The sequence below is a fragment of the Hippopotamus amphibius genome, chromosome 6 (assembly GCF_030028045.1).
Source record: "Hippopotamus amphibius kiboko isolate mHipAmp2 chromosome 6, mHipAmp2.hap2, whole genome shotgun sequence".
Lineage (NCBI taxonomy): Eukaryota > Metazoa > Chordata > Mammalia > Artiodactyla > Hippopotamidae > Hippopotamus > Hippopotamus amphibius.
The window spans coordinates 159,766,511-160,305,835 of record NC_080191.1 but is presented as its reverse complement, the minus strand read 5'-3'; the positions used below and the strand labels follow the sequence as shown (position 1 = coordinate 160,305,835).

Below are 539,325 nucleotides of genomic sequence, written 5' to 3'. Positions count from 1 at the left end.
GGTGTGCGGGCTCCTCATTGTGGTGGCTTCTCTTGCTGCAGAGCATGGGCTCTAGGTGCATGGGCTTCAGTAGTTGTGGCACATGGGCTCAACAGTTGTGGCTCACGGGGTCTAGAGTGCAGGCTCAATAGTTGTGGTGCATGGGTTTAGTTGCTCCACAGCATATGGGCTCTTCCTGGAGCAGGGATCAAACCCGTGTCCCCTGCATTGGCAGGTGGATTCTTAACCACTGTGCCAGCTAGAAAGTCCCCCTATTTTTTTCTGATTCAACAACTTTATTATGTTTTTAACTTAGTGCTCCATTGCCTTTATAATTACCACTTTATAATATGTTTTAAAATTTAGTAAAGCAAAATATACAGTAGGGTGAGTCAGTAATCATTACATTAAAAAAAATTCTTGGGACTTCCCTGGCAATCCAGTGGTTAAGACTTCGCCTTTCAATGCTGAGAGTGCAGGTCCAATCCCTGGTCTGGGAGCTAAGATCCCACATGCCTTGGGGCCAAAAACTCAAAACATAAAACAAGAAGCAGTATTGTAACAAATTCAGTAAAGACTTAAAAAAAAGTGGTCCACATCAAAAAAATCTAACAAAATAAAAATTAAAAAAAAAATCTTTGGCATTCCTCTTATTATATCAGAGGACATACTCTCTTCATTTGTTAGAGAGTTTAACTTGCTGAAGCTTTAATTGATAAATCTACATATTAAACTTGGAAATACTAGTACATTTACTTTCCTAATCAGCAGCAAATACAGCACTCAATTTATCAACAGACCTCTCTATAATTGCTCTGAATAAACCTTGCCACAAGTTAAATCAACTCCCATGTATTTAATCCTTTTTTGTTGTTGTTGTAATACCAACAGTAGACTCCATTTTCATTGTATTTTCCTGTTACATATCAATAAATTTACTGACACATGTACAATACAATGCACATGTGTGTGTATATATAATATACATAGGTACCTACAATGTTTTTGGAGTCAGTCCTGCAACTAAACTCATTATTTCCAGTAAATATTTAGTTTATTTTCTGAGATTTCTAGGTCTGTAATCATGCTATCTGTAAAACAGATACTTTTGTTTCTTCCTTTCTGATATTTATACATATTTTCTTTCTTGTTGAATAGTTATTGACAACATGTCTGGAACAATAGATCTGATTTGAGAAACCAATGTGTTTCTTCTTTAAGAATAAAATCAACTTGTGTTTTTAGTACACACTCCATTATGTATAGACCAGAGATCCAACGTAGCTAATGTTGCCTTACTTTCCTGTTTGGAAGGGCTGAGGATAAAAATAGTTTGGCAGCAGCTCCAATCAAAATAAGCCAAAAAAAAAAAAAAAAAGGGTATATTATCAGGACATCTAAAAGTGATTGTTCCTACTCCTTTTTCTGGGCACTGCTGGTGTATTTTATACACTTGAGTCTCTTGAATTCATCTCTCCTTGGACCCTAGATCCCCAGTGCCACAGTCTGTCGTTATGAGGGACTTAGATGCTCATATTTTTCTTGTTACCAGTACCCCGTCTTTCGCATTTCTTCCCCAGCAGTAAAGGATATATCCTCATATGAGAGGGATGAGTTTAAACAATGCAGAGCAGGAACCTGCCTTTCTGGTGAATTACTGAACTAAATTCCATATGACAAAAAGCAACGCTAAATTACCAACACCTGATTTTAAAAGTTTTCATCAGGAGGAGATGAGAATTATAGCCAAAAACTTGTTAAAATCTCTTTGGATGTAATTATATTATGTCATATTATATTATATTATATTATATTATATTATATTATATTATATTATATTTTCATTTTCCTGTTAATGTAATGTCCTCTATTACTTTTATTTCTTTGTACCAGTTTTGTGTTTCTACAATTAAATATAGTGAGTAGTACATGTAAAGTGCTTTTCTCTTCTTTTGCTAACACGAAATGTTAACATTTATATTTATTAATGAGATTGGCCTATAATTTGATTTGAGTCCTATTCAGATTTTGAAATCAAATCATTTTCACTTTATAAAAGAAATTGGGTAACATACTACACACACAAACACATACGTTTAAAGTTTATGTGAAACAGAGTTTTGTTGTTGTTGTTCTTTGAAAGTTTGGGAAATTTTCATACACCCATCAGGACTAGACATCTTCGTGGAGTAACTGCTTGTATCTCTTTCTCAGTTATCTGATGTCACAGCGCTTTATGTTTTTGCAAGCAAGCACCCCTTTGCTTATGCATTATGTTCTTATTTCTAATCTAATTAATGTATATTTTTTCTTGTTTTCATTGAGACAATAGTCATTTAGTTAAAAACACTTTTTACTTTTTTAACACACTAACTTGGTTTTGCTCTTTATTTTATTTATGTGTAGTCTTGTTTCATTTTTTCCTACTCTTGATTTGCTCCTTTTCCCCCCTCACTAAATATTTTAGGCAGAGTTTTAGTTCACCATGTTTATCTTTATTTATTTATTTATTAGTAAAGGTGCTGGTTTATTAACTGGTTTGCATGAGGTTTCCCTATGCAATAGTGCAGTGGTTAAGAACACGGGCTCCAGAGCTAGGCTGCCTGGGTTCAAATCTCAGCTTCAGGCCTTAGCAGCTGGGCTGCACTGGACAAGTTACTGAACCTCTCTGTGCCTCTAGCGTCCTCATCTGTAAAGTGGGGGTGGGAACTAGGATCCGCCTCGTAGATTACTTTTGTAAAGATTATTTGAGACAGTGTGAGCACTTAACATAGTATGTGGCACATAGTAAGTTAATAAATATTAGTATGTTAGTTGTCATTGCTATTATTTTTAATTAGAAAATATGAATTACCTAGTTCCTCCTTTAGGAATCCTCGTAAGCGAGAGGCACTTCCGGTGAGGGGTAGGGTGAAAGGGAAGCCTGGCCTCGGGGATTGGTGTCTGGCTGAGGGGTGGAGAGGATCTGTGATTCCCCAGCTGATAGCGTGGGTTTACAGCTGGAAAACCATGTAACCTGCTTTCAAGAACTAGACCTCGGTCAAGCTTAACACAGCAAAGCTCCAGGTAACTATAGCTTCTGCTCTTTCTGCTTTTCCTTCCTCCTCTACCTCATCCTTACAGCTTCTCAACTCCATCTCTATCCCCCTTTTACTACAGTTCAAACCCAAATGAATTTCCACTAAGGTATACACAATTACTAAGCTATAAGTGCTACTGTATTTGAATTTAACAACTGGTATAGTTCGAAGGCAAATTAACTTTCATGTGAATTTCTCAGGCACAGTTCAATAAAGTGTTAGGTTTTATTTGTTTGGAAGGGGGTCAACGGGGCAGGACTCCTTTTTTTAAAATTAATTAATTAATTTTTAGCTGTGTTGGGTCTTTGTTGCTGTGCTCAGGCTTTCTCTAGTTGCAGCGAGCGGGGGCTAGTCTTCATTGAGGTGCTTGGGCTTCTCATTGTGGTGGCTTCTCTTTGTTATGGAGCACCAGCTCTAGGCGTGTGGGCTTGAGTAGTTGTGGCACATGGGCTCAGTAGTTGTGGCTCACGGGCTTAGTTGCTCTGTGGCATGTGGAATCTTCCTGGACCAGGGCTTGAACACGTGTCCCCTGCATTGGCAGGTGGATTCTTAACCACTGCACCGCCAGGGAAGTCCAGAAGTCCTTCTTGACTATCCACATACATGCCCTCGTACCCATCAACCTAGTCCCATCTCGAAGTCAAAACCAGACAGGTGATTTGAATATTTCTTAGGGACCAAGGTAAGGAAGTTACAAAGAGTGTGGGAAGGAGTCTCTAAATTAATATCTGTATGAAAAGGGTGGTGGTTCTGTAAGAAATGAAAATTGAGGCCCTCTTCCTGGCCACGCTTGTCTCAGATCACCTTGTTGGCTTCCCACTCAACAGGGAAGAAGTTTCTAATCTGAATGGTCAGAGCCCAAGATGTGGATTGAGCTGTGTGGAAGAGTGTATTTTCCCAAACTGTCTCATCTCTCATGCTGTTATGAAGTGATGTAGACATGCTTCATTGCAAGGTGGGGTCTGTCCTCTCCCCCCGCACACAGGCAGACCTTTGTAAGTGCCTCAACTAGTCGAATGCAGCAGAAGTGACACTGTGTGACCTTTGAGGCGGGGTCATAAAAGTTACCATGGCTTCCACCTGGCTTTCTCTTGAGGAACTGATAGTGTTAGTGGAAGCCACGTGGAGAGGCCACGTGTGAGTGATGTGGCTGACAGCCAACCACAGACATGTGAGCGAACGCTCCTTCAGACAGGTCCAGTCCTCAACATTTGCATCTTCTGTGGAGAGTCCAGAAATTGTGGAGCAGAGAAAACCCTCTTTGCTGTGCCCCATCTAATTCCTCCCGACCCACAGAAACCGCGAGACATAATCCACGATTCTCGCTGTAAACTGCCACGTTTTGGAGTGATTTGTTACACAGCACTAGGTAACGAACACAGGCTACATTTATAAAAGGGTGTGAACCCACGTGCTCTCCTCTTGTGCTTCCTGCCTCACTTCTAGATGCATCAGGCTGGCCAGTCTCTTCTCGCTTCTACTTTCCTCCTAACATGCATTTGGGAGAGCAAATAAGCCAAGGCCTATTGTGCAAACCTGGCCATGTAGTTCCCCCATTTCTTAGACTTCTTCCTCTTTGCATATGGTCAGAGGGCAGGGATATCCCAAAGAGGAAGGAGGCCCTACTTACTTTTTTTTACCAGAGAGCTCTACATTGGGGTACAGGCACCTGGGCCCTCCTAGTGCGAAGGTATCTTCTTTCACAGCCAGTGGTTGCCTTTTGGGCTTTGCTTCCTTGGAGCCTGATGGGAAGGGGAGAGGGCAGTGGGAGGCAAGGCAGGGTTCGTGCCTTGCTGGGTCCTTGCCCGTAAAGTCGCAGCATCAAAACCTCACCCTAATAACCCACCATGGATGGGTTATTAGAGTGAAAAGGAGTGACTAAGACGTAAAATGCGTAAAAGCAGAAGCCAATTCCTCCCCGTATCTCTATGGTAGCAGAAAGAGCAGCAGCTTTAGGATCACAATATATGATTTCTATTTCTTTCTCTACCAGGATAGATTATGGAATGAGTAGTCTGATGACCTTGGGCAAGTCAGCTCATCACTTTTCTGTGACTCCACTTTCCTGAGGAATAAAAGGGGTGTTTTACTTAACTAGTCCTGTCAATCTATGAATCCACAGATCTCTCCTCTCAGTCACGTTCAAAGCTATTTACACCTTCAGCTGCCAAACAGGAACACATGCATTTGGATGGGCACCCACGGGAGATGCGAGGAGGGTGGGGAGTCCCCCGCTCTGTGCCTCCTGCGAATCACAACAGCTGCCACTGGGGCCTGGCTGTCTCTCTGGGAAGTGGAGGATGAAATTCCCCAGGGACAGCAGCTCCCTGGGGAAAGCCAGCTGCCAGTGAGGAGAAGCAGCCTTTGAGCTTACCTTATTTCCCTGGATGAACTAGTTCTGCTCAGGCCTGGAGTAACAGTGGAGCCCCGAGTTCCACATAGGTATACACCCCGGTCAAGTAGGAATGGGTGGCAGAGAAAGCAAACAATCCTCATCCTGTCCCCTGGAAGCGGGGGCACAGAAGGGGCTCCTCTTCCAAACAGCCATGTAAAGAACCTGAATGAGGCCACCATAGACATAATGTTATTTTATTTTATTTTTAAAGTTAAAGTGATTTTTAAAAAATGCATTTATTTATTTTATTTATTTATTGGCTGTGTTGGGTCTTCATTGCTTCACACGGACTTTCTCTACTTGTTGAGAGCGGGGGCTACTCTTCATTGTGGTGCGTGGGCTCCTCATTGTAGTGGCTTCTCTAATTGTGGAGCACGGGCTTTAGGCACGTGGGCTTCAATAGTTGTGGCACACGGGCTCAATAGTTGTGTCACACGGGCTCAGTAGCTCCGTGGCATATGGAATCTTCCCAGAGCAGGGCTCGAACCCATGTTCCCTGCATTGGCAGGTGGATTCTTAACACTGCACCACCTAGGAAGTCCAGACATAATGTTTAGAGCTAACTGCATTGATGAGTCTTTGTACCTGATCCACTGGGAATAGGAGGGAAAGAGGATCTCTTGGAAGAAGTTTCCAGTATTGTGATGTTACATGTCATCTTCCTGAAACTAATTTCAATCTGACTTTTTTGAGATAAAATCGACAAAGTTATATTAGTTTCAGCTATACAACATAATGATTTGATATATGTACCTATTGTGAAATAATCACCATAATAAGTCTAACATCCATCATCACACATAGTTACAATTTTTTTTCTTATGTTGAGAACTTTGAAGATTTACCATCTTAACAACTCTCAATATATAATACTATTATTAACTATAGTCACCATGCTGTAATTACATCCCCACGAATTATTTATCTTCCAATGAAAAGTATGTACCTTTTGTCTCTCTTCCCCCATGTCTTCCATCCCGCCCGCCACGCTGGCCCCTGTCTCTGGCAATCACCAGTCTGTTTTTGGTATCTGTGAGTTTGCGAGGGGTATTTTTGTTTTAGCTTCCAGATATAAGTGAGATCATAAGGTATTTGTCTTTGTCTGTTGTATTTTAGCATAATGCCCTCAAGGTCCATTCAAGTGGTTGCAAATGGTAGGATTTCCTTCTGTTTTATGCTGAATATTATTCTTATACCAACTTCTGAAATAAGTATTATATTTCTGGCCTGTCCTTCCACCCCCAGCCTGCTGGCCTCTGCTGGACACACACTCACCTATGCACCACAGCAGGCTCGTCAGCCATGGTGCCTCCGTGTCCACAGTTCTTTCAGTGGGAAATTGTCCACCCGTAGCTGCTGCTAAAGGAGCAGCTTAGGTGGCCTTTGCATCACATGACTTCACTTTCTTTGCTATCAGCTGCCTGTGACGGCTAAGGTGGTCCGAACACATCCTCACCCTCAGGAATTCAAAGGGGGAGGAAAGAGGAAATGCTAGGTCATATCAAGACCTGAATTAGAAAGGATTAACAGTGGAAGAGAATAAGTTGGTGCTGGGACTGTAGGAGGTCAACATTGGAAGGAAGTGGATACTAAGAAGGAAGAGAAGTTGCAGGATAGAGAAAAAATAATAGAAAGAATAAGTGTGTTGGTGATGTGAGGCACCAACACATGCGGAATAGCAGAGTCACATTTCTGGGGCACAAGAGTGGTCACCTCCTGCTGCTGCTGGTCCCAGTTTCTGGACGCCTGAATGTACAATGACTTCTGTTCCTGGTTTCTCTTATTGCACCAAGTACCACCTGACATTGAACTTCTCGTTACACAAAGTACCTGCAAGACAGAAGACAGACAGACAGACAGACACACACACCCTGCAGGACACTGAGTACTAAGAGCTCTAGCACAGATGCTCAGTGATGACTCTTCTGATCTGAATAGAATGGTGAGGACATTCACTGTGTCCTGGAGTGCCCTTCCGTGGGAGATGATGGCCATTGTTACATCACCGTCATAATGTCCGCTGCCACTTACGTGCCGGTTTTGTTCCAGGAACTGTACTCGGCATGGAACAACCATTGTCTCCTCACTTAATCACAGCCACCCACTGAAACTGGTATTATTAACCCTGTGTACAGCTAAGAAAATGCTGGCTCAGAGAGCATAAGTGACATCCGTTAGCAAGTGGTGGAGGCAACATTTGAACTTAGGGCTGCCTGACTGCAAAGCTCATGTCCTTCTCACTCTGCTGTGATACCTTCCTAAGGAGAGCTGTTAAATCCAGCTTCTCTAGAAACAGAATTCAGCTTCCCAGACAGCACAGAGTTTCAAATGGGTGTGGTTTTGATAGCTTTAAGGAAGGCAGGCACTCTGCAATTCAACACAGTCCCCACCTCTGTCTATTACTTTATACCCAGAACTCTTCACTCCTCTATGTTATTTTCTTGGCCCCCAAAGGCAGTGGAGTTTGCAGCCTCTGTGAGTGAAGCACCCTAATGTGTAAGTACAATTTCTCATGCAGAGTACCCTACTTCAGACTTCTCTGAACCAGCCTCCAAGTAACGATTAGTGTTCTCCCTAAGGATGACTCCCAGGCACTTTGATCTCCACGCAACCCAAATGGAGCTCTTTTTCTTTCTCTGCAAACACAGTCCTCCTTCTTTGTTCCCTAGCTAATGACTGCCATTGTCCCTGAAACTCCTTTGCTCCCCAGACTCAAATGGTCCCCAGTTTTATGGATTTTACCTCTTCAGGATTTATACCACTTCTTCTGCTTTATATCAACACTGTTCAGGCCCTCTTCCTCTCCCTCCTGGACTGGGAATTGCCTTACTCTGATCTTGCCCCATTCAATTTCTCTCCTGGCTCATTATTTTAAAAAATTAATACTTTTTAAATGGGGTTTAAAATTTTATTTTTTTATTTTTAAATCTTACTAATTTTATTGCAAACAGTGGTTAAATGGTAAATTCTCCTTGGGTAATTCTTTTTCTTAAATTGAAGTATATTTATTACAATGTTGTATTAGTTTCAGGAGTACAGCACAGTGATTCATAAAAGTGAATATATATATATATACACTTTTTCAGAATACATATTACAAAATGTTGAGTGTAGTTTGTTCCCTGTGCTCTACAGTAAGACCTTGTTGTTTATCTATTTTGTATATAGTAGTGTGTATATGTTACTCCCAAATTCCTAATTTAGTATTTAAAATTCACACTGGAGCCTGCCACTCTGGGCTCAGAATTCCTCACTGGCTCCTGTATTAGTTCTCTCTTGCTGCGTAACAAATTAACTCACAGTTTCTGTGGGTCAGGAATCTGGTGCAGCTCAGCTGGCTCAAGGTCTCTTACTACTGCAGTCAAGGTGTTGGCTAGAAGTGTTTCATCTCAGCATTCAATTGGGAGGATTTGTTTCCGAGGTCACTCATGCGGTTGTTGGAGGCCTCGAGTCCTTACTGGCTGTTGGCCAGAGATGGTCATTTCCTCCCCATGTGGGTTTTTCCATAGGCCACTCACAACACAGCCATCAGCTTCCCTCAGAGTGTGATCCCTGAGAGAGACAGAGAGGAGAGGGGGCTAGGGGACTGGGGCAGGGGTGGGTTGTGGGAGAAAGAGAGAGAGAGAGAGAGAGGGAGAGAGACTTTGACAACAGAAGCCAAGTCTTTGGAACCCAATCTTGGGCGAGACTCCATTACTACTTTTGGAGTCGCTAAGACCAGTCCACACCCAAGGGAGGGAATTACGCTGAGTCTGAATACTGGGAGGTGGTGACCATGGGGGCTGTGTCAGAGGCTGCCCACCACAACTCCCACTCTCTTGAAGCAGTGATTTGGCTCTGTTGTTGTGAGGTTACAAACAAATGAGCTTCCAGCATTCCCCACCAATAAAAATCAGCTTCAGTGAGAGCTGCTGGACTTTATGAGTTTGTTTCATTTATGCTTTCTGGTAAGTATTTCCACTGAACAAAAACTACTGGTTTAGAGGACTCAATCTAAACTTTGCAGGGTTTTTCACGATCTGGCCCCTGCCTGCCTATTCCGTCCCTTGTCTGACTGCTCTGTCAGGCCTGCATTACTTTCCAGCACCACAGACTTACAGAGCAGCCCTTTGCCTTTCTTGCCTGCATGCCTGCTGTCCTCTATCCTATAATACCGCAGCCCAGGTTGACTGTATTGCCAGTGCTAACTCATCCTTTCCGTGAGATATTTTTTGATGGCTCCAGGCAGATTTTTCTGTTTCTCCCTCATTCTGCTTTGTTTAAACTCCTTAATCAAAGCAATCACCTGTTATACTGTTACGGTTGGTTTGTGTCTCCCTTCTAAATTATCTCCAGCATCCAACCCAGAGCCTGGCACGCAGAAGATACTCAACAGCTGTCTGTGGAGGGGCTCAATGAGCCCAGAACTATATGCTGGATGCCACCTAAATGCTTGGGGCCCTGGGTGTGGATGGAGTCCTGATTGTAGCCCAGCATCTTCACAGGTTGCATGTGGCACATCAGCTGTCTCATTAATAATCCATGTGTTAGTCATTGTATTCCAGGTTGCTCTTCACTGTCATTTTAGCCTTTAGCTGCTTACCAAAATGAACTAATTAAAGCTGAATTATTTTAATTGCTAATCATTGAGAAAAAAGCTTTTCTTTCTTTTTTTTTTAAATGGTAATAGCAGAATGTGTGTATTACCCTACCATTAAAAGAAACCAGAGCGTTCTTGTTTCAAAATTATGATAGGTCCACCGCTTCCAGAAGTAAGTGTGGACCATTGGAGCGTAAAGAACAGTTGTGTTGTGTGCAGCACAAAATTGACCCAGATCCTATTTCCATTAGTGTCACATCATATTACTCAGGAAACGTCCAGTGGTCATTGGGCTTGAATGCTGAGGCTGCATACTGATGCCCACAGGGGGTTGATGGCTTGGCACGTTAATCACAGCCCTGGTGCCCTCCTCTTTTACATTCAAAACCTACTCTGGAGGTTATTTTTCCTCGAAAAAATTTTCATACATAAAAATATTTCTCTAGTTCATAAAAAAAAATTGGGACAAAACTTGGTGTGTCTCTTTAAAGAGCAGCTAAGGGATGAAATGGTGAATTTTGAAAATTATATTAAGATGATCTACAAGTATCTACCACTTCCACTGCTTCAAAAATACTACAGAAATGCTGCTTTGGACTGGCTCAGGGTGTTACCAAGCTGAATCTGGGTCGGCTTGCCCAACACAAAGCAAAGCCAATCTACTGACACTGGATTGTGGTGAAAGAAAGCACAGTGTTTATTGCAAGGTGCCAAGCAAGGAGAATGGGCAGCTAATGACCCAGATTCCTGAATGGCTCTTAGGGAGGATTTTTCAAGGCAACATTTGGGGTGAGGGTCCCAGGGTACGTGATGAGCTCATGGACTTTTTTCTTGCTGGTTGGTAGTGAGATAACAGGGTGATGTTTCAGGAATCTTAATCATCAGCCTTCTGGTTCCATCCAGTCTGTGGTCTATGGGCTTGTGGTCAGCATGTAGTCTCCATGTTCCACCAGGTGGTAGTCTTAGCTTCAGCTGAACAATGTAAAGAAATGCATCAGATTGTTATCTATATTCCTTCAGGGGAAGCTAGGAGTCTTGTGACTCTATTGTTCTAATCATTAACTGCTTTACTCTGTTCTTTGTAACTCAGGAAGGCCAAAGGAGAAGGAGAGGAGAGCACAGAGGGGCTTGCACCCAGGAAGGTCCTGCAGGGTCCTACTTGGTTTTAGAGGCCTGTCTGTTTTTCTACTTTGTCTTTGATGGTGGTGCAATGGGATGTTCTGTAGGAAAGCTACCCTTCATGGTGCAATATCAGAAGGTTAGGGAAGGACCATGAGTATTTCTCTGTTATGAGTCTGTCCTTCTTGCAATGTCTAAAATACCTCTTGGAGTCTAGAGTTGTTGTAGCCTGGGTCACTCACCTATAGAGATTAAGACATTCATTCAATAAGATGACAAGCCAGTTTGTTAAGCAAGGCTTCTTTTTTAATTTCAAAGGATTCATAGGACTGTTCTAGTTCTGAGGGCTCAAGCTTTAAAAAACAGATGTTTTGCCTTTCTGTATTATTTATGACTGTTTAGTCATAAATCTTTTAATGTGTCCATTCAAAACACTCAACAATATATTGAGCTGAGTGTTTTCTAGTACCCAATACAATGTCAAGCACTGGAAACACACAGTACCTGCCTTGCTGTGTGAGGTACCAAGTGGTAGGCACAGCAAGTCCTTGGGTATGGAGGAGGAAGTAAACTAAGAAAAGGCTTCAAGTAGCTTTTGAGCTAGAATTCGAAGGTGTATAAAGGTGGGGTGGGCAATTCAAGACAAAGAGAATGGAATGGGGGAAGGCACAGAGGCAGGCAGGAAAATGTATTACATGTCCAAAAACAAAACAACAATCTGGAGAAGGTACAGATTTGGAGACATGGGGAAGGGTAGCTGGAGAAGCAGTGGAGAAGGCTTTGCATAGGCTACAGAGTTTTGGAGTTTTTTCAGGAGGCAGTGAGGAGTGTCAAAGGTTTTTAAGGCCAGGTGTGTTCTGATCAGATTTATGTTTTAGGGAAATCTCTTCTCAGCATTGTAAAGGAAGGATTGAACGTAGACTCTATAAACATGGAAGGCATTTGCAGGTGCTGGGAAAAGGAAAATTAATACTTATTGAGGATCTGCAACGTGCCAGATATTGTGCCAGGCTCTTGACATGTTATCATATTTAGTGTTTACTGCAGGTGTATGAAATTGGAATTGTATTTCTCATTTAAGATGTAAGGGTAAATAACTTGTCCAAGATCACTCAGCTAGGGATTAGTAGAGCTGAGCTTTGATTCCATTCTGTGTGATTCCAAAGCCGCTGTTCTTTCCTTTACGCCAAAGGGGATGATGAGGGTGTGAATTATGCCAGCGGCAATGTTGAAGAGACATTCCCCCCCGCCCCCAGAGGACTCCTAATTTAGTTGCACCTCATTTGGAAGCCACTCCATCCACTTCATCATTCTAATTGCTTTAATATGACAAATTGACCAATTACTAGCAGGTTATTTATAACCACGGTGAAATTAGTTGCTTGGTTCAATCAAGCAACCAAATAGTAACTGATTTGTAATGACTAGATTTATCAAAGTGTTCAGAATGGTTGGTGTGCGTAGACAAAACTTACATTAGCATCAGACAAACATGTGCAATTGGATAAGAAGGGAATATTTGACTATTCACAAATGACATCTGAATCAAAAGGGTTCTAACCCTAGCTCGATCTATAGCTAAGTGGGCAGGTCATAGTTCTGAGTGCTAAGAGATGTTCTGGAAAACCTTCCTTTTTGTTTTGCTGACAAAGAAACTGAAGCCCGGAAAGCATCAGGGATTTGCCCAGGTCTCCCGGCCAGAAAAATAACGGAGCTTAGACTTGCACCATCTGCATTGTTCTGATGCCCAATCCCAGAGAACTTGTCCCACTGTGCCTGCTGCACTGTGACACTGAGCAAGTCACTTAGCCTCTTGAATCCTCAATTACTTTGCCTACAACTTGAGAGAATTGGTGGGTGTATCACTTAGCTTTTACTCTCTAAGAAACTACATACTCAAAACTCAGCAGCTTGAAACAACAACTGTTTTATGTAGCTCCTGATTCTATGCTGTGTCCTCGTGGTTGTTCTGTTCAGGACTGGCTCAGCAGAGCTCTAGCGGACTTTCTCCTGCTTCTGTGATCAGCTGGTGGGTCTAGAATGATCTAGTATAGCTTCTCTGATGCTTCTCGTGGTTGATAGACCATCGGCTGGGAATTGTCCACTGGGAGCACCTCCATTTTCCTCCACAAGGCATTTCACCCTCTGGCTGGCTTGCTCTGGCTTGTATACATGTTGTTCTCACAGGGCCGAGCTCACAAATCCCAATGAGCTTGTTCTTTGGAAATCTTTGCTATGCGTGTTTCCTATTCTCCCACTGGCTAAGGCAGTTCACGTGATGTGGTACAGAGCTCCTGAAATGGCTCCCAGTGATTCCTGCCTCCTGATATTCACGTCTTTGTGTAACTCCCGCCCCTTGTATGAGGGCTGGACCTAGTGACTTGTTTCTAATGAATAGACTATGGCAAGAATGATGGGCTATCCCTTCTGAGTCTAGGTGGGTATAAAAGACTGACACTCTCTGACTCTTTTTACGTGCTTGTTCTGGTAAAGCAAGCTGCCCTATGAAGAGGCCCATGTGGCAAGGAACTGAGAGTACCTTCCAGGCAACAACCTGTGAGGAACTGAGACCTTCAGCCCAACCGTCCTTTAAGGAATCAAATCCTGGCAACAACCAGTGAGTGAGTGATCTTGGAAGTAGACCCTTCCCCAGTGGAAACTTCAGAAGAGAATGCAGTCCTGGCCCATAACTTCATTGCAGCCTTGTGAGAGACCTTGAAGCAGGGGACCTAGCCAAGTCATGCCTGGAGTCCTGACCCATAGAAATTGTGTTGTGTTAATTTGGGGATGATTTGTTATTCAGCAATAGATAACTAATACATGTAGCTAAGCTCAGAATCAGTGAGGGAGGAAAATATTCAAGGATGTGATTACAGGAAAAGTAATTAGAGGAATTATTTACACATATTTATAAACAACTTACCACAGATAGACTTTTTCCAGCCTTTGGGAGTCTGAGATGCAATAACTTCCACTCCGTCAACAATGATTTCTTCTCTGTGTTAAATATTGGGAACAAGATGGTGAACAAGACAGAGGCCATGTTCCTGTCCTCAAGGAGCCTACAGTTTGTAACAGAAGCGGGGGGATAAGGAAAGACATTAGCTCAATAATTCCTCCTTTAATTATGTGCTGGAAGTTGAGTCAGGTAATATAAAGGAAGTGTGTATATAACTTAGTTTGGGTTAGTCAGAGAAAAGTTGAGAGAGTGGCAGATAAACTGAAGACGTAGGCAGGAGAGAAAGAGGCAGGGAAGAGGAAAATTCCAGGGAAGAACATTCTTCAAGGGGAGCTGGATAGGTGGTCAGCAGCTATGAAACAAGTTTTTGATCAAATTGTTTCCTGCTGTGTGATAATGGTATTGTGGCTTATGGTTTTTAAAAGTTCATTTAGAGATAAATGTTAGAATATTTATGGGTGAAATTATATGTTGTCTGAGATCTGCTTGAAAATAATCCAGTGGCAGGGTGGGGGTCAGGAGTGGGTAGAGCTATAGCTGAAACAAGATTTCCCAAATGAGTTAATAATTATTGAAACCAGGTGATGGATGCATGTGGGTTCATTCCACTAGTCTCTCTACTTTGTATTTTCCATAATAAAACTTTGAAAACTTATATCCGGGCAATATATCCTAAAGTCTGTGTGTTATGTGTTTGAGAGGTCACAGCACATATACCTCCCCCTGCTCCACTAGAGCCAATAGAGTTTAATAACATCTTTAGGGCAAGGGAATGGAATGAGTTTTATGTTATAGAAAAGGTAAAGACTCAGTTTCAAATCATATGGCTAACATAAAGTAAGGTATTTGGGTAATTTACCTTACCTCCTCTCTATAACACGTGCTCTTTTTTCACTAGCTAAGATGGCATCTTTTCATATATAGTAGAATCTTACAACATGGTTCGCCCTAGAGTAAAAGCCAGTGGAAGGATTCCGTTCAAACAGTCGTTACAGAAAGAATTCTATTATAAGACCTTATATAACATGGACAGTATTAGAATGAATGTATGGGTTGGGGAAGGAGAAAAATAGGGTAGGAGAGATGGGAATCGTGTGGCTTGCTACAGCAATAATGGATTATGAATTTCTTGGATTAAGTTTTCTCTTCCTTTTATTCCTGTTATTCTGAGGTGGGTCAGGCTGTGAAATTAACAGCAGGGATGGAGAAAGTTTATGAGTCAGGGATGTACTTCCTCAGGATTATTTTGGTCAGGGGAGAGGGATGCCTGGGGTTGAAGCTGAAGACATGATGCTTCAGGTTTATAACTGTTTCAACGTTAGGTTGTTGGGGGAACCATATTTTGAGATTTTGATTCATACCTTTCTTGAAAATACTCTGCCACCAAATTGAATCTCTCATCAACCTATAATAAATGAAGACTTCACTAGGTCAGATGTGTGCAAGTTACATTTCCCTCCTTAAGCCGAGGTTAAATAAAAGGGAAGATTCTTATGGCAATGAGGATTTTCAGAGCTCGAAGATGAATTTGGTTATTTCAAAACCATGATGAGTCTCCTTGTCAGTAGAAAGCAGGAAAGGAATAAAGTCATGGAGAAGGTGAACCTGGGCATAAACATGTTCCCACACAGCATTTGTGCTGAGAGGCTTTGCTGTTGTTCCCTGGGCCGTGGCAATTACAGGCATTTTCTTCTGCTCTGAAAATCGTCTGGCAAATAGCGAGAGAAGGTCCCCTCCTTTTCTGTGTTCAAGGCTGGGTTCTGGCCTTGTTACAGGAAAACGCTAATTCTGAACTGCGCTCCGGGGAGCAAATGGTTTGTTTTCTCCTCACGAATCCTGCTTCGGGCTGGGTTCTCAGCAGAGGAGCCTGGCATGGAGAATCTATTTGGAGCAACTTGTCCCCAAGAGGGAAGAAGGCAAGCTGACTGGGTGAGAGAGCTGTGGCCACCATCAGGGCCAGTCACAGCCGCTGGTCAGGGCGGGCATTAACACGCAGTGCCGCACACAGAGTCCACAGGAACCACGAGTCTTGTTTGTATGCCCACAACCACACGTACTACACACACCCAACTCCACCCATATACACCAGGCACTTACACTCAATATTCCAGTCACATGCACCACACTGCCAAATACACACCAGACACATACACACATGCTATCTAACAACCGTGCCCCACACACCGAACGTACACATGGACACACACATTCTCAGCTACTCGAATACCACACACAGAACATATACCCTACCACACAGAAACACACCGCTGACACAGCTACTGTAGAGCACAGGGAACGAACTATACTCAATATTTTGTGATGTATATTCTGAAAAAGTATATATATTCACTTTTATGAATCACTTTGCTGTACACCTGAAACTAACACAACAGTGTAAAACAACTATACTTCAATTTAAGGAAAAGAATTGCCCAAGGAGAATTTACCATTCAACCGTTTATTGTAATAGAATTAATAACATTTAAAAATAAAAAAATAAAAATTTAAACCGCATTTAAAAAATATTAAATTTTGAAATAATGGGCAGGAGGTAGCCCCGGGGGAGCACGTGCGTGTCGCGTGTGCACGTGCGCGCGACCCCAGGGGCCTGTGAGGCCAGACACCCTGCGGGGCGTGTACGAGGGCTACGAGGGCCACGTGGGCCGCGCGTGGGGACACGCTGGGCCTGTGAGGAAACCTCGCTCCCAGTGGCCCAGGGACCAGCCCCTTGGGGTCCGGGCGGGCGTGTCCTCGGCGTGCACAGCCCTCCGCGGAGTGAGGACGGGGCGCGGGGGGGGGGTTGGCGCCGAGTGTGTGTGCAAAGTGTGCGTGGAAGCTGGCGTGCGTGTGAAAACCGAGCTGCCGAGGCGGGTGTGTTCCTGACGGCCCTCCGTGGGTCGGGGAGGGGCCTCCCTCAGCCTCTGGGGCCTGAGGGAGCGCGCGGCGTCCAAGGGGACGCCGACCACCCCACACTCCCGCCCGGCGCGTGTGAGGAGGCGGGGCGCCGGAGGGACTCGCGGCGTCGGCCATAGGCGCGCGCGCGTGTGCGCGTGCGTGTGCGCGTGGGGTGCGGCGCGCGCCGCGGCGGAGGGAGGGAGAGGGGGAGACAGGGAAAGAGGGAGGGGAGGTGGCTGCAGGCCCAGACCCCGGTCGCCGCGCTCGGGGCGGCTCCTCTGCGAGCCTAGGGCCGCCGCGCTCCCGCCGCCGCCTCCGCCGCCGCCGCGCCCTGACGTGAGTCCCGGCCCGCGCCGAGCCCTCCCGTGTCCGCAGCCGGCCCGGCTTGCCGCCCGCCCAGACGCCGCTCCTCCCGAGCCCCGGGTGTCGGCTCCGCGGAGGGAGAGGAGATGCGTGCGGCCGCGGCGCCGGCGCCCGAGCGCGGCTGGAAGAGCGAGAAAGTGGACGAGGCTCAGGCCCTGGCGCGGAGCTGCGCCGCCCGCAGACCCGACTTCCAGCCGTGCGACGGGCTCTCCATCTGTGCCACGCACAGCCACGGCAAGTGCTTCAAGCTGCACTGGTGCTGCCACCTGGGGTGGTGTCACTGTAAGTCGAGCCGCGCCTCGCCGCCTGTCGCCGCCTGTCGCCGCGGTCCCGGGGCGCGCGCGGGGCCGTCCGGGGTCGCGGCGGGGACTCTGCGGCCGGGGGATTCGGGGCTGGGCCGGGGCCGCCCTGGGGTGCTGGCGGCGGGAACTGCCCTCGCGCCGGCCGCGGCGGGTCGGCGCCGCCCTGGCCACGAGCTGGGATCCGCGGGGAGCCTCGCGTTCGCCGCTCTGCAGAATCGCATCTCCCCGTCCCGGGAACGCTGGGGTTTCCTTGCTGTTGTTGCCGCTTTCTTTCTGCCCGAGAGGAGCGGGCAGCGTGTTGAGAGAGGGTAGACGGCCATCAGAGTTGACGACCACCAGAGGGGAAGCTTTTTTTCGGGGCTGGTGGTTAAAAGATGCTTCTCTTTCTTTCTCACGTTTGTCTTAATGGGCTGCTCTTTGCAAGAAAGACAGCCCTCGGAATTCGGATGGTAGCGCCTGTCTTGTATCCAGATTGAGAAAGCGCTAAAGTGTGAGGGACTGCTTCCAAGAAGTTAATAGGAACAGTTTGCAAGGGTGAACTCCTTGAATACGCAGTTCCAGCATATAGAGCCCGTGTACTATAGAGAGTGTTGTAAAATTACAAAAATAAAATGAATGACAGTAAGCTTCAATTATCTTCCACTCATTTCTCGAACTAAATGGCCTAGACCTTCTCGCGAAGTTTATCCTGCCTGTGATTTTTTGAAAGGATTTAAGTAGCCATTGAATCAGAAATTCACAATTTGATTAGTCCATGGTATTTGGCCTGGTATATGTGACGAATTATTTCTTTTGAGACAGGTATTTGAAACTTAGTTTCCATATAACGTTATAATAGAGGGTATTGGAGTGCTTACGTAGGACACAAATTTCCAAAGTGATTTTTTAAAAAAAAGAAATGGATTTGTTTATTTATTGGCTGCGTTAGGTCTTCATTGCTGCACACAGCCTTTCTCTAGTTGTGGTGTGTGGGCTCCTCATTGCAGTGGCTTCTCTTGTTGGGGAGCATAGGCTTTAGGCGCACAGGTTTCAGTAGTTGTGGTGCTTGAGCTTAGTTGCTCCGAGGCATGTGGATGGAGCAGGGATGGAATCCGTGTCCCCTGCATTGGCAGGCGGATTGTTAACCACTGAGCCACCTAGGAAGTCCCCCAAAGTGATCTTAAATTAAAACTATTTCTTCCTTGTTGGTTAGGAAAACATGGCTACCAACAAGAGGTGCAGTACAAAGCCAATCCTTATTTATATTAATTGAACATAATAGACTATTTTAGATTGAATTTATGACATCAAGGATAGAGAATTCTGACATTTTCTTTAGAAATACAAGGTACATTGAACAGTATTGATTTTTTTGCATTTTGTGTGCTGATGGGTCAGTTTCTTCTTGTATCGCATTACTCCTGTTGCTGTCAGATCCATTCCTATTTATATGGCATTGCTTCCTTGGGGGAGAGGGTGCAAAGTTGGAAGTAACAACTGTGGGAAACCTGTGTTGCTGAAGTACACAAGTGGGGTGAATCTGGTGAGTCCATTTCCTGGGGAAGTACAGAATCATAGTGTAGACTGTGAGGAACATGAAAGATGGTCCAGTTGGGAGCATGTCTCAATTCATCAGTCTCCCCTTTAAGTACACCCTTACTGATGGGAACCTTGCAGTCTTCTCAGGCAGCCGCTTCATTCATTAGACAGCTTTAACTCTTAAAATGCTCTTCCTTATATAGAGCTGAAGTCAGTTACTCTAGAACTTCTTTCCACTGCTCCTGTTTCTACCTTATGCAATCATATAGAACAACCTAAACCTGTTTTAGATCAAGTCTGTTTCAACTCTTCAGGTATACACATTAGTTTTTCACAGATATAGACTATCTTTTTACCATATCCCCAGTCACAGACACAGTCACAACATCTGGCCTGAAATAGGTTTGAAGTTCACGTTTGTTGAATGACTGAATGAAGGTAGCCATTGTTTTCCTCTTGGGGCATTGTTTGGTCCTATTCCTAAATCTCCATTCCCTTCTGCCTTTCCTTTAATGGTATTCAGCCCCCTAAGCACCGTGGTTTTTCTTTTTTGAACATGTGTGCCAATATGGTTATGATCCTTTGAAGACAGTGACCCCTAGCAGGGTGCACAACATCCCAGTTGTGGGCTGATCTGTCCAGAGTTCAGCAGGGCTGCTATCTCCCACATTTGAGATACTATTTCTGCAGCTAGCATCACGTTAGCTTTTCTTATTTCCACATCATATTGAGCGTGTCGCTATCAGATTGAAGTAAGCTTGCTGTGAACTAAGCCATGAAGCCTCTTCTGTGTTTGTGTGTTTATTTAACATTTGTGGCATAAGTTACAGCGCCTGCCTGTCTCGGAGTTACACATGTATATTTGGATATGGGTAGTCGTTGATCCCGTAGCTATATTTCCCTCTTTCCTTCTTGGTCAAATTGTGGAACAGGAGAAGGCCACAGGTGAAAGTGCTGAACTGCCCTTCAGGTTGAGAGTGATTCATTATTGAGCACTTATTATGGTGGTTAAACAGTTACCTCACTACCTAATTATACAATTATCCATCTTCTGTTTATCTTATCTGTATGGGTATAATGAGAACCTGGTCAAATACTTTGTTGAAATTCTACCAGCATACCAGTTTTACATCTTTTTGATATATGCTGTTTGTCTGTCTATAAACATACTCTTTAAAAAAAAGAAAGGAAATTAGATTAGTCTCGTATAATACAGGTTGTTTCCACACATGCTTAACATATTCTTTTCTAAGCGATTGGAATCTATTTTTAAAATAAATAAGCTGAATTTCAAAAAGGATTGATGCTGAGTATACTGAACTGTTGGCAATTCTTTCTATTTTTTTTTTTTTTAATCAGGCCTACATTTATTTGCTCTTTTCCAGTCTCTGGCGGCCCTCGGGGTCTCTGTGCTTCCTCTACTGTCGGTGGTTCAGTGATCACATCCAAGAACAGCTTCAGTTCATTTAGAGCAGCCAGGTGCTCTGTTACAGTCTCCTCACCTATACTGGGCATCAATTCTGCATTTTTTAAGCCCCAATATTATTTTTCTTGAACAGAAGCAGAGTTAACATAGTTGCAAAGTTCTACTTCCTTTGGCATTTATGAACATAACATCAGGCCAAAGCAGAATTCCTTTAATTTTGTTGAACATGTATCAAGCAAATTTTCTTTTTTCTTTCTTTTTTTTGATCTTTCTTGGAGTATAATAGCTTTACACTGTTGTGCCATTTTCCGCTGTACAACAAAGCGAATCAACTGTATTTATACATATATCCCCATATCCCCTCCCTTTTGAGCCTCCCTCCTGAGCATCCCTCCCACTCTCCCTATCCCACCCCTCTAGGTCATCAGCAGTCATCGGGTTGATCTCCCGGTGTTAGGCAGTTTCTTCCCACTAGTTATTTATTTTACATTTGGTAGTAATATAAATGTCAATACTACTCTTTCACTTTGTTCCAGCTTCTCCTTCCCCACCTCCGCGTGTCCTCAAGTCTGTTGTCTACCTCTGCGTCTTTATTCTTCCTCTACTACTGAGTTCAGCAGTACCATTTTTTTAAAAGTTCCATATATATGTGTTAGCATACGGTATTTGTTCTTTTCTTTCTGACTTACTTTATATGACAGACTCTAAGTCCACCCACCTCACTACAAATAACTCAATTTCATTCCTTTCTATGGCTGAGTAATATTCCGTTGTATGTATGTGCCACATCTTTATTCATTTATCTGTTGATGGACATTTAGGTTGCTTTCATGTCCTGGCTATTGTAAATAATGCTGCAGTGAACATTGTGGTACATGTATCCAAGAAGAGTTTTGAGAGAGAAAAAGACATGGTGTGGCTAGGGAAGAGGGACGGGAAAGAATAAATCATATGCAGATATTTTAAAGTAGATTTTTTGTGGCTGGAGGAGGTAGAATATTTAGAAGAAGTAAACAATTTGGTTGTTGAGATGTTAGGGAGGGATGAACAGGAAAGGTGGGGACATTTCAGTTGATAGAGACCTTGGCATTATAATGATAAACTGGGTTAGTGGGGGTATGAAATCAGCAAGGGAGATTATTTTCATATTCGTGTAAAAAATATGTTGAAATTCATGCAACAATATCCATTTAAGGGTAATTGGAATAGGTTAGATTTGGAGGGGGAAGAAAGCAAGGTTATAAAGGATAACTTCTAGACTTCTAGAATTTTGCCTTATGAAGAAGCTTTCATGGATGGGGATACCATTCATTCACTAACAACAAAATGCTGGAGAAGAACTTGGTTTGGTTGATCATGGAATCATGAATCCAAGACCATGAATCCAGTTGTGTGTCTATGGAGTTTAAGTTGCCTTGTTATCACATGGTGATGTCAGTAGGCAGTTGGATATAGGGGATCTGGAACTTGGAGAAGTCTGCACTAGAGACAATACGGAAGTCATTTTCTTCTTTATAGACTGCAGTTGTAGCCATGATGAAGCATGAGATTGCCAAGGGAGAGACTCCAGTGTGAGAAATGAAGAAAACCATTAGGCTTTCCCTTTAGAACACTAACATTTAGAGGCTCATTACAGGAGGATGAGCTGGCAGTAAAGTGTAAGAAGAGATGGCCAGAGAAGAAAACTCTGGAAAGTATGGTATTGAGGGGCCAAGAGAAATGAGTGCTTTAAGAAGGAGTATGAAGATGAAATCAGCTTTCAACAGGTTCTTAGATATTGGTGAAGTCTAAAAATAGTGATTTTCTTTATTATTGAAGAAGAGGATGAAAGGTTTAGTCCCACAACAGTAACTTCATGAATATACTTAACTGCAGCATTGGTCAAAGCTATTTGAGATAGTGAATTCTTCTAGGTAGAGAAGAACAGAGTGCCTGGAGCAGAGAATTAGGACACAAAGATAATAGTTAATATTTATTGAGTGATCACTTTGTGCCATAGTAAACTGATTATGCTGAGCACTCAGTAGCCAGTTATGTCATTATGGCCACGCTATAGTGGAGGAAAAACGGCTTAAAGAAGTGAAGTAACTTTCCCGTGGGCACATAGCTGGTAAGGAGTAGAGCCTGGATTTGGATCCATGTGTGTCTGAATCTAGGACCAGGACTCTTACCCACCATAGGTGCTGTGGAGCAAGATAAAGTTAATGAGCAAAATCCACAGTTTGTTGGCTTTGTTAAAGCCGGTGATAGGGAGAGTTTTTAGGAAATCAGTGGCAAATTGTGTCAGTTGCCATAGTGAAATACAGAAGAATGGGAACTGTCAAGAGGCCACTGAACATGGTGGGGAATGAAAGTGATTAGTGGGTGTTGGGGGTGGGTGGAGGTGGGGAGTGTATGTGCTGTGATGTTGGTACCACCAGCAGAACTCAGCTTTATTGGCTTAATAAAATCTGACAATAGGTGAGCTCAGTGTTCTGCAGAAGACATCTTAAAAGATGTCTGTCTCTTTCAGGTTGGAAGTAGCAAGAGTGGAACTTGATGATATTAACATATCTAAAGAAAGACTGTTATAGCAGAAGGTCGATGGGCAGCATGGAATCACAGTAAAATGGGAGTTGGAGAAGCAGAATTTGGCAGTGTTTTTTTCAGGACTGTTCAGAGAATACGGCAGTGCCCAGAGGCTTCAACGTCTGGTCCCTGTGACCGGACTATCCCAGCAAACATTTGGTTATAATTTGGCTTCGTATTTATAGATTTCGTATATACAGAGAAAGGTGATTAGAGGATTCAACTGTCAGGACCTTGGGGCAAATACACTTCTCTCCACTAGCTAGTATATTAGCGTTGTGGTTTTTGTGTTACTCTATTTGTTCTATTTTCCTGCTTCTACACAGCCCCCCAAATCAAGTTCTGACTTCCCCAGGGTAATGCCAGCTGGTTTTCCTAAGGGGCAACGCAGTCATGTCAATAACAGAAGCTACAGAAAATATATTTGAAATGTTTGATGGGAAAAACTGGCAGAAAATGGAGTGGTAGTTTGATTAGATGGAGGAGTCAGCTGAAACTTTTTTCTACCAGTGAGGGTTCTTTCCGTGTCTGGTGGTTGAAGGAAGAGTATACAGGTGTTATCACTGCAAGGGTGCAGTCAAGGTCTGAGTGAGTTTCCTCAAAGCTTTTCAAGAGATAGAGTAAGCTGCTAAGTGTTTCTCCATCCAAGTGGTGCTTCAGTCGTGGACACACAGCAACTTCAGCGGCAACAGGTAACACACCTGTTGCTTATATGCAGGCACAGTTGTAACCTTTTTGGATGTGTTAGCTCATTTACACCTCACAACAAGTTTGTGAAGTAGGTACTGCTATTATCCTCATTTTTTAGATTAGGAACTTTACGGGAGGCCCCATGAAGCAGCCCCGGCCACATGTGGTCAGTGTGCATCTCACAAAGCAGCTGGTGACCAGGGCTCTGGGCTGTTCTGGTCACAGTGAGGAGGATTTCAGCTATTTAAAATTTTTTTTGGAACAAGCAGTATTTAAATAAATAAGTGAAATGAGAATCGTTTCTGATTTTAAAGAAGGGCAGTTATATGCAATATGAATGTTTTTGGAGTGGTTACAAACTCTATAAAACTATGCTTTTAAAAAACATGTAACAATGTATTTGTATAATATGAAGTTTCAGTCATGTCATATCCTCAGCTGATCTCTAACTAGTGCAAACCCCTTTTTTTCTGGGTTAGATTTGTATACGTACTATTAATTATTACTGGTTTCTATGCCTGTTGAACTTAGGGATTTGAACCAAATAGCTTTTGAGGGCCTTTTAGTGAGAATTTCCTATATTACAACACCCTCACTTTAAGTTTGTTGTCATATTGTGGAATCTCATTAATTTACGAGAAAGAATATTTTCAGAGAAATTAAGTATTATTAATTCCAAACAAATACAGGAACATATGTTTAACAACTAACAGCTGTCTAGAAGAAGATGTGTTTCCTTGAAGAATAAGAAATATTTTATACACAGACTGTGGAAGGCAGAGTGTAGTCCTAGAAAGGGCAAGGGCTGTGGAGTCAGACACACCTGAATTGAATCCTGGTTCTTCAGTTCATTGGCAGTGAAACCGGACAGGTTACTTAACCTCTCTCAGCTTCAGTGTTCTCTTTTGCAAAATAGGAATAAAAATCCTACTTCACAGAGTTGTTGTGAAGATTTAGTGACATAAGCAAAGTACTTAGTGCAGGTGTTTAGCATCAGCCCCTCCTCACAACAAACAGTGGACTTAGTAGAGAGTGTAGTCGTCCTGAGGGCAGGCTCTGGAGTTGGGCTTTGTGTTTGAATTCTGGCTCTGCCCACGTACTAGTTACCAGGTTTGGGGGAGGTTACTTAACCTCCATCTTTTAGTTTCACCATTTTTAATATGGAGATAATAACATATAACATAAAACTATGTTATTATTATAGTGTGATGGTTGTCCAAGTCCTCTCCAGCTGCTTCCGTTTCTACAGATGTTCTGGTTAATCTGGAATTCACTTAGTAACCCTACTCATTTGTTCAATTACAGAGTTCAATACAATACAGGTGGTAAAAATATACATTTTAAATAGTATGACATTTAGAAATCGAGATTTTAAATTTACCCTCATTGTTGAAAGGTCTGTTTTATAACAGTCACCTTGTGGTGATTATCTGCTTTTTATCATGGAATCTTATGTTATACTACTCCACTCCCCTACTCCATCCTATTTTCCACCATTGTTAAGCAATGGATAGTTCTGGTTAATCGGATGTACCAGTTTTAACAGAGAACTGTCATATTATATCAAACATGGGTTAACAGGTTTCAAAGGATCAGAATGTTACAAAACTGTAAAAGTGAAACTGCACATATTTAACTTTAATGATTTAAAAGTCTTGTCATGATCCTGTAGCAATCTTAGCTATCATTTGGAATACTGAGTTTGCATAGAAAAATGGCAAAAGTGCTAGTTAATAGAGGAGTCCTGTCTCTCAGAGTGGTTGGAGAAAGTAGATTTAATTGTAGTTTTTGCAGGTTAGTTTACTCAGATTCACAGATTTTTTGTTTTGTGTTTCTCATTTTCTTATTGTTGGTTTGCTTTTGAATATCCTGATATTTAGCACTGTTCTGTAAGCACACTGCCAAAAACGTGCAATATCTGGAGTGCCAACAATGTATAATAAATCCCTCCAGCTGTCTGCACAATGCCCTGAAACAGTCCATTCAGGACAAATTCTTTAACCTCCTTAGTACTTATTTGTCAATTTAGGACTAGATTCTTGGTGTAATATAGAATGTATTTCTTTCTCTGTCCCACATTTAAACAGACCTTTAGTGAAATAAAAACACTTTGTGTCATAATGTGGTATTTTGTGGAATAGTTGACTCATTTGCTCTGTCTTTCTGTCTACACACACATGCACGCACATGTACTTTTTTTCTTAAACCATTTAAAAGTAAGTTGCAGACATGACATTTCACCTAAATATTTCAGTATACCTTTCAAGAAAGAGGACATTTTCCTATGTAACCGCAATACTAATCACACCTGAGATAATAACACTAATTCAGCAATACCATCTAATATACAGTTTCCTTTAATGTCAAAAAATGAATTTTATAGCTGACTTTTTTTTTTTCATTTTGGAATCCAATGAAGATTCATACATCACATGGATATTTTAATGGCATAGATTGTGGTGATGGTTTCATGGCTGTATACTTACTTCTGACTCATCACATTTTATACATTAAATATGTACAGATTTTTCCATGTCAGTCATACCTCAATAAAGTGGTTCAACAAGTGAAGTAAATAAAATGAGTGGAAAAAAGATTAATGCATCACATTTCATTATTGTATCACTTTAGTCCCCTCTTTAATCATTCTAGAGTAATCACAGTTTTTTTGGATGGTATTGAAATTTTTGAAGAGTCCAGATTAACTGCCTATAGTATCTTCCATATCTTTAAATTTGCCTGATTAGATTTAGGTTAAACATTTTGTCTAGTTATTATATAGGTGATAGTGTATCCTCCTTATAGCATTACACGAGGAGACATACATCAGTTTGTTCCACTGGTGCTAGTGCTAAGGTGATAACTGCCGAATCTGTCCATTATAAAAATATTGTTTCCCTTTGTTATTTTTCTTTTTAAACTTGTTTTTGTCAGTTTTTAAGAATAAGTAATCCGTGGGGTGATACTTTGACACTGAGTGAATACCATGTTCCCCAACAAATTTTAAGCTGGTGATTTTAGTATTGACTGAAGAGTCTTGTGTGAAGCACTTATTCCATAGCTGTTGCAAAATAGTGATTTTCTAATTCTGTCATTGCTACCATTTGATGGCATTCTTTTGTAAAGAAGAGGTTTATCTTCTCTACCTATATCCCTTCTGTTTTAGGTATTATTATAGACAACTTGTTATTTCTTACTTTGTTATAATCAAGTATCATACTTTGTGTGTGTGTGTATGTTTAGGTTTAATATTTATAAAAAATAACAGAGAACGCATATTGGAGACATCAGAATTCCCACCACCCAGATGGAACCAGTGTTTCCATTCGTTCATCACTCTTGCTTCAGAAAAAGTTAGAATCCTTGCTATTTTCCTTCAGAGTCTCTTTCTCATCTTTCTCTCATTAGAAGCAGCCACTGTCATGAATTTGATGTGTACTCTACCAATAAAGTTTGGGTCTGCTTACATCACACTTTCAGAGTTGGAAGGTATATTAGGGTCTAATCTTTTCCTATTTTATTTTTATTTATTTAAAAAAAATTTTATTTTCTATTGGAGTATAGTTGATTAACAATATTATGTTAGTTTCAGGTGTACAGCAGAGTGATCAGTTATGCATATACAAGTATCTATTTTTTTTTTTCAAATTCTTTCTCCATTTAGGTTTTTACAGACTATTGAGCAGATTTCCCTGTGCTGTGCAGAGGTCCTTGTTGGTTATCTGTTTTAAAAATGGTAGTGAGTATATGTGATTCCCAAACTCCCAATTTACCCCCACCCCAACCTTCCTCCCTGGTAACCATAAGTTTGTTTTCTAAGTCTGTGAGTCTGTTTCTATTTTGTACATAAGTTCATTTGTATCATTTTTTTAAGATTCTGCATGTAAACAATATCATATAACATTTGTCTTTCTCTGTCTGAATTACTTCACGTAGTATGATAACCTCTAGGTCCGTCTGTGTTGCTGCAAATGACATTATTTCATTCTTTTAATGGCTGAGTAATATTCCATTGTATATATGTACCACATCTTCTCTATCCATTTATCTGTCAGTGAACATTTATTTAGGTTGCTTCCATGTCTTGACTACTGTAAACAGCGCTGCAGTGAACATTGGGCTGCACGTATCCTGGGGAAACTATGGTTTTCTCTGGATAATGTCCAGAAGTGGGATTGCTGGATCGTATGGTAGTTCTATTTTTAGATTTTTAAGGAACCTCAGTACTGTTCTCCATAGTGGTTGTACCAATTTACATTCCCATCAACAACAGTGTAGGAGGGTTCCCTTTTCTCCACACCCTCTACAGCATTTATTATTTAGATTTTTTGATGATGGCCATTCTGACTGGTGTGAGGTGATACCTCATTGTAGTTTTGATTTGTATTTCTCTAATAATTAGTGATGTTGAGCATCTTTTCATGTACCTGTTGGTCATCTGTATGTCTTCTTTGGAGAAATGTCTTTTTAGGTCTTCTGCCCATTTTTTGATTTGGTTATTTGTTGTTTTTTTGATATTGAGCTACATGAGCTGTTTGTAGATTTTGGAGATTAATCCCTTGTCGATCACGTCATTTGCAAATATTTTCTTGTATTCTGAAATTTTCTTTTCGTTTCGTTTATGGTTTCCTTTGCTATGCAAAAGCTTTTGAGTTTAATTAGGTCCTATTTGATTTATTACCATTCCTCTAGGAGACAGATCAAAAAAGATATTCCTGTGATTTATGTGAGTGTTCTTCCTATGTTTTCCTCAAGGAGTTTTATAGTATTCAGTCTTACATTTAGGTCTTTAATCCATTTTGAGTTTATTTTTGTGTATGGTGTCAGGGAATGTTCTGATTTCATTCTTTTACATGTAGCTGTCTACTTTTCCCAGCACTACTTATTGAAGAGACTCTTTTCTCCATTGTATAGTCTTGCCTCCTTTGTTGTAGATTAATTGACCATAGGTACGTGGGTTTATTTCTGGGCTTTCTCTCCTGCTCCATTGATCTATATTTCTGTTTTTGTGCCAGTACCATACTGTTTTGATGACTATAGCTTTGTAGTATAGTCTGAAGTTAGGGAGCCTGATTCTTCCAGCTCCACTTTTCTTTCTCAAGATTGCTTTGGCTATTCAGGGTCTTTTGTGCCTCCATACAAATTTAGAAATTTTTTGTTCTCGTTCTGTGAAAAATGCCATTGGTAATTTGGTAGGGATTGCATTGAATCTGTAGATTGCCTCAGGTAGTATAGTCATTTTGACAATATTGATTCTTCCAATCCAAGAACATGATATATCTTTCCATCTGTTTGTGTCATCTTCGATTTCTTTCATAAGCAAATTATAGTTTTCAGAATATATAGGTCTTTTGCTTCCTTAGGTAGGTTTATTCGTAAGTATTTTATTTTTTTGATGCAGTGGTAAATGGGATTGTGTAATTTCTCTTTCTCATCTTTCGTCATTAGTGTAGGGGAATGCAGCAGATTTCTGTGCATTAATTTTGTATCCTGAAACCTTACCAAATTCATTGATGAGCTCTGGTAGTTTTCTGATAGCATCTTTAGGATTTTCTATGTATAGTATCATGTCATCTGCAAACAATGACTGTTTTACTTTTTTTCCAATTTGGATTCCTTTTATTTCTGTTTTTTCTCTGATTGCTGTGGCTAGGACTTCCAGAAGGACAGCTTGACTCTTTTTAATTTGTTATAATCAAGTATCATAAATTTTTTTGATGCTCAAATTGTCTTAAATTTGGGCAGTGAGGGCTCCTTCAAGCTGGCTTCTGTGTCCCTATCATTTTTTGAGCACTTTACTGCTTTCTGGAACAACAAGATGTTACTGGCTTAGCTAGTAATTTCCTCACCCCAGACCAGAGGTCAGTCATTTTCCCCAAGGAACCTAGGTGCTTTTTAGTGAAGAATGGTATGGAAACCATTATCTGCCCCCCGCCCCCTTTTTTTTTTGATGGTGTTGGGTCTTCGTTGCTGCATGCTGGCTTTCTCTACTTGCGGCAGGTGGGGGCTATTCTTTGTTGCAGTGCGTCGGCTTCTCATTGCGGTGGCTTCTCTTGTTGCAGAGCACAGCCTTTAGGCACAGGCTTCAGTAGTTGCAGCATGTGGGCTCTAGAGCGCAGGCTCAGTAGTTGTGGTGCATGAGATTAGCTGCTCCACAGCATGTGAGATCTTCCTGGACCAGGGATCGAACCCGTGTCCCCTGCATTGACAGGCAGATTCTCAACCACTGCGCCACCAGGAAAGTCCCTATCTGGGTTTTTAATGTGCTTATTTATATTGGGATGTTACTGCGTGTTACTTTCAGTGGACAGACTTAGAATGTGTGTGTGTGTGTGTGTGTGTGTCTTTCTTTCACCTTTCCTCATTCCATGATTGTACCTCCCTTCTCTTCAGGCAAAAACCCTGGTTTCCATTATATCATATTATTTACTCATTTTTTTCTATCTTCAGCTACACACAACATAGTTTAGGAATTATTACATTAGTACCACTACCAACAACCAACTGATTACTAATGTTCAAGATTCTTTGCTTGTTTTGGTTTTTAGAATATATCCTGGAAAGGATGTATAGTCAGAACACTGTGTTCGAAAGTTTCTTGAATTAACAATTTTTTTTCTTTGTGATTGTGTTATCAGTTAGGTTCATTTATTTCTGCTTTGAATCAATTTTGGGTATACTTTCTGTAATGCTTTTTATTTTTCTAATTTTTAAAAATAAGTTTATTTGCTGTGCTGGGTCTTTGTTGCTGCACACGGGCTTTCTCTAGTTGCGGCAAGCAGGGGCTACTCTTCATTGTGGTGCGCGGGCTCCTCATTGCAGTGACTTCTTTTGTTGTGGAGCATGGCCTCTAGGCGCGTGGGCCTTAGTAGTTGCAGCACATGGGCTCAATAGTTGTGGCTCATGGGCTCTAGAGTGCAGGCTCAATAGTTGTGGTGCACGGGCTTAGTTGCTCCACGGCATGTGGGATCTTCCTGGAGCAGGGACCGAACCCGTGTCCCCTGCATTGGCAGATGGATTCTTAACCACTGCACCACCTAGGAAGTCCCTCTTATTGCTTTTTAAATTAAACTTTTTATTTTGAGATAATCTGTAGATTCACATGCAGTTGTGAGAAATAATACAGAGATCTCATGTATTCTGTATCTAATTTCCCAGTGGAAGAACTTTGCAAAACTATAGTATGATATCACAACCAGGAAATCGGCATTGATACAGACAGATTCAAGAACATTTTCATCATTGCAAGGATATGCCCCTTTATAGCCACACTCACTTTCCTTCCTGCCCCAACCCCTCATTAATCCCTGCCAATTGCTAATCTGTTCTCTACTCTTTTAATTTGGTCATTTCCAGAATGTTATATAAATGGATCATACAGTATGTAACCTTTGGGGATTGGCTTTGTTTCTCTCAACATAGTAACTCTGGAGATTCAACCAGGTTGTTGGGTATATCAGTAGCTCGTTCCTTTTTATTGCTGAATACTGCTCCATGGTATACGTGTAGCACAGTTTGTTTATCCATTCACCCATTGAAAGACATCTGTGTTTTTTCCAGTTTTTAGTTATTATAAATAAGCCTGCCTTAAACCTTTGTGTATGGTTTTCAATGATAACAAAAGCCTTCATTTTTCTGGGATAAGTGTCCAGAAGCACAATTGCTGGGTTGTGTGGTAGTTGCACGTTTAGTTTTTTAAGAAACTTCTAAACTGTTTTCCATGGTTACTGTACCATTTTACCATTTATGCCAGCAATGTATAAGTGATCCAGTTTCTTCACCACATTATTGTCGGCATTTGGTGGTGTTGCTATTTTTATTTTAGTGATTCTGATAGATGTGTACTGATCAGTCATTTTGATTTTAATTTGCATTTACCTGATGGCTTTCAAGTGCTTATCTGCCATTTGTACTCGTATATCCTCTTTGGTGAAGTGTCTTTTCTCTCTCTTTTTTAAAATATTTTTTAAAAGCAGTTTTAGGTTTACAACAAAATCAAGAGGCAGGTATGGAGCTTTCCCATGTATTTTGCCCCCACACGTGCATAGTCTTCCCCCTTATTATTTATCTGAATTGTACTTTTTTTTCCTTTTTTTTTTCCCCCGCAGGAATGAATCTAAATTGACACATCATAATCATCTAAAGTCCATAGTTTACCTTAGGCTTCAGTCTTAGTATTGTGTATTCTGCGGATGTGGACAAGTATATAATGACATATATGCATCGTTATAATATCATACAGAATATTTTCACTGCCCTAATAATTCTCTGTTCTCTGCCTATTCATTTCACCTGTCCCCTTGGAAACCACTGATCTTTTCATTGTCTCCATAGTTTTACTTTTTTTCCAGAATGTCATATAGTTGAAATCATATAATGTGTATGTAGCCTTTTCAGACTGGCTTCTTTCACTTAGTAATATGCATTTAAGGTTTCTCTATGTCTTTTCATGGCTTAGTAGCTCATTTCTTTTTAGTGCTGAATAGTATTCTATGGTCGGGATGTACCACAGTTTTTTATTATTTTACTTTTTAAAAATTGAGGCATAATTGACATATTCATTTCCGGTGTACAACTTAGTGATGCAGTATTTGTATATACTGTGAAATGATCACTCCAGTAAGTCTAGTTAACATCCATCACCATACATAGTTACAGATTTTTTTTCTTGTGGTGAGAACTTTTAAGATCTACTCTTGTAGCATCTTTCAAGTATACAATAGAGTATTATTAACTATACTCACATTACATCCCCATAACTTATTCATGTTGTAACTGGAATTTGGCCCTTTTGGCCATCTTTACCCATTTTGCCCATTCTCTCACCCTGCTGCCTCTGGCAACCACCAGTCTGTTCCCTGTGAGTTCGGGGGTTTTTTTGTTTGTTTGTTTTTTGTTTTTTTTAAATTCCACATATGAATGAGAATATGTGGTATTTATCTTTTTCTGTCTGACTTATTTCACTTAGTATAGTGCCCCAAGGTCCATCCATGTTGTTCCAAATGGCAAGATTTCATTATTTTTTACGGCTGAATAATATTCTGAATATATAGCATATTTTCTTTATCCATTCATCTGTTGGTGGACACTTAGATTATTTCAGTGTCTTGGTTATTGTAAATAATGCAGTGAACACAGGGATGTATATGTTTTTTCAAGTTAGCATTTTTAATTTTCTTCAAATAAATACCCAGAAGTGGAATTGCTGGATCATATGTAGTTCTATTTTTAATTTTTTGAGGGACCTCCATACTGTTTTCCATAAGTGGCTGCAACTATTTACATTCCCACCAATAGCACACAAGGGTTTCCTTTTCTTCACAGCCTCACTAACACTTGTTATTTTTTGTTTCTTCTTCTTCTTCTTCTTTTTTGATAACTGCCATTCTAATAGGTGTGAGGTGGTATCTCACTGTAGTGTTGATTTGCATTTCCCTGATGGTTAGTGACGTTGGGCACCTTTTCATGTACTTGTTGGTCATCTGCATATCTTTTTTGAAAAAAGGTCTATTCAGATTCTTTGTCCATTTTTTAATTTTTTTTTTTTTTTGGCTATTGAATTGTATGAGTTCTTTTTATATTTTGGATATTAACCCATAATCAGTTATATGATTTGCAGCTATTTCCTCCCATTGGATAGGTTACTTTTTCATTTTGTTAATGGTTTCCTTTCCTGTGCAGAAACTTTTTAGTTTGATGTAGTCTCATCTGTTTATTTTTGCTCTTGTCGCCTTTGCTTTTGACATCATCTAAAAAAATCATTGCCAAGACTGATATCAGGAAGCTGACTGCCTGTGTTGTCCTCCAGAAGTTTTATGGTTTCAGGTCTTACATTCAAGTCTTTAATCTATCTTGAGTTAATTTTTGTGTATGGTATAAGAGAGTGGTCCAGTTTCATTCATTTTGTATGTGGCTGTCCAGTTTTCCCAACATCGTTTGTTGAAGACACTGTTCTTTCCCCATTTGTGTATTCTTGGCTCCTGTGTTGTAAATTAATTTACCACATATGCCAGGATTTATTTCTGGGCTCTCTCTTCTGTTCCATTGATCTGTTTGTTTTTATGCCAGTATCGTATTGTCTTTATTACTGTAGTTTTGTAGTATAGTTTGAAATCAGGAAGCGTGATACCTCCAGCTTTATTTTTCTTTCTCAAGATTGTTTTGGCTATTTGGGGTCTTTTATACTAGTTTCTTCTTTCACCTACTAAGGATCATCTTGGTTGCTTCCAAGTTTTGGCAATTATGAATAAAGCTACCATAAACATCTGTGTGCAGGTTTCTGTGTAGAGATAAGTTTTCAGCTCCTTTGGGTAAATACCAAGGAGTGTGATTGCTGGATCATATGGTAAGAGTCTTTTTTGTTTTGTGAGAAACTGCCAAAGTGTCTTCCAAAGTGACTGTATCATTTTTGATTCCCACCAGAAATGTATGAGAGTTGCTGTTGCTCTATATCCTGTCCAGCATTGGTGGTGTCAGTGTTCCAGATTTTGGCTATTCCAATAGGTGCCTGTACTGATATCCCATTGTTGTTTTAATTTGTAATTCACTAATGATGTACAACATCTTTTCATGTTACCTGCCATCTGTATGTCTTCTTTGTTGAGGTGTCTGTTAACGTCTTTGGCCCATTTTTTAATTGGGTTGTTTGTTTTCTTATTGTTGAGTTTTAAGAGTTCTTTGTATATTTTGGATAACAGCTCTTTATTGAATGTGTCTTTTTCAAGTATTTTCTCCCAGTCTGTGACTTGTTTTCTAATTCTCTTGATATTTTCTTTCACAGAGCAGACATCTTTAATTTTAAATAAGTTAATGTTATTATTTATCTCTTTTATGGAGCATGTCTTTGGTGTTTTATCTAAAAAGGCATCACTATACCAAGGGTCATCTAGGTTTTCTCTTATGTTATCGTCCAGTAGTTTGTAGTTTTGATCTATTTTGGGTTAATGTACGTGAAGAGTAAAGGTCTGGTCTAGATTTTATTTATTTTCACATGTGTATGTCCAGTTGTTCCAACACCACTTGTTGAAGAGACTTCTTTTATTCTTTTTTTTCTTTTAGTCTTTTTTTTTCTTTTATTCTTTTCTAATTGGATTTTTTTTTTTACTGTTGAGTTTTGAGGTTCTTTATATATTTTGTGTACTAGTTCTTTGTCAGAAGAGTAGTTTGAAAATATTTTCTCCTAGTTCTGTAGCTTGTCTTTTCCTCCTTTTACAGAGTCTTTTGTGGATAAAAATTTTAAAAATTTGATGGTCAGATTTACAGATTTTTCCTTTTATGGATGATGCTTTTGGTGCTTTTTAGAACTCTTTGCCTAACTTGAGATGCTGAAGGATTTTTCCTGTCTTTTTTCTTAAAGGTTTTATAGTTAAGTTTTATATTTAAGTCAGTGATCCATTTTGAGTTTTTGTAAAAGGTGTCCATTTTAGATCAAGGTGGTTTTTATTTTGTTTGTTTTTTTTTTTTGCTTCAGTGGTATTTGTTGAAAAACCAGGCTTTCCTTTACTGAACTGCTTTTTTGCACCTTTGTCAAAAACCATATTGTGTTAGTTTGTTTCTGGGCTTTTTATTCTGTTCTGTTTATCTGTGTGTCTGTTCTGCTAATTCCACACAGTGTTGATTACTATAGCTATGTGTCTTTAAATTGGTTCTCGCCACTTTACTCCTTTTTCAAAATTGTTTTAGCTATGCTAGTTCCTTTGTCTTTCATGGGAATTGTTGAATAACCTTTTCTATATCTACAAAAATCTTACTGGGATCTTGAAAGGAATTGTGGTGAACCTGTAAATCAGTTTTGGGAGAATTAAAATCTTTACTGTGTTGAATTGTCCATTCCATGGGCATGGTATATCCCTCTATTTATTTAGATCTTTGATTTCTTACATCAGCATTGTGTAATTTTTAGCACATAAGTCCTGTACATATTTTGTTTGAGTTACATATAAGTATTTACATTTTTAAAAATTGCAGATGGATTGAGTTTTTAATGTTGATGTGTTTGTGTTTATTGCTAGTGTATAGAAATATAATTGATTTTCATAAGTATATCTTGCATTCTGTGGCCTTGCTGAACTCACTTATTAGTTCCAAGAGTTGTAAAACATGCTTTCCTTAGGATTTTCTACTTAGTCATTTCATGTGCAGGTATGGGCAGTTTTATTTCTTTGCTTCCAATTCATATGGCTTTCTCCCCTCCCCCCTTTCTAGCTTTGTTGCACTGGCTAGAATTTCCAGAACTGTATTAAGAGTGATGAGAGCAAATATCCGTGCCTTGTTCCCTTCTCCTTAGGAGGAAGGCATTAAATCTTTCATCTTCAAGTATAATGTTAGTAGTAGGTTTTTTGTGGATTCTCTTTATCAAGTTTAGGAAATTCCTTTCTATTCCTATTTCCTGAAAGTTTTTATTATGAATAAGTATTAAATTTTTGTCAGATACATCAATTGATATGTTCATGTCATTTTTCCTCATTAGCTTGTTAATATTTTGAATTATATTTCAAATACTGAACCAGCCTTCCACCCCTTGAATAAATGTCACTTGGTTATGGTGTATAATTTTTTTATATATTGCTGAGTTTTATTTGTTAATAGTTTGTCAAGGATCTTTATGTCTATATTTATGAGGAGTGTTAGTCTGTAGTTTTTTTTTCTATATTATCTTTGGTTGTGATATCAGGGTAATACTAGTTTTATACAGCAAATTGGGAATTTTTTACTCATAGCCTATTTTCTGGAAGAGATTGTTTAGAATTGATGCTAATTTTTCCTTAAACATTTGGTGGAATTCTCTAGTGAAATCATCTGGGTCTGGGGATTTTAAAAATTACTAATTCAGTACTGTATAGCCCAGGAAACTATATTCAGTGTCTTGTAATAAACTACGAAGATGAGTCAAAAATTATCCTAACTCTGGCTGTAATTTTGACAGAAGTTTTAGAATAGCTGGAGTGTGGATTATATTTGACTCACCCTTGTATAATGGAAAAGAATCTCAAAAAGGTTTTATGTGTGTGTGTCTGTCTGAATCACTTTGATGTACACCAGAAACTAACACAACATTGTAAATCAACTATACTTCAATTAAAAAAACCTAAAAAGTAAAATGAAATTAATGATTCACCTTTTTTATGAAAGGATATTCAAATTATTGTCAATGGGTGAGTTGTGGTAGTTTGTAATTTTTGAGGAACTGGCCCATTTCATTCTAAGTTGTTAAATTTACGTGTGTAGAGTTGTTTGTAGTATTCCCTAATTATACTTTTTATGTCTGCGTGGTCTTTAGTAATATCCCCTGCTTCATTCCTGGTACTGGTACTTTGTGTCTTTTCTCTTTATTTCTTTTTATCGGTCTTGCTAGAGGTCTGTTAATTTTATTGACCTATTCTAAAAACTAACTCTTTGTTGCATGTATTTTCTCTATCATTTTTCTGTTTTCAATGTAATTGATTTCTCCTCTCATCTTTATTATGTCCTTCTTTCTGTTCTGCTTGCTTTGGGTTTATTTTGTACTGCCCCCCCCCCTTTTTTTTTCTTTTGAAGCTTTGTAAAGGCGGGAACTTACATTATTGATTTGAAACTTTTCCTCTTTTCTGATGTATTCAGTTATTGCTATAAAAGTCCATCTCAGCATTGCTTTAGCTGTGCACCACAATTTTGATATGCTTTATTTTAATTTTCATTAAACTCAATATATGTTTTGATTTCTCTTGATGCATCTTTCTGATTCATGGATTATTTAGAAGTGTTGTTTAATTTCTAAGTGTTTGGAGATTTTCTTGTTATACTTTGTTAATTGGTTTCTAGTTTGATGACAGAACACATTTTTTGTGATTTAATTCTTTTAAATCTGTTGAGGTTTGTTTTATGGCCCAGGATACGGTCCAAGTGTCATGGATGCTTAAAAACTATGGGTATTCTACTGTTGTTTGGTGAAGTGTTCTATAAAGATCTGTTAGATCCTGCTGGTTGCTTGTGTTGTTGAGTACATACTTGTTTATTTTCTAGCTAATATATTCTGTCAGTTGTTGAAAAAGGAGTGTCGATGTCTCGTACTTAATTGTGAATTTGTCTTTTCCTCCTTGCAGGTCTCTCAGTTTTTGCTTCATATGTATTTGCAGCTCTGTTGTTTGGTGCATACACATTTAGAATTGCTGTGTCTTCTTGTTAGGTGACTCTTTTGTCATCACCTCATATCTCTCTATCTCTGGTAATTTTCTTTGCTTTGAATCTATGTGATGTTAATGTAGGCGTACCTACTCTCCTTTGATTAATGTTTTTTGTGACTATCTTTCCCCTCCTTTTATTTCCAACCTGCCTGTATTGTTAAATTTGAAGTGAGTTTCTCATATAGAGCATAAGTTGTTTTTTAAGCCAGTGTGCCAATCTCTCTTTTAATTAGGTGATTTACACTTAATGTAATTATTGATAAGTTAGGGATTAAGTCTGCCATTTTATTTTTGGTTTTATGTTTTTCTCCCTGTTTTCTGTTTCTCTTCTTTCTTTTCTCTGCCTTCCTGTGGGTTATTTGGGCGTTTTGTAGAATTCCATTATGAGTACCTGTAATGTTTTTGAGTGTTCTCTTTCTGTAGCTATTTAGTTATATATAGATAGCTTATCATGGTCTGTTAGTGTCCTTCGACCATTTTGAGTGAAGTGTAGAAACCTTGCTTCCCTTTATATTTCTCTGTGCTCTATCCATTTATAATATAATCATCTTAAGTATTTCTTCCATGTATGTTTAGAACTATATCAGGCAGGATTACAATTTCTGTTTTAACTGTCAAATATAATTTAGAAAACTCAAGAGGAAAAGGAGTATATTTATGTTTTTACCTATTGTGTCCTTTTTTTTTTCTGCTGATTATCAGAAGTTCCTCCTTTTATTGTTGCCTTTGTGTTTAGAGAACTGCCTATAGCCGTTATTTTACGGTAGGTCTGCTGGTGTCAATTCTCTTAGTTTTCTTTCATCTCAGAATGTCTTGATTTCTCTCCTTTTTTCCTGAAGGATATGCTTACTTGGTTTAGAATTCTGGATTGATATTCTTTTTTTTAGCACTTGAAAAAAATTGTATTGCCTTCTGGCCTCCATGGTTTCTGATGATAAATCCGCTGTCATTTGAATTGTTTTTCCCTCCTGGGTAAGGAGTTGTTTTCCTCTGGCTGCTTTCAAGATTTTTTTCTTTTCGTTTAGTTTTCAGAAGTTTGAATATAATGTACTGACCTGGATTTCTTAGAATTTATCTTGTTTGAGATTTGCTCAGCTCTTGAATGTGTAGATTATGTCTGTAGCCAAATTTGGGAAGTTTTCAGCCATTACTTCTTTGCAACTTTTGCAATCTTGCCTTTTTTTCCTCCTCTCCTTTTGGGACTTCAATGAAATGAATGTTAGATTTTTTTGGTGCCTGAACTCTGTTCATTTTTTTGAGTCTGTTTTCTCTCTGTTCAAATTGAGTAACTTCTATTGTTGCTTCTTTCAGTTCATTGAAACTTTCTTTTTCCATTCTTCTGTTGGTTCCTATTCACTGAGCCTTTTATTTTGGTTATTGTATTTTTCAGTTCTCATATTTGTTTGGTTGTTTATTCTTCTGTTTGTTGAGATGATTTCCTTTCTGAGGCTTTCTCTATTTTCCTTTGTTTCAAGCATGTTTGTAATTACTAAATGAAGCATTTAAAAATCATGCTGCTTTAAATTCATTGTCAGATAATTCTAATATCCCTATCATCTCAGTGTTGGCATTTGTTGTCATTTTTCATTCAGTTTGAGTTCTTGGCTTCTTGCTATGACAACTGATTTTCAGTTGAAACCTGGACATTTTTGTTATTATAAGATTCTGGATCTTAAACCTATTTTTACTGACTTTTTTGGCGCTACTGTATCAGGGGAAGGAAAGTGCTGCCTCATTAATTGACGCCCAGTGGAGTAGCTGCTTTTTGTTACTGCTGGGTGGGAGTGGGGACTCTCCATGTGGTCTCCCCTGACACCACCATGGAGATGACCTCATTTCCTGTTCCTCCACTAGGTTTCTGATTCTGCCTGGCCAAAGTGTTAAGATACTTCATTAGAGCCTTTCAAGTACAGAAGTCTAGGTTCTTTCCTATTTCTTGGCATTTGCTCTCATGGATCAGGGTAGGGTACAACAGTATTTTCTCTGATGTTTGCCTGGAGTAGAGCAATTATTGTGTAAAAGTTTTATGTCATGCTAGGTTATTCCTTTCCTTGTCTTTTGGCCACAGAGAACAGGCATTTGTTTGGTGCCTTTTGTCTGCTCCCATTGGCTTTTCCTGGTTGACAGCTTCTTTAGCTCTAAACCGGGACTATAAACCACCATAGAAATCCCTGGGAACTCACCACCATGTTGTTGCTTGGTTCCTGAGGGTACCTAGTTGGTTAGCTTTCTTTTATTCTCCATTCAGAGTCATCTTTTGTTTGTTTTATATATAACGTATAGGGTTTTTAGTTGTATTTAGTGAGGAAGAGTAGGGAAAAGTGTGTCTACTCCATGTTCCTGTATCAGTCTCTATTGTTTTCATTTGAATTTAACTTTTGAATATGTATCAAAAGTCAAAGTTACATGTAAAAGAATACTGAGAAAAGTCTCATTTATATTTCTGTATCTTCCACTCCATTCCAATTTACCTCTTCTAGATGTTCGTTTTTATTAATGTTTTCTTTTATTCCTTCTGTGTTTCATTTTGCAAATATAAGTGCATTATATGTATGTTCACACATATTTGTGTGTATTTGTGTACACTTACATATTTTTATTTCCATTTCTTTCTTAAACATAATCTAATCATACTTTGTTACTTATTGAATTGTGTATTTTTCATTTGACAGTGTATCCTAAAAGTCATTCCATATCCATTCATGGAGATCCTGCTCATATCTTCATGCCTCCATGGTACTGTATTGTGTCTTTGTGTACAGGAGGTTTTTTAAAAAATAAATGTGTTTCTTTTTTATTTTTTTATTGATTGTGTTGGGTCTTTGTTGCTGTGCACGGGCTTTCTCTAGTTGCGGAGAGCAGGGGCTACTCTTTGTTGTGGTGCACAGGCTTGTCATTGTGGTGGCTTCTCTTGTTGTGGAGCACGGGCTCTGGGTGCACAGCTTCCATAGTTGTGGCTCATGGGCTCTAGGGCGCAGGCCCAATAGTTATGGTGCATGCGCTTAGTTGCTCTGCAGCAAGTGGAATCTTCCTGGACCAGAGCTGGAACCCATGTCCCTTGCATTGGCAGGTGGATTCTTAACCACTGTGCCAGGGAAGCCCTGTGCAGTAGGTTTTTAACCTTTTTTTTTTTTTTTTTTTTTTTGCTAGGCATTTTGTTTATTTCTCATATTTTATTACAATTAATGTAGCAGTGAGTAAATGGTGTATGTGTTGTTATATATTTGTGGAGGTACCAATATGTATTTAGAATAAAGTCCTAGAGGAAGAGTTGCTGTATTGAGGAATAAATGCACATATAGTTTTATTAGATATTGCTAAGTTCTGTTTCATAGGAGTTGTATCATTTGCCTCTGGCCAGCAACATATAAGAATGCCTGTTAACCTCAAAGCCTCATTGCGAGAGTATGTTGTCAAGCTTTTGAGCTTTTGCCAGTATGATAGGGTAGAAATGGTATTTCAGTGTAGTTTTAATTTTCATTTCTCATATTATTAGTGAAGTTTAGCATATTTTTGTTTGTTTTTACTTCTAGTCTTCAAATATTTTGATAAGTATAGATTTCTAGTATATCGAAGATGTCGTTCTTTCTTCTAGATCTCATTGTTGCTGTGGGGAAGTCAACTGTCAACTTGTCGTTCCTTTGAAGGTTACCTATCTCTTTTTCTCTCCACTTGCCTTTAAGATAGTGTCTTTGTCTTTGATGTTCTGCATTTGACTGTGTGTCCAAATGTGGAATTCTTTTTCTTTATCCTGTTCGGGATTCATTTAGCTTCTTTAGTCTGTGGATTGATGTCTTTCATCAACTTCAGAAAATAGTTGACCACTCACTCTTCAAATATTGTTTTCCTATTTACTATTTTCTTTTTTTTTTTTTTTTTGGGTGTGGGGGACTCTAATTAGATGTGTTTTAAGTTTTCATTTTATCATTTATGTCTTTTACCTCTGTTTTGTATTGAGAATCCCTTTGTTGCTCTATATTTTCCTTTCAATAATTTCTTTGGCTCTGCCTTCCAATTTATAATCTCTTCAACTGTGTTTAACTGTTATTAAATTATTCATTGAGTTTTCCACTTCACTTATTGTATTATTTTATAGGTTTCTTTTTTGGAACTTTTTCAAGTAGTCATTTTTAAAAAGACTTGCTCATTTTTAATAGATACTTTTTTGTTTGTTTTTTTAAATTTTTAAAAAATTTTTATTGTTTATTTATTTACTTACTTACTTACTGTGTTGGGTCTTCGTTGCTGCGCCAGCTTTCTCTAGCTGTGGCGGGTGGGGGCTACTCTTTGTGGCAGTGTGCAGGCTTCTCATTGTGGTGGCTTCTCTTGTTGCAGAGCACAGGCTCTACGCATGCAGGCTTCAGTAGTTGTGGCACATGGGCTCAATAGTTGTGGCTTGCAGGCTCTAGAGCGCAAGCTCAGTAGTTGTGGTGCACAAGCTTAGTTTGCTCTGTGGCACATGGGATCTTCCTGGCCCAGGGATCGAACCCATGTCCCCTGCATTGGTAGGTGGATTCTTAACCACTGCGGCACCTGGGAAGCCCAATAGGTACTTGTTTTTACTCATATTTTCAATTCCTTTTATTTTTGTAGACATAACAAGCATAGTTGTTTTATATTCTGTTTCTGATCACTCCAGTGTTAGAAGCTTTGCAGATCTGATTCTCCTGGATTTTACTAAGTGCCTTATTTATTTGTATATTTAACTTTTAAACTGTGAACACCTATTTCTTCAAGTGTTACCCATGGGATTCCTCCAGACATGATTTGCTTTTGCTTCTGCCAGATGTCTAGGGGCTTTATTAGTGCAGGATTGCTTTAAACTAGACAAATACCTTGACATATCTGTACCACCTAGGGAGTATAAAGTTTGGCTAAAACTTGTTCAAGGACAGCTTTTGTTTATGAATTGCCATTTTTCTCCCCTCTTTCTTCATATGTTCAAAGTTCAAGATATGTAAAACCCGTGCAGAAGTAGGTTTATCTCTAGTTTACTCTTACGCTGATACCACCTTTATGGGGAGCTTACTTTTAGACTATGGTAAGGCTTACATTTTTGTCTCCTGAACCCTATGCTTCCAAAAGGTCCTAGAAACCAAAGTTCAAGTTCACATATTCCTACAAATGTCCTTGAAGTAAATATGTTCACTTTTATATTCAATTCTTTAAATATCTACCTTTACTTGGGTTTTGGCCCGATAATTCCATACTTTTTGTCAGTTTCTCAGTGTACTGGGAGTATTAACAATTTTTTTTCTAACATCTTATAATTGTTTTTGGCAGGAGGATTAGTCTAGTTGACTAGTATACCATACCATCAGAAACAAGTCTATTTTTAAAATTCCTACTGTTTGGTATGTATTTTTTAAAGTTATTTCAAAGCATTTTGGAGTAAAAAATACATTCATGGAATATAGACATATGCACATACGAATTCAGTATAATGAGAGGCAGTAAGTATATTAATCATCTGTTTAACCAGACATCAAATTTGAAGCAAACTCTGTTATAACAAGACATTGTCACTTGGTTTCTTTTCATTTACTGCAGTTGACTCTTGGACAATGCAGGGGTTAGGGCTGCTGACCCCTGTACAGTTGAAAATCCATGTATGACTTTACAGTCAGCCCTCTGTATCCATGATTCTGCATTTGTGGATTCAGTCATTCACAATTGTATAGTATTGCAGTACATATTAATTGAAAAAAATCCACATGTAAGTGGACCCATGAAGTTCAAACCCATGTTGTTCAAGGGTCAGCTGTAGTGGGTACCTCTGTTCAAATCATTGGAGAAATTACCTCCTAGTCATAGACTTGTTATGGTTAACTTTTGGGTTAAATTACAGTAGCTTCTGTAAAATCATTTTGATTTGATTAAGGTGATAATCATTTGATTGTTTTACAATTTTAGACTGTCAAAACATTTGAGATACTACTTCACACCTACTAGGATGGCAGTAATAAAAGAGACAGATGATAACAAGTGTTGGCAAGGATATAGAGAAATTTGAACCCTCATACATTGCTGGCAGGAATGTAAAGTGGAAAACAGTTTGTCAGTTTCTCAAAATCTTAAACACAGAGTTACCATATGATTTAGCAATTTTAATCCTAGATATATATACCCAAGAGAAAGGATATATGTCCACTCGAAGATTTGTACACAAATGTAATAGAAGCATTATCCATAATATCCAAAAAGTGGAAACCACTCAAATGTCCCCTCAATTGATGAATTGCTAAACATGGTATGGTATATCCATACGTGTACTATTATTTGACAATAAAAAGGAATGAAGTACTGATGAATGCTACCACATAGATGAACCTTGAAAACATTATGCTAACTGAAATAAGTGAAACACAAAATCCACATATTGATGATTACATTTATACGTAATGTCCAGAATAGGCAAATCCACAGAGACAGAGAGTGGGTTAGTGGTTGTCACTGACCGAAGGAAAGAATATAGAGTGTATTAGTTAGGGTTCTCCAGAGAATCAGAACCAGTAAGATACACACACAAACACAGACACACACACATGCACAGAGATTTATTATGATGAACTAGCCCATGTAATTATGGAGGCTGAGAAGTCCCATGATCTGCCACCTCACACTGGAGACCCAGGAAAGCTGGTGATGTAATTCAGTTTGAAACTTTGTTTTTGTCACAGTTGTTGTTTACATGGAAGTGATCTAATTAATATTTGTATTTTATTTATTTAGTTAACTTTTAGTTAATGCTTCATTTTGAACTGAGGAAAAAGTTATAAAATAGTATACATTTATGTATCCTCTACTCAGATTTCCCTAAATATTAATATTGAGCGTATGTTTTTATGGTAGGATTATCAAAATCAGACTTACTGCATGTTTTGTAGGGCTTTTAAGTGAAGATGGAATATACATTTTAAAAATTAATTTTTATTGGAGTAGAGTTGGTTTACAATGTTGTGTTAGCTTCTTGCTGTACAGCAGAGTGAATCAGTCATATGTATACGTATATCCACTCTTTTTTAGATTTCTTTCCCATTTAGGTCACCACAGAACATTGAGTAGAGTTCCCTGTGCTATACAGTAGGTTTTCATTAGTTATCTATTTTATACATAGTAGTGTATATGTGTCTTTCCAGTCTCCCAATTCATCCCACCCTTCCTTCCCTCCTTGGTAATCATAAGTTTATTCTCTACATCTGTGTCTCTATTTCTGCTTTGCAAATAAGTTCATCAAAACAATTTTTCTAGATTCCACATATAAGCAATATTATACAGTATTCGTGTTTCTTTTTCTGATTTACTTCACTCTGTATGACAGTCTCTGGATCCATCCACATCTCTGCAAATGACGCTATTTCATTCCTTTTTATGGCTGAGTAATATTCCATTGTATATATGTACCAAATCTTCTTTACCTGTTCCTCTGTCTGTGGACATTTAGGTTGTTTCCATGTCCTGCCTATTTTAAGTAGTGCTGCAGTGAACATCAGGGTTCATGCATCCTTTTGGATTATGTTTTTTTTCCGGATATATGCCTAGGAGTAGGATTTCTGGGTCATATGGTAGTTCTATTTTTAGTTTTTTAAGGAACCTCCATACTGTTCTTCATAGTGGCTGTACCAATTTACATTTGCACCAACAGTTCCTTTTTAAGATGGAGTACACATTTTTAAAGAGTTATTTAAAAAAAAAAAGGCAAAGAGGGATATGTAACAGAGACCTTATGTGGCCCACAAATCCTAAAATATTTGTTATCTGGCCCTTTACACAGAAAAGTTTGCTGACCCCTGATCTAATTTCCATAGGCTATTCAGATTGCCCCAGTTGTCCCACTGATACCCTTTTTTGGTCCAGGGTCAAATTTAGGATGTTGTGTTGCATTTAGTTGTTATATCTCCTTAATCTCTTAATTTGGAACAGTTTCTCAATCTGTCTTTGTCTTGTTGCTTTTTAAGAGTACTGATCAGTTATTTTGTAGAATGTCCTTCAGCTTGGGCCTGTCTGACATTTCCTCATGATTAAACTTAGGGAATATACAGTTTGGTAAACTAGCTTTTTAAAATGAACATTTTATAGAGATTGGAATCAGATTATTACAGAATTATGACCCCTCAGTTTTTAATCTGAGAATAATAGAAATTGCAGACTATTCCTCTTCTATCCCTTCTATCCCAGTGTTAATTATTTTTATATAATTTCTGGATGGTGTTAGTCTTTTTTTTTTTTTTAACAGTAGTCAGGGGATACTCTCTGCTGTTATTTTATTTTTAAGATTTATTGATTATTTTATTTTATTTTTGGCTGCTTTGGGTCTTCGTTGCTGTGCACAGGCTTTCTCAAGTTGTGGTGAGCAGGAGCTATTCTTCATTGCGGTGCATGGGCTTCTCAGTGTGGTGGCTTCTCTTATTATAGAGCACGGGCTCTAGGCACATGGGCTTCAGTAGTTGTGGCTCTTGGGCTCTAGAGCACAGGCTCAGTAGTTGTGGTGCACAGGCTTAGTTGCTCCATGGCATGTGGAATATTCCTAGACCAAGGCTCGAACCCATGTCCCCTGCATTGGCAGGTGGATTCTTAACCACTGCGCCACCAGGGAAGTCCCTCTGCTGTTATTTATAATGGCTTTTTTGTTCAAGAACTACTGACTGTATTGGAACTGTTACCAAAAATGAGGCTTTGTCTTAGCTTGCTTGCTTTGAGCTAATATTAAATGTTATGTTTAGATTAAGGAGTTAAAGCCTTTATTATAATTTATTAATGTTAACTGACATGAATCTACTTGTGTTTATTATTTTATAATTTAGCAGTATCAAACCTCATTTAAATAACAAAGACCTATTAACAATTTTTAGCAGCTTGAGAAGCTCTGTTTTAGAATTGATATTTCAAATTGCACGTGTGAAATTATGGCTAAAGCTGGGATACTTATATTTTTATTAATAATTAATATTTTATTATTAATTTCTATATTTAACTTTGGGTTCACTTTAAACAGAATTATGGATTTATGAGCTTCCCTGTACAGCTATCATTTTGATAGCCCTTTATTTTGAAAAGGGTGTAAAAATATTTTTTCACTAATCTCATTTAGTCATTGCATCTCTCAAGAATGTAATAAAGGCCAAATTTATATACTTAGAAACTTTCTGTTAAAGAAAATAGGTAATTGAAGAAAAAATTGTAATTGAATATTTGTTAAATGTTTTAATTCAGATAACATTACTTTTAATTACTTGATTAAATGCCATATATTCACAGTGTGATAGAACTTATCACTGAAGAACTTAGAAAAGAGTACTGAGAGATCATCTGTTTCAGAGTTTTTCAGATTATGCTGTAAGGTAGAGTTTGATGGAAGTGCCTAGGAAACTCATAGTGAGGGGCACCTCTCTTCCACTTCAAAGAGACATCTTTTTATCTGTTTTACATGAAATAGAAAAACTGGGGAAATCATCAACACCATAAAATGAAGAAAGTTATGTTTTCTGGACTTAGTGCCCTTCACAAGGTTAATCAGATATAAGCTCATTCATTTTCAGAAAAAGATGGAAAACTCTCACTGATTATAGTATTTGCTAGATAGAATATGGTCTATTTCATTTGTTTCTAAGTGATTTATTTTTTATTAATTTAAGCTTCTTCAAATGTTTTATGATATGTGAAAATTTTAGTTTTAAGTTACTGTAAGCGTACCCTTTCATTTGTTAATTTATTTCTTGGTTTGGCATGAGTGTTTCTCTGCCTATGGATTAATTATATTCACACAGAAAGCAGAAAATGGAGGCATCTGGAATAGTCAAGAAGCTAGAGGAATCAGAATATTTGTCATGTTGTAAGGGGAAATGTGTTTGGCATGATCCCAGACTACATTCCTAAGAGAACATGTGAAGATGCCTCATATTCTTTAATATGTGAAAACAACCATTTTTATTTCTATTTTTTATATTTTCTTTGCCACACCATGCTACATGTGGTATCTTAGTTCCCTGACCAGGGATTGAACCATGCCCCTTGTATTGGAAGTGCAGAGTATTAACCACTGCACTGCAGGGGATGTCCCTAAAGTAACTTTCTTACATCAGATTTTAAGCATGCTGAGTTTGTAAACAAAGTGCAGTAATAATATTATCATCACTAACATTTCTGTCTTTTAGGTCGTTTCTTTTTCTTTCTGTTTCCTTTTCTCTCTCTTTTTCTTTTCTACTTAACTTGTTACCAGGGATACTATTTGATTTTTAAAAACAGCTGGTTGTATCAGGCTGTTTTGAAAGAAACTTGTACCAAAAGTATGTTAGCAGTTTCCGGTACAGTGATTGCTGAAGTAACTGACTTTAGATTCTTTTGAATCTAGAAGACAGACTCATGGGTTTTAGTTTCCCTTACTTTCTCAGTATTCTAAGACCTCCAACCATTACTGTTCCTTTAAAAGTTCCTTTATTTGTGAGTTACTTCTGCAGAGGCATTTTCACTTAGGTGTTTAATGCCTTTTTAGCTCTGAGAGCCCTTCTAGAGAGTGTCTGTTCTGTGGGTAGCTTACACATGGGCTGCACATCATCTTCCCTAAATTTTAATATTGTATTTGTACAATCTCTAAAAAAACCCAAACACTTGTATTTGCAGTTTTTCATACGTTTTAATACAAACCTAAAATCTATCTATTTCAATTTTCTCAGAGTATAAACTGTTGAGATGTAGAGTATACTTCTCCCAGCAGATTTGTTGTTCTTTCTTTAATTACTGCAAAAACCAGTGCTTGATTTGTTCGTTCTTGTATGTATTTGACTATTAGTCACATTCTGACATGAAAGAGAATTAAAGAATGTGTCTTGCACAAAGCATGGAGATTTTAATAATTAAAACTTTGCCACCATAAATTTTTGCTTTTCACTCAACAAATAGTTATTGAATACATAATGGTGCCAGGTACTGTTCTAGAAGCTGAGGCTTTAACAGTGAACAAAACCACAAAAATCCCCATCCTCATGGACTTTCTAGTGGTTATTAACAGTGACGATATGTAAGGTTTGTTGCTTTTATGAGGTTGTTGTCATTAAAAAAAGTCTTTGGGTATTATCTTAGGTCTTAGGAAGATGTGTGTGTGTGTGTGTGTGTGTAGTTTCTTTTTTAAACAAATAATACTTGGATCATATACTGTGTTCCTACAGATACTATAAAAGGTAATGAATATGGGAAGAGTATGGTCTTTATTGTCAGATGGACCTGAGTTTGAATTCTAGGTTTTCTACTTACATTCATTTTGCTATGAATGTTTGTGGTCTTGGGTAAGTAACTTAACTTCTCTGAGCCTTAGTTTACTAATTTGTTAGCTAGAGGTAATACCTATATTCTAGAGTTATTGTGAGAATTAGAAATAATGTAATACTTTGTGATATTGCTAACTACCGTTATTATAATTGCCATATTCTGTGTAATCCAGATTCCTAGCCAACAATAACGTCAGTAAAAAGAAGGCAGGGCCTAGGGCCCAAGATTTAAATGTTTCTGAACATTCATTTGAGTTACTCCATTCATTGGGAGAGGGACTGGATACTAACTGTAAAGGGGCATTTTGGGAAACTGAGTCAAAAATTATCCGCACTCTGGCTGTAGAATTTATTAACTTTTAGAAAAGACAAATACATCATTTTTTGACATAATCTCCTTGCTTTTTAGTACACTTTCTCCATCTGTCAACAAGCTTTCATATTCCCTCATTAAAAAATGTTTTATGCTGAGCTGTGAGCCATGAATGCACCACTGTCTTCACTTCTTCATCAGAAGGGAATCTTTGTCCTTGTAGGGCTGCTTTCAGGGGGCCAAACAGGTGAAAGTCCAATGGAGCAAGATCAGGACTATAGGGAGGATGCTTTAACCCCTCAAAATGAAGTTTTTGCAGAGTGTCGACAGTGTGGACAGAAGTGTGCAGACATGTACATCCTCAGACCACAAAAAACGAATCACTGTACACTGCTCTTCTTTCACGCAAATCACAAGTGGGGCTTCCATTTTTGCTTGCACTGCAGTTAACAAATGAATGGATGTAACATGTTCACACCTGCACAACAGTGACTGGGGAGAGAGTAGCCTTGAATGGGAAGTGCTGATAAGACAGTACAGCCAACAGAAGCTTTAATATAACCAGAGTGCAGATAATTTTTGACTCGTTTTCGTAGTGAGGCCTTTTAAATGCAGAAAGGTTGATCAGGTCAACTCCGACAGCTTTTGTTTGAAAGGTAGCAAAAGTTCTTTGTCTATCATTGGTGTGGCCACAGATATGAATTTCTGTTGGCTGCTGTGACCAAGGGTCTTGGGTGTAAAATTTTTCATCACAACTTTTGATCTCAGCTGTTGGCATGACCTTATAGACTCTTGGATACTACCTTTCACTGAGACCAGCTTGTCTTCATCTCATACCATGTGTCTGGCTTCATATTGTTTAATCCAGATTGTTTGAGCTTGCTTTACTCCTTTGGTCATGGGCCAGAGACCTTGAAAATATAACCCTCAGGAGATGTGTCACAACAGTGAATAAACACAGCAGCATAATACACAGTGGGGTAAAGGTGAACTTCGTAATGATTTTTAAAAATTTCTTAACGTTTTTCTTACATAATAAAATGTGTTTATCCTTAGTCATATTTCAGGTTTCAGATTTTGTTTTGACACTATAGATAGTCTATCACTTAGAAGCTGGCTGACAGTTATTAAATTTGCTTTTTAATTAAGTAGAGTACACTTTTTCTAGAAACATTGTTCTAACTTGTAATTAGGATCTTAAAGTAGCTACTAAAATTTTATTCAACACAAATTTTTTTCAAATGATTGATTTTATTGCACTGATACTGGAGGTGCTAGCATATCTAATCTTGGGGTTCCTTGGGCAGAGAGAACAGGTAACTCTAGACACTGTAGTGCAGTAACTATATATTTGCTTCTGATACAGAATTTCTTTATACAAGACTGAACCAAGACACATACGTGCCCTGAGCAGGCTATTAATTTAGCATTCTTCTAAACTGATATTGTTTAAATATTTTGCTCAGCATTTATTGGTAGTGAAGAGAAATAAAAATTTGTGTATCTTTATATTCAGAAAGAAGGATTTCTTACAGAATACTAAGTGGAATATAACATTTCTATTCTCAAATGCAGGATTCAGAATACTCAGAAATAGGTGGGCTTACTTAGCAATTTCCATATAAAAAACTACTTCAGCCATAGCAGAATCAGTTTATACTTCACTGTAAAATGTGAAATCCTGGGATTACTAGGGCTCTATTTCTCATTTATCCCTTAGAAACTGGCATCATGGGTCTTGCTGTCCTGTTCCTAATCCAACACTGTCTCCATACCTGGGTGAAAGAAAAGTTTTTCTATTTTCCAATATAGGACAAGAGAACCCTGTTAGACCAGTAATACCTTAAATTGGGAAACAGAAGAGCCTTGTCTCTATGCCCATATAGGGGTGGGGTCTGGCTCAGGATGAGATTCTTCTGCTGTGCATTTCTATGGACAGTTTGTCCCTATGTGTCAAGTGCATGAACACTAGACTCATTTACGGCCTTCCCTTGGTCTCTGCAAGGGGGAACAGCGGGACTGGTTGGTTGGTTCTAGGAACTGGCCCCCCCACCGATACCAAAATCCAAGGATGTTCAGTCCCGTATGTAAAATGTAGTAGTATTTGCATATAACCTAGGAACATCTTCTTGTATACTTTAAATCATCTCTAGGTTATGTATAGTACATAGTACAACACAGATACTATGTAAACAGTTGTAAATACAATGTAAATACTATGTAAACAGTTGCCTACTTAGGGCAAATTTAAGTTTTGTTTTTTGGAACTTTCTGGAATTAAAGAAAATATTTCTGATTCATAGTTGATTGAATCCATGGATGCATAGCCTGTGGAAAAGGAGGGCTGACTGTACTGATCACCTTTTTTTTTTTTTTTTAATATATATTTATTTATTTGGTTGCGTTGGGTCTCTTTTTTTTCTTTAAGAACTTCTGTTAAGATGCAATTGACATACAATAAACTGCATATATTTGAAGTTGTACTGATCACCTTTTATCTGCCAAGCACAGAACTTGACTTGTTAGGAGATAAAAAGAGTAAAAAACAGCCTTTTCCCATAGGGAATTTAGAGTCTCCTAGGGCTGGAAGAGAACTAACATTTAATGAGTACCTACTGTGTGCTGGGCGGTGTGTTAAAAGCTTTTACATGCATTATCTTAGGTGATTCTCTGTGAGTGGGTATCATTACCTCATTTTGAGGTACAGATAGTATGGGGTTCAGAATATGGAGTCAACAGCTGGACTACTTGGGTATAGACTACAACACTACCTGCATGACTTCATGAAGCAAGTAAGTTACTTAACTTCTGGGGACTTCAGTTTCCTCAGCTGTGAGATATAATAATAAAACCAACCTCACAGAGTTATTGTGAGGATTTCATAAATTAATATGAGCAAAGGGGTTAGAAATTGTGTCACATAGTAAGTATTCAGTAAATGTCATTATTTTACAGATGTGGAACCTGAGACTCAGAAGTTAATTTACTTGCCAAAGGTTGAATAGCTATTAATTAATTGATGGAGCTAGAATTTAACTGTCTCTTTCCCTTCACCTTATACTCAGTGGACATTGATGTAAGAGATTTTACAGGTGGTATAGATGGTTAACAGTAATTCAGATGAAGGAGTACTTAATTCTACATTGGGAATTAGATAAAGGAATCCTTAATTGGATCTAGACGGTTGAGGGACATTCTGCTTAGGAAAGGGACATTCCAGAAGGCAAACTCCAAAAGAGCAGGGACTAGTCTTATATCTGTAGTCTCAGTACCCAGCAGTGATTGGAAAGCAGTGGACACTCAGTAGATGGTTATCGAAACTAAGCTGAGCAAGTGGGGAATGGAGAATGAGCATTGAAAGTGAATGGATCAGTCTTGGAGCCTTGCTTTCTTCCTGATCTGTCCTGAGGAAATTTTCTTTCCATTGGTCTCAATAAGGAATGACCTCAGTTACCCATATCCTATGTCAATGTAAGTTAGAATCAGTTAGGGAAAGATTTCACTGTACTTTGTTTTTGTTGTTCTAGTTTAACAGGAACTGGAAAAAAAGATGTGATAAATAAAAACAGTTGCTTTCCTTTTTTTGAAAATCTATAAACCAAAACATTATTTACTATTCTGGCCTACAAAATTAGTGAATTAGCAGATTTGGAAAGAAAAGGCAGAGACTGTGTATCTGAGTCTTAGATGATTTAGTTTGTTGCCACCAAAAATGGGAAATAGAGCAAGTAGATTTGAAGAGAATAGAAGGGTGGAGGAAGCCATGCAGTGTTTATAAAGTCTTTGTTATAGATTTAACTCCCAGTGTAACAGATCATATGCAGAGAGAGAGAGGGAAGGAGAGAGGGAGCCATTTTTGTTGTTTTGATGTCATGGCAAAGGAGCTTTTAATCTCACTTTTTGTGTCCTGCTTTCAAAGGTGCATGTTGATTCTGCTTGCTTATTTTACCCTTATTGAATATAGGGATTTATTGGCAAGTTGTTTACTGGTTTAAAAGGTTTTTAGGGACTCCCCTGGTAGCTCAGTGGTTAAGAATCTGCCTGCCAATGCAGGGGACATGGGTTCGATCCCTGGTCCAGGAAGATCCCACTTGCTGCAGAGCAGCTAAGCCTGTGAGCCTCAACTACTGAGCCCACGTGTCGCAACTACTGAAGCCTGCACGCCTAGAGCCTATGCTCCACAACAAGAGAAGCCACCACAATGAGAAGCCCGCTCACTGCAATGAAGAGCAGCCCCTACTTGCCGCAACTGGAGAAAACCCTCACGCAGCAATAAAGACTTGATGCAGCCAATGAATAAATAAACTTTAAAAAAAGAAGTTTTTTAGGATAGGGTAGGGATAAATTGTTGAATGATTTCTGGGCTTAAATATATTTCTTTCTACATGGATGTACACTATTTCTTCATGACCTTACTTTTTTTTTTTGAGCGACTGAAAGATTCATTCAGTGCAAGAGAGAATTCAGTGAAATTGAAAACCTAGGCTGGGCTGTTTATTTATATATATATTGGAGTATCGTTGCTTTACAATATTGTGTTAGTTTCTACTGTGCAGCAAAGTAAATCAGTTATATCCCTTCTTTTTTGGATTTCCTTCTCATTTAGGTTGCCACAGAGCATTGAGTAGAGTTCCCTGAGCTATACAGTAGGTTCTCATTAGTTATCTATTTTATACATAGTATCAATACTGTATATATGTTCATGACCTCACTTTTAAAATGTTTTTAGAGGCATTGTTTTTACAAGTATAGTTGTTGCTTAGTTATCCCAGAAATAAAGGGTATATGTGTTGTGAATAATTTATTTACAACAGAAAATAATTTAAAATTAATTTCTGATTAGGTTTTAGAAATAAGAGTTTTACATTCTTAAGTATTTTTCATAGATTTGTGGATCATAAAGGTATAACATTTGGTTTGATGAAGTTTTTCACTTTTTACTTGGTGGTTTTATTATTTTATAAAAGCACTCACTAAAGTCTTCAGAGATACATAAAAGAGTCTGTGTTGTAGTACTGAGTACCATGGTCAGGTTTCAAGGAGCAATTAACTGTCAAAAAAAAAACCCCAGCATTATTTGTCAAATTAAATTAGTGTTGCTAATTTAATTATTACTGGTTTTGTTGCTTGTATATTTAATTTGAAAATTAGTTTCTGATTTGTAGTTGTGTGAAAACTATAAGCATAAGAGGCTTATACTTAGTTTTATATTTGTTTTTCACTGATAACATACTAATAAAAAAAATTGAAGCATGCCTTGAGGGGAATGTCTTCTGGGCCAAATAATCCTGTAACCTTAACACGTAAAACTTGTTTCTCTGTTTCTCAGTTTTTTAACGCTTCTGTTGATCTACCCTGCATGTTCTTCACATGCCAGTTATATAGATTTTTTTGAGGGGTTAATTTTACTTAGACTTTTTTAAAAAAGTGTTTTATAAAAGGATCATTTCTAGATCTTAGTTCCTTTCTATAAGTTAATCATATCTTTTCAAGGTGATAGAGATTAATTAGACTTTTCCTTAAAAATTGAGATAAAAAATATAAAGAACTTACATTTCTACAACACATTTAACTTTTTAATAGCACTTTCTTATTTATTATCTCATTTTTTAGGCCCACTTTTTAAACAGATTAATTTCTCCCTGTAGGAGTTAGCTTATTTTAATTGTAATGTCAGAATGAATTAGATATTCTACTTTTACTTTTACATTCTTTGGTTCTGGATAGACAGCTCATAATGATCTTCAGGCATATAAAAGGGACACCTTAGAGGAGCTGATGGAAAGGTATTTCTCTTATTGCTGAGTATGAGATAAGGGAGATGGGGAATTTCAATAGAAAAGGTAGGTAAAAGATACCTGGAAAACTTTCCTGAGACACTAAGTGGATTTTTAAAAAGCTACAGAATCTCCTCTGGAGATTTGAATGTGAAGATATTAAATAATGTTTTTGTAGTGTAATTATTAGTGCAGTAAGGGAATGGACGAGATCTCTTGCGTGTTTATGATTTTGTCGGTGGACTGTACCTTCTCCCTGGGGCTGCTTTTGTGGCCATGTGACTGTGCAGTTGGATGGCCCCACTCTTAGAAGGGCTTCGTGCTCAGTTTAATGATTTTTGCAGTCATGGGCTTGAAAATTTTAAGCTTTAAACATGGGGTCTACATTTTCATTTTATACTAGACCCATGAATGATGTAGCCAGTCATGCCTTTTTCTATGACTGATCCACTCTAGGCAAAGAAACACATATGCCCTTAATATAGAAGAAAACAATGCCTATTTCCCAGGATTCTTTGAAGGTAAGATGAGCTACATGTGAAAGTCCATTCTGAGCCTCATCAGTATCCGATGTGACTTCTGTTTTTTACGTTACTTCCCATGTCCCTCTTCCCAGCTGCATGTACCTGGAGGCACCCAGAGAAGTTATTTGGGACTGCTTGTTCTAACAGTAATGCCCTTGTACTATAGCCATTTTGTCACATACCCCTGAATTTCACTTGTCTGAAAGGACAGCTTCTTCAGTCTGTGACTCACATATTCTTTTAATTATCTTGCAACAAGTTCTCTAAGCTGTCTTTCCTAGAATGGGGGCCTGGAGCTTTCAGCTGTCAGTTTGTTAGCTATATAGATACTGGCAGCCTGAACTCAGACCACTGTATTATGTCATTTGATATTTTTTTATTTCAAGAAATTGATTAAAGAGTGGACTTAAAGTGAGAAAATGAGTAAGAAACTGCTTTAAAAAGATGAGCATTATAGAATTGTAAGATATTTATCATTTTAGCTTCCTTCTGTTCTGTGGCATCCTTTTGTACTTACGATGATCCTTGTTTTCTTTTCCATTTTAGAAAGTCAGGTTCACTGAAGTATAACTCACAGGCAGTAAAATTCACAAAATTTTAGATATGTAGTTTTATGAATTTTAAACAAACATATATAGTTGTGTAAACATCACCATATCAAGGTGTAAATATTTTCAGTACCCCAGAAGTTTTCCTCAAGCCCTTTTATATCTCTTCCCCATCCTCACCCCCGGTCCTAGCAATCTCTAATCTGTTTTGTTCCCTATAGTTTTGCTTTCCCAGAATGTTTATAAATGGAATCTTAACAATATGCAACCTTTTTACTGTAGTTTTTATAATATTCCAGAATTTATATAAATGGAATTAAGTAGTATGTGGCTTCTTCCACTTAACATTATGCTCTTAAGATTCATACATGCTATTGAATGTATCAGTAGTTTGTTCCTTTTTATTGCAGTTTCATATTCCATTGTATGAATGTACCACAATTTGTTCATTCCATCAGTTGTTGGACACTTGGGTTGTTTCTAGTTTTTGCCTATTAAGAATAAAGCTGCTGTAAACATTTGCATGCATGTTTTTGTGGGGATGCATATCTTCATTTCTGTTGAGTAAATATCTAGGAATAGGATTGCTGGATTGTATACGTTTAATTTTCTGAAAAACTGCCAAACTGTTTTCCAAAGTTAGCTGAACTATTTTGCACTCACACCATCAAAGAATGAGTGTGCCTGTTGCTCTGCATCCTTGTCAGCACTTGGTATTGTCAGTTTAAAAAAAATTATCCATTTAAAGATGGGTGTAGTAGTATCTCATAGCTTTAATGTGTTTTCTCTAATGACTAATGATATTGAACATTTTTTCATGTGTTTATCTGCCATCTACAGACAATCTTCTTTGGTGAAATATCTGTTCAAATTGTTTGCTCATTTATTTGTTTGAGTTGTATATTTTTTACTGTTAAGTTGTGAGAGTTCTTTATATATTCTGGATATCAGCTCCTTGTCAAATGTGTGTTTGCGCATAGGTCTCCTGGTCTGTGGATTTTCTTTTCATTTTTCTTATAGTGTCTAGAAAGGATTTTCAAATTTTGATGACACCTGGTTTAACTTTTTTTTTTTTCTTTTATGGTCCATGCTTTTTGTGTTCTACTTAAGAAACCTTTACCTAATCCAGGATCACAAAGATTACCTCCTATGTGCTCTTCTAGAAGTTTTATAGTATAAGTTTCATGTTTACTTGACTCCTCCATTTCAAGTTAGTTTTTGTATATAGTGTTAGGTATTAGTTGAGATTTTTTTTTTTAACATGTGGATATTCACTTGTATCATTGCCTTTGCTTGAAGACTGTCCTTCCTCCATTGAATTGCCTTGGTATCTTTATTGGAAATCTTTTGACTATAAAGGTGTTAATGCCCAGTAGTCTATTCTATTAATCTGTTGTCTGTCTTTTCGCCAGTACCACACTGTCTTGATTACTTTGGTTTTGTTGTAAGTCTTATAATCAGGTAATGTGAGTCTTCCAGCTTTTTTGTTCTTTTTCAAAATTGTTGAAAATATATATTTTAGAATCAGCTTCTCAATTTGTAAAACAAAGCAAGTCTACTGGGATTTGAATTACATTTGCATTCAATTTATAGATCAATTTGGAGAGATTTGATTTTCCTTCGTGTATTTTGAAGCTCTGTTGTCAGATTTATACGTGTTTAGGGTGATTATATCTTCTTAGTCAATTGGCCCTCTTATGTAATACCCCTCTTTATCCTTGGTAACAGCCCTTGTTCTGAAATCTATTTTGATATTATAGTCACTGCAGTTTCCTTTTGATGAATTTTTGTATGGTATATTTTCTTTATCTTTTTACTTTTAACTAGTTTATGTGTAAATGTTTAAAGTGGGTTTTTTGTAGACAATGTTGTTGGGCCTTGCTTTTCTATATAATCTGGCATTGTAACTTTCTTCGATGTCCTGTATGGTCTTGGCCTTGTTACTTCTCCAGCCTCACGTATCTCATTACATTCTTCCTCCTCACTACTCTCCCATCAGACTGGCCTGAATTCAATTTGTGGGACTCATAAAGTTCTTTCTTGCTGTGAAGCATTGTTCTTGCTGTTGTCTCTGCCTTGAATATTGTCACACCCCATAGTATCCTACCATCCTTCCTCCCTCTGGTCTCCTGTGCTGTAAGCTTATAGTAGGTACCCTTCTTGTCCTTCAAGTCACTTCTTAAATACCATCTCTTCAGAGAAGCCTTTCCTGACCATCCTGTCTAGCGTAGGCCCTCCCTATTCTTTGTAACAGCATCATGCTTTCTTTCTTTCCGACCACAGTCACAATGTCTGTATTTGCTTTGCATGACTATTTGTTTACTATACTCTCTACCTTCTCCCTCTGGAATGCCAGTATCATGAAAGTAAAGGAATCTTACCTGTTTTACATTGAATGGTTAGCATTCAGTAATACAGTGTTTGGTATATAGTATTGATATATGTTTATTCAATGAGCAAATGAATACTTTTTCAAAATTTGGCTCTTTCCGGAAGTTACATAGCTATATATATGTATATTTCCCCATTGTGTATATTATCAGTTAGGCAGAAATGTATTTATACTTGCTAAATTACCCTTTGCCCATTAGCAGTCATGTCTCTCAAGTAACCTATAGTGGTGTTAGTGTTCTATGACCTAGTGAAGGATCTTTGTAAAACTTTGCTTCATTTTTCTAAAAGCACCCAAAATTCTGAAAAATGCAGATACAGAGACACAAAACTAAAAATAGATTAGTGATGTACTTTAAAAAAATATACTTATTTTATTTATTGGCTCTGTTGGGTCTTCATTGCTATGCATGGGCTTTCTCTAGTTGTGGTGAGTAGGGACTATTCTTCTTTGTGGCGTGTGGGCTTCTCATTGTGGTGGCTTCTCTTGTTGCAGAGCATGGGCTCTAGGCTCACAGGCTTCAGTAGTTGTTGCATGTGGGCTCAGTAGTTGTGGCTCACGGGCTCTAGAGTGCAGGCTCAGTAGTTGTGGTGCACGGGCTTAGTTGTTCCATGGCATGTGGGATCTTCCCAGACCAGGGATCAAACCTGTGTTCCCTGTATTGGCAGGTGGATTCCTAACCACTGTGGCACTAGGGAAGTCCCTACTGATGTACTTTTAAATTCAGAATTGGATTAACTGAAAGCCTATCTCAAAACTTTACAATCACTTAAACATGGCTTTTCAGTTCATTTTTATATTTGCATATGTAGTGAAATGTGATGCACTGTTTATTTGACATTTGATGATTAACATAAAGTGGTAGTAAACTAGATATTAGAGCCAGTTTATCATCAGTCAGTCATTAGGATCAACAAGCATTGTTGGTGGGAAGAGGGGCAGAGTCTGCTTAGAAAGTAATTAATATGTTTATTTTTGAGGGACATTAGTGAAGACTAATGTTAAAGATACCATATTAAAGAGTAACTTATAACAATAATGAATTTCTTTGGTTGATAATGGAATAAGAAAATAAAGGAATGTTCTTTGGTTACAAACACAGATACATTTTGGATTAAATATAGCAGCAAGAAAAGATCTTTTTGTGCATGGCCGTGTTTGAAGGCAGGAAAGGCGAATCTCCTCATGCCAGAGGGAACTCAGAGATTGGAAGTTAAAGTCTAGAGGCCCATGTGACAGTAATTGGACTGGATATTGGCCTCTGGGGTTTTAACCCAGGCCAGGGGATAAGAGTGGAGAGCATGGGCTGCATGTGTAAGTAGAAACTAGAACAAGACAGCTTCCTAAAGAGTATTTTTACCTCATGAATCAAATCAAATACAGGAAAGAAACTGAAAAAACATTTCTAAATTAGTGTAATCCATTTCTTGCTGTTTTTCAGTGAGATCGTGATCTGGCAGTGGGTTATCTATTCAAATTTGAATGAAGTTGAATCTGTTCCCATTACTTTTTTTTTCTCTTTTTCAAAAATTTTTATTTTATATTGGAGTATAGATAACAGTGTTGTGTTAGTTTAAGGTGTACTGCAAAGTGATTCAGTTATACATATACATGTATCTGTTGTTTTTTGGGTTCTTTTCCCACTTAAGTTATTATGGAATATTGAGCAGAGTTCCCTGTGTAGGTCCTTGTTGGTTGTGTGTTTTAAATATTGCAGTGTGTATGGGTCAATCCCAAATTCCCAGTCTATCCCTACCACTCACCCTTCCCCCTTGGTAATCATAAGTTTGTTCTCTAAGTCTGTGAATCTGTTTCTGTTTTGTAAATAAGTTCATTTGTATCATTTTTTTTTAGATTCCCCATATAAGCAATATCATATAATATTTGTCTTTCTCTGTCTGATTTCATTTAGTATGGTAATCTCAAGTCCATCCATGTTGCTGCAAATGGCATCATTTCATTCTTTATAATGGCTGAGTAAAAATCCTCGCCATTAAAAAGAATGAGAGCCATTCTTTTAAATGGATGTGTGTATATGTACCACATTTTCTTTATCCATTCTTCTATCAGTGGACATTTAGGTTGCTTCCATGTCTTTGCTGTTGTAAACAGCATGGCAGCAAACATTGAGGTGCATGTATCTTTTTGAACTATGATTTTCTCTGGATGTATGCCCAGGAGTGGGATTGCAGGATCATATGGTAGTACTGTGTTTAGTTTTTTTTTTTCCCCCAAAAAAATACTTAGGTTTATTTTTTTAAGAACTTTTATAGAGATATAACTGACATACAATAAATGCATATATTTAAAGTGTACAATTTGATTTTTTTTCTTATTAGTAATTATACATGGCAGTCCCAATCTCCCAATTCATCCCACCTTAACCCCGCCCCCTCCCCCCCCCCCCGTTTCCCCCCTTGGTGTCTGTATCTTTCTTCTCTACATCTGTGTCTCTGTTTTTGCCTTGCAAACCAATCGATCTGTACCATTTTTCTGGATTCAGCATATATTATTAATATACAATAATTTGTTTTTCTCTTTTCTGACTGACTTCACTCTGTATGACAGACTCTGGGTCCTTCCATGCCTCTACAAATGTCCCACTTTCGTTCCATTTTATGGCTAAGTAATATTCCACTGTATATATGTACCACATTTTCTTTATCTGTTCATCTGTTGGTGGACATTTAGGTTGCTTCCATGACCTGGCTGTTGTAAATAGTGCTGCAGTGAACATTGGGGTGCACTTGTCTTTTTAAATTATGATTTTCTCTGGGTATATGCCCAGTAGTGGGATTGCTGGGTCATATGATAATTCCATTTTTAGTTTTTTAAGGACCCTCCATACTGTTCTCCACAGTGGTTGTACCAATTTACATTCCCACCAACAGTGCAAGAGGGTTCCCTTTTTTCCACACCCTCTCCAGCATTTATTGTTTGTAGACTTTAAAAAAATATTTAAATTATTTATTTGTTTGTTTATTTATTTACTTGGTTGTGCAGGGTCTTAGTTGTGGCATGTGGGATCTTTGTTGCTGAGTGGGGGATCTCTGTTGTGGTATGTGGGATCTTTTATTTGCACCATGCAGGATCTTTAGTTGCACCATACAGGATTTTTAGTCATGACATGCAGGCTCTTAGTTGTGGCACATGGGATCTAGTTCCCTAACCAGGGATTGAACCCAGGCCCCCTGCATTGGAACATGGGGTCTTAACCACTGGACCACCAGGGAAGTCCCTATTGTTTGTAGATTTATTGATGATGGCCATTCTGACTGGTGTGAAGTGATACCTCATTGTAGTTTTGATTTGTATTTCTCTAATAATTGCTGATGTTGAGCATTTTTTCATGTGCCTGTTGGCCATCTGTGTGTCTTTGGAGAGATGTCTATTTAGGCCTTCCACCCATTTTTTGATTGGGTTGTTTGTTTGCTTTTGATATTGAGCTGCACAAGCTGTTTGTATATTTTAGAGATTAATCCTTTGTCAGTCACATCATTTGCAAATATTTTCTCCCATTCTGAGTGTTGTCTTTTCATCTTGTTTATGGTTTCATTTGCTGTGCAAAAGCTTTTAAGTTTAAGTAGGTCCCATTTATTATTTAGGTTTATTATTTAGGTTTATTTTTGTTTTTATTTTCATTAGGAGATGAGTCAAAAAGATCTTGCTATGATTTATGTCAAAGAATGTTCTGCCTATGTTTTCTTCTAACAGTTTTATAGTGTCTGGTCTTATATTTAGGTCTTTAATCCATTTTGAGTTTTTGTATGTGGTGTTAAGGAGTGTTCTAATTTCATTCCATGTTAACTGTTCAGTTTTCCCAGCATCACTTATTGAAGAGACTGTCTTTTCTCCATTGTATATTGTTGCCTCTTTTGTCATAGATTAGGTGACCATAGGTGTGTGGGTTTACCTCTGGGCTTTTTATCTTGTTCCATTGATTTATATTTGTTTTTGTGCCAGTATCATACTGTTCTAATGACTGTAACTTTGTAGTATAGTCTGAAGTCAGGGAGCCTGATTACTCCAGCTCCATTTTTTTTTTCTCTCAAGTTACTCTGGCTATTCAGGGTCTTTTGTGTTTCCATACAAATTATAAGTTTTTTTGTTCTAATTCTGTGAAAAATGCTATTGATAATTTGATGGAGATTGCATTGAATCTGTAGATTGCTTTGGGTAGTGTAGTTATTTTCACAGTATTGATTCTTCCAATCTAAGAACATGGTATATCTCTCCATCTGTTGGTGTTGTCTTTGATTTCTTTCATCAGTGTATATAGTTTTGAGTACAGGTCTTTTGCCTCCTTAAGTAGGTTTATTCCTAGCTATTTTTGTTGTTGTTGTTGTTGCAGTGCTAAATGGGATTGCTTCCTCAATTTCTCTTTCTTATCTTTTGTTGCTAGTGTATAGGAATGCAAGAGATGTCTGTACATTAATTTTGTATCCTGCAATTTTATCAAATTCATTGATTAGCACCAGTAGTTTTCTGATGACATCTTTAGCATTTTCTGTGTGTAGTAAGTATCATGTCATCTGCAAACAGTGACAGTTTTACTACTTCGTTTTCAATTTGGATTCCTTTTATTCCTTTTTCTTCTCTGATTGCTGTGGCTAGGACTTTCAATACTATGTTGAATAGAAGTGTTGAGAGTGGACATCCTTGTCTTGTTCCTGATCTTAGAGTAAATGCTTTTAGCTTTTGAGTATTATGCTAATTGTAGGTTTCCCATATATGGGCTTTACTATGTTGAGGTATGTTCCCTCTATACCGACTTTCTAGAGACTTTTTATCATAAATGGGTGTTGAATTTTGTCACAAGCTTTTTCTGCACCTGTTGAAATGATCATATGTTTTTTATTCTTCAGTTTGTTAATGTGCTGTATCATACTGATTGATTTGTGGATATTGAAAAATCCTTGCATTCCTGGGATAAATCCTACTTGATCATGATGTGTGGTTCTTTTAATGTATTTTTGGATTCAGTTTGCTAGTACTTTATTGAGGATTTTTGCATCTATGTTCATCAGTGATGTTGGCCTATAATTTTCTTTTTTTATGGTATCTTGTCTGGTTTTGGTGTCAGGATGATGGTGGCCTCATAGAATGAGTTTGGGAGTGTTGCTTCCTCTGCAGTTTTTTGGAATAGTTTCAGAAGAATAGGTGTTAACTCTTCTCTAAATGTTTGATAGACTTCACCTGTGAAGCCATCTGGTCCTGGACTTTTGTTTTGAAGTTTTTAAATCACAGTTTCAATTACTTGTAATTTGTTCACTTTCTGTTTCTTCCTTGTTTAGTCTTGGGATGTTGTACCTTTCTTCAAATCTGTCCATTTATCCTAGGTTGTCCATTTTATTGGCATATAGTCGCTTATAGTGGTCCCTCACAATCCTTTGTATTTCTGTGGTGTTCATTGTAACTTTTCCTTTTTCATTTCTAATTTTATTGATTTGAGCCCTCTCCCTTTTTTCCTGATGGCTCTGGCTAAAAGTTTGTCAATTTTGTTTATCTTTTCCAAGAACCAGCTTTTGTTTTCTTTGATCTTTGCTATTGTTTTCTTCATCTCTATTTCTTTTATTTCTGCTCTGATCTTTATGATTTTTTTTCCTTCTACTAACTTTGGGTTTTGTTTGTATTTCTTTCTGTAGTTGCTTTAGATGTAAGGCTAGATTGTTTATTTGAGATTTTTTCTTTGTTTCCTGAGGTAAGATTGCATTGCTATAAACTTCCCTCTTAGAACTGCTTTTGCTACATCCTGTAGCTTTTGTATTCTTCTGCTTTAGTTTTCATTTGTCTCTGGTATTTTCCCTCTTTGATTTCTTTGGTGAGCCATTTGTTGTTTAGTAACATTGTTTATCCTCCATGCATTTGTGTTTTTTACAGTTTTTTTCTTGTAGTTGATTTCTAATCTCATGGCCTTGTGGTCAGAAAAGATACCTCCATATGATTTCAGTTTCTTAAATTTACTGAGATTTGCCTTGTGGCATGTGATCAATCCTGGAGAATGTTCTGTGTGCATTTGAGAATGAGTATTCTGCTGCTTTAGGTTAGAATGTTCTGTAAATATCAATTAAGTCCATCTGGTCTAACGTGTCATTTAAGGCCTGTGTTCCCTTATTGATTTTCTGTGTGCTTGGCCTGTCCATTAATGTAAGTGGGCTGTTAAAGTCCCCCAGCATTATTGTGTTAGTGTCAATTTCTCCTTTTATGGCTGTTAGTATTTGCCTTATATATTAAGGTGCTCCTGTGTTGGGTGTATATACATTTACGATTGTTGTATCTTCTTCTTGGATTGATCCCTTGATCCCTTGTCCTTCTTTGTGTCTTGTGGCAGTCTTTATTTTGAAGTCTCTTTTGTCTGATATGAGTACTGCTACTCCAGCTTTCTTTTGATTTCTCTCTGCATGGAATACCTTATTCCTTCCCCTCACTTTCAGTCTGTATGTGTCCCTAGATCTGAAGTGGGTCTCTTGTAGATAGCATATGTATGTGTGCGTACACACACACACACACACACACACACACACACACGGGTCTTGTTTGTGTATCCATTCAGCCAGTCTGTGTCTTTTGGTTGGAGCAGTTAATCCATTTACATTGAAAGTAATTATCAATAAGTATGTTCTTATTGTCATTTTGTTAATTGTTTAGGATTTGTTTTTGTAGGTCTTTTTTCTTCCGTTACACTTGTGTTCTATTCTCTTTTGATTTGATGAATAACTTTAGTGTTGTGTTTTGATTCATTTTTCTTTTCTTGTATGTGTATCTCTTGTAGATTTTTGGGTTATATTTCCCATGAGGTCTTGATATAGCAGTCGATATGTAAACAAAATTGTTTTAAGTTGCTGGTCTTTTAATTTCAAATGTATTTCCAGTATCCTGCAGTTTGTACTCTCCTCTTCTCAGGATTCCTGGTTTTGATATCATATTTGTGTGTGGATGATTTCCTACCTTAACTGTATGTTTGGCTTTACTAGTGAGCTTTTCTGTTTGTAATTTGCTTATACATAGTTGTTTTCTTTTCCACCTAGAGAAGTTCCTCTAGCATTGTATAACTGGTTTGGTGGTGCTGAATTCTCTTAGCTTTTTCTTGTCTGTAAAGCTTTTAATTTCTCCATCGAATCTGAATTAGAGACTTGCTACATAGAGTATTCTTGGTTGTAGGTCCTTTTTATCACTTTCAATATATCATGACATTCCTTTCTGGCCTGCAGAGTTCCTGCTGAAAAACTTGGCTAATAGTCTTATGGGAATTCCTTTTTATGTCATTTGTTGTTTTTCCTTTGTTGTTTTTAATATTCTCTCTGTCTTTAATTTTGCCAGTTTGATTATTGTGTGTCTTGGCGTGTTCCTCCTTGGATTTATCCTGTGTGGGACTCTCTGTGCTTCCTGGACTTGGGTGACTGTTTCCTTTCCCATGTTAGGGGAGTTTTCAGCTATTATCTCTTCAAATATTTTCTCAGGTTCTTTCTCTCTTCTTTTTGTGGGACCCCTATAATGCAAATGAGTTTAATGTTGTTACAGAGGTGTCTTAGGCTGTTCTCATTTCTTTTCATTCGTTTTTCATTATTCTTTTCCTTAGCAGTGATTTCCACCATTCTGTCTTCCAGCTCACTTATCCATTTTTTTGCCTCATTTATTCTGCTGTTGATTCCTTCTAGTGTATTCTTCATTTCAGTTATTGTATTATTCATATCTCTTTGTTCTTTAGTTTTTCTTGGTCTTTGTTAAACATTTTTTATATCTTCTCAGTCTGTACCTCCATTCCTTTTGCAAGATCTTGGATCATCTTTACTGTCATTCCTCTGAATTCTTTTTTGGTTAGTTTGCCTATCTCCACTTCACTTAATTGTTCTTATGGAGTATTATCTTGTTCTATCAACTCGAACATATTCCTCTGCTGTCTCATCTTGTGTAACTTTCCGTGATTGCTGTTTCCATTCCGCAGGCTGCAGGGTTGTTTCTGCTGTCTCCTCCCTTGGTGAGGGAGGCTGTCTAAGAGCCTTGTGCAGGCCTCCTGGTGGGAGGGACTGATTCCTGCCCACTGGTTGATGGAGCTGGGTGTTGTCCTTCTGGTGGACAGGGCTGTGTCAAGGCGTGTGTTTAGCAGGTAGTTGTGTGCTCAGGAAGACTTTAAGCAGTCTGTCTGCTGATGGGTGGGGCTGTGTTCCCACCCTGTTGGTTTTTGCCTGAGGCGTCCAACACTGGAGCCTACATTCTGTTGGGTGGGGCCAGGTCTTGGTGAGAAAATGATGGCCTCCAGGAGGGCTCATGCCAATGAGTACTCCCCAGAACTACTACCGCCAGTGTCTTTGTCCACACAGTGAGCCACAGATGCCCCCTGCCTCTGCAGGACACCCACCAATACTAGCAGGTAGATATGGGGAAGCTGGGGAAGTGGCTGCTTCTGGGTGTAGTGAGATATCTCCAGTCAGGGCCAAGTGGCGGCAGCAGCAGCAGAGAAGGGTTGCTAAGAGGCTTTTGGTCTCTTTCTCTTCTCCTCTCAAAACCAAAGAGGAGGAGAATGAAGGGTGCTTGGGAGGGAGATTAGTGGAGGGGTGAGGGGGGTTTTTGGAGAAGAAACTCCTCCTTTCTCAGGCTTATTGCCCCTCTCCCCATTACTCTTCTTTTAGTTCCTGTTCCATCCTCTCTCTCTATTGAGTTTTCATTTTATCACATTTAAAAAAAAACTGTTTTTTTAAAATTTATTTTTGTTTTTGGCTGCTTTGGATCCTCCTTGCTGTGCGTGGGCTTTCTCTAGTTGTGGCAAGTGGGGGCTACACTTTGTGGCAGTGCATGGGCTTCTCATTGCAGTGGCTTCTCTTGTTGCAGCACACGGGCTCCAGACATGCGGGCTTCAGTAGTTGTGGCATGTGGGTTCAGTTGTTGTGGCTTGTGGGCTCTGGAGCACAGGCTCAGTAATTGTGGCACATGGGCTTAGTTGCTCCATGGCATGTGGGATCCTCCCAGATCAGGGATTGAACCTGTGTCCCCTGCATTGGCAAGTGGGTTCCTAACCACTGTGGAACCAGGGAAGTCCATCCTTTTATCACATTTTAAATAAAGTTGTAAGATAGAAAAAAGGGGAGTCTCCTCGTCATTAACCTTTTATTAGTTTCTTGCAAGCTTTGGTTTAGGAGAGACTGGCTTGTAAGTAGTGCAAACGTGGTCATTTATGAGCTGTAATAGAAGCAGCCAAGTAACATAAGCTTCCATTCTTATATTGGTTTAATTATGTCCATTAAAGAATCATTGGAAGAACATTTAATGTTTTAGAAGTCTGGAGGGATAGATGATGTGTTAAGAAAAATGAAGTTGCTTTAGCAACTGACACTTCTCTTTCAATATAGGGACCTAGGAGAAATTTACAGAAATCATTATCATCGTCCGTAAAGGGGTAAAGTCATTTGCTGGGGAATTCTTAAGTTAAAGTATCCTTTCAATAATGAAATAACATGGTAGAGTGGTTCTTGAGATAATATCACTATTTTAAAATGACTTGACTTGCAGTGAGTAAAACATTTAGCTGTCTTATTTTCCTAGAACTGATTTGTTGTTTTAAATTTTGTTTTGTTTTTTTAGATACAATATAATGTTGTTATATGTTTTTTTTAATGTGACCATTTTAAAGTCTTTATTTAATTTGTTACAATATTGCTTCTGATTTATGTTTTAGTTTTTTTGGCCCCCGAGACATATGGGATCTTAACTCCCCAACCAGGGATTGAACCCCCATCCCCTGCATTGGAAGGCGAAGTCTTAACCATTGGACTGCCAGGGAAGTCCCCTGATATGGATTTTTTTTTTCTTTTTTTTTGGCCCCTTGGGACACTCAGCTAAGAGCATCGAGGGGGCGTCAAGAGGCAAGGGGCGGGGATGGGCGGTGGCTCGCCTCGCGGCGGACCGCCCGCCCGCTCCCTGATATGGATTTTAAGTTTTGCTATTTTTAAAGCACACCAAAGAATATAGTAGTAAAATTTTTTAAAAGCAATTTTGTTAGGTCACAGTCCTTTCTGGGACACTTTGATGTAATTTAAATGTTGATGTTTATTTCCAACTTTATTTTATCCCTATAATGTTTTTGCTGAGTAGAGGTTTGTGCAAACAGGTGTGACCTATGTAATAAAATATGGTATACGTACATCTCTATGTATTTAAACATTCACTGAATGCCCCCTTTATGGTAGGCACTTATGCTGCCTATAGAGCATATACAGATGATAGACACAGCCCTAATCCTTAAGGGGCTCACAGTCTATTGGGAGAGACAGGGAGAAATAGACAAATAGAAAACTGTATGTGCTGTGTGAAAATATATCCAGGATGCAATGGGAGCACAGAAGAGGACTATCTAACTTAGACTTGGGTATCAGAGAAGACTTCCAGGGTGAAAGATACTGAGCTGAGTTTTAAAGGAAAACAGGAACTGGCCATTAAGAAGGAAGGGAGTGAGAGGAACAACAATCAAGATGGCAGAGTAGGAGGACGTGCGCTCACTCCCTCTTGCAAGAGCAGCGGAATTACAACTAACTGCTGAAGAATCATCGACAGAAAGACATTGGAACTCACCAAAAAAAACACCCCACATCCAGAGACAAAGGAGAAGCCACAATGAGACGGTAGGAGGGCGCAATCGTGTTAGAATCAAATCCCATAAATGCTGGGTGGGTGACTCACAAGCTGGAGAACAGTTATACCACAGAAGTCCACCCACTAAAGTGAGGTTTCTGAGCCCCACATCAGGCTTCCTAACCTGGGGGTCCAGCAGCAGGAGGAGAACTCCCTAGAGAATCAGACTTTGTAAGCCAGCAGGATTTGATAGCAGGACCTCCACAGGACTGGGGGAAACGGGGACTCCACTCTTGGAGGGCACACAAAAGAGTGTGCTCACCAGGACCCAGGGGGAAGGAGCAGTGACTCCATAGGGGACTGAACCAGACCTACCTGCTGGTGTTGGAGGGTTGCCTGCAGAGCTGGGGGGCAGCTGTGGCTCACCGAGGAGGCAGAGGCACTGGTGACAAGGGTTCTGGGAAGTGCTCATTGGCGTGAGCCCTCCTGGAGTCCACCATTAGCCCCACCAAAGAACCTGTAAAGCTCTAGTGCTGGGTCGGCTCAGGCCAAATGACCACCAGGGTGGGAACACAGCCCCACCCATTGGCAGACAAGCAGATTAAAGTGTCACTGAGCTCCGCCCACCAAATTGGTTTAAAGTTTTACTGAGCTCCACCCACCCAGCCCAACCCACCATCAGTCCCTCCCATCAGGAAGCACCCATGAGGCTCCTAGAGAGCTTCCTCCACAAGAGGGCAGACAGCAGTATCAGCACTATTTCATCTTGTGGAACTGAAAACCACAGCCACAGAAAGACAGAGAAAATGAAAAGGCAAAAGACTTTGTACCAGAAGAAGGGACAGGATAAAACCCCCGAAAAACAACTAAATGAAGAGGAGGTAGGCACCCTTCCAGGAAAAGAATTCAGAATAATGATGGTGAAGATGATCCAGGACTTTGAAAAAGATTGGATGCAAAGATAAAAAAGTTGCTAGAAAAGTTTACCAAAGACCTAGAAGAATTAAAGAACAAACAAACAGAGATATGCAACACAATAACTGAAATGAAAAATACACTAGAAGGAACCAATAGCAGAATAACTGAGGCAGAAGGGTGAATATGTGAGCTGGAAGACAGAATGGTGATAATCACTGATGTGGAAAAGAATAAAGAAAAAAGAATGCAAAGAACTGAAGACAGCCTAAGAGACCTCTGGGACAATGTTAAATGCACCAACATTCACATTATAGGGGTCCCAGGTGGAGAAAAGAGAGAGGAAGGACCTGAGAAAATATTGGAAGAGATTATAGTTGAAAACTTCCCTAACATGGGGAAGGAAATAGCTACCCAAGTGCAGGAAGCGCAGAGAGTCCCAGGCAGGATAAAACCCAAGGAGAAAAACACCAAGACATAGAGTAGTCAAATTGACAAAAATTAAAGACAGAGAAAAGTTATTAAAAGCAACAAGGGAAAAATGACAAATAACATACAAGGGAACGCCCATAAGGGTAACAGCTGATTTCTCAGCAGAAACTCTGCAAATCAGAAGGGAGTGGCATGATATATTTAAAGTGATGAAAGGGAAGAACCTACAACCAAGAATACTCTACCCAGCAAGGATCTCATTCAGATTCGATGGAGAAATCAAAAGCGTTACAGACAAGCAACAGCTAAGAAATTCACCACCAAACCAGCCCTACAGCAGATGCTAAAGGAACTACTCTAAGCAGGAAACATAAGACAAGAAAAGGACCTACAAAAACAACAACAAAACAATTAAGAAAATGGTAATAGGAACATACATATCGATAATTACCTTGAATGTAAAGGGACTAAATGCTCCAACCAAAAGACACAGACTGGCTGAATGGATACAAAAACAAGACCCATATATATACTGTCTACAAGAGACCCACTTCTGACCTAGGGACACAGACAGACGGAAAGTGAGGGGATGGAAAGAGATATTCCATGCAAATGTAAATCAGAAGAAACCTGGGGTAGCGATACTCATATCAGATAAAATAGTCTTTAAAATAAAAAATATTGTAAGAGACAAGAAAGGACACTACACAAAGATCAAGGGATCAATCCAAGAAGAAGAGATAACAATTATAAATATATATGCACCCAGTATAGGAGCACTTCAATACATAAGGCAAATGCTAACAACTATGAAAGAGGAAATCGACAGTAACAAAATAATAGTGGGGGATTTTAACAGCCCACTGACACCAATGGACAGATCATCCAGACACAAAATTAATAAGGAAACACAAACTTCAAATGAAACAATGTCAGCTTGATTTAATAGATATCTGTAGGACATAACATCCAAAAACAGCAGATTACACATTCTTCTCAAGTGCACATGGAATATTCTTCAGAATAGATCACATTTTGGGTCATAAATCAAGCCTTGGCAAATTCAAGAAAATTGAAATAGTATCAAGCATCTTTTCTGACCACAATGCTATGAGATTAGAAATCCATTACAGGAAAAAAACTGTAAAAAGCACAAACACATGGAGGCTAAACAATATGCTACTAAATAACCAAGAGATCACTGAAGAAATCAAAGAGGAAATCAAAAGATATCTAGAGACAAATGACAATGAAAACACAACGATCCAAAACCTGTGGGATGAAGCAAAGGCAGTTCTAAGAGGGAAGTTTAGAGTGATACAATCCTACCTCAAGAAACAAGAAAAATCCCAAATGAACAATCTAACCTTACACCTAAAGAAACTAGAGAAAGAAGAGCAAACAAAACCCAAAGTTAGTAGATGGAGAGAAATCATAAAGATCAGAGCAGAAATAAATGAAATAGAAACAAAGAAAAAACAGCAAAAATCAATAAAACTAAAAGCTGGTTCTTTGAGAAGATAAAATCAATAAACCTCTAGCAAGACTCATCAAGAAAAGAGGGAGAGGACTCAAATCAATAAAATTAGAAATGAAACAGGAGAAGTTACAATGGATACCACAGAAATAAAAAGCACCATAAGAGATTACTACAAGCAACTATATGCCAATAAAATGGACAAGCTGGAGGAAATGGACAGATTCTTAGAAAGGTATAACCTTCCAAGACTGAATCAGGAAGAACTACAAAATATGAACAGACCAATCACAAGGAATGAAATTGAAACTGTGATTAAAAATCTCCTAGCAAACAAAAGTCCAGGACCAGATGGATTCACAGGTGAATTTTATCAAATATTTACAGAAGAGGAACACCCATCCTTCTCAAACTCTTCCAAAAAATTACAGAGGAAGGAACACTCCCAAACTCATTTTATGAAGCCACCATCACCCTGATACCAAAACCAGACAAAGATACTACAAAAAAAAGAAAACTACAGACCAATATCACTGATGAATTTAGATGCAAAAATCCTCAACAAAATACTAGCCAACAGAATCCAACAACACATTAAAAGGATCATACACCATGATCAAGTGAGGTTTATCCCTGGAATGCAAGGATTCTTCAGTATACACCAATCAATCAGTGTGATACACCACATTAACAAACTGAAGGGTAAAAACCACATGATCATCTCAATAGATGCAGAAAAAGCTTTTGACAAAATTCAACATCCATTTATGATAAAAACTCTCCAGAAGGTGGGCACAGAGCGAACCTACCTCAACATAATAAAGGCCATATATGACAAACCCACAGCAAACATCATTCTCAGTGGTGAAAAACTGCAAGCATTCCCTCTAAGATCAGGAACAAGACAAGGATGTCCACTCTCGCCACTACTATTCAACATAGTTTTGGAAGTCCTTGCCACGGCAATCAGAGAAGAAAAAGAAATCAAAGGAATCCAAATTCGAAAAGAAGAAGTAAAACTGTCACTGTTCGCAGATGACATGATACTATACATAGAAAATCCTAAAGAGGACACCAGAAAGCTACTTGAGCTAATCAATGAATTGGGTAAAGTTGCAGGATACAAAATTAACACACAGAAATCTCCTGCATTTCTATACACCAACAATGAAAGATCAGAAAGAGAAATTAAGGAAACAATCCCATTCACCATTGCAACAAAAAGAATAAAATACCTAGGAGTAAACCTAACCAAGGAGGTAAAAGACCTGTACTCAGAAAACTATAAGACACTAATGAAAGAAATCAAAGAAGACACAAACAGATGGAGGGACATACCATGTTCTTGGATTGGAAGAATCAACATTGTGAAAATGACTACATTACCGAAAGTAATTTACAGATTCATTGCAATCCCGATCAAATTACCATGGCATTTTTCACAGAACTAGAGCAAGAAATTTTACGATTTGTATGGAAACACAAAAGACCCCAAATAGCCAAAGCAATCTTGAGAAGGAAAGACGGAGTTGGTGGAATCAGGCTTCCTGACTTCAGGCTGTACTACAAGGCTACAGTGACCAAGACAGTATGGAACTGGCACAAAAACAAATATAGATCAATGGAACAGGTTAGAAAGCCCAGAGATAAACTACGGTCAACTAATCTATGACAAAGGAGGCAAGGATATACAGTGGAGAAAAGGCAGCCTCTTCAATAAATGGTGCTGGGAAACCTGGACAGCTACATGTAAAAGAATGATATTAGAACTCTCTTTAACACCATACACAAAAATAAACTCAAAATGGATAAAAGACCTAAATGTAAGGCCAGAAACTTATAACAGTCCTAGAGGAAAACATAGGAAGAACACTCTTCAACGTAAATAACAGCAAGATCTTTTTTGATCCACCCCCTAGAGTAATGGAAACAAAAACAAAAATAAATAAGTGGGACCTAATGAAACTTCAGAGCTTCTGCAGAGCAAAGGAAACTATAAGCAAGACGAAAAGACAGCCCTCAGAATGGAAGAAAATATTTGCAAACGAATTAACAAAGGAGTAATCTCCAAAATATATAAACAGTTTATCCAGCTCAATATCAAAAAAACAAACAGCCCAATCAAAAAATGGGCAGAAGACCTAAGTAGGCATTTCTCCAAAGAAGACATGCGGATGGCCAGGAGGCACATAAAAAGCTGCTCAACATCACTAATCATTAGAGAAAGGCAAATCAAAATGACAATGAGGTATGGCCTCACCCCGGTTAGAATGGGCATCATCAGAAAATCGACAAACATTAAATGTTGGAGAGGGTGTGGAGAAAAGGGAGCACTCTTGCATTGCTGGTGGGAATGTAAATGGATACAGCCACTATGGAAAACAGTATGGAGGTTCCTTGAAAAACTAAGAATAGAACTACCATATGACCCAGCAATCCCACTGCTGGGCATATACCCAGAGAACACCATAATTCAAAAAGACACATGAACTCCAATGATCATTGCAGCACTGTTTACAATAGCCAGGACATGGAAGCAACCTAAATGTCCATCAACAGATGAATGGATAAAAAAAGATGTGGTACATAATATACAATGGAATATTACTCAGCTGTAAAAAGCAATAAAACTGGGATATTTTTAGAGACATGGATGGACCTAGAGACTGTCATACAGAGTGAAGTGAGTCAGAAAGAGAAAAATATTGTATAGTAACACATATATGTGGACCATAGAAAAGTGGTACAGCTCAACCCGTTTGCAAGGCAGAAATAGAGACAGAGATGTAGAGAACAAACATATGGACACCAAGTGGGGAAAGCGGGGAGAGTTGGGGGGGGTAATGAATTGGGAGATTGGGATACCAAATTGTACACTCTAAATATATGCAGTTTATTGTATGTTAACTGTATCTCAATAAAAGTTCTTAAAAAAAAAAGGAAGGGAGCATCATTATAAATAGGAGGTAGCACTGTGAAAAGACTTGTAGATATAAAAGAACATTCATTTAATTATTTGACTTGTTTACTGAGCATCTACTCTATGCCAGCCATATGTAGTACCTCCACTGGGGACATACTGGAGTATGAAAACAGATGCACTTCCTGCCCTAATGGCCTTTACAAGTCTATATGGAGAAAGAGATGAATAAAACAGTCACACAAGTAATTGCAAAAGTATAATTGTGATAAATGTGAAGGAGAGGTTTAGGGTGCTGTAAGAACATGTATTAGAGTTGGGGTTGGAGCAGTGTTCCCTGAGGAACTGTCCTTAGATCTGACAACTGGAGGATAGGTTTGTAATATTGTAAGCAAATATTATACACGTTTGTATTGATCTCACTTTTACTCTTTGGATAAAACATTGGTTCATGTGTTTCTCTCCAGGGAGTACAGAATGGCTGGAATGTGGGGTCTGTGTGGGTGAGGGAAAGGAGGTGAGACTGGAAAGGTGGGCAGGAGCAAGAGCATGGAGGGCTTTGCATAGCATTCTGGGAAATTTGGTTTTTGTCTTGAAGCTGATGGATGTTGTGAACCACTGAAGGATTTGGAGCCAGGCTGACAGAAACATAATCAGATTTGTGTTTTAGAAGGATCTTCTTGAGAAAGGTTACTGTAGAGGATTGGTTGGATAAGGCAAGACTACGTTAATAACTGCTTGTTTCTCTGGCAAGTAATATATGATAGGTTCTGTACTTTTAATTTATATTTTAGTTCCTTTATTTCTGCCATGTCAATGGCCACCTTCTGTGTATTTATTTTTGGTGGTACGTATGGTAAGAACCATGGTTTTTACCTTTAATAGTGGGCATGGCTTCTAAAGATTTCTCACAGGTATTACAAGAACAGGAATTGGAGGAAATATATTTCACAGATTTTAAAGTGATATGGCACTGTTCCAGAAATAATACTGATTAATGTTTTCAGGAGGGAAAAACAGGTAGGAAATTCCTGGGTTATGCTTCTGTTTGCATTTTTATTGACAGGGTTGCTGATTTTAAAATTAAAAGGTTCTACTTCAATAAATGACTGGTAATAAATATTAAAATTTCCATAACTGTGATTTCTTATCTAAAAATGCAGAATGTTGGATTAGCTGAGCTCTAAAGATCTTTCTGGCCATTGTAAACCCTGATTCTGTGTTTGCTCTTTCAAGAGGTAGTCAGTCATACTTTTGCTTTCTTCACCGACACATAAAATTAAGGAAGTGGTTTTCAACAGTGGGTGATTTTGCTACCTAGGAGATATTTGGCAGTGTCTGGAGACATTTTTAACTGTCACAACTGGGTGCTACTCCCATCTAATGAATAAAGGCCAGGGATGCAACTAAACTTCCTAGAAAGTACAGGACAGCACTTCACAAAAAGCATTATTAACAAGTTTTGGATGTGATGGATCTGTCATGAAATAAATTGCAGTGATTGCTTGACAGTATGTGCTTGTTTCCAAACTCATCAAGTTGTATACATTGTAAACATTAAATATGTGCGACTTTTTGTATGTCAGTCATATCTCAATAAAGTGTTTTTTTTTAAGGAATTAATTTTCCAGCCCAGAATGTTAATGACAAAGTTGGGAAACCCTAAATTAAGGCAAGATTGAGAAGACTTCCTTTGGTTAAAATACAGTTCTTGAGTAGATGTGATATTCTCTGTCTACTATTTTCTTAGTCACCTTGGGCTGCTATAGCAAAAATACTATAGACTGGATGGCTTAAATAACAAATTTTTTTTTCTTTTTTTTAAGTAACAAATATTTATTTCTCATAGTTCTGGAAGCTAGGACTTCCCGATTGGGGTGCCAGCACAGTCATGTTCTGGAGAGGGTCTTCCTAGTTTATAGATGGCTGCTTTCTTGCTGTATCTTCACATGGTAGAGAGAGAGAGAGATCGTTTCTTCTGTATCTCTCTTTTTTTTTTTTTTAACATACAATAAACTGCATATATTTAAAGTGTACAATTTGATATTTTTCTTGCTAGTAATGTATAGCAATTCCAATCTCCCAGTTCATCCCCTCCTGCCCCTGCTTTCCCCACTTGGTGTCCAAATGTTTGTTTCTGCCTTGCAAACTGGTTGATTGGTACCATTTTTCTGTATTCCACATATATGTGTTAATAAAGGATATTTGTTTTTCTCTTTCTGACTCACTTTCTTCTGTGTCTCTTATGAGGGCACCAATCCCATTTATTAGGGCTCCACCCTTGTGACCCAGTTGCATCCCAAAGGCCCCACCTCCTAATACCATCACATTGAAGGTTAGGATTTCAATATATGAGTTTTGGGTGGACACAAACATTCAGTTCATAACAACTACAATATTTATTTGTTCATTCATTCACTCACTCTGAACATTGCCAAATCACTAAGCACATCATCTTTGCATTCCTGTGGTATTATCTAATACAGAGTAGGTCTTGTTGAGATATCTGAGGGGACTCAATAAATAACATTGCTCCTCTTACACTGAGTTCTGAACCCGCTGAGAAATAAGAGAAGACTAAGTGTGTGGAAACCAAACTATCACCCTCATTCTATTAAAATCTAAATTAGAGGATGCAGCTTATATTTGCTGGCCAGTGGGGTTCCAAATTCTGACACTCAGAATTGGAAGGCTTATCCACCCAGTCATAGCAGCACTGGACTGAGATGAGTGCCAATGCAGAGACTGTCCTTAGAGAAGTAGGTCAGACTTGTGTTCTCTGTGGTTGGCTCATTCCCAAGAGGTGAAAGGAGGCAGCTGAGCCAAGCATACACAGTTTATTCTTACAAATTTGCCAATTGGTAAACCATTCTTTCTTTCCTTGGATAGAAGGAGGAAAGACATAGAGAGGGCCAAGAGTTTGATACTAATTGAGCTCCCTCTGTAGGACACGTAGGGGAAGGAGCAGAAGCTTTGTCCATATCAGGCCTCAGTAAACCTTGAGACTGTGGAATGGAATCTATCCGTATTGTGAATGTCTGCAAGGTCTAGAAGGTGACAGTTTTTTGTTTTGTTTTTGTTTTTGTTTTCTGGATTTGTGTGCATTTATTGTATCTAATCTCTGCATTAGTTAACCCACGGGCAAATGACTAAAGCCAAAATTAGGAAGAATAAATTAGAAATTTAGATGATAAAAGGGACCTTAGAAATTATTTATCTAGTGAATCTTAATCTTGGTTGCACATTGGAATCACTTGGGAAACTTTTTAAAAAATATTGATGCCAGAGTACCATCCCAGACCATTTAAAATAGTCTTGCAAGGTAGGACCTGGGTATTGCTATTTTGTAAAAATCCACTCAGAGGATTCTACTGCTTAACCAAGATTGAGAATCACTGATCTGGTCTGGCCTTCTCAGTTTATGTACAAAAACTGAATCTTAGAGAGTTTTGGTGACTTGTCTAAGGCTATAATTAGTGACAGCTGGAGTAAGAATCTGGCCTTCTGCCTCAGAGTCCAGTGCTTCTTATTGAAAACAAAGCTTTTGGTGGGTCTGCCTTTTTTTTTCCCCCATAATTTTAGCTCAACAAAAGAATTTGCAAAAGCATGTCAGGAGACTTGGATTTTAATCCTGGCTCTGGTGCTAGCTAGCTAAGTCATTAGGCCTCAGTTTCCTTACCTTTTAAAATTGAGGGGTTAGACAAGATCATTTCCAAATTTTTTTTTTTTTAGTTAGTAAAACTGTGTTAGGGAGTTGCCTGGTGGCCCAGTGGTTAGGACTTGGCACTTTCACTGCCATGGGTGGGGGTTCAGTCCCTGGTCAGGAAACTAAGATCCTTCAAGCTGTGCAGAGCAGCCAGAAAACAACTGTGTTAGACAAGATCATTTCCAAGGTATTTTTAGTTAGTGTCAATAAAATTGTGTGCTTCTATAGTTTCAAATCATGAGCTTTATTGCTCCTTAGATAGGGTTAATTGCTGTTGTGATTTTAACCTCTGTTAAGAATTTGCTATCTAACAAGTGGAATGCTAAGGGCTTTTAGATGCATTAATTCATTTTAATTGAAATATTGGGTTGGTCAAAAGTTTCATTCTTTTTTTTCCTTCAGATAGCTCTAGAAGCACTTAGTTGTCTGTAACTTCATTCAAAACAATTTTGTTAGTTTATATGTGACAGCTGCCATATCAGTGTGCATTAAAAAAAGAGAACAAAATTGGTGAATTTTTGTGTAGCCATTTTAATATTGAATATGAAAGAAAAACAACATTTTAGGCATATTATGCTTTATTATTTCAAGAAAGGTAAAAATGCAACTGAAACGCAGAAAATGATTTGTGCGGTGTATGGAGAAGGTGCTGTGACTGATCAAATGTGTCAAAAGTGGTTTGCAAAGTTCGGTGCCTGGAGATTTCTTGGTGGACGATGGTCCATGGTCGGGTAGACCAGTTGAAGTTGATAGTGATCAAATCGAGACATTAATTGAGAACAATCAATGTTATACCACGTGGGAGATAGCCGGCATACTCAAAATATCCAAATCAAGCGTTGAAAATCATTTGCACCAGCTTAATTATGTTAATTGCTTTGACGTTTGCGTTCCACATAAGTTAAGTGAAAAAAACCTTCTTGACCATATTTCTGCATGCGATTCTCTGCCTAAACAATCTGTTTTTAAAACAAATTGTGGAAAAAAAATTGTGATGGGTGATGAAAAGTGGATACTGTACAATAATGTGGAACGGAAGAGATCATGGGGCAAGCGAAATGAACCACCACCAACCACACCAAAGGCCAGTCTTCATCCAAAGAAGGTGGTGTTTGTATATGGTAGGATTGGAAGGGAGTCCTCTATTATGAGCCCCTTCCAGAAAACTAAGTGATTAATTCCAAGAAGTACTGCTCCCAATTAGACCAACTGAAAGCAGCACTCGACAAAAAGCATCCAGAATTAATCAACAGCAAATGCATAATCTTCCATCAGGATAACACAAGACTGCATGTTTCTTTGATGACCAGACAAAAACTGGTACAGCTTAGCTGGAAAATTCTGTTTCATCCACTGTATTCACCAGACTTTGCACCTTTGGGTTTCTGTTTATTTCAGTCTTTACAAAATTCTTAATAGAAAAAATTTCAATTCCCTGGAAGACTGTAAAAGGCACCTGAAACAGTTCTTTGCTCAAAAAGATAAAAAGTTTTGGAAAGATGGAATTATGAAGTTGCCTGAAAAATGGCAGAAGGTAGTGGAACAAAAGGGTGAATTCTGTTGTTCAATAAAGTTCTTGGTGAAAATGAAAAATGTCTTTTATTTTTACTTGAAAACTGAAGGCACTTTTTGGCCAATCCAGTATTTTAGGATGTTTCTGATGGGGAATCTTTAAAAGAATCATTAAAATCTAGCTACTACCACCATTTAAAATTATAATGCCTTGAATATCTGAGCTTCTTTAATTTGTTTCATTAATTTACTGTAAAGGTAACCTCTAGGGACATGTTTACATGGTAAGAAATATCAGAAAAAAAATGCTGCTAATTCTTCTTGGATATTTCCAAGTCTTGGATATATTCAAATAGCTGAATAATGACTTGAGTCCTCTTAATGTAATCCTAATATTTCTCAGTATACAAATAAAACTTGAGATAAAATTATTTAATCCAGTTACGTTCTTTTAGTTATTTTTGTGTTTATTGATTTTCTTATAGTAATCAACTTAGAATGTGTTATTTGAAATTTAAATTGTTATTTTAAACAGTTTTAGTTTCTGGCTCTAAGGGCAGGGTCTTTTGTATTCCAGGGGTTAAGCTACTATGTACCCTCCCCTGCCCCCTCCTAGTTCTATTCCTGGCACTTAATAAGTGCTTAATAAGTGTTGGTTACTTAATTACTATTTTATACTATGGTATTTATAGTCCACTGTGTCTTTTTTCCTTGTATGAGGGTGAGTCAAAAATTATCCACACTCTAGCTGTAGAATTTAATTGACTTCTAGAAAAGACAAATACATCATTTTTGCACATAATCTCCTTGTTTTTCAATACACTTTGTCCATCTGTCAACAAGTTTTCGTATTCCCTCATTAGAAAATGGTTTAGGCTGAACTGCGAGCCATGAATGCACTTCTGTCTTCACTTCTTCATCAGAAATGAGTCTTCGTCCTCATAGGGCTGCTTTCAGGGGACCAAACAGGTGAAAGTCCAGTGGAGCAAGATCAGGGCTATAGGGAGGATGCTTTAACACCTCAAAATGAAGCAGTCCATGACAGACTTAAATTTCGAAAAGTTTGTGTGAGATGGGTACAGAAACAGCTCATGCAAGAGCATAAACAGAAGTGTTTCTGCAAACAAAATTTGGACCAATACTCTAAGGAAGGTGAAAGTTTCTTAAAGAGAATCATTACGGGTGATGAGACATGGAGTCATCACTATGAGCCTGAGAGTAAACGGCAGAGTATGGAATGGAAACATCCTCAATCACCAACCAAGGAAAAGTTGAAAAGTCAACCATCAGCTGGAAAGTTGATGCTTACAGTTTTCTGGGATTCTCAGGGGCCAGTATTGGAACATTATCAGGAAAAAGGTTCAACAATCAGCAGTACTCATTACAATGAGGTGCTTATTGAAGAGCTGAAGCCTAAACTTTGGATTAAATGCAGAGGACTGCTATCCAAGGGCTTTGTGATCTTGCATGACAACGCACATCTGTACACTTCTGCCCACACTCTTGACACTTTGCAAAAACTTTGTTTTGAGGTATTAAAGCATACTCCCTATACTCTTGATCTTGCATCATTGGTCCCCTGAAAGCAGCCCTATGAGGACGAAGATTCACTTTTTTTTTTTTAAATTTTTATTGGCTGCATTGGGTCTTCGTTGCTGTGGGTGGGCTTTCTCTAGTTGTGATGAGTGGGGGCTACTCTTTGTTGTGGTGCGTGGGCTTCTCAGTGCAGTGGCTTCTCATTGTGGAGCATGGGCTCTAGGGGTGCGGGCTTCAGTAGTTGCAGTGCACAGGCTCAGTAATTGTGGCTCACGGGCTCTAGAGCACAGGCCCAGTAGTGGTGGCACACAGGCTTAGTTGCTCTGCAGCATATGGGATCTTCCCGGCCCAGAGATTGAACCTGTGTCCCCTGCATTGGCAGACAGATTCTTAACCACTGTGCCACCAGGGAGGTCCCGAAGATTCACTTCTGATGAAGTGAAGACAGCGGTGCTTTCATGGCTTGCAGCTCAGCCTAAAACATTTTTTAATGAGGAAATACGAAAGCTTGTTGACAGGTGGACAAAGTGTATTGAAGAGCAAGGAGATTATGTCGAAAAATATATTTGTCTTTTCTAAAAGTTAATTAAAATAAACTACAGCCAGAGTGTGGATAATTTTTGATTCACCTGCATATATCACAACTGGAATTTTGCTTTTGGCACTATCTGGTAATGAATTATAATTGAAAACTAAGAATAATGAATAGAATTATTTCATTAAAGATTCTACTAGTGTTATTGATAGAGCTTTTTATGCTTGTCCATAATTCTTTAACTGGATAAGGTTTTCCTAACTTCTGAATAAATCTCAGGTGAGGCAGGAATCAAGACACTGCTCTTTTCAGTCATGTTAGAAGAAAAGGAATACTCTCTTTAAGCAGTCTTATGTTTCTTTTAACTTATATTGTTACAGTTCTGTCAAAAAAAGTATGGCACAGTTAATTCTTTGGGAGTCTCATTTTTTTTCGTTTTTAATTTTCTACATATTGTAGATCTTTTTTCTAGTCTAGATGAAAATTTCTGCAGGAAGGCAAATGTTAGATATGCTACTTTATTTTTGCCCAGTTCTCTATGGGGCTTGTGTGCATGTCAAATGGCAGCTATCATTTTGGGATAAAAATGTTAAAAATTTAACTCACGTTCAGTGACTCAGGTTCAAAATAATGTAATGGGAGTCTTTTCTGAATTTGCAGATTCTGGATTTGTTTTGAAGTACCATGATTATTATTGATTATTGTATATAATATACAAAAAAGAAAATATTTTAATTGGTCTAAGCATACAAGTCCAAAGATATAATGAAAAATATTTAGGTAAAAATTCAAGATAGAGGTTATCTCTTGCGGTGGTGAGCTCTGGGGAGGGAGAGGGAAATGAGATTAGAGATGAATACACAGAGACTTCAACTATATTGCTAGTTTTATTTTTTAAACTAAGTGGTAGGTGCATGGAAGTTTGTTATGTTTTTCTTTATACCTTTGTGTAAGACAAATGTTTCATAATGATTATTTTTAAAATGTTAAAAGTAAACTGGATGAGAATAGATTGAATGTGTAAACACCGTAAGTGTAATTCTTTAGCCAATCTGGAATGCTAATATGAACTATTTGTTGAAAAACTTTGCAGAAATAAATTTTCTAGTTAAATTTGAAAATAGTGGAATTATTTGACAATGGAAGCCTAAAATTTCAAGTCTAAAAGACAGGATGAAAGAAAGCCAGACTAGAGAAAAGGGATGCTTGCTGGGAAATAGGGAAGTGAGAACCAGGTGTTAAAATGACCATTCACTCAGCCAGTTTCTTGTTATAGTCAGAATATTGTCATAAAAAGAGCCACAGAGTCATATAGAAGTCATCAGTGACATCTGCCAAAGTCTTGGGACTGAGAAGAATTCAAGGGAAAAGGAAACCAAAGTCTAAACTTCCCTAAAGGGTGACGTACACAATGTTCACTGAAGTCTCTGTTTTTTTTGTTGTTGTTAATAAAAGCTGATTTATCTTCTACCTGAACATGTTACTGTACATCAAAGCTTAAGTCAGTACCTTTCAGTACATATGAGATTCCTTATCTTTTTGGAGTAGGAGTGACTGTGAAGCCCAGTTGTAAATCTCAAACTCTGTTGGTGTTGACAAACACAGGGCTTACTGGGCTCTTGAGAAGTCATCCAGACCTTCTGTTGGCAGAGTTCCAGAGATAGCTCACTTAAGAAATCTTTTAGAAACTGGACTCACTTCTAAGAAACTTGAGTCTAAAATACTTTTTAAAAAATCATAAAAAACAGACATGCATGCAACTTGCATGATAAAATATTTTTGCACAGTTGCCAGTTACCTTATCTCAAAATTGATCTTTGACAAAGTTACGAGGCCTTTTAAAGCTGTCTTCTCAGTCTGCAACCTCTCCTTTGTTCTCTTATTCTCTTCAGTGCTTACCACCTTTTCACTGGTATTAGCAAAAATAGGCAGCCTTTTAGTAAAATTACTAAAAGTTTCTCTCTTTATCAGCATCGGAATATATCTCTATACTTGTAAAAACCAAACCAAACCCAAACAAGACAAAACAAAATAAAACCCTACTAGAAAACAAAACAAAAAATTAAAAAACTCTTCTAGAAAAATATGATGACTATTAGATTTCTGTCTAGGTAAGTTTTCCCATTTTTGTTGTTGTTCAGCTTTCTTTAATTGGGCAAAATACTGAAGTTTAAAAATACTTCTAACTTTCACCAATGTGTTTAAATCCTCTGCATATTCCTTAATGTATGATTCCTGCAGGTGCATCTTCTACTCAGGTAAGCATCTGACCAGAACTTAACAATATGTATCTCATTCTCCATAGAATCCTCATGACAGTGTGACACTTCAGCCACTTAGATTTATAGTTCTACTCTTCCTTTAAAATCTTTTATCATAAGTTTTAATGGGTGAGCTTGTAGTAGGCCGAGAACCTTCCTGTGGGGGTCTGTAAATAAATATGTGCTATGTAAATTACTAATTTTAGGGTAGATTTCCAATGCAAATATTTTTCTAACAAATTTAGTTTTTAAATCAGTATTTTTCTCAAGTATTTGCTTTGAGTTACCTAATTGCCAAAACTATTTATTTATTTATTTATTTATTTATTGGAGTATAGTTGCTTCACAATGTTGTGCTAGATTCTGCTGTACAGCGAAGTGAATTAGCCATATATATATGCATATCCCCTCCCTTCTGGATTTCCCTTTCATCTAGGTCATCACAGAGTATCAAATAGAGTTCCCCACACTTACAGCAGGCTCTCACTAGTTATCTGTTCCATACATAGTAGTGTATACATGTCAGTCGCAATCTCCCAATTCATCTCCCCCCCTTTCCCCCCTTGGTGTCCATATGTTTGTTCTCTACGTCTGTCTCTCTATTTCTGCTTTGCAAATAGGTTCCTCTGTACTGTTTTTCTAGATTCCATACATATGCGTTAATATTACGGTACTTGTTTTTCTAATTTCACTCTGTCTGACAGTCTCTAGGTTCATCCACATCTGTACAGATGACCCCTTTTTGTTCCTTTTAAGGGCTGAGTAGTATTCCTTTATGTATATGTACCACATCTTCTTTATCCGTTCATCTGTTGATGGACATTTAGGTTGCTTCCATGTTGTGGCTGTTGTAAATAGTGCTGCTATGAACATTGTGGTACATGTATCTTTTTGAATTATGGGTTTCTCTGGGTATATGCATAGGAGTGGGATTGCTGGGTCATATGGTAGTTCTATTTTTAGTTTTTTAAGGACCCTTCATACTGTTTTCCATAGTGGCTGTATCAATTTACATTCCCACTAACAGTGCAGGAGAGTAGCCTTTTCTCCACACCCTCTCCAGCATTTATTGTTTGTAGACTTTTTTGATGATGACCATTCTGACCAGCGTGAGATGATACCTCATTGTAGTTTTGATTTACATTTCTCTAATAATTAGTGTTGTTGAGCATCTTTTCATGTATTGGTTGACCATCTGTATGTCTTCTTTGGAGAAATGTTTATTTAGGTCTTCTGCCCATTTTTTGATTGGGTTGTTCATTTTTTTAATATTGAGCTTTGTGAGCTGCTTGTATATTTTGGAGATTAACGCTTTGTTGGTTGCTTCATTTGCAAATATTTTCTCCCATTCTGAGGATTGTCTTTTCATCTTCTTTATGTTTTTCTTTGCTGTGCTTTTAAGTTAAATTAGATCCTATTTGTTTGTTTGTTTTTATTTCCATTATTCTAGGAGGTGGATCAAAAAAGGATCTTGCTGCAATTCATGTCAAAGAGTGTTCTGCCTATGTTTTCCTCCAAGAGTTTTTTAGCGTCCAGCCTTACATTTAGGTCTTTAATCCATTTTGAATTTATTTTTGTATATGGTGTTAGGTAGTGTTCTAATTTCATTCTTTTACATGTAGCTATCCAGTTTTTCCAGCACCACTGATTGAAGAGACTGTCTTTTCTCCACGGTATATTCTTGCCTCCTTTGTCATAGGTTAGGTAACCATAGATATGTGGGTTTATCTCTGGGCTTTCTGTCCTGTTCTACTGATCTATATTTCTCTTTTTATTTTATTATTTTAAATAGCTACTTAGAGTCATTGTTGGTATCATTGTTTGTTGAAGGATGTTTTAGTAATTTTCATTATTTTTGCCTATGCAACCTTTTAAACACTTTAAAGCAAGAATAAAAATCACTTAGTGTAAGTTTAGTTTTGGATAAATAAAACAAGTACATTTTTAAAAGGCTAGAAGAAAACAGATTAAAGAGTAAAGAGTGCTTATTTCTACAGGGCAGGTCTTTAATCCATTTTGAGTTTATTTTTGTATATGGTGTTAGGGAGTGTTCTAATTTCATTCTTTTACGTGTAGCTGTCCAGTTTTCCCAGCAGCACTTATTGAAGAGACTGTCTTTTCTATGTTGTATATTCTTGCCTCCTTTGTCATAGATTACGTGATCATAGGTGTGTGGGTTTATCTATGGGCTTTCTGTCTTGTTCCATTGATCTATATTTCCTTTTTTTGTGCCAGTACCATACTGTTTTGATGACTGTAGCTTTGTAGTATAGTCTGAAGTCAGGGAGCTTGATTACTCCAGCTCCATTTTTCTTTCTCAAGATTGCTCTGACTATTCGGGGTCTTTTGTGTTTCTATACTAATTGTAAGATTTTTTTTTTGTTCTAATTCTGTGGAAAATACCATTGGTAATTTGATAGGGATTGCATTGAATCTAGAAATTGGTTTGGGTAGTATAGTCATTTTCATGATATTGATTTTTCCAATCCAGGAACATGGTACATCTCTCCATCTGTTGGTGTTGTCTTTGATTTCTTTCATCAGTACCTTATAGTTTTCTGAGTACAGGTCTTTTGCCTCCTTAGGTAGGTTTATTCCTAGGTAGTTTATTCTTTTTGTTGCAATGACAAGTGGAATTGTTTCCTTAATTTCTTTTCCTGTTTTTTCATTGTTAGTGTCTAGGAATGCAAGAGATTTCTGTGCATTAATTTGTATCTTGCAACTTTACCAATTTCTCAGGAGTACTTTATGTTTTCCAGTACATGGTCTAATTTGTATTTAATTCCATCATGGTCAAAGAACCATGCTTTGTATGACATGGATCCTCTTAAATTTAAACTTATTGAGGCTGGATTTATGGCCTAGAATATGGTCTGTCTTGGAAAATATTTCATCCACACTTGAGAATAATGTTTATTCTGCTCTTTTTGGGTGGTGTGTTTTATAAGTGTCAGTGATGTCATGGTGGCAGATAGTGTAGTTTAATGCTATCCTGTCCTTACTGATTTTCCTTCTGCTTGTTCTCTCACTTACTGAGAGAGACCTATAGATATCTCTGATTATAAATGTTGATTTGTCTATTTTTCTTTGCAGTTCTATCAGTTTTTGCTTCAAATATTTTGAAACTCTATTTTTAGGAATATGACATTTAAAATTATGTCCTTGTAACTAATTGACCCTGTTGTCATTGAGAAATGACCTTTTTCAAATCCAAGGTAATATTTTTTGCTTTGAAATCTACTTTGCCTGATATTTATATAGCTACTCTAGTTTTATTTTGATTAGTGTTAATTATATCCTTCTATTTTTAATCTATTTGTTTCTATTTGAAATGCATATTTTTAGACAGTATAGAATTGGGTCTTTTTTAAAAATCCAATTTGATAATTTGTGTCTTTTAGTTGGGTGTTTAAACCATTGCATTTACTGTGACTGTTGATGTGCTTAGCTTTATGAGTATCATCTTGCTATATTTATTCTCTGTTTTTCACTTTTTCTTCTTCTTCTTCTTCTTGAATTAGTTGAGAAGTTTTATGATTCCATTTCATTTCCTTTGTGGGCCAATTAGGCGCTTCTTTGTTGTTTTACTGGTTGCTTTAGGGTTTAAGGTGTTAAGCTTATCATAGTCTACTTTAAATGATATTATATTGGATTACATATAGTGTAAGAACCTTGTGATAGTATACTTCCATTTCTCCCTTTCTGACCTTTGTGCTATTGTTGTCATGCATGTTACTTTTATTTATGTTATAAATTCCATAATACATTGGTTTTTTGTTGGTGTCATTCAGTTAGTCATGTATCTTTTAATAAGGTTTAAATAATAAGAAAAAGTTTTATATATTTATCCATGTGGATTCAATTTGCACTGTTTTTCACTCCCATGTATAGATCCATATTTCCATCTGGTGTCATTTTCCTTCTGCCTGAAGGACATCCTTTAATGTTTTTTTTTTGTTTTTTGTAGTGTGGGTCTACTGGTAATGAATTCTTTCACCTTTTGTATATCTGAAAATATCTTTATTTAGGCTTCACTTCTGAAAGATATTTTCTCTGGGTATAAAATTCTAGGTTGACAGTACTTAAAAAAATATTGTTCCACTGGTTTATTGCTTGCATTTTTTGACAAGAAATCTGCTGTCATTCCTGTATTCACTCTTCTGTCTTTTCACTCTGGCCACTTTAATTTTTTTTTAATTTTTAATTTTTTTACTTTTTACAATAAACTGCATATATTTAGAGTGTACAATTTGGTATCTCAGTCTCCCAATTCATTCCCCCCTCCCCCAACCCTCCCCTCTTTCCCCACTTGGTGTCCATATGTTTGTTCTCTACATCTCTGTCTCTATTTCTGCCTTGCAAACGGGTTGAGCTGTACCACTTTTCTATGGTCCACATATATGTGTTACTATACGATATTTTTCTCTTTCTGACTCACTTCACTCTGTATGACAGTCTCTAGGTCCATCCATGTCTCTAAAAATTTCCCAGTTTCATTGCTTTTTACAGCTGAGTAATATTCCTTTGTATGTATGTACCACATCTTTATCCATTCATCTGTTGATGGACATTTAGGTTGCTTCCATGACCTGGCTATTGTAAATAGTGCTGCAATGAACATTGGAGTTCATGTGTCTTTTTGAATTATGGTGTTCTCTGGGTATATGCCTAGTAGTGGGATTGCTGAGTCATATGGTAGTTCTATTCTTAGTTTTTCAAGGAACCTCCATACTGTTTTCCATAGCGAATGTATCAATTTACATTCCCACCAACAGTGCAAGAGTGCTCCCTTTTCTCCACACCCTCTCCAACATTTACTGTTTGTCGATTTTCTGATGATGCCCATTCTGACCAGGGTGAAGTGATACTTCATTGTCATTTTGATTTGCATTTCTCTAATAATTACTGATGTTGAGCAGCTTTTCATGTGCCTCTTGGCCATGTGTGTGTCTTCTTTGGAGAAATGCCTGTTTAGGTCTTCTGCCCATTTTTTGATTGGGTTGTTTGTTTTTTTGATATTGAGCTGGATAAACTGTTTATATATTTTGGAGATTACTCCTTTGTTGATTCGTTTGCAAATATTTTCTCCCATTCTGAGGGCTTTCTTTTCATCTTGCTTATAGTTTCCTTTGCTCTGCAGAAGCTTTGAAGTTTCATTAGGTCCCACTTATTTATTTTTGTTTTTGTTTCCATTACTCTAGGGGGTGGATCAAAAAAGATCTTGCTGTTATTTACGTTGAAGAGTGTTCTTCCTATGTTTTCCTCTCGGAATGTTATAGTTTCTGGCCTTACATTTAGGTCTTTTATCCATTTTGAGTTTATTTTTGTGTATGGTGTTAGGAAGTGTTCTAATATCATTCTTTTACATGTAGCTGTCCAGTTTTCCAAGCACCACTTATTGAAGAGGCTGCCTTTTCTCCATTGTATATCCTTGCCTCCTTTGTCACATATTAGTTGAACATAGTTTATCTCTGGGCTTTCTATCCTGTTCCATTGATCTATATTTCTGTTTTTGTGCCAGTACCATACTGTCTTGATCACTGTAGCCTTGTAGTATAGCCTGAAGTCAGGAAGCCTGATTCCACCAACTCCGTCTTTCCTTCTCAAATTGCTTTGGCTATTTGGGGTCTTTTGTGTTTCCATACAAATTGTAAAATTTCTTGCTCTAGTTCTGTGAAAAATGCCATTGGTAATTTCATAGGGATTGCGTTGAATCTGTAGATTGCCTTGTAGTATAGTCATTTTGGCAATATTGATTCTTCCAGTCCAAGAACATGGTATATCTTCCCATCTGTTTGTGTCATCTTCAATTTCTTTCATCAGTATCTTATAGTTTTTAGAGTATACATCTTTTGCTTACTTAGGTAGGCTTATTCCTAAGTATTTTAGTCTTTTTGATGTGATGGTAAATGGGATTGTTTCTTTAATTTCTCTTTCTCATCTTTCATTGTTAGTGTATAGAAGTGTGAGAGATTTCTATATATTAATTTTGTATCCTGCAGTTTTACTGAATTCATTGATGAGCTCTGTAGTTTTCTTTTTTTTTAATTAATTTATTTATTGGCTGCTTTGGGTCTTCATTGCTGTGTATGGACTTTCTCTAGTTATGGCGAGTGGGTACTACTCTTCATTGCAGTGCATGGGCTTCTCATTATGGTGGCTTCTCTTGTGGAGCACAGGCTCTAGGCTTGCAGGCTTCTGTAGTTATGGCTTTCAGTCTCTAGAGTGTAGGCTCAGTAGTTGTGATGCATGGGCTTAGTTGCTCCATGGCATGTAGGATCTTCCCGGGCCAGGGATTGAACCCATGTCTCCTGCATTGTCAGGTGGATTCTTTACCAGCGTGCCACCAGGGAAGTCCCCTAGTAGTTTTTTGGTAGAATTTGCCTGTGAAGCCATCTGGTCCTGGCCTTCAGTTTGTTGGAAGTTTTTAAATCACAGTTTCAATTTCAATACTTCTGATTTGTGTGTTCATAGGTTCTGTTTCTTCCTGGTTCAGTCTTGGGAGATTTTACCTTTCTAAGAATTAGTCCATTTCTCCTAGGTTGTCCATTTCATTGCATGTAGTTGCTTGTCTCATGATCCTTTGTATTCTGTGGTGTCTGTTGTAACTTCTTTTTCATTTCTAATTTTATTGATTTGAGCCTTTTCTCTTTTTTTCTTGAGCCTGGCTAAAGGTTTAATAATTTTATTTTTTCTAAGAAGCAGCTTTTAGTTTCATTGATTGATCTTTTCTGTTGTTTTCTTCATATCTATTTCATTTATTTCTGCTCTAATCTTGTTGTGGAGCAGGGGCTTTTAGGTGTGTGGGCTACAGTAGTTGTGGCACATGGGCTCAGTAGTTGTGGCCTGTAAGCTCTAGAGTGCAGGCTCACTAGTTGTGGTGCACAGGCTCAGTTGCCCCACGGCATGTGGGATCTTCCCAGACCAGGGCTTGAACCTGTGTCCCCTGCATTGACAGGCAGATTCTTAACCACTGTGCCACCAGGGAAGTCCTGTTTAGTAATATATTATTTAGCCTCCGTGTGTTTGTGTTTTTTACAGTTTTTTTTTGTAGTTGATTTCTAATCTCATAGCATTGTAGTCAGAAAAGATGCCTCCATTTGATTTCAATTTTCTTAAATTTAGTGAGGCTTGCTTTGTGGCCCAGCATCTGATCTATCCTGAATAATGTTCTGGGTGCGCTTGAGAAGAATGTGTATTCTGCTGCTTTAGGATAGAATGTTCTGTGAATATCAGTTACATCCGTCTGGTCTAGTGTGTCCTTTAAGGCCTGTGTTCCCTTATTGATTTTCTGTGTGTATGATCTGTCCATTGATGTAAGTGGGGTGTTAAAGTCCCCCAGTATTATTGTGTTACTGTCCATTTCTCCTTTTATGGCTGTTAATATTTGCCTTATATGTTGAGGTGCTCCTGTGTTGGGTGTGTATGTATTTACGATTGTTATATCTTCTTCTCGGATTGAACCCTTAATCATTATGTAGTGTCCTTTTTTGTCTTTTGTAACAGTCTTTATTTTAAAGTCTATTTTGTCTGATATGAGTGTTGCAACGCCAACTTTCTTTTGATTTCTATTTTTATGGAATATCCTTTTCTATCCTCTCACTTTCAGTGTCTGTGTGTCCCTAGATCTGAAGTGGGTCTCTTTTAGATAGCATGTATATGGGTCTTATTTTTGTATCCATTCAGGCAGTCTGTGTCTTTTTGTTGGAGCATTTAATCCATTTACACTTAAGGTAACTATCAATAAGTATGTTCTTATTGCCATTTTGTTAATTGTTTAGGATTTGGTTTTGTAGGTCTTTTTCCTTCTCTTCCTATTTTGTTTTCTTCTCTTGTGATTTGTTGATTATCACTAGAGTTGTGTTTGGATTGCTTTTTATTTTTGTATGTTTATATATCTATTGTAGGTTTCTGGTTTGCTGTTACCATGATATGTGTGTTTGTGCATACACACACACATACACACACACACATTTATGTTTATATTTATATTTATGTTTCTGGTTGGAGGGACTGGTGCCTGCCCACTGGTGAGAGGAGCTGGGTCTTGTCCCTCTGATGGGCAGGGCCCTGTCAATTGATGTGTTTGGAGATGGCTGTGGTTAGGGCGACCCTAGGCAGCTTGTCTGTTGATGGGTGAGGCTGCATTCCCACCTTATTGGTTGTTTTGCTTGAGGCAACCCGGCACTGGAGCCAATGCCGGAGCCTGGTGGCTGTTGGGTAGGCTAGGTCTCAGTGCCAAAATGGTGTCCCCTGGAAGAGCTCATACTGATGAATATTCCCTGGGGCCTCTGCCACCAGTGTCCTTGCCCCCACAGTGAGCCATGGCTGACTCCCACCTCCCTAGGAAACCCTCCAAAACCTGCAGGTAGGTCTGGCCTAGGCTCATATGGAGTTACTGCTTTGCTGTGGGCCCAGTGCCTATGAAACCTTGTGTGCGCCCTCCAAGAGTGGAGTCTCTGTTTCCCCCAGTGGAGCTCCTGCACTCAAGCCCCGCTAGCCTTGAAAGCCAAATGCTCTGGGGACTCCTCCTCCCAATGCCAGACCCAAAGCTGAGGAGCCTGACGTGGGGCTCAGAACTCTTACTCCTGTGGAAGAATCTCTGTGATACAAGTATTTTTCAGTTTGTGGGTCACCTACTCTGTTGTTATGGGGTTTGTTTATACTGCAAAAGCGACCCTTGTACCATCTTGTTGTGGCTTCTTTGTGTTTGGATGTAGAATATCTTTTTTGGTAGATTCCAGTCTTTTTTGTCAGTGGTTGTTCAGTAGTTAGTTGTGATTTTGGTGTTTTCATCAGAGAAGGTGACCTCAAGCCCTTCTACTCTGCCATCTTGTCATCTTTCCTGTTTGCCCTTAAAAGAACAAAGATTGAGACTTCTAGTGTTGCTTCTCACTAGCTGGCCTGAGAGACAGTTGAAGATGAGGTAGAAGCTCCCCCTTTGGGGCAGTCTTATCAAGGAAAAAGGGCACCAAAGAGTTGGGTACATTTCCCCCCCATTAGTGGAAGTTAAATTTCATCAGATTATATTGCTATGGCAATATCTTATGACCATTGCAGGTAATATCAGTCCCACTGTATTATTCAGGGTTCTCCACAGGAGCAGAATCAATGCGATGTGTGTACATATAGGAAGAGATTTTTTATAAGGAATTGGCCACAATTGTGGAGAACAGTGAGTCCAAAATCTGCAGTGTGGGCAGGTAGGTTGGAGAGCCAGTGTTGCGGATGAAGTCCAAAGACAGTTTACTTTCCCTGTTGTTCAGGGAGGCTGGTCTTTTTGCTCTATTCAGGCCTTCCGCTGATTTGGTAAGGCCCACCCACATTATGGTGGACAATCTGCTTTACCCAGAGTTCACCAATGTAAATGTTAGTCTCATGCAAAAACACCCTCCACATTGACACATACAGTTAACCATTACATCCACCAAGCTGTAAAATGAGTAGTTTTGTAATACGTTTCCTTATGCAGTATAATGTATGAATACATCTTTTTTTCTGTGTAGGTTCATAAAAATGTTTACTGTAAAGGGAAATACTTTCTTCTTTTATCACATCATTTTTTAATTCTTTGAGGTTTTATGGAAACACTATAGATTTTCTGAATTATGGGCATTAATCAGTGAATGCTTGGAGATACTTTTTTTGAATCGAATATGGCCTGTTTGTATTCCAGACAGAAGTAATAAAAGCCTCATTAATCTATTCGTTTGAAATCATCAAGAAGATCTAACCTGACATTTTAGTTTCATGGTCTGTAAAGGATTCACAGAAATCCTATTTGGTTGTTTATTAGCAACATTTAAAAAAAATTCCACAATTGGTATGCCTGGGGCGGAAACAGCTGGGGATCTCTTTGAGCCAGCCATCTGCGCAGACAATTCCCAGGAAGGTTTTATTTGCTTAGATTAGTCCAGGGACATAACAAAAACTGCGCCTGGATATGCTTCGTCCTTGCTGAAAGGCTGTGCCTCTGGGAGGGTTTTTTAGCCACAGCCTGGCCCCCAAAGACCTGTGGCTTTCTCTTCAGGGGACATATTTTTGCTGGTGGTACCTTTTTTTCCTTGCAAATTCAAATGATAATTTTAAAAACTTATCAAACCCAGAGAAATCTCATTCAGCCTTGAAAATCTGCATTATCATATTATCAAATCTCATTGTTTTATCAGGAAGCTAAAAGCATGCAGGTGACTGCTGTAGTCATAAATTACCACACACATTGTGGGCAAATAGGTATAAAGCTCACATAAGTGCTAATCACAGTGCTGAATGGGTAGGTTTACTCTATATGCTGCTCCTACATGCTCCAGTTTTGTCTAGCACTTCACATGTAATCAGGATTTCTTCTCTCAGATGGTTCTTTTATGTTCTACACGCTTTGCAGGGAGGGCTGCTTCCTCCTTGTTTCTCTCCATTGTCCTCTTCATAGGCAGTTGTGTTCCAGGCTGTAGGGAAAAGAGCTCTGCTATACTTTCCCAGCCATGATGCTCTGCTCTCAGTCATAAAAGCACTGAATATTACTCCCAACCTACCTTGAATTTTTTCAATATGGAATTAAGATTAACATATGTTGGTCTGTTATGAAAGCTGGTTCAGAATTTTTTTTTTTCTAACTTTTTTCAGGGAAGTTTTAGTTTGATAGTTTTATACTTCATTCCTTTGCAAGAGAATACAAAAGGGTATTCAATAAGCTCTCTTTGTTTATCTTAGTTATTTTTGACATTATTGATATAGAAATATTCAAGTAACAGACAATGTTCTTTTAAAAATAAGTTTTAGAATGCATTCTTCTAAAATTGTTCTCTGTTAATATTAAACTTAATTATAAAGTTGTCCAGTTTTAAACATCTAAAGGATTAATATTTTAATACATAAGATTTAATGTCTTAGTCTACATTCCCAATATATAAACTACTTAAATTTTTCAATATAATGCTTATATTTTCTCAGTAGACACATCAGGAAAGTACCACCTACAGGAAATCCCACACCTTGATCTTGGTCATTGAATCAGTTTGCATCCAGTCAGGAGATGGAAACCATATACTAGATTACACAGGGGAAATTTAATATAAAGGATTATTAAACTCTAAGAAATAAGTGACCAAAAGCTATAAGGAAACTCTGTGTGTTTCCCTTGAGTTGAGGGAGAATACCCAGGAAGGACAAAGGTGGAAGGAGGTTCGCCCCCCCCCCCCCCCCCCCGCCAAGACTGGGGTTCAGACCTTGTTGGAGAAAGTGTGGTTCACCCACGGAGTACTAAAGGTTGCCTCTTTGCCCAGGCTGTACTGTTTTGAAGTTGCTGGGCAAGTAGGAAGCAGCCCCTCTGGAGTGCAGGGGAGGCATGGGCAGTGAGGAGTTAAGGGCATGGGTGTACAGCGGGGGCATAGGCTTGGGTAGGCAGGAGGGAAGGGTGTGGGCAGAAGGCCTTCGGAACCCTGGTTTCCATGTGGAGAGGGCCACGGGAAGGCGATCACCAGGCCAGGCCAAGACTGCAAGGTTGCCAAGGAACCGCACGTTCTGGGTGCACGGCTGGGGCAGAGCTCCGAGAGATTTCGTCGCCCTCCCACCCAGCCTGTGTGCAGCAGACATGGGAGCCCCTTCCTCCTGTGGTGCCTCTCTATGCCCACCGCTGAGAGATTCAGCAGCATGCTCGCTGTAGAGGAAAAGTGTTGAAAGGAATTCTGTCCCTGACTGCTGAGCACACATTGAAAGGAAAATTTGGAGTTCAAAGACATTAATTGATAACTAGCACATTTATTATCTCATAATAATCTGAGCCCCCCTTTCCCTCTTTACTGCTAGTGTCAACTGTGAAGTGACTTCCTCCATATATTTTACAACCCAACTATTATGGTGAAGAGGTAGTCTAAGAACAAAGCTCCAAGTTGAGTTTTGGTGCCATCATCTGAGCCTCCTACTCCCCATTCAGAGGTAGTTACATGGATCGTTAAGTATAGTTGCTGTTTAGCTGTAAGTACTAAATTTGTAACTTCTTACCCCTGACTCTTTGGATTTCCCCAGTGGCCCTGATTTTAAAGTTGGCTGGCCCAACCACAGGTCCAAGAGAAATGAGCAGTAATTATTACAACTGATTATAGAAAAAAGATGGTGAATATATTTTCTTCATTATATTGGGAAATGTAAATTCTTGCATATAAATGTTAATAATTTGATTTTAAATTATATCTCATTGATACTTAGAATGTGTTTTATTATTGTTGTGACTGATTAAGAAAAAGTAAAGTTCCAGAATGCCACATTGGTTTGTATAAATTTAAAAATGAGGTTCTTGACTAACATACAGACATGTTCCTTACAAAAATAATCTTTAACAAAGATGTATTGTTTTAAATTCAGTAAACATCTACTGAGTCCCTACTGAGCCCCTGTGCAAAGCACAGATGTTTCAAGATCTTATTTTTCTTAGATCAGGGTGACTGGTTAGTATCCTTTTCTTGTGAATTTTGTGAACTTTTCATCCCCAGATCAATAGATAAATGTGACAGGTGTCTTATACTATTTCCTTTAGTTTTAGACTGTCAGGAATACCTGTCCATTGAATTAGTGGCTGCTAATAACTTATTTGGGATCCATAGGACTACACAGCTGTGTGCTAGTGGGATGGCAGAAGACTGCCCCAGAGTCTTCATGTTCTTGGTCTCCACTTGTGGTGCCTCCCATAGGGATTTTCTTTGTTCTCACTTTTTTTTCCAATTGAAGTTTTAGAAATCTGTTGGCCAGTCTAATAACTCAGCCCATCCACTATTGATTTTTGCAGAGAAAGGTAGGAGGCTGAGATGGTTTAATAAAATGCCAGTAAGGTCAAGGGCTTATTGTAAAGAATTCAAAGGTAATGGCTGTCACCGTCATCATCACCGTCCATCTTCAGACAGAAGAGGGGTGGTACTCATACAGCTTTTCTTAGCTTGCAGTCATCCATAACCAGCCATTTTCCCACTTACTCCTCTTACCCTCCACCACGCTTCTCTCCCAGTGTTTTCCTGTACTGCAGAGTGCAGATACTTAATACATACTGGTTGAGTCTCTGTGTGCTCTGTCAGCAGGCATCCTTTTCTTTCTGAACATATGGTTTTTCATGCTTCATCTCATCCTCAGTCACCCATCCTTAGAAGACTCCCTTAGCCATCCCTTTTCTAACCAATCATTGCATTACTTTTCTGCAGAACAGCTCCTGGCAGAGTCTAAGGACTTCTGAGATTAAGGATAAAGAGGTAGACATATTTGCTCCATGAAAACCTCATTTGGCCCCCCTAAAAGGAACTGGAAGCCTGAGAGAGTTCTCATTCTCTGACTTTTTTTTTTTTTTTTAAATGGCCTGTTTTAGCCTGACTTACCTATTGGATGTTTCTGAACTCACTGGCCCTACAAGGGGCTCTTTCCCAACTGGAATTGTCTGTGTCTACAAGTTCAAGGAGTTCCATTGTGCCGATTTATTCAGCAAAGTGACTCTTATGGTATCCAGTCTCCTTAGACGAGGGGAGGGTCTTGCTGTCTTTCCAGACCATCTGGGTGATGAGACTGGTCTCAGTGGATACTCCAGTCTGGCTGTTCACCCCGCTGCCCCTCAGACATCCCACACTTCTTCCACCTCTGGATTTTGCACAAAGCCCACCACTTCACTTTCTTTTGCCCAAGTCCTAGCTCTTCTTAAGTTTACATTCCATGTTTCTTGGGAGCTTCTTCTAAGCCCTTCCAGCCCTCACTTTTTTCTGGGCTCCTGTACCATATATAATGTATACCTCACAACTTAATACTTCTCTTTCAAGTTCTTGTGCTTACAAATGTTTGTGTGACCCAAATTGGATCATAAGAGAGATGCATTTTACACTTCTCTTTACCCCCTAGTTGTTCACTGGTAGTTACTTATTAAAATACACAAAATTTTTTTTTCACGTGTATCCGTCCCTCAAACCGGAAGACTTGGCTTCACGAAGGACTAAACATGGTTTAAAAAAGGATAGAGTCTTCATCATGTCTCTCTTCAGATTGTCTGCTCTAACTTGGTAAGCGTGGGGAACAGCTTCTCTCGCTGTTGGTTTATGGCACTTTTGGAAATGTTATTTTCAAAGCAGGCCTCACTGTACCCGCTGCCCATACTTCAGGGTGTCAAAATTGTGGCCCAGAGCAGAGCAGACGGTAGGGGTCTGTTGGTGAGGGCTCCTGCCCTGCACAGGCTGCTTCGTGGTCCTGCCTCTACCTCCTCCATTCCCTCTCTCACCAGTTTGACTTAACTCCAAATCTGAGGGTAAAACCAACTGGGAGAGGGTGGTAGATTGACGTCTGATTTGCACTTTAAACTAGCTTTATCTGTGCCCATTCCGTGAGAGGAGCAGATAGAAATGGAAGTGAGTAGAATGGTAAAGCTGGGAAGCCTCTAGAGGGGCTGGGAGACCTGCAGGCAGCTCCTGTCTTCTACAAGCAACACCAAATGACAGAGTGTTCACAGTGTGCTAGACACTGAGTTAGCGCTTTAACAGGTAGAGAGCACTGACCACTTTACCCTGAGGAAATGGAAAGCATGAGACTGTTAACAATTTGATAAGGTCAGACAGCCAGCACGCAGCCCCAGTCCTTCCCCAAATCCCCAGGATCTGCCACCTTCCTGGGAGTGTCTCCTGTGTTCCCTCCTCTACTGAGCCAGGTGACTGTAGTCAGAGCAGAATGTCATGCTTGAAAACCTGTAATAGCCTCCCCTTAACCCTCTTCTCTTTCCTGTCCCTCTGCACATCTTTACCAGACTAAATGCTCTGAAGTCTCTTATCGTTATTTGTGGGAAGACATTCGGGAACCTTTCTGAAACCTTGAAAATGTTGAAGTATGGGGGCCGAGCAATGGGATTCAGAATGTCCTGCTTGAGCAGTGGAGGAGCTGAGGGTGTGGGGCATGGAGACTAATATCACCCTGTTTGGTCCTGAAGGATGGCTGGTTAGCCAAAGACGGGTAAGATTCCTCAGAGGAGGAACAACCTAAGACAGGCACAGCCGCAGAGGGGCCAACAGGGGTGGTGCATAGAACCTTCCTTATATCACCGTCTTTGGCCCTGGAGGATGACTGGTTAGCCAGAGACGGGTAAGATTCCTCAAGGGAGGAACAACCTAAGACAGGCACAGTCGCAGAGGGGCCAACACGGGTGGGGCACAGACCCCCAATATCTGAGAGAGGTCTCCTGCCCCCAGGGCTGTTTTGCTCTCCACCCCCAGCTCAAATCCACACCTGCTCAACTCAGACCCAGGAAGTAAACAAAGATAATTGCCTCAGTCATGTGAGGCCTTTGATTGTTTATGAGTGTAACCTGAGAATGTTAGCCCACGAACTCAATAAAAGCAGCCTGGGATGAGTCAGCGGGGCTCTTGATCCGAGAGGTCTTGAGCCCCCCGGTCCCACTTTTCTCTTCAGTCTGTGTCTGTGTCTTCTTCAAGCTTGCGGCACCCGTCACTCACCTCGAGTCGCCGAGCTGGTCTCGGCAGTTATTCCTTGCCTCGTCAGTAATCTTCAGTGGTTCCTCATTGTTACCAAAACACACATGCTTCGGCCCTGCATCCTAAGCCCCTTCCAGCTTCCGTCTTCCTCACAAACTTCATCCTCCTTTGCTCTCTGGGTCAACTCTGTGAACCCCGCGTGCCAGCTGACACATTCTGGCTCTGGAGCTGGCCTGGAGCAGTTCTGCTTGCTACTCCGTAGGTGTGTGTCTCTTAACAGCTAGGTACAATCGTTCAGTGAGGTCTGGAATCCTATTTCACTGCTTGGTGAATGCCCCTGTATACTTACAGTTTTGCTTATCTGGTGTTTTATTTTTACTTCATTTTTATCTTCTCCCTGCAGTTTGACTGGAAGCTCCTTGAAGCATGACTACACGTTGTATTTCTTTTTGTTTCCACATAGCATCTGATTTAATAGTATAAACATGGTAGATAGTTGATATATATTTGTGAAATGAGTAAATAAACCATGCTCTGGTGCTCTGTCTCATTAGGATTTTGCTTTACATTAATATGTTCCACTGTATTACAGTTTACACAGTTTGAAAAATGAAGAAACTAGGATCTTGCATGAATTTCTGATTAGGGACTCCAGTGGTGTTGAGCAATATATGAACTTTATTGTTCTCATAGATTGAAGTACAAAAATACAGGTATATTGACGGCCAGTGGAGCAGGGTGGTAGAGGTTTAAGGCCACAAAAAATATTGGTTATAATAAACATTAGGTTCTTTTGCTTTTAGTCTGTGATAAGCTACTCAACTAAGTAAATAATTCACATTGCAGAAATAGCTGAATAAGAACATTTAATATGACTTTCAGTATAATGAATGCCCTTGGGACTAAAATAAGCGTACTTGTGATTCAGTATATAAAATCAAAGAACTGAACTGTGGATGCAGTTTCCCTTAGGCCACTCAATTTTTTTTTTCAGTAGATTTACCTTTTTAATTGTATTTTGCTTAGGCTAATTTTAAAGTTAGTTTGCATTCCCTGAGAGCAGTGTGCTTCATGTGTCAAGGGGACGCACATTTAACAGTCCATAAAACTATCTGTAAAAGCAAAAAGCTCAAATGCCCCAGAGGATATTTTTTAAGAATCAAAATACACAGCGGATCCTAAAAAATAGTCTTAACGAAGTGCATACAATAGCTTAAGGGGCCTTATAAATCATTTTCTACATTTGTTCCTTGCCTTCCCTGTGTGCTCTACACCAAAAGAAAGAAGCTCCTTCAAGGAAATGTATCTGCTGTGTATTTACACTATGCTACAAATTGGAATGTTAGCTGAAGTTAACGGTAGAGAATGACAGTGTAAACTAAGAAGAGTATTAGATAAACCTTATTAATTAAGTAATGAGTATTCTCATGAAGGAAGAACACAGGATGTCACTGGGCTTGGGTCCTAGAACTGACCTCTGCCTTATTACATGAGCTTGAGAAAGTAATTAAGTCTCTCCTCTCTCCCTCCCTCCCTCCCTTGCTTCCACCAGGATGAAAACATAGACCTTTTTTTAGTGTCTCATTGAGGCATTGTGAAAACAGTATGTACTACATATTATTGCTAAACACCATTGGGGAAGAACAGTCAGAAAAATTATGAACCAAATCTTTAAAAGAATAGCATGTTATTTATTTAGTGTTTTTGATTGGCCTTTAGTTGAGAAATAGCTGGAGGTGTTGAACCAGGTTTCCTGAAAAGCAGCTTGAATATATGAAATTTATTTTTACTTGGTGGTCACCAAAACCTATTGTGATTAGTCACTTTCATTATTGAGAATGTGATTTCAGCTCCCCTGAAAAAGATTCCAGATAAATTAATGGGTTTTTGAAGTTTATTTTTAATTTTTATATTATTTTAAAAAAATGGGTGTGAAGTAGTGTAATGAGGTTTAGTCTTCACTTTCGTAAGGATGAATTTTGTGAGTGACTGAATGAGTCATTATTCAGTGACTTCTGAATATTCTGCTTCACAGGAATATTTTGAGAATAAGCTTAAGAACGTGTGTTAAGCTCTAAAGAAAGGAGCTAGGGCCCCTTGGAGAAATGGCCGATTCCTGGACTAGGGCAGGGGAAGTACAGGATAAGCCAGCAACTTCTTATGATTCCAGAAAGTGAGGAAGTCGTCACAAAAATATGGGGCATGTTGAAATGACACAGGGGCTAAATAACTGAAAGGAGCTCCCAGGAGCTAAGCCTGGGACAATTTGAGCAACAAAGTAAATAATGGTAGTAATGGATTACAATCTCCAGAATAAAACAAATATCTATGAGTCCAAGCTCCTGTCAGTAAATAATTGAATATATAAATGAGGGAGAAGGAGCAGCTCCTGCTGAGACAGAATTCTAAGTAATAAATATAGAAAGAATGATGGAAATAGAAAATCACTATTTGGCAAATAACCACAGTAGTGGTTTGGTTGTTGCAGACCACATCCACCTATGCATGCTAAAATTCGTAGATGGAGCTATGATGAGAAACAGGATATTTACATGGTCTCAAAATATCTCTTCATAAAATACTTCATATTACAAAGAGAAGATTATTAACTTTACAGTGGGAAAACCTAGACAAATACCACATTTAAACAAGTGTTCAAAGTTATCACCATCTGTAATGAGACGTCAGTAGCATGTCCTTCCTGGTATAATGCAACATAATGAAAAGGGTGCAGTGTCACTTCTGGGATGGTGCTTTTCCCCATTGTTTTAAATTATATTTTTTATTTTGAAAAAAATTATAGATTCACATGCAGCTTTAAGAAAAGTAGAGAGCCCAGTGTATCCTTTACCCCAATGGCAACTATAGTTGTAAAACAGTAGCACAGTATCATAACCAAGATATTGACAGTGATACAGTCAAAGTATAGAGCATTTCCATCACTACAAAGATCACTCATGTGGCCCTTGTATAGCCAGTCCCCCCTTTTAAAAATTGTTTTCCCTCTTTTTGAGCTGTAAGAATTTTTTATATAATCTGGATCATATGGATTTTTATCTTCAGTTTGTTAATAGAGTAAATTATACTGATTATTATTTTAAATTGTAGTAAAATGCACATAACAGAATTTAACATCATAGCCATTTTTAAGTATACAGTGTAGTGGTATTAAGTGCAGTCATGGTGGTGGGCAGCCATCACCAGCATCCATGTCCAGAATTCTTTTCATACTGCAGAACTGGAGCCAAAACTATGCCCCATTAAACAACAACTCCCCATACCTCTTATCCCTGAGCCTGTGGGAAACACCATTCCACTTTCTGTCTCTATGAATTTGACTATCCTAGGTGACTCATATAAGTGGAATCGTATAGCGTTTGTCTTTTTGTGACTGGCTTATTTCACTTAACACAGTGTCTTCAGGGTTCATCCACATTGTGGCCTGGTTTCCCTTACTCTCTGAGGCTGAATAATATTCCGTTGTATGTATATACCATATATCTTATTTATGCATTCGTCCATCAATGGACACTCAGGTTGCTTCTACCTTTTTTTGTTATTGCATATGATGCTGCTATGAATATAGTACAGATATGTCTTCCAGACTCTGCTCTCAGTTCTTTGGGGCAGATACCCAGTGGTGGAATGCTGAGTCATTATGGTATCTAGACCCTTCTTTTATTCTCTCTCTACTTTGCTCTTCTCCAAGCCCCGACTATCTCTGAGTATCTTTCCTTTTAGGGATTTAAGTTTTAAAAGTTCTTATCCATTTTTTTCTTTAAGTCAGTGGTCCCCAACCTTTTTGGCACCAGGGACTGGTTTTGTAGAAGACAATTTTCCCACTGACTGGGGTGGGTGGATGGGGGTGGGATGGTTTTGGGATTATTCAACTGCATTACATTTATTGTGTACTTTATTTCTACTGTTATTACATTGTAATGTATAATGAAATAATTATACAACTCACCATAATGCAGAATCAGTGGGAGCCCTGAGCTTGCTTTCCTGCAACTAGATGGTCTTATCTGAGGGTGATGGGAAACAGTGACACCTGAAGTGTGTTGCTTATGTCCAGTCTACTCTATAATCTCATTTTGGTTGCTGTCACTGCAGAAAACCCTGCTTCACAAAGATAGGATGTCGGAAATGGAAGCAGACTTTTCACTTTTTTTGGTGGCAATCTCAGGATATTCTACCTTGACTTTAATCCAGAATGTATGGAGATTTGAAGTTGTCTCAACCATCATTTGCAACCTCAAGCAGTTGATCCTCTCCTAGCATGGACAAAATCGACTCACCTGGTTTATTCACAAATGGGTCGCGGATCCATTCCTTCCCAGTTCAGGGTCTTTTGTGGTTGGGAAGTAATGCTCAAACTCTTGAAAGCTGAAATAGGTGATCCTGCACCCGCTGGGAGAAGGAAGGCCCTGGCTCAGTCTCTTTCAAAATCTCTGCTCATGTTTGAAACATGTCAAAAATCCCAATGTTCACTTGTCATTCCCATAATTCCAGTTTGGCTTTGAATGCAGCCACTTTATCTGCTGACTTGAACACAGTTGTCGTTCTCCCCTGAAGTGACAGATTGAGTTTGTTGAGCAGGTTGAATGTGTCACACAAGTAAGCAAGTTTTGCGACCCATTCTGTGTCACAGAAATGTGCTGCCAGTGGTGACTGTTTTTCTAAAAGAAATCTCTGGAGCAACTCTCGTAACTCAAAAACCCTGGTCAGTGATCTACCTTTAGAAAGTCATCTCACTTCTGTGTGTAAGAGATGTGTGTGCTCTGTGTCCATCTCTTCACAGAGCTGCTCAAACAGACATGAGTTGAGGGCATGTACTTTAATATGGTTGATCATTTTAATCCTGCCAAATATTGTTAAGTTCAGGTGACATTTTTGGGCCAGCCAGTCTTTCTCTGTGGGTGACACAGTGCGTAGACTCACATTCAGAAACGACCTCTTTGACCAGAGTAGTGAAACCAGAAAGCCATCCAGTCACGGCAGCCGCTCCATCCGTGCATATACCCACCCAAAATGACCAGTTCAGTTTTCCTGATATGTAATCATTCAAAGACTTGAGTAGTTCTGCAGCTGTGGTGTTGGTTGGAGCAAAAGTACATATAACATATCCTCATGCACATCCTCCTACAACATATATCACACAAAAGCAAGCATTGTCGCCTTGCTGTCAACATCAGTAGACTCTTCAACCTGGATTGTGTACCACGGTGACTCATTAATCCTCTCTAACAATTGTGCCTCAATATCCTCTCCTATTTCATCAATTCGTCTAGTTATGGTGCTAGCCGAAAGAGGAACACGTGCCACCTTTTGAACTACAGCCTCTCTAAAAGTTCTCGACAAATGTCCTTAGCAGCAGGCAGGATCAACTTTTCACTAGTAGTGAAGGGCTTCTTAGCTTTAGCAATGCAGTTAGCTGCTAAGAATGATGCTCTCAGCGCAGACACATTTGATGAGGTGGTGGCCTTCAATAATTGCTTCTGTTCTTTGTGTTCACGTTTTTTTCTTTTGAAAACCTCCAGAGGCTTGTCTTTTTTTTTTTTCTTTTTTACATACAATAAACTGCATGTATTTAGAGTGTACAGTTTGGTATCCCAATCTCCCAATTCATTCCCCATCAACCCTCCCCACTTTCCTCACTTGGTGTCCATATGTTTGTTCCCTACATCTGTGTCTCTGTTTCCGCCTTGCAAACAGGTTGATTTGTACCATTTTTCTATAGTCCACATATATGTGTTAATATACGGTTTTTGTTTTTCTATTTCTGACTCACTTCACTCCAGAGGCTTGTCTTTTAATGCAGAGTACCTGGTCTTCATGTGGTGAAGCAGTTTTGAAGGTTTCATGGCTTCATTGGATAGCCGGTCACCACATAGCATACAAAGAGGGCTTGGAGAATGTGAATCATCTGTTGCAGTGAACCCATGATTTAAATAGGACTCTTTGTGTTTTCATTTATGTATTTGACTGCTTTGGGTCTTAGTTGTGGCATATGGGATCTTCGTTGAGGCATGTGGGCTCTTTGTTGCAGCGTGAGGGCTTCTGTCTAGTTGTGGCGTGTGGGTTTTCTCTTCTCTAGTTGTGGCGTGCAGGCTCCAGGGCACATGGGCTCTGTAGTTGTGGCACGCAAGAGCTCAGTAGCTGTGGCACGTGGGCTTAGTTGCCCCATGGCATGTGAGATCTTAGTTCCCTGACCAGGGATTGAACCTGCGCCCCCTGCATTGGAAGGTGGATTCTTTACCATTGGACCACCAGGGAAGTCCTGGTATTTTCTTTTAAATGCAGCTTTCTTTTAGTTGGCCATCTTATTAGAGTCTTCTGCTGTCTCATCATTGGGTCTTTCCCCCTTTTCCAAGAAGCTCTCCAGCGATGTTTTTTTTTTTTTACTGTTCTGGCTAGGGTTAGCTTGTGACTGCAACAAGTGCACAGTGCAGGAAAGAGGCATGGACAGAAGTGGTAAATAAAAAAAAAAAATGGCAGGCCACCCTTGGACTAAAATAAATGTCAGATTCTGACTTAAAGCCTGCCACCAGATGCAGTTGTACAATTGAAGTACATCAACTCACTTGCCACTATAACGCCTGCTACCAGATACAGCTTGTCACTTAATTGTCACTGATAGGGTTTGACATGAGGCTGCAAGCAGTTGATTTATTATGGCCTCTGTGCAGTCAGACCTCTCTGCTAATGAAAATTGGTATTTGCAGCCGCTCCCCAGCACTGGCGTCACCGCCTCAGCTCCACCTCAGATCATCAGGCATTAGAGTCTCATAAGGAGCACGCGACCTAGATCCCTCGCATGTGCCGTTCACGGAAGGGTTCTCGCTCCTGTGAGAATCTAATGCCGCTGCGGATCGGACAGGAGGCAGAGCTCAGGCGGTGATGCGAGTGATGGGGAGCGGCTGTAAATACAGATGACGCTTCGCTCACTTCGTTCCTGACAGGCCGCGGACTGGTACGGGCCTGAGGCCTAGAGGTTGGGGACCCCTGCTTCAGATAACATAGTAAACCTTTCATTAAGGTGATTGTTCAGAGAATACAGTGGTTATTGAGTTTCCTGGGTACGTGGCCAGAAACCCCTTTTTTTTCAATCCTTGCTATTTTTTCAGTCCTTGCAGTGCAAAAGTAATTTAGTTGACTTTATCTTTTAGTTAGTACAGTAGAATGGACATAACGGAATCTCTAATAACTCAGAACCTCGCAGTGATGCCTCAGGGCTGTGCTCGTGAGTAGGCGTTCACAGCAGTGTTGCCGCAGGGTAGACGTTATTGGGGATTGGAGCAAAGTACTAACCCGTCTGGAATCTTTACTAAATCCTTGATGTGACCTTGTTTTATTATTTATATGTTTGTGAGGAACTCAAACAATATAGTATTATATAATAATCGATAATTTAAAAGATGTTTATTAAACTGTGCTCATCTGGCCGTCTTTACTACGTTTCTCTTCTCTGCCTTCCTCTCTGCATCTGTATCCCAGTATCACCAGATAACAGGCTGTCACTCTAGCTTTGAATAATAAGCACGTTTAATAGGTGTAACTTGTAGGAGGAAATGTAATCTAGGATGCAGCATACACCTTCCTCTCCAGGCTGCATTTCTCTTACTTTTACTACACTTCAGGAAAGAAAAATGGTGCTTTGCAAGAGGGAGAATTAGAGAAAGTAAGAGGTAGAAGAACCGAGAATAGAAAAAGCAAATTATGAAGAAGCACAAAGGAGGGTAAGGGGCGGGGTGCAGCAAGGGGAATTGAGTGAGAGAGGAGAGGCTGGGCAGGGGAAGCCCAAGGTCAGCCTGCAGGATCCTCTCCACCTTGGGACTAGATAAAGCCCTGATCCCTCTGGGTCTCAGGAGCCTCTTATACTGTGACAAGTGGGTAACTAAACCCAGAATAAGCTTAGTCAGCAGCTGCAACAAGCATTTCTTGAGCGCCTGTCATCCACGGCCTCCTGAACTCAGGAACCACCAGTCTATCCACCAAGAAGAGAAAAGACCAGGCTTCCTAGGTGGCGCAGTGGTTAAGAATCTGCCTGCCACTGCAGAGGTCACGGGTTCGATCCTAGCTCCAGGAAGATCCCACATGCCACGGAGCAACTAAGCCTGTGTGCCAAAAAATAAAAATAAAAAAATTAAAAAAAAAAAAAAAGAAGAGAAAAGACCAAACCTCGGTTCCACATGTTTTGTTCCCCACTCTGTGGACAGAGAGGAGTGGTCCCCTAAATTCTCCCAGTCCCTTCTCTGTCCCTTGCCCAGACTTATCTTTAATCCTGGGGCTGGTAGATCGGAGGGTAGTCTGGAAAGTCTGCCTTTTTGCCCCCTGCGTGGATGCAGAGGTGTCTTACCATACCAAACTGTTTGATCTTTTTTTTTGCCCCCCACACTGTTGGATCTTGCCTTACGTGAACTTTGCCTGACAAGGAGTAATGCCTTCCTTTACAGATAACAGAATTGAAGACACCTGGTATTGGGTTAGCCAAAAAGTTCATTTGGTTAGTGAATATGCTCAATAAAGTTCTTCGTGAAAATGAAAAATATGTCTTTTATTTTTACTTAAAACCAAACGAAATTTTTGGCTGACCCAGGATATTTTAAACAGTTTCCCAGGCAGGCATGACAGTTCTCCTTGCTTGTATTTTTGTTAGACCGCAGGGTTTGTGTTAAATATGTCCAGGCTTGGAAGCAGATCTGTGACCCCAAAGGCTTAACAATTTTACTCCAGAATGATTTTTTTTTTTTTTTTTTTTTTTTTTAGCTGTGCCATGTGGCATGCGAGATCTTAGTTCCCAGACCAGGGATTGAACCCAGGCCCCTGGCGGTGAGAGTGCAGAGTCCTAATTGCTGGACTGCCAGTGGAGTTCCCTTACCCCAGAAAGAAGCAGAATGTATTGTTAGAGTAATTAAGTTGCAAAGAAACTGTGGCACCTAAGCCTGCTTTTTTGTCTGGGAGTCAAGAAACAGAGGTAAAAAAACACAGGCAGGCTTAATTGATCTTAATGGATCACTGATGTTGCACTGTCTGTGGCGCAGTTTGTTCTTCACATTTCTGATCCAAAATTGCTATTCGTCCATGGCTTAATGAACTTATTTAAAAATCTAAGGTAGTTTTCCTTACAAATGTGATCCCAATTTTCACATGGGAGCAGAGCACAGTGACTTGCCTACGAGGAGATGTTCAAGAGGAGGTCATAAATCAGTGGTTCTCAGCAAGGGCAGTTTTGCTTCCAGGTATATGTGACAACGTCAGGAGATTTTTTGATTGTCACGCCTGGGGAGGAGGTTCTAGTGGGTAGAGACCAAGGATGCTGCTAAACATCCTTCAGTGTGTAGGACAGCCCCTCAGCAAGGGATTATCTTGTCCGAAATGGCAATAGCACTGAGGTTAGAAAACAGTGTCAGAAATATGTGTTGGAGATACTGTGTGGACTGATTGATAAATCAGCTACGTTAGGAACAAACCCAAGATGGTGCCCACATTTGTGGCTTCGTCTCTGGGACTTCTCTTTGTTTGTTTATTTACTTACTTACAGATTTCTATTTTTAAACCACTTTAGGCTGACAGATTGGATAATTGTCATCTCTTTCTGTTTTCTTAGCACTTGGTACATAAGAGGTTTTGTAACTGTTGAGTGAAGAAGAAGAGAATGAGGAAAGAGACACAGCAGGAACGGACCCAGTTAGGGGTCACTTCCACCTAAACTCTGGGAGAAACACCTGAGGGCTCAGAGCAGAGGGAAGGCTCTGGGATAAGCCTCTTGGTTTCCTGGAAATATCCGACAGGTCACCCCCTGCATCTGCCTGTGCCTGTGCTTCTGTTTGCCTGTGGAATTGGTGTCAGGGAGAATATCTCCTGCTTGGGCCACGGATGAGCTTGGGGTCTTGAAAGAAATCGTTTCACACCCTGTACCTTACCCCAGCCACTGAGGGTGACCAGGACAGTCCTCTAGGCCATTACCTATTAGATGTGTGTGTGAGTATTCAGATGAAATCGTAGAAACCTGAGGAGTGAAAGTCTTCCATAATCCTGATAATAAATTTTAAATGTCTATATTAGCATGTAATTATTAAAGATAAAAATGAAATTATAATTTTATGGTATATTATACTATTTTACAGTGTGTTTATCATACTGTCATGAACATTCTTTATTCTAGTAAATCATTTCAAGTTGTCTGTAAAATAAGGATGATAGTATCTACCCACCTATTCCAGAGGCATTTTTAAAAACTCTGAAATATAAATTAAGATTTGTAAAGCGTGTTGTTTCATAGATGTAAACACCATGACGTTATATGTGCCATGCTGTATTTTTAATTGATTATAACAATGTTGAATGATTCTGTTATTAGTTTCTTTTGAGATATTGTTGAAATATTTTTAGAAACATTCGGAGTCCTCAGAAACCGCTACAGCTACCTTAACGTAGTGTGTGTAATACTCTTAGATTTCAGCTGCCTTTTTGTGTTCCCCACAGGCAAATACGTGTATCAGCCGATGACCCCTGTGGAACAGCTTCCAAGCACTGAGATTCCCGCGAAGCCTCGGGAACCTACAAACACCATTCAGATCTCAGTCTCCCTCACTGAACACTTCTTGAAATTTGCATCTGTCTTCCAGCCTCCTCTCCCCCCTGATTCACCAAGGTACTGTATGATCTCAGACCTCTTTATTGACAACTATCAGGTTAAATGTATTAATGGGAAGATGTGTTACGTGCAGAAGCAGCCGGCGCCACATTCCCACAAAATGAGCCCTGAGGAGGTCTCTGCACGTGGTGATGCCTTAATATCAAAAGAGAGCAGTACACCAAAAATAGATCACTGCTCTTCCCCCTCAAGTTCTGAGGACTCTGGGATCAATGCAGTCGGGGCTCACTATGTGGAATCGTGTGATGAGGACACAGAAGAAGGAGCAGAACTGAGTTCAGAGGAAGATTACAGTCCAGAGAGCAGCTGGGAACCGGACGAGTGCACCCTTCTCTCCCCGTCACAGTCTGATCTGGAAGTGATTGAAACAATAGAAACCACCGTGTGAGGGTCCAGGCAGGAAGCCACGTCCCTCGATCCATGCTGAGCTTTTGTACTTTTGTCTGATGGATCCTTTTTCCGATGCAGTTGGTGTTTTCTACCCTTCTGTAACAACCATAGCAGTTCAGTGGTCTGCTGATTTAGCTTCACTTTTAAATTAGTCTTATAACTAAGACGTTCTTTTTCTTATAAATGGTTTCCTTTTGTATCTTGACTTCCTTTCTATGTAGCATCTGGTGTCATGAACTGTGACCCAGCCTTAATTTCACGGGACTTTGAGAACGATGAAGTGGTGAAGGGATGATCACAGAGCATCATGGATCAGGCTGAGGAGCTGCCCAGAGTAAAGGAGACACTGTGTTTTATAAGTCGCCAGTTCTGCGAAGAACAACTCTTTGGCATTCCTTTTGGCATGCTGATGAGGGTCCCTACCCTGCTAGTCCCATGTGGAAATTGGTTCACGTGGCCCCTCAAGGTGTGCACTGGTCGATGCCATTCTGTCCCTTTCCCCATCTCCCCACCCCCTGCACTGGGTCTGGGCCAGTGTTGCCCTAGCTTACTTCTGGGAGGTTGCTGGAGGCCAGCTCAGTCCCTGGTTATGGCCAGTGTCTCCATGATCTGGGGCTGAGCTAGACCTCGCTTCAGAAGAGATGACATCTTCTATTTCACGCTCAGTCCAGCTTTAGCTGAGTGCCTACACTCTTCAGGGTGTTGTGGGGATACAGAATGAATAAGGCCTGACTCCCGCAGGAAGGGACCACAGTCCGTTAGAGGAGGTAACACATGCAGGTGATGGGACCCAGAGTGCCCTGGGAACCCAGGGGAGGGAGAGGTGTGCTTGGCCTGGGCTGGCTGTGGAAGGAGTTGGAGCATTTGAGCCGGCCTCTTGGGTGGGTTCCCTGCCAATTCCCTGCTTTTTGAAATTGTCCTTCAGATCTGGGGGAGACTTTTAGGAGTTACATAGCATTATACTTAGGAAGCAGCCACATCTGATGTCTTAAGAGAAAAGAATCAGTAATAGTTTTAGTCAGCATGGAAATGCTAAGGACCGCAGTCCCTTAGGGATTAGGAATGAATCTAATAGGTTTGATTAATTCTGCTTCGTTTGGTTGTATGAAGCACTAGAGCGGCTTAGGTGAGAAGTAGATTAGAATTCAGTATGATGCATGGATTTTTTATGCCAATGCAAAAACAGTTGAACTAGTTCGCTGCTAAGTCAGGAGAACATATTTTGTGTAATATTCACTCACTTTACTACAGGAATATTCACGGGCTGTTGTGAATGTTCTCTTTTCCTATTTAGCTCTCTTCAGAATTCTGCTCCTGATCTCCATTTATAACAGGTGTTCTCATGCGAGCTGGTTAGCTGCTGTTTCTCCACACGTACCGTCTGTGAGGCATAGTTAAAAATCCGGGAAGTTTAAACCATGGCCACGTGAAACCAGAACTGTCAACGTTGGAGACAGAGAAGTAGTTCTTTGACCCTGACTGTCCACACGTGTGCTCTCCTGGCATCATCTCATGCTCTGTCAGCATTATGACATGTCTCTTCTGTGTCACATTAGTTTGTATTTTAAGAAATAAGAAGAGGCCTGTTGTGTCCTTTGCTGAAGCCTCTGCGTGGCATCTTTCACAAATCACTCCAGGCAGAACCTGCTTTCTTAGTTGTATGTATAGTTCATGTGACTGGCTAGAAGATTTTGTTAGGTTTAGGTGCCCCAAACATCCATAGGGTTTAGAAAGCAGAGTGTGCGTATTTCTTTGAAAGCAGTGTTAGTTAACACTTTCTGTGCTAGATGGGAATGCAGCCAGCATAAAGTTCCCACTTACTGAAACAGTAAAGACTCAAGAAGTCAAACCGAGAAGGTGCTGAGCAGAGCTCCAGGTACAGTGGGCCCAGGAGAGGGTGGCAGAGGCGGGCGTGTGGAGAGGGGCTTAGGAACAGACAGCTGATGAGCCCTGCCCTGGGATTCTCAGCACCCGCTGGGATTGAATGGCCAGCTGCAGCCAGGGCGACGCCAGGGTCCTGTCTGCACCTGGCGCTGGGTGAGCTTGTTACATCCCTGGGTGGGAACACGAGGCTCTCTTTCTCTGCACCATTCCTACCAGTTCTCTCCTCCATCCGTTAATCTAATTGAGGTCCACCACCAGGTCTCCAGAGTCGCGGGAAGCCACGCGCACAGACAGGGCCACGTTTCTGAGGCTGGCTGTGTCAGGGTTGGGCACATTATGGGAACATCTGTGATTGTGCCTACATTCCTGTTTAAACTCCTGAACTGCCATTCAGATTAGCCACAATTTTAGTGAAATTTTTGGATTTAACACTAGTTGCTAATCACTTTAAATATTTGCACAAACTCTTTATGATTGAAAACTCACTAAGGTTCACTTACTAGTCTGTTTTATAGAATTGGAGATGTTCCACTGGATTCTAAGTATCAGATGTTCCTGGATCTCAAAATAGCCTTTTCTAAATAAGCACAAGCAAGAATTTTTTTTTTGTCCTAGCACTGTTACTGATTATCTGAAAATCATATATGATTGAACCAGAATTGTTTCTGTGCTTGCATTGCAAAAACAACTGATAAGGATATAAAAATATGTAGTTTCAACTTAAATTCTAGGCCTGTTCTGTTTTATATTCTGTGAAAGAATTTCTCTGTGATCCTGATACTGCACTGCTCATTTGTATAAGCATATTTATAGGCACTTTAGAAACTGTGTGTACTCTAGACATTGAACACGGTCATGTTAAATAGGCTTTTGATTAATACTTGTACATTGAGAGATATGAGAACTTTATCATTTGGACCTTTGCTCACTTGGGGCAGAGTTGGGCTGCGTGGATGGAAAACCTGCTTTCTTGGGCTTTTGTCAAAAAGTGACATCATTCCCACTTTTTGAAAGTTGGTGTAAAAGCTATTAGGTAGGATAAGTGCTGTGTGGTTAGCTTTCTTATCTAACCAAGATTTCTTTTAGAATTTTTAAGTTTCACGTGTGTTCATGACTTTTCTAAGAAATGACAAAGCAATTAAAATGCTTTTGTCATTATAACTATTTGATACATTAACAATTGAAGCATTAAATCTAGGTATTTTCAAGATTTGAAATGCAAATTTGAGGAAATCCCTGAGGAAAAACAGTAGCTTTCCTAGAAGGGGAATGCCAGTAGTTCAAGGTAATACAGTACAAAATGAAACAAAAAATAAAATCACCAAAACCAGAACAAAACCGTGAAGTTGTTTTCCTGAAGTACTTATTGGATTTGATCTAGGATTTGATTTTGTCTTGGGAGTGGTGGTTTTATTTCTACTTCTTGGCCTGTTTGAACATCATAGTTCTTTTGGGACTGATCATAAACTCCTTTTTATGCAAATTTCTCTACTTGGCAATAGGATGCAACCAGATAATTTAGAAAGCTGTCAAAATATCCAGATACTTTTGGTGGCATAAATACTTCTAGGCAAGAAAAAAAAAGGCACAAGTTAAAAAAATATTTATACAGTCACTACTTGATTAGTCCATCTTGTTTGCAAAATTTTGTTGACATGTTTTGGGTTTTTACATGAGGAAAACAAAGTGTTCTTGGGTTTTCGTTCCTATTCTCCTCTCCAGAGGAAGTGTGAGCACATTAAGGTTAGTTGTATTTTAGGCTTTTCTGCCGTGTGTAATTATGTCTCTTCCCACTGAGGAGGGGAGAAAGAAGTGGGTGTTTCCACACTCTCTCAGTGTCATCAGTTCCAGGGATGTCAGTGCTCCTCACATCCAAACATAAGTACAGAGGTACTTCTCAAAACTCATTTTGGAATTATTTACCTTTAGAATATTTCTCATGTCACTGCTCCCTTTCATTATTGTGGGTAATTGAGAGTTGCCTGTATTGGGAAAGGACCGCGTTTCTGTTAGTGCTTTGAGTTCTTCTTTCTATTAAGGTTGAAGCAGTGCTCTCTTAATAGTCTGAACAAGTCTGAAAGCAAATAATCACTAGCAGTTTTAATGCTGAGCTTCCATATCATTGTGTTCATATGTACTTTTAAGGCTGTTCGTACCTTGTAATACTCACTCACTGTGTGATTTTTAAAACCTGTTTTCAAGTTTTAAGCACAATGTTGATCCTTCTGTAATTTCCTAAAATTATATCCTGTTTTCCTACAAACAGCTCAACTTTCCTCTCTGTATAATACTTTAGAAAAATACTGCCTTGTAAAATAAATGTGATTTTTTTCTTTTTTACCAGCACAGATATGATATTTTGAATTTTGGAATATCCTCCCTCCCCACACCCCTTTGGAGAGGTTCTGTCTGATTTAAATAACACAATGTGAGCCTAACGAAACAAAAACAAAAACTCCCATTTGCAAAATGTGAAATGTTTCTATCCAGTGCTTGCTTTGTGCTAGGAAATAAGTAGTTTACATCATTATTCCGTTTACATTTTACAAAACCTTGGTGCAGGTAATTATTATTATGCATACTATAGACTCACTCCCACCACTCCTGGTAACTCCCAGAAGCCTCTATAAGAACTTTTTTGTTGGCTGCAAAAAAAAATTACATTCCCCCACAAATAAAAATTACATTCCCCTACAAGCAGTATTTATTTCACACAGCGCTACAGGCGGTGTGTTCACACATTCATACGTTCCATGTGAGACAGTTCTGAGTGCTGGTTGGGATCCGGGGAGGCCGCTGCCCTGCTGAGCTTTGGGAGTGCAGTCACTGGTTCACCACGGCTCAGGGTCCAGGCCTCAGCGTGGCAGGTCCAGAAGCTTAATTTTTTTTATTCACACCAAGAAAAGAATAGCTTTGGAGTTGGCTTTTATTGAATAAGCTCATGGGGAATGCTAAATAAATTTGCTTATCAGTAACAGAAATAATACCATTGTTCATATTAATAATGATAGCTCAACAGCTGCCTTCCTGCTTTCTACGAGTAATCCTCACAGCAGCCCTCTGAGGGAGATTTCAGCATCCTCATTTCACAAATCAGGAAAAGGGCTCAAGAAGCAAAACATGTTTGTACAAAGTGGCACAGCTTGTAAGTAAGTGGGAGTCGGGTTCGAACCCAGCCACCTTGACCGTAGAGCCCATGGTCTTGGCCTTTTTCCTGCATTTTCTCCTCCTGTAGCCCTTCCCACTCTCAGGGGCCGTGGAGGCTGAGCCAGCAGGGAGGAGAGCAGTGGGTGCCTCCTTCCTGTCCCTGACCAAGAAGATGGCTTCCTCACCCAGACACCACCGGGCTTCTCCCTGCCTCCCCGTTCTGTGCTCCACATGGAACTCCCCTCAACACACACGCACGCGCGCGTCATCTTTCTGCAGATATCTCAGCGCTTTGATTTGGCCATTGCTTCTTCTATGTTTAATCACGATTCTAGGCTAGCTCTTTCTGCCTTCACAAAAGATAATTTGTCTTTTAAAGTGACTTCTGCAGACAGCTAATCTCATCAACTGTGTGTGCATTCTGCTAATTTAACTCTCTACATAATTGTATTGCCGAGTTCTAGAAAGCATCTCATTGTAGCCCCTTACAGATGCTGACTGCACACACTTTTATTCTGCAATAAACTTTAATTTAGCATCTCGTCCTCATTACATTTCAGTCACTGGGAACTGGTAATGCCTTTAACCCTTGGTGTCCCGCTCTAGTTCTGTGCTGAATGAAGGGGTGAGACAGAACCTTGGGATTCAGGCTTGCCACCGTGGGTTTAGGAGGAGCAATTAGAAGTCAGATGGAATTTTTCAGAAACTAGGCAGATAAGGGTAAGTATGCCTAGATATTAATGGTGTTTTTCTGTTTGCTTTTTGGAATTTTCCTAGCTTTCTAAAATGAATTGATTCTACTTTTATAATCAGAAACAAACCCTCTAAGCTATTTTGAAGATAGTGTACCCTAGAACAGTGAGTGCAGGTGGAGCCTGACACTGCAGGTTTGTGGGAGGAAGTGGGGAGCTGGCGCGTCTGGGCAGCTTCGCACCCGCTCACCTGCCTGGGGGAGGGGGTACTAAAGGCCGGACTGCGGACTGTGTGTCCTGAACCACCTGGCCTCCCTGAGGACTGACCCCAGTCCAGGCCTCCAGCCACGGCTGGGAGGGTCTTGGGCCGGTGAATTGGAGAAAAGAGAGGATTTGTTTCTCATTGGCCTTCTCAGTCCCCAGCTGGAAACTGTGTGTGTGAATTTGGAGATGGGAGATCAGAAAGCTTGGGCTCTGGTGGGACATCTGAGTTCTCTTTGACAACTAGCCTGTCACCTCGTGTACAGTCCCAGAAGATTTATCCCAAGAAGGCGATCTGGAGCGTCACTGCAAGATGATAACAGAAAATGCAGCATTGTGGCTCCTTGAAGCCCCACAGCACCCGAAACGGGACTTACCAAGCATTTTCCCAGATGTCCCTTTACCTGCCAAACCCAGCAGTTCTGTGGGACAGGCGGGACAGGATAATTTCCTGAGTTTATGGCTGAAGCACCCAAGAGCTAAGTCAACAGGAAAGGCAGGTGAGTCACTCTTAACTGGCAGGTAAATGACGGGGTCAGAGCTACAAACGTCTGCTGATGCCAAACCCAGCCGGTGTTACCCCCTCACTTGCTGAGCCCCTGCGGTCACACAGGCCCTCTCCTGCCTGGGCCTGCTCCAGCTGCTCTCCCTCACCTGCCGCGCTCTCCTCCCCACACCTGAGGCCCCGAGGCTGTCCACTGCACGCCCCACCCTGTCCTGGCTCCAGGTGGGGTCACCCAGGAGCCGCAGCCCAGCCTCCTGGGCATCCCCGGATGCTGCCCTTGTTGTCAAGGGCTCTGGATTCGGCCCCGCCTGGCTTCACCTCCTCCTGGGTCTGGCCTGAGACCCAGATGCTGCCTCAGGCTCAGGAGTGGCCCTGGATCTAAAAACTCTCTTGGGAGTTGGCCTCAGGTCTTAGCCCTTTTGGTGTCAGCTGCTTCTGCCTCCCCTCCTCCCAGCCTCATTGAAGTGGGGCCTTTGATACCAACTGCTTCCCACGGTAAGCACCTTAGGCTTGCCTCCCGGGGCCAGCCTCCTCCGGGGCACTGTGGACCCTGACTCTGATGACCTAACAAGGGCCCCAGGTAGTAGACTAAAGGCTGAGTTTCTGCCCCCATGTTTGCTTGTTTTTCAGTTCTTTATTGGAATATAATTGCTTTACATTGTTGTGCCAGTTTCTGCTGTACAACAAAGTGAATCACCTATACATATACAAATATCCCCATATCCTCTCCCTCTTGAGCCTCCTCCCACCCTCCCTATCCCACCCCCCCCATCCCACCCCTCTAGGTCATCACCAGTCATCGAGTTGATCTCCCTGTGCTATGCAGCAGCTTCCCACTAGCCATCTGTCACATATTGGTAGTGTACATATGTCAGTGCTACTCTCTCACGTCGTCCCAGCTTCACGGCTCCCCCATCCACTTCACTACAAATAACTCAATTTCATTCCTTTTTATGGCTGAGTAATATTCCGTTGTATGTGTGTGCCACATCTTCTTAATCCATTCGTCTGTTGATGGGCATTTAGGTTGCTTCCGTGTCTTGGCTATTGTAAGCAGTGCTGCAGTGAACATTGGGGTGCATGTATCCTTTCAGACCATGTTTTTCTCTGGATATATGCCTAGCAGTGGGATTGCAGGTTCAGGAACCTCCATACTGTTTTCCATAGTGGCTGTACCAGTTTACGTTCCCACCAACAGTGCAGGATGCCCCCATGTTTAGAATCTGCCTGTGTGAACTGTGATGCCAAAATTCATCAAGCAAACGACCTGGAAGAGCCATCCCAGTGTATCCACAGCAACGCTCTCAAAGGCCATGCAGTCAGGCCAGGAGCCGTTGGGAAGACCCAGGGTTGGGGTTCTGTGCTATGCCTGGAGAGTGGGCTTCCTGAGGCCTGGGTGGGATTTGCATAGGAATCCGCAGAGCCTGTTTTCCTGGGAATCTAGAATATTGAGAGGTGACTCTAGCATGATTTAGAAGCTGCACTGAATATGGGGAGGACACCAGGGGTTTGGGTTTCCTGAGGAACCCAAGGCCCTAGGTAAATGTGGGGCCTAGCGTGGGCATTTCTGTACAGGTCACTGGGAGTTCAGCACAACATCAGTGGGTCCAACTAGAATTCACTGGGGTCCTTTCTGATCACTGGGGGTCCAAAACAGGTCAGTTCTTCCCCAGAGGATTTATCCTTACCCCAGCCTATCCAAGAGTCAGAGAGGCAGTGAATTCCTGGAGCTGCAGTGTGTTTCCTGCATCAAACGGGAAATCACTTGGGCCCCATGTTATGCCCGATACAGCCATGAAGGGAATAATGGGGTTATGGAGAGGTCAGCAGTGGGGGGTGAAGGAGGAAGGTGACTGGGAGTCACCGTCTCAGGTGGAGGTGGATTGTGGGAGTCTTGAGGATGATGGGCCAACTCACTGTTCTAGAGAGAGAAGAGGCCGGGTGGGGGAAACCATGAGGTCCTCCAGTGTGCTAGGGGCTGGGACGGGGCCCTCCAAGACTATTGGGACCAAATTCTGACCTTTGAGATGGCACGTAGCACAGAGTTCTGAGGGAACGGACGTCAGGTGGGAATGGGGGCTACTGCCTTCACTCAGTTATTGACACGTATCCCCGTGTGAGGCCGAGGCCCCACCCCAGCGACAGCCGAACAGCAGACAGGCTGCTGGGCCAGCTCAGCCCTGGCTGAGGCAGGAGGCAGAAATCAGGGCCTGTGCACTGAGAGCCGGGGCAGGGGCTGTGCAGGGGGTGGTGTGCACGTCTTACCTACTCCATTGCCCCGAAGCTGTAAACATTCATCCATTCATACAGGCAGGCATGTGTTCAAAACTCTTAATTATACTTACCCTCTGCAAAGTCATTCCTAAGTTTATCCCCAACAAAAATGCATACATATGTCAACAAAAATGCATACATATGTCCACAAAAAAGAGAGGAAGAAGAATGGTAATGGGCCAGCACTGGAAACAACCTAAATGTCTATTAACTATAGAATGGATTGGTTATGGTCTATTCATTCAGTGGAACAGCATTCAGCAATGAGAATGAATGGCAAGGAGAAATCTCACAAACATAGTGGGAGTGATAGAAGCCACTTCCGAAAGAGTAAATAATGTACTTTATATGAAGTTCAGAGCAGGAAAAACTATGGTTTTAGAAGGCAGGATGGTGGCTAACCTGCAGGGTGGTAAACAGAGAATTCAGGGGATAGCCGGGGTGCTGGTCATTTCTATTTGCTTGATCTGGGTGCTGGTTAGACGGGTGCGTTCACGTCATGAATTAATCCAGCTTTGCAATGTGGTTTGTGAACATTTCTGTCCATAAAAAGTTTCCTTTTAAAAGATGGTGGCAGCTAGCCTGCTTTCAGCACTGTGCCGTGAAAGACACAGGAGTGGACTGGACACAGTCGTGCTCTCAGGAGTGATGGAGAAAGACAGGAGAACACCCGAGTGTGGAAACAAGGTGAGTCAAACCACCATTTTCCTGGAGAAGTGGGGGAGGCTTCGTAGAGTATTGAGGTGTAGAGGAGGCTGGTGGCAGAAAGATGGCCATGGCTGCCCTGGGAAGGAGAGCGAGCCCACTGGATGAACCGTCTGATGAGTCAGGGCTGCCCCCTGGAGCCCAGAGGTGCGCAGACTCCCCTCAGACGTCACGGGGGCCTGGAGTCTGCCCTGGGCTGCCCAGAGGACAACACGCCAGGCCTTTCCTGCAGCCCTGGGCATATCACAGGCGTCTGATTTTGGAGATGCACTTTTGGAAACACATTTTCAGCAGGCAGAGCTGAGTGGAAACAGACTGCTTCTGAAAGGATCCCCAAAGCTCTGAATTATTTATTCACTGTTGCATTCATCATTGATGAGGCCCGTTGGCTTTCTTCTTCCACAAACACCCTCCCTCCCCCTCTCACCTCGGTAGACTCTGGTTGGTAATATGTTACCTCTACAAAGCATCTCCTGCACGTCACCTGGATCTTTGCTATAGATGGAGCAGATGCGTCTTTATTTTGCGGCAGAGTGACAGCCTTCCGCAGCTCACACATGGGCCTGTGGGGGGCCTGTGCCTAGAACCCGGGCCTCCTGACTGGCAGCGCAGGGCTCTTTCCAGCAGTCCATTCTGCCTCCCGCGGGTAGCTGGGTGAGCCTCCATCCCCCTCCTCACTCCCCCTGGTAGAAGGAAGGGGCACTCAGCTGAAGCTGGGGAGCTGATAACTATTTTCAGATGGTCCCTTCAAATACTGTTTGCCAGGTACAAAGAAGAAACGGGCTGTGACGGACACTGCTGCGTTTTGGCCAATCAGAATCCCTCCCTTCTCTCAGGACCCTGATTTGCTTTCAGAGGACCACCCCTCCCTCCCGCAGGGGCAGCATGGGAGAAGCCGGCTCAGACCAGGTACCTGCCCTCCCTAAATGGGAGCCAGTGGGTGCCTGGAACGTCCCTCCCCCAGATCCTTCCTCTTCGCACCTGTCACAGCCCGGGCGTGGGCACGTGACCCAGAAGAGCAGCTGGAGCTCAGCACTGGGGCCGGACCGCGTGCTCAGAGCTGCTGCTCCTCCAGCCCGGGAGCCCCCCACTCCCTCAGTGAGCTCCCGGGGCCCTGTCAGCAGAACCGCGGCTACCGACGGAGCCCGGATGTATTTCCAGGGAAGTCTCTGCCCCTAAGTAACTGCTCTGAAGTGGGATCCGATGTCACTGCAGAGTAGAACATATGTCATGAGAGGGGCAGGGACCCGGCCCAGCCCCACCCAGCCCTGGAGCAGGTTTCTCATCTGCCCTTAGATGAGACAAGAGGACTCTTCAAATCCAATCCAGACGCATTACCTGGATATAAAGGTGCTGTCACTTATTCAGTGGTGCTGTGACTCGAATGACAACTCTTGGGGATGATAAACTAGGAAAGTGGCTGGGGAGGGTGCTTTGCTGGTGTTTAGCAGCCCTGGCTTGAATGGGCTCAGATGCTCCGTAAACTGACTTGGCCCTTCAGGGTATAGACTGAAGAAGGCAGGCAGTCACCACGTTTTGCTTTGAGACTGTCAAGCCCCTCTGGCCTTAATTTTTGCTGCATCCGGAAACTTTCTGATGTGGAATTTGTGGAGGTGGCATCACTGGCTCTGGAATCTGTTCTGAGTTCAAATCTGTGCTTTGCCACTTGCCTGTGTGTTGCCTTGGTTAAATTTTCCCCACGTGTGAGCCTCAGCTTTCTCGTCTGTAGAATGGGGTTGAGAAGCTCACGTGGCTGCAGCGGGCATCGAGCTGGTGGTCCCTTCACTTAGCACTCCAGCATGTACCCCGATGTGGCCGCCTCGTGCCGCCGTCTCGGGGGCGGTTCTGAGATGAGAGCTACGCTGACACGTCTGGGGCATCTGCTCTGTGCCTGCGCAGCACTGTGCGCTTGCAGGTACTGGCTCACTCACTCCTCACTGTGGCTCTATTCTGTAAAGAAGCTGAAGCCGAGAGAGGTTAAGTGACTTGCTCAGGATCACAGCCAGGATATGGCAGAAGCAGGATTTATTTTCTAATGAAAGTTGTATCTAGTTTATACATCTACTTCCTGTGGGTTTTTCTGGAGAATTAGAGGTGATGCTTATGTAAAGGACCCAGCATGGTGCCTGGCACCTGGAAGGCGCTGGCTGGTTTCCGGGCTGGTAGGAGCACTGCGGGCTTTGGGCCCGAAGCTGGACAGGTGGGTTTGCCCTGCGTGCCTGACAGGGGTCCTCACAGCCGGTCCCTGGAAGCCCGGTCGGAACCGCACAGGGAGCACCTGAGCCTGAGAGGCGGACACATCATCTGAGCGTGTGATGTGAGCTCCTGCGGTGGTTGGTACAATGACGTACAAAGTCCCCAGGCCAAGTGATGTAAGGATCCTGCTCTGGCAGCCTGGTCCCTGTCAAAGGGGGCCCCAGGTGGCTAGTGCTCTGCTTGGAGCCTGCGATGCAGCTGCTTATGGAATAAAGGCAGGGCGGCCCCAATCAGGGTCCTTGTCTTTGAGCTAACAGAACTGAACTGTGGCAACAAAGACTTGACAGATGGAGAGTGAGACAGCCAGCAGGCCTGCACGGCTTAAATGGGAGGCATTTATTGTTAGAAATGGCAGATCTTACACTCAAACGGGTTTCAGCACAAACACACGGAAAGGGAGGTGCCCCGCCCCGGCAGACCCTCCCCCCCCCCCCACCAACGCAGGTTTCCACTGAGCTGCCGCCTGGCAACCCCGCTTCCCAACTGTGCTGCTCCCTGTTGCGACGGCAGCAGGAGGTGATGGGCCTCTGTGGTGTCCAGCAGCTGGAGGAGATGGGCTGTGGCGGACTTGAAATGCCATCTGCGGGAGCTCCGCCTCTTCCCCACGCTTGGGGGAAACAGCAGAAAGTCCCAACAGGCAAAATGCATTTTCTTAAATAACTGAATGGAGGTATGTGGCATTCATTTGCTCAATAAGCAAAACAAAATCAGCCTGTCTGGTGCTGATGTAGCGGCAACATCAGGAAGAGCTGGAGTCTCCTGGGGCGGGCGGGCGGGCGTGCGTGGAGCCGCCCTCGGGCCTCACTCAGGAGCCTGGGGGCAGCGGGGGTACCCTTCCCACCTGCTGGGATCATCTCGGGGCACCAGGGCCGAGAGTCTTCAGTCCTCGGTCACAGGCGGCGGAATGAGCTGCAGCTGGAAGTTCTCCTTCTGGAAGATGCTGTTGAAGGCAGGGCCACTCTGGGAGCTGCCGAACGGCCTGTAGCTCTCACTGCTGCGATTCTGGGAGAGTTCCGTAAGGAGAGCCAGCTGCAAAGGAAGGGACACAGGTCAACCAAGGCTGGAGGGTAAGACCCAGATCTGCATCTCGCTAACAAGCAACAGTGACTTTGCACAAGTTCATGTCCTCTGGTAGGGCCTAAATTTCCTCCTTTAATGATGAGGAGGCTGGACTGGGTAAGTCCCGCAGCCACATCAAACTGTGACCCTTTCTGACAAGGGGAAGTTGTCTGATCCTAAACCCCCTCACTCTGAGTGTCCCCTCTCCAGCAGGTGTGTGACCCTGTCGCCTCCATTCTCTCCCTGTGGACACACCCTGAGCCACCATTCTCCACTTTCTGCTCAGCTCACTCCACGCTCTCCCTCTTGGGGAGTTCTCCCCGGGGTTAATGATGATCACTGGCTCTGACCCCTCTCCTTGGTAACCTGGACAGCTCCAAATGGACGCCCAGCTGCCACTTCAAACTCAGGGGCTCCAGGGAAACTCACAGATGCCACCTTCTCCTGTAAGTGCCCTCCCTGCTCCCCTGTGTCCACCAGCGATAGCAGCGCCTCCCTCACTCTGTTACAGGCTCGGTTCTGGGACTCCTGTGGAGGAGGGCGAGTGGTAATCCAGCCCACTGGGAAACCAGGCTTGGGCCCTCAGTGGGGCCATTCCCTCGATCTCAACGAGGCTTTTGGCAAAAGTACAGAGCTGATGGCCTAGCCCTCAAAACGCCCTTGATGGTCAGAGAAGAGCTGAATGCCACACCCAAGCTCCTTCACCTGGAGAGAGGGCAGCTGTGAGGACTGAGCTGTCACACAGGGCAGGGCGAGCCTCCTGGTGTCCAGCTGCAGGCCCGGAGTCTGTGGGACTTCTAACAGCCCCAGGTATCTGCCCTGAGTGCCTTTTAGGCACCAGGCACCATGTACTAGGTCCTTTACATGAATTATGTCTAATCCTCCACAACCACCCTCTGGGTAAAAATCGCAGAGCCCTGAGAAGTTAAATAACTTGCCCTGGGTCACCCAACGGTGAGTGGCAGCAGGGGACTTGAACTCTGGTCGCTGTGACACTTTCTGCTCAGCCGAGCTGCCCGTGGTTCTGCCTTCTCTGGAGATGACTGGTCTATCACCTGCTCTCTCCCCACCTTCCCCGCCAGGTAGCCTGTCTTCTAGCTGCTCTCTGACCTCTGGCAAGGGTTCCTCCTCCCCCAGGCGATAGGGGCAAAAGGCTCACACGTGTCTGTCTGCCACTTCTGTTGAAAACTCACTACCAGTGACTGTGGTAACTGGGGAGACATCAGATGGCCCCTTGATTCAAACTGCCAATTTATCTAAAATAATCCAGCGCCTGGTCCTGGTTCAAACACATGGCTATGGTCCAATGCAATTTGTAACACAGACTTGAAAGCTCCAACTGCAAGCTCCTTAGCTGGCCCAGGACCTGCAGGAGGTGGCTCCCTGCAGGGACGTCCACTGCCACCTGAGCAGGTTACAGAGAGGAGTCCCTCGTGCCACTTCCTGTCTTCTGTAACCCTCTTGGCTGCACGTCAGCCTGTGGAGTTCTCTGCAAGGACTGTTACGTGTGATGCTGTAACAGGACAGGCGACATGCTCCGTAAACCCAAAGTTCTTTCACATTCAGACACTGAAGTAGAAAGATCAATCACAAAAATATTTTCTATTCTCCAAGAAAAAAGATATTTTTGTGTTCTACTTGTGAAACTTAGGGGTCTAGAAACTGATGAGTCCCAAATAGTCGCTCAACAGTTAAAAGCAGCAGAACTTCCTTACAAGCAGAAAGCCCAGAAACCCAACTTCTGGGGCAGAGCCTGGCTGGAGGTGATGCCAGTTCAGTAAACCTCTGGAATAAAAGCCCAGGCCAGCTCTCAAAGGGGGAACACCATTTTTCCTCTGGGCTGCCAGCAACCTAGCAGGTGTGTGGGGAGTGGGAAAAGGGAGCCCAGGCATTAAAACAGCACATAAGCAGTCTGCGAAAGCTGGAGAAAAGCTCACAGAACAATCAGGCCTGCTAGAATTTAGGTGTGACTTGGGGTGTGGAGGAGGCGGTAGAGTTTAGACTCTACCTTCAGGTGATGGAGAGCCAGGAAAATGCTGTAAGCAAGGGGTGACATGACTTTTGGGTTTGGAGATGGTGCCCAAGCAGCAGCCTGGAGAAAGGACAGAAGACTTGCAGTGACCTCTGTGTGCTGGAAGGAAACGGGAGAAAGGAGGGAGATCTGTCTCTGAGTGGGTGGCGTGGGAGGGATGAGCCCAGGGTGCCAGCAGGTGACTGCTTTGGGTGACCTGATGACCGAGGATGCCACCCAGAGACAGGCACGGGCAAGGAAGAGCAGGTTGGAAAAGTTAACAAGTGCACTTCTGAAGTGCCTGCGGGGCCCCCAGGCTGATGTTGCGGCATGACTGCTAGTAGCCCTCTGAATCTGTATGCTTCTACAGTAACAGGATTCCAGCAGCTTTAGCCCCTGGCCTTTTGGAATCAAGACCAACTTGGAACCAAGACCAAGTTAGGTGTGGTCACGTGTCTAAGTTCTGGATAAAGGAGGTAAGTGGAAGTGGTGTAGACAGTTTCTAGGAACTATCCTTAAATAGAGGGCTTATGATCTTCCTCCTTTTTCCTCCACCTTGCTAGCAGGAATGTAGATGTGATGGTTGGAGCTGAGGCATCGATGTTGAATCATGCTAATATAAGCCATGTGTTAGAAATGGCAGAGCCACAAAGTAGAAGAAATCTGGAGAGAGGTTCGTGGGAGATCCCTGGGATGCCCACGTTTACAATTCTATCTTGGTTAAGCCATTACAACTTCACATTTATCTTTCATGGCCAAAACAAATTCACCCAGTGCAGATGTCCAGCAGTCTGGGCCTTAGGGCAGATTTGGCAGTCATCAGTATAAACAAAGACTCCCAGATGCGGGGTCAGGCTTATGCCTGCTCTCTCTGGAGGCAGGACACAGATGCCCTTCTGTTTCCACACAGCCCATGGCAGGTAAAGGACAGATATCTTTCCACGTCCTCTGCATCCTTTGCCAAGTTCTGAGTCAGGGCTCCATGTGGCCATGATGGGGATGCCAGGGCACTTCACACACTAAGGACGAGGCTGCAGTGAGAACTTGACACTGCATTACCAAAACAGTAATTATAAATAGGGAAATAAAAATTAAACAACCACACAAACATTACCCTGGAACCTCCTCGGTAGAGATGGCAAAGCTGATCAAATGCTTGGATTTGTTGTGGATCCAGAACAGGTTCTGAGGTTGCCTGAGAAATCAAAACAGTAAGGTTAATAACGCCCATGGGCAGCCTCTGTGTTTGGTCAACGGTGAAGCAGGATGTGGTGCTTCCTTCACGCCTCTGAAGAAAATCCATGCTACCGGCCACCGAGGAGCTATTTCACTGAACGTTAATTAGAAGTGGCCGTGTGCCTCCGCAGGCCCTTGGTGCCAGCTCCAGGCTCACAACCTCCCTGTGCCTTTGTGGTCTCCAGATTTTCCATACTTGAGAGCTTCTCAGTCCCTCTTTGCCTTTACTATGCAGAATAATTTAGCTCCACTCAGCCTTGCGCCCCCATATCCAGCAGTGAATATGGCCAGCAGAGACGCCCCCTCTTTGTGCTGGTGCTGGGGATATGTTATAAATGAAAAATCATGTCATTTCCCTGCTCATTATAAAGCTGATAGCCACCTAAGGGGCTGAGGTTTTAGTCTGCTTTTGGGAGAGGGAAAGTCTAACTTGCTTCTCCAGCAGTCTGGCTTTGTTCCACCCGTTACTGCGTCAACACTGTGGTCCTAACCTCAGTGGATCAATCCAGCTCAGTGGGCTGATCCAGCTCACAGCAGGGACTTGCCTACGTGACCTTAGGCAAGTTCCTGCTCTGACTTGTGAACGAGGATAATGCTTCCTTATGAGATTACTGAACATTAAATTAGATGAGACCCTTATTTAAACGTGTTTGAATGATGAAGGTGTCCACACAGCCGTCCATCCCTGAGGGCTCTGGGACAGAAGGGAGCTTCAAAAAGTGGTCTGAAGTCTTGTTCTGTTTTCAGGAAAGTCCTGGCAGGAACGGCCACCAAAACAGTGATATAAACAAATGCCTGCATCCAGGATGTGGAAGAAGTTCAGGAACAAGGGAGGCACAGAGCAAACTATCACTCAGGACCGTCACCATGTACTAAGCATTTCCTACGTGTCAGGCCCTGTGTGCTACGTGTTTTCCGTGGATGATCTCGTTAAAGCCTCACAACCACTCTAGGAGGAAGGTACGGCCATGTCCGTTCTCCCCCCATCCCCCAAAGCATTACGACTTTAAGAGGTTATGTAAACTTGTATTCCAGGAATGACTTTGCTTCTTTTCTTCAAAATTTTCACCACCCTTAGGGGGAGAAAACCTACTAAGCACTAAGAGAGAATGGAGATAAGCACTACCTCTCAGTAAATCATGCTGATAGGTGTGAAATGACTTCACAGCTTCATCTGCTGTGAAAGGATCTGCTTCTAGATCAACAGAGCAGCTGTCAGTAAGGAGGCTCACAGCTCCTGGGCTTCTGGAATCCCACGGTGATGCCCCAGAGACCAGCCCAGGACACAGCTGCCTGAGCTCTCAGTGATGTGGGAGTGGCTGAGGATGGCCTGACAGGAATCCTGAGCAAGGCAGCCAGAAAGAGAAGAGCACGGACCACAGGGCCCCCACCTCTCATTCTAGACTCATGCCTCTGGGTCTGCAAGACGTGGAGGGATCATCCTCTAATCTGAGAATGTTTAAACTTGCCTTGACACTTAAAGACACACTTCTTCTCATTATAATTTGGTACAAAAACTATCCTATTCTTAGAACATGTACAGAGTATCACACTTCCAATAGATACTAAGTAAGGCACACACAGGCATTCCAAGCTAAAGATGATCTGAAGGTTTGAGAAATACCACAAACCAAGTTCAAATAAGCAAAAAGAGAAAATACATACCTTCCAGAGACTTAACAATGGAAAACATAGTCCTGCCCCCAATTTTCCAAATCTCTTCAGTACTACTGGCATGTAGTGGGGAGCAGGACAGGTTAAGGACAAGGATGACACCTGCCTTTCACTGGTCATTCAAAACCTCAGCTGACATGATACAATACATAGAAAATCCTAAAGGTGGTACCAGGAAATTACTAGAGCTCATCAATGAATTCGGTAAAGTTGCAGGATACAAAATTAATACAGAGAAATCTTTTGCATTCCTATACACTAACAATGAAAGATCAGAAAGAGACATTAAGGAAACAATCCCATTTACTATTACATCAAAAAGAGTAAAATACCTAGGAATAAACCTACCTAAGGAAGCAAAAGACCTGTACTCCAAAAACTGTAAGACACTGATGAAAGAAATCGAAGATGACACAAACAGACAGAGAAATATACCATGTTCTTGGATTGGAAGAATCAGTATTGTGAAAATGACTACACTACCCAAGCCAATCTACAGATTCAATGCATTCCCTATCAAATTACCAATGGCATTTTTTACAGAACGAGAACAATAAAATTTCAAATTTGTATGGAAACACAAAAGACCCCAATTGCCAAAGCAAACATGAGAAAGAAAAACAGAGCTGGAGGAACCAGGCTCCCTGACTTCAAAGTATACTACAAAGCTACAGTAATCAAAACAATATGGTACTGGCACAAAAAAGAAACAGATCAATGGAACAGGATAGAAAGCCCAGAAGTAAACCCATGCACCTATGGTCAATTAATCTATGACAAAGGAGGCAAGACTATACAATGGAGGAAAGAGTCTCTTCAATAAGTGGTGTTGGGAAAACTGGACAGCTACAAGTAAAAGGATGAAATTAGAACATTCTCTAACATTACATATACAAAATAAAATAAACTCAAAATGGAATAAAGACCTAAAAATGTAAGGCTGGACACTATAAAACTCTTCGAGGAAAACACAGGCACAACATACTTTGACATAAATCATAGCAAGATCTTTTTTTGATCCAGTTCCTAGAGTAATTAACATAAAAAATAAACAAATGGGACCAAATTAAACTTACAAGATTTTGCACAGCAAAGGAAAACACAAACAAACAAAAAGAAAACCCACAGAATGGGAGAAGATATTTGCAAATGAAGAGACCAACAAGGGATTAATCTCCAAAATATGCAAACAGCTCATGCAACTCTATACCAAAAAAACAAACAGCCCAGTAAAAAATGGGCAGAAGATCTAAATTGACATTTCTCCAAAGAAGACATAAGATGGCCCAAAGCACATGAAAAGATGCTCAACATCACTAATTATTAGAAATGCAAATCAAAACTACAATAAGGTATCACCTTACACCGGCCAGAATGGCCATCATCAAAAAGTCTACAAATAATAAATGCTGGAGAGGGTGTGAAGAAAAGGGAACCCTCCTACACTGTTGGTGGGAATGTAAATTGGTGCAGCCACTATGGAGAATTCCTTAAAAAACTAAAAATAAAGCTACCATATGATCCAGCAATCCCACTCCTGGGCATAACATCCAGAGAAATCTGTAATTCGAAAAGATACACACACCCCAATGTTCACTGCAGCACTATTTATGATTGCCAAGACATGGAAGCAACCTAAATGTCCATTGACAGAGGAATGGATAAGAAGATGTGGTACATATATACAATGGAATATTACTCAACCATAAAAAAGAATGAAATAATGACATGTGCAGCAACATGGATGGACCTAGAGATTATCATACTGACTCAGTCAGAGAAAGACAAATATCATATATCACTCATGTGGTACCTAATTTTAAAAAATGTTACAAGTGAACTTATTTACAAAACAGACTCACAGATTTTGAAAACAAACTTATGGTTACCAAAGTGGAAATGTGGCAGGGGGAGGGATAAATTGGGAGTTTTGGATTAACATATATGCACTATTGTATATAAAATAGGTAACCAACAAGGACCTACTGTACAGCACAGGGAACTCTACTTAACATTCTGTAATAACCTGTATGGAAAATAATCCGAAAAAAAATGAATATATGTATAACTGAATCACTTTGTTATACACCTGAAACTAACACAATGTTGTACATCAAACTCCAATAAAATAAAAAAAGTAGAAAATGCTACTGTTAAAAGTAGAGTCACACTTTCACCCCTAGGACGCACTACACAGCAGATGAGTCTATTCCAGGCACAGAATAAATGGCTCTAAGCCCTGAGAGTTTGCTCACTGAGGCAGAACGTGCAGGGGTCTCAAATGATAGTGCAACCCATGTTTTCTGATCCAGCACTTTCTGATCCAGAGATTCTTTAATGTGCGTAAGAATCACCAAAAGATCTTGTTAAAATGCAGATTCTGGTTAGAAGTTCTGGGGTGGGGTCTGAGATTCAGTGTTTCCCACATGCTCCCAGGTGACACCTGGAGCAGCACAGTGCTCGTCTGTACCCAGAACAGCTCAGCACAGCTGGGCTTCCTGTCCTCACTGCATCCTGATGGGAGCAGGACACTCAGCTTATGGGCATTTGCCTTCTGTGGATTCAACTGGACCAGATCAACCAGTCAACCAGCATTCCTCTTTTTCTAAGGTGTCTCGATTAGGTACATTGTTTTCAGCATTCAGTACATTCAGATGCATCTTAACAACCCTTGGGTATAATAAAAAAATGTAATAAGATAAGAATGTTTCTGCCGTATGGTTTATTTTGAATCCTACTGAATTGCAAGCCGTACACCTACTTTACTACATAAGTGAACAGGGTTGCGCACATTGAGGAAAGGAAGGCTCAGAGGCTTGCCTAATACGAATCAAAAATTCACAGTTAATACTCATAAGCAGGACCTCTACCGTATAAACCCCAGTCCCCCTCTCCTGGGAGAAAAGCTGGAATAAACAAATAGGTAAGTGTGCGCACAAACACATACACGCATGCAGACCCATCATTGTAGACACAAGCCCAGATCTGTGTACAGGGTGGCACTGAGCTCTTGTCATCACCATACTCCGCCTCTAGGCCCTTAGACTCCTTGGAGACACCAAGGGAAGGGGTTTTCCAACAACGACCTCCTTCAGAAACTGAAAAATGGGGTTGTGCCATGGGTGTGAAATTACTGAAGGTGACAGGTCCTTTCTTATAACACAAGCCTTCATCCCGGACAACCAGATACCCAACAAAGGAGCCGCTGCGGGGGCTCTCCTGGGACCCTCTGGAAGCAAAGTTGCTGCAGGATGGAGGGGCCCTATTCTTGGCCAGGCTGCACTGTCTCTGCGGAAAACTCTCTGAACACAAGTCACCTGAGGTGCAACAGGAGAGCTACTTGTAGACGTGCCTACGACCCAGTAGATGCTTACCTGTCTCAAAATCCTTCCTGGAAGAAGACAGAGCATTTTTAAAAAAGGAAGTACTCAGGGAATGACTAACACATCACGAAGGTGAGGGTTTCTGTACTCTTTTCCTGGGGTGGACGGTTCCGACAGTGAGGCGGGGTGAGAAGGGGGGACAGGGCCCTGGGCAGGCGGCGTGTCCAGGGAAGGCCCACTTAGCTGGTGTACGCTCCGCCCTAGGCAGGCTCTGCCCGCTCATCTCCAGGCCTCACGAATGCGGATCCAGGTCTGTGGTCCCACAAATATTTCTGGGACCTCTGCTATATCAGCACCTGGCGTATAAAGATGAGTAAGTCAAGAGAGGCTTAAACGTCTCACAGATTTTGGGACGTTAAAGACCGCACAGAAAGATTTCACCTTCTCCAGTGCTGGTAAGCCAGGCTTGAGAGGCTACTGAGGTGTCACAGCCACATATACGGCACGTTGGCCGGGGCAGCCTTGTTTGAAACATGCTCTCACATCATCCACACACACCATCAAAATGTCCCTGGAGTTACAACATTTTGGGGTCCAGATTACACTCTCACACACGTGACACACAGAACATGTGCTGAACATCCCACCTCCTGCTTTCCTCTGAGCTGTCCGTTTTAGGAGCAGGAGTGGGCAGCCACGTGCTCTCCGGGCCCAGAGTGAAATCACTGGCCTTTGTCTTCGTAGTTCCAAAGAACGTGGACTTTGCAAAGACTCTTTGTGATTTCTGGCGTGTTTGTCCTACAGCTCACTGAAATATCTATTTCATCTTATTTAATTCACTTTTGGGGAAAGGATTATTTTTCAAATGTCAGAAAATACCAACCCTTGTAAGAAGGAAGGGAAATTTACCAAACCAGTGGGACGTGTGACTGAAAGCCTCTTTCTGTTGCTGCTCCAGCACTTCCTGTGCCGCACCCTCCGTCCCACGTGACCGAAGCCTGCTTCCCAACTGCCCGTGACACTGAGGCGGCTGGCAGACAAAAGCCTGGGCTCCGGAGCCTGCCTGCCTGCGCCCACACCCCATGTCACCATTCACTGGCACTGCAGTCACTGGCTAGTTACCTATTCTCTCTGAGCTAAGAGGGGGTGTGTGTGTGATATGGGGATAATGAGTAGCTGCCCCACATAAAGTGACTGAGAAGATTAAGAAGGTCATGCGTATGGAGCACGCAGTGAACGCCCAGGACTCAAAGTCCTCACTGAGTGTTACCAACTGGAGGCACAGGAGGGCCTCCCAGCCCACACACAATACTGGTCATGGTACCTAGTGCTAACGTGGCCACCAAAAATGGAAAGAAAGGAGACGTCAGAGCACAGTGCAGACGAGACTGGCAGACCTGGCAATGAGAAGGATGGGTGAGTGCTGCAGGAGAGAAGGGACGGTGGAGGGAAAGCTGCGAGAACAGAGCGCTCCGAGGACAGGGCGCGGTCCCTCGCTCCCGGCGCCCAGCACTGTGCCTGGCACAGGACAGCTGTGAGAGCATTATCTGCTGATCAAATGGATGAAGGGATGCGAAGGGCAAGCAGATACTCTACTTCCTACATAGTCACTGGGGCGTTTCTAAACAGCCTGCCACGTAGGAAGGGGAACACAGGGATGGCTTCGCACAGACTGGGGCTCCACCTGGATTCTTTGATGACTCAAGTGGTTCTGGCCAAGTTATTTAGCTTCTCTAGCTGTAGAACACTACTCTGCAGAGTTGTCAGGCTCAGAGATGACGTACAGGCATGGCACCTATTTGATGGTCAGTAAGTGGCCACGACTACTGCTCTGTGTGGAGGCACCTGGAAGGAAGAGCACTGGGCTGAGAAGCAGGAAACCTGAGTACTAATCCTGTCACAGCTCCCCATGTAACCTGAGCAGGTCACGTCGCTCCGCTGGGTCTAGTTTATCAAAGGCCAGTGCCACCACGGGCCACACGCTACCATCCGGGGAAGATGTGGGCGCCATGAGACAACAGGCACTTAGGGCATGAAAGTTTCAAGTAAGCTAGTGTTGTTCACTGAAGCTCATCATGGATTTTATTGCATCATCAGAAGCAAACTAGGGCAACCAACTAGAGACATTGTCACAAAGACCCGTGACAGTCCTGAAGGGAAACCACAGATTCAGTCTAAGATGCTGTGCAGAGACACTGATTTGCCAAATCAGTGTCCTGCACAAAAGTGGGAGCAACACAATTTGAACACAGTCTCAGTTTGGCAAATCCGTAAACATAAAGCACCCTCCCTAGACCATCTAACCCACCAGCACAGAACGGATCAGGAGTGATTTTCCAATTGGAAGAGAAAAACATACTTGATGCTACCTGCTAGAGCAAATTTCTTCCCATGTAATGAAGTCCAGTGATAAGAACTGAAAATTAAAAAACTGCAGCTGAACATTAGAGGAGGAAGCAATGACAGCCCTGGAAATGACCTTGTAACACTCAGCATTAAAGTGAATCTGGTGGAAAGTGAGGCCCCGATGATCTGGGAAAGCCCCAGGGAGAGGGACGCTGGGCTGAGAGCGCACCAGCACATTTCAAAGCTCAGAGACTCCCAGACGTGGTGGAAGTGAGAGCTGTAATTACATCTGCTGCAAGGAAGAAAACAAACCAGGGCTTCCAGGATCCATGGGCCTCGTGACCAACACATCAAGCGTAATATAGGAAACAACTATGATCCCTGCCACCCCAAAGGCTGGATTCCTAGGAATATGGATAATAACACTAGGGATTCTGGATACGGAGCCTTCCGAGTCATACATGCAGACAGGGTCAGTCACAGGAGAGCTGAGCTCTGCTTGTTCATGTCTAATTCTCCACAACAAACGAGGTTCTGAAATCAAAATTCCAACATTTCCCTTCCTAACTGTCTTCCCACACGCACACATGAGAAGGTTGAATCTAGTTTGTGAGAGATGCGGGGCTCTTGATCTCGTTCTGCAGCGTGAGTGCGTGTCTCTTCTGCACTCCAGGAGCCTGCTACTGGCAGTTCTGTAACTGGCTGGTGGCGATGGGGCAGGGATGGAGCAGAGTGAGAACTGTATCTCCCACTTTCTCCCGCCTGCCTTGACCTCACTATCAAGTCTTTCTCTATTTCTAACAGAGTCAGACTTTTGCCACAACCTAAGCTGTTTCAAACGAGAGGTCCCTAATATTTAATGCTTTTGCCTAAAATGAAACTCTAACTTCAGACATAAGAGTGAAGCCATACTTCCTTCCCCACCTGCAAACAAAAAATACCTTTCCTAAAATTCCCACCCACAACGCAGTTTGCTTTCACACAGAACCTGGCCTCTCACACACCCTCATTTCCCAATGCCTCAAAACTCTCAATTAGCTCACAGCTACTAATGAATCAGCTGAAGCAGTAATAAAATAAGCAGGTACGTTGCTAAGCTGACTGGAGAGAGAAGGGAAGTATCTGGTAGAACATCTCTTAAGGAGACTTCACTTAGAACCAGCTATAGGGGAAGAGAGTATCTGAGGTTGGAGATGGAAATTGTGAGAGGCCGACTGAAAAATATCCACACAAAACCAAGACCTTCAGAACCACAATTAAAAAGAAGCAGCACAGTGACCTTTCACAGCAGAGGAAGAAAATGCTGGTTTAAGTCTTCTAAGATGTGAAACAGAATAACAAGCACCACCGCAGCAGCTAACAGTTATTGAGCAAGTGATTACTGCGTGCCAGTGTGTTCCAAGCCCTGAACGTGTATCATCTCACCTCATCTAATCATCACACCCTATGACCTTGGTTCTTCTGTTATCCTCATTTTACATTTGAAGGAATTAAGGTCCTGGGTGCAGGATGTGCCCAAGGTCACTCTAGTTGGTGGCAGAGCCCAGATCTGAACTCGGGCAGTCCAGTCCCAGAGGTTTCTTCTACGTGTCCTGCTCTTGGTATCAGTCTGCAAAAATACTGACAGAAAGTCACTTTCAAGGGACTCAGAAGGTTGTGTCAGGAGCATACTAGGTACAAACAGCTCATGCAGTTCAATATCAAAAAACAACCCAATCAAAAAATGGGTGGAAGGTCTAAATTGGCATTTCTCCAAAGACATACAGATGGCCAAAAAGCACATGAAAAGATGCTCAACATCACTAATTTTTAGAGAATGCAAATCAAATGTGTATCACCTCACACCAGTCAGAATGGCCATCATCAAAAAATCTACAAACAATAAATGCTGGCCAAGGTGTGGAGAAACGGGAACCCTCCTACACTGTTGGTGGGAATGTAAATTGGAATAACTGCTATAGAGAACAGTATGGAGGGTCCTTAAGAAACTAAAAATAGAACTACCATATGACCGAGCAATCCCATTCCTGGGCATATACCCAGAGAAAACCATAATTTGAAAAGATGCCACGTGTCCCAGTGTTTACTGCAGCACTATTTACAATAGCCGGGACATGGAAGCAACCTAAATGCCCATCAACAAAGGAATGGATAAAGAAGATGTGGTACATGTATACAATGGAATACTACTCAGCCATAAAAAGAACAAAATAATCCCATTTGCAGCAACATGGATGGACCTAGAGATTATTATACTGAGTGAAGTAAGTCAGACACAGAAAGACATATCATATGATATCGCTTATATGTGGAATCTAAAAAAAGAGGGTACAAATGAACTTATTTACAAAACAGAAGTAGAGCCACAAATATAACAGAAAACAAACTTATGGTTACCAGGGGATGGGGGCAGGGGGATGGAGGGATAAATTAGGAGATTGGGGTTGACATATACACACCACTATATATAAAACAGATAACTAATAAGCACCTGCTGTACAGCATAGGGAACTCCACTCAATACTCAGTAATGGCCTATATGGGAAAAGAATCTAAAAAAAAAAAAAAAAAAAAGGCTTCTCACCTCCTTCCGGGGATCCTTCACGATTCTGCTTTTTAGTTAAAGAAACTCATCCTATCAGGTCTATGAAGTCTCAACAAAAAGCCCAGGAGACAGAGAGTGCAGGTCTGATGAAAGTCCTCTATAGCTATTACCGTCAGGCCTAAAAGTGCATGTTGGAAGGCTGGCCTGCAGAAGTTCCGTGAGAGCCAACGATACTAAGGACCAAGCTACGCTCTTGCCATGAGAGACCTCACATATGGTGAGAAGACAGTTTTGTGCACATGCCAAGGTCATAAATGTTTTCTGCCACCACAGAGAAAACCCTGAACTTGGCTGACTCTAATTAGTTGTGTTGATACCCTTGATGTCAGTTATCTCATCTACTAAACAAAAGATACCTGCATAGCCTACCTCACAAGACTCTTGTGAGGGGAGTGAAGGGGAGGAAAAGGAAATGGAGAAGACGTTTCCTGTCATCTATTTAAATCTCTGGCCTTATTCTACTACTTCTGTGTTTGATGTGTATATTAACCCAGCAAGTAGACTTGATTTTCTCTGATTTACATAGGAGGAAACTGAGGTTCAGACATGTTCACGTATACTTTGTAAGAGACAGGGTAGCTCCTGATAGCAGGTCTAATCCTAAACCCACTGTCCATGTTAGCAACAACATAAGGTGCTCTGAGTGTGCGAGGGATTAGGGACTTCCGAGGATGACCTGAGTTGCCTGGTGTGCTGGGGGTTGACAGGGCATCTGCCCAAGTATCTGCCAGGATCCTTGGGCCATCCGTGAGGTCAGGGCCACATAATTCTGTGCCACGATACAAAGGACACAGTACTTTTTCTTATTTGGTTGTCGACCCATTTTTGCTCCCTCACAAAAAGAAATGCCCCCTAACTGGTTTAAAGTTGCTGATACCTGTATATTCCGACTATGACTGGCTACTCCTTGCCTAACCTGCTTTAAAAGGCAACACCCTGGGGAAAATCCGTGGTGGCAAAAACTGATGATCTCATTCTGCCTAAAAAAAAAAAGATTGAAAACAGATGGATTAAGAAACTGCAGAATGTAGTTTGAACTCTACATAACTAATGTAGTTCCTTGGTCAAATTCATGAAAATCTGCCTATTATCTTAACAGGGATCATTATTATTATTACAAAGGGTTGGTCACCTTAGTGTAATGGGAAACTCAAACTCCCAAACAGATTAAAAAACAACTGCTGGGTGTTGCCATCCCCATGTAATGGAGGCATTATCTAGAGTTAGCATTATCTGGAGATGTCAGGACACAGACCAGGACCATCATAACTAGAAATGAAAAATGAAAGTACCGAGAAATGAGCGGATGACAACTAGGCTGGGACCCCCCAACCTCCTTCCTTCCTGAGGGCACTGTCCTATGCAAACTTGCATTCTTGCTACCTGGTACACTGTGGTTCCTCCATTCTTGCTTTTTCTTTCTGTCAGGAAAGGGAAATCTAAAAGAATCCAGGAAGTTTTATTTTTATGGGAAGCACAATTAAAAACAAAGCTCCCTAGTGGGGTGGCATTTTCTGTTAGTCAGAAATCCCCCTTTGTCTTATTTAAAAAAATTAAAACAAGGAATTCATAAATGTAATTAAGGCGTGCTACCCTTTGATTATCTAACTGTTGTCTACTTAAGAAAAAAGTCAAACAATTATCTTGATGGATGCTGCTGTGGGGTAGCAATTATGACAAAGCTCTCCTCTGAGGGCAGGGTCCTTAATGATTCTCTATCGGAGTCGTGATTGCTGAAACACTGTAAATTCCAGTATTCCTGCCCATTTTAACTGGATAAAATGATTACCTGATAACAAGAGGAGTACAGAGTCAACTAGAAAAGCAGGTTTAACCCTGAAATTAGCAAAACCCAATTCAAGTGAACAATGTAATTACAAACCAAAGGAAAAAGAACACTGGTGCACTGTGGTTGTACTCTCTTTTAGACACCAATTTGCTGTTTACAGAAGAGAAGAGCTTTTGGAGCATTTTTCTTTTTAGACCTTGGTTATTGGGAGGTGGAGGGTAGGAAGTGAAGTGAGAAGATGAAAATTGAGAAAATGGAATATATCAAGCTATTGCTTACTGTAGCTAAGGTCTAAAAAAAGGCAGCAAACTACAGACTTCCAAATCTTGCCATTATAAAGTAATATTACTGAACTAGACTAGCTCTCCCAACATAAGTAAATATGAAATTGGTATATGTGTGTGTATATCTGTCTGTCTGTCTGTCTGTCTACCTACCTACCTACCTACCTGCCTACCTATGTATAGCAGTTGCTTTCAAACTTGGCAGAGCAGGACTGGGACCCTTGACAGAAGGGAAATACTCAAAGAGAGTCCTGTGATTTCCCTGGAATTCTACCTGGATGCACTTTTTGGACTGCTACATGGGGAAGGAGAGCCCAACAGTCTTGCTAAGCTGAGGAATTAGAGATAGGTGTTTGGGGCTGGGCAATGGGGAGAATTTGAAAAGGAGGAAGCTGAGTTGAGAAGGAGCTCTAGGAATCTATATAGGGGTCTCAAATTTTTGGCCTATCACTTAGCTGCACATATGCAGGCAAGACTCTAGAGGCCTGGTAGAGGACAACTGCTGGGGAGCTGTGAGAAAAATGGAGCTTCTGGAGGTTGCAGAGTGCTGGAAGACACGGGAATACTAACCAGCTAAAGTGGAAAGACCTTGAGAAACATCTTGGGTGGGTGTCCAATGAGACCACAAAAAAAAAAAAAAAAAAAAAAAGCCATGTATCAGGAGCAGGGATATTCTAGACCTGGCCAAAAAAAGCTTAAAAAGTAAGCCTCAAAAATGTGCAGCTGATTTAACAGTAAATTTATAGCCTACCAGAACAAAACTCAAGAGTCTCAAAGGAAGACAACAAAATCCAGATGATAACATACCATCCACAATGACCAGCATACAATCAAAAGCTTCTAGATATGTGGAATAGGAAAATGTGACTTATAACCAGGAAAGAAACTGATAGAAACAGACTCAGAGATGACAGAGATACACGGTTAGCAGACAAGGAATTTAAAACATTTATTTTATAAATATGTTTAAGGATTTAAAGGAAAGGATGGACCTAACAACTCAATACATGAGGGAACCCCACTAGAGAAATAGAAACTACAAAAAGATCTAAATGATAGGAGGTTAACAAATGAACCTATAGCACTGCAAGGTTCCTATATTTTATGTTAAGTAGTAAAATATTAACTCTAATTAGACTGCAGTAATGTAAAGATGTATTCTGTAATGTCTACAGTAACCACTAAAAAAATAAGCAAAGAAATATAGCTAAAACAGCAATAAAAGAATTAACATAAATACTAAAAAATATTCAAATAATCCCCAAGTAAACAAGGAAGAAGGAACAACAAAGCAAAATACAGGTAAGTCAAAAAAAAGAGACAGATAAATCAACAATCATAGTTGGAGATTTTTAACACTCTCAGTAATTAATAAGATAATTAGACAAAAAATCAGTAAGCATACAGAAGATATAAAAAGTACTAACAACTGGCTTCACTTAATTGAAATTTATAGGAATTACACCCAACTGTAGATTACACTTTTTTCAAGTGCACAAATAATGTTCACATAGACCATATGCTTGCCCAAAAAAAAGTCTCAATGACTTTCCAAAGATTTATATCTTACAGGGTATGTTCTCTGACCACAACAGAATTAAATTAGAAATCCAAAACAATAAAGTATCTACAGAAACCTCAAATATTTGAAAATTAAAACAACATACTTCCAAACAACTAGGGAACAGCCTGTGTACCACACCCGCATGACACACTGAAGATCCTGTGTGACTAAGGCCCAACACAGCCAAAAAGAGAGAGAGAGAGAGAAACTTGAAAGCAGCCAGAGGGAAAAAGGACATTGTACACAGGTGTGCTGGCTTCCCTGGAAAAAAGACTCTAAGATCTATGTGCTGGCAGTTACTGGCGGGTGCTTGGAATGGAAATCTATGGGGAAGTAAAGGAAGCAGAACTGGGCAGAGGGAGAAGTTAAACTGTGATGCAATCATAACAAAGGCCCCAGGTGATCCCAAGGAGAGCTCTGGAGCTAAGATGGCCTTGAAGAAATTGTCTTGCATTAAGACAAGGTGTTCTGACCTTTATAACCCTTCAATCACTAGACATTAAATGCACGCTACTCTCAGGAAGAGGCTGTCACTGTTGGCAAGATAGATCCCTTTAGCTGAGGACAATTCCTAGAGAAGGATGAGCTGAAAGCTATTTGCTGCTGAAACTCCCAGCAGGTGAAGGAATGAGTACTTCTCATTCTCCCGGAAGACAGGAGAACAGGGCACCCACAGCATCCACAACAGAGGAAAACAATGGTAAGAGTGACCACTGATGGCTTATTAAAACAATGCAAACCTAAGACAGTAGAAGAGCATTTTTAATGAGCTGAAAAAAAAAAAAGATATGGACTGTAATCATCATGGACATTTTACAACTGTGACAATCACCAAAAGCTTCTCAAGAGGCGAAATATTTATAGATTCCTTTGTGAAATGAACTTTCACTTTGGCTCAGAAGGTCCCTGGGTTCTGGAATGCCTGGCCAGGACTCCTGTGCCCATGAGAAAACTGTGCCAGGCATTTTGTCAAAGCACGCAGCCCTCTGCATGCTCTTCTCAGTGAGTTTCATAGCAATCACTGCAGTCCTTACCAAATACCTCTGATATGACATTGTAAATTATAAGGAATCCATATACTGGGTACATGTAAAACCTTTTCCCCAGGAATCACGATGGACATGTGGGACAAAAGTTGAGACAATGCAAAGGTGGGTTTCACTGTAATTACTACAGTAATGATTTTAATATTATTCAATTTCAATAAACTGTCCTGTTTTAGATAGTGGAGATTAAAAAGTTTTCATTCAAGATTCCTCCTCTCCAAATGCTTTTCAGCTTTTATCGAATTCTACTCAGGTGTATTTTCATTTTGTTCTGACACTCTCCATTATTTATTTCTGTCTTTTTCTGCTGTTTGCATATTGAAAGTTACCTCAAAGCAACTGAGGAGGCAGGTGGGGAATAACACATTAAAAACAACAACAACAACAACAACAAATAACAAGTTAGAAAGGTAGGACAGACACTGAAAACAACACAAGGTAGTTTATGCCAAGTACCAAATGAAGTATGGATAACAACTGCTATAAGAAATCAAAGGGGGCTTCCCTGGTGGCGCCGTGGTTCAGAATCTGCCTGCCAGTGCAGGAGACATGGGTTTGATCCCTGGTCAGGGAAGATCCCACGTGCCGCAGAGCAACTAAGCCCGTGTGCCACAACGGCTGAGCCTGTGCTCTAGAACCCACGAGACACAACTATTGAGCCCACGTGCCACAACTACTGAAGCCTATGTGCCTAGAGCCTGTGCTCCGCAACAAGAGAAGCCACCACAATGAGAAGCCTGAGCAACAAAGAGTAGCCCCTGCTCTCTGCAACTACAGAAAGCCCATGCAGCAACGAAGACCCAACGCAGCCAATAAATAAAAGTAAGTAAGTAAATTTTTATATATATAAAAAAAGAAATCAAAGGAAGAGGTGATCAGGCCAAAGACAATTTAAATTCAATGTTATGAACTGCAAGTGGGCCCCCTGATAGCTCCCTAGTCTAATCACTCTGCTGCTATGCTAGAGGCTTACATTCACCTCTCTCTCCACACTTCCAACACTTCTCATTTCCTCTGTATTTTCAATTGATTTCTCAGTGAACTAGAAAACAAGGAGGAAGAACTGCCACCCCCCGCCAAATGCTCACCTCCACAGCCACCAAGCTGCGTCCCAGGCAGAGTGGCCTCCATGTTGTTCCTGGGACACTGGCATCCTCCTGTGTCCGGAACTCTGTGTCTGCTGTTGCTTCTGTCTGGAATGCTCTTTCCCCTCATGTCACATGATTGAACCTTCACTTTTTTCAGGTACAAAATGTTATCTATCAATCTTCAGTGACCACTCCACTTAAAACAGCAATCTTCCTTTTTATCTCCCTCATCGTGTTTTTTCTCCACAGCCTTCTCAGAATCTGATATACCATATATCTTCTCATATATTTGTTTAATATCTACCCTCTGCCACCCGAATGAGCTCTGTGAAAGGTGACACTTGGTTTTGTTCCCTGCAGGATCCCTTGCTCTTAGACCCACGCCTGGTGTACAAAAGGTGCTCAATAAATATTTTTTGAATGGATGGAGCAGAACTTGAGCTGAAGGTTAAAAACAAGGCATCACTTACAAGGGGAGGGAAGGAAGGACACCAGATTATGGAAAGGAGTGGCAGAGCAAATATATGGACCATGGGATTTGTTATGTTTAGGGAAGTGAGAAGTTTCCTTTAGTTAAAGAAGGAAAGGAAGAGACGATGAGGATGAAATGTGGGCTGGTTGTGCTTCAACAGCCTAGACTGTGGCTCTAAACTTATTCAGACTTAACTTTGCTAGCGACAGGGAGCAACTGAAGTTTCCTCAGCGCCAGAAGAGGTGGAGGAGGAGGCACTGGAGCCCCAGGAGACAGAGGCGGTGAGGTCAGTGAAGAGACTCGTGGAAGCAGAGCTGTGCACTAACTGGGCAAGGACAACACTGTTGAAACAAATAGGAAGTATAGAGGAGATGGCGGGCACTGTTGAAGAAGGCTTCTCAGAGCTAAAAGCAAAACGCAGGGAATTAGAGAATTCCTTCCAAAGGTCGCAAAGAAATTTCTGTGTAATTTCATTTTCTCTTGCACACTGCTGTGAAGTTTCTGGAGACAAATATGAATTGCCCTGTTTAAAAAGGTAGCCTTAAATGACTTAGTCAATAAATGAAGAAGTTATGTGACATAACCGTGTAGAGTGGGTTCTCTTCTTTAAGAAAATGCTCTGTTTGGAATAATACCTACCATTAACAGATGTCTCACTACAAAACCAGGGGAATAAAACTTATTCATGTTGTAACAGAATCACAACTAGAATGCCCCTAGGATATGTGTAGGAAACAACAAAAACACAAAAGTCCCAAAGCAGTGACCTGTCAGACAGAACAGATTGTACTAAGTACCCGCCCACACTTCATCCTCTCTTCCTTTCCTTCCTGCTTTAACTAAAGAAGATTTCTCACTGTTTGTTGAACATACTTAAGGCCATATTCTGATACTACATGAAAGGAGTGTGAGCTTTCAGGGGTGACACAGTAACTGATTTGGGACAGAAAGCTGTACTCTGGTTAACAGTGTATCAGCCAGTCAAGAGCACCACATACATTAAAGCAGCTCAAACTCTGCAAAGCTCTGCTGTTTGGATTCTGTGACCTTTACAGATAGGCGATATTTCAACGGAGTGCAATTAAGAATGGCCTACTGAGTTGTTTTAATGCAAAATAACAGGCTGTTAGTTTCTCTGTCATGCATGCTGAAAAGAAAAAACATATCTGCCATGTATTGTAAGAAGGCCAAAAAGCTTCATCAGGAAATACTGTTGGAGGGGAAAGGCCCATTTGTAAGTTGCTCAACACTCTAGACTGCAGTAGGGTCCAAAATTCCAAAGAGATGGTAGACATGATGGCACTACTTGTTTTGATAAGGGAATTCACTTCCATATACCGAGAGGACAAGGATAGAATAAAGAACCACCACTGGCTCTGATGTGGTCTCATATACGTATATGATCTCATATGATTGGACTCTACCCAGTGGAAACAATTCTGTCAGCTGCTCATGAAGGGGTGTCATATTTAAAAGCATAAAAATCACATCCATTAACCCTCAATTGCAAAAGTATGCTGACTAATAAATAATGTGACCTAGGTTTCTTGACAAGTTGTAGGGCTCTATCCCTGGCTTTGTTCTATACAAATATTTTATCCATGACTTAGATAAAGATAAAATAGGCCAACATGCATAGTATGAAAATACATGACTCCCAAAGGTTATAAACTGAAACAATATAAGATCAACTCGATGATGGGTGATGCCTTAGAGGGCCAGGACAGGGAGAGCGGGCGGGAGTCGCGGGAGGGAGGGGATATGAGGATATATGTATAAATACAGCTGATTCACTTTGGTGTACCTCAAAAGCTGGTACAAGAGTGTAAAGCAATTATTTTCCAATAAAGAGCTTGGAAAAGAAAAGAAAAGAAAAGAAAAGCCCTGCACTGGCTCTAGAAACCAATTTATTTACAAAGGGTGGGATCCGTAGCATGTGTGAACAGAATCAGGAGTTTGCTATCAAACATGTTCATTGAGTCAACTATGTCAAATGGCTGCTAAAAACCTTAATGTGCTTCTTGTCGGAGTTACAGAAACAGAACCTATAGTAATGAAAAGGCTGCATAATGTCTAACTACATGATATTCTGGAAAAGGAAAAACTATGCAGACAGTAAAAAAAACAAAACAAAACAAAACAAAACAAACAGCAGCTGCCAGAAGTTTGCAGGTAGGGAGGGAAGGATGACTAGGTGAAGCATGGCATTTTTAGGGCAGTGAAACTATACTGTATGATACTGTAATAGTGGACACATGTCATTATACATTTGTCAGCACCCACAGAACACACAACACAGAGTGAACTATAGTGTAAACTATAGAATTTAGTTAATAATAATTTTCAGTGGTGGGTCATCAATTGTAATACATGTACCACAGAAATGCAAGATGTTAATAACAGGGGAAACGGGTGAGGGGATCTACGGTAACTGTGTACTTTCTGTTTGATTTTTCTGTAAACCTAAAACTGCTCTAAAAATACTATTAATTAAAAAATCATTAAAGTAATCAAAATGCTACATTGGAAAATATTCACTTAATGCAAAAGAAAAGGGTGAGGAGTGGATCTACACATTGGGTAAGAATCCTGAGGCCCCTTGAAACCCTTGGCTAGTCTCACTCTGCAGGTCAGAAGATAGGTATAATTATTGTCAAGAAGGAAGTGTACCACAAACAAATGGTCACCACTGTCCTTCTTAGTAACTGTTTCTTGCTGACATTTTCTCTTTCTACCTGAGGACTAACTGGCAGATTTCAGAAAATCCCAGGTCACAGACTTCAGGTCATAATCACAGAAGAGAATAAGGATTTTCAATATATAGTATCACATCATCTGCATATAGTGACAATTTTATCTCTTCCCTTCCAATCTGGATACCTTTTATTTCTTTTTCTTATCTGGCTGCTGTGGCTAGGAACTCCAATACTATGCTGAATAGAAGTGGTGAAGGGGGGCATCCTTGTCTTGTTCCAGATTTTAGCCAGAATGCTTTCAGCTTTTTACTGTATTATATTGGCTGTGAGTTTGTCATAAATAGCTTTCATTATGTTGAGATATGTTCCCTCGATACCCACTTTGATAAGAGTTTGAAAGGATGTCAAATTTTGTCAAATGCTTTTCCTGCATCCATTGAGACGACCATGTGGTTTTTGTCTTTTCTTTTGTTGATGTGGTCTATCACACTGATTGATTTGCACATGTTGAACCATGCTTGTGACCCTGGGATGAATCCAACTTGGCCATGGTGTATGATCTTTTTTATGTGTTGTTGGATTCAGTTTGCTAGTATTTTGTTGAGAATTTTTGCATCTATATTCATCAAAGATACTGGCCCATACTTTTCTCTTTTTGGTGGTATCTTTGTCTGGTTTTGGTATCAGTGTGATGGTGGCTTCCCAGAATGTCTTTGGGAGTGTTCCCTCCTCTTCAGTCTTTTGGAAGAGTTTAAGAAGGATCTGTAAGAGTTCTTTGTGCGTTTGGTAGAATTTGCCTGTGAGGCCATCTGGCCCTGGACTTTGGTTTATAGGGAGGTTTGTTTTGTTTTGTTTTTGTTACAGATTCTATTTCACTTCTAGTGATTGGTCTGCTCAAATTATCTGTTTCTTCTTGATTAAATTTTGGTGGGCTGTATGTGTCTAGAAAGTTGTCCATTTCCTCTAGGTTGTCAGATTTGTTGGCATACAATTGTTCATAACGAATTGGAAGGCAGGAGGTAAAACTGTCACTATATGCAGATGACATTATACTACATATAGGAAACCCTAAGGACTCCACACAAAAACTACTAGAACTGATGCATGAATTCAGCAATGTAGCAGGATATAAGATTAACATACAGAAATCAGTGGCATTTTTTTATACTAACAGTGAAAGAGCAGAAAGGGAGTATAAAAAAACAATACCTTTTAAAATTGCACCAGAAACCCCCCAAAACTTAGGAATAAACCTGACCAAGGAGGTGAAAGATTTATATGCTAAGAACTATAAAACGTTAATAAAGGAAATTAAAGATGATTCAAAGAAATGGAAAGATATCCCATGCTCTTGGATTGGAAGAATTAATATTGTTAAAATGGCAATACTACCCAAAGCGATCTACAGATTTAATGGGATCCCTATCAAACTATCCATGACTTTTTTCACAGAACTAGAACATATAATCTAAAATTATATGGAACTATAAAAGACCCAGAATTGCCAAAGCAATGCCGAGGAAAAAGAACAAAGCAGGAGGCTTTTCAATGAAGTTAGCACACCCTTACACCATGCACAAAATAAATTCAAAATAGCTTAAACACTTAAATGCAAGACAAGATACCATAAAACTCCTAGAAGAGATCATAGGCAAAACATAAATCGTACCAATGTTTTCTTAAATCAGTCTCCCAGGGCAATAGATAAAAAAACAAAACAAACAAATGGGATCTAATCAAACAAGCTTTTGCAAAGCAAAGGAAACCATAAACAAAATGAAAAGGCAACCTACGAAATGAGAGAAAATATTTGCAAATGAAGCAACTAACAAGGGCTTAATTTCCAAAATATACAAATAGCTCATACAGCAACAATAAAAAACAAACAACCCAATCGAAAAATGGGTGGAAGACCTACAAAGACTTTTCTCCAAAGAAGACATACAGATGGCCAATAGGCACATGAAAAGATGCTCAACATTGCTAATTATTAGAGAAATGCATATAAAACCCACAATGAGATACCACCTCACACTGGTCAGAATGGCCATCATCAAAAAGTCTACAAATAACAAATTCTGGAGAGGGTGTGGAGAAAAGGGAACCCTCCTATATTGTTGGTGGGAATGTAAATTGGTGCAGCCACTATGGAAAACAGTATGGAGGTTTCTCAGATAACTAAAAATAGAATTACCATATGACTCAGCAATTCCAATCCTGGGCATATATCCAGAAAAGATGAAAGCTCTAATTTGAAAAGATACATGCACCCCTATGTTCATAGCAGCACTATTCACAATAGCCAAGACATGGAAACAACCTAAATGTCCACTGACAGATGAATGGATAAAGCTAACATGGTACATGTATACAGTGGAATACTACTCAGTCATAAAAAAGAATGAAATAATGCCATTTGCAGCAACATGGATGCAACTAGAGGTCATCATACTAAGATAAATATTACATGATATCACTTATATGTGGAATCTAAAATATGGCACAAATGAACCCATCTATGAAACAGAAAGACTCACAGACATAGAGAACAGACTTGTGGTTGCCAAGGGGGAGGAGGATGGGAGACAGATGGACTGGAAGTTTGGGGTTAGTAGATGCAAAGTATTACATATAGAATGGATAAACAATAAGGTCCTACTGTACAGCACAGGGAACTATATTTCATATCCTGGGATAAACTATAATGGAAAAGAATATAAAAAAGAATGTATATATGTGTATAAGTGAGTCACTTTGCTGTATAGCAGTAATTAACACAACACTAAATCAGCAATACTTTAAAAAAAAAAAAAAGAATAAGGAAAGAACATGGCAGCTACAGTCAGATCCATGACCATATTAAACTTTACTTTACCTGAGCCCTGAGCTCTTGGAAAACGGCACTGTTAAGGAAATCCCCCACCCTGTTCTGGAAAACAGCTCACTGCAAGAACCACCCCTCCTCATAAGACTCAGGGAAGACTTACTTAGCCCCCATGCTTACCTATGACAAGGGCAGACCCAGACCTACCAAATTGCATTCTTTGCCTCAGAAGAGATTAGCTGAGCTGCTTGTCCTCACTGATTGATTAAAACAAAATGCTTGCTAACTGATGACCAAATGTTAGCTAAGCTTCTCTCCTCCTAAGCCTCTAACCCACCCTCAGCCCAGGCCGGCATATAACCTCACCCTAATGACGTCTCCTGAGAATCAGCTGATGTCAAAGAAAGACATTCCCTGATCACTGTCCGATTCTGTCACCTACTCCCCCATATCTGATTCTTTCTAGCCTTGTATACCTGCCCTTAAAAAACAAATTTTCTTTCTGCCTGACCTTTGAGACCCTTGCAGATACTTTGGTTGAATTGTTCTCCCTATGGCAATAGCCTCCTCCCCTCTACTGTAATAGCTCCCTCCCCTTATGGCAATAATTCTTTTGAATGAAGTCTTCTTTTTTTTTTTTTTTGACCAAAGTCCAAATCTGTTTTCCTTTGATAGACAACATATCCTATTAATTCAGACTGGGTGTTAGGGTCTAACTAAAATCATTCAGCACAGCCAACGAACGTGCCACTTGTCTAATACAACTGTAGAGTCATAAGATCTTAACCTTCCAAAAGATCTAAAAATCAGCCAGTCCAACCTCTCACCCATGGCAGGAATCCCTCTGCAGCAGCTCTGAGAGACAGACATCCTGCCACTCATGACACACCTCTGATAAAAGGTAATGTTAGAAAATTCTCATACTAAGCTAACATCTCCATCTACACAGCAGTTACCCACAGGTACCAGTTCTGTCCTCTGAACTACAAAGAATGCCTCTACTTCCAAATCAGCACCCTCCAGATGTCTGAAGACAACTGCACCTCAGCTTCTTCACATCAGCATAAAAAGGTACCTGGTATGCTGAAAACTTCTACCCGTCTGTGCAAAAAAAAAAAGATCAAATCATGTCCTCCGGTTGTTTTTTGTTTGTTAAATCAATAGAGGCATGGAAGTCACATCTGGATATAATGTGCATCAAAGTCCTACTAAACAAATACTCTAAGGAAAAAGGCAGCATACAACCATCAAGGGCTATCACTTTGTTGTTCATGAGGAATTGCATCTTTGCAGGAGAGTTAAGGGTCAGACATAAAAAGGCAGATGATGCCCTGATTTCAGACTACACTCCAAAGTTACAGTAATCAAAACAGTATGGTACTGGCACAAAAACAGACACAGAGATCAATGGAACAGAACAGAGAGCTCAGAAATAAACCCATGCACTTATGGTCAATAATCTACAACAAAGGATGCAAGAATATACAATGGAGAAAGGACAATCTCTTTAATAAGTGGTGCTGGGGAAACTGGACAAGCTACATGTAAAAAGATGAAATCAGAATATTCTCTAACACCATACACAAAAATAAACTCAAAATGGATTAAAGACCTAAATGCAAGACCAGCAGCCACAAAACTCCTAGAGGAGGACATAGGCAGAACACTCTTTGACATAAATTGTAGCAGTAGTTTTTTGGATCCGTCTCCTAGAGTGACAGAAATAAAAGCAAAAATAAACAAATGGGACCTAATTAAATTTAAAAGCTTTTGCACAGTGAAGAAAACCATCAGCAGAATGAAAAGACAATCTACTGAATGGGAGAAAATATTTGCAAGTGAGATGACTTATAAGAGGTTAATAACCAAAATAAACAAACAGCTCATATAACAACATAAGAAACACAAACAGCCTGATTAAAAAATGGTCAGAAGACCTGAATAGACATTTTTCCAAAGAGGAAATGCAGATGGACAACAGGCACATGAAAAGATGCTCAACATTGCTAACTATGAGGAAAATGCAAATCAAAACCACAGTGAGATATCACCTCACACCTGTCAGGATGGCTACCATCAAAAAGAACACAAATAATAAATGTTGGCGAATATGTAGAGAAGAGGGAACCCTCATATGCTATTGATGGGAATGTGAATTGGCGCAGCCACTGTGGAAAACAGTATGGAGATTTATCATTAAGCTAAAAATAGAACTACCATATGACCAAGAAATTCCACTCCTGGGTATATATTCAAAAAAACCTCCCAAAAGACTAACCTGAAAAGATACATGCATCCCAATGTGCATAAAAAGATTATTTACAATTGCCAAGAAACAACTGGAAGCAACCTAGGTGTCCATCAACAGATGAATGGATAAAGAAGACTTATATACATAAAAAAGAATACTATTCAGCCATAAAAAAGAATGAAATTTTGCTACTTGCAGCAACATGGATGGACTTGGAGGGTAGTACACTAAGTGAAATAAGTCAGACAGGGAAAGACAAATACTGTATGACATCAATTATATGTGGAATCTAAAAAATACAACAAACTAGTGAATATAACAAAAAAGAAACAGACTCACAGATACAGAGAACAAACTAGTGGGTACCACTGGGGAGAGGGAAAGGGGGCGGCGCAATGCAAGGGCAGGGGAGTGGGAGGCACAAACTATTATGTATAAAATAAGCTACGAGGATACACTGAACAACACAGGGAATACAGCCAATATTTTCTAAGAACTATAAATGGAGTATAACCTTTAAAAACTGTGAATCACTATACTGTACACCTGTAACTTACATAATATTGTACATCAACTACACTTAAACAGAAAAAGGCAAATGAATCTTAAGCCACCATCACACAACAGCTAGAAAATGTTGCATCTATCTCTCAGTGCTTTCTCCTTTTGTGTTCCCTTGACTTTTGTGAAACTATCAACCAGCCGGTCAGTTGAGACGCTGCAGCCAGCTTTTCCTGTTGCTATGGAAACAGTGGCTCAATGAGGCTTTTTCCCTTAAAAACAAACAAAAAACCCTCCCACTCCATACTTCAGTAAAAATCATGAGCAAGTACAGTCATCTACATTCCTGATGTGAGTGGCAAGACTGGGAACGAGCTATAAAAATTTTGCCTCACCAGAACACTTGGAAAAAAAAAAATCAGCTCCAAATTTTGCTATTACACTTGAATATTTGAGAAGCTGTGCACCAGTTTATGGGAGGCTTGGCTATTAAGTCCACCAGTCCGGTCACCATTAATTTTTAAGTGTGTTGACAGCAAGAACTATATTTCACTGACCTCTGTCCCTCCGAGGCCTGGCACCTTACAGGCTTGTTGAATATTTACTGAATTTACCTAGAACTATTAGAAAGGCTTCCTACTCTGTCACTCCCAGTACCTTCTCCCTAACTAGAAGAAGTCACTCTGAGAAGAATATTAACTGTACCCCTTCTAGTGGGTTCCACCAGCCAGAACACCTGGCCCTTGAGGCTTCCACAAACACACTAGCAGAGAAGGCTCATCTAAAACAGGATGGCTCAGAGAGTGTAACCATGCTTTGGTGATCAAAAATAAGACAAAACTGCTTTCTCTGATTATGCATGGAACAATGCCAACTTTGCCACACAAGTTCCTGGTCGATGTTTCTAGAGTAGTCAAGAAGCGATGCATCATAGCTGAGACATTTTTGATGCTGCCTTCAACTAATTCTCTAAACTCCTTTAATCCACCTCAAACACTGTCAGCACCTCCAATTCGGATCTATGCTAGGAAGTTAACTGCAATGGACTTTATGGCAATTTCTATCTAAGGAAAATGCTTCTAATTCTCAAATTTCTAGTCATGTATGATCAACAACTGAAGAAGTCCTAGGGAAACGTGTGTCTTCCTACTTTTTTTACTGAAGTCATCAGAGCCCATTACGAAGAATTTTATATCCAAAAGATAAATATGATATACAAATTTTAAATACTACAGATATATTATTATATATAAGTATTTCTAATCCAGAGCTTTCTAAAAGACTACCTAAAGGATGAAATGGCTTTTCTAGGATGGCGACCAAGTCTGTGGAGCTGCCCCAGGAGCCAGAGCTGTCATACCCCCTCCTCTTCCACTTCTGTCGTAAACAGTAAAGGCCATTCGTACCGTGAAATAAATAAATAAATAAAAGATGAAATGCTCATGGAGTCTGCCAGGTCCTGACATGGCAGCAGGGTGGGAGAGTGATTCCTACACGAGACACCTGTCCTGGGCTAACAGGACCCTACAGAACGTGGTTCCTGACTCCTCGGCACTTGAATTCAGCTCTTGGCAGGGCCAGTACTGACAGCAGAGTCATCAAACACTTTCTTCAGTTATTGGTCAACAGACAATCTTCGGCTAAAATCAAGAACGCTGCTGCTCTTTTGTGTTTCTCACACATGTCACTTTGGCAGTCACACTGTTCAACAGACACTGCTGGTGCTTCCATCTGTCTGTGCAACTTTGGGAAGAGCGACTGTAGCTCCAGGAAGACAACCAGAATATATATGTAGATGTACGTATATATGTGCGCGCACGCAAACACCCCCCCACACACACCCCCCCACCCCTACCCAGCTCGGGAAGGAAGAGTGAGGCGCTGAGCTTCACACTGATCTCACTTGGAGCACTGCTCACAGAGTGAGCAGTAAGGGACTGGCTATGCTGGGAATACAAGCCCAGGACAGCAATGATGTGTCATTCGTTCTTTCTCAAGTTATTCAGTAGAAACTTCTCTTCTCCCCTCCCACTTCCCATAAACAACTGCGAAGTCCTGTGGAATCTCTTTCATGTCTCTCTTCCACGCAACAACCACGGAGTGACCGAGTGCTTTGTTCTCCACTTAGAGAGACAACAGGAAACAGAACTGCTATGAGCCCTGCCCTCATGAGGCAGAGAGTCTAACGGGGACGCATAGAAGCAAAGAGGCAACTTCAACACAGCCAGGTAAGAATGTTGGCAGGAACTAGTTCAGGGCACTCGAAGAGCTCAAAAAACGAAGGACACCTAATCAGACTTAGGGGGTCAAAAAGGGTTTTGGGGGAAGAAAAAAAAAGGAGAAGTCTTCAATCTATCTCACCTCCTCATTCCATTAACACAGCATAGGCTTAGGACCTTTTTTCTTCTAATTGGTCTTTCTGCCTCTAATCTCATGTTTGATGGAAACACTTATCCTTGAGATAAAAAGCAAACCCCACAGACTGGGGCTCTGTGATCCGGACTCCCATTTACTTCACCAGGCTCATGCAAGCTCCCATACTTAAGACAAACGGAACCACCCCCACTTCCTGAAATGTGCTGTGCTCACCCATGTCTGCCTGGAATACCTTTTGCCTTGTGTATCTAGGCTACATCAAGCTTTACCTCTGCTGGGAAGCCTTCCCTGACTTCTTAGTCTGGGAGAGGCACCTGTTATGATGTATATTTTAGTTATTCTAGACACCATAAACAGTAAGATACTAAGTATGTGCTATTAAGTTTAGGCTTCAAGTCAGGGGTGGTCAGTGGCTCTAAACAAGATTCCACATTTCAGAGACTACAGCTCACACAAACTTCCAAAGGCAGCTCCTAGAAGCACTTTAGCTGTTCATATACTGACCAACACCTAAGCCTCTGCTCATTAGCTCAAAAAATAGAAAAGTTTCCCATTGGTGAAATCAATGTCTTGTTAATCAGAATGGTAAATATTAGATATGGATCCTCACTGCTAACATAAAAGGTATTCAAAATAGGTAGCTTGGATAAAATGTTTTCGAGATCTTAATTTAATAAATGTCTTTAAGCATGGTAGGGTTTGCTTTCATTACAATCTAGTAGCAAGGTTGTAGGGGAGCAGCCAACCATCTCAAGTTTCTTCCCTGGACTCTTTCCCATAAAGAATGTAAGGGTTGTACTAACGGAGCGTAGTCATTTCAAAACAGGGCCTCTCCCCCACGCTCCTGCAGCGCTCCATGCAGCCTGCACGGCATGTGTCAAGTCGTAGGGTAACTGTCAGTGCAACCTGTCTACCTTTCCCACTAAATGCTGAGGTCCTTGAGAACAGGGATTGTATTTTTCATCTCTGTAGTCTGCTTCTTAGCTCACTATCTAGTATGCAGAAATACTTGCTGAATGGACAATAATATATAAGTCGCATAATAAAGGACAGATGAAAGGACATCTGACTAGGAGTTGGGAGACGTGTTTTAAATACTAGTTGCAGCAACAGCTGAGTACTTAATATGTGTCCAGCACAGTGTTAGGCACTTAAATGGTGTCTCATTTAACCTTTAGGACGATTCTGAGAGGCAGCATCATCATTTCACAGGGGAGGACACAGAGGCTGACTTACTCAAGGTTATTCAGATAAAGCAGAAGAGGCAATCTGTGAATGCAAAGCACGTGTTTTTAACCTCTATGTTAGAGGTGTGTCCCATGTAACATGTGAGAGAGACACAAAATGTCCCTCTGGGTTCCAGTTTCCTCCTCCGCGTACTGAGTGGGGACTACGTGGCTGACTCCCTTTCCAGCTCCTCATGTTACAGTGTGACAGTTCTGAGCAGCAACAATCAGCACTGCACTCCTGCCTGCCCTCGCTGTCTCGACAAGAGGGAAAGAGGTTTTCACGTGCAGCACGTTACAGGGCTTTTCAGACAACACATTTTGTTTCTATTCTTTTCTTCCTTTGAAAAAGTCTCAGGGGATTTTGAAGGCAGAGAAAAGGGACCCGTTTTTGGCACACTGCTTTGAAGCTAGAACCTGCCATTAGTCAACAGAGCCAGCAAGTTCTTACTTTTGTTCTACAGTCCTTCCCCAACACGGATGCTGGCTGAAGTCGTAAAAAGGGCAAGGAAAGCAAACCTACAACCAGGGACAATTCAACTAGCAGAGAAATAAAAATGGTAAAAGAAAACATAGCAAAAATGTCAATCTGTTTGCTGTGTTTCAACTGCACTGCTGCAGCTGGTTAAAGAACAGGATTTTAGTGGTTCTCTTGACATCATCTGAGAATTACTTGGTTGAGAGACACACACCCTATCTGTGCCACAGAGTTTATATAGTCAAGGGGTGAAATGGCATAGACAAGAGTTCTATCGCACAAGTATTTATTGAGGACTTACTTCGCTGATATGTGCTGAAATGTTAACACCTCAGACCAGTTTTCTTTAGAACAACTATCTGGAGGGAAAGTACATAGTTAAGAAAAACTGCATACTTTTCATCCTTAGAATATCTTTCATCTGCTACCACTCACTGATACCAGGATGCCCATCTGGTAGAGAGGATGGGAATTCTAGAACAATGAAAGTCCCTAGCTGCCAGGAGACTGATGCTAGACCCAAACCCCCATTTGGCTTCTCTGGGAAAGCCAAGGAGTCCTGGTGGCACCTCGTTAAGGCATCTAATCAGAAAGAACCTTTGACAGCATTAAAATGATTAAAAATCACTCGTTTTGAGAACATCATTCAACAGAGAAGAATAAACACACAGAAGGAGGAAGTTGGCTCTCTGCGGTTAGAACTCACTCACCTTCTTAACAGCAAGATCCCCTCTGGATGGATGATAGGATGGGGACATTTTTACCTGGAAAAAAAAAAGGCAAAAAACCCTTTGATATCTCCTTAGTTAGAGTCTAGTTTTATTTGACCTACACTTAAAATAATTCAACTAGAATTGGTGTAACTGAGATAAAACAGACATTTTCAAGGGAACAATGAATAGATTTTTTTGTTAAGTTCCTTTGAAGTTTCTCTGGAGATCAAAAAGTCAATAGTTAGCCAAGATAAAAATGTGATTAGGGTAAGAAAAGTAGAAGAGATGGTCCAAATTGCTTTTAGCCAAATGGTGACCCACCTAATAGACACAGATCTTTGTGGACAATGTAAATAAACCAATGCAACATGTAGTAGCACATCTTGCAGAGACCAACTCACTGTCCTTTCTGATTTAATGTCCCTTTTAAGCAAAACATGCACAAGAGTTTGATAATAATAGAAGGATTTAGAAAAAGTATCAGCCAAACCATAATAAAAGGACGTTTGGCCCTAAGAAGAGAAGACTGATGGTACAGGAAGATCTTCAAATATTGGAAATGTTGAAAGAGATTGTCAGATAAAAGAGCAAGACCCAATGACATGCTGCCTGCAAGAAACATACTTTAAAAATAAAGGCACAAGTAGATTAAAAGCAAAAAGATTGGAAAGATATACCATGATAGCACTAGATTTCAGAGCAAAGACTTGCCAGGGATATACTATTTCATAATGATAAAGGAATCAATTCATCATGAGGATGTAACAATCCTAAATGTCTACACATCTAATAGCTTAAACTTAAATGTCCATCAACAGATGAATGGATAAAGAAGATGAGGTACATATATACAATGGAATATTACTCAGCCATAAAAGGGAATGAAATTGTGCCATTTCCAGAGATGTGGATGGACCTAGAGACTGTCATACAGAGTGAAGTCAGAAAGAGAAAAACAAATATCGTATAGTATCACTGTGGAATCTAGAAAAATGATACAGATGAACTTATTTGCAAAGCAGAACTAGAGACATAGATATAGAGTAGAAACTTAGGGATACTTGGGGGGGAAGGAGGGAGTGGGATGAACTGGGAGACTGGGACTGACATATATATACTACTATGTACAAAAAGGATAACTAATGAGAACCTACTGTATATAATGGCACAGGGAACTCTGCTCAATGCTCTGCAGTGACCTAAATCGGAAGGAAATCCAAACAAGAGGGGATATATGTATATGTATGTGAATAACTGATTCACTTTGCTGTACAGCAGAAACTAACCAACATTGTAAAACAACTATACTCCAGTAAATAGTAATTTAAAAAGTACATAAAGTAAAAACTGATAGATATGCAAGGGAAAATGGATTTTACAGAGATTTCCATCTCTCTCTCTCAATAAATGAGAGAATAAATATGAAGATTAGAAAGCATATAATATACCCAATTTAAAAAATGGTCAAAAGATCTGAACATTTTTCCGAAGAAGACATACAAAATAACAGGTACATGAAAAGATGCTCAACATCACTTATCAGGGAAATGCAAATCAAAACTACAATGAGGTATCACCTCATACCAGTTAGGATGACTTTTATTTAAAAAAAAAAAAGACGAGATAACAAATGTTGGTGAGGATGTAGAGAAAGGGAACCCTTACACATTGTTGGCGGGAATGTAGGTGGGTATAGCTATTATGGAAGACAGTATGGGGGTTCCTCAAAAAATTTTAAAAACTGAACTACCATATCATCCAGCAATCCCACTGCTGGGTATATATTAGAAGGAACTGAAATCAGTATCGTGAAGAGATATCTGCCCACCCGTGTTCAGTGCAACATTATTTACAATAGTCAAGACATGGAAACAGCCTAAGTGTCCATCAGAAGATGAACTGATAAAGAAGATGTGATATATATATTCACATACACACACACAGAGAAATATTTGGCCATAAAAAAGGAAATCTTGCCATGTGCAACAACACAGATGGACTCTGAAGGCATTATGCTAAGTGAGAGAAGTCAGACAGAGAAGGACAAATGTTGTATGACAGCACTTATATGTGGAATTTAGAAAAGTTGAATTTGTAAAAACAGAGAGTAGAATGGTGGTTACCAGGGGCTGGGAGGTGGGAGTAGTTGGGGGGGATACTGTTAAAGGGATAACCTTGCAACTAGTAGAGAAATAAGTTCTCAAGATCTAAGGCACAACACAGGGATCACAGTCAATAATACTGTATTATAAACTTCAAAGTTGCTAAGAAACTAGATCTTCACTATTCTCAGCACAAAAAAGAAGTAATAATTATTGACATGATAAAGGTGTTAGCTAAGGCTGCCGTGGTAATCATATTGCAATACATAAATGTATCAAAGCAACACATGATACTCCTCAAACTACACAATATTATATGTCAATGATATCTCAATTAAAAAAATTAAAAAGGAAGGATACAGAATATGGACACTGACAGAACCCTCTACCCAACAAAGGCAGAATACATACATATTCTTTTCAAGTACAGGTATACCTCAGAGATATTACGAATTGAGTTCCAGGCCACCGCATTAAAGTGAATACTGCAAATTTTCTGGTTTCCCGACGTATATAAAAGTTGTTTACACTGTAGTCTATTAAGGAGCATTATGTCTAAAGAAACAATGTATATACCTTAATTAGAAAATACATTATTGTTAAAAAACGGTAACTATCATCTGAGCCTTCAGCGAGCCACAATCTTTTTGCTGGTGGAGGGTCCGGCCTCAGTGTTGATGGCTGCTGACTGATCACGGTGGTGCTCGCTGAAGGTTGGGGTGGTTGTGGCAATTTGTGAAAATAAGAAAACACTGAAGTGTGCCACATCGATTGATTCTTCCATTTCACGACTGATTTCTCTGTAGCGCGCAGTGCTGTTTGTTAGCATTTTACCCACGGGAGAACTTCTTTTAAAACTGGAGTCAATCCTCTCAAACCTGTTGCTGCTTTATCAACTAAGTTTATGTAATATAAATCCTTTGTTGTCATTTTAACAATCTTCACAGCATTTCACCAGGAGTAGATTCCATCTCAAGAATCCACTTTCTTTGTTCATTCATAAGAAGCAACCCCCACCTTTATCATGAGGTTGCAACAATTCAGTCACATCTTCAGGCTTCACTTCTAATTCTCTTGCTATTTCTAGCACATCTGCTGTTACTTCCTCCACTGAAGTCTTGAACCCCTCCAAGTTAACCATGAGGGCCGGAATCAACTTCTTCCAAACTCCTGGTAATGTTGATATTTTGACCTCTTCCCATAAATCACCAATATCCTTAATGGCAACTAGAATGGTGTGTCCTTTCCAGGTTCTCAATTGACTTTGCTCAGATCGATCAGTGGAATCACCATCTATGGCAGCTATAGCCTTATGAAATGTATTTCTTACATAATAAGACTTAGAAGTCAAAGTTACTCCTTGATCTATGGGCTGCAGAATGGATATTGTATTAGCAGGCATGAAAACAACATTAATCTTGTACATGTCATTCAGAGTCCTTAGGTGACCAGGTGCACTGTCAGTGAGCAGTAATATTTTTCTTTCTTTTTTTAAAAAATATTTATTTTATTATTTATTTATTTTACTTTTGGCTGTGGTGGGTCTTTGTTGCTGCGTGTGGGCTTTCTCTAGTTGTGGCAAGCAGGGGCTACTCTTTGTTGTGGTGCACAGGTTTCTCATTGCAGTGACTTCTCTTGTTGTGGAGCACGGGCTCCAGGCACACAGGCTTCAGTAGTTGCAGCACATGGGCTCAGTAGTTGTGGCTCTCGGGCTCTAGAGTGCAGGCTTAGTAGTTGTGGTGCACGGGTTTATTTGCTCTGTGGCATGTGGGATCTTCCCGGACCAGGGACCAAACCTGTGTCCCCTGCTTTGGCAGGAGGATTCTATTTTTCTTTTTAAATAAATTTATTTATTTATTGTCTCTGTTTCTGTGTTGGGAACTCGTTGCTGTGTGCAGGCTTTCTCTAGTTGTGGTGAGCAGGGGCTACTCTTCGTTGCGGTGCATGGGCTTCTCATTGTGGTGGCTTCTCTTGCTGCAGAGCATGGGCTCTAGGTGCATGGGCTTCAGTAGTTGTGGCACACAGGCTCAGTAGTTGTGGCTCTCAGGCTCTAGAGTGCAGGCTTAGTAGTTGTGGCACATGGGCTTAGTTGCTCTGCCGCATGTGGGATCTTTCCCCGTGTCCCCTGCATTTGCAGGCGGATTCTTAACCACTGCACCATCAGGGAAGCCCAGTAATATTTTTCAAAGGAAACTTTTTTTCTGAGCAGTATGTCTCAACAATGAGCTTAAAATATTCAATAAACCATGCTGTAAGCAGATGTGCTGTCATCCAGACTTTGTTCCATTTACAGAGCACAGGCAGAGTGGATTTAGCATAATTCTTAAGGGCCCCAGGATTTTTGGAATGGTAAACGAGCATTGGCTTCATCTTAAAGTCACCAGCTGCATTAGCCCCTAACAAGAGAGTCAGCCTGTCCTTTGAAGCTAGGCACTGACTTCTCCTCTCTAGCTATGAAGTCCTGGAAGGCAAGGCATCTTCTTCTAATTTAAGGCTGTTTTGTCTATGGTGTAAATCTGTTGTTTAGTGTTGCTACCTTCACTAATTATCTTAGCTGGATCTTCTGAGTAACTTCCTGCTGCTCTTAAACCAACACTTTCTGCTTCACCTTACACTCTTATGTTATGGCTTCTTTCCTTACACTTTATGAACCAACCTCTGCTAGCTTCAAACTTTTCTTCTGCAGCTTCCTCACCTCTCTCAGCCTTCACAGAATTAATGGCAATTAGGGCCTTGCTCTGGATAAGCTTTGGTTTAAGGGAATTTTATGGCTGATTTGATCTTCTATCCAGACTGCTATAACTTTCTTCACATGAACACTAAGGCTGTTTTGCTTTCTTATCATTTGTGTGCTCACTGCAATAGCACTTTTAATTTCCTTTAAGAACTTTCACTTTTCATTCACAACTTGGATAGTTGTTGGGCACAAGAGTCCTAGCTTTTGACCTATCTAGGCTTTTGGCAAGACTTTCTCACTAAGCTTAATTATTTCTAGCTTCTGATTTAAAATGAGATATGACTCTTCCTTTCACTTGAACACTTAGAGGTCACTGTAGGGTTATCAATTGGCTTAACTTCAAAATTATTGTGTCTCAGGGAATAGGGAGGCCCAAGGAGAGGGAAGGAGACAGGGGAACAGCTGGTAGGTGGAACAGTCAGAACACGTACATTTATCGATTAAGTTTGCCATCTTGTGTGAGCGCAGTTTGTGGTGCCCCCAATTACAATAGTAACATCAAAGAGCACTGATCATAGACCACCATGCAAATAATAATGAAAAGTTTGAAATATTGAAAGAATTACCAAAGTGTGACACAGAGACACAAAATGAGCAAATCCTGTTAGAAAATGGTGCCAACAGACTTGCTTGATGCAGGGTTGCCACAAACCTCAATTTGTAAAAAAACAAAGAAAAAAAAAAAAAAAACAAAACCAAAAAAAAAAAAAAAACCCAAAATGCAATATCTACGAAGTGCAATAAAGAAAAGCACAATAAAATGAGGTATGCCTGGGCCATTTACCAACATAGATTATTTTCTGGCAATAATAATTTTCAGTTACTATCGAAGAATTCTAGTCATACAAAGAATGTTCTCTGACTATAACAGAAATAAATTAGACAACAATAACGGAAAGATTCCTGGAAAAATTCTCAAATATGTAGGAACTGACACACTTCCAAATAATGCTTGGCTCAAAGAAGACATCAAAAGGAAATTAGATCCTAAAAACACCCATAATCATGAAGAAACAAGATGTGAATAGGCCAATTACTAGTAAGAAAACTGAATCAGTAATAAAAAATTTCCCAACAAAGAAAAGCCCAGGACCAGAGAGTTTCATTGGTGAATTCTACCAAACATTTGAAGGAGAATTAACACTACTCCTCCAACTCTCCCAAAAAACTGAAGAGGAGGGAACTCATTTTAGGAGGTCAGCATTAACCTGAGAAGGACACTCCAAGAAAAGTAAATTACAGGCCAATATCCCTGATGAATATAGATGGAAAAATCATCAACAAAATACTAGCAAACTGAATTCAACAGCACATTATAAGGTTCATATATCATAATCAAGAGGGGTTCATGGGATGCAAGGAGGGTTCGATGTACACAAATCAATGTGACATACCAGAGAAAAAAGTGATATATCACATTAACAGAACTAAGGAAAAAAACTGCATGATCATCTGAACTGATTCAGGAAAAAATCATTTGGCAAAATTCAACATCTTTTCATGATAAAAACACTCAACAAACTAGAATTAGAGGGAAACTACCTCAACATAAAGCCTATATTTAAAAAAAACAGCTAACATCATACTCAATGGTGAAAGATTGAAAGCTTTTCCTCTAAGATCAGAAATAAGACAAGAATGCCCACTTTTACCACTTCTGTTCAACATAGTATTGGGAGTCCCAGCCAGAGCAATTAGGCAAGAAGAATAAAAGGCATTCAAGTTGGAAAAAAACAAGTAAAACTATCTCTGTTTGCAGATGATATGCTCTTATATGCAGAAAATTCTAAATTTAGATTCCACGAAAAAGTTATTAGGTCTAATAAACAAATTAAGCAAAGTAGTAGGGATATAAAACAACACAAAAATCAGTTGTGTTCCTATAAACTAACAACAAACAAGCCAAAAGTAAATTAAGAAAACAAATCTATTTACCACAGCATCAAAAAGAATAAAATATTTATGAACAAACAGAAGTAAGGAGGCAAAAGACTTATACACTGAAAACTACAAAATATTGCTGAAAGAAACTAAAGAAGACAACGATAAATAGAAAACACCCTGTGTTCATGGATTGGAAGGCTAAATATTGTGAAGATGTCCATACTACCGAAAGTAACCTATAGATGCAATGCAATCCCTATCAAATGCAATGGCATTTTTTGCAGAAATAGAAAAATCCATCCTAAAATTTACATGCAATCTCAAGGGATCCTGAGTAGCAAAAACAATCTCAAAAAAGAACAAAGTTAGAGGCCTCACAGTTCCTGATTTCTAAACTTACTACAAAGCTACAGTAATCAAAACAGTGTGCTAGTCAAAAAACAGACATATAGATCAATGGAACAGAATAGAAAGCCCAGAAATAAACCCATGTACCTACAATCAATTAATCTTTGACAAAGGAGGCAAAAATATACAATAGAGAAAAGACAATCTCTTCAGCAAGTGGTGTTTGGAAAGCAGGACAGCCCTATGTAAAACAATGAAATTAGAACACTCCCTTACACCATATACAAAAGTAAACTCAAAATGGTTTAAAGACCTAAATATAAGACATGACACCATAAAACTCCTAGAAGAGAGCATAGGCAAAAACATTCTCTGACATAAATTGTAGTGATATTTTCTTAGATTACTCTCCCAATGCTAAAGAAATAAAAGCAAAAGTAAACAAATAGAACCTAATGAAAAGCTTTTGCACAGCAAAGGAAACCATTAACAAAACGAAAAGACAACCTACAGACTGGGAGAAAATATTTGCAAACAATGCAACTGACAAAGGCTTAACTTCTAAAATATACAAACAGCTCACACAACTCAATATCAAAAAAAAAAAAACAATCCAATAAAAAAATGGACAGAAGACCTAGACAGACATTTCTCCAAATAAGATATACAGATGAACAGACACTTGAAAAGATGTGCAAAACTGCTAATTATTAGAGGATGCAAATAAAAACCACAATGAGCTTTCACCTCACAACAATCAGAATGGCCATCATCAAGAACTCTATAAATAATAAAGCTAGAGAGAGTATGAAGAAAAGGGAACTCTCCTACACTGTTGGTGAGAATGTAAATTGGTGCAGCCACTATGGAGAACAGTATGGAGGTCTCTTAAAAAACTAAAAATAGAGCTACCATATGATCCAGCAATCCCACTCCTGGGCATATATCCAGAAAAGACGAAAACTCTAATTCAAAAAGATACCTGCACCCCAACATTCATAAACAAATGCACTATTGACAATAGCCAAGACATGGAGAGAATCTAAGCATCTATCAACAGATGAATGGATAAAGAAGATGTGGGGGGGGGGTGTATACATTTATATAATGGAATATTACTCAGCCATCAAAAAGAATGAAATATTGCCATTTGCAGCAACATGGATGGACCTAGAGATTATCATACTGAGTGAAATAAGTCAGAGAAAGACAAATATTATATAATATCACTTATATGTAGAAACTAAAAAATAATACAAATGAATTTATTTATAAAACAGAAACAGTCTCACAGACATAGAAAACAAACTTATGGTTACCAAAGGAGAAAGCAGTGAGGGAGGGATAAATCAGAAGTATAAGATTAACAGACATACACCACTATATACAAAGTAGATAAACAAGTATTTATTGTATAATGCAAAGAACTATATTCACTACCTTGCAATAATCTATAATGGAAAAATATACACATATAAATGAATCACTATGCTGTATACCTAAAACCAATACAATATTGTAAATCAACTATACTTCAATAAAACACCCCCCCCCAAAAAAAAGTGTGCAACTGGCATAAAGACAGAATTATAGACCAACAGAATAAAATAGAGAGACCAGAAATAAATCCTCACATATAGGGTCAAATGATTTTTGACAAGGGTGCCAAGACCATTCAATGGGGAAAAGACAGTCATTTCAACAAAACGGTGGTGGGAGAACTGCAGATCCACATGCAAAGCTGTGGAAGCTAGACCCTTACCTTACATCATATACAAAAATTAACTCAAAATGGATCAAACACCTAAATGCCAGAGCTAAAACTATCAAACTCTTAGAAAAAAACATAGGGGAAAAGTTCCATGACTTTGGATTTAGTAATGGTTTCTTGGATATGACAGAAAAGGCACAAGCAACAACAACAAAAAGACAAACTGGACTTCATCAAAATTAAAAACTTTCATGCACTAATAAACACTGTAAATAGAGTAAAAAGGCAACTTAGAGACTGGAAGAAAATATTTGCAAATGACACATGTGATAAGGGTTAATATCCAGAATATATAGAGAACTTCTAAAACTTAACAACAACAGAACAAACCACCCAATTAAAATATGAGAAAAGGACTTGAATAGACATTTCTCCAAAGAAGATATACAGATGGTCAATAAGCACATGAAAAGATGCTCAATGTCATTAGTCATTCACAAAATGCAAATTAAAAACACAATGAGATACCACTGCACACCTATTAGAGTAGCCAAAACTAAAAAGCCTATCCCAAGATGTGGAGGAACTGGAACCCTTATAACTGCTGGCAGGAGGGTAAGATGGTACAACCACTTTGGAGAACAGCTCTGCAGTTTTCTAAAATGATAAACATACATTTTCCATATGAGCCAGCGACTCCATTCCTAGGTATTTACCCAAGAGAAAAGTATATGTTCATACAAAAATTTTTACATAAGTTTTCATAAAAGCTTTATCTATAAGACCCAGAAACTAAAGAAGTCCAAATGTCTATCAACAGGTGAAATCATAAACAAATTATGATACATCCATAAAATGAAATACTACTCACCAGTTAGAAGGAATGAACTCCTGATACAACAATGTGGATGAATCTCAACTAATTATGCTGAGTGAAAGAATCCAGACCAAAAAAGCATACATAATTTATGGTTCCATTTACCTAAAATTCTAGAAAATGCAAATTAACCTACTGTGACAGAAAGCCAATCAGTTGGTTTCCAGGGAACAGAAGTGAGGAACTGAGTAAATTTTTGGTGGATACGGTCAGTATCCCGAGTGTGCTGGTGAATTCACAGACATATACATATATTAAATTTGTACACTTTAGGTACAATTTATTTTAAAGAAATTTGTAGAGTACAGATAAACAGTGCTCGGAAAGACATTTATAGCCTCTTATGCTATTCTGGAAAATAAAGGTTTAAAATAAAGAAACTAAACTTCCTATTTAAGACTCTAGAAAAAGAAGGTCAAAGTAAAACCAAACTAAGTAAACGAAAGGAAATAATAAGCAGAAATCAGTGTAACAGAAATCAAACAAAACAACTGAGAAAATTAGCAGAGCCAATGTTGGTTTTTGAAAGTAACAAAATCGATAAATTGCTATTTAGCCTCATCAAGAAAAAGAGAATATAAGTTACCAATATTAGCAATGAAAAGGAAATATTACTGTGTGTAGCATTACTTACAGATGTTTAAAAGGCAACAGGAGCCGAATAACTTTATGCCAATCAATCTGATAAATGAAAAGGACACATTCCTTAAAAACAACTTATAGAAATGGACCCAAGATGAAACAGAAAATATGAATAGCTGTATATTTATTAAAGAAAATGAATTTCTTATCAAATCTTCCCACAAAGAAAACTCCAAGTCCACATGGTTTTGGCAGTGCGTTCTAGCAAATATTAAGTACACAGAGACTAAGATATAAATCAGAATATCTACTTACTAACTTAGGGAAAATAATTATTACAAGTAGTTCAATAGATACTAGATACTATCTATCTAGAATGATGCAGAAGAGATATAAGAACTGGGAAAGCAACTGGATTCAAGTTCTCAAGCCTGTTCCAATTCTAACTGTTTAATTCTAAGAGCCTACAGTATAAAATGATAAAGACATTTCCTATCACTGTGGCATCAATCTATTCAAACAGGACCATTCTGCAGTCTTTTTTGCCCTTCCCCTCTGAGTTTCAGAATAACTTTAGAAAACATACCTCAGCTCAGGGATCAAAACTGCTGGCTATCCAGACTGTCCTTTAAGATTTAGCAGGTCTGCAAAAATTAGACTTGAAAGTCTTTGCTTTAACATACCATGACATTAATACTCTGGAATTTACTCCAGATGTATGATGTAGCTTGCTAAACGTGATCCAATTTTAACTCCTAGCATGCTCTTTTTGAAAAGGGAGAAAACAGTTTTTCAAAGCAAAGTAGATATTTAAGCTTAAAAAAATGACCTCATAAAAGGATCTGCAGACTTTTTAAAACAAGCCAAGAACTAGATGTGGTGCTGGACAATTTATCTGAGAAAGCTGTTCTCTGGAGATTAAGTCAGAGAGTGTTTGAAGTGGCAACAGAAATGGTTCAGCATCACTTATGAAAGGTCTTATTTTTCACTTAACAGGATTCCTTCTGGAAATGCCTCAGGCAATGCAGCTTAAAAGACATTTTAAATCCAGGTGTGCAGACGCTAGATCTGGGGATATGGATGATATATTAAGCCAAGGCCTTAACAACACTAAACTTTTGTGATCTTTGTTAATGATTCCTAACTTAGAGAAGCAATCTGATCTGAAGTTTAATAGCAATAGGAATATCTTCCTTATCACCTTGCTTTTTTAAAAACAAGCCTTGATTTTTCTTTTTTCTTTTTTTAGATTAAACAATATAGACACTTATTATCTTGCCTGTAAAGAAGTATTAAACTCAGGGTTCTTAGGTTGGCAAATTCAGCAGCTCAACAGTATTTCAAGCAACTAGAAGGTCTCAGCTTCCTGCTTTGCCGTCCTGAGTATATACAGCCTTGGTTTCTGTGGCTATCTTCTCCCCTTATTCCAAGTTGATCAGCACTGGTCCTGGTGTCACAGCGGCCAGTGAGGTCCAGAGTGATAAAAGAAAGGATCTCCTGTTTTGTGTCTCCTTTTACCATCGAGGAAACATTTCTCAAAGTATTCCCAGTAGAATTCCTCTAACATTTCATTTCCACCTCTTGACTAAAAGGAAGACAAACTTCCCCCAAAGCACATGGATATGGTACTAGTCAGGATTCTCCAGAGAAACAGTACAATTAAAACAGAGGTTTACTTTAAGGAACTGGATCACATGATTATGGAGGCTGGCAATTCCAAAATCTGCAGAGTGGGCTGGCAAGCCAGAGATCTAGGAAGAGGATGCTGAAGTTCAAGTTTGTCTGCTGCAAGCCTTGATTTTTCTGATTACCAAAGGAATACATGTTCACTAATGGAAATTTATAAATACAAAAGAACAGAATAAAGCAAATAAAAGACAATCCAACCACACAACAATAACTACTATTAACATTTGGAATCACACTGTTTTGTGATCTTTTCATGTGACATCTTGAGAGTTTATTTCACGATATCAATATTCTTTGACAATATGCTTTTTCATGGCTATAAAGCAGTCCATTCATTGCATAGATATACCATAACTAATTTAACCAAGTATTAGGAGGCTATTGGGACATTTAGGTTGTTTTCAATTTTTTAAATTTATTTAAAAAATGCTGTCATAAATATCCTTGTATTAACACTTGGCATACACTCTTCATGTATTAGTTTCATTGCACAGATTCTTATCCCTGCTTCTAAGGGTGTAGACATTTATAAATACATATTGCCACTTTTCCTCCTGACAAGTAAAATATATCTGCAAACCCTTTTACTACAGTTCTAAAATCCAAAAAGCTCTGAAATAAAAAGTATTTATTTTTAAAAACTTCTGGCACCAAAAATTATCTGACATCGAAACTTGACCTGAAGTGAGGCTATTTATAGGCTTTATTTATCCCATGTAAGCATCTGATTATGGGATGCTATCCTAGATCCCACTAGGAATGTTATATAACATAGAATATAAGCACCATATTACCTTTCTTTAGTACTTTAAAGATGCCATTTTCTTGTCCTCTGGCCTCCCCTCCCCACCCCCTTTTTATGAGAAGTCAATCATCATTCTTATTATTGTCTTATCTTTGGCTGCTTTTAAGATTTCCTCTTTATCTTTGGTTTTGGCAGTTTGACTATGATGTCTCTGAGTGTGGTTTTCTTTGTATTCATCCCACTAGCAGTTTGCTGAGTTTTTGGACATATGGGTTGATGTTTTTCACCAAATGTGGGAAATTTTTAGCCCCACTGCTTCTCTCTCTTCTCCTCGCTTTCAAGAATGCCAGTGATATATATGTTAGACTTCTTAATATCGTTTCACAGGTTACCAAGAGCTCTCTTCACTTATTTTCAACCCCTTTAGTCTCTGTGCTTCTGTTAGGGTTATTTCTATTGGACTGTCTCCAAATTTACAGATAACATTGTCTCAGCAAAAATGCTATTGATATCTAATGAAATTTTCATCTTAGATGTTTTTTAGCTCTAGAATTTACGTTTGGTTTTATTTTATAGTTTCCATTTATCTGCTGAGATTTCCCTATGTATTCAATCATTCTGCTGATCTTTTCCCTCTAAATCCTTTAACTTATAATTTCTATTTTAAAGTCCTTGACTACCAATTTTAATATCTAGGCCATCCACAGATCTGCTTCTATTGATGTTTTTCTCTTGACTTTAGGTTACATTTTCCTTCTTCCTATTGATCCTATGACAGTTTGAGCTGTGGCTTTGTTAGAAAGGATGTATTTTGCTTTTGCCCGTAGTCTTAGGGTGGCCCTTAGTCCTGACAGTCCTTCTGCAGTTTCAATACAAAACCTGAGGTGTTTATCAATCCCTTGAATTTGGCAGGGCTCGCACTCAAATTCAGCACTACACAGCTGCTGGTGTCTCTGCTCAGTGCTTTAGTCCTCCTGATGCTACTTTCTGCCTGATTTCTTGAAGCACTGTTTGTGTATGTGCAACTTAGAAACGTATTAAAACAATCTGGGGCTCCCTCCTCCCTGACCCCCTTCTTTCTGAGATGGACCCTCACAGTTTACAGCTGCTTTGGTAGCCTTGAACTCTGTTTCTTCATCCAGTAGGAATACTTTTTGTTTAAGCTCTTTTCCCTCAGTTCTCCAAGGCAAATTGAAATGTGTTCTAAAGGAAAAAAAGCTGGTTAATTGTAGAGCTCCTCTAGTTTGCTTCCTTTCTTTCAATGTCTGTGTTCCCTAAAGTTTCTGCCTGCTTCTGGTTGCTCTCTAAACAATACTTTGTCTATATAATTGTTATTGGCAGAAGAGTTGTCCAATACAGGCTGTCCTGCCATTATTGGAATTGGAACTCTGTATTATGTTTCTTCAAATATTTTTTCTATACTATCCCTGCCCCTAACTCTTCTAGAACTGCAATTACATGTAGATTTTGCTAGTTGTTCTATAGTTCATAGTTATTCATTGCTTTTCAGTGTGTGTTTGATTTGGGATCGTTTCTATTGCTATATAGTCAAGTTCACTAATCCTTTCTTCTGCAATGTCAATTATGCTGTTAATCCCATCTTGTGTGTTCTTCATTTCATACACTGCAGGTTTAACCTCTAGATGTTTGATCAGCTCTTTATAACTTCCATATCTCTAATACATTCATAAATAAATTTATTTATTTATTGATTGGCTGTGTTGGGTCTTCATTGCTATGTGCGGGCTTTCTCTAGTTGTGGCTAGTGGGGGCTACTCTTCGATGTGGTGCATGGGCTTCTCATTGTGGTGGCTTCTCTTGTTGTGGAGCACAGGCTCTAGGCGCACAAGCTTCAGTAGTTGTGGCACATGGGCTCAACAGTTGTGGCTTGCAGGCTCTAGAACAAGGGCTCAGTAGTTGTGGTGCATGGGCTTAGTTGCTCCATGGCATGTGGGATCTTCCTGGACCAGGGATTGAACCCATGTCCCCTGCATTGGCAGGTGGATTCTCAACCACTGCACCACTAGGGAAGTCCTTAACATGTTCAATCTTTCCTCTAGCTTCTTGAACATATGGAATATAATAACTGTTGTTAATATTCTTGTCTGCTAATCCTATCATTTGTGCCATTTCTGAGTCTGTTTCAATTGACTGTTTTTTTAAGACTTTTTTTTTTTTAAGAGCAGTTTTAGGTTCATAGCAAAATTGAGAGGAAGGTACAGAGATACTGTATATATGCCATGCTCCCACAAATGCATAGCTTCCCCATTATCAATGTCTCCCACCAAAGTGGTACATATATTGTAACTGATGACATTACATTGACACATCTTTATCACCCAAAGTCCACAGTTTACATCAGGGTTCACTCTTGGCATTGCACATCCCATGAATTTGGACAAATGCATAATGACATATATCCACCATTATATCAACAGTATCATACAGAATATTTTCACTGTCCTAAAAAACCATCTGTTCTGTTTATTCATCCTTACCCCACCACCTCCGGCAACTGCTGATCTTTTTACCATCTCCATAACCCTCCTTTTCCAGAATGTCATGTAATTGATTTTGTATTTTCCTGCTTTCTTGCATGCCTTATAATTTTTGATCAAATGCCAGACACTGTGAATTCTACTTTGTTTGGTTAGATATTTTTGTAATCTTTAACATATTCTTGAACTTTGTTTTGGGATGTTGTTAAAATACCTGGAAATAATTTCATCTTTTTAGATTTTGCTTTTAAGTTTTGTTATGTGGGATCAAAACAGCAGTTAGTCTAGGGTTAACTTTTATTTTCCCCCAGTATTGAGGTCAAAACCTTACTTAGTACTTTCAAAGCCGCCCCGTGAATTATGACATTTTCCAGGTCACAGTATTCCTGGCTCTATATGAATTTGCGGCACTGCTACCTCTAATACTTCTGAGTGCTTCTTTTTCTGGCCTTGAGTCATTTCCTCACACACAAGTGGGTCAATATTCAACTCAAGGTTGCCTTCTGCAGATCTCTGGAGCCCTCTCTCTGTGTGGCTCTCTCCTGTCCAATACTCTGTCCTGTGAACTCTAGCCCTTGTCTTCCCTGACTCCCTGCTCTGTCTAAAATCAGAGACTGGTGAGCTCTGCCTTGGCTCTCCCTCCCTATGCAGTGGCTTGGAAAGTCTCCTCCAGCAGTATTTTAGTACACTATTTGTTTATTGTCTCTTGGGGGCCATTCTCCTTCACTGCTTGAGGTCCAATGTCTTGAGAATCATTGTTTTGTATATTCTGTCCATTTCTCCCCCAAAAGACTCTTAGTGAAATGGAAGTCCCTATATTACTTTTCTAAAAAAAAAAAAAAATCTGAATTCTGAGACATATCTGGCTTAAAGGATTTGGATAAGGGACTGTGGACTTGTACAAATATGCATTCCCACTAGTAGTGCATAAAAGTGTGTCTCTTCACATCTTTATCATTATAAATGCATTAGTATTTTTAATGTATGCCAGTTTAATATGTATTTTTTAAAATTTGCTAGTTCAGGAATTTTTTTAAAAATGGCATCATATTGCTATTTTAACTGGTATTTCTTTGACCACTGGTAAAGTTGAACATGTTTTCACATTTTATTGCACAACAAAACTTTTTTATGCCCTTTGCCCATATTTCCAGTAAAGCTTTAGTTCTACGTAAAGACTGGAAACACATTCTTGGTACTATTGTCTTCCTTTGGTCCCTTGGACACAAGCTTTGTCTGGATGAAAGGGAATCTGATTATCATGCTGCTCTGGCAAAGAGGAGACGACTTGGATGGTAATAGAGGTGTGGCTGTCTACCTATTTTATCTTCTACAATCACAATCAATGGATGGTATCAATTCCCTTGTTTTAAATCCTTCTTATTCTTACTTTAAGAATATAAACTAAACTCTTTACCAGAGTCTTACATTCTAATAAGGATCTGGCGCTGCCAGCTTGCTGTGTTCCCCTTTAGTCATATGTTCCAGACCGACCTTTCTTCAGTTCCTTGAACAAGTCATTTCCCTTCTCAGTTCCTTTGTGCTTGCTGTTCTCTTTTGCTTGGAATGTTCTTCCCAGGGCTGGTACCTTTTTATTCTTCATTTCTGCTGATAGTCCCTGACCACCCGATACAAAGTAGGTTCCCCTTCTGTTATTCTTCCTATAACATTCTATTCTTTCTCCTCATAGCACTCATATATCTATCAGAATTTGAAATTACGTGTTTGACAGTTTGTTTACTTAATTACTGTCTAACTCTCTTACTAGATGGTAAGCTACATGATGTTGGGAACTTTTTGTTGTTGTTCACCAATGTATACTTGGTACCAAGAATATTTTTGGGCCCAAAGTAGGCATACATTATATATTGGCTGAAGTAATGAATCACTTAATACTAGGGTATAATAATAAGATTACTGGAAAATGGGCAAAAATCTCCTCAAGGAGATTCGTTTACATTAGGATTATTCATCGCCTCTCTGCACTTCTGAGACAAATTAATCCTCATTTAATTTGAAAGTTTAATTTAGAAGATACTCTTTTGAGAAATGCTGCTATCACCTAAAACTGAAATCTCATTTTTTAGCATTTAATTTTCTTCTAACATATTTACAACAGGGAGCTAATACTCTTTAAAAATGGGCAAATGAAAACAAGGCATTAATACCAGTGTTCCTATTTCATTAAATGGCATGAAAAACAAATCTCCAATTTATAGTGGGAATCCAAATAAAGAAGCAACGTATAATGGTTAATAGAAAATTATGACCAGTGAGCATAAATGTCATTTACTGAATAATTTCTTTGAAGTTGTAAGTTCTTCCATCTGACATTATTTGTAAATTTATCCCCAAAGACAAAACATTTTAGACAATTCTAAAAACCAAGAAATAAGACCAACTCCAAATACCAGGGAAAATATCAGCTTATTTCTCTTAATTCTCTCCTTTTGTGATTACTAAAGGATGAGTAAGCAACTATATGTTTATTTCCAATCCTCTTCTTCTTCAGATATTTACCTCTTACTGAAAAAACAAAAAACTCTGATATTTGACTAAAGTACCTGGCTCTCTACTGATAAGGGATGATACATCTGAATCTGAAAAGATATCGAGCAACATATAGTAAGACTTTCTAATGAGTCTCCAAATGCTGTCGGGTTTTGAAGTTTTAAAAGGAGTAACAACTAGAAGGCTGCTGGCACATAAAACTGTGTTAGTTTGTTACCAGCTCTTGAGACCTCTAAACCCTGTTAATAATATACTAATGCTAAAACTAAAATGTAGTAAATCTTCAATTATACTTCTTTGAATTTATATCAAGCTGCTTGTTGACCAAGATTTATTATTTTTTAAATGACTAGCAAGTTAATTTCTTCTAATGCTACTCAGTGCCAATGAAGATGGTTATTTGCTACTATAAATTTAATAAAAGAAAAATCAAACATAGTTACTCCTATTCTATTCTACTGGAATAACATTTGTTGAGAAAATATAATAGCATGATGAGCACTGCAGTTGAAATTAGTTTCTCAAATGTATTTTATCTGTGAGTAATAGAGAAAGAAAGCAAAACAGAAAATCAGACTTGCAAGGTCTACTCTTTGGACCTGTATTTAAGATTGAGCTACTGTAAACCTGAGGTGGGGGTTGGGGGAGGAGAGATAGAAAGAAATTTGAGTCATTTCTTTTACATTTGCTTGCAAAGCATAAAATGCTCATTCCAGTGGAAAGCAGGCTTTCTGGGGGAATAACTCCAATCATGTCTGTGTAGACCTGCTGGGAGGCAATTGATGTGTCAGAGTTATTGCTTATATATATTGACCAGTTGTGAAAAAGAGAAATGAGATTAAGAGAAGCAAGAACAGAGACTTTATCCACTAAAACCACAGTTTTGAGGGTAACTGTTGCATCCTGTTGAGTCAGAGTCCGTAAAGGAAGAAGTAAAAGTCAATCATCTCAAGTCCTGAAAAAGGATGAAATAAAAAGGTATTTGACAGAAGGATCATATTACAAAGGTAGTGAAAAGCTTCAAAGGTATTTAGTATCTACTGAGAGTAGAAAGCAACAGGTGGAAGCTGACTGGCAACCTCAGTTTGATTTTGGAGTCACTGGGACACATACCTCTGTATCTCACCATGCACTGGTTAGGAACTTAATAACAAAGGGTGATAGATTTTCTAAGGAAACTAAAAGAGCAATGCGGAACTTTCATGAATTTAAGTTTGATAAAAACCATCACATATAGAATTAATATTTTCATTTTAAATGTTCTTACAATTAAAAATGTGAATGGCTCATACAATGGTAAGAAATCTTAAGTTAGCACAGCCAATATAGTATAGATATATTTTAAAAATCAGCTTTGCCAGGTTTCAATAAAGCCAGAATGCTAAATATAGAACAGATTGGAGGCACGAAAACTGAGGGTGATGACAGTTCTAAAAACTTGAATTCAAGTATTGGCCTGGACTTTCCTGGTGGCGCAGTGGTTAATAATCCACCTGCCAATGCAGGGGACATGGGTTCCATCCCTGGTCTGGGAAGATCCCACATGCCATGGAGCAACTAAGCCCGTGTGCCACAGCTACTGAGCCCATGTGCCACAGCTACTGAGCCCATGTGCAGCAACTACTAAAGCCAGTGTGCCTAAAGCCTGGGCTCTGCGACAAGGGAAGCCATGGCACTGAGAAGCCCACACACCGCAATAAAGAGTAGCCCCGCTCGCCACAACTAGAGAAAGCCCACACACGGCAATGAAGACCTGATGCAGCCAAACAAACAAACACTGGCCCTCCCTCTCTGAGCTACATACAGTTCCTTCAGCTAAAGTTCTTGTGAAGATTAGCATAAATACATCTAAAGCATATATTTGATAAATTTCATTTTCTCTTTCCTTGCATTACCAATCCATTAGATCTTTCTACAATATCTTCGCAAGAAAAACAAAGGAGACAGATAGCTAGAGGAAAATTTTAGAAATCGAAAATAGGGGCTTCCCTGGTGGCACAGTGGTTAAGAATCCACCTGCAAATGCAGGGGACACAGATTCGACCCCTGGGCCGGAAGATCCCACATGCCACAGAGCAACTAAGCCCGTATGCCACAACTACTGAGACTATGCTCTAGCGCCCTCGAGCCACAACTACTGAGCCCATGCACTGCAACTACTGAAGCCCGTGCACCTAGAGCCTGTGCTCTGCAACAAGAGAAGTCACCGCAGTAAGAAGGCCGAGCAATGCAAAGAAGAGTAGCCCCCACTCTCCACAACTACAGAAGGCCCACATGCAGCAATGAAGACCCAACACAGCCAATAAATAAATAAATAGATCCAAAATAGTTCTCATTCTATTCTCTTTCATTAATTAGGAAGCATCAAACAGATTTTCAAGAGGATCTGATCAGTAATCTCACTTGGGCTTTTCTAAAGAATAGAAAAGGTTGGGTCATCTCTCCTGCCCTGCAGAATGGGGTAGCCTCAGAAATAAAGCTGCCTTTGACATACAGATCCAAATTTAAAATAATTTCCCTTTTCTCGATGCTATGAGAGCAGACAGGAAGAAAGTCAATGAAACAGATTACTGTCTTTCTTGTGTGAGATGTGGGGATGTGGGGACCTGGCAACCAACGTAGTATAAATGTCTTCAAAATTCAATACCCATTCATGGAAAAAATTCTCAACAAAACATGGAATAAAAGGAAACTTCCTGAACACGATATAAAGGTTACATACAAAAAGCCTACAGTTAACATTATACTTAATAATGAAAAATTGAGCATGGTCTCCCTATGATCAGTAACAAGAATATCTATTCTCACCATTCCTATTCAATGCTGTACTGGAGGCCAATGCAATAAGGCAAGAAAAAGAAATAAAAGGTATAAAATTGGAAAGGAAGAAATAAAACACTCATTATTTGCACTTGATATGATTGTCTATGTATAAAATACCAAAGAATCTAGAAAAAAGTAGTGGTACTAACAATCAAGTTTAGGAAGGTCACTGGTCACTAGATACAAGATCAATATGCAAAAATAAATTGTATTTTTATATTCTGGCAATGAACAATTAGAAACTGAAATATAAAACAGTAAAATATGTAATACCATCAAAAGTCATTAAATACTTAGAAATGAATCTTACAAAACATACACAAGACTTATATGCCCAAAACTATAAAACACTGATGGAATAAAGGAGATTTTAATAAATTGGGAGCTATACCATGTTAATGGACTGGACTCATTATCACCAAGATGTCAACTCTCCCCAATTGATCTATATATTCGACACAATCCTAATAAAATCCAAGAATGATTTTTTTTTTGTAGAAATTGACAGGCTGATTTTTAAATTTATATGGAAAAGCAAGTAAATAGCCAAATGTTAGAAAGAAGAACAAACTGTGAGGTCTCAAACTACCTGATATCCAGATTTACTATACAGATACAGTATTGGAGCAGGATAGATATAAAGAGATCAATGGAATAGAACAGAAAGTCTAAAAATAGACCCAGATATACATGATCAATTGATTTTTACTAAGGTACAAAGGCAATTCAATGGATATCCACATGCAAAAGAAAGAACCTGAATTCTTATCTCTCATGCTGTTAAAAATTAACTCCAAATGGATCAGTGGTTGCCAGGAATTGGAGGGTGGAGGGAACGGCTGACTACAAAGAGCTATGGGGGACTTCTGAGGTAGGTGATAATACTGCTCTATGTCTTGATTGTAAAGGTGGTTGCCAAAACTTGCAGAAGGTGAATTTTATTGTTTATATATGTATTAAAATACATAATTGCATATATAATTGTTTTTTTTTAAACAAAGGAAAAAAGTCTATTTTAGCCTCTGAGGACTATCTAGAAAGAAAGAGAAACATCTGATTGGTAATACCCAGGCAATAATATGCATGTAATCACAAGTTGTTTATGAACAGGATATAACTGAAAGAGGAAAAAAACTGAAGTGCCCCCAGATGTAAAGCCTTAAGTATCTACATAAATAAAGGTTCCCCCATCTGCATTTCAATTTAGCTTGGAAAGATGCTAGAAATCACAGGACCTGTTTTTCCTTTCCTAAATGCAAACAAGGAAGCATTTTGGATGACTAATAAAATTTTCAATCCAGAAACATACCGAACATCTTTACATTTATGTCCTTCAGACAACTCTAACTCGAACTCTGTCTTATTCCCAAATGTATTCTTTGTTTATTGCTTTCTATCTCAGTAAATGGTATCACCATTCACTTGGTTGTTCAAACAAGAAATCTGGGTGCTATCTTTGACTCCTCCCTCTGTCTTGCCTCACCCACCAACCAATTTATTTATCACCAAGTCCTGATAATTCTACCTCTCAAATACAGGCTCTCTGCTGTAAAGCAGAAAAGAGTATAGAACTAGAACTTGAGCATAATTGAATCTAGAAGGTGAAAGGCAGTGGTATGAGATGACGTTAGTGAGGCAGGCAGGGACCATATTAATTATTTTGATTTTTGTACTCATCCCAAACACATCTGAAATACATACTCATTTCTCCACCCCAAGTTCCACCATCCTAATACAAGTTACCACCCTTTCCTCAAAACTATTTCAATATTCTTGGTCTCCCTATATCCATTCTTGTTTCCCTTTCAATTCATTTTCTGTACTGCAGTTCTTTTAAAAGTACTATTCTGAAAAAAATACTATTTTGATCATATCATGCTTTCTTTAAAGCCCTTCAATGTCTTCCCTGTTTCTTTAGCACAAACATAAAAATAATTAATATGGTCCCTGTTTACTTACTAATTTAATCTAATACCATTCTTGTTCACCTTCTAGATCCAATCATATTCAATGTCTAGTTTCTGCAGAGATGCTTTGTTTGTTCTATATATTGTTCCCTCTGCCTGGAATACTCCTCCTCCTGCCTACCTTTGCACTTAAGCTTTATCTTCTTTTTTTCCTTCAGAGGCAGCTAACATGGCACTTTGAGGAAGTCTTCTATGACCTCTCATGTCTAGCTTAGGTCTACTCATTATCTGCTCTTACAGCACAGTTCATCTGTAAGTACCTGTGGTATAATAAAAAATATTATTTGGTCTTTGTCCCTGGTTCCTGTCACATAGTTTCTAAAACTCTTGGACTCTCTTGAGTGAAAAGAGTGCCTTCTGAATGCTGAGATGACTGGTACCCGGGGACCCCTAGATAGTTTCAGGATGGCAGCTGGTCACCAGAAAAATCAAGTCATGACTAGAGGGTTAGAACTTTCAGTTCCCCCCTCCCCATCCTTCCCCCAACCCCATGTATGGGGAGGGGAAAGGGGCTAGATATTGAATCTAATCACTAATGGCCAGTGATTTAATGAATCATGGCTATGTAATGAAACTTCCAATAAAACCCCCTAAATGTTGAGGTTCAAGGAACTTCCGAATTGGTGAGCACACTGATATACTGGGAAGGCGGTATGCCAAGAGAGGGCACCGAAGCTCTGGGCACCTTTTTCCGCCCATACCTTGCCCTATGCACTTCTTTCATATGGTTATTCCTGAGTTGTATCCTTTATAATAAATGGGTAAATGTAAAGTATGTTCCTAAGTTCTATGAGTTGTTCTGGTGAATTATCAAACCTGGTGGAGTGGGTCAGGGGGATCCCTCAATTTGTCATGTCAGACAGAAGAGCATATGATCTGGGCAGCCCATTTGTAACTGGTGTCTGAAGTGAGGACAGTCTTATGGGAATGAACCTTTAAGCCTGTGGAGTCTGACATTAATTCCTGGTGGTTAGTGTCAGAATTTAATTAAATTATTGGACCTCCAGTTGGTTTCCAGAGAAGTGACAGAATTGGTGTCAGAACTGATGATGGAAAAGACACCAAGTATTCAGTGTCAGAAAGAACTTGAGAACATCTGTTTATAATTTCATTGGTCATAAACTCCACAAGACAAATGTCTTGTCTATTATTGTATCCCTAGCACTCAGCACAGTGCCTGGCACACGGTTCTATATCTACTGGATGAATATATAAACTAATGCCTACCACTGGTGTGTAGAAATTCTGAACTGTTATCTGGGAGAAGCTAGGTCAGGGTTTTTTCCCCTGGGTCTGCTTCTGACTTAACACTGAAAGCTGATAAAACAGAGAGAAAAAAGCAACAGGTCCAACTTTTCACTATGTGATGTTAAGGTCAGCTACAGGATAGGGTGGCATAGAGGAAGGACCAGGAAACTGCAAATTAAGTAAATCTGCTGATGCCTACAGGACCTAAAGAAAAATGAGACCAGGCCTAAAAGACACTGTTAAGAAAAGACCATCTGCATCTTGCCATGAAAACAAGTCTTACCTGTGATGGGGTTATTCTTCCCTTTTTAACTTCAGATGAATTTTCACTCAGCTTTCCTGCTTTGCTACTTGAGCTGCATTTGTAGCATGTCCATCTTGTTTGCCCCTCAATTTCGACGGTGCACTCTTTGCTTTGCAGACAGAATGAGTGATACAAATGGCCACAGCTGCAAAATGAAGGCAACAGGTTGACACCCTTCATTATCATAAAATCATAAACCTAAGTTGTGTTAGAGTATATTTAAAAGTGATAAATATTTCCAATAAGCTGAAATGCACTGATGGGTGTATAGGTTAAGAAACAAGACAGGAGATTTACTTGTTGCTGTCCTCTCTTTTATAAAATCTAGACTCACATATTTGTACACTTAAGTTGTGAGTACGAACAGCATCACAGTTCCCTGACTACAAACCTCCAGGGGATGAGTTGAACTTCTGTTCATTTTGCAAACTATGGAACATTTTTAGACAGTCTGAAGAAAAGTCAATTGGGGAAAATCATAATTACATAAGTAATTTGATAATAACATGAGTAGTCTGTCTCATCAAATTCAAGTCATGACTTGATTAATAAGCATTTACAAAAATGTCAGTGCTATAGTAGATTCTAACATTATTCCTATGAAGAAATTACCTATTGATCACACTCAGTTACCAAATAAGCCTTTCAGAAATGAGTGCTGAGTATAATGCTAAGTCATGTCCACTGATTCCTCCTCATTCCTCCAACCTGAAATGTTGGACCACCTCAGACATCAATCCTTGTCTCTTCAAGTCTTTATAATCTTCTCTAACCTTCCCTATATATATATACACATACACACACACACACACACACACACACATATATCCATCCATCCATCCTTTCTCTTTTGTAGTCTTCCTCTTCTATACTCTTCTTTCTATAGCCTTCCTTGCTCCTTTAGTGATTACTTCCATTTCCTTCCACTTTCATAGCTTTAAAATACCACCTCCATGCTGGTTACTGCCACTCAGCCCAGACTTCTCTCCTCAACTCCATCTGTCGCAAGAACTCTAGTATGGATGTTTAATAGGCGTCTTAAATTTAACATGCCCCAAACCAATTCTTGATTTCCAGCCCAGTCCACCCCCACTGCACGCTTTCACCCAACCTTCCACATCTAAATAAATGGTAACTATACTCTTCCAGTTTCTCAGCCCAAAAACTATTCTTTCTTTCACACCTCATATCCAGTCTACAAATAGTTCTTATCAGCTAGAGCTTCAGAATGTACCAGTAACCCATCACTGCTTACTTCATTACAATCATCTTGGGCCATCTCTCATTTGGATTACTGCAAGAGCCTAACTGGTCATTCCACTTTCACCCTTGACCTTCTAGAGTCCATTCTCACCACAGCAGTCAAAGTGATCCTTAAGACATGGGTCATATGTCAACTCTATCCTCAAAACCATCCACTGGCTTTTCATCTCAGAGTAAGAATTTAACTCTTTATAGTTCCTACATGATTTGGCCACTGAAGTCATCTCTTATCATTTTGCCTTCACACTGCTCAGGCAACACCAGCCTACTCCCTCACTACCTGCCAAGTATGCCAAGCTCCTGCCTCATGGTTTCTGCACTTGTTGATCCTCTGTCTGGGGCACTCTCCCCCTGATATTGCATGGCCACTTCCTCTAGGTCTCTGCTCAAATGTCACTTAAATTTCCCTAATAACTCTTTATAAATTACTACCTCCCAACGTTCTCTCTCCTCTATACCATGTTTTATTTTATTCATGGTAATTATTCCATTTTTATTAATTTGTAAATTGTCTGTCCATAATCACCTTAACAGTGTTGCTTTCCCTGACCACTCTTCATAAAATATCTTCCCCCACAAACACTCTACATCTCACTTAACATGTTCTATTTTTTCCATGTTAGTCATTATCTGGCATTTTACTTGTTTGTTCGCCTCTTTCACTTGAGTGTAAACTCCGTGAGAGCAGAAGCTTTGTTTTGTTCATGTGGTAGGTACCCTAACCGTTTGAACAGTACCCGACACATAGTAGGTGCTCAATAAATATTTGTTTAATGAATGGGCTCTTTGTGTGATGAGAACAACTTCCACTTCTAACCACCAAATCTACCAATTTTCCTGTATCTGTAATAATAGAAGCTAACACTTATATAGTGCTTACTATATGTCAGCATGGTTACAAGTGTCTTATGTAAATTACCTCATTTAATCACAAAATCCTAGCAAGTAGGTACCATTATTATCCCAATTTACAGATGAAGAAACTTAGAAGCAAAGAGATGAAATAACTTGTCAAAGTCTCAGAGCTAGTGACAGAGTCAGGATTTGAACTCAAGATTTAAAGTCTGGCTCCAGAGTCCATCTTGTATTGCCTGTATCCATATATTCTGGATAAGCTGTCTCTTCCTGAGATCAAACCTTCCATTTTTGCACTAGACTTCTCTCTTTGCACTGTGGCTTTAAATATCATTTACATGCTGATGATTTCTAAATTTATATTTCCAGGACATGTCTCTGACTAGAATAAATGTCTACCTGACATTCCCACTTGAATGTTTAAAAGGCATCTCAAACCTAACATCTCCAAGACAAAACTCTATTATTTCCCCAGCTCCTCATGCCCGTTCCTTCTCACCTTAGAGGATGGTACCACATTCATCAGGTGGCTCAGGCTGAAGATGTTTTTCCCTCTCATTTCACATCTAATACATCCGCAAGTTAGCTCTTCCCTTAAAATATATTCCAAACCTTCACTCCTACCTTTCTCATTCTGCTCAAATGTCACTTTCTTAGACATGTTTTTCCTCATTACCGTGTCTTAAAATAGCACTCCCACTCTGAACACTTCTTCCTTCCATATCCCCTTACCCTGTGTTTTATTTCTCTCCATAGCTCTGTGTTTATTTACCACCTGACCCCCCTAACACCCTTTCCTCCTGACTCCCATGCAGAATATAAGGTCTATCAGGGCAGGAACTTTGCCTTGTTTTGTTCACTGCCAGAACGACTGACTGGGGCTCCGTGTGCACGTGTGTTCCTGCCTGGCAATACATGTACACACACCATGTGTGACATTTCCTTCCTTCTCTTACCTAAAGACAATAATTTCATCAGCCATTTCTTGGCGTCTCTTGTACTGCTGCAAACAAATAGAGCAGTAATCCTGCTTGGGATTCAGTCCTCTGGTGACTGAAGCTCTCAGGTTACACAGTGACCAATGGAGATCTTGGTTTAGAAGGCTAGTCGTTGTTTCCAGCAGGGTCTGTGAAAGACCAAAATAAAAAACCAACAAAAAATTGTTTATAAAGTGAAAGAGACAGAGGGGATGAGTGGAGAATAGCATTGTTTCATTTTCAACCACAAGTGAACTGGAATATACTATAAAGGCATAACATTGATCAAATAAACATCAAAACACCCCAAACTTAAGTGGTTAACTTTACTGTGCAGGATACGGATAAGTGCATACATCAAGATTCTCCAAATAATTATTAAAAGGCTGTCACTCGTTACTATTGAGAAATATGTGCTCTGCCATTCTATGGATTACTCCAGTACTGATGGCTTTCAGATGACCAGATAAACCCAAATCTACTTATTTATTACATTTATATAATAAGTTCTCTCTGAATGGCTCTAAGTTGCATGTAACAAATAAAAAAAAATCCCTGATTTTTTAAAATAGAAGCTGCATCCATGGCAATATTTCACATTAACCTTTCACTGGAAAAGCTAATGGCCATTACTCAGTTTTCATCTCCCTTGGGCAGAGAGATCACATTTTCCCGATCAGCACTTATAAGCCATTTGAAACTACTCAAGACTTTGACATCTGTCATTAAGTCACAAAGATATTTGACAGCTATCACATCAAGTCATTTTAAGGCTCTCTGTGTTTACAAAGTATTATTTCCTTACTACATCTCATTCTGAACATTCATATATATCATTTCAACATACAGTTGGGTTCTTTTCTGTCCCAAAGGGGAAGCTATACTGCCCATCCTTCTTGCTACACAGCCCAGTCCTTTAACTTTATAACACAGAACCTTTAGTTCTAATGGTCTGTTTTAATTCTTTCCAATCAACCCCATCCTTTTCACCTCTTCCAAAGTTCACAAAAAATTTCTGTCTTGCACTCAGCTTTCCTTCTGCAGTCATGGAGTCTGTGCCCAAAGGGGGATCAGCTTCCTTGGCAAAACTGCAGTTCTTACATCCTAAGAAAAGCTCTGTCACCCCAAATTTTCTTTTTCTTCTATTAAAAAAGCAGACATTATATCTAACATGCCTAAATGGCACTTTTCCTAGGTGGCTTCATGAGTCACTTTGAAGTACATGAAGAAAAAATCTGTATCCCAAGCTGGCTCTTACTGAGAATTAAAGCTATAGGCAGTTTTGGGTTAAGGGAAGACTAATGACCATTTTTGGTTAGTGGAGATTATCTGTTTCAGAATGTTTAAAAGAACACTAATTTTATTTTGCAAGTTTTCTATACTTATGCTGACCCTTTCTTTTCATGAGTTATATCTTAGTATCCCATTATTTTCCAAGAAAGTTTCTTACATTTTTCATTTGGAAAAAAAAGATATATGTCCCACTGATGATGCATCAGAAGAATAAAATGAATCCAAACTTGATGCATTTCCACATTCCAGAATATATGTGTATGTGTATATAAAATATACATTAATTAATTAAGGTCAAGAGAAATTTAAAAATTAAAAAGCCACACACTTCAATCTATCAAATGTCCATTAAACAGATGGTAATTTTTAAAGAAAAGTATAGGTGCAAAGAAAAAAGAATGGCTTCTTTCTACCTTAGAATGGGCTTGGAAATAGAAAGTAGCTTACCTGTTCATAGTTAAAGGTATCTAACATTCCCAGAATAAGTCCCTGGATTTCTCCAAGTTTTCCTTTTCCATAAACTGGGTCCTAATTAGAAAAAAAGTTACAAAAAATTATAATTCTATCCTTGCTATTTTAAGATTACTTTAAAATATAAGTTATCTGAAAAAAAAAAGTAAGTTATCTGAAAAAGCCAAATACTCTTAAGTATTTGTCTACAGTCACAAAACGGTTATTCTTCCACGAATCTTCTGTTGGAAATGCACATTGGTCTCCCCAGGTCATCAAAAATATTCTGGAAAACTAAATAAAATTTAAATGATCCAAGCCCCTTGCTTAACAACCATCTTTGCAAGTCTAATTAAATTTCACTCTGGTTTTATTTCTGCAGCAAGCTTCCTCTCCTTCTTATTAAACATCACCTATCGCCTTTTGAGCTCTTATTTGTTACATTAAAACCAAAGTACTCATGAATACGCAGAATCTGTCCAATTCCTCCTGTGATCCATATTTGGCCACCTCCTGGTCCAAACCAACTAAGTCATGTCAGTTTAGGAGATCAGTTTCAGAAACTTGGATTCAGAATCCAAGCAACTTTCGGTTTCCCAAAGCTTTTCTCAATAAAGTCACTACTGATAAACAACAGATACCTAGACACCCAGTCTTCCCTCCATTGCTTTTCATATGATGTATGCCAAGTAACTTGTTTATTACATACAATTTGAAAAACACTGATGTGTACAAAAGTAAAATAGAACTGAAATCCAACCATCTAGAGATAAACACTTTTGATTTTTTAAGGTATATTCTTCCAGTCTTATTTCTGGGGAAGGAGGGAGAGTGATGTATTTCTTAGTGTACAAAATTTGAGCATTTCACATAATACTTTTGCAACTTTTTTTTACTTAATAATATGTTGTAAGCAGTTTCCCATTTTATCAAATACATCATGATAGTTACAGAGTATGAATCATGTGAAAATGCCATGTGTTATGCAACCATTCTCTGTTGTTGGGGATTTACGTTTCCCTCCCCATACCCTATCTTTAAGTCCTACCCACTATTATCAAATGCTAATGGCTGTAAGTTTTGGTCTGAATCGCTGAGTCTTTCTTAAAAGGAGATTTCAAGAAGGAGGATGAATTACAGACTCAAAGAGTATAGATACAGGTATTAATATATATAGTTCACCCTTGAATAACATGGGTGAACTATAGAAGTGAGTGGGTCCACCTACACGCCACTTAGAAGTGAGTGGGTCCACTTACACGGAGATTTTTTTCCAATAAATATACAGGAAAAATTTTTGCAAAAATATGAAATAACTCACAAATGAACCATGTAGCCAAGAAATATCAAAAAAACTAAGAAAAAGGGTTGTCACGAATGCATAAAATATATGTAGATACTAATCAATTCTTACACAGGCATAAGGTGAGTGATATTTAATATAAAATTAATAATCTGTTAGTTTTCTTACTGTTTTATAACTTTGCTTTTAAAGAATTATATTACTATACAGTATGCTCCTCTCCCTGTCTGTCTCTCTTGTAACTGGAGAAACTGTGTATCAGCCTATCATCACGGGTAGCATGTTTTTGTAAAATGTAACAGTGTTTCCAATACTGTATTATGAATATGTCTGTAATACTGTATGCCATAAAATTTTTATAACAATTCATTCATTAGTGTATAGGCTGGGCTACTGTGAAGCAACTGTATTGATTACACTAGGCTACCATAAAGCAATCACACTGCTGCTTCTGTGTTATTAATGCATGAATTGTCATACCTGTAAAAAAATATGAATTTCTTTTTCACATTACCTTTTCATTTTTGATGTCTAGTGTTAGTAATACATTTAATATCAACTGAGTTCTATCACATAAGACGATATTGATGTAGGCACTGACAGACAATTCATCTCGTAAACAGGTGGTGTAAGCTTAAGGTATTGATAAATACAGTACAGTACTGTAAATGTATTTTCTCTTTATGATTTTTTAAATAACATTTTCTTTTCTCTACCTTTGTTTATTATAAGAGTACAGTAATAATGCATATAACATGCAAAATATGTGTTAATCGACTGTTTAGGTTATTGGTAAGGCTTCCAGTCAACAGTAGTCAACAGTAGTTAAGTTCTGGGGGAGTGAAAAGGTATACATGCATTTTCAACTGAGCAGGGGGTCAGCATCTCTAACTCCCACGTTGTTCATGGTCAACTGCACTGCATATTTGCTCTACCAAAAAGTTGTATTATGCAATTTTTATCTCCATCAGCACTTCTGTGAGCCCATTTTACTGCACCTTTGGCTAGACTGGGAATTATAAAAAATTTGCTAATAAATGAGTATGTCAAGTCTATTACTTTAGTATGAGGCTACATATGACATAAATGACTCTTCCATGCTAAACAGGAGAGTCCAACTATACAGTAATGATAAAAGTAGTTGCTATTTATTAACTGTGTAGCTTACACCAAGTACAATGAAGGTACAAACTGAAGGTAGAGAATAACTACACATCTGTGTACTAATTAACAAGTTTACTTTGGGCTTGAACAGATCACTTAAACTTACTGGGGAAATTTGCTTCATTAAGCTAAAGATACCTGTGAAACATATGCAGAGCATGTGCAAAAGACAAGACTACAGATATTTCAGACTAACTCTTTACTAGAACAACAACTCAGGCCATATACTCACAAGATAATCTTCTAATTCTCTTTGCATAAAAATAGATTCATGCTAATGTTTCTGAACTAACATTCAATTATGCTTTTGGTCAAATTATACTTCTCAAAGTACCAATGGACAGTGTAATACTTCATTATAAAAACGTTGTAATAGCTACTCTGACATGTCCACACATATACAATACACATTAATATAGCTCTAGCATAGAAAAGCTCTGTCACTTGTTTATGACAAGGGTGGTTTGGAGAATAAAGAGATCTTGAAAAGGTTAAATTCTGGGAAAAAAAAGAAATCTTTATAGGTCATGTCTATATTTATATCAGTACATTTCACTTTAATATGCATAATTTAAAAGCAAAATCATGAAAATAACCTCATGCTGGGACAACATATAAATTATAGAACGTAAAAGGGAGCTGAAGGCTTCCGGCACAGCATGTACATAATCCACCAGCTTTTCAAATTATTTTCCAAATATGTCAGCTAGATTCTTCAGCAATAAATAACTGCTGAGGTTCCTCTTTAAGTTGTTCGTAAACTAAAAAAGAAGAGCACATTTAGGTACTTCACAGAAACTCGTTTTTTAAAAAGCACACCATAAAAAGATGTGATGACCATTTTTTTCCCCTATTGCTTTCTTTCTTTCTTTTTTTTTTTTTTTTATTTTCTTTTTATTATTTTATTTTATTTTTTGGGGGGTACACCAGGTTCAATCAACTGTTTTTATACACATATCCCCATATTCCCTCCCTTCCTTGACGCCCCCCCCCTCGAGTCCCCCCCACCCTCCCTGCCCCAGTCCTCTAAGGCATCTTCCATCCTCGAGTTGGACTCCCTTTGTTATACAACTTCCCACTGACTATTTTACAGTTGGTAGTATATATATGTCTGTGCTACTCTCTCGCTTCATCTCAGCTTCCCCTTCACCCCCCGCCCCCTCCCATACCTCGAGTTCTCCAGTCCATTCTCTGTATCTGCTTCCTTGTTCTTGTCACTGAGTTCATCAGTACCATTTTTAGATTCCGTATATGTGAGTTAGCATACAATATTTGTCCTTCTCTTTCTGACTTACTTCACTCTGTATGACAGATTGTAGTTCTATCCACCTCATTACATATAGCTCCATCTCATCCCTTTTTATAGCTGAGTAATATTCCATTGTATATATATGCCACATCTTCTGTATCCATTCATTTGTTGATGGGCATTTAGGTTGCTTCCATGTCCTGGCTATTGTAAAGAGTGCTGCAATAAACATGATGGTACAAGTTTCTTTTGGGATTATGGTTTTCTTTGGGTATATGCCCAGGAGTGGGATTACTGGATCATATGGTAGTTCTATCTGTAGTTTTTTAAGGAACCTCCAAATTGTTTTCCATAGTGGCTGTACCAACTTACAGTCCCACCAACAGTGCAGGAGAGTTCCCTTTTCTCCACACCCTCTCCAACATTTGTTGTTTCCAGACTTTGTGATGATGGCCATTCTGATTGGTGTGAGGTGATACCTCATTGTGGCTTTGACTTGCATTTCTCTGATGATGAGTGATGTTGAGCATCTTTTCATGTGTTTGTTGGCCATCTGTATGTCTTCTTTGGAGAAATGTCTATTTAGGTCTTCTGCCCATTTGTGGATTGGGTTATTTGCTTTTTTGGTATGAAGCTGCATGAGCTGCTTGTATATTTTGGAGGTTAATCCTTTGTCCGTTGTTTCATAGGCAATTATTTTTTCCCATTCTGAGGGTTGCCTTTTAGTCTTGTTTATGGTTTCTTTTGCTGTGCAAAAGCTTTTAAGTTTCATGAGGTCCCATTCGTTTATTCTTGATTTTATTTCCATGATTCTAGGAGGTGGGTCCAAAAGGATCTTGCTTTGATGTATGTCAAAGAGTGTTCTGCCTATGTTTTCCTCTAGGAGTTTTATAGTGTCTGGCCTTACGTGTAGGTCTTTAATCCATTTGGAGTTGATTTTTGTGTATGGGGTTAGGAAGTGTTCTAATTTCATTCTTTTACATGTTGCTGTCCAGTTTTCCCAGCACCACTTATTGAAGAGGCTGTCTTTTTTCCATTGTATACTCGTGCCTCCTTTGTCAAAGATAAGGTGCCCATATGTGTTTGGGCTTACTTCTGAGTTCTCTATTCTATTCCATTGATCTTCCTTTCTATTTTTGTGCCAGTACCATACTGTCTTGATCACTATGGCCTTGTAGTATAGTTTGAAGTCAGGAAGCCTGATTCCACCAACTCCATTTTTCCTTCTCAAGATTGCTTTGGCTATTCGGGGTCTTTTGCGTTTCCATACAAATCGTAAGATTTCTTGCTCTAGTTCTGTGAAAAATGCCATTGGTAATTTGATCGGGATTGCATTAAATCTGTAAATTGCTTTGGGTAGTACAGTCATTTTCACGATGTTGATTCTTCCAATCCAGGAACATGGTATGTCCCTCCATCTGTTTGTGTCATCTTTGATTTCTTTCATCAATGTCTTAAAGTTTTCTGCATACAGATCTTTTGCCTCCTTAGGCAGGTTTATTCCTAGGTATTTTATTCTTTTGGTTGCAATGGTGAATGGGAGAGTTTCCTTAATTTCTCTTTCTGCTATTCCGTTGTTAGTGTATAGGAATGCAAGAGATTTCTGTGCATTAATTTTGTATCCTGCTACTTTACTAAACTCATCAATGAGTGCTAGCAGTTTTCTGGTAGAGTCTTTAGGGTTTTCTATATATAATATCATGTCATCTGCAAAGAGTGACAATTTTACTTCTTCTTTTCCAATTTGGATTCCTTTAATTTCTTTTTTTTCTCTGATTGCTGTGGCTAACACTTCCAAAACTATGTTGAATAACAGTGGTGAGAGTGGACACCCTTGTCTTGTTCCTGTTCTTAGAGGGAATTCTTTCAGTTTTTCTCCATTGAGAACAATGTTGGCTTTTGGTTTGTCATATATGGCTTTTATGATGTTGAGGTAATTTCCTTCTATGCCCATTTTCTGGAGAGCTTTTATCATAAATGGATGTTGAACTTTGTCAAAAGCTTTTTCTGCATCTATTGAAATGATCATATGGTTTTTATCCTTCAATTTGTTGATATGATGTATCACGTTGATTGATTTGCGTATATTGAAGAATCCTTGCATCCCAGGGATAAACCCCACTTGATCGTGGTGTATGATTTTTTTAATGTGCTGTTGCAGTCTGTTAGCTAGTATTTTGTTGAGGATTTTTGCATCTATATTCATCAGTGATATTGGTCTGTAGTTTTCTTTTTTTGTGACATCTTTGCCTGGTTTTGGTATCAGGGTGATGGTAGCCTCGTAGAATGAGTTTGGGAGTGCTCCGCCTTCTGCAATATTTTGGAAGAGTTTGAGAAGGATAGGTGTTAGCTCTTCTCGAAATGTCTGATAGAATTCGCCAGTGAATCCATCTGGTCCTGGGCTTTTGTGTGTTGGGAGATTTTTAATCACTGCCTCAATTTCCGTGCTTGTGATTGGTCTGTTCATGATTTCTATTTCTTCCTGGTTCAGTCTTGGAAGATTGTATTTTTCTAAGAATGTATCCATTTCTTCCAGGTTATCCAATTGATTGGCATATAGTTGCTTGTAGTAGTCTCTCATGATGTTTTGTATTTCTGAGGTGTCCGTTGTGACTTCTCCTTTTTCATTTCTAATTCTGTTGATTTGCATCTTCTCCCTTTTTTTCTTGATGAGTCTGGCTAATGGTTTATCAATTTTGTTAATCTTCTCAAAGAACCAGCTTTTAGTTTTATTTATTTTTCTTATGGTTTCTTTCCTTTCTTTTTCATTTATTTCTGCTCTGATCTTTATGATTTCTTTCCTTCTGCTCACTTTGGGGTTTCTTTGTTCTTCTTTCTCTAGTTGTTTTAGGTGTAAGGTTAGGTTGTTTATTCGATAATTTTCTTGTTTCTGAAGGTAGGACTGTATTGCTATAAACTTCCCTCTTAGAACTACTTTTGCTGCGTCCCATAGGTTTTGGGTTGTTGTGTTTTCGTTGTCATTTGTTTCTAGATATTTTTTGATTTCCTCTTTGATTTCTGTAGTGATTCCTTGGTTGTTTAAGAGTGAATTGTTTAGCCTCCATGTGTTTGTATTTTTTGCAGTTTTTTTCCTGTAATTGATATCTAGTCTCATGGTGTTGTGGTCTGAGAAGATGCTTGATATGATTTCAATTTTCTTGAATTTGCTGAGGTTTGATTTGTGACCCAAGATGTGATCTATCCTGGAAAATGTTCCGTGTGCACTTGAGAAGAAAGTGTAGTCTGTCGTTTTTGGATGGAATGTCCTATAAATATCAATGAAGTCGAGATGGTCTAATGTGTCATTTAAAGCTTGTGTGTCTTTATTTATTTTCTGTTTGGATGATCTGTCCATTGATGTAAGTGGGGTGTTCAAGTCTCCCACTGTTATTGTGTTCCTGTCGATGTCCCCTTTTATAGCTGTTAGCATTTGCCTTATGTATTGAGGTGCTCCTATATTGGGGGCATAGATATTTACCATTGTGATATGTTCTTCTTGAATGGATCCCTTGATTATTATGTAGTGTCCTTCCTTGTCTCTTTTAATAGTCTTTACTTTCAAGTCTAATTTGTCTGATATGAGTATTGCTACTCCAGCTTTCTTTTGACTTCCATTTGCATGGAATATCTTTTTCCATCCCTTCACTTTCAGTCTATATGTATCCCTTGGTCTGAAGTGGGTTTCTTGTAGGCAGCATATAGAAGGGTCTTGTTTTTGTATCCATTCAGCCAGTCTGTGTCTTTTGGTTGGAGCATTTAATCCATTTACATTTAAAGTGATTATTGACATGTGTGTTCCAATTACCATTTTCTGAATTGTTTTGGGTTTGTATTTGTAGGTGTTTTCCTTTTCTTGTGTTTCCTACTTAGAGAAGTTCCTTTAGCACTTGTTGTAAGGCTGGTTTGGTGGTGCTGAATTCTCTGAACTTTTGCTTGTCTGGAAAGCTTTTGATTTCTCCCTCAAATCTGAATGAGATTCTTGCTGGGTAGAGTATTCTTGGCTGTAGGTTTCTCTCTTTCAGGACTTTCAGGATATCCTGCCATTCCCTTCTGGCCTGCAGAGTTTCTGTAGAAAGGTCAGCTGTTATCCTGATGGGTTTTCCCTTATATGTTGTTTGTTGCTTTTCTCTTGCTGCTTTTAATATTTTTTGTGTTTAATTGTCGTTAGTTTGATTAATATGTGCCTTGGTGTATTTCTCCTTGGGTTTATTCTGTATGGGACTCTCTGTGCTTCTTGGACTTGGTGAATTATTTCCTTTCCCATGTTGGGGAAGTTTTCCACTATAACCTCTTCAAATATTTTCTCAGACCCTTTCTTGTTTTCTTCTTCTTCTGGGATGCCTATAATTCGAATGTTGGTACGTTTAAGGTTATCACTGAGGTCTCTGAGGCTGTCTTCTAGTCTTTTTATTTTTTTTTCTTTTTCCTGCTCTGTGGCATTTATTTCCCCCATTCTATCTTCCAACTCACTTATTCGTTCTTCTGCCTCAGTCATTCTGCTGGTTATAGCATCTAGAGTATTTTTAATTTCAGTTATTTTGTTATCCATTGCTGTTTGTTTTTCTGAGTTCTTATGAACTGTTTCTTGTACTTTCTCTATTTTGTTATCAAGATTTTGTATCATTTTTACTATCATTACTCTAAATTCTTTTTCAGGCATTTTTCCTATTTCCTCCTCATTTATTTGGTCTTGTGGGTTTTTTTCCTGCTCCTTTGCCTGCATGGTGTTTCTTTGTTTCCTCATGGTTGTCCAAGCTTTTGGGGTTGCTTGTCCTGGTGATAGAGGTGTTTATAGAAGACTGTCCAAGCCTCAGACTAATGTCCAAGTATTGGATTAGACGAATATTCAGTCGGCTATGTCGGGCTCCCCGCTGACCTTTCTGGTGTCCGAGGCCGTCTGCTGGTGTTCAGCTGGTTCTCTGTGGGAATGACTGCGTCCTTCTGTGCATTCCCAATGCATCTGTGGAGAGGGATGCACTCCACGTCTCTCTACTTCGCCGCCATCTTTTTCTCGCTTTCTTTCTTTTAAATTGAAGTGTAACTGATTCACAGTATTGTGTTAGTTTCAGGTGCACAACATAGTGATTTTGTTATTTTTTTCTGATTATATTCCATTATAGGTTATTACAAGATATGGAATATAATTTCCTGTGCTGTACATTAAATCCATGTTGTTTATCCATTTTATATACAGTAGTTTGTATCTGTTAATCCCATACTCCTAATATGCCCCTCTCCCCTCTTCTCTCCCCTTTGGTAACCATAAGCTTGTTTTCTATGTCTGGAGTGTTTCTAATTTACATGTAGATTCATTTGTATTATTCTTTTTTTAGAATCTCGCATATGAGTGATATTATACAGTACTTATCTTTCTCTGTCTTACTCACTTCACTAAGTATAATATTCTCTAGGTCCATCCATGTTGTTGCAAATGACAATACCCCTACAGTAAGTATCATGTACGTGCTTTGCTGTAAAATTAAAATTTTTACTAATCAAGCATTACTTTAAAATATGAATAATGCCCACAGCAGGTTAGCATATAAATCACTTGTCTGTATTAATTCCCTCTGTATAACAGTCATAAGCAGCTTCTCAGAAGCCGAAAATTATTTTTGTCATAGAGTAAAGATCAATAACAGCAAGCAGTGAAGACAGAATGTATATAACATAAATATGGTCCCTTAAAAATATCAACTTATTACCTAATGTTCCTGAAAGACACCTGTATAATTCAGGTCCCAGGTATCAGTTTGAATAAATATTTAGAGGTCAGGAAGATCTTTGAGTACCTCTTAATATGTGAATATCCCTTCTGGAAAAACTATAAATATCTGAGCAACTGTGCATCTAAATAACTGTGCATCTAAATATCTTCCCCCCAGGGGACCTGATAAAGTGAGGCAGATATGAAAAACGCTATGGTTTGTATTAGGTACAGGAGAAAAGGCCCAAAGTTTTGAGTTAGAAGACCTAGGTTAATGTTCCCATTTAATAATTGGGCAAATTATTTAATTTTCTGACTGCCATTTTCCTTTTGAGAACCACAAGGATACCACTACTTCCCCAACATTATGTTCACAGAGATAAAGTAGATAAGGAACACAAAAGTGCTTTATAAACTGCAGAGGACTACTCAGAGACATTAGGTGGTTGAGACAACTAATATTTATTGAGTATATACTATGTTCCAAGCACTGTGCTAGGTGCTGGAGATAAAGCAGTGAACAAGTAGACCTGGTCCCTGCTTTCACGGAACTCACAGTCTAGCAGGCAAGCCTATGTGAAGGTGAGAGTCAAAAAGAAAGCTTAAATTTATTTTTGTCGATGGTTTCCTTTGCTGTGGAAGAGCTTTTAAGTTTAATTAGGTCCCATTTTTTAATTCTTGCTTTTATTTCTTTGCCTTAGGAGACAGATACAAAATAACATTGTTCCGATTTATGTCAAAGAGTGTTCTTTCTACCTATGTTCTCTGCTAGGAGTTTCACAGTTTCAGGTCTTACATTTACGTCTTTAATCCATTTTGAGTTTATTTTTGTATATGGTATAAGGAAATGTTTTAATCTCATTCTTCTACATCTAGCTGGCCATTTTCCCCAGCACCTCTTATTGAGGAGACTGTCTTTTCTCCATTGTATATTCTTGCCTCCTTTGTCGTGGATTCATTGACTGTAGGTGTGCAGGTTTATTTCTGTGCTCTCTATTCTGTTCCACTGATCAATATATCTATTTTTGTGCCAATACCACACTGTTTTGATTACTGCAGTTTTGCAGTATTGTCTGAAGTCTGGGAGTGTGATACCTCCAGCTTTGTTCTTTTTTCTCAAGGTTGCTTTGGCAGTTTGAGGTCTCTTGTGGTTCCAAACAAATTTTAGAATTCTTAGGTCTAGTTCTGTGGAAAATGTCATTGGTACTTTGACAGGGACTGCATTAAATCTGTAGGTTGCTTTGGGTAGTATGGACATTTAAATAACATTAATTCTTACAATCTAAGAACACACGATATCTTTCCATTTCTTTGTATCATCTTCAATTTCCTTCATCAATGTTTTACAGTTTTCAGAGTATAGGTCTTTCACCTTGGTTAAGTTTATTCCTAGATATTTTATTCTTTTTGATGCAATTTTATTTTTTATTTTTTAAATTTTTTATTGGACTATATTGCTTTACAATGTTGTGTTAGTTTCTACTGTACAGCAAAGTGAATCAGCTATACATATACATATACCCTCTCTTTTTTGGATTTCCTTCCCATTTAGGTCACCACAGACCACTGAGTAGAGTTCCCTGTGCTATATAGTAGGTTCTCATTAGTTAGTTATTTTATACATAGTATCAATAGTGTATATATGTCAATCCCAATCTCCCAATTTATCCCACCCCTCCTCTTTCCCCTTGGTATCCATATGTTTGTTCTCTATGTCTTGGTCTCTATTTCTGCTTTGTAAATAAGATTGTCTATACCAATTTTTTCAGATTCCATACATATGCATTAATATACGATATTTGTTTTTCTCCTTCTGACTTAATTCACTCTGTATGACAGTCTCTAGGGTCCATTCACATCTCTACAAATGACCCAATTTCATTCCTTTTTATGACTGAGTAATATTCCATTGTATATATGTACCATATCTTCTTTATCCATTCCTCTGTTAATGGATGTTTGGGCTATTGTAAATAGTGCTGCAGTGAACACTGGGGTGCATGTGTCTTTTTGAATCATGAACAGACCATTCACAAATCATGAAATTGGAACTGTGATTAAAAATCTTCCAACAGGACTTCCTAGGTGGCGCAGTGGTAAAGAATCCGCCTGCCAATGCAGGAGACACAGGTTCGAGCCCTGCTCTGGGAAGATTCCACGTGCCACGGAGCAACTAAGCCCATGCACCACAACTATTGAGCCTGTGCTCTAGAGCCCATGAGCCACAACTATTGAGCCCATGTGCCGCAACTATTGAAGCCCATGCACCTAGGGCCCGTGCTCCACAACAAGAGAAGCCACTACAATGAGGAGCCTGCAGACCACAATGAAGAGTAGCCCTTGCTCACAGCAACTAGAGAATGCCTGTGTGTGCAGCAACGAAGACCCAATGCAGCCAATAAATTAAAAAAAAAAAAAATCTTCCAACAAATAAAAGTCCAAGACCAGATGGCTTCACAGACAAATTCTATCAAACATTTAGAGAAGAGCTAACACCCATCGTTCTCAAACTCTTCCAAAAAAGTGCAGAGGAAAGACCACTCCCAAATTCACTCTACGAGGCCACTATCTCCCTAATATCAAAACCAGACAAAGATATCACAAAAAAAGAAACTTACAGGTCAATATCACTGACGAACACAGATGCAAAAATCCTCAACACAATACTAGCAAACCAAATCCAACAACACATTAAAAGGATCATACACCATGATCAAGTGGGATTTATTCCAGGGATGTAAGGATTCTTCAATATACGCAAATCAATCAATGTGATATACCTTATTAACAAATTGAAGAATAAAAATCATATGATCATCTCAATACATGCAGAAAAAGCTTTCAACAAAATTCAACACCCATTTATGATAAAAACTCTCCAGAAAGTGGGCATAGAGGGAAACTACCTCAACATAATAAAGGCCATGTATTACAAACTCACAGCAAACATTATTCTCAACAGTGAAAAACTGAAAGCATTTCCTCTAAAATCAGGAACAAGACAAGGGCGCCCACTCTTACCACTATTATTCAACATAATTTTGGAAGTCCTAGCCATGGCAATCAGAGAAGAAAAAGAAATAAAAGGAATCCAAATTGGCAAAGAACAAGTAAAACTGTCACTGTTTGCAGATGGCATGCTACTATACATAGAAAATCCTAAAGATGCCACCAAAAACTACTAGAGCTAATCAATGAATTTAGTAAAGTCTCAAGACACAAAATTAGTACTCAGAAATCTCCTACATTCCTATACACTTACAACAAAAGATCAGAAAGAGAAATTAAAGATGCAATTTTATTTTTATATTTTTAAAAGATTTATGTTGTTATTTATTTATTTACTTATCAGCTGCATTGGGTCTTTGTTGCCGCACATGGGCTTTCTCTATTTGTGGCGATCAGGGGCTACTCTTCACTGTGGTGCATGGGCTTCTTATTGCAGTGGCTTCTCTTGTTGCAGGGCATGGGCTCTAGGTGTGCAGGGCTTCAGTAGTTGCAGCATGTGGGCTCAGCAGTTGTGGCTCACAGGTTCTAGAGCATAGGCTTAGTAATTGTGGTGCATGGGCTTAGTTGCTCCATGGCATGTGGGATCTTCCTGGCCCAGGGCTCGAACCTGTGTCCCCTGAATTGGCAGGCAGATTCTTAACCACTGTGCCACCAGGGAAGTCCCAAGGCTGTAATTTTAAATGCAATTTTTGTTTTGGCTTTCTTTTTCTAATAGTTCACTATTAGTGTATAGAAAAGTGAAAGATTTCTGTACATTAATCTTGTATCCTGCAACTTTACTGAATTCACTGACTAGCTCTAATGGTTTTTGGGTGGAGACTTTAGGATTTTATATATATATAGTACCATGTTATCTGCAAATTGTGATGATTTTACTTTTTTCCTTCCAATTTGGATGTCTTTTTTTCTTTTTCTTGTCTGACTGCTGTGGCTAGGACTTTGAATACTATATTAAATAGAAGTGGCGAGAATGGGCATCCTTGTCTTGTTCCTGATTTTAGAGGAAAGGCTTTCAGCTTTTCACCAGTGAGCATGATGTTAGCTGTTAGTTTGTCATAAATGGCTTTTATTATGTTGAAATATGTACCCTCTGCACCAATTTTGATGACAGTTTTTATCATTAACGGATGTTCAATGTTTGTCAAATGCTTTTTTTGCATCTATTGAGATGACTGTGTGATTTTTATCCTTCCTTTTGTTAATGTGGTATATAATATTGATTGATTTGCAAATAGTGGCAAATCCTTGCATCTCTAGAATAAATCCCACTTGATCATGGTATATGACCCTTTTTATATATTGTTGGATTTGGTTTGCTAATATTTTGTTGAGGATTTCTGCATCTATATTCATCAAAGATACTGCCTGTAATTTTCTTTTTTGGTAGTGTCTTCGTCTAGTTTTGGTATGAGGGTGATGATATCCTCATAGAAAGCATTTGAGAGTGTCCCCTCCTCTTCAGTTTTTGGAATAGTTTGAGAAGGATAGGTATTAGCTCTTCTTTATATGTTTGGTAGAATGCCCCTGTGATGCTGTCCTGTCCTGGACTTCTGTTTGTTGGGAGTATTTTTTTTTTTAAATTATGAATTCAGTTTCACTACTAGTGATGAGTCTGTTTGTATTGTCTGTTTCTTCCTGATTCAGGTAGATTCAGCAGGTTGTATGCTCCTAGAAATCTGCCCATTTCTTCTAGGTTGTCCAATTTGTTGGCATACAACTCTTTGCAGTATTATGATTTTTTGTATCTCTGTGGTATCAGTTATTTCTTATTTATTTATTTGCTGTACACCAAAGTGAATCAGATGTATTTATACATATATCCTCATATCTCTTCCCTCCTGTGACTCCCTCCCACCATCTCTATCCCAGCTATCTCTATCTAAGTCATCACCCATCATTGAGTTGATCTCCTTATGTTATGCAGCAACTTCCCACTAGCAATTTTACATTTGGTAGTGTATATATGTCAATGCTACTCTCTCACTTCACCCCAGCTTCCCCTTTGCCCCTCTCCCCCCCAGTCCTCAAGTCTGTTCTCTACATCTGCATCTTTATTCTTGCCCTGTCACTGGCTTCATCAGTACCATTTTTTAAAGATTTCATATATATAAGTTAGCATACAGTATTTGTTTTTCTCTTTCTGGCTTACTTTGCTCTGTATGACAGTCTCTAGGTCCATCCACCTCACTACAAATAACTCAATTTCATTCCATTTTATGGCTGAGTAATATTCCATTGTATATATGTGCCACATCTTCTTTATCCATTCATCTGTTGATGGGTATTTAGGTTGCTCCCATGTCCTGGCTATTGTAAATAGTGCTGCAATGAACACTGGGGCACATGTATCTTTTTGAATTATGGTTTTCTCTGGGTGTATGCCCAGTAGTGGGATTGCTGGGTCATATGGTATTCTCCTTTTTCATTTCTTATTTTGTTTATTTGGATCCTTTCTCTTCTTTTAAGTCTGGCTAATGGTTTATCAATTTTGTTTTTCTTTTCAAAAACCAGTTCTTGGCTTCATTGATCTTTTCTACTGCGTTTTTCTTTTTTGATCTCGATTTTATTTCCTCTCTGATCTTCATTATGTCTTTCCTCCTGCTGAATTTGGGCTCTGTTTGTTCTTCTTTAATACCTTTAGGTGGTAGATTAGGTTTTTTTGGAGTTTTTCTTGTTTCTTGAGGAAGGCTTGTATTGTTATAAACTTCCTTCTTAGAACTGCTTTTCCTGCATCCCACAGATTTTGGAAAGTTGTGTTTCCATTTTCATTTGTCTTGAGGTATTTTCTGATTTCCTCTTTGATTTCTGTTAATTTTTTCTTCTGAGCAATTATAATGTGCCTTGTAGTTTTCTACATGTTTTTGAGTTTGGGGTTACTGATCTGTGCTAACAGTTCTCAATAAATTTGGAAATTTTTAGATAATATTTCTTCAAATATTTTTTTCTGCTCCAACTCCGTACTTTCAGGACTCCAAGTACATGTATTTTGGGTCCCTTGAAATTGTCCCACAGCTCACTGATACTCTGGTTTATTTATCTGTTTTTTTTTTGCTTCACTTTTCTCTAAGTGTTTCATTTTGGATAGTCTGTATTGCTATGTCTTCAAATTCACTAATCTTTTGCTTTGGTGTCCTTGCCTGTTAATTCCAATATCCAATGTCATATCTGGGTTTCATTTTCCAACTTCTTTGCATACCTTTTAAGTTTTGATTCAATGTTCTACATATAGTGTAAATTTTACACTGTTGGAACCTATATATTTTTGTATTCCTAAAAATATTTTAAAGCTTTGTTCTGGGATGCAGTTAAATTACCTGGAAACAGTCTGATCCTTTAGGTCTTGCTTTTAAGATGTGAAAGGCATGATAGGAGCTATGTTTACTCTAGGACTAACTGTTTCCCACTATTGAGTATTTCTGAGTACTTTACCCAATGTTCTGTGAATTATGAGGCCTTCCGATCTTACTGGCAAATAAGACTTTATTGTTGGCCCTGTGTGAATATGGGTATTATTCCCTCTAATCCTTTCAGGTGATTCTTTCCCTGGCCTAGATAGTTTCCTCAGATCATGCACTTCTACTTGAGAGAGGCCTTCTGATTGCTCGAGTTCTCTCTCCTAGTACTTGCTCTGCAAACTCTGGTCACCTTGGTTTCTCTTGACCCTCAGCTCCATCTCCTCAAATCAATGAGTATGCTAGGAACCGCCTGGGATCCCTCTTCCTGCTATTGCTTGGAAACTCTCTCGAGATATAAAGCTGGGGCAAACACAGGGCTTACAATGTTTATTTCCTGTCTCTAAGGAATTACTGCCTTGTACTGCCTGATCCAGTTTTTTGAAAACCACTATTTCATATATTTTGTCCACTTTTTAGTTGTTTTAAGCAAGAAGATAAACCCAGTCTTTGATATTCCTCTTGGCCAGAAGTGAAATTCCTCCATCCTTGACTTTTATTCTCTCTAGAAATATTTACTGAGTATCTATTATGTGCCAGGTACCTCTGGGCTAAGTGATGGTGATACAGTACTAGGCAAAGTACAGTCTCATTTCTCAGGGTCCCTATATTCTAATGGGAAATAAAAATAGGTAAACAACCTGATTCTTGACTGTTTCTTAGAACTTCATTTTTGCCTTCTGCCTTTTTTACTAATTCATTTCATGCTAAAGTTCACCTAGCCTCAAGAATTTAACTACCACTTCTATGCTGATGACTTCCAAATCTTCCTCTCCACTTCTTACCTCTTCCTTAAAGTCCAATCTTTTATTCCCCCACTGCTCACTGTCAGTTCTACATGAAACTGAAATCAGGGATTTACCTAGGTTCTTCTTGTGTTCCCCTACATCTAATCAGTCAAAAGTCAAGTAGATTCTATCAGCTAAGTAACTTCCAAGTCCATTTCTCCTATCCATTCTATGTAACTCAATTAACAAATTTGAGTACCTATGACATTCTGGGTATTTCTATGCCTTCTATGTCTTGATCCCATCCAATTTATCCTATATAATACAGGCTGAGCCATCCTTCTAAAAAGAAACCTCATTCCATCATTCCTCTGGTTAAAATCCTTTAATGAGAATTTAGTGAATTTAAAATAAAATTCAAAATCCTTACCATGGTTTACAAAGCAATTAAGGAAAGAGTCCCTGTCTCTCAAATTTCAGCTCTGTGACTCACCTTTATTCTTGTCCTATGTTCCAATCATAGTTAAATACTTGCAACTCCCCAAATGTACCATGTTTTACCTCAAATTCTTTGTATATATAGTTCACTCTGCTTAGAATAGTCCTGTGTTTTACCCCTGATTCCTTTAGGCTCTTTAAGATTCAGTTTAGACATCTCCTCCTCCAGGAAATCTTTCCACAGTCTGTTTCATATATATACTTTTACTGGTACTCCTCTGGATATATAGGTATATATAGTTGTTTTTTTTTTCCTCCAGAAACCTAGCTCATTCTAACTTATTCAAAAAAGATAACAATTGTAAAGGTACTAGGGTATTTAAGGATCCAAGCAAAGGAATTCAGGTAAGCCTTAAGAACTACAATGAGGGACTCAGATACCATGCAGGATTTTCTTTCCATGTTGTCTCCTCTCCCAGTGTCTTGAATCCACTCCTTGTATCTTATCTCTTCTGCATGCATCTTGTCTATTCTCCTTTTTAAGTGTCTGCTTCATTGTTCTTCTCACTGCAGATTAACTTTTTACTAATTCAGGCCATATGATGGAAAGGTAGTCACTGTCAGCTCCTGAACTTTGTACCTTACATAATCTAGAGAACTGAAGAGAAACTATTCTTCTTTTCAATTCAGTTCTAAAATTTCCTGGAAAGGACACTGATTGGCCCCTCTTAGGCCAGCTGCCCACCCTGAGTCAATCAGGTAGAGTCAAGAGGCAGGGTCATGCTTTAAATGGCTGCTCCTGCTACAATCACATGGACTAAAAGTATATGGATGCAGAAGCAGCAATTACCCTACCTGGGGTTCAGAGAAGGTAATCCTTAAGGTGGCCAATATTACTTGCTCTTTAGAGCCATATAATAATTATGTCAGATATTTTCTTGTCTCCCTTAAAATAGACTTTTTAGGGCAACAACGTGCCCTTTTTTTCAACCTACAAAGATAATAACCAAACAGGGTAAGTAACATATAATATATAAACCAATTAATAATTAACTCCTCAAATGACCAGGGACTGAAACAAATGAAGGAGCTTATATGATATAATGGGAAAGAGCTTAAATTAGGAGGTCAGAGATTTTGGTGGTAGTCTGGATGCTGCCACTAATGGTGGATCAGGTACTTTTCTATACTTCAGTTTCCTTCTTCATCAACAGAAATTTTTATAGTAGACCTACCTACCTCAAGAGATTCTTGTGAGCTTCAAATGCAATAATATCTGTGAAAGCAACCTGAAAAAATAAAAATCTCTATACAAATATAAGGTAGAGATATTATTACAGTAATCACAAATGTGCAAATAAGGAATTTAAGAATCAGCAGACTCTCCTGATTAGTGTGAGTGAACAAACACTGCAGGTGGAAAATAAAAATACAATTACAATGAATGCTGGTATAATGCAAAAAGTTAAGACTTTCAAATATCAAAAGCCTTGAAGGATATGAGTCTCGAAATACAGTATTTTTTTTTTTTAAATCATATGCTTTTGCCAAGGAAAAAATTGATTTATATTTATTATAATTTAGGTATCAAAGTGTGGTTAAAGTGCAACGTAAAGCTAAATGAGTACAATGAGAGGGTAGATAGACACTTTTGGCTTTAGGATTTCATTTTTTTCCTAATTTACCTGGTAAATTAAAGTATTCCTGTCTTAGAGAGCTATTACTTTATATATGATTAAAAACCTTAAGACTAACATATTTTAGAATGGATACATGTAAAGTAGTCTGTACCAAATTATTATTCAATTCATGATAAGGATCAAATGAAATGATATGTGTGAAGACACATTCTAAAGGATAAAGTACAATGTGGTGTGAGACTGCTGGATGTAGTAGTCTTTATTAGCAAGGGCCTAGCTGCTTCATACCAGATCAGAAGGAGAGCTTGGAGAGTCTTAAGAGAGCTGAGAGGGACATTCTTGGTTGGATAAAAGTTATTTGAAAATTATGAAGATCAATGGCATCATATTACTGTTTTTTTTTTTTTTTTTTTGGTGTGTCTCTAACCTGCATAAAGTAAAGGAAGACAAAATGGATTCTAAGGATAATTCCTGCTGTTTACCTAAAAATGTTCACAGATTTTTTTCTAAAAATATAGTTTAGCATATTTTTAGTGTTCTCCTCCTATTGAAGAAGTTGGAAAGGTTCAGGCCTTTTTGCTGAAGAAAATAGGTTGGAATGATGTTTCCTACAAAGGCCTTGGACACAAAGCCAGCTAGAATCTAGAGTAGGAGATGAGTTTTGGACAAAGTTTTAGGATGAGTTAGAAAACCTAAGTAACAAGATTAAGAAATGTCTATATTAACCTAATTTTTACATTTCTTTTTTTAATTTAAAAAGTATAATCAGGAACTTCCCTGGTGGCGCAGTGGTTAAGAATCAGCCTGCCAATACACGGGACATGGGTTTGATCCCTGGTCCGGGACGATCCCACATGCCACAGAGCAACTAAGCCTGTGTGCCACAACTACAGAGCCTGCACTCTAGAGCCTGTGAGCCACAACTGTGGAAGCCCATGAGCCTTAGAGCCTGTGTGCCACAACTACTGAGCCCATGTGCTGCAACTACTGATGCCTGTGCACTGAACATGTGCTCCGCAACAAGAGAAGCCACTGCAGTGAGAAGCCCACGCATCATAACGAAGAGTAGCCCGTGCTCGCCACAACTAGAGAAAGCCCGCATGCAGCAACGAAGGCCAACACAGCTCCCCCCACCCCCAAAAAAAGTATAATCAGCTGCAAACAATGGTCATTTTTTCCCAGTTAGCACACCAAAAGGAAGCTTGTGTATCTGAATCTCAAGGTCACGGTGAACAACTGAAGGCTGCACCCCCTAACTGAAGGTTGCAAGTGTATGCCAGGCAAACCCACATCACTGGACTGCTAGGAAAGATTCAAGCATGAGAGTCATAAATTAAATATTTAGCTAATGCCAAACATCAGCTGCATTATGTTTCAGACCCATTTACACATTAGCCCAACTTGCTATTATTTACACATAACTAAAATATTAATTAAAACTGATCAACACTGAATTTTCCCCCTTTCAACTCACCTGTAAGATTCTTTGCAAGATTGATGGGAGGGCAATAAATGCTGCCATGCTGTTTAGAACTTGCATGGTCAAAGATTTCAGAGCTGTTATAATAAAACGTTAATATTAAAGTTAGTTTAAAATAAGAGGTTTTGGTTTTTCCTGTAAGTCATAGGAATATAGCTTCCTAGAAATTTAGCTAACCAAGGCCAGTTTGATATTTTAAAGTTAACTGCTGGTAAGTTGCAAAGCTACTATTATTCAAGACAAATGATATAACTGGTGCCACAGAAAGAAGTGAACCTGAAAAATGAGATCAATACTACAATATGATTTCATTAAGGAAAAGAATAAAAATATACTGAGAGAAGGTATCAAAATGACTAATTTTTAGCAGATAAAAATTGGGTGACAGTATGGATGGATTCTGATGAACTTACCTTCAGAGTGTAGATGAGGTGCAGCTGAACTAGACAGCTTCTGAGGGGCCATCATTGCCTCCAATAAAGGAAACCAGAGCGCCTATAATGTCAGAGGAAACCAAAGAAAAACATAAGCACTCTGTTGTTTTTAAGAATAACTAACATCAGCTTACTGTTTCAGAGGTTTAAATGCACTTCTCACATACATTTGTTGGTAAAAATTAGAAAAAGAAAAGATGGAACACTTGACTGGGAAGAGAAAAGACAATAAAAAGCAAAGACCATAGCCAGGACAGATATCTTTACCATGCACCTTGGGAAAAATAAGGAAGCTGCAGTAAGTCTAAACTTTGGAACTGCAATCTTCTATGTCTCAGGAGAGGGTAGGTTCAAAGGAGCTAGAGCAGAACCTCCGGTTTTGTTCTTAAATGTATCACTGATACAGTCTGAACAGCCCTATGTACTGCAGAAGGGAATAGAGAACTCTCCCACAACTACTCTCCCCCCATTTCTCATCAGCTATGTCAAACAAGATAAATGAATACAATTATCCAAACTTTTCTCCTATATCAAGCATTATTTTGTACTTCCTCAGTCATCACAGACTAAGAAGTGGAAGTTAACATTATTTCAATTAACATTTCCAACCACAACATGAGATAAATGAATAGATCTATCATTTATTTATTCCTATTATGTTGGGCACTGTATTAAATGCTTTACATACACTTTGTCATTCCAATCTCATAATAACCTTACACAATAAGCATTATCTTTACTGGCGATAAGATACTGAAGCTTAGAGAAGCTGAGTAATTTGCCAAAGATTACACACTGCCATATGTGCATCACGTGTTCTTCCTAAGCCTTGGGAAAAATCTTCATCAGCAAAAATCAAACTAATACATTTTAAAATTTCAAGCATATTTTCCTGTTGGGTAATGATTTACAAAGGCCTTATTTAACCCAGTATCTTGGGAGAAACCTATTCCTGAAAACATCCAAGAAGCCTGAAGAAAAGTCAGTACTGACAGAGCAGGACAAGCATGGTGAAGGGGACAGGCTAATGGTCCAGTGACTTTCCCACTGGGTGGGTGACCTCCCACTGAAGAGCTCTACAAGGAAGCCCTTGTCTGCTCCTTTCTGAGGTTTTTTAAGGCCAGGATTTTATGTCTTTTTTTTAAATAGTATTTCTTCAAGTTCTTAAGATACTGGTTTTAACTATGTTGTACACTGGCAAATCTTTATTGTATTGAAATTTCACTTTATTTTATCTAGTAACTCATGAATTTTTAATCTTGTATTTTATTCTTAGATGGCTTTACTCAATTAGCTTGTCCTTTAGTTGCCTATTTCAGCTTGTTTTTACAGTCACATCATTTATTTCTATGTATTTTTATAGTCTTTTAATTTAATTGTATACAGTATACCTAATTTTTACTTTTGGTTTTTATATTTATTATATTTAGAAATTTGATTTAAAATTTTTATTATTTAATCCAGAAATTTTAGAAGAATTACCTTTTGAAAAGTTACTTTATTCTTGATTTATAGATAGCAGACTTACAGATAGCAGGGAAGCAAGGCTGTAGAGATAATAGCCATGGAAAGTGTTCACACCCTAAACAGAGGAATTCTTCTTCAATTAAATCTCCACATTCACCCGAAACACAGGGTAAACACCTTTTAAATATTTTATCACTTTTGCTCTTTAATGTTGGTTCTTGAAATTTTAACTTGGTAACTCTTTTTTTTTTTTTTTTTTTTTAATTATTTTTTTTTGGGGGGTACACCAGGTTCAATCATCTGTTTTTATACACATATCCCCGTATTCCCTTCCTTCCTTGACTCCCCCCCCCTCGAGTCCCCCCCACCCTCCCCGCCCCAGTCCTCTAAGGCATCTTCCATCCTCGATTTGGACTCCCTTTGTTATACAACAACTTCCCACTGACTATTTTACAGTTGGTAGTATATGAGGTGGATAGAACTACAATCTGTCATACATAGTGAAGTAAGTCAGAAAGAGAAGGACAAATATTGTATGCTAACTCACATATACGGAATCTAAAAATGGTACTGATGAACTCAGTGACAAGAACAAGGATGCAGATACAGAGAATGGACTGGAGAACTCGAGGTATGGGAGGGGGCGGGGGGTGAAGGGGAAACTGAGACAAAGCGAGAGAGTAGCACAGACATATATTAACTTGGTAACTCTTAAAAACCCACAGGCTAAAATAACAACCCATGACAATGACAATCCTGACCCCTGAGAGCCGCACAACTGAATGTGAACTGCTTCCTCATGTTACGTAATCCACAGCTTTCTTTTCCAGGGAACGATGTACATAACAAAGCCGTATTCTTTATTATATGTCATCACTGGACACTGGGGTAGATGGACATACAAAGTAGGACAGGTATAGATTCTACCTGGGAAAGGACTGACAACCCGACTTCCCACAGTCTAACTTTAAGGAAATACTCCATGATATTAAATCTTCTGAAGAAACTTTTGGAAAGAGATATTACAGACAATTCATTATCAAGCTTTGGGATACTTCAGATTTTCTAGTTAGGTTAGGGTCTGTGGCCATAGCTCTTGTTCTCACTCTCTCCAAAACAAAAACAAGGCAAAGAGGAACAAGGCAAACCACCGTGAAAATCCCTCAGATTTAATGTTCGGTATTACATAAAATCAGTTCAGCATTTTCAAGAAAATAGTATTTACATAAAAACTAACATTGAAATGTTTTTCTTGTTGTTATGAAAGTTGTTCAGAAAAGACACAAAAACCAGTTGTTGGAAGGTGGGGAAAGTAGAGAGTGGTGTGAGAAGTGGGTGTGTGTGTCTAAGAGAGGAAGAGACAGATTCCAACTCAGATACATTTTTTGACCAAAAAATACAGAATTAGCCTTTCACCACATCAGAGGAAGCCTTAGTCCTGTCTCTGATTAAGAGATAAGAGTTCAAATACAGTCAGAATAATACCTAGATCTCTGGAGGCATGAATTTTATATCTAATTCTACCATTAATATATGTGAATCTAGACATATTTTAGCTTATGTGAGCCTAAGTGGCTCTATGTATAAAACATAATTGTCATTTTTTTCCTTACATTTTCCATGAAAAGAAGGAAGAATTCAAATAGATGTTAGGGAGGAGAGAAGAGGGTTGAAAAATATTTATGTGTATTTATGTATAAACACAGCTTTAACAGTTTTACCCTTTTGTGTTTTTCTATCAAAAGATAACCATGTCCAAATATAGACAGCCAAACGATAAATGAAAAAAAAAAAAAACTCAGGAACAGAAAAATCATGGCAAAAGGAATGATGTAAAGCTCATACTCCATTTAAATAAAGATTAAACAACTATGGGAATTGTGGATACAGAAAAGAATGTGTTGTTAACTTTAATGAGGTAAAATAACATAACTAATTAAAATTCAGAGGGATGGAGAAGATAGACTGGAGCAAGTGTCTATGAGTCCACATAAATTTCCTTATTGGTTGACATCACAGATATTATAAAAACTGAAATGTAATTATAAACAATAATTCCAATCTTTCACAGTAATTTAGATTTTTTAAACTTCAGTGAGATTCATTAAGAGATGGCATAGTGAAGAACTATTTATTTGAAATTCAGAATTTCCTCAGTTTTACATAAACTTCCCCCATGAGATTAAATACTATATTTTTAAAGCAAGCATTATTTGATTCACTGTTTTCTAAAATTACGCCAACCTAGGTAGATAAAAAATATCTACAGTGACATACACCAAATGATAATGATGGTTATTTCTGGGTGATAAGACAGATACAGGGTAATTTTTTTAAACATCCTTCTGTGTAACTTTCTGTCTTGCAGGATTTTTAAAAATAATGGGTATGTATTATTTCATTCAAAAAACTTTTTAAAATAAAAAACATCTATTATGTAAATGTTTGCTATATATAATTTATATTCTAAAGGGTATTCAAAATTTATGACCTTAAAAAAACCTTTGACAAAAAATGTAAAGGAGAAATTTACCCATCTCATAAGAACAGAAAACATATCAAGTTTATCATTTCATTGTAACATGTATGGCAAGCTGTATATGAAAAATTTACCCTGCTTCCCATTTCAGAAGCCCAGGCCAGGTGGTGTTAAGTCGGAGACCAGCGTCTGGAGGGGCAGGCAGTTGTGTTATCATACTGCTAACTTTACTTCTTAAAACTACTGCAGAATTTAGCTGTCAAGTCAAATCTCGCCCCCTTGGTTTCTGCTTCACTGCTGTTAACTGCCACCCACACCAGGTGCTCAACTGTACCTCCTTCAGCTCTGTGTTCTCCCTTTTCACAGTCTGGAATCTGTTACAGACATGGTTCCAACCTTGGCTGCATAGTGGAGTCATGTGGGAAGCCTTAAAACATACTGATGACCGGGGCCCAGCCCCAGAGACTTTAATTTAATTGATCTCGGGTACAGTCTGGGATTTTTCAAAGTTCCTCAGGTGACTCTTATGTGCGGCCAAGGTTGAGAACTACTGTATCGTAGCATTCTTGACCTTTTCCAGCTTTCTCTGTCATCCCTTGAGGCTTTTCCTCCAGTTCTTCACGCTCACTTTAGCCACAGGGAATGGTAGGGATGATAAATGGACGACACCTCCACAGTACCAGTATGCGGAATACACAAAATCTCAGTCCAGAGAGAACAAGGACATCCAGTATTCACACAGCTAAATTTTGCAGCACAGCCAAATCTAAGAATATAAAGCCTTTTGTGAGAACAAAGCAGACAGGCACTCCTCATAATAACTTTAGGAGTCTTATACTCCTGGGAGCACTGAACCGTGATTAAAATCCAGTTGCCCTGACTGCAGGCAGCTGAGAGGGCAGTGGAAATAGAACTGCTTCCTAGTTTCAGACCAGAACAGACTTTTAAAAGCCTTTGTAGTCATTCTCCTACCTCTCTCTGCTGCTGATTCAAATTATGTGAATTTCTCTGGCAAAGGGCAATTGTCTCTACCAAGGTCTCTTCAACATCCTTCAATGAGGGATCCTCTTTGGTATCTAGATTCAGAAAAATTGTTAGCATCACTCAAGGATATATTACTGATGATCTCAAAGCTTCTGTAAAAAATTAAACAAATTTTGCTCTGCATACTTTTAGTTATGTATTATATAATCATGTATAAGACCTGATACTAAGGTTTAGTAGATTAAAAAGCGGATAATTTTTTGCAACAGTTTTCCATGTAAACGTTTGACATTCCTAGGACATAGCACATCATACTTAGCATTTTAATATGCTTTAGCTACGGAAAATCCCCAATCATTTGTTTGTGAAGTAGTTAATAGAGAGATTATCTTTTATCTTTCTTGCTCTACCATTTATTCCTCTATTTCTTAAAGGTATGTATTCCTCCAACATACTATCTCAGGCCCTTTTCTTTTCATTTTTTTCCAATAATTTCAGCCGCTCTTCTGGTTTTAACTCCTATGTCCTTGCTAATAACTTTCAAATATACATCTCCAGCCTTTATTCCTTTCATAATCTGCAAGTTGAATTTTCATCAGGCTCTAGGACATCTATCTCTACATGGACATCCTGCAATCACTTTGAACTTTTATGTGCAAACCCAACCCATTTTTCTCACTTCAAATCTGCTCCTCCCCCTACATTTCGAAACTCACTTAACAGAACCACGACCTTTAAGTCAACCAGTTTATAAATCTTCATCATCTTTGATGCTTTCACCCATACATTAAAATAAATTGCTAATTTTGTTAATTCTACATCCACACTCTCATATACCCACTACTTTTACCCTAGCAGAGCCCTTCATCACCTCGTTTGCACTACTGCAGCAGCCTCTAAATTAACTTTTGACTTCCAAATCTTGCCCTCCTCATTCCCTTTTATATTCCCTTAACTGTCACTACAGTTCTCTTAAGCACAAGTCCAAACATATGAGTCTCATCCACAAAAACTACCAAAGACTTCTAATTTTTACAAAACAGAATGTCAATAAACCTCTGATCCTAAGTAAACACATTAAACATTCTGGTGCATCTTTCCAACCTTTGTGCTCTTATATCACCAGATTATTTCCTACTCCCCTAGGATACTAGCCAGGTGCTGTCATGTTCATGTTCTCCTCAGCCCAGAAGTCCCTTTTCTTGCTTTGTCTATCACATTCCTAGTCGCCATTCTAGTCATGATTACGTCAAAGGTCCCATCTTCCACAAGAGCATCTCAGTTACAGATAGTTCCCCAATTTTCTACAACCCTCGGCCACCCTCACTGTACCTTTTTAACAGTATTTGATTCTACCTGCATTAGAGGTTTTTATTTATGTATCTGTCTCCTTCAAGAGACTGTAGCTCTTTGGGTGAGGACTGTGTTTTAGCCATCTGAGTATAACCCATAGGAACTAGCCCAGTGTTGTGTAATTACCAAATCCTCCAAAATTCTTAAGCACACTATCAAAACTGAATCTGGCAATAAATGATAGTTATGAGACTATCACTGAGAAATTTATCTTCGTTGGAATTCAAGGAACTGGCTTCCCTAGATATATCACCTGCAAATCACTGTAGTCATTTGAGGGAAACATTCTTCTTACTTTTCCCACAATCTTTCATGTAATGTCTGTAAAAATTATTCTCATAACAATAAGTTGAAAAAGAAATATCCTATAACTACAACAAATCTAACAGTCAAATTGACTGAACACAAACTGACAGCACAAAAACAATAATTAAATGTTTCGTTGGACTAACTATAGAAAAGTCAACCGACTGTTTATGGAGGTTCCAAAAACTAATAATCTATGGAGAATTCGGGTAAAGGTGTTTAGGGGAATGTGTGGGCAAAGGGGCCCAAGAAATGTGTTAGTGGGTTAAAAAGGTAAAACAATCTAAAAATCACCTATCAAGTGATTCTCTGAACTTTGGGAGGGCTATTTTGAAAATGTCAAGTAATAGGAAAACAACTAATCCAATTCAAAAGTGTGCAAAGGATTTGACTAGACATTTCTCCAAAGAAGATATAGAAATGGCCAATAAGTCTAAGAAAAGATGCTCAACATCACTAATCATTAGGGAAATGCAAATCAAAATCAAGTCTACAAACAGTAAAAGCTGGGGAGGGTGTAGAGAAAAGGGAACCCTCCTACACTGTTGGTGGGAATGTAAGTTGGTACAACTACTATGGAAAACAGTATGGAGGTTCCTTGCAAAACTAAAAATAGAACTACCATATGACCCAGCAATCCCACTCCTGGGCATATACCCAGAGAACACCGTAATTCAAAAAGACACATGCACTCTAATGTTCATTGCAGCACTATTTACAATAGCCAGGACATGGAAGCAACTGAAATGTCCATCAACAGATGAATGGATAAAGAAGATGTGGTACATACATACAATGGAATATTACTCAGCTGTAAAAAGCAATGAAACTGGGACATCTGTAGAGACATGGATGGACCTAGGGACTGTCATACAGAGTGAAGTGAGTCAGAAAGAGAAAAATAAATATTGTATATTAACACATATATGTGGACTATAGAAAAATGGTACAGATCAACCGGTTTGCAAGGCAGAAATAGACACATAGATGTAGAAAACAAACATATGGACACCAAGTGGGGAAAGCGGGGAGTGTTGGGGGGGGATGAATTGGGAGACTGGGATACCAAATTGTACACTCTAAATATATGCACTTTATTGTAAAAAATAAAAAAATAAAAAGTTAAAAAAAAAAAAACCCAACAATGAGATGCTACCTCACAGTCATTAGGATGGCTACTGCCAAGAAAACAGAAAATAACAAGTGTTAGTGAAGACGTGGAGAACCTGAAACCCTTGTGCATTGCTGGTGAGAACGGAAAGTGATATTGCCATTACGGAAAATTGTACAGTGGTTTCTCAAAAAATTAAAAATAGAATTACCACTTAGCTCAGTAATCCCACTTCTGGGTACACACTGGAAGAACTGAAAGCAGGGACTCAACAAGATATTTGTACACCCACGTTCACAGCAGCATTATTCACAACAGGCAAAAGGTGGAAGCAACCAAGTGCCCATTGATAAATGAATGGAAAAACACAATGGAAAAACAAAATGTAGTATATACATAAAATAGAATATTACTCAGCCTTTAAAAAGGAAAGAAATTCTGCATGTGTCAATTCATCCATTAACATGGATGAATCTTGAAGACATTATGCTAAGTGTAATAAGCTAGATACAAAAGGACAATTACTGTTTGATTCTACCTATATGAGATACACAGAGTAACCATATTCATCAAGTCACAAAGTAGTGGTTACCAGAGGCTGAGTGGGGAAGAGGGAATGAGGAGTAACTGTCTAATGGGTACAGTTTCGGTGTGGGATGCTGAAAAGGTTCTGGAGATGGATGGTGGTGATGATTGTACAACAATGTGAAAGTACTTATTGCCAACGAACTGTAAACTTAAAAATGGTTAAAATGGTGAATTTTGTTATGTTTATTTTACCATACTTTTACAAAATAATTTTTTAGTATCAATGGATAAAATAGGAATTACATATCTATCTGTCACAAAGCTATTTAAGATTCTAAAATGTCGTTTTACTGCTTTCTGCTAAAATTATATAAATTCAATACAAAAACATTGATTATTACTTACCAATGAGAAGTTCTGCTTTGCTGTTGTTCAGCACATTACAGTAACTTTTAAGACATTAGTTATGTACCTCATTTATAATAATCAAAACATAAGTACAGAAATATAACCAAAAAATTAATTGATACCAGTGAAAAGTACCTTATTTTCTGTACAATGACTTCTACTGACAATTAGCATTGCAAAACCACAGTGGTTTATATTACTTCCTGTTATGAGCTCTTGAAAGCAAGCCAAATTGGGATCAATGTCAGATAAACAGTAATATGCAGATCAATGTAATTATTACTTAATAAATACAGTTTATCATTTAATATCTTTTAAAACATGGGGCCCATGGAAAAAGAAACTATAAGTTACACTCAAGAACTTACTTTCATCTTGATGTGTTATCTCTTGAAGTTTGCTTTGTAGTTTCTAGGAGGTAAAAGGAACACTTTATATTTCTAATCTACCAATACCTGAATTAACATATTTTAAAGCAAAATATGTTAAAGCAAGAAACAACAAGGTTATTAAGAATGATTTCCGCCATTCAGGAGAGAATTGTTGTATATACAGAAAGCAAAGCTAGTAGTACTGGAAGTGACCCAAAATATCAAATATCACTTATTCTGCCCCACTTTTGCTTCTGTTGTACCACCACGTAGTCATCATTGACACTCTTTAGGCAAAGTAATGAGGATCACGATTAATCCATGCTTTGGATAAGGGAAAAAAATTCATACTGGGTTATGAGAAAAAGAGATGGGTGGGAATAATAAAGGACACAACAAGTCCATCACCACAGCATAGGGCATAGCCTCAGGTGTGACATCTCCTATATATGCAGTTATAGTATCCTCTAATCTACTAAATTCTAGACTCTTACACATCCTTAACTGACATTCCAAAGGCTTCTTAATATACACTGAAGCTGACCTTAACCTATTCCTTCTACCCCAAATTTGCTCGTTTCCTTGAGGTCCTTTATAGACTAATGTTACACTAAAAATCAGAATCATCATTAACTTCTCCCTCTCATTCACCCCATTCCATATTCAAATGATCAGTAAGTTCTCAAATCCACCCTCTCTTTTCACTCCACAACCACTGCCACACTCAGCTCAAGCCCTCACTGATTCACACCTATACTACTGCAATACCCTCCCAAATGCTCTCTGCTTCCAGTTCTACCTCCCCCTTCTCTGCAGCCCAGAGATCCTCCTACAGTCAGCAGAGTAGTCTTTATGAAACAAACAACATCACCTCAGGCCCTTGCTTAAAAACCTTTTGTTGATCCTGGGTAAAAACAGGATCAGTCCTAATTCTTTAGCATGTCCTGCAAAATCTTTCCAAATCTGCATCTAGCCTTTGTTTCTGGCCTGATCTGCCTATACATTGATAGTTGAGCCCTAGTAAAGCTACTGGCTCATCTTCTAGTAGTTCATATTTCTTTGTATCCCCATGCTTTTGCAAATGATCATATTACTCCCTGCAAGAATCTCCTACTTCTCCATTCCCCATCCATGCCAGGAGTACTTTTATTTACGCTTTAAAATTAGGTTCATGGTATCATCAACAAATAAATTGCAAGGAAATAAAGAGATGCAGGAGTAATTTAGAGATTAAAAGAGGTTAAGAGCCTACACAAATCCTCTGTGGAATACTGTTCCTGGCCTGTTTCACAATTATATGGCTAGAAAAAAACTAGAAGCTAACACGAACCATTTAAAAAATATGAATAGGACATCCCTAATCTATTCCTAGCTGGATGACAATGTTTAAAAAACAGATATATAACACTTCACACACATTAGGATGGCTACTATCCAGAAAACAGAAAATAACAAGTGCTGGTGAGGAAAAATTGAAACCTTGGTGCACTGCTGGTGAGAATGTAAAATGATACAGCCACTATGGAAAACGGTATGGCAGGTCCTCAAAAATTAAAAATAGAATTGCCATTTAATTCGGCAATCCCACTTCTGGGTATATATCCAGAAGAACTGAAAGCAAGGACTCAAGAAGATATTTGTACACCCATGTTCACAGCAGCATTATTCACAGTGATCAAAAGGTGGAAGCAGCCCCAGTGTCCACTGCTGAATGAATGGAAAAACAAAATGTAGTATATACATAAAATGGAGTATTATCCAGCCTTTAAAATGAATGAAATTCTGACGTGCTACAACATGGATAAAACTTGGTGACATTATGCTAAGTGTAATAAGCTAGACACAAAAGGACCAATCCTGTTTGATTCCTCTTATGTGAGATACACAGAGTAATCAAATTCAGAGTCTAAAGTAGAATGGATTGATAAATGGATACAGGGCTAGACAGAAACATGACAATGCAAATACAGTAAAATGTTACCTTTAGCATTATTAAGAAGGCACCATGAATATCTCCTTTCTTTTCTAATAAATAAGCAGTGACTTCATGAAGCTGATACTTCTGGGTAATCTAAGAAAGAAGAAAAGAGAAAGCTTTTTTTGGTTCAAAAATCTTGTTTGTGGAGTCAGAAGATCCTATTAAGGATGAAAAAAACCCCATGATAATAAACAATGAATTCATACCCTAGTAGTATGCTACTTTTACAGTATAACATGCAAATATTTGACTTTCTAGACTTAGAGTAGCCCATTTGGGACTCTAATTGAACCAAGGTCATTCATTTTTTTTCACTTATTTATTTAAAAAGTTGTTATGCACCTGAATTAGGTATATCCATTGCACAAAAGGTAACATGTATACATAAATAGTAATAATATACACCAGAAATTGATGTGTAATTATTCACAAAATATTGAGAGCAAAATGACAATGAAAACAGTATACATTAGCTTGTGGGATCTTAATGAAAATTAATAAATTAAGTTTCTAATAAGTAAAAAAGAAATACCAGTTAAACCAAGGCAAAAGAAAGAAAATAAGTATAGAAAAGAATGTCATAGAAAGAAACAACAGAGAAACAATAGCGAGGTTTAAAAAAAATCCTAAATCAGTCTTTGAAAAGACAAATAAAGAATAAAACTTTCTTAAGAATAAGAAAAGAGAGGCACAAATAACATATTACAGGTTAACAGATCAAAGGAGGAAAATATGATCATCTCAATAAATGCAGAAAAAGTATTTAATAAAACGCAGCATCCATTTTTGACAAAAATAAAACCAATACAAAACACTCTAACCCAAACTTGTAATGGAACTTTCTTAATTTAATAAAAATTATCTATCAAAATCCTACAATAAACACCATATTTAACATAAAATGTTAGACACATCCCCTTTTAAATCAGGAACAAGGAGAGAATGCATACTATCAGTGCCTCTGTTCAATAATATCCCAGAGTTCCTAGTCATTTGATGAGGGAATGAAAAAAGTGTAACACTGGGAAAAAAAAGAAACAAACTACCATCATTCTCAGAAAAAATTGTCATAAAAAAATCTAGAAAATATTTGAATGAAAAAAGTATTCAGACTGGTTTCTAGATCTAAAACAATGTACAAAAATTAATAACATACACCAGCAGTAACCAATTTAAAAAAATCATTTCAAAAAACTTCCTTTTAAAAATTTCATTTCTAATGAACCTGAGTGAACATGGAGAGAAGGGAGTCACCTCACATCATGGCCCTGCATCTAGCCAGCGCAGAGAGAGCCACTGTAGGTACCAGCATGCATGCCTGCACATGGGAGGGAGCGGAAGCTGCTTGGACAATAACCCTTCCTCCAAACATGTCAGATACTGTCACTGGCTGCACACACATATGTGCGAGCACTAGGGAAGGAGTGGAATCAGCTTAGGCTCTCGTCCTGCCTTTAGCTAGGGTGGAGACTACTGTTGCTGGTACAACTGCACAAAGGTAGGAGTAGCGCCAACTTATTAGTGTGACTCCAACCACGCTTGCCCTGACCCTGCCTCTACCCAATGTGTGCACACCAGCGAAAAAGAAACGCAGCCCCAAGCCCTCAGGACCCAGTCATATCCCCAACCATGGTGAACACCACCATCACATTGGGAAGAAACCCAACTCTCTGTAAGATCCTGTTCTAGACCCTTAGGCCTTGGCACCACCCCTAATAGGTCAGTGACTCTAGCCCTAGATGCCAGCAATACAGTGCCTGGTAGCACATAACCGGGAAAGATGCAGCCTATGCTCACTTTAAATTTAGCTCTTCCACCAATGCCACTGGGGACAAGCAGACTTCACAGGGATGCTCCCACAAATGGACATATCTTCAAGACTAGGGTAGGGAACTGTTTCACGTAATCTCACAGAGAATGTCAGACAAGAAGCTGGGATGAAGTGAGAGAGTAGCACTGACATATATACACTACCAAATGTAAAACAGATAGCTAGTGGGAAGCTGCTGCATAACACAGGGAGATCAACTCAATGACTGATGATGACTTAGAGGGGTGGAACAGGGAGGATGGGAAGGAGTCGCAGGAGGGAGGGGATATGGGGATATATGTATAAATACAGCTGATTCACTTTGTTGTACAGCAGAAACTGGCACAATAGTGTAAAGCAATTATACTCCAATAAAGAGCTTAAAAAAAAAGAGAGAGGAATATGTTTCAGATGAAAGAAAAAGATAATTCATTAAGTGGATGGGAAACAAAAAAGTGTTAAATAATTTGCCTGAAAAAAGTTCAAAGCATTACTAATAAAATGCTAAATGAACATGAGAAAATAATAGATGAACACAGTGATAACTGCAACAAAGAAATAGAAAACATACAAGAGAACTATCAAAGCTGAAAAAAACAATAACTGAAATTTAAAATACACAAGAAGGAGTTAAGAGCAGAATGAAAAATATGTTAAAACCAACACCAATGAAATACAAAGAACCCTAAAAGACTACTACAAACAACTATATGCCAATAAAATGTACAACCTAGAAGAAATGGACAAATTCTTAGATAGATACAACTTTCCAAGACTGAACCAGGAAGAAATAGATAATATGAACAGACAAATCACAAGTACTGAAATTGAAACAGTGATGAAAAAACTTCCAAAAAACTGAAGTCCAGGTCCCAATGCCTCCATGGGTGAATTCTATCAAACATTTAGAGAAGTAACACGTATCCTTCTGAAACTCTTTCAAAATACTGCAGAGGAAGGAACATTCCCAAGCTCATTCTCTGAGACCACCATCACTCTGATACCAAAACCAGACAAAGATACCACACACACACACACAAACACAAACACACAGACAAATTGTAGGCCAATATCACTGATGAACACAGATGTAAAAATACTCAAGAAAATACTAGCAAACTGAATCCAACAATGCGTTAAAAGGATCATACTGCATGATCAAGTGGGATTTATCCCAGAGGTGCAAGGATTCTTCAGTATTCACAAATCAATCAATGTGATATACCACATTAACAAACTGAAGAATAAAAACCATATGATCATCTCAATAAGTGCAGAAAAAGCTTTCGACAAAATTCAACACAAATTTATGATTTAAAAAAAACTCTCTACAAAGTGAGCATAGACGGAACTTACCTCAACATGATAAAGGCCATATAAGAAAAACCCATGGCTAACATTACTCTCAATGGTGAAAAGCTGAGAGCATTTCCTCTAAGATCAGGAACAAGACAAGGATATCCACTGCCAACACTTTTATAGTGTTGGAAGTTCTAGCCATGGCAATCAGAGAAGAAAAAGAAATAAAAAGAATCCAAATAGGAAAAGAAAAAATAAAATTGTCACTGTTTGCAGATGAAATGATACTATCCGTAGAAAATCCTAAAGATGCTACCAGAAAACTATGAGAACTCATCAATGAATCTGGTAAAGTTGCAGGATACAAAATTAATACATGGAAATCTTCTGCACTCTTATACACAAACAAGGAAAGGTCAGAAAGAGGAATTAAAGAAACAATCCCACTTACCATCACATCAAAAAGAATAAAATACCTAGAAATAAGGAGGCAAAAGACTACTCTGAAAACTATAAGACACTGTTGAAAGAAATCAAAGATGACAGAAACAGATGTAAAGATATATCATGTTCTTGAATTGAAAGAATCAATACTGTCAAAATGACTATACTACCCAAGGCAATCTACAGATTCAATGCAACCCCTATCAAATTACCAATGATATTTTTCACAGAACTAGAATAAAAAAAATATAAAATTTATATGGAAATACAAAAGACCCCAAAGAGCCAAGGCAATACTGAGAAAGAAAAATGGAGCTGAAGGAATCAGACTCCCTGACTTCAGACTATATTACGAAACTACAGTAATCAAAACAGTATGGTAGATCAATGAAACAGGATACAAAGCCTGGAAATAAACCCATGTACATATGGTCAATTAATCTACAACAAAGGAGGCAAGAATATACAATGGATAAAAGACAGTCTCTTCAATAAGTGATGCTGGGAAAACTGGACAGCTACATGTAAAAGAATGAAATTACAACATTCTCTAGCACCATACACAAAAATAAACTCAAAGTGGATCAAAGACCTAAAGTTCAGACTGGACACTATAAAACTCTTAGAGGAAAATGTAGGCAGAACACTCTGACATAAATTGTAGCAATATTTTTTGGATCCATCTCCTAGAGTGATGGAAATGAAAACAAAAATAAACAAACGGGACCTAATTAAACTTAAATGCTTCTCCACAGCAAAGGAAACCATCAACAAAACAAAAAGACAAACCATAGAATGAGAGAAAATATTTGCAAACGAACCAACGGACAAGGAATTAATCTCCAAAATCTACAAACAGCTCGTGCAGCTCTATGTCAAAAAACAAACAAACAATGCAATAAAAAAATGAGCAGAAGATCTAAATAGAGATTTCTCCAAAGAAGATATACAGATGGCCAAAAAGCACATGAAAAGATTCTCAATGTCATTAATTACCAGAGAAATGCATACCAAAACTACAATGAGGTATCACCTCACACCACTCAGGATGGCCATCATCAAAAAGTCTACAAATAGTAAAAGCTGGAGAGGGTGTAGAGAAAAGGGAACCCTCCTACACTGTTGGTGGGAATGTAAGTTGGTACAACCACTATGGAGGTTCCTTAAAAAAACAAAAACAGAACTACCATATGATCCAGCAATCCCACTCCTAGGCATATATCCAGAGAAAACCATAATCTAAAAAGATACATGCACCCCAATGTTCACTGCAGAACTATTTATAATAGCCAAGACATGGAAGCAACCTGAATGTCTGCTGATAGAGGAATGGATAAAGAGGATGTGACACACATATATGATGGAGTGAAATAATGTCATTTGCAGAAACATGGGTGGACCTAGAGATTATCATATTAAGTGAAGTAACTCAGACAAAGACAAATACCATATGATATGACTCATATGTGGAGTCCAATTTAAAAATGATACAAATGAACTTATTTACAAAACAACAGACTAACAGATATCAAAAACAAACTTATGGTTACCAAAGAGGAAACATGGAGGGGGGAGGATGAATCAGGAGTTTAGGATTAACATATACACACTACTATACATAAAACAGATAACCAACAAGGACCTACTGTATAGCACAGGGAACTCTACTCAATATTTTGTGATATTAATAACCTATATGAGAAAAGACTGCAAAAAAGAATGAATATATGTATACGTATAACTGAATCACTTTGCTGTACATCTGAAACTAACACAACATTGTAAATTGACTCTATTCCAATACAATTTTTTAAAAAATTTCCTTTTACAATGTTAACAAAAAGTATCTAAGAACAAATTGAGGAAAATTGCAAGAGCCTTATGTAAAATATTATATAAAGTTATAAAACCTCATCAAAGAGCATAAAAGGCATTTCAAAAAGACAACCATGTTTCTGAATGTGAAAACAATACCACAAGATGTCAATCCTCCCTGAATTAATCTATAAATTCAATGTATTTTTCATGAAAATCCCAGAAGAATGTGTTATTTTTATAGGAATGTGACAATGTGATTCCTAATTTGATACAAGACAGTAAAAGGCTAAGAGTAGTCAAAGAATTTCAAAGAAAAAGAATGAGGAGGGAAGACTTTTCTGTCAAATAATAAACCTTATTTTAAAGCTTTCTTAATTAAAATATGTGGTATGGGTATAGGGAAAGACAAGTGACCAAAAGAACAGAATTCATAAAAAAGATCTATGTATATTTGGGAGTTTGGTATACAGCAGTATGGTGTTATAAATAAGTGAAGAAGGGACAATAAAATGTCACATGGACCATTAGCCATCCACATGGAAAAAAAATATAAATCCCTCTTGATCTGTTTACAAAAATAAATTCCAGATGGACTAAAAGCCTATAGGAGAAAAGCCAAGCTATAAAAATCATATAAGACAATATCCTTAATGCCATTAAAGTAGGAAAGGAAATAAAAGTCACACACAAAACTTGAACGTTAAAGGAAAAGACTGATAAATTAAAAGAGAAGTCACTAAAAACCAAGTTAAAAGACATGCCATAATAGACTGGAAGAAGGCATCTCCAACATATAAAATCAGCAAAGGACTAGAGATCCAGAAATTAGAAAGAACTTCTAGAAATCAGTAAGAGAAGGGCAAAACCTCAATAGGAAGCTGGGCAAATGATATGAATAGATAATTCAGAGAAAAGAAAACCCAAATGTCATTAAATATATGGAAAGATATGCAATGTCATGAGTAAGCAAGGATAATCATCACACTGGCAAAAATTAAGAAGTCTAAAAATACTAGAAATCAGCGAGGATGTGGAAAACCAGTAAATTTCAAACACCGACGATGAAAATGGAAATAAACAGGAAACCAACGTGGCAATATGAATAGAATTAAGCTACTCTATTGTCTAAAGAATTTCACTTCCAGGCATACTACTTAGAGAAATCTCAGATGGGCACAAAGAAGGTACATACAAAGATCTCCAAAGTAGCATTGTTGATAATGGCAAAAGATTGGAAACACTCTGAATGTCTGTGAATACGAAAATATATAAAATGCAGCACAGTCACTGAATAGACTATTACATGATCATTAAAATGAATGAACTAAAACTACATGCATAGAAATTGACAGATAAAAAATTAATAAAAAGGAATCTGCAATAGGATATTCCTGTATGATATCATTAATATAAACTTTTAAAACATGTAAAACTGTACCTTGTGTTTCATAGGTAAATTCAAACACGGAAATTTTTAAAAATGGATGGGAAGGATAAACTTCCCACCTTCACGTTGGAGGTAACCTCAGGGGAGACATGACAAATAAAGGATGCTTTATTTCTAAAACAAACAGCAAAACAACAAAGATCTGAAGCCAGTATGGCAAAACATTAATATCTATGAAGTTGAGTTGGTGGGTACATATGTAGGTATTTGATACTTTGCACATTTCTATATATTTTGAAATATTTCATAATTTAAAAAATTTTAATTGTGTGGGCAGTTTAGGAGGTGGATGCAGAAAATACAGGTTACTATCTCATGAGTATTGATAGCAAAGATACAAAGGCAGCTTAAAAACAAATTTTAAACAGGGAACATACTAGCCTCTTGTGGTAGATTAGAATATGTTTGTATATATACATATGCACATATGTGCATATACACATACACACACACATTCATTTTCATTTGGAAACGAGAAAACAAGGAAAGAGAATCAAGGCAATGACTGTGCTAATTGCCATTTAACCTACTAAGTCTCACGGCAACAGGACTATCTAACCATCAGCGTCTGCAAATAAGAACTTGGTTTTCCCCTTTTAATATTTTTACTGTATTCCTTTTTCTATGTTTATCCTGTTGGCTAGAATGCCTGTGAAACTTGACTAATAACAATGATGGACATGTGCTGTTTCTCACTTTACTAGAATAAACGAAGAGGCAATTTATCACAGCAATGGAAAGCACGTACTACGGAGTCAAACTATCTGGGTTCAATCTCAAGTGCTAGCACTTACTAGATACAAACTTAGGCAACTGATTTAATATATGAGTCTCCCCGTGCTCATTTGTAACACGGTGAATGCTAAAGAAAACTTTACTCTTGTCTTCTCTACATTATTGGTCTTACCTGAATAGTTTCTTCTAGACGGTAGCACTCAAGGACCTGTAGCGTCTCTATAACCTGGTTTGGGCTGAACTGACACAATAGCTCAATGAACTGCTCTGTAATACAGGGAGATATCTGCAGCAACTCTTGATTTACATGAATACCTTCCCTGAAAACAGAAGAGGTAAGACAGCAGCATTATTTAATCATACCATAATTAAGGCTACAGGTCAAAAGTGTGTTACCTTAAAACCAAGACTACCTTTTGATCAGGTAAAATCGTGAATTAAAAGTCTTAATGTTACTTAGGTTATTAAGGTGAATTATATATCACATCAGAGACATTCTAAATCACAATATTTCTCAATTTACATTGAATAATTAAGGAAATGATATTCAGTGGCGGCTCCTCTAAATCATACCTGAAGTTGCACTGTTGCCCTAAAAGAAACAAAGATGACTCAATTTAGTTCAAACAATTTGATCCATGAGTAACTATTCGGTTGGCCAAAAAGTTCCTTCATTTTAAAAGTAAAAATACAAGACACATTTTTCATTTTCACCAAGAACTTTATTGAACAACGCATTTACCATTTTGTTCCACTACTTTCTGCCATTTTTCAGGCAACTTCATAATTTCATCTTCCCAAAACTTTTTATCTTTTTGAGCAAAGAACTGTTTCAGGTACCTTTTACAGTCTTACAGGGAATTGAAATTTCTCCCATTAAGAGAATTTTGTAAAGACCAAAATAAATGGAAATCTGAAGGTGCAATGTCTGATGAATATGGCGGATGAATCCGAACTTCCCAGCCAAGCTGTAACAGTTTTGGCCTGGTCATCAAAGAAACGTGGTCCTGCATTATCCTGATGGAAGATTATGCGTTTTCTGTTGCCTAATTCTGGATGCTTTTCATCGAGTGCTGCTTTCAGTTGGTCTAATTGGGAGCAGTACTTCTTGGAATTAATTGTTTGGTTTTCTGGAAGGAGCTCATAATAGAGGACTCCCTTCCAATACCACCATATACACCACACCACCTTCTCTGGATGAAGACCAGCCTTTGGTGTGGTTGGTGGTGGTTCATTTCACTTGCCCCACAATCTCTCCTGTTCCACGTTATTGTACAGTATCCACTTTTCACCACTTGTCACACTTTGTTTTTAAAATGGAACGTTTTCATTACATTTAAATAGAGAATCATATGTGGATATATGGTCAAGAAGGTTTCTTTTGCTTAACTTATGTGGAACCCAAACATCAAAGCGATTCACATAACCGAGCTGGTGCAAAAGAGTTTCAATGCTTGATTTGGATATTTTGAGTATGTTAGCTATCTCCTGCATGGTATAACGTTGACTGTTCTCAATTACTGTCTTAATTTGATTGTTACCAACTTCAACTGGTCTACCCGACTGTGGAGCATTGTCCAGTGAGAAATCTCCAGCACGAAACTTCGCAAACCACATTTGACACGTTAGATCAATCACAGCACCTTCTCCATACACTGCACAAATCTTTTTTTTGCATTTCAGTTGTGTTTTTACCTTTCTTGAAATAATAAAGCCTAATATGCGGAAAATGTTGCTTTTTTTCTTCCGTCTTCAATATTAAAATGGCTACATAAAAATTCACTAATTTTGATGTTTTTTAAAAAATGTATGATGATATGACAGCTATCACAATACAATCTAACAAAATTGTTTTGAATGAAGTTAAAGACAACTAAGTGCTACTAGAGCCATCTTAAGGGGGAAAACAAATGAACTTTTTGGCCAACCCAATATATATAATAAGCCATCTTCCAGTCTCAACAACTGCCCCTACTATACTTCCCATATAGCACCAATCACATCATGTTGTAATTGCTTCTTTAATTATCTATCTTTCCCAGAAGATTATAAATTCTGTGAGGGCAGGCACCAGGTACCTTCTCATTAATGAATTCTCAAAACCTACAACAGTGTCTTGTATGTAGCAAGGGCTAACTATTTGGTCGTTGTTAAAACAAATAAGTGGATGAACAGTAGGATATACAAAATTTATGGTTCATTTGCCTTGTATGTCAGTCATTCACAAAGCCAACTATTCGTAATGCTGTGGAAGTAATTAGTTTTACCATGGTGGACTATTGGAACTACCTAGAAAAATCAACTACTATTCATTGGAGATACAAGAATCATCTCTCTACCTTCAAAAGAAGTCAGTTCCTTCTGGGAGTCCTATCTTCTCCTCAGAATTCCTCAACTAAAGCTCCTTTATATAAAGAACTGGAATGGGGTTAATAAGATAAAAAATGATTGCTACAAAAACTCCCTACAAACAAAAGTCCAGGACCAGATGGCTTCACTGGGGAGTTCTACCAAACCTACAAAGAAAAACCTACACCGATCCTTCTCCAACTCTTCCAAAAGGCTGAAGAGGAAGGAACACTCCCAAAGACATTCTATGAAGCCACCATCACCCTGATACCAAAACCAGACAAAGACACTACCAAAAAAGAAAATTACAGGCCAATATCTTGATGAATATAGATGCAAAAATTCTCAACAAAATATTAGCAAACCAGATCCAACAACACATAAAAAAGGTTATACACCATGACCAAGCTGGATTCATACCAAGGTCACAAGGATGGTTCAACATATGCAAATCATCAATGTGATACACCACATCAACGAAAAAAAGGACAAAAATCACATGATCATTTCAAAGGATGCAGAAGAATCATCTGACAAAATTCATGATAAAAACTCTTAGGAAATGGGTATAGAGGGAATATATCTCAACATAATAAAAGTTATTTATGACAAACCCACAGCCAATATAATACTCAACAGTGAAAAGCTGAAAGCCTTCCCACTAAAATCTGGAACAAGACAAAGATGTCCACTCTCACCACTTCTCTTCAACATAATATTAGAAGTCCTAGCCACAGCAATCAGACAAGAAAAAGAAATAATTTTCTAATTATTTTCAAATTGATAGAGAAGAGGTAAAATTGTCATTTTCCGCAGATGACATGATACTATATATAGAAAACCCTAAAGTCTCCGCACAAAACCCACTAGAACTGATAAATGAATTCAGTAATGTAGCAGGATGCAAAACTAACATACAGAAATCAGTTGCATTCCTTTACACTAACAATGAGATAGCAGAAAGGGAATGTAAAAAAAACAATACCCTTTAAAATCACATTAAAAAAAATACTTAGGAATAAACTTCACCAAGGAGGTGAAAGACATATTCTGAGAACTACAAAACATTAATAAAGGAAAATAAAAATGATTCAAAGAAATGGAAAGATACTCTTTGCTCTTGGATTGGAAGAATCAATACTGTTAAAATGGCAATAGTACCCTCAGCAACCTACAGATTTAATGTGATCCCTATCAAATTACTCATGACATTTTTCACAGAACTAGAATAAATAATCCTAAAATTTATATGGAACATTAAAAGATGTAGAATTGTCAAAGCAACAGAAATAAAAAAAATAAACAAATGGGTGCTAATCAAACTTACAAGCTTTTGCACATCAAAGGAAATCACAAACAAAAGGAAAAGACAACCTATGGAATGGCAGAAAATATTTGTGATTGATGGGACTCATGCGGGCTTAATTTCTAAAATATACAAACAGCTCATATAACTCAACAACAAAAAAAACAAACTACCCAATCAAAAAGTGGACAGAAGACCTAAATAGACATATCGCCAAAGAAGACAAACAGATGGCCAATAGGCACATGAAAAGATGTTCAACGTTGTTAATTATAAGAGAAATGCAAATCAAAACTACAATGAGGTATCACCTCACCTCACACCAGTCAGAATGGCCATCATTTTTTTTTCCCAGCTCTTTATTGGAGTATAATTGCTTTACACTATTGTGCCAGTTTCTGCTGTACAACACAGTGAATCAGCTGTATTTATACATATATCCTCATATCCCCTCCCTCTTGAGCCTCCCTCCCACCTTCCCTATCCCACCCCTCTAGGTCATCACCAAGCATCGAGTTGATCTCCTTGTGTTATGCAGCAGCTTCCCACTAGCTATCTATTTTACATTTGGTAGTGGACATATGTCAATGCTACTCTCTCACTTTGTCCCACCTTCTCCCCCACCCCACGTCCTCAAGTCCGTTCTCTACATCTGCGTCTTTATTCTTGTCCTGCCACTCGGTTCATCAGTATCGTTTTTTTGAGATTCCATATATATGCGTTAGCATACAGTATTTGTTTTTCTCTTTCTAGCTTACTTCACTCTGTATGACAGACTCTAGATCCATCCACCTCATTACAAATAACTCAATATTATTCCTTTCTATGGCTGAGTAATATTCCATTGTATACATGTGCCACATCTTCTTTACCCATTTATCGTTGATGGGCATTTAGGTTGCTTCCATGTCCTGGCTATTGTAAACAGTGCTGCAATGAACATTGTAGTACATGTATCTTTTTGAATTATGGTTTTCTCAGGGTGTATGCCCAGGAGTGGGATTGTTGGGTCATATGGTAGTTCTATTTTTGGTTTTTAAGGAACCTCCATACTGTTTTCCATAGTGGCTGTACCAACTTACATTCCCACCAACAGTGCAGGAGAGTTCCTTTTCTCTGCACCCTCTCCAGCATTTATTGTTTCTAGATTTTTTGACGATGGCCATTCTGACCGGTGTGAGGAGATACCTCATTGTGGCTTTGATTTGCATTTCTCTAATGATGAGTGATGTTGAGCATCTTTTCATGTGTTTGTTAACCATCTGCATGTCTTCTTTGGAGAACTGCCTATTTAGGTCTTCCGCCCATTTTTGGATTGGGTTGTTTTTTTGATATTGAGCTGTATGAGCTGCTTGTATATTTTGGATATTAATCCTTTGTCTGTTGCTTCATTGGCTAGTATTTTCTCCCATTCTGAGGGTTGTCCTCTTGTCTTGTTTATGGTTTCTTTTGCTGTGCAAAAGCTTTTAAGTTTCATTAGGTCCTATTTGTTTATTCTTGATTTTATTTCCTTTATGCTAGGAGGTGGGTCCAAAAGGATCTTGCTTTATGTCATAGAGCGTTCTGCCTATGTTTTCCTCTAAGAGTTTTATAGTGTCTGGCCTTACATTTAGGTCTTTAAACCATTTTGAGTTAATTTTTGTGTATGGTGTTAGGAAGTGTTCTAATTTCATTCTTTTACATGTAGCTGTCCAATTTTCCCAACACCACTTATTGAAGAGGCTGTCTTTTCTCCATTGTATATTCTTGCCTTCTTTGTCAAAGATAAGGTGCCCATATGTGCATGGATTTATCTCTGGGCTATCTATTCTGTTCCATTGATCTATATTTCTGTTTTTGTGCAGAATGGCCATCATTAAAAAGTCCACAAATAACAAATTCTGGAGCGGGTGTAAAGAAAAGGGAACCCTCTTACACTGTTGGTGGGAATGTAAACTGGTGCAGCCACTATAGAAAGAGGTTCCTCAAATAACTAAAAATAGAGTTGCCATATGATCCAGCAATCCCACTCCTGGGCATATACCCAGACAAAATTCTAATTCGAAAAGATACATGCACCCGTATGTTCACAGTAGCAGTATTTACAATAGTCAAGACAGAGAAACAACCTAAACGTCCAACACAGATGAATGGATAAAGAAGATATGGTTTACACACACACAGACAGACAGACAGACAGACACACACACACAGGAATATTACTCAGCCATCAAAAAGAATGAAATAATGCCTCTGCAGCAACCTGGATGGACCTAGAGATCATCATACTAAGTGAAGTAAGTCAGAAAGAGAAAGATAAATATCATATGATATCACTTATATTTGGAATCTTAAAATACGATACAAATCAACATATCTACAAAACAAAAAGAGACTCACAGATATAGAGAACAGACTTGTGGTTGCCAAAGGGGAGGCTGGGTAGGGGAGGGAATGAATGGGAGTTTGTGGTTAGCAGAGGCAAACTATTACCTATAGAATGGATAAACAACAAGGTCCTACTGTATAGCATAGGGAACTATATTCAATATCCTGTGACAAATCATAACGGAAAGGAACATGAAAAAGCATATATATATAGATATGTATAATTGAGTCACTTTGCTGTATAGAAGAAATTAACACAACATTGTAAATCAACTATACTTCAATAAAATTAAAAATCAACAAAAAAATAAAAAAATATATAAATTGTTTTTAAAAAAAGAAAAGTGAATGGTCTAAGGCAACACTTCCCAGTTTTTCTCATAATGGCACACAGAAAATGACAATATTTTTCTGGCCCATCAGAAATAAGCTGATTACAAGGGACTTGGGTACCCCAAGAGCCATCCCTAAGATCTGAGGAGATCAGTCTCTAAACATACCTGCAGCCCAGGAGCAGCACACCAACAACCATAGGCAGGAATCTCTGGACTCCAGAGAGAATGATCTGGGGGTTATAAGTATTCTATAAATGATGGTAAATAGCACTCCTATTTTTTTCTAGTAAGATGCTTCAGTTACAGGAGGAGGAATTATATTTAGACATGGGAAATCTTTCCCAAATTAAGAGCTTTATGACACTCAGTCCTGACCAGAGGTTGGGTGATGATCTCACTAAATTCTGCTGCTTGGGGATTTCAATACTTGCTGATGGGCTAATTCAGTATCTCCTCAAATTGGCTGTCAATCCCAAAGATTAAGTTTTCCTTTCTTTTCTTTTCTTTTTTTTTTTGGTATTTCACAACTGCCTTTAAGGCAGTATTTTGTTAAGTGACTGGCTATTCCCTATGTAGACCACCACCTTAGTTCTGATCACATAGCTTGAAAATTATCTGTTTAAGTGTCTGTCCCAACTATACAATAAATTCTGAGAGCAAAAACGGTGCTGCATTTATCACTGTTTTCCCAGCATTAGCACAGTGTTGGCGCATAAAAGGTGCTCAGTAAATGCACACTGAATTGCGCTGAACTGACTGGAAATAAACAGTACATTGGACTGCCTTCAAACAGAGGGGCCCAAATGTAGAACACAGGGGTGAAAATTACAAGGACTAGGACTATAAAGTCAGATGTAGCTAGGAATAAGTCCTGTCAGAAAGCTCTATATGGAGACGAGATGAACACGATACACTCAGGGAAATGACAGTTATCTATGTAGGACCAAGGCTGTGTCTCAACAGAACACTATTAGGTAAAAGAGAAAGGGAATGCAAACCATTTCTTGACATTAATGTGAGTCAGTGTACTTTCCATATGTTTATACCACACTGTAGGTGGTGCTAATATTTTATCTACATCAGACTTCCATTAATACGTCTTATAAATGCAGACTATGGAGCAAATTAAGATCGGATATGAGCACCTGCCGATAAATCACAGTACTTAATTCTTTCCAGAACACTTATTGACAAAACCCCTTACAAGTACTGAAGATGTGAATATGCATCAAACCAAGCAAATCACTCAAATGAACAGATTTTGATGCATTCATTTCTGAGGGAAATAATGTGTCTGTTGGGAAATGATCAGGTAACATGAACATAATCAAAACTTTAATAAGTAAATTGTAGCATTAATGAATTTACATCCATTTATGACTGCTGCTTATCAGTTTTGCACATAAAAGCAATTTGTTATATCCATTTCTCAAAGATATTTCCTTTACATCTTCTTTCAGCTACCTGCTTTGCCAAATACCCACTGCTAACTTTAATGGCTGTCAAAACTATGTATTTTAGACCTATACTCTATCTACTCTTTGGGAAATTTCTATTTTAATAACAGAATTGACTTACAAGAGATAAACATTTAAATATATATATAAAGGGAGAATTTTACAAGACTCACACAAGGCTTTCTTTTGTCAGCTTTAAAATAAAGTATATGTATACCTTGTGAAACACATACACACACACACAACCCCCAACTACATCCCAAAATTCAGGTTGGAGAAAACATTCACTCTTACTCAGTGTGTGGAAATCATTTAAAATTATAATCTAGTACAGCAGGCTATTTATGGGGAAGGATAAGGTATATGTCCGTCACAAGTTTTACCTCCAGCGGGCTCACCAGGTTCTCACTGTAAGGACTGGAGAAAAATTCCATCATGCTTCAGCAGTGGGGAGTGGAAATGTAGCCACTTTGAAATGCCACCAGTGCACTCTGTTCTTCTTAACAAGGCCTGCTTATAGGGACTGAAATATATACTCCCAAATTCACGTGTTAAAGTCCTAATTCCCAGTACCTCATAAGATGACCTTACATGAAAATAGGGTCTTTGTGAATATAATTAGTTAAGTTAGGATGAAGTTATACTGGAGTAGAGTGGGTCTCTAATCCAATAAGACCAGTGTTCTTAAAGAAAGGGGAAATCTGGACACAAACATACACACAGGGAGAATGCCAAGTGAAGATGAAGGCTGAAAACAGGGTGATGCTCCTACTAGCTAAGGAATGCCAAAGATTGCCAGCAAACCACCAGAAGCTAGAGGCAAGGCATGGGACAGACTCCTCCTCACAGACCTCAGAAGGAACCAGACCTGACAACACTTGATCTTGGACTTCAAGCCTCCAGAACTGAGACAAAAAAATTTTGTTGTTTAAGCCACAGTTTGTGGTGCTTTGTTAAGGCAGCCCTGGCAATCTGCATCTGTCTTCAAGGGAAACGACTTCACCAGAGCCAAACTAACTGGGGTTTTACTAGAGCTTAACTAAGCTGAGAAACACCCAATTCCAGCTTGCTGAAGCCTCTCATGTGGGGGAAGGGAAATACTCAACTTCAGTCCCACTTGATCATCTCACGTGTATGAAGAGAAACACCCAACTCCAGCCCCCTCTCGCCTTCCTATCTCACTTAAAGGGGGCCGGGGACTGAGAGGGGCACAGACTGACTAAGAGACTAAAAGCTCATCATAGGACTGTAGAGAGCTTCCCCCCACCACCGCCATAGCGCTCGGCCACATGGACAGTGCTTCTAGATAACAACAGGGGCATGCAACGAAAGAACTGCCACGTGTGCCAATTTGCTTTTCAATTATGTTCGTATACCTTACTGTTCATATAGCCATCTCCCTCACCTACTTTTTAAAACAGCTTTTTCATTATATAAATGCTAATATGGATATTTCAATATTAACTACCTTTTTCTTACAGTATTTTCTTATATTTTCCAACATGAAATCACTGGATCAAAGCACATGTATAACCTTAGAGCTTTTAATACATATAGGTAAAACTATGAAAAGAAAGAAAACAAAGTGGACTAAAAGGGAGGAACACATATTCAAAGGGTGGGCAGAACGACCCTGTGTAGTGTATCCCGTGAACAAATAGTTCAGTACTACTGAGGAATAAAAGGGGAAAGAGAGACGCCAGAATGGAAGAAAACTAAGCTGAACTGATATGCCTGAATAAGATCAAGAAAGGTCTTTTACACCATAAGGAGTTCGGATTTTACCTCGGATAAAGGAAACTAAAAGAACTTTGAGAAGGGGAAAGGGAACATTATCATGATTTGCCTGTGTGAAAATGGAAGCAGAAGAATTAAGAAGGCTGGTTAGGAAACCAGCAAAAGAGACTAGGAGAGAGATGCTGAGGGCCTAAACCAGGGCAGTGGCGGTGGACAAGGACTCACGTGTAAGAGATACTCAAGAGGTACATTTTGATGACTGACTGGTTCTGTGTGGTGTGGCTGAGAAGATGGAGTGGAGTGGGTAAAGGAGAGCTAAAAACTCATCACTACACCCAGGATTTTATTTAAGACACTTATCCTGTAATTGCCTCCGAAGGAAGGGTCCCATCTTATTCACATTTTCTCTCTCATGCCTGTCACAGTGTTTAGTATGCTATAGTTAGTAAGTTTTTAAATGAAATAAATGGGTGGATACTACCATTTGCTAAGAGAGAAAATAGAGGAGGAACAGGTTTAGACTGAAAAAAGTGAGTAAAATTTTGAACCATTTCAACCTCTCACACATTGCTTAGCAGATAGCAATCTCATTATAAAGAATTATTAAATTAAGAAATAAAGATATAAATGTATGTAAGCTATTTATCCATCCATCCGTCCGTCTGTCCATCCATCCATCCATCTACCTTAAAGGAGATTAGGAGATGATGATGTGTTAGGATTTAGAAGGTTGAATTCGAGCTGCTGGCAAAAAAATTAACCAAAGACACGCTATCTAGTGGTGAGCCTGGGCAAGCAGACAGACACTTACTGAGGTAAGAATGCATTTTTATATGTCAAAGTTCATGAATATATATATATATATATATATATATAATGTTCTACTTTAACTTTGAAATATGGTATTTCAACACTGTCAATATCTTAAATATCCCTTCAAAATTATCCACAGAAATAGTGACAGATTCAAGTTAAATCCAATGTATAACCATTTCCTTAATCTATGTTTTGCTCCTTGGCAAAGATACTCATTTCCTTAGCATTGTTCAATTTTTACTTTATTTTGATTAAAGACAGAAATACAATGCAATGTTTTATGTGTTTTTTCCCTACAAGAAAATCATACCATATGTTTCAGAGGCCTCTAGAACATTGTTAACAAAGGGTAAATCAACATTAACAAGAAAACAGTACTGAGGAAAATACTGTGACTATAAATACGCTTGCACATTCTTTTTATTCCTTATGAAACTCATAGCCCCACAAAAACCATCCGTGTCCTTTTGTATTATCCTTCAAGTGTCCCCATGGCACAAAGGACCTGCTTCTAGACGTAAATACATCAGGAGAACTCCTGTGAGAATTCCTGGCCAGGAGGAATGCACGCAGAGAGTAGGGGTGGGGCAGGGCTTTATGTAACAGCTGTCCCAAAGAAGCGAACTGGAAGGACACAAATCCTTTCTCTCTCAGGCTGTTGGCCTCAATTCAGGCAAATAATTTGCTTCTGCAGGGTAACCCTCCCTTCCTTCAAAACTACCTAATCTTTCTACGTAAAAATGCTACCAATATCTTTGTAGGTCAATTAGTTCTACAGAGGACATTATTTATAGAGCAAAAGTAACTTAAAGAAATCGGATAAAGAAAATAAATTCACATGAGAATTCAACTAGATTATTAGTTCCCTAAAAAATGCTGTTGACAAAATGAGTTACTCCTTTAAAAACAACTCAATACATGTAAATGTTAAATCAAATGTTAAATCAATAAATACATGTAAATGTTAAATCAAATATGCATAAATATATGCATATAGTATAAACTACACCCACGCACAGGAATGAGGATTCTACTAACTCAGGTTTTTGGGGCAAGAGCAAAAAAAGCAATATTCTGATATGACACACATACACAAGCAGTCACCATCTCAAAATAACCTTTCATTTTCTCTACTCTGCAGAATGCTGCTATAGTAGTTTCATGAGAGGACAAACCTGGATGTTAAAAAAAAATCCTCTGCTTAAGAAGAACAGAGAGGGAAGAATCAAAGGCAAAAATAGTCTGAAGCTGTCTGCCAGGGAAAACTGCTAGGCAGAACCAGTCGACTTATTCTTGATATTCTTTTGTCCCTAAATACCTTTTTCGATACTCCCCTAGTTTCCCACTTCAGTTTTCCCCGTACCTGGAAAGACTCTAATCCTTTACTTCAGATTAGTCAACAAGCATACTCATTTACAAAGGCTAAAGTGTGATGGGAAAACTTTTAGAGGTTAATGTAAACTAGTCCACACTACCTGCTTTCTTCTTACCCTTGAGGTCAGTTGGTATTGGAAAAGGGTTTTTTCATCATTGTGTATACTTCATTGTATTCATACGTTAATTGTACATTCTCACTGCAAAAGTGTCATGATACAGAAATTGAAAAGCAATTAGCAAGAGTTTTAAATGTTTTGATTGGGGTATGGAAGAAGGTAATTTTGGATTTTAAAATTCTACCTAGGAACAATACTATATGAGTGTGCTTATAAAATGGAGAGCTTGAAGAAGTCTGTGCACCTTGCAATCCTTGAAAGGAGAGGACAGAGTGGGAGGAGGCAGAGCTCAAAGGTCACAAAAGACAAACTTTCTACAGTTCAAAACTTTGTCTAAGGTAGGCTTGGGAGGCAACTCCTCCTTACTTCCTCTGAACTCAACCTTCTTAACCTTGTTCCTTCCCCTCAATCCAGAATTCAATGTATGTATCATTAGTGCTGGGGTTCAGGACACGCTTCCCCAAAATATGGTATGTTGGCATACTGCATATTTTAAGCTGAAGGAATTTGAGAAATGGCAGGTGCAGGAAGGACTCTCTGCCCTCCCCCTTCTCCTGTGAAGCAGATCATAAGACAATCTTATGAAAAGTACTCTCTCTCTTCCTGGAGGAAAGGAATATCCTCATCTCTGAAGACGGAGGGACACTGAGAGGAATCCAAACAAATATGTCTTGCTAAGTTTCCCCCAGTTTATCATCTGTAGCTCATATCCTTCAGTCCTATCACATCTGCCCACGGCTTTCTACTCTTTATCAAACCCAGCAGAAAATGCTCAGGTTTAAGTGCTTCTTCTGGTCTCCATTTCCTTATGAAGGCTCCCATGTCACATAGAACACTCAATAAATTTGTATGCTTTACTCTTCTTAACCTGTCCAGAACCCAGAAGCGTAGAAGAAGAAAAAACTCCCCCCCACCCCCCGCACTGGTATTATGTATTTACACTGTGGGTCAAACTAGCCTTTATGGGTTAGTCTGAGATACTATCATTTAAAATACTGCTTACATAAAAATGATTGTATTGAAATGCCAAACATCAAATTTAAAATAAATTTACAGCAAAATCTAAATTGATGCCTGCCTCCTATATAAGACATAAAGTAGGAGGATAAAGTAATATGATGGATTCTGGACTGGGACTCTTAAAGCAGAACACTAGGTCTTTGGCATCTTGGATATGGTGGATCAACATGAAAGTGTGCTCTTTTTAAAGGTGGAGCTAAAGTTATCAGTCTTGTTAATTCAAGGTTCAGTTAAAAAAAAATTATCCATGACACTTGTTAAAACAGTAAGGCAGACTGTATTTGCAGTATCACAATAGCATAGGGAACACTACAGTGCAGTGTTGCAGTAAGGGAGACAGACTGGGCTCAACTCAAACACAACAAGGAAAAGTAGAGATGTATAGCCATGGGGAGGCGGCAGTCAATGGATGGAAAATTACTCAGTGGGTAGGATAATTCCTTGAAAAACTGACCTAATGGAATTCTTGCTGAAGGCAGGCCAGGATGATCAGATATTACCTGGGAGGTGGTGCAGGATGAGAAATTTGAACAGATATCAAGGGTGATCAGATATTAAGGGTGAGGATCCTGGCTAAGCTGACTTTGCAGGCTTCTTGCTAAAAACAGACTCTACAAAAACAGAGATGGAAGCCCAAGGTCAGATCTAGCGGAACAGAGGGCTCAGAGGAGCCTGACTAAAGTATGGTCAAGGGGAGAATCTTTGCTAACTCTTAATTTCTCTAGGCTAAAGTAAAGCTGGCGATCTGGCTGTTTTCAAAAGTGAGGACATTCCAGGTTATGTTGCTTTTTGGGGAGAGGGAAGAGGAAGGACTGTGGGTGCACTGCTTCTCTCTGAAGTAGGTGAGAGAGGGCCTTGCAGCTGAATTGATATGAGAGAAAGGAATAATGTGTGACAAGTTAACTTAGAGTTAATTATTCTGGGTTGAAGTTAGTTTAGGGAGATAAAATATAATGAGTAAATGTAAAATTATTTGTGGTTTGCTAGTGAACAAAACAACTTTCATAGTATCAATACTGCTAAAGGCTCTTACCTAATAACATATTTACAACCTAGGTATAGGTAATAACAGAGCAAGACTTTCCATGGAAGATCTCTGATACTCTTCTGATTTGCCATTTTTATTACCGTGAAGTTTAATTACATTCAGTATCAGAGCAATATCAGAGCAAATGACTATATTGATATTTATATTACCTAGTACATTTTTTTAATTAAAAAAGTTAAGATTTAGTCACCATTGTCTTCTATACTGTTATATGTGACAAAAGGCCAAGTTCAAAGCTGAACTTCTCTGTCCTAGCTTGAGTCTTTCCAAGCAAGGTGGTTGGAGAGTAACGACTTGGTTAAAATAAATTATCCTAGGGGAAGAGGAGTCAGGTCCTAAAAGAATGGATCTGACACTGGAGGAAAGGAAAGAGGAACAGAAGGAAATCTGCTATGGCAAAAAAAGTATGCGGGCTCCAGAGAAAGGGCTTGGCGCCTCCTCCCTCCTGCACCTAGCTCAGTCCTCCTCGGGCCCCCTCCCCCTTCTCTCAGCTCCAATCTGGCTCCCCCATCCTTCTCCCAGCTCTCTTCCTTCCCTCCTACCCCAACCCTAATTCTAAGGTATCTCCATCAGTTAATTCCAGGGGTAGACTAGGGCCCAAAGTGGATCTGAGGGAAGTACAGATAATTCATAAAAATAAAAAAAGATGTCTAGCCTCAGTAATTTCTGAGAACAGGGAGTTAAAACACAGATATATTGAAAAGGTACTGAACTGCAGTTCAGGAGGGTATGCAGTCAGACTACTCTTCTCAACCTCTGCATATGCACATCTGTATGACTCTAAATTTTTTTTCCTTCAGATCTTTGTTGGAGTATAATTGCTTTACAATGTTGTGCCAGTTTCCACTGTACAACAAAGTGAATCAGTTGTATTTACACATATGTCCCCACATCCCCTCCTTCTTAAGCATCCCTCCCACCTTCCCTATCCCACCCTCTAGGTCATCACCAAGGATCGAGTTGATCTCCCTGTGCTATGCAGCAGCTTCCCACTAGCCACCTATTTTACATTTGGTAGTGGATATATATCAATGCTACTCTCTCACTTCATCCCAGCTACCCCTGCCCCCCGCCCCGCGGCATCCTCAAATCTGTTCTCTACGTCTGTGTCTTTATTCTTGCCCTGCCACTGGATTTATCAGTACCTTTTTTTTAGATTCCATATATATGCATTAGCATATGGTATTTGTTTTTCTTTTTCTGACTTACTTCACTCTGTATGACAGACTCTAGGTGTATGACTCTAAATTTAAATGAAGCATGGCCTGCTTAAGGTTTAAATGACTGAAATTTCAAAAAGTTATTACAATCCACAAAATTCCTGGTATTTTGGTATTTTAAAATTGCACAGAATACTACAACAGTCAAAACTTTCCATTTTTATAATATTATACCTATAAAGTAAGTATATGACTGTTTTCAATGGCTAGTATACCTTATAATGCAACTTCAAAGCTTGTACGTCTGATGTGAAACCTATGTCATTCTGGAATATTACATTTAAGCCAATGATGCTTACCTCTAGGTGTACATCACAACGATTTTGTGGGGTTGGGCCCAGGCAACTATATTTTTAAAAGTTTCTTAGGTGATTCTGACACACAATTCTAGTTAAGAGTGACTGTCTTAGAGGATGTTAAATACTACACCCAGCTCCCAGTGCACCCTCCTTGGTCACCGGAAGATAAGATCTCACATACAGAGCTGCTTTGCTTACAAATCCATTACTAATTTCATCACCTCCTCGGGTTAGTTTTTATTTGATGAGTACTATAGTAGCACTTAAAATAACATTTAGGGCTTCCTAGGTGGCACAGTGGTTACGAATCTGCCTGCCGATGCAGGGGATAGGGGTTTGATCCCTGCCTCAAGAAGATCCCACATGCCGCGGAGTAACTAAGCCCATGCACCACAATTATTGAGCCTGCGCTTTAGAGCCCATGAGCCACAACTACCGAGACCGTGCGCCGCAACTACTGAAGCCTACGCGCCTAGAGCCCGTGCTCTGCAACAAGAGAAGCCACAGCAATGAGAAGCCCTCACACTACAACAAAGAGTAGCCCCCGCTCGCCACAACTAGAGAAAGCCCGCATGCAGCAACAAAGACCCAACACAGCCAATAAATAAATAAATTAATAAAAAAAAAAAAAAAAAAACATTTAAACTTTCCTTCTCACACCTCCAGGAAACTTATTTAAAACTAAACACTTCAAATTAAAGTTTAAAAGGTAATACATTTAGAGGTGGGCTGGGAAGTAGGTGTTTACTTTGAAAAGTAAAGCTATCAATCTACAGCATGGAATAAGGAATTTGAAGAGGTGACGCTACCAGAGAGAGGGGAAGCTAGATGGTCATCAAATTATTCCTGAAACATGTCCTCATGGCACGCCTTCGCTATTTGCTTTACAGTGATGACAATTCATCATGTATGCTCACGTTCAAATGGAAAGAACAGTATTCGTTCAAGATGTAATCAATTTTTCAATCACATATTTAGAATAATCTCTGTAACTATTACTCCTGCTAATATTAAAAATCAAGAGCTGACTATACCATTTAGATATCACAAGCCCGTTTCTTAAGCTCAATTCATTTCCTTTGGTTTTCTCACCTACGTATTATAAAAACTAAATTTTATTAACATACCTTGGGTCAAGAAGACTCCTCAAAAATTTGAAAAGCAAAACCTGGTTCTGAATAGAAAAACAATAAAAAATACAATTAACTATTAAAACAAATCCTTCAAACTACACCATGGTAAAGAACTCTAGAATATCCCTTTAAAAAGCACACATGCGTATGATTTACCTCCATTACGCCCTCTGTACAGATCTGAGAAATTCTAAAGAATCATTTGGAGGTCATTTCCTCTCAGTAATTCTAATCATTGTCACATACTCGATTGTGAGTGCAGAAGAAACACAAACACCTTGTTATTGCCGACCCCCCCCAGCCCCCCCCCCCCCCCCAAAAAAAAGCCCTCTATTGAGACACATCCCTTAACAGTTCCCAGCACGCGGACCCTTGGAATGGCAGGTGCTCTGGACTGCTCTGGCTGCACTGACGGGTTCACACGGCCTCATCTGGTGACAATGGCCAACTGTGAGACAGTTAACCTAGGTGGGGTGGGAGGCTGAGGCCCAAACAACGAGTATCCAAAAAGCTCATTAACGCCCCAATATAATCAACCAGAGAAGAGTCAGCAAACTGCGACAGGCTAGCAATTAATATGCAAAAAGTCTGGCTTCTGTTTCTTCCACTTGTGTAAGTCGCTGACTCCCTTAAGCCTTTCAGTTTACTTATTTGAAAAAGAGAACAGCAATATCTTCCCTTCCTTCTGCACAGGATAGAGGTGAGAATTAAACGAGGAAAATCTTAGAATACTATATGAATATTAATAATGTTTCTAAGTTCTTAAGAAAGCTAAGCAAAAATTATTACAGTTTAGTTTTCCTTTTTTCTTTCTTTTTTGACACATTCTAACTTCACCTATAAAAAGTAGGGGATCTCAAAACTAAAAAGGATTCAGGTCATTTAGAATATAACATTTTAAATATATTTATCAGTCTTTGATTTTCTATCTTTTCCCTGGCCTATCACTTTGTTTTATTTTACATGGCTTTCCTTCTGGTTATACCTTAATATTCCGGCTTATTTTTCATTTCAAGAATTCTGAAAATAATTGGTCAGAGGCATATTTCTTGCCATCAAAAGTGAAGGTAATTTATCAAATTTGTATGGGATTCTCATACACTCAATTAAGCTCTCCAGTAAAATAAATACTTCATTTCTCTACAAACAGTCCACAGTCAAGAGCCACTTTTTTTTGTAAATCACTTCAGCTTTTATGAATTTGTCTAATGAATGACATTATATTCATTTACCTGGCCTCTCTGCCTCTAAATACTTTAAAGACTGGGGGAAAAATAAAATCCTACAATGGATAATCTTACATTTTAAATGACAGTAACATCACTATAGGCAAGAATATTCATAAGAATTGCTGACTTTTAAAAGGGGGAGATGCTCTGTGGGTTGAGAGTATTTTTAGCAGAAATGTACCCCCCTCACCAGAATGGACTGGATGACCTTTCACACACTTCCTCAGGACCCTGGGCCTTGCTCTATCATCATTCAAGTTAAACTATTCTACAATTATCTTTTGGCTAATCTGTCTTCTTCCTTGAGCACAGGGATACATTTACAGTTGACCCTTAAAGAGCACAGATTTGAACTGAGTGGGTCGACTTACACATGAATTCTTTTCAATAAATATACTGGGAAAAAATTGGACGATTTGCAACAATTTGAAAAACTCTGCAGGCTCATCACTCAGAAATAGTGAAAAAATTATGAAAAAGTCAGGTATGTCACGAATGCATGAAATATATGGAGATATTAGTCTATCCTTACATAGGCATAAGGTGAATGATAATATAAAATATGCCCACCTCTCTCTTCCTCTCTAGTAATTGGAGAAACTGCATATCAACCTACCATCACATGTGTTTTTTAAAAAAATGTAACAATGTTTCCAATACTGTATTGTGAATATGACTGTAATACTGTATGCCATAAAAATTTTATAATGATTCACTCATTAGTGTATAGAAGCAATCATATCAATTACACTAGACTACCATACAGCAATCATATTGCTTTTTCATAATCAGTGCATGAACTGTTATACCTGTAAATAAATACAAATTTCTTTTTCACATTATCTTTTCATTTTGATGTCTAGTGTTAGTAATATGTATAACATCTACAGTGTTTTGTACAAGACAATATTGATATGGGTACAGATTATCCATCTTGTAAACAGATGACGTAAACATAAAGTATTGATAAATACAGTTCAGTAGTATAAATGTATTTTCTCTTCCTTATGATTCTTTTAATAACATTTTCTTTTCTCTAGCTCACTTATTCTAAGAATACAGTATATAATCCATATAACATACAAAGCACATGTTAATCAACTGTTTCTGTTATTGGTAAGGCTTCCAGCCACAGCAGGCTATCAGTAGTTAAGTTTTTGGTAAGTCAAAAGTTATATGAGGATTTTCGACTTAACAACCCTAACTCTCTCGTTGTTCAAGGGTCAATGGTATATGTTTTTGTATCCTTAGCACTTTATCAATGTGTTTTGGGCCTGCAGTAGGTACATAAATATTTATTGAATGAATGGATGAGTCCTTACCTTCCATTAATGGACCTTATCATGCTGGACAACCAACCCTATATCTAGGGATCATCTTTAACTCCACCCATCACGTTCAAATAATTTCCAAGCCCTATGCATTTTATTTCACAAACGTTATCTTGGACCTGTCTTCTCCACTGCCACTACTTTCATCCTGTTCTCACCGTTTTTTGCCAAGACCTTTTGCCTTCCAACTGGTCTAACTGGTCTCTCCTCCATTTGCTCTCTTTGCCAGTCCATTCTCCACACTACAGAGTTAATTTTCTATAAAATGAATCTAATGGTATCATTCCCTTGCTTAAAAAACTTCGGTAATTCTCCAGCACACAGAAGATACAGTATAATTTCTTAGCATTACACATGATTGTTCAATATCAGCCCCAAAACTCTATTTTCCAGTCTCTATACGTTTAACTCCTTCCTGCCAATATACTTTTTACAGCTTAATCTAATGCTTCTTCCACCATCGTCTTCACCACATCATTCTCTGAATATGCATGTTGCTTCATGCCTTCAAGTCTTTACATACCCAGAACCCTTTATCTAGAATGCCCTTCCCAATTCTCTGCCTAGAAAACTGACACCAATTATTCATGACCAAGTTCAGGCATATCTGCGAACTCTCTCACATAGTCTGTCACTCTCCTTGCTTGTTCCTACAGAACTTTTTTACATATGTCTGGTGTAGAGCTTATACACTGTACTATGGTTATATAAGTGCTTTTCTGTTCCTTAGGGAAAATTAAGAAAAAGACTGAATTCTTATTTGTGCCCCCCAGAGCCTACCATACTGTGGTACAGAGTGGGGCCACTGTAGTGCATAAATGAATGCATTCCATATCTTTGTCTCTCATGCCAGCTGCCTCCCACTCACTGCTTTGTGTTCCATTTTGCATACCTAACCTCTAGTACTATTACTTTTCCATGAGGATTCTGGGTTGTGCTACATACCCCTGGCATTGTCCTATTCCCTTTCACTATCACTTGTGGCCATAAAGGTAGTGAGCAAAACTCACTACTAGCACTGCCATGGTAGTGACAGATGAAACACCAAGTCCGTTAAATAGTACTTCAAACTGAGCATCTCAATATTCAGCATTAATATAGCTATATTCTAGCTAAGATTTTCCAAGAAAAATTCTCGATAGTCAACATTAACACAATAGGAGGATGACAAAAGTCTGAATAAATAACATGAACCATGAAGAGAATATGGCCGCAGTCACTATAGCAAAAGATATGGAGAGGTGGGGCAGGGGGAGGGCCCTCTGTGGATTACAATTTCTAGAGTAACTACAGGTTATATTTCCATATAATGTTTCTGTGATGTTAATATTCGTTATGCTCAAAGATGAACTCCCTCATTTCCAGACTCAGAGATTATCACACAACTGCTTCTAAACACACACACACACACATACACACACACAGTGTAGAAACTGCTATTAAAAGGCAACTATCAATTGAAGAAATGACTACAATCAAAAGTTCTTAGGTAGATATTCAATAATTGTCTCTCCACTAGATGTTTCTTTCCAATATATTTTGCAAAATTTACCTGAAGCTTTTTAATGACTATTTCAATCTGTTCAGAAAAGTGAGTAGCAACCAGCTCTGCAGCTTTACAGGGCTTCAGGGACACAAGTTCCTGTAATGAAAGAAAAAGATAAAATAATCCTCAGTGTTAAATTTAAATAGAATTTCCACAGATGTGAAGCATGATCACCCACCTCAGTATTTTCACGAGCTTCTACACTGCATTTCAGGAAACCTTGATATAGGGCCACAATTTAAAGACATATTGCAAATGAGCAGAATTAGAGAAGTGTCATGTAAAAAATCAGATTTTGATATAAAAGCTATTTCAGAATTCTTAGAAAATGAAAGCACAAAAATTCTGGATGTAGGCCATAATATCTACAGGATGAATGGAAGGAACAAAAGCTTCCCAAATTCCCTGCCAGTGAATTTACCCTTGAGCTTAAAGCAATAACTTAAAGAAATGGAAAAAAAAAGGAACACAGTTCCAATTTCTCTAGCTAAGAATTCTAAAACTTTACCTCCCATGCCTGGTATATTTTGAAACTACAAGTGTCTTAAGAAGTCAACTTCAGGTCATAAGTCTTAAGTGAGACTAAGAGGTTGACCACTGTTAATAAGACCTATTTATGTCAAATCTAAGACTTCCAATCTGCCCTCTCCCTGAACTTTCCTAGACACTACTAGCTATCCTTTTCTTCTTGAAACTCTCTTCTTGGTTTCTGTGACCCTATTCTACCTTTTCAATTGCATGTTCCATGGCTAAAATGTAAAGACCGGCTATAGATCAACATCTTATATTGTCAAAAGACGAGTTATTGTGATGGTGATATTCATGATACATATCTAATAATTTTGTGTTGGCATTTGCAGATTAATAATACTTAGCTGACACAAATAACGTATAGCTTATACTACTGTTATACATCTCAAGACACAGAAGGCACAACTAATCAATATCACACATGAAAAGGAGGACATCACTACTAACCTTCAGACATTAAAAAGATAAGAAACGGGCTTCCTAGGTGGTGCAGCAGTTGAGAATCCACCTGCCAATGCAGGGGACACGGGTTCGATCCTTGCTCCAGGAAGATCCCACATACCGCGGAGCAACTAAGCCTGTGCGCCACAACTATTGAGCCTGCGCTTTAGAGCCCGTGAGCCACAACTACTGAGCCCATGTGCTGCAACTACTGAAGCCCACGCACCTAGAGCCTGTGCTCTGCAACAAGAGAAGCCACGGCAATGAGGAGCCCGAGCACCACAACAAAGAGTGGTCCCCACTCACCGCAACTAAAAAGAAAGCCCGCGCACAGCAAAAAAGACCCAACACAGCCAATAAAACAAATTAATTTTTTAAAAAAGATAAGAAACTATTAAGAATTAATTTATGCTGAGAATTTGAAAATTTAGTTAAAATGGCTAAATTCCTAGAAAAATATAATTTAATAAACCGACTTAATAGAAAGCATGCACTGATTTTTAACCATGAAAGAAACAATGAATAGTCAAAAATCTTCCCATATGAAACACTATAGGCTCAAATAGCTTCACTGGTAACTTCCCAGCAATCATTTAAGAAAGAAATAGTTCCAATATTAATTAATCTCTTACAGAGAATAGAAAAAAGGAAACTTCTTCAGCTCATTGTATAAGGCTAGCAAAATTTTGATACCTAAACCCAGTAGAAGAACATAAGAAAGGAAAATTATAGATGACTCTTAATAATGAACATTGATGAATAAAAACAAAATTCAACAATATATTAAACAGATAGTATATCAGGTTCAAGTTGCATTCACCCACAGACGTCAAGGCTGATTTAATATCAATAAAATTTATGACAAAAACAGAATAAGGGAGAAAAGGTGATAAAATTCACTCATGAGAAAACTGTCAGCATACTAGAAATAGAAGACTTCCATAAAAATCTTTATAGCAGACACTGTACATGTTAGAAATTTTTAAAATATCATTAACAATAGCACTGTTATGCTAAAATATATGAAGTTGTAACATTAAATCTAACCGTGGATGAAAAATCTCTACAGAGGAAATTATAAAACTTTACAGCAAGGTATTGAGTACACAGTTACACCATATGGTCATAAGGTGGAAGACTCACAATGTGAAGATGTTAACTAAAAGTGACTGAAAGAGTCAATGCAATTCCTGTCAGAATCATGAGGTTAGAAATTTTTTTGGTGGAACTTACAAGCTGATTCTAAAATGTTATTTGGACATAAGCAGCCAATACTCTCTAAAAAACATGAAGACTTATTATAAAACCACAATATTTCAAGTAGTGTGGTACATATAGAGACAGAGACCAATCAAACAGAAGAGGACTCAGAAAAAGAGACAAAACACAGAGATCCTTGATGTATTTATGATAAGGTAGCACTGCTGGGCTTTTAAAATAACTGTTGCTAGCACATAGGTCAATGGAACAGGACAGAAAGCCCAGAAATAAACCCACACACTTATGGTCAATTAATCTATGGCAAAGGAGGGAGAATATACAATGGAGAAAAGATAGTCTCTTCAACAAGTGGTGCTGGGAAAAGTACTACTGGACAGCTACATGTAAAAGAATGAACATAGACCATTCTCTAACACCACATACAAAATAAACTCAAAATGTATTAGAGACCTAACTGTAAGACCAGATACTATAAAACTCCTATGGGAAAACATAGACTCTTTGACATAATTGTAGCAGTATTTTTTTTGGAGCCATCTCCTAGAGTAATGGAAACAAAAGCAAAAATAAACAAATGGGACCCTAATCAAACTTATAAGCTTTTGCACAGCAAAGGAAACCATAAACAAAATGAAAAGACAACCTATGGAATGGGAGAAAATATTTGCAAATGATGCAACCAAAAAGGGATTGATTTCCAAAATATACAAACAGCTCATACAGCTCAATATAAAACAACAAACAGCACAATCAAAAATTGGGCAGGAGACCTAAACAGACTTTCTCCAAAGAAGACATACAGATGGCCAGCAGGCACATGAAAAGACATGCAACATCACCATTAGAAAAATGCAAATCAAAACTACAATGAGGCATCAATTCACACAGATCAAAATGGCCATCACCAAAAAGTCTACAAACAGTAAATGCTGGAGAGGATGGGGAGAAAAGGGAACCCTCCTACACTGTTAGTGGGAGTGTAAATTGGTGCAGTCACTATGGAAAACAGTATGAAGGTTCCTCAAAAAAGCTAAAAATAGAACTATCATATGATCCAGCAACACCACTCCTGAGCATATACCCGGAAAATATGAAAACTCTAATTCAAAAAGATACACGCACCCCAATGTTCACAGCAGTACTATTTACAATAGTCAAGACATGGAAGCAACCTAAATGCCCATAAACAGATGAATGGATAAAGAAAATGTGAGATAGATATAGATATAGATATATACATAGTGGAATATTACTCAGCCATAAAAAAGAACGAATTAATGCCATTTGCTGCAACATGGATGGTCCTAGAGTTTATCATACTAAGTGAAGTAAGTCAGAGAAAGACAAATATCATATGCTATCACTTATATGTGGAAACTAAAAAAGTGATACAAAGGAACTCATTTACAAAACAGAAATAGACTCACATACACACATAGAAAACAAACACACATACATAGGAAACAAACTCATGGAAAGGAGGGATAAATTAGGGATTTTGGATAAACAGATATACACTACTATATATAAGATAAATAACAATGACCTACTATATAGCATAGAGAACTATATCCAATATCTTGTAATAACCTATAATGGAAAAAAATCTGAAAAAAGAAAAATATACATATATATATGTATAACTGAATCACTTTGCTGTATACCTGAAACATTGTAAATCAACTATATTTCAATTTTTAAAAAGGGGAAAAAAAGAAAAAAAAAAGAAAAAAGGAAAAAAAGTGTTGCTGGGGGAATTGGGAATCCATATTTTAAAAAATTAATTAGATCCCACCTCAAGCCATATACAAACACTGCTTTTAGGTTGACTTAAGATTTAAAGATGAAAAAAAATTCAAGAGGGACTTCCCTGGTGGCACAGTGGTTAAGAATCCGCCTGCCAGTGCAGGGGACATGGGTTCGCTCCCTGCTCCAGGAAGATCCCACATGCCACAGAGCAACTGGGCCTATGTGCCACAACTACTGAGCCTGCGCTCTAGAGCCCAGGAGCCACAACTATTGAGCCCATGTGCCGCAACTACTGAAGCCCGCATGCCTAGAGCCCGTGCTCTGCAGATAGAGAAGCCACTGCAATGAGGAGCCCACACACCACAATGAAGAGTAGCCCCACTTGCAGCAACTAGAGAAAGCCCATGTGCAGCAACGAAGACCCAACACAGCCAATAAATAAATAAATTAAAAAAAACAACAACAAGAAAGTTTTTAGACAATAATATAAGAGGACTTCTTCAGTACCAAAGGAAAAAATTGATTATTTTGACTACTAAAAAAAAAAAACCACAAAAAAACCCAACTTTTCTTAAAAAGAACCATAGAAAAAAGCCACAGCGTAGAAGACATTTGCAATATGTATCACCGAAAAAAAGACTAACATCCAGGATACATAAAGAACTACATCAATTAGTACAAGAGCCATTCTAACAGAAAAATGGGCAAAAGACTTGAACAGGATATCACAGAAAGGAAATTTAAATGGCCAATAAATATGAATCTATCAATCCCATTAGTAATTAAGGATATGTACATTTAAAACATAATGAAATATCATTATGCATCCACTAGACAGACAAAATAAAGTCTAACAGGAATACAGAGTCAGTGGAAAATCTCACACAACGCTGGCATCTGAAGTTTAATATATTTATCCCAGGTAACTGGCAACTACAGAACTTAGAACAGAGATCATCAAATGTTAACATGCATCAAAACCACTGAGAGGGCTTGTTAAAATATATTGCTGGGCCTTGCCCCCAGAGTTTCTGACTCAGTAAGTCTGAGGTGAAGACTGAGACTGCGTTTCTATCAAGTTCTCAGCTGAGGCTATAGTAGTGGACTGGGGATCAAACTAAGAACCACTGTTCTAGAGAAATGCATGTGGCCATGTTCAAGATGCATATGTAAGAATGATCCTGGATGGACTACTGTTAATAGTCAAAAACTAGAAACACGTGAAATGTCCATTAACAGTAGAATGGATAGACTGTGATATACTCGTAAAACTTAATACCGTACTGTAATAGAAATGAACTATAGCTACAAACAGCAAAAGGTACAAATTTCTCAAAATATTGAGAAAAAGAAAATACAGAGTATAACTTCATTTACATAAAGTTCAGAAATAGACAAAACAAAAATATGCATTTTTAAGGCTGCAGGCGGGTGCAACAACAATATATAAAAGTGCAATAAATTATCAGAAGAACCAGAATAATGAACATATAGTGGTCAGGAAAGGGTACATGGGGATAGTCTGGGATACTGGAAATAACTCTAATTCTGGGATGTTGGCTTTTTAATTTTTTATTAAGCTGTACTTTTATGTACTTTTAAAAAAATTTCAAAATAAAAAATATTTTTAAAAATCTCATGAAACGTGTTGTCCATACTGGAAAAACCATCTAAACTAGAGATTCTTTATCTGGAATCCATGGCTTTTAGGGAGTCTGTGAATCCCTGAAATAGTAAACAAAATTACGCATCTGAGCACATGTACAGTACTATGAGGTACAGGTCCAAATCTTTCATTAGGTTCTCAAAAGAAGTCTATAATGCCCAAAGTGTTGAGTCACTAATCTATACACTATGTATACTGTTTGAAAACTTTATTATGAGGACTTTCCCCTTACATATTTAATGTTGATTTTATTTACTTTACCAAAGCCACACAAGTCCTTCAAAAAAGCTTATAGATTTCTAATGTGGCCTTGAGAAGTATTAAAAAGTTCAAGGTGGAAAAATGTGTAGATGTGGGAAAAACAGCAGAAATAATTGTGCAGCAAAAATACTTCTTGCTTCTCCAGGATGCATTTTCTGCTGAATAACTTGTTTGTTCATTGGTTAAATCATCATGCTGCACATTACGCAGAGAGACACAGCTTCATCTTGGGATGTCTGGAGTCCATGTGCTCAAACCACTGCATAATGCAGATGAAGTGAAACGAACAATGAGCCATAATGTAACTATGGAGACTTAAAGGGGATGATGAAAGGAAAAAGAATACAAAATGATTAGAGGAAAAAAGGATATAATTCAAAGTAGAAGAAGTTTTCCTTGGGTTCTTTCACCAAGATATATTGGTCTTGTTGTTAGCAGGAATATGGTAATACTAAATAGCATGTGTATGTTCTCAATCCTACAGATGAAAGTGCAGAAATTACTTCAGCCCACTGACTGTACCACCTTTCACACCAGATGTTTTACATAAGATGCTGTTCACATTTCTGATCTTTCTAAAATTTACAATTAATAGGAACTAAAAACAAAGTATTCACACTACATGCAACGCTTTCTCAAAGTTTCAGAGCTCTTCCTTTCTTATCACTTTTCACATGTAAAAAAATTTTAAAACATGTTGAATAATCATATCTTTGACTACATCTCTAAAACCATCACCAGAAGTTACCTCATCTTCTGATCCTTTGTACTAGGATGAGGAGAGAAACTGTGTAGATATAAATGTTATTTCCAAAACTAGAATGACCTCAGCATCGTTCTTTACTACTTTTTTTAAATAATTAGTGACCCATAAAACAGAACAGATTAAAACACATCTCTAGCTCTGTTGGTTTCTGAAGAACACTGTATTTATGAACCTAAAGAAACTTAAGTGAGAAGTGATTTGGGGGCCCCTTTTAGAATGCACTATGATTACATGTTCATCACACATGTATTCATCTCTACATTTAGGCAACCATAAAGCAAGTGTTTGAAAAAGAGCTTTTAATTTCAAAGTCAACTCGTGCATTCTTGTAAAACAGCATGCACAAACAGAACCAGCATCATCATCCTCTTACATAAGGAAGGGAAAGACATCAGAGAGAACAACTCACTGCAGTAATGTTTCTAAAATCCCAGCAGGTGACTGGGGGGGAATGGCTCCCGTCACGTAGTAGGGAAACAGATCAGTAAGCGGCACTCTCAGAATTTCTAAGAACACTGTAAAAACCCACTAAAATTCAAGTTTGTCAACTAGCTGATTGAATATGAGTTATTTTCAGAAGTCATGATATAATTTTGTATATGACATGGGTTTTATGAATGCAAATGCGAGGTGGAATAAACTACCTGAAAAAGATGTTAATCCTCAAGTAAATCAACTTAATATAATATCTCCCATTGCTTAGTTAACAAAAACTTAATTTGAGAGACAGCCATACAGATGGGAAAGTTTTGAAAATTCTGTTGAATCAGTACCTCAATATGATCCATTGCTTTCTGCCATACAGCCTGCTTCTCCTCTGCACTGTGTCCAGGAATGGATAAGATATTGTGGATGTAGTTAAAGACTTCTTCCTGAACAGCACAAGACAATATAAGTCATTCATTCATTCACTCAAGCAATATTTAGTCACTATCTAATATCTGTACCAGTCTTGGTAAATAGCCATTATTTAGAGATGGAAAACTATTTGGAGATAGTTAAGTGATGGAAGACTGACTTAGAAAGAGTAATTGTTTAAAGTTTAGGGTAGATTCTTAGAGGTTGCAAATCTCTTCCAATAATTTTAGTCTAAATTTCATTAACCTAAGAGTGAATATCATTCTGCTGCTTTGGTGGTCTCTGTCCACATTGCCAATTTCATCTCAAATCACTCTTGCCCTTGCCCACTATGCTCCACTTACAATGATCTTTGTTTCATTTATACGATCTCTGTTCATTTCCTTGAACATGTCAACATTTTTTCCCACCTCGAGATCTTTGCATATACTGTTCCCGATCCTGGAACACTTTTCTATTGGCTCTTTGCTTGGCTGGCTTCTTCTCAAATTCCAAAACTCAGTTTATATGTCATTTTATCTGAGATTCCTTCCCTGGCTGCTCTGTATAAGTCAGTTTCCCCATTTTCCTCTCATGTTGCACCCAGTTTCTCTAGCGCTCATCACAAGTTGTAACTATATATTGGGTTTTCTTACTGTCGGTCTCCAACACTAAACTATAAGTTGTAAAATTATAGGAACTATATATCTGTTTTAATTATCAATATATACTTGGCTAATAGCAGGCACTCAATAAAACCTTACTGAATAACAGAGAAAACTTTAAAAGAGCAAACATATGTCCAAATATTTCTACCGAATAGTTACACCTACTGAATAGTTATTTCCATAGGTGTAAGGGGAGGGGGGAAACAGTAAGAAAAAAGGGTAAAGCAGTCTCTTAACTCACCTCTCGCAGTGGGTCACGTAAGTAGCAGTCAATAATTTTGTCATATTGGTGTTCTCGTTCATACATAAATTCACAAATTTGATAGCTAGAATATAAAAGGAAAAACTTCAGTGTACCAAACAGGCAGGCAGTTACTGGCTTATTGTTTCAAGACATTTGCTCAGGCACAGAGGTTAGTATTAAAGAAAATGAATACAGTAGATGTAATTTCCACTGTTTAATGAAATTACAGTACCTAAGGGAGACAAGTATCTACCATTCCCCTAAATATAGGTTTAAGATGCTGCTGAATACTATGCTTACAAGAAATTTCAAAGCTGGGTACAAAATAAACGTTAAAGCAACAATGTGTCACTTAAAAAGCAGTTAATATATTAGATATTAATAGAACCAATTATATGAAGTTTCCCTTTCAGAATTAAATATGTTAAATGAAATATTCAATAAACTAGATAAATAGTAGTGCTAACATACTGCATCTTATTTGCTGTGTTAAATTTTGCATTGTTTATAATATATATATAACTGTCAAAAATCTATGAAATACCATAGAAATTTTAGGTAAAAAAAGCTACAATAATAAATCATAAGACTGCTACTTCATTTTCACACTAAAACAAATGTACAAGCACTTCAAATTTACTTGCTATTAATTTCTACAAATTTAACTAATTTCTAGACTTGAAAGGCAAAAACTTCTGCATCCACTTTTTTTTATTACATGCACAGCTTTTCTTAATTTAAAAAATGGCAATGCATCAATAAACTGGGTTTCAAGTTAGAGAAATGTAATTTAATAGTTCTATGGGAACTAATACATGGCTTCAAAACAACTTACAATTCTGCCTTTTCTGCCATACGGATGAGCCGACTCTCTTCAAATTGAACTATGCCTCCAGCTTGCAGCAATTCTAAAAGGACCTGAACATTTAAAGTAAATGAGTAAAAATACTTTGGAATCTACTTTTATTTCTTAGCTCTTTAAGGGTTCATTCAGCCACACAAAGCATACCTTTTTTCCTTTTGTCTTATTCTGTGCTGATGTTTCAGCTTGATTTTCATGTATACAAGGGATCAGACTGCCATTATAATGTTGATCATATTGTATTTAAGTCTTACAAAAAGATAAAATTGTTCTATTTTCAAACATGGAAGGAACACCAAAGTGTTTGCAAACAAAGCCTTATTAGAATATCTAATTGATCCTCCACTAAGCTAAAAATGTCCATATGTATTCTTTCAATAAGTGAATTTTTGTCTGGTGCTTTTATGCCTTATGGTTCTTTAAAATCTGTTGCCCACAGGTAGTATCCATGTTCATGTGTTAATTTTTCTAACTAAACTTGGGGTTTCTCACATTATACCATTATTCATGAGAGCTAAAAAGTGGAAACAACCCTAAGGTCCATCAGTGGATAAATGGATAAACCAAATATGCTATATACATATATAATGGAACATTATTCATCCTTAAAAAGGAACAAAATTGTGACATATGCCACACATCGATAAATCTTAAAAACATTATGCTAAGTAAGTCACAAAATGACAAATAATGTATAATTCCACTCACAAGAGGCACCTAAAAAGTAGTCAGATTCACAGAGACAGAAAGTTGAATGATAGTTGCTAGGGTGACGGGGAGGGGGTAATGGGGAGTTACTGTTTAATGGGTACAGAGTTTCAGTTTGGGACAATAAAGTTCTGGAGACAGATGGTGGTGATGGGTGTACAACAGTGAGAATATATTTAATGAGAATTGTGCACTTAAAATACTTAAAATGACAAATCTTATGGTATATATATTTGACCACAATAAAAAACAAACAAAAATGCTGGGGTTCATATAATTAATCTTTACCACACTAAGTAGCTGAATAAAAAAGGTGACCAGGATGTTGAGATAGCAATATATTAAAATAAACCTCAAAATATAATAGAATCACTACATAGTCATTAGAGCAACACTAGAAATCTCTCTCCTATATTTAAGTTCAAGATCCAGAGTAATACGCCCTTTCTCAGAACTCTAGGAAACCATTTAACAAAGTATTTTCCTAGCACAGGGAACTGATTACTTCCAAGTTAAATTTTTTTTAAAAAGCAGAAAATAAAACCTAGCCTACCTTTACACTTCAGAACTGTAATTTAATCCATTTTGAGCATTATACCATACTGCTTGATAGAGCAATGATGGAGTGAACCCATCTGCTGGAAGCCTCAGTTTGGAATAACATAATCAACTGCCATTGCTGGAGCCAGTTTGAACCAACTTACTGGAGCTGAAGCTGACTGTTTTTTTTTGTTTGTTTTGGCGCACGGGCTTAGTTGCACCACAGCATGTGGGATCTTCCTGGAGCAGGGATTGAACCTGTGTCCTCTGTATTGGCAGGCGGATTCTTAACCACTGCGCCACCTGGGAAGCCCTGAAGCTGACTGTTAACTTTCCAGGAATTTTGTAAGCTGGTTGTTAAATATAGGCATTGCTAAAAATCAAATTATTAAACTTACAATTAAATAAATTAAAAACAAAGATAGTTAATATCTAAACTCACCACTTCCTAATTATTTTATTATATTTTACTGTGTATGCTTTCGAGGTTAGTTACCATTGCCGTATCTGCATGGTGGAAATATTACACAGCGTGTGGTAATGGTGCATTTCTCCCCAACTCCACGTGCAGTGTGAGACATTACGCTGGTAGGTTGAAGTCAGCCATGGTGGGAATACTTACACCATGGCAATTGGCAAATGCTGTAAATCAGGGCTTGTTACAAAGGGTTAAAAAACAAAGAAGAATATGTGACAGAGACTATATGTGACCCATAAAGCCTAAAATATTTACAATCTGGCCCTTAACAGAAAAAGTGTGCCAATTTCTGGTTAAGAAAGTGATGGAGATAATGCTAAGAAGATAATCAAAGTTAAATGTGTGCCTGTTGGAGTCATTACACTGTAAATAGCACAAAAAAATTAAGGAATTATTTTCCAGTATTCAAAAACTGTTATCCAATTCAGCAAAGAAGTCATAACACTGATGAACGAATGAAGTTCTGACATGCTTTCATTGTTACACTTTCATCTTATTCACTTTAAGAAATGAAAATATCAAACAACACTCATATCAGTACAAACTAGTTGTTACTTTTATCAGCATACCACTGGAAAATATTCAAATATATTGCATAAACAAATTTTGATATATGACAAACAGTACAAGAGGAAGAGTGCTGGATTGGAAGGGAAGGAATTGAGTTCTAATCTCAGTTATGACCTTGAGCAATTTACTTCATCAGTTTTCTATTTTCTAAAATGAGTGGGGAAAAAACCCCCAGATAATCCCAAAGGGGATCCCCAATAACAGATACTACATTATGATTACTTTTATAGGTTTGGCTTTTACATTTAGGTTTGGTTTTTATTTTTGTTTTATTTACTAATTTACATAAAAAGTTTTTATTTTATATAGTAACATCATGCATAACGTGATTCACTTTTCCTGCCAACAGAGAAATAGGGGCAAAATGAGGGATCCACGTCACTATTTGTATTCAGTATAAGAGACAATCAACATTTTAGCAGCTGTTCTCTTCCCTAAGATAGTCTGCTGCAGTCACGGGGCCACAGCTGTGCAGAGAAAGGGTTCACTGTTGACGATCCTATATTCTTTACCTGAGTCTCAACCTCTGACTGGGCATGTGTTACCATAAAAAATCAGCATAGCTCTCAAAGCACTTAATTTTTGTAGCTTACTTACCTGACAAAGTCTTGCTATCAATTTTAAATAGACTGCCTCTCTTAGAGCTTGCAATTACAGTGGGTAAGCGTTTAAGAAATCCTACTCCTAGAAGGAATCCTTAAGAAAGTGGCTAAGTAGAAAGAAGTGGTAATCAGTTTCTTTCTCACAGTGATTAGTGGAGGGACAGATGGATTCTAGTCTCCAGAAATGGTGAGCACTAGTGCAGTGGAACTATAAGGCACTCCCAAAAGTTGACTGTTTCAGTACTCAGGATCTTGAAGCCTTTCTAATTCACGGCCATAGCAACTAGGAGTGGTTACCAGCTTAAGGACACTGGTGGAAAGCTGCATGCAACAGGTGCCAACTGCTGCTCATAAAGGAGGAGGCTAAAGTTTATATTCTCTTTGATGCCATGTTGAATGCAAGACAGGTCCAGTCTGCCTAGGAATTTAGTTGGACTGAAGCTCAAACTAACAACCATCCACACTGTTTTCTGCTGCCACTATGTAGCTTAGTATTAGGGTTTGCAACACGTCATTTTCCCCTTATGCCTTGTGACGTCTGTACAGAACGGTACTTTCTGGCTTACTCTGTCTTCTTTCCCATTCTTTAGCAAGATGAGTTCTAGGAGTTCAATACCTGCTGTCTTTCAGAGTGTCGGGAGTCATCATCAGGACTACAGAGGAATTCAAGGACCTGGTCAAAGAAAAAGTATTTTTTAAATTGGATACCAGCATGCATGCCACACCACTGTCATAATGAAAGCCATACTACCCTTTCTAAAACACCAATTCATTCACTCTCAGCTCAGCAAACATCACAGGTATATGGTATCTTCCCAACTGACTGGCCTAGTACATGACATAGCAGGCTCAGGTATGCTAACAATTTAATATATACCTTATACATTTCTCTGCTGTTTAGAAACATGACTGGAAGCCGGCATCATCTATATACTCTAACTTTAAGATCCCCAACACCATGGACCAAGCAAAGTATGGACTTTGGAGTCAGGCCACTTGAAGCCTAACCTTATTAACACTTACTAACAATTTTATTGCTAATAATAACACTTATTAAGTGTTATGATGACCTTGGATGAGTGACTTAACCTCTCCAGTCTTTATCTGCCTCACCTGCAAAATGGGAGTAACAAATATACCAATTTCAGAGCTACTGGGAGTACTGAGTTAATATATACATGTAAAACTTGGGGAAAGAGCGTGGCACTATGAAGTGCTCAATAAATGCTGGTCATTATTAGCAACTTTCTCTAGATAAAAAGTATTTTCTTTGCCACCTGTGGCTTTGTGGGAGATATTTAACTGTGATTAGCAAATACCTTCAAAGTCATTTGCAAGTAAATTCAGATTTTCTAAAAGTAATCTCCAGATGACCGACATCATAGTTGATTACTACCAGTGAGACGAGTGATTATTAAATTGAAAAATCCTTTTTTTAAATTAATTAATTTATCTTTATTGGAGTATAATTGTTTTACAGTATTGTGTCAGCTTCTGCTGTACAACAAAGTGAATCAGCCACATGTACATGTATATCCCCATATCCCCTCCCTCCCGAGCCTCCCTCCCAACCTCCCTACCCCACCCCTTCAGGTCTTCACAAAGCATCAAGCTGAACTCCCTATGCTCTGCAGCAGCCTCCCACCAGCCATCTATTTTACATTTGGTAGTGTGTATATGTCAATGCTATTCTCTCACTACATCCCAGCTTCCCCTCCCCACAGTGTCCTCAAGTCCATTCTCTACGTCTGCATCTCCATTCCTGCCCTGCCACTAGGTTCGTGAGTACCATTTTTCTAGATTCCATATATATGTGTTAGCACATGGTATTTGTTTTTCTCTTTCTGGCTTACTTCACTCTGTATGACAGACTCTAGGTCCATCCACCTCACTACGAATAGCTCAATTTCATTCCTTTTTATGGCTTAGGCCAAGAATTCTAGGCAATTTAGAACAACAGAATAATTGGGAGAACAGAATCTCTTTACACCAGTCTCCACAACCATACTGCCACGATACCAAGTTACTAGGCAGTCATACTACCCAAACACACCATTAAAAAACAAAACAAAAAAACTAATTTAGATCCAAACTGAAATGTGAACAAGCTTCTACCTGATAAGACACTTATCCAATAGGCTATTATATTAAGAAACCATGTGATCCAGTGAATAGTTCTGTGAACAGTAAATAAAAACAATTCCAGTTCTTATGGTTAAAGACACTTACCTGATCAAAAAGGGTTCTGTTTACAAATAAGGTATTGTCAGGCTTTGCAAGCTGCCGGGCAAGGAAAGTAAACAGACACCCTACTTGTGAGGGAGTAAAATCTGAGTTCTCCACCATAACCTGATGAGCCAAAGAGACCATTTATTCAATATACTGCCTGGTTTGACACAGAAAAATATACAATTAAAACTGGGGGGAAGCCTCAGTACTAAAGACTCATAAAAAGATTCTTTTATTGGCTGAGTTCAATACCATTTAGAGAAGGAGCACAACTACTTGCACACCCTGAAAGGAAAGCGTTTTAGTGATTTTTGGCATATTTCTAGGCATAAGTTGGATAAGAACTGAATTGATAGAGAGGTGGATTTCAAAGAAATATTAATCGTTTCCCTCTTGAATTCTTAAAAGAGAATCTAAAACTAATTTAAAGTAACCCTATTAAAAATCTGTCTACTGGGACTTCCTTGGTGGCACACTGGTTAAGAATCTGCCTGCTAAAGCAGGGGACACGGGTTTGAGCCCTGGTCTGGGAAGATCCCACATGCTGCAGAGCAACTAAGCCTGTGAGCCACAACTACTGAGCCTGTGCTCTAGAGCCTGCAAGCCACAACTACTGAGCCCATGTGCCACAACTATTGAAGCCTGCACACCTAGAGCCCATGCTTTGCAACAAGAGAAGCCACCACAATAAGAAGCCTGCACACTGCAAAGAAGAGTAGTCCCCACTCGCCGCAACTAGAGAAAGCCTGCGTGCAGCAACAAAGACCCAACACAGCCAAAAAATTAATAAATAGAAGTTCTTTAAAAACAAAAACCAATCTACTCTTAAATATACATATATTTAAAAAAAAAAAAAACCTAAGGAAAGAAATATTGAAAAAAAAAATTTGTCTACCAACACAGGAAGAAGGGAGCTGCTTTGAGGTTTGAAAGTAAGATAACTTGAGAGTGAAGGTATCCCAGAGAAGAAGTTAGCTAGCCCACGAATCAGTGAAGTGAATGGCTTCTGCCTTGTCTATAAGCAGTTTCCTGAACAGATGGTTTCACATAACAGACTCTTTACAACCACACATAGTTATCAAGTCATAATCACTCCTCTGATTTAACTGAGCTCTCATCTCCTGAGTACCTACCACTATGAGTAAGGTGCTATGGTAGGAAGCCTTTGAGGGAATTATGAACCAGAAAGCAAGGTGAGACAGGTACACAAATCTTAAATAAGAACCAAATGTGATCAGCACTATCATAAAGGAACAAATGACTATGGAAGCACAGTGGGGGAAATTTAGTTCAGCTGGTTAGAGAAAAAATTTTTTTAAAAAATGAGAAAAGTAGCTTTTAAACTAAGCTTTAAAGCCCATGGTGGAATCCGTGACAGGGAGAAATGTCAGAAGACAGAGCAGTCCAGGCAGAGAGAAGAGTGGCAAAAAACCCAAAAAACAAAACAAAACAAAAAAACCAAACTGTTGAGGAGTTTATAATACACAGTGGGGAGGGAGAGGTGAGGAGGGTAGGAGAGGGGAACAGTTACAGAGAAGTAGCCAGGGAGCAGAAAATACAGAAGGATCTTTGATGTCATGTTAATCAGTTTAGATGGGTATGACACAAACAAGGACGTGTGCTCCAACATCTGTTCCTTTCTTCTAATTTAGAAACAGAACTCCTCATTTTTAGCTAAACACATGGCCACCCACAATACAGAATACATTTCTCAGTCTCTCTCAGCAGCTAAAGGGCATATATCTAAGTTCTGATTAATATGATATAAGCAGACTTGCAGTACACAACTTCTAAGAAATTTTCTGAAAGAAAGAGAACACTTTCTTCTTCATCTCTTTCTTCATTCAGGCTGGCTAGAATGCAGAGGTGATGGCTGGAGCCTGAGCAGCCATTTTGGACCAAAAGACACAAACCTTCTACTCAGAATAACAGCAGTAAGATAGAAGGAATATGCATTCCTGCTAAGTTTGTGATGCCATTCTATTAGATGAGGTAGCCTGGAAGCAGATCACTCTACTTCCAGACTCAGAAAACTAAATTTTCATAACAAACTATGATTATTTTGAATTTTCTCTCACAGCAGAACTTAATTTCAACTGAGCCAATGGGGAGCCATAGAAGAATACTAAGTAGAGGAGAGGTAAGATTACAAATTAAAGAAGGACAAGAATAAGACGATTTGGGAAGGTATTTTGGAAACTTAGGTGAAAATTCTCCATCTGGATCAAACTGGCATTATTTGGGAGCTTAGCAATCCTATTCTCATGTTCATCACTGCCCATCTTACAAGGTCAATAAATAGCTCAAATGAGATCATGTATATAAACGAGCTTTGAAAATTATAAAGAACTATTATAAATGTAATTAATGCATTAATGTTATGCACAACTAGAGAATATTTTGGTCACTTGTCCAAAATAATCTAAAAGTCACCAAGAGGAAGAAATCTCTATTTTACAGCCAAATGAACAGGGAAACTCTAAGCTTTCAACTACAAGAAGAAACTGGCCTGACTGAAGCTGTGCAGATGGACAGGAAAAGAACGTGTCTCCACACTCATTCACTAGCAACAGCATGAATCTCAAAATAGCTTTTGACTGAATCTAGTTAGATTTAGATTGGGATGATCATCTCTTTGTGCCTCAAATCATTCTTAAGTGTCACCCATCATCTCAGTACCATGGCAAAACTATGTATGGCACTACCTTAGCAACACAGTGATGCTGGTATGAGACGGAAGGATACTCTTCACATTAATTATTTTCTCAAATTATTTTCTCAAAATTCTGAAGTTAAGTCCCCATTACTGAATGTAATCATACTAACATACCAATTATCACAATATGCATTTCTCAAGAGTAGCACTCTCTATCCTAGTATCCAGTCTAAAGCTGAGATACATTATATTTTTTGAATGAAGGATTAGTACTTCACCGAGCTTTTGAAGACAGACATCATAATAAAATTTTTAAATGAGTGCAACATACATACTGCTTTATTAAACGAGATTATTTTAGAACTTGCTATCAAATAATTCAGTTTTCTTAATATAAACATCAACACAGAGACATGTATTCTTTTGAATACTTACTTTCAACAAAATATCCACAATACGTTGTTGATATTCTACAGCTTGCTTGTCATTTTTAAAATCTTCAAAAGTCTAAAAGGGAAAAAGAAATTTTAAAAAAGTATTATTTGGAAATTTTAGAAGTAAACAAGATGTTAAATTCTTGTTAGTAGTCAGGTAAATTCCCAAATTAAGATAACCACTTATCAGGTTTTTCCTTTTACACCTTTAATAGTAAGTTATTTTCAGTGAGTTAAACAGAAAGCTACAGTATTCAATATTGCATGGTATCCTGAATAAATAAAAAGTATAAAAATATAGTGATTACTATACAACCAAAAAGTGACTCAAGGAAGGACAGCAAAGTTTATAGGCAACAAAAAAGAAAAAACACTAATGGCAAGAGGCAATTTGTGAGCAAGGGTTTGAAAAGGATGAAATACATGCTACATGCTCAGCCATCATTCCGTCCATGCTATTTGGAAATAATAACTGAAATAGTTTAACTATCATGAAAAATAATTTTCATGATTTCCATGAAAACTTAGAAAAAATGATGTTCAACAATAGATATTTTTAAAAAGTATTATGGTAAAACTATCACAATGTTAAAATCCTCAAGGATACATATAAAGAATAGGTATTCCAACTGCAAAACACTGCCAAGTATAGCATTTTTGATTTTGTGTCCCTGCTCAAGTAGAGCCAAATATATTTTGAATACACATGCCCCCAAGTAAATGACAGCGCTGGATTCTGAAAATACCTAGAAGCTATAGGCTGCATATAAGAAGAAACTGAAATTGTATTCACTATAAAAAAATTGAAATGAAAATATTTACTGAAAAATAAGAATGATGAAAGACTTGAAGATCTTCCTATGGTTTTCACTTAGCACCATTTGGCCCTTCGTAATGTTTAAATCCACACAGCAATAACTTATTGCTTACCATCCTGAAGCAAGAAAATAGACTATATATTGTCCCAACAGATTAAAAAAGAATTTCAAAGCCACAAACCTTCAAGACTACATCACAGTTACATTCAAATCAGAATAACTGCTGTTCTTTAAATGGGCCCTGAGCTTCCCCAACTTCTCCAAAATACCTCTGCTCATGCTGTTCTCTTACTAGCATATCCTTTCTTCCTTTTTCTTGTCTGACACACACTAAATACTTTAAACAATGACTATTGATCTGCCTAGTTAATTATAGAGGAAAATAAAACCTTTTTAAAAAATTTTTTCAGGACTTCCCTGGTGGCACAGTGCTTAAGAATCTGCCTGCTGATGCAGGGGACATGGTCCGGAAACATCCCACATGCAGTGGCGCAACTAAGCCCGTGCGCCACAGCTACTGAGCTTGCACTCTAGAGCCTTGCGAACCACAGCTATTGAGTCCATTACTTAAGTGAATTAATTAATTAAAAAAAATTTTTTTTTCTTCAACTAGAATGCTTTGCTGGCAGTTAGTTAAGAAAAGCTGAAATGAGTTACCTAGCGGACTGCAGGAATTCTTAATCTGGAAAGCACAAATAGAGGGTATTTTGATGTTTACATGGGTTAAATACAACCCCACCTGAAGACACATATGGTCTAGAAAGTCTCTCAGTTCTAACGTTTATGAGAACAACAAACATGCATGCACTTACACAAACACAACCCCTCTCCCGCCCAGCCTGGCAAAGTGAGATGTCACTCTGCCGTCGCAGAGACATGGCGCTATCTGCCAATACAAGTGCTATTCAACTCAACACAAAACCATGGAGAATTAACATATGTATTCAACAACTACAGCACTGACAGCAAGTAAAACAGAATTTCCTATCCACTTTCCTTTTGGCAGCATGTATTCACTGCTTTGAAACACATAATGCATGTTTACCTCTGTAAACATAATTAAGCAGTGACATACTTTATTATGAATGCTGTGATATACATAATGACATATTTTGATTGCAGTTAACAGCTGCCACCAAAATGGCACATTTATGTTAAAACAATATTATTCCACAAGGGTGCTTCTAAGTATACAATGTTTGTTAGAAGAATAATATGTGAAGATGTCCTAATGGAGAATGACACAGTTTATAAAGTGCAAATAGGCCTAAAACTCAAGTCCAAAGTCACCTGTGAATTTGGTCATAAAAACTTCTTTCTATGGCCCTTTAAAAATTATTATAGGGTTTCTGGGGTCCGCACCGCAGCTCAGCGTTCCCGGACCGAGACGTCAATCCACAGCTGAACAGAGGGTCTGGGAGCAGGAACGTGGGAACCGGAGAGCTGGTTCAGGGTTAGAAACATTGTTACCAGTAAGGTGACGGACCGAGAGGACAGGAGGGAAGAGGTCCACAGCGAGGAGTGCCTGCCCCTGAGAGCTGCCCGGTCATGATGGCGGCTGGACGCTGCAGGCTCACGGGTGGGGGGGGGTGGGGAGGAGCCGTGCGCATAGCCTCTCTCTCTTTCGGTGCCTCTGCAACAGGCAGGGGAGAGACTCCCTGTGGGCCACCTAAAGCGCTCAGGGATAACAAGCACCCTCAGGCACTTGGGCGGGACTGGATTTAAACCCCTTGGAAAGCCGGCAGCAGGGAGGCTGCCGAGAAAAACAACAACAACAACAACAACAACAACAAAAAACCCAAGAGAGGCCCAACTCTAACACTTTCTGTTTACTCCTGAGCCACCGGGGTCCCTCTGCAACAGGCACCTCCAAGCCTGACTGAAACAACAGTGCGCCACTGCTCACTTACTCCCAGGAGAAGGAGCCACTATTGTACCCTCTCCCTCCCCACACACCGACGCTTACAGACGAACAATAAAGGAAGCTCTGCTGGTCACAGAATAATGCAAAAAAACCCAAGGCGAGGAGAAAGACACTTACAGCTGAGACTCTAAGGAAACAGAAATATTAGTATCAATTCCTATTGAACTGGTCCATTCTGGGATCAGTTCTGGATTTTTTTTTTTCTTTTTCTCTCTTTTTTTTTTTCTTTATTAAATACGATCTTAGCCCTGAGGGATCTATAAGTTTTATAACATAATTTTTTAATGATATTTTTTATTTTTTTATTTTTAATTTTTTTTAACTTTTTTATTTTTTTGTCTTTTTTTATATTTCTATATCTAGCTAAGTTTTTGGTAGTACGGATAATATAGCTCTCATACTTTCCTTTCAACCCTATCTTTTATACATTTCTATTCCTTTCTTTTTATTTCCATATTTCCAACCACATTACGCTCTTCTGTTCCCCTTTCTTCCAGCCATTTTTAGTTTATTTTATCTTAACATACTTATAAGCAACACTATCAATCTGCTCAGACTCCTTGCTCTATTCTCCAGATGACGCACCACCTTGGTATTTAATATTAGGGTTTTGTCTTTATCTTAGTTCTCAGTACAGTTGTCTAATTACATTCTGAGAATCTCCATTCTCTCTGGTGGTACTCTAGCTCTTTTCTATATTTGATCCTAGCTTACAAAATCTCCCTGGATTAATGTTTGTATGTGTAAGGTGTTATTTGTTTGTTTGTTTGCTTTTGCTTCTGTCTCTGATTTGTTCTGTTTCAGTTGTCAATTTCTGATGGGTTTCTCTTTGAATATCTGATAGCACACTGGGGTTCTGTCAGGTCTTTCCAGAGCCTTATGTCCTAATGGATTCAGTAATTGTGTGTCTTATACATGTATGTGTTTCCTAGACTTAATATTTGTTTAATCCAATACTTGAACATTAGTCTGAGGCTTGGACAGTCTTCTATAAACACCTCTATCGCCAGGACAAGCAACCCCAAAAGTCTGGACAACCATGAGGAAACAAAGAAACACCATGCAGGCAAAGGAGCAGGAAAAAAACCCACAAGACCAAATAAATGAGGAGGAAATAGGAAAAATGCCTGAAAAAGAATTTAGAGTCATGATAGTAAAAATGATACAAAATCTCGATAACAAATTAGAGAAAGTACAAGAAACAGTTCATAAGAACTCAGAAAAACAAACAGCAATGGATAACAAAATAACTGAAATTAAAAATACTCTAGATGCTATAACCAGCAGAATGACTGAGGCAGAAGAACGAATAAGTGAGTTGGAAGATAGAATGGGGGAAATAAATGTCACAAAGAAGGAAAAAGAAAAAAGAATAAAAAGAATAGAAGACAGTCTCAGAGACCTCAGTGATAACATTAAGCGCACCAACATTCGAATTATAGGCATCCCAGAAGAAGAAGAAAACAAGAAAGGGTCTGAGAAAATATTTGAAGAGGTTCTAGTGGAAAACTTCCCCAACATGGGAAAGGAAATAATGAACCAAGTCCAAGAAGCACAGAGAGTCCCATACAGAATAAACCCAAGGAGAAATACACCAAGGCACATATTAATCAAACTAACGACAATTCAACACAAAGAAAAAATATTAAAAGCAGCAAGAGAAAAGCAACAAATAACATATAAGGGAAAACCCATAAGGATAACAGCTGACCTCTCTACAGAAACTCTGCAGGCCAGAAGGGAATGGCAGGATATCCTGAAAGTCCTGAAAGAGAGAAACCTACAGCCAAGAATACTCTACCCAGCAAGAATCTCATTCAGATTTGAGGGAGAAATCAAAAGCTTTCCAGACAAGCAAAAGTTAAGAGAATTCAGCACCACCAAACCAGCCTTACAACAAGTGCTAAAGGAACTTCTCTAAGTAGGAAACACAAGAAAAGGAAAACACCTACAAATACAAACTCAAAACAATTCAGAAAATGGTAATTGGAACATACATGTCAATAATCACTTTAAATGTAAATGGATTAAATGCTCCAACCAAAAGACACAGACTGGCTGAATGGATACAAAAACAAGACCCTTCTATATGCTGCCTACAAGAAACCCACTTCAGATCAAGGGATACATATAGACTGAAAGTAAAGGGATGGAAAAAGATATTCCATGCAAATGGAACTCAAAAGAAAGCTGGAGTAGCAATACTCATATCAGACAAATTAGACTTGAAAGTAAAGACTATTAAAAGAGACAAGGAAGGACACTACATAATGATCAAGGGATCCACTCAAGAAGAACATATCACAATGGTAAACATCTATGCCCCCAATATAGGAGCACCTCAATACATAAGGCAAATGCTAACAGCTATAAAAGGGGACATCGACAGTAACACAATAACAATGGGAGACTTGAACACCCCACTTACATCAATGGACAGATCATCCAAACAAAAATAAATAAAGACACACAAGCTTTAAATGACACAATAGACCATCTCGACTTAATTGATATTTATAGGACATTCCATCCAAAAACGACAGACTACACTTTCTTCTCAAGTGCACACGGAACATTTTCCAGGATAGATCACATCTTGGGTCACAAATCAAACCTCAGCAAATTCAAGAAAATTGAAATCATATCAAGCATCTTCTCAGACCACAACGCCATGAGACTAGATATCAATTACAGGAAAAAAACTGCAAAAAATACAAACACATGGAGGCTAAACAATTCACTATTAAACAACCAAGAAATCACTAAATAAATCAAAGAGGAAATCAAAAAATATCTAGAAACAAACGACAACGAAAACACAACAACCCAATACCTATGGGATGCAGCAAAAGCAGTTCTAAGAGGGAAGTTTACAGTAATACAGTCCTAGCTTAAGAAACAAGAAAATGATCGAATAAACAACCTAACCTTACACCTAAAACAACTAGAGAAAGAAGAACAAAGAAACCCCAAAGTGAGCAGAAGGAAAAATCATAAAGATCAGAGCAGAAATAAATGAAAAAGAAAGGAAGGAAGCAACAGCAAAAATTAATAAAACTAAAAGCTGGTTCTTTGAGAAGATTAACAAAATTGATAAACCATTAGCCAGACTCATCTAGAAAAAAAGGGAGAAGATGCAAATCAACAGAATTAGAAATGAAAAAGGAGAAGTAACAACGGACACCTCAGAAATACAAAAGATCATGAGGGACTACTACAAGCAACTATATGCCAATCAATTGGATAACCTGGAAGAAATGGATACATTCTTAGAAAAATACAATCTTCCAAGACTGAATCAGGAAGAAATAGAAACCATGAACAGACCAATCACAAGTACGGAAATTGAGGCAGTGATTAAAAATCTCCCAACACACAAAAGCCCAGGACCAGATGGGTTCACAGGCGAATTCTATCAAACATTTCGAGAAGAGCTAACACCTATCCTTCTCAAACTCTTCCAAAATATTGCAGAAGGCGGAACACTCCCAAACTCATTCTACGAGGCCACCATCACCCTGATACCAAAACCAGGCAAAGATGTCACAAAAAAAGAAAACTACAGACCAATATCACTGATGAATATAGATGCAAAAATCCTCAACAAAATACTAGCTAACAGACTCCAACAGCACATTAAAAAAATCATACACCATGATCAAGTGGGGTTTATCCCTGGGATGCAAGGATTCTTCAATATATGCAAATCAATCAACGTGATACATCATATCAACAAATTGAAGGATAAAAACCATATGATCATCTCAATAGATGCAGAAAAAGCTTTTGACAAAGTTCAACATCCATTTATGATAAAAGCTCTCCAGAAAATGGGCATAGAAGGAAATTACCTCAACATCATAAAAGCCATATATGAAAAACCAAAAGCCAGCATCATTCTCAATGGGGAAAAACTGGAAGAATTCCCTCTAAGAACAGGAACAAGACAAGGGTGTCCACTCTCACCATTATTATTCAACACAGATTTGGAAGTGTTAGCCACAGCAATCAGAGAAGAAAAAGAAATTAAAGGAATCCAAATTGGAAAAGAAGAAGTAAAATTGTCACTCTTTGCAGATGACATGATATTATATATAGAAAACCCTCAAGACTCTACCAGAAAACTGCTAGCACTAATTGATGAGTTTAGTAAAGTAGCAGGATACAAAATTAATGCACAGAAATCTCCTGCATTCCTATACACTAACAACAGAAGAGCAGAAAGAGAAATGAAGGAAACTCTCCCATTCACCACTGCAACAAAAAGAATAAAATACCTAGCAATAAACCTAACTAAGGAGACAAAAGATCTGTATGCAGAAAACTTTAAGACATTGATGAAAGAAATCAAAGATGACACAAACAGATGGAGGGACATACCATGTTCCTGGGTTGGAAGAATCAACATCGTGAAAATGATTGTAATACCCAAAGCAATTTACAGATTCAATGCAATCCCAATCAAATTACCAATGGCATTTTTCACAGAACTAGAGCAAGAAATCTTATGATTTGTATGGAAACGCAGAAGACCCCGAATAGCCAAAGCAATCTTGAGAAGGAAAAATGGAGTTAGTGGAATCAGGCTTCCTGACTTCAAACTATACTGCAAGGCCATAGTGATCAAGACAGTATGGTACTGGCACAAAAACAGAAAGGAAGATCAATGCAATAGAATAGAGAACTCAGAAGTAAGCCCAAACACATATGGGCACCTTATCTTTGACAAAGGAGGCACGAACATACAATGGAAAAAAGACAGCCTCTTCAATAAGTGGTGCTGGGAAAATTGGACAGCAACATGTAAAAGAATGAAATTAGAACACTTCCTAACACCATACACAGAAATAAACTCCAAATGGATTAAAGACCTACATGTAAGGCCAGACACTATCAAACTCCTAGAGGAAAACATAGGCAGAACACTCTGTGACATCCATCAAAGCAAGATCCTTTTGGACCCACCTCCTAGAATCATGGAAATAAAATCAAGAATAAACGAATGGGGAGAGAAAAAGATGGCGGCGAAGTAGAGAGACGTGGAGTGCATCCCTCTCCACAGATGCATTGGGAATGCACGGAAGGATGCAGTCATTCCCACAGAGAACCAGCTGAACACCAGCAGACGGCCTCGGACACCAGAAAGGGCTGCGGAGAACCTGACATAGCCGGTAGGGAGGTATCTACGAGGGCTCAAAGAGGGTGAAGCGGCGGAGCTGTGGCAGACGGGAGGGAGTGAGAAACATACCGAGGGTCCGCAGCGCAGCTCAGCGTTCCCGGACCGAGACATCGATCCGCGGCTGAACGGAGGGTCCAGGAGCGGGAGCGTGGGAACCAGAGAGCTGGTTCAGGGGGAGAAACATTGTTGCCGGTAGGGTGACGGACCGAGAGGACAGGAGGGAGGAGGTCCGCAGAGAGGAGTGCCGATCCCTGAGAGCTGCCCGGCCATGATGGCGGCTGGAGGCTGCAGGCTCACTAGCGGCTGGGAGGAGCCGCGCGCATAGCCTCTCTCTCTCTTTCTGCGCCTCTGCAACAGGCAGCGGAGAGACGCCCTGCGGGGCCACATAAGGCGCTCAGGGATAACAAGCACCCTCAGGCGCTCGGGCGGGGCTAGATTAAAACTCCTTGCAACGCCAGCAGCAGGGAGGCTGCCCAGAGGAAAAAAAAAAAAAAAACCAGCATCAAAAAGAAAAAACCCCGAGAGAGGCCCAACTCTAAGACTTTCTGTGTACGCCTGAGCCACCAGCGCCCTCTGCAACAGGCACCTCCAAGCCTGACTGAAGCAACAGTGCGCCACTGCTCACTCCCTCCCAGGAGAAGGAGCCACTATTGCACCCTCTCCCTCCCCACACACCGAGGCTTACAGACGAACAATAAAGGAACCTCTGCTGGTCACAGAATAACGCAAAAAAAAAAACCCAAGGCAAGGAAAAGGACACTTACAGCTGAGACGCTAAGGAAACAGAAATAGTAGTATCAATACCTATTGAACTGGTCCATTCGGGGATCAGTTCTGGATTTTTTTTTTTTTTCCTTTCTCTTTTTTTTTTTTTTTTTTTGATTTATTAAATACGATCTTAGCCCTAAGGGATCTACAAGTTTTACAACATAATCTTATAAGGATATTTTTTACTCTTTTTTTTTTTTGCCTTTTAAAATACTTCTATATCTAGCTAAGTTTTTGGTAGTACGGACAAAATATCTTTCATACTTTCCTTTCATCCCTTTCTTTTATACACTTCTATTCCTTTCTTTTTCTTTGCATATTTCCAACCACATTACGCTCTTCTGTTCCCCTTTCTTCCAGCCATTTTAAGTGTATTTTATCTTAACATACTTATAAGCAACACTATCGGTCTGCTCAGACTCCTTGCTCTATTCTCCAGATGATGCACTGCCTTGGTATTAATATTAGGCTTTTGTCTTTATCTTAGTTCTTAGTACAGTTGTCTAATTACATTCTGAGAATCTCCATTCTCTCTGGTGGTACTCCAGCTCATTTCTATATTTGATCCTAGCTTACAAAATCTCCCTGGATTGATGTTTGTATGTGTAGGGTGTTATTTGTTGTTTGTTTGCTTTTGCTTTTGTCTCTGATTTGTTCTGTTTCAGTTGTCAATTTCTGCTGGGTTTCTCTCTGAATATCTGATAGCACACTGGGGTTCTGTCAGGTCTTTCTAGAGCCTTATGTCCTAACGGATTCAATAATTGTGTGTCTTATACATGTATGTGTTTCCTAGACTGAATATTCGTCTAATCCAATACTTGGACATTAGTCTGAGGCTTGGACAGTCTTCTATAAACACCTCTATCACCAGGACAAGCAACCCCAAAAGCTTGGACAACCATGAGGAAACAAAGAAACACCATGCAGGCAAAGGAGCAGGAAAAAAACCCACAAGACCAAATAAATGAGGAGGAAATAGGAAAAATGCCTGAAAAAGAATTTAGAGTCATGATAGTAAAAATGATACAAAATCTCGATAACAAATTAGAGAAAGTACAAGAAACAGTTCATAAGAACTCAGAAAAACAAACAGCAATGGATAACAAAATAACTGAAATTAAAAATACTCTAGATGCTCTAACCAGCAGAATGACTGAGGCAGAAGAACGAATAAGTGAGTTGGAAGATAGAATGGAAGAAATAAACGCCACAGAGCAGGAAAAAGATAAAAAAATAAAAAGACTAGAAGACAGCCTCAGAGACCTCAGTGATAACCTTAAACGTACCAACATTCGAATTATAGGCATCCCAGAAGAAGAAGAAAACAAGAAAGGGTCTGTGAAAATATTTGAAGAGGTTCTAGTGGAAAACTTCCCCAACATGGGAAAGGAAATAATGAACCAAGTCCAAGAAGCACAGAGAGTCCCATACAGAATAAACCCAAGGAGAAATACACCAAGACACATATTAATCAAACTAATGACAATTCAACACAAAGAAAAAATATTAAAAGCAGCAAGAGAAAAGCAACAAACAACATATAAGGGAAAACCCATCAGGATAACAGCTGACCTTTCTACAGAAACTCTGCAGGCCAGAAGGGAATGGCAGGATATCCTGAAAGTCCTGAAAGAGAGAAACCTACAGCCAAGAATACTTTACCCAGCAAGAATCTCATTCAGATTTGAGGGAGAAATCAAAAGCTTTCCAGACAAGCAAAAGTTAAGAGAACTCAGCACCACCAAACCAGCCTTACAACAAGTGCTAAAGGAACTTCTCTAAGTAGGAAACACAAGAAAAGGAAAACACCTACAAATACAAACCCAAAACAATTAAGAAAATGGTAATTGGAACACACATGTCAATAATCACTTTAAATGTAAATGGATTAAATGCTCCAACCAAAAGACACAGACTGGCTGAATGGATACAAACACAAGACCCTTCTATATGCTGCCTACAAGAAACCCACTTCAGACCAAGGGATACATATAGACTGAAAGTAAAGGGATGGAAAAAGATATTCCATGCAAATGGAACTCAAAAGAAAGCTGGAGTAGCAATACTCATATCAGACAAATTAGACTTGAAAGTAAAGACTATTAAAAGAGACAAGGAAGGGCACTACATAATGATCAAGGGATCCATCCAAGAAGAACATATCACAATGGTAAATATCTATGCCCCCAATATAGGAGCACCTCAATACATAAGGCAAATGCTAACAGCTATAAAAGGGGACATCGACAGTAACACAATTATAGTGGGAGACTTGAACACCCCACTTACATCAATGGACAGATCATCCAAACAGAAAATAAATAAAGACACACAAGCTTTAAATGACACATTAGACCATCTCGACTTAATTGATATTTATAGGACATTCCATCCAAAAACGACAGACTACACTTTCTTCTCAAGTGCACACGGAACATTTTCCAGGATAGATCACATCTTGGGTCACAAATCAAACCTCAGCAAATTCAAGAAAATTGAAATCATATCAAGCATCTTCTCAGACCACAACGCCATGAGACTAGATATCAATTACAGGAAAAAAACTGCAAAAAATACAAACACATGGAGGCTAAACAATTCACTATTAAACAACCAAGGAATCACTACAGAAATCAAAGAGGAAATCAAAAAGTATCTAGAAACAAATGACAACGAAAACACAACAACCCAAAACCTATGGGACGCAGCAAAAGCAGTTCTAAGAGGGAAGTTTATAGCAATACAGTCCTAGCTTAAGAAACAAGAAAATGATCGAATAAACAACCTAACCTTACACCTCAAACAACTAGAGAAAGAAGAACAAAGAAACCCCAAAGTGAGCAGAAGGAAAGAAATCATAAAGATCAGAGCAGAAATAAATGAAAAAGAAAGGAAGGAAACCATAAGAAAAATAAATAAAACTAAAAGCTGGTTCTTTGAGAAGATTAACAAAATTGATAAACCATTAGCCAGACTCATCAAGAAAAAGAGGGAGAAGATGCAAATCAACAGAATTAGAAATGAAAAAGGAGAAGTCACAACGGACACCTCAGAAATACAAAACATCATGAGGGACTACTACAAGCAACTATATGCCAATCAATTGGATAACCTGGAAGAAATGGATACATTCTTAGAAAAATACAATCTTCCAAGACTGAACCAGGAAGAAATAGAAATCATGAACAGACCAATCACAAGTACGGAAATTGAGGCAGTGATTAAAAATCTCCCAACACACAAAAGCCCAGGACCAGATGGGTTCACAGGCGAATTCTATCAAACATTTCGAGAAGAGTTAACACCTATCCTTCTCAAACTCTTCCAAAATATTGCAGAAGGCGGAGCACTCCCAAACTCATTCTATGAGGCTACCATCACCCTGATACCAAAACCAGGCAAAGATGTCACAAAAAAAGAAAACTACAGACCAATATCACTGATGAATATAGATGCAAAAATCCTCAACAAAATACTAGCTAACAGACTGCAACAGCACATTAAAAAAATCATACACCATGATCAAGTGGGGTTTATCCCTGGGATGCAAGGATTCTTCAATATACGCAAATCAATCAACGTGATACATCATATCAACAAACTGAAGGATAAAAACCATATGATCATCTCAATAGATGCAGAAAAAGCTTTTGACAAAGTTCAACATCCATTTATGATAAAAGCTCTCCAGAAAATGGGCATAGAAGGAAATTACCTCAACATCATAAAAGCCATATATGACAAACCAAAAGCCAACATTGTTCTTAATGGAGAAAAACTGGAAGAATTCCCTCTAAGAACAGGAACAAGACAAGGGTGTCCACTCTCACCACTGTTATTCAACATAGTTTTGGAAGTGTTAGCCACAGCAATCAGAGAAGAAAAAGAAATTAAAGGAATCCAAATTGGAAAAGAAGAAGTAAAATTGTCACTCTTTGCAGATGACATGATACTATATATAGAAAACCCTAAAGACTCTACCAGAAAACTGCTAGCACTCATTGATGAGTTTAGTAAAGTAGCAGGATACAAAATTAATGCACAGAAATCTCTTGCATTCCTATACACTAACAACGGAAGAGCAGAAAGAGAAATTAAGGAAACTCTCCCATTCACCATTGCAACCAAAAGAATAAAATACCTAGGAATAAACCTGCCTAAGGAGGCAAAAGATCTGTATGCAGAAAACTTTAAGACATTGATGAAAGAAATCAAAGATGACATAAACAGATGGAGGGATATACCATGTTCCTGGATTGGAAGAATCAACATCGTGAAAATGACTGTACTACCCAAAGCAATTTACAGATTCAATGCAATCCCGATCAGATTACCAATGGCATTTTTCACAGAACTAGAGCAAGAAATCTTACGATTTGTATGGAAACGCAAAAGACCCCGAATAGCCAAAGCAATCTTGAGAAGGAAAAATGGAGTTGGTGGAATCAGGCTTCCTGACTTCAAACTATACTGCAAGGCCATAGTGATCAAGACAGTATGGTACTGGCACAAAAATAGAAAGGAAGATCAATGGAACAGAATAGAGAACTCAGAAGTAAGCCCAAACACATATGGGCACCTTATCTTTGACAAAGGAGGCACGAGTATACAATGGAAAAAAGACAGCCTCTTCAATAAGTGGTGCTGGGAAAATTGGACAGCAACATGTAAAAGAATGAAATTAGAACACTTCCTAACACCATACACAAAAATAAACTCCAAATGGATTAAAGACCTACATATAAGGCCAGACACTATCAAACTCCTAGAGGAAAACATAGGCAGAACACTCTTTGACATCCATCAAAGCAACATCCTTTTTGACCCACCTCCTAGAATCATGGAAATAAAATCAAGAATAAACGAATGGGACCTCATGAAACTTAAAAGCTTTTGCACAGCAAAAGAAACCATAAACAAGACTAAAAGGCAGCCCTCAGAATGGGAAAAAATAATTGCCTATGAAACAACGGACAAAGGATTAACCTCCAAAATATACAAGCAGCTCATGCAGCTTCATACCAAAAAAGCAAATAACCCAATCCACAAATGGGCAGAAGACCTAAATAGACACTTCTCCAAAGAAGACATACAGATGGCCAACAAACACATGAAAAGATGCTCAACATCACTCATCATTAGAGAAATGCAAGTCAAAGCCACAATGAGGTATCACCTCACACCAATCAGAATGGCCATCATCACAAAGTCTGGAAACAACAAATGTTGGAGAGGGTGTGGAGAAAAGGGAACTCTCCTGCACTGTTGGTGGGACTGTAAGTTGGTACAGCCACTATGGAAAACAATTTGGAGGTTCCTTAAAAAACTACAAATAGAACTACCATATGATCCAGTAATCCCACTCCTGGGCATATACCCAAAGAAAACCATAATCCCAAAAGAAACTTGTACCATAATGTTTATTGCAGCACTCTTTACAATAGCCAGGACATGGAAGCAACCTAAATGCCCATCAACAAATGAATGGATACAGAAGATGTGGCATATATATACAATGGAATATTACTCAGCTCTAAAAAGGGATGAGATGGAGCTATATGTAATGAGGTGGATAGAACTACAATCTGTCATACAGAGTGAAGTAAGTCAGAAAGAGAAAGACAAATATTGTATGCTAACTCACATATACGGAATCTAAAAATGGTACTGATGAACTCAGTGACAAGAACAGGGAAGCAGATACAGGGAATGGACTGGAGAACTCGAGGTATGGGAGGGGGCGGGGGGTGAAGGGGAAACTGAGAAGAAGCGGGAGAGTAGTACAGACATATATATACTACCAACTGTAAAATAGTCAGTGGGAAGTTGTTGTATAACAAAGGGAGTCCAACTCGAGGATGGAAGATGGCTTAGAGGACTGGGGCAGGGAGGGTGGGGGGGAATCGAGGGGGGGGCGTCAAGGAAGGGAGGGAATATGGGGATATGTGTATAAAAACAGTTGATTGAACCTGGTGTACCCCCAAAAAAAATAAAATAAAAAAAAAAAATAAAAAAATAAAAAAAAAAAGAATAAACGAAGGGGTCTCATGAAACTTACAAGCTTTTGCACAGCGAAAGAAACCATAAACAAGACTAGAAGGCAACCCTCAGAATGGGAAAAAATAGTTGCCTATGATACAACGGACAAAGGATTAATCTCCAAAATATACAAGCAGCTCATGCAGCTTAATACCAGAAAAGCAAATAACCCAATGCACAAATGGGCAGAAGACCTAAATAGACATTTCTCCAAAGAAGACATACAGATGGCCAACAAACACATGAAAAGATGCTCAACATCACTACTCATCAGAGAAATGCAAGTCAAAGCCACAATGAGGTATCACCTCACACCAGTCAGAATGGCCATCATCACAAAGTCTGGAAACAACAAATGTTGGAGAGGGTGTGGAGAAAAGGGAACTCTCCTGCACTGTTGGTGGGAATGTAAGTTGGTACATCCACTATGGAAAACAATTTGGAGGTTCCTTAAAAAACTACAAATAGAACTACCATATGATCCAGTAATCCCACTCCTGGGCATATACCCAAAGAAAACCATAATCCCAAAAGAAACATGTACCATAATGTTTATTGCAGCACTCTTTACAATAGCCAGGACATGGAAGCAACCTAAACGCCCATCAACAAATGAATGGATAAAGAAGATGTGGCATATATATACAATGGAATATTACTCCGCTATAAAAAGGGATGAGATGGAGCTATACGTAATGAGGTGGACAGACCTAGAGTCTGTCATACAGAGTGAAGTAAGTCAGAAAGAGAAAGACAAATATTGTATGCTAACTCACATATACGGAATCTAAAAATGGTACTGATGAACTCAGTGACAAGAACAAGGACACAGGTGCAGAGAATGGACTGGAGAACTCGAGGTTTGGCGGGGGGCGGGGGGTGAAGGGGAAGCTGAGACGAAGCGAAAGAGTAGCACAGACATATATATACTACCAACTGTAAAATAGATAGTCAGTGGGAAGTTGTTGTATAACAAAGGGAGTTCAACTCGAGGATGGAAGATGCCTTAAGGAATGGGGCGGGGAGGGTGGGGGGTCTCAAGGCGGGGGGAGTCAAGGAAGGGAGGGAATACGGGGATATGTGTATAAAAACAGATGATTGAACTTGGTGTACCCCCCAAAAAATAATAAATAAATAAATAAAATTCAAAAAAAAAATTATTATAGGGTTTCTGTAAGATAATGATAGTTGGCTAAATCCTGATCCAGGGGTCAAGAAATATTCTCGGTAAAGGGCCAGAGATAATATATTTTAGGCTTTGTGGGCTACATGTGGTTTGTACGATATATTCTTCTGTTTTTATAACTCTTAAAAATACAAAAAAAAATACTCTTAGCTCACACAAGCCAGAGGCCAAATGGAGTTGGATTTGGTCTACACGCTGTATTCTGTGAAACCTTGTCCTAATAACTTCACACACCTCCCAATAAGATTCATGTATGTAGAAAAGAACAAAAAGAAATCACCCACAACCCTGGCTAATGGGAAAACTAGAAAGACAATAAATATTACAACCTTCAATCTATATAAAAGTAAGAAGGTAAACACCCCAAATTAGGAAAGCTGGCTCCAAAGCCCATAAAACCAAAAAGAGATCAGGACAGAACTGCGTAGACGAAAGGAGGATGTGACGAGGTTTCAGTGGGAACAGAACATCTGTATTATCAAATGGAATTCACCTCCAAAAGAAAAGGAAGATCCATCCTGGGTGGGGAAATAATGAGGCCAGGCCTGCAACCCGGTGGATCAGCGCACTGGCTAATAGGAAGATCAAAGGAAGGGATCTGGCAAGTATGGATTGGAGGTCTTGGTAAGATACAGCTTTTAAGATAGAAAAGGGAATGGAAAGGTAGTCCTTGGAGGCTTGTAGTAAAGAAGTAAGTGGCTCAAGATAAAAGTCCTACTAAAACAAGAGATTGTCAAAGATTGAGAAGATAGCCTACCTCCCAAAAGCACTATTTATTTAAGAAATTGCACTTAGTTGTAGCAAATAAAGAAAGTACTTGAATGTGGAAAATAGTATGTAATTTTCCCCCACCATCCAACAAGGTCACCTATTATTGCTAGTCTAGAAAAATCTAACATTAAAAAATGACAACAAAAACAGCAAATGAAGGCACACAAGAATAAAATAAAAAAACTAGCCACAAGATAGAAGTAAACTATAACAATATCCCAACATATATGAAATATATTTGAATATACAAGTGCAGATTTGAAAGGACATCACAAACTAGAAATTTAAGAATTCAGGAAAGAAATGAACAAAGAGCAGGAAGACAGGAAACAGGAGCAAATTGAACTCAGGAAAAAAAAACTGGAAAAAAAAAAAGTCATCTCAGAAATGAAGACAGAATTACAAGCCACCAAAGAGAGAACAGATATGACCAAAAGCATAGTAAGAGAAATAGAGAATGTAAATGTAAATGTAAGAAAATAAAATTTAAATAAAGAAGGAAATAAAAGAGAAAAAAGAAAGGTGATAAATGCAGAAGATGAAGATATACAAATAGCTGAAGTTTCTGAAGATGAAATACAAAATAACAAAGCAGAAAAAGTACTTAAATCTATAGTTCAAGAAAACTTTCTTGAAAGAAAAAGACTCGAATTAACATATTGAAAAGGCCCACAGTACACATATGGCAAAACTGACCCCAAAAGAGTCAATTCTGAGTAATATCTTAAACTATTTGTCTTTAAATACAAGGAAAAAAGTATTCTGGTCCTCTAGGAAAAAAGATTAAGTCCCTGAGAAAGCTAAGAAAAGTCAAATTGACATTTTTCCTTATGGCAATATACAAAAGCAAGGTAAGTGAGAGGCAATTGCTATTTTACTTTATCAAAAATTTTAAATTGTACAATAGTGGAGAAAACATTACACTGAATCCTTATCACTCAGAAAAATACATTGAAAACTATAAAATATTACTGAGAAAAAAAGAAAACCTAAATAAATGGAACAGTACACCTTCATGGGTCACAAAACTCAGTATTGCTAAGATGTCTATTCTTAAATTGACTAAACATTGAACACAATCCTAATAAAAATCCAGGCAAGCTTTTACAGAAATTAATAACACAAAATTCATATTGAAATTAGAAAAAACTACAAAAGACAAAGTAATTTTGAAAAAGAACAAGAACATGGAAAAGCTAACATAATGTGATTTTCATAATCATTATAAAGCTACAGTAATCAAGGCAATGCAGTACTGGCATCCAGACAAACAGACCAGCGTCATAGAACAGAGTTCAGAAGCAGACCCACATATACACAGATGACGTATCTCTGACAAAGTACAAAGACAATTCAGTAGGGAAAGGACAGTCTTTTTGTCAAATGGTGCTATGAGAGTTAGATGTCTATACACAAAAAAAGAAAAAAGAATTTGCATCTAAACCTTGCACCACATGCAAAAATTTCTTCAAATTTGATCATAGGTCTAAATGTAAAACCTAAAACCATAAAACTCCTAAAAGAAATACAAGAGAATATCTCTATGACGTTGGGTTAAGTGAAGATTTCTTAACTACGGCACCAGATGCCGGACCCATAAAACAAAACTAAACAATTAGACTTCATCAAAATTTAAAACCCCTGCTATTCAAAACACAGTGTTAGGGGAATGGAAAGACAGCCCACAGACTGGGAGAAAATATTTGCTAAACTTATGTAATCTGAAAAGATATATATATATATATCAAAAAACTCTCAAAACCAGCAAGAAAACAAACACAATTTTAAAAAATAGAGGAGGACTTCCCTGGTGGCACAGTGGTTAGGAATCCGTCTGCCAATGCAGGGGACATGGGTTCGAAACGTGGTCCGGGAAGATCCTACATGCCGGAGAGCAACTAAGCCCGTGAGCTGCAATAACTGAGCCTGCGCTCTAGAGCCTGTGACCCACAACTACTGAGTCCACATGCCACAACTACCGAAGCCCTCACACCTAGAGCCCGTGCTCTGCAACAAGAGAAGCCACCGCAATGAGAAGCCCTCACACCGCAACGAAGAGTAGCCCCACTCGCCACAACTAGAGAAAGCCCATGCACAACAACGAAGACCCAAAACAGCCAATAAATTAATTAATTAAAAATTTAAAGGGGGGGGTGGGCAAAGAAAATTGCTATTTTCACCAAAGAGAACATATGGATGGCAAACATAACTTCTTTGCTAATATATTTTAATGAAAAGATGTTTAACATCATTTGTCAGGAGGGAAATATAAATTAAAACCACAATGAGATACCACTACACACGTTTTAGAATGGTCAAATTAAGACCACACCAAGTGTTGGAGAGAAGATGAAGAAATGATACTCTCATATACTACTGGAATGTAAACTGGCAGAACCACTTTAAAAAAGTCCTGTCCGTTTCTTATTAAGTAAAACAATACACTTAACAAATGACCCAGCAAGTCCATTATTTGGTATTTACTCAAGAGAAATAAAGATATATGTTGACATGAAGGCCTTTATGTAAATATTCAAAATAGCTTTATTCCTAATAACTTAAACTGGAAACAACCCCAAGGACCAACTATTGGTGAATGAATCAACAAAGTGTATATCCATAAAATGGAAAATTACACAGCCGTAAAGAGCAACAACCTATTGATATAATGCAACAGCATGGATAAGTCTCAAAAGCATTATTTTAAGTGAAAGAAGCTAGAAAAAGCAAGTGTATGACTCTATTTAAATGACATTTTAGAAGAGTGAAACTATACTGTCACAAAGCAGACCAGCAGCTGCCAGGGGGTGGGGCTGGGCGGCACCACAAAACTGCAAAAGTGACCTTTTGTTCTATATCTAGATTGTGCTAGTGGTGACAAGACTGCATATGTTCGTCAAACTCTTCTCTTGAAGTGGATGAATTACATTTTGTATAAACTGTACCTCAAGAAAGCTAAATTTTAAAACCACACTTGAAAAAAATATTCCTAAATTTTAAAAAGTGGGGAAATGTGACTTAAAAGTCTGTCATCTAAATTTTTATGTGCCTCCCTGAAAATGTTCTTTTTATTAAGGTATATTAATTAGGAAGGACACATGAGTAATCAGTTATGGCAGACATAATAGACAGTGAATCTAGGATTTAGGATCCTAGGTCTTACCCATTTCTCCAGCTGTAATACTTGGGGATGCAGCCAACCCTTGATTCACACACTGAAGGAAACCTCCACTTGTCTTTCAGGCATTTCAAATTCATTAAGTCCAAAAGAGAACTGATTATCTACCTCCACCACACCTCACCACTACTCTGCCTCTCACCCATGTCCTAAGAAAACTGTTTCTTCTCTGATTTCCTATTGAATGCACAAATAAACAACTATACATCCAGTTCACCAGGTCAGAAATCTAGGAATCTTTGATGCTTCCCTATTTGTCTTGTTTTTCACATCCACCTGTACAATAAGCCCTAAATTTTAGGTTGATTTGCCTCCTAAACGATCTTTCAAATCCTTTCATGTCTTAGTACCTCCACTGTCACCGCCCTAAATCAAGCCACCATTATCTTCTATCTAGATTACCACAAAATTGTGCTAACATCTTTGTGCCTCCAATCTTATCTTATTTCAATCCATTTTCCATTCAACAATCAGAGGGAATTTTTCTAAACTACAAATCATGATATTTTTCTACCTAAAAGGCTTCAATCGCTATCTACGGCTCTAGTATAAAGTCCAAACTTCCTACCATGGATAACAAAACTGTCTCTACCTACCTCTCTGGATTTCTCTCTCTCTGCAGGCTTCCTTACACTTAAAGATATGGCCATACTGAATTTTTTCAATTACCTGAACACACATTGCCTGTCTTATCTCCAGGCCTTTTTGCATATTCTGTCTCTTTGTCTAGAATATTTTCCCCTATCCTTAACTTAACTTCTACACATCCTTTGAGACTCACCGTGGACATCATTTCATCGAATATACCTTCCTTAACCCTCCATTAGATTCTCCTAAGTGTTCTTACAGCATCTTGCACTTCTCCAGTGACATGTCTTACACTGTGCTATAATTACTTATCTACAAGTCTGGATCCTCTTCCTCCCCAAAGGCAGGGTTTATATCCTGTCAGCCCATACACACCCAGTTAGTACAGTAGGTATGACATACTTGGCATTCAAATATTTGTCAAGTAAATGAAAGAGACTGTATTGCATCCTTACTATCAATGCCTATATCATAATTCAGACATGAGCATAATGTCTGAACAACTGGCTACCTGAACAAAGGGCTACCACAGTCCTTTAAAAAATGAAAATTAGGTAAAATTCTTTGTTGCTCTCTCTCATGCTTTCTGAACCCCGGCCCCACCACTTCTTGTTTCTTTTTTCCTACATGCCAGACACTAAGTACCCTTATATTTTATTCTGGACATCTAAGGTCTCCTAAACCAACTAGATCTGACTTCCATTTCTAAGTTTCTCTTCCCTTCCTCCTATGCTATCAAAGTTACTATTTCTGAAACCAGATTTTCAAATTAAACTAATGCAAAATATGATTTGAGTGGGATCCTTCTCACAGGCACTTTTTAAAAATTTAACAGTTCATTATTCAATTTACAAAAGTACGATGTGCTCATTAAATAAAATTACCCCATCTCACAGAGATAATCACTATTAATATTTAGATGTATTTCCTTTCTGTCTCTTTTCTCCAAATATTGTGCACATACAATATTTGGCTTTTTTTTTTTAATAATTTGTGAGCCTGCTGCTTCACTAAATACTAAAATATGAGCGCTGTCCATATTATCAAAAGCTTTTTAAAAAACAATTACAATATGATTTAATTGGGAAAATATATCATGTTTTATATAATCATTCCCCTTAGGGGCATTTTCACAGAGAATCTGGCATACCCAAATCCATCTTTAATAAAACATGTGTAAGGATGTTTTTTCGGCAGGAAGTTTCCATGTTCCATTTCAACTCCAGTTACTTCTGCTATTATCACCACCACATGTCCTTCAGAGCAATCTTCCATATTTAGTACACAAACTAATAATTTAGGAAATCAAGGACGTACCACATCTAACCCTGCTTTAACTTTTTAATAAGGATGTGTCAGAAAGAGACAGAGACACGAAGATGGACAGACAGACATAGAGAAACAGGGAGAGCGGAAAGAAAGAGGAAGGAAGCAGGAAAGGAAGGGTAAAAGGGAGAAAAGGAATTAGAAAATGTTAAACAAAACTAAACATTTGAAACCCTGACTTACTGCTAGGGCATAAAAATTGTACCTGCATAAGGACTATTAGTTGTCTTTCTATTAACAAAAAAAATCACCCTGACTCCTTTTAAAAATACCTTAGAAATGTATTATGTATTACTTCTTACCAGTGCCAATACATTTAGAAATTCTCTAGTGTCAAAATGTAGCAAAGTCCGAATATAGGGATAGATTTCTTCCTCAGGGGGAGCTTCTGTTGAATGCAGGCGAATTAGAAATTCAAAAACCTGCAGGTTGAAAAATAAAAAAATAGTTGATTATTTTCTCACCTTACAAAGTATCTTGCTGAAGCAACGATTCCCATTTGGATAAAATAAAAGCAGGTTGAATTTAGTTTAAATTGCCACTGTGTTATAACTTCTCTAACCTCTCTCAGCTATAATTACTGGCTTCAGTGATGGTGTGTAGGCTCTCTCTTGTCACAGCTAATAGCTCCTGACCCATGTGTAACCCTCAATTACAATTTGTCTTTACTGCATTTTTAACAAGAGAGTAAAAATGCTATGAAAATAGCACCAACCTGGTTTTTAACCAAAGGAACAAGATCTTCAGGGATGTCACCAAGGGGATAGGCACGACCTGCTAGACAACAGCTGGAAGAGAATAAAGAAAACAGATTTGGTGACTTATAGTGGGCTAACTTCCCGGGAACACATAGTTTCTCAAACCCAAGACACTAGTTTGATGTTTAAGCAGGCTCAGCTTTTGTCTGTTAGGTCAGGTCCAAGCCCAGATCAAGATGATAGCCAGTTCAGAAAATATGGGTGACAGAGATGGTGGGGAAATAACACATACTGTAACTGAGTAACGACTGTCATTTCTTCTTATTTTTCCTAAGACAAACCCAAGCTGCACTAAATGGGCAAGAAGGAATAAGGACAGATTACCTCAAGTCTCATAGCCAGCATCTGGAATGAGTCTAACAGCATCATTATACTGTTAACAGTAAAAGCCTCATGTTCTCAGAGGCTTTTAAATCCAGTGGTTCTAAGAATGGTGAATAAAGATGGGGAATGAGCTAGGCTAAAAAATATCTGTAATCGGACAAGCCTTCAGGGAGAATTAGAATCTCATGAGAAATTAACTGTACAGTTTTACTTTCAAATCAGACCCTCCTAATGGCTAATGACTTGCTTTGTGAGCTAAATTATAAAAATGTCTTACGAATATGTCCTCATTTTGGTGGCGGGGGTAGGAGGGAGTGAATTTTAAACCTCTTTGAAGTAGTCATCAATTTTGAATGTTAAAGACAACTGGATACCTGCATATTCTAAAAAGTTTAAAGTACAGATGATAAAGTATTAGGTAAATGCTACATATGTTCTTCTACACTAAAGAATCAATGTAACAAAAGTGAAATAGGTCTCAAAGTTAACTGTGATGCACATAGAAGCTAAAATGATGTGCCAGCAGGTTCTGCCACCTGTCTGCCAGCTAGTTATCTATGTAAAAGCTCTATCAGGACACAGTTCTGAGCCTTCATAGTCCACTGGAAGAACTTTGTCCCAGGAGTAAGGAGATAAACATTTCAGCTTACTTCTATCCCTAACTTCTTCATTATGCAAGCTAATCTCTTGCCCTTATTATATAAAATATGGACAAACACATATCCCACAGACTTGTTGGTAGTAAAAGTAAAATACTCTCTATCAGGGTTTCTCAACCTCTGCCCTATTGATATTTGGGAGAGAGAATTCTTAGTTGTGGGGACTACCCTGTGCACTGCAGGATGCTCAGCAGCATCCCTGGCCTCTACCCACCAGATGCCAGTAGCACTCCTCTTCCCCCACCCCAGCTGTGACAAAGCAAAAAGGTCTTTAGATACTGCAAATGTCTGGGGGAGGGGAGAGGGGATGCGGGACAGAATCACGCATTGTTCAGAAGCCCTGCTACACATGAAAGAACACTGAAAAATGAAAAGCACTGTACAAATAACAGATGACAGTACCTCTAAGAATACAGGAGAAATTTTGTACAAGATGCATGCACACACAAATAAATTAAAAATCTCTTACCTAATATATACAAGAAGCTTGTTGCCCATAACAACTTGCTCATCTAAAATAGAAAAGTAAAGTAGCAGGATACAAAATTAATGCACAGAAATCTCTTGCATTCCTATACACTAACAACAGAAGAGCAGAAAGAGAAATGAAGGAAACTCTCCCATTCACCACTGCAACAAAAAGAATAAAATACCTAGCAATAAACCTGCCTAAGGAGACAAAAGATCTGTATGCAGAAAACTTTAAGACATTGATGAAAGAAATCAAAGATGACACAAACAGATGGAGGGACATACCATGTTCCTGGATTGGAAGAATCAACATCGTGAAAATGACTGTAATACCCAAAGCAATTTACAGATTCAATGCAATCCCAATCAAATTACCAATGGCATTTTTCACAGAACTAGAGCAAGAAATCTTATGATTTGTATGGAAACGCAAAAGACCCCGAATAGCCAAAGCAATCTTGAGAAGGAAAAATGGAGTTGGTGGAATCAGGCTTCCTGACTTCAAACTATACTACGAGGCCATAGTGATCAAGACAGTATGGTACTGGCACAAAAATAGAAAGGAAGATCAATGCAATAGAATAGAGAACTCAGAAGTAAGCCCAAACACATATGGGCACCTTATCTTTGACAAAGGAGGCACGAATATACAATGGAAAAAAGACAGCCTCTTCAATAAGTGGTGCTGGGAAAATTGGACAGCAACATGTAAAAGAATGAAATTAGAACACTTCCTAACACCATACACAAAAATAAACTCCAAATGGATTAAAGACCTACATGTAAGGCCAGACACTATCAAACTCCTAGAGGAAAACATAGGCAGAACACTCTATGACATACATCAAAGCAAGATCCTTTTGGACCCACCTCCTAGAATCATGGAAATAAAATCAAGAATAAATGAATGGGACCTCATGAAACTTACAAGCTTTTGCACAGCGAAAGAAACCATAAACAAGACTAGAAGGCAACCCTCAGAATGGGAAAAAATAGTTGCCTATGAAACAACAGACAAAGGATTAACCTCCAAAATATACAAGCAGCTCATACAGCTCAATATCAAAAAAACAACCCAATCCAAAAATGGGCAGAAGACCTAAATAGACATTTCTCCAAAGAAGACATACAGATGGCCAACAAACACATGAAAAGATGCTCAACATCACTACTCATCAGAGAAATGCAAGTCAAAGCCACAATGAGGTATCACCTCACACCAGTCAGAATGGCCATCATCACAAAATCTGGAAACAACAAATGTTGGAGAGGGTGTGGAGAAAAGGGAACTCTCCTGCACTGTTGGTGGGACTGTAAGTTGGTACAGCCACTATGGAAAACAATTTGGAGGTTCCTTAAAAAACTAAAACTGAACTACCATATGACCAGTAATCCCACTTCTGGGCATATACCCAAAGAAAACCATAATCCCAAAAGAAACATGTACCATAATGTTTATTGCAGCACTATTTACAATAGCCAGGACATGGAAGCAACCTAAATGCCCATCGACAAATGAATGGATAAAGAAGATGTGGCATATATATACAATGGAATATTACTCCGCTATAAAAAGGGATGAGATGGAGCTATATGTAATGAGGTGGACAGACCTAGAGTCTGTCATACAGAGTGAAGTAAGTCAGAAAGAGAAAGACAAATATTGTATGCTAACTCACATATACGGAATCTAAAAATGGTACTGATGAACTCAGTGACAAGAACAAGGACACAGGTGCAGAGAATGGACTGGAGAACTCGAGGTTTGGTGGGGGGCAGGGGGTGAAGGGGAAGCTGAGACGAAGTGAGAGAGTAGCACGGACATATATATACTACCAACTGTAAAATAGATAGCCAGTGGGAAGTTGTTGTGTAACAAAGGGAGTTCAACTCGAGGATGGAAGATGCCTTAGAGGACTGGGACAAGGAGGGTGGGGGGGACTCAAGGCGGGGGAGTTGAGGGAGGGAGGGAATACGGGGATATGTGTATAAAAACAGATGATTGAACTTGGTGTACCCCCAAAAAATAATAAATAAATAAATTTAAAAAAAAAAAAAACCTTTTCAGAAATATAATCTTCATGTGGCAATGAAAAATAAAACTTGGCATTTAAGGTGAGGTAGGTATATTCATGAACAAAAGAAAAGTGAGAGAAGACCACTTTATTATTTTTAGAATTTCCTTTAGATTCTTTTCACAGACACAAAATCAATGAGTCATTCAAGGGTACATGTAGAAGGTATGAATCTTCGTGTATAGATCTATGTATTGTTGGCTTAATGAATAGCTTGGACCAAGGGAAGGTGTTGTGCAGGCAATAAGTTGCCGAATTAACTAATTAATATTAAGGCATAACTATAATGTCTTCTCATTTCTAACATGGACTCTTACCACCTACAGCATTCTAGGGCTGAGAAGGCCATTGTTCACAAATGTTTAAGAAACTTAAGACTAAACACTCTTTAGGACCCTCTGTACCCTAAGTTATGTCTAAAATGTAAGATTCTGTCATCTGGTAGCATAAACCTACTTCTTGCTTAAAAGAAATTGGAAACATAATTAGACCAAGTTTTAAGCTAAAAGATCAAAGTTAACAAAGAATAGTGTAAGAGCATCAAGAGTGAGTGAGGTGATCAGTAATCCTTATGGTGTGTAGATTATAGGAATTTGTGGTTGGTAATATTGATGAACTGTAATTTCTATTTTTGACATATGAATACTGGAATAATGCAAGCCAGTATACATCTCAATCAATAATCCTTTATAAATACTCCAAATCTGTGATGTTCTAAGTGCAAATAAACTTGAATTGCTCAAAATCATATGAATAATTACATTCTGCTTCAATTCCAAACATTTTTCTAATCAATAAACTTTTTTTAGAGAAGTTTTAATTATGTTCACAGCAAAATTGAGAGGAAGGCATAGAGATTTCCCATACATCCCTCATCCCCAAGCCACACAACCTCTCTCACTAACAGCACTCTGCACCAGTGGGACATCTCTTATAATCAAGAACATACACTGACATATCAGTGCCACCTAAAGTCCACAGTTTACATTAAGGTTCACTTTTGGTGCTGTATGTTCTATGGGTTTTGACAAATGCATAATGACATATACCCATCATTATAGTAACATACAGCAGAGTTTCACTGCCCTAAAAATCCTGTGCTCTCCCTATTCATCCCTCCATTGCCCCCAACCCCTAACAAGCACTGATTCTTTTACTGTCTCCACAGTTTTGCCTTTTCCACAATGTCATATAATTGGAATCATACATGATGTAGCCTTTTCATACTGGCTTCTTTCACTTAGTAATGCATTTACGTTTCCTCCATGTCTTTTCATGGCTTAATAGTTCATTTATCTCTAGTGTTGAATACTATTCCATTGTGTGGATATACCACAGTTTATTCACCCATTCACCTACTAAAGAACTTCTTGGTTGCTTCCAAGTTTGGGCAATTATTAAGAGAGCTACTATCTACATCTGTGCAGATTGTCAACTCCTCTGGGGAAAGGAGTGCAACTGCTGGATCATACAGTAGGAGTATGTTCAGTTTTCTTTTTTAAGAACTTTTATTGAGATATAATTGACATAAAATAAACTACATATATTTAAAGTATACAATTTGATATTTTTTTCTCATTACTAATGTATATATGGCAATCCCAATCTCCCAATTCATCCCACCCCAACCCCCCCAGCTTTCCCCCCTCGGTATCCACATGTTTGTTCTCTACATCTGTGTCTCTATTTCTGCCTTGCAAACAGGTTGATCTGTACCATTTTTCTAGATTCTGCATATATGTGTTAATATATTTGTTTTTCTCTTTCTGACTTACTTCACTCTGTATGACAGTCTCTAGGTCTATCTATGTCTCTACAAATGTCTCAATTTCATTCCTTTTTTACAGCTGAGTAATATTCCATTGTATATATATGCCACATCTTCTCTATCCATTCATTTGTTGATGGACATTTAGGTTGCGTTCATGACCTGGCTACTGTAAATAGCGCTGCAATGAACACTGGCGTGTATGTGTTTTTTTGAATTATGTTGTTCTCTGGGTATATGCCCAGGAGTGGGATTGCTGGGTCATATGGTAATTCTGTTTTTAGTTTTTCTAGGAACCTCCATACTGTTCTCCATAGTGGCTGTATCAATCTACATTCCCACCAATGGTGCAAGAGGGTTCCCCTTTCTTCACACCCTTTCCAGCATTTGTTTGTAGATTTTCTGATGATGCCCATTCTAACCAGTGTGAGGTGATACCTCATTGTCGTTTTGATTTGCATTTCTCTAATAATTAGTGATGTTGAGCAGGTTTTCATGTGCTTCTTGGCCATGTGTATATCTTCTTTGGAGAAATGCCTATTTAGGTCTTCTGCCCATTTTTTGATTGGGTTGTTTGTTTCTTTGATGTTGAGCTGCATGAACTGTTTATATATTTTGGAGATTAATCCTTTGTCTGTTGATTCGTTTGCAAATATTTTCTCCCATTCTGAGGGTTGTATTTTTGTCTTGTTTATAGTCTCCTTTGCGGTGCAGAAGCTTTTAAGTTTCATTAGGTCCCACATGTTTATTTTTGTTTTTATTTCCATTACTCTAGGAGGTGGATCAAAAAAGATCTTGCTGTGATTTATGTCAAAGAGTGTTCTTCCTATGTTTTTCTCTAGGAGTTTTATAGTGTCTGGCCTTACACTTAGGTCTTTAATCCATTTTGAGTTTATTTTTGTGTATGGTGTTAGGGAGTGTTCTAATTTCATTCTTTTACATGTACCTGTCCAGTTTTCCCAGCACCATTTATTGAAGAGGCTGTTTTATTCTCCATTGTATATCCTTGCCTCAGTATCTTTACTTTTATAAGCAATTGCCAAACTGTCTTCCATAGTGGCTGAGAGTTCCTACTGCTCTACATCCTAGCCAGCATTTGGTGGTGTTGGTGTTCCAGATTTCAGCCATTCCAATATGTGCTTCTACTCGTATCCCATTATTGTTTTAATTTGTAACTCTCTTATGATGAACATCTTTCAATATGCTTACTTGCTATCTGTGTATCTTCTTTGGTGAGATAACTGTTCAGGTCTTTGCTCATTTTTAATCATGTTATTCATTTTCTTTCTGCCAAGTTTTAAGAGTTATTTGTACACTTTGGATAATAGTCTTCCAAATATTTTCTCCCAATTTGTGGATTATCTTCCCATTCTCTTGACACTGTCTTTTGCAGAGCAAAACTTTTAAATTTTAATGAAGCCCAGATTATCAAATACTTTTTTCATGGACAATAATCTTTTGCATGGACAGTGTTGTATCTAAAAATTCATCACCATAACTACAATTAGGTTATTGCCTATGTTACTGTCTAGATATTTTATAGTTTTGCATTTTCCAATTGGTTTATGATCCACTCTGAGTTAATTTTTGTGACGAGTGTAAGGTCTGTATCTAGATTCACTTCTTTGCATGTAGATTTCCAGTTGTTCCAGCACCATTTGTTGAAAAGACTATCTTTACACCAATGTATTGCCTTTGCTTCTTCAAAGATCAGTCAACTATGTTTATGAGAGAATACTTCTGAGTTATTTTGTTCTACCGATCTATTTTTTATTCTTTTGCCAATACCACATTGTCTCAGTACTGCCTTAGCTCCTCTGGGTCTTTTGCTTCTCCATATAAATTTCAGAATGAGTTTGTTGATATCCAAAAAAATAACTTGCTGGGATTTTGATTGGGACTGCATTGAATCTGCAGATCAACTTGGGACAAAATGACATCTTAGTATTGAGTCTTCCTATCCATGAACACAGAATAAGTCTCCATTTGTTTAGTTCTTTGATATCTTTCCTCAGAGTTTTGTAGTCTTCTTCATATAGATCTTGTACAAACTTCATCAGATCTATACATAAGTACCTCATTTTTTAGGGTGCTAATATAAATATAATGTATTTTTAATTTCAAATTCCACTTATTCACTACAGGTATACCGTAAAGTGACTGCCTTTTGTATACTGACTTTATATCTGCAAACCTGCAACAACTGCTTATTAGTTCCAGGAGTTTTGGGGTCAATTCTTTCAGACTTTCTACCACAAATGATCATGTCACCTGTAAACAAAGGCAGTGTTATTTCTTCATTTTGAATCGGTATACCTTTTATTTGCTTTTCTTGTCTTTTTGCATTAGCTAGGACTTTCAGTATGATGTTGAAAAGCAGTGGTAAGAAAAGGACATCCTTGCCCTGTTCCTCACCATTAAGTTTCTCACCAATAACTATGACCATTAGCTGTAGGGTTTCTGTAAATGTTCTTTATCAAGTTGAGGAAGTTTTCCTCTATTCCTAATTTGCTGAGAGTTTTTATCATGAATGGGAATTGGGCTTTGTTAAATGCTTTTTCAGCATCTACTGATATTATCATGTGATTTTTCTTCTATAGCCTACTGATGTGATGGAATACATTAATTGATCTTCAAATGTTGAAGCAGCCTTGCACACTTGGGATAAAACCTCACTTGGTTGTGGTGTACGATTCTTTTTCTAATTGTTGGATTCAATTTGCTAATATTTTGTTGAGAATTTTTACATCTACGTTCATGAGAAATACTGGTCTGTAAGTTTTCTTTCCTTATAATGTCTTTGATTTTGGTATTAGGGTAATGAAGGCCTCATAGAAAAAGTCAGAAAGTACTCCCTGAGCTCTGTTTTCTGAAGAGACTGTAGAGAATCAGTATAATTTCTCCCTTAAATGTTCAGTAAAATCCACCAGTGAAACACATCTGGGCCTGGTGCTTTCTGTTTTACAAGGTTATTAATTAGTGGTTCAATTTATTTAATAGATACAGGCTTATTCAGATTGTGTATTTTTTCTTGTGTGAGCTTTGGCAAATTTTCTCTTTCAAAAAATTGGCCTGTTTCATCAGGGTTATCAAATTTATGGGCATAGAACTGTTCATAATATTCTTTTATTATGTTTTTAATGCTCATGGGATCTTTACGGTCGTCCGCTCTTTCATTTCTGATATTAGTAATTTGTGTCTTCTCTCCTTTTTATCTAAGTTAGCCTGGCTGGAAGGTTATAGATTTTATTGATCTTTTCAAAGACACAGCTTTTGGTTTTAACTAAACCCCCCAAAATCAACAATTTTCTTAACTGATTTCCTGTTTTCAATTTTATTAATTTCTGCTCTAATTTTTATTCTTTCTTTCCTTATGCTCACTTTGGATTTAATTTGTTCTTTTTCTAAATTCCTAAGGTAGAAGCTTAGAATATTGATTTTAGATCTTCTTTTCTACTATATGCATTCAATGTTATAAATTGCCCTCTAAGCACTGCTTTTGCTGCATCTCACAAATTTTTGAATTTTCATTTAGTTCAAAATACTCTTAAACTTCTCTTGAGATTTCTCCTTTGTCCATGCATTATTTAGAAGTATGTTGTTTAATCTCCAAGTATTGGGGGACTTTCCAGTTTTCTTTCTCTTAATATTTTCCAGTTTAATTCCATTGTGGTCTGAGAGCAGGTATTATATGATTTTTATTCTTTTAAATTTGTTGAGGTGTATTTTATGACCCAGAACATGGCTTATCTTGGTGGATGATTCCAGTGAGCTTGAGAAGAATGTGTAATCTGCTACTGTTGGATAATGGAGCATATAGATGCCAATAGTATCCAGCTGAATGATGGTACGTAGTTCATAACCTGAGCTCAACTATGTCCTTACTGATTTTCTGCCTGTAGGATCTATCCATTTCTGATAGATGGGTGTTAAAAGACTCCAACTGTAACGTTGGATTCACCTATTTCTCCTTGCTATTCTACCAGTTTTTGCCTCGTGTATTTTGACCCTGTTGTTAGGTGCACACAACATTAAGGATTGTTACATCTTCTTGGAGTATTGACCCCTTTATCATTATGTAATGCCCCTCTTTATCCCTGATAATTTTCTTTGCTCTGAAGTTGGTTGTTTATGAAACTAATATAGCTACTCCAGCTTTCTTTTGAGTAGTATTATTATAGTACATCTTTCTCCATTTCTTTACTTAATATGTCTTCATATTTAAAATGGGTTTCTTATACCCAACACTTAGTTGATCCATTTTAACAATCTCTTTTAATTGGTATATTTAGACTACTGATATTTCAAATGATTATTAACATAGTTGGATTAATATCTACCATATTGTTACTGTTTTCTATTTCTTGTCTTGTTCTTTATTCCAAATATCTTCTTCAACACCTTTTCTGCCTTTTGTAGTTTTAACTATTTCATATGACTCCATTTTCTCCCCTTTCATATTACATCTATTATGTATCTTTTTTTAGTTGTTGCCCTCAGGTTTGCAACATACATTTATAACTAATTCAAATCTACTTCCAAACAGCACTATACTGCCTCATGGGTAGCACAAGGACTACTAACAAAATAGTCCTAATTCCTCCCTCCTGTAACTGTATCCTTGCTGTCATTCATTTTATAAATAAGCATACACACACAAGCATATAATATCAAATACATTATTGCTATTATTATTTTGAATAAACTATTATTTGATGGATCAATTAAGAATAAGAAAAATGTAAGTTTTTATTCTACCTTTACTAATCTTTCTCTGATGCTCTTCCTTTCTTGGATCCAGATTTCTTATCTATATTGTTTTCCTTCTCTCTAAAGAACTTCTTTTAACATTTCTTGCAAGACAGTTCTATTGGTAACAAATTCCCTCAATTTTTGTTTGTCTGAGAAAGTCTTTCTCTTTTGCTTTTGAAGGATAATTTCCCAGGGTACAAAATTCTGTGTTGGTGGCTTTTTCTCTCAACATCTTAAATATATTATTCTCTCTTTACCTTTTATTATCTGCAGTTTGAATATATGCCTAGGTGTAGGGTGTTTTGTTTTGTTTTGTTTTCTGTTTATTCTGCCTGGTGTACTCTGAGCTTCCTGGGTCTATGGTTTGCTGTCTGACATTAACTGGGGAAATCCTCAGTCATTATTGCTTCAAATATTGCTTCTGTTCTTTCTCCCTTTCTTCTCCTTCTGATATTCCCATTATATGTATGTTACACATTTTGTAATTGTCCTTCAGTTTTTGGATATTATGTTCTTTTTTTTTCAGTCTTTTTCTCTTTGCTTTTCAGTTCTAGAACTTTCTATAGTTATATCTTTAAGCTCAGAAATTCTTCCCCCAGCTGTGTCTAGTCTACTAATTAGCCCAAAGGCATTCTTCATTTCTGTTACATTGTTTTTCATGTGTAACGTTTATTTTTGATTTTCTTAGAATTTCCATCTCTCTGCTTATATTATCTATCTGTTTTTGCATGTTGTCTACTTTTTCCATTAAATCCCTTAATATATTAATCCTAGTATTCTTAAAAATTCCTGGTCTAATAATTTCAACACTCCCGCCACATCTAAGTCTGGTTTTGATATTTGTTCTGTCTCTTCAAACTTCAAACACTTCAACTTTTTTGCCTTTTAGTATGCCTTGTAATTTTTGAAAGGCACGTGTGATGCACTGGCACTACAGTAAATAGACCTGTAGTAACGTGATGGTAAGGTGTGAGAGAGGCAAGTGTTCTATAGTCTTGATTAGGTCTCAGTCTTTTGGTAAACCTGTGACCTTGGAATGTAAACTTCACCAGTGCTTCTCAGTTCTTTTCCCCTCTTAGGTGGACAGAATGGGTTGAAGGTGCTGGAATTGGGTATTTTCCCTCTCCCAGGTAAGTTTAGCTCTGATAAACCTACAGCAGGTCAACCTTTGGCAAAATAGTTTTTCCTGAAAGCCGGCTTAGTTAAAAAAAACAGAATACTCTGACATATTTAAAAATGGTTCCTTTCTCCCATCTGCCTGCCAAAGCACAAGGGATTTTTCTCTGACGATCACTGTGACAACCTGGAAGCAGTCCTGGAGGTAAATTTCACAAAACTGTGGGAGCTCCCTTATGATTGGGTCCTCCTAGAGTTCTTAAATTTCAGACTTGTTCACACTGAGCCTGCAGCAAATGATCAATTACACTTCAGATTTTTCTACCCTAGCACTGACTCCTGCACAGATGTCTGATCCCATAAATTGTGATTTTCTGCATCTGGCTGTCTCTCTAGTTTTTTGGTGCAGTGGTTTGGCCTGTGACCTTACTTCTCTGGCAGATCTAAGAAGAACTGTTGATTTTTCAGTTTGTTGAGCTTTTCACTTGTTGGTAGGACAGAGTGGTGACTTTTAAACTCTTTATATGCCAGACCAAAAACCAGAAGTCCCAAATGTTATTTGATCCAACTCAATTATCATGGTACATGATAGCAGTCACTTCACTGGTATAACATGTTCATGTTTATTGACTAATTAGATAAACCTTTATCGCTAGAAATCTCAGATACAACGCATTCTAGCTCATGGTATTCCTAGAGAGAGTTACACTTACTTGTTTAACATACCCATCTCCATTATTCCATTACTATGAGTTTAAGGGCAGGGAGTCTATCTCTGTGTTCCTAGCGTCTAGCACAGCATCTGGCACATAGTAGGTGCTTACTAAATGTATACTGAACTGAAGTGACACAGCATTTAATTTTCCTGACCCCCTTTCTACTTTTCTTTCCCCAAAATCTTTTTTTAGACAATTTTCTGTTGCAAAAGCTCATCCATTCCATTTGGAGTCTTAATAGTCCTTTTTTTTTTTTTTAAGTAAATCCTTGTTGCTTGGAGTTCTTATTATTCTGCTTTAATTTCAGCTACATATATATGTGAAAGACAATTTTCAAGTTTGTTTCAAAAGGATTAGTTTCAGGGCTACTGAAAAGGGTCTAAGACTAAAGAGGGACTAAGACACTACCAAATTATCTTCCCTGCTTCTGGTCCTTATAGAAAAAAAAAATCTATAAAACCTGGACATAATACGAAAAGCTACCTGAAGCTACTGAAGAGGGAAAAGAAGTAGACAAACCTGGCAGAGAGTTCACTCACTGGGAAAAGGAAAGACCGGCAGCCACACAAGTAACTTCACACAGAGGTGGTAGGGGATGGAAAACTCCTAATCTTTCTGGCATAGTGGATGAGAAAAGTGAAGCTAGGAAACTATGAGTGTGGAAGAGACTAGGGGAACCCCAAAAGGGAAAGAGTCAAAGAGAGGATCTCCAAACTAGCTACCCACATATGTGACTGATCCCTAAACCACCATGTATGAAAAACAGTCAAAGCAGCTCAGCCAGAGAGAAAAAGTCAGAACCAAGGCTGGAGTTCCCTCCCTGAAGGTCCTGGAGTGTGAAGACAAGCAGACAGGCTCTGGTGTAGAGTTCATGTGCCCAGAGGAAGGTCGACAAGTAAATTACCATCACTTGAGGCTTTCAGCCTGTGCCTAAGTGCAGTCTGTGGGGCAAGCACAGAAGCACATGGGGGGCTCACATGGGAAAACCAGCAATCTTTCTGGTTGGGGAACTAGAGAAGTTAGGACAGGTGAACAGTTAACAGGTTGGCAGAATTTTGCAAAAAAGAAAGCCAGAAAGAGGATTCGCGAGCTTGACTGCCATCATCACTGACTGACCCCTAAGCCACACATGTGGGACAGAATGAAAGCACACCAGCTAAAGACAAAGGACCTTTTGAGAAGAGACTGGAGCCAAAATAGAAACAGAGTTTGTGATTCAAGCCCAGCCAAGAAAATTACCTGATAAAACAAAGAGAAAAAATTCTCAGCGGAGAAAAATAACAGAATCCAGAATCTCCATAATGTAACATTCAAATATCTAGGATACAATCTAAAATTATCCAACATGTGAAGAAACAAGAAAATAAAACATATTTTTCTTAAGAGAAAAGAAAATCAAGTCCAATCCTGAAGTGAACAAAATGTTAGAACTGATAAGAATTTTAATTCAACCATTATATTTATCCTCAATGAAACAAAACAAAATATGTTTCAATGCATGCAAATTTGAACAGATAAATGAAGAGATGCAGGAAAGAAACAGAAACAATAAAAAAAAGAACCAAATGAAAATTACAGAACTAAAAAAAATTGATTGTAGAAGATAAAAATTCACTGAGTGGATTTAACAGCTGAGTTGACATCAAAGAGTGAACCTGAAGGTAGAGCAACAGAAATCATCCAAGGAGAAGAACAGAGAGGAAAAAAGATCAAACCAAACCAAATCAAAACCCAGAGGGACTGACTTATGAGATGGTGGAGGAAGGACCTTCAATAATCTGCTACTCCATGAAAGTACAGAAAATACTGGCAGAAACAGTCCAAATCAAATTTTCCAGTCCTCTTGAAATTAATTAAAGGCTTGTAATAATCCTAGGAATGTTTATTCAAGAAAAATGCCTGAATTTCAGTAAGAACAGTGAGCTTCACGGTGGTTTAACATTACCTAGTCCCATCTCCCTTCCCCCGGCTTCACAGTAGCTTTGAAACCAACAGCCTTGCCGCTATGGCAGCTGTGAAAACCAGCAACCCAGCAACCACTCCAGGGGGCAAAAAGGGTTTGGAGCTCCCCCAAAAGGCAATCCTTACAGAACTGTTACTATCTAACCTATCTGGCAGCTCACTTAAAAGCTCTGTTTTCAGGGCTTGTCTTTTTTGGTCCTGACTCAGAGCTTACTCTAAGCAAACAGCACTAGCCCCAAGGCATGTTATTAACTTTACAGGTACAAGAAGCAGTACCACCAGAAGAGACTAATTAGAAACCCACTAAAAAACTTAAAAGAAAAACTAGAGAATGGAAGGTCTACAGGGGCTTTCAAAAGCTCCAGCATATTTCTGGAACTCTAGAAGGACATGTGCATGTACAGGGCTGTGGACATATGCAGGAAAGACCTACAACCTGGGGCTGACTTCCAGGATCTGCACAAGCAGGAAGTAAAGGCTAATGAGGCAGAATTGTAAACTGTCTGTGGGAGCATTAGAAACTCCAAAATAAAATGAAGTAAAAGCTGACAGACCTCAAGTAAGAAATAGACATTTCAACAATAACATTTAGATACTTCAATACTCCTCTTTCAATAATGGATAGAACAATTAGCAGAAGATAAACAGAAAACAGAAGTCTTGAACAAAACTATAAGCCAGCTAAACCCAGCGGACATCTGTAGAATATTCCACTCAACAACAAAACACATTCAACACATTATTTTCAGGTATGCTTGGAATATTTTCCAGAATAAGCCATATGTTAGGCTATAAGTTTCAATAAGTTAAAAAAAATAGAAACCATATAAAGCATGTTCTCTAACTACAATGGAATGAAATTAGAAATTAGTATCAGAAGGAAATGTGAGACATTCACAAATATGTGGGAATTAAACAACATACTTCTAAACAACCAATATCACAAGGGAAATTAGAAAATACTTCGAGGTGAATGAAAATGAAGACACAACATACCACAACTTATGGCACGCAGCTAAAACATTGCTTAGAGAGATATTTGTAGCTGTAAACACCTATTTTAAAAAAGAGGAAAGATTTCAAATCTATAACCTAGACTTTCATCTCAAGAAACCAAAAAGAAAAAAAAAGGAAAAGTAAATTAAACCCAAAGCAAGATGAAGGAAGTAAATAATAAAGACTAAGCAGAAATAAATGAAAGAGGAAAGAAAAATAAAGAATATCAATAAAATCAAAATTGGTTCTTTGAAAAAAAAATGAAATTGACAAACCTTGAGCTAGGCAGACCAAGAAAAGAAGAGAGAAGACTGACTCAAAGTACAAAAATTAGTAGTAAGAGACATCACTAGAGACCTTATAAAAATAAAAGGAATTACAAGAGAATACCATAGACACTATATGTCAACAAATTAGATAACAGATTAAATGGACAAATTCCCAGAAATACACAAACTACCAAAACTAACTCAAGAAGAAATGGATAATCTGAACAGACTTAACAAGCAGAGACTCAACTAGTAATTTAAAAACTTCAAGCAAAGAATATTCCAGGCTCACATGGCTTCATTAATGAATTCTACCATACATTTAAAGAATTAACACAAAGCCTTCAAAGCCTCTTCCAAAAGACAGAATGAACACTTCCCAATTCATTCCATGAAGCAAGCATACCAAGATACCAAATATACTTAATACCAAGACCGAAAAAAAGATATGAAAAAAATAAAACTATAGAACAATATCATTTAAGAAAGCCATAAAAAATCCTCAAAAAACTATTAGCAACAAAGGGAGTCCAACTTGAGGATGGAGGATGCCCTGGAGGACTGGGGCGGGGAGGGTGGGGGGGACTCGAAGAGGGGGAGTCAAGGAAGGGAGGGAATACGGGGATATGTGTGTGTGAAAACAGATGATTGAACTTGGTGTATCCCCAAAAAATAATAAATAAATAAATTAAAAAAAAACAAACTCAACCCAAAAACATATAAAAAAGATTATACCTCGTGATAAAGTGGGATTTATCCCAAGAATCTAAGACTGACAACAAAAATCAATCAAGCTTATGTCATATCAATAAAATAAAGGCTAAAACCCACAAGATTATCTTAACAGATGCAGAAAAAAGTATTTAATCCTTCCATGTTAAAAATACCCAACAAACAACAGAAGGCAACTTTCTCAAAATGATAAGGCCATCTATGAAAAACCCACAGTCAACATCATATTTAATGGTGAAAAACTGAATGCTTTCTTTCGCCCTTAGGTCAGAAAAAAGATAAGGATGTCTGCTCTTGCCACTTCTGTTCAACACTGTATTGGAGATTCTGTCTAGGCCAGTCAGAAAAGAAAAACAAAAGAAATCCAGATTAGAAAGGAAGAAGTAAAACTAACTCTATTTACAGATGACATGATCTTATATGTGAAAAAATTCTAAAGAATCCATTAAAAAAATCAGAACTAATGAATGAATTCAGCAGGATGCAGGATATAAGATCAGTATAAAGACCAATTTTATTGGGAATTCCCTGGCAGTCCAGTGGTTAGGACTCAGCACTCACTGCCGGGGCCTGGGTTCAAACCCTGGTAAAGGAACTAAGATTCCACAAGCTGCATGATGTGGGCAAAAAAAAAAAAAAAAATTAATTTTATTCCTATACAATAGCAATGAACATTCTGAAAATGAAATTTTTTTAAAAACCCATTCATAACAGCATCAAACTGAATAAACTAGAAATAGATTCAGCAAAAGAAGTATATGACTTGCACACTGAAAACTATAAAACATTGTTGAAAGAAATTAAACAAGACCAAATAAATGGAAAGGTGCCCAGTGTTCATGGACTGGAAGACATAATAATGCTAAGATAGCAACACTCTCCAAATTGATCTATTGATTCAAAGCAATCACTATCAAAATCCCAGCTGTCTTTCTGCAGAAGCTGAGAAAGCAAACTGATTTTAAAATAAATGGAAAATATATCATATTCAAGGATTAGAGGACTCTGCATTAGGATGGCAACCCTTCCCAAATTAACCTACAGAATCAATGCTATCCCAAACAAAATTCAAATAAGCTTTTTAAAAGAAACTGCTGAGCTGATTTTAAAATTCATACAGAAAGGCAAAGGACCTAGACTAGGTAAACCAATTTTAAAAAAGAAAAAGTTGCAAGACTTAAGGTACCTGGTTTAAAGACTTACTACAAAGTTACAACCAAGACAGTATATTATTAGCATAAATATAGACATATAGACCAATGGAACATAACAGAGAGCATAAAGATAGACCCATGCTTATATGGTCAGTTGACTTTTGACAAAAATCAATTTTTATAAAAAAGGTGTACAGGTAATTCAGTAGAAACAAGATAATGTTTTCAAAAAGTGGTAAAGGAACTGACAACTGTATGGGGAAAAGTTTTTGAACTTGACCTTGTATCATATATGAAAATTAACTCAAAACAGATTATAAACCTAAATACAAGTGCTAAAAATAAAACTATTATATTGCTAGAAGAAAACAAAGGATAAAATCTTTATGATGTTGAACTGGACAAAGATTTCTTAACCAGAACACCAAAAGTCTAAAACTACAGAAGAAAAAAGAAAATGGACCTCAGGAAGATTAAAAACTTTTGTTCTTTTAAAAACATGGTTAATAAAAGAAAACATTAAACAACAGACTGGGAGGAAATTTTTTCGAAACACATATTTAAAAATGTATCCAGACTATATAAAGAACTCTTATAGGCTCCAGTGGGGAGTTCACGTGCCTAGAACTCAATAATATGAAGTCAAATAACACCTCTTCCCTACCCTTCCAAAAACTGCTAAAAGATTTAAACAGATGATTCACCAAAAAAGATATGTGAATGGCCAAGAGCACATGAAAAGATGCTGAACATCACTAACCATCAGGAAAATAAAAATTTAAATCACAATGAGATACCAATATCTACCCACTAGAACGGCTAAAATTTTTAAAAGACTTAAAAAGACTGACAGTACCAAGTGCTTGCAAGGATATGGGGCTATCAGAACTCTCATATATTGCTGATGGGAATGCAAAAATGGTACAGCCATTTTGAAAAAGCAAACAGTAGTACCTTAGAAAGTAAAACATACATTTACCATACAATCCATCCGTTCCAATTCTAGGTAGTTGTCCAAGAAGAATGAACACATATGCCCACACAAAAAAGTATTCATAACTAGGGGTCAGCAATGGAGGATAAGGACAACATAAGGTGATGAAACTGTTCTGTATCGTGACTTTATCAATGTGAACATCTGGTTGTGACACTGTGCTTTAGTTTTGCAAGATGAGGGAAAATGGGTACAGAGTATTCAGGATCTCGTGTCACTTCACACAACTGCATGTGAATCTACAATTTCCTCATAATAAAAAGTTTAATTAAAAACATAACAAACAGCAAAAACTGGCACAACAGTGTAAAGCAATTAGATTCCAATAAAAAGCTTAAAAAAAAAACATAACAAAACTCATTCACCAATGTAGCAGCATTACTTATCACAGCTCCAACCCAGAAACAACTTGAATGTCTTTCAACTGATTAATAGATAAACAAATGACAGTATATCCAATCCATGGAATACCATTCAGCAATTAAAGGGAACAAAATAATACATGCAACAACATAGATGAATTTAAAAAACGTTATGCCAAGTGAAAGAAATAAAACACCAAGATCAAGATTACATAGTGTGTGATTCTATTTACATGAATAGTAGTAAAAGACAGTAGATCAGTGATTGCCTGGAGATGGGACTGTGAGGAAAGGTTAGAGTACAAGGGATAGGAGGAAACTTTTTAGTGTGAAGGAACTATATAACCACTTCTACAATTTGATTATGGTGGTGGTTGCATGATCATGTACAATTGTCAAAATTCACACTGTACACAAAATTGGTGAGTTTTATTATTTAAGTAATATTTTTAAACACAAAACAGAGGGAAAAAAATTAAGGCTTAGAAAATTAATACCTGTTAGCGTCTTTCCTGCATTCAAAGGAGGTGCAATGACTCTGAAAAGTTTCTGCATAAAAATTAATAGGAAAACAATCAACATCATCTTAAAAAATATTTTTAAAAAAATAATCAAAATCTTATGCTATTAATCACTTTGAATTACAGTCATTTGCTATTAAGATTAAATACAAAAACTTTCAATGTGGACATGAACTGTTTTAGTAGGATCACTGGGAAATCACTATTGTTATATTCCTCACTGAAAGAAACCATTCAATAAATTACCAGTTAGAAGGTCTCTGTTGATATCATTATTTCTAATATAAGACATCCTTAGGTTCCTAAAGGTAGTTTATTCTTTTTTTTTTAAGAACTTTTATTGAGATACAGTTAACATAAACTGCATATATTTAGAGTGTACAATTTGGTATCCCAACCTCCCAGTTCATTCCCTCCCAACCCTCCCTGCTTTCCCCACTTGGTGTCCGTATGTTTGTTCTCTACATCTGTGTCTCTGTTTCTGCCTTGCAAACTGGTTGATTTGTACCATTTTTCTATAGTCCACATATGTGTTAAGATATGATATTTGTTGTGTTTTTCTCTTTCTGACTCACTTCACTCTGTATGACAGTCTCTAGGTCCATCCATGTTTCTACAAATGTCCCAGTTTCATTGCTTTTTACAGCTGAGTAATAAATATATATGTACCACATCTTTTTTATCCATTCATCTGTTGATGGACATTTAGGTTGCTTCCACGTTCTGGCTATTGTAAATAGTGCTGCAGTGAACACTGGAATGCATGTGTCTTTTTGAATTATGGTGTTCTCTGGGTATATGCCCAGCAGGGGCATTGCTGGGTCATATAGTAATTCTATTTTTAGTTTTGCAAGGAACCTCCATACTGTTCTCCAGAGTGGCTGTATTAATTTACATTCCCACCAACAGTGCAAGAGCATTCCCTTTTCCCCACACCCTCTCCAGCATTTACGGTTTGTAGATTTTCTGATGATGCCCATTCTAACTGGTGTGAGGTGATACCTCATTGTAGTTTTGATTTGCATTTCTCTAATAATGAGTGACCTTGAGCAGCTTTTCATGCGCCTCTTGGCCATCCATATGTCTTCTTTGGAGAAATGCCTATTTAGGTCTTCTGCCCATTTTTTAAAAGATAGTAAGCAAATCAAGGGATTAACAGCCCACCAAAATGGTAGGTAAGATTACTTTAAGCTGAAAATGTGAGCAATCAGCAGCCACAAGCAACACACATGGAAATGTAAGCGGAGCCTCTGAAAACACAAGGTTAATGGCCAAACTATGTCGGCCTTCCTGGGAGGGAGTTTCCTGTTGAGAAGACTGACCCTTAGCACTGGGAGGTGGTGCAAAGCCAGCTGTTCATCAGCATCAAAAAGCCAAATAAAACTATTCATATTTTCCAAGTAAAATCTAAATCCCTCCCTCACACCCAAAATTTTGTTACACTGGTATGTAAACCTTTACCTCTGGCTGTTCAGTGATTTACTCACTTCTGAGTGCTCCTAGTACAATGTGAATAAACCTTGCCTTTGCCTCCATTAATCTCTCTACTACCAGTTCACTTGCAGCCCTCTCCCCACCATTCAGATTTCAGTTGGTAGACGAAAAGTTTTTCCTCCCAACAGAAGGCACTATTACCTCAGAAGCAGCCAAAACTAGAACTAAGGAAAGATTTCAGAGACTATGGTAGTCATCTCAAATATGATGACACCATCTCTCATTGTAGAAAATCTAGAAAATTTCAAAAGGCACTATATTTCCTCTTTTTTTAAATTTTTATGTTATATTGCAGTATAGTTGATTTACAATGTTGTGTTAGTTTCAGGTGTACAGCAAAGTGATTTATTTAACATATATATATATCTATTCTTTTTCAGATTCTTTTAATTTAGACCTCTTTAAACTGAAATAACTAAACTTTAAACACTGAATAGTGATCTCTTTATTAGAGAATTATAAAAGAGCAATCACAGGACGCATCTAACTTCCCAATGCTAAAATCTCCAAACGACTATTTAATAACAAATACCAAGCTCTTGCTGAAAGTCATTAAACTTGAAAACTACTCTTAACACAAAACAAGGCAACCTCAATAGAAAAGTGTTCCATCTGAGATGCAAAGCTATAAATTCAAACCAGATTTTTGAGGAATAAAAAATCCACACAAAACAAAAACTTCAAAAGCAACAATAACAAAAACCCCACAACCATTCTCATCAACATAGAATGCATTGAATTAGAATCTGTTTTCAGAAATTATTTTCAGAGAGGGACTCCCTAGGTGGTGCAGTGGTTAAGAATCCACCTGCCAATGCAGGGTACATGGGTTCAAGCCCTGCTCCAGGAAGATCCCACATGCCGCAGAGCAACTAATCCCTTGTGCCACAACTATTGAGCCTGTGCTCTAGAGAGCCCGTGAGCCACAACTATTGAGCCCATATGCCGCAGCTACTGAAGCCCATGCACCTAGAGCCCATGCTCCGCAACAAGAGAAGCCACCACAATGAGGAGTCCACGCAACACAACGAAGAGTAGCCCCCACTTGCAGCAACTAGAGAAAGCCTGTGTGCAGCAACAAAGACCCAACACAGCCAATGAATAAAATAATTAATTAATTAATTTTAAAAAATTATTTTGAGAGAAACTAGAAACTGCATTAATTCTTCCTAATTGTGGAGAACATTTCTGCATGTACAGAGGTCATGGACCTTACTGAAGAGGCAGCTGAGAGGTGTTCAAATGTTAAGAGTACTTATTTGAAACACAGACAATTAAGGTCAAAACCAAGCAGGGGAAGGCTATGGCACTCACTTGGAAAATGACCAAGAGACAAGAAGTATAACCAAAACTAAAGGAGTTATGAATTAGAGGAATATTCACCTACCAAGCTAAATGTATTTAGAGAAGACTGAAATAACATAGAATGACTGCTGCTGACTTAATAACACTGAAGATGGTTTTGGATGTCCATTAAATAGGCAAAAAAGGTGACTGTATGCCTTCAGCAGAAGCCTGGATCTTCTGACCCAGGTAATGACGTCAACGGGCTGGCAGGGCACAACACATATCCACAATCCATAACCTGTAATTCTGTCTTCAAATTTAAGGGAAATAACAAGATGGAGATGGATCTGCTTCTTTTTAAAATAAGCCCAAATGCTTTTTAGAGGCTCTCTTGCAATGGTAGGAGAATAAGAAATCATAATGAATGCTATAAAATTCTGAAATGGGAAAAGCAACCAATATATCAACAAAACAGCATTACTCAATAGTACTGTTACTCTATACAATAAATATATATAATACATTTCTTATACCTTTTGGACAAGTATAATAATATCAAAATTTTTTAGGAAAAAACTTAAAAGTCTAACAGGCTTTTAAATTTATCTATCGTTCCCTGAGCTTTAAATACCTACTTATGCAGATAAAAAAGAAAGCAAAGGCAGAAGGTATAAAATTAAAGACTATCTAAAGTCCTAAATAACAATGGGTGCAAATCTAATAAATCTACAAGACATTTTAAAGTGATTGGATGAAAACAAACTATTCAAAGCAAATGGAGAAAAGGGAAAAACATTAATAGACAGTATTAAATATGTGTACAAGTTACAAGTATCTTACCTCCATTGGACTAATAAATTCATTCATGCCTCTGTTGTAGACATAGATCATAGCATCATACAGCCGATTTTCCCAACACATGAGAACTATCTGTAAAAGGAAAAGTTGTTTGGTCCACACAATTCAGTCTCACCAATTACTTTCCTGAAGCTTGAAGAATGGGGAAGATCTTGAATTCTCTTTCCTAATTTTTCTTATTCCTTCTCTGAAAAAAACTGAAATTGAAGTACTCAAACACAATGCCAGGGTAAGAGTTGCTGTAGGTTCAATGTTACTTTCGATAGCAAAATAGCTACTTTCAAACACCCTCCAACATCTGATTTTATTTCTTCTCTATCCTTCCCCTTTCCATATCCATTTTACCTTTGGTCACTAGTTCTACAAATATTTACTGAACATCTATATTCAGGTCCTCTCCTAGGCACTGGGGATAAAGTGATAGGGACAAACCCAGACCTAGTCTCTACCCTGACAGAACTTCCATTCATCCTGGACACTCACCAAAAGAAGGGGCACAAAATGATGTGTGAATTATAACTTGGGAAAGATACTCAATTACACAAATAGTTCATTTACAAGTGTGGTAAAGGAACTTGACTTGGTCTGGAGTATTCAGAAGGTCATCCCTGAGGGAGCAATATTTAAGTTAGGACCTACTGGATGCACGTATGTGAGCCAAAAGCCGATGTGGAAATTAGGGGTTCTGCAGAAGGAGCAGTAAGGATGAAAGGAGCCTGAAGTGGTTAAGGATGGAGAGAAATCGATTTGAGAAAATATTTAGGAAGAGGAGTAGAGATGACTTAAGTATAGAGTACCCTATATTCTGTTCCTAGGAGAGCTATATTATAGTACTGAGTGACAGAAGGAGAAGACTGAAGTAGAATAGTAGAAGTCAACAAAGGGGAATGATAAGGAATAGCCAAAGAGGTTCAGAGGGAAAATGGAAGGTGTTGTGGGAGAGTCTCTCTAAACAAAGGCATGTTCTGGGATCTCTTCTCTTCTCTCGCTTTCTGCCCTCTCAGCCAGTGCCATGCTCATACATCTCTTTACAGATTCAGCCCTAACCTCCCCTCTGACCCATATACCCAGTCACTGACTTGATATCTTTACCTGCACGTCTAGTAGCTATCTCAAAATAAAATGGCAAAATACAACTACTGATTTCGTCTCCCAAACTTAGACCTACCCCAGTCTTCCAATCTTCTTTTTTTTCTTTAATTATTTTTATTTATTTATTTATTTTTGGCCGCACCACACAGCATGTGGGATCCCAGTTCCCTGATCAGGGATCGAAGCTGTGCCCCCTGCAGTGGAAGTGCAGAGTCTTAACCACTGGATCACCAGGGAAGTCCCTTCCAATCTTCTTAAAGGAATCACTATCCACCTTGTTTCTTAAGCCAAAAAATTGGGCAACAGCCTTAAATTCTCTCCTTCCACATTTTCCCGTCCAATTCATCAGCAAATCTATTCTACCTCCAAAACATATCCAATGTCAGGCCATCTGTCTCCATCTCACCACTGCCATTTCTGGCCAGGGCTACCTCCTAGACCAGCCCTTAACCAATCTCCTTGCTTCTTCTGTACTTGGCCCTCACTCCTTATTCTGTAGAGTGATCTCATTTAAAACCTTTTAATGATTTCCTGTAGCACTCATAATAAAAAGGAAAAATATGTACCTTGCCCTGAAAGGGCTACCTCTTTCTTTCAACTAAGCTCTGTTTGCCTTTTATCTGTAACTTTTAGCACCCAAGGCATATCTTTTTTTTTTTTTTTTGCATTAGCTATTGTTCCTTCCTGTAACAATCTTCTCCTCCAAGATTTTTTCACTACTGATTCTTTCTTATAATTCACATTCCAGACTCAATCAGACTCAATGTTACCTTCTCAAGAAGGTTTTCTGTAATTGACCCATCTAAGAGAGCCTCTCATTCTCTCTTTACCATATTGCCTGTTTGACTTTTAACGTAACACTTGTTTGGGATATTTCTGGCTTGTTTACTTATTTTTCTGTTTATTGTCAAACTTTTTTTTTTTTTTTTTGGCTAATGTAAGCCTTATGAGAGGATAAGCCTTGTCCACCAGGGTCACTAAAGCATGGAGGTCATTACAGACTCTAATGAAAGCGAAGTTGAAGAATTATTAGGAAGTGAATGAAATGGAAGAGGTAACCTAGAGAATGCTTGCAAGAAATGTGGGAAAGAAAGAGGAAAGGGGGGAGAGGAAAGGGGGGAGAGGAAAGAAGGAAGGAAGGAGGGAGGGGAGGAGGGAGGAATCTGGCTGCAAGTGGAAAATGAGATATGGCAGTAACCAAAGGGGAAGAAGAGGAAGGCTTGATACGGAGAGGAAATCTGAGGGGGAGATTGTTTAAACTGCTGTTTTAACATGAAAGCCAAAAAATTGGGCAACAGCCTTATTTACCTAGTGTTGGAGAAAAAGCTAAAAATGTTGGAAGGAGAAGAAATTAGTAATTCCTCTTATATCAGTGATAGGTAAATAAAGCTAGGTTGATAAGATGCTCTCAAATCATCAGAACTATTGTCAGACATGAAAATTATTGCCAAATCACCCACATGACAGAAAGGCATATATAAAAGAGGGACTGGCCTTTGCAAACTCACAGCCATTCATAAAGAGCTTCCAGGAAGAAAATAATAAGCCTTTCCAAACCCTCCATTTCCATGTGATTTTGCACATTTAAAAAAACAAACAAAAAACAAACCAAAAAACCCCAACTTTTGGTCCTTCTAACTTTGGCCGAGCCCCTGGGCACCTCTGTGCCTTCGCCCATCGTCAGGACTAACGTGGCGAAGGGATGAAGGAAGAGTTAGGAGTGAAGCGTCTTAGGTCAGACACATATCGCTCCTCAATTAAGGACTTAAAACTTATTGTGGAGACCTCAGGTATACTGGAGGTATATTATCAAACAATGGGCTGGCTGATCATGCTAAGATGTCCTGAAATTTGCTTCTTATACTATACTCTGCATTTCAAAACATAATGTATGAACAGTATCAACCCTGCACATATAAACTAGCTTTTCCAAAAACTGGCATCATACTCTCAAAAGTAAAAATATTCTATTACTCAGGTGAAAGCGCTTATAGTTGAAATTCACTTCAGGACGAAAACTGTAGTAGTGAACAAACAAACTGATGAAGAAGGGTCAGTCAATAAGCACTCCCTAAGCAGCCTCCAAATATAAACTCCATGCTAAGCGCTCTGGGGGATGTCAAGGAAACCGAAGACGACTGGCTTGCAGGCGTTTCTAATCGAGCTTTACGTAAGGAACACTCCTAAGAAATACACTGCCAAATACAAGTTTATGAGACCTCTTACCAAAAAATGCTCAAAAATAATTGGGGTTGATAAGAGACACAGTGAGACCCGATAAGTCAGATAAATATATTCAATAAAGGAATGTTTATTCCATAAATTAGTAGACGGCCTATAACTCACCTGCTGAATATCTAGGCTGGTGATATCCATATGCACAATGAGGGCTTCCACATGTTCCATTAACTTTTTATCTTGGAAATGAACAATCAAGTCTTTCATTACCTGGGGTGTGATCCCCACCAATTTATCACTTAAAATATATGGTTCAAGGCACTCCAAAAACACTCCTTTGGCCACTGAATTCTCACTTAATTTGTCATACACCTGGCTAAATAAAAGATCCCTGTAATAGAACGGGTAAAAATACTTTTAGGAACATTCTAAATAACCATTAAATTCAGTCTACTAAGTATATCTCATCTTTTTCCTATTTCAACTTACAAGTTTATTAAAACAAATTGAGCTTTATATTTTGAAAAACCTCTTTATATATACTATCTTAATTAATTCACCCAATACTTTTTACAAATAAAAAGTGCTGAATAAGTTAAATTATTTGCTGAAAGTCAGTTAGCTAACAAGTGGTAGATTCAGAATTTGAATCAGCTTTCTGACCTAAATGCTGTGCTGAAGCCACTACGACACACTGCTTCTTAAAAACAACACTGATGTGGGAGCAGGTAGTATGGAGACTATGATGAAGTAGAAAAAAATTAAATGGACTATTCATAATTTATCCTTCCCTCTTTCCTGGTATCTAAATATTCCTATCTGATCTGCAAGGCCAGTTTGCTTCTTTATCTCACTCTTGCTTCCCAAAGGATTCAGGTAGTGATTATTGATGGGAGAGGAAGAAGAAAATGTTCAATATTTTTAAAATGTCTGAAAACTATTTTACTGTAGAAATTTAAGAAATTATTATTAATCAGATGCTACCACACTCAATAACTGTGCTTTATTTATTTTGTACTTCTTCTGTAAAGAGTCCAGAAATAATTTTAGAGTTATACGCATCATAGATAAAATCTGAATTTTATTTGCATGTAATATTATATAAGAATTGTTCTAAGTTGGTACTTACTCTTTAAAATTACCATTTTGTCTAACTCACAACGTTTCAATATGTTGAAACATCAGAATTTATTTAACCATTCCTGTAGTGTATCATTTATTTCCACTATTTCACTATTAGGAGTGAGGCCACAATAAACATCTACATATACAGTCTTTCCATTTGGGGGGCTTAATTCCTTAGTCATTCTACTTTTAGAAATCTATTTAAAGTCAAAACATACAAAAAATTTTGTAGTACTTAAAACGTATTACTAAATTATCTTCAAAAAGCATCACAGCACCAATTTACACAGCCTTCAGTAACGCATTATTTCAACAGTTGCAACAGACCATTGTCTTTAGTTTTTTCCCATATAGTTTAATGTGTAAATTAAACATCACTGTTTTCAATTCTTTGATGACTGACAAAATTAAATGTTTTCCATGTTTCCATCTATACAATGTATTGACATATCATTCACTGATTCTTTAATTCTTTTTTTTAAATATAAAAAACTGCTAATTCTATTTACCTGTTAGGATTGACTATTTATTTATTTACTTGCTAAATGTATAATCTCTGTAAGTGTGCATCATGTCAACTGTGAAAAGTGGTAAATGGTTCATCCACAGGTGTGGTCTTTTATGACAAGTTCCACAAAAAAGACAAGGACGATTCTGAAAGCAATGGGATGGGGTCTTGCCTCATTTGAAGTCCTAGAAGGGGACAAAAGATAAATGGACTGGCCACAACTGCACAGAACCCCATGTTGCTTCTCAATAAACAGTGTCTGCAATATCCTGGGGGTGAAATCCATATCCATTCATTTTTCTCATATCCACAAACGTAATTTTTGCATCATTTTTCCCTTTGCTTAATATTTGTCAGAGTATTTTTCATGTTAGTTTCATTTTAATCGATAGTCCATTACATTTTTTTGATTACCAATTACTAGCCAAGTAAAAGAAACTGAGATTAATGAAGCTTTACTGTAAGAAAGATAGGTAACATAAGAGTAATAAAGCAACTCTAATGAACTTAAAGAAAATGTCATATTTGGTAGCCCTTGCACTCTGTAATGTGTTGTCAAAAACAACATGCTAGGAAAGATAATTATATATTTCAGTTCAGCACAAAAAGCCCTGGGGGGAAGAATTAAAGAGCTAAAAATTCAGTAAACAGAGCATAAAAGTTGACAAACAAGGCACTCTTGTGACCAACTACTGCATGCAATGCTGGTAAGATTAATGGCAAAACTATATGCTTCTTTTTAACCAGTAAGAGGCTATAATAAAGAAGCAAGAAAAATATAACTCAGCAACTCCTACCTGCATCTCTACCTTAAAAAAAAAAAATTCTAAGACATGTTCTCATCATTCTGAGAGAATATTTATTAGAGCATCAGAGAAGGAGGGAGAAAGAAAAGTACATACAAAAAAAGGTTTTGGCTCTTGTGTTTCTTTCTGTACTTAGGCATTGTACTCCAGGGTGCTGACTTTGTTTCCTGGAACAGCTAATTTCAAAACTGATGTTTTATCACTTCAAGCTTAGCCTCCTTACAGCCAATATAACAGAAAAATCCATTCTGAATAACAGAGGGCCATCAAAAAGGTCTTCTATATAACTTCACTTTGTATTAATATTCATATTAAAGATATTATTTGGAGTTTATCGTTCATAACTTCAAATCGATAGAGAAAATAACCAAACTTTTTGCACTATCAATTTTACAATTAAAAAATGTGAAGAACTCAGCTTTGATTATGAGATAATTGGAAATTCAGAGACTGTCTGAAGGGAGCAAGAGTATCAATCCTGATACTTGCCAGTGTACACTAAATATATCACCAGAACCAAATAAACAACCCCCCACTAGATATAAGTGGGATTTAATAAATTCAAAGTTGATTTGGGCTGGTCTCTTTACTTATAAAATTAAAAACAAAGTTCAAAAGAATAGATACATGTATAACTGAATCACTGTGCTGTACACCTGAAACTAACACATTGTTAATCAACTGAACTCCAATATAAAATAAAAAGTTAAAGAAAAAAAGGGCTCCATGTAACTTCTATGATCTTTAGAGACAACCCACTGTTTTGTTTTTTTTTTTTTACCAAATTTCACTTATTTATTTAATTAAAATTGATTGAGAACCTGTTATATGTCTGGCACTATCACAGACACTGAATTGTGTACAAAATAAAAGTTATTTCACTGCTCAAAAAAAAAAAAGTTCAAACCATCTTCGAAAAATTATGTTTAAAACGCTGTTTCCTGATACAAGTGTCACAGTTTGTAAATATTTCCTTTAAAAAGACTGGCTTAATTGTGGTGATGGTTTGTACAACTCTGTGAATGTACTGAAAACTACTAAACGGTACTCTTTAAGATGGTGGATTTTATGGTATGTGAATTATATTTCAATATAGCAGTTAGATAAAATAAAACGGGCATGGCACTTTTCCCCCTAGCTTTGATGTTTAAAATTTTAGCATGTAGTTATCAAGAAAACGATGAGAAAACTCAAAACGTTAAGCTCCTCAACCATGCCTGATAATTAAAATCTTTCTGTTTCACAAATAATAATCCTGATGTTGAACAACAGGTTGAACAAATACTCTGGCTATCAAAAAGCCACTTCAGGTTCACTTTAGATTTAACAGAAATATTCAGATTTATATATGATTCAAGTTATCTGAACAATGGCTTCTTTTTGGATATCTGCTGACAGCGATAAAAGCTTAAAGTGGTCAAGATCATCTACATACAGCACCTATTTTGTTTTCTAATGGCTTTGAGATACAATTCACACATAATAACACAGCATTCTTAAGCACTTATTTTTAAACAATGTACAAAAGTATGATTATAGTTCAAGTAAACTCTGGACCTATTTTCAAAATAAACTGAAATTATGGCTACTGTTGTATAAGCAAAATGACAAATCATTAAATATCCTACAAAAAGCCTTAAGATATTTTACATCTTTTGTCTAATACTGAAAAAATATATATGCACTATCAAATTGAAATGAAATTGTGTGAGCAGAGACCAAATTATGAAAATAAAGGTAGGTCTTCAAAAACAGAATTTCCTGTCATTTCTGATTTTAAAAGATTTACAAAAAAATAATAAAGCCAAATTTTAACCAAAAAAAGATGTCCATTACACACTGATCAGTTTGCCTTACAGAGAAAAAGCAGTGTGCTTCCTGCCATAGTAAAAAGGATTTTACATTATAAAAGAATTCTTACATATGAATGGAAATACATATATATACTAGTAATATAATATTACTGCTGGGTAAGGGATTATATGACATGACGCTGAGGTAACAGTGATTATAGGCTAATAATGGTTGTGCTATTGAGTTAAAATTAATTTCAGAATATGTACTGTGTTTATAATTTAACTCTCATACAGTAAGAGACATATGAGACAGTATAAGAAAATAAGAGGACTGACTATAAAACCAATGTACTCAATCAGAGAATATTAATATAAAAGGTATCTGGAGGCCTGTATTGAGTGTCTAAGTGGTAACCCAAGAAGTGGAAGAAGTTACTTGAAATTGGCTGAATACTAGATTACGGTTTGTTTGTTTGTTTGTTTTTAGTTGTTTGATAGTTAATGTAATTACTGATATACTTTTAAATTTATCATGTTATCTTTCTCTTTATCTTAACTGTTCTTAATTCCTTTTGCTCCTTTTGATGTTTTTTAAATTGTGTTTTTAATCATGATAACCACTTATTACCTTGTTAGTTATGTATGTTTTTACTATTATATAGTAAGTATGGGTTTAAAGATTATAATCTGCATCTTCAAGTTATTATAATATAAATTAATACATTTACCACCTCTAGACAGTGCAAGGAGCTTAGAACATTTTAACTTTTTATCCTTTTCTCCAACTATGTAGCACTGTTTTCATGTATTTTCTCTTCATTTTTCTTCCTGTTTTATTCAATCCTCACACATATTGATTATGTAGTCCACATTCACTTACCCACCACATATTAGCTTTTCCACCTCATGCATTTTCCCTCTACCTAAAGAACAGCTCCTGTTATTTCTTTTAGTGCAGGTCTGCCAATGATGAATTGTCTCAGTTTGTGTTTCTTAGAAAATATTTTTACATCACTTTCATTTTCAAAAGGTATTTTTATTGTGTATAGAATTCTATATTAATAGATGTTTTCTTTCCGTTCACAATTCTACTGTCTCTGGCTTCCATTATTTCTGCTTAGAAGTAAGCTGTATGGTTAATTGTTACTATTTTGAAGGGTTTTTTTTTTTTCTTTCATAGTGACATTAAAGTTTTTCTTGTCTTTAGTTTCCAGCAGTTTAACCATGATGAAACTACATATAGTCTAATTCTTAGGGTGTAGCTCTTCACAGGCTCAATCAAAAGCCTGGCATATCTAGCGCCCCTCTTTCGTGTGATCCCCAAATTCAACTGCGGTAACATCATGAACTGCTCTAAAGTTTTGCTCAGCTTCTCAACCCTTCAGCTGCCATTTTTCAGAGTTGGCAATTATCTCCATGGGTAGAGCCAACTTCTATGCCTCTCTCCTCTATCTGGATCTTGGAACCACAGATCCTCATCCCCTTGGTAGCTCTCTGATGCTTTTGTATACATTTTGTTAACAAATTATCCAGATTTCCAGCTGTCCTCCTTGCATTGCTAGAAGCACTCCTGCGTGTGAGACGCAGTGCAGTGTGCAGTTTGATGGCACTGTCACTCTTAGTACAATTAGACTCACAGCTGTTGGGCTTGTTATGATTTGTTTTGTTGTATACCGAGAGTTTTCTTTCTAATAATTAACTCAGGATAATTATTAGCCATGATGAAACTACATATAGTCTAATTCTTGGGGTGTCGTCTAATTTTGGAACAATGGTCAGGTATATGTTGGAGCTTCTTTTCTATTCTCCTTGTCTTATATTTTCTAAGTTTCTATCTTTGTTTATGCTCTACACTTTGTTTCAGGTAAATTCTTTTTTTTTTTTAAGACTGTATCTGTGTTATGTACAATCTGAGCATTCTCGAAAGCAATCTCAACATCACAAATATTTTGAAAATCTGGTAATGTAGAAGAGAAGATCCTAGATGTAAATGGAACCAAATGTCAAATAAAATGGCATAAAGAGAGTGTCCAGTTTAGGGAGAAAGATATCAAACTGGAATGAAGCTACATAATTTTTATCATCTCTCTGCTTCAATTTAGTCTAGGGAATTGACAATTTTTAAACTTATTATCTATGGAAACTCTAAGAAAAAATTATAAAAACTCTATTTTTAAGTGTAAATTACACTGAACGATTTAAGTAAACAGAATTTTTATATCTAATAAGTCTGTAATTATTGCATGTTTGCAATGGAAGGAAACGGAAAGATGACCTAGACACAAAGAAACAAATCTGATCAAATGGCCTATTTGACCCCTTTATTCATAAGCTTGGGCCCATATATAGAATCTTAACATTCTGATGAAAAAGAAAAGTCAGGCTGATGAGAAGTAAGCAAGCACAAGAGCACACAATCTAGAACATGAAAGGGAACATGTGATCCAATGCCTAGTTTCACAGCCGCACACTTTCTTACACTGCTGGGGATGCTACCCTGTCCCTTCTGCACCTACTGGAACCCAGAGAGTAGAAAAAGTGGGGATTGAGAGTAAGAACACACCAGAAGCAGGATCTAGTACAGTTTGGTCTTCAGCCTTCAGAAAGTCAAGAAAAAGGAAGCCATACTATTTGCACTATGGTCCAGGGAAAATATCCAGTCCTGGATCTAGAAGTATTTGTGTATAAGTGGACAAAGGAGGGAAAAAAGGATCAAGACGGGCTAGGAAAAGAACCCTTGAGATCTCCCTTCTTCTTGGTGGTCAGGAATACACTTATGACTGCTGGTATTTCTGAGATCTCAAAAAACAAATACTGTATTCATTTCAGACACAGCCCAGAAGAAAACATGCTAAGGAGACAGGGAAAATTGAAGGAGATAAAGAAACTGATAAAGAAATAATAAATAGATCTTAATTTGGTGAAAATCTAGACTAGATCTTGTCTTCTATGTTAGACGCCATGATTTAATAAAGAAATTACTGTATTCTCAGATGGTCAATAGATCAAATAAAATTGAAAATAAATCCTTTTTGAGTCATATAAAAAAGGAAAAACTTATCTCCAGAACATTTTTGGGACTAACAGCAAATATTTCTGAAATCTTCCCCCCCTTTTTTTCTTTTTCCCTGTATAATCCTTCATCTTACAACTGCTTGGCCATTTCAACTTTATCTCCCTGTGAGCATATTCAAGATTTCAAGTTAATGATCACAAATTGCCCTGCAAACCAAGAAGCAGGACTACTTCATTAATGCAACCATCAGGCTAGGCACCATTTATGTGGAAATAATCCATTTTATAAAGATGTGCCTTCTTACTCTAAACAAAATTTAATCTCTCAATACTTTATCTCATTTATATTATCTCAATTTGAAGATTTAGGATGGTTCCAGCACTTACAAGTATTAGAAACACCTCTACATCTCAATTTCCTCATCTGAAAACGAGGATAACTTTACCTCTCTTACACTGCAATTATGAGGATTAAATGAAATATGTAAAACTAATCCATAAACTATTGAGGCTGCTTTAAAAAATATAAGCTAAATAGCAAGGAAGTAAGTGTAAAACATGGGTTGAAGAGAAAACTAAGTTAAGAACTAGGGTGAGGTTAGTATCATGGTTCTTAGCTCCCTAGGAAACAATAATTAGCTATACAATTCACTGTCCATCTGCTAAAATTGAGTTAGCTGTTCAGAAGATGCAAAAGTATTTCTGGTACTAACACATGAGAGAAATTTCTTTCTTGGGCCCTCATAAAGACAACGTGTAACATAAAACAATGTTCTCAACAACATTTCAACCACGAATACAATATATTTCACTAGACAATTACACATAACACTATAGCTAAAACACTGGAATGAATCTGAGCCCTAAGTAAACAGAAGTTAGAGCTCTTTGTGATTTAACTGAAGGTCTGACATAGCAAATAACTGCTCTCTTGACAACCTTCACTGATATTTTCTAAGTATGATCCAACCTTATATGATTTAGGCAACCTGTACACACATAAATTCAGGAGTCAAGTCAGTGTTCTATAGTGTTTGAGATGTGTCTGCACTGGATCCTCACATCTGTTCACCACCACTGCAAAAGTGGTACAAGCTGGTAGTTAAGAGCATGAACCCAAGAGCTTGGCCGCCTGCATTAGAATCCCAACCTTCGCTCCTCAAAAGAAGTGTGAGCAAGCTTTGGCAAGTTACTTAATCGCATACTGCCTCTGGAACCTCCTATGTAAAATGAAGATAATAATAATACCTACTTCACTGTTATAAAAATTAAATAAGTTGTTATAAAAGATAGATAAATTAAAGTGCTTAGAACAATACCTGGCATGTAGGAAGCTAACTATTATTATAAGTGTGAAAAATTATGAACTAGCACAGGTTGGTTACTTTACATAGTTACTATTTAAATGAACAAAGCCTAACCAAGAATTTATTTACACTGATTTCTTTTAAACGAAGAGGCTCTCAAAAACAACACTGCAGAAGGACAATAAATCTTGCCTTTTTTTGAGTGATATGAAATACTGTGCTTTAGTGATGGTTCATAAAAGAGCATATATATATATATATATATATATAGTGCATGAATTATACACTCTTACTTTTAAGGTCTTTAAGTGATTAAGTACTGCTCTTTTGCTATGTTCTTCAACTCCACTATCCTGCCACATAAATATATAGATGATACACCCACAGCATCTATATTGGACAAGTTAATTTTATTAGGTAAATGGACTGAAAATTCTTAAAGAATGAAATTTCTGTAAATTCATTAAAAAAATCTATTCAGTCAAATTCATAGAATTCATAGCAGTAAATTATTGATATCTTATAAGCAAGTGGCAACTTGGATTCAAAATAATTGAATCTGACAGGCAATGTATACTCACTTTCGCTGTAGCAGAAGGCAGTAATCGACTATGACGGGCACCATATCCTGTAGAGAAACCATAAAGAAAGCATCAGCACCACATCTCTGCCCAGTGGCCCCTGGTTAGACACAACACATAATGAAAGTAGTCTGCTTCAGACACTGTTAGGTTGTTGGGAGAATATAACTTTGTACCATAATTTTTGTAAACAATTTGGCACTCTGTGTCAAAAGCCTTAAAAATGTGAAAATACTTTTACCCAGTAATTCTATCTGGAAATTTAACCTAAATACATTTAAGAAGAAAAAAAATTAATGCATTAAGGTATTCACTGCAGCTCTATAATAGAAGAAAGAGAAGGAGGGGGAGGGGAAAAAGATATTGAAATTAAATATACATGTTAAACAAATTTGCTATTTAAATAAAATATGTAGATATTACAAGCTTATAAAGTTTACAATATAACAAACATTAGGTGAAAAATATGTATTTATTTAACTTTGTAAAGAAAATCTGCAAAGAAAAAAAAAACATATATCAAATTGATAATATAATATAGTTGGTCCCATAGGTGGCTCAGGTGATTAAGGTTGTCCATATTTTGTCAGAATCCTCCAAACCAGCTATATTTAAAGCCTATTTAACATCTCAGTTTCATAATATTTTGATTGTTTTAAATTCATCATGTATAGACTCATATCAAGCAAACGGCAACCCATAATTTTGGCCTTTTTCAAGAGTAACAGTTTGAGGGAGAAGCAGTAGCTTATTATGACTAGAACTTGTCTAGTACCCAAGCATTAGATTTCAGCAGTGCTCTTTCATTTTCTGCTAACTGAAAAGCAATGGTTTCCTTTTAAAAACCTTAGAAGGCTTAGGTTCTGGGCAGAAGAATATCCCATCAGGAGGGAGAAGACATTATGTGAAACAAAGAGTACTACATGCTGACACCTCTTTGACAAAAAGAACAGAAACTGAGGAACCCTTATTATCTGAGAGGTAAGCCAAAGGACCTCTAATCCTGAAAGGCTATCCCTGCCCCATCCATCCGGCTTCCCTTAGTTATCAATATTCCTCTTTACTACATCTATAATCTTACTTAGATTCTTCAAAAACAGGAACTAAAACCATAGTTTGAAAAGTGTTAGAGCTGTGTTGTCTCAACCCTGAATGAGAACACATCTATTGGGACAGATAATCTTCAGAGAAAAAACTTCCAAGAAATATTGGGGAAATTTAATAAACATTCTTTAAAATACACAGCTGAGCTCCCCAAAAAGTAGGGACAATACTTAGGGTTTAAAATTGAAAAGGGAACTGCAAGCCAAAGCAATAATCCTGAGCTGTCACTGACACTGTCCTATAAATTTCTTGTTCATATAAGAGCTTGGGTTTTAATGCCAGAAACAAGCTGAGGCCTTGATTCTTTTTTCTTTTTTTTATAGTTTTGCAAAATATATTTTAATTGATATGGAATTCCTAAGTGTGAAGAAACATACACTTAATATCCCTGAATGTGTAAAATTGTTTTTTTTTCAATTGATGTACAAAGTTAAATCGTGAAAATTTTTATAATGGTAGCATTATTTTTAAGAAAAGTAGCCTATTACAGTACTGGAGGGGATGAGAGATAATAGAATTCCACTTTAATGAATAATACCATAATAGCCATTTTATAACAAGGCCATTTCTGTATCCAAAATGCCTGTAATAGCACAATATTGTTGACATGGGAATTACACTTTCAGTTTGAAAGAGAAATTAAATATAAAAAGATATATTTTTATCCCAATTAGTTTTTTTTTAATCAGTGCACCTTTATTTTTTTCTAGATCTTTACTGGAGTATAATTGCTTTATACTCTTGTGCCAGTTTCTGCTATACAACAAAGTGAATCAGCTGTATTTATACATATAAGACAACCCGCAGAATGGGAGAAAATATTTGCCAATGAAGCAACTGACAAAAGATTAATCTCCAAAATATACAAGCAGCTCATGCAGCTTAATATCAAAAAAACAAACACCACCTAAAAATGGGCAGAACACCTAAATAGGCATTTCTCCAAAGACATACAGATGGCTAACCAACACATGAAAAGATGCTCAACATTATTAGAGAAATGTAAATCAAAGCCACAAGAAGGTATCCCCTCACATCGGTCAGAATGGCCATCATCAAAAAAATCTAGAAACAATAAATGCTGGAGAGGATGCAGAGAAAAGGGAACCCTCCTGCACTGTTGGTGGGAATGTAAATTGGTACAGTCACTATGGAAAACAGTTTGGAGGTTCCTTAAAAAACTAAAAATAGAACTATCATATGACCCAACAATTCCACTCCTGGGCATATACCCTGAGAAAACCATAATTCAAAAAGATACATGTACCACAATGTGCATTCCAGCACTATTTACAACAGCCAGGACATGGAAGCAACCTAAATGCCCATCAACAGATGAATGGATAAAGAAGATGTGGCACATGTATACAATGGAATATTACTCAGCCATAAAAAGGAATGAAACTGAGTTATTTGTAGTGAGGTGGATGGACATAGAGTCTGTCATACAGAGTGAAGTAAGCCAGAAAGAGAAAAACAAATACCGTATGCTAATGCATATGTATGGAATCTAAAACAAAAACAGTACTGATGAACCTAGGGACAGGATAAGAATAAAGACACAGAGGTAGAGAACCGTCTTGAGGACACAGCAGGGAAAGGGAAGCTGGGACAAAGTGAGAGGGTAGCACAGACATATATACACTACCAAATGCAAAACACAGCTAGTGGGAAGCAACCACATAACACAGGGAGATCAACTTGATGCTTGGTGATGATCTAGGGGGATGGGATAGGGAGGAGGAGAGGGAGGCTCCAGAGGGAGGAGATATGGGGATATATGTGTAAATACAGACAATTTACTCTGTGGTACAGTGGAAACTGCACAACATTGTAAAACAATTATACCACAATAAAGATCTGAAGGGAAAAAAAAATAGCCAGGAAAAAGATGAATTTTGAGAGAAGAAAAAAAAACCTGGCTAGCCTCAGATTTTCCCACAGTGGCATTCAATGACAAAAGATAACATAACAGTACTTTCAAGATCCTTAAGAAGAGCCAAAATGTTTTTCAATATAACAGCTAGAGGGACTTCCCTGGTGGTCCAATGGCTAAGACTCCACGCTCCCAATGCAGGGGACTCAGGTTCGATTCCTGGTCAGGGAACTAGATCCCACATGTTGCAACTAAAGATCCTGAGTGCCACAACGAAGACCTGGTGCAGCCAAATAAATAAATAAATATTTTAAAAAATAATCAAATCAAATCAAATCTAGAGACCAAGAACTTAAAGACTCAGTAACTCAAAAATATTGCTCTCATGAGCCTTCCCTTTTTTTTTTTAAACCCTCCTCAATATTAGTTTACTTTCGGCCAAATCATGCCCAAACATCCTCCATATTTAGGGAAAAAGATGTGTCTTTTATTAAACTTTTGCCCCCTTCTGTTTAGAAGCCTATCATTTTATCTCCAAGAACGTGAAGCGTGATATTCTTTTCTTCTTCATGAAAGTATATGAATTCACAGAAGAACATCTGAAAAATACATAAAGGTATTTTAAAAGATAAAATGTCCTCCATAATTTTACCACTAAGAGAAAATATTTAAAACTATTATATTTCTTTGCCTTTTTCTAATCATTTAGCAAAATTAAGATCCTATCAGTTATTCTCAAAGTGTGATCCATGACAGGACCACAGGAGGTCTTCAAGACTCAGGGGGGTTGTGAGGTCAAACTAATTTCCATAATAATATCAAGATTTCATTTTTATTTTTCAGCACGTTCACATTTGCAAATATGGTGCAACTGAAAGGGTCAGTAAAACTGCTGCCTCCTTAGCCTGAATCCAAGCAGCAGCACCAATGCATACTAGTGGTCATAGGATTCTTCACAGTCATGCCCTCAGAAGAAAGGAAAAAAATGCCATTTTCACTCAAGACTGCCCTTGATGAAGCAGTGGTTTTTATTAAGTTTATTAAATCTCAACCTTTAAGTAAATTTTTTTAATATTCTGCTGTTGCACAGCAAAGTACTATAGCTGTCTCAAGAAAAAGAGCTTGTGCAACTGTTTGAATTGTGAGCTGAACCAGCCACTTCTGTCACAGGGTACCACAACTGACAGAAAAAGATATCTATTCAGACTTGAGTGTCTGACAAAAATTTTTTCAGAAATGAACACAGTAAAGCTGTCACTTCAAGGGGGAAAAATGAACAGATTTGTTGCCAATAATAAAATTCAAGCTTTCAATCGAAAATTAGAATTTTGGAAATCACACAGCCACCACTGTGAGCTTTACAGCTTCAGAGTAGTTAAAGATGGTACTGATGAGACTGGTGGTGATTCATTAGCCTTTCTTTTTGTTTTTTTTGTTTTGTTTTGTTTCAGTCCCTGACCAGGGACTGAATCCCAGGCTCTCGGCAGTGAGAGCGCAGAGTCCTAACCACTGGATCACCAGCGAATTCCCTCATTAGCCTTTCTTGAAGAAACTGCTTCAGCAACCAAGAAATGGCTTCAGCAACCAAGAAACTCCTTCAGCAAAAGCACTGGTGATCAGCAGGAACTATATTTAACTACAAAAGTAAGCCTAAAACAACAAACAGATACCCCCTGGCAATGATGAAAAGGTTTATACTAAGACAAACTGGGAGGAGAAAGAGGAGAGAAGGTTGCAGGGAGAAAACATTAAGTGGCCTCATTGGTAAATTGCTGGTTAAAAGATATCCTTTAAAACTCACAATTAAACTTAGAACTAGAAGCATTTTTAACAGTATAAAAGGTAATGATTAAAATCTGCTAACGGAGGAGGGGTTGAGGAGAAAGAAGCAAAATATGCTAAATTTAATGACAGAAAGGACCAATGCCCAAAAAAACAGAGGATCGAGGGAACTATATAATGCTACAATTACAAAGGTAATCACTAGAATAAAATACACAATCCTAAATGTCAGAAATACACAAAAAAATGGTAAAAGGCTTTCTTTAAGAAAAAAATAAAAACAAAAAATATTTGGTTTAACTCACCTAAGACTTTCAGATTGAAATCTGAAAAGAGCCCCAATATCTGAAATCTCAAAAAGCAAAGCACCAACTCTATGTAGTAAACAAGAAACAAAGTGATCCAGAAGGACTGAAAGTAAAAGGATAGGCAAAAGTATACCATGCAAAGAAAAATCAGGATTGTGATCAGATTAAAGGTTATTTATCAGCTAAAGTAAAATTCAGGCTAAAAGGGCATTAAATGAATAAATAAATCATAGTGAGGACAAATTTTCTATTCCTATATGCCAAATTGCTAAAGGGTACATTCTAAATTACACAATGCTAACATTCCTAAGGCAGAAGATGGAAGGAAAAATAGAGAAAAGGGCACTACTAGCAGGGCACTTTAATTTACTTCTCACTGTCCGTGAGAAATTGGGTGGACAAAAATGGGTAAGGGTTTAGAAGATCTAACAATTAATTTTAAAACTCTGATTGATAATGAATGATTTTCCGTGAAAACACACAAAACATTATATTTCAAGTGCTCGTGGAACATTAATGAAAATTGATCATATATTAGGCCACACAAAAAAAAAAACCCTAAATAAACTCCAAAAAGTAGAATTAGTATATAAAACAGTCTGATCAAATATGATAAAACTAGAATCACATATCAGAAAACAAAATGCTCTCTCCATCTAAAAAATAAGCTTTCTCCAAAACTCTTCAAAGAAGTAATACCAATCACATTTGAAGATTATATATAAAGACAATAATGAAAGTGGTATATATTGAATTTATAGCTTTAAATAAATCTATAAATTGACATTTTTAGAACACTCCACCAGCAGCAAAATACACATTTTTCTCAGATACACAGAACATTTACTAAGATCAATGACATATTTTAGGCCGTAAAACAAGTTTCAAATTTAAAAAGATTCAAGTCATACAAAGTATGTTCTCTGACCACAATGGAATCAAATTAGAAATTAACAAAATAAAGAGTAACAGAGATGACATCACTATAGATTCTTCATATATGATAAGGGTAATGAAAATGCCATGAGCAACTCTTTGCCAATAAATTTGACAACTTAGATGAAATAGCTGAATTTCTTTAAAGATAGAAAATACCACTGTTCACTCAAAAATAAATAGAAGAAATACACAACCTTTCAAGAAACTGTAGTTTAAAAGTTGCCTACAAAGAAAACTCAAGGCCTTGATACTTTCAATGGTGAATTCTATCAAACATTTAAGGAAAAAATAATACCAATTATTATTATTAATTATTATTATTACTAATACCAACTCTTCCATAACATCAAAAAGAAGGTAATAACTCACAACTAATTCTATGAAGTCAGCATTACTCCAACACCAAAACCACACAAAGGCATTACAAGAAAAGAAAACAGATCATCATTCCTCATGAACACAGATGTTCACATAGAAAGGATAATATATCATAACCAAGGGGATTTATCCCAGGAATTCAGAGTTGGTTTAAAATTCAAAAAATCAATATAAATCACCTAATTAACAAAAGAGAAAAGAAAAACCATGTGATCATCACTACAGACACTGAAAAAGAACCTGACCAAAGCCAACAACATTCATTCCCGAAAAAAAAAAAACCTTTAGAATAGAACTTCCTCAACCCAATAAAGGGCATCTTTAAAACCTTATAGCTAGCATCATGTTTACAAATCAAAGACTGATGTTTTCCCACTAACACTGGAATAAGACAAGGATGTCAACTCTCACCATTTCTATTCAACATCACACTGGCTGGTCCAAATCAACCGGTTTGCAAGGCAGAAATAGAGACACAGATGTAGAGAACAAACACATGGACACCAAGTGGGGAAACTGGGGTGGGGGGGGCGGGGAATTAATTGGGAGATTGGGATTGCCATTTATACATTACTAATAAGAAAAAAAATTCAAATTGTACACTTTAAATATATGCAGTTTTATTGTATGTCAATTGTATCTCAATAGAAGTTCTTAAAGAAAAAAACCAAACAAATGAAAACAAACAAAAAAACTCATCATACTGGAGGTCATACTAGAGCCAGTGTAACAATGCAAGGAAGAGAAACACAAGACATCCGGATTGGAAAAGAAGTAATTCCTGTCTTTATTGTAGACAACATGATTGTCTATGTAGAAAATCCGGTGGAATATACAAAAAAACTATTAGAACTAATAAGTGAGTTTAGCAAGAGTATAGATCAATATACTGAAATCAATTGCATTTCTATAAACTAGAAACAAGCAAGGTGAAATTGAAGTTTAAGAATTACCATCTACAATTGTGTCAAAGAAAAAAGGGAAAACTGTGCAACTACCAAAAAAGAAAACAAAAAAAAAGACACTCTCTATTCTCTCTATGAACCAATTTAAAAAATCTTCCAGGACATAGTAAATGAAAAGAAAAAAAAAAAAAAGAGTACAAAATCACAAATGTAGTTTTCTATCATTTGTGTTAGAAAAGGAGGAAATATGAATGTATGAGAAGATAAACGTGTATATGTGGTTGCACTTACAAAAAGAAAACCTAGAAACATATTTTAAAACTTAGTAACAAAGGGGAGAGGCAGGTGGGAACTAGACAGATAGCATTAGGGTGAGAGGGAGACTTTTCACTGTACATATTTTCACACTTTTAAATATTTGAATCATATGAATACATAGCTGATCCAAAAAATTAAGTAACTGAATGTTTAAAAAAGCACAGAAGCAGGTAATACAACTGTGTACAACAGAACACATAGACAAGGACATACACCAAACCACTGGTGAAACTCAACCATGTTTTACAGAAAGTATCTACTATGGACCAGGCAGAGTACTAGATGTTAATGATGCATAGTTAACAAAGCAGATATATCTTATAGTCGGTACAAAGATTTTTTTTTTAAGGAGTACCAATGAAGTATGATGAACGTTAAGAGAGGGCAAATATGGAACGCCAGGGGCACTGACAGCAAGAAGGACTATCTGTCTGCCTTCCTGAGAATGTGACATTTAAATGGACACCTGAAAGACAGCATTCACCAACCAAATTTAGGGAAGAATATTATAGCGAGAGATAATAACAGCTTGTGGAAAGGTCCAGATGTAATAGACGACACAGAACTTCAAGGAACTGAGACACCATGACCAGAGCACAGAAAGATGAGACTGGCGCTGGATGAGGAAGGGGCAACGCACAGCATTCCAGACTTTACTCTAAGGGTGATGGAAAACCACCGGAGGGCTTTTAAATAGGGATGTGAGATTAAAAATTTAAGAAGTGTGGTAGGACTGCAAATGGTTTAGAGTCTTTATACTTTTGTCACTCATAAAAATAAAAAATACAATTACATTAGAATACATGTGTAGGCTTTAATTACTTCTTTGTAAATTTCTGCTACTATATGCCACTTGCCCACTCCCATTCCCTATAGCACTTCTTAGCCCTCTTAGCCCAGACTCTCTCACCATCTACTTTTACTCACTTCTTTCTTTATCAAGAGACCTTTCAATGCCTTGAAAAGAGGACACACAGGAGATTTCCACTTCCGGAAGATGGAGCAGACATATTTTTCCCTATCCTCCCACTTGTACAACTAATAACCCCAGACAGTATATACAACATAAATATAAGACTCTAATAGGTAGCGAGGAGAAGGCAGACCATCTAGGACCTCAGGACCTGAGGTACAACACAGTGGTGAGATCCCTGGTTTCTTTTAACCATGTCTCAGGCTTGGAGCTGAAGAAGCCAGCAACCTGGAAATGGCCATGGGCACAGACAGAAAAGCCCAAACAAAAGCTTACTCTCTCTAGCCAAAACAACAAAAAAGGAAGAATCTGGTAAAACAAAACTGGCCCCACACCCACTGTGCTGGTTAATTTTATGTATCAACTTGGCTGGACTATAAGATGCCCAGGTAGTTGGTAAAACGTTATTCTGGTGTGTCTGTGAGGGTATTTTTGACTGAGATTAACGTATGAACCAGTAGACTGAGTAAAGCAGGCTGTCCTCCCCAGTGCGGAAACATCCACTCTTTGTGGGTCTTGAGTCTGCCAGCTCTCAGACTAGAACTTTATCATCAGCTCTCTGGTTCTCAGGCCTTCAGACTTGGGCTGGAACTACACATCAGCTCTCTTGGGTCTCCAGGTTGCCAACTGCAGATCCTGGGACTTCTCAGCCTCCATAATTATGTGAGCTAATTCCTTATTTAAAAAATCAAACAATATATCCCCTATTGGTTCTATTTCTCTGGAGATCCCTCATTGATACACTCACCCATGCCAGCAAAGGCTGAGTGGAAAACCTAGATTTTCACCTTCCACAGACTATAACAAGGTACTCCAATCCTCCCTTTCCAGATCAGCATGGTATCAGAAAAGGCTATAGGAAGTCAGGACTTTCAATCCCAACAAGCCAATAACAAACCCCTTCCTCCTCCCCCATGGAAGGTGGCAATGGAGATCGTGTGGGGAGCTGAATTCCTACCTACACCCAAGAATAGTGAGGCCCCACTGGGGAATGGTGTCAGAGGGGGCCTGTGAATTAGAACTTTCACCAGTGCCCAATCCTGCCACAGTGAGGCCACTCTCACCACAGTGTCAATGGAGGCCACGAGGAGAGCAGCAAGGAGGCACTCCTAGTCCTAACGAGCCAGTGAGGTACCAGTGGAGGCCTAATAAGGAGCAGGAACTCCCATCTCAGTCCAGCAGTGAAGAAGAGCACTCATCATCAGGTATTAATGGAAGCGGACTTTTACCCACATTTGGCAGTAACAGAGTGGCACCCCTCCTCTTACCCTGTCAGGGCACTATCAGAAGGAAGCAGCTAAAACAGAAAGCTTAAATAAGATGTGGAGTCTCACAATATAAACATCCAGAATGTCCAGGTTTCAAAAGAACATCAGAAATTATATCAAGAACCTGGAAGATCTGAAACTGAATTTAAAAATGATAATCAACAGATGCCAACGCTGAGATGACAGAGATGTTAAAATGATCTGACAAAGACTTCTAAAGCAGCCATCATAAAAGTGCTTCAATAAGCAATTACAAACAATCTTGGAACAAATGAAAATATAGAAAGTTTCATCGAAGAAGTAGAAGATATAAAGAAGAACCAAATGGAAATTTTAGAACTAAAAAATACAATAACTGAAAAATTTAAAAACTCAAAGGAAGGGCTCTGTAGAAGACTCCGGGACTTGTAGGACTATAAAAAAAGATTTAACATTTACGTTATCAGAGTCTCAGAAGGAGAGAAGAAAGAGAGTGGGACTGAAAAAGTACTTAAAGATATAATGACTAAAAATGTCCCAAATCTAGCAAAAGACATAAATACACAGATTTATCCAAACAGGATAAATCTAAAGAAATTCACACCAAAGACATTTTCAAAGTTCCAAAAACTAAAGACAAAAAAAAAAAAAAAATTCTTAAAAGTGGCATAAAAAAGACCACACCTGGAAATTCCCTGGTGGTCCAGTGGTTAGGATTCTGCACTTTCACTGGTGGGGCCCAGGTTTGATCCCACACCTTAGCTATAGGGGGAAAAACAATTTGAAGACTGGATTTCACATCAGAAATCATGGAGGTCAGAAGAAGTAGCACGATTTTTTCAAGTGCTGAAAGAAAATAACTGCCAACCCAGAATCCTAAATCTAGTGAAATATTCTTAAGGAATGAAGGGAAAATCAAGACATTCTCAGATGAAGAAGACTTTTGTGCCAGCAAAATTACTCCAAAAGAATGGCTAATTAAAGTTCTCTAAACAGAAAGGAGGACTTCCCTGGTGGTGCAGTGGTTAGGAATCCACCTGCCAATGCAGGGAACACAGATTCTATTGCTGGTCCAGGAAGATCCCACATGCCGCGGAGCAACTAAGCCTGTGTGCCACAACTACTGAGCCTGCACTCTAGAGCCCATGTGCCACAACTACTGAAGCCTGTGCACCTAGAGCCTGTGCTCTGCAACAAGAGAAACCACTGCAATGAGAAACCCGTGCACTGCAAAGAAGAGTAGCTCCTGCTTGCCACAGCTAGAGAAAGACTGCACTCAGCAACGAAGACCCAATGCAGCCCAAAATTAATTAATTAATTAACTTTAAAAAATAAAAATACATAAATACAAAGGAAACAGTCAAGCAAGGGACCTTGGTACACCAGGAAAGAAGAAACAACATGGCAAGCAAGAATAAGGGTAAATAAAATAGACATTCCTTCTCTTGAGTTTTCTTACTTATGTTTTATAGTTGAAGCAAAAATTATAATACTGTGTGATGTGGTTCTAAATGAGTGTAGAGAAAATATTTAAGACAATATATTATAAAGAGGAGAGGGTAAATGGATATAATGGGAGGTACGGTTTCTACACTACTTCAATGGAAAAATAACACCAGTACACTGGCATAAGTAACACACATAGAATGTAATACCCAGAGGAACCACTATAAAAAAGCTATACAAAAAGATGCACTCAAATATACTATAGATAAATCAAAATGAAATTCTAAAGAATTTTCAAGTGACTCATGATAAGGCAGGAAAAAGAAAACAGAGAAGCGAAAAACTGAGAGAACAAAAAATGACAGACTTAAACCCTAATATATAGAGAATTACATTAAATATAAATGGTCTAAATACACCAATTAAAAGACAGAAGTTGGCAAAGTGGATTAAAGAAGTCTACAAAAAATTCACTTCAATATTAACAATATAGACAGGTTGAAAATAAACTGATGGAAAAAGATAAATGAGGCAAACATCAATCAAAAGAAAGCAGGAGTGGCTATATTAATATTAGATAAAATAAACTTTGGAGCAAAGAAAACTGCCATAAACCAACAGAGACATTATAATGATAAAAGTGTCAATCCACCAAGAAAACAGCAATCCTAAATGTGAATGCACCAAACAACACAGCTACAAAGTAAATGAAGCAAGAATTGATAGAACTGAAAAGATAAACAGACAAATCACAATTCTGCTAAAGACTTCAACACCCTACTCTCGAAAATTGACAGAACTAGACAGAAAATTAGGGAGGATATAGACAAACTCAGTAACACCATCAATCATCAAAATACCCAAATGATATTTTTAGGACACTCCAAGCAACAACAGCAGAAAGCAAATTCTTTTCAAGTGCCCACTGAATATATTCCAAAATTAACTACATCTAAGGCCATTAAACAAACTTCAGCAAATTTGAAAGTACTGAAATCATACAGCATGTGTTCTCCAACCACAACTGAATTGAACTGGAAATCACAAGCAGAAAGATAACAAGAAAATCTGCAAACGCTTGAAAACTAAGCAACACTTCTAAATAACCCATGAATCAATGAGGAAGTCACAAGAGAAATTTAAAAATACATCCAACTGAATGAAAATGAAAATACAGCATATCAAAACTTGCAGGACAGAGCTAACTAATAGTTATGCTAAAAGGAAATTTATAGCATTAAATACATACACTAGAAAATGGGAAAAAGTCTCAAATCAACCTAAGCTCTCATTTCAAAAACTGAGAAAAAGAAGAACAACATAAATCCAAAGCAAACAGAAGGAAGAACATAAGGAGCAGACATCAATGAAACTGAAAACAAAAAACAATAGAGAATGACAATAAAACAAAGAGCCAGTTCATTAAAAAAAAAAGAGAGAGTAAAACTGAGGAACGTCCACAAAGACCGACAAAGAATAAGAAGTAGACACAATTACCAACATGAGGAATGAAACAGGGGATACCACAATAGACCCTGTAGATATCAAAAGGATAATAAGGGAATACCATGAACAACACTACACACATAAATTTGACAGCTTAGATTAAATGGATCAATTCCTCAAAAAAACACTATCACAACTCACTCAGTATGAAACAGATCATTTGACTACCCCTCTAATTATTAAAGTGAATGCATAATTTCTTAATTTTAAAACTCCCTCCCAAAGCTCTATGCTCAGATGGTTTCACTGAAGAATTACATCAAACGTTTAAAGAACTGATACCAATTCTATATAATCTCTTCCAGTAAACAGAAGAGGAGAGAACAGTTCCCAAATCATTTTGTATAGTATTATGGACACCAAAATCTGAAAAAACATCACAAGAAGAGAAAACTACAGACCAAAATCCCTCACGAATAAAGACACAAAAATCCTTAACAAAATATTAGCATATGTAATTCATCAATACATAAAAAGAATTACACATCATGAACAAGCAAAGTTTATTCCAGGGATGCAAGGCTGGTTCAATAATTAAAAATCCATAAATATAATACATTGTATTAACAGGCTAAAACAGAAAAATCATATGATCATATCAATCAGTGCAGAAAGCATATCTGACAAAATTCAACACCCATTCAAGAAAAACAGATCTTAGAAAAATAGAAAGAAAGGGAAATCTCCACAACATGATAGAGTAAAACATGCAGCTAACATTATACTTAATGGTGAAAAATCAAAGTCTTTCACTCTGGGAGCAAGGCAAGGATGTTGGCTCTCACCACTCTTATTTAACACAGTAAGAATTACTAGCCCAAGTTCTATCCATGGCAATAAAGGAAGAAAACGGGTTGGGGGGTGGCATAGATTAGGAAGGAAAAAATAAAACTATTCCTGCTTGCAGATAATATGACTGTCTACATAGCAAATCCCAAGGAATCTATACAAAATTTACTAGAACTAAGAAGTGAGACCAGCAAGATTGCAGGATACAAGAGAAACACACAAAAACAATTATACTTCTATATGCTATTAGTGAACACATGGTCACCAAAATAAAAAATTCAATACCATTTACAATCACAAAAGAAAAGGAAGGAGGAGGGGAAGGCAGGCAGGCAGGAAGACTGACTGGATGTAAATCTAATAAACCATGTACAGGGCTGTATGGAAAACCAGCAAATGCTGATGAAAGAAATCAAAGAAGATCGGAGGACTCAGCATGGTAAAGACGTCAATTCTAACCAAACTGATACATAGGTTTAATATAATTTCTATCAAAACCCTCACAAGATTTTTCTGTAGATACAGACAAGAATATTCTATAATGTATATGGAAAAGCAAAGAAATTAGAATAGCTGAAACAATTCTGACATGAAAAATAACATAGGAGAATCACTTTACCCAATTTTAAGACTTACTATATAGCTACAGTAATCAAGATTGTGGTATTGGCAGAAGTATAGACACACAGATCAATGGAACAGAAAGGAGAACCAAGAAACAGACCCCCACAAATATGCCCAACTCATTTTTGACAAAGGTACTAAAAAAGCAATTCAATGGGGTAAGATAGCTTTTTCAAAAAATGGTGCTGGAGCACTTGGACATTCATAGGCCAAATAAATAAATAAATAAAAGCAAATAAACTTCTACCTAAGTCTCCTAAGTTATGTAAAATTTAACTCAAAACATCACAGATTTAAGTGCAAACACATAAGTATAAAACTTTTAGAAAAAGAAGAAAATCTTCAGGATCCTAGGCTAGGCAAAGAGTTCTTAGACCTGATGCCAAAAGTGTAAAAGGAAAAATTAATAAACTGGACTTCATCAAAATTTAAAATTTTTGCTCTGCAAAAGAGCCTGTTAAGAGGATAAAAAGAAAGGCTATTGACTGGGAGAATCACCTATCTGACAAAAAACTAGAATGTAGAATACTTTTTTTAAAAAATCTAAAACTATCAAAACTCAACAGTAAAATAAAAAACCTAATTAGAACAGAGGCAAAACATATGAACAGACATTTGACAGAAGAAGATACACGAACAGCAAATAAGCACAAGATGTTCAACATCATCAGTCATTAGGGAAATATAAGTCAAACCACAATGAGATATCATTACACATCTATGAGAATAGCAAAAATAAAAGAGAGTGACTTTGTCAAATGCTGGTGGGGATGTGGCAAACTGGATCACTCATACATTGCTGCTGAAAATGTAAAATGGTACAACCACTCTGGAAAAGTCTGAAAGTTTCTTAAAAAATTAAACACTCAACTATCGTATGATCCAGGAATTGAACTCCTCGACATTTCTCCCAGAGAAATGAAGGCTTAGGTTCACACAGAAACCAGTATACGAAAGTTTATAGCAGCTTTATTTTTAACAGCCCCAAACTGGAAACAATGCACGTGTCCCTCACTGGGTGAATGATTAATCAAACTGTGGTACATCTATCTATGCTATGGAATACAACTCAGTGACAAAAAGCAACAAACTACTGACAGATGCAACAATCTAGATGAATCTTGAAATGACAAAATTATAGAAATGGAGAACAAATAATTGTTGCCAAGGGCTAAGAAAGGAGTGGGGGCAGGAGGGAAGTAGGTATGGCTACAGAAGGGCATAATGAGGGATCCACGTGGTGATGGAAATGTTCTATGTCTTTACTGTACTGGTCAATATTCTGGTTATGCAGTTGTACTATATACAAGGTGCTGCAAGATGTTCCCAGTGGGGAAAACTGAGTTAAGAGTAAACGGGATCTCTTTATGTTAATTTTTACAACTAAATGTGAATCTATAACTATCCCAAAATTTAAAATTTAATTAGAAGAAAAAGTAGGATACACACGCCTGCCTGCCCCTAACTGTTCTTACTCAACTCACTTAAATAGGGCTAACCCATCCAAATTAGCACTTTCAATCTGGCTTCTTAAAGAAACTAGGGCTTTATCAATTTTGAACATTTAAAATCAAACAAAACATTAGTTAAAGCCAAATCTATTTCTTATTTAAGCCTTCCTTTCCAGAACCTGATTATGAAGAGACAAGCCGGACTGTCCAGTGGAGCATCCCTGGTGCAGTCTCCTGGATGCCTGAAAAGGAGCTAGGTAGGATCAGTAGCACCCCATCTTCCCAGTGGTAAAGGCTAAGCACTGACTCAACTTCCCACAGGATCTGCAGTCAGAGCTACGCAGCTGACATTGCCAGGACTAGCATACAACCAGCTTGAGCAGTTGATGCCCAAGCTCAGATGATCCCCCACTTAACATTTGGAAGGCTGCCCTCACCAGAGCCCTAAAAAAAAAGAGGAGAATGGAAAAAGTCCAGTCCTTCTATTGAAGCAAAACCCTCAGTCCATCCAGCCAGACCTAGTCTACACATGCCAACCTATGAGATATTGCAAGATCAAGGGCCTACATGCAAGCTTCCAGCCCTCCTGCCTTTAAGTTCAGCCTGTGCTTTGTGCTGCTTGCTTATTTGACTGTCTTTCAACACAAGACACAGTGAGCAACATCTGCTTTAAGATTCCTCTCAGTCTCAGAAGCTTACAAGGCCACCCCTAAGAAATGGATGAATTTTTGGTCTCCAGAACCAAAAACAGGTAAATATTCCTCTAATCTCTTCCTCAATGCACAGCCCTATAAGTGACCAAAGAAGGTTGTTTCTCTTGTCAGATATTTGTGTACACTTACGATTGATTAAAGAAGACAATGTGGATATGTAAATAAAATGCTGAGCTGACAAAAAACCTAAATTTAAGCATGTCAACTGTCTGAGTGACTGAATAGATCATTTTATTGCATTGTGACTGTCTTACCATCTGCCAACAGAAGATACAATCTCTGGCTTTCCCTATCTCATACGGATGATGTGAAAAGAAATGAGATAGCAGATGCAGATTCTTTTGCCTTCTGGAGCAATGTAATTCTCATAATTTATATTCTAAAAATCGATCAGGCAATGAAAACTGCGTTGTTTGATAAAGATTCAAAATCTTAACCAAGCCTAGAATATATATGTACATCAAAGCAGACACACATGCCTGAACACAAACACACACACACATCTCAGAAAGACAGATGGATAGATTAATCAGTTGATTTCTGTGGGCTCTCAGAGCTAAGCAGCTGGTATTCCAGTATTAGCACACAAACACCGTGAGCAGCTATATAGATATAGACAGCTCTCTGTATGTGTATATGTATTTTTCCTTTTTTTTTCTTTTCACATATGATGACAACAAAATAATCTTCTAGGAAAAATCTGACTCCCCAGAACCAGCATTTTTAAACAAGCCTCAGGGATAAGGCAGTATGCTGGACACCAACACTGTTTTTCCTTCTTCAAATCATCTCAGGGAAGCATGAGTTAGACGAGGAAAGCTCTATTGCCTTACCCTACATTCAGCTTTTAGTCTCTGTCCACTCTTTGGCATCAACTCTTAGTACAAAAACACATGCCAACAGCTGCTATAACAATGGCCCTGAATGTTCTCTTTGTCATGGAAATGTAAAATGAAACTGGAAAAAGAGCTTGGTAACAATTAATGTAAGGCTTCACTTTGAAGATATTTTAAAATTACATTGTTTTTCAAATCATTTTAGCTTGATTCATATTTTTTAAATGTCTCAGGTTTATTTATTTAGACCTCTACTTTGTTTCATAAACAAAGATAAATGTTTGTATATAAGGTAAAATAACCCAAAATACACGAAAATGCTTCCACAGTTCATTGGGCAGCTTTAGAGTTGGAGGACACTGTTAGCAGAGATTTTGGATACCAGAGAAGTCAAAGGGACAGACTGTATCCAGAGTTGTTAACTGTGTTGAATACTACTGAGGACCAATAAGGTGAGGGATGAAAGGGCCCACAATCATTCAAATATGATTACTATGATGATTCTAAAATGAATGCATTTGTGTCTTCACTTTTTTGTATATTTTAATATCATTCTAAAACTCACATATTACTTAGTCTTCTCTATATTAAAGTGACCTAGCTGACAACATACTCGTCTGAGATTTTCAAAGAATAAATTGTGGGATTATAGTACAGGGTCAAGGCTCCAAGGCTCCCAAGCCAAAGAAGCTGGGTGCCTGTTGTGATTCTCTTTACTGGTTGTATGATATTAGGCAAGATACTCAACCTCTCTGTGTGCCTGTTTATACTTGTAAATATCTTGTAAAATGGGGATAAATAATAACAACCATCCTCAAGTGTGTTGTCAAGACTAAATGAGATACTTGCCAGACACACAGCATACTAGCCATGATTATGGACATCTGTGTTGCAAATGCTAAGTTCTATTCTCAGTTCAAACCTCCCAGAGTTAGATTTAAAACATACTCCCTAAACACTGTATACAACAAATTCATGTATTTTTTTTAAAAGTTCCTTCAACAAATACTTATCAAAATCAAAGGCACTAAACCAGATGCTGGGAATACAGTGATGAAAAAAAATCAGACATGGTCTCTGAACTCATACAAGTTCCTAGATGTACAAAGTTTAGCTGGGGAAGACTGACACTGAATGAGTAATTTAAGTGCACAGGATTTTTATAAAGAAATGAATCTGACAATCTGGGAGTCAGAGGAAGTGATGTTTAAGCTGGCACCTGAAAATACACAAGAATTAAAAAAAACGGGAAGCATATTTTGTATGCGTAGAGAGCACCACGGGCAAAGGCTCTGGGTTAAGAGAGAACAAGGACATCAAGAAACTGAAGAGAAATTTAGTGTGATATGGATACAGAGAATTAGGGGGAGACAGGCAGGGATATGTCATGCAAAGCCTTAGGAAGGGCTAGGGACAACGAGAGGCCCTTGGAATATTTTAAAGTCCTGAGTCTCATGTCTAGACTTAATACATTTCTCTCTGCCTACTGCGTGGAAAATGGACTGGAGTGCAATAAGAATATGTACAACAATAATGCAGAGGCTGTGGTAATACATGAAGAGAGGATGACGGTGATGTGGAGCAGGATAGGGTGGAATAGATGGCATGATGTAAACAGACTGGAGAAATAGTCAAGAGGCAGAAGAGAGGAACAACTGAAAGACAAGAATCACTCAACTTCCTTTAGGTGGATGGTGGATCCGTTCACTAAAACAGGATTCATCAGAAGAGGCTTTGTGAGGGAATGTTCCCGAGTCTGAGGTGCCTATAAAACATCCAAGGGAAGATGTAAACAGGCAACTAACTATATGGAACTCAGAGAACAATCTAGGTTGGAAGGAGTGGTAAAGATTAAAATTGAGACAGCAGGCATGAGTGCCACCTGCTGGTAAAATGTAAATGCTCGGTATTTTGAGTCTCAGGAATTTCAACTAATTGGATTAGAGGTTACCTGTTTCCAATGAGAGTTTCTTGATAATGATACAGAATTCTCAGATCTTCCCACCCAGCAAAACAAAGTCTTTTAAAAACACTCCTGGTTAGTTGGTCACCATCCCTTTACTTCAGTACATTCCATAGTAGGAGGCACACAAGTCCGAGACTTGTTACATCATCACTAGGTCATTTTAAACTGCAATAGACCTTCTCCTGATTTCTACCCACTTATACTCGCCTTCCCTCTGCTGCAATACAGCAAATCTCCATGACACCCCGTCACCATCTGAAAGCAGCTGTCTCCACTTACTTTCTCCTCACATTAAACAACCCCAATATTTTTTTTTTACTGTTGTTTTTAAAACCTCCCACCATCCCAGTTGTGGGATGTAGATCAGTCTGTCAACAGCCCATAAAATATCTTAGAGTCTTTATGGTCAACACGTAGCCCAGTGGCACTATCACTTTCCTCTATGTGGGCCTTAACACACAAATGGCTCATGCTAAGTTTGTGGTCAGCTAAAATCCTGTCCAGCTAGATCTTCCCAATCCAGCATGCATGCAACCTGATTATTTGAATCCAGTGAGACCCTGGCGTTTATCCTTGTTAAATTTCATCTCATAACGATTTCAACTGCACTTCCTCAAGATCATTTTGGACCCTGATTCATCTAAATTCGACAGCCACTCAATAAATCTTCATCCAAATCGATGACTAAAAACTTGGATATGAAGGTTCTAGAGAGTAATTAATACTAAGCCACCAAGAATATTCTTTGGGTCGGATGTTCATCATCTGCAAATCTACTATTTACTAATCTATTTCAGCAATGAGGATAATGGAAAACCAAGACAAATGCTTTAATGAAATCAAGATATTGTGTAATAAGCATTGCGTGAACATATAGTGTCCTCACATTGCTTTCAAGAATGCAGTTTATGAGTTTTGCAAGGTTGTTTTTAGGTGAACTCATGGAAAATGTTCACAAATCACACTGGGATTATCAGTGGATAGCTTCCTACATCCACTCTTCTTTTAAAAAATTACATTTTAAGAGGTAACCTATTTATTTAATGACTCTTATGATTAAATATTTATGACAACACTTAAAACAAGAGATTTGTGGCCACTTGTACATGTGTTTCACCCATCCTAATGGACTGAAGATCACCTTTTCCAAAAGCAAATAGTCCTCCTGAGTGAAATAAATTGTCTCCCCTCTGCTTAGGCATCCATGCTTAAGTGAATGTGCCTTATTTGAAAGCTGTTTCAAAGTTGCTTACAAATTATGGTGATATTTATAATGCTCAGATCATTCAAACAGGATCCTGGGTTATAATTCCACTGGGTCTTGAGATTTGAACAATAATAATGTAACTACACGAAACACATGCTGGGCTTCAGCTTTTTTCTTTAATATATTTATCTGGACTTTTCCATTTTAAAGACCCTTCTCTCTGCTCATGAAAATGGAAGCAAAAGAAGTGTCGCTCTAGAGTGCAGCAATCCAGGTGTGGACTCTGAAGCCCAAGTGCCTGGATTCTAATCCCAGCTCTACTGTTCACTAGATTTGTGACCTGCAACAGGCGATGAAACCTCTCTGTGCCTCAGGCTCGTTTATAAATGTGAATAATAACAGTACCCACCTCACAGAGTTACAGGAATAAAATGAGTTAACATGTGTAAAGGGTTTGTAACAGTGCCTACCACACAGTAAGCACGAAACACTTCAGATGTTTGCTATAATTATCGTTCTTGATCACCTATTAACATCACCCCTTCTTATTCATCCCTTCCCTACACTTGCTCTGAAAATAACAATATAGTACAGTGGTTAGCGAAGAGCTGGGCTCTGAAGTCAGAAAACCCTGGGCTGGAGTTCTGGCGCCTCCCTCTCTCTGCAGTATTACCTTGGGCAGTCACTTAACCTCTCTCAGCCGAAACTTCCTCATCAATAAAATGAAGATAAAAACAGTATCATGGGGTTGTTGTGAGAATTAAACAAAAATGAACGTCACACCCTTCACGTAGTACTTGGCATGTAATATATGCATTCAGTGAATCTTTGTCAAAATCCCTCCTTCGTGCCCCTTAGCATTTTGGTCTGCACAAGCTGAACCACCTCAGTCTCTTTTCTGACGGTTGTATAGTTTCTTGATGCTCTTGGCAAATACCTTTCGTTATTGCCTCTGTCCAATTTTGGTAGCTGTTCTGTGTTTTGTAGACAGATACTTCTCTCAACATTCCTCCCCATTTCCTTTCTCTTTGAATTCTTTGTGGTTATTACATCAAAATTTAAGAATTTCCTGTTCTTTGTGAATCTATTAGTATTTCATAGCCTATAACTATGAGATTGTGCCTATATTTTTGCCCTAAAATATCTGCTTTCTAAAACACAGGATTCACAATGTGTTATTTTTTCATCATTATTACAATCTTTGAAATAAAGTGATAATTTTTCTATCAGTAGTCTATCCCTTCTGCTTCCCCAATCACTGGTAAAAAGTAAATTCAAGATAATGGTTCCCACCACTGTTTCCTTTACCTCCTATGAGACTAAATGATTAATAAATCAAAAATATTATCAGATACTCTTTTAGAAGAATGAAACTTCTGACAAATACCTAGATGGTTAAAGAACACATTCTCTACAGTCTGTTTCTCTGTACATTTACAATCTGTGTGTTTTATACACACACACACACACACACATTAGCCTCTCTTAGTATTAGCATTCTCTATTGGATGCTTCTTTTCAACAAAGTACACCTTCCAACAACCAGAATTCTTACATGAGTACCATCCTACCACCTCTTGGTAACAGATATCCTCTTGATAAAATACTAAGTCTTCTTTTTCTATACTGCATTGATATACAAAATCATTTATATACAAGGTACTGTTCCCAAACAGTTTTATCCCCAAATGCTTTCTTTCTGCCATGTGTTTTCCTCCTAAGTTATCTATTTTTATAGTCTCATATAGGCTTCTTTCTCTTCTTTACTGACAAATGTAATGAGCCTCTAGCCAAAAGGCAATAAAAGTTGCTCTGCCAGAAGCCCACTACTGTGGCATTAAAGAGTACAGCTCAGGAAACCAAATCCTGCTCTGATATCCTCCAACTATTAATTGCCACATTTATCCTCTTCTTCCAAAGTTAAGAGCATCAAATGGAAATATAAAAAGATATGAGTTGTGTCTGCTCCTCAGAACTCCAAAACCCTAGATTTCTTCTAAATATTTCCACTAATGTACACAGGAGAAGTTATTTTGACTAGACTGTCAACTTTAATATAGCAAGGACTACATATCTTTTAGACACTATTGCCCAGTGCCTAGTACATATTAGACCAGAGGTTGCACACTTTGACCCATGGGCCAAGCCCCTCCACAGCTTGTTTCTGAATGGCTCACAGCTAAGAATGGTTTTTCCATTTTTAAAGGCTTGTTTAAAAACAAACAAAAAATCACACAGAAGAGTATCTGACAGAGACCATATATACACAACAAAGCCTAAGTTTTGCCATCTGGCTCTTCTTATAAAATGTTTGCTGATCCCTGTATCAGACCCTTAAATATTTGTTAAAAGAGGAGGCAGCAGGAGGGGAGGGAGCCCTCGGAATGGGGAAGAAGAAACAGATTTGCAACAAATGTATTTTGAGATCACTGCAAATGGTAAAACTCTCATAATAAACACTACAGATCTTTAAATCATTCCTTGACTTCCATTTTCACTGAGTTTCCAAGAAACTAAAGGTCTTTCATTAGTATATTTAAGAGATCATAATTTTTTCTTTTTTCTTTTTTTTGGGCATCTATTCTTGAATCACAGGTGCTCCTAGGAGAACTAAATTCAAACCTTGGTAGTACACTTCTTCTGCAACAAGCCTAGTTAGCATAAGTGTTAGTCATCAGCAAGGTGCAAGGTATCAATTCACAGGTACGTACCCTCATACACACATCCTTTCCTTCCATGCAGCACCAAGTACCTAAGCACCAACACCCCACAACATCTTACTCATCTGTTCCCATGTGTCTGTACACCTGTTACTTTGAAATTTAATCATTGAGAATGCTCCACAAACCCTGTAATAAAGCTCTGAATACTGAAAAATGTTTAACCAAAACGTGAAAGTCCCATTCTCAAATAATATCAAAGAGCAGTACTAGACCTATTCATAGCAATGTCTATTAGAAGCACTTGCAAAGGTGTACCTGAAAATGCTGCTCCATCACTTGGATTTTTCCCTGGTCTGGGCACTTTTTTAGAGCTCGGTCTGCATAATGGAATAGGATTTCTACCATCTGTAAGGAAAATTCATATAGAAATTAAAATATATCTCTAAAGTTTTTCAATACTTAATCTATGTAATCTTCTTAATACAGAATCAGGCATTGCTATTATATTAAAAATATAAGAAAATTTTAGTGGCTTTATTTCCCAGTTTCTTTAACCCTAGCCTAATTGCTTTCAGCCTCAGGGTTAGTACCAATTTGCTAATCTTTTCTAATAAATACCTCCAGGTTCCAGACCTCATTAGTATAAATACTACTCAGGAAATAAAAAGTGGAAGTTTAGCTCTTCAGTTATCCTCTGCCTAAGTCTTTCCCTAAAGAACACAGACAGCAAATATGTTTTACCAGGTTCTGAGAAAATCACTGATGTGTCTCAGGAATGACCAGTTTCTGTGTATGTTTTCTGAATGTTTATACTAATTTGGGATCTAATTTTTACCAACGCATTTGCACAGTAAACGGGGGGGAGGAATGACTACAGTAAAGACATTCAAGCAAGTCTAGAGGAGGAAAACAAAGCTAGTATTAAATATTAACATTAAGCCTCTTAAGGCTAATTAATAATAATAATAATGATAAACATCAGCCCTCTCTGCTACCTCAGGCAACACAAACACTTGCGCATATAGTTTCGCTCACTATTACTAATGTTTGTAAGACTAAGAAATGTCAACTTTCTATGGGCTACAGTTAGGTTCAAAAATAACCCAGATCCCTGAGTTTTCCTCCTCCCTCTGTCTGCTGTCTTTTGACTATTTTACTGTTTACCAGTTTCATAAGAGAGTGAGCAAGGGAAAAGAGAAAAGGCGATAAGAAGGAATTTAAAAAGCACTCAAGATAACACCAAAGAATTATAATCTGCCTTTTTTTATAAACTCCTTTCTTAACTGCAGTCATTAATCACACCTAATCACACAAATCTGTACTGTACCCCATGAAAGACCCCATTAAAATACCTACCCGATCTGCAACAACAGCCTTTCGCTTACTGGCATCCCCTGACAATCCTGCAGAGAAGCAAAATCCAGCATAAATCCAAAGCTAATCCATATCTTCAGGAGTGAAACTGCTCTGGTCTTCTATTGATAACCTATGCTAACAGTAGATACAGCAATCCTTAGGTATCAAAATGTTGGATAACATGCCATTATAGGAACACCTCCCGTCTCTTAGACCAGACAGCGTATCAATGTACTTCTTTGGTTTCATTGTAAATTTTCCTTATGAAATAAATTTTAAAAGTGACATTTAAAATTCTATATCCTGTATTTGTCATTAACCTTTTTCACTGAAAGTCTGTAAGGTTTGATAACATCCTGCTTATGAAACACTTGAACACTAAGTCAAGAGTGTTCTGTGAGTGATTAGCATTGTTCATTTTCTCTGCTCCAAAAAAACAGCACCTACTATACCAGTGTTCTGTTAACTTACCCACTACTGCTTTTGCTTTTCCTTCATGGAAAGACCATGCAAGAGCCAAGGCTTCTGTAAGACAGTCTTGTTTCAGGAGGTGATCCACTCTCTAAAATGAATAAATGAGAGAAGCCAGACCCCTCTGTCTGACCAATCACCAGTCAAAATTCCTATTCTACCTAATATCTTTCCAGAAGTTGCTGCTTAGTAGCTAAAATTATTCCAATACCCACGTGAATATCTTATTTCCAAGAAAAACAATTTCGTAAAGCACTGGCTAGTACAGTGACTATATGGGCCAGTATAAGCAGCCACAAGGCCTAAATACGAAAAGAGGAAACAGCTGGAATGTCCCTGTAGCAGAAACAGCTAGTTATCACAATATCCATTCACTCCCTCCTCTTTCGTAACAAATCCCAAGTTTATTTGCGACAGCAGTAAACCAGCTAAAGGACTTTTCTAAAATTCCCCTGTAGCCACTTGCGCCATGTGACTAAGTTCTGGCCAATGACAAGTGTAAGTGCTATCTGGACCTTTCTGGGATGTCACCTTAAAAGGCTGGGGCCAGTCTTCTCTTCTCTTTCCTCCTTCCTGGAATGTGGACTTAAAAGTTGAAGCTCCAGCTCCATTTTGGAGCACAAAATGATCTTGAGACTAGACTCCACACACAAGGATGGTAGAATAGGGTAGTATGCCAAAGACCATGGATGGAGCTGCCATACTAGCCACAGACTGCCTACCTCCAGGTTGCTTTTACATGAGAGAGGGATCTTTTATACCACTGGTATTTTGAATCTTCTGATATATGCAGCCAAACCTTATCATGAGTTATAGTCAGTTTTATCAAATCAAGTATATGATAGTTACAACGGTTTTGAGGCACACTTCTGAAATTAAAAAGCACAAACCCAAATAATCTTTTTCTGCAAAGTCAAAACAAAAGATGTTAAGATGCTCTCAATTCAATAGCGCTAACATATAAAATTACTTTGAACTCACCTCTCTCCAGCTCCTCAGCATCATCACATAAACAGACTGGAAAATAAAGAGAAGGAAATTAAAATTATCATCTTTAACAGACTTGTTTGATACATTTGTCTCAGTCCTACATCTCATATTACATAAAAACATTTCATACTACAGTTAGAAGTATTTACTAAAGGGTCTTCAAGGGCCTACATTAAAGAGTACATCGAACATTTAAAGGTCAAATAGTCTATAGTCCAAGAAGGAGTTAATTCCATGGACAAGGAAGAAGGAAAGTCCAATCTCCCAACATGTTTCTCCATGTTAAGTTTAAAAAAAACCCCACAGGAACAAATTGATACACAAAAAGTTCCTATTCTAAGTCAAAAGTCTCAATGCATTTTAATATGCCCTATGCTGATCTAAGCTAAAGGACATCTTAATTACACAACAAATACACATGATAAGGTATCTTCCCAGTCATGAAGCATAAATGTGAAGGAAGATTACAAAAGTATACCTCTGAATAAAGAAAATAAGCATCCTATTAGCCAGAACCTAGACAAAAGTAAAAATACAGTATATCTAAAAGTAGAGGAAGTAATTAGTTGTACAGCATAGAGAACTATATTCAATATCTTGTAATAATCTATAATAAAATTAAGGGGCAATCTTAAGAAAATTAATTAGTTAAAAATCACAATCACCTAACCCTAAAAGTTTTTAATTATTGCTGATCAGTATTCACTTTGTAACGCACTGCCCTCTTCACCAGCAGCCTCCTTCAGCTCCAACTATCCTGACACAAATGCACGCCAAGTCACAGAGTGGAAGAACTTACTTTTGTCCCCAAATAAAAGATCTGACCACCATAGCTACTGATGGATTGATAACAAGCCTTCTCTCCAACCAAAGCCTAAAAAGAACATTTAAAGGTAAAAATTATATGCGTTAGAAGTCTCAAGTTTTAAACAATGCAGCTTACAGAGACAACATGGTTTCATCCCATAAGTGAGTGGGGCAAAAAATGTCAGTCAAGTGCCAGTCTGTCAGTGGAAGTGGCAGAAAAGACAAAGCGCAAAGGTAATTCTCTGCTTATATACGGTCTTTTTATTTTTCAGAGTAATGCAGAAAAGGGAGGAACATGCCCACATCCAAATTTGAAGGAAAATTGTTGCAACCTGCCCACTACTGGATGACAGGTAGTCACTGCTTCTGGCAAAGAACAGGGCTAATTGAAATGGTACCTCCAAGTACTTTGAAGTAAATATCAACAAAAAACACAAAAGGAAACAGGAAGATAAAACAGCATGGTATATGAAAGTCAGCATAGCCCAGCAAAATAGAAATGAAACCTACTGTCTGATAAATCTGGGTTGCAAATTTTGGCTCTGTCACCTACTGGGTGACAACTGAAACAAGTTTCAAACTTCTGATACCACATTCTTCCATCTCTGAAAACCACGCAGTTTCTGGGAGGCTTAAATACATTAATATTTATAAATCTCTCAAAATATGTAAGTGGTCAATAACTGATAACTAGCAATTTTTCTTAACTTTTTATTATAAAAATTTTAAAATATATACAAAGGTAGAGAGAATAAAATATTGAACCCAATGTATTCAGTAACCAGCTTCATTATCAGCTCTTCATGAATCTTATTTCATCTATATTCCCACTGACTCCCCTTATAACACAGTAAAAATTTTGAAGTGAATCTCAGATTTTGAACATCTCATTTACAAAAATTCAGTATATGCACAATAAATAAACCTTTTTTCACATAACCACACAATTTCATTGACAGACTTTTAAAAATTAACAATCATTCCTCGATGTGAAATATCCGATCAGTGTTTGGATTACAAATTGTCTCATAAGTGTCAAATATTACTGAGGTTTTTGCTTTCTGTTTTGTTTCTACGTTTCACTTGTTTAAATCAAGACCCAAATAAGGGCCACACGTTGAAGCTGGCTGATACATCTCTTAAGCATCTTTTAATCTACAGAGTTTGCATCTATCTCTCACAGTCCTTTATTTTCCTTGAAGTTTACTTGTTGAAGACACTGGAACCCTTATTCCATTGTTTCCTACTACCTGGATTTTCCTAATGGCGTCCCCATGGAATCTTTTAACATGTTCCTCTGCTTCTATATTTCCTCCAGAAGATCAGAATCAGGGTTCGGTTTTGTTGGGGGTGGGGGTGTTTCTGGCAGTACCACTTTAAGTACGATGTTAGCGGTAGGATTTTTGTGGATGCTCTTCGTTATCAGGCTGAAGAAGTTCCCTTCTATTCCTAGTTTGCTAAGAATTTTATCAGGAATGGATACTGAATTTTGTGAAATGCTTTTTCTACATCTTTTGAATTGTATTATTAACTTTCTTTTACAATAAACTAATATTGTAATGGTGAACTGCATTGACTTTTGAATGTTAAACCAGCCTGGCATAACCTGGAAAAACACTCTTGGCCATAATTACACTTTTTATACATTGCTGGTTCCTATTTGCTACTATTTTAAGGATTTTTGCTTCTATGCTCGTGAAGTCATCGGTCTGTAGTGTTCTTTATTGTAATGTCTTCGGTTTTATTATCAGAGGTAAGCTGGTGTCATAAGAAGATGTGCTCCCTTTTTCTCTATTTTTAAAAAGATTTTTGTGTAAAATTGATATTTTTTCCCTTAAATATAATAGACTTCACTAGTCAAGCTATCCAAGCCTGGACTTTCTTTGTAGGAAATCAAGTTGATGCACAGCCACACAGAAGTACAACCACTTAGATTTTCATTTCTTCTTGAGTCAGCTTTGGTCATTTGTGCCTCCCAAAGAATTTTCCCATTTCATCTAAAGTTGTTTAATTTATGGGCATAAAGTTATTCATATTATCTTTTTAATGTCTTTAGACTCCATAGTGGTCGCACCTCTCTCATTCCTGATATTAGTAATTGTCTTCTCTTTTCCTGGAGGTTCATCAATTTTATTTACCTTTTAAAGAACAAGCTTTATTTTCTTTGATTTTTCTCTGTTGTTTGTCCATTTCCTACTTAATTGATTTATGTTCACCTTTATTATTTCTTCCTTTATATTTGCTCTTCTCTATTTCCTTAAGATAGAACTTAGATCACTGATTTGAGATTTTTGCTTAAGTATTTAATGCTATAAATTACCCTCAAATTGATTTAATTACGGACTACAAATTTTTTTTGAAGTGTACCTGATTTACAATGTTGCATTACTTTCAAGTACACAGCAAAGTGATTCAGTTATACATATATTATATATAGAGATATATATTCTTTTTCAGATTCTTTTGCCTTATAGATTATTACAAGATATTGAGCATAGTTTCCTGTGCTGTACAGTAGGTAGGTCCTTGTTGGTTATCTATTTCACATACAGTAGTGTTTATATGTTAACCCCAAACTCCTAATTATCCCTTCCCCCCCTCCCCTTTGGTAACTATAAGTTTGTTTTCTACATCTATGAGTCTGTTTCTGTTTTGTAAATAAGTTCATTTGTATCATTTTTTGAGATTCCACACAAGTGACAGCATGATATTTGTCTTTGTCTGACTTACTTCACTTAGTGTGATCATCTCTAGGTCCATCCCTGTTGCTGCAAATGGCATTATTTCATTTTTTTATGGTTGGGTAATATTCCACTATAGTGGAATACACACGCACACGCACACACACACACACATAGCCATTCGTGTGTTGATAGACATTTAGGTTGCTTTCATGTCTTAGATATTGTAAATACTGCTTCTATGAACATTAGAGTGCATGTGTCTTTTTGAATTATAGTTTTCTCTGGATATATCCCCAGGAGTGGGATCACTGGATCATATGGTAATTCTATTTTTAGTTTTTTAAAGAACCTCCAAACTGTTCTCCATAGTAGCTGTACCAATTTACATTCCCACCAACAGTGCAGGAGGGTTCCTTTTTCTCCACACCCTCTCCAGCATTTACTGTTTGTAGATTTTCTGACAATGCCCATTCTAACCGGTGTGAGGTGATACCTCATTGTAGTTTTGATTTGCATTTCTCTAATAATTAACAATGTTGGGCATCTTTTCATATGCCTATTGGCCACCTGTATGTCTTCTTTGGACAAATGCCTTTTTAGATCTTCTGCCCATTTTTTGATTAGGGATGTTTGTTTTTTTGATATTGAGCTGTATAAGCTGTTTGGGACCACAGCTGTTTGATATGCTGTATCTTCACTTTTGTTTAGTTCAAAATATATTCTAATTTCCTTTGAGATTTCTTCTTTGACTCATGGGTTATTTGTAAAAGTGTTACTTAATTTCCAAATATTTGGGGTTTCTCCAAATTTACCCTGATGACTCCTTCAACACTTTGCTGTAGTTTGTTTTACGGCCTAGCATATAATCTATTGGATGCTCCATATGCACTTGAAAAAGTTTGTAATTTGCTTTTGTTGGGCGGAATATTCTATAAATGTCAGTTAAGTCAAGTTGGTCAATAATTTTTTAAAAGTCTTCTATACCCTTGATGGTTTTCTGTCTACAAATTCTATTAATTACTGATAAAGGAGTTTTGAAATTTCCAAACTCTAATTGCGGACTTGTCTGTTTCTCCTTTTAGATTTGTTAGTTTTTGTTTCATATATTTTGAAGGTCTGTTATTGGGTGCTTAAACCTTTAAGATTGTTATGTCTTCCTGATGAATTAACCCTTTTTTATCAATTTGAAATTTCTCTTTATCTCTGACAATATTACCCACTCTGAAATCTACTTGATCTGATATTAAAATAGCCATTCTAATGATTACTGTTTGCATAATACATCTTTTTCCTTCCTCTTACTTTCAATTTGTCTATGTCTTTGTATTTAATGCGAGCTTTTTGTAGGCAGCATATAGCTGGCTCTCGCTTTTTTAATCCAGTCTGACAATCCTTGCCTTTTAACTGAAATGTTTAGACTATTTTCATTTCCTATAATTATTGATATAGTTGGGTTTAGATGATTTTATTGTTTTCTACTTGTTCTATCTGTTCTTTTTTTATGCTTTGTTGAATTTAATATTCTTTAACATTCCATTTTGTTGCCACTACTGACTTATAAAGGTATACTTCTTTTTCAGTGACTGCTCTCATGTTTACAGTATGCAGCTTTAAGTAATCTCAGTCTACATTTACATAATATTATACTACTTGATGTATAATGTTAAGAACCGTACAATAATACACTTCCTTCCCCCACTCCCTGCTGTTATGTACTAGTTTTGTCACACTATTACTTCTACATATCATAAACATTACTTTTGTTTTAAACAGTCAACTGCTTTTGGTAAATGACAATATTAAGGCATAATTTACATACCATAAAATTCACTAAGTATACAGTAATTTTTAGTAAATTTACAGTTGTTCGGCCATCACCAAAATCCAGTTTTAGAACATTTCCATCACTCCACAAAGATACGTTTTACCCATTTCCAGTCAACCCTCATTCCTACTCCCAGTCCACCCAGTCCCTCTAATCTACATCTGTCTCTATAAACTTGCCTTTTCTGGACATTTCATATAAATAGAATCAAACAATATGTGGTATTTCCATATTGCTTCTTTCACTTAACACAGTATTTTTGAGATTCATCCATCTTGTAGCATGTTAATAGTTCACCTTTTTTATTGAGGAATAGCATTCTAGTACATGGATATACCGCATTTTGTTTAACCATTTATCAGCTGGTGGACATTTTGACTGTTTTGACTTTTTGGCTATTATGAACAATGCTGCTATGAACATTTGTGTACAAGTGTTTATGTAGAGGTATGACTTCATTTCTCTTGAGTAGCTACCTAGGAGTTGAATTGCTCAGTCATATGGAATCTTTAGGTTTAGTATTTTGAGGAACTGCCAAAATGTTTTCCAAGGTGGCTGCACCATGTCCACAAGCAAAATATGAGAATTCCAATTTTTCTGCTTCCTAATCAATATCTGTTATTATCTCTTTTTGACTATAGCCATCCTGGTGGGCATGAAGAGATATCTCATCATGATTTTGATTTGCATTTCCCTAATGATTAATGATGTTGAGTATCCTGTCATCTGCTTATTGGCATTTCTATATCTTCTTTGGGAATTGCTGCAGATTGTTTCTGATGAGAAATCTGCTCTTATATTTGTTGTTGCTCCTCTGCATTTTATGTGTCTTTTTCCTCTGCCTGCTTTAATATTTTCCTCTTTCGGATCAATCTATGTTTATTTTATTTGTGCGTGGGTTCACTGAGCTTCTTGAAATTCTGTGTTTATAATTTTGAAAAGTGTTTGAATGTTATTTCTTCTAATTTTCTTCTCTCCTTTCCTTCAGAGATTTCAACTACACATTTATTAGGCTACTTGGTATTGTTTCATTGCGGTCACTAACACTATTTTTAAAAAATTTTTTTCTCTCTGTTTTATTTTGGATAGATACTATTATGCTATCTTCAAGTTCACTAATATCTTTAAAACTATTGTTTTTGGGATTTTTTTTCCAGACAGGAGAGTAAATCCAGTCCCCATTATTCCATCATGGCTGAAAGTGCAAGTTCAAAGTCTATCGGTATTTTTAATAACCACTCAAACAAAAGAAAATATCTAAGTATGGGACAATAATTATTCTTACTTTAGTGAATTTTATTGCATCACTATTTCTTCTCCTGGATTTTCCTAGTTTCTAAATTCTGAAAATATATATGGAAGACCCTTTCACATATATTTATGCTTTAATATCTCAGGAAGATTTGAGCAATGGCTAGATATTATGCTGCAGACACTCATTAAATATGACCTTCATTACTGTTTTTTGTTTTTTTTTTTTTTCAAGAAATTACCCAGAGAAGCCTCACAAAAGTCTAAATTTCCTGCTTAAAGATTACTGGCTTTGGAAACATGAGATCACAATTCAAAGTAATTTAACTGTAAACTACCTGTGTAAATTGCTAAAGGCCATTATTGTCATTGCTTAAAATATAGTAAAATTAATACTAAGATCATAACTTTTGTGTCTTCCTTCTCTGTAGGCTCCTACATTTCACCTATTTCCTGTTCTTCATGAATCTTCTTTCTTTCTTTTCAAGCTATATTTACCTTTTAATGACTACAGCCTCCATACTTGTTCAAGTTTTTACTAATCACCCAAGTATTTCCAAAGCCTTACAGGCTCCCTGTCTCTCTAGTCATTTATTCCTTAAATTATCAGGCTGTTGCCAACATACTAAACTTTCTAAAATATCTTGCTTTCACAATTTCCTTCTCATGAACTTTCAACTTCATTTCATTATTCCAGTATAAAAGTTAGAATTCTTTGGTATTAAATTAGTCATGTTTCCGAATAGAAGATAACAGGAATTATTGTTTTAGTTCACGTTCCTGAACACTTACAAACACACTCACATCCACCTCAGCCCATTAGTGGCTTTTAAAGAAACATCTCAAGACATAAAGATAACTCCTCAGAATTCCTATTTCTAAAACAAAACAACAACAAAATACCAAGTTTATCAAGGCACTATTAAGATAATGGATGACCCTTACCAGCGCCTGGCTCACGTTTCCTCCAGTGGCTAGAGATTTGAAATGGCTGCTGTTATAGACCAACTGAACTTCTGAGATCTCCACTGTTTCCAATTCCTCTTGAGTTTGCCGATCAATCACATGCAACTTCTCTACACTGTCCAAGAGCACAACTGTGCGTGAGTTTATCCACTGTAATTCAAGCACACAACAACACAGAAGTGAGGCCCATCCCACACCATCATCCAGGACAAGAAAGCTTGGCAACTCAAATGACGTTGACCACCTTATCCATTTAATTAATAACTTGATGACACTACAATCACAGCAAGAACTACTCAGCGACAACCCAGAGAACAGTAGGTGCACAACATAGTATTGAGTTTTGATGGTATTAAAATAACTCAAAGAAGGCTAACTAAGAGCTCTAATAGATATTATGGTATATACTGATTTTTATCAATTTTTTTAAAAGGTACATTGGCACGATGACTTAAGCAAAGTGACCAACCCCGCATTTCTAGTGTTTTTGACATTAATCAAACAAAAGGACAAATGAAACCTTATAAACCTAGCTGGTCAAAGAATGATTGTTAGCATTTAAGTAATTCATATTTTAAAATAGAAGCTATTTAAAACATATATTTCCTTCAAAACATACCAACAAATTATGTCAGAGTTCTTTGATCTATATATCCTGAATATTCTTTAATTAGTACTATTACAATTTTAAAAGTAACAATGTTAAAATCTTCTGAAGGATGCCATTTTGATAAATTTCTTGGGTTATAGATAAGATTTCTTATTTTCAAAATATTTTTTTTGCAAAATCTCAATCCCTCCCCAAGAAGTAAATGAAGTCTTAAAATCTGCTCAATTAGGATTTCTAAAGTAGCCAGAACAAGTATTTCCCCTGCACTTTCTCTCTCTGGTATTCATTTTGGTTTATTTATATGATCTCTTCCCATATTATCAGAAATTATTTGCATAATATCATATCAAAGACAATCAAGTTGAAAATGGATCAATTTTCTTTTAACTATGCTGAATATATACTTTAACGCTGTGGAGTGGCTGCTATAAGGGAAAGGTTTGGTTTGGTTTTCCAAAAAAAAATCTCTCAGAAAACCGTTTGACACTCAAATCATCTACAAAGAGCTTTTGTAAGGTGCTCTCTTGATTACTTTGAAAAACAAAGTATCATTTAGGAAAGACACATTATTCAGCCTATATAAATTTAGTGCTACTTTTTAGATGCTTTCAAAGGTCACCTGATTAAAGGAAAAAGAATGACAAAGAATGTCAGCAGGATTAGCAATTATTCTTGGGATTAGATCCCCACAATTTTTAAGAGTTGACACATTGTAAACAAGCCTTTTAAAGGTAACTTACAAAGCAATGCAATTAGGGGTCACATCTTGAATAAGCCACAGGACAAATGAAAAATTCCGATTGCCCTACTATTAGGAGAATGGCTGCTTGTGCTGGGAAAATTTTTTCCAGGGACAGAATCATGTGCAGATTTTTAAAGTACTGTATCTCAAACATCTTAAACGGAAGTGATGATGATGAATTCTAGAGAACTGTGTTGGATGATCCAACAAGGGGTTCTGGTGATGACAAAAACACTGATGTCTTATATGCATGAGAAGAAGTTGAACAAAATTATTTCATGAAATGTGTATAAAAAAAGTATTATTTCTAAATCAAGTCTATATATGAGATTAAAAGGCAATGTGCAGCTGGGCTTCCTAGGTGGCACAGTGGTTAAGAATCCACCTGCCAATCAGGGGACACAGGTTTGAGCCCTGCTCCAGGAAGATCCCACATGCTGCAGAGCAACTAAGCCCGTGTGCCACAACTATTGAGCCTGCGCTTTAGAGCCCATAAGCCACAACTATTGAGCCCATGTGCCGCAATTACTGAAGCCCACACGCCTAGAGCCTGTGCTCTGCAACAAGAGAAGCCACGGCAATGAGAAGCCTGTGCACCACAACAAAGAGTAGCCCCTGCTCACCGCAACTAAAGAAAGCCCGTGCAGAGCAACGAAGACCCAAAACAGCAAATAAAATTAATTAATTAATTTTTTTAAAAAGGCAATGTGCAACTAAATTAATAAATCATCTATTATAAAAACTGATAGCATAAAAAATTTTTTTTAAACCAAAAGTTGCTCAGGACTGAGATGCATGGTAGAGAGAGAGCTCTGCAAAGTTTTTAGCCACAAGAAAAGAATAGCTCCTGAACCAATGAGGACATACTCAGAAGTACAAAAATGCGTTTAAAAAGAGAGCCCAGCAATGATCTTGAAGAAATGATTCTGATCTCCCCTCTGAGTTAATCAGAGTATTAAAGAAAACTTTTGCCAAGTCTGCCAGTGTTCAGCAGGACACAAGGCTGAAAGGCAATAAAAATAATGTGGCATCACACCAATCTCAGACTTTATTCAATGCAAGCAGGACTTAACTTCTGTCCACATTTTATATAATCCTAAAGGTCATGGTTTATGGCAGAAATCCTGGTAGCCTTAATACAACACGGACTCAAAACAATTACATAAAATAAACGGGGATATTTCATTTCAATAGTACTCACAGTAAAGTTGATGAGGTCATAGTATAGGTGAAGATGCTTCTGCTTAGTAACATGTATTGCTCCAGAATCGTCTCTCTTAACCTGATGATGAAATAAAAACAACCTAAATATCAGCTATTGTTTGAGAGCCGTTTTAAAGTCTCTTACCTAGTCAATCCACCTAGAAAATGATTTCCATTCAGGATATGGATAAAACAAAAATACTGATGATGAAAGAAACTATTATACAAATGAAAAAAAAATCATTCACATCATGATTTGTACCAAAATCCACGGTATATCTGGTCAGTGGTCTCGCTGTCAGTTTCGGCATACCTTGTTTTATTGCACTTCACTTTACTGTGCTTCTAGATATTGTGTGTTTTACAAACTGAAGGTTTGTGGCAATCCTGTGTCAATCTATCAGCATCATTTTTCCAACATTTGCTCACTTCATGTCTCTGTGTCACATTTTGGTAATTCTTGCAATAGTTCAAGCTTTTTCATTATTATTGTATTGTTATAGTAATCTGTGATCAGTGATCTTTGATGCTACTATTGTAATTGTTTTGGTATTTTTTAGCAATAAAGTATTTTTAAATTAGGGTATGTACATTTTTTTTTTAGAGATAATGCTATTGCACACTTAAAAGACTACAGTATAGTGTAAACATAACTTTTATATGCACTGGGAAACCAGACAACTTATGTGACTCACTTTACTGCAATATTTGCTTTATTGCAGTGGTCTGAACTGAACCCACAATATCTCCAGGGTATGCTTGTACTGGCAAATACTATAATATTCACTCCATCATAATTCAGAAAAACCTAACTTCATCACATCAATGACTGTATTTAGCCAGAGTTAAAGCATGAAATGGGATTGGTGGCCTAATGTAAAAAAGTAACACAAAACCTCATTAAAAAAAAAAAAAAAACTGCTACAGTGACAAAACTAGACTTCTTTGAAGTATGATACTATTATAGCTCAAATAGCCCAAAACTTCCCCAAAGAATCTCAAGTGTCAATATTTAATTTATATATGCATATATATACTCTCTATAATCTTACAATCATCCTTATAATTTACTCTCTCCACTTCTGCTCCAAGGTGACAGAGCACTGAAGAAGAAAGCCACAGCACAACAACCTGCCTAAACTTCATGACATCTAATTCACCCTGGGTTTTCTTGCATACTCCCCATAGTAGTGTTCTAGATGTCTTCCTTTCCCTGTAAGTCCCAATTCCTCTTTGCCTTCTAGTCCCATGACTTGCAGTGTTAGCCTCACCAGATATCTTAATAAACAACTGAAACCATTTAATGTGAGCCCTTTGTGTATTCCCATCTTCACTTCCTAAGTCACTTCCCCTGTAAGAAAGAATGCTGTAGTAAAAGGAGCGTAGGATCTACAGCCATGTGTTTAAAAGTAAGTTCCACAGCTGAGTCACCAAGATAAATCATTTATTCTTTCAATTTCCTCATTTGTAAAATGAAAATAAGACAGCACCAAATTGGTCCATATCTTACATATGTTCAAAGTGTTTCACAAACAAAAAGATCAACACCAACATTCACTATTCTGAGACTGGCTAAAGTCCTCGCTAAAGAAAATCACTTCACCTGTATATACTCTAAATCCACTTCCTCCATTGCTGTTTAATATTACACCTCCCTTGCTAACATATTCAATCACTCCTTTGAAAGGGCCTTTTCCCTCTTGCTATCAAACAGGTTTCTGACTTTTCCATCTTTAAAAAACAAAAACAAAAAACCTTCCCTTGATTTACTTCTTACAGAAAGTTAACCATTCTTTTTCCTTTTGCAACCAAATGCTGTACTATAATTGTGTAAGTCCGTTCTTCTAGATACCCATTTCTTTAACAAGGCTCTAGCCTTGTTAATCTAGCTTCCGCCTCAATTCCGCTGATAATTAGTCCTCTGAAAAGTTTCTAAAGAACTACTTCTTGCATATCTGGTGGCCTTATCGTCCGTCTTCTTCATGGATCTCTCTTTGGTATTGGTATTACCCTGGACTTGATAATGTCCTGAAGCCTCTCCTTCTGCCACACTGTTCTATTTCCCCTCCTACTTCTACATGCCTTTATAGGATCCCCCTTTCCTGCCTTCTCTTTTTCCTTTCCCTTACATAAGTGTCCACCAAGCTTATGTATGCTCTTGCTTTTGATTTTCACAGCTTCAACTACCTTCTCTATTCTGGAATTCTCATTTTCACCCCAGACCTGGACTGCCAATTCTCCCAGAGGACATTCCCCAATACGACACTTGTGAGTCTCACCTTCGCTTCCAACCCAATGCATTCAATTCTTCCCTGACCCTAAACTTTTTGACTATTTCATGCTTCTAAAATGCAAAGCCAGAAATGCAATGTTTTGTTTATGTCCTCCAGTCCCCAGATCCACTAAGATGAGAAGCCTTGTCTTTCCTTCAAAACGCCATCCCTAACTCTCACTGCAACCATCCTTGTCTAAAGAACTCACACTTGCTTTATTACAAGAGCAAAACCCTTCCTTTCCCTCCAAACTCCTATCATCTGTTCTTTTTGCTATTTCTACAGCAATCTTCCTAAAATGTCACTTAAATCATATCACTTTGATTACCTAAGAGCCTGTGATGGCTCCCCATTACCAATCTTGGCCAATTATTATATAATCTAGATCAGAGGTTGGCAAACTGTGGTGCACTTGCTTCACTGAGCTAGGAAACCCAAGAAGAGATTCCACAGGCACATTCTTACCTCTGTAACTTCAGTTCATCTTATTTTTTCCAATATGCATATCCGCCCCTTCTATAGTATTTGCCTTATATCCTTCATAAAGTCTTCCGCAGCCTCTCTAGTTCATATAAATCTCTTCTTCTTACTCTGAACTTATATCAATTTTTAAATTCTCATCACATAGTTGAATCTTTAAACTGTTCTATTAGTAATGAACATACTGGTTTGCCTTTCAAACCACATTTTAACCTACATGAAAGAAAAAGTTAAGTTTATACTTCCTTCAATTGCCTCTTGTGTCCATTACGGTGTAGATAACATAGTAGGCACTCGATGATACTGGCTGTCTAATAAATACACTATATGTAGATAGGCAAGCCATTAATACAGACCTATGTACATTCATATATTTATACATACACATAAACCATCAATTATTTATTAGTCAAAGGAGATGGAACTGAGAAATACACCATGAAGAGGCATGGAGTTGAGGGTGATCAGCTGTTTTCCATGTTAACCACTAAAGCTTCTAAATAAAAATTAAATAGAATCTAATAGATAAATAATAAATAGAACAGACAAATAGAATTCTCCAAAGAATTATGATAGCATATTTCTTTGACACAATATTAAGTTACTGGCGAATCAGAAACATAATCCTATGATAAAGGACTTTACCCCAGATTTAGCATCACATTAGGACTTACCAGTAGAAAATGAACAACATCTCCTCTGCAGAAGGCAAGCATGGGATTCACGTAATTATGCACTGCCACAAAGTGCCAGGCCAGCAGTGGAACACTGGAAGGATCCATCTGAGTGAGGAGAAGGGAAAAAAAAAAAAAAAAGTCATCACCAGCAACGCACAAAAGAACATAGAGAAAACCCTGGTTTATAACAGCATCTGACTGGTGTTCCTTGATAGAAGGTCTCCTAATTTCTCACTAAAACTCCAAAGGAGCAGGGACTGACTGGGCAGTGTCATGAGGGAACTTTCTGTGCGGATGCTAATGTTCCACATCTTGACAGAGGTTTGGGTTACAAAAGTACATACCTTTTGTCAAAGTTCAGCAAATGTACACTCAAGATCTGCGCATTTTGTTGTGTAAATTTTTACACCAAAGGAAAAACTTCAACAAATACTAAACTGTACTAAATCATATGCATGCTGAATATTTAGGGGAAAAAAGTACTAATTCCTGTAATTTACTTGGAAATACATTTTAAAAAAACATAATCTGATGAATGGAGATGAATAGGTATATAATAATAAAGCACCATAAAATGCTAATGGTAGAGTTTTATGATGGTAGGTATATAGATGTTCAATGTAAAATTCTTTCAACTTCTCTACTTGTTTGAAAATGTTCATAATAAAATGTTGGAAAAAACACCAATAAAAACAAACAAAAACACGTAAACACAAACTACCATGATAAATCTCAATTAGCCAATAAAGCTCACTTAAGAACTGTTAATGGTAATATAAGCCAGCTTTGCCATCTGAAAGGGCAGACCTGCTTCTCCTGGGGACCAGAGATATGCCGAGTACCAACAAGAAAACAGAAGAGTGGGTTCCCTCACTACAGGGGCTACTTTCTGAACTAGTCTTGGTCCTGTACCATCATTCTCCATCCCATCCCATCATGCCTCTCCTCATACATACACTGGAAGAAAACAACTCTTTGAAAACTATCAAGCAGGAAAGAAAAGGGAAACTGAGGTGTGCATAATACATTCTGAGAAGTATCATCCCCCAAAGTAAAATATCAGAGGCAGAAGAAGCCAAGGAAAGAGTGTGTCACAGCAATTCATGCTGGATATTGTGGTGGGGTGTCCTCTATCAGCAGTTCATTACCAAAGCAGCAGCTGTTCATGAGAAAAAAACTTAACAGAATAAAGGTAGAAAAGTACAGACCTTGTGATCCCCGGAATACTGCCCTAGTCACCAGCTTATGCTGCTTTGGTCACATCAAGGTAAGTATTCAGTGATCTTTGAAGCGCTGATTTCCATTCTACCTAGTTTTCTGACAACCTCACAGAATTCACCACTTGCAAGTCATTCTCCCCAACCTCCTGACATGGTCTTTTTGCCAATAAGATGGAGAGGCTTACTTACCCGTCCATAAGGAAAAGTCATCCACACTTTTAAGGATGGCTTCAATCCGATGACTAGTATCTTTAAGGGAAAAAAACACATGTTCAATATCTACCCTGCAATTTTCAAATTTTTGGTATTCAAAGACTTTCAAGTTATGAGCTTCATCTTCTAAACACACCTACCTTTGTTAAGGATGCCATGGCCAATAAGGAAAACTGTGTGATGGGATGATCTTTCAATTCAGGCTTAGAATGGAGAGGCTCAATACAGCAAACTTCACCCTTGGAACCACTGAACAGGCATCTAGATTCACATGTTCTCACTCCCATCACTCTCCTGAAAACGTAACCCAAAAATGCCGAATCAACTTAGCAATGATCCAAAGCACTACATCCCTAGCGTGGACTACAACAAAAGCCTCCTAACTCCTTCTCCTGCCCCCAACAATCCAAACTGCACACAACATCAGCATGTCATTTTTAATGAAGGGGTGAGATTTATCACCCTTCTCCTAAAAACTCTCCAATGGCTTGCCACTGTACATAAGACAAAATCCACTCTTTACCATGTTTAAAAGGTCCTATGTGATCTGGCTCCCACCTTCACTCCTCCACCAGTACTGCTGCTGCTGACAAACGCACGCTCCAGCCACACCTGCCTTCTCTCCACTGCTCTAGCAGCCCACGCCGTGCCCACCTCAAAGCCTTTGTGCTTGAACATCCCTCTGCCTGGAACACTTCCAGATCTTTCCACTTGCTGACCAGATTGTCATTCAGGTCTTTACTCAAATGTCACCTTTCACAAGAAGCCTTCCTGAATTATCCTCAAATGCACTCCAGCACACTGACCTGTTTTATTTCCTTCGCAGCACCCATAACTATCTAAGTTATTTTATTCATGTGTTGGTTTATTGTCTGTCTCCCTACTCCCACCCCAACTAGAATATAAGTTCTATTGGAGTAGCAACCTTGCCTGGTTCTAAGCTGGAACTCTGGTGTCTAGAGCAATGCCTACACATGGGAGATGCTCAATAAACATTAGCTGAAGAAATCAATAGCTGTTTCTCGTTGGGGTTTTTTTTGGCTGCATCAGGTCTAGGTTGCGGCACCCTGGATCTTTGTTGCGGCATGCAGGATCTTTCATTGCGGCGCATGGGCTTCTCTCCAGCTGTGGTGGGCAGGCTCTAAAGCGTGAGGGCTCAGCAGTTGCATCCTCCGCACTAGATGGTGGATTTTTAACCACTGGACCACCAGAGAAGTCCCAATCAATAGTATTTTTTAAGCAATTACTTCGGGCTCGACATTGGCAGACGTATGAGAAATACAAAACATAGTCCTTACTTTGAAGAACTTACGGAAATATAATACATTGAAGTTTTTGCTCTACTTTTTTTTTAAACTCAGATTTATAAATATTCTTCCATGTATCTAAACAGTCTTTCCTCTTATTTAAAGGGTAAACAGGGTAATTCCAAGGCAATAAAAACCTTTCTACACCTGGTCATTATTGTTATAACCAACTGGGCCTGGGGCCTAAACTGAAATTCATGAGATTCTCCAGAATAATGGTTCCCAAGATTGGCAGAGCTTATGAATACTTTGGGGAGTAGGAGTCTAAAACCCCAACTTGGACCTAGTGAGACAGAGTTTGGGGGGGCCTGGCCTGCTGTCCTGTATGTTCGATATGCCTCCCCAAGGAAGTGTAACACACAGCCACACTCTATTTCCAATCATGTGGCTTTTCCAGACCTCTTCATATTCAACTTCAAGTCATTAAACTGGAGCTAATCTTTTCATCTGTCTACAAATGTCCAAGAGTCTCTTACTTGAATGTCAATTCAAAAACAGAGCCTCCGCTGTCGTTGCAAATTGCAAGAGTTGGATCATCTGTAAACTAAACAGAGAAGGAATAAATTTTCTTATAGATTTTTAGACAACCAATCAAGTGTCAAAGAAAAAAAACCGTAAAATTTTAAAAGTCTAAGACAAACACATTTAATAGCATTTGAAATCACCTAAACTAGATTTACCTCGTTACTCTAAACATACAAACTTACCCGTATTCAGAATAAAAATGGCTCAATACCTTTAAAAAAATGAGGCCTTAAAAAAGCAAAACCAGCTTTCATCAGGATAAAAGAAAAATACAAATTTGACTCATAAAAGCCCTAAAGTTCTCTACTTGAGTTCTTTTTTTTTAATAAATTGTACTTCTTCCTTCCTTCCTTCCTTTCTTTCTTTCTTTGTCTTTCTTTCTTTCTTTCTTGACTGTATTGGGTCTTCGTTGCTGCGTGCAGGCTTTCTCTAGTTGCGGTGAATGGTGGCTACTCTTCCATACAATGCACGGGCTTCTCATTGTGGTGGCTTCTCTTGCTGCGGAGCACAGGCTCTAGGCGCGTGGGTTTCAGCAGTTGTGGCCCATGGGCTCAGCAGTTGTGGCCCACGGTCTCTAGAGCGCAGGCTCAGCAGTTGTGAGGCACAGGCTTAGTTGCTCCAGGGCATGTGGGACCTTCCCGGAGCAGGGATCAAACCTGTGTCCCCTGAACTGGCAAGTGGATTCTTAAACCTCTGTGCCACCAGGGAAGTCCCTCTAGTTGAGTTCTTACATTAATTTCTTTCTAACTTGCTATTGAGCTGAATAGGATACTTTGGATACATTTGCAGTTGTCTAACTTTCAAGAATAAAGACACAGTAAAAGATATTTGGTATCTTTGGGAAATAAACTTGTCAGAATATGTTTTCCGAATAACTGAAGAGTTAATCCACTATATTTAAAAGAGTTTAACTTTTTATGCCACTCCTCTTCCTAAAATGTGCTGCCCCCTCAATCTTCTTCAACAGAGTATACTGCAGTTACTATCATCCAGCCTGGAAAACTCAAATAATAAATAATGTTCACAATGACAGGTTGTCCTAAGGGCTTATGTGGTATGGTAGATATGACTGTGGTAGGATACAAAATTGAGTAACTTAGTTTGTATCACTTAGAGTGACTAGTCTCCCTAACCCCAAAGGTTTGTAAAACCATCCTCAATGGCATGCCTTTGTGCTCTTCAGGGATGGTTGAGGTACAGGAGGCTACTATGAAATTATTCTTCCTCAACCCCACACACAAGTAAAGATGTCCCACATCTTTGCTCTCAAGGCCTAGCTAAGCAGTTGCTAAAGTGGAGTGTAGGAAAAATAATAGCTCTCATAATTTTAGTTATTAATTTTCTACTTCTTGTGTATGTGTTTCATAATGGACTTAAATTTAGTACAGTAGTACAATTAAATAATTTTTAAATAAATATTTTATACAAACACACATATGTATATATAAATGAATTAAAGCCCAAATTGTTATTGATAGGACGTGAAGCGTTAAGTCTGGAGAACAATGAGTAAGAGGTTTGAAGTGCAAGTAGCCGTTGTCAATGGAAGGCCTCAGAAGTAAAGTCAGAGTGTCTGCACTTATCACCATTCCCAAGCAACGCAATTTCCACTACTAGTATGTGTTTAACATCAGCTGCATTCTTCTGCCTTTATTTCTTCTGCCTTTTTCTCTCTGCCTTTATCTCTTGTTTCCTGTTGTTTCTCCCAAAGATTTTGCTTTTTTCTACAAATGGACTGGACTTTTACAAACAACCAAAAAAACATTTATTGAGCAGCTACTACATGTAACACACAAAAATAAAAGAGAAACAGATCCTGGTTTCAAAGATCTTGGTCTATTAAAGGAGATAAGACATAACACAAACAACTATAACATATTAGAAGTTGCCTCATGCCATATGAAAAGAGGTCAAGATGAACAGCCACGATGTTCAGAAAGGGGAGAAATTCTCTCTACTTTTACTTGTCTTGGTTGTTTTCATTGTTACTAAATGCTTCAATGCTGCTTTGTCACAAAAGACTTTTATGTAACTAACCGAGATGCAGACACATCAAGTCCAGATGCTCCCAGACTTTAAAAAGCATACGTATGGATAAGAGAGGTCTTCATAGCTAAGTAACCAAATGTGCACATGATTAAAATCCAGAAGATCTGATTTTAGACTTCCCTAGTTACAGTCCTGTACATTTTATACTTCTGAACATGGGCTTGACAGCATACAAAAACCAAGGTTCACATTGTATTTGTAAATGAAATCTGTTACCTAAGTTGGTTTATTTTTTCAGGCATGTAAGGAGAAAGCCAAGATTCAACTCTTAATGCTTTTCCTTTGGAGGGCTGAAGGAAAATAAACTAACAGATTTGTTTCTAAACATAATGCAAACCTTGGTTCTTTCACAACTGGTGCCTTGAACATCAGATAATTCCCAACAAAGTGTGACAGAGCACACCACCTCAGCAATAAAATCCTGGCGGACAAAACAAAAAGTAAAAAGATCTTTTAAAATCTGCACATGACTTTTCAGTAGGGTACTGCCTGTCTTTGCTGCCAACCTTACTCTAGAATCACATCAATTTACTCTCTTTCCTGATATATCTACTAGGCTTCAATACAACTTACAGCTGAATGTTACCATGCTAGCCCACCTCTGGTTTTAACTTGGGAGAACATCTTGTGCCCGGCAAATAAAAGACAGTTCAGTTTCAAGGATTCTGTTTATGAAGAAATCTACTTAAAAATGGATACAAAGACATAATAATAAAGAATATTAGAAAAAGAAAATAGGAGTTTACCTTAATATGCAGTATTGCTGTTCCCGGAGGGTGAGCATCTGTTATTGATCTTAGAAGCTTCCCACTGGCCAAATCCCACATAGTGATCTATAAGACAACTAAATGCTTTAAAAACAAATTTATTGCTCTTTTTTGGAGTTAAGTATCCTGGCTTTTGGCTGAAATCATCTATCCCTGGTCTATAAACATTGCAGACAAAGAACTATAAAGTTAAAACATAACTAAAGGTTGCAGAGCCACTAAAGCATGGGGCCTTTATTCCCTCTTCATCTTCCTCTCATCCTGCCCAACCTACTTTCCCCTTCAGGTTTTAAACCTTGTCCTTTCACTGAGAGGTAAAAGAAATTTCTTTAATGAGTCAATCTCTTCAGCACTGGTAAAAATTATAGAAAAGGCTTATTGCCAAACCAACTGATGATATATAAGTCAGAAGAATAGAAGAAATAAAATTTACTGCCAGTTTCAGAAGTAAAAAGAAATACCAAAATAGCTATCTAGGAACACAGTAATAAGAATACACAAACCAGAACATAGTATACTTAAAAATCAACAACAATTATCCTCACTACAGTAAGAAAGTAAATTCTGTATAACAGACTGGTTGGTTTATAAAAGCTATTTACTTATATGGACATATGAATTAAGACATTAAAAATCAAAAAAAAAAAAAAAGACATTAAAAATCGCAAACTCTGGCTCAGTCAATAACATTTAAAAATTTGGGCCAAAGTCAGACTAAGCAAACTCAGGTTAGCTCTATAGACATGTCACTTTATAACACGTTTTAGTCTTCGAGATACTGATCTAGATATAATACGGTTTTTTAAATTGATTTTAAATTGTCTTACAGGTAAAATAAAGTTCCTATTTACCTGTCCTTTAGCAAAGCCACAGAGAAGTCGTGAGCAATCATTGTTGATACTGAGGGCAGAGATGGCTCCATACTGACCAACACTAGTGCTACCCAGACAGAGTCGCAAAGCTTGATTCTGATCTAAAGAAAGCAATTGATAAAACTGAGTGAAAGAAATGAAGGGGTGAGTAAATATATACTTAGCATAGACTCGTTTTCAAACACTTTGAGGTGGCAAGAATCAAAAGAGTCAAATGATGAAGTTACATTCACCTTAAAATCTATTTATTGAGCACCTACTAGACACTGGGCATTGAATGTGACACTAAGGATGTAGAAAAAAACAATAACTATTTGTACAAGGAAACATAATCCAAAACTTGCTAATGGTAAGTTTAAAAAATCCTAAGAAAGCTTTTTAAACAAACCAACTAACTTTCATTTTAGAATTGTATCTCTTGCTACTTTTAGGGTGCAAGGTTACATGAAATACCATCTTTTAAAGTAAGTTTAAAACTTCAAAAATCAAAATTAATTAATTTAGAGTTTGGCTGAAATTTACATTTATATTATCCATGAAGAAAAGGTTTACCAGGCAAATTAACAGGATATGTTATAAAAATCACAGGGTATGTTTAAATACTTAAGAAAATTCTTTTCAAGCATCCACATATGCTAAAAGCAAAATAACTCAATTTAGTAGAGATCTGAATTATTTAAGGGCAAGAATTTTGCCGTAACCACCTCTGATTTCTCCAGGAGGCACTGAGATATTATTAAACCTTATTATCTAATAATTAAATTCCTCTAGGGCTTCTCCCAGGCAATGCTTATTTTATATTATATAGAGTTCATTATTGTACCCACTTGAAAACAACAAAATAAAAAATTTAAACATAAGAAGGCATGCCTACAAAACTTAACTGCTGGGGTAGGGGGGACACAATACTTGCACCATCAGGAGTTCTCTCAACTCCCCCAGCAACTGTTTGTGCTCCCCTTCACTATCTACATGCTACTTTTTGGAGGTAAATACATCTTACTCCCACTCTTAGACTACGACCTCTCTATGGCCTGAGATCATAAGTGAATTAATATCCCCAGAATAGCCAGCCTGATCCCTTGCACACAGAAGGTATCTGACAATCATCTGAATAGCTGCCACATTTGCAAATCTTTCTCCTATAAAGGTAAATCTAGTTATCAGGAAAAGCCTAAAGACACTCATTCTCAAATATAAGAAATAATACAAGGCAAGTCCCTTTGCCCATCCAAAGTGAATACTGTAAGAATATTTTTCTGTGTTCATAAGCAGGCTCAAACAACAATCCCCACCTGCCCAGGAGTTCTGACACAATTAATAGCTATCTTCTATCTAGCGCACAGAAAATATTTGATGTTTTCTGAAATCATTTTAGACCTTAGCCTTCCAAGATGAACATCAGAAAAGGAATAAAATTCATAAACATACAAGGTCTGACGATTTTAAAAGTCCTATGTTTATTCACATCTAAAATTATTACAATTACAGATTTTTTTTCCTTATTTTTTCCTTACTTACGTTTTCCTCCCTCCTCCCGTTTAATCCAAATTATTAAAATCTCCTTCTTCCTGTCTAAATATGGCATCACATTTTATTTTGCTTTATTGAAATTGCATGCCTAATATAGCATTTTGCATGACCTCATTTTGTCAGGGCCGCCTTCTACAGTTCGTGGATTACCCATATTCCTTATTCTGCAAACTGTCAAGGTTTAATGGTTCGGCAACAATGTTCTATATATACTACCACTTTGAGTCATGCGAGTAGTCCAATGAATGGACTGAAAATAAGAGGACAAAGACAGCCTCAAAAAGAAGTCCTTTTAGCCTGGGCTGCCTGCCTTCTAGTGGCTGAATAGCATCCTGCTGAGATCCTTTGTAATCCCTGCTTTGAGATCCAAACTCTACACAGTTCTGATCCACCAATACTTAAAGACATTAACTAATGCTTTCTGCTTTAATAAAGTTCACACTTTAAATTAGACTAATTAAGTACTCTTGTAACTCAAGAGAAAGTAGGAGAATTAAGCAGTATGACAAAATAGAGAATAAGGGTACCATTAAAAAAAAAAGGAAATAGAGAAGAAAAGAGGGAAGGAAAAAGACACATCTAACTTCTACATTAAAAACCCAAACATGACTCTGCTTTCCTGACTGTGGGTCCTGTGTACTAAAAATTAGCTAAGACAGGGACCAAATTCTCAGCCTTGGTCACTCCTGAAATATGTATTAAATTTACATCCCATAGGACTATGTTAATAAAAACATTGTCAATTTTTTTCTTGACTTTTATAATGTATTCCTTTTATTTATAATGTCTCTTTATAAGGTAGCGTGGCTGTGAGGTAATGGACAGTGCATAAAATGTAATATAGTTTAACTCCACAAAGATACGTATCAATTCTTATTGCTGTCATTATACCATCTATATTTATGCTGCCATATTAACAAACTTGCTAACAATTTAGACTAAAATCAGAAAAGGTAGAATTTCTGTGGAAAGAGGAAAGCAGGGTCTTACTGAAGAGGTTTCTTCTACTAGAAAAACATTCTGTAGTCCAGATTTTTCTAGACAATTCTGGGGAAAAGTATTTGGTGAAGATAAACATAAAACCTCTTCCAAACACCTAATTTCTAAAGTTACATGGAAAGAACAAAAGGACCTGGACAGAAGCAAGAAAGGTGAAAATCAGAGCTCTCCATGTTCTACTCCTCCAATGGGGAACTTGATCTGAGCAAGAAATATGAAATGAGACTATCATTTTTCTCATAAACTTCACAGAGTTGGCACAGAGCTTAAATTTTGTAAATGCCTATGAAAAATATGAAAACTATCCAATGGTACACATGTGAAGAATTATCATTAATGATAATAAATAGCCTACCAATTCATTAAGAAAACTGGAAGCCCAGATATCACAAAAAAAGCACATCTATTTGACAGTGCAATGAATTATATCTATTTCTTTATTAGTATACCTTTCAAAGTACACTTAGGGCAGATCTCAGCATATTCTAGGCTTAAGAGAAACATGCTAAGTAGCAAAGAAAAGCCTTAAATAACATATAGTCTATAATAGCCATAAAATCTAAATTTAAACATACTTCAAGAATTTCTGCTCTCTCTCCACACACCAAAATTAACCTAACTGGTTAAAGTTTCTTCACCCTTAATTTGTTTTAACTACATCCCAAAGACCATCAAAGAAGGAAACAGCTAGATCCTAGAAAGAATCAAAATCTAATTATGTGTGTAGAGCTCTGCTTTTATTGCCAGTATTCACCATTCCTCAATACTACTCCTTTGTGCATATTAAAATATTCTCTAAGGCCAAAGGAGAAGAAGAAAAGAGATATTAGAAAACATCTTTCATCAGTGATCATAACACAGCAAAAGCACTTTACCTAACCACCATGTAACAGACACACAGAATTAAAGTTCTCTATTCCCTCTATAAAGCTTCCTGACTAAAGCCCACAATACACTGACTCCCCACAGCTAACTGGCTATTTTCTAGAACGCAGATACTTACAAAGAGTCAGTTGTGTTCATTTCCAAAACCTGTTCATACCACTGTAACATTACTGTACTTTAAAAATGTAATTAAACAATACTGTCAACTGATGAAATAGAATGGAAAAGAAAGAGCTGTTGTTTCTATGAAAGCTAAGCAAATGTTTTAGAAAAACTTGGTAAAGATGAGTTCATTTGAATTAACTGTCATGAAGTAAGGTATGGACAAGACAACTGCAGAAAATTGAAAAGAAGTTTTATGAAAATCCAAAATTTGGCACACCTCGACTGATTCACAGGTGCCTAAGCTTTTGCCTCTTTTTTTTAACTAAAAGTACACATTTTGCATGACCCATCACTGATGCAGCTTACGCCAAAAAAAGTTGCTGCAGACCTCCAACTCACAGTTACAAACTCTAAGAAACAGCTTTGGACTATACCAAAAGATCAAGGAGAAAATGAATATTTATTTTCATTTAAAATAAAACATTGAAGATATGCATATATTTATAATTTTTAACAATTCCCTACTTTAACCAATTTCGATTAGCTGGTTCTTTTCAATAGGCATTTCATAAGAGGGCATAGCCTGTAACTGATAACATTCTTTTTCAACATAAAAAGGTCAAAAGAAAAAGTGTCACTCATGCAAACCAAAATTACTATACCTTTTCCTTTGAATCCACGGAGAAAAGATCAAAAGAAAGAGAAAAGCAAGAAATCAGTTCAAAAGTTCAAAGAAGAGACAGGTAAAATTTTAAGAGTATAAGATAAACTTTATTTGTGGGAACGATACTAAATGTGATTAAATGATACGTCTAGTATTTATATTTAGGTACTGGTTATGGAAATAAAGAAAATGCATAATTTCCAAATTTTAGCACAGTAAATCCAAGTCCATTAAGTTTGATATAAACAAAAACAATTTCCAAAAGATAATCTACTAAAGTATACTAACAACCCAAAAAACGGAAAACTAAGGGCCTTGGGATAGGGAGATATCTTTAAGATTCAAATTTTTGAGATCCTGTATTTAGGTAAGAACCAAAATACATAATAAATACCATATACATATAATTTCATAAGAATAGGCAATTTGCATCACATTTAAGAAGCTTACAACAATTACCATTTTAATGACCCAGGGCTCTATTCCAAAGAGAATCTAATGGTACTTAATTAAACAAGTATACTTCTTCCTGCTGCACTTTTTCCTATGATCAACAAAGATGTTTAAAAGATCAGATTTAACCCAGACCTCTACTCTAGACACTTCATAATATTATTACTCTGCCATTTTTTCCTGGCTTTCAAGCAAATTTTAATCCATTTGTTAAAACTTACTATCCAAATATCTCATTCCTACAAAAATAATGAATAAAATTTATTCACTGCATTAAAAATCCAAAGTATAACTATAATATTAAGATTCTTTCTCAAAATGTTCATTATGGCATACTTTCTTTTTCACGAGACTGTAATGAAAGTTTATTACAATTTCATCAAATCTTCAAGAAAGTTGCTGGGGTGTAAAAAAATTAGAAAGCAGGACCAAGGAAATTAAGGAGACAGTAATGAAAGACAATGTACTCTTCTCCTCTGTTAGTTTTTATTTTAAAAGACTTCATTTTAATTTGTTGCAGTAAGCTCTACATGGATTTGATTACAAGCAGGCACATATTCTTATAACCTTGTGGTAAGGAAGGGATATTAAAGCAGATAGAGTTGAGGAAAAGTGAGTAGTGGTAAGTGGGAACAAAAGTAAACGTGTTCTGCTGACAGATAAATATATGCATTATATTCTATCCTCATTCATCTTAGTTCTTCCATTCTTTCCTTTATATATCTTGGAATTTGCCTCCTTTTCCCTCAGAACAGGAGAACTGCTTGGAAGTGTAGAAATGCACTGATCTTAGGATTCAGTATTCCTTGATTCTGAATTTGGCTCTGTACATGTCACTTAACCTCTCTGGTTCTCAATCACTTCATATGTAAATAAGGGGACTGAAGTAAAAGTCCTTTTAAGATCCCTTCCCAAAACTCTATCAATCTGATACCAACTATGCCCTCACAGGAAAACAGGCATTCTTATATGCGATAGGAGAGCAAGCTGGTAAAACTTTCTAGAAGGCAATTATGTTTAAAAAGTTCATACCCTGACCTAAGCAAGTCCACTTTTAGGAATTTGTCCTATGGAAGTAATTATGGCCACAAAAATGCAGTTATAAAGATGTTCATCACTCTACCTTTTGTTTAGAAACAACCTAAATGTCTTATAGTAGGACATGATTAAGTAAATTACGGTGAATCCACTTAACAGAATACTATGTAGCCATTAAAAATGATGTTACACAGAAACAGACTCACAGAAAACAAACTTATGGTTATCAAAGGAGAAGAGGAGGGGTAAATTAGAAGTCTGGGATTAGCAGATACAAACCACTATACACAAAATAGATAAACAACAAGGTTCTGCTGTAGAGCACAGGGAACTATGTTCAATATGCTGTGATAAACCAGAATGGAGAAGAAAATGATAATGAATGTGTGTGTATATACATTCATTTTACATATACATCAACTAAATTACTCTGCTGTACACCAGAAACTAACACAACATTGTAAATCAACCATACTTCAATTTAAAAAGAAAAAAGCTAATAACAATGCAAAAAAAAAAAATGATGTTACAGACGGCTAATAATTACATGGAAAGATGTTCATTGTAATGAAAAAGCAGGTTACAAATTAACACGATTCCAGTTGGGGGTGCGTACATATATATATATACACACACATGTACAGGAAAAAAGATTAGAAGGCCATACAGAAATGTTAGGAATTATTCCTGGATGGCAGAATTTGGTGTCTCTTCAACCTTTTGTGCATCTAAATTTTTTATTATGAACACATCATGGAATAAAAAAAAATTAGTATTTAAAGAATCAATTCTAAAGTTCTCTCAAGAGAATTATATTTTTGTTTCCACTCTCCTCATCCCCAGACAATAAAACTTTATTATTTATATCAATCACCTTTGAAAAGACTGGGTGTTAAAACCACATGATAAATAAGGCTTTTGGCCTAATGGAAAATTTATAAATAGGAAGTCAAATTGTTCAAAAACAAAGGAAAATAACTAGTTATTTACTCACATGATAAATAAAATGCAAGGCCCACAGAGATTCAAACTGTGGTTCTGCTATTAAGGTGTTCCCAGGAAATCCTTACACAATATCCTGTAGAGTCCTTACTAAAATACAGTATCATCAGGAATTCCATTTAAGAGAGTTGTAAAAGACTTAAGATCCATAAGAGAACACTAAAAATGACCAGCAAATATTATCTAGTAGTTTTTAAATAAATAGAACAAAACGTTCTGCTCATAGTATTGAATGCAAAAGCAAAGAAAGATTAAAACTAGGTTTATTTAGTCTCACATAGGAAAAAAAATGAGAAAATACTTAGGACTATCACCTACTATACTAACAAAAAACTAGCTAAGTTTTCTTCTCAACCAAAAAGAGAAAGTGATTATGGGTTAAACAATATTCAGTTTTAGAGGGATTTACAACGTAAATTAAAAAAAAACTTACTGTCAGTGAGAGTTACTGAAAATTACTGAGAAAGCCTGGGAATCTCTTTCCCTGAAGATCTTTTCAAATACCTACTACTCAGATATGATGCAGAATAAAAAATTACCACCACCACAAACCAGAGGCATACAAAATGACAACTCTTGTCCCTTTCAACTTTGTATTCTTTTTGTCTAGGTCTGCAGAGAGTCAAAGATATGATACGAGATGATATGATAGCTTATAAATTCATAAAGAAGAAAATAAACTGGCAACGAGTGACAAAATGAAGCTGAGTCAAGTAATTTTTAGCTATAAAGATGCTGACCACTGCTTTTCAAGTTTTTCTGGCTTTTTTCAAAAAAAATAAGTTCACTATATAAACTGTGATTAAAAGACATCATTTCAAAAAAACCCAAATACTAATATTTAAAATAAGGAAAGTAGGTAGAAAATTTACCAAATATTAAAGCCAATCCATGAGATGTACCCACTGCTATCAGACTGGACACTGCCTGAGAACAAAAGATCACATTTTAAGACAGTACATCAAGGATCTTAAAATAATCAGAACTGAATTTGTTGGTTTTCTTTCCTCTAGGCACCAGATAACATACCAACTATTATAAATAAAGAAAATTTCACCTAGGAGGCAAGACAGGAAATGAAACTCAGAACATCTTATTTCTGGGAATCCCTCTAAATTTACTCTAAGGGTAGCAATATTAAAATATCATATGTTCAACATTATAGGCAAAAGCATGCCACTTAACTTCCTCTAAAGCAATTTTTTAAAAAATTCAGAGGTCCACACAAAATAAGAGGCACTTATGCTACCCAATCAAGAGCCTCCTATGAGGTGTTGGAAAGGGACAAGAAAGCCCTTCTCCAGTTTATTCACAGGAGCCAAAAGGCACCACAAATACTCAAAACCTTGCCCACTTCCTCACCAACTGACTAACTAATAAGAAAGCTACAGGAGGCAGCTGGAAATAGTTGAAAATAGAAAAGAGGGTACTGGTATGCTTCCAATATCCCCCAGTTCTCTATAATCACTCCACAGATTTACTATTTGGCAGGCTTGGCAACAGAGTTCAGAGTTGTTAAGTGTACTATTTACTACAAAGTGATTTTACCAAATACTGTTTTCCACTGCCTATAACCAAAGCAAGGCCAAGTCGCAGAAGGAGCAAATATACTTGGGCAGGGTAGTACCACAAACAAATAAATCTGGAAAAGGCTAATCATTATTCCATTATATGCTTCTCAAAAAACAAAACAAAAAACAAAACTGAAGAGTAACAATACACTAGAAAGAAAGAACATTCAACACAGATAAACTTTAAACCTGATTACTGGCAGTAAATTACATACGAATTTATCATCACAAAATTTATATAATAACTTTGAATATCATAAGAATAAATCTAAGAAAATCTGATCAAATAGAAAGCTTACCTTTAAAGGATTACTTAAAATATACTTACAATTGCTGTAGGCAAGCCAGCATCTACTTTGTCCTAAATAAAATTTAAAAAAAAAAGTATTTGAAAAGATACTCCCATTTTTAAACAGAAAATGGCATAAGGCCCTATCTTTACATATACAATTCAGACAAGAGGTGGAACCATCATTTTTGCCCCCAACTCAGAGAAACTACAAAAGTTGTATGCACCAACAAAATATAAAGAACACAAGGGTAGATCATTTTCTTTTACTGTTTCAGGAAGGGTACTGGTTATAAATGAAAATATGCAGGAAAAGAGAGAGGAAAGAGATTCTACTCTCAATTATGTGAATAAACTAAAAGTACTATGGGTCAAAATGGTAAGAATACATAAAGATTTTTAAAAAAACATATACTAGGGCTTCCTGGGTGGTGCAGTGGTTAAGAATCCACCTGCCAATGCAGGGGACATGGGTTCGAGCCCTGCTCCAGGAAGATCCCACATGCCGCGGAGCAACTAAGCCCATGCGCCACAACTATTGAGCCTGAGCTTTACAGCCTGTGAGCCACAACTACTGAGCCCATGTGCTGCAACTACTGAAGCCCACACGCCTAGAGCCCATGCTCCGCAACAAGAGAAACCACAGCAATGAGGAGCCCATGCACCACAATGAAGAGTAGCCCCCGCTCACCGCAACTAAAGCCCGTGCACAGCAAAAAAAAAGACCCCACACAGCCAGTAAAATAAATAAATAAATTTATAAAAACAAACAAAAAAACATATACTAAAGACATTCTTCCTCTAAGTAGGAGCTTCCTACCCAGCAGATTATAAAATAACTCCTAAATAAAAACCAGAGAAGGGTATATTCAGTCAGAATAAGGAAATCAAAAATTAAGTCTAGTCCCAGCTCCTTACCAGTAACTGTATGACCTTGGCACAGTCACCTAAGCTTTCTGAGTACTGGTCCCCTTATCTGTTTAAGTGAGTTGTCCTGAGGATCAAATTAAATGTAAAATAGCATATAAATGTAAGGGTATCTATTAATATTTGGTGCTTCTATAGCTTTAAATAATAACAAGGGCTTTCAATGATTAGCACCGTAGCAGCAAAGAGCTCTCAAATGCATTTATTACACTATTTGATACTCAAACCAGGGGAGATGAATAAAACAAGTAGTATCATTCTGATTTTCCAGATTAAGAAAACAGATTAAGATCCTTAAGATTCAGATTAAATTTCAAAGAGCTTAAACTGACTTGCCCAAGATATTCAGAAAGTGACAATGTCTAAAACTCAGGGTTTCCAGTTCCCAGAGCAGGCTCTTTGTATCACTTCTACATTTCTGTCTGTCCCTGTCAATGTGCTCAATTCATTATTATAATCTCTGAGAAGGCAGACTCTAGTTTATCCAACTCTACACAGCTTCCCAGGAACTAACTTAAAAAACTTACACCAGGGCATGGGACTATGAGGAAGAACAATCACCAAGGCTGCTATGTGCGATGTTCTGGGTAGCAGGATATACTCTACTCTGTGTGGATGTGTGTCTGTGTAAATGATGCCTAACATGATGCTGAACAATTACGAAACATGCAATAAGAATGTGCTAAATGATTGTTTTGTGTCCTGGGTAGGGAAATGAGACGGCAAATGAAGAACATAAACCACACTCAAAATGGAACCTGAGAAATGCAATCAGGAGTCAGCTAACTTTAAAAGCTAAAAACCCACAGATGTGGGAAGCAATCTGGAGGTTATAGCAATAGAATTTTAGTACTGGTGTCACAGCATCTTAGGATCGTGGTTCTCAAAAGCCAAGGTGCATTAGAATCACCTGGGATATCTGCTAAAATGCAAATCCCTAGCTACCCTGCTAGAACTAGATTCCAATTCAGTAGGTCTGGGATGGTGCCCAGGAATCTGCATTTTCATAAGCACCTGAGGAGATTCTTATGCAATGGACACATTGTGCAAAAACACTATGCTAAGGTATCTCCATTATCTTAGGTGATCATAAAATGATAACTATCCTTTAAAATTAATTTGAATCAATTTTAAATATAGTCACATGTCATATTGCTTTGAGGAGGACTCCAAAACTAAACAATGAGGTTCACAACTCCTAAAGTTTCATCTCTCCTAAGTGTTCTCCAGGCACGGACTACAAGGCCATGATGAGCAACGTCCCAGGCAGCTCCAATAACATCACTATCCACATGGCTGAAGGCATTACTGAAGAGCCAGTCAGGAGAGACACCCCAAAATACAACTAGCCTTACATGTTAATAAACCAACCATCACAGAAAAGCATACAATTTAAATTGAGCTGGTAATCCAAAATTAGGAAAGCAGAGTATGAAGACTGTCACAAGAAAAGCAGTTTTCATTTTAACATACCAAAGGAGTTCAGCCATGGCAATGAAATAAGAACAGAATGCAAACACTCTGGAATTTATTAGAATTTTCCCCTCCTCTTCAAGAGAAAGGAGAAACCCTTTTAAATAACAGATTTATCTAATCATTGTTCAATGTCTGAGTTTTAGTTCAGTCTCCATTATTCAAAATATTTTAAAAACTGCACAGGTGGGTCAAATGACTGTTCTGGTTCATCTTGATTTTGAAAGGAATGAATTTCATCACCTACATAAGGATTAAATTCAGAAAACGTCATGGAAATGTAATCCTCAACAGGTGGTTCCCATTCTAGCAAATATGAGTTACTCTCCACCTAAAAGAGGAAGGACAATTGCCCAGGTTTCCTCCATTGCTTGACTATCTCTCTATTTAAATTGACTTCATGATATATGAGCTGGGTCAGGGTATACCAATTGCCCACAGAGAACACTTTTTCTTTTTGTTTTTTTTTGTTTTGGGGGGCTTTTTGTTGTTGTTTGGGTTTTTGTTTTGTGTTGGTTTCTGCAGTAAGAGCTTTCTTACAATGTGGTCACGGCGTCATGATGCCACTTCTGTATCAATCTCTTAACCCTTGTGAAAAATCAAAACTTTGTCCAAAGTGAATACGCAAAATACCTATTAAACCTCATGAAAAGAACATAAAAACATATCAAAGTTCCTGGGGTATGAATCTGTCATCATTGTCATTATTATTATTATTATTATTATTATTTACAGAATCTATGTATAGAATTCAGAAAACCAAAACTGAAAGACTACGTAAAACTATAGGCCTTGAGGCCAAAGAATTTGATAAAACATACCAGAATCAGCATCTATAGTCTTGACAGGCTATTAAATATTTTTGCACTAACCCAGTGCTCTAAATCATTTTCAAAAAAGACACAGATATTCTGTTCCAGCCATTATACACTGGCCACATGCACCAATACCACCCTCATTTCACAACAAAGAAGCACTAGACTTGGAGCCAAAAACACCAATTTTGAGTAATTGCTCTGCTATCTCCTAACCCAATGATGTAAGGTAAGTAAATATCACCTCTCTGAGCCTGTCTTCTCATTTGTAAAATAGGATATGGCTTTCCATACTTTCTAAGTTGTAAGTATATGAAATAAGGTACATGAAAAGACTTTTGTGAATTATAAAAAAATCACTCAGTTGTAAAAGTTTCTGATCAATCATTCCTCCATATGAAAAGACTAAAAAAAACAAGCACTCTGACTCAACCAAATACACAAGATGGCAACTAAACTGAAAAGGAATTTAAAGAAAAAGCAGATAGTGTTTCTTTTAGGCTTGTTGCCATATTTCATTTAGGCACACCCGAGACTCTGGGCAGACCTTTATTTCATGGCTGCACTAATTTCTATGTCAAGATGTGTAGCTATGTCTTAAGAGTCAAAAATAATCACACAAAACCCACGAAAGCCAGATTCTATTTTTCTTAAGCCTCGGGCCAAGAGAAGTTTTGTGCTTTGTTTTATGCTCATTCCTACTTCATTATGCCATTGCAGGTTATAAAGCTGGGGGAAGAGAACAAAATACTTACAGCTGCAGACACTATCTGAGCAGAAATTCCCTTCAAAAGTGAATGTCGCATAACTGATCCATGGAGTGAAAAAGAATCAGGTAATTTCTTCTTCCTTTAAAAAAAAAAAAAAAAGAAATCAAAATGTCTAAGAACTGGAAAAAAACTGAAGAGGTAGGATCTTTAAAGCTCTGAAAGAAGAAAAAATAAAAACAAGAAAATGAGAAAACAACACTATTAATTTGTTAGCTCTGTTTTGCAAAGAGATATAAAGTCTAAGAGTCTCACATTAAAATGTTGTACTAAATCCACCATGGACCTCAGAGAAGCACAAGTAGGAAAATGAACAAAGTTACTGATTCATCCTGTTCCTGGGCCACCTTAAGAAAAACAGCAAGAGGTTCTGTTACTCATCAGAAGGTTGCCTATAGAGCACCCCTGCTCACATGTCTACGTTACCTCTACCTGCCTTCCAACTTTGCCACCTTTCTTACCCTCCTGTTGTCTATAACAACCCTCTCATTTTCCAACCAAGTACCTCAAATTCATTACTCATTACTCATTCTCTGATGCTCCTACAAACGGCTCCTTTCATTTACCCTACTCATTACTGTACAAAAAACAATTTTTAAACTTTTACCAAACATTGAACACCTACTCTATGTGACTACAAGTATGTTCTGGGGATACAAAAATAAGAAGCTCAAAGTTCCTACTCTCAAGGACCTCATATCCTAGCCAGAGAGATTAATGAGTAACTCATTCTTAAATGATAAATGTTGTCAATAAGTGAAAGAAAAATAAAGCACTATATAAATGAAATGAAGAGTTTAATCCTGCTTATTAGGGGGATATCAGGGACAGTTATAGAAAAGAGAAGGCATCTGATGTGGCCTTGGTAAATAACTAGGAGTCTGTCAGACAACAAAAAAGCACAAGCAGAAATATGAAGATGGGGGCTTCCCTGGTGTCACAGGGGTTAAGAATCCACCTGCCAATGCAGGGGACACGCGTTCGATCCCTGGTCCGGGAAGATCCCACATGTCATGTAAGCCCACGCACCACAACTACTGAGCCCATGAGCTGCAACTACTGAAGCTCGTATGCCTAGACCCTGTGCTCCGCAACGAGAAGCCACCGCAATGAGAAGCTCGCACACTGCAATGAAGAGCAGCCCCTGCTCACCACAACTAAAGAAAGCCCACAGGCAGCAACAAAGACCCAACACAGCCAAAAAAAAAAAAAAAAAGAAAAGAAAAGAAATATGAAGATGTAATGGTGCTCAGTGTGTGGGGGGAATGTGAGTACATTAAAGGCATGGACTAGGAGGACAGCAGTGAAAGTGCTCAGAGATTATGTCAAAATGGTAAGCAGGATTCAGACTGATGCCATGCAAAGCAGTTCTGACATTACTATGTAGGCAAAAAGAAGACACCACAGCTTTTAAGCAGATGTGACCAAATCATCAAAAACATTTATGTTATCATGGTTCCACACAAATTTTAGGATTGTTTTTTCTGTGAAAAACGTCACTGAGATTTTGATAAGGATTGCACTGAATCTATACTTGGCTATGAGTAGTATGAATATTTTAATCCATGAACATGGGATATCTTTCAATTATTTGTCTTCTTCAATTTCATTCATCAATTCTTATAATTTTCAGTGCACAGCTCTTTCACCTCCTTGTTCCTAAACTTATTCCTAAGTATTTTATTGCTTTTGATGCTATCGTAAATGAGATTTTTACTATTTTTTATATATGTCATTAGCTTATAGAAAAACAACTGATCCCAATCAGTAAAAGTAATCTTAAGAAAGAAGAACAAAGCTGGAGGCGTCATATTTCCTGACTTCAAACTATATTTCAAGCTACAGTAATCAAAACAGTATGGCCCTGGCATTAAAAAAGACACATAGATCAATGAACAGAATAGAGAGCCCAGAAATAACCACTTGCATATTAGTTGACTAATATTTGACAAAGGAGCCAAGAACACTCAATAAGGAAAGAATATTCTCTTCAATAGATGGCACTAGGAAAACTGGGTAATCACATGCAGGAGAATGAAACTGTACCCCTACTTTATACCACTCACAGAGATTAAATGGATTAAAGACTTAAACATGAAACCACAAAACTTCTAGAAACAAAGGGGAAAAGCTCCTTGACAGTGGTATTGGCAACAATTTTTTGGTTATGTATGACACAAAAGCACAAGCAACAAAAGCAAATATACATATAATACATATAAATATATATAAATGGGACTTTCAAACCAAAAAGCTTCTGCACAGCTAAAGAAACAATCAAAAAATGAACAAGCGACCTATGGAATAGGAAAAAATATCTGCAAACCATTGACCCCATAAGGGGTGAATAACCAAAATATATAAAGAACTCTTATAACTCAATAGCAAAAAACAAACAATCTGAGTAAAAAATGGGCAGAGGACCTAAATAGGCATTTTTTCAAGGAAGGCATCCAGATGGCCAACAGGTACATGAAAAGATGCTCAGCATCACTAATCATCAGGGAAATGCAAAGGAAAACCACAATGAGATATCACCTCATACCCATTAATATGGCTATTATCAAAAAAACAAAAGGTTCGTGAGGATACAGAGAAAAAAGAATCCCCAGACATTGTTGGTGGGAATGTAAATTGGCGTAGCCACTATGGAAAACAGCATGGAGGTCCCTCAAAAAATTAAAAAGAGAACTGCCATGTGATCCAGCAATCCCACTTCAGGGTTGTATATCCAAAGGAAACAAAATCACTATCCCAAAGAGATATCTGCACTTTCATGTTCATTGCAGCATGATACAAAATAGCCAAGATATGGAAACAACCTGTTAAATGTCCATCTACAGACGAATGGATAAAGAAGATGCGTGTACACACACACACACACACACACACACACACACACACACACACACTGGACTATTATTCAGCCAAGAGAAAGAAGGAAACCCTGCCATTTGCAATAACACTGATGGACCTTGAGGGCATTATGCTACATGAAATAAGTCAGACAGAGCAAGACAAATACTGTATGATCTCACTTATGTGTGGAATCTAAAAAACAAAACTCACAGAAACAGAGACTAGAATAGTGATATCCCAGGGCTTGGGGAAATACAAAGATTCTGGTCAAAGGGTATAAACTTCCAGTTTTAAGATGAATAAGTTCTGGGGATCTAATGTACAGCATGGTGACTATAGCTAACAACAGTGTTATATACTTGAAAGTTGCTAAAAGAGTAGATCTTAGGTGTTCTCACTGCAGAAAACAAAAAAAAACCAGATAATTATGTGAGGTGATAAACGTGTTAAGTATCCCTTCTGTGGCAATTATTTCACAATATATACATATATCAAAGAATCACATTATAAACCTTAAATCTACACAATCTATGTCAATTATATCTCGATAAAGCTGAAAAAAATTTAAGTTATTTATTTGTAGAAGAAAGTGATGAACAGGTTAATACATCCAGCCATGGCCCCTATCCCACAAGAGGTGACAACCTAAAGAAGACAGCACTGATACAGGCAAAATTTAAGAAGTTGAAGAAAAATACACCAACAACTTATCAACATTAAAGTTACACATGAATTCAATAAAGTATCTACATTATGCTTCCTCCACTTCTTTCCTTTTCATGTGTGCTCCAAGAATTTGGAAGGTGAAAAGCAGCCAGAGTGAAGTTATTTAGGGTTAGAAGTCCTTTTCCCAAATCTTTAATCATCTTTGTGACTCTCCTCTGAACCCATTCCAAGGGAATGCAGAAACGCTGGAGCTGTCCTTAGAGAGCAGGAGGAAGGCAGTGGAGGGAGGAGTGGCGGGAACAGAAGGTTGGTGAGGTAAACCGAGCTCCACATTTCCACCACAGACACTGTACCAGGTCTGATGTGTGCACCTTCTAAGGGCTCTCCTGCTTCTGGGAGTCCCTGGCTGTTATTACAGCTTTCTACTGGGGATGCAGAAGACAGTGGTCATGTCATTCACCTTTCTATCCGCTCCCTTCAACAGTGCCAAAATCTTCAGGGTCTAACAAGCATTTTATTTCCACCTGAGTGGGCCTTCTACTTCTTATGCAGGGCTTCAACAGACCGTATTGTATGCAAGTGTGATTTAAATGGATACTTACTAGATAGCCCAGAAATAAACCCACACACCCACAGTCAATTAATCTTCAACAAAGGAGACAAGAACATAAAATGGGAAAAAGTCTCTTCAGCTAGTGGTGCTGGCACAGTTGGACAGGTGCATGTAAATTAATGAAGTTAGAACACACCCTCTCATCATGCACAAAAATAAATTCAAAATAGCTTAAAGACTTAAACATAAGACATGACACCATAAAACTCCTAGAAGAGAACACAGGCAAAACATTCTGACATAAATCATACCAATGTTTTCTTAGGTCAGTCTCCCAAGGCAATAGAAATAAAAACAAAAATAAACAAATGGGACCTAATCAAACTTACAAGCTTTTACACAGCAGAGGAAACCATAAACAAAATGAAAAGACAACCTACAGAATGGGAGAAAATATTTGCAAATGATACACCCAATAAGGGCTTAATTTCCAAAAGATACAAATGGCTCATACAACTCAACAACAAAAAAACAAACAACACAATCAAATATTGGGCAGAAGACCTAAGTAGACATTTCTCCAAATAAGACATACAGATGGCCAAGAAACACATGAAAAGATGCTCAACACTGCTAATTATCAGAGAAATACAAATCAAAACTACGAGATACCACCCCACATCTGTCAGAACAGCCGTCAGTAAAAAGTCTACAAATAACAAATGCTGGAGAGGGTGTGGGAAAAAGGGAACCCTCCTACACTGTTAGTGGGAATGTAAGTTGGTGTAGCCACTATGGAAAACAGTATGGAAAACAGTATGGAGGTGTCTCAGAAAACTAAAAATAGAATTACTGTATGATCCAGCAATCCCACTCTTGGGCATATATCCAAACAAAACTATAATTCAAAAAGATATATGCACCCCTATGTTCATAGCAGCACTATTCACAATAGCCAAGACATGTAAACAACCTAAATGTCCATCAACAGATAAATGGATAAAGAAGATGTGGTACATATATACAATGGAATATTACTCAGCCATAAAAAAGATCAAAATAATGCCATCTGAAGTAACATGGATGCAACTAGAGATTATCATACAAAGTGAATTAAGTCAGAAAGAGAAAGATAAATACCATGATATCATATGATATGTGGAATCTCAAATATGGCACAAATGAACCTATCTATGTATATATGTGTATAACTGAGTCACTGTGCTGTACAGCAGAAATTAACACAACATTGTAAATCAACTATACTTCGATTAAAAAAAGAAAAAAAAAAAGAATATTTACCATATTTACCTTTTCAAGTTGGTCCTGTCGCCACTATCTGAGCTTGCCACAGACGATGTATCATAGGAGTGAGAATCAATAGTATCAATATTTAACAATGTAGGATCTTCAAGAATAAAAGATTCATCTTCATCATCAGTCTAAATTAGAAGAACATGGATAAATAAATTCCAAATTCTCTATAAGTCAAATAGGCGCTAATGGATTTCTCCAAAACACTCATACACTTATTCTGTTTTTCACCCCTTTTCCATGCATTGTTATTGACCAGAGAGGCACAGTACAGAATTAAGTTTCAACTCTACATCTCTCTCCCTGCAAAGAGTTCACTCCAAAAGTTTCTTTCTTGTAGCTGGAAGAAGAAGGAGCAGTTATTCGGAATATTGTTAGTTGCCGAATACTTCTTAAAATTCAAACCTGTACAGATGCTTTACTAGTCAACTAATAGCCAATGGCTAATCGAAGAAAATAAATACCACCTGACTATAGATAGTATACCTTAAGAAATATAACAAACAGGGAGGAGAAAAGCATTCTGGGTTGGAAATAGCATGTGCAAACAGTGATTTCCTAATATAGATTTTGCCCATGAAAAAGAAAGTAGTCTAAAATGAGTGGAGATGACACAAACAGATGGAGAGATATAACATGTTCTTGGATTGGAGGAATCAATATTGTGAAAATGACTATACCACATACACAAAACAATCTACAGATTCAATTCAATCCCTATCAAATTACCAACAGCATTTTTCACAGAACTAGAACAAAAATTTTACAATTTGTATGGAAACACAAAAGACCCCAAATAGTCAAAGCAATCTTGAGAAAGAAAAATGGAGCTGGAGGAATCAGACTCCCTGACTTCAGATTACACCACAAAGCTACAGTAATCAAGACTATATAGTACTGGCACAAAAACAGAAATATAGATCAATGGACCAGGATAGAAAACCCAGAGATAAACCCACGTACCTATGGTCACCTAATCTATGACAAAGGAGGTAAAAATATACAATGGAGAAAAGATAGTCTCTTCAATAAGTGGTGCTGGGAAAAACAGACAGCTACATGTAAAAGAATGAAATTAGAATACTCCCTAACACCATACACAAAAATAAATTCAAAATGGATTAAAGACCTAAATGTAAGGCCAGACACTATAAAACCCTTAGAGGAAAACATAGGCAGAACACTCTTCAACATAAATCACAGCAACATCTTTCTTGACCCACCTCCTAGAGTAATAAAAATTAAAACAAAAATAAACAAATGGGACCTAATGAAACTTAAAAGCTTTTGCACAGCAAAAGAAACCAAAAACAAGATGAGAAGACAACCTTCAGAATGGGAGAAAATATTTGCAAACAAAGCAACTGACAAAGGATTAATCTCCAAAATATACAAGCAGCTCATACAGCTCAATATTAAAAAAAAAAAAACCCAATCAAAAAATGGGCAGAAGACCTAAATAGACATTTCTCCAAAGAAGACATACAGATGGCTAACAAACACATGAAAAGATGCTCAACATCACTAATTATTAGAGAAATGCAAATCAAAACTACAATGAGGTATCACCTCACACCCGTCAGAATGGTCATCATCAAAAAATCTAGGAAAAAAACAACAACAAAAAAATCTAGGAACAATAAATGCTGGAGAGGGTGTGGAGAAAAGGGAACCCTCATACACTGTTGGTGGGAATGTAAATTGATACAGCCACTATGGAAAACAGTATGGAGGTTCCTTAAAAAAATAAAAATAGAACTACCATATGACCCAGCAATCCCACTACTGGGCATGTACCCAGAGAAAACCATAATTCAAAAAAACACATGTTCATTGCAGCACTATTTACAAGAGCCAGGATATGGAAGCAACCTAAATGTCCATCAACAAAGGAATGGATAAAGAAGATGTGGTACATATATACAATGAAATATTATTCAGCCATAAAAAGGAACGAAATTGGGTCATTTGTAGAGACGTGGATGGACCTAGAGACTGTCATACAGAGTCAGTCAGAAAGAGAAAAGCAAATATAACACATATATGTAGAATCTAGAAAAATGGTATAGATGATCTTATTTGCAAAGCAGAAATAGCGACACAGACATAAAGAACAAATGTATGGATACTAAGGGGGAAAGGGGTGGGGTGGGAGGAACTGGGAGACTGGCATTGACATATATACATTATTGATAGTAAGTATAAAATAGACAACTGATGGGAATATACTGTATAGCACAGGGAACTCTACCTAATGTACTGTGGTGACCTAAATGGGAAGGAAGTCCAAATGGGTGGGGATACCTGTATGTGTATGGCTGATTCATTTGTTGGGCAGTGGAGGCTAACACAACATTGTAAAGCAACCATACTCCAATAAAAATTAAAAATAAACAAATAAATATAATGTAGAGGAAAAAAAATAAAACGAGTGGAGTATCTGAGTAGGAGTTGGAAGTGATCCTAGAAAGATAAGCTGGGATCCAAATTGTCAAGTCTTATATTCCACTAAGCTAGATAACAGGAAGGCCCATGTCTATCTTGTCCACTGCTGTATCCCTAGTGCCATACAATGCCTGGCACATAATCAGTACTCATTTACTTAATAAATTAATGTGCTGTATATAGTAGGCAGTGTGAAGGCAACTGAGATCTTTAAGGAACAAACACATGATGGGAACCATGTTTTAGAAAGATAAATGGGGCAGTATGAAGATGGATGAGGGTAGAGGGGGAGACTGAGGCAGGGAGACTAATAAGAACCAGCAAGAAGTCTATTGCTATGTCAAGGAAAGAGAGAGGAGTTCAGTCTAGGAATGCAGCAGAAGGGGTCAAGAGAAGGAATAAGGAAAGATACATTACTGAGGTAAAATCCAAAATTCCTGGTTACCATTTAAACAGTGTTTTTTAGAGGGGTTAAGGGGGCTTAACAAAGAAGTCAAAGAAGATTCCAAGGTTTCCAACCTGAGCAACTAAGCAAAAGGCAATACTACTAACTGAGATAAGAAAGCACAAGAATAGCAGATAAAGCAGAATGACTTTAGCTCTGAACAAGCTAATTCTGGGCAACAGACATTAAAGAAAAAAGTTCTGATGGTACCTTCTCTTTCAGCTGGACTACCTTCTGCCTTATCATTTCCATTCATGTTCTTAACAGAGCAGTCCATACTCATTATCTCCACTTTCCCCACCCATTACTAGCTACTGACTACTGCTCTTGCTGAAGTTACGAGTCAAACCCACCGGCCTATTTTCCGTTAGCATGCTCTTATCTTGGACGTGTCATTTAACACTCTGGCCATGCCCCACTTCTTGAAACTTTCTCCTCCCTTGGTTTCCAACACATCTCTTTGCTACTCCTCCAACTTATGGAGCCTCTTCTATCAGTCGCGTTCTCTACTTTCTCCTCAGCCCAAACTTTAAGTGATGTTCTCCAGGATTATATTCTCGTCTCTTCCTACTTCACACACTTCCTATACGAACAAGCTAGTCCATACTTAAATGGATGATATCATGCTTCCATGCCATGATGACATGGCTTCAAGTATGATGTCATGCTAATGATTTCAAAATCTGTGTCTTTAGTACCCATATTTCTCTTGGTAGGCCATATTTCCAACTGTTTTTCAGGTATCTCCACACATGAGACTGCTAAGAACAGGATGAGGGTCCACGAGGAGCTGCTGTGTTACTTTAGAGTTGTACAAGAATGGAAGGACTGCCACAGGGGAAAGGAACAGAAACAATTCATAAATAAGAACTGCAGCACCAATGTCTTAAGCAAGAGAGTCAATCAGAATCTTATCTGATTTTTTTAAGCAGCCTGGGGACACAATTAAAGAAAGCAGATGAGCTAAATTAAGCCAGAGTTGAGGACTTACAGGATAAGTGGGGGAAAAAATGAGGAAGAGAATTGAGGGTATCAGTAAGGCTGAGTTTAAAATGACTAGCTACACAGTCACAATATCAATTCTCACAAACTGATGTGTAAAATCTACACAATCCCATCAAATTTCAGCTGGGGTGGGGGGTGTGTGCGTGTGTAAACTAATAAAGTGATTCTAAAACTTCCATGGAAATGAAAAAGACCAAGAATAAGCAAGGCAATCTTGAAGAACAAGAACAAAGCTGGAAGATTTGAAACTACTAGGTTTCAAGACCTATTATAAAGGTTTAAACATTAGAGTGTGTTACTGGGGCAAGCATAGAAACAGCAATGAAATCACACGTGCACACATATGATCATCTGATTTAAAACAAAAGTGACACCACAGAAAAGAACTGTGCTCAGTAAATGATGCTGCCTCATACCTCACACCAGCACACACAAAATTTCAGATTAATTGCAGATCTAATGTGAAAGGTAGAACAATAAAGATTTTCAAACAAAATAAGACAGCATCGTCATGACTTTGGAATCTGCAAAATTTTCTTCAACAGGATGCACTAAAAAACTAATCATAATGGAAAAACTTGGTAAGCTGAACTACTGCTAAGAACTTCTGCTCATCAAAAGAAACCATTAAGAGAATGAAAAAGTAACCCACAGAATGGAAGAAGATATTTGCAATACATCTAATATATATATCTAATAAAAAAAACTTACATCCATCAAATACAAAGAACTCCTATAAATAAGTTTTTTAAAAAATAAATTCAATGGAAAAGTGGGCAAAAGACATGAAAAGGCACCTCACAAAAGAGATATCCAAATGGCCACAACATATGTCAAAGTACCCAATTTCATCAGTCTTCAGGGAAATTCAGATTAAAACTATGATGTGATACTACTACAAGTATAAATGGCTAAAGTTAAAAAGAGAAAAATTCAAAAGTTGATGAGGCTATGGTAACCAGAACTTCCATATATTGCTACAGAAAGTATATATTATCACAACCACTTCGAGAAACAAGTGGCAGTATCTACCAAAGCTGAACATGCTCATATCTGGTGATCCAGCAATTCTACTCCTAGGTACATACCCAGCAGAAATGTGTGTGTGTGTGTATGTAAGTATACGCATGTGTGTATACATCTAAAGACATGAATAAGAATATTTGCAGCAATTTTCACAGTAGGCAGAAACTGGAAATTATAAAACTGCCCATAAACAGCAGAATGAATAAATAATGGTATATAATGTAAAAAATTTTATACAGCAATGGGAACGGATGAACAATTGCATGCAGCAAAAACATGAATGAATCTAAAAACACAATATTGAGGGAAATAAGTCAGACACACAAAATCACATACTGTACAATTCCACTTACATGAAGTTCAAAGCAGGCAAGCCAGTCAAAGCTGGTAGAAGTCAGGATAGTGATCATCCTGGGCTGGGTACTGAAGGATCACAAGAGGAGCTTCCGGGGTGCTAGCTATGTTTTATTTCTTCATCTGCACTCTGGTTACACAGAGCATTCTGTTTGTGAATATTCACCAGGATGCACACTTATGACCTATGCACTTTTTCTATATGTATGTTACACCTCAATTAAAAGTTCAAAAGAAATTTCTGGCTGCACAATCCAGCAGTAGAACTGAAGTGAAGCCAGGGCTACTCTGAGAGACTGGGAGACCAAGAGGGATCAGGAGACTCGGTCCCGAGGAGGTCAAAGAGCAGGTTTAATGGAAGTAAGAAAATGTGGGGGTGGGGGGGAGGACTGTTATGATGATTAGAGAATGGAATTTCAAAATTATAAACCTCAGAAGTAGCACAGTTTCAAAGGATGACAAGGCCTAGTAACATTATTTCATGTCCTAAATTCTGAGATTTAGGATGTCTCAGTAATCTCTTTCTGTAAAATATCTTGAATGTCCACTTCTTCCCAGCATCTCTTCAGGTTGATATTAATGAACTTCATAGAATATATGCACCCATATATCCTGGAGTAAGTGCAGGGTATTATTTATTTACACTTTCTACTTCTGTCCTGTTTTTTTTCTTTCTTAAAATCATTTTCTTTAATACTTCTTCCCCGTTTAGTCTTCATAATGTTCTACAACTTAAATTATTTTTACTTTCACTTATCCACTTGCCTAGCTCCCTGATGGTATGAAAGCTGGCCAATTTCCAGTCCTATTTCTCTCTCAAAGTCAGAGACTGTCATGTAGCACTTTATAATCCCAACATCTAACACTATGACCCAAATACACAAATTACTATTGAGGATGATAATGGTATCATCTTCTCAGTAAATCACTAATGACTATCTTACTGTTACTAGCAGATACGTAAACTTTGCAAACACAGTTTTCCTTCATTATAAACTATAGTCTCAGTCACATGAGCATTATTTCCTTTGCCATTATTATATAAAGATGTACAAATTAGGGCTTTATACACAGTCCTCTAAGATTACTTTTATTCTTCACTTAGTAACTGAAATAAGTATGTGAATAAGATGATGTTATCAGTGAATAAAATTAATCTCTTCATTGCTAAATGAAAGATTTCCTCTACATTAAAAAGCAATAAATAAATATCACTGTAACAGGATAGTCTTTCATTGACCAAGGCCTTCTCTATCAAAATTTAAAATGCTTAAGTCTTGTTAACACAGATCATACATAACATTTATAAAGTTAAAATATATTCCAAGAAGACAACCCTCAAAATGGGAGAAAATACTTGCCAATGAAGCAATGGACAAAGGATTAATCTCCAAAATATACAAGCAGCTCATGAAGCTTAATACCAAAAAAGCAAATAACCCAATCCACAAATGGGCAGAAGACCTAAATAGACATTTCTCCAAGACATACAGATAGCCAACAAACACATGAAAAGATGCTCAACATCACTCATCATTAGAGAAATGCAAGTCAAAGCCACAATGAGGGATCACCTCACACTGGTCAGAATGGCCATCATCAAAAAATCTAGAAACAATAAAAGTTGGAGAGGGAGTGGAGAAAAGGGAACTCTCCTGTACTGTAGGTGGGAATGTTAAGCTGGTACAGCCACTATGGAAAACAGTTTGGAGGTTCCTTAAAAAACTAAAAATAGAACTACCACATGATCCAGTAATCCTACTACTGGGCATACACCCAGAGAAAACCATAATCCAAAAAGAAACATGTACCATAATGTTCATTGCAGCACTATGTACAATATCCAGGACATGGAAGCAACCTAAATGCCCACCAGCAGATGAATGGATAAAGAAGATGTGGCACAAATATACAATGGAATATTACTCAGCCATAAAAAGGAATGAAATGGAGCTATATATAATGAGGTGGATAGACCTAGAGTCTGTCATACAGAGTGAAGTAAGCCAGAAAGAGAAAAACAAATACCGTATGCTAACTCATATATACAGAATCTAAAAAAAAAAATGGTACTGATGAATCCAGTGACAGGGCAAGAATAAGGATGCAGAGAATGGACTGGAGGACACAGGGTTGGGGAGGCGGGGGCAAAGGGGAAGCTGGAAAAAGTGAGAGAGTGGCATAGCCATATATACACTACCAACTGTAAAACAGATAGCTAGTGGGAAATTACTGTATAACAAAGGGAGATCAACTCCATGATGGGTGATGCCTTAGAGGTCCAGGATAGGGAGGGTGGGAGGGAGTCGCGGGAGGGAGGGGATATGGCGATATATGTATAAATACAGCTGATTCACTTTGGTGTACCTCAAAAGCTGGTACAAGAGTGTAAAGCAATTATATTCCAACAAAGAGCTTAAAAAAAAATTGGTAGTTATTAGACCAATCACTTAATCTTGGTATTTAATGTATTAATAATCATATATACTACTATAAAAAAAAATAAAGACAGTGGGTTCTCTGGGGAAGGAGGGAGAGAAATGGGATGGAAAAGTATTCAATCATATCTGCAATGTTTTATTTCTCTAAGAAAAAATTAAATGTGTCAAATCTGGGGGAAAAAAAAACATATATATATATATATATATATATATATATATTCCACAGAGGGACTTCCCTGGTGGCGCAGTGGTTAAGAATCCGCCTGCCAATGCAGGGGACACGGGTTTGAGCCCTGGTCTGGGAAAATCCCACATGCTGAGGAGCAACTAAGCCTGTGAGCTTAGAAGCCTGCATCCTAGAGCCCTCGAGCCACAATACTGAGCCTGAGCTCTAGCACCCTCAAGCCACAACTACCAAGCCCATGCACTGCAACTACTGAAGCCTGTGTACCTAGAGCCTGTGCTCCCCAACAAAAGAAGTCACTGCAATGAGAAGCCCTGGCACCACAACAAGGAGTAGCCCCTGCTCTACTCACCACAACTACAGAAAGCCCACGTGGCAACAAAGACCCAATGCAGCCAAAATAAATAAAATTAAATTTTAAATAAATTTTAAAATATACATATATTCAAAGAAACAGCAACATCAAGCTCATATTTTAAAATAAATAAATAAACAAAAGCTACAATTCACAGAGAAAGTAGTTTGCATCCTACATAGTATCGCCTACAAACCTAGAAGTATAGATAAAGAAGAAATAAAGACCAGGGCCCGACCCACTCAGACTTATATGGTCAGTGGGCATTTCTCTTGAGGAACCTTTGCATCATTTTCTTTTAGAAAACACAACTATGGATCTCAAATAGATTTTAAAAAATCCTTCTCAAATTAGAAGCTAAAACCTCCAATGGGAGTCTTAAGCAAGTTTTTAAAAGATCAAGAAGACCAAGTTGGAGAACTGTCAGCAGATGTGAGGATACAAAAAAACTGGCACACTTCACTAACGTGTACTTCCACAGAGTTCCTTCACAAAGCCTTTATGATCTACTAATTCAGAAAGCAACATCATTTCAGAACTCTGAAAAACTTTTTAATAGAGATGGTATTCACAAGATAAACTATGGAGGCTTCATTTTCTTTATATAGAAGGGTGATGAAGTGCATTACAAGGTTGCAGACGCTCTTTTGTATCAGAGGACAAGCTATTTGAATATCACTGGTAGAGACAACATTATCAAAATGTAATACAAATCTCAGAAGTCTCATGAATCTAGTATTACAACTCACTAAAACATTTCTTTAGTCTATCACGTATGAGGCATTGTACTGGGCACAGAGATGAACAAGACATGGCTTCTGCCCTTGAGAAGCTCACAATCTAGGTCAGCAAGTCCAACAGAACTCTCTGTAGTAATGGAAATATTCTATATCTATGCTGTCCACTTATAGCAGCCACTAGCCACATGTGGCAATTGAGCACTTGAAGTATGCCTTGTACAAATGAGAAAATGAATTTTCAATTTTTATTTAACTGTAATCAATTTAAATTTAAATTGCCTCAAGTGACTGTTGGCTCCCATATTGGACAATGCAGATCTAGAGACACACACTATAACCCAGAAGTACTCAGGTCAATGCCATAAAATGAGCGATCATTAGTGTATACTTACTTCATTTAGTATGCTTTCCAGTGTTGGGGGAGTATCAACTTGAGGAATATCAAACTCCTTATCATCAATCTAAATACAGAAAAGAAATTAATGCTCACATAATAATTCATAACTGTGAGGGCGTTTTAGCTGATTAGAACCGTTATCAATTAAGAGACAAACATACCACCAAACTCTTCACACAGAGAGCCAACTCAATAATCCATGATAATAAGGGTCAGGTCAAAAGACTACAGAATTGTTTTCTTTCCTGCCTACATATTCAGTGATTATCAAGCACAAATATGCACTGATGGCATCATCCTGACAGCCCTTTCCAGAAAGCTTCTGTTGAAGGGCTTTGGCATCTTCTTTCTTAAGCAAGACAAAAGAGCATTTCTTACAAGTCCTAATTTTCTAAGTTTAGACATAAGTCATAAGCAATATACAAAGGTCTGACACTGCATTTCTTAGTATTTCATAAGTTATGGTGGTGGATGATTTGGTCAAAAAATTGTCATTAAATATTCTCATGGTCACAAAAACCTATTAATATCAAATCAGTGAGAAAAAAAAATCACTGCATGAGAATTCTAAACCTACCACTAGCTCTATGATATTGAGACATAATTTAACATAGCTGCACTTCAGTTTCTTCCCCTACAAAAGGGAGCATCCATGTTGTAATGCTCAAATGAGAAGATACATTAAAGTGTTTGATAAACTGTAACAAGCTATACAAATGAAGAGTAACATTATCTCATAAAACTGTATATAGATGCCTATTAATCTATGCAAAAATGATAAATTTAGAGTCTTTGGATCATAAAATACACTCTAACCAACATTTTGGTTAAAAATCAACAGTTGACAACAGCTGAATTTTTACCAGATCATTTTTGAACTCTAGTTCCTTGTCCAGATCTATGTAAGAGAATTTTGAAAGCGAAGCTTCAAGATTGAAAGGCTTATTCAGCTCTTCATCAGCAGTCTTGGCACAGAGGCTCTGCTCCACATTTTCCTGGTCTGGTTCATTTTCCATGTTTATTTTGCTCTGTTTTGAGGCTTAGATCATGATGAAACTGAATGATGATCTCCTTTCAAAAAAGAAAAAATATTTACCATTTAGATTTCCTCAGCTGGACATTCCAAAGACTTACCGGGTCAGACTTCTGTGGAAACTGAGTCTTCACTCAATCATCCGATTATAGGCAAAAAGAGATCAATCCTAGGGTACGGGCTATGATACGGGAGGAGGGTTTCTAAGGGAGCACAAAGGAGGAAAATCTGACTCAGGAGTCTGGGAAGTAGCCCACCCACCGTGGTCCTGAGTCTGGTGATAGTGGCAGACTTGAGACAAGCTCCGCCACTAGACCTGGTACCCATGAGATTCCCGTACCTCAGAATAAGGGGGTAACTGGTGCCAAAAGCTGCAATTAACCCCTTCTTCACACTCCCAAACCTGGGCAGATCTCTAGCTCTCCTTGAAAATAAGCACATAGACCAGTTTTGTCAGTGTCATCCAAACAGGGCCATAGAGCTCTAAGAGAACTCAGTATAGACACAGAGGGCCCAGAATGGATAGCTAGTCACTTAACAGGACACTAGCAAATCTAAACGTTCAGATCTATTAGGGGAGACCACAATGATACCAGGATAAAATAATTCCACAGCTGACTAGAGATTTCTAGAAAGATGGCTAGTTAAAGAGAAACAGACATTTTCAGGGAAAACAAACACTACAGAAAAAGAAATGTATGCAATTTTTTTGTATTTTTCACAGCTCTAAATGATATAATACCGTATCAAAAAGAAACATAATCTGGTTTACTTAAAAAACTGTCTAGAAAACAACTGCAAAATTTCTAGAAAAATAAAAATACATTCGGGGGGGAAAATTTTAAGTTTAATGATTAAATTTGCCCTTAAATGTTTTAGTTTGTGTTATAATTAGGCTACAAGTGACCAAACTTTAAAAAGTCCATCACTTAGCTCTGCCTGTTTAGGAGAAGCAAAAATATGGAAACAGAAACAATGCCACAGTAATGATGACAATAAAAACAAAGGTCATTTTGTTTTCTAGACTAGGTGGTTTCCACAGAACCCAACAACTAGCAACAATTCTCAGTAGGAAGATTTTTCAAACTACATACTGCCCGCAGAGGGCATAATCACCACCACCACCAAATTTCCCCACCAGAAGAACTTCTTTTACTCTTATTCCTTACTGAAGTGAAGGCAGGAAAAAAAGGCTGACAACCTCTGAGCTATTGAAAGAATTTTTTAAAGGGAGTTGAGAATTAGTTGTGATTGTTCTTTTAAAAGTAACATGCCCAAAACTCACAATTTTATCTAATTAGGTTCATCCTTTTAGTATACTTAAAACGAATTTCACTTCCTTCAATATTTCTTTTTATCGTATTTTAAAAAATAAATATCTACTATGCATAAGACATACAGACTCACGAAGACTGATTTTTCAAGAGCTGAAACCAATTTTTCTAGCTAGTACATTTGGTACATTACCAAACAGATTAATTCCTTTCACATGCTACAAAAGACAGAACCTAAGGCTCTGTCCTACAAACACATGCTATCAACTACATTCCTAGAAGACACAACTGAGGGCACTCTGTATCTGGCAACATTTGAAAGCATCTTTCCAATCTTAGATGCTAAATGTCCTTGTCCTTTTGCAGTGAGCCAAAGGCAGGAGAAATATCAGCATTTATCAGCCTGTCTTCAGAGAAGACTGAATTGGCTTATGACAAATTACTTCTTAATAAAGTTCACTCTTATTTGTACCACTTACAAAAATGATTTCAATTAGTCAAGGAATGTTTGCAAACGTGCACAAATTCACATTCAGTGTTTCCTGAGGCCAGTTAAGTTTCACGCTTACACATTTTTTTAAATCGTGGAAAAGACCACATAACAAAAACTTCAAATGATTCAATAACCTAAAATGTTTCATTCTTCACATTTGTGTCCCCAAAATAACTCAGAAAGGAAAACAATTTCTTCCTGGCTCTTTATATATCTTCTATCTGGAGCTAACGAGAGGTTCTCAGAACAGCTCAGCGTCTGTGAACACCCATACCACACTGAAGAAGTTTCAAGGAATCAAGCATTCTCTAAAAAAAGCACGTCAACCTGCCAAGCTACCCTACTTTGTTTCCAACCTTCATTTCACCGAGCTCCTGTTGGTGAGATGTGGTGGCAAACTGGAAAGAACATAAGCCAAAGAGTCAATTAAAACCATATTGGAATCTGGACTTTACCACTTCCTGTCTATGACCTTGGTCAATCTGTCTACTCTTTCTGAGCCCTTCTATTCCTACATCTGTATGATGAAATATTGTGGCCATCTGGGCTGTTTGCCCAGAGCATCACCTCTTGCTCTGGGAAAGGCTCCTTCAAACCATGTGGTTCTTGTGGAGGCTGCCAATCAAAAAGCCCCTAGTAACAGAGATTGCACAATATAGCCAGGGTCCTTCACCAGGATTCACTAAAATGGAACTGGTAAGGAAGAGCCATTTCAACTGTTCTTTAAACAATGAATACACTGAGCAATATTCCGCACCCTCCACCTCCATCCTATTCTGCAGAAAAGGAGGTCATTTATTCAACACATGGTAACTAAACACCTACTATGCACCTGTCACTGGAGAGCTGCCTCTACCAACAGAATTTACACTGTAGGCACAAATTCTCTAGAAAGAATGAAAGCAACCTATGAACAGAACCCTCTAGAGGAAAGGAAGAAAGAGTGTCCTGATAGTACTCAGGCCCCAGGTTCCAGGCTTTCACAATGTTAGCTCCAGCCACAGTTTTCTGGCATTTTGGCTACATAAGCCAATATACTCTCCCAATCTTTTTTTTTTTTTTTTTGGCGGGGGGGGGGGGGAGGTCACCTTACAATTGAGAGTCCTGACTCTTAGGAATGCAACTACCTATTCTGCAGAGTTACTGTGGAGAATATATGATATAATGACTGTAAAGCATTCAGAATAATGCCTGGGCATAGACTAGGTGCTCAAGAAATTCACAATTTCCTCAAGATTTCCAAATTGGGTTAAAGACCCTGAAAGAAGATCTGGTACTTTTGTAAAACTACAGCCAGTGCTAAGCACATCAGAAGGCTACCTTACCAAAAGGATATACTTCTGATACCATGTTAGAAGTGTCCTCATGAGCTGAAGGTAAGGGTTTTTTCTGTCTAGGACTAGTACAGGCTCCAGCAGAACATCAGAGACACTTAATAAAAACTTTTAATTATACTATTAACCCACTCTTAAATTATGCCTTTATGTACATCAACTTCCTCTTTTGTCACTTTCTAGCAGTTATGCCTTTATGTTAGCAAATTTTTCCAACCCAAAGAAACCTACTGAATCAAAAGGTCATCAGTCAGATTTTTTTTTTTTTTGAAAAGGATAATTCACTAGAGCAGCTTCTGAAATTGAGCTGTGCCTGAATCTACCCATAGTAGGCAGAATAATATTTTACCCAATGATGCCCATCCTAATCCCCAGACTACGTTACCTTACATGTCAAAAGGAACTTTGCAGATGTGATTAAATTAAGATCTTGAGTTGGGGAGACTATCCTGGATTATCCAGGCGGGCCCAATGTAACCACAGAGTCTTTAAAAGTGGAAGAAAAGGGCAGACGAGAGTGTCAGAGAAAGAGATATGACAACAAAGGCAGGGTCAGAGAAATGCTATGTTATAGGCTTTGAAGATGGAGGGGGTACCAGGAATCGAGGAATTTAGGCAGTCTCCAGAAACTGCAAGAGACAAGGAAATGGACTCTCTCCTAGAGTCTTCAGAAGGACCCCAGCCCTGCCACAGTTTGATTTTAGCCTACTAAGGCCAGTGTTGGGCTTGTGCACTACAGAATTGTAAAATAATAAATCTGTGTTTTTTTTAAGCCGCTAAATTTGTGATAATTTGTTACAGCAGGAATAGGAAACAATTACACTACACTACACTACACAAACTTCAATTAATTTGTTTCTGGCCACATCACCAGCATTCTGAAATACTTACCCCTCCCTAGTCATCTTGTATTGCCCAAATACTTACTCGTCAAACTCTTCCAATATGCAGACCAATGATGAAATTCTTAATATATGATGCTTGATATTACATACTTGATGCAGACACTGCCTTCAGATATCACTTAAGTGCTATGTCAGTACAAAGAACTACTGATAATTTTCTCTCGAGATACAATTCTACAACTAGTTTTCACCCAACCATCCTGTGATCGCGTGTTTTTATAGTTCTTAAGGGGATGCCATGCGAGAGAGTACCTTCAGACTACACAATAGGTAAGGTGAAATCAGGTTAATCTAACAGAAAATGCATATCACAGAATCATGATTACCCAGTATGTTGTCCATTTCTGAGTGCTGATAAACTAAAAATTTCATCGTTTCAACCAAAGATTGTCTGACATCCTGATAGTTCTCAAGGCTACGCCTTCTTAATCATTCCCGACCAATAAATAAAAGATTCAAGGACCATTAAAAAAAAATTGTGTACCATATAAACAGCAATGACCCCATTCTGACACTGGCCAACTGAATAAGAGCTCTAGAATGTGACCTATATTAGGCCAGGTTAATGTGGGGACTCTTCCACCAGCTTTTTAAACCTCAGAACACATTCCCAACTGTTCTCAAGTTCCAGGATCCTACTTAATTCACTGACATTCTTTTCCTCCCAAAAGTGTTATACGAGACACTTTTCACATTACACTGAAATCAAATCTTCTTTTTTAATATACTATATCCCCCGAAAGATAGAACAAAATCATGACATGGAAGCAATCTTACATGCCAACTTTGTTTCTGGTCTTCCTAATCCAGGTATTTCTCTTCTTCCATTTCTTTGTTTTGTTTTGTTTTCTTGTGGTTTGTTTTGTGAAGAAAAATGTAATAGAGAATTAACTTCTATTAGTTTTCTATTATCTTTCTCTAGTAAATGGACTGATTTTTAACAGCTTCCCAATGCCTACAGGATAAAATCCCAAATTCTAAGCCATTCCAGGCAGAATAATAGTTTCTTTACAACTAAACTTATTATTTGTATTCAGAGTCCTTCCAGAATAGCTTTCACTTTCCCTCCACGTCTGCTCACACTAATTCACCTTCCCTTTCCTTTTCCTTCCATTTATCTAAACTCCTTCTTTCTCTCCTTCTTTCTGGGAAGTTTCCTTCCCTAAGCATCCTCTGAATCCAGGATGCATGTCTTCTTTAGAACAGCACCTTGACACTTTCCTTATATTGATTCATTCATTAACTTACCATGTGACTACATCTTTTCTCCCCAACTGTACAACAGAAATGGGGCCAGGTGTCTTTGTATACTCCATATCACTGGGCTCACTGACTTGCATAACTACACAGACATTCAATAAACATCTGTTGATCAACTCAAGAACTGGAAGACAGGAATAACACCTGTGTTGCGAATTAAATATACCAGTTTTATTACCTGTAACTGTTAAGCTTCAGAGGATATTATTTGACTCACAGCATATAGGAATCTATGCCATAATAAGCCAAGTTATAATTGAGTTCTACCTGTATGTAATCAGGCCTGCCAACCACAGGAGATCATACCCATCCTTCAGATATCAGCTAAAACTTTGCTTCCTCAAAAAAGCCTTTTTTTTGTCCTGCTCAACTAGACTGGGTTCCCAGTTAATAGGCACCTATAACCTTGTTCTCCTTTTATTACACTTATCACATTGTAAGCATTTTTTCAGTGTCTGAACCTCCATTCCCTTCCCTCAACTGGAATGCAGGTTTCAGGAAAGCAAAGACTGTATCTGCCTTTTTTCATCACTGTATTCCCAGTGCCTAGTTACACAGTACCTATTCACCCCATCAATCCATCTGTCTACCCACCCACCCCACCCTCCCTCCCTAGGTAAGCAGCCAAGCCACACTGCATCACTGGCTTCCACAGCCTTAAACAGTAGTTCTGGTCATTCAAAATAAGATATGGTTGGGACTTCCTAGGTGGCGCAGTGGTAAAGAATCCGCCTGCCAAGGCAGGAGACATGGGTTCAAGCCCTGCTCTGGGAAGATTCCACATGCCACGGAGCAACTAAGCCCGTGAGCCATTAAAAAAAAAAATAAGATATGGTTAGTCACTCTACCCCCAAAAGCCTCCCACCTTTCAAGTTCCCCTCTTTGCATCTGAGTTCTTTTTTAATCCCTAACACTGATTTTTTGAAATGATCATTTTGCTCATGTATGACATGACACAAACTCCACAATTTCGAATATTTCATGTTTTTTTACATTAATTCAGCCTATGGGCCAATATGAAAAAAATGAAAATGTGTAAGTTCATTCAATTCACAGGAATTCAACCATTATCTTCAGCAATCGGAAAAAGAAATGATTCACACAAAGCCAGGGACTCTGCATACCATTCCCCTCAATAACTACAAGCTTCAGAGTATGCATGGGGGAAGGGATGAGTATCTACTGGTCTTTTGGTCAGTCTCACTTCTCGCATGCCTCATACACAGGCAATCCATTTCACCTGTGCTCAAAGTAACACACAGCATGCTGTTCCAACCTGCAGCAAAAACTGGCTGTGTTGGACTTCCTGAGAGGTCACGTGTGAGTCTCCAACATGACTCCTTCCCAAGGTACTTTGAGGGTACTCAATTTTCAAGGTACTTTCTGAGGGTGCTCAAGTTTCACTTTACTCACGGACTTCAGAAACAGACCCATCTTTCCTTTGGAAAACTGCTCCTCCTCCACTTCAACCATATAATTTTGGTGGTGCCGCCAATCAAATACCCTATCTGCTTGGCCAGAAGACTAAGCACATGACATGCTTGAATCTAATCTGGCCAACCAGCGTCCTTCCCTGAAATTTGTAAATATTGGAGGTAGGAGTTTTCTCTTCTCTCTGGGGTGCTTAAGTTTGGATGATGTAACACAAAGGCTGTTAAACAGAATGAAGATAATTCAAATGTGAATTCAAGATTTATTTAAGAATAGAACAACTTGTTCTTACAAATAAATACAAATGACACCTGAAGCTGTAGGTTAAGAGAAGATGCTATCTAAACCCTGTGAAAACTATAAACAGATCAAAAGTTAAACATACTTCAGTTCAAAAGGCCTTACTTTTCATTCACATACATAACTGACACTTGGCGTCACAATGGTTGAAATGTCTGTGAAAGGATGGGAAAGAGCTGAAAAATCACCCAAATGTCCCAATATTCTGGAAGCCAGAAAACCTCCACCTGCTGATGCTGGTCCAGGTACAAAGGAAATGTATAAAGGATAATTAACATACTATTCCCTTGACCTCTGGAAAAAATTTTCTCACATCTAACTATGTCTCTTTGACATACGAAGCCGATAGTTCAACCAGAATTTTTTCTCCCATTTATCTTTATGCTGCATTCTGGGGGCCACACTAGCTATTGCCAGAGATTTCAATATCTACTCTTAAATTTAACCATGAGCAAACCCATATTCTACAAACATTTGTAGAGCCTCCATCCCCATTTATATCCGATACTTGAAACGCACACCTGATACGTAATTTATCTCCTAATCGCAGACACCTGGAGTAAAGTTGGCACAAGTTAACCATCATGTTAGGTTTGTTTGGAGTGGGGCAGGGATGTGGTAGAGAACACAGCCTTCCTGACCATTCTAGTATCAATCTAGTATTAGCAGGGTATAAAGGAGGCATACAGGTTTGGAGAAGGCTCCCCAGCAGTTCCTGATAACCAGCGGCCATGGAACCTCTCTCACTGATACTACTTCGTCCCACCTTCCCTCCTTTGAAACACACCTAAACATTTTAGGCAGCTCCGTTTCCACCCGCACCGCCCCCCTTTCCCAAGCACCACACTAGGAGAACTAACCAAGACACAGGAATGGTCTTAAGAGACCCTCGTGTCCCCTGCTGCCCTCACTCTGGGGCACACTTTGCAAGTAGAGAGAAACTCGACCGAGCCTCACAGGGTATGCATCAGTCCTAAGAGGTGGACACCCCGTCTAAGCCTTGGCCTCACACTCGGGAAGCACACTCATCCCAGTCCTCGAGGGATGGAGGAGCCTACCCCTGCGCCCCAGGCCCCAAAGGCGGCCTACACACCTGTTCCGTCTCGGGGAGGGGCGTGATCACGGCCTCCAAGTCTCACAATCTGGGGAAGTGGGTGCACCTGCACCTTAGCCACACATTCTTTGGCACCAACAAGTGGAAAGCGCCTAACCCAGTTCCAGGCCAAACACAGAACACTCCCCTCCGCCCCAGACTCAACCCCGCCCGGCCGGTGGGCCCTGGTCCAGTTCGCCCATTAGGGGCCGCTCTGTCAGCCACTCCAAGGCCGCGCCGCTGTCGCGCGGGGGAAAAGGCCGAGGATCAGGGGCGCGGCATGCGTTCTCCTCCCTCCCTGGGTACAGCCCCCCATCACTGCCCCCACCCTGTTGGCCCGCGCTTGGGAGATTCGTTACCTGAGCTCGCAGGCAGTCCAGCCCAGAACGCCCTGCCCACGTGACCCCGCCCCCTGCTCTAGCCTTACGCACGCGCAGTATCTACCCGGTGGCCACGCTTCCGCTTTCCTCTTCCCACCCTGGGGCGGTCCGCCCCCCTACACCACGCCCCCATTTAAAGGGCCAGAGATACACTGTCTCACCCCAGGGACTTAAGGGGTGATTAACATCTTTAGGAATCTGAGAGTGGGAACGTCAGAGGAGGAGCACAGACCAATAAATAGTAGTTCGTGAGATGAGAAGAGAAACCCTCCTCCAGCCCTATGTCAGTGAATTTACCTAGCATTTAAGAACGTGAACCTATCTTCAGCCAGCCCAGAAAAGGTAGTTAATTCCCAGGCTTTTGGAGTCAGCAACCAGTAATTTTTAATTTTAATCTTTTTAAAGACGAACATAGAATTACCAGCTTTTTATTTTACCAAATAAAGACAATTAGCACACACACACTAAAAACCAACTATTATTATCGTCAACATTGCTCCATAAAAATACATCTTAACTCCAAAAATATAGCAGAGATACGCTCTCAAATAAAGAGATATCTGTAAAATAGATAAAAACATATGTTTATTTCTCTTATTCCTCCTCAAAAAAGATGAACATTTTCAGGACAGACTGGTTTTTAGAGCCACCACTGTAGGTGACATGGGTCCCAGGGCACAGATCTTATGCCTGCAGGGGTCTATGGTCAAGAAAATAGCAGGAGGAAGAACACCACAGAATATTCCTGGAAGGAGATATAGAAAATACTCGGTTGGGCAGACATTTATTGAGCATCCCCCCGGTTCACTATACTTCTTGGTCTTTGAAGGACACAAACGTGGGTAAACCACAGCCCTGCCCTCCAGGTACTCTAAGAACTCAGTGTACAGACAAAGCTACAGTACAAGGCAGGCTGTTTTGAGTGCTATAAGAAAGGTATGAGCCCATCATTTCAGGATCACACATGCGGGAAAATGGGGAACACTTCAGGGAGAACGTGCTGTCTTATTAGGACTCTGAAGGATTTTGGTAGACAGACAGCAGGAAGAATTCCTAGCTGAGGAAACAGTGGGGTTAAAGGCAGTACAAAGCAAGACTGGAGAGAAGCTGCTGGCCTGATGTAGCTCTGGAATGGGCAGTGGCTTTCAAATTTTTTTGATCATCACTCACAGTAAGAAATACATTTCAGCTATTACCTAGTGACCGTGTGTGTGTGTGTGTGTGTGTGTGTGTGTGTGTGTGTGTGTGTATCCTGTGACATTGTCTTTCGTATGTGCAATGCAACTTGGTATTTTCTTTTCTACTTTTTTTTTTAATTCTGCTCAATAAATTGATTTCATGACACTAATACATAGCAACACATAGTTTGAAAGCACTGATGTAGAGTGTGTTAGAGGTACAAAAGGCTGGAACCAGATCCAGGAGGGCATTAATGCCAAGGTGGGTGGTCTGCTCTTCTGGTAAGAGCCTTTGGAAGTTCTTAAGCAGAGGAGTGGCATAATTGTAGCTGTGCTTTAGAACTCCGGAGACCTGGCTTCAGTTCTGAATAACACATTTTTAAAGGAAACCTATTAAACAGGAGCCTGTCTGGAGCAAGGAAAGCAGGCTGGTGAGATCAGAAACCCTGTCTGACAGAACAGTTGAAAGTGTTGGGCAGAGAAGAAATTGACAGAAGTGGGGGAACTGGGTTATGGAGGTGGGAGGTGGGGAAGGTTGCTGACTTTTTTGAAGTATCTCTGTAGCAGCTGTGGACTTAGTGTAATTCTAGAAAGTAGACTTGGGACCTGTGGATAGATGTTGCAGGGAAGCAATTCCAACTCACAAAAAGGAGTGTTCTAGCATGGTCCAAGCTGACATGCTGTCCTTTACAGGGCTGTTTACATTAATTAAAAAAATAAAACTATTGTATACTTGTTATTGAAAACTTGAACAAATCAGGAAATATAAAAAGTAAAGCATAAATTATCCACATTTCAGAAAAAAAGCACTCATTGTTTTGGCTTACTTTCTTTGGGTCTTTTACTTTGCATATTTGTATTTATTATATAATAGAACTATATAAAAAATTTAGTATTGTACCTTGCTTTTTATTTCTTCTCAGTGTTGTATCTTTCTGTTTGTTTTCTCTTTTTAATTTTATAGAAGTATAGTTGATTTACAATATTGTTATACAATATTGCTGTACAGCAAAGTGATTCAGTCATACATGTATATATTCTTTTTCATATTCTTCTCCATTATGGTTTATCACAGGATATTGAATATAGTTCCCTGGGCTATACAGTAGGACCTTGTTGTTTATCCATCCTATACGTAATAGTTTGAGTCGGCTAATCCCAGCTCCCAGTCCTTTCCTCCCCCACCCTTCTCCCCGTTGGCAACTGCAAGCCTGTTCTCTATGTCTCTGAGGCTGTTTCTGTTTCATAGATATGTTCATTTGTGTCATATTTTAGATTCCACATATAAGTGATACCATATGGTACTTGTCTTTCTGACTTACTTCTCTTAGTATAATAATCTCTAGGTCTATCCATGTTGCTGCAAATGGCATTATTTCTCAGTGTTACATCTTGAACACTATATACTGTTATTCAAATTGTTCATAAATATTTGCAGTGTCTACATAATTGTTGATAATATAGTTGATGTCATTATTTTTGGACATCAGGGGGGTTCCTATTTTTCACTGTTAACAAGAACATTGCCATGAATATCTTTATACAGAAATCTTTGCCCACGTTTCAAGATTAGTATACGTCTTCCAGGATAAAAACCCGTAAGTGAAATACTGATTCAAATACTTTGAAGGCTCTTAAGTCTGTGACTACCTACTGCCCAATTGCTTTCCAGGAAGGTCAGGCCACTTTTCATTCTCACCAGAAGTGCTCAAGGGTACCCATCACACATACCCACCAGCATTCATTTTATCCTTTTAGAAAGCTTTGCCAGTTTGATAGTGGAAGTGGCTCTAAGTTTAATTTGTATTGGATTACTACTGGGGTGAAATAGCTTTATAAATTTATTAACCCTTTATAGTTATTCTGGGAATGCAATTTCACTGCCTCTGTTTGGATTTGTGATTGGCAAATAGCACTAAGTGAATTGTTGCAGACGTATGAGAAAAATAAAAACACAGAGGGATTTAAAAAATAAATGGTGTGGTCACACCAAGTTATAGCCAAATTATACTGTGGTTTGCCATACAAACAAAGGTTAGTGGGAGAACTGAGTCATCATGAGGTATATGTGGTTAAATAGGTCTGTGATATTGCAGTTAAAATATTTATGTTACGAGGGGCAATTTGGTTTCAGCAAAATACCATTCCTTATATTAAATCAACAGTGTAGATTTTAATTTCCCCATTTGGTAGTTTAGTTTGTATTTAATTTATAAATTTGTTTTGGTTTCATAGATGCATAAACTCTATAAAAATGAATCTTTTCCTTAGTTTTGTGTTTGCATATATACACATATACACATATGCATATGCAACATCATAAAAGATAATTTAAGCCAACTGTAGAGATCCATGAGACTCTTTTTCCCTTACAAGGACACTGCACATTGTTTAAGTTTGAGAAACATTGGTATTAGAGGTTTCTTAAAATTTCACTTGTAATTATGTAAACCTAGGCATTGGGATTAAAAAGAAAAAGGTAAAAGTGGTGTCAGCTTATATATTAGAATTTTTCTACACAGAATGTTGTTATGATTTCCTTGCCTTTGAAAAGAGCATCAAAAGCTATACTATGTTTAGGGTTCAGAGAGCATGCTTTGGCTTAAAATGTACCATTCATCAAAGTTAACTTTGTACAGATCATTAAGACCTAGACAGAAGAATGTTTGGATTTATTAAACTTGTCTTTTTAAGTAAGACAAAGCAGCTGAACAGATAGCAATTAAAATGGAACTTCTGTGAAGTGGTCTTAAGAGAACTAAACTCATGAGAAAAAAGCCCCACATGCAACGTAGGAGCCTTAGAGCGTGAGAATCAGTGAGGGCGGGCTCATGGTCAGGAGCTAGAAGGGGCGCAACCACCCAAGGGTTGCTGCAGGAGAATGATGCCCTGATACCCAACCCTATTCCTCCAGCTCTCTCCAAGGCAGCAAGGATGCAGAGCATGGTCCAGACATTGCTCTTAGCATTACATCCAGAGTAAGCCACATTTATCTTGAAGGAAAAAAATGTCTGGGATCTGGGAATGAGAGAAATAGACTAGGAGGTGGATACTTGTGACATTTCTCTTTTTGCTCACAATCACAAAATAAACTGGCCTCTTTTCCTTTTTAAAAAAAAGGTGAAGGGGAAGCTGAGATGAAGTGAGAGGGTAGCATAGACATATATATACTACCAACTGTAAAATAGATAGCCAGTGGGAAGTTGCTGTATAACAAAGGGAGTTCAACTCGAGGATGGATGATGCCTTAGAGGACTGGGACGGGGAGGGTGGGGGGGAGTTGAGGGAGGGAGGGAATACAGGGATAAGTGTATAAAAACAGATGATTGAACTTGGTGTACCTCCCCAAAAAATAAATAAATAAATTTTTTAAAAAATTAAAAAATTAAAAAAGGAACCTGATGTGCAGGGTTCTTAAATGGGTCAAAGCACCCAAGACAGCTGGAGATAAGTGAAATTGGTTGTTTGTAAGTTACACAAGCTGGTCCAGATGTCATTCTCAGGTTCCCTCTGCCCGGAATGTTCTTTCCCCAAGGTAACCACATGGCTCATTCCCTCAACTTCTTCGGGACTTTGTTCAAATGCCACTGTTAGTCAGGGCAACAAATGCAAAGCAGATGGGGGTGGAGTACTCTCCTCCATCCAGGACTCAGGGGCCCAGGTTCTTCCCATCTGGTGACACTCTCAGTTGAACACATGGCCTCTAAGTTCTCTGAGGCAGGAAGATGGAAAAGGCTTACTAGCACTGAACTGCCTTGGCCTGAAAATATGTGCCCCTTCTGCTCACAGTCCATTGGCCAATGCCAGCCACCTGGCCCTGCTTTACTGCAATGGAAGCCAGGAAGTGTAGGGGAACACTCAGGATATCTGGGGAGCACATCTGACTCTCCCACAGACCACCGCTCTTTCCCCCAGGACTCCCTCACCACCCTTTCAGACTTTATTTTCTTCCACAGTACTTATCATCCTCCAAAATGCTGTATATTTTATTTATCTGTTAAGTTTCTGTCTTCCCCACTAGTACATAAGCACCATGAGAGTGGAGATTTTCATCTGTTTCATTTACGTTTTTATCCACAACATCTAGAACAGTACTTGGCATATTGTAAGAGCTCCATAATTTTTTATTAAATAAATGAATGAATTCTGCAATATCAGTTTATATTTGTGTATAGAGGGGGTATCACATACACTTACCTGAGAATGTGTCTCAAGAAATAAAGAACCCCCCTTATGCATACACTGAGTGCCTACTCAATAGTATTGAGTGCCTACTATGTGCCAGGTACCATGCTTCATGTCAGAAACACAGATATGAGAAATACTCCCTGATCCTTAGCCAAGAAGAAGCAATTTAAAAATGCAGTATTTATTAAAACCCATAATAGAAATAAATTATGAGAACTCAAAGGCCAAATTCTTCTGACCTTTAGTGACAATCAAATTTTATATCCAAGTATTATGAGAATGGCAACAAAAAAAAGAATGAGGGTGGGGGACTGGTAGGAGACTCAGGAATCATAAATTGCTCCCCAAAGTCATAAAGGAAATAAAATCTATATTCTCTACCATTTTGTATTCTTGACAGCAGGTTGCCTTTCACTTTCATTCACCCATTCATTCTAATCCCTTTCTACCTTCTCTTTCCCTTCAGACTTAGAGGACAAAGCAGCCCCCATGCACTTAGTTGAGACAAACCTGGAAGATCTCACTAGTTAAAAAGATCTGACAAATTTACAATTCCAGAAATGCCCTCATTTGAAATCTGCTTAGAGTATTTTGTCTTCCAGCCCCACGCCTGCCACTTCTATACTCCTGCAAGTAAATAAACATGCATTTATCAGCCTTCTGAAAGGAGAAGTGGCAGCAGGAGCGCCTTGCTGGAACTTGACAGCAAAAAGAGGGTGGAGGGGGAGGTCTAGGGCTGGGATCTGGCCTGAAAAGGGGACTCTAGGCAGGTACTGAAGAAGACTGGGCATCAGACAAGGGAAAGAGCAAGAACAGAGTAGAGAAAATATAGAAAAAACAAGGACATCAAATGCAAATTTCATCTATTTCACCATTTTGCCTAGGGCTAGCCTTGCTTACACAAGAGGACACATACCTCTTTAACAAAAAAAGAAAGAGTTGGGCTCACCTGAAAATGAAAGAAAATTCAAAGTAATAGTAATGTTCCACTGTGTCAGGCCCCAGACTCCTTCTTTCTCATCTTTCCTCCATGGGGGACGTAAATTTCCAAGTCTACCTCCTAGTCCAAGTCGTCTGTTCCAGCCATCACATCTACTTTTCCACTGGCAAGGAAGAGAAAAGGAAGGGAGAAGGTATGTAGGTTATCAATTGTTGTGTAACTACTCCAAAAATTAGATGCGTAAGACAGCAACATGTATTATCTAACAGTTTCAGGGATCCAGACATGGTTTAGCCAGCCCTTTGTCTCAAGGTCTGTCACAAGTCTGCCACCAAGGTGTTGGCTCAGGCTGTGACATCTCAAGGCTCAAATTGGGAAGGATCTGCTTCCAAACTCACTCATATGGTTATTGGCAGGATTCACTTCCCTGCAGGCTGTTGGACTGAGGGCCTTAGTTCCTTGTCACGTGGGCTTCTCCATAAGGTCATCCACAACATGGCAGCTTGTTTCATCCGAGCAGGCATGCAAGAAGATACATCAAGAATGTGAGCAAAGTGGAAGTCACAGTCTTTTGTAAGTGATCTTGGAAGTGACTTCCCATCATTGTTTGCTACATTCTATTTATTAGAAGCACTAGCTCAAGCCCACACCCAAGGGGAGGGAATTACACAAGAGTGTAACTTCCAGGAAGTGGGATCACTGGGAGCTGTTTTAGAAATTGCCAGCAAAGAAGGTTTTGGCCACTCTCTTCAAAGACTCTTTCTTAAAATTGCCCATATCAGTCCTACCCACATCTAGCTGCAAGGGAGGCTGGGTAATATAGTCTTTATTCTGGGTGACTATCAGTCCAGGAACTCAGCCTGAAGAGGACTTACAGGATTCTGGAGATTAGAAGACTTGGTTGTTCTGAGTGCCAGCCCCAGGCACTGAGGAGGAGGAAGAGAAATATGGTTGGGTAGAGCTGTGGAATCTGAGTTCAAATCCTACCTTTGCTACACCCTATGCTGAGTGAATTATTTAACTTCACTGAGTATCATTGATATATTCAGACTAAATGAAATGTGAAGCATCTTACACTTGGTTCGTTCTCAATAATATCTACTAGTTCTATTTCAGAGGTAGCTTAATATCTCAGAAACTTTTAAACCAGGCTCTGACACTCAACCAGCTTGCTGTGTGACTCCATACCACTCACCTAACCTCTTTGCACACCAGTTTCCTCTTGGTAAAAGTGAGTACAAACACCTGCCCTACCTATCGTATCAGGTTGTTATAAAGATAACGTGTGTGAATGTCTCAGTTTTTTTGTTTTAATTCGAAATGCCATGCAAACTTATTGTGGCATTAATGGCCACCAGGTGGCAGTGGGAGGAATGGGCTTGGGTTATGGCCCACGGCCGCCAGATGGTGCTGGCATTCAGCAGATAATACCCTGGCTTTGCCGGCAGACTTTGCAAGATAGCCGAAGGGCTCTTGGAGATGGCCAGTGCAACCCCTCATTCTACAGATGAGAGAAATAAGACCAGGGGAAGGTGTGGGGAGCATACCACATAGCAGTGAGGGCTGGAGCCCTGCTTTCCTGACTCTAGTGTTATCAGGGCTAAGGATGGCTCTTCTGCCTACACAGAATGATGCTCTCACTTTCTCTCTATACTTGCACTGGAGACCAAAGGTGTTCACTGTCTTCTTGTTCATGGATATACCAAATTTTAAAAGCCTTAAAAATGTCCACAAATAGCATCAGTCTCTCTGGTTGTGTAGCACGTGCTTAAGAACATGATTTTAGCGTCAGGCCTCAATTTATATCTGTATAGCAAAGTTAAGATAATACTTTCTACCTGATAGGGTTAGTGTGAAGTTAAATGAGACAAAGCATGTGAAAATAAGAGGTAACAATTAATTAGTGCACACTCATTTAAGCTGCTTATGTGTATTTAATTCATCTAATTCTCACCATAACCTTAGGTGGTGTCTACTATTATTAAGTTCATTTTACAGAGGAAGAAACTGAAGCATAGAGAGGTTGTAACTTGCCCACACTCATAGCTGTAGGTGGAGGAGTCCGGATTTAAACCTGTCTTCAGAGCCCATGCCCTTAACCATATTTATTGCTAATTGTTTGGCAGCGAGTAAATGCCCAATAAATAACAGATATGGACCCACAGGGGCCAAGTTGAAGATTCCAGCCTGAGCGATGAGGGTTTGGAATGAACAGCATAACCATGATGTGCCTACACTTTCAGAGTGGAGAGAAGAGCACACAGTTGGAAGAAAAATGTTAAGTATCCAAGTTAATAAAACAAAGGTAACTAACAAAAACTTTTTAAAAAGATAACTGAAACGTAGAAACTGGGCTTTAGACTTTAGAGACAGAGAGAATAGGATTTGACTTCTGATCCTGCCTCCTGCTGGACCTTGGACAAGTTGTTCAACATCTTTGAGCATCGGTTTCCTCATCTGAAAGTTGAAGCTAGTACTCTACCTTGAAGAATTACTGTGAGTATTAAAGCCACTGTGGTTAAAATGCACATTTTAAAAACGTACACATTGGGCTTCCCTGGTGGCACAGCAGTTAAGAATCCGCCTGTCAATGCAGGGGACACGGGTTCGATCCCTGGGCTGGGAAGCTCCCACATGCTGCAGAGCTACTAAGCCCATGCACCACAACTACTAAGCCTGTGCTCTAGAACCCGCGAACCACAGCTGTTGAGGCCACGTGCCACAACTACTGAGTCTGTGCTCTGGACAAGAGAAGACCCATGCACCGCAATGAAGAGTAGCCCCCGCTCTCCGCAACTAGAGAAAACCAGTGCTCAGCAAGAAAGACCCAGCTCGAGAAAGCCCATGCGCAGCAAGAAAGACCCAATGTAGCCAATAAATAAATAAATAAATAAATAATTTTTAATGTACACATTAGGGCAGACACTTGATTATTACAGTTCTTATTATTCCACAAATATATGTTGAGTGGATTGAAAGGGATTTAAGATGTTAAGATATTCTTCTTTCCCTCAAGAAAATTATATAGAGGAGGTGATGGATGTACATACCATTTGGTAGGAGTTGTCTTCGGCGAGCTGAAACATACAGCAGGAATTAGAGGAGGGCAAAGTATTTTTTTAGCAGTGACAATTGGAGGAAGTTTCATGGATATGATATTTAAGATTAGCCTTGAAGGATGCAAAGAAGGTGAGGAGAATATTCCATAAACTTTATTACTAAAGGTAAATGGACCAGAAAGAACCTGTTTGTTTGGGGAACAGTAGGCAGTCCATACTAGAAATGTGAGTCAGGCTCGAGAGTATGGTGGCAGAACAGGAAGGGAGTTTCTGGTTAGACTTGGCACATTAAACATATGCATTTGACTCTGTGCCTAAAATGACAGTAAAGTAATAAAGTGTAAACCCACAAGGACTCTAGGAACAAGAGAAAAGACAATAGCTGATGGAAGATATCAAAAAAAAAATTGGAAGATGAAAAGTAGTTAGATGAGTATTAACTAAGTAAAGGCAAGAACGCAGGGAGTGGAGAAGCCTTCAAGAAGGAACAAATCTGATATGAAAACCAAAACAAACAACAACAACAAAACCCCCACCAAATCTAGAAACGTTTAGAATGTAGAGGTTCCAGGTAACTCTGAAGCTAATGGGGTGGAGTTGGGCTGAAAACACAAGGAAGAATTGAAAGTCCGATTCTTCCCTCTAGCCCTTGTAGCCAAATGGCTCTTCCATCCCACCCAGCAAAATACAGGAGGTTCACTCTCTGGAGAAGCCAGAGAAGAGGGACTGTGGACTTGGGGAAGACACCAGGCAAAGCAGACAGAAGAGGTAAGGCACCATACTGAACACAGGGGGATTAAGTGAAAGGCTCCATTCTTAATTTTCACCTTAAGTAAAAGTCTCCTCCACCTCTTTCCTTGCTAGGCTCCCAGAATGCTGGAAGCCTGGCTTACACGCTAGAGGAAAGAAGCTGGGGAAGTGTCTGCTGGGTAAACCGAGATGTGGTCCACCACTCAACCAGCCCAGTGCACACACAAAGAGATTCCAGTGAGCTCAGAAGAAAGAGTCAATTTAAGGAAAAGAAAAAAATTTTAACAGCATTCTTTATATCCTCAGAGGGAAAGGAAACCATTGCACGCATGAAACAAGATTGGGCCTATAGAAAAAAGGACCTTCAGAGATAAGAAAGGGCTTTTGGAAATAAAGATAGTTGATTTTTTTTTTATTGTATAGGTTTGGAAGAAAAAATGTTGGAAAATCTCCCAAATGTAAAATAATAAAAGATTTTTTAAAAGTTAATAAGAAAGACAAGAAGACTAGAGGATTAACCTAGAAGGCTCAATACTAGAACAGGAATTTCAGAGAGAGGACACTGAGAAAAGTCTGGTGACTAATTGCCAAAGAAAGCATTTAAAAATTTTCCGGAATGATATAAAAATTACATTAATACACATCATTGTAATATTTCAGGCCTCAGAAATAAAAAGATTCTTAAAGCTTCTAGAGAGAAAAATTGGGCCACATATAAAGGATTGGGGTTCAGAATGCATCAGACTTCTCAAAAACAATGCTCAAAGGTGCAAGGGGGCTCTTATCAGGGTAATGATAATTTTCTAAAACAGGTTTGTGGTGATGGTTGTTCAACTTGGTAAACATAGTGAAAAATAATTAAGTTGTACACTTGAAATGGGTGAATTTTATAAATCCAATAATATATCTCAGTAATGTGAAATTTTTCCTAAAATAAAAAACTGTAGAATTAATATATAAAGCATTTCAAATACAAAAATTTGTAAGCATATCACAAAACAGCTAATTTAAAAAGTCCATGTATAAAAATTAATCCTATAATTCAAATAAATTAGAAAGTAAAACAAAAATAAATAAAAGCACTGCTGAATGGAAGCTGGAAGTCCATCAAGCAATTTCTTTTGCGAATTCTGAAAGAAAATTATTTTATACCTAGAATTCTCTAGACAGTCAGACTGTTAATAAAACATGAACAAAGTGACTTGCAGACATGCCAAGTTTCAAAAAATGTGTCTCTGTTGTACCCATTCTCATAAGCTACTAAAGGATATTATGAGGAATAAACCAAGAAAGAGGACACGGGACCCAAGGAAAGAGGAGAATCTAATATGGGAGAAAGATTAATGAATTTTCCGGAAAGATGATGAAGGGAGCCCCAGGATGACAGTTGTGCAACAACCCAGGATCGCAACTCGACCAGATTGGAGCAGGAAAACCCCATGCTTCAGGTGTGACGTTTTCAAGCAAATAATGGAGCATGTATGGATAACCCGATTGATTTGAGTATATAGAGAGAGTTCTAGCCCATAGGAGAGTTTGGGGATGAACTAGTGATAAGGACATAGAAATCTAAGCACAGGGGGAAAAAAGAAGCAATTATTAACTTTAGGGGGGAAATGCTATTTAAAAATGAAATGTAATCATACATGGTTTATTATGTCAGTCAGCTGCGAGCAATATTTACAGTCATAATTATGTAAATGCTGAATGTCGATTTAACTAAAAACCCCTGTGCTTCAACAATATTGAGAGAATGTCTGTGTGTGTCTGTGTGCGCGCGTGTTCACACGTTCAGGAAAAGGGCCAGTAAGAAACACATATCCTCATCTTCCTATGGAAGTTGTCTTAGTTTGGATTTCCCCAGAGTCAGACCCTGAGGCAAGGATTTGCCAGCAAGCAGTTTCTTTGGTAGGTGCTGGGGACACTCATAGAGAAGTGGGAGAGTGACACAAGGAAGGGAAAATAACCGGTAAAGAATGAGTGATTGGAACTTACTCCCACTGGGAAAACTCTGGGAAATGGGGCAAAACACAGTCTCAGAATTATTCTGCCTGAGGAGGGAGCTGAGGTAACCATACACCAATCACCGAAAGTCACTGGTTGAGGACTGCTGGAGGTGGGGGAGACGGCATATTTATTTCCTGGCATGTCAGCCTGCTGCATGTGAGGGCAGAGCCTCAAAGCCTCCAGCTACAGAGATGAGATGCAACCCTGGCAGTTCCAAGGCAGAAAGAGTGCTTCCTGGGAAGGTCTAAGGGACACAGGTGGGATACCAACAGCATCTGAGATAGAAGTCAATAGATAACGTCTAAAATAGAAAAACCTAAAATTACAACAAAAGTATTTACTGCCATTAGAAAACCGAGGTAAACACTTGAAGAAATAGCAAAAAAAAAATGTTGAAAGCAATTACCTCTGAGACGTAGCAATTGGAGGTGGGGAGAAATGGAGCAGAAAGCAATTTTTTCTCATTATACTTTGTAGGACTATTTGGCTTTTTAAACACTGTATTATGTATTAGTTTCATGAAAGTGAAAATTATATTTACCGGAAAAAAAAAATGAACAGGCAGTGCAAAGGAAGATGGGGTCACGATCTCAGGCTAGAACAATGGCTATGGCAGACCAGACCCAGCCTCAGCCCGGACTTCAGAACTGACATTCAGTGGGGTTTCCGAGAGCATCAGGTGCTGGTAGGAGGCTGGCCACACGGGGCACCTGTGGGTGGTCTGCGGATGACTCCCGTCTGGTCTAGGAGCCTGGAGGGTGGTGCTGCCGTTTCCAGGCACTGCGAGAGCACGTTGGGCGGAGAAGGCGGTGAGGTCACTTCAGAGCGTGTGGAGGTGGCACAGGGAGGAGCACACCTTAGGGAGAGGTCCAGTGGCAGCTCAGGAGAGGGATGAGGGCCTCGGGGAGTTTCTGGAAATTGTTCCCAGCCAGATGATAGCAGATGGGATGGGGCTCCGTGGAGCTCACTGGTGAGACACTCAAGTGAGGGAATTCAGGGACAGAATCATGACCTATGTGAGGGGAGACAGGGGCGAGAGTGAGCAGATGAGACCACGTGGCAATAGAAGTGTGAGTGGAAGTGAGAGGTCGGGGATCAGAGCTCAGGAGCAGCAGTCACCAGTGGTCCAGGCTGCTGTGCTCCCATCCTGGAGGGTGAGATGCACACAAAAGCTCTTGCCTTCAGCCTGCACTCTGAGGTGGCAGAGAAATCTCTGCCCGAGAAGTCAGGGGCCCTAACTTCTGGTCTTCTTTTCACCTCCAACCCTGGGCAAGTTACTTACCTCCCTGGACCTCAATTCCCACATCAGCGCAATTGGCCTGACCATCAATCAGCTGTAGGCACTGGTACAGTTATACATGCTTGAGAAACAGAAATGTTTCCAGACTGCTTGGTAAAAAGCCATTTCCCTGAGTCCTTCAAATCTGTGCCCCACCCCCGCCCCGCCTCCTCCTTCCTGGTCCCTGCTCTGGGACCCCTCCCTTCCCCAGACCTTGCTCCACTAACTAATGGAGGACACCTCTAGCCCTCTCAGCTGTATGGCCTGCATCCATTCCAATTGGTGGGCCCCTAGGATATTGGTTGTTAAATATTTTAACTATCACCCCTGCTAATAATACCTTCCCTGCCTACCTGACAATGACCTGGTGAGGATCAAATGAAATAACAGATGTGAAAGACCTTTCCAAACGCTCCAAGTGCTGTCATACATTGGGTAAAATATTGTTTTAACATCAAAATGCAAAAGTAGTCCTGCCGAGAGACGCGGTCACAGAGGGCATGGACACAGAGCTGTGATGAATTGCAGGGCTGGAGATGAGTGAGGGGGAGGGGAAGGGAGGGAGCAGCAGGGCAGAGAAGGGGGAGAAGAAAGGAGAGGCTGAAACCAGGCTGATTGTGGAGCCTCCCTCCCTAAGTCCTCGGGATGCTGTATGCAGGATGCAGGAGATTTGGGTCCTCTATGCCCCGCCCCAAGCCCAGAAGCCAAATCCAGCTCAGACCACATGCTGGGTTTTTGCCCTTGCACCAGACTTTTTGTGTGTGTGTGTGTGTGTCTGTGTGTGTTGGGAGGGTCGGGGAGAGGCAGGCGATACAAGTTCTTTGGCATATGTTTCTTGCTCATGTAGCTTGATGTGGCCTGACATTGATAAAAGCCCCAGGATGGCAGGAACCTCAGATATTCTGGGGTTTGTGCCACCTCTAGGTGTCTGGCATTCCCGGAGCCAAGCCCCACATGTGGGGTCTTCCTGTAAGATCAATCCCAGTAATCCTCTACTCTCCCTAGGACCTCTACAGTCTACAGACATGCTCAAACACCTTTCTTCATTCAGTGTTCACAACTACTCTGCAAATTAGGTAATGTTATTTCTGTTTTACAGCTGAGGAAACTCAGGCTCAGAGAAATTAAGTGACGTGTCAGAAATATGCAGAGAGCAAATGGCAAAGCCGGGACTTTGACCCAGGTTTGTGCTTGTTTCCTTCTTCTTTACTAAACAGGCAGGGACTTGCTGGAGGTCTTGTTGGAAAGGAGAATCTTCTTTTAAAATTCAGGTCCTCTGATTTTCAAGTCCATGCACATGACAGTGACCCTCCTGGAACAACTACTGCTTCATCTACAGAAAGAATTCTGCAGGGGGATCCACAGGGGCCTTTTGTGCCTAGCCATTTCAACATGACCTCCATCTCTTTCCCATCTCCCTGTTTTTTGTGCTCATATGATCATGTGCTCCCCTGATTGCTTTCGGGATAAAATTCAACGTCCTGCCATGACACACTGGGCCCTTTGAAATTCAGTCTGAGCATCTAACCCAAAGGTTGCAAACTCAAAGGCCCGTAGGAGCCAGGTAGGTTTGTTAAATAAATGGGAGTAGCAGGCAGGTGCTGGGAGTGAGAGGGAGTGGTAGGGAGCCCATGTCCACCTGGGCAAGGAAGCAGCTTTTCAGCTCTCAGCAAAGGTAGCCACGCAGGAGCACAGGCCTAGGGTGCCTTAAGATTATTTTATGGTTTTTCAAGAAAAGACAGAAGTCCAGAATTTTATGTGCAATCACTCAATTTTTAAATGTTGGGACAATTAAAAATGTTTATATTATACAATATACGAGTACATACTATCCTCGTGTCTTCAGGTTGAATTTGGAGGGTGGACTACCATCTTGTGATCAATATTTTGAGTAACCTGGTTCACACATTAGTCCCCAGACATACCATATATTGCTCAAGTCTCAGGATCTTTGGCCAAGCTGGTCACTCCACCTAGAATGCCATTTCCTCCCTCCCCTAATCTCGTCCCTTGGACAAATTCCTTCTCGTCTTTCGAGACCCATGTCAACTGTCACCTTCTTTCTGTGACTGTTCATGACTCCATCTTCCTCCCACCCCAACTCCAGGCAGAATTAACTGCTCACTTATCTGGTTCCCAGCACAACTGATGCTAACGTCTAATAGTACATCTAACGCCCTCCACTCGTGGAGACTTCACTAGCACCAGAGGGGAGTATGTGTACTCATTCCTTGGTCTCACTTTGGGACAAACTGCCTGGTTTAAATCCTGGCTCCACCCTAGGTCAAGTACTTAACCTTTCAAAGTCTCTATTTTCTCATTGGGTGAAATGGAAATAAAAATAGTACCTACTTCATAGGATTACAGTGAGAAGGCAATGTGAATGCAAAGTGCCTTCCCCAGGCTTTGCAAAATAGTAAGTGCTTGCATATATTTTAGCCATTAAAAAAAAAATCCCCCCAAAATTGCTAAGTTCCTATTGTGTTGTGCGCCAGGTTTGGGGTAGTAGGGCAGGGCACCTTCCTTTTCTTGCTTCCGTGGAAGGAGTGACTTATCTGACAGCGAGTTTGGGAGAAAGACATGAGTATGCCAAGCCCACCCCTTCCTCTCCCCTTCTCTCTCAGAGCAGGTGTCCCTACAGGACCTCATCTCCAGGCGAAGGTTCCCAGAAGTAGCCTATAGCAGTGTCCAAGCTCTGGCAGGTGGGGGCCAACTTCAAGAAAGCCCGCAGTGGCCACCCATTCAAGCCTCATCTTCCACCCCAAGCTTGTCAAAGATAAAGCTGGTTTTTCTATCTGCATGATTCGAGCTGAGAGGGGGAACGTTGTTTACTAGTTCCTCCAACCAACTCTGGGGCTACAGAGGTAAAAGAGATACAGCCTTGGCTCCCATGCAGCTCGCGGTGTAGTTTCTGCCTGGTCATCGGTGGGGAAGGAATCCTCTGACATAATGTGGTATGGGGCAAAGAGCACGGGTGTTGGAGCCACACATATCTGTTTAAATGCTAGTTCTGCCACTTATTAGCAGGGCAAGATTCAAACAAGTTATCCTGGCTCTTGGTTTTGTCCTCTGTCCTCTGGGGTCATTGTAAGTGCCAGGGCCCCCTACGGGGAGGGAGGTTTGCACGCTCACGTGAGTGCTCACATTAAAATGTTGACATCATGCCCGACCATGTTGCCTCCTGCAGCCTTCCTTTTCTCAGGAAATGGCAATCTATTCTTCCATTGCCCAGGTCAGAAATCGTAGAGTCATTCTGTGTTCCCACCCCATATTCAATCCATCAGCAAATTCTGTCGGCTTCACAAAGTTTACCCGGAATCTGACCACTTCTCCTCACCTCCCCTGCTGCCTCCCTAGTCTGAGCTGCCATCACCTCCCCTCTTGGTCCCTGTGGTGGCTTCCTCAATGCTCCCCTGCTTCCACTCTTCCCTCCTAGACTGTATTTTCAACCCAGATGGAGCTCATTAAAAAGTAAGTCAAGTCATGCCCCTCCCCTGCTCAAAATCCTTCAAAGGCTTCCCCTGTCACTCAGAGTGAAAACCAAAGTCCTTCCAGTGTCTGGCCCCCAGCTGCCTTTCTGATCTGTCTCCTATGCTTTCCTCCCCCGCACTCCCTGCTCCAGCCACCTCCACGCTCCGGCTGCACTGGCCCCCTGGCTGTTCCTCAGATATGCCAGGCAGGCTCCTGTCTCAAGCCTTTGGACTGTCCATTCCCTCTGCCTAGGGATGCACTTCTCCCAGAGAGCCACACAGCTGGCTTACTCCTCCCCTTTGAGTCTTTGTTCAAATGTCATTTTTTTTCACTGAGGCTTTCTTCTGTTTTTAAATGCAACACCCCTTTACCACCTGCCTCCCTTATCATGTTTTATTTTTCTCCATCAGTCAATTGGCATTCTTTCTAGGGCCGCCATGAAAGTTGTGTGGGTTGGACACCTGGCCAAAGGAGCAAGAAGCAGACCCAGGCTCTGCTTGCCAAGCTGTGCGCCCAGCCACTGGGTAGCCTCAGCCCAGAGGAGTGGCCTTCTCCTAATTTGCATGAAGATGCTCTATAAGTTAGTTGATACCCAAACATTACGTATTTCCTTTCTTTTTTGTTTATCATTTGCCTCCCCACTCTCCCCCATCAGAAGGGAAGCTCCACAAGGCAGGGATTTTTGTCTGTTTTCTTCACTGCTATAACCCCAGCTCGTATAAAGGTGCATGGCACACAGTAGGCGTTTAATAAATGTTGAATCAATGACTTTGATGACTGTTCAACAAATTTCATCATACTGAATTCAAAATTGACACTAAAAATAAAAGACAGCCCTGTCTTTATTGAACTCTCTCTTCCAGTCACTTAATGACCCCCCCGCCTAGTGGAATAACTATTCTGAGCGTCCATTACCACCTTTATCCCATCCTCTTTGATCACTTTCTGCTGTGTCTAACAGAGTCTGGGTTTGTTGCCATCCAATACTGACTTCATTTCTTCTGCATTAATCACACTCAGCCTTGCCAACTCCAGATTCCATTGTCTCATGTTTCCTGTCATTTGCTCCCAGGGAGGAACTGTCTGCAGGACGGGGCAGAGCAGAAGGAACGGTGGTCCACAACCACCCAGATCCGTGTATCCAATTGCCCGCTGCCCTCTGCGTACCTGCGAGTCCCTCAGGCAATGCCAAAGCAGGGTGAGCTCCAAAATTGAACTCGCTGGCTCCCTACCTTCACCCTCCCATAAACCTGCTCCTCCTCCCTCAACTGGTGGCCATAGCAGTTCCCAAGCCAGAAACCTAGGACTTACCCCCGCTACCTCTTACTCCTTTACCCCCCACATGCAATCAATCTTCTAAACTATTTTTCAAAAAGATGCTCCCTTTCGCTGCCTCGTTGTCTCATTTATTCCCTATCACAGCAGCGTCCCCAGCCTTTTTCCACTGCCATCACCCCAGTTCATCCTGCAGCCAAAGCGGTCTTTCTTAAAAGTATGTCTGACTCTGTGACTCCCTCTGAGAACCCTTCAAGGGTCCCTCATGACAAGAAGGTGCTGTCTAAGCTCTCAGACCCTACATGGTCTGGCCCCTGCCTGCCCCTCCAACCTCACAGTCCACTCCTTCTTGTTCTTATACTTTTTGTTCCTATAAAACGGAGCTGCGTGTTGTTCCCAGGACATGCCGTGTGATCTCATGCCTCTGTGCTTTGTAGATGCGCTTCCCTCTGCCTGCAATGCTTTCCTCTACCTTCCTTCTCAGGTAAGTGCCTCTTCCATCTCCTATCTTAGAAAGTCATTTGGATGTAGTAGCATCAAATCCTGCTTTCTTGCTTACTAGTTAGGTAAGTTTAGGTCACTTTTAAAAACTCTCCCTGCCTCTATTTCCTTGTCTGTAAAATGAGAATAACAACGGAGCCTACCTGATTGGGTTTTTCTAATCATTAAGGGAGTTGATGGAAGTCTCTAGCAATGTGTCTGGAACATGGTAAATACTTAATAAATGTTTGCTGGTTTTTAATTATTTAATCCTCAAATAAATTATCTCTTCCCTCTTCCATGCCATTTCTGCACCTTGTTCAAATGTCTGTCATGCACTTATCTCAGTGTGAGATGACTGGTTTACATGTCTGTGCCTCGGACTGGACTCACCGGACTGAGGGCTAACTTTGAGGACCAGTCTTTAAATGTGGGCTCCGGAAATATTGATTCCATTTAGTAACTGATTGAACAAAATAAAGATCAACCTTAAGTAAGGTGTTCAGAAGGGCTGCACCAAGAGGGAATGCTGCAAACTCTTTTCTTCCAGTTCATGGCTCTGGGGCAGTTTGTGTTCCAAGGTGGCCTGGCAGTTCCTCTGCCTTCATGGCCAATGCCCCATCTCCAGCTTCCATACCGCCAGTCTTGTCCAGAGGAGCCTGGACAGGGGGCCTCCCTTCCATGCTGAGGGTGGACAGGCAACATTCCAGACCCTGGTGCTGGCATCCTGGCTCATCTACTGCTAAGTAGCACTAAGAGGGGCGCTCTGATGAACCTGCTTAGGAAGCTGGAAGCGGGGCTGTGGGGAGTCCTGGCGGGCAGCACACAGACAGCTACACGCCCCTGAAGCTTGATGTTCCCTTAGCTCTGGGCTTGCCTGCCAGCCTCCCCAAAGACTTCCTTCAGTCATTCTCACTCCCGTGGTACATGCCGCCATTGACATCACTCAGGTGCCTCCTACCTCAGTGGTAAAGATCAGCGTGTTTTCAGGTTTTCACAGCCATTGGGAAATATGGGCTGCACCTCTCTCTCTCTCTGATTTCTTTTATGATAGAGTACATATGAACCAATGCCTTCCACAACCAAATCTGGAATTTCCGTAGTCATTGCTGAATACCCGTAGGAAACTTACTTCTAAACATTTGCTGACAGTTCTTCCCTTTGCAAGAGAAGCTCCCAGCACTGTGCAGCAGCCACTGACATCTACGCCAGCCCCACTCTCAGAAGCTGTCCTGGTCAGGGCCACTGTCACAGCTCACTGGACGTGCTGAATGGGCTACCCAGGGCACCGATAGCCCATTTTTGAGACACAAAGCACCCACCCCTTCGTTAGCATTTGCAGACCCTGTTAGTCTCCATCTGTCTCATATTTCTAATTAAACATCAAAACTCCCTCTTTGGCCTGGCTGTTGAAGTGAAAGAGAGGGGCACAGCCAGAACATCCCCGGGTGGGGAGGGAAGTGAGCAGTTTGAGTTTGCCAAGTACTCCAGACAGTAACGCAATGAAGAAATCCGAAACTACACATACGTGTGCGTGCGCGCATCCTGCTTTATACAGAAAGAAGCAGATATGGGGTAAGAACAGATGACAGCTCCGTTAAATTACCCTCAGCTTGGTTCCTCAGAATGGCTGGGGGTGGAGGCTACTTCCCACAGTCTTCCTGGAGCTCTTTCTCCAGTTGACCTCTTCCCACGTCCCCGCTTTCTGGCTCCTTTTTCTTTCTGGGAGCCCTAATTCTTTCTCCCAAAACTTCACCCCCAGCCCTGGCTGTTCCCTGCCCACCTCACCTCCCGCCTCAGGCTGCCTTTCCCCAGGGGCCGTTTCTTTCCTTGGGCTTGATTCTTTCATCCACCACCCCCCCGGCTGGCTCTCCCCCTCTTCTTTCTGTGCTCTCTCTCCCGTCTCTCAGCAACACCTTAGTTTGCCCTCCTCTTCCTGTGGTTTCTAGCACTTCCCCACCGGCTTTAAGTTCCACAGACAGCAGGACTATGAGAGAAATGGTCCCTCCCCAAGAACCTTCTACTCACAGAGGTCTGAGCCCTTTTGGGGAGACTGCCTGAGGAAGGTGAAGCAAATCCCCCATTTTTCAGGGCAATTAGCTGCCGTGGACTAGAGCCATTGAACGGCTGCCCACGCGTGGGAAGCTCTTGGCTACAAAAGCCCCATTCATGATAATACATTTCACAGACACCCCAGAGGGCCATGAGAAGCTCTACCCAGACACCCCACTCCACAGGAGACAGAATCCCTGTCAGCTCAAAAGAAACAGATTTCATCCCCTCAAATAAACCATAAATTGGGAGTATCTCTTATGCAAATGAGCTTTCTGAAGCCTCTCTGTAGAACAGACCTTCTTCCATGAAGGCCAGAAGGGGTAACCTTAGGAAAAGTATGTTCCAGCTTCCTCCTGTGCCCAATTACTGAGCTCTTTTCTTTCTAATCATCTTTATTTTAATGTAAAAATATGGTAAATGTCAGAATGTCATGAGATGAATGTATGATCTAATTTATTTTTGCGGGGAAAAAAAAATGGGACCTGAAACACCTATTTCAGTCAGGTGTTCTGAAAATGATTAAATAAGAGGAATAAGAGGAGGACCTAAGTGTAAAATACAGCTCAAGAGGCCTAGTGCCACAGATTCAACCTGCTTATTACACTGTATGATGTGAATAATTTATCACATTTTACCCTGCATTAAGTACTGTTGAGGATTAATCTGCGGTTTATTTGCAGACCACATTAACCCCTACCTGCCTCGATCTGTGTTTCCTTGTGGAAAATCTCTGCTGCTCTAATGCCCACATTAGCAAGACCTGGACAGCAGTAACTAGCCTAACGAACTAGCCCTCTCTGGGGAATTTGCCTGGGAATATAAAGTACCCACGTCGTCTGCTTCTGGGGCATTTTTCTCCTCCCGCTCTTGGGCTGTCCTCCTCCTACTGTCATGTCCTTTCCATTTCACTTATTATGTATCCTTTCATTTCTATGCAACACACACTAGTCCAGGCCCTTGCTTCTCATGCTGGACTGAGCACCAAAGCCTCCCTACTGACCTCCCTGGCCGGCCCCCACCCTCTGGTTTATCCTACATTTGACCAATGTTCCTAAAATCCAATTTTTACCCCAGCCTTTCTGGGCTTGGAAGCCTTCAGTAGGGAGTCCTGCTCAAGGACACAGACCTGCCTCCTTCACCAAGCACCCAAGGCCCCCTTGGGTCTCGCACCACCATCTCTCCAACCTCATCGCCTCCTTCTCCTTTCCAGACACCCACCCTTTCAACAGACCAACCCCTACATCTCCCTGAAGAGCCAGAATCTCGCCCACCTCCATCTTTGCCCTGCCTCCTTCCCACAGGATGTGCACTCCCTGCATCCAGCCCACCTGAAAATGCTACTGGGCCCCAAACAACCCTCATGGCTCCAGACCACTCTGAGCTTCTGCTTTCAGCCCGCCCTGAGGCAGGCACCTCATGGAACGCCCCTGGAGTGGGGACTCTAGTCTTTCTGCCTGGAAAGACTTAGAAACTTCAATCTGCCTGGAAGCAATAACTGAGGACTTATCTCCAAGGTGCAGTGGGCATTCAGTTGATTCTTTATAGATCAATTAAAATAGCAACTTTTCTAAAGGGGCTTGAATTCACACTTTACATAAGTTGATTTACATCAACAGCCCATGTCAAAAAATATTTTTATTTAGTGTTTTTGGGGGGATTGACTAATGAAGAGGAAAAGAGCAAAATATACCTTTCCAAGTCATTCCTTGACACGGTACTGCCCTCAAACTATTAAAGGAAGTGGAAGGGACAAACTCACAAACCTTTTATATAGAAAAGCACAATTTATAAAGTACACCTACTATGTGTCAGAATTATTTACAAAATGGTATGACCCCAACTTTTGGAACCACTTATTTGCCTCCTTTTCTGCCATCTTATTTGGTTTTCCAGATGTCTTAGAAGGTGTTCCCTGCTCCATCCCAATGCAGGAACCCTCCGGGACAGGAAGGCAAGGTCGTAAGGAACGCCCGGCTCCTTCCACCTCCCCGATGAGCGTGCTCCAGGGCCCCCAGGCCCTCTGCCTCTGTACCCTCCCTTCTTCCCTGGCTTCACAGGACCACCCTCCTTTTTGCTTCCTTTACTCCCACTGGAGACAATCTCAGACCTTATCTTATACTTTAGGATCTCAACAGCATTTTCCCTTTCTCCGTTTTCCAGCTGGGTCTCTCATCTCAGATCCCTTACAGAAGGAGATAAGCACTGAATGACCAGGAGAATGACGGCCCTTGCCCTCGCCCTTGGCCTTGGCCATCCTTGCCTGGGTAATAACATCAGTGAGGCCCGTTACTGGCCCTTGTATCGCATCAGCCCTGAGTTCAGGGGGTAATGTGACCCACCCAGGTTATGCAGCTACTGGTGTGTCACCCTTTCCCCAGGACTTTTAGGTCACCTTGGAGGACCCTGAGTTTCTGACTGAGCCAGGCTCAAAGTTGAAGTTTACCCACTTCCACAGTACTGGCCTGCATATCTGCCTGAAGGACAGAACAGGGACAGGTTTGTGAGCCAAACAGGATGGGTGGCAGCTTTCAAGTAGTTCCTCTCCGGGGTGAGTATCTCAGCTTCTATGCCTGGAATGCATCAGAGAACTACTTTCCAGTCCTCCCCTCGCATGGAGGCCTCATCAACTTCCTAGTCACGTGGGTTACTTCCCCATTCACTTCCTGCCCAGATTCAGTTCCAGCTGCAGCCTCAGCCCACAGGCCCAACAGACTCCTGGGGAACAAGTGCAGGTGACCCAGATACTTCGTGGTCAAGGCCAGCCAAGCCCAGCCCAGCCTGCAAGGGGCAACTCATGAAAAAAAAAAAAAAACACCAGTCTCAGGAGCTCTTACCAGCTGGTCAGGGAGGCAAAGGCATGTGATCAGCTGCCCTAGGGCCACCCTTGGGTCAAGAGACAGTCAGCCCCAGGACTGCAGCGACCAGACAGACCCAGGGACATGCCATCTCCAGGGTGGTGATTCAGTCTGCACTTGGATGGAGCCCCTAGTTCACATGAGGCACCCAGGCTCCACTGCTCAGCAACTTAATTCAGCATGTGAAGAATCAGAATCATGCACAGACTAAGAAGAATTATTCACCATCAAGGAAGCAAATTGGAGGAATCCAGAAATCTTAATGAATTCTCTGCACTGGAAGAAAGGATTAAAATCTAAGCAAGGTAGAGGAGTGCAATAGGAAAAGACCCTCAAGTGTGACGAGAGAAACTATAATTAAAATAGCAAATTGCAATTTCCAGGGGGGTGGGGGTGGGAAGGGGATAGATGAGTGTAAAGACCAAGGGACATCCAGTGAAACATCTGACAGAAATGATTCCCAGGGATGTTCTGGGGAGAAAAATCCATCTGGAAACAGAGAAAAGGAAATGAAACAAGAATTTGCTGCATTATTTAAAGCTTTCCACAGTGGGGGTAGGGTAGGGGACATTCAGGAGACAGGAGGTTAAGAGAGAAGAGAATGGAATTGCTCTACCAAAGGGGATTAAAAGAATCCTAAGGGCTTTTTAAAGTGACTCAAGCAAAAAAAGGGATGCAAATAATTGTAGGCTGTGAAATTAATGGTGGCCAGGATTCTTAGTTCATTCTTTAAATCTGCTTAACAGGAAAAATGAAGGAGAGACATTTGTATGCTTGGGGAGTGATGGAGTCCTTGAAAATGTAGTTCTATAGAGCACTGACAAAACCAAATGCATAGCAGAGAATACGTGTCCTGGGATAAGACAGAGCTGGCAGGGAGATCAGACTCTATGGCAGGGGCATTCTGCTTATGTAAAAATACCTGCAGCTCCCTCCCTTGAATATCTGTCTTCCAAAATATTTGACTCCTTCATGGAAGTCTCCACATCATGTCCAGAAATTAGCAAAGTCTGAAGATGCTCTTGTAACAAATCACATCGGAATTAGGAGGCCTGGGTTTGAATCTTAGTGCTGTTACTTACCAGCTTTGTGACCTTGGGTCAGTTACTTAACCTCTCTGAGTTTCTTCACTTTATAGCACTGTGGTGAGGATTAAATGGGATTAAATACGAGCGAGTGCCTGTCATAGTGTTGGGTCCATGGTAGGCTATCAGTGAAGGTTCATTGAATCTAAATCCTCCATCCCTTATCAATTTCTTTGGTCCAAAGGACCTTCTTCATTGAGTCCTGCCCTTGGAACACACTGCTTCCTGGGATCTCCATTTTAGAGCTCACTAGAAAACATATAGGCCTAGAATCCTGGCGGAGATGCAAGTCACTCTGAGCCCCAGCACAGTCTTCACATCCTCTCTCCCCTACATGACGACACGTGCCGTAGCCTGCCCTGCCGGTCCAGCGGGCCACTGCACACAGCCCCTCACACTTAAGCCCCCTCTGCGCTCTGAGCTACCACACTGAGGCTGTCTTTAGCCCAGCTTTTTCCCCTCCCAGAGGCAGCCCCCCACCCTTCTGAGATGTCTGTACAGCCCAGACTCACCCTGAGGGAGCCCAGCAGGTGGGAGTGAGGCGCTGCTCCTGCCCTGTGAGGGAGGCTGTGGGGAGAAGAGAGAAGGAGAACAGCTGGGAAACAAGCAGATTTTTAAGCAGCGATGATGGGACTCAGACTCTGTGGCAGCAGTGGGGTTGCGGAGACAGTCTGGGAGGGAGTCAGCAGGACGCCTTGATGAACTGGGGCAGGAGGATGAGAGCGGAGCCTAAATGGACCCACATCACCCCTTGGCCAGGAACACAAGGTCTCTCTCTCCAGGATGGGCAGCGGTGGGTGATTTCTCAGAGACTGCCTGGGCTGTGCCCTGTAGCTGTTGGTCACTTTCCGCTGCCTGTTTTTAAACAGCTGCACCGGATTTTTCATTCTTCTTTAGCAAGGACCTGGGACCTCCCGCTTGTGCTTGGCTGTGGAAGACGAGGCTTCCTCCTGGAATTGCGCTCCCCACCCCGAGGCTGGCCCACCTTGCTGTGGCGCTAAGGATCCCGTCCAGAGGGCCTTTTCGTGCTCACCCTGTGCTCCTGAGATCGAAGCTAACTACGTGCCTGGGGGCAGCAAAGAGGAAAACATCCCTCGCGTCCATCACTTCCCAACGTGTGATGAGAAGGTTACCTAGTTACCAGGCCCAGAACTCTACAGTTTGCACTGGCCCCATGAGGCCTGCCAGGCATCACTGTGCAGCTCTGGAAGAAGAGACGTCTGCTCCCTGGGGATGGGAGAGAGTTGTTCAAACCTCTACCTTACTGATCCTTTGGTGGCAGAGGTGGCCACCAATCCCCACTGGCAAACTGTGTCTGGTACACGCACCTCCCCCTGGTTGTCTGGTCCAGATGGAGTAGTTTGGAAATTGTACAAATTAAATGAGTCAATTACAAGACTGTGACTTGCAGCACATCACTGAGAGTCTCTGAGCCTCAGTGTCTTCATCTGTAACATAAGGACAATTACACACACCTCGTAAGCCTGTCAGTAGGACACACTAGAAAACGCAAGTGCGATATTTTGGTAAACTATAAACTCCAAATAAATGAACCTTAATAATTGAGTGCTTATGCATAGCCCAGGAAGCGTGTCAGCCCATACCCCTTAAGGAATCTTCCTTAGGCTCCTTGCCCAAGTGTCCTTTGCACCCTAATCTTACCCCTCTAATAGCACTAATCAACCTGCATTATAACTCTAGCTTTGTATATCAATATCCTACAGTCTACTGACCCCTCGGCTTCCTGGCCCACAGCAGGGGGCTCAGTACAAATTTGCTGAGTGAATCATAGGCTGAGGCCCTGCAAAGCAGGAGCCGAGGATTCAGCCAGATACGGCCACCAGGGGGCAATCAAATCCTTCCCAAGCAGGTCAACTTGAGTCAAGGCCGAGGCCCTTCTCAGGGGAAGAGAGAGCTCTGTGAGAATGGCTCTCTGATGGGTGAAGGCCAGGGCCTAGCGCCTGGGCTGCGAATTCTCTCTTTGTGTCTGACATCAGCTCTGTACAAAGACAGGACCACATCTACCATGGTATTCAGAGTCCCTGCGTCTGTCCGGAGCCTGAGTGTCCAAGATGACCCTGGAGGAACCGGGCTGCACTGGGGATGCGGGTACCAATGAGCTCTGCTGACAGGGTCTGAGGGCCAGTGTACGTGCTGTATACATGCATACATGCTAGTCCCTGAGTGGCGTGTGTGTGGGCACTCTTGGCTCCTCTGTAGAGATCTGGCCAGCCACCTACCCTCATAAGCGCATTGTAGAAAAGGACCAGACAGCACCTAGACCTGGGATGTAGGTCTGGTCCACCAACTGACCTGCTGCGTGGTCTGAGAGAGTAGCGTCTCCTCACTGGGCCTCAGTTTCCTCACGTGAGAAATGACAGCCCAGGGCTAGGTGGCTAAGAGCCTTTCTAGCTCTAATCTTCCTTCTCTATGTCTCTGAGGTGAGGGCTGCTTCAAGTTCAACGTAACCTTGAGGATTCTCAGACTGGGTCAGAACCTGACTCCTCAGGACAGGCCTCTGCTACCTCCGGTTTCCTATCAGGACAGAACCCAGGCTCATTTCAGCAGTCACGTACTGAATACCGCCCTGGGCTTAGAGAGGAAGGCTTCTGAATACCTGTGGGGACGCTGTCACTTGCCTTTCTGTCTGTGGCAGTTTCCCAGGTGGGGCTGGTCTCCGCTTGCCCCGTGCTTCCCCCAGTTCCCACCTCTCTTTCTCAAACCACCAAGAGTCTCTCTGCCATCGACGGTGCGATCAGCTGGGAAGGTGAGCGCTGGGACAGACCCACTGGTCTGCGACACTGGCAGCAAGCAGAGCCTAGGGTCTCAGTCTCTTGGGGCCTCTTCTCTCCGGGACCCCCCCCTCGCCCCCTCCTTTCACCTTCAGGCAGGACAGGCCAGACAGATGAGAATCTACCCAAGCACAGGCTGCTGTTGAAATAAAGGCAGAGATGTTTCTTTATAATATTCCCCTTGAAATAAACCCAGACTTAAGAACAACAGAAACACTCAAAATGTGTTTTTAGTGGAACCCAGATGGAGGGCTGGAAGCCCAGCGGGCTGTCTCCATAGAGGGTTCTTGTCTCTGGAATTCTACCCTCTCCCCCCAGCGCCCCTCAGGAAAACCCCACCCCCCCACTCCCCCCCCACCCCCGCCACCCCCGCCGCCCTCGGCCTGGGGCTTTCCAGCCTGGGGCCCTCCAGCCTGGGGCCCCCTCCCTCAGGGCATCTCCTTGGGAATGTGTCCAGGTGGGCACAGTGCTCTCCCCCACCATCATCCTCTGGACAGAAAGCTGAGTCTGGCATCTAGAAAGATCTGTGGTTTTAGAGATTTGGGGGAGGGGAGTGGGGACCAGAACCAACTCAATCCAAACACCTGGATCTGCCGAAATACAACAAAGAGAGTAAATTAAGACATCTGAAAAAAATACTCTGAGGAATTCCGCTCACCCACATGGCCCACTGCTTCTCATTAACTAGCTCAGTTCTCCATCTTAACATATGCAAATCCAGCCCTGGGCTGGAAGACTTAGGATACAAAGGTAAGTCCTGACAATCCCCTTCCACCCCCAAATTGGTCAAAGAGTTCCCTGTGCGATGAAGAAATCTCACCAGTTCCATTTTGGTGTTTGCGAAAGCAACAGTCTTGAGAGTTGTAGCCATGGGTCATTCCTTGAGGAGAAACAGATGAGAGGAGTTACAAGGGAAAACTAGGGAAACTGATCCTGTAGAAGCTGCCTATTCTATGAGGTGATACTGGTCATTTTTCAACAAATATTCCTGGATGCCCACGATGTACCATGGGTTGTGCTGAGCTCTGGGGACACAGACGTAAACACAGACGTGGGGACGAGCCTCAGATTTCTCAGTGGAGAAGGAGGAGGAAAAGGAAATCAGAGATTATAATGAAACAGCTGATGGAAAATGGTGAGTTTGGTCATGGATGGCTTGTCTCTGGGGCCTCCAGGGAAAGACAGTTGGATACGGGGTGAGGGGGGAGGGGAGGGGCGGGTCCCTGACACTCGGAATGAAGTTTGGGCAAGAAATACAGCCTTCGGAGTTATCCGCCCAGATGCGGTAGGTGAGTTTCCTGGAGAGAGGAGTGGAGGACTGAGAGCCATTTTGTAGGGAGGGAGAGATTTGGGCTTCCCAAACCATTCACAGTTTTCTATTTCCCTACCTCTTAAGCTCATTCCTGACTACACTTTTCCTCCAGAAAACGTCTGTCTCTTATTTCGCCCTCTTTTCCCCTTTCCCTGTTTGATTTTTCTGTAGGGTGATTAAAGTTGAACAGCAGCAGTGAGGACTGGGACAGTGACCCCCTAGTACCCCAGCTCCTAGCTCCCTGCCCGGCACACAGTGGGCCCTCGGGAGGGAGGCTCTCAGGGTTTGTTGCCAGAATAAAGGAAGGAAGGAGGAGCCAGGCTACAGTTCCATTTCTCGGCGGGCCTCAGGCCTGTGCTGGGCCTCACTCCTGATTTGAGAGGGGAGGGAGTGCAGGAGAATGAAAGGCTGGGGGCCTCGCCAAGGCCCAGGGGCGGCAGGAAGGCCGGAGTCCTGTCTGAGCTTCGCCTCCCATTTCCAGCCGTGACACTTGGACCGAGTGAAACCGTGTGCTCTCCCCGGGGACTTTCAGACCTGAGCCCTGCTCCATATGCATCGAGGAGCAGGCCAAGAGGGGAAGGAAGTGCCCAGACAGAGGGAGACAGAGCATTAAAATTCTACCGACAATTCCACGGGAGGGAGTTTACAGTTCCTAACTGACCGTAAACCCTTTCTCCTGACAGGTCTTGGAATACATCACTCTGGGCTCTCCCGGAGCAGCTGACACATCGCAGGAACGCGTCTCCAGAAGTCAGGGTCTGCTGATTCCAGCGGGGACGGGAAGGCAAGCCGGGAGCTGCTGAAAGGGCCCCTGTCTCCTCCGACTTCAGAGACCCAGGGCAGGCGGCCGGCTTGATGGAGGCCCATTGAAAGGGCTGTCAAGTGCAGCGCTGCGATTCCCAGCCGAGCCCCGAGCCCAGAGCGGGTTTGTTAACCGTCTGCCTCTGGGTGGAATCCTATTCACCTGGTGGGGAAACTCGTTTTCTCTCAACTGCAGGCTCTGCGTGGCGTATCGCATATGTGTTTTATTAATAAAAAGGAGAAAATGGAGTCATTATGACTGCATAATTGCAGTTCGTTTGCTAGGCCTAGTCTTTCAAAGCCCAGGTGCGGGGGGTGGGGCAGGGGGAGAAAATAAAAGGGGGCCTTGATCTGAACCGCTGGGGAACCACCTGTGTAGGAGGCATCTCGGGAAAGACGGAACCGGCACCTTAGGTGCCCCCGAGCAAGCAGCAAGCGTGGGCCGCAGAACACACACCTCTCTAGGCTCCCAGCCTGCACCGCAGCCCTGGCGCCAGCTCCGCGAGTCAGGTGACCTTAAGCAGGGCCCTACCCTCCTGGAGCTCCGTTCCTTTTTTTTTCCAGGAAATCAGAGCTCATATTCCTACCCTGCTTGACTAACAAGGTTGTCCTGAGAATTACATGACAAATGACCTCCATCATGGATTCACTCCTTCCTTCATTCAGTCAATAGTCATCTGCCCGGGTATGTTTTGGGCCAGACATTGTGCTGGGTAACGAGATGCAAAAAGAAATAAAATGCAAACCCTGCCTTCAAGAAGCCCACAGTCTAGTGGAGGCCACACAGAGAAAAAGATGAGATGCGGTGTACTATGGGGGACCCTAGATGCATGTGGTGCTTTGGAAAGCCAGGGGAAGGGTGCACCACTCACCTGACATAGAGAGAGCTTCAGAATAGGGATGCTGACTTGTAAAAGGTGAGCAGGAAAACGGGAAATATATCACACCGTTTCCAAAATGTGGATTTGCTCATGCTGTGTGTGACCTTGAAGGCCGACCTTGATGCTCCAGTCTGAAGGTAATGATTGATGTGTGTTTTATGACCACCATTGCCCAGGGAGGCTGTAAAAAAGGAGGGGATGGGGTCAAGGGGACTTTTTGCCAGGCCCCACGTGGAGGACAGCACCCCAACTGTCTCCTGGAGTCACTGACACCACCACCCTCCCCGCAGCCTGCTGCACACAAAGCCTGCTCCTCAGACCAGAGCCTCCACATGAGCAGGAGGCCCCAGGTGGGCCATTAAAATGTGATCTCTTAGGCTTGTCGGCGAGGAGATTAAGATGGGAGATTGACCAGTTTTGAGATGGTGGCCCCCACGTGGACTGGAGTGTATGTAAACTGCTTCAGCCCCTAAAGAGAAGAACAAACCTAAGAACGGCACTAAGGTAGAAGACACCCACACTTAGGAAGCACACCCATCCTTATGCTATTGACATTTTCTGTAATTATTTTCTTTTTGGTCTCCTTTAATAGTAAATAGTTTATTTTTTTAAATTCTTATATAGATGTAACTGACATATAACATTATATTAGTTTCAGATGTACAACATAAAGATTCAACATTTGTATATATTGTGAAATGATCACCATAATAAGTCTAGTTAACATCCATCACCTCAGGGTTACAATTTGTTTTCTTGTGATGAGAACTTTTAAGGTCTACTCTTAGCAACTTTCAAAAATACCATACAGTATTATTAAACATGGTCGCCATGCTGTACATTACATCCCACGACGTATTTATTTTATAACTGAAAGTTTGTACCTTTTGATCCCCTTCACCCAGTTCAGTTTTATTTTGTTTTGTTTTGTGTGTGCTTGCTTTTAGATTGTACCTATATGTGAAATCATACAGTATGTATCTTTCTCTGACTTCACTTACCATAATGTCCTCACATTTTCTTTTGGTGGCTGAGTAATAGTCCCCTGTATATATGTACACCACATTTTCTTTATCCATTTATCTGTCAATGGACACTTAAGTTGTTTCCATGCCTTGGCTATTATAAATAATGCTGCTATGAACATGGGGGTGCATATATCTTTCTGAGTTAGTGTTTTTGTTTCCTTTGGATAAATACCCAGAAGTGGAATTGCTGGATCATATGGTAGTTCTATTTTTAATTTGCTGAGAAACCTCCACGTCGTTTTCAAAGTAAGGTTATTTTTTAAGATGCCAGCCTGTCTCGGCTCTAAACTTGAAAGGAGTCATCTTATGCTCTTGGAAGCCAGGACGGTGGTGATAACAAAAATCAGAGGGAGAAACTCCCCATTCTGTGCCAAGAAAGATGGCGTGCAGGAGATCCAAGTTCACCCCACATTGTCAGCCACCCTCCCCGCTGGCGTTTCTCCTCCCAGGATTCTTCTGGGTCAAACTTTGGAGGGTTTCTGTGTTTCTGTGTGTTTCTTTTCACGGAAAAGACATTTCACTTATAATGCCTGGAAGAAAATAGGACCAAGACTGAACACTAAGAGCTTCCCTCCTCCAACAGGAGGGAGAAGGCCCAGGAAAATGGGCTGGGACCCACGGTTAGGATGTTCATAACTTGTCGCTCTGTGGATGCTGGATCCTATTTATTGTGGGTCTGCCAGCACTGCCAGGGGTTCCCACACCAGCGGGTTATGCTGCCAGGGGTCTGCTGGAGAGCTGGGTGGGTGGGCAGGAGACTCAGACAAGATGGGATCTGTTTCCCAGCGGAACTGGGGAGAAATGTTTATCCCTCACCTCTGGGCCTCTAATGAATTCCGATTCAAGCCACACAGGCCTAGGAATCGATAGTTTTAATCATTTCAAAAACTAGCCCCACTCTGGGTAAAATTACAATGCGCAAGAAGCTCAATGGAGCTTAAAGGCCACAACCTCATTATCATTTCATTAGACTCACATTTCAGCAAGATGGAAAGAAGCGTTCTCACACAGCACCCCCTCGCACGGCTCGCCTCGCTTCCCGCGGCCCTGTGGGATAGCTCCGGAGGACAGCGATGGTTTACAACAGCTGTCAGCTACGAGCGCCACTGGCCACTCCCATCACACACTCTGCCCGCGGAGGAAGCTCGGCGCAGTTGCTGGAGACCTCAGCGCAACTCAGCGCAGATGCCTCCCAAATCAAGTTTGCAATCCTGGGAAGTTTAGTAAAAACAACCCTGCTGTCAGTTTGGCTTCCCACAGCTGGAGGGGTCAAGTCATCAACACAATATAAACCCAGGCCAGCAGAACCTTGTCCTGCCCAGGGCCCCAGACGCCCTCTGGGAAGCAAAGGGCTTGAAAATGTCTTAAACTTTTCCAGTTTGTTTATTTTCCAGTGTTTAATGATATTGTCCATACAAGGAGCAGAACCTCAGCTCCTGCTAACAATTAAAGAAGCTTTCTAATTTAGGAGAAAATGTGATTTTAAAAGAGAGAGAGAAAGAACTTGCACAGGAAGTAAAGCACATAATTTGCATTGAGAACATGCACGCAGAAAAGCCTCGAGCTGAGAAGACCCTGATCGGATGTGAGCACATGAGGGAAAGCTGGTGGGGGACCTGACTCAACCAGGGGAACATTTCAGAGCAGGCACAAATGTCTGCTCCTCTGGTTCTTTCTGTTGTACCTTATCACACCCCCACCACCACCAGATGGTTTCAGGATGGTAGCTTATATTTGTGACCCAAGTGTCCCCAGACCTCACCATCCCACAAGTCCACGTGGGTTCCCATCAATGAAATGACCAGCTTTCACTGCTGCTTGCTCCTGTCTGCCATAGGCTCCCTCTGTGATTTGGGGGACCCCTTGGGAGTGCCCTACATGTGCTCGTGAGCAGGGCCGTCATGGGGAGTGGACGCCATGTCTCACCAAAGCTTCATCGCCCCCACCCTGTTTGCTCTCTGATGCCGTGCAGCCCACGGGCACCCCAGGGTGGGCCTTGCTGCCAGCATGCCCTCTCAGAACGCTTCCACCCACGCCCAGAGCATTGTCCTGAAGCTCTCTCAAAAAGGGCCACGTTGCTCACCTGGTGCCCTCTGTGCAGTGGAGCCTCACAGTGTCCTGTGCCCCTCCCCATGCGGCCACACCCTGGCACCTAGACCCCAAACAGAGCTGACCTCCTGAGTCTCATAGGACCCTTGATGAAAATAGACCCTTCAGCTTCTTTGAGGCCTCTCCCCACACAGGACTCAGTGCTAGGTTAGTGGGGCAGGGGTGGTGATGTGTACTTTCCTCCACTTCCCTTTACCTCCCCCATTGCTAATAGAAGACTGTGCCCCACGCCTCCACAGATCTGGGAGATGCATCTGAATCCCACGGCTAGAAACGGTTTCGGCTGAGGTTGGGAGCCCTGTGCCACATCCTCAGACCAGTTTTGTTCTCAACCTTGGCTGAATGTTAGAATCACCTGGGGAGCTTTTTCAACTCCTATTGCCAAGGCCACACCCTAAAGCAAGAAATCAGAATCTCTGGGCATCAGTAATTTTTAAGTCTCCCTAGGTGATTCCAATGTGGAGTCGAGATTGAGAACCACTGCCTTGGAGAAAGAAAGGAAGGGAGGGAGGAAGGGAGGGATGGTGGGAGGGAGGGCAAGGCCAAAACTGGGAGCCCTTTCCCTGTGAGAGGAGGGAGCTGAAGCAAGCAGACCTGGTGCCACACCCCGGGACACACACGGAGAAAACCCAGTGATTCTTTCGCCAGACCTGCCAGTGACTCGTGCTACTGTTGTCAGTATCTCTTTCAGCTGAGTCAACGCATTAGGAGAGTCAAAGACGAGCGTAGCCCAGACCTGGTGGCATCTGAGGTGTCTGTAGGGAGGAGGCCTTATCCATGGCCATGGTGGAGACGGACCGACTCCTGCAGACTCCTGCAATTGACAGGACCCTGGGAAAGCCCTGTATCCATTTCCAAACTTCCCAGGATGGCTGGCCATCTGCTCCAAGAGTGGCGTGGCCAGGGACTGGCCTACGTTAGCTAGGTACACAAAGAGTTTGTTCACCCATCCATGTGTTCACTCATCCATTCGTTCACGTGTCTGTCCACTCACGCACACCCACACATGTCAGAGTTGTGTGTAAGAGACCTCAGATACCATACGCAGCCCGATGGTTCCTAGGCTTTGTTTTTAGCTGAGGAATGCTGGTTTAAGTGAAACCGTATGGAAGCATAAACAAATACAAGGGGAGCTGCTCTGGGAAAAGCACGATAGGAGGCCCTGGACCCGGCCCGCTCAACTCCCTTCTCCTAAGGGGGCTTCACCAGACTCTCCTGTTTCAAGGAGAAACAGGTCTGGAAACCTCTCATCTTATAAATGGGGACACTGAGGCACAGAGCAGGGTGGGGTCCTGCCTAGGGTCATACAGATTTCATGTAACAAACGTTACTGTACCGGGTTTGGGAAAATACAGAGCTGAGTCAGACATGGTCCTTGCGAGAGGAGAAGCTTACAGCACAAATCACTACCTGCACCTCAGGGGCTGAACCAAATGGCCAGTTTAATCAAATGACCTGCCTCTCTCAGCTTTGTTTTCTGAAGAAAGCCCTTCCTGGGTTCTTTGCCAGCACACGGCACTCAGGGGTCGCTGCAGTCTTGTCCTGCAGAACAGAGCCCACCAGGTCTAATTCGTGTTCAGCTGGGATGCACACTGCCAGCCCTCTGACTGTCCTGGGTGTTTTCCTCGTTGGGAAATATTTTGGATATCACACTTGTATCCCACCATCGAAGTTTCCAAAGTGTAAGAATCAGAAAACATCCACGAATGAGCAATACCTGCCTTCTCACTGTTATTATTTGACACCAGATCTACTGAGATCTTCCGAAAGGGGGAGACCGTTCTCTTCACAGGGTGACTTCCATGAGGGACTTTCTGGGCATGGTCTTCCTGAAGGTGCCTCTTGGGTACGGGGTGGCCAGGCTGAATGCTGAGACAGATTGAAAGCTACACGGTGCCTGAGGACGAAGCACAGGCCTGAGTTCAGTCCCTCACCCTCCCACCTGCAAGCAGTGCTGTGTGTGTGCAGGGCAGGTATCTCTCAAGTCCAGCGCTGTTCGCGCCAGGAGTGCTGTCCCTCCCCAGGAAATGCCCTTGGCTGCAGGGAGCGGTCTTGCCTATGTTAGGCCCCTTCCCAGGGGTGCAACAACCCAGCCCCATTCCCTGGATGGGGGGACGTCTTTGAAGGGTCGTCTAAGCTTCAGTGTGCCGCCTGGGAGCCACGGAGTCCTCGTGGGAACTCCCATGCCACTCAACCTCTCCCTCCACCCAGTCCTGTTTCCTCACAGGGCTTGTTCTGTGAACAGTCCCCAATTAACCTTCTGCACACAGCCTTCCTGCCAGGGTCTGTTTCCGAAGAGCCTGACCCTCAATGGCAGACATCCACAAAATGAGGGCAGTAATGCCCGCCTCTAAAAGCTATCGCGAGCCCTAGGTGAGCTCACTGTTCACGTGCAGTTTCCTCTCTAGCTTGGTGCCTGGAATATAGACGGATCAGTACATACTGTTCGCTTTCTCCCTCTCTCTGTTCTTTCTTCCTCCAAGTGTTTATGGATTTTAAAGTGAGGGTTCTCCCTCCTCCGAGGGACACATCTGGCTCTCTGTTCATTGGACGAGCAGAAGTGATTGACACATTCCAACGCCCTAAATGTCCAATCCCTTTCTCTTCTTCTTTTTTTTTTATAAATTATTTATTTATAGGCTGCAGTGGGTCTTCCTTGCTGTACAACGGATTTCTCTAGTTGCAGCAAGCAAGGCCTACTCTTCATTGTGGTGGACAGGCTCATTTCGGTGGCATCTCTTGTTGTGGAGCATGGGCTAGGGGCGTGGGCTTCAGTAGCTGCGGCACATGGGCTCAATAGTTGTGACTCACTGGCTCTAGAGCACAGGCTCAATAGTTGTGGTGCACGGACTTAGCTGCTCTGCAGCACATGGGATCTTTCTGGAGCAGGGATCAAACCCATGTCCCCTGCATTGGCAGGCGGATTCTTAATCACTGCGCCACCTAGGAAGTCCCCAATCCCTTCTTGTGTTCAGGTGTTCTACATAGCTGTGCTCACCTCTCATAAACACATCATGCACGCGTGCACACACACACAGTACTGCAGAATTCTGCGATCTCTGAAGTTTTACAAACATCCGAGGCTTTATACGATCGCCACAAGACAGAGAGAATTGCTTGTGTAGAGACCCATATGCCCAGTGAGACATCCCAGGAGGGAGACATCATTTCCTGGTGGTGTAATCAAGGAGGTCTTCATGAAGGAGATCACATTCATCACAGGTTTTGAAGGATGGATAGAAATCAAGCAGAGAGCGTGGGCGTGGCTTTCTGGACCAAGGGAATAATATCTCAGTCAACTGTGGAGTTGGGAAAACACAAAGCATGTCTAGACAAGCCCTACAGTCTTGGCTGAAGACAGGGTTTTGCAGAGGAGGATAAGGTGGAGGAGCCCAGGCTGGGGAGACAGTTTGGGACCTGGTTGGGTGGGGTCTTGAAGGCCAAGCTGAGGCTGGAAGGAATGGGACTGCGCTGACAATTTTTGAGAACAGAGGAGAGCTGTAGGAAGCTCAGCCATGGAGTGGATTGAATGGAATGATACTAGAGGTCAGGAAACCAGTGTCGACACTGTGGTAACAGACAGGGCTACTGAGGACCCCTCACCTGGCTGGGGCACTGCGGGGCCAGGAGTCCCAGGGCAAGAGCGCTGGCCTCTGTTTCAGATCAGCACAAGTGTCAACCCCTTCACGGGCGACTGTGCAAGTACCCTCAGCACCTCAGCTGAGAATAAACAAGTGAGCTCACTCCCCAACAATTGTTTGGGGAAGTGAAAGAGGAAACTGACCTCAATATAAGGCAGCCTGACTCACGATTTCTCAGTGACCTTGTGCAGGAAAACTCTGAGCCTGCTGCCAGTCACCTCCTCCGTCCACACCTTGCCTCATAGGAATGCAGACACCAAAAGTGAGTCCCATGAACAAAACACCTAGGAAACTTCTAGAAATATGACAGACCCAGCCCTATTTCCCCACTCCCTTGCCGTAAGGCCTTGGGCACTTCATTTAACACCTTTCCAGGCCTCAGTTTCCTCATCCATAAAATGGTTATAATAGCCATCACCACCCATTTGTGGGACTTTTATGAGATCAAATAGCCTAATAAACCTGAAGGTCCTTAAAGCTCTTTGGAAGTGGTGCTAAAGCAACGCAGGGTGTCATACTGATGCTGTTATATAATTGTGTATTGCTATTGCCACCGCCCCTGTGGCCTGTGCATCTCTTCTCTGAAGAGCCCAAACGCTGCTCATGGTGTCCTTTTTTCACAAATATTTCTCAAGTGCTTCCTCTTGTTTAGACGTGGGCCTCACACCAGAGGGCTCCACAGATACTGCCTACCTGAAACAGACCTTGAGTCAGATCCCACAAAAACCAGGAGGAGGGCCTGGCTGAGAGCACCTTGGAGCTGATTCACCACCACTCAGCGGGGAAGCTGCTGGTGTCTTGGTTAGGGAAAAGCAGGTGACTCAAGGTGGAACTTTCTGGACACAGAGGAACGGTGATCACTCATCTCTCCTATTCCATCTCCTTGGTTGCATTGATCCAGATTCCAGCCCCTCCCCTCCCAGACTACCTTCTGATCCCACTGCCTAGAAATCTAACACTGGCCCAGCATGATTCACCAACCATGTGACCTCATTTTCCTCATCTGTAAAATGGGTCTAATAATCTCTGCACTGCCTGCCTTATAGGGCTGATATGAGGAGGGTCCCATGGGCTGAGGATGGGAGAATGCTTGTTGACTATAAGGTGTTGTACCAAGGTAAAGGGCTGTTGGAGAGGACTGTTCAAGAGTATGTTTTAAGATGATTTCCTGCCCAGAGAAGGGGAGGGAGAGGATGGCTGGCGGCTGGTCTGCAGTGGCTATAAGTCATAGGGGGATCCCAGGATGCCCAGTTCCCTCCAGACTCAAAGTTCCAAAGCTGGATAGAAAGTGTTTCTTGAACATGGGTGTTTGAGAGAATAGCTCTTGGTGTTCTGATACAAAGCATCTCCCTTCAATAAGAGCTACCCCTCTTCCAAAACCACAAGACCAGGACAGTGGGGGAGTGATTATTTTCCCTCAGCCCATGGCTTGGCTTTCGCCCTCTTCCTAAGTGTCTCTGGATTCTCTGGACAGAGGCATGGGCTGGCCTGGGAGAGTAACACCCACCCAGACTACAAAGGAGAAGGCAGAATTCCTCTAAGTAGGAGAAGTCAGAGCTGAGCTACCAGGAGGCTGCAAGTCCCCTCCCCAGGGGTCCTGGCCTGAATGGAAAAAAGAAGAAGGCGCCAGCCCCCAGGGCAGCGGGCACCCAGCAGGAACAAGGGGTGGGCCCACTTGCCATCTCTAGCTTGACTCCCCTGCTCACAGGTTGCGGCGGTGGGGGGGGGGGGGGGGCAGAGGTGGGGGTGCAGGGGAGAGGAAATAGGTTAGCCATCTCCAGGAGAAATACCCTGGGAATAGCTCACATCAGCATAGTCCTTTGGGGCTCCCCTCGTGGGGGCTGGGTCAGGGTTGATGAACCCCAGAGTCCCTGAAGCAAGGACAAATTCTCCACATGCACAGAGAAGGTTCAGATCATCAGAGACTCTGTCTCTGCCTCCCACTCTTAAGTGCTCCCCAGCCTGAAATGCTGTCCTCACTCATCAGCCTGGGGTTTGTGTCTTTCCTTTAACTTGACCTCTTCTATCCCTCCAACCAGATGTTGACCCTCCACGTGGCGGGACCTCCATAGCCCTGCTTACCTTCCTGAGCTCAGGGGCCATGAGCACAGACTCTGGAATCAGACTGTTTGGGTTCAAATCCCAGGTCTGCCCTAACCAGCCCTGCGGCCTGGGGCAGCTCACTTAACTTTTCTGGGCCTCCACTCTCCCCAGTGTTTGGGGATCATAGCAGGACCCACCTGGTAGCCTTGCTGGAAGAATTAAATGTGCTCAGCATAGCATTTGCCACCCAATAAGCCCTACATCTGTGTTGGCTCATTTTGAAAATTCCCACCCATTGCCCTTTCAAAACTGGGCTTCAGATCTATCTTTTTTTTGAGTTTACGTTTTAAATTTATGTATTCAGATCTATCTTTGAAGGCCCTCCTGGACGGCTCTCTGTTCTGCTGCCTTCTCCACAATTGCCCTGTCCCTGTCATGTTAGTTCTCCCGTTGCTTCCTGGTCACATAGTAGCTTATGTAAACTCCTGGGACAAGCTAGCCAGCATTAATCCCTCCTGGGAACCCTCAGTCCTCCACCTGCCTGGGCTTGCAATCCTTCTCTGCAAAGCCATGCCCCTTTCATCTTTCCAAATTCTGCTCAAAACACACGTCCTTCGTGACCCATGGCACAGTGGGAGAAGCATACGCTCTGGGTTTGAATCCCAGCTGAACCTGTACAGCTGTGGGACCCTGGGCAAGTTACCTAACCTCTCTTAGTTTCAATTTCCTGATATGTCCAATCAGGTAAATACCACCCCTCCCCCCATCACTAGATAGAGAGGATGAAGTGAAATAACAACCCCTAGATGCCTGGTGCGATGCTGGGGGCAGTGGCACCCAGTACGTGCTCAGTGAATGTTTCCCTTCTCCCCTCCTATCCTGCTCTGATAGCAGAGTCTCCCCTCTGCACTCCAGCGCTTATCAACCTTTATAGCTACGTTAGCTTCTCTACAAAGTGTTCTTGGACCTTTATCATGCATCGGTTACTCTTTCATTCATTTGACATTTATTGGGCATTTATTACTTCTCTGATGTTGTGCTAGGCTCTGGGGATGACTGTGACCAAATCCTTGTCCTGAGGAACTCACAGAAAATTAAGAGGGTCAAATATATGTGCAGATAATCCTAGGGTCTTGTGGTAAGTGTCATAGAGGGGGTATGTATACAAGGTGCTCTAGATCATAGCCTGTGGATTGACTAACACTGATTCTGGCAATCAAGGACCTTAAATCCAACTGGGTGAGCACTGACTAAGCCCATGCTGGGTGCCAGCATGATTCTAGGCACAGGGGATTCAGGATGAAGAAGACAACGCCTCTATTCTCAAGGAGTGCAGGGTCCAGTGGGGAAGGCGGACAAGAAGATGTGAGGATGATAGCAGGTGGAGAGTGCCTAGTGCCCAGGCAGCGGGGGACAGCTAAGGATGGGGGCAAGAAGGCCTTCTTGGAGGAGGTGACATCTAAGACGTGAAGGACAAGTAGGACGTGGCAAAAAAAGGAGGGATGGAGGGTCTGTCCAGGTAAGTCCGGGAGGAGTGAGGCCAGGTGGAAGGCTCGGGAACTACCAGTAGTTCTGCATGGCTGGGTGCATACAGGCTCTGAGCTTCTAGCAAGCTCTCCTTTGCTCCTCTTCCTCCCCGCAACATCCTTTCTCCGGTCAGACCCTCAGGGGTCAGGGCCCTCAGTCTCAGCTCTGGGGCCGCCTTATCCCAGAGGCTGAAGCCCCTCTGCTGTCCTAGCTCTGGAGCCATGCCGCCCGGGCTCTTCCTAAGGGCTGGGGAAGCTGTGGAAGGATAACAGGGAGGGGACACTTTTGATGGGCGCTTAGGCTGAGCTGGGAAGAGGAAAGAATCCACCCACCCTGCTCCCCGCACAATCACTCTGAACAATGGCCAGGGCTGGCCTCGGCTGTAGTCAGTCCTTGGTAACAGCTGCTAGACATCAGGAAAGAACCTGCTTCCTCAGCTAACGCCTCCAGACCCCTCCAGCCCCTCTGCCCACCGCTTCTGCCAAATCAGTCCCCACTAATTTGGTCGAGGCGGAGTTCCCCTGGCTTTCCTGGTGTTTAACTGCGCCGCCAGTAGGCGGCGGGGATGCTCAGCGCACCCCACATCCACCGAAGGACAGGCGCGTGGCCACTGTGCTCACTCCCACCCTTGCACACTCACACACACACACACACACACGTGGACTCACAGCACCCACGCTCACACACGGACTCTCACAACGCTTACCCACACATCTCATCCACGCGCACACTCGCACACGCTCACGCACACTCGCTCACCCGCACACTGGGAGGGCACAGCTTGCCTCTGTCCCATAAGTTCCCTTCGGGGAGGATCAGCCCCCTGGAAGGTTCTGGGCCTCCAGCCCAGGGAGGTGAAGCCCTGGGCCAGAGAACCCCAGCATCTCTCACTGAGAAGGTACCAAAGGGTTAAGAGAGAACATTTCCAGGGAGTTTGCCTCTTAATCAACACAGTTAATTCTTTTCCTTTTACAAACATAAATTCTTGGCAGTCAGTAACCAAGAAAGAAAGGGGTAAGAAAAAAATCTTAACCCAACATTAGTCAAATCTTTGCCTCTTCCTATTTTTTTTTCCAAGTTAAAACCCAAGGGAATTCAAAGCAATGAGAGAAATCCCAGCCCAGATGGAATGTTTTTGCTAATATACGTCTGCAAGTTATTTAAATGTATGTTTAAGTATGCATGTATGTGAGAGTGTGTGTGTGTGTGTGAGAGAGAGAGAGAGAGAGAGAAAATGAGAGCGAGCAAGTATGGCTGAGTGTGTGTGTGTGTGTGTGTGTGTGAGACTAGAGCAGACAGCAGAGCAGAGGAGTCACCAGGGGCTCTGCCTGAGCCCCAGCTGTCCTCCAGCCCCGACTCTCCTGTCTAGACCTGAAGCAGGACAAGGCCATTACCTAGCACAGTCCTTGTCCTTCGACCTGGGGTCTCCTGGGACAATAGTTCCTGTCCCTGCCCCTCAGCCCCAGGATGCCCTGGGTGACAATTTCTGCCAGGGATAGATAACCCACTCACCATATACATTCTTGTCCCTTTTTCCTGCTTAGCCAGATGATGTGGGGCTGGAGTTTCCAGGCTTGGAGGAGAGGAACACTTGAGAGAACCTAGCCCCGTCCACACCGCAACAGCACCCCCCTCACACAATGGCCCTGCCTGGACTAGAAATCTGGGCTCAGGCTCTATTCCTGGCCTCGTGCTGTCCTCTCTCAGAGCTCTCTCATGGCCATCAGAAACCCCTGGTAGTTCCTCTCTACTTTGACGCCCACCCCCTCAGAATCCCTCTAGATGACAGGCCTGACCCTCACCCACACTCTCCATCTCAGCAAGGCTCCCCACCTCCACCCCCAGAAGCGCTCCCAGCCAGGCTCAGGGGGCAGGGGCTTTGCAGACAAACCCCTCAACACCCCCACCTGCCCCCAGCTCTCTCGACTCTACTCCTGCCTGAGCTGACTGCATATCTTTTCATCTTTCCTCTGAAATCACTCCTCTGGCCCTGTAATCAACTGTGAGGGCTCCAACTTCCTGATTTCCAGGGGGAGATGAAGCAGCTTTCTCCATCTAAAGGCACTTTGGATGCCTTGGCCACCCAATGGGCTGGCCAGACCGCTCTCTGGCGAGGGGCCTGCTCTCACGTCTCTGAGCCCTGGCCCACCCTGAGTCCTGGGCCTTCTGCAAGGAACTTCCCATGCCCCTAGGCTGCCCTGGCCCCCAGAGATTCCAGCCCTCCCATCCTTTCCCCTTCACACAGGGGCCTCTCCGCGTCTCCAGCCAGGCCCAGAGCCCAGAGTCCACAACCTCCTCTATCACCAGCTTTTGGAAAAGGAGAGATGGGGGTGAGGGTGGAGCAGTGCTCAGGGTCTGGATCTGCAGAGAGAATCCTCACTCTGGTTGCCCCCCCACTCTTGCCCCCAGAGGCCATTTTCCTGAGAACATGGACATCCACGGTCCCCCGTGGCTGATGAGGGGACAAGGCTGACCAGCTTTCAACTCCCTGAGGGTACGTCATGTACCCTGCTCGTCTCCTGGAGTCACCTCAGGGTCTGGTGCTCAGCTGAGCCCCAGCTTGAGATAGAGCAAAATAGGGTCAGGGGCACGGGCTGAGTTGTCCTTTAGCTGAGTGCCAAAAACAAGAAGAAGAGGATATTTCAAATGTTAGCACTTTTGTTCTGGCACATGGGAGAGGAGGACAGAGAGAAAGAGAGTCCAAGGGAAAGTAAAATTGAGCTGTCAGTTATGTGCCGTTTGAGCTTGGCTGATATGTAGCTAGGGGATGGTGGTAGAGCTTAGCTCTGACTTTTCAACAAGGAAGAAACAGTTGCCTAGAAAGGAATCCCTGAAATGGAAAGAGGGAAAGAAGACATTTTATGGGAAACATCTTGGAACGCCACCTCGTCAGAGCTTCAGTTTTCTTTGGAAATGATTTAGGGCCTTGGGCCTCACCGGGGGACCCTGGCCTCCTAAGGCCTGAGATGCCAGGAAGACTCTTGGATCCGTCTTGGTCTGAGGCCTTCAAAGAGTCCATGAATTCCCTGACATCGTGTGCAAAGTCTCATGGACGTGAACAGTACTATGAGGGGAGAATCTCCAAGGCCTTAATCATGTCCTGGAAAGGGTATCTCACCCCCAAGAAGTTAAAAACCACTCGATTAGAGGTTAACATGAAGGTAATACTTGAGGCTGGACAGAATGACCCAAAAGACGGGGCCAGAGTGGAGCCAGATGACCTCTGGCTGAACTAAGCGGAGTTAGTCAGGCCCAGGCAGTAATGTGAGTCTGAGGAGCTGACCCACACTTCTAGATGTGGCGGGGGCTGGAGGTGGGGAGACAGGGAGGGGTTCCGGAGATGACCCGGGTGCCTGGAGACTGCATCTTAAAGCAGATCTCTGCCAGGTGAAATCCTACGGCTCATATGACACCTTCACTGGACTGCGGGCTTTATCTGCTGGAAACTGGCAAGCACTAGCTGGTGAGAAGGTAAAAGTGACCCAAAGAGCCCTAGGTCTTCCTGGGAGCACCGGTGAAAAGTGCGCAGACCCATCTGAGACCATCAGTTTCACAATGTGCGCAAAGTTCATCTGTCTCAGCGTAAAAATAGAAGCCACTCTTCAAGGGGCTGTGTGTGTATATCCAGCACCGATGTGGGCAAGTCAGAGGAATCGCAGAAAAAGAGAGGGGAATGTCATCAATGCCAAGGGGACAATTTGAAGGAAACAACTGTGGTTGAGCAAAAAAAAAAATCCGTTAGCCCAACCCACACTAGCTGGACTATGTACTAACCGAGCTGCTAGACCTTTCTGGGTCACAGTGCCCTCTTCTGTGAAATGATGAATTTGTGCTGGAGGGTCCCTGAGGGCACCTTCAGTGTCAGCCACCTGAGGTTTTAAGAAATACCTCCTCTGTCCCCTCCCTGGAGCTCTCATTGGAAGGGAGGTGGAGATTATCCAAAAGCCAAGGGAGTTTTCCCACCCTGCCCCTACCTGGCTCCAAGACAACCCACCCAAGGCCTACCCCCGACTCCATCCTCCCACAGTGTCAATTTCCCTACAAAAGAGGCTGTGGAAATAAGAGGGGATTTCCTCTTTGTTTTTTGATTGGCTTGCTTGCTTACTTTCTTGCTCAAATTGGGTGCTTTCAGAGGACAGGAAGTGGGAGGCTGGCTGAGACAGGTGAGCCAGGAACATCCTGGACCAAGGTGTTGGCTGCTCTCCAGCCGGAAGGTGGGGGATGGTGGGCTGTGAACCCTCCCTGGGTCCTGTGAGGACAGACACACTGCCGCTGCCGCACTAGACAACCCCTCTAGCTCCCTTTCTAGAGCCTCGTGGCTCTAGAAGGCCTTCTTCTACCCAATGCCCGCCTGTGTGGTTTATTAGTGTGTGTCTATAGATATGTGTGTATAAATATAGCTAGACGGATACGAATCAGGGATTACGGGGTGGTGGCGCCGCTCCTGCCTGTCGCAGCCAAGCTGCTGCCAGGGCTTCCAAGAGGGCAGCTCCCCTGCCTCTCCCCACAGGTCTCCCCCCGTCACTTCCGCCTGGGACTCCTTTTCCCCAACTCCCCAGCATCAAGCTGTCATCTTCACCAACTCCTCCCTCACTTTTCCTCCCCGCAGCCAGGCTGTTGCTATATCCTCACTTCTTCCTCCACAGCAACTCTGAAATCTGTTCCTTTCTTGGTGTCCGCCCCCTCCGTCAGCATCCCCCTCCCGTGTCCCTGACTCTCCTGTCTCTTGTCTCTGCCTTTTTTTTTTTTTTCTTCTCACCCTCTCTGGCTTTGTCCTTTGCATGCTCTTTGTCCGTCTGTCTGTCCCTCTCCATCCATGCTTGTTTTATGTGCAGCCCCTCTGAGTCCCTATCTGCCTCTCTCTCATTTGGCCTCTTTCTCTCTGGTTGGATGTGCGTTTGTCTCTATCTCTCTCCACTCTGTCTCTCGACAAGTCACAGCCAGAAACTCCTGGGGAAGCAGTGTTTTGAGCCTCCTTCGTCTTTCCAGCCTCGCTGTCCAGTTGACGTCTCACCTGGCCTGGGCTCAAAGCAGAGCAGAGCAGAGGGAGCACAGTCGCGGGACGGACCTCGTCAGCCTGGGAGCGCCGGTGGGCCCTGGGAAGAACAGCTGGGCTGGAGGAGCCAGTGAGGCAGCCCTGTCTGTTACTAAAACAAGTGGCAGGCCTGGCTCATTTGCATGTTGGGTCTCTTTTACATAAATCTGCATGTCAAGCTGGAGGCCCAGGAGCCAGGTAAAGCAAGATGATGCAAAATAAATTAATCAGTGTGCCCTTCTGCAGGTGCAAGCCAGCCCTATCTTCCAACTGACAGAGCACACCCAGAAAGACTGGTGTCCTTATAGGGTAGCGGGGGGCGGGGGTGGGGGTGGGGCAGAAGCTGGGCGCTGGCCTGTGAAGGGGCAGACAGCTGCTCTAGCTCAGGCTGTGGAAGGCCCAAGGGGCAGCCTGCTCTCTAGCCTGTCTCCAGGGTGGCCCTGGGAAAGAGGATGGGACCCCATGGCTGGAGAGGGCTGTGAAGCCAGCCAGCCTGGGCCACAGCCTCATCCAGGCCCTGGGGACTCAGACTCCAGAGCTGGGAGAGAGGGGATTTAGGGCTCACCTCATCCAGTGAGGAAACTGAGGTACAGAGAGTAGGGGAGGGACCTTTCCAAGCTTACTCAGCTCTCTGTGGCAGGGCCCCGCACAAATCCTGCAATTCTGGCTCTCAGCAAAGTAACACCTTTCTCTTTATCACTGGCTAGAAGTGGGTGAATTTCATTGATCCACGTGGGGGTCTCCAGTGACTCTGAGGGAATCAGAGATACCCGTCTGCCCCCCTTCTCCACCCTGGGCTTTGGGAGCACCGCCCCTGTGTTAACCTCCTCGGGGTTCTCTAACCCCCACGGCACCCCGTGGTTAAAAACAAGGAGCCAGGGATGTCCCTGGTGGTGCAGTGGTTAAGAATCCGCCTGCCCATGCAGGGAGCTTGGGGTGCCCTCCAGAGCTCCCTGACCCAGACCTTGGGTCCTAAGCCCCCTCCAGGAAAAGGCAGCATGGGAAAGAGATAGTAGCCATTCTCCCTCCGCATTCTCCAGCCTCTGTGGAGTGTGACGTCTTGGCGCCCCTCTGGATCAGGAAGTGATTCGTGAAGCCCCAAGGCTTCTCAGAGGCCCCTTCATGTGGGAGGGGGATGGGGAGGAGGGTCCCCAGCACCAGACCCTGCCCCGGGCCCAGCTCCGTTACCCCTCGGACAAAGGCAAACCAGCTGTGGGACCCCAAACACTCCCAAAGATCTCACACCCTCTTCAAACACACGCCGCAGTTTGTTTAAAGGGGACCCACAGCAAATCACATCTGTGCCAGCTAGGACTGCTCCAGGTCTTCTCTGCCGTAGGAAGCTAGCCGTCAGAGCTCACCCGCCCCGGAGAGCGCAGGCTAACTGTGGGGATGGCACCTCAGGGGGCAGGGCACCCCGTGATGAAAAACGAGGAGCCAGGGGAGTCCCTGGTGGTGCAGTGGTTAAGAATCCGCCTGCCACTGCAGGGGTCATGGGTTCCATCCCTGGTCCTGGAAGATCCCACATGCCACGGAGCAACGAAGCCCGTGCACCACAACTACTGGGCCTGTGCTCTAGAGCCCATGAGCCACAACTACTGAAGCCCGTGCGCCTAGAGTCCGTGCTCTGCAACAAGAGAAGCCACGGCAACGAGGCGCTCGCAAACCGCAATGAAGAGTAGCCCCTGCTTGCTGCAACGAGAGAAAGCCCGCACACAGCAACGAAGATCCAATACAGCCAATAAAACAAATAAATAAATAAACAAATAATAAATAAATAACCACAAAAAACCAATGAGCCACATCTCTGCTTGGGTGGTGGTGCTACCACTTACCACCTGTGTGACCCAGGGCAAGACACCTGGCCTCTCTGACCTGAGTTTGGTCATCTATAAAATATGAGCGGTAAGCATTCCTACCCAGTAGGGTTACTGTGAGGCTTACATGTGACAAAGCCTGCACAGCACCCCACACAGTGCCTGGCACAGAGGAAGCATCTATGAATGGTAGCTATTATTATTACACTTGCAATCATGGGTATCACAACCCGGCCGGCCTAGGTCAGACGAAGGGGGTGGGAAGCAGAGATCAGTCCAGGTGGGGCCTCTCCCCCACTGCCCTTCCTCCTCCCATCACCTTCTTCTGTCCCCCGCCCTCCAGTCTAGTCTCCACATCTGCACCAAAGGGAGAGTACTAAACCACACATATCGGCACGCCACTTCCTAGCTTCAACTCCTTTCTGGCTCCCTAGCGCTCTTAGGATAAAGCCCACACTCCTTGACATGGTCTTACAAGACTTTTTGTAATCTGGCTCCTGCTTATCTTTGCGCCTCATCTCTCAGCCTCTCGTAACCTAAGCTTCAGGACCACTGTTACTCAGACACGCCTGTTGGCGCTCACCTCCAGGCCTCGGCATGGGCTGCTTCCTGACCCCAGCCACTCACCTCCTCTGTGGTTAGCTTAGAAGTTGCTCCCTCCAGAACACCCCCCACCTCCAGGCTGAGGATGGAAAGAAAGGGCTTACAGAGCTCCTCCTCCCCGGAGGCTTTTCTGAGAGGTCCAAGTAGTGGGGATGTCTAAGATCATCTAGTCCAACTTCTCCTTTGACAGAGGAGAAACCCAGGCCCCAGAGGCAGGGGGCTTTCTCCAGGTTCCCCCCACACTAGCACGAGAGGAAACCAGTGACGCCTCAATCAGCGACCCCTCCTCTGACACCAAGGACGACCTGTCATTCTAATTCATTTGCATTTAATCATTGAATCACCTCTCCCAGGGAGAATGAGTGAACAGAAAAGACCTGGAGACCCACAGGAATGAGTTCCAAGCCCCAGGAGAGTCCACAGGGATGTGTATATTTTGGGGCCAGGGCTGTTTTAGAGCACCCCTCAACCAATCCCGTGGGGTCACTATCTCCTTTTCCCTCTTTATCAGATTCTGGTCTGCCTCGTCTGCCAAATGAGCAGAGCTTGTGACCAGGGGACTGAGGGGCAAAGGGGGCTTTCTGGGGAGCTGTTAATTTAAAGGATAGCCAAATGAGAACCGGTCACGGTTACCACTGGAGCGTGGAAAGCAAATGGGTTCTGAAACCCCGAAAACCTGAGTTCAAGTTCCACTTGCTAGCAAATCAGTCAACCGCTCTGCACCTCAGTCTCTTCAACTGTAAAATGGGCATAACAACAGCTCTCTCACCAGGCTTATCGGGAGGGTTCACATGAGGTGACAGATGGGAAAGTACCTCCTAAACAGTTCAACAGTCAACATGCCTTTTTCTTTTCTTTTTTTTTTTTTTTTTTGGCGCACGGGCTTAGTTCCTCCGTGGCATGTGGGATCTTCCTGGAGCAGGGATCGAACCAGTGTCCTCTGCATTGGCAGGCGGATTCTCAACCACTGCGCCACCTAGGAAGCCCCGCCTTTTTCTTAATGAGCCAAAGGAGTGCAGGAAGGTTCTGATGAGGAACCAGGCTCCGATGCCCAGAGCGGATTGCTAACTCGACCCTCTGCTCCTGCTGCCATTCTGTACCCAATCTCTTCTGGACTGAAAGGTGTTGGGCTTATAAACGTTTGTTCCTCACGGCCAGACTTTCCTGAGTGTTATCAGCCTGGCTGATAAGATAATCCTGCCCTGTGGGGCAAGCTCTGGCACCTGGCGTTCTGGCGTTCTGCATTGCAGGTGACCTCGCAGACTTAACTTTTTAATACCTAGCAAGTCAATACAGAGGCTCTCAGCTTACAGGCTGGAAAGGGAGGGGCCCACTAAGGGGGCCTCGGAAATTAATCCTCTTTGTTTCTGAATCTGATGTCTAGAATTGACCGGAGACTCCAAGTTAACACCTTTCATGCCAGATGGTGACTGGGTCTTGACTGGCTCCACTGAGTTAAGAAGCAAAATGGTTTTGAAAAGACTTGAAGTGAGTGCCCTTCTCCTTCAATTAAGTGCAAAATCTCCATATCTATTTCAGCCTTTGAAAAGTGAAACCTGGGAAGGCAGTTTCCCCAGGCAGAGAGGAAAGGTGTGCGGAATTAATATTCTACCTCGATTTTTCCTGTGTAATGTGCTAACTTGACCAAGCTGATCGGGGGACCCAGGCTGTATTTAGCCCCTGGGCGAGCTGGGCTCATGGTCTCTCCTCACTTTTCCACATTAGGGCGGTTGACCAGCCAGGCGAGGTGAGTCAGGGTTAAGGGGAAGAGCGGGGACCATCTCACCTTGTTTGGGCATCCGTTACCATTTGGTGACACATCCCTCCTCCCTCAAACGTTCTAGCTGGATCCTCAGAGTCCTAAGTGCAGCCTGAACCGCATCTGCCCTCCTGGGCTCTGAGCCTTGGGCCCCACAAGGCCCCGCCTGCCTCCCGCCTCTCCCAGCCTCAAGGGGGATGCACTGAGCAAGGTATTGACTTGCTGGTATTTAAAGAAGAAGGGGGAGGGAGGGGCAGGTGGGGAGGGGGTGGGGCTTTTCTGGGACTGCCCCAGCCCTGTACCTCCAGGAGGAAAGGCAAGTGCCTGGACCAGCTGCATCCCACCCAGCAGACCCTTCTCCCCACCCTCCCACCTCCTTTCTCCCCCACCTCTGCTGGCCAGAGGGCAACTCCAGGGCTGCTTCTCTCTAGAACTGAGGGTTCTCAAGGAATCTGTCTCCGAAAAATAAAATTCTCATAGAACAATTCAGAATCCCTGGAAAGAATTCCTCGGAGCCCAGTGTGGGAAACATTACTCTGGGTGGTCATCTCTTTTTGAACATCCGCTGAGCTTCTGCTCATCTCCATGAGAAGCACTTGGGAGGGGGAGGACGCAAGTATAGAATATTCTTTCCAAATAAGCAGGAGGGGATTCAGAGATCAATGGATCCATGCCCTCTTTTCCACAGATGGATAGACTGAGGTTGGAGGAGGGAAAATGGTCTGTTCAGTGAGTTCTCACCACTGAGGGAGGGCCAGAGGGGCTTCACTGGGGACTCGCTATTGGGGGGTGTGTATCACGGTCTAGGGGCTCTAGTGTCAGAGGGACCTGGGTTCAAATTTTGGCTCAACTGTGACACTTGGCCAAGTTATAAAGTTTTATCATTTGTAGAATGGGATAACCACCTCATAGGGTTTATAAATGAGATAATGGATATTACACGCCTGACATGTATTATTTTAGAACGGAAGCTCCTTGAAGGCAGGGGCTTGGTTTCATTCACTGCTGTATCCTCAGAGCCTCGAACATGCCTTGCGCGGAGCAGCAGTGAGTAAAGGCATGTTGAACAGATGAAAGCAGCGGATGGTTCCTGTTATCACTCTTATCCTTAATGATTCTGTAGTATTTTCTTGTTCAACTTCAGTTACCTTTTCTTTTTCTCTCCTGGACTCCTTTCTCTGTTTGCTCCTATGTATTGGTGTGTACAGGGGCACTCCTGAGCATGCACCTTCACACCTGCACGTCCCCAGGCTGTGCTGCTTCTGTCTCTCCACCTCTTCTAACCTGCAGGGGGAGAGGGAGAACCGTGAGGCTGAATCCAAACCCTTGCTTTCCTACCCAACACCCCACCCCCGCCCCCAATGTTCAAATTGCTGTCATATATCTGAAATCCTGGCCACCCTCCTCTAAGATACTTAATGCTGCTTAATAAGTCAAGGGTGGTGAAAAAAAAAATCCCACCAGTATTTTTCCCTTTCCAAGGAAGGCTGTCCACTCATTTTTGTTTTGTCTGATTCAAAACTGAGTGATGCAATTCCCTTCTTTGACAAATAGGGACCCTCAGCAAAGAAGGAAACAGAGCCAAAGTGAAAAGAGAAAGGGTCACAGGCTTTCTGGAGATTTATGAAGCTCGCATTCGAGCACAGGCAGCTGGACAGTGCTCTTCTAAGTTCAGACCTTGAGTTTCAGGAAAACACAAAGACTCTGAGACGCGCCTTCACTTGAGTCATTTGGGTGGAGTTGGTGTTTTTATCTTTGCTATCTTCCTATTTCTCTCTCCTTTGAGCCGAGAGAGCTGTGTGCAGGGAGTGGGAATGCCTGCTTTCTTCTGCCTTTGGGGTCTGCCTTTGGGGTCTAGGACACTGGGACAAAATATCAAGAGATGATCCTTCCATTCTCCTTAAATCCCATTCTCACTGCTTTTATCCCACTCCTGGGTTTAGGATTTTAATTCATTTTGAATTAGTGATCATCTTAGGGGAAAAGATGAAGGGAATTGAGAGACTACATTGTAATATGACATAAATAACTTGACCCTGCAAATTAACATAGGCCCACAAGCCTACACCTCAAAGAATCAGACCACAAGCAAATAAGAATTTGCCTAAAAATAGAAAAATAATCATAATAGGTAAGGCCTATGGCCTTTAACTGGATTAGTGTGACTGAAAGATAAATTGTCAGGTGAAATACCCAATCCAGACAAACTGTAGGGGTTGGTGTGTTTATGTACTCATGACTGAAGAAAACCAGATGCCATTGATTTTCATCTTCATTTTAGTGACTTAACTGAACAAAGATCTCAATTTGCTAAATTAATGGGAATGTTGGTTCTGTACAGATACATGGTTTCCATCTTTTTGAGCGTGGCCACCCCCTGTTTGTTTGAGCTCAGATCTTACTGGGCACAGTGGCCAGTGCTGTGTGAGTGTCCAGCTCCCTGCAACCTGGCCAAGCAGGGAGGCGGGGGGGGGGGGGGGGGGTCCACCTGGTGGGGCTCCAGCGAACTGAGGCAGGTAACAGGAGCGTCTCTTATGTTGATTACAGGCCCTTTGAGGGAAAGGGATATACCTCCTGGGTTGAGAGTGGGCCTCGTGCATCAAGTCTAGTAAACAGACAAAGCAGGTCTGTTACAGAGTGAAGGTCTGTGTAACCCCCGATGTGATGGGATCAGGAGGTGGGGCACCTTTGGGAGGTGATTGGGTCACGAAGATGGAACCCTCATGAGTGGGATTCATGCCCTTCTAAGAGAGACCCCACAGAGCTCTCTCACCCCTCTGCCAGACGGGGACACAGTAAGACAATGATGGTCTATGAACTAGGAAATGGGATCTCACCAGACACCGGATCAGTTGGTTGATCTTGGACTTCCCAGCCTCCAGAAGTATGAGAAATAAACGTTTGCTGTTGAAGCCACCCAGTCTATGCTCTTTTTTTTTTTCCCCATATTTGCTATATTTTCATAAATTAATTTAAAATAATGTATTAATCCTTATTTATTATATTACTTATTATTATTATTATTTTTATTTATTTATTATTTGGGGGGGGGGGCTATGGTCTTTTTGTTATAGCAGTCTGAACAGATGAAGCTAGAATCCCAGGGCATTGTGGGAGCAAGAAAGAGTCTGAGGTGGTCATCAGGGCTGGAGTGTGGAGTAGGGAGGCGTAGGGCTGGGGATGGTCTTCCTTACTCTGGGCCTTTAGCCCCAAGAAGCATGCCTCTGCCTCGGCCACCAGAAACACATTACAAATGCCACCTGCCCATCAGTTCAGTGTCTAGTGCTCTGTCTGCCCTAGACATTGGCTCCCACTTGGTCCCAGGCTCTCTCCCAGTTCAGCTTTCCTGGCTTGTCCTACATGGACTTGGCAGCCTGGTTCCGTTTCTCCTTCATGAGCGTCTTGGAAATCCCATAAGTCTCAGCCACGAATAATTACTCCCAGGCACCAAAATCGACCTCCTCCTTCAGCTGCACCCAGCTCAGGTGCCCGGGATGCCACAGCGCTCCAGACTCCTGAGGAGGGCAGGGCGGAGTGCGTGAAGAGGATAAAAAGGCTGTGTCAAAATGGGCAAGGAGAAGAACAGTTTGGGTGAATGTTAGAGAGAGTTAAAAATATACTCCTGTGGTGCGTGGTATGAGTGGGCTGGGGAGCGAGATTGCAACATTAAATCGATTTCCAACACCCTTTGGCAGAAACAGAGACCCCCTGCTCTGAACCCCAATGAGGCGGCCTCAGCCTGATTCTTTTGGCTTTTAGGTGTGACCTCTAAGGAATGACAGAAGAGAATGGCTGTTCAAGCTGAGAAAAATTTATTCAAACTCCATGCAGCGTGCTAAAGCTTTTTTTTTTTTGGTTAGTTCTGTCTTTGCTCCAAGAATGTCTTCTTTTTTATTTCTGGAGATCTTAATGCTTACAACAATCTCCTGGCTTTTTCTGGTCCGAGAGTCCTGTTCGTCTCCTCACCGTAGGCCTTGCTTCTATTTCACAACATCCTCCCTTTCAACTCTCAGTACTTGTCAGCAGAGGGTATAGAGGAGACAATCAGGTCTGTGAACCAAGCTATCAATATTTGCCTTCCTGCCTCATCATGGGTCACAGGCTCTGACACACAAGTGATGCTGGACCAGTCTTTACCCAGTTACCCAGACCCTCACATTCCCAGAAAATGTACAACACTAGCCACCCCTATTGATCCAAAAAGAAAATGTCTTTCTGGAATCACTTTAGCTTTACCTTATCTTCCTCCACAAACCTAACCTTGGAAATTTTCCTATTTGGCTTAAAATAAATTGATGACAGCCTGAATGTGAACACAGAGAGCATATTTATCAGACTTTCAGATGATACAAAATCAGGTAAGGAATCACTAAATAGGGTAAAAGAGTAAGGTTCCACGTCAACCTTGATAAGTTGGACAAGGAACCGAATTTAACAAGATGACATTTACTACCCTTGGGCTTAAAACAAAAAACAAACAGAACAACCCAGCACAGCAGTGCAATTTCAGAATTTGGAAGATGGAGCTAAAAGAGGCACACATTGGTTGCAAGCTCAATATGAGTCAAGAGTATAAGGTGACTCTCAAACACCTAAGGTCAGTTTAGGCTGCATCACTGGAAGAGTAGGGCACAAAAGAAGGAGATGGAGGAAGCCATCCTGTTTTTCTCAGAGCTCCTGGACCACACCTGACGTGTTGCGTTTCCTTCTGCCACCACTCTAGGATGAACACTGACAAACGATCATGCACGTGAGGGGTGGAAACAGGAAGACAGAGAATCTGGAAGTTATAACAAATGAGGGCCACAAAAGAACTAAGGAAGTTTAACCCCAAAGAGGAAAAAAGATTTAAGGGGGCATGAAAGCTGTCTTCAAGTACTTTACGGCCTATCTCCTACACAAAAGGGAGACATCTTTTTTTTTCTTCCCCAGTTGTAGAAGACAAAGGTAGCTTCATGAGAATAAGTTATGGGGAGCTAAATTTCAGTCCAGCCTGAGGAAGAACTTTTTTTTTTGTAACAGTGAGAACTGTACAAAGCTAGAATGATCTGCCTGATGAGGTAATGAGTTCCCTGTCGCTAGAGATATTCAGGCAAAAGCTTGAGGATCACATATGAGGGATGTTACAGAGAGAATTCTTCTGTTCATCAGAGGATTAGATCAAATGTCCTTTAAGGATGTTTTCAACTCACAGATAGTCTAATTTTCAGAATTGCTATTATAATTTACTATACTATTACTTATACGAAAATATCGAATTCCCTTTGGTAAAGTGATAAAGCTGCTGAATTTTAGACATATTTCCCAGTTCTTTTCACACTCAGTTTCAATTTCAGATAAAGAGCACAGTGGAGACAACTGCCTAGGTTCAAAACCTGGCTCTGTTACTTATTAGCTGTGCGACCTTGGGCAAGTCACTTAACCTCTCTGGGTCTCAATTTCCTCATCTATGAGATAGGGATCATAATAGTACCTGCCTCATGGGGATGTTATGAGGATTAAGTAAATTAGTATTTAAGAAGCACTGAGAACACTGCTGGCATATAGTAAGTATTAGAAATGTGTTTGTTCAATTAAAAATAATGTAAAATGGCTGAAATAAAGAACAGGAATGGTCTCAAATTTAACAAATGGTTCAAGGAAGTCCTCCTCCTTTACCAATTCATCACGAGCAGCTCTGGCTGTAAAATAGCCAAGAACCCAGAGGCAGCAAAGAAAAAAAAAGAAAGAAAGAAAGAAAGAAAGAAAGAATGCAAAAATCACACAGGCTCCCTAAGCTCTCAAGGGGGAAGCAAAAGCTTCCTGCTATTGGTTTACCATAACCTCTGAAAAGGACTGTGTGTTTGACACCAGCTAATCCCTACCCCCCACCCCACCCCTCCTCCCTCTTCTTGGAGTTGCTAGGAGGCCAGGGGTGTGCAGCGTTGCAATAAAGCAGCATCAGGGGAGGGCAGGGGCCAGAGCATGTTAGATATACAGGGCCTGTCCGCGGGAGCTTAATATCCTCTTACTGGAATAACTATTGTCCCAGCTTCTCAACAAATACCAACCATCATTAATAAAAGGACTAATAAAAGCATTTATTGCGCTCAGGCAATAGCCTCGCTTTTCCTAGCTCCAGGGCCTTGGCAGAGGCAGCTGTTGAGGATAAGAGCTGGAAAAGGAAGACTCCCACGGCAACCCAGAGGTCAGCACCGGCCCCAGCCCCGACCCAGCACCCTCCCCAAGGGCTGGGCAGCCAGAGCAGTGGGAGACGGGGGGCATGAAGCTAGTGCATCATGGGGGCATCAGACCCCTGGGTGCTTTTTAATGATAAATACAGGGTGGTGACGCTTAGAGAAAAGAGTGTCTTATTACGATGTTCTTACAAGAAGCTTAAAGCACTTCAACTTGCAAGGTTATTATTCCCATTTTACTGAGGGGAAAATGAAGGTACAGAGGAATTTAGGGGCTCACTCAGCCATATGATGTCTGGCATCCTTGCCAGAACTAAGTCTAGGATCCAGTGTTCCTGACTCCCAAATCCAGGACCACTTTGAAATTTTAAAAAGGGCGAGGCTTGTATATATATCTCTGTCCAGCCTCTGACGGGGCATCAGTGAATGCTGTGATCATCAGCATTGCTTCTCTAAATTATTATTGTTGTTATTATAATAACTAATGGGAAGAGTTGAGTGGGAGGTGGATACCAGATAATTACTAAGACCCCAGAATTAAAGTGTTGAATCTTTACTTTTCCACGGCTGCTCAGAGATGAAAATGAAAGCTGGCCTCCGGGGAACCCTGGGAAGAGCCCTAATCTTGAGATAGAGTGAACCCAGGAGGGGAAGGCAATAGAGAAAGGCCCAGAAAAGCCTAGGAAGCCAGCCTTGGAGATCCTGCGATTCTTGACTGTGAATGGCATGGCTGCACAGGAGGCTGAAAAGGCACAGACAATCCATTAGGTTCAAATCCTGGCTCCGCCCCTCCTTTGCTGGGTGACTATAGAAAAGTTGCCTAACCTCTCTGAACTTTAGGTTCCGTAAATTGGAGATAATAATCATCCCTACCCCCTAAGGCTGTTGTAAGGAAGGATTAGAGGAAAGGCTCTGAGAACTCAAAAAACGAAAGCAAGAAAACAAAAAAACCCTGAGCCTAGACTTGCCAGTGAGGAGGACCAGTAATTGTGGGCCTGTATGACTCTCCTGACATCAGGAGGACATGGGGAGGCAGAGTTTTTTCCTCAGGACTACACAGGTTTGGCAGAGAATAACTTTGGCCTCAGTTTCCCCGCTATTTAAGACAGGGCAACAAAGTCTCTGCCCTCAGCAACTCCCTGCCCCTGAGGGTTGTCAGATGGATGGAAAAGAGATACCATCCTGGGAGAAAAGGTGGGCGTTAATAACAGTACCCTGGATCTCTATTATTATTGTCATTATTCTGGCTCTGTCCAGTAAGCAACGGGGACCCAGGTGATTCACTGTCTGCACACCACAGCCCTGGTCCACCTGTTGGGACTTGCCCATCTGCCAGGATTCCTCCTCCCAAGAGGCCTCCACCTCTTTCCCAGCTCCTATTGGCAGCTCAGCTTCCTCCATCACCAGATGGGCTTGAGGGGGCATTTGGGAACAGAGTGTCCAGCTCAGAGGGGCTGGCACTCCTGCACCACTGGCTGCAGCCCTGCCTCACATCAGCAGCCACAGAGTAAGCCTAGGGTACAGGGGGGGTGGAGCGAGGGCCCCTGGAGTTTGTGAGGTTCAGACCAGCCACTCATAGAGAGATTCCCAATTCCGTCGGAGGCACCCTAGGGAGGGCAGGGACCAGGGAGAGAGGGGTTCAAGCCTGGGTTTGTCCCTGTGGCCGTCCTGCTGGGTGGGGTGGGGTGGGGTGGGGTGGGGATGATGGTGTGAGGGGCACGTCCGTATTCACCTCCAGGGGGCCTGCTCTGAATGGCAGAGGCCTGATATAAGGAACTGCCTGGAAGGCGGGTAGCATCAGAGGATGGTTCTTCAACTCTGTAACCCACATGCCTGGGTCCTGCAGTCTCAACAACTGCTGGGGCTAGGGAAAGGGAAGTGGGTGCTTCTGACAGCCATGAAGCCGCCCCCCCTGCTCCCGCCTTGCAAGCACTCTATAAATGTGATCTGAACATCTGTGCCTCACCCGCACACACCCCTGCAGTGTCATGGTGAGGACACAGCTAATCATAGCTGGTGTTCGGGGAGGAAGAGGGATTTTGCCACAAGCTCCATGACAGACTCTCTCCCTCCTTCTCCAGGATGGCAAAGCGGGTATGACTGGCTGCCAGCTTGGCAAGGAGGAGTTTCTGACTCCCTGAGGATTGGTCCTGCCTGGGGGAAGAACACACCCCCAGAAGAGCCATTTAGGTTGGGGCTGGTTCCCTGGTTTCTGATCAGAGGTCACACTAGGAAGATCAGAGGTGGAATTCCCAAGATCTATCAGTGATGTTTGTTTTGGTTTTGTTTTAGCTTGTTTGCATTAGAGCTGGAAGGCACCCAATTACAGGACATCTGGCTATATCCGTCACTCTAGATGAGGAAACTGAGGTCTAGAGAGGCTGACGTGACTTATCCAAAGTTATTTGGAGTCTTAGACGCAGAGCTGCAGCCCGGACTCCAGATCCAGTGTTCTTTCTATGGACTCTTCTAGGTCCATCTTGAGTCCCTGAGAAACAACAGCAACAACATCAGCTACCATTCCTTGAGTGTTTAATATGTGCCAGTTATTAGATTAGGTGGTATGTACATTACACAGGCTGGGAATATAGTTGAGGCGGGGCCACATCAGAGAAACGGTTCACTTAGATCAACTATATGTTTTCTTTCCGCTCTGAGACACAGTGATTCTGTGGCACATGTTTTCAAATTCTCATCCATTGAGGCTGTGTTGCTTTATCAACTGACTGAGCATTTTCTATATGCCAGCTCTCCACTGGGTCCTGGGAATCCAGAGATAAAGTAGGACATGATTCCCAACAGTGTACTAGAATCAATGATTTACTAGACTTATAGAAAAAAGGGTCAAGAACATAGTTTTTTAAAAAAGGTATCCAGAGGTTACGGAGGAGGCTTCCTGCTACATTTAGGCAGGGTTTAAAGGGTAAGTAGGCGTTTGCTAGGTGGAGCTATGAATGGGAGAGATGAAGTGGATGCCGAGAAAGCAGCACGTGGAAGAGCTGTAGAGTAAGTTTTATGTGTGTTTGGAAACAACAAACCGTTTGAGACAGAAAGTGGAGGGATGCAGGGCAAGGTGGGAGATGATACCACAGAGGTGAGTTGAGGCCAGCCCGAGGAAGGTCTCATGCCAGGCTAAGGAGGGCACCACTCCAGGGTTCTAGCTTTGGAGGTCTGCTTTGGAAGGACACTGAGATTCTCATTCCTAGCCTATACACACACACACACACACACACACACACACACACACTCACATACACATATATACACACACATTCTGCCTCTGATTTGGGCCTGGGCACCTGTACGTGTACTCATCCACCTGGAGCGCTACTTAGGCCCTCTGGGGAGGCTGACACAAACCGCCCGCCGTGGTCACAGCCACCAGCCCTTCGCCTCCGCTCAGGAAACTTCTTGGTGCTTCTCTGGTGTCCCCCTCATTACTGGGTGTTAGTGGAGCCTTTACCACATGGCATTCTGCTTGGTCAGACTTTGTCAGACAGCCCATTCGGTGTGGAACCCTCAGCTGGGCTGTGGAACCACAACAGCCCTTCGCTTTCCCTGGTCTGGTCCCAGCTCCTGGCCCACCACAAACAAGGCTCTGCTCCCATCAGAAGTACCCTCCCCCCGCCACCAGCTCCCACCCCAGGTGTTTTCAGGCTTCCTTTCACAACAGCCTGCCTTCCCTGCCTCCTCCTGGCTGGCTTTTCAGCCCACCCTGCCTGGTGTACAGCGGCATTCTTAGTTCTTCCAAAGTTGAGAAAAGGAGATCCTCGCCTGCATATGTACATTCATTTTTAAACTCAGACAATCATCCTGAAGGAGGGTTCCTGACAGAGGACAGAAGATGCATTTTGGAGCCTGACGGGCTCAAACCCAGGCTGTGTGACTTCTGGCAAATCCCTTCACTTCTCTGAGCTCCAGTTTCCTCATCTGTTAAATGGGGACTTCAGTCCTCATTGCGCAGAGATTAAAAAAGATAATAGTCAGGATGCCAATCAAGAAGGGCTGAGTTCAGCTGAAAGGCTCAAGCAGGAAGGGACACATTCCTTTGCTTCCTCTTAGAGTGAGTACCTTTAGCTTCTAGGACCTAAACAAACAGAAACCAAACGGAGTGTATTCAATCGGGGCTTCGAGCGGTTGCAAGCGACTCAGTAGTGAAATGGGATAGAGCCCATCCTCTAGAAGGCTCCCCAGGCCTCCGTGTGTCCTTCCGGTTCCAGAGGGAATGAAGGGCTCAAGCCAAAGCCGTCCTCCGAGGCCCTCAGACAGGTGGCTCCCAGGCTGACCTCTGCCCGGCCCGTAAGCTGCACAGTTTCATTGTTCCGCCCGGGCTGCGGGCTGTGGGGCTGGTTGGTGGAGCCGGCTTAGAGAAGGGTATTTTGTGTTTGGCGTTTGGAATGACTAATGAATGAGCTGTCTCCACTGCAGGAAAATTATGCCACTTAAGCAAAACCCAGCCGAGCTGGTCGGCTCAGAGATAGCTAATAGGAAATGCCTGTCAGAACACTGACGCTTCAAAGCCAAATATATTCTCACTGTGTTCTCTGTTTGCTAAGTTTACTTTATGCAAAAATATAACTCAGCTGAAAATACGTAGATGGCAGAGAGCTCACTCCTTCCCTCTGGAAGAGGTGGCAACGACGAGAAGGAGGGCAGCTCCCAATTAATCCTGCTGGTCCTGCCAGGCTGAGGAAGAGCCAGGCCCTTGCTTGGCCGAAGAGCACAGACCTCTACTGGGTGGAAAGTCTGTGCCGCTCATGGGCCCATGGCAACCACAGTCCTCAAAATAGAGGCAGCTGCCCTCCCACTGAGCTTCCAGATAATGGGAACAGAGGGAGCGTGGGCAACAGTGAGCCTGCGTGGCCCGGCCTGCCATTTTTTTGAAGTTGCAGGGACCAACGACGGCCTAGGTGGGCACCTTTGGTTTTTGTCCTTTGGTGCTCTTCCCCACCCATCCCCCTACCCACAGGTGAGACACAAAATCCTCCAGCCCAGAAGCAACTGGGAAACGTCAGTGACCTCCAGACCCCCAAAGTGGATGGCAGCACCTTGGTAACTGAGTTGATGCTGAAGCAACGTATCCTGTGGGAAGAGCACTGGATGAAGAGTCAGGGCGTTTCTGCCTCTTCTCGTGTGTGACCTTGCAGGAAACACTCATCGCTTTGGGCCTTGGTTTCACTATTTATAAATGGAGAGACTGGACCAGCTCAGCAATTTCTGGAGTCACACTGATCTAACACTGTCTATTGTACATGATAGGATGGAGGCAGGCGTGTGGAAATACGACCCACTTCTCAATTCCCTGGCCCTCTCCTCTCTCAAGGATTGCCAGGGGTTGCTGTGAGGAGCTGGATAGAAAGATGGGATCATCTTTCAAGAGATACCTGATTTCTCAATACCTGAAGTGGGAAAGATCCCTGAGGCCATGACAAGGGACAGTAGTGTGAGCAGATGCCCTGCCGAAGGGAAGCAAAGAGAGAGGGACTCCTGCAGTGTTCGTCTTGGAAACACCTCACTACCAGGCAGCCACAGTCACCAAGCCACTTGGCAACAGCTCAGCCCCTCTACCCAAACACCCTTCCCAGATAAGGGGTCTGGCCTTCCTCCAGGAAGGCATTTGGGTTTATTCCTTCAGGATCGCAGCAGGAACTGGACCTACGAATCCTGGGGCTTCCTAGAAGGACCTGGAGAACAGGCAGTATCCACAGTGTGTCAGGCAGGGTGGGATGCAGACAGGAACCAGACCCAGCTCTGCTCTCAAAGAGCTCCTGTTTCATTGCAAGATGGGCGCGTAGGGAGGAGACAAAGGATGCAGGAGGGTTCATCACACCCTGTCTTTAAGCACATTGGAAGCTCAGAGAGGCAGAGCCCGAGGGCAAGCTGTTGAATGCCTCTGAGCTTTAGTCCTCATCTGTAAAATGGGGATAACGATTACCTGGCTCAGAGCACCAGACAAGAGATATCTAAATGCTTGACACACCACCTGGCACATTTTAATCATTTGATAAAAGGGAGCTATTACTGTTTATTGCCATGGCTCAGAGGAGAGCTGCTCAGCAGAATGGGTTCCAGGTGAGCAGAGACTCATCCATCCCTTTAGCCCTTGGGGCTGAGCCTGGGGTGTCTGGACCTCCTGGCAGGCTCTTCCTTGGCTGCCAGCCATCGCTCCATTTACCCCAGTTTGCTTTTTCTTTGTGTGCAAAGAACATAGGAAAGCCCTGGCTCACAGTCCTCCCAGAGCACGGGAGGCCTCTGGTGAGGCGGCGAGAGGGGAGGGGGCCTGTCGTCTTAGGAGGAATCAAGTAGAACAGCAAAACCAGGCACAAAGGGCATGGGTACGGGACAGGGGGTCTGGGGAGCAGGGGCAGCTGGGACATTTCAGTGCCCCCCACTATGTCTTGCAAATGGGCCGCCGCCTTTTATTCTTAGTTGAGTGATTGATTCTGCTCTAAGCAGAGCAGAGTCTGAGTTGGGAGATGTTGGGGGAAAAAAAGCCCGAATATTGTCCCATCAAGTGGGGTGTGAGAGGGGTGACTGGGCAAGGTTGCAAAGCAGGACCTGGGGCTTGTGGGGACATGCTGAGGCTTCGGAGCTTGCACTCCTTGGGGGTCAGAGGGAGAAAAGGGGTGGGAGTCAGTGCAGGGAGACTCCGGCAGCCATCAAGTGGCAGAACAGGGCAGAACTGCTCTGCAGGTCAGCAGGGAGCCAGCAAGAAACTCAGCCACAGTGCCAAGGGGGCCAGAGCCAGGCTCGGCCAAACACAGGGATGGGCCCCGGAATGCGCGGGTCCCAGGGCCACAGAGAAGGGTTGCCACTGATGGATAGAAGCAGGGGAGCTCTATGACTCCCAGGAAGCCAGGCGGAGGAGCTGAGATTCACTTGGGCCACCTTTAAAAGCCATGTAGGTATAAAAGCAGGGTATCATAGCCTGCTGAATTCATGGCTGGGGGTGGGCGGGGTGGTGAGAATCACACAGGGACCTCCACACACAGAAAAGGGCAGGGGGTGGGCTGTGGAGGAAGCTAGGCCAAAGGAACTGACTTGGCTGCCAGGGTAGCCAGACATGCTAAGCACAGCAACCAAAGGCACAAGCAAATGTGGCTCAGTTCAGATGGAAGTAGGTCCCTCAGACAGGTGGGGTAGAGCAGCAGGAGTCCAGAGGCCAGAAGGCAGTGGCAACCAGGTTCTGACAGTAGAGGACTGTCAGGGCCTCATTCCCAGTCAGATGGTTTTAGCAAGAGTTGTAAAGAATATGAGCTTTTGGGACTTCCCTTGTGGCGCAGTGGTAAAGAATCCGCCTGCCAACGCAGGGGACGTGGGTTCGATCCCTGGTCCGGGAAGATCCCACGTGCCGTAGAGAAACTAAGCCCGCGTGCGTGCCACAACTAATGAACATGCGTGCTGCAAATACTGAATCCTGTGTGCCTAGAGCCCATGCTCTGCATCAAGAGAAGCCACCACAATGAGAAGCCCATACACTGCAAAGAAGAGTAGCCCCCACTCACCACAACTAGAGAAAGTCCACGTGCAGCAAGGAAGACCCAAAGCAGCCAAAAATTAAAAAAAAAAATTTTTTTAATTTAAAAAAATAAAAAAAAATTTTTTTAATTAAAAAAGTAAGAATATGAGCTTTGGACTCAGACACACCTGGTTTGAAACCTAGCTTCCTCCTCTGAGTAGCTATAGGATATTGGAGGTGACAATCTCTCAGTTTTCTTATCTATAAAGTAGAGATAATTATAGCACCTACTTCATAGCGGCGGAGATTAAATAAGGTCATTTGTGGAGCTTCTGGCATATACAGATGCTCACAGAATTGTACCTGGTCTTACTACGATTATTAACCCCTGAGATTGTCAGATTCCCAGAAAATGAGGGGTTTTGAGGCTTGATGGGTAGAAGATGGCAGAAGTCTGGGCCCTGTGAGGAAGGACAGTCAAGGAAAAATCACAAACAAAATCTCCAACCACAGATAAGCATCAGCTCAAATCCCTTTCCCACCAGTGTCCATCTGAGTTCTTTAGCAAGTGATTTAGTCTCTGCAAGCCTCAGTTTCCTCATCTGTAAATCGGAGACACCAATATCTGCCTTTTGAGGTTGTTATGACAGTTAAATGAGATAATGTACGCGGAATGCCCAACCCAGTAGGCACGTAGTTAACAGCTACTCTATAGATGAGGCTGATAGTGAGGGAGTGGAGGGAAGATGGGACCCAGGGGGCGTTTTGGGGGCCTAGGAATCACCCCCAGATCTTGGCTCTATTGCAACAGAAATACTTTCTCCCGGCAGAGGCAGAAGCTGCTGATGCTACGGGAGCTCCACAGGCAGGTGCCCTGTAAACACACGAGCCCATTCAGATCGGCTTCGACCTGCCGGGGCAGGACTGGCCCAGGAGCCAGGTAAGCCACGTGTGATGGTGGAGGCCAGTAGCGGCTCCAGCTTGGAGGGACCCAAGAAGGAAGAATAAGGAAGGGGCTGGTGGAGGAGAGAGATCTTTTTCATTGATTCAGTAAGTAAATAAGCAAGCACTGATTGTGCACGTTCTGTGGGCTGCATCCTATTGACACCGCAGTGAACAAGACAGCTGTGTATCCATACCCCCAAAACTGAGCCTACTGGGGGAGCAGTGAACGGGGAGCTTTGGGGAGATCACTCAGTGACTGCATTCAGGAAATGGGGTGCAGAGCCTGTGTGGGAGTGCCTGCCGAGGTCTAGTAAGAGAGGACGAGAGCTAGGTGGTGGCCCAGGCTACAACGGTGTCCTGGTGGGAGGAGCAGCAGACAGACCCGGCTCTGCCCCTGACCAGCTCCTTGACTCTGCACAAGTTAGCTTTTTGGAGCCTTCAGCTCTCTCCTCTGTAAGATGAGAAGAATGGTACCTGCCTCACAGGGTTTGGGTGACTATTAAATTAGGTGACGCATAGAAATCTTGGCTCTCAGTAATGGTCAGTAAGTGGGGGCTGTTGTTAATAAGAACATTAATAACGAGGTGAATCTAAGAGTCACGTTGAAGGAATAAATGACAGGACTTGGTGACTAAAGTATTTTAGTTGAAACCTGGGTGATTCTAAGGTGATTGAGTATCATTTGTGGGTCCGAATTGGAATTCCCTCCTGGGAAAGAGGTTTTGGACTGGGAAGGAGTGGGGAGGCCGGTCCCAGCTGGGAGAATTCTGAAGTCATGTCAAGCCAGGATTTATAGTTCAGTTTAGGGGGAAAAAAAAGACTTCAGCCCAGGGTTAAACATTTGCACCTTTATTTTCTACTAGATTTCCCCAGACAGTAGGTGGAAGACATCCGCCAGAGCCAGAGTCAGCAGTGGACTCCCCTGGTCCTTGGCCCAGGTCAGACTGGGAGAAGGATCCTGGGACAAAGGTATCGTGTGGAGTGAAATGGCTGCTCAGCAAACATCCTTCCTTCACAGACTGAACAAAACCTCAATAAGCACATTACCTTTTTTTTCTTTTCTTTTAAGTGGCAGTCTTATTGTAAGTAAGGGGCTTACGGGACAAGGCCCCAGATAGAACAAAGGAAACACTCCCACCAACTCTCTTGCCAGGAATGAGCTGAAATTTTCAGAGAAGTGCATGAGCCAAAATTCTCAGGGAGAAATCCCCAAAGACTGTCCATCAGGTGAGAAAATGTAGGCAAAATGCAACGTGTAAAATGATGAACCAGAAAAGCATCCACCAAGCCTGCACCCAGCTATGTCTTAATGAGGCAAACTCCAAAGACGCTTTTCCTTTAATCTGGCATTTGAAACGAAATGCTGCTAAGAAGCCCCCACCCCACCTCCCCCACCCCACCCTTATGTGTTGCCATGACGACCCAAGTTCTTAGGCCTTGAAAGAACTACCTCAGCATTTCCCTCTAAAACAAAAGAAAATTATTCCAGGTTTCTGGGCAGAGGACTCCAAGGAATGGGACCTGTTACTGGATAGCAGGTTCCTCAGAGCTGTGAGTGATGAAATATGAGCCTATGGGGACCTGGGCCTTCAGAAAACCTGGGGAAGGAAACCAGGGATGACAGGACCCCAGTACTCGCCTCAGCTTGCGGAGCCCGTGCTCTGCCTCATTGCTGACTCTCTCCCCTCAGCTGGGCCTCATTTGCCCCTGCAGTGAAGCACATTAAAGGAAAACACATCCTCTCTCCATATGGAAACGGGGCAGGGGTTGGAGGGGAGCAGGTCCTGGCTCTGAGATCCCAGTGGGGAGCAGAAGGTGCCTTCTCCTGCTCTCTAGTTTGATTTGCTCATGGAAGAGCCAAGGTGGCGTCAACCTGCTGCATGACAGAGAAGCCCCTCCAAAGCCCCCTTGAAAGCTTAAGTTCCTGATAATGTGGCCAATCTAAGTCTTCTCCTGAATCCAGAAAGTAAAGCCTAGGAGGACAGCCAACCTGCTCCCATGAAGTTCCCTCCCCTGCCCAAGCTTCAAGCCAAAAACCAGGGCCTTGACACTTCCCTATTCAATCCTTGATAACATTTTGCATCTACATCCTGAAAATTCCTCACATCCATCCATTTCTTTCTTGCTCCACAGCCACTGTCTTATTTCAGGCTTCACCATCTCTAGTCTGAAATGGTACCTCCAGGTCATGTGCACACCAGGGCTAGAGGGGATGTTTAAAAACACAAATCTAGCGACTTCCTAGGTGGCGCGGTGTTTAAGAATCTGCCTGCCACTGCAGGGGACACAGGTTCGAGCCCTGCCCCAGGAAAATCCCACATGCCGCAGAGCAACTAAGCCCGTGCGCCACAACTATTGAGCTTGTGCTCTAGAGCCCGTGAGCCACAACTATTGAGCCCATGTGCTGCAACTACTGAAGCCCATGTGCCTAGAGCCCATACTCCGCAACAAAAGAAGCCCACGCACCACAATGAAGAGTAGCCCCCACTCTCAGCAGCTAGAGAAAGCTCGTGTGCAGCAACGAAGACCCAACACAACCAATAAAAAAATAATAAATCCAATAAATAAATTAATTAATTAAAACACACACACACAAATCTAATCATTTCACCTCCTGCCTAAAATCCTTCAGTGCTCCCCCTGTCTTTAGGATAAGTTTTCAAATTTCTCAAAAAGACACGTATGCCCACATGATGGACAGCTCTCAGCCCAGTTTACTCCACACTCCAGCCATGAAGGATACATTTCCCTGATGTTCATCCTCTCCCACACCTGCAGGCCTTCCCTAACCCCGCGGGCTGGACATCTCTGCTGCGCCTCCAGACCCGCTCTCCTCCCTGCTCAGTGCCCCAGAGGCCGCCCCGACGGATCACATAAAGGAACTCCAGAGCCCTATGGCTTCCGGTTGGGTTTAGCCAATGGGGAGCACCAGGAGTATTTGGAGGACAGGAGAAAGTGAAACCAGGGTAATTATCCCCTCTTTGTGTAGTCGTTTCAGGCTGGCTGCTCCCAGATGGAGGGTCACTCCTTCTATCAAGGCAGCCTGTTCTACAGGACTCTCCTTCCAGAGTACAGGAGCCCCCTCCCCATTTCTTCTGGCCTAGGGGCTCGGTTTCTGTGATATCTTGTCATGTTCCCCCACCCCCTAACTACACCTTTGCAAATAACCCCTTTGTACATAAACCCTCCTCAAATTATGCTACCTTAGTGTGTCATCATTCCCTATGGGACCCTGACTAAGAGAGTCATCCTTTGTCTGCAAAATCATAAGCTTTCCTTGGGACTAAGCTCAGGAGACACATCCTCCATGAAGGCTTCCCTCTTCTTTCCAGTCAGTCAGCTGCCCCTCTCCTTGGGCTCCCAGAGCCTCTGTATATTCCATTGTCACAGCTCTTTCCATACTTCATTTCAAAAGCTAGTCCTCTGTCCTAAGTCTGACTCTCTGGAGGGTGGGGACCATGTCTTATTGCTCATCCGTGCACCCCAGTATTTGGCACAAAGCAAGCCCTCAGGAAACATTTGCTGAACGAAGGAAAGAAACAGGAGCTCAGGGTGAGACCTGACAAAGACACATAGGAAACACACTGCAGCATCTCTTTGTGGTACCCACTGTAGGAGCTGGCATCTCCCAAGCCAGCATCAGTTGGATCACAGGCAAGGGCCCAAAGAAAGGCTATTATTTAAAGAACACCCCACATCCGGGGCCCGAGACCCACATCAGTGAGCATGGGGAAAGAGTGAGGGAGATGTGCTGGCTCCTGTCTCAACAGCTGTGCTTCCTCAGAGGAAAGAATAACCAGCTTTTCTCAGTCCCAGGGAGACAATAGAAGTCTCCATCCTTGAGCTGGGAGCCCTGTGAACCTAGTGTCAACTGCTGGGAAACTTACATCAACTTACTGAAATAAATTACTAAAAATCTAGGGGCTGTTCTAAAGGACCCAGCACCACTCTACCAAATCACGCACTCATTTATTCAACAAAGTTCATTGGGGCTCTGCTCTATGCAAAGCACTTCCCTTTGATTTACTCTATTGAAATTTTATCCAAAAGGAAAAAGTGATTTTTTTTCTTCTAGTCTGAGTCTCTGATGGGCCCTGTAAAGGCCTATCAGGGCCAGAGAATGGGCTTCGAGTAGGAAGGCCCCAGACACCTGGGCAAATCATGGGAGATGGGCCAAACATGCTGGGTAGAAGGCAGAATAGTGACCTGGTACTGTGAAAGAGCTCTAGAATCCTGGCTCCCCCTTTTTCAGATATGTGACCTTGGGCAAAGTACTTCCTGTCCCCGTGACTCAGTTTCCTCCTGTGCAAAATGGTGGTCATAATAGGACCTAGCTCATACAGCTGTTATGAAAATTAGATAAAAGAAAACACCCTCCAGGAGGTTACCAAGAGCAGTGCATCCCAATTCTATCAGACCCAGTGCTCCCTTTGTATAGCAAATATTTTGTAAGACCACTTTTACTATTCTGAAATGAAATTAATAGATAATGTGACCCACCTACACACATAATTTTTAAAGAATAAACATAGATCCCTAACTATAAGATAAACAACTAAAAGGAAATAATTTAGAATAAAACAATATGCATTTTAATCTATAAATGTTTGAGCATGACTACATAAGAAGATATGACAATTGTACCTACTTATAATGAATAAGTGAGAATTTAAGAGCAGTAAAACATTGTTGACTGCGACATTACAGGTACTTCTTTATATTTGATGCTCTGAAACAAGATTAAACAAGCACTATATATTCATACAGATATACACGAATGCAGATGAATAGAGGTGTGTTATTGTGGCAACTCAAACACAGTGAGGATTTTGCTACTCATATTGTGGTTTTCTGAAATGGTGGACAACTCCTGGTAAAGACAAAAAAACAGTATTCTCGATTTATATGACAGTAGCGTTCATGAAAAATTCAGTGTATATTAAAACTATGCAAAAAGTACTTTGTGTGGGACTTCGCTGGTGGTCCAGTGGTTAAGACTCTGTGCTCCCAATCCAAGGGGCCCGGGTTTGATCTCTGGTTAGGGATCTAGATCCCACATGCAGCAACTAAGACCCAGTACAACCAAACAAATAAATAAATATTTTTTTTAAAAAGTATTTGTGTTTATATACAAAATGGAATTATGTTCTAGGCTCAGACCAATATAAAGAGATTTTCTACCTATATGAATGTCTGGTGGGGCATTCAAATGCCACATGAAGTGCAGGACAAATCATTGGACAAAACTGCCTCACCTAAGGCAAGAAGTCTGGCCCCCTCTGTCTCCCCTAAGTATTACCCAGCAACCAATGTAACACATAAATACACCACATATTTCTAAAAGGCCTCTAGGGGGCAGCACTGCCTCCACTGAGGATCCGTGGGCCAGAGTTTATAGGGTTACCCAATCCATAAGGAATGCAGGATGATGGCCATACAACCTCCAGAAACACAGACCAGACAGATAGCATTAGAGAAATGGATCAGCATTTCGCACACAGACCCCAATGATTTGCTGTGTCCTGCTACATTCTTTTTTTTTAAATAAATTTATGTGTGTATGTATGTATGTATTGGCTGTGTTGGGTCTTCATTGCTGCCTGCGGGCTTTCTCTAGTTGCCGTGAGTGGGGGCTGCTCTTCGTTGCGGTGCGTGGGCTTCTCTTGCTGTGGAGCATGGGCTCTAGGCGCGTGGGCTTCAGTAGTTGCAGCACATGAACTCAGTAGTTATAGCTCATGGGCTCTAGCACGCAGGCCCAGCAGTTGTGGTGCACGGATTTCGTTGCTCCGTGGCATGTGGGATCTTCCTGGCCCAGGGATCGAACCTATGCCCCCTGCATTGGCAGGCAGATTCTTAACCACTGCGCCGCCAGGGAAGTCCCCTGCTACATTCTTGTTCGGTTGGGGCCACAGGGTAAGGCCATTCGCCCATGCGTAGGGAATGAGGTCACTCTCGTAGAGTATGAAGAAAAGATCACCATACTAGGCAGAGATACGTCACACAGACTTCCAGGTAGAGGAAAAGTCTCAGCAGAGTGACTGATGGACTCTCGCATTTTTCTCCTCCTGGACAACTATTGGGACCTCTTTGAAAAGCACATCAACAGCAGTCTATAAATAACCCTCAGTTTGCTCACCTATGGCTCCATCATGAATCAACACAGGAGAATTTCACAACGTTGTGTGTCTCTGAACTGAACGTATCTAAAGAAAAACCATTTTCTTTTGTGGATGTAAAACTGTACCTCTGGCAAAATCAGTCAAGTCACTGAGGTAAGCTGATGAGTGCTCCCTGCCTTCCTTGCTGTATGCAGCCTTAATGGCCATCAAAACCTTACTTGAATCTGAGTTCTGTTTCATTAAAAGGAGCAGTCATTTCAAGCATCCCAGGAAAAGGCAGATCCTCAGGCAGGAAACTGGAATTCAGGTGGTGGCACCAGACAGAAGAGGGACTCTTGTCTCCTTCGCCTCGTTATTTTCGTGGAACCACCTGAACTTTCAAGAGAGCAGCTGTCCAGGCTTCCCAGGGCTGCTGTGATGGTTCTGACTACACAGAGGCAGGCCCACGCTAGGATACGTGGGCCCTGAGCCGTCATGATCAAGTCATATCTTGCAAATGAGAAGTCATGACTTATATGGAGTCATGTTATTCTTCTCTGTTTATTTCTCTTGTCATCCCCAACCTGCAGTAAAGGCTGGTCTGAGGGATCCAGCCTTGTCTCAGCTGCCCAGTGTATGTGTGTGTATTGGAGGGTGGGGTCACTGACTAGTGTCGGTGATGAGTGAGAAATCCCGAGGGAAAGCTCCAGTCACCTCTCTCCATAGAGAGTCTTCCTTCATTGCTAAGCTTGGAGGAGTCTTCATTCATTAGCAAAGGAAATAACTTTCCCCCACAGAGTCTGGTGGAACCAGGGAGGCCCTAGTCTTAGATGAACCAAGTGAGACACCTAGAAGAGGGCTCAAGCCCACGGGCTAAGCCCACAATCAGGTTATCAAAACTTGCGAATAAGAAGAAGGCTGAACTTGTAGCCAAGAGACTTGATGTTGGGACCCATCCTGTGGGCTGTATCTACTTTTCCAGGTGACAAAGTGAGTCCACCAATTGTTGGTGGGGGTGAGCCTGCCTTCAGGAGAGAGGGGCTCCATCCATGGAGAGAATGGATTCACCAAAGCTGGGAACCAAGCATGGCTTGACGTGTATCACCTACATGTGTTTTGGGGGACAGAGAAGGGGCCAAGAGAACAAGAGAATACACAAATGCACAAAATAGAAATAACTAAAGCTATTTTCTCAAGGTTTGTTTCTCATCACCTCTTGCACTCCTCAGGTAAGCCCCCAGAGGCAGGAGGAACGGCATCAGGCAGACTAGGATAGCTCTGTTTGTTTGAAGAGAAACTGCCAACACCATTTCCAAATGTCCAGAGGTATGTGATCTCCAAGGTGACAGAGGCCTGAGAGTTGGAGCTGCTCTCTCCAGCAAGCCCACAGCCTCCAGAACAGCCCTGACAGCTCCGCTACCTGGCCTTCTGCTCTATAGAGCGACCTCCACAACTTGGGGCACCTTTGGGGAGTGAACCAGAGGGGGACACCACTGAGTGTGAATACTGATCTCACAAAGCCAGTGGGTCCCTGCCCCGCATGCACATTAGAATCACCTGCAGAGCTTCATCACACACCCAGGCCTGGGCCCTACCACCAGAGATTCTGATTTAATTGGTCTGGGGTAGGACCCAGGCGTGCATAGGCTTTAAAGTCTCCCCAGGTGATTCTAATGTGCAGCCAAGGTTAAGAACCACTGCATCACACAACAGGAGAGGCCCTCAGGCCCGCAGTCAGATCCCAGTTACTCTTAATTTATATACACTTCTAACAATCCAGTTGTCTGGTTTCCTAGCTGGTACATGATTGAAAGCCTCATATTTAGAAGGAGAGAGAAAGGCTGCTAATGAAAAGACACTGAAACCAGCAAGACGTAACAAATGAGAGCCTGAGCACAAGTGTAAAGATAGAAAGCCTATAAAAAGCAGACACAGCTCTCAAGCCCTCCCCTCTTCAGCATATCCTGTTTAGAGTAAGGGCCTGAGGCAACCACTAGATAAAGGAGGGAGGAGGGAGGAGAGAGGGAGGACTTCAGTCTGAAGGGAATAAGTATTATTACCCCATTTCACAGATGAAAAAAAAAAGACTCAAGGAGGATCATGGATGGGCTCGCTCAAAGTTGCATAAGCATTGAGCTGCAGTGCTGGCATGTGAATATCAAATGTCATTTGGTCCTTAAAAGCCCACGTATGTTGGAAAGTGCCATATCTGCCTGTCTAGTATGACTGATATTTCTAATGATGACCCAAAGTCTAGAACTCGATTACCCTCAGTATCCAGCTATTCAAGATGGTCATTCTAGGGATAGTTACACACACACACACACACACACACAAATATATGCTTCTTAACAGTGATGAAAGAACAGGGTATCCATTTGGGAAATAAATAAATAAATAATACAAGTTCTTTCCCAGCTCACACCTTTCATCAAAATGAATACCAGATGGATAAAGATGGAAATGAAACCATAAAGGTACTAGAAGAAAATATAAGTGGATATTTTATAATCTTACGATGGGGAAGGATTTTCTAAATACGTCAACAAAAGCAGAAACCATAGAGGAAAAGATTGATAGATTTGACTACATTAAAAATTAAAAACTTCTGTACATCAAAAACCACCATAAATTGAAAAAATATTCAACCTCACTAGCATTCAAAGAAAGGCAAATTAAAACAGCAATGAGAGGCCTTTTTTTTCCCTGATCAGATTGGCAATGAGTAAAAAGAATGATAATACTGAGAGTTGGTGTGGGTGAGGGGAAATCAGCACTCATACACTGTTGGAGGGAGTGTAAATTGGTACAATCTTTCTGGAAGGCATTTTGACAATATGTATAAAAAAGCCTAAGAAGGCACATAACTTTTGACCCAGTAATTCCATGTACAAATATTTATCCAAAGGAAAAAATGGATCTACTACATACACACGCACACATAAAATGCATACAAGGATTTTATTCACCGAGGCATTTTTTTGAATGCTGAAAAATTGGAAGCAATCTTGGTGTTTAACAAAAATGAATTAGTTAAATAAATTATGTTATATACATAAGAAGCAATATTATGCAGATACCAAAAGATGCTGTAGAGACATACAGTCCAATGGAATAAAGCCCAGAAACAGGTCCAAATATATGAGAATTTGGTATACGATAAACACCAAAACAGTGAGGCAAAGACAGACTTTTTAATAAATGGTGTTCGACTAACTGGAAAAAGATAGATGCTAGACCAGTATTTCACAAAGTACCAGGATAAGCGTCCATTGGATCAAAGACTTAAATAAAACCATCAAATTACCAGAAGAATAATAGAACTCCTTTATAATCCTGGAGTAGTGAAGGCCTTTCTAATTGATTCAAAAATCCAGAATTCATGAAATAAAAGACTGATAAATACATCTATGTAAAAATCTTAAAACTCCTGCATGGCAAAAGCACCATAAGAGAAAGAAGGAAACAAAGAAAAGACTAACTGGAAAAAAAATTGCAACTCATTTCACAAAGGGTCAATCACTCTAATACATAATTCGTTTCCATAAATCAAGGAGACCAATAACCCAATAGAAAAAAATGCCCTTTTTCAGGAAAAAGAAATACAGGTGGCTTTTAAGCATATAAAAGAATGTTCAACTTCATTAGTAACAAGTGCAAATTATAGTTGCAATGATATACTCATTTTTCACCCATCAGATCTGTACATATCCAAAGTACACTTGCTTGGGGGAAGTTGTAGGGAAATAGGCATCCTCATACACAGCTGGTAGCAACAGAAAATGATACACCCCTACGAAAGGCAAGATGGCATGTTACTAATGTATTTACCCGTCGGCTCATCAATCCTACTCTCCGGATTTTTCCTGCAAATATATCTGCACACATACGGAAATGATATATGCTTGTATTATAACATTGCTTGTAATAGTAAAAGACTGGCAATAACCCAAACGTCCAACTATATGGAATTGGTTAGATATTATTGTCCATCCACATCATAATACACCAGGAAGCTCTCTATGTGCTGATATGAAAAAGTCTCCACTACATACTATTGTTTTTTTTTTTTTTTTGGAAAGCACGGTGCCTAATAATGTACATAGTGTGCTAACTTCTTTGTAAGAAAGGGCAAGGTATATATAATTGCATTTGCTTGCATTTTCAAAAAGGGGCACTATAACTGTTAAAAGCAGTGACCTATGGGAGGGGAAATCAGGAAACCAGGTGAAGAGGGACATGGGTGCAAGCAAAAATCCTCAGTTATACTTTTTATATCACTTTGATTTTTGATCTATGTGAAAGTATTATCTAATTTTAAAATAAAATTAATTTAATACATAATTGTGCAGATGCACTTGTATTGATGTGTAAGATTTTCAAAATGGATTTAGTGCATAAATTAGGTCAGAGAGATACATATAGGATAATCTCAGTTTTGTTTTTCAAAAAATCGTGTATCTATAAGGTCGTATCTTATATAATAATTTCCATAATCTGAGGAAATAGGAAAGCTTTAGCGACAAACAAGGTCATCACATTGTATTTAATAGTGAAAATCTGAAAACAGCCTATATATATAACAATAGGCATTAAAGGTGATATGGGGTCTGTAGAATATTGTCAATCACAAATAATTACATTATAGAAAAACATTTGTGTGAGAGTTTCATAGTATGTGAAGAACTATATATTGTATACATAAAGCAGAATATACAAGATAATTCCGTTAAAAACAAAAGAGTACAAAAAAAAAAAGAGTACATGCTTAGTAAAACTGGGGGAAGATACACACCAGGGTATGTGTTAATTATAGTTACCCCTGGGTAGTAGTATTATAGGTGGTTTTTGGTTTTTTTTGTTTTTGATGGTCAGGATTTCTCATTGCTCTACAATAAACAATCCCTTCTAAAATGGCGGGGGGGGGGGGCACTAAGGAATTTGTAATGCTTTTTTAAAAATAATGCTTCAAGAGTTAAATTCTAAACCGCCTAAAAAAGTCACCCACCTGAAAGGAGAGTTTGGCTAAGTAAGGCGGGCTATCTCCATTTACTGATGATAAGGAGAAGCAGAGGGAGGTCTTGGTCCTAAGCTGAGATGTCTTATTCCCTCCTTCCTCCCTTTGAGTCTTTCTTGACCTTAGGGTGTTGGCCACCATGCTGAGTCCAATGGCACTACATAGGACAACAGACACTGCAACAAAACAGGACCTCCCCTCACCCCCAGCCCAGAGCATCACTGGTCCAGCCACTTGCCTTCTGCTACCTTCCAGCCGGTGAGCCAATAAACTTGCTGGGCTGGCAGGTGGTCGGCAGGCAGCGTGGAGGGTGAGTTGGGTGAGGTGGCCAGGCCACGAAGATTCTCTGTGGCGACCAGTTCCTGGCCCAGGCCCAGGCTTTCCCTTAACTATTTCTGCTTCAACCTTCCTGGCCAGCCATCCTAGTCTAATCACTGAGCCCCTTAAAAAGAAGTAGTGGCTTCGGGGTGGGGTATCTCTTAGGCAGGCCCCCCCACCAAAAAGGCTCAGGCAGAAAGGTGGGGTCTGAGGCCCAGGCCCCCTAAGGCCCTTCAAGTCTCCTGAGAGTTTACTGCAACCATCTCTTATCTGTTCTCCTGCTGCGAGTCCCTGCCCTGTCCAACTTTGTCTTCCAAGCCCTGCCACCCTTGTTGAAATATACCTAATTATTTCATTCCTGGGATCAAAACATTTCATCCAAAATCAGTACTTCTCAAACTTTCCTGCTAAAGTACACCAACAGCAGACAAAAGAAATGCCTTCACTTCCCCCAGGGGACCACATAGCCTGAAGCTCCTGCCAGCACACCCAAGCTCTCTTTGAAGCCTTCTGGTTTTCTCTTAAAAATTCATGAGAATTTTGCATTCTATTCCACAATATATCTAAATTTCTTTTAATATTAAGATGTTTAAAATTATTCACCTCAAGGAAAATTGATGCTCCTGAAAGAAATATTGTGTTTATCCAGAGGCTCAAATATCCTCCTTGGAGAAGTACCTATAGCGCAAAATCCAAACTCCTGACAGGCAAGGCCCTATAAAATTTGGCCCCCACAAACCTTCCTGTCTTCCTCCCACTACTCCTCTGCATGCTCTCCAATCACTGGGCCACCGGGACTCCTGTCATGTCCTGATTTGCCAGGTTCCTTCCAGTCCCTGAGCTTTTGCTTAGGCTCTTCCTTCCCGTGGACCCCACTCTCTACCTGCTGACAAGCCACCATCCCTAAAGGCCTCAAGGGAGATCAAATGCCACCTTCCACATTACACCTCCTCTGATGGCCTTGACAGACATAACAGAGGCAGCAGGATGCTATAAAAGCAGCATATGCTTTGGGATCAGAAGGCCAGCGTTCAAGACCTGACTCCCAGCTCTTGACACCAGACAAATTATCTAACTTGTCTTGCATCTCATTTGTAAAGTGGGGAATAATTATGCCTCCCTCACAGGGCTGTTATAGGTGTTAAAGAAGATTCAAGCAACAGTGTAGTGCCCAGCACGAGCTCCCCTCTACTCCTCCAAACTCCTATAGTGGTCTTCATACTACTGGTGTAAAAAGCAGGTGTTCACACAGGCATGCTCTTTTATAATGGCTTATCTCACTCCAAAAGATCAGTGGTTCCCAATGTCCCAAAGAAGCTTCTTGTATTACCTCCATGATCCCATGGCTTGAAAGATTTTGGTTATTAATTCACAAACATTGATGGAAGCATACACCGCTTTTCTAAGTTCTCTATCCCATGAAGCTTTCTGAACACTGAGGGCTGTTCCCAGCCTCCCCTCTCCTGCCTCACGTGAGGCTCTCAGAGCGGGAAGCCACCCACGGAGACCATAAACACCTCGAGACGGCAGCTTCGTCTCCACACTTCCCACAGCACCTTACTCAGCGCCTTGCTCTAAGAACACACCTAGCAACTGCTTGCGCCATAAACAAAAAGTTCAACCCAGATGACAGTGGGGGGAGAGCCCTGTCTAAATGAGCCTGTCGGTGTGCAGAAAGGGGGCATTGTTACAGGAGGCAGGCAGCGCTGGAGACCAGCCCTTCTCCCCCTACCCGCCCCGAGGGGCACCCCCAGTTCTACCAGCTGGCCTCCAACGTCAGTGTGTGAGCCGATTAAAAAGCGCCCTCTCTTCAGTGTCTGGAAACTCCTGCAAGGAAAGTTTGCTGCCCAAAGTTGGCTTTTGACTAGAGTCTTAATAAGAGGCCTCAGCAGGCTGTGGCTGGAGAGACAATGTCACTTAGAGGAGCAGCTTGAAGCGGCCGTTAGGAGAAGAATTATTTTAATGAATACATTTCCTTTCAATTGTGTGGGAATATCAAGATCCCATTAGAATAGGGAAGCAATTAGAACTAATAAAGATGAATGCACAGTGCTCGGTGCGTGTGGAATAACAAGCAGGCAACAAAGGGACTCGGGAGAGCCTGCTCTAATCCAAGTGGAGCAGCGGCCAGCAGAGGGGAAACGGCTCTGTTCAGCTGCTCAAAGGCCCGGCGTCCCGCACATTCTGGTCACGGCCAGCGAATGGCGGGAGTCGGGCCTCAGAGCTGGGGGTGGATGGGCCCCGGCCCCGGCCCCGGCCCGGCCTCTGGGGGATAGAGATGGGCCGCTGGCAGCCCCTTGGCGACAACCATTCAGACCAGGGCCCTGGCTCCCCGCCAGCCTCGCGCCTGCCCCTCGCACTGGGCCTCATTTTGTCCAGGTGGCAAATGCCTTCTCGCCAACTCTCCTTCGAGGTTTAGAGAGCGGGTGGGACGAGGGAGGGAGAAGGGGGCCCTGTGCCCCCTGCCACTCTCCCCTCCCCCGCCAGCCTGGGTCTGTTCCTCCTCTGGGCTGGGTGTTACGTTACAGACACTGGTGGGTCACAGGCAGCCAAACACAGGAGTACTGTTGCTTACACAATTGCTCTTCAAACAGTAACAAACAATTTTCATTACCCAAGTCAGATCGAATCATGCGCCTGGCCATCCCGCTTCAATACCAGCCACACATACGGGACCCAGGGCTTCACACTCTGCCCATTCTGCTGTGACAAAACTGGGCTCCATTTTGCCCCTGGCCCAGGGATGTGGGACAAAGCTCTTCCTCTGATCCCGTCTTTGAGCCAGATCAGCTGCACGGCTGTCAAAACTGTCAGGAGAAATAGAGAAGACACAAGCACCTATGCAGTTTGGGGCTCACTCAGATCTGGGGGGAGACATTACTCAGCACCTGTGTGAAGAAGGCACTCAGGAGCTTGGAGGACTCTATTGACAAATTTAGAAGGAATCCAACAAGATAACTCTGGCTTCCCACCAAAGCATTCACCGGCCTTAGATGGAGTGTCAGGACTTGACATTTCTTTATTTAATCTCTTTTGGCCAGACAGTTTTTTCAACCAGGAATGCGTAAGCTCATTCCAAAATGTCTGCATGAGAGGCCAGTCACACTCATTACTGAGATGTTTCTACCACGTCTCTTAAAAAACAAAAAACTAACATTTTATACTTGTTTCTTAATGGTAGAGTATTTAAAAAGTATATTTACATTTACAATCTTACTTGAAACTCGAAATAACCATGGAGACTGGCAAAGCTAAGGTTGTCAGACCTAAAGACAAGGAAACAGTGGCCCAGAGAGGCTAAGTATGCTGTGCAAGGTCACAGAGTGAATGAATGGGTTGGGACACCAGAATTCAGGTCTTCTGACCTGGTTCAGCGCTTTGTGCTAGGACACACCTTTTCTACACCCATATAGTGCCAGACACTTCCAGGATCATTCATCCTGCAGTTCTGCTTTTCCAGTGTAACTCCCTTATCCTTTTCCGCATACTAAACTATGCTAAGCACTGCGGTTTTTCAAACACTGAAGTCTAGACGACAAAGGATCATCCTTCAGGAAGGTTTCCATCTAACAACCATCAAGGTTTGGTTTTGCTGCCACCCCCACCCCCACCAAAGAAATATACATGTCCTCCCTTTTAACAGCTTAGGTGAGGACTGTTTTCCAAGTCTGCCTGTCCAGTATGAGGTCGGCACAATCAAAACTAGCAAATGATTGTCTAGGTCCCTTTCCGTATAAAACATTGTAGCAGCCAGGGGCTGGGCAAGTGGCAAAGCAAAGTCACTCACCTTTCATACCCCCCATCACTTCCGATACCTAAAGGCCTATTCACTTAATTTCTTTAAACTTTTTTACGTGGTGACTATAGTCAATAATATTGTATTGCATGTTTGAAAGTTGTGAAGAGAATAGATCTTAAAAGTTTTCATCACAAGAAAAAAAATCTTGTAACTTTGTATGGTGACAGACGTTCACTAGACTTACTATGGCGATCATTTCACAATATATATGAATATCGAATCACTGTGTTGTACACCTTAAACTAATGTTATTATCTGTCAATTATACCTCAATTTTAAAACTTTTTATTGTTATAATTTTTAAGGTATAATTTATACACCGTGAGATACATAGATATTAAGGGTACAGTTTGATAAGTTTTGACAAAAGTATATCTACACCCAAAATGAAAATACAGAACATTGCCACCTCCCCCAGAAAGTTCATGCACACCCCTTTCCAGTCAACCCCACTCCAGGTCTCCACTGTGCTCATTTCTGTCACCAAAGATTAGCTGAACCTGTCTTGGACATCAGATTAACTGGAATCAGATTGTATATAATCTTTTGTGTCTTTCTTCTTTCACTCAACACAATGTCAGCCAGACTCATCCATGTTGTATCAGTAATTTGTTCTTTTATTTTTGACGAGTAGCATTATATTATTGATTGTTTTCAAAATCCAGTCATATTACTGCTAATGTGCCCCTCAAAATTCTTTCTATTCAGTGTATCTCCTGCATGCTCCTTTCCATGCATCTATCTCCTCTGTATCTCCTTGGCAGTACTTGAAGTGAGAAAGATATGTGAGTAGACTATTTTATCTCCAGCGATGACCTTTTAAGTAGGAATGGATCTACCTTCAGGAGAAACTGACAACCAGGCAGGAGAACATGGTGGTCATGAGTACAGTCTGCAGAATAGACAGATCTAGGTCCTCACTTCCAGCCTAGCACTTAACAGATGGGTGGTTGGGGATAGGTGATTTAACCTCTCAGTGACTATTTTCCCATTTGTAAAATGAGGATAATAATACCTTCCTAACAGGGATTTGTGAGGACTAAATTATATTGTACATAAAATGTTTGGCATAATAGAAACTAATAATACCCTCGAGCTAGACTATAATAAATATCCTTCTGCTTCATTCACATACTTTCAGGTTTCCTAAGTCATAAAGTATAAATGGGTATATATTTTCAGAAATTTTTAAAAATGAAGAGCTCATGATTACATCTAGAAAAGTCTAGGGACTTCCCTGGCAGTCCAGTGGTTAAGACTCTGAGCTTCCACTGCAGGTGGCACGGGTTCAATCCCTGGTTGGGGAACTAAGGATCTCACATGTCACATGGCACAGCCAAAAAAAAAAAATCTAACTGTCAGATATTTACTTAACACAAATGCTATTTCCTCTGGAAAAAAGTAACATCTTTCATCATTTATTCAGTGACAATTACATACTGAGTACCGATGCTTCAAAAGAGTTAAGGACATAGCCCTAGCTTTTAGGATGTTTGGTTTTGGAGGGTAAAAAGATAAGCACAAAAATAACTATAATACAAAGCAGAGTATGGTCAATAATAATGATAATAATAATTAACATCTTTTAATGTAGTGGTTAAGAGCATGGTCTCTGGAGTCATACTATAACATATGATTGAAATAGTGGCTCAATCATGTGATGTTGGGGAAGTTACTTCACCTCTTTGTGTGTTATTCCACTTGTAAAATGGGGATAATAATACCACTTACCTAGAAGGGCTGTTATGAGAAGTAGATGAATTAATGTATGTAAAAAATTAGTACATTATCAGTACATTAAAAATATGCTATAAATAATAGCGAACATGTATTGAACACTATGTGCCAAGCACTGTGTTAAATGGTTTATATGCACTACTTCACATGATCTCCACAATGCTGTCTCTACTACTGCGCCCATTTTACTCATAAGGCAACTGAGGGGCAGGGAGTTTAGGTAGCTTGCCCAAGATTACACAGCTAGTAAATAGCAAATTCCGTAGTAAAAGCATATCTATAAAATGGGGGTAGTGATAATGGCACTTACCTTTATGAGAATTAAACAAATTAACATTTGAACAATGGTTAGAACAGAGCCTAGCACACAATAATATCTGTGGGCGTTAAACAAATACAAATTACTAGGGTGATTCAGAAACGGCACTAAATAACTTCCATGCATGGAGACTAAGGAAGGCTTTGGAAAGGTGACATTTAAGCTGAGCCCTGAAAGAAGGGAGAGAAAAGGAAAGGAGGAAAGAGGGAAAGGGAAGAGGGAGAAGGGAAAAAAAGGGGAGGGAAGGGGAGGGGAGGGGGAGAGAGAAGAGGGAGGGGGAGTGGGAGGGAAGGAAAGGAGAGGGCAGAGAAGGAAGAGGTAGAAGAAGAGGGAGGAGGAGTCCCAGAGGGAGGGAGGGAAAGAGACAGACATACAGACAGGCTGGTAGCGGGAGAAAGCTCAGAGTAGGGTAAGCAAAAAGAAAAAAAGTAATGGGAGTAGTTATGTTTGATTCTGTAAACAAAACAAAACAAAACAAAAAGTCCTCCCCCCTTTCCTCCATTCAGTTACTATTTCTGCCAGCTGTACCTCAATATGTCTTTTATCATCTTCTCTGACCCCTGCAGAACCTGCTATCCTTACCCCCTCATCATCCATTTCACAATATTTTTGGAGTGCCTCTATGTGCTAGGCACTGTTTTGGGCACTGGGGATACACCAATGAACAAGACAGGCCAAGTCTCAGTACCTATTCTGCACTGTGATGATATCAATACTCCAACCTGTCTTCCCAGCTTTCAGTCAGCGCTCCTCCAACCCACCCTCCACACTGCCACCAGAGAGACTGGAAAAATACAGATCTGTTCAGAACAGATTTCAACCTCCCTAGCATCCTGTTCAAGGCCCGTCACAAACTGTCCCGCACAGCCTTATCTCCCAGTCTTCACCGCCACACACACTGCACTTGTAAATCACTCAAAATCGTAGATACACACACTTAGAAATAAGCACCTGCTGAAAGGACGTGGCTAGAACTCCACCTCTATTTCGTGCTTGTACACTGAAACCTCAGGAAAGCCCTGGTTAGCCTCCTCCAGCCTTTGAGTCTAAAAAGCAGCGCTGGCTACACACCCCTCCACAGCCCGGGCATCCTGAGAAGCCTGTGCGTACTCCCACCCCAGCGGGAGCCGGAAGAGGAGGGCCCTCGCGTGGCCTCGGGGCCGCCATCTTGGCTGAGGTGGCCGGAAGTGGCCGGGCAGGTCGGCGTGCGGGCGCGCACTGAGCCTGCGCGGTGGCCGCGCCGCAGGTCTTCGGCGCCGGCGGCGTTGCAGCAGCCGTCCCGAGCCCTCTGCGGTGCAGCCCAGCAGCCACAAAGCCCCGTCTGTCATCTCTCCTAGTCCTACTGCAGCCGCCCCAGCCGCTCTCCAACCCCTCCGCCGGGGTTTGTGCAGCGGCTCGCACACTTCTCGGCCCCTGTACGCGCTCTGCACCTGCCTGCCCGGGAACATGTTGCAGAAGCCCGAGAGCGGGGGTCTCCCCATCCCTCAGGCGGAGGGGGAAATGGACGGTGGCCATGACGGCGAGACCCAGGCCCTGGCCGCCTCGCGGAAGGTGGCCCCGAGCCCCCTCCTGCAAGAGAGCCCCGAGGAGGACCTTGGCGCTGTAAGGGAGCAGGGGGCTGCGGAGCCCTCCCTCGCCCCGAAAGGTGCGAGGGCTTTGGCAGCCAAAACCTTGACCCGGCGCAGGGCCTGCCGCCGTCTGGATCGGACGGTGGCCGAGTTGGTGCAGTTTCTGCTGGTGAAGGACAAGAAGAAGAGGCCCATCACTCGCTCCGAGATGGTGAAATACGTTGTCCGAGACTTAAAGGATCTGTTCCCCGAGATCATCGCAAGGGCCGCAGAGCATCTGCGGTATGTCTTTGGTTTCGAGCTGAAACAGCTTGACCGCAAGCACCACACTTACATCCTGATCAACAGACTAAAACCTCTTGGAGAGGAGGAGGAGGATCTGGGAGGAGATGGCCCCAGATTGGGTCTCTTAATGATGATCTTGGGCCTTATCTACATGAAAGGTAATAGCGCCAGGGAGGCACAGGTCTGGGAGATGCTGCGTCGGTTGGGGGTGCGTCCCTCAAAGTATCACTTCCTCTTTGGGTACCCGAAGAGGCTTATTATGGAAGATTTCGTGCAGCTGAGATACCTCAATTACAGGCGTGTGCCTCACACCAATCCACCGGAATGTGAATTCTCTTGGGGTCCCCGAAGCAACCTGGAAACCAGCAAGATGAAAGTTCTGGGGTTCGTGGCCAAGCTCCATAAGAAAGAACCCCAACACTGGCCAGTGCAGTACCGTGAGGCCCTGGCAGACGAGGCTGACAGGGCCAGAGCTGAGGCCAGTGTGAGGGATAGGGCCAGTGCTAGGGCCGGCATCTACTCCTAGTGAGGGCCAGCCGGAGGTGGGGGTGAGTTGAGTATAAAAGCTACTGTCTGAGTCCTAAGTAGACTAGGTGGGGAGAGGGTCGTTATTTCTGTCGCAGTTGTATTCCTGTAACTAGGATTTAGGTTTTGTATCTTGCTAAGTTTTGTTACGTTTAATATGCTGTTAAATTGATGTTTATAAATGAAATTGGTCTACTTTTTCCTGTAGGATTTTGTTGCAGATTTTTGCTGGTTTTGTAAAATGAATTGAAAAACTTTACATTTTATTGTGTGATCGTGAACAATTATGCAGCACTGAATGCTGTGCTTAAATGGTTTGAAGGAACTCAGCAGTATGATGATCTGGTACTGGGGAAAAAGCAACTATACTCCAATTAAAACAACAAAAAAACAAAAACCACAAAGTCATTGCTGATATTCGGAATGAAAAAAAAAGTTCTGAAGATAGATGGTGATGATGGTTGCACAACAGTGTGACTGTACTTCACACCACTGAACTATACACTTAAAATGGTTAGGATGGTAAATATTACGTGTATGTTACCACAATAAAAATTTTTTTAATGGAAAAAAAGAAAGCTGATTGGTATCTAGCTTTCCAACAGTTTTTGTCTATTGTATAAAGAAAAAAGACTGACATGTAATGTAACTCTGCTTAGTTATTATAGTAGCGGGGGGGGGGGGGGGGCAATGCAATAAATTAGATGTATAACCTGGTAGATTTAATAAATATTTGTTAAGCATCTTCCTTTGTGTGATGCACTGTTGGGGTATTTGGGGATTCAGTGCTGAACAAGATAAAGGTCTTCCTTTTCAGAACTGGACAGTAAGTAAATAAACCAGAAATTACATTGCAGTGAGTTGAAGTCTACAGGGGGACACCCAACCCAGCTGGAGTGATTGGGGGAGGCTTGCCTGAGGTTAGCTTCAGGCAGACTTGGGTATGAAAGTGGAAACGATGGGGTAGGTAGAGAGGAGGGGAAAGAAAAGAGGAAGAAGTTGCAGCTGGCAGATGGTATTAAAAAAATTAAGATCAGAGATGCTCCTCAGTAACATGGGAAGACTTGACACATGGCAGATCTGGGAAACACCTGACCTTTGCCAATGCCCTTGGTCCAGGGCAGTTTATTACAGTGCACACATAATGATGGTGACTATTAGCGTTTTGGTCTTCTCCATCTCCCTTCTCAATCTCTACAAAGTTTCCTCTCTACCAAAGCCCCCAGAGACCAAATACTATAACAATTCTGGAACAGTATGTAGTGTGGAGGGTGCATGTGTGTTCCCTACTACCAAGAAGTCTTCAAGAGCTCTCCTTTGGCACCAGGAAGCCCAGCACCCTCATCCATGTTTCTGCTTGCTGTTTTCCACCTGCCGTGTCCCATTAGTAGAGCTGTAAGGCATCTTTCACGTTCTTAACTACCCATGAAGAGTCATCTCTGAAAGCAGCTCGAGCCTCTGCAGTGCCTACCACCTTCACTCTGGGGATGGATCCTGTAGAATGGGTACACAGAGTAATAAGGAACCTAGAGGAGGGGTAACCAAACCAGAGGTGGGTGTAGGCGGGATTGAGACTGTCCGCCTACAGCTGCCATATACAAAAGAGCCGCTTCTCTCTTCACTGCCAGTTTGTGTGTGTGTGCTTTCAGTTGCATCTGAATAACCTGAGTATGTTAAGGTTAGCGTGCAATACAAGTACTTCGGGACACAGGCACAGGGATCCAGCAAATCACAGTGAGACCAAAAGCTATCAGCTTATGGGTAAAAAAGGTAGCTAATGATTAAAAATGACTTCTGGGCAGTTTATAATCCATTAAATAAAAATACTGAGTGCTCACTATGTGCCAAGAACTTTGCTGGGTTCCAAAGATTAAAAAGGGAAAACTGGCTTTACCCTCAAGGAGCAATAGTGATAATTTCTCACATTTGTATTTCCTCACAGCTGCTGAGAGGTCAGTAGTGTGTGTATCTGAGGGTCTGATTACTTGGTGATTTGCTTAGGGTCACTTGGCGAAAGACAGCACCAAGACTAGAACCCAAGTCCCTTGCCTCCCAATGTGTTTCATTCTAGTACATTGTTCCCTGCGTCTGGTTTCCAGTATGTTGTGCGTGATTTTATTTATCACAACTCCAAAAATCAAGCAAGTCGTGTGTGATTGTTGCCAGTTGCCACTGCAGTCCTTATGGGAGAGAGTAGAGTAGAAATACTTCTCATTTCACTGGCCGCAGAGGTGACTTTGCTGAAAGTCAGACATATAGTTCATGGCAAGACAGGACTAACAACTACCATTTATTAAACATCTGCTATAGGCCAAAGGCATTTCCCCCTTCCTTTTCACAACCATGTTGCAAAGTGAATATTTATTATGAAATACCTCCATTTTACAGATATTAATACTTGCCATTTATTCAATACCTAATATGAGCCAGCTTTTTAATGCTTTACATATGTTTTAATGATTTTTGTAACCATCTAACAGGATAGATATTATCTGTTCCATTTTGAACTATGCAAACAAACAGAGAAGCTATAAAGTTCTCATAGATAGTGTCTGACATAACAAGGACTGGAACTGAAGTCTGACGAGTCAAAACTCCATACTTTTCACTATTTTCCATTTCCTTCTTCTTGGGACTCCTTTCAGACTTGAGGACTCGTGCTCTTTCTTCCAAACATGGCTGTCTCTCTAGAGACACAAACAAGGATTGTATAACCAAGGTAATTATGACAAGACCCTGGCCTGTGGGAGGGTTAAAAGGAGGCTAAAATAAAGTTGGAGAATTATCTGTGAACATCGGTTCCAGCTCTGCCTACCCCGCAGTGCTGTCAGAGTGCTGACTACGTGTAGAATGTGTATTTTTACTCAAATTCAGCACGTTTTGCCCTTGTAGGCAATGTTTCCTCAATCTTCGTTAGTCTGCTCTCTCCGCTAAGCTTCAAATTAAGTCTTTCATGCCATGAAACAATCAAATAACATTTGTGGACCTGCAAATATGAGTCCCAGCGTTGTTTCCAGATGGTATAAAGGGCTGGCAGAACTCGTACCCTTGCCTCAGGATGAAAGACCTCCCATGTCACAGATGCCATCATCAACTTCTCAGAAGTACTAAAGTGTGGCCTCTGGGCCCATGTGTAAAGCAGACATTGGCCATGGTGAGGGCAAGAGACGAATTCTCCTGTTGCTTATGGTCGTCCACATGAGGAAAAAGGATGGCCTGGATCCCTGGTCACCTTCCCCTTCAGGCACAAACAGAACTAGATATTCCTGGGTGAAACCATGTGGGTGGGAGAGCAAGGAGATGTTGCCAGGGGAGTGATGGCAGATGGATTACTCCAAATCATACTTACTCTACCACAACTAAATAGCAAAGCCAGTGAAGGGAAGTCCCTTGAAAACTAGACAATGGGAAGGTCTCCGTTCAGCCACAGACTCTGCAGGGATCTTGACATTCAGCAGAGTTGGGACTCCTGCCCCACTGGAGCGTGGAGGATGGGTGTTTGGAAACAGGCTCCGGCTGGTTACAGCCCCAACACCTAGCAGGCATACAGTGCTCCGGAGGCGGCAGCTCATTTGCAGCCCCTGCAAATCAGGCCTCAATTCGCAGGCTCAATCACAGTTTCCACTGGAGATAATTAGGCTTCATGCCTTGGTCATAGTGGCAACTGACACTCGTGCAAATTATTCTTCAAATTGTGCGGCCCAGCAGAGATGGCAACAATTACCTCCCAGCAGAAATAGAGTATACTGACTAAAGAGGTTAGGTATTCTGAAAAGTGTCCCAATCAAGGCCTTTTAAAAGTCACGACTATGTGACCTTGAACAACAAATTCTAAACTCTGAGGACTGAAGCTCTAGGAAAGTTTAGTGGGTGATTAGAGTTAGTGGTTAGCTACGATCCACACCCACAACCCATCCTACCAGCTGACTGCAAACCCCGCCCAGTTCCCAGGCTAGTCACGACTGATAACAATAGCAGCCAACAATTATTAAGCCTTATCTGCCAGGCATGGTGCTAAGTATGATAACGAAACTGGCTCACGAGTCTACACAACAGCCCCATGAGGCAGATTCCGCACTTGCCATCGTTACAAATCACAAGGAAGGAATAATTCCTTTCATTCTGTCAATGCACAAGTGAAGTGACTTGCCCAAGGTCATGGCATAGCTAGGGAGCCGCAGGTCCAGACCTTGAACCTGAATCTCCTGGGTTCTTGCTGTTATTCCACCCTGCTGGTCTGCAGAAGGTTCTCAGGGAGCAACCAACCTCCCTTTGGGAAAACGGGGCTGAGGGAGAGGGAAAGCAAACCTCTGTGCCTGCTTATTTATACCATAAACCAGAGCACCCAGAGTAGAGGCAGTGAGACAGGGGAGGAACAAGTTGGCTTCTCTGATGGCAGGGTCGTGGGCCTTTTGTTGCCAGAAGGGACCCAGTCTGGGAGAGGAGCCCATCGGGAGGAATCCGAGCTCTGGGCAGCAGCACTGTGGTTCCTGCAGTGGGGGAAGCAGTGCCCGAGATGCAGAGGGGCGTCAGCACAGTGAGGAACAACCCTGCAGACAGAAGCATCTCCTGCAATGGAAAGCTCCTGGCCCCTGGAGCGGGCGGACCTGCATTCCACCCCACTCTGCCATGTGACAGTGTGTGCCTTCAGCTGAGTTACCCAACTCGCTGAGCTTTGGTTTCCTCATCTTTCAAACAGAGATAATGCTACCTACCTCCAAATGCTGTGAAGACCGAATGAGGGAATGACTAAGCAGCTAGCACAGGATCTGGTACATGGTAACTAGTGTTATTATCAACTGTATTCACTCATTCAACAAACACTTATCTTCTGTACATTCCAGGCATACACCCTGGTGGTGAGATTACAGCAGAGAACAATACAGACAAAAATCCTTGTCTTCTAGAGCTTACAGATCCGTGTGAGGAAATAGATAATAGAGAAGCATAAATCATAGCATATCGGATGGAGATCTATGTTGTAGGGAGAAATGAAGCAGGCAAGGGGGGAAGAGTGCTGGGAGGGTGTGCAATTTTAAATAGCCTGCTCAGGGAAAGCCTCACTGAGACATTTGAGTCAAAACTGAAGGTGAGAAGCAGGAAGCCCACAAGCTGCCTGGGGGGGACTGGGGAGGAAGGGATCCTGGCAGATGGAGCAGTGAGTATGAAGGCCAAGGGTGGAAGCAGACCAGACAGGTTCTGAGAAGTAGCTCCTGCAAGCAGAGTGAGCAATGGGGGAGGGTTGGTAGCAGGAGATGTGTTCCTTCTCCTGAAGGAGCTTGCAGAGCTGGCACAAGTACCGAAAACAATGAATAAACACGGATCTGCACCCAAGAGTTACTGTTGGAGTTCAGCAGGGGAAGAAACTACAGCGGCCTTACACAGCAGAGGTTTCCACTGGGTCCAGAAGGGGAAGGAAAGAAAAAATATTCCTTATACATAGCTTTTTTTTTTCTAATTACAAATGCTTGTAGTGGAAAATTTGGCGAGTTCCATAAAAATATAAAGAAGAAAATGAATTCTGTAGAATCCTGGCACCCAGAGGCAACCATGGTGAACAGTGCCGTATGCTTTTACGTCTATCTCTAGTGTATTTAGTTTTCACCTGCCAAGGGTATAAATGACTTGTTGCTACTTTAACAACGAGCTACAATGACACTGAGCCCCATTCCATGCAGTATTTCCCTCAAAGACTTCTGGGAGCTCCCAGTGGGGTATCTCAAATGATGTCACACACTCATCCATCCACAGCAGTCACCGTGTGGGGCTTATGGAGGCCCATGAAAGGACCCTCTGCCGGAGACGGTCCTCGTGAGGTCCTCAGCATCCACGGCTGCTGCCTCCTCTGATGCCCCCAGTGTTCTAGAGGGATGCTGCGTTCTGTGCGGAGGTGGACAGAATGCTCTTCTCTCCCGCTCTGTGTCAAGAAATGTCACCTGGGTCCCAAAGCAGCAGTGCCAGGGACTCTCCAGCCTCCTCAGGAAGCTTGCTAGTCTCTGCCTGCCATCTCTTGCAAGCAACGCTCCAGACTTCAGCTGAAAATAGTCACCTCCACAGGGACCAGTCCAGGTGCCCTTCCTCCACAACTCTTTTCCACAAATCTTGGGAAAAAAAGGAACAAAAAGGCAGTCCGTGTCTCCCAAGGCGAGGCTATGTACACTGCTGAACCAGAACAAAGAACATATGCATTCACGTGGACAGCGACTGCACAGTTTTCGATTGGTGTTGATCTTGCCAAAACAAAGCAAAAGTCTGCCCTAAAGGTGAACTAAATCCTCTACGTCTAGCAAACTGCTAGCCACTTAGCTCCCTTCGCCCACTTTTCCAACCTTCTCCTCATCATGTTTTTAAAACCTTAGGGTGCATCTCAGCCAGGGATGTTCTATACCATGAGAGATGGCTAAAATTTAGGTAAAAGGTTAGAATGGAGGAAAGGATTCTAGGCAAGGGAAACCACTTCAGCAAAGGTCAGGTAGGAGGAATTTGCATTATCCTGGGAACCATGAGGGGACCAGTTAGGTTGAAGAAGAGTTAGTGGAGGAGAGGGCGTTGTGGGTGGAGAGAGCAGCTGGGGCCAGTGACTGGGGGAGAGCAGTGAGCACATATATGATGGCCTGGCTGGTCGTGAAGTGGGAGGCTAGAGGCAGGGAGGCCACTCCAAACTGGAGAGGATGGCAGCCTGACCAGAGGAGTGGTGCAGCAGGAATAGGGGTGGGATAGGACTGGTTGGGGGAATAACTTGAAATGATTGGATAACTGATCAGCTGTGAGAAATGCAACAGAAGGACATGTGAGGTATGACTCAGCAGCTTCAAGCTGGCGTGTCTGGAAGGATGCTGGAATCACTCGTTAGAACAGCTGGACGCCCAGAGGGAGCCGGTTTGTGGTCAAGAAGATGGATGTGTCATCAGTCACACTGAGTCTCCGTTGCTCAGCTGAATATCTGGTGCACGCTTAGAGATGGAGCCGAGGAGGGACACCGAGGCTGAAGACACACCCTGGGCCAGCCTCCTAGAAGACACAGCCTAAACCTGGAGAGAGTGTAGAGGGAGGAGCGCAGGAACCTGACCCATCTCTCTTCTTGCTCAAAACAAGGGTCTTGGTAGTCCCAAGCGGATTACACAGAAATGCAGTCCTGCCCCCACAGCTGCCTTCTGGGTCCATCTTCTGGATATACTTCTATAAATGATCTGGGGGCTAAGAAGAAGGTCTCAGAGGGAGCAGCGTGGCCAGGGAGTCACAGAACTAGGAAAAGAGAAGCTGCAAGTTGTTGTAGGTGGGTGTCAGCTAAGGGGTAGTCAAGACTCTTTGTGTGCACTAAAAATGGCATGGCAAACACACAGTCACACTGCTGCTGGACAGACTCAAGACAGACCTAACCAAGGCTGAAATGGGCCAACTCGTGGCATTCCAGACTTAGCGGCCTCTCTCTCCCCACTTTATAATGGACCTTCTGTCTTGGAATGGAACTTTCCAGGCAACACCATCACCTTTGATCAGACCTGAGATACCTCCACAGTGCAGGACATATCCCGAGGGAGGCAGGTTTTCACTCAGGGAGAACCCACACGTTCAGCCTCTCGGACACACAGGGCATGTTGCCCAGGTGCAAACGCACACTTGGTATATATACGTAGAAATATCTCCTCCAAATCCACAGGAGATGTGAAGAAAAAAATATCATTTGGCAACTATCATATATCAGGTACTTTGCCTGGAGCTTTCCAAATATTTTTACATTTAGTCTCACAACAGTTGTGAGAGAGAGGGATCATTTTCCCATTGTGTAAAAAACCTGAGGCTCAGAAAATTAAATATTTTGCCCAGGATCACATGCCTAGAAAATGGCAGATGGTTCCTGACCCAGGTCTGCCTGTGCGCTCACACGTTATTACTCTTCTTTCTTCACATACGTGTGTACAACAGACTTATACACACAAACACACATCCAGCCCCTCTACATACACGAAATCCCCATAGAAAGTAAGCTCCTTGAGGGCAAGGATTTTCTTTTGTTCATTGATTTATCTCAGGCATCTAGAACAATGTCTGACACAGAGTACACATTTAATAAATATTTCGTGGTTGTCGTTCGATGAATTGAATGAATACACGTGCATGCAACCCTCACCTGTGTACATATACATCTATACAACACGCATGCACGCACGCACTTACAGGCACACTCGCTCACCTTCACATACACTTAAGAAACACATCAAACCCCACGGCCTGAAAGTAGATCCCAGGTGAGGCTGCAGCTCTCAGAGCTGCCCCAACAGGCCTGCCCCTGAAGGGGTGACCTCCGCATCAGGGGCCCCACTGCTGCTCTCCCCAGGCTCCTCCCCGGGGCAGCAACCAGCCCTCTCCCCAGCCTCAGCACATCCCACCTCCTTCTTTTCTTAGCTCAGTCAAAACAAAGAATTTTTGTGAAAGATCTTTACTAAGAGAGAAAGAAAAATAATCAAGAAACAGCAAGCTCTTGAGTGGATGGGCTGACAGCGCTGGATTCTTCCCCTAAGCCGTGCCTTCGCGTCTGGCCGCAGCCTGGCTCGGCTGGGGCGGCCATCAGCTCGTGGGGCCCAGGCCGTGCTTGCCGGTGGCTCAGGTGCCCAGCCTGGGGGAGCAGGGAGTTGGCACGGCTGCTTAATCTGGGTGATTCTCTCTTCCTCCAGATGCTGCTGCTGCTTCTGTACGGGCACAGGCCCTTCTGCCACGCTGGCCTTGAGCTAACTGCAATTTTACACCCTCTTTGCCATCTGCTGTGCCCTGGGCTTGTAAAGCGGGCTGGTCCAGCCCAAATCACTCAGTAGGACTGTGTCAATCCCATGCCTAAAACTCCTGCCTAAAAACCTTAATTCCTTCCTAGAGCGTCAAGGCTCTGCCTGAGATGGGACCTGCCCATCTCTCAGCCTCATCCCACACCACCCTTTCATCTGGTCTCCAGTTACATTTGCAAAGCAGTTCTGATGGGTATACCAGAGCCCAGGATCTCAAGGATCTGTTCTCCCAGACACCTCGGACAACTCCCAATCAGACCCTGGACCAGTATATCAGCATCACCCGGGTCTCTGGATTAAAATGTAAATTCCTAAGCCCACCCAAGACCTGCTAGATCAGAATCTCTGCAAGTGAAGCCCAGAAGCCAGCACTTTTAACAAGCTTCCCAGGACTTCCCTGGTGGTGGTGAAGAATCTGCCTGCCAATGCAGGGGACACAAGTTTGATTCCTGGTCCAGGAGGATACCACATGCCACGGAGCAACTAAGCCCCGTGCACCACAACTACTGAGCCTGTGCTCTAGAGCCTGTGAGCTACAACTACTGAGGCCCGCACACCTAGAGCCCCTGCTCTGCAACAAGAGAAGCCACTGCAATGAGAAGCCTGTGCACCGCAACAAAAGGTAGCCCCCGCTCACCGCAACTAGAGAAAGCCTACACACAGCAAAAAAGACCCAACACAGCCGAAAAATTACTCAAAAAACAAACAAACAAACAAACAAACAAGCTTCCAAGGTGGCTCTCACACTCCAAAGTCCAAGAAGCACCACCCGAAATCTATTAAATTCCATACATACCCCCATGCATATATAATGATAGCTAAAATACTTATCGAGCACTTACTGTGTGCCTGGAAGTATTTTCATGTCTTAACTCAGTTCACCCTTACAACAACACTGTGAGCGAGGCATGTTATCATGCCAACTTCTCAGTGACCTGCCCAGACTCACACAGCCTTTGATGGGAAGTCAGGAGTCGAACCCAGGCCCTGTGACTTCCGAGCCTGCAGGCAACCAGCACATGCTCTCTAGCACACACGACTGCCCTCACACCGACCACACACAGGACCCGCAACCCTCAGAACAGTTGACGAAAGAGGTTCTGACAAAAGAGGTGGAGGGCCAGGGTGTTTTCCAAGGTTCCTGGTTTATCCCTCACCCCGAGTCTGGCGTATGCAGATCTGAGCCTAGAGAGTCAGCAGTCAGAGCCAGCAGGGCCGGGGAGCTGGGGAGCTGTGGCCCCAGGATGTCGGCAGCACTCCCGGGGCCCTGAGGCTCAGCTGCAGGGAACGTGCCCACCATGTGTCCACTGCCAGGGCCCCTGAACCCTGCTCCCCAGCCTCTGCTGCCCAGCACGTCCTGGCTCCCTGAGACACGAGCCCCTGACAGGGCCCTCCTGGAATGCCGCAGCCAGAGAGCAGATGTGTTCGCAGCTCTTTCCAAAAGCTAGTCTTCTTAGGAATCCTGCCATGGGGGAAAGGCAGAGGGAGTGGGGGGATGGAGTGGAAAAACAACCGAAATACCATAACGCAGAAAAGTGATCCAAATAAAAAGCAGCAACTGTGTATCTGGAAGGAATAAACTGAGGAGGAGAGGCGCGGAGCTGTGCAGCGTGGCCACGAGGCTGCCAACCTTGGCAGCTCCGGGATGGGGGCTGGGCAGCCGCTGACAACCGGCCACAGGGCTGCTCTGGCCAGGGGCTGGGGTGTGGGGAGAGTAGAGTCTGGGCTAACACAGGAGCATAAGGAGTGGATCTCAACCAGCAGCACCCTCCTTCCCAGGGCTCCAGGCACTGTGTCCTTCAGCCCCCGAGGGTCCTTCCCACCCGCGTCCACCTGAAGAGTCTGCTTGGGACCACGGAAAGAGCCAGAATGATGCCTGGGCTCTCAGACACTGACCATGGGGAGAGAGGGTTTTCTCAGAATAGGGCTGGGAGCTCTGACAGTGGAGGGAAGATTTTTTAAAATTAATTAATTAAATTATTGGCTGCATTGAATCTTCGCTGCTGTGAGGGCTTTCTCTAGTTGCAGTGAGTGGGGACTGCTTTTTGTTGCTGTGCGCGGGCTTCTCTTTGCGGTGGCTTTTCTTGTTGTAGAGTATGGGCTTCTAGGCACGTGGGCTTCAGTAGTTGTGGCACACAGTCTCAGCAGTTGTGGCTCGTGGGCTCTAGAGCACAGGCTCAGTAGTTGTGGCGTATGGGCTTAGTTGCTCTGCAGCATGTGGGATCCTCCCGGACCAGAGCTCGAACTCATGTCCCCTGCATTGGCAGATGGATTCTCAACCACTGCACCACCAAGGAAGTCCCAGGAAGGATCTATTCTGAGGCCACAGAATGCAGAATCAAGTGGTTCTCACCCAGCTCCCTCCTGAGGAGCAGTGCAACCTAGGGCAACTCACTTATTTGCGCTGAGTCCAAGTCCCCTCACTGTAAAATGGGCTAACTCAGGCTTTCTCTGTGCATCTCAGGGTCAAACAAGACCCATAGATTGGACAACCTATCAAAGCTGGGGCTTGAGCACAGAGAGCAAGATGGTGGTGCGTCAGGATGTGGAGGTGAAGTATTGGGTTTGAGACTTACTAGCCACGTGACCTTGGAGTAGACACTTAACCTCTCTGTGCTCAAGAGAGCCAGAGCCTGGATACGTGAGAAGCTTTTGAAAAATTTTTATAAGTAGTAGATGCTGTCAGCTCCCACTTCCTCAGCCACGTACCAGTTATAGATTGTGCGTATATTTTTGTGAGGTATGTATTATTATTCTCATTTTACAGACAGGAAAATAAGGCTCAGGGAAGTTAAGGAACTTCTGAAAACTGACAGGTGCTGAAGTTGAACCTGTCAGTCTGAGTCTGGAGCCCATAGCCTCTCTCCTGTTGCAGCCCAGGAATGGGCAGTGCCCTGGTTGGTAAGCTGAGGTGAAGTCTTAGCAGAGGAGCCTGGCTGGGGATATCTGGCAGCAGAGGCGGGGACTCTGTTTGGGCTTGGCTTGCGCAGGAGGCTTGGTGGAATGAGGTGTGCCCCGACCTAGAGGAACTGAAGCCCCAGTGCCTCGTGACAGCCTGGAAGCCAGGTGCCCGAGGGTGCAAAGGCGCTATTATCCACCATGGGGGCGACGGCCAGGCAGAGCCTGGGGAACAAAGCAGGGAGCACGAGAGCTGCCAAGTAGGTCAGCAGAGCGTCAAACTGTTGAGCGAGATTGGTGCGCAGCTGGGAGCGAACTGGATTGTGAACAGGATAACCGCAGATAAAAGGAGGCCCAGACAGGTCACCAGGATGGCTCAGGAATCAACTCCGTAGCCGTGGCTGAGGCCTCCTCTTAGATAAGATGCTCTGTGAGGCCACAGGGGCTTTTGGATGGACAGGTTATCGAGGCCTGGGCTCAAGCAGAGAGAGAGAGCTGGTGTTAGGTCACAGGATATGGAGTTGAAGAATCAGCTTTGAGACATACTCATTAGCCATGTGGCCCTGGTGTAGAGACTTAACCTCTCTGTGCTCAAGAAAGTCAAAGCCTAGATAACAGCAAAGACAGTTTCCCTCCAGGTCTGCTCACCAGCCCCTGGCCCTGTCACCTGCTTGGTGAAGCCTGTGATTCTGGCAGTGACTGAGCCACTCCCTTCCTGGAACCCTGTAGCCCCTGCACAGGTCTCACACGTGTCCTTTGTCTTGACAGCTTTGACCACTCCACTGTAAGGACCAGCGTGCGTCACCCCATTAGGACTGTCGGCTTCTCAAGGGCACCCCATCATGGTGCCTGAGACAGGGACTACTGTTTGAGAAATGAGGGACCAAGTGAACAAAATTCATCTGGGGGCTTCCTAAAAGCAGGCAGTTGCCGATTTGTGTCTTAAAAGAGTTGATGTAGTTGGATAGTACTTTCTTTTCAAAGAAATCAAAGCTCTTCTTGGCTTTACTTAGCCATACCTGTCCCCAGATGCTAGAAGAATTCTCTCAACAATGTTTATTCATTCATTCCACAAACATTTACTGAACTTAAACTATGTGTCAGGCTAGAAAACAAAAGCTAAGAAGGTAGGGTCCCTGTTGTCAAAAGGACAACTGTGAAATGGCTGGGAATGCGGTGCAGATAAGCACAGGGATAATCATATTCTTCGGCCATCTAGAGGATTCTATGGGAGCCCACTAGAGATATAACCAATCCATCCAGGAGGGAACAGAGAAAGGGCTGCAATGTGTGGCTGTGCAGGTTGTGTACTGCACAAGGAAGGGTGCTCCCTCGAGTTGTGCAATGCAAGGGCCCAGTCCTTCCAGGCCAGCAGCATCTGAAGCCCTGTTGCCCCCTCATCCCAATCCCCAAACCCTAGTCCATCAACCTGGTCCCGTGGGTCTTTCTCCTCCTCTGGCTCCTCTCTGCGAATTTCTTTGTCTAGCCCTCCAGAGAAGTTTTCTTCAGGAAAACTCCCCAGGAGCCCCTGTTATCCCCTTTCTCCTGCCAGCTCTATAAAGCAAGCCGGCTCCTCTCAGAGAATTACAGTTTTGGGAAGTGTGATTCATGGGGAAAGAACTCTTTCCATGGCTTTCTAACCTTTGATGTGACCCCAAAAAACCTGTGGCTAATACAGAGCGCTCTAAATCTCACAAAGCTCATGAACGCAAGAGCTGCGCTGCATTGGGCCGTGAACAAGGCCTCTGGCTAGCCAGCTCCTGCCACCAGCTGGAGGAATGTCCTCCTTCCCACCCTACACCGACAGCCCTCCCCGCAAACTCTCCACTTTCCTGGCGGCTCCTGCAGCGGCAGCGTTCCAGGGTCCCTGTGGCTGGGAGGGGAGGCTTGCCAAGGCCCCCCGTGGCCCACCCGTCCATAGCTGCGCCCCGAACCTCTGCCCCTCCAATTCTGATAGGAAAGGCCTCAGCTGTTGAGCAACAGAGCGAAAGACTGGAGAAACAGACTCGAAAATACAGCCTCCCTGATGGGAAGAACAGCTGGGACCAGAAAGATGCTTGTGAATTTTAGGTGACGTGTCTGCAGAAGTAGTGCCCACTGAGGTTTCTGGAAGTTTTCTTGCAAAGCAAAGCAATATAAATGAAGTCTATTTTCCCCATGAAAACAATGTTTGTTTGTTTGTTTGTTTGTTTAAGAGATGAATCAGCCACAAGTTTAACGAACAAGAGGCAATATACCTGTTCTCTGCATAGAGGACCTCTTTCTAAAGCAGGGTATAGAACAAGCAGGACAAAGTGGGAATGCATAAGATAATGTAAATAAAACGCCTTGCACAGAGCTGGCCTATGGTAGGTGATCAATAGATGCTCACCGTTATTATGATGCCTTATTTTACTATCTGAGCAATCCCTGGGAGAGGTATCGAGCAGAGCAGGGAGAAGGGCCATAAAGTTTCCAGAAACTAGTCCGAGGCCCTGGTTGCCGGCGCCCGGTAAAGGGGCCCCAGGACCTCCGGGTGGGGAAGCTGGCTGACTGTGGGGAAGACATTTGTGCCCTGCCTTTCAGCTGAAAATAGTACCACCACACAGCTGGCCGCAAAGGCAGAGGGACAGGCAGTGGCCAAACTAAGCGGACAGCTGGCTTCAGGCTACTTAGTGGGGACTTCCCTTCCTCCTGCCACCCCCCCCCCCCGCCCCCAGAGCACACCGCAGCACTTTGAACGTCAAAAGCTCTGTTTGTTTTTTTTCCCAAGACTCTTGAAACAAGGTTTTGTCCCTGGGTTTGGGCCTCACGGATGGTGAGGTGGTGGGATCCTGGGCTATACTCTCTCTCCGCAGATGGGGACACGGAGGCTGGGCAGACTGCCAGCAGCTCCCTGCTGGTCTTAGCAAGCCTGCTCCTATGCCTCCCTGCTCTAGCAGGTAGGGGACATGGACATTTGACCCAGGCCCAGGACAAGTGGAAGGATTCCTTCCCTGCCCCTCTGAGCAGTGTGTGTGTGTGTGGGGGGGGGGGGGGGAGGGGGTGTGGAGGGAAGGGAGGGGTCTTGCTCCCTGGAAAATCTTTCCAGAGATTTCTCTTCCGCTACAGGCCAGGAGCGCACCAGAAAGGTGAACCTTGTTCTCTTCTCCAAGGTTTGGCCATGCTGTGGGAAGGACTGGGTTGTGTCCTGGTGGCGGCCACCTAACAGGCACCCGGTGTGAAGCCAGCTAACACTCGCAACACTCCACAGGGCACGGAGGCATCTGCCGTCTCAGCTCATTAATTTCACACCCAGAACCTGGGGAAAATCACCTCCCCTTCCCTCTGTTTTCCCCACCTCCATTTTACTCAGACTCTCACCTTCTTTACTGAACAGAGAACAGAAAGGACCTCCTTTTGGTGTGTGCAGGCACTCAGAACAAAGGGAGAAGCCCCCAGGGGTCTTGCTGTTGAGAACATGTTAACCATGTTTACGCTCTAGGATTTGCAGTCAGGAGCTATCACTTATCACTTACATATGGTCATCATTTACTCTTTGGGCCTCAATGGCCTCATTTCTGAAATGAAGATAATAACAATATCACCCCACAAGGTTGTTTGTTGAAAGGAGTAAAAAATTGAGGGATGGGAAAAGGCTTTGCAAACTACACGGTGCCACACATAGTAATTACAATGGTTACTCTTACTGCGCTGCAAGCACTATAAAAACAGCCATTGTCCCTCAGAAATACCCCCCACCCATAGCCTGTGGAGGATTTCAGGGGAACACCATCAGAGCCGCCTAGACTGGAGTCTCTGTCTCCTGACCCATCGTGCCATAGGGCACAGCCAGGGCAGGAAGGCCAGGGTTAGGCCAGCCCTCTGGCCGTCATCATCCAGCCTCCAAGAAGAGGACGGTTGATTATACCACCAAGGAGGAGAGAGGTTCTCTCCCAGGGATTACCTCACTCCTCCAGAGCCAAGCAGAATGGCTAAGAGAGCAGCCTGAAGTCACATGACTTTCCCAAAGCCAGCCCCACAGGAAGGGCCGGAAGAGCGGAGCACTGAAAGGGGCTGATCTTTAGAGTCAGATCGAGGGCTCCACCCCCCCGCTGTCCCCCTACCCCAGCCCTAAGAGCCGGGCTCAGGAGGAGCCCGGGAGGCAGAAGCTCCCAGGCTCCAACAATGACTGCTGTTGTCTGTCGAGCCTGTGCGAGGTGCTTTCCATCCATTTTCTCTCATTTGACCCTAATCACAGCCCTGCCACACAGGGGTTATTATGCCCTTTTTCAGATGAGGCTCTGACTGGATGTAATTTTCCCAAGGTTGTTCATCGAGTTAGTGGCAAAGCTAGAGAAGATTTGAACCAGGTTCTGTTGAGGTCCGAAGCTCAGGATCACTCTACCCACTGCCTGCTTCTCCTGTCAGCCCAAAATGGCAGGGTGGGCTGGGCTGAGCTAGCTTCTGGGTGGGAGAAGAGAGAGCCTACGAGGAAAGGGGAAATTGTTTACTCTCAGTAACTGCACTTCTGGACACCCTCCAAGCCTGCACACATCAGACTAAACCACAGGGCTGCCCTGCCCTTGTGCCCAGCCGGGACGGGTGTCAAAAGTGACCTGCTCCAGGGCTCAGCTCCAGACCTGGGGGAGGCACCGGGGAGCCCCAAAAGGAGGTATCCCCACTTCTCTTACTGCTCCCTGCAGAGCAACAGGGGCCTGATTGTGGAGGCCAAGGACCCTGCTCCTGGAGCGGGTGGGGGTGAGGAAAGGCAGCCCTCCAGTCTTTCCCTCCAGACTGGCTGTGTGAAAAAATGTCTGAGTCCTCACCCCAGGGCAGGGACTGGCCAGCTTCCCGCTTCTTTTCTTATCTTCTCCCAGGAAGGGGTGAGGGTGAGGTTGCCTGAACTGAGACAGAGAATGAAGGAGAGCAGATCAAATCCTATGGTTTTTGTTGGGATGGATCACCCCAAAGGAATTTTTCTTTCCACTTATTGCAAAAGTCATGTAGACATACTAAAGAAGATTTGGCAAATAGAAGAAAAAGAATTATCTGTAATTTTACCATCATAACACAACCACTCGTAATACTCTTGTGTAGTTCCTTCCTAGCTATCTCACCTTTTTATTAAAAAAAATTTTTAACAATTGTAATGATGCCATTTTACGAATGTGGATGGATTTTCCCATCACTTGTCATGGCATAAAATCGTCGTCCCATGTCGCTATGCAGTTGGCCTGTCCTCCTTTTAAATGACCGTAGGGGAGTCCACTGTGGGGGTCAAGGTAAAGGCTTCCACCTCCTGATTTAAGAATGTTTGTATTTGAAGTCTTACAAAAGTAGAAAACTTGAATCACATTTAGTCAACCTTTAATAAATCTCCTATTTTGAAAAGAATAAAATTATATGGACTCGGGGCTGGTCCAGAAAATCCAAGCAGCCCTTGGTTGCCGCAGACTGGGGAGAGGGACTGTGAGTGGGGGAGGCACAGCAGGAGTGAGGCTGGGGCACCTGCCACCAACCCAGAGCCTCACCAAGCAGGCCGCTTGCCTTCTTAGCCCTGCAGGACCAGGGTTCTCAACATTGCTTCCAGGCCAGAGCGTTGCCAGGAGGGACTGATTGTAGAAGAATGTTAGACTGGAAACCAAGGAGCCTCTGTCGGATGCCTGCTGCCCTTTCCAGAGCCTTCCTGCGCTTGTCAGGGGCCTGCCTGGGTGGGGGGTGCAACCCTGAGAGCCCCGGCCCACTGCTGCCGTGCAGCACAGGCGCCAATCCTTCCTCATCCCCAGATGGGCCTCCTGCCCACCTGCCTGCTCAGGGATGCTCTCCAAAAGATACTCTGAGGTTTCTTAGGTATTTATCAAGGGGCTACTGAATGCATTGTTTGAGTCCCGCCGCAAACAAGAAGAAACTGTCCCTGCTCCCAGAAGCTTATAGTCTAGTTACTGCAGAATTTAAAACAAAGGCAGGTGTAGTCTCATGGCCAATGGCTCGCACTCTAGAGTCAGACTTCGCTGGGTGGAGTGCTTCCCCCTGACTCCCCTCCACTTACCGAACAAGTAAGTTACTTTAACCTTTCTGAGCCCCAGCTTCCTCATCTGCAGAACGGGGTTAATCCAATTTACTTGCAGAGTTGTGGGAAGGATTAGAGACAATATATGTAAGGTGCCAGGCATTTGGTAGGCTTTCAGAAATGCTGGTTATAATTAAAACAGCACAAAGCACATGTAAAATTCTAAAGGGACACCACGTAAAGCAAGGAGTCAGAAGCACTGAGGGGTGAAGGAGCAAACAGTTCCTCTGGAGCGGGGGTTCTCAGCCCCAGCTAGGCGTGAGAATCACCTGGGGAGCTTTGAAATTAGGCTGCTGCCCAGGCCCCACAGACCAATTAAATCAGCGTGGGAGCCAGGCCTGGGCACATTCTTTAAAAAGCTGCCCAGGTGAATCTGGGTGTATCCCAAATGGAGACCCACTGCTCTAGAAGGTGTTTTGAAATGAGATTTGGAAAGGAAACCAATGTGTATTGTGTTAACTTGTACACACCAGCTATTCTCACAACTTTTAACTCATCTGAGTTCTCGCAACAATCACCTGAAGCAGGTACTTTTAATCCTGTTTGAAACACAAGGAAGCAGAGACTCAGGAAGGTCACTGAAATGGCCCACCCCCAGCCCAGGCACTCTGTACTGCTTGATGCTCTAGAACAGCACTGTCCACTAGAAGCATAATGGCAGCCACAAATGAGAGCCACAGGCGCAATTTCAGATTTTCTAGCAGCCACACTAAAAAGTTGAAAAGAAACAGGTGAAATTAATTTTAAATATATTTGATTTAAGCCAATATAGCCATAATACTACTATTGCAATGTTATCAATACAAAATTATTAATAAGATGTTTCACATTATTTTTTTCCATAATGAGTCTTCAAAATCTGGGGTATATTTTACACTCAGAGCACATCTCAATTCGGACTGGCCACAAGGGCTCGATTCAGACTAGTCACATGTGGTTAGTGGCTATGGTATTAGACTGGCTAAAGAGACAGTTGACCTGGAATCCCACTGAGCAGGTAAGAAGAGGAGGTGGGAAAGATCCATGGGTGGTGGCTGAGGAGTTTCAGAATTAGCCAAAAGGTTCTTAAATGAGAGTGACCTGGAACCTTAGGCGGCACTCTGATGGCTAGAGAGTCTGGAGGCCACCACAAGCCAGAACAAGAATTCCAAGTGGACAGCCACATGCAAAAGAATGAAACTGGACCCCTGTCTTATCCCATACAAAAATAGCAACACAAAATGGATTAACAATTTAAACATAAGACCTGAGTCCTTAAAACTCATAGAAGAAAACATGGAGGTAAAGCTCCTTGGTATTGGTTCTTGGCATTATTCTTCGGATTTAACACCAAAAACTCAGGCAACCAAAGCAAAAATAAACAAGTGGGATTACATCAAACTAAAAAGTTTCTGCACAGCAAAAGAAGCAATGAACAAAAATGAAAAGACAACACATGCAATAGGAGAGAATTTGCAAGCCATGTATCCAAAACTAAGTTAATATCCAAAACACATAGGAACTCTTACAACTCAATAGCAAAAAATAATAATTACCCCATTAAAAAATGGGCAAAGGACCTGAATAGACATTTTTCCAAAGACATACAAATGGCCAACAGATATATATGCAAAGGTGCTCAGCATCACTAATTATCAGGGAAATGCAAATCAAAACCATAGCGAGTTATCCCACACCTGTTAGAATGTTTATCATCACAAATATAAGAGATAACAGGTGTTGGTGAGGATGTGGAAAAAAGGGAACTCTTGTACACTGTTGGTGGGAAGGTAAATTGGTGCAGCTATTACAGAAAACAGTGTGGAGGTTCCTCAAAAAACTAAAAACAGAACATTTAAACCAGCAATCCCACTCTGGGCATATATTCAAAGGAAATGAAAGCACTATGTCAAAGAGATATCTGCACTCCCATGTTCACTGCAGCATTATTCAACAAGCCAAGATATGGAAACAACCTAAATGTCTGTCAACAAATGAGTGGATAAAGATGTGATATTTTTATACGATGGCCTTAAAAAAAGAAGGAAATCCTACCATTTGCAACAACATGAATGAAATTGAAGGGCATTTATGCTAAAAGAAATAATTCGGAGAAACAAATATTTTATGGTAAAACATATAGGTGGAATCTAAAAAAAAAAAAAAAGTCAACCTCATGGAAACAGTAGAATGGTAGTTGCCAAGGGCTGGAAGATGGGAAAGGGAAGATGTTGGTCAAAGCATACAGACTTTCAGTCATAAGATGAATAAGTTCTGACAACCTGATGTACAGCCTAGTGACTATAGTGAATAACACTGTGTTGAAATTTGCTAAGAGATCTTAAATATTATCACCAAAATAAAGGTAACTATGCAAGGTGAAAGATATGTTAATTATCTATGGTAATCATTTCACAATGCATAGGTGTATCAGATCACCGCATTGTACACTTTAAATACACATAATGTTATTTGTCAATTATACCTCAATAAAGCTGGGAGGCAAAAGTCCAGAGACCATGAGGGGCCGGTGAGGGGCTGAAGAAGGAAACCCCAGCAGGCAACCAGCTCCGTGAGCAGGACTGGGAGCCTTAGCACCCGCCTTCACCCCGGCTGGAGGAGCCCCCCGCCCAGGGGCTGAAAGTGTGAATTTACCGAGTTGGAACAAGGCTGTTTTACGGTTCCTTTGGCTCCTCGCTCTCGGAAGCAGACTTGCACCAGATCCCTCCGATTCCTCCCCTCCCACTCCCACCACCACCCCTGTAGCCCATAAAGGGTAATGGAGCTGAAGTTAAAATAGTCACATGAAACCCACCTCATTTGAAAGGGCACCTGCTTTAAAGGCCAAATTTCCTGAGCCCAGGTTTATACATTAAGCTCCAGAAAAACCTAATTAATTCAGACCAACCCCACTAACTCTGAATTTGGGATACATTCTGCCTCGGGCAGGTCTGAAGTCTTTCCTTGTACGCTATCTATGAAGAAACGGGTTGCTAAGCAAATAAATAGTGCAGACCGGATTACAGAGACAGGTCTGGCTTACTTAAAACTGTTTTTAAGAACTTTAAAAATCACTTTCGCAGACCCATTTGCAGGAAGTTAATGAGATCATTACAGCTGGTCCTTATCTATTTATTTCAACATTTCAGTGTTCCAGGCACCTTCATACACACTATTGGATGTGACCCTTCGGGTGGAGATGCTGTTATTTTTCAGTCTCCAGCAACTAAATGCCTGACGCATAGTAGGTACTTAGTGGTCGCTAAGTGAATGGAGGTGGGCATGGCAAATAATAGCCCCACATCGCAGATGAGAAAAATGAGGCTCAGAGTTGTTTATAACGTATCTCAGTTGATCTCTCCAGCTGAACCAGCCCCATGGCTAGTACGTGGTGAAATTGGGGTTCGAACCATTCCTGGCTTTAGGGGTCTTTCCACCCTATTCTACTGTTACCAGTACTGCTGCTAGATAACAGTTTATTAGCTGAGTTTGAGGGGCAATGTGTTGTTGGGAACAGCAAAAGCTCTTTTTTTTTTTTTTTTAAGTAAATAGGCTTTTCCCCAGGTAAAGCAATTAGTGAGTGTTCTGGAACCTGAACTACCAAGCCACAGTCCCCTTCTCTGCGGAGCATGGGAGGCCCTTCTGAGCAGGCCTGACTCTGACACAGGTCACTCACCACACATGGCTGTAGGGATGTCAGGGAGAGCACAGGTGAGTTTCCTGCCTGGGAGGAAAGGGCTGGAAGAATTGGGGACTGACGGCTCCAAACTGATCTGGGCCAGGATCCTGCAGGGATTGCTTCCCAAGGCACCTGTCTCCCCAGGAATGCTGGTCTCTATCCTCTGGGTCTCCCCTTCCCCGAATTGGTGGGGGTTCGGTGCAGGGGTGGGAGATGGTCACTGTCTCTCTCTGCCCTTTGTTCTGGAGGCTCTGCCGGCTTGGAACACTGTGCAGGGAAAATTCCCTGACCGTGAGATCTGCAGGCTGCGGGGGTCCCCGGGGAAGGCTGGGCCTGGGGCTCTTTCGTGCTGCAGCTGGAAAGAGGGGTTGGGTTTCAGCGAGCCCGGCTGGGGGAAGGCAGCCTGCCTTCCCGGCGGTGAAGGAGCCGGCTCTGCGAGCCAGCAGTGCCGACAGCTTCCTGTCGAGAGCCGGGGGCCCACGTGACCACGCCCCACTTGGAGGATTAGGGGGTAAAACCCAAGGGGGAGGACGAGCAGGCGGGGCACCCAGGCGCTATCGGCCTGGCTGGGGGAGTGGGAGGCTGAGCACCAAACCTTTGCTAAACGGATTCTGCTGGATTCTCGTGGCACGGTCCAGCGGGCCGCCTCTGCCTGGGGGAGGTGGGTGCGGGGAGCCTTGGCACTGACTGGGGCCAGGGCTGTTGGTTTAAAGTCCCCTCCCCCCCAACCTGGCCACACACATCCCCACAGTGCCTGATAGGGAGGGAAGGCATTAGCCACAGACCTGCTGGGTGAGAAGGAGCGAGGCTGTGACAGGGAACAGACGGGGGGGGGGGGGGGGGGGGGGGGCGGGCCTGAGGGAGATGCACACAGCGCTGACTCCCAGGCCTCCGCCCCAGCTAGCGCCCCAAGGCCAAGGGCAGCTGCGCTCAGAGGACCAGGCCACCCACTAAAGCCATCAGCCCTGAAGACGCCCCAAGTATCAGGCCTTGTCTAGAGATGCGCTGTTCTGTGCAACAAGCATTTATTGAGCACCTACTGTATATGGAAGTGGGCACAGAGGTGGGTAGGTGACAGATTGGAGATGATAAGGGTTGAGGGTGACAGGGTACAGTGAGGCACAGAGGAGGGTACCCCGGTGAACCTTGGGGCTCAGAGGACGGGGAGGCCGGCAGGGAGGGCAGCTCAGTTCAGAAGCAGCTCCCTGAGGACGCAGTTTAGTCGTGGGTTTCTGGGAGCAGTCTCAGATTCTACCTGCTGTGCAGATCCCCTCTTCCTTTCACCCCTGCCCTGCCACCACTGCCCGAGGGGTGGCCTTGAACCCATAGGCCTGTGGGAGGTGGAGAGGACCAGTGAGCTGGCTTCTCAGCTGGCACAGGCCTCCTCGGTCCGGGTTTTCCGGGTCAGTTGGGCTCAATCCCCCTCCCCTGTGCACCCTCCCCGTGAAGGAGGCATCGGGTAGCAGAGAGAGAGAAGGTGCCAGCACCCTCCAATGGAAGACCAACAGCCCCGGGCCGAAACCCCATGCCACCTGACACCTCACCAGCATCTGTGTGTGTGCACTGTTAAATGCCACCTTGGAACATTGGAGTCCCAGCTGCCTTCTCTTTGGAATTTCTGGTGCAGCTCTGTCTGCCCTGTAGGTGATTTTTGTTCCAAGCTTCATGTCTATTGTTTACACAGCTCAGAGTTCCTTGGAGTTAGAACAACATGCTTTCCTTTCCACTGAAGGTGCTATGAAAAACAGCCGGTCTGCGGGGCGAGCAGAAAGGCCATGGGGATGGTCAGGCACCTCGTTCTGATGGGTTCTTCCACCCAAGATGCTCTCCCCAGAGCTGTCTCAGCCCGGAGGCCCTGGGAGTTTCTGGAAGTGGCCTGGGACTCTGAGAGAGCCCAGGTTCTGGAACTCGCTGGAAATTCTGGCTCTAAGAATGGAGCTGTTCCTACGTGGAGTCCCACAGGCCTGGAATGCCCCCCAAAGAGGCGATGATGGAAATGCACCCCTCTCCAACCCAGTTACCAGCTGCCAACTTAGCTAAGGGTCCCAGGAGGAGAAGGGAAGCTGGTGCTTGGTTGTCCAGCAGGCAGAATGATGGAAGAGGATTGGGGGTTGGGGGCGGGGGGGATGGAATGAATGGGAGAGGAGGAAAATGCTGTCCAATCACCTTGAGGAGGGTCTGAAAACTCCTCCCTGCTTTTAACCAGCACGTTCTGCTTCTTAGGATTCTCTCCAGCATCCTTTTTCCCCCCTCTCCACTGGAAAGATCTCCCTGCTTCTCTCTTGCTTATTTGAAGAACGGTCTAGATATAGGGGGCAGTGGTCTGGATGCTTGAGGATTCTGATGATTATTCCTTAGCGTCTCCTCCTGGGTGTCCCCTAAGAGCCTGGTTCAAAGCTCCCCACCTTCCAACAAACCTCACTCCTCCCTCTTTCCTCGTTTCCCCTTCTCTCTCCCCTCCCCGTGACTTCTTCTCTATCCTGCAGCTCCGTCCCTCCCGCATGTCCTGCCTTTGGGTCTCTGAGTCTTCTCTACTCACACTCAGCATATTGCACGTCCCTGTTCGTCAGCCAACAAACACCAGGGGAAACTTCCCTGGACCTCAGGTTCCCTGTTTATAAAATGAAGGGAGAGCAGGTGGGGGTGGGGAGTCAGATGACCTGCAGCGTCTGTACAAGCCCTTCCAACCTAAGACCAGAAGCACCTACCTGGTCCCTGAGCAGGTGTTATTTAAAAAAAAGAAAAAGAAAAAGACTGCCTATGTGCGATGAGCCCCCAAACCCTCCATCCCAGGCCAGCGCAGGCCTGTGGAGCAATCCCTTCAGATACAAGAGACCACAGGTCAGATGACAGGATGGGGCACAGCCAAATGGGGACACACTGGTGGAAAGGGGACAGCAGGGGAGTGAGATGAACCTTCCACTATACCCTCTCCCTTGACTCGTTCAAATACGGTTGAGCTCTGAAAAATCCCAAGTGGTTCTGAGCCAAGAATCCCCCAGAGGAATGGCTTAGTGTCTGGGGTCACAGAGACGTTGTTACTGCAGCAAAGTAGACGACAAGCCATTTGCCAGTTGAATTTAATTATTTATGATAACACTTCAGAGTAAAGACTACACGTGTCAAAATAAAGGGGACTTTGTGCTGCAATGACCCAAATTTTATTGTTGCATTACTTAATGCACCGAAACCTGGTAATCGGCACCAGATCGCCCTGCAACTTGGGCAAATCAGCACCGCGTGCGGAGGACTGAAATGGATTATTGCTTCCTGGAGGAGTTATTTTAAACGATTCTAACAAAAAGGCATTTCGAATCCATCCTCCTACCCTAGTCGTATCTCCTTTCTTCCCCCAAAGGAGCGTTTCCAGACACATTTGACCATTGCCCATTTTCCGTGTCCTCTGCCTGCCTCCCTTTCTTGGCACGTGCGGTACCCTCTGCCCAGGATGCCTTCCCACCGGCTGCGAGCCATGCCCTAAACCCACCTGCACAACAGAATCCGCTAACGAATCTGAAAAAGATTTCTGACTCAGACCATGCTGGAGAACCCCCCAACTTTGCTTAAATGTCACCTCCTCTGTGTCGACATCCAGATTCCTTTGGCACTTCCTCCTCTGTGGCCCCCACTTTGCTCCTCTCCTGACAGCTTCTCCTCCTTGACTGTACGTTCCTTGAGGGCAGGGTCTTTGTCTTTTGGTGAGAGTTATACAGACCCAGTCCAGGGCACTAACTCCTGTCCTCACCTGCATGGGGCCCCTCCCTCATGCCTGCAGGCCCACATTCTTCCTCTGGCAAAATTGGCCTTTCCAGGACAAGACATTTGAGGACAAGACCTCCAGGGACATGAACTTCCTGGCTACACCGTGATAAGCTGATAGGCGTTGGGAGGTGTGAATCCAATGAGCATGTAATCTGGCCTCGCCCACCATTCACAACAAATCTGCCAAGACCAGATTTGGGTCCTTACTTCTTATCAAGGGCCCTCCCCCAAGTCCCAAGGCTACCAGTTTCTTTCAGTGCCTCCCTCAGCCCCTTTCCCTCCATTATTCACAGCAGTGATAGTGGTGATGGCAGCCCTGTACCCAAATCTAGTAATGGGCACCCATCCATCCATCCATCTGCAAAGTCACTTATTGCTAAGTCAGGAGGAGGATACAAAAAAGTGGGGAGACTTGGTCCCTGCTCTTAGGAGGCTTATAAATTAGTCGGGAAGACAGCAGTTATAATTCCAGTGCTTCAATCTTGCTCTCCATCCTCAATTATTCCACCTGTAATAAGAGTAGTTTTCCATGTTGTCCACGTTTACGTTAACAAAGCACTTTCCATGTGGGCTGGGGTTCCTCGCATGGAAAGAGGACTCCTCAGTTTGCCAGCTCTGAAACTGATTTGGTCCCTTCCTGCTCCAATCCAGGTGGGTTTGTTCAGGAGGAACTCTGAGTAGAGGAAATATGGGGCCCACATTCTGCAAACTAATGGCTTCCTGGAGGTGTTTGCTAGGGAACCAGGAATTTCCAAGGAAGATCTATTAAGCCATAGAGTCAGACCTTGGGAACCACCCAAACCAATGGTCCTCAACCTTGGCTGCACATCAGAACCACGTGAGGGCTCCCAGGGGGAAAATGGCAGTTCCTGAAATCCAATTGAATCAGATCTCCGGGAATGGGGTCTGGGCATTAGGAGGTCTTCAGTGCTCCTCAGGCGGCCCCCATGGGCAGCGACGCTTGAGAACCATTCATCTCACAACTGGCCTGGCCTATGTTTGAGGGACCGAGGCCAAGAGAGATATACCTGAGCAGACACAGGTAGGGCGCGGCGCAGAACAGCAGCTGAGCTTCTGAACACCCTGCTTTCCCATGATGCCCGCTTCTCCGCTTCTCTGTGGAGGGCTTATTCTCTCTCTCACCTCCCCTCCCCGCCAAAGACATACAGGCCCTGCTGTCCTCGGGGACCCCACTCTGTCCACACTCTGAGGACAGCGCCTGGAGCTGCCGGGCCCCCGGAGGGTCTTTTCCCAATGCCCAGGGGCAGAGGGGCAGGCGGTGGCAGGTGAGGCTGGGACCTTCCATTCAGGGGCTCTACCAAGTTGGGACTGTTTGTCTTCAACAAACGGGGCTTGTTGCAGGAAGGCGTTTGTCTGCATGGAGCAGCAACACCATTCATCATGGTGGCTCCGGGGCTGGGGGCAAGAAGTCAGCCTTCCAGGGCCCCGGCCCACAGGGAGGGGCTTGGGGGCCGCTCCCCCAGGACCAGCCCGGAGAAGATGTCAGGAAAGCTAATGAGCGACCAGACAGCTGCAGCTTGTTAAAGAGCGCCTGGGGCCCGTTGTAACTGAGACCTTTAAATACACATCGTAGTCAAATAAACAGCATCCTCCTGCCCAACAGCCAGCCCCTCCAGTGCCGGCCGGTCCAGCCCAGCCCACCCAGTGCCTCCCTCTCCCTCTATGCCTCCCTCCTTCCCTGACTGGAAACGACTAGATTACCGCTGGGAGAGATGGGTGCAGGCAGGTTCTCTGACCACCCGCCCCCCACCTCCCTCTAAACAGAAACAGCTGTAGCCCCATCATAGCTCCTTTTATCCTGTTGAAGTCCCTGTGGGTTTCACACAATCCGGATGCAACTGCAGGTCCCTGGAGAACCTCTACAGAACACATATCCCTCTGGTCAGAATCTTCTGGAGCTACTGAGAGCTAACCTGGAATACCTGGTCCCTGGTTCTCTGCTCCTATTCCTCCTTCAAAACCCACCTCAGCGGGCACCACCTCTGGGAGGCCTTACCAGACTTACCTAGGCAGAGCTAGTTGCCTGCTTTCTGCTCTGCTTGAATGTATGGTTCATGTCTCTGGAGTACTCTAAGCCCAGGTGAAGCTAGGGGTCTATGTCCTCTGCCACACTGAGCTCCTTGAGAACGGGGACCAGCTTTCATCCAGGTCTGAATCACCAGAGATTCAATGCATGACACCCGAGAGACTTCAGGAAGAATTGACCCCTGTGAAATGCTCAGCTCCCCATGAATGGGCTCACCCATCCATCGGACCATGTTAAGTATCCAGCGTGATACGTGGTAAGTGGGCTCTGCACCAAGTGAACTATTGCCCTGCAGCAAGGGATGCTGGCAGAGGAGAGCCCAGGTAGGAGGTCACTGGGCTGTTCTCAGGATAGTGTCTATTGGAGAGCTCCCAACGTCTACTGCATCTCATCACAGGGTACCTCAGCCCCCACAGTCTACCCCACCTCATCACAGGGTACCACACAGCAAACGGCATCATACGTCTCCACAAATACCATAGAAACACAGTGTTTGGCACTGAAGTTCCATAAGGCCCTGCTATGGTTGGCAGAAGCAATCCTGTATCTAACCCACTGGATGTTGGGGAGGAACCAGGAGGGAGAAGAGAGACCTGGGACCAAGCAAACAGAGTGGGTCTCTGAATGCCCACAGGCAGAAGCCTGGGCCAACCCAACCATACCAGCCCCGCTGACTTGGGCCAGGCAGCAAACCTCACTGATATAGACACTCTAAACGAGCGGGGGGTGTGTGTGAGTGAAGCGACATCTACTAAACATCCATTGGTTTTTACAGGCATTATACTAGCTGCTTTATATACGAGGGTGACTCCACAAATATCCTCACTCCAGTTATATTAAAACTTCTGTTGGCCGCACTGTCTTATCAGTGCTTTCCATTCAAGGCTACTCTCTCCCCAGTCACTGCTGTGTGGGTGTGAACACGTTACATCAGTTCGTTTGTAACTGCTGTGAGAGCAAAAATGGATGCCCCACTTGTAATTTGCATGAAAGAAGGGCAGCGGGCAGTGATTCGTTTTTTGTGGTCTGAGGGTGTACCTGGTGCCGTTATTTATCGAAGAGTTTGTGCGCAGCATGGAGAAAGTGTTTTGTCATGAAGAAGTGTATATGAATGGATAGAGATGCTCATTGAAGAGCTGAAGCCTAAACTTCGGATTAAACGCGAGGACTGCTATCCAAGGGTGTTGTGATCTTGCATGACAATGCACGTCCGCACGCTTCTGCCCACACTGTCGACACTCTGCAGAAACTTCGTTTTGAGGTGTTAAAACATCTCCCTATAGTCCTGATCTTACTCCATCAGACATTCACCTGTTTGGTTCCCTGAAAGCAGCTCTACAAGGATGGAGATTCACTTCTGATGAGGAAGTGAAGACAGCGGTGCATTTGTGGCTCACAGCTCAGCCTAAAACATTTTTTTAATGAGGGAATATGAAAGCTTGTTGACAGATGGATAAAGTGTATTGAAAAGCAAGGAGATTATGTTGAAAAATGATGTATTTGTCTTTTTCTAAAAGTTAATTAAAATAAATTCTACAGTCAGAGTGTGGATAATTTTTGACTCAACCTCATATATTAACACATTCAATCTTTCTAAATTCCTGAGGGGGGTAGTCTAATTGAATTTATTTTACAGAGAAAGAAACTTGAGATGTATTCAGGGTCACATAGCTTATAAATTGTAGAGTTGAGAGCTGGAGATTTGAACTCTTGCCTCCCCAACTCCAAACTGTTACCTTAAGTCACATACAGGCCCAAGAGAATGATTTTGTGCTGACAGTGGAGAAGGCAGCACATACCGGATGCCGTGGCAGGTCAGATAACCTCTAGATAAAATTAGTTGTCGGCATCCTGCCCTAGGGGTGATCCAGAAGCAGTCAACGCTGACCATATAGCTGCGTGTACCAGGTCAGGACAGAGAGGCATCACTGCCTGATACCCAGTATCACCGGCCAGTCCCTACAGGCCGTGAGCAGACTAAGCACCTAAGGCATATTTGCTTTCCTCAGGCGCCTTCCTCCCCGGTCAAGCCAGGCTCCCCCTCCCGCCAGGACCCGAGGCCAACCACTTCAGTGTGGTCCTCCCCATGCCCCTGTCCCCTTGACCGCATTGGGTCTGCAGTGCCCATACCCACCACAATCACTCCTCCCATCTTTTCATCCCTGCTTCCTGGCAGTAGAGCCCTGCAGAAGCAAAGTGCACAGAGTTCAGGCTCATGCTGTCCAACCAATTGCCTCTCCTCTCTTCCCTCTGCTCCCTCAACCCTGGCAACACTGGATACTCCAAGGCATGGGGTGGGTCTTCTACAGCTCAAGAAACTCTACAGGGTCTGGCACGGTGCCTGGTACAAAGAACCAATGGGCGCATTCAGATATGTTGTTTACAACTCAGACACTCAGCCCAGTGGCCATCAGGGATGGGAACCCTTGCTCCCACAGAGGTCCTGTCCATTACTCAGCCTGTGCCCCTGAGGCTGTGTCTGCCTGGGAAAGGAGGAGATGCTCTTTCTCTACTTGACATGAAGATGCTGTGTATATGCTGGTGGTCCTGCTGGTACTGAAGTCCAAACTCATGGAACAAATGAATGAATGAAAAATTCCAACTTGCTCTCCAAATTTTAGCCATAGCAGATAGGGGCAGAGTCTCCTTCCGGGTCCATGACCTGACCCTATCCCCTACTCCATCATACTTCCATCTCTCTATCTCCCCTTCCACTCACTCTGTGCTCTAAGTAGAAAGTGTTCTTTCAACTTTTCCAAAACTATTCCCATTGGAACACTCAGGCCGCCCCAGCACTGCCTCCTGGGAGTCCTTACTTTTCCCCTTCTACTTCCTCACTTTCTTCTCCTCCTCCACCTTTCTTAATTCTTTTTATTTATTTATTTCTAATTTTTTAAAACTGCCGTCAAATATACATAACATTTTTCATTTAAACCATCTTATGTGTATATTTCAGTAGCACAAAGTACACCCACATTGTTTTGCAACCATCATCACCATCCATCTCCAGAACTTTTCTCTTTTTCCCAAACTGAAACTCTAAGCCTATAGCCATTAAACAATAACACCTCCTTTCCCCCTCTCCCTGGCAACTACCATCCCGCTTCCTGTCTCCATGAGCCTGACTATTCCAGGTACCTCACATGAGCAGAATCATGCAGTATGTGTTCTTCTGTGACTGGCTTATTTCACTTAGCACAATGTCTTCAAGGTTCATACATGTTGTAACGTGTCCGAACTTCCTTCCTTTTTAAGGCCGAATAGTATTCCATTGTACACATATACAACATTTTGTCTGTCCATGCATCTGTCAACGGAGTCTTGGGCTGCTTCCAGCTTTTGTCTGTTGTGAATGGTGCCGCTGTGCACGTGGGTGTCCCCACTTTTCAGCATTGTCTTTATCTCCCCCTTTACTTGCGCATCCCTTCTGATTGGAAGCCCACACAATACTCAGCAGCTACAAAGCCTGGATTTTCCAGGATACTCCTAGTTTCATACCATTTTTTTTCTGTTGTCCCCCAAAGCCACAGAAAAGTCCCAAAAATTCCAATGCATTTTCTCCTTCTGTGTCATGTACCCAGAAGAGACACAATAGTCCTTTCTAAGATCCTGATTTTTCAACTCTGGAAATTTCATTACTTTTAAAACTCCCTCCCCCGTTAAATAAAAAGCGAACATCTTTGCTTGGCCCCGCTGCCTCCAGGTACCCTCTCCATCCTTCCTGCCAAACCTCTCTGAGTGCTGTGCACACTTCTTCCGCCTCCTCACCCCCTGCCACGTTCTTAATGCCCTGCAATCTGGCTTGGCCGCACAACTCTACCGAACCTGCTCTTGCCAAGGTCACCAATGACTTCTTTTCTAAACAAGTTTCAATTGTTCTGTTTCTTGATTATTGAATAAATGCTTCATTGTAGAAAAATTGGCAAGTGCAGAGGAGCGCGTAGGAGCAGAGAAAGCCTTACCTGTACATAATCACACAACTCCAAGGTGACCACTGTGAGCATTTTGGCATACTTCCTTCCAGTCTTTTTTCCTTATTCCAATAATTTTTGTACTTTTCACCACCCATCCCTGTAGCACTTAATGATATTGAATATTTACCTCTAGAAGCTCCCTCCTCCAGCCTCCTTCTCTGGTTTCTGCTCCAATCACTCCACCTATTTCCTCGTGAGCCGCTCTCCCACCGAATCTTGTCAGGATTTACACGGTGGCCGAGTGGAGGTTTCCCTAGTGGTGCTAGGAACCCCCTTCTCTGAAAGCCAAGGCATATTATTATCAGAAGTCAGGAATAGAAGTCAGGTAAACCCCGAAGTGGGGTACCTCCCCCCCACTTATCTGCCTGACAGACGCCCATCATCCTTCAAATCCTTAATTATATGTTACCTCCTCTGTGAGGACTCCCCTGACTTCCCTCTGGCAGGTTTGGTCACTGTATCCCCTGATCTTCCCTGTTTCCTCTCAGTGCACTGTTCATCCTTCTATTGCAGAAGTGATCACCTTGACTTACAATGATCTGTATCCCTCTCTAGACCGGGAGCTCCTTGAGAGCAGAGACCTTCTATTATTGAGCCTTGTCTTTCCTGAATCCGGTGGCAAGCCCACTGGCCAGTGCTGAGACCCACAGAGGGGAGCTGACTTGCCCAAGGTCACACAGGCACACACAGACTGAAGCCACCAAACCCCAGGCCTGTGGGACCTGTGGTCCTGAGTTCTTTCTACAACACCTTGGCGATGATGCTGCTTTAAGAGGAAGGGCTGTGGTGTGTTTGCCAGGAAACCCCAGACTTCCCAACGTGAAAGAGCAATGCAGGACCAGAGCCACATCTGTGCCTAAGGCTATGAGGAGGTGGGCCTCGTGGCCTCATCACCCAATTCACCAAGAGGAACCGTTCTCCATGACTCACCCCAGCTTCCCAGGTTTGAGCTCCAAAATCCCCACTCTGAAATTCCAGCCAGGAAGCCCTTCCTTGAACATAAATCGATCTCTCTCCTCCAACCATTTGAGCCAAACAAATAGAAAAGGCCCAGAGTCCTACCTGCTACACAAGAAGCAGAGAGAGAGTTCAGAGAGGAGCGCACACTGTGATTGGCAGATCAGAGAGGAGTTATGGAAGGAGAGCTGCCCAAGCTCAGGCCTAAAGGATGGGTAGGATTTGACATGTAAAAAACGTTTTTAATGCAGGAAGGAAACAGCACAAGCCAATGCAGGTAGGGCCCTGGAGAACAGCTAATCAGCCAGCAGCCTCCTGGGGTCACCCTCCTGTGCTCTGTGGGTGCTCCCAGGATGGCTCCCGGGTCACTCCCCAAAAGTCCTTCCCATAGAGAGAGCAGTTCCAGGAACTGTAATGTGGGTGCTGTGTGGGGCAGGGGGTGATGGAAGGACTGTGGGCTTTGAGGACAGAACAATCCAAGCTTGAAATCCTGCTTCTGTGACCATGAGCGAGTCGGGAAAAGTCTGAGTCTCAGTTTCCTCGCCTGTAAAACAAGGATTGTAATATCCACCTTGGGAAGTTTTTGGAAGGATTACACGTGGCAACCTTGAGCGTGTCGTAGCTGCTCAATAAGTGTATGTAGCTTATATCACATTATTATTATTATTATTTTAAGAACTCTCATTTCACATATAAACAGCCCTGGGGAAACAACCGCATCATCAGAGAAGTTCGGTCAAATTTCTCTTGCCACACCCTCTGTCACTTCTGTTTTGGCTGTGATGAGATGGAATCAGAAGACCTGGGTCCTTGTTCCACTTGGTCATTTTGACTCAGTGTCTCCAGCTGTAAAATGGGGCTAGTAACTCTCACCCCATAGGCCCATCAGGAGGATGCGTGATGTTGTGTGCTAAAGCCCCTGCCAGCACACGCCAGGTCCCCAGTCAAGGTTCTGGAAATCCTTGCCTTCCCTGCCAGCCTCCTGGAGCCCAGTGTGGGGCCCAGGACTGGGCTGCTGGTCAGAGTTGCTGGGTGGTGGGGTGGGGTGGGGTGGGGTGAGGTGGAGGCCGGGCCCAGAGCTAAATGCATAAATAACCAGCCATCCCGGTCTCGCTTCAAAAGTCCTGGTCTCCAAGCCTTTAATCACGGAGCTGCTCCTCCCTGGCCACCCTCCAGGGCTGGCCCGCCCACGTCCCATGCAGAGGAGCGCCGGGAGGGAGCCCTGGATCTCTGCAGCCTGCCCACTTTGCATGGCGCGCTCACTAATAAATCCCAGGAACCCGGGGGGTTGTCCCTCAGCTGCCTCACCCCATGCCGCTGGCATCCCCCACCCCACCTCAGAGGCTTGGCTCTGGGCTCCCCTCTCTGACCAGCCTTACCCTTCAGCCCAGCCGGTTTGCAAAATGAGTTTGACCGGACAGCGTCCTCCCCTCCGTGGTGACCATGTTGCTGGCACGAAGGCATCGGTCCCCAAGGCCTGACAGTTCCAAGCATCCTCATGGGACAATGGAAACCTACTATTAGACAGGGAGCCGTCTCAGAAAATCCAGGGCATGTGTTTGCCGTGTTGACCACCAGCGCCCCTCACCGTAGGCAAACCTCTCTTCAGGCAAGGCGGAGTATTCCTTTGGGATCAGGAGTGAGGAGTCAGTTGGGGCTGGGAGGGGGAGATGGGATTGTATATGAAATCACATTTGGCAACCTGAGTCGTATTTTTGATGCACGAATGGAGTTGGATTCTTGCAGAAAAGGATCAGTGATTCTTTTTCTGTGGGAATGAATTCATATGGGAAAGAGTTCCAATAGAAGGGGCTATTTTTAGATTTGGGTATACTGGATTTGCTTAAACCGAGGCACACCGGTATTCAGCTTGTAACCCTTTCGTTTGTGGCTTCCCTGAGTATCCCTGCTGTTGGAATTCACCTGCCAGCTCTGTCATTTGCACCCCCACCCAACACCATGGAGAGGTACAGGGTGGCATGGTGGAGGGACAGCTCCTGGGCCTGGTTTTGAACCCCTGCTCTAGCACTTCCCAGCCAGGTAACCTTACACACCGTATGGGCTGCTTCTGCTTCTGATCTGGGATGGAGGGGAAGGCAACATTCTTCCCCGATAGGTCAGGTGGGAGATTAAATCAGGGCATGTTCATAAGTCACTGAGCATTTGCCGGAGCACAGGAGAGACAAGGCCAGGAGATCCCCCCCGCCGCCTCTCCCCCAAGGACTGTGCCTTCAGAAGTTCTTAAAAAATAACATCTGCCAGCTTAGGGAGCACATCTGCCTGCTCCCAGCACACCATCAGGCCTGCTAACCTGAGCACATCCTGATTTTGTAAATCATCTTAACCAGGGCTCCCCTTACCCCAGATGAGCCCCCTCCTGAGTTCTGAGCTCTGGCAGACGATGACGCTACAAGATTAGAGCAGACCAAGGCACATTCACGAGGACCCCCACTGATCACTGCCTCCCTGCACCCAGGCATAGCTAGCCCATGGCACTCTCAGAAGTCACAGAATCCTAGAATCCTAGGGCTGCGAGGGTCCCTAGAGGCCTTATGCCTCCAGCTCCCTGTGGTACAAATGTGCAAACTGAGGGCAGGTGCTGCCTCACTTACTCAAGGTCACATAGCTGGGTAGTGGCTGAACCAGCACAAAAGCTGGACTCTTAGGAGAAGCAGATGGTCCCCTGTGTCTCAGTTCCCCTGGAGGGTGCAGGTCTGGTCACCCTGGGAGCCTGCATTCCACCCGGGCAAGAACTATGCCCCTCATTTGTCCATGCCCGGAGCTCTAAGTAAGTGGTGTTGGCTGATGGCTTCACGAAAATTCTTCATGAGAAAAGATCTAAGGGACTTCCCTGGTGGTGCAGTGGTTAAGAATCCACCTGCCAATGCAGGGAACACAGGCTCGATCCCTGGGCCAGGAAGATCCCACATGCCGCGGAGCAGCTAAGCCCATGCGCCACAACTACGGAGCCTGCACTCTAGAGCCCACGAGCCACAACTATTGAGCTCATGTGCCACAACTACTGAAGCCTGCGTGCCTAGAGCCCATGCTCTGCAACAAGAGAAGCCACTGCAATGAGGAGCCCGAGCACCGCAATGAAGAGTAGCCCCTGCTCGCCACAACTAGAGAAAGCCCGTGCACAACAACAAAGACCCAACGCAGCCAATAAATAAATAAATTTATTAAAAAAAAATAAAAGATTTAAGAAGAGCTCTGGAAGCCTCCTGGTTTTCCGTCTTTGTCTCCAGGAGGCAGTGTGGTGTCCGGAAAGAACGTGGCCCTGAAGCCCAGGGTTCTGTAAATGCAGCAACTCAAAGTGACCGGCACAGTGCTGGGCTTGCAGCAGGTGCTTGAAAATGGGGGCCATTATGTGGAATGTTAGTCCTGATTCTGTGCTGTGTGGCCTCGGGCAAGTCAACAAACCTCTCAGAACCTCGGTTTTCCAGAGAATAGGAACAGTAACACGTCCCCAGCCTACCTGCTAGGGGACTCAGTTCTTCCAGGGATGTTACAGGCCTTCACAGAGGAGGTGACACTTGAGAGGTGAGATGAGCTTCCTACAAGTTCAAGGATGAGACAGGAATTCCAAGTCTAGGGACCCACAAGACAAGAGTGATTCAAGGAGGAAACTGTGGGATGGAGAAGGAGGGCCCTTTTCATGGCCACTAAAACCGAAGGCCTGAAGCTCCTGTGTACACACGGCCAACCCTCACTCCCCCACTGTCTCCTAAGGACTGGGGTGCCCTAAGAGGAACCAACATTAACAGCTCTAGTAGGGTTTACATTGTTTCTACAGATGAAGGTTGATTGCCTCAAGGTCACGCAAGTTGAGAGCAGAGGGGCTGGGGTTTAAACCCAACGTGTCTGGCACGTGTCTCTGTGAGACCCAGGCCCAAACTTCCGGCGGGGGGCTGTGCCTCAGTTAGGAACCTCCAGGCTCCACAACTCCCTGCAGGGTCCCATCCACTGTCCCTCAGCCCTGACTCGGTGGAGACCTGGGCCCTTCCTAGCTCCAGGCCCTGCAGCAGAGGGCAGAGGGCAGAGGGAGGGCCCTAACCCCTTCGGGCTTCAGGAAGCTCAGATCCCATCCTGACAGACTCAGCACCCAAATGCAGGTGGTTCCTTTCTTCTCCATCCTCCATGGAGACAGAGTTCAGGGCAGGGAGAGGCTGGTACACTCTTGCAGGTCCAACATAGCAGAATGGGAATGAAGGGGCAGACTGGGATTTGGGCCGCTGGAGGCATCCAGGGTGGGGTGTGTTGCAATAGGAGCAGCTGGCCCTGGGCTGTGGGTGCTGACAGAGCAGCGGGAAGCTGCCCCTCCCCCTCGGGTTTGGGCAGATGGGGCGTGAATGACAGCAGCAGGTCCAAGCCGAGTGGCCTGATGGGGCTCTCAGGCCTCTTCAGCCATGATGGAGGCCCCGGAAATACCACGGCTGGGAGGGGCCACAGGGGGACAGAGGCCTAACCTCCCCTCCCATCCCTTGGGTCTCTGCCAGGCCGGCCTTCAGGCCCCGGTCACACTGGCTGCCTCTCCCGGGCACCCTTTGCTGCCATCAGACTCCTGCCCCTCCCCAGCCAGGCCCCAAGCTTCCTCTCCTATCAGGCTCCGACACCACACTCAGAAAGACCTTGTACGTTTTTCAAATTAATGCAATTAAGAGCATTAAAGTTTGCAAACGATAGAGTTTTTCATTTTCCTTTTATTTGATTAGAGAAATTCCCACCGCACAGTTCCTCCAAATGAAACCCAGACCCGAGGCCCATTGTTCCGGGGGCTTCCATGAGAATGTGTTACCTTTCAATCTCACACACTAATGTGTTTAGTGTTACAGTCCCCCCCGGGCGGCTGCAGGAAGGATCTGGAGCCTTGATTAAAGCAGCCTCTGCCGGGCAGGAATGTAGGCTCCTCCACCCGGGAGTCACAGAGGGGCTGGCTGTTCGCTCACAGAGCCTCTGCTCACATGGCCTGCCAGCCAGGGCCTGGGCTCATGGGCACTTGTGCCTGGCTGTAATTAGGCATTTTTCCCTCTCTCGTCTTTCCTCTCAGACCTCCTGTGCCACCACCTCTAGCCACAACACACTCACATGTGACAACACACACACACTCGCACACACACACTCACGCATGCACGCGCACGCATACACACCCCTCTGTCTCTCCCCTCCTCTTTCCCGTCTTTGGTCCCCTGGCTGCTGCTGGGTTTCCCGGCAGCCTGTCCATGGTCAGCCCTGTTCACAGACAGCATTCAAGATCACACTGCTCCTCCCTCCGTCAGGCCTCAAGCTCCAAGATGAAGAGCAGAATTAGGGCCAAAAGGGAAAAATTGATTAGAGGAATACGTAAGGAAGGCCTGGGAGATGGAGGAGGGAGGGTCATAACCCCTGTTAAAAAATTCACCTGGTGCCAAATTTAAACAGGATGTTAAGTCTACACCCCTCCTACCCCAAATCACCAAAGGCTCAGCGCTGGGAGGCCCAGGTTCCTTCCTCTTCCAACTGGGGTGGCTGGTCCAGGCCCCAAAGCAGCCTGGCTAGGCTGTCTGTGTTCTGCCAGTACCCCAGGTCAGGAAGCTGGCAGGACTTCCCTGCTCCAGCAGCTCATGTCCCGCAGACCTTCAACAGCCCAAGCCAGGGTCCTAGGAAACCACCAGGACCTGGCCCAAATTCGGCAAAACCGGAAAACAATCAGGCTTGTGAGCTAGAATCTGAACTAAAAATAAGCCAGTCAACTGTTAGAGGCCCAGCTCCTGCCACTTCTGGGTCCCAAGGAGTTGGGGAAGGGCTTGGGAGAGAAACATGATCTATCTTCACCCCCACTCAAAGGCTGCATTCCCAGATGCCTCAGAACCATTCCACAAACCTCCACGGAGGCCCATGCCTCGCAGAGCAGAGCAGGCATGGGGGGCAGGGAGGTGTTCAGAGAGGAACACTCTCCTCCCCAGGGTGGTTAAAGAAGTGGGGGTCTTAAGTACCTATGGCTGTCCTGCTGATAACCTTCTCCATGGGAGATGATTCTCCCCAGACCCCAACCTGGACCAGCAAGGACCAACCCATACGTGCAGATAGAAAACCCCCTGACCCTGTGAAGCTAAGAGCTCAGGCCTAAGCCAAGACTGAGCCTTTGCTTGCATCTCCCTTCAGGCCTCTGCAGAGCTCCACACCTGGCTGTCCGTGTGGGTAAATCCTGAGCCATTCACATACTCAGATTTGCTTTGTAAAAGGCTGCTCTGTGGTGAGTGGAGGCAGGGAGGCTGATGCCTACTGGGGGCAAGGGAAGAAGGAGGCTGAATTAAAGCTATGGGCCGGGAGGTGGGGGGAGGACTGGAGGGATGACTCAACCAGTTCAGAACCAGGTCCCCTGCCTCCCACCTGGGCTGCTGCCTCATTTATTCTACTCAGTCTCAAGGGAGGAAAATACCCCCACTTGGGCTGGGAACGTTGGGGGACTGATTTGCAAGGCTAAGTGAGGGGAGTTCACTGTCCTTGTGTTCATTCAGACACTCACTCAGGCAATACTTGGCCGATGAGGTAAATCCACCTACACCTTTAAGCTGTACCTCCCCACGCAGGGCCCAGAAGGTCTAACCCTTGGACTGGTCCCAGGGTTCTGCCACAAACATCTGCCCAGGCCAACAGCCCCCAGGGAGTAGATACATAATGTGAGCTGCATTTGGATGAAGGAGGAGTTGGAGAAGGCAGCGTGAGGGAATCTGGATTGCAGTGGAAACTGCTCAGGAATGTGGCTTCATGTCTAAGCTGATTCTTCCTAGACAATCTCCTTAATGTGAGTATCTCTCGGTTACCCATGCTGCGGGGAACGATGTGGAGGGGGTGGAAGATACCAGAGGTGAATAATCCAGAGACCATTTCTGAATATTCCTGTTGGACTTTGCCATTTGGCTTTTTTTCCCCCTGCTAGGAAACTTGCTTCCCTAAGCAGGATTTTGCTTGACTATTTTTCAAATTTTGCTCATGATTTCCAACCACGAACAATGCTTCCCCAAGATGACCAGGCTTGGCTTTATCCTGAGCTCTATTCAAACCACGAAGACAGAAAGCAGGGGGTAGGGATGGGGATTAACTGAGATGGTATTGGGGGCAAGGCACCCTTATCGAGGGGTGAGAATTTGCTGTGGACAAGCCCCAGGATGAGGAACTTGCCAGAGGAGATTCCAGGCTGTGGGACCAGTGCCTCCCGCCCCATCCCTGCCCATTCTCCATGGTAAGACCCTGAAAGGACATGGCCATAGAACATGCTAAGGCCTTAGTTGGTAAGAAGAGGAGAGAACTCAAATTATATGGGGTTGAGGTGAGGGGTAGTAGCGCTGGTGAAAGCCTGGCTCCCAAGGAAGGTGGGGAGCAGGAGCCAGATTACAATTTCCAGGGAGTTAAGGAAACCTCAGTCTAATCTAAGCCAGCACCCACATTCCTGTACCACTGCCAGCACAAAGCCTCAGAACCACACAGCACCACTCAGGAGCTTTGCCCACATCCTGGGGTCCTGTGTAGCACCGGGAGAGGATGGGGAGAGGCACAGCTTCTCTGTCCTGGGCCTACAGCTCCCCCCTTCCCATTTAACTCACAATCCAAAAGGCAAGGCAGCAAGGATTCTCCGGAGTTTAAATCTTCATGGAAATGAACCAATTTATCTCAGAACATGGGGAGGTGTGGGGGGAGAGGCGGGGGAGGGGCGGGGGGATGAATTCCCTTTCCTTAATGTGGATGGACTAAATCCCCTTTGCTTCTTGCTGTAAAAAAAAGACATCCAAAAGCTGCTGCCTTTCGCACTGTTGGATACCAGCTGATAACTCTGAAAGCCTACGATAAATCCCGAGGCTAGGTTGCTTGCAGCTCCTCTGCCTGGGCCCCCGTAGAGCTTCCTCAGCCACCCCTTGTGGTTGATGAGGGGCTCGGGAAGGACCAGAGCAGGGCTGGGGGACAGCCTAACTTCCAGGAAAGTGATGACCTTCAGCTGGAGGCCTGGAACTATTTGAGCCAAGCCCGTGTCCTCAGGAAGGGTTTCACAAATACCATCTGACTAGCTTGTTGCTAAAGTTGCAGCCCAGGCCTGATATGGTCAACATCGGCCCATGGATGGGTCAGCCGTGTGCTGTGCTTGCAAACCCTTAGCCTAGTGTTCAGCAAGAAGCAAGAACCCTAGCGTTGCCTGCCTGAGCCCTTACTCTATGCCAGGAGTGCGCCTGTACTCCCTCACAAGCAACCCTGAGAGGAGGTATTAGCACCAGCCGATTTTGTAGATTGCAGAACTAAGGCTCCAAGGGTTTAGGTAACCTCCTTTAGATTACACAGGCAATAAGCGGCAGAAACAGGTTTTGAATCCACATATCCGATTTCTGAGCTTGTGCTCTTCATTTCAAAGTTAGGCCAAGCCTGACTTGGGTTCTGGTCCACCTCACCAGGCTTCTCTGCTCTGCTCCTTATATGGACATCACAGTTCAGCCCCATAATTGTACCTTGTTTTTTCTGTCCCCTCACCCTGACCCCCAATTACGACTCTACACACTGACTCAGTATATTGAAAAAGGCTGTCCTCTCTTCTGGGTCCCCTTGGCATTTGTTTACCTTCGTGGTTCTCCAAGTGCATCTTCAGACCAGCAGTGTCAGCATCCGATCCCACCTCATACCCGCTGAATCCGAAGCTCTGGGCATGGGGCCCAGCAATCTGTTTTAACAAGCCCTCCAGGTGATTCTGCTGCGCACTCAAGTCTGAGAACCATTGATACCTCTTGCTTCTGCAGACCCCATCAGTCTTGATGACTATTAAGGGTAAGGTTAGCTCTTGCTGTGGTTGTTGACACCTGAGCCCACCTCATCAGGTCTAAAATGAATCCTGAGCAGCTAATAGTGAGATGGGTGAAGCTCTTTTTGGCTTCCCTTGGTGCTTTCCCCTCCAGTGCTTGGCATCCTGTTCCAGAATAGCCAACAAAAGTAACCATTGCCACTTGGGCATTATCACCACTACCTTCAGAACCAGCTTCAACACCCTCAACCACTGCCCCCCGACCTCGTGGGAGGTCCGAGCTGTAGGCTGTCAATGAAAACCACCTGCGCCATCAGCGTGTCAGCCTCGAAGAATCTCTCCAGGTTTTGTTGCTGAACAGCTGCTTGGCTCCCTCCTGGCTTCTTCCTTAAGGTGTCTTACCACAGCCCACAGCCCAGCACTGGTTCAGGGGATGACCTCCCAAATCCATTTGTCCTGGAGGTGAAATCGGACAACTCCACCTTCACTGATGAACTCTCCATCTTTGATTATAGTATTGTCTATTTCTCCCTATAATTCTGTCCATTTTTGCTTCATGTGTCTAAAGCACTTATACGTTGCATACATGGTTATGAGTGTTTTCCCTTCCTGATGAATTGGCCCCACTACCGTTAGAAAATGTTCCTCTTTATCTCTGGTAATACCCTTTGTCTTGAAGTCTATTTTATCTGATAATATAGTCTCTCCAGCTTTGAATGTCTATAATTTTTCATCCATTTTTAAAAACTTATCTGTGACTTTATATTTAAAGTACTTCTCTTGCAGACTGCAAATAGTTAGGTCTTTTTTAAAAAAAAAAAAATCTATTCTGACAATCCCTGCCTTTTAATTGCAATGTTTAGCCCATTAGCATTTAATGTAATTATTGATATAGTTGAATTTACTTTCATTTGCCCCCTCTGTTTTCTATTTCCCTGTTCCTCCTTCCCTTCCTTCTTTTGGATTTTTAGAATTCCACTTATCTATTGGATTTGTAGCTATACTTCTTTGCATTAATTTTTTAATGACTGTCCCAGGGATTACAACATACATCCTTAACTTTTCACAGTCCACTTAGAGTTACTATTTCAAGGAAAATGTAGAAACCTCACAACCCACCCCCATTCTTTATACTGCAGTTATCATATGTATTTCATCTACATATATTATAAAACCCACAAGAAAATGTTATAATTTTGCTTCAAACAATCATGTGAATTTTAGAGCAATTAAGAAGGCTTATTGCCAAAGGGAACCCCCATACGAGGGGAAGCCTTTCTTAGGAAGCTGATTCAGCTCATTGTTAGAGAAGGGAGCCTGAATCTTTCACTCTCTGCTAGCTAAAAGTGAGTTCCGGGTCCACAGCACAGAACAACAGCCACTTCATTCTTTATCTTTTCTTTAAGATTCTTCACTGAGTCTCCTGAGACCTAATCATCAGACCCAAAAGTCCTTTTCACTATTTCCATGGGGTCCTTAGCATTCAGATAACCCAGAATTCCCAGAGTGAATTTGCAGATTAAACCTCACCAGTGTCCTGCCTTCCTCTCCCTCTCTCACAAGAGGAACTTTCTCTCGTGTTATTACTAGTTGTATTTTTTTTCCCTCAGTTCTCCTTCTAGATTATAAATCCTGAAGGTAAAGGATCTGGTCTTATGCATAGTAGGTACTCAGACAACTGTGCTGAGTGAGCAAATAAAACCCAAATGCATTTCCTGACACCTCTGGAGACAGCTGGGCACAGAAGGGAAAGTGTGCCAGGAAGAAAAGGAGGTCCATGTGTGTCTGCCCCTGGAGTGGTGGGAAATCATTTCCAGGGGCAGGGGGTATAGCCAAAAACATCACTGCGGATTGATTGGGGGATTGCAGAGAGCCTGAGGTTGACTCTGATGAAATGTAAACGTGGGAGTTGAGAATGTGAAAGCTGCAAAGTGGAACAGGGGGAAGCTACCAGGCCAGGATGTGTGGGTGGGACCAGGATTTTTAGCACGCTCACGTGTACCTGGAGGAAGTGTGTGCTGGGCCACCCAGAGCTGCTGACACTGCAGCCTGGAGGGCTGAAGCTTTTTAGAGAAACCATTAGTCTAGTGACAGGGAGAAGAATGAAAAAGCCGCCAGGGCCAGGGTAAGCACAGGGCTGGTCTGCAGGGCTGCAGGCCACACCGTCAGGAAGGCAAATAGAGGTAAGTCATTCATCTGGGTACATCTAGGAGACACTGGCGAGTCAGGGTTCAAGAGGGTGGAATGGAGGCTGGTCAGAAAACTTTGTCCTGCTAAGGGGCCTGAGAGTCTGGTTTAACCAAAGCCTCAGGAAAAAGAAGGGTGTCCTGGCAAGACAGGGTCTCCCAGGGGTCAGGATAAAGGAGGAGCCATGCCTGGAAGGAGGTGAAACTGGGAGTGCCTCTGAGTCATGCCCTCAGCCTGCGCCAAGCTAATTGAATAACAGGAGACCTGCAATACCTAATTTCATATGAAATGTGATAATCGAGTAATGGGGCAGATTTTTGCATGTGGCTTGTAGAAAAGCTGAGAAGGAGGAGAGATGGAGCAGGAACAAGCCGCAGCACGTTTCAGCCCATAAGAGCCAGTTACTCAGTCTGCCAGGCGCTGCCAGCTGGGGTGAATGAAATGCCTGTTGTTTCAAGGCAGGGGGAAAACGAGTGACCGTTACTTAGATTAAAGAATTTATATCCAACATGGTGTGAGGTTAAACAAATTGGCGAGTGAGACTTGACCTGTTATAATAACCTTAAGTGCTTGGGGCCCACCCCGAGAGGGGAGGGGAGGGCACGCGTGCTTGTGAGAACCTACTGCGTGCACAGCCCCATGGCAAGCTGGCCAGTGGTGGAGGGTGACACTAGAACTCGCTGAAAGACTCAGGTCATTGTGAGATTTTTAGGTTGCTGGGATTTTCCTATTTTACAGCACAGAAGGGCTGACTCTTTAATGCATTCAACTTCCTTCTAAGACCACACGGTAAGCATGATTCCAAAAGGCAGTGTGAGGCCTTCCATTAGGTGTCTGGGGATTCAAGCCAAGAAGAGTGTGAGCCTCAACTCCAGGCCCCTCCCCCGAAAGGAAATGGCTGAGTGTTTGAAAATGCACTTCTAGTTCCAGTCCAGGCTAGCTGCAGCTTCCCTTGCCTGCATCCAAGATGACTGCCATTTCTAGTTGATTAAGGGCCCGGACGAACTGGATCTTAGAAGAATCCAAAGCAGATGCAGTAACTCCTGAAGGCCTTCTCCAGTGAGGGAACTGGAAGCCAATGCCCCAGACCGTTCTCTCCTGTGATTATCTCCTAGCCCACCCACAAACATGGTGAGTTCTTTCTTGGCTGGGTAACGAGCCGATTCTGTAAGGTGACCCTGCTTCTCTGCCTGATCCAGGAGACAGCAAGCCTTATCCCATGTCTTTATAAATTGGGTTGTTCACGCCTGTGGGGGAATTCTGTACTCAGCAAAGTCCCTGAGGATCAGTCGGTCAGGATGTCCCTTTCTGGGCTCTACAATGTGAATGGTTCTGCCTGGACGCTGAGAGTTTAGGCTGGCCTATCCCCATTGAAGTTCTTAAGGAGGGACCTTAAAACAAAGAAATTACTGAATTCCTGGTAAATAGCCAAATCGCAGAAAGAGTTGACTACAACCTTATGCTTACAACTAAAGTAAGCATTTTGCCTAATTACAGGTGTAAGGCATGGCTGTCTTTCTGGTTCTAGTGGCCCATCCCTGCTCCTCCAGGCAGCGGTAGGTGAGCCTCACGCTGCCCCTGGACCTCAGTCATCCCTCCGTGTTGTCAGCTTCTGTCTTCTTCAACTGCCCATGTTGCCAGGTGCCTGGAGACCCCATTTCTATTTTCTTTTTCTTTCTTTCTTTTTTTTTTTGGTTCCCAACCAGAGATCGAATCCTGGCCGCAGCAGTGAAAGCGCCACGTCCTAACCGCTGGACAGCCAGGGAATTCCCATCATTTCTATTTTCTTAATACCTGGTGATTATATTGCAGTGCTTAGCTGCAGGATTGGCACAACATTCATGAGAGCTTTTCTGCTGCCAGTTCTCAGCGTGCTTCTCACCCCCACCCCCATCTCTCATCACATCGCCCTTTGCTGGCTTTTACTTCTGCTCGCTCTGGTCAGCACGCTGGCTTTACTCCCCTGAGCTCCTGCAACCTGCGTCTCCCAGTGTCCACTCTCAAGGCTCTGATCGGACTCCGCCCCCTTCAGGCCCAGGCCGCCCTTCTGCCCTCGCCTGTGTGGGCTCCGGCGGCCGGGCCATGGCGCCACGAAGCCTCTTTGCGACAGAGCCCTTTGGCCAAGCTTGGTGGCCAAGGCTGACCATTGGCATTTTGATACCTGCATACGTATTTGGACACGTGCAGACTTATCTTTTGTTGTCCTTGCACATCGTTCCTGCAATCACAGTTATATACCTCAATTGCTTTCTCATTTATCTATTGGCAAGAAACTTCCTTCAGCATAGCGTTATTACGATGACCACCATAATCATTCTGAGCCATTAACTGGTAAGAATCATCATTAGTACTTTAACAGTTAACCAAATAGGAATACATTGTGTTTAATAATTAGAATGATTAATAATGATTCATTACTACAGTAGAATTATTGGTCTGGGCCCTCCACTCAACCCCCTGAGGGCTTTGCCCAACTCTTATAAGTGGCACCTGTGACAACTGGTCACATGTGAAACTCTGACCCCTGGGGTGGCTGGGACCTTGTGCTTCTTGTTCGACTCTGAATGTTCGTATCGTGCCCCAGCGCCCACTGCTGCCTGTGCCTCCTCGCCTTGGCTCTCCTGATGTCACATCCCATCACAAGCGTCTACACGTGCGTGTCACACAGGTGTAGGTCAATGAGTGACCCCTGAAAAACAAAGGGGGAAAAGTGGGACATGCTGAAGTCTTGTCGCTGGGTCTGAGGGTGGCCCATCTAGGCGGGCTCCCACATCAGCATACCTACCGAACGTGTCTGGGTACAGGGCTCTGGCTCTGATGCTCACACCCCCTCTGAGAGGTACTCACCCCATTTTACAGACGTGGAAACTGAGGCCTACAGAGATTACTTGACTTGCCTCCAGCCACACAGGCTGATGGATCTAGAAGGGAAATCTAGGCCTTCTGTCCCTCCCACCAAGGGTTTTCTGTGTTTTGTTTTCTCAAACAGAATGATAAAACCCATTCTTTCTCTCCCTCTCTCTTTTCTCTTCCTCTTTGTCTCTGGTGTTTCTAGGGAGATGGATCCCAACTGCTGTGAGGAGTGGGAGAGGCAAAAATCGCACTGGCTAAGTGGGTTTGGGGTACTGACAAAGGAACTCCCTTTGCTTTCCAGAGGCTACTAGTGGGAGCGGGGAGGAGCTTAGCGGGAAGAGCGGATGGAATCACTTGCAAAACCCTAATAAATCTGCGGGCCCAGCTGTTCCTCCTCGGATGATCCTGAAGGGAAAGTGTGAAATAGTAGAGATGCTGAGGGGCCTGGGGGGCCCCTTCAAAGGCAACCCGGTTTTCCCAAGGACCCCAGAGCAGGGGTGGGAAGTGTCCGGAAACGTCTGAAGGGTGTTTGTTAGAGTCGGGAGGCCGGGGCCCCCAGAGGCCAGATGCACACGTGGAGCATGCCTGGGAACGCCCCAGTCCTGGAGGTTCTGAAGGGGTGGGCGAGTCACCCACTCCCAGAGCGCACGGGCACGGCTGGGAGTTAGGCAGCCCTGAGTCTGAATCCCAGCTCTCAGGCTGTGTGGGCCCGAGTGAGACAGTAACCTCTCCGGACTTCGTTTCTGTCATCTGTAAAATGGGGCTCACAGTCCACCCTCCGGGGCTGCTGGGAGGTTTACGTGCGCTAATGTACGGAAAGCTCCTGGCCCGTGACAGGGGCTCGGGGTTCGTTCCCTTTCCTTCTGTTTCGCGTCCCCTGCCCTAAGGAATCAGAAGGGGCTGGGCTGTGCTCGCCCAGAGGAGCCGATGACCCCCTACCACCCAGCCTCCACTGAGCCCCCCGCCCCGGGCACTCACAGCCAGGTGTGGGTGGGGTGGGGCCTTGGGGAACACGGTTCCCACGTCCCTCTTCCCTCCAGCCCCTGCAGGAGTCAGGCCCCAGGGGCCAGGGCTGGCGGCTGCCCCTCCTGACCCTTGATCACTCTCAGCCGGCAGGAACCGAGAATCCCGCTTGGACCAGCGCACAAGCTGCGGCCCCCAAGGCAAAAGGCACCCTCTCCGTGGCTGAGGACGCTGGCCCGTGTTGAAAAGCCTTTCACTGGGTTCTGACTTCTCCATTCCCCGAGAGCACAGTCGTCAATCCTTGCAGCAGACAGGCCGGCCACAAGCCCAGTTTCGGAGAGCAGGGCCAGGCTGGCCCGGGCCCAGGGGACCCCGGGGGATCTGCTGCTGGCCGGCCGCGAGGACACCTGGCCTCAGACCATCCTGGGCAACGCGTGCTCATGCAGACCAGCCAGCACGCTGCCCGGCCCAGCATGTGGAAGCCCTGCATTCTCAGGGCCTAGAACCTACCCTGCGCTGGAGTCACAGCCCTGGATTCAAGATCTTCACCGACTGGGGAACCCCAGGCGAGCCACAGTCCCCTCTGAGTGGGGGCTCCCCACCTGTAAGAGGCTAACACCCCCTTGAAGCCTTGTGACGTCTGCTGAGATCACCCTTCCAAGCCTGCAGCGTGGGCTCCGTGCATGTTAATCCCCTTCCCGCATTTCTTTTATGCGTTTTCCTCTCTTTGATTTTTCTCTTTCCTTATCTCTTTGACCTTTCTTCACCTCTAAATCTCTCCTCAGTACTTCTCGCAGTTTGTTAGGCTGCTTGCTTTTCTCCTTTCCGCAAGTCAGCCCACAGAGGCAGGGAGGTTGGAGGGAAAGCTTCACACCTCAGACCTTGGGGACCCTGCTCTCACAGGCCTGGGGGTGCCAGGCTCAGCCGGGCTCGCTGCTCCTGAGCAGATCCTGGTACGGACCTCAGCTCCTCTTTCTTTTTCCCTCCTGGAGGCTTCTGCCTGGCCGAGAATGGAATAGACAGGGGAGCAGGGTGAGACAAGGAGCAGACGTGGTAGCGCCCACTCCCACCCTGTAAACAAGATCAGCAGAGGCTACAGGAAATAAACACGACACGACCCCCTGACGTCACAGAGTAACGGGGAGCAAGTCAGTGCATCTGCTCTCCTCCCTGTCACTCCCTGCCATGTGCCAGCCCCAGAAGGAAGTCCTTCCTCATATCTAACGAATACCCTTCCTGCTGCAATTCCTGCCTGCTTCCTTTCAGTCCACATGGATGATGCTGTCCTCATCATCCCTCCAACGTGGCACCTCCTCAATAGGCCTTCTCCTCAATTCTGCTCAGCGCAGAGGCCTGAGGGAGTAAAAGCAAACTTTAAGAGGATGTTTAAAGTTTGGCTTCTCATCACCACATCTCAGCTGAGTCCATAAAACCGCCCTATAAAGCCCACTGGCCAGCCAGCTGCCCTCAGCCTCAGGGGCCTCCCTGTTTTATGATGGGCCCCGATTCAGACACCAGCTGGATGTAGGAACTCGCTGGCTTTTATGAAGAGATGTTAATGAGAAGCATCTCTTCCCTTCTGTCTTGTTCCCAGAAACGCCACTCCTCTCATTCATGTGTTCTGTTTTCAGTCAGTCACCATTTACCAAGGGCTTCTGGGAGCCAGGGTCTGGGTTGGGCCCTGGGGTGGGCGTGGTCACAGGTAAGAGCTGGGCTGAGAGATGGTTCTACCTCGCAAGGAAGGACTGGCCCCGCAGGAATTAGCACCTGGGCGGCACCTCAGCAGTAGCTACAGTAGCTGGATCACACGGCGCTCTCAGTGTTTGTAAACTGCACGGTAATTGTGAAACAGTGTGGGAAAACAAACAATTACAGAGCAACCTGATAAGAGCTGCCAGGAGGTGCGCTCAGAGACCCAGGAAGCGCGACTCCAGCTCTGCTCAGGATCAGGGAAGTCTTCCCAGGGGAGGTGCCCTCTGTGCTGTTGCCTGAAGGATGCTTAAGAGTTTTCAAAGCAGGCAAGGTAGGCAGGTGGAAGAGGGATAGCAAAGGTCTGGGCTCTCCTTTGCTAATCAACAGGGAGTGAGGGGTGAGTACCAGGGGCCCGGTGTCTGGCAAAAAGCCACAGTAGCAATACCGGGTCAAGCCTCTCCAGGGCTCAGTCTCTGTCTGTGAAATGGACTTAGTGTTGGTTAGTTAAGAGACAACCCAGAAGTCAGGATAGCTGCCACATGTACACTCTTTCATCATTTCTAACTATTTTCATGTGCATTACCTCCCATGATCCTCACGATACCCCTTCGAGGTAGGCAGGGTGGGTACTTTAATATCCATTTTGCAGAGATGAAGAAACTGAGACCTAGAGAAGTCCCATGACTGGTGGCTAGAGACACAGCTAGCAAGTGGCACACATGGAGCTGGTATTTAAAGCCAGGGCTCTGGGACTTCCCTGGTGGCTCAGTGGCTAAGAATCCTCCTGCCAATGCATGGGACATGGGTTCGATCCCTGCTCCAGGAAGATCCCACGTGCCGGGAAGCAACAAAGTCCATGCGCCACAACCACTGAGCCTGCGCTCTAGAGCCCGTGAGCCACAACGATGGAGCCCATGGGCTGCAACTACGGAAGCCCATGTGCCTAGAGCCTGTGCTCCGCAACAAGAGAAGCCACCGCAATGAGGAGCCTGCGCACCGCAACAGAGCAGCCCCCGCCACCTCTGCTCACAGCAGCTAGAGAAAGCCCGCACGCAGCAACAAAGACCCGAGGCAGCAAAATCAATCACGTTTTAAAAAAATAAAATAAAGTAATTTTTAAAAAAAATAAAATGAAGCCAGGGCTCCTTCCCCGGGACAGCTCAGAGCTGCCTGGGGACGTGCTGGAGAATGAAGGCGCGCCGTGGGGAGGGCGGGGCGGGGGAGAGAAGTGGCCGCAGCAGCCCGAGCCCCCTGGGGTGCCGCCGGACACCGGGGTGAGGGCCGGAGGCACCTGAGGGGACGTAGGCAGGCAAAGCCTCAGACGTCTCTGGGAGCAGGGGAAGGAAAAGGAGGGCCCCCTACTACACCTACCTGGAGAAGAATGGTCCCAGGCAGAAGCCCATTTACAGGGCTCTCCTGACAAAGGGAGAGATTTGGGGAGGAAGGCGACGCAGGTCAGCCATGACCCCCAGAGCAGCCACTGTCCCTAGGTGGGGGTGTTGGGGCACTGAGGACCCCCTTCTGCCGTGCCCCTGGGGAGAGGTGCTCTTGTCCCCTCCTGCCTCCGCTCACCAGGAACTGCTGGGGCGGAGGGAACAGGTATACTCAGGTGTGCAGCACCACGTGTCCCGAACACGGGCAGGCAGCCACAGACAAGCAACAGCCAGCTCAGGCTCACCCAGACTCCAGCACACAGACCCCCAGCTCCACCCTAGGTGCCCCGAGACCCTCTCACACGCACCCAAACCCACAATCACTCCCTCCCCCCACCCACACGAGCCCACGCATACTCATACGAGGGTATGAACACAGCACACAACAACTTACAGTTTGCAGATGGCTCGTACACACAAGCACGACACCCCCAGATCCACCACTGAACCCAAAGTCACTCATACACTCAGGTACACGAACGTGCATAGACACCATGTCTACACGCAGCCCAGTGGGCCTGCGATAAGGGGCCCAAAGAGCTCTGGAGTCTGAGCTGAGTAGCCCAGCAAGGGTCCCCCAGCCCGGCTTCCCTCAATCCTGTTATTCTCTTCCCCACCCCTCCACTCCCGCAGCTCCCACCTCTGGCAGATAAGAGCTGCCCTCACTGGGACCAGCTCTCCATCCCTATCTCCAACCCCTGCTCCTCTTACAGCCCCTCAAGTACTCATCAGGGAGCCAAGGACACGCTAGGGGCTCTGCTAACATCCCCACCCCACCCTCCATCCCCTCACCACCATGCAGAGAACCTGGGTCCAAAAAATGTGAGGTTAGGAATGGCTGCCTGGTCCCAAGGTCTCTTTGGTGGGGGCGGGGGAGGGGAGGGGGTTGCCACGTGAAGCAAGAAACACCCCAGAGGGCCTCCCTCCTCAGGCCTGGGACCCCCAGGCTTCCCCTTGTAAAGCAGGGTGGGCTGCGAGGGCTGCTGAGGGGAGAGGCTCTAGCCCCAGTGGGAAGAGGTGGCATCTCCTAGCCAGCGGTCTCCGTCTCTCACACACACTCACACACACACACACACACCTCCCCCGCTCTAATTAGAATGGTTGCTCCAGCACCAGGGGAAAGGCCATGATTTATGAATGGAAGTTGGTGCAGAGAGATTCCAGCACCATCTGCTTCGGAGTAAACAGGAAGAGCTTCAATGTGCTGCAGACCTGGGGGAGGGAGCCAGTTGGTGGAACAGGCTCATAAAAGCCATCCTAATGGCCACAGGTGCTCCTCCCCACCCCCAGCCCCCAGGGAGACCCACAGCCTCTGCCAGGGCCCCCGCATGGCACACACGCCCCTCGCCAAGGCCAGGCTGCCTGGAGGTGGAGTGATGGAGGAAAGAACCTGGACCGTCCAGCAGACCAGAGTACAAACACCTACAACTATGTACAACCGGGCTTTAGTTTGTTGGTTCATAAAATGAGAATGACAGCAACAAAGAGCTATAATTTATTAAACATTTACCATGTGCCTGATAAGGTAAATCGTCTTAGCCCCATTTTACACATAAGGACACGGAGGCTGTGGCGCTTAAGAGACTGTCCCAAGTTTGTCCTAGTGAGCTACAGGACCTCAGCTTGAACCTGTGTCAGCAGAGGTTACTGCTCTGAACCATTTTTCCTTCATCCGATTCTCCAACATAGGGAAGTTTGGGGGATTAAGTGAGATAAATACTTCAAGTGCCTGGCATATGACGTGCTCAATGTGCACTAATTTTCTTCTTTCTGGGTATCCAGCTTCGGAAGCCAAAAGATTCAAAGATGGGGTGGGGCTGGGGGGTGGAGAGACGGTGAGAGGGAGACTGTGATTCGCACTCGGTGCCTTGAACAACAGCAGC

The 539,325-nt window shown here is 40.9% G+C and overlaps 3 protein-coding genes and 1 long non-coding RNA gene across 9 annotated transcripts; 3 read left to right on the top strand and 1 right to left on the bottom strand.

Annotated features, from left to right (window-relative positions):
• The first annotated feature begins 17,156 nt into the window (after nt 1-17,156).
• C6H3orf70 (chromosome 6 C3orf70 homolog) lies at nt 17,157-115,434 on the top strand. Of its 3 annotated transcripts, XR_009054318.1 has the most exons (3): nt 17,166-17,651; nt 110,645-111,672; nt 112,501-115,434. XR_009054318.1 is itself a non-coding variant. In XM_057739062.1 (2 exons), the coding sequence occupies exons 1-2, from the start codon at nt 17,456-17,458 to the stop codon at nt 111,202-111,204; spliced, it is 708 nt and encodes a 235-aa protein (XP_057595045.1). In that variant the 5' UTR covers nt 17,157-17,455; the 3' UTR covers nt 111,205-115,434. The 3 variants fall into 3 exon arrangements, 2 of the variants coding, with proteins under 2 accessions (XP_057595045.1, XP_057595044.1); XM_057739062.1 differs by having other exon boundaries at nt 17,157-17,603; nt 110,645-115,434; XM_057739061.1 differs by having other exon boundaries at nt 110,645-115,434.
• A 7,798-nt stretch (nt 115,435-123,232) lies between these two features.
• On the bottom strand, nt 123,233-403,262 carry VPS8 (VPS8 subunit of CORVET complex). Of its 4 annotated transcripts, none has more exons than XM_057737662.1 (47): nt 403,207-403,262; nt 394,588-394,795; nt 393,720-393,788; nt 384,330-384,460; nt 378,929-379,022; nt 374,998-375,030; nt 373,971-374,025; nt 366,399-366,520; nt 365,527-365,613; nt 362,683-362,750; nt 361,040-361,193; nt 360,876-360,935; nt 359,464-359,571; nt 356,035-356,115; nt 353,461-353,631; nt 346,748-346,822; nt 345,940-345,975; nt 344,959-345,049; nt 344,488-344,534; nt 343,447-343,536; nt 320,101-320,147; nt 311,131-311,353; nt 307,675-307,764; nt 304,030-304,081; nt 286,635-286,677; nt 285,140-285,212; nt 284,727-284,846; nt 262,649-262,720; nt 259,558-259,677; nt 257,945-258,001; nt 254,404-254,486; nt 253,566-253,650; nt 252,593-252,691; nt 245,191-245,280; nt 241,073-241,119; nt 224,671-224,818; nt 216,949-217,038; nt 214,965-215,007; nt 210,879-210,982; nt 205,940-206,021; nt 205,521-205,603; nt 185,354-185,434; nt 183,593-183,762; nt 180,498-180,663; nt 156,490-156,543; nt 127,115-127,195; nt 123,233-123,959 (listed from the first exon to the last, which is right to left on the bottom strand). In XM_057737662.1, the coding sequence occupies exons 2-47, from the start codon at nt 394,738-394,740 to the stop codon at nt 123,810-123,812; spliced, it is 4,278 nt and encodes a 1,425-aa protein (XP_057593645.1). In that variant the 5' UTR covers nt 394,741-394,795; nt 403,207-403,262; the 3' UTR covers nt 123,233-123,809. The 4 variants fall into 4 exon arrangements, with proteins under 4 accessions (XP_057593645.1, XP_057593644.1, XP_057593646.1 ...); XM_057737661.1 differs by lacking the exon at nt 403,207-403,262 and adding an exon at nt 402,848-403,154; XM_057737663.1 differs by lacking the exons at nt 156,490-156,543; nt 403,207-403,262 and adding an exon at nt 402,848-403,154.
• Nucleotides 403,263-486,252: 82,990 nt separating this feature from the next.
• MAGEF1 (MAGE family member F1) lies at nt 486,253-488,182 on the top strand. The gene has a single exon (XM_057740334.1). The coding sequence runs from the start codon at nt 486,512-486,514 to the stop codon at nt 487,442-487,444; it is 933 nt and encodes a 310-aa protein (XP_057596317.1). The 5' UTR covers nt 486,253-486,511; the 3' UTR covers nt 487,445-488,182.
• A 38,058-nt stretch (nt 488,183-526,240) lies between these two features.
• Nucleotides 526,241-535,665, top strand: LOC130855780 (uncharacterized). The gene is made up of 3 exons (XR_009054373.1): nt 526,241-526,337; nt 531,486-531,632; nt 534,464-535,665. It is a non-coding gene; the product is annotated as an uncharacterized LOC130855780 (long non-coding RNA).
• Nucleotides 535,666-539,325: the final 3,660 nt, after the last annotated feature.

Bases quoted from the DNA above. Each gene is read 5' to 3' on its own strand.
- VPS8 (XM_057737662.1), bottom strand. From the start codon at position 394,740: ATGGAAAATGAACCAGACCAGGAAAATGTGGAGCAGAGCCTCTGTGCC. The intron at 156,544-180,497 runs GTAAGACTTGTT...TTTTTTTTCCAG, and splicing joins GAAGAATAACCCCATCACAG to GTAAAAATGTCCCCATCCTA. The intron at 127,196-156,489 runs GTGAGTGAGTTC...TTGATTTCTCAG, and splicing joins GGGATCTTGCTGTTAAGAAG to GCAACCTCAGAACCTGTTCT.
- C6H3orf70 (XM_057739061.1), top strand. From the start codon at position 17,456: ATGCGTGCGGCCGCGGCGCCGGCGCCCGAGCGCGGCTGGAAGAGCGAG. The intron at 17,652-110,644 runs GTAAGTCGAGCC...TGTTCCCCACAG, and splicing joins CCACCTGGGGTGGTGTCACT to GCAAATACGTGTATCAGCCG.
- MAGEF1 (XM_057740334.1), top strand. From the start codon at position 486,512: ATGTTGCAGAAGCCCGAGAGCGGGGGTCTCCCCATCCCTCAGGCGGAG.